This window comes from Mustela putorius, unplaced genomic scaffold (assembly GCF_011764305.1).
Source record: "Mustela putorius furo isolate JIRA1106 unplaced genomic scaffold, ASM1176430v1.1 tig00003962_pilon_pilon_pilon, whole genome shotgun sequence".
NCBI classification, from domain to species: Eukaryota; Metazoa; Chordata; class Mammalia; order Carnivora; family Mustelidae; genus Mustela; species Mustela putorius.
Window position 1 is genome coordinate 12786012 of NW_025422106.1, and position 576716 is coordinate 13362727.

At 36.3% G+C, this 576716-nt stretch overlaps 3 protein-coding genes, 1 non-coding gene and 1 pseudogene across 8 annotated transcripts; all 5 read left to right on the forward strand.

The window, feature by feature from the left end:
* Nucleotides 1-18544: 18544 nt before the first annotated feature.
* LOC123389201 lies at nucleotides 18545-18648 on the forward strand. The gene has a single exon (XR_006603800.1). It is a non-coding gene; the product is annotated as a small nucleolar RNA U13 (small nucleolar RNA).
* Nucleotides 18649-67275: 48627 nt separating this feature from the next.
* MED13 (mediator complex subunit 13) lies at nucleotides 67276-172515 on the forward strand. Of its 3 annotated transcripts, XM_045070145.1 has the most exons (30): nucleotides 67277-67515; nucleotides 69540-69774; nucleotides 78195-78363; nucleotides 101537-101682; nucleotides 102462-102659; nucleotides 104303-104497; nucleotides 105268-105430; nucleotides 105615-105725; nucleotides 115116-115799; nucleotides 127195-127408; nucleotides 128841-128922; nucleotides 130555-130676; nucleotides 132317-132407; nucleotides 132536-132750; nucleotides 134603-134799; nucleotides 135536-136449; nucleotides 148699-148860; nucleotides 151348-151571; nucleotides 153313-153502; nucleotides 154457-154919; nucleotides 156097-156316; nucleotides 157482-157673; nucleotides 158079-158302; nucleotides 160119-160261; nucleotides 160990-161148; nucleotides 161263-161448; nucleotides 163380-163528; nucleotides 165285-165458; nucleotides 168079-168179; nucleotides 168523-172515. In XM_045070145.1, exons 1-30 carry the CDS (start codon nucleotides 67450-67452, stop codon nucleotides 168653-168655), a joined length of 6522 nt encoding a protein of 2173 aa, XP_044926080.1. In that variant the 5' UTR covers nucleotides 67277-67449; the 3' UTR covers nucleotides 168656-172515. The 3 variants fall into 3 exon arrangements, with proteins under 3 accessions (XP_044926081.1, XP_044926082.1, XP_044926080.1); XM_045070146.1 differs by lacking the exons at nucleotides 163380-163528; nucleotides 165285-165458; nucleotides 168079-168179; nucleotides 168523-172515 and adding an exon at nucleotides 163026-163120 and having other exon boundaries at nucleotides 67276-67515; XM_045070147.1 differs by lacking the exons at nucleotides 163380-163528; nucleotides 165285-165458; nucleotides 168079-168179; nucleotides 168523-172515 and adding an exon at nucleotides 161698-163019 and having other exon boundaries at nucleotides 67276-67515.
* A 10228-nt stretch (nucleotides 172516-182743) lies between these two features.
* On the forward strand, nucleotides 182744-231654 carry INTS2 (integrator complex subunit 2). Of its 3 annotated transcripts, none has more exons than XM_004747251.3 (25): nucleotides 182744-182838; nucleotides 184135-184441; nucleotides 185084-185222; nucleotides 187516-187618; nucleotides 189127-189240; nucleotides 192559-192689; nucleotides 192956-193129; nucleotides 195653-195879; nucleotides 197626-197751; nucleotides 201977-202048; nucleotides 202132-202246; nucleotides 205832-205900; nucleotides 207590-207724; nucleotides 209265-209441; nucleotides 210193-210301; nucleotides 212037-212141; nucleotides 214610-214774; nucleotides 216417-216618; nucleotides 220025-220150; nucleotides 224725-224923; nucleotides 226918-227169; nucleotides 227530-227637; nucleotides 227767-227872; nucleotides 229294-229470; nucleotides 229575-231654. In XM_004747251.3, exons 1-25 carry the CDS (start codon nucleotides 182829-182831, stop codon nucleotides 229742-229744), a joined length of 3618 nt encoding a protein of 1205 aa, XP_004747308.1. In that variant the 5' UTR covers nucleotides 182744-182828; the 3' UTR covers nucleotides 229745-231654. The 3 variants fall into 3 exon arrangements, with proteins under 3 accessions (XP_004747308.1, XP_004747307.1, XP_044926083.1); XM_004747250.3 differs by having other exon boundaries at nucleotides 182751-182851; XM_045070148.1 differs by lacking the exon at nucleotides 182744-182838 and adding an exon at nucleotides 182858-183127.
* Nucleotides 231655-232836: 1182 nt separating this feature from the next.
* Nucleotides 232837-412973, forward strand: BRIP1 (BRCA1 interacting helicase 1). The gene is made up of 20 exons (XM_045070134.1): nucleotides 232837-233371; nucleotides 235770-235892; nucleotides 237026-237137; nucleotides 240449-240622; nucleotides 251551-251678; nucleotides 253905-254024; nucleotides 289252-289542; nucleotides 291896-292117; nucleotides 295826-296025; nucleotides 299895-300027; nucleotides 314276-314430; nucleotides 316879-317044; nucleotides 317142-317282; nucleotides 321452-321613; nucleotides 360288-360447; nucleotides 361427-361548; nucleotides 385963-386075; nucleotides 405442-405524; nucleotides 408027-408353; nucleotides 411903-412973. Exons 2-20 carry the CDS (start codon nucleotides 235797-235799, stop codon nucleotides 412592-412594), a joined length of 3597 nt encoding a protein of 1198 aa, XP_044926069.1. The 5' UTR covers nucleotides 232837-233371; nucleotides 235770-235796; the 3' UTR covers nucleotides 412595-412973.
* Nucleotides 412974-452664: 39691 nt separating this feature from the next.
* LOC101669979 lies at nucleotides 452665-456143 on the forward strand (annotated as a pseudogene).
* The last annotated feature ends 120573 nt before the right edge of the window (nucleotides 456144-576716 follow it).

A 576716-nucleotide genomic window follows, 5' to 3' on the forward strand; every position in this document is an offset into this window, starting at 1 on the left:
TATACTTAAATTTGTTCTTGTAACTTTGCATTATTTTTCTTAAAGAGGGTCCCCAACAACTTATAGATTTCAGATTACACAAAGCTTGAATCTTTCCCTGCTGTGGCATCAAGAGGGTGACATGCTTTAATTCAAAATGATTCCTAAGGTGTCTAATCTTTAATGTGTCCCCTCTGTGACTTCTGTCTTTGTGTCTTGAACATATTATCATCCCCATTCTATTCTCTGCCAGTGGGAAAGCTTTACAACAAGATCTGGAGGCAAGTTCACTGAATCATAAGTCACCTTTTCTCTGTTGATGAGAGTAAATGCTTAAGGTTGCTAGACTTAGCAAATAAAAACACAGGATTCCCAGTTAATTTTAATTTCAGATAAATGTTACATGGGACATACTCATACTTATCAATATTTATTTATTTATTTTTATTTTAAGATTTTATTTATTTATTTGACAGACAGAAATCACAAGATGGCAGAGAGGCAGATGGGAGTGGGGGGGAGCAGGCTCCCTGCTGAGCAGAGAGCCCGATGCGGGACTCGATCCCAGGACCCTGAGATCATGACCTGAGCTGAAGGCAGAGGTTTTAACCCACTGAGCCACCCCGGTGCCCAACAATTTTTATTTTTTTATCTGAAATTCAAATTTACGTGGCAACCTGTGTTTTATCTGGCAATTCCATGAATTTCTCAAAAATGGTTTCTCTAGCTCAAAGATTACATTTCTACAACAGCATTTTCATATGGAAGTTAAGGTGGAAGAGAGAAAAAGGCTTTCAGATGAGGAGTCCTGGATATGAGACTTAGTTCCTTCACTGAAAAGCTCTATGTCTGGACCTTAGTTTACCCATCTGTGTGATGACGGGGCTATACAATATCCTCTGAGAGGACTAATATTCTATGATTCTAAAGGGACCCTTTCCTTGTCCAGTTTTCCTTGTAGACTATTATAAAACCTACTTTCATGCCCTTCCAAGGTGCAGAGATCACAGATGTACTCATGTACATATTTGAAGTTGAAAGACAGGAGTTAGGAAGATACAAAGTTACTCTACTTGGGGGAGGGTCCAGGGCCTACGTATAAAGAGTTATATCTGCACCTAGCTGGGGCATGAGGGAAGTGTAAAGGCATAGAGGTATGGAATGAACCCCTCTGTGCACACTCAGGGTTTGCAGTGGAAGTAGAACATGGCTGTAGTCAAATTCTAGGTTTTGCATTTATTCTCAGCCTTTGGCTGGACATGGAGAAGACAGAGCCTGGTGCTCAGCAACCCCACTCAGACCATTAGACATTAGACCATTAGTCCTTGATTTCTTTCTATGGAGTAATGGGCTTATAGCAACTAGTACCTGGAGGCACTTTCTCCACTTTAGGATTTAAAGGGAAACTCTTACTTTGAAACTCAAGAAACGAGAATCCTGGATTCTACTTCTTGATACATAAAAGAACAACTAACTAGATTCCTATGCTAATGGCCGTATTTTCTTCTTCCCTTACATTGTTCTCCTGGATGCAGATATTCCAAAGCTACACAAGCCCAAGCCTAATAAACATCCAATACCACATAGGAATCCTAACTAATAACCCTTGGTCAAAATAATGTGCCAAGAAATACCTTGGCAGTTATTTCAGTGGGTTAGCCAATTTGGGAAAGGCTCTAAGAAATGCTAACAAATGGTTGTGCCTCACCAGCGTGATGGTGAAATGGACAGATGCAGGAGAAGCTATTCCAAAGAGAGAAAACGGTATGTGTAGGAAATCAGAGACCTTCATATGTGCAATCTGGGGGAAGAGAGAGCATTTCTTTTTTCTCTTCTTCCTCCCAAACAAATTTTATCCTCCAAAGTAGCAAAAGTCACTTCCTCTGTGATGCCTTTCCCATTCTATTCCTCTTCCAGGGAAAGTTTGAGACACAAAAATGTCCTAGGTAGACTAATCATTTGGAACTTCTTTAAAAAATTTTTTTAAAAATTATTTATTCAACATTTGCTAGGTAGGGCTAGGGAGAAATCAATATATTTTTAAAGATTTTATTTATTTATTTGACAGAGAGAGAGAGATCACAAGTAGGCAGAGAGGCAGGTGAGAGAGAATGGGGGAAGCAGGCTCCCTGCTGAGCAGAGAGCCAGATGCAGGGCTTGATCCCTGGACCCTGAGACCATGACCTGAGCCGAAGGCAGAGGCTTAACCCACTGAGCCACCCAGGCACTCCAACAATATTTTTATTATTCAGTTAAAAAAAAAGAGAAAAAAAAAAAGGCTGACTCCCACTGGCCAAAGTAGAGTCAATGTTCTGGAAAAAAGAAATCTCACTTTTCTGTAATTCTTGTTCTCGTTTCTATTTTCTTTTGCAATTTACTGAATCAGACTACTTGGGAGACATACCAAAGAATTTAAAATTTAGGCTTTGTTCAACAGTTTAAAATTCATTCCAGAAAAAACAGCTTGGTGTTATGCATGATTTGATTTCAGAATTTTAGTTGACTTCATCTGCAGCTGCTCATGGCAAAGCTAATCAACAGACATAGGTCAGTTCTAGAGAGAAAGTCTTTGTTTTTTTGTTTTTTGTTTTTAGTTTTCACATGAAAGCATTGTTTTCTTTGGTGGTAGCAAAACCAAATTATCTTTTACCAGGAAGGTAAGTAGTTTTGTACAGAAACCCGAGTTAACTAGCACATTTCTGTTTTTCATAGCATCCCATATGTTTTGTTGCCTGGTACAGGTACCTCAATTTCTCATTTCTTAATATAGCTATGTCTGTCAACTAAACAGAACTGTGTGCTTCCTCTGTCCTTCCACAGCCCTCTACCTTGCCTTGATTAGAGATAATATTTATCACATGATATTGGAATTGTTTTTGCATCTTTGTTCTCATGTAGTTTATGAACGTGCTCAGGTCAGAGACCATATCATCTTCATGATTCTAGTGGTCCCTTAATAAAGGAATGAAAAAAATGTCATGGTCAACAAGGAAAGAACAGTAGGCACTAGACCTTCCTGTGGGATATCAGTGAAGAATCTGTTGTCTTACTTGGCAAAGACTTCTTCTTTATTTTATTTTATTTTATTTTTTTTATTTATTTGAGAGAGAGAGAGAATGAGAGCATGAGCAGGTGAGATGGGGAAGGAGAGGGGAGAGGGAGAACCTAGCAGACTCCCTGTAGAGCAGAGAGCCCAACTCCTGACCACAGGTAGAGCCTAAGACCTGGAGATCATGACCTAAGCCAAAGGCAAACATTTAACTGGCTGAGCCACCCAGTTACGCCTGGGCAAAGCCTTCTATATGAAAAAACTTCAACAATCTAAAGTTGCCAAAAACTCAAAGAATTTAGATACACACTGGCCATTTTTGTTGCATAGTTCACATCAAGCACTCACCATCTCTAATTTGACAACAGAGCAAAATTAACTGGAATCCAGGTACTGATCTGGATCTTTACATATATTTCTTATTAAAGTATCATAACAACCCTATGAGATAAGGTAACATTAGCCTCTTTTTTATAGGTTAAATAACTAAATTCAGAAAGGCTAATTAATAATTGAGTTCATAATCACTGAGTAATCTTGTGAAACTTGTCTTTAAATCCACCTCTGCCTTCTTCCATCACACCTCTGTTATAGTTGTATATTACATATTTCACTATGGAGCTATAAGGAACAAGGGACACTAAGCATTACATTAATTAGAATTTTCATATTATATTCAAGAAATCAGTGACTAATTCTCTTCATCCTCTGCCTTGAAATTGAAATACAGTAATGCTAGACATAAAAATGTATCTTGATTTTCCCCCAAGGAATCTCCCTCTTCTATCCACATAGTGAGCATTAACAATTAATGGGAAGTGCTTTCCAATCCATATAACATCGTTCTTAATATTTATGATGCCCACGAAACACACAAACATCTGTTCTGTAGAGTGATAGCTATTAAAGCATACTTAAGTGCCAAGCACTCTCTCTCATGTAGACGAGTCAAAGCTTTAAGCAGTTGTTCCTCTGGAGATGTCTAAATAGCAAGGATTCCAAGAAGATCGGAGGGAGACAATTTTAGACTCAACTCATCTTCAGGAATATTAGTTCATTTTATTATGGCCAAAGCACACAGTAACTTTAAATGGCATAAAGCTATCTTTAAAAGGTTGACATGATCTTTCATATTGGGGATTATCGCAAGGCTAAAGCTAAAGTTAACATTTCCTTCTGAGAAACAAAATTAGAAGAAACTCAAAAATTCTTTTGATGGATGAGATCACCCATCAGCAGGAATGACAGATCTAAGAAATCTCTGTTAAGTTAGTTAGTTAGAAGATTTGGGCACACAGAGTGTGCCCAAATCTCCAGTTATGAATACCCACCTGGAGGAGGCCTGGCTTGAGGTTATTACTAAGAAAAAAAAAGTCTGTAGTCTGCTTGTAAATAGATTATGTTCATGGAAGAGTGGTTAGCCTGGATCTCTGATAGCAGAGTTAGTAGAGCCAGTGGCTTCACCAGAATTCCCTATTTATTTGACAATAAAATTTGTTGTGATACAATAACTATTACATCTCTATCTCTATAGCAATACCTACTTACCTGTATGACTAACCCTAACTAGTCTCTGTGTATGCTGAGGACCAGACCTTAAGCATGACAATCAGTATAAGCAAATACTGCCACCCTGCCTTTCCCAGATGAAACATCTTCAAACTGCAGCAAACATAAGATGAACATAATGGTCACAACAGCAACAAAACAATAATAATGGCAACTGACAATTGCCGTGTACTTATCAAATGTCAGGCATGCTTCTAAAGCCCTGAATATGAATTCCCACTGAGTCTTCACAGTCAATCCTGTGAGGTAAAAGAAAAAACTGATGCACAAAGAGGTTCTGTAATATGAGCTAGGTCATACTCTGATGAGTGGTGGGGCCTAAATTCTAACCTAGGTAGGTTAACCAATCCTTGTGGGTGGGGGTTAAGGGGGAACAATATAAATGTATTTAAGGGGCACTTGGATGGCTCAGTGGGTTAAGCCTCTGTCTTCGGCTCAGGTCATGGTTTCAGGATCCTGGGATCGAGTCCCACATCAGGCTTTCTGCTCAGTGGGGAGCTTGCTTCCCCCTCTCTCTGTCTGCCTCTCTGTCTACTTGTGATCTCTCTCTCAAATAAATAAATAAAACCTTAAAAAATGTATTTAAATAAGATGTTCAAGCAGGGGTTGTTTTTGTTCGTTTGGTTGCAAGATACAAAACTTGACTCAAGCTATTTCCAATAAAACGTTGATTGAGAGTAACACTAAGCCAAGTAAGGTATTCTTTTCTCATAATATCTTGCATTTATCTATGTCACTGCATTTACTAGTCTGTTATAATTATCTGTTTATATGTTCATTGTAATTGTCCCACTTGACCCCAATAATATGATTTTGTTCTTTTTTATTTGCTACTGTATCCTTGATGCAAAGAACAGTGTCTGACAAATGGTAAATGCTGAAGAAATATTTGTTCCCAAAAAGTAGGGTTGGGGACACTGGAGAGGGATGAGGTGTTAATTGATTAATGATTTTAAAAAGTATGAAACATTGTCAGCCAGATATCATAGGAAATTAAAATTCAGGAGCAGATCTCCTTCCTCTACCCTGCACCCTACTCATGGTGCCTTGCTTCTGTACTTTTTGTACTTATATTCCATTTTCCTTTTTTTCAAGCAGATTTCTTTTACTTATGTACAGTTTCTGCTCCCCCCAAATTTTGGCTTTTGTGAAACTTCAGATAGGCGTGGTGCCAACCTGAGCCCCAACTCTAGTTGACCCTCCAGTTCTGGAGCTCACCACTACCTGCAGACTAAGACTTACTAATTCAGGGGGCTCCTGAGAGGCTCAGTCAGTTAAGCATCTCCCTTCAGCTCAGATCAGGATCCCGGGATCCTGGGATAGAGTTCCAAATCAGGCTCCCTGCTCAGCCAGGAGTCTACTTCTCCCTCTCCTTCTGCCCCTGCCACCCTCACCCAGCTCATGCTCTGTCACTCTGTCACTCTCTCTCATGCTCTCACTTTGCATCACTTGCTCTCTCAACTAAATAATAAAATCTTAAAAAAGAAAAAAAAGAAAAAAAAGAAGGGCACCTGGGTGGCTCAGTTGATTAAGCAACTGCCTTCAGCTCAGGTCATGATCCTGGAGTCCCGGGATTGAGTCCCGCATCAGGCTCCCAGCTCCACGGGGAGTCTGCCTTTCCCTCTGACCTTGTCTCATCTCAGGTTCTCTCTCACTCTCTTTCTCTCAAATAAATAAATAAAATCTTAAAAAAAAAAAAAAAAAAGACCTGCATGAGAAAGATTCTGATAGGTTCAACTTAGGTGAAGAGTCCTCTAATTGTCCAATAAGTTGTGGCTGGAGTGTTATGGGACAGAATTGGTTGTGTAAGCTTGCCCTTTTGTGAAGGAAGCAGTTTTCACAGAAAAGATTGTGGGCTGGGAATGCACCCCCAAAATAGGTCTCCTATAGATGTCAACTGATATTTCTCTCCTTTTGAAATCTAGACAAAAAATTTTTTTTTAACCACCAAGGAGAATATTCTAAATTACATAGAAAATTTATAGTCCTACATTTACCGTATTTTAACAAGGAATTTCTATGGATTGCCATTTTCCAGTTGCTTGCATTTTCAATTTTGTTCTTTGATTGCTTAAAACACAGACATCTTTTCTCTCTTGCCATGCAATGAAAGTATTCTATTTTGATATGGTATGTGTTAGTCATAGTGTTTGCATTTTCATTATGATATCAAGAAGTTAATCTGTTCCAGTCTTTTTAACTAGTGTAGTTAAGGGCTTTTGATGGTTTCTTGTGATAATTGCATTATGATTTTCATCCTCTTATATTTTGGACTACATGATTTCTGAAGCGTTAAGAGAATTGCCGGAATTTTTACTTGTAGTTCTTGATTTAATACTGATGCTGAAGAGCCTTAGATTGCTTCTAATTTACGAATGAATTCTAAAAGATCACTTCTACATCAGTTTGAAACTGAAGTACATTCTTCTAGTGGCTGCAAGAGGTTATATAACCTATAACATATTCATTCAGTTATTCATTACTTTAGGAGCTGCTGTTTGCCTGGCACCGTGTTGAGCTGTGTGTACAATGTGAACAAAGCCAATATAGTCCCTGTCCCCATAAAGCTTATTAGTCTTTGGGAGGAATATAAATAAGCAAACAATTATATTATATAGTAATGGTTATAGCTGACCCTAATAGTAATGGTGCACAGTAAGTTCCCCCAAAATATTCATGGGATGCATGGACTCGACAGTTTAAACTGAATTATTTACATTCATTATTTCATTTAATCTTCACAATTCTCTGAGGACTTGACCTTTTAAAATCTTTAATCCTAACTATTATGATTAATAATTCCACACAAGAGACTGATTTACTATGTATATATATTTTTTAGCTTGTTACTGATATATAAAATGCTTACAAAGAGTGCACATTTAAAAATATCTCAATGCATTTTCACAAACTGAACACACCTGATGAAGATACAAACTTTATCAGCATCCCATAACCTTCCTCATGTATCTTATAATCACTCCACCCTCAAAGGTAAAGAATATTATTTAAATATTAAAATAGATTGGTTTTCAGTCACTTTATAATGATTTGAGAGGAAGAAAGATTTTTAAAAAATATTTTATTTATTTATTTGAGAGAGAGATCACCAGCAGGCAGAGAGGCAGGCAGAGAAAGGGGGGGGGGAGCAGACATCCCCCTGAGCAGAGAGCCCAATGAAGGGCTTGATCCCAGGACCCTGAGACCATGACCCAAGTCAAGGCAGAGGCTTAATCCACTGAGTCACCCAGGCATCCCAAAAGGAAGAAAGATTTAAGTACATCCTAGTTCACCTGTTTAGAACTCAACAAAATTTTTTTTAACTAGTGTTATTTTGTCAGGTATGATTAGATTCACACATACATAACTCAAAATTCACAATAATAATGACTTAAATATGGTATTTTATTTTTCTTTCATGCGGAAGAGGTTTAGAAGGAGGTATGTATTTAGGGCTGATTTGGCAGCACCATAGTTACCAGACATCAGGGTTCCTTTTAGCTTATAGATCAGCCATTCTTGTGCTTTGCTTGTGAAGTGATGGTTTAAGATGGCTATTAGAAACCCGGCTGTGACATGCATATTACAGCCAATAAAAAAGAGGAAGGGCTAAAGGACTGCACCCCAGCTGATTAAGTTCACCTCTAAGTAGTCTGTTCCCAAGTCCCTCATAACATTTTTGCTTTTACCTTACTGTCCAGAATGTAGTCATGAAGCTGTATGTTTTTTAAGGGAAGCTGTTCTTTTTGCTGGGTATATTGATGCCTCCAATAATATATGGGTCCTCTTAGTAGGGAAGAAGGAGAGAACATATTTGGGGTGGGCAACCAGTACTGTCGGCTCTAGTTGTGTTGATGTGCAGTGTATTTGCTTACACATCACCTTGTCTAGTAAAAATTTTCTTCCTAGGGGATGCCTGCGTGGCTCAGTCCATTAAACATCTGCCTTTAGCTCAGGTCATGATCTCGGGCTCCCTGCTCTGTGGGGAGTCTGCTTTTCCCTCTCCTTCTGTCCCCTGGCTCATGCTTTCTCTCTCTCTCTCTCTCTCACTCTCTATCTCAAATAAATAAATAAAATCGTTAAAAAAGAAAAGAAAAAACAATTTTCTTCCCAGGAAGGGAAAAAAAATGGAAATTTAGGTGTCACATATAAGAAACTGAGATGAGATTTCAAAGAAACGTGTCATGTGTAAGAAAGTGAGAGATGAGAGTTCAAAGAAAGTTCACTTACTATACAAAGTGATCTAGCCAGATTCAATTTCTTGCTGTAGGCCATCAAACCCATCAGCAGACCTCTTCAAGCCCAAGAATCTCACTAGTAGAATGTGGCAGATACTTCCCTCTAATTACAGTACAGAGTCATGATTAGAAAAATTTCTCTTAAAAGCTGTGTGGAGGGGAGTAAAAGCGGGGGGGGGGGGCTGGGTGGTTCAGTCGTTGTCTGCCTTGGGCTCAGGTCATGATCCCTGGGTCCTGGGATCAAGCCCCACATCGGGGTCCCTGTTCAGTGGGAAGCTTGCTTCTCCCTCTCCCACTTCCCCTGTTTATGTTCCTTCTCCTGCTGTATCTCTCTCTATCAAATAAATGAAGAGAATCTAAAAAAAAAAAAACACACACACACAAAAAACTGTGTGTGTGTGCATGCATGTGTGTGTATTAAGCATTTGCTAGATTGCTTCTTGGCCTTTTGGCTAAGATCAAGTGTAGGCATTTGCTAGAAAAACACAAATTGGTGTATTCAGTCCTCATAAGCATATTTTATAACTTCAAATTTCGTATTTTGAGATCATCAAATGGTTAACTGTTACAGTAGAATCTGGCTTATTATATGGATTTATATCTAGAACAAGTTAGGTCTTGCCTCTTACAAGAAAAACTACTTACATAAAAAGGCTAATGCACCATGATTATAAGGCAGGTACTACTCTTGTCTCTTTTTTCCACCAGGTTATTAATGCTGGGCTCAGTTCCAAGAACTGCTGCTCTCTCCAGGGCTGGGTGAAACTGGGAGCAAGTTATACTTTGAGGCCATCCTGCCTGTCATTTTTGAACAGGTGAAATCTGGTTACAGTGAGCCTCCAGGGCAGTCTAGCAATAGATCTAAGGATGTTTAAACATCAGAAAGAGCAGGAGGTAAAGGGAGAGATCAGCAGCTACTGCAAGTGTATATCTCTGAAGGGGCCATTGTGTGGGAGATGGGGCTGGGCAGCGAGAGTAAGCAATGAGAATTGTTGTAGAGGTAAAGAATAAAGAAAGGGAGGGAAAGGACAGAGAGAAGTTCCCAAGTAGGCAAAGGGGTTGCAATGGCATGTACAGACCCTCAAACTTCAGGTGAATTGCTATGGGAGTGGAGCAAGGACCAAGTGGTTGATTCGCTGAACATTACTGAGCATCTGCTATGCTAAAGGGTACTGTGCTAAATGCTGTGGGAGACACAGATATAACTCAGATGTAGACCCTGCCCAAACAGTGCTCATCGTCCCCCAATCTCTATCAAGGGAGATAGGGCATGGGCTTAAAGGGTATTGTAAGGTTTAAGGTGATCAATTCTGTACAAGAAAAGTAAATGGCATTTCAGAATTTCAGGGGGAGGGGGATAGTTTAGCTGAAAGAACGGTAACGGTGAGGTGAGGTAGGAAGAGTGGACGGAAGAAGGTTTGAGGAGGACATATTCTTTGAGTTGAGTTAGATCTCGAAGGCTGAGCAAGAGGGTTATGGTCCTCCCAGCTCCCTTCCCACCATGAATGGCCTTTAATATTTGCAACTGAAGTGAAAGAGGAGAGGACAGGACACCTCTGGCTCCAGGGGCAGCTCCAAAGACCTGTTCTGTTGCTGTCCCCCCAAAAAGAAGAACAGTTTTTGACAACAGGAGGGTGGGTGTTAAGAGAAACAACAGAGCTGTGAAGAAGGTGGAACAAAGAGGGATGGCAGGGTACCAAAATTTCATTGTCCTGTGGGGAAAAGGTGGGCACTCAGGACCTCATAATGTAGAATCTGCTCCGGGGAATATACTCTAAAGGAAGAGAAAAGAAAACACCCGCTCTTTCCCTCAGTCTAGAATTTCTACTTCTCTCCTAACTTGACTTTGCCGCCCCCATCTGCTGTCATCATCACAAGAAGATTTGGGGCACTCTGCTCTGTGACCCTTTAGTCTGGATGTGGTGGCTGCAGGTAGAGCTGGCAAAAGTGGGGTGAGTTAAAGAGATACATGGGTGAGAGAAAGAGAGAGAGAGAGAGTAAGATGATTGCAATAGTTGTCCCTTTATAATAAACCTAGTGGGTTCATTTACAAGATTTTCTTGATTAGTACCTTTGAAATCCTTCCCGAGAGAGTAATTTCTTTAACGGATAGCAAAATGCACATGAAACCTCCTCCAGAATAGATCATATATTAGACCACAAAACAAGTCTTAATATAAGCTGAAATCATACCAGGTATATTTACTCACCACAATGAAATGAATCTAGAAACCAACAAAAAGAGAAAAATTGGAAAATTCACAAATATGTGGAAATGAACATGCTCCTAATCAACCAATAGGTCAAGGAAGAAAAGGGAAATAAAAAAGCATCTTGAGACAAATGAAAATGGAAATACAACATACCAAAACTTATGAGATACAGCAGAGGCAGTTCTAAGAGAGAATTTCATAGCAATAAATGCCTGCTTTAGAAAAAAAGAAAAAAGAATGATCTCAGGTAAACAATTTACACTGAAGAAATTAGGAAAAGAACAAACTGAGCTCAAAGTTAGCAGAAGGAAAGAAACAAAGATTAGAGCAGACAAAAATGAAATAAAGACTATAAAGAAAATAGAAAAGACCAACAAAATGAAGAGTTTTTAAACAAATAAACAGAATTGACAAGTCTTTAGCTATACTAAGAAAAAATAAGAGGGAACTAAAATAAAATTATAAATGAAAGAGGAGACTTCTAGGTGATACCACAGAAATAAAAAGAATCATAAGAGACTACTAAAAATTATATGCCAACAAATTGGACAACCAGAAGAAGTGGATAAATTCCTAGAAACATGCAATCTGCCAAGACTGAATCATGAAGAAATAAAAAAAAATCTGAACAAATCTGTAAAAAGTAAAGAGGTTGAAGCAGTAAGTAAAAAACCTCCCAGCCAGAACCAGATGGCTTCACAGGTGAATTTGACCAAACATTTAAAGAATTAATGGCAATCCTCCTCAAACTCTTCCAGAAAAATGAAGAGGACAGGATGCTTCCAAGCTTATTTTGAGGACAGCATTACCTTGATACCAAAGCCAAACGAGGGAAAAAAAAAAAATTACAGGCCAATATCTCTGATGACCAAAGATGCAAAAATCCACAACAAAATACTAACAAACCAAATTTAACAGCACATTAAAAGGTTTCAGACATCATGATCAAATGGGATTTATCCCTGGGATGCAGGGATTATCCAACATACACAAATCAATGAATATAATTCACCACATTAACAGGATGAAGGATAAAAATTATATGGGGGCACCTGGCTGGTTCAGTCAGTATAGTATGAGACTCAGTCTTGGGGTTGTGGATTTGAGGCCCAGATTGGGTGTAGAGATTACTTAAAAATAAAATCTTCTTTAAAAAATCATAATCTTATGCATAAATGCAGAAAAAGCATTTAGCAAAACTCAGCATCCATTTATGATTTTAAAAATCAACAAATTAGGTATAGAAAGAACATATCTCAACATATCTCAGCGTAATAAAGGTTATATGACAAGTTCACAGATAACATCATACTCAACAGTTTGTTTCCCCAGCTCTTTCCAAAGAGTTAAGCATCTTATTTCCTGTATTAAATCCCCTTCTGCCTGAAACACCTACAGCAGTTTCTGTTTTCTTACTATCTTCTGATTGATACACCTGATGGAATGGAAACTTAAAATAGAAACTGTTATAGGAAAACAAACTTGTATTTCCTGCACACGTGAATTTGTGATGGAGATACATACATCCTCGCTTCATCTCAAGCAGCTCAATCATGAATCTTTAATTAATAGCAGTACCTCCTCCTTTATCTCCCCCATTGCCATTCTGATTCTCTAAGCCGATCAAACCCAGTCCTGAAAACCACATAGCCCCAAAAGAGTGGGTCTTAAGAAATTTCCAAGTTTCTGTATCCTGGATATGACTGTATTTCAGTATGAACAAAATTTTGCTTCATACTTGCCCTCATGTCCAGCCCATATTTTCCTTACCCTTGGCCTCTGCTCATTTGCTAAGCCTGGCCCCACATTCTTCCCATGTTGTTTCATCTATTCACTTCTGGCCAACTCTCCCATTACTGTTATTAATCCTACTCCATACACTACTAAACAACTCTCCAGTTCACCCCAGCTTGCAGCTGATAGAGGTAAAAAGATAGGAAAGACATTCCTTGTTCTGAGGAGTTTATAGAGTATTTTGAGACACTATATGTAATTTCAATCCTGATGTGGTTAAAATGTTAATTACCAAATGTACACCCTTTAAGGGACTCTTACAAAATATAGAGTTAGATATGGTGAGACTGTAATCCATAGATTTACAACTTGACTGGACTCTTGTATATCAGGTTAATTTAAAGCATGCCTACTTGGTTATTAGCGAGCTGTTCTTAATGGAAAGGAGTTACATCCGTTGATTTATTATACAGAGGGCAAGATCCAAGTTGTCACTGCTTTGTATCTAAATTTGATTCCTAAAGGGTATGCAGGTGAAAGAATCACTTTTCAGATGAAAGAGAAAAATTCCAAAGAAGAACACACACGAGAGTCATAAATACTTATGTTAGCCTGAGGCATGCAGAGTTTATATACCACTCTTTTTGAATATTTATTCATTCCAGGAATGGTTTAAATTAGTACTTTCATTCAAAGCCCCAAAGGCATTATGTTTTCAACAAAACTAATAATCACTTCCTGATAACACTAACTGACTTATGTATGTTTTTCTTCTTATCTTGCTGTTTGAGAGAAGGAAGTCATAAAACTAAGCATCTGGTTTCAGTATTAGGCTTCAAAGAAAGAGCTACTATCTCTATTACAGAGGACTGGTATATTGAAAATCTTTTTACTCTTTTCATTTATCACCTAAATCTAGTTGCACATTGTAACCTGTGGACCACCCAAATAAGAAGGGGCAGCCTTCTGTAAGAGATGCTCTTTACTTGATATGCTCCTTCAGCCCTGAAATCCTGTTTCAAAAGTCAGATTGAATCCAATTGGTTCAGGTACCTTTCTTTCGCAAAAGGATTCTTAGCTCCGTGATACCAGTAAGGTATCAGAAAGATTAACTGAGAATCACTGGGTCCATACAACAGAATGAATTATATATCTTACCAAATGTTCAGCATAATTATGTGTATTAGGACTCTTGATGAAGATAACAGAAACCAACTTGAAGTAACTTAAAGCTAAAGAGGGAATTTATTATGTGGGTAATCTTGGGAGGCAGCCAGGTTTCAGGAAGCGGTGACATTGGGTACAGGGGCACTGTCAAGATTCTGGCTCTCTTGTATTTTGCTTCTCTCCGTGCAACCTGATTTTTGTCTACGTAGATCAAGTTTTAAGCCATAGAGCTTTATTTTTGTTGTTGCTGCTGTTGTTTGTTTGTTTTAAATTTGAGGAACCATAAAGGCCTTTGGACAAATGCCTTGCAAATACCAAAGTCAACTCTACATTAAAAAACATATTTAAGCTAATGAACATCAGTTTTAAAAACTGAAAAAAATGAGGGGGCACCTGGCTGACTCAGTCAGTAGAGCATGTGACTCTTGATCTCAAAGTCATGAGTTCAAACATGGAACCTACTTAAAATGAATGAATAAATGAGTGAATGAATTTTTTAAAAACTGTAAAAGGAAGATTTGAAATTGACATATTAGTAAGTATGTATTCAATAGGGATGCATTTTGAAAGCTTATCTTAATTACCTATGGGGAAATCATTTTTACTTTTCTAGGAAATTATAGTATTAATATCAGATTGTATTACTATTCAAAGGAATGAAAAATTATACAGAAATCTTTTAAATCATGTCTTCCAGTTAATAATGCATTAAACTTAATAAACTACTAGGCTGGTTTACTCCTGTGAAAACAATCTTCATTTTTCATTCATGAGGGGAAAATTGCATGTATTATGTTTAGGAAACACTTTCCTGTACTGAGATAAAATGACATGTTGAGATTGGGGGGAAATTCTTGAGGGAAGGTCAAGTTTATGAACTTTAATTAGGAGAAGATTATATAGATCTCTATTATGGCATTAAACACACACAACCACCCAAAATATGTAAAACTCAATTTTTTTGCCAGATAATTTATCCAACTCAAAGATGTTTTAATGATAATCACAAACTACTAAGTATGCAGGAAATACAGAGAATAGGATAAAGCATTTTAAATTGGGGTGCCTTTAAGCATCTGACTCCTGGTTTCAGCTTATGTCATGATCTCAGGGTTTTGAGATTGAAGCTTGAGTCGGGCTCCATCCTTAAGACTCTTTCTCTCCCTCTGCTCCTTCCCTTCACCTGTGTGCTCTCTCTCTCAAATAAATAAGCCTTAAAAAAAACCTGAGAAAATTGGTTCACAAAATTTAAATTTAAATTAAATTAAATTGAAATTCATATTTTACAATCCCACTACCCAAAAAAAGGACATCAGATTTTTCATTTGTTACCAACTTAATTATGTGACCTAAAACACAAAGTGAAACGTTTTTTCTAATGTATTCTATAAACATATTTTTCTTATATTGAAATTATTCTTTATTTTTTTTTTAAAGATTTTATTTATTTATCAGAGAGAGAGAGCAAGCACAGGCAGACAGAGGCAGAGGGAGAAGCAGGCTCCCCACAGAGCAAGGAGCCCGATGCGGGACTCAATCCCACGACGAGGGGGAGCCGAAGGCAGCTGCTCAACCAACTGAGCCACCCGAGCGTCCCTTGAAATTATTCTTTACCATCTAAAATGCATGGTTAAAGATAGCCATACAAATGATGTAAATAGCACACCTATTAGAGCTGTGTGAATAGACTGTTCTATTTGGAGAGAAAATACAAGACCAAGAATTTAAAATCCCAAGCCAGGAATGACTTCCATCATTGTCTTCCATTAATTATGCAGGAAGCCTTTTTGTGATTCACTACAAAAATTTGGCAATTAAACTCTAGAGGCTGATTATATCCCTCAACCATCAGCCAGAAGGATTAACCAGTGGTTTTTAAATATATTGTAAAAATCCAGTTAAAAATCAGTCCTTTGGCAATTTTATTTTTTTATTTTTATTTTTTTTAAAGATTTTATTTATTTATTTGTCAGAGAGAGATCACAAGTAGACGGAGAGGCAGGCAGAGAGAGAGAGGGAAGCAGGCTCCCTGCTGAGCAGAGAGCCCGATGCGGGACTCGATCCCAGGACCCTGAGATCATGACCTGAGCCGAAGTCAGTGACTTAACCTACTGAGCCACCCAGGCACCCGGCAATTTTATTTTTATCGTGTAACATTTGATGCATGCAAAAGAATAGAAGTCACATGTGCTCATACAGCAATGAAATGAATACTTGTTACCTACCACGAGTCTAAGAATTAGAGTGTAGCCTTTGCTTTCTGCAACATGTGCTTCTTCTCATTCCACTCTTCTGCTACATCTCTGAAGTGGTAACTACTATCTGAAATTTTGTGTATTGTCCTGTTGTAGGCTGTTCAGGCTCCTATAACAAAATACCACAGATGAGGGCTTATAAACAATAAATATTTATTTCCCATATTAATGGAGGCTGGAAGTCCAAATTCAGCATGCTGGCATGGTGGGCTTCCACATCTGATGAGAGCCCGCTTCCCAGTTCATACGTGGCCATCTCTTCACAGTAACCTCACGTGGTGGAAGGAACTACTTGGGAGCCGTGTTGGCTTCTTTTATCAGGTTACTAATCCCATTCATGAGGGCTCTGGTTTCATGATCTAATCACTTCCCATAGGCTCCACCTCCTAATATTATCTCATTGGGTATTAGGTTTTGATACATGAGTTTTTGGGGGGGCACAAACATTCAGTCTATAGTAATTAGTCTCTTGCTTTTTAAGATAATTTAATCATGCATGTATGCATTTCTAAGCAATATATTATTTAGTTTTGTTTGTGAACTTTATAAAAATGGTATTCTGTATATAGTTTTCTGCCACCTGCTTTTTTCACTCAGTGTTATGTTTTTAAGATTCATCCTAAGATTATGTCCTAAGATTCATATGTTGTTGCATATGGCTGAAGCAGTGTTTTATGACCTACTTTTCTACTCATTCTTGCATTTCTAAGCTACATCCTTGTTGCTGTATATCTGTAGGACCATGGGCTTTCTTTCTCAGCCCGAATTTCCTTTCATTAAAATAGAAATAATAACAGTAACTACTACTGAGGGTATTGTGAGCACTAATAGATTATTGTTATATTCCTTTTTTTTTTTTTAAAGATCTTCTGGTAGCTTATTGTTTGTTCTTTGTAGGTGCCCTGGCTTTTTTCTCTGGGATTTTTAAGGTCTTCATTTTTGGTAATGTGCCATTTCATCGCAATATGTCTTGGTGTGGATTTTTCTTTATTTATCATGCTTGAAATATGCTGTGCTTTCTCTATCTGTGGATTTATCTTTAGTCAGTTTAGGAAAATTCTTGGCCATTATTTTTTTCAATATGGACTTTCTCCTGTTCTCTCTCTCCCTTACTTCTAGAACTCTGATTAGACATGTTAAGCCTTGTTTTACCCTCCATGTCTTCTAACCCTTCTTTCATATTTTCTGTCTGCTGTACTCTGTGTTAGCACTCTGGGTAATTTCTTTGAATATAACCCCCAGGTCACTAAACCTGTCTTTAACAGATTTAATTTACTGAGTTGTTAATTTCAAAATCTATAGCTATAAGGCCAAAAAGTAATATTCGGTTCTTTTACTAATCTTTCTGGTTTCTTGTTTCTAGATCGATTTTGATCCACGTTTGATTTCTTTAAATGGTTCATAAAAGGTTATTTAATAATCTGCAAATGACAACTCCAATTCCAGTCCTTCAGTTCTTATGAATTATTGCTTGTTGTTTCTGTTGATCTAAACTCATGGTGGTTTATGTGTTGGTGATTTTTTTAAATTGTGAGCTTATATTTTTTCGAACTTAATTTATGGAAATCCCAGGGACCCAAATTGGGAGTTGCTTTACTGTAGAGAATAGTTGCATTTGATTCTGAGAGGAGATCTGAGATGCAACTGAGGAGGTATCTCTGAAGCTCCTCTTGCAAAACCAGACTCAAAGCAGGAAGGAATTTCAGGTGTGATTTCCACACCTTGCACTGTGCCTCCAAGCTCAGTCTCCCTGACCTGGACCGTTCTTGGTACTTGCCCATGACAACTCAGACTTTTATGTTTGCTTATTGCTCCCTGCTCTTGTTTGAGCTCACTTTTTTTTTCTTTTTGATCCCTTTCATCAAAATCCAGCAAAACTTTTTTTTAAGATTTTATTTATTAATTTGGCAGAGAGAGATCACAAGTAGGCAGAGAGGCAGGCAGAGAGAGAGAGAGGAGGAAGCAGGCTCCCTGCCGAGCAGAGAGCCCGATGCGGGACTCGATTCCAGGACCCTGGGATCATGACCTGAGCCGAAGGCAGAGGCTTAACCCACTGAGCCACCCAGGCACTCAAAATCCAGCAAAACTTTTAAGCGCATATTAGTTTTGATTCAAATCAGGATTTGTATCATAGCTAGTGGGCTCTCAGGTCATATAGCTTTCTAGGCTGCCAGAATTAGAGGTTCATATATTTCTACCTGAGTAACAATTCTTAGATGAAAGTTGTGGAGGAGTCTTCCTTTAGTATAATATTAGCCTTCTCCTTTCACTAAAGTCCCTGTCACAGAACTCAACAGTTCTGTGCAGAAGGAATATTCAATTAGAAGTCACAGATGTGGGATCCTTTTGTAGTTCATAAGCTTGATGATTGGGTGTTCACGTATTTGTGTAACATGTGACTCCCTCCAACCTTGTTACGACCTCTGCACATGACCTGTCTGATGTGGGGGGAATAAAAAGAAGCCAGAGATGTGAATTACTGTCTATGTTATCTTGGAAAAAATTACTTTCCCTGAATTATTTAACCTGTTTCTGTTAATTGTACTATGAAATGGGGATATACTTAGCACCATACCTACCCATAGGTTGAAAGGGTAAAATGAGAAACTATTAAAAAATGCATTTTAATTTGCTAAGGTGAGAAACAAAATGTAATAATTATGGTAACTAACATTTGTTGAGCACTTACTATGGTTGACACTTTGTTAAGCTATTTATAAAGCTTTCATTGGCCCCATACAACAACCTTATAAGATGGGTACTGATACCGTGATTTAACAGTTGAGAAAACTGAGGCTCAGAAAGACTGAAAGTGTAAGACGATGGAACCATTATTTAGGAGCTCCTTATTTTCATCATGAAATAATATCCAGCTCAGCTATTATGATGAAAAGCAGAGTATCAGCAAGGAGTCTGCTTCTCCCTCTGTCTCTCCCCGGCTTGTGTCCTCTGTCTCTCAAATAAAATCTTTTTTTAAATATTCTATATACCTGCTTTTAGGAGACTAAGAATCTGACAGTTTTGTAAGAAGCAGGCTATGGAGAAACTAAGATGCTTGGGAGTGCTAGATGATTTGCCCTTAGTCTGAAGTTACTACCAACAGAGTTTAAAAGTATGTTAGTTCATGAACAGTAAGTTCTAAACTACATCATGTTACTCAAGATGCACATACCATCATGGATCCCTAATCTACAGTGGAAAAGCCTGCCAACTACTAATGAATAAATTCTTAAGGTATTCTATTTAATTTACTATAACAGTTTGTGGACAGTCACTGTATTTATTACCCAAACAATGGGAACACTTTTTTAAACAGTTCTGAATTCTACAAGATGAAAATTTAAATATTTTATATGCTTTTCTAACTCCGTGTGTTTAAAACTTGCAAGAGGGCCAGTCAGCAAACAGGCAGTATCTGACCATGAGCAAGATACTCATCAGTGAAAAAGGAATAAATACTCATTATTATTGCTTCATTTAAAGAAAAATGAAGTATGTAGGGGTTAACTTTCTTAGTATAAATGGGAATTGTTTGCCTATCCATCTGCCAGGGCTTTTTCTTTCCTGCATTAGCTCAGTGTTACACTGTAAACTGAAATGAAGTTGGCAACCACTTGGTTTTCAAGAGGAATTCTGGTATTGAATCAAGTCTTTGCCCTAGCTATTTGATTTTGGGATATTGATCCTAAGAAATTAAAACTAAAAGTTATTAGCTCAATAATCAGCCATTGTTTAGATATTAAAAGATCCAACAAAGATGGTTTGTATCCTAACGGTCATTAAATATGTAAATATATGAGCATGGACTTAAATAAAGCAAGATATGAAAAAAAAAAAAAAAAAAAAAAGAAAAGCAGAGTATTCCTCAAGGTAGGTTAAATACTACCATATCTCAATTTCCTAGATGAATTTCTCTCAAATAATAAGTCTTTTACAAGGATGCATGCCCCTCAAGATGCCTGCTATGTTAAAACTTCCATCCTGAAGAAGATGTGCTTTTGCTAAAAGCAACTCTAGCTATGAAGACTCCATTGCAATTTGTACAGCTGTGCAATCGAAACTGCTAAAAGGCAAGTTAATATATTATTCTGCTCACAGAACAGCAGTTTGATTCCTATGACTTCTTGGCACATCTGTTTGGGATATAAATCCTAAGCAGACTGAACAGTCACTTTCTAAATCTTCAAAATGCTTTACTAAGCAAAGTCTTTAGTGTGGTTAAGGGGAGAAAAAAATTAATAGACTCCCAAGTGAGTGGAGTAGTCTAGCTCAATGCAGAGTGTTTAGGGCAGGTGCAGGTGGGACTGGGAACTTGAAGAAGGTGCACTTTGAGGTAGAGGATAGCACACAAGCTTACGAACACCAGAAGGCAAACTCTCTTGCCAACTTGAGATAATTAGAGAGGGTCTTTAGGGAATGGGTCTTTGCATCGTGTTTAATTTTTTTTTTTACTGGCAAGAGTTCAAATTACATTTAAGTAGGCTTGATTAGAAATGCCAATTATTACTAGCCTGCACACACCCCTTTCTAGTAAAATCCCTACCCATTGACCGTACTGGATGGGCAGTAGGCCACATAACCATGACCACAGCTATTTGGACATCTGATCACAAACTATACCCCATGACTTATGCCTCCTGTACTTTGATCTAAAAAGAAAAGCAGAAGTGAAATCTTCTCTCTTAGAAACCTGCAATAAGAGACACAAAGGGGCGCTACAGTTGTGGTATGTGCTGGAACTGGAGGGCCAGAGAAGTGCAGGGGTTGGAGTGCTCCTTTTGCAGCCGGTTGTAAGATGAGTAATTTGAGAAGGCTGGTCCAGAGAGAGTGGTGCTGATTCACCGAGAAGCCAAGAAGCCCTGAGAGGCGAGGGGGTGGCTATTCCTCAGCGCTACTGATGCAGTTTCAACTCTTCCTGAGGCCTTCGTGGTTCAATTTACTCAGGTTTTAGTGCACGCATATTTTCTTCTAAGCCCTTCTTTTGATTTGTCTCTGAGTAATGAGTAACTTGGCTCTAGTAAATTGACTCAATCTTTGTTTCTTGCAATCAAAAGAACCTGGCATAGATGAGATCATTTATCGCTAATGCTGCTCCAAGTATTAATACCTAGACTGTCTTCTGTTTCCTGTTTTAGTAGGACTTCTGCTTTGTGAGTTGCAGAAAGCACATCAAATGGAACTAGAAGGCGGCGGGGGGTGGTTTATTGGAAGGACTTAAGCATCTGATGAAACAACCAGGTTTGGAAAATGACATGGGTGTTCCTGAGCCTCAGGAACAACTGGAAGCTAGGTCTCAAGCCTTCTTAGATCCGTACCTCTACCTCTATTCTCACCTTCTTTCTATTTTTTTTATTCTTTCTTCTTGCTACAGATTATCTTTGTCTGCATTATAGAAAACATGGGCTCTGAGCATCCCAGTTTTCTACGGAGACTTTAAGTCCTAGTGATTAGAAAGTATGAGCCCTAAGTCACATGGCTGGTTTTTGAATCCAAACTTAGCCATCAATTAGCAGGAAGATCTTGATCTTTAAGTCTACCCTTGACTTCTATGTAACCCATTTAAGCCTCTATTTCCTCCTCTATAAAATGGAGATTAAAGATAGGTGACTATGTCCCAACATTGTTGTGAAGATTCAATGTGATAATGGGTGAAAGGCATTAGCTCAGCATCTGGCACTTATTTAAGTTAGTACTTACTATTACCTCCCCGCCAAGTGCAAAACCAGAAAAGGCTTTTCCTTTGAGAATGTAGGTCTTAGCATGTCTTGATACAGATACATTTATAGGCAAAAGGAAGGAGGGGCCTTGGTGAATTTGTCCCTTGGCAAGTTGCAGAAGGTGATTTGCAAGGAGCCAGGCAGAAGTAATTGCTGCCCAGCTCCTTTTAACTGTCACTGGTGGGCACTAATAAGCCTGGGGATGCTTTGGAGGACCAAATCTGAAATTCAGTGCTGGCCCAGGCACACCTACCCATAGCCACAGGAGGGTGCCAGAAGTCAAGATGGGGAGTTGGCCCAGGCAACTTCACTGGCTAAGGAGTCTGTTCTTGGAGAGCAAGCTGAGAGAGGGAAAGGCAAGAAGGCCAATAAAGGAATGCATGTGCCTTATTGGCTTATTGGAAGTGCCATGCCAGGTAGGAGCCCTGGAAACGTGGGACAAGTGAGAATCCAAGAAAACCCAGAGCCTGAGGAAAGCTCTACATGGGCTTGGTCTGAGTTGAAGTTTCAAATGACCATATCTCAAAGAGAACAGACTGGAGAAGCAGGGAACTCCTAAAACATCCAGACGGGAGGGGAGATTGAGAGCCTGCTTTGAGTTGAAGAATCTATACAAAAGTCAGGCAAGACCAAGAGCAAGATAAAGATAGAACTGCGAGATATGACCCAAGACAAAGTTAGCAGGGGGCAGGAACCCTTGACAAAACATCTAGGCTGCCTGCCTTATGGGAGGGGTCTGCTGAAAGTATCAAACCAGTTCAGACTACACCGTAAAGCTATTATTTCTGTCTTAGAGTGAACTCTACTGATTAATTCAATCATGCTCCAAGATAATATATGTTAAAGCACTAACTTACTTAATATGTAATTATCTGATATGTAAAACTTATTTGCCAGTCCTAGCTGGCTCAGAAGGTTTAACGTATGCAACTCTTGATCTTGGGATCATGAGTTCAAGCCCCATGTTGGGTGTGGAGCCTGCTTTAAAAAAAAAAAAAAAAAAAAAAAAGAGTTGTCTAACCCATAGGAAAAAAGTACTTAAAAAAAAAAAAGAGGGGCTCTTGTGTAGCTTGGTTGGTTAAACACCCAACTCTTGATTTTGGCTCAAGTCATGATCTTGAGGTTGTGGGATCAAGCCACATGTTGGGTTCCATGCTGAGCATGGAGTCGGCTTAAGTTTCTCTCTTCCTCTCCGTTTGCCCCTCCCCCTCCTGAGCACTTGTGCACACACACACGCTCTCTCTCTTTCTCTCAGATAAATAAATAAACTCTCTTTTAAGAAGTGTTTTAAAAAAAGAAAAAGGAAAACTCGTTATGGTATAAAATTGTAGGGAAAAAAAAGCACTCTCAGTAGAAATCTAGAGGCAATTATGCAAAATATAGAGAAGTGTAAAGAGTAAAACAAAAATGATTTATACTTTCACAATTTTAATTGGTCTTTTAATGTTATTTTAATATATCATTTATTCCATCTTTTACACCTTCCATCATTTCACAAGTAGCTCTATATAGCAAAATTATTTCTAATGACTGCTTGTGGGAGCCCTGAATTTCATATGGATTTACCATAAATTAACATTTTCACTATAATTGGATATTATAAATTATACTATGATAAATATCTTTTGTGCATAAAACTATGTTCACATTTCTGATTATTTCCTTAGAAATAAAATTCCTAAAAATAAAATTATTGCTTCAAAGAGCCTGAGCATTTTAAGACTCTTAATACATTAAGATCAAATTGATTTACAGAAAATTTGATCAAATCTGCATTCCCCTCTGCAATTTCATCAGCATTGAATGTTATCTTACTTTATGTTAATGTCTTTGATTAAAACTAGATTTTTCTACATTTTTTAGCCATTTCATCTGTTGTGCATCATCTGTTCTTTTTTTTTTTTCTAAAATTTGGATCAGTTTTTCTTATGAGTTTATTTAGATGCAACATAAGGATAGTAAAGTATATTAACCTTTTGTCATATTAATTATTGGTATTATTTTTATTATGATAACTTCCTATAGAGAAATTATTTTTATGCAGTTGAATTTACTTTTAATTTATTTGGGTCTTTCATCTCTTGATTTAATGACTACAGGGATTTTCCTTGTCTAACAGACAAGTATTTTAAGATTTTAACTTATATTTAATGCTTTAAATTAGCAGGATTTCCTTTTGAGGTGTGATATGAGTTGAGAATCAGTGTATCTTAATAATAAGGCAAAGTGCTTGTGACAGGGTTCCCTACTTTAGTGAAATATAGCCACTGGTCCTGATGAAGGGGTTTTATAGTGCTCAGAGTCTCCCCAACTTACTCCTGGTGCCAGGTGCCTACATGAACATCAGACATAGGATTGCCTTTGTTAGTTGTAGCCACAGAAGAATTTTCAAGAGTAGAGTCTCTACTCCTTGATACTTTGTTTTTATTTTTTTTTAAGATTTTTTATTTATTTATTTGACAGAGAGAAATCACAAGTAGACAGAGAGGCAGGCGGAGAGAGAGAGAGGGAAGCAGGCTCCCTGCTGAGCAGAGAGCCTGATGCGGGATTCGATCCCAGGACCCTGAGATCATGACCTGAGCCGAAGGCAGTGGCTTGACCCACTGAGCCACCCAGGCACCCCTACTCCTTGATACTTTGAAATAGGCAACCCACCTGGCCATTTCACTACCTCATTTGTAATAGATTTTTTTTTAAGATTTTATTTATCTATTTATTTATTTAAGAGAGAGAGCGCGTGCTTGTGAGCACATGAACAGGGGGAGGGGCAGACTCCCCACAGAGCAGGGATCGGGACTAAGGACTCCATCCCAGGAGCCTGGGATCATGACCTGAGCCAAAGACAGAGGCTTAACCAAATGAACCACCCAGGTGCCCTTGTTTGTAATAGATACTAAAATCAGGGGCACCTGTCTAGCTCAGTCAGAAAAGCATGAGGCTCTTGATCTTGGGGGCATGAGTAGAGCCTCACTTCAAGTGTAGAGATTACAAAAAAAAAAAAAAAAACTTTAAAAAAGGGAGGGGGGATTAACCTGAGTCTGTCTCAGCTTTCCCAGGCTTTAGTGGCCTAAGAACATTATCACAGGACACTGGTTACCTGTATCTAGTTTGACGCCTTCAAACCTCTAAGGTAGCCATGATGATTAATGATTCTCCTTATTAAATAAGGTAGTTTATGTCAACCAAGTCAGCTTCCTCCACAGGGACTGTATGTTGCCAGGGCCATGGCTCTCTTATCTTGGGTCAGTTTGGCCCCCACGGCACTGTTAGAGGCATTGGTTTCAATGGTGTAGAGCTGTTTGGGTCCAGATAGGTCAAAGTTGGGAAAGAGATAAGCAAGTCTTCAACTGCTAGAATACTTTAATTCTGGATCTAAGGGGAGACTTTTTCTTCCTTTTGAGGAAGTTAATTTTGGCTCAGTAAAGGAAGAGACCTGTGAAAATCCCAGGAATAACTCAAATGCCTTTGGTGAAACTGGTTGGGTAGAACAACCATAGGAATCTCTATCATAATTCTTAGAGTTGGCCTGTAGTGGTACTACCACTAGTGGTCAAAGAACCTCATTTGTGGGCTCATCTTAGATTGGGGAAGCATCTCGAGATTGTGCGGATAGAGCATGACCTCCAGGAAGTCATACAATGTGCTGTTCATTAAATGTCTGAGACACTGCATAGACAACATGGCAACACCATGTATTTAGACTTACTCAATAATAAGGCAGTCTTTCTTTCATTTTCCTTCCAGATATGGAAGAAGTTGTAAGCGCTTTGATGTTTTTATTTTGTAAAAACCTGCACTTGAATTCAGGGATTAGTAGGAACAGAAGGAAGACCTGTAAAAGTTGTGGTCATTCTACAAATCAAGAATGAATTCCCTATTCTTCATTACAAAGGGCAATGACACTAAGATGAATAAGGTGGAAAGGCTAATAAAACTGTCACAAAAGGAGGAGATCAGTTATACCTGCCGAAGATTTCTCTCTCTAACTCTGAAGGGGATATACGTGAAGGATCATCACAAGGCACCAAATCTCTTGTATTGCCCCACTCACATAGCAGGGAGGCTCCTATATTTCTGTTTCTAAAAGTACGTCCCTGAAGGTCTTGTGCTCAACCAGAATTCTGGAAACAGAGATCATGGATAAGATAGGGTTTGGTTGGGGGTTGGGGTGGACGCAAGAGGAGGCATAGGCTATAATGATGGCAGAAATATGACAATGGAGAGAAGGAACAGGTTTTCCAGGTAATGGTTAGGTCATAGGCCTCTGGTTAGAGCCAGAAATCCAGGGAGAGCAGGTAACTTAAGTGTCCTCAGTTTCTATCTACGCTGCAAGTGGCCTTATATCAAGTGGAAGAGAAACCAGCTAGACCAGAGAAAGCTGCCTGAACCACCTGAGTCCATCACTGCTTCAATCTGAACCCACAAATCTGCACTCCACTGGAATGTGAAATATCCTTTCCTATGCCTAAGGAAACCAGACTACACCATGGGCTGAGGTCCACAGATCATCTGGTGGGGTGGATAGCCCAGGTCTCTTTTGAGACCACGTAGGAATGGATAAAGTCTGCTCTTTTTCAGACAAGCCCAGCCACACAGCCTGCTAATCACAGAGCAGATAGAATATGCCAACTGTTTGAGTTGAAACATACTTCACTTTATTTGGCCAACTGTTTGGTTTAATTAAGCAGACACACTTCCAGACCCATTTGTCTCAGTTGTTATTTTTAATCTAACATCGAACCTTTATTCAGTCCTTTAAAGTGATAAGGGAATGGTGGTGCAGTTTGCCTGTTTTCCTAAAAATCTTTCCATCAGTATCAGTGTGTTTATTTCTATAAAGAAGCGAGATACAACTATGGCTACTATTGAATACAGCCATCACATACATTATGCCATCATGTTAATAGAATAGTGCAGAGCTGAGAATTGGTGACCTGCCCCTGGGGTAATGCTTAAGTAAAAACATTATTTTCTTCCGTATACCCACCCACTTTTGCCTTCTCAGGTGAAAGTTGAGCCCATTACATCTCAATGATCTGAATCCTCATTTTTCTAGTGTGGGGATAACGTGCTATCACAATACCGTCAGTGGATTTATTACTTGCTTTACAAGTTGTAGTGGCAGATTTGCCCTGACCTATCAACATTCTGCTAATATCATCTGTATGAGTTAGAATTCCTCAACTGTTCACAACAGAAACAGACTCTGAAAAACTTAAGTAGAAAATAAATGGTTTAGGAGATTAACATGTAGCAGGGTGGAACTAAAGGGAAACCTGGAGACTCTGCTTAAAGAAGGACAGCAATAGGATATCTCTAAAGGGTTAGGTGACCAGAAGTCCTTGACAGTCTGAGGGCACAGCTGTTGCGTGTCCACTGGATTTTCAGTGTCTAGGTCAGTCATTCAAGGGTCACTCCCAGGAGAGTCTGTTTACCTAATTCCCCAGCTCTGGCAGAGCAAGGCAGTTTGATTTATAATCTCAGCAAGAGTATAGATAAGGTGGTTTCCCGGGCAGACTGCTATAACTTTCAAAATAAGCCTTGTGTGGTACTAGGGCCCTAAGCCCCACTGTCCAAAGCTGTTCTAGTCCTGATCCAGGGATTCACTTTCTTTTTCAGTGGCGTCTTCAGCTCTTTAGGGTCGAATTTGGAAAACTCACCCTTCTCCTGATCACCGGAACCACTAAATATTCATTGTCCTCTACCACTAGGGCTAGGATTCTGGATGTAGTGAGAAGACTTCCTAAAGTCATGACTTTTAGAGCCAACAGGCAAGACATTTTGCCTATAGAGAGAGGATAATTCTCTATTAAGTCCCCAGACACCATGTGGATCTTCCAATTTTCAGTTCTCCGAATGAGCCCTCCAAGTGAGAGTATTTGAGTGTACCCCTCTGTATCACACTCAGGAATATTTCCTCCTGCCAAAGCGACTAGTGTTCTAACCTGAAGAACATTCTTCATCTTATTTTAACCAAACTCAGGGTGAATTCTTGGTCATGCTATCCTCTGTATGAAGGATGTCCTGTGCTTATCTCCTTTCCTAGTATTTCAGGGATTGTACTAGTCCTGAAGTCTTCCATAGCTTTTCCCTCATGAGATGAGGACTGTTCATCTCCCCTAAAGTCCCAGAAATATGCAGATGAGGTCCCTAACGTGACAGAGTTGAAGTATCAGTTTGTGATAGGGTGTGAAAGGCATATAGGGATAAGAGGCTCCCTGTGGTGCTCAGGAGGCTAAACTTAGACCACATGGTTGGACTGAGATCGTCTCTGTGGAGCTGAGTTACTTGGAACTCCAGCTTGAATCCTGTAGCTACAGAAAGCAACTAATCTGCCCTCTACCACATATGGAACCGTTCTGATAAGAATCAGCACTGTGGGAATAGGTCAAGAGTCCAGAGAAATTACAGGGCTGAGGAATATGTGTTACCAGCATTAAAACTTTAAATGCACTTTCCCACAGAAACACTTTTATAAATAGTGGTCAGGGTCTTTAGTATTATTAGTACGATGTTTTTTGTACATTAGGGGTCCATAAGCTTTTGTGGGCTGACCCTGGGGCAGAGCTACCACTTGTAATATTATTTCTATAGAAAAACTTGTTCCCAGGTCCAGATAACAGACCAAAAAAATAAGCTATTAAGCTGGGAATTGCCTATTTTGAGGCTTTTCACCAATAAATACAATAGATTCATAGTCCGTCAAAGTCATAGTCAGTCAAACTGACTGACTTTCATAGTCATTCAAATTGAGCTTACAGCCTTGTAATCTAAGATATTATCTTTGAACCCAGAAGCCCCTCTGCCTTCTCTCTGCTGAACATTTTTATACATTGGTATGTAACATTATGTTGGTGTCAGGTATACAACATAATAATATGACATTTGTATATAGTACAAGGTATTTGCATATAGTACAGTAAGCCTAGTTACCATTTGTTACCCACTTCACCCATTTCACCCATCCCCTAAACCCTTCTCCTCTGATCACCACAGATCTATTCTCTGAATCTATGACTTTTATTTTGCTTGTTTATTTGTTTTTTTTTTTAATTCCACACATGAGTGAAATCATTATGGTGTTTGTCTTTCTCTGACTTATTTCACTTAGCGTGATGCCCATCAGATCCATCACGTTGTCACAAACAGCAAGATTTCCTTCTTTTTTTTATGGCTGAGTAGTATCCCATTGTATATATTTACATCTTCTTTATCCGTTTGTCTAATGATGAACACTGATTGTTTCCATCTTGGCTTCTGTGACTTATGCTGCAATGAACATAGAAGTGCAAATATTTTTTCAAAATAGTGTTTTTGTTTTCGTTAGATAAGTGGCCCAGAAGTGCAATACCTGGATCATATGGATCATATATAGTTCTATTTTTAATTTTTTGAGGGACCTCCAAATTGTTTTCCACAGTGGCTGTACCAAATTACATTCCCACTAACTGTGTATGAAGGTTCCCTTTCTCCACATCTTCAACAAACTTGTTATTTCTTGTCTTTTTCATAATAGCCATCCTAACAGGTATGAGGTGCTATCTTATCATGGTTTTGATTTGCATTGCCCTGATAATTAGCGATGTTGAGCATCTTTTTTTAAATTAAGATCTTACTTATTTATTCAACAGAGAGAGAGAGATCACAAGTAGGCAGAGAGGCAGGCAGAGAGAGAGGAGGAAGCAGACTCCCTGCAGTGCAGAGAGCCCAATGCGGAGCTTGATCCTAGGACCCTGAGATCATGACCTGAGCTGAAGACAGAGGCTTAACCCACGGAGCCACCCAGGTGCCCTTGAATATTTTTTCATGTGTCTATTGGCCAGCTATATAGTCTTCTTTGAAAAAATGTCTACTTGGATGCTCTGTCCATTAAAAAAATTGGTTTGTTTGTTCTTGTGTTACATGAGTTCTTTATATATTTTGATATTAACCCCTTATTGAATATTTGATTTGCAAATATTTTCTCTCATTCCATAGGTTGGAATTTTGTTTCAGTTTTCATTTTGGTGATGGTTTCCTCTGTTTGCAAAAGCTCTTTAGTTTGATGTAGTTCCATTTGTTTATATTTGCTTTTGTTGTTTTAGCTTTGGAGACATCCAGAAATGTAATGCCAAGATAGATGTCAAGGAGCTTACTGCCTATGTTTTCTTCTAGGAATTTTAATGATTTTGTTCTTACATTTAGGTCTTTAAGCCATTTTGAGTTAGTTTTTGTGTCAGGTGTAAAGTTAGTTTCATTCTTTTGCTTGTGGCTATCCCAGTTTCCCCAAAACTATCTATTAAAGAAATTATCCCTTCCCTGTTTATATTCTTGGCTCTTTTGTCATAAGTTAATTGACCATATATTTTTTTAAGACTTTTTTTTTAAAGATTTTATTTATTTATTTTTCAGAGGGAGAGCGAGCACAGGCAGACAGAGTGGAAGGCAGAGTCAGAGGGAGAAGCAGGCTCCCCGCGGAGCAAGGAGCCCGATGTGGGACTCGATCTCAGGACACTGGGATCATGACCTGAGCCGAAGGCAGCTGCTTAACCAACTGAGCCACCCAGGCGTCCCGACCATATATTTTTATGCTTATTTCTGGACTCTCTAGTCTGTTTCATTGATCTTTGTACCTGTTTTTATGCCAATAGCATACTGTTTTTATTACAATAGCTTTATAACAGTGTTTTGAAATCAGGGAACATGATACCTCCAGCTTTCATCTTCTTTCCCAAGTTTTCTTTGGTTATTTGTGGTCTTTCCTGGTTCCATAAAAATTTTAGAATTATTTACTCTAGTTCTGTGAAATGCCATTGGAATTTTGATAGAGATTGCATTGAATCTGTAGATTGCTTTGAGTATTAGGAACTTTTTAATAACACTAAGTATTTCAATCCATGAGCAAGGTATTTCTTACCATTTATTTGCATTGTCTTCAACTTCTTTCATCAATGTCTTGCAGTTTTCAGAGTACAGATTTTCTGGTTAAATTTATTCTTAAGTATTTTATTTTTGTGTGTAATTGTATATTGTATATGAGATTGTTTTCTTAATTTCTCTTTCTGAGAGTTTATTTGTATAGAAGCACAACAGATTTCTATATATTGATTTTGCATCCTGAAACTTTAATTCTATTCTTATTCTTATTCTAAGAGTTTTTTGGTGGAATCTTTAGGGTTTTCCATATATATTTTTATATCATCTGCAATAGTAACAGTTTTGCTTCTTCTTTTTCTTTTTTCTTTCTTTCTTTCTTTTTTTTTTTTTTTTTTTTGCTTCTTCTTTTTCAATTTAAATGTTTCTCTTTACCTCGCCTGATTGCTGTGGCTAGGACTTCTAATACTATGTTGAATGAAATTGGTGAGAGTGAGCATCCTTATCTTGTTCCTGCTCTTAGAGAAAAAGTTTTCAGCTTTTTACTGTTGAATGTGATTTCAACATTTGTTATATGCCTTTATTATGTGGAGGTATATTCCCTCTTTAACTACTTTGTTGAAAGTTTTTATCATAAGTGATTGTTGAACTTTGCCAAATGTTTTTTCTGCATCTGTTGAGATGATCATGTGATTCTATTCTTCATTTTGTTAATGTGGTGTATCACACCGATTTGCAGATGTTGAACCACTCTTGCATGCCTATAATAAATCCTACTTGGTCATGGTGTATGATTCTTTTAATGTATTATTGAATTTAGTTTGTTAATATTTTGATGAGGATTTTTTGCATCTATATTCGTTAGGGATATTGGCCTGTACATTCCTTTTTTGTGGTGTCTTTGTCTGGTTTTGGTATCAAGGTAATGTTAGCCTCATAAAATGAGTTTGGAAGCATTTTTTCCTCTTCAATTTTTTAGAAGAACTTGAGAAGGATAGGTAATAAACCTTTGCATGTTTGGTAGAATTCACCAGTGAAGCCATCTAGTCCTAAACTTTTGCTTATTGGGAGGTTTTGATTACTGATTAAAATTCCTTTCTAGTTGAGATATGTGGGTAGCTCAGATGATTAGGTGTCCACCTTTGGCTCAGGTCATGATCTCAGGATACTGGGATCAAGCCCCATGTCAGGCTCCCCACTCAGTGGGGAGTCTGTTTCTCCCTCTCCCATTACCCCTCCCTGCTCTTTGTCCTGTCTCTTGTTCTGTCTCACTCTCTCAAATAAAAAAAAAATTAAATCTGTGTCGCCTGGGTGGCTCATTTGGTTAAGTGTTTGGCTTCGGCTTAGGTCATGATCTTAGAGTCCAGGGATTGAACCCCACATTGGACTCTCCGCTCAGTGGGGAATCTGCTTCTCCTTGTCATTCTCCCTCTGTGCTTTCTCTCAAATAAATAAATAATCTTTTGAAAAATAAAAATAAAAAAATAAAAATTTTTAAGAAAATTCAAAAAAAATTTCCTTCCAAGTAATTGGTCTATTTCTATTCAGAGCTTTTTCTTCATGATTCTTTTTTATTAATTAATTGATGTATTTATTTAATTGTTAAAAAAGTAATCTCTACACCCAGTGTGGGGCTCAAACTCACGAGTCTCTTTTTTTCTTGGTGAGTTTAACCAAAGGTGTGTCAGTTTGGGTCATTTATCCAAAGAACCAACTCTTAATTTCATTAATCTTTCTTCCTTCCCTTCTTTCTTTTCTTTTCTTTTCTTTCTTTCCTTCTTTCTTTCTTTCTTTCCTGCCTGCTTGCTTGCTTCTTTTGTGTTTGTGTATCTATTTAATTTATTTCCACTTTGATCTTTGTTATTTCTTTTCTTAAAAGATTTTGTTGTTGTTGTTGTTTATTTGAGAGAGAGAGAGAGACAGAGATAGCAACAGTGAGCACACAGGGAGGAGACGGAGCTGAGCAGGGAGCCGGATGTGGGGCTCAATCCCAGGACCCTAAGATTATGACCTGAGCCAAAGGCAGATGCTTAACCAACTGAGCCACCCACATGCCCCAAGATTTTATTTTTAATTAATCTCTACACCAGGTGGGGCTTGAACCCACAACTCCAAGATCAAGAGTGATATGCTCTTCAGACTGAGCTGGCTAGGCACCCCTGATCTTTATTCTTTCTTTCTTTCTAACTTTGGGCTTCATTGTTCTTCTAGTCCCTTTAAGTATAAAGTTAGATTGTTTAATTGAGATTTGCTTGTTTTTGGCAGTAGGCCTATATTGCTATGAACTTCCCTTTTAGAACTGTTTTTGCTGCATCCCATAGATTTTGGGTTGTTATATTTCCATTTTCGTTTGTCTCAAGTTATTTTTTGATTTCCCCTTTGATTTCTTCATCAAACCATTGGTTGTTCAATAGCATGTTTTTAATCTCCAGATAATTGTGATTTTTCCTTTTCTTTTTGTAATTGACTTTTAGTCTCATACCATTGTGGTTAGAGAATATGCTTGATATGATTTCACTGTTAAATTTTGAGGCTTGTTTTATGGCCTAACATGTGATTTGTCCTGGAGAATGTTCCATGTACACTTGAGAAGCATGTATTCTCCTGTTTTTAGATGGAATTTTCTGTATATAACAATAAAGTCTGTCTAATCTAATATGTCATTTAAGACCAATGGTTTTTATTGATTTTTTTGGGGGGGGGTCTGGATGGCCTATCCATTGATATAATGGGGTATTAAAGTCTCCTACTATTATTATAAAATAATAGTAAAGTCCCTTACTGTTTTATTGTGTTTCTCTCTTTAGATCTATTACTATTTGCTTTATATATTTAGGTATCCTATGTTGGATGCATAAATAGTTACAAATGTTATATCCTCTTATTGGATTGACCCCTTTATTATTAATATGTCTTTTGTCTTTCATTATAGTCTTTGTTTTAAAGCCTATCTTGTCTGGGAAAAGAACAGCTACAGCAGCTTTCTTTGGTTTCCATTTACTTGGAAAGTGTTTTTCCATCCCTTTACTTAAAGTCTGTGTGTCCTTAGATCTGAAGTGAGTTTCTTTTAGGTAACATAGAAATGAGTCTTGTGTGTGTGTGTGTGTGTGTGTGTGTGTGTGTGTGTGTTTTAAGATTTATATATTTATTTGACAGAGAAAGAAACAGCAAGAGCAGGAACAGGAGCAGGGGAGTGGGAGAGGGAAAACAGGCTTTCCACCGAGCAGGGAGCCCAGTGTGGGGCTGGATCCCAGGACCCTGGGATCATGACCTGAGCCAAAGGCAGATGCTAAAAGACGGAGTCACCCAGGTGCAACCCCCCCACCAGCTTTTTAAAAATCCGTTCAGCCATTCTTTGTATTTTGATGGGAGATGTTAGTCCATTTATACTTAAAATAATTATTGATTGGTATGTATTTATTGCCATTTTGCTCATTATTTTCTGGCTGGTTTTGTAGTTCCTTTCTGTTACTGTCTTGTCTTTCTCTCTTCCCTTGTGGTTTGGTGCCTTTTTTTAGTGTTATGTTTAGATTCCTTTCACGTTTTTGCTATAGGTTTTTGCTTTGTGGTTACCATGAGGTTCACATACAACAACCTATTCATATAACAGTCTGTTTTAAGTTAATAACAATTTAAATTTGAATGCATTCTAACAGCCACATTTTTGCCCCCCCAACATTTTGTTTTTATGTCATATTTTACATCTTCTTATTTTATGTATCCCTTTTTATCCTATGTATGTTATGTATTTTATTTTATGTATTCATATGTATTTATTATATGTACATACATATGTATATATTTATTTATTTTATTTATGTATTTATTTTAGGTATTTCTATGTATTTTATTTACTTATGTATGTATTTTATTTTATGTATTTTATGTATTAAATATGTATGTGTTTTGTTTTATGTATTTCTTTTATTTTATGTATTCCTTAACTAATTATTATAATTATATTTCATTTTAATACTCTGGTCCTTTAACCTTCATACCAGCTTTATAACTGGTTAATCTACTATGTTAACTATATATTCATCTTTACCAGTAAGATTTTTATTTTCATATATTTCTTTGTTATTAATTAGTGCATTTTCTTTTCAGCTTAAAGAAGTCCCTTTAACATTTTTTTGTAAGGTTGACTTAATGGTGATGAATTCCTTTAGTTTTTGCTTATCTGGAAAATTCTTTATCTCTCCTTCAATTCTGAATGATAACCTTAACCAAGCAGAGTATTCTTGGTTGGAAGGCTTTTTTTTTTTTTCTCCCCCTTTCAGCTCTTTAAATATATCGTGCCACTTGTTTCTGGCCTGCAAAGTTTTTGCTGAAAAATCAGCTGATATGGGGTTTCCCTTGTACATCATAAGTCGTTTTTCTGGCTGTTTTTAAGATTCTTTAACTTTTAACATTTCAACTGTAATGTGTCTTATGGATCTCTTTGGATTCACTTAATATGAAACTCTCTGTCCTTCTGGACCTGGCTATCTGTTTTCTTCTTCAGGTTAGGGAAGTTTTCAGCCATTATTTCTTCAAATAACTTTTCTGCCCCTTTCTTTTTCCTTTTTTCTTCTGGGACCCCTATAATGTGTATGTTATTCTACTTGATGTTGTCTCATTGGTCCCTTAAGCATCTTCACTTCTCTAAGTTCCTTTGCCTACTGCTGCCCTATTTCTGTTGAACATTTTGATTGAACCCCTAGCTTCAAGAGCCCATCAGCCACTGCTGTCTCTATCCCCAGATTCACCTGTATACCTCCCATTAAGGTAAAAAGTTAAGTACTTCTAATCTTGAAATTTCTAATGGAAACATTTCAGAATTACAAACGGTGTAAAGAATAATGAATGTTTATGTACACGTCTTCAGAAATATTTTGTCACAGTTGAAGCCCCCATAGCCTATCCTTGGTCTCATGCCACCTCCCTCTAATTCCAGAAATAATCACTTTATTGAATCACTATACTGTGATTATCATGGCCGTGTAAATTCTCAGTCATTTTTTATACTTACCCTAGGCTTTCCCTCTGCTGCAATGGTAGAGTTGTAAAAGTGGGAAAAGAATCAGTCTGGGGAATATGGACCAGGTGACTTGGCCCTGATCCAAGTGTTTGGGGATGGGGACCTAAGCTGTGCTGTAGAGGGGACTTGTAGGAAATGGAGAAAATACTCAGTATGTGTCAGGCCCATATTCTGGAGGGATGTTGGGAAGTAGACTGGAAAGAATTGGGCCAGGGTGTCTCATGAGCTGGATTTTTCTAGGCCAGCATATGGCTTCTATCTGGCGAGCATGGAATCAAGGCTAGGAAATTGATAATTGTAGAAAAGGGTGGGCAAGAATGGAAAAGTCTTGTCAGAGAAGTCACCTCGTGGAGCCCAATATTTATAGGTTATGAGAACAGGGAAATAAGAGGTCAAGGTCCATCCACTCACTCAGTTATTCATGCTGTCATTCATCTAACAAATTAACCACTGTTTAAATCACGGGCAGTGTCGTGAAGACACTCACTAGAAGAGGGGAGGACATATAAAAACAATTACAATATAATGTGGTAATTTGGAAGATAGAGGGGGATTGAGAGGGCTCAGGGGGCAGGCTGGATCAACAAGAGACCCACACACTGGGCATTAGTTTAATAAATAAGCCAGGATGTAACTTCTTAGGGGAGTAGCAGAGGGTTTGGTGAAGGATCTAAGAGATGTTCAGGGACAAAGGAAAGGAATGAAATGGGGAAGACCAGAAACTCAAATTCAGTGGGTAAAGATGAATCAAGGAGAGAACGTATCTGGAGTGGAACAGGAGTTCAGACAGTGGACAAATGGGACAACTGTCGTCATGTGCTTATAGGTCCTCCAATAGCTATCATTTTATTTTTTATTTAATTTTTTAAAATAAAAAAAGATTTTGTTTGTTTATTTTAGAGAGTGGGGGAAGGGCAAAGGGAAAGGGAGAAAGTCTTAAGCAGACTGTGCACTGAGCACCAAGCCCAACACAGGGCTGGATCTCAGGACCCTGAGATCATGACCTGAGCTGAAACCAAGAATCAGATGCTTAACTCACTGCACCACCTAAACGTCCCTATAGCTATCATTTTAGATACCACCTTCCTGACACCACTATGTGGAACCCACAAGCCACTCTAATCCTCATACTTCTCTGTACTTCTGCTTCTCTTTACCCCAGCAGACATTTCTATTTGTGTTCTATGGAACCTCTGTCTGTTAGTGAACAAATTCCCCTACTTCCTCTACTTATTCACAGAACTGACTATAGCAAACACCTTTTGGAGTATCTTCCCAGCTCACAAAGACCTTCATAGCACCTCTCCCGACCCATAATGGTGGACTTTTGGTATCCAGGATACCCTTGTTTACCACCACCACCACCCCAATCATTCACTCCCTACTAACCACAGATAGCTAGAGATGATTTCTGTTACGTGCAACCAGAGACCTAGCTAATCTGTCTTCACCTTCTAGCCTGAACTGAAACCTGGCTTTCCCCTGAGGTTACCACTTCCCCTGCAGTCCTTTCAAGCAGAAGCTATTTATTCCCCCATACCCCCCACACAGAGAGGCAACAGCAACAGTCTTCTAGCTCCCCAAGACCCTTCTAAATAATTTCTCCTCTATTCTAGTATGAAAAACCTCTGCCCCACCGAAGTTCATGCTATTCAACTAGTCACTTTCTCTCTTATTATCTAACAACCTGGTTACATCTTCACATTTATTAAATGCCTGGTTTATTAGGTCATTCTGAGGGGAGGGGGATTTTGTTGACTCTGTGCACATCCATTTAATGGCCCAGTTAGTTCCTTGACCTTTCAAACTCAGCATCTTCACTTCCAGGTCACAGTAGTCTCCTCCTATGGCCATTCTCTGTACTTTCTCACCACCAGAACAGTTCTTCCCTGGAAAACTTAAACTCTCTATCACTGTAGCTACCCATGAGCCCATTTTGCTGGCACAATCTGATGGACTGAGGCTTTTACAAATTTTCAGCTGTGTGCTCAGCCTATTGGATAAACCTTTTTACTTGTTTCCTATCAGCTTTTCCTTTCATCCCTTACAGTCACTGCAAATCTTTACTACCCTTCCTAAGCTCCACATAATGAAGTGAAACTCCCTGGTCATTAATTAATTAATTAATTAATAATATTCAACAAATATTCATTATAGACCTACTTTGTGCCTGGCACTGTAGATACAAAGGCACAGCTTTGCCAGTGAGAAGCTCACAGTCAAAAGGGATTTTAATCCAATAATCACACTCATATATATAATTATAAACCATGATAAGACCTGGGGGTAGGTAGGGCTGGAGGTAGAAAGGGGCATTTCAGTAAGAAGAAACAGCATGAGCATAGCTCTAGGCTGAATGGAAATGAAACAAAAAGACCTGAATGGTTGGAGACCGAAAACTAGAAAAAGAGTGGAGCAAAATGAGACTGAATGAGGTGACAGGGTGAATGACAGTGTGAGATCCGCATTTTGAAAGGACCACTGGGATGAAGTAGACAAGGGATGAATAGGTGGAGCCCAGGGGCTTTCTTTTAGGTTAGTAAAACTGTTCTGCATGATATTGCAAAACCCGTAGAACTATAAAACACTAAGAGTGAACCCCAATATGAATGATGGGTATTGGTTAATAATAATGATGATGATGGGGGAAACTGGGAATGGAACAGAGAGGGGTTATAAGGGAACTCTCTGTACTATGTGCTCAATTTTTTAAAAAGATTTTATTTATTTATTTCACAGACAGAGATAGGTAGAGAGGCAGGCAGAGAGGGAAGCAGGCTCCCTGCTAAGCAGAGAGCCTGATCCAGGACCCTGGGATCATGACCCCAGTTGAAGGCAGAGGCTTTAACTCACTGAGCCACCCAGGTGCCCCTATGTGCTCAATTTTTATGTGGACCTAAAATTTCTCTAAAAAAATAAAGTCTACTAACTAACTTTATTACGTAAGAGGGATGGGGAAGACCACTGGCTGCTGCAAGGAAAGTATACTGGAGGCAGAAGAAATGTGGGCAAACCACTAAAAATTGACTCGGGGGTGCCTGGGTGGCTCATTGGGTTAAGCTTACTCTGCCTTCAGCTCAGGTCCTGATCTCAGGGTCCTGGGATCAAGCCCAGCATCAGGCTTTCTGCTCAGCAGGGAGCCTGCTTCCCCCCCTCCACACCCCCGCCCCCGCCTCTGCCTACTTGTGATCTCTCTCTCTCTGTGTCAAATAAATAAATAAAAATCTTAAAAAAAAAAAAAAAGCTATCTCAGAAGTCCAGGCAAGAAAATATGGTAGTTCAGACTAGCGTGGCTATAAGGAAAAAGGGGAAAAGTGAATACAAGATGGTATGACAAGTCGTAGTGAAGGACTGGATATGTGTAGGGGATTAAGGGCCACTGAGATTTCTGCCTTGCCCAACTTGATGATTAAATGATGTCACTCAACAGTTGGTACAGAAGATCTTGAGCAATTTTATCAACACCATCACCACATGCTAAGAAACTTCTGAACACATAGATTCTCAACATGCATGTAAATATGATATTCACACTAAAGACATGTCACTGCCTATTTTTCAGCTTTGACTGTGATCATTTCCTGCCAGACCTTGTTTGAAGGGAGTTCATCCCATGAGTTCTATTCCTGCTTCAACCATTAATTGAAGTAGACAAGGTTACTTGGCTTTTCTGGGCCTTAGCATTTTTGCCAGTAACATGAGAAAGCTGAACCAGGTGACCTCTAATGTATAGTATAAAGTGAGCGCAGGGGATGCCAGTGGTTTCTAGCTGCCAGAGAACTTTCAGATAGTGAAGTAGTCTCATGCTTCTCACTTCCCAACTGGGCTTTCACAATGAATGCTAATACATCCAATTTTTTGGTCAGTGAGTTCTTCTGCTCCTAACAGATCTAGGTTCTTGGATTTCTGCTTTTTTGTTCCAGGACCATGATTAAGGTCTGCATGAACCACCATAACCCTGAATAACTCTAGACCAACACCAAATACTTATGTTCAAGACAGGTTTGGGACACACTACCAGATGGTCCCAGAGAAAACTCAGTTCTCTGTGTGTTTTTATTTCAAAATCAAGCCTATCTTCAGACAACAGAACAAATGTGCTAACATCCTGTTCCAAAAACCAAAATACACAAACTCTCAGGAACCACCAGCCCTTTAATCAATCTCTGTCTAGAAAATGCTGTTACTATTCAACATCCCTGGGTCCTGACCTCCTTTTCAACCACATCAGTCACATAACACAGCACCTGTAGGTAACGGAGTCATGCCAAAGTTGTTGCTAACTCATAATCAACAGTATGGGGGGCTGCCGCTTAATCTGATTTTCTCCACGTAAATTCCTGTCTTTGGGTTCCAGCAGGGGAAGTCAAGGTCATTTGCTATAGTTGTGCCATGATGCCTGTGCATATCATGGCTTGTCTAAAATTGTTTGTTGAGAACTGCCTACGGTATGCAAATTGTTCTGAGTCTGGCATAAGAGCTAGTGTTATGCTGAAACCTATGGCAATTAGGCCTGACTAGGGACTCTCCCAGAGAGCCCAAAGGCCTCTTGCTCTTGCGACTTTGTCTTCATCAGCCCAGGAAGCAAATTTCTTGGAAACTATAACCTATCTACCCCTATCTAAGGCTGCTTTCCTGCAAGGAACTTGGCAGAATTTCCTGAAGCCTCACTCTGGTCATCATTTGAGTGATTAACATAGCCCTATGCTATGTTCAGAAACACCCCTGCTCTCTGCCCTGCACCCTACTCAGAGTGCCTGAACCAAACAAGTGCCCTCTAACTTTCTAGCTCATGAATGAGAATGTTCCTTGTGGGTTAAAGTCCTCCTGCATTTATATCACTGCTCTGGAGTGTGAGGTTTATCTGCACATGGTAAACCTGTCAATTCCATATAATGTCTGGTGCACTGTAATTTCTTTCTTCCAAGGGAAGCTTATTAATTTGAGTTAAACTGCAGGTTGCTGAGCAGCCAAGGTATTAATTGTCCTTAGTCAAATGCCAACCCTTAGTCCAGTCAGCTCTGTCTGGATGTTGTGGACAAGTAAACATGACAGACGACGGCTGCTGCTCCTAAAGATGGCCAGCTTACGGAGAGTTTAGCAACTGACCCTAAGGCCTGGTTTGAACAAAAAAAAAGCTGAGGCAATTAGAAGCACTTTTGTGATTATCTGATTAATGTCTTTCTCTCTGACTAGACAATAAACTGTATGGGAGCACATAGTAGTTGCTCAATAGGTATTTTCCAAATTAATAAATGCATGAATAAAGCAGAAAGGCTATGAGGTTAAGAGAAGTCAAGGAAGTCAGGAGGGGACTTGAATGAGTCAAAAGTTTGACTAAGTCAGGTTATGAGTAAGCCAAGTTATGAGTAAACAGAATCTATGATGCAGAGAAGACACATAGAGTAGATGGTAAGGAAGCCAGACAGTAGTGAGTGGAGAGTGTAGCAGACACGCAGGGAGCAGCTGAGTCACCTAAGAGTAACGAGTCACAAAAACTTCTGGCTGAGGTCTTGGAACTTCCTTGAATCCACAGCTACCCGCCTTTTCCTGTTCTTCCTGACCCTGACTGCTCATCCTTCCCTGGACTTTTATGAATATGCATCTTTACAATAAACCATTTATTTCTAAAGGTAACTTGAGTGAATTGCCACTCTTGGGAGTCTCAGCTTTGGGAACTTGAAGAAAGCACAGGAGCTCTAAGGAATCTAGTTATTTTTCCCATGAAGCACATCTCTTTCTCTGAACAGAGTGATGGCCAGTGACGGAGATGTCCTGACATGATTGAATTCAGAATGGAGACAAAGCTTATGCTCCACCTAGAACTCCTGGCATAACTGTCTTGTTTTTTTTACCCCACATTTTGTTTTAAAGATTTTATTTATTTATTTGACAGACAGAGACCACAAGTAGGCAGAGAGGCAGACAGAGAGAGAGGGGGAAGCAGGCTCCCTGCTGAGCAGAGAGCTTGATGCAGGGCTCGATCCCAGGACCCCGGGATCATGACCTGAGCCAAAGGCAGTGGCTTAACCCTCTGAGCCACCCAGGCGCCCCTTTACCCTACATTTTAAGAAAATCCTTGCATTACTCTTGAGCAATGATAACCAGATTTGCTTGGGCACATCTGCATTTTAAAATTGAAGATTAGACAAATGGCTTGGGGTACCTGGGTGGTTCAGTCAGTTAAGCACCCGACTCATGATTTTGGCTCAGGTCATGATCTTGGGGTTGTGAGACTGAGCCCTGTGTGGGGCTCCGTGCTCAGCAGGGAGTCTGCTTGAGATTCTCTCTCCCTCTCTCTCTGCCCCTCCTCCACCACATGCTTGCTCTCTCTCTCAAATAAATCTTTTTAAAAAATAAAATAAATTGAAGATTAGAAAAAATTTTAGAATATTAATATGAGGAGTTGTGTAGATAATTTTCATCATATCATCCTCAATAATTTTGCTTGGTTATTATGATTCATCGGTTGGTTAATTGGAGAGCCATACTGTCAATTACCCCCATGGTCCTGAGCTCTTTCCAGTGTCTATATATATGGGTTTTCTATTGCTACCATAACAAATTATCACACCACTAGGGCTTCAATAACACAAATTTATTATCTTATAGTTTTATACTAGAAGTTCGACAAGGCCTCACTAATCAAGATGTTAGAGGGGTTTCATTCTTTTTCATTCTTTTCCAGAGGCTTTTAGGGAAGAGTTGGTTTCCTTAGCCCTTTCTGGCTTCTATGGGATGCCTGTATTCTGTGTCCATTTTTTTATTTTTTAAAAGATTTTTATTTTTAAGTAATCTCCACACCCAGTGTGGGACTTTAACTCACAACCCTGAGATCAAAAGTCCCATGCTTCTCTGACTGAGGCAGCTAGGTGCCCCACACTTTTCCATTTTCAAAACCAGCAATGGTGTGTGGACCCCTTTATACATCAAATTTTTCTGACCCTTCTTCACCATCACATTTCCCTTTCACTGACTTCCACTGGGAAATGTTCACTGCTTTTAAGGACTCCTGTGATTAAGTTGGGCCCACCTGCATAATCCAGAATAATCTCCCGATTTCAAGGTGCTTAACCTTAATCACATCTGCAAAATCCTTTTTGCTGAGTCAGGTAACATACTCGCAGGTTATAGGGATTAGGAGATGGATGTTTTGGGGGAGCAATTATTCTGTAGTTATACAGTCAAGTTAGACATCCTTTTATGTTCCTATTAAGAATATCTAAGATCATGGAGCACCAGGGTGGCTCGGTAGGTTAGGTATCTGCCTACAGCTCAGGTCATGTTTTCGGTGTCCTGGGATCGAGCCCTGCATCGGGCTCCCCACATGCCTGCTTCTCCCTCTTTCTCTGCCTCTCCTCCCACCCCAGCTTGTGTTCTTTCTCTCTCTCTGTCATGTGTGCACACACTCTATCTTAAATAAATACATAAAATCTTATAAAAGAAAAAAGAACATCATCTAGGATTAAGATAGCAGTCAAGTATGTTTATAGAAAGTGCAAGTAGGTTGCTAGATGGAGGGAACCTTATTCTAAGAAATGAGATATGGCTTTATCCTTTAAAAATCAGCAGAAAGGGCGCCTGGGTGGCTCAGTGGGTTAAGCCACTGCCTTCGCCTCGGGTCGTGATCTCAGGGTCCTGGGATCGAGTCCCGCATCAGGTTCTCTGCTCAGCAGGGAGCCTGCATCCTCCCCCCTCTCTCTGCCTGCCTCTCTGCCTACTTGTGATCTCTCTCTGTCAAATAAATAAATAAAATCTTAAAAAAAAATCAGCAGAAAGAAAAGAGAATTACCATTTACTAAGTGTCATTAGCCTCAATGTGTCAGGAATAGTGAGATACATATTAAACAACTCTCCAATAGATATTATCTCCATTTCATACCTGGGGAAACTGAGACTCTGAGTGAGTCAAATTATATAAATTTGTGCAAAATCACACAGCTGATAAGTGGTAAAGCTGGAATTCAAAGTAGATTTGTCAGGCACTAAAACTCGTCCCCTTTCCAGTATGTTACATGGCCTCCTAAATTTTCTTTGGAACTTAACTTAGCTCATCTATATAAAAAGAGACAAAAGATTCCTTCAGGGGCTTTAAGACTGACTTTCTGGAACTCTTTAAAGATGTATTTGGCATTGCACATCTAAAGAGAAAAGATGTTCCAAGGACAGAATGCTGCTTCTATTTCCCCACTGTGGTGTATAACCAGGAAGACTGCTAGACACTGCTAGACACACTAAATATTTTTTCTTAGAAAGATAATCTTACTGTTTTATTAACTGGGAAGGCTTGTGGACCTGCGTACTGACCATGGGGATTTACTAATCACATCCATGATCCAATCAAATCCTCTCCATCAGTGACACTCAGATAAGCTTGCATCCAAGAAGCTAGCCAAAACAGCTCTGAAATACTTTTCCAGAGAACTTTGTCAAGTCTCTTTCCAACTTCTAACCATCTAGTTACAATATTCAGCAAGGTTACAGACCAGGTTTCCTAAAGATGCATTCTCACCCAAGTGAGAGAACTGTAATGGCTTTTTTGTTTTTAAATACTTTATTTATTTATTTGAGAGAGTGACAGTAAGAAAGAGCATGAGAAAGGTAGAAGGTCAGAGGGAGAAGCAGACCCCCACGGAGCCGGGAGACCTATGTGGGACTCAATCCCGGGACTCCAGGATCATGACCCGAGCCGAAGGCAGCTACCCAACCAACTGAGCCACCCAGGCGACCTATAATGGCTTTATTGAGGCTCAAAGAGTATGTTGATTCTATACTGAGAGTCCTTCTGTGTTGAGTCTGGGGACTCTCTGTTCTTCTAACTCTGCCTCTGCCACATTTCCTGTGACCCTTTCTGAGGCCAGCTGTTTGATCAGTAGCTCTCCTCCCTGCAGACTGTATGTACTTTGGTCATCTTATCTTGTTCTGCCCTCGGAAATTTATTTACTTACTCTTGATTTTTGTTGATTAATTGGCCTTTGTCTTATTGCTGCCCCAACTTTTGCATTTCTTGTTGTGGCCTAGTTCTCTCATACCCTTTGTCTGCTGCAACATTCAACATAAATACTACTTCTCTCTAGAATTCTCTATAGGTAGACCAAACATATACTACTTTGGAGCCAGCTTCTTTTAGGTCCTTCCACATTCAAAAACCATTTATTGAGATCAGTACTATCTTAGGACTGTGACTTTTTCTTAATTCTATCAATTTTTTAATATTTGTGTGGTTTTTTATTTTTATTTTTTAAAAGATTTTATTTATTTATTTATTTGACAGACAGAGATCTCAAGTAGGCAGAGAGGCCGGCAGAGAGAGAGAGAGAGAGGGAAGCAGGGCCCCCGCCAAACAGAGAGCCCGATGTGGGGCTCGATCCCAGGACCCTGGGATCATGACCTGAGCCGAAGGCAGAGACTTTAACCCACTGAGCCACCCAGGCACCCCTGTGTGTGTGTGTGTGTTTTTAAAGATTTTATTTATTTATTTGACAGAGAGAGATCACAAGTAGGCAGAGAGGTAGGCAGAGGGAGAGAGGAGGAAGCAGGCTCCCCACCAAGCAGAGATCCTGATGTGGGACTCGATCCCAGGACCCTGAGATCATGACCTTCATGACCTGAGCCGAAGGCAGTAGCTTAACCCACTGAGCCACCCAAGTGCCCCAATATTTGTGTTTTTAAATGCATAATGTAATTTTGGTGCTTAATTTGTATCCTTGAATTGCCTTTTTCTGCACCTCAGAATGTGCTTCTTTGCAGCGCTTGCTGTGTATGCTTTTCTTAGTAGACAGATTCATTTGTGTATTTCTTAGCAAATGCATTTTCTTTTTCAGATCAGCTGGACTCCGTAACACAATTCAGTGATTGGAAGGTAGTTAATGTCTGTTCTTAAAACAAATCTTCTAACAATAACAACCAGCATTTATTTAGTAGTTTGTATGAGCAGATATTATCCCCACACAGTATTACTTAACATTCCCAACAACTATTCAAGACTGAATCACTCTTTTATAGTTGAGAAAACTGAGGCTTAAAAAGGACAGGAAAATTGTCCATGGTCTCCTAGATAGCAGGCAATAGATAGATCTAGGAATTCAATCCCGTTTTGTCAGTTTCCAAAATACAGACTTCTACTACCCTGTATTGCTGCTGTTGTTTCAGATTTTAGTTTGTAACATTTTAAGAAAGAGAATGTCAAACAGACACAATAAACAGCAGGAAATACTATAGAAGCAAAGAGAATTTTGATTATTCTATCTAGGATGAAATAGGACATATTGATTATAGGACATATTCGATTATTCTATCTAGGATGAAATAGGACAAAGGTGGCCAAGTAGAGTAGCATCCTACAGGGACCAGAACAGAGTGCCTATTATCCTCACTTTGCTAGAGTGGTTGGTGCCAAGGTATGGAATCAATATAAGTGGGAAAACAAGGGGGCTAATGAATAAGTTGAAGCAAAGGGGATGGGAAGGAATTCTATAGTCTGGACAAATTCCTAACATAGCAGAGAGATACTGGTGGACCTCATTATAAATTTCCATGCCAATTTACATGGGTTTGCCTAGTACAGCAACACAGTCCAAAAGGAAACAGACTGCACCAGGGGCAGAGTATTAGAGAAGATGTGTAGTGACTCTAGCAGCAAAGACATGACCTTGAGTTTTGAGGAGATATCCTTGCTTGGCTCTAGCTGCCCTTTTTCTTTCTATCCAGAATCCCCACCCTAATAGGGCGATGGTGAGTGAAGGAGAGGACTACTGTTGACCTATGAGGGACTGGAGGGGTCAGGGTTTGGGGGCTGAAGTGTGGGATTTCTCACCCCAGATGATGGGAAATTATAGAAGCCAGCAGGGCTGAGAAATGTTCAAGGAACCAAAATCCTAGAAGCTGGGTGGTAGGATGTGAGTGAGGGATGTCACCAAAACAAAGTACCCAGAGAGGGAAGCCGGATAGTAGTGGGAAGAGTATAGGATTTTTGTCTACAACAGTTCTTGCCCAATTCACAGAGGCTGTAAAGGTCCTACTAAAAGCCTGTGGCTTTAGGGGTGCCTGGGTGGTTAAGTGCCTGACTCTTGGTTTCCGCTTAAGTTCTGATCTCAAGGTTGTGAGACTGAGCCCCATAGTGCAGAGCCTGCTTAAGACTCTCTCTCCCTCTGCCCCTCCCACCTCAAATAAATAAATAATTTTTTAAAAAGCCTGTGACTGCTCATTCCCATGTTGTTTGTTTGTTTGTTTGTTTGTTTTTTAAATCAAAGTACATGATCTATCCTGATGGTCTCCATTTCCGTCCTGTTATCCCAAACCTCACCTCTGATTCGCTACCTATTGTCAATAGCCATGTAATTTACTAAGATAATCTCTGTGGTCATCTGTTACAGTTTTAACCCTTGACAGCTTCGCAATTTGCTGTGGCCCCATGCTCTGCAGCCTGCAAGCTGTTTTATCCAGCCAACTGGTTAACTTGTCCCAGAATACCCCCTGACTCCTTCTTAGAGGTCCCACAATTATGTTTCATCCATTCCACCTGGGAACCAAGAGGTGGAGACCTGTATAGTGTTGGTTGTGTGACATACCACTGATCATATCTTGCCAAGTACCAAGATGTCCACTTGGAGGTGGAGGGGAGGGGCTTGAGGAGGGGTGTTTTCATCATAGCAGAGGAATCTACAAGCTTTATAGATTAATAGAAATTGCTAGGTTTTCCAAATGATGCGTGGGAACACAAGGAACCCCATTTACTCAGCCACTAAACTTGAGTGTCCTTTACATTTTCAGGAGAAATTAAGGAAATTTTTTCTTTCTGTCATTCGCTTTATTCACATGGACCATATACAGGAAAATACATGAATCACAAGTGTACAGCTGGATGAATTTTCACAAAGTGAACATACTAGTTTAATCAGGATGCAGATTAAGAAACAAACATTATCAGCATCCAATCCAGTGTCCCCACCTGGTTACCACTCACCATATGGTAATCACTCTTCTGACTTCTAACAACATTGATTCATTTTGTCTGTTTTAGAACTTTATATAAATTGAATATATATTATGTATTCTTTTGTGTGTGGTTTTTTTGGGGTCATGTTATATATGTAACATTTATCCATGTTGTCATGCATAGCAGGGGTCTGTTCTTTTTTGCTCTTGCATTAGCACATTGTGTGAATCTACTCCTCTTTATCTATTCTACCACTATTGGACATTTGGATTGTTTCCACTTTCTAGCTATCATGAATAGTCCTGCTATGAACATTCTTGTACATGTCTTTTGGTGAACATATGCATGCATTTCTGTTGTGAATATATCTAGGAGTAGAATTGTTTAGTACAAGTATATGCATATGTTCAGTTTTAGTAGATACTGCCAAACAGTTTCCAAAGTTGTTGTAACCAAGGATATATATATATATTTTAAAAATCCTTCCTAAATCTCTTAGAGCTGGAGAAAAAATGGTGCAGAGGTGGGCAGGTAGAAATTTGGCTGGCCTGACAGCAAGTGTGGGTTAAAAACAACTCTTCCCTCTCTTCTGCCATTGATTTTGTCAGATTTTTCTTTCCCCAGGCACAGGGCTTGGACGATATATGCCACCAGGTGTCACCCAGGTGCAGTTGACTGGTGGAATTCTGCAGTCCTGGGCCTTGATATGAAGATTTTCAGCTAAGTCAATATAGGTTACCAAGTCAGAGGGATTAGCATAACTGAAAGCTGGGCAAGAGGTCAAAGTCCAGGTGGCCTGAAGAAGAAAGTAAAACCCAGCAAGAATGAAGAGGGGTTGACACAAAGAAAGAGAGGAATGGAGATACCAAATTGATACATAGGGCCAAGAATCAAGGATTAGGAGAGAAAGAACAGGCAAGCAAAAAGTGAATGAGAACAGGTATGTGGTTCATGACTGGCTTTTACCCACCAGCCTAGGATGGACTGAGAATGGTCAGCCAAGTTCGAAGAAATGAAAACAAAACAAAACAATCTTATCCTACTGAAAACTGAAGCTGAGTAAGCCTTGTCTGGAAACATCTTTTGAGGATAATTGCAAACTTCTGGGAACTTGAATGGAGAATGTGGGGGTGGAACAAATATAGAGTTTTCCGTCGGAGATGTAATGTTTGTGTAGCAGACATTTCTCCAGGCTGCTCAAGTTTGACAATCCATTTGGATACTGGCTCCTACAAGGAGGTCATTAGAACCTCAGTTCCCTTCTGTATTTCTCAAAGATTTATGGGGGGAGGGGAGGTTTCACATGTATTTCTGAGTGGCTGTACACTGAGTCATATCACCAACCACTGCTGGCGTGCAGCTACTTCTCTGCTGTAGTAGAAGGAGATGACTTCTTCCCACAAGCCACAAAAAAGGGTGATTTTGGGCCCTATTTGCTTGGGTGCTTCTAACGTACAGAACTTTCCTTTGACTTTGTTCTTCACTTGAACAGAAAACAACTGAGATGACAATGTAAGTGACTTTATTACATGCCATACTCGAAAATCATCTCTCCTTTTCAACCTCCTCCAACCCACCACTGTCATTCCTAATACAAGTCATTCAGCCTCTATAGTAGTTAATTTTCTCATGGGTAATATGGCAAGAAAAATTTCTACCTTTCACAGTTACTGTGAGGATTAAAGGAGATATTATGTAAAGGGTCTAGGGAGGGGGATGCTTCCACAGTCTCTTCCTTATGACCCTTCATGTTTTCCTTACCCTCCATGACAGAAATGGCTAACTTGGTTGGTCAGATTCCAAGACATAGACCAGGTCATTTTTCCCTGTAGTCAAGATCACGGACAATGTACCTGGGTCACACATGGGTGTGGATCTCTCTGGGCTCTTCTGTCTTTGTCTCCATAGTACTGAGTGACACTCCAACCCAGGCCTGCTCTCAGGCTTAGAGAGAGGGAACAACCAGGTTGAAGTTATTACTCTGTGAACGTGCAGCCTGGTTCAGCTAGTGTCCATTTTGATTGGGCATGTTCTTGGCTTTCCTGGTAGCTAAATATTTTTAATTTTACCCAAAAACGGCCCTGTAAACCTCAAGCTCTAGGCTTGTGTCCTCAGACCACCTTATCAGAGAAAAAAAACCTAGCTAAAATCCAAGTGTTGTTTTCTTTCGCCACTGTCTCCTGTATATATTTCTCCCTCCAGTCACTGGTGGGGGTGGGGGTCTAGGGGTGGCTGTGGTCTAAGGTAGGATTCTGGTATTCTTTTTTTTTTTTTTTTTTTTTTTTTTTTTAATATTTTATTTATTTATTTGACAGAGAGAGATCACAAGTAGGCAGAGAGGCAGGCAGAGAGAGAGAGAGGGGAGGAAGCAGGCTCCCTGCTGAGCAGAGAGCCCGATGCGGGACTCGATCCCAGGACCCTGAGATCATGACCTGAGCCGAAGGCAGCGGCTTAACCCACTGAGCCACCCAGGCGCCCGGATTCTGGTATTCTTAAGCTTCTTGACTGAATGTTATCTAATGGGACTCCAAACTAACCATAATCTTTAATATTATTAATCTTAGTAGTGTTTTGGTTATTACTGCTTAATAAACCACCCTAAAATGTAGTGGCTTAAAACAGTAATCTTTTTTTTTTTTTTTTTTTTTTTTAATTTCTCATGAGTGCTGTAGTTGGTGCTCTGCCTGTTAGTTCTGTTGCTCTCCTTTGGGTCTCTCACATGGCCACAGTCATCTGGAAGCTGAGGCTGGAAATCTCCAGGGTAGCTTCACTCATGTATCTGATCCCTCACTGGGCATGTCTGGAAGGCCAGACTCAGCTGGGACACTGGCAAGGTAAGACCTCTCTTTCCTACCATGTAGTCCCAGGGCTTTTCCCCCTCCATGTGAACTTACCCAGTGGTCACTCAGGGCTCCTAAATGCATAAAAGTGGAAGCTGCTAGACATTCTTTTTTTTTTTTTTTTTTTTTAATTTATTTGAAACAGAGAGAGAGATCACAAGTATGCAGAGAGGCAGGCATAAAGAGAGGAGAAAGCAGGCTCCCTGCTGAGCAGAGAGCCCGATGCAGGCCTCAATCCCAGGACCCTGAGGTCATGACCTGAGCCGAAAGCAGAGGCTTAACCCACTGAGCCACCCAGGCACCCGATGCCAGACATTCTTAAGGCTGAAATGAAGAACCGCCAGTTTCCAGCTTGCAAGGAAGACAGAGCCAGGTACTAACTAGACTGAGAGACAAGTCCTGCATGCCCTTAGTAGTAGTGTCAGCTTTCCAACACAACTAATTATGGATGCCAGACAGCGAAGGATAAGGAGAACATCAGCCCTCAGAAGGTAACAAATCAACTCTATCAGAAGTGACGAACTTTAGCCAGTCAAAACAGCTTTGGTTTCATCATGATTACAGTGTTACTATTTTGGCAGTTCATAAGGCACTATCTATGAACTTCCTTTTCCCACATCTTACTCGAGTTTTCCCATTAGTTCTCCTAGAAAAATTTGTAATAAATAACATGCATGAGAATAAAGAGATTAAATAAGATATAAATAAGATCATGGGGGTAAAAAGTGTCTTGTAAACACTTAAGTGCTCTACAAATGCAAAATGCTATTATTTTTAAGGGGAGCAGGTTCAAGTATTAGTGTTTGGAGAGAGAAGTGTTGGAGCCCCACGGCTGAGATGAATAGTTCTAAAGCTGGTAAAAACCACAGACGTTGGGTAGAGACCACATTGCTAATTGCTGGCCTTGTGAACTCTCCTCCCTTGCTCTGACCCTCACTTCTGTCCCAACGCCCAACAGTTTTGAAAGTGGTGTTTGGTATCATTTAACTTCAGACAAGTTTGTAAACTGAGGCTGCAAAAAAAAAAAAAAAGGCGAGCAAGAGAGAGAGAGTTAATGGCTGTTTAACCACTGTACCAAATTAATAATAAAAAAATTAATAATCAAATATCTGGATACAAGTACCTCAGAAAGAAATGAGAGTAAAGCACAGATAATCATCTCTTCTAGCTTCAATTGTATCAAAGAAAGAAGAATTTCTGAAGAGAAGGGAAGCAAAATTTATGGGGAAATACTTGTAGGCTGGAAGAAGGGCAAGCACAGTAATAAGAATAATTTCTTAAATTAATCTTATCATAAACACTGCAGGAGGTCTGTAAGGGCCTTTTCTGCTAAATTAGCCTCAACTACAAAGCCATAGAAATATACCAGAAAAGATGTTTGACTCTGTCTATAAGATTTAAAATAATTTTCACTTACTCTTATTCAGCAAGTATTTATTGAGTAATTATATACATGGTATTCTCTGCCTTCGGTTCACTGAAGTACATTCACTGTACTACATTATACAGGCATATGTTTTTCATAGTTTAATCAGAGTATGCTATTTTGTGTCTCTTCTCTCCTGTTTATATTACTCTATACACATTTCCATGTACAGACCAAAGTGAGGCTCTTATCATTTTTGGTAGCTACATGGCATTCCATTATATCCATATAGGCTGTGGTCCTTTCAAAACATCACTGAGTTGTGCAAAGTTATGTAAGCCAACACTAATACTTTGTGTTAATGTTTTTTAATAAAAAATAATATCTGTAGCTGCTTTGTAAATTATGTTTAAAAAAATCACATTTTCTTAATCTAGTTTACTCATATTTTCTTTTTTAAAAGGAGACCAGCTCATTCTGTGTGTTTTCTAAGTGTTATTCTTATTTAAGTTTTTTAAAGAATATAAAATGAAGACAATTATCATATGATCTCACTGATATGAGGAATCAGAAACATGACAAAGGATCATAGGAGAAGGGAGGGAAAAATGAAACAAGATGAAACCAGAAAGGGAGACAAACCATAAGATACTCTTAATCTCAGGAAACAAACTGAAAGTTGCTGGGGGCCCAGGGTGGGGTGGGGTGTGAAGGATGGAGTGGCTGGGCATTGGGGAGGGTATGTGCTATGGTGAGAAAAAAAATAAATAAATAAAATTAGGGGCACCTGGGTGGCTCAGTGGGTTAAAGCCTCTGCCTTCAGCTTGGGTCATGATCCCAGGGTCCTGGGATCCATCAGGCTCTCCGGTCAGCGGGGAGCCTGCTTCCCACCCCCACCTGCCTGCCTCTCTGCCTACTTGTGATCTCTCTCTCTCTGTCTGTCAAATAAATAAATAAAATCTTTTTAAAAATTAAGAAGTATATAAAATTGTTAAGATACAAATATATGCAAAGTAAATAGTTTTCCATCGAAAATTGTCAAGCCCATTTAGTACTGATTCGAAATGTGTACATATTTAGATTCCTGATTATTTTTTGTAATTCGTCTTTCTGGTCATGGCTATTCTGCATTTGAATATATAAAAAGACCTTTAAAAATATGATTCTTCTCCATTTTTTTCCATCTCCCTTATTTCCTTCTCTCCTTTCCATCTGGAAAATAGAGGAAAAGAGTCTTACAAAGGTGAATACCTCCAAAGTTTTTCAATACTTTTCAAAATGTCTCAAAATTTATAACATTTATTTTCCAAAGTCCAATTTTGGGAAAATTAAGCCCATATTTATAATGTAATGATCATTTCGTGGTTTTGCAGTGTCTTATTTTTCTTAAAGATCATTATTATGAAAAAAAAAGCAGATTTTTTAAAATGTGTAGTTCATATTTGAATTGCGGATTGAATAAACTGGCTTGCATCCAGAGAAAACTGAAAGACAAGGAGTAACACAACCATAAATTAAGCTTTTTAATCATTGTTATTTTTGTAGTTCCTTCATTTCAACATTTTGAAATCACTAATCACAATATGTCTCCTAAGACAAGGGAAACAAAAGCAAAAATAAACTATTGGGACTGCATCAAAATAAAAGCTTCTGCACAGTGAAGGAAACAATCAATGAAACTAAAAGTCAATCTACAGAATGGGAGAAGATATTTGCAAATGACATATCTGATATATATGTGTGTGTGTGCGTGTGTGCATGTACATACACACACACACACACACACACACACATATATATCCCTTTAAAAACTCAACACCTCAAAAACAAATAATCCAATTAAAAATGGGAAGAAGGCATGAACAGACATTTTTCCAAAGAAGACATAGAGATGAGGGCACCTGGTGGTTCATTGGTTAAGTGTCTGCTGCATTCAGCTCAGGTCGTGATCTCAGGGTCCTGGGATTGAGCCCTGCCTCAGGCTTCCTGGTTAGCGGGGAGTCTGCTTCTCCTTCTCTCTCCTTTGGCTCCACCCCACCCTGCTCATGTGCTTGTTCTCTTTCTCTCTCTCTCTCAAATAAATAAGTAAATCTTAAAAAAAAAAAAAAAAGACATACAGACATACAGATGGCCAACAGACACATGAAAAGATGCTCATCATTACTTATCATCAGGGAAATGCAAATCAAAACTATAATGAGGTATCACCTCACACCTGCCAGAATGGCTAAAATAAAAAACACAGAAACTTTAAGTGTTGGCAAGGATGAGGAGATAAAGGAACCTTAGTGTCCTGTTAGAGGGAATGCAAACTGGTACAGACACTGTGGAAAACAGCATGGAGGTTATTCAAAAAGTTAAAAATTGAACTACCTTATCCAGCAATCATACTTCTGGGCACTGCACTCCTGTGTTTATAGCAGAATTATTTACAATAGCCAAGATAAAACAGCCCAAATGTCCCTCAACTGATTGGATAAAGATGTTATACACATCGTTATATCCATCTCTGGATACATGTTATACACACACACATACACACACACATGCGTGCATGCAGAGGAATATTTTTTTTAAAGATTTTATTTATTTATTTGACAGACAGAGATCACAAGTAGGCAGAGAGGCAGGAAGAGAGAGAGAGGAGGAAGCAGGCTCCCTGCCGAGCAGAGAGCCCAATGTGGGGCTCTATCCCAGGACCCTGAGATCATGACCTGAGCCGAAGGCAGAGACTTAACCCACTGAGCTACCTAGGTGCCCCCATGCAGAGGAATATTATCCAGCCATAAATAAGAATGGAATTTTGCCATTTGTAACCATGTGGAAGGAGCTAGAGAGTATAATGCTAAGTGAAATAAGTCAGTCAGAGAAAGAAAATACCATATGATTTCACTCATATGTGGAATTTCTGAAATGAAACAAACAAGCAAAGGGAGAAAAATAATAGAGAAGTCAAGAAACATACTCTTAATTATTGAGAACAAACTGATATCAGATGGGGGGATGGGTTAAATAGGTGATGGGGATTAGGGAGTACTCTTGTTAAGAATCGAGTACTGGGTGATGTGTGGAATTGTTGATCACTATATTGTACACCTGAAACTAATATAACACTGTGTGCTAATTACTGGAATGAAAATAAAAATTAAAAAAAAATAAACTTAAAAAAGTCACTAATCACACATGCTATGTAGCACTAGGAGTAGATAAGAACTGAAGACTGAAAGGTGAACTCATGGATAGTAGCATTGCTTGCCCAAATTGTTAAGAGTAACTATCATTTGAGACAATACTGCAGAGGACATGGGGAGCTGGAGAGGAGAAGGGAGTTGGGGGATATTGGAGGGGGAGATGAACCATGAGAGACTGTGGACTCTGACAGACAATTTGAGGGTTTTGGAGGGGAGGGGTATGGGAGGCTGAATGAGCCTGGTGGTGGATATTATGGAGGGCATGTATTGGCAAGGAACACTGGGTGTGGTGCATAAACAATGAATTCAGGAACACTGAAAAGAAATTTTAAAAAATAAATAAAGGCTATAAAGAGTAACTGTCATTTGTTGAGCCCTCACTCTGACAGGCATTTTGCTAAGTATTATATTATATAATTTAATCCTCAGTTTGGTTATAGTCCCCCCATTCTACAGATTAGTAAACAGAGGTTTGGAGAAGTATGGTAACTTGCACAAGATCACATGACTAGCAGAGTCAGGATAGAAATCTTGAATTCCAAAGTTTATGCTTTTCATATACCATACTGCCTTTATTTGGCACATCACTAAGGGAAAGTGCAATAGTTTACCTTTGGAATAGTCTCCTAGAGAAGAGATATATAAAGGTCAAGGTTGTTCTTGTAAGAAAAATATATGTCTTTTTATTAATTAAAATGTCAACATTTATTCTGGTCATATACTTTTAGTATCTTATCCCACATTAAAAGGTACAGATTTTGAATGAATGCAGTTTGGACTTTTAAAAGAAAAAAAGTTACTGATTATTTATATAATTTTCATGTACTTAAAAACGGGCCTTCTAAAATCAAGCCTGTCAGATATTATATATACCTGGCCCCTCCCTAAAGATGAATTTGTTTACAGTGAGTGGAGGAATAAAATAACTGGTACCACAAACTACTTTTCTTCATCAATGATGAAATTTCAGCCTTCAGATAAATCTTTGTTCTTGAGAGATTCCTGGCCTGCTTAACTTTTGCAGTAAGAAATCCCATACGTTTTTTGAAAACAGAAAACGTTTTTTGAAGACTGGCAAACCTTGCACTGAAATTCTTTATAATTTGACCAGAGAATATGGTGCTTTCAATATGGCTACATGATTTGGCTATCCAAGATGTCTTGAAAGTAGCTTTGTTTGAGGGAAAGAATATTAACAGAGGCATCTAGAAAGATAGAAAATATGCTCTGGTAGCTATCCTCCAAGATAACAGAGACTGATCCTCGTATCTTGGTATTTCCCCTCCTACATTGAATCAGGGCTGACTTTTGTGACAGATTATTATAGAAGTGACAACGTAGGCCTTCTGAGGCTAAACAATAAAAGACAATATAATTTTTGCCATGGCTCCTTCGGTCCCTTGCCCTGGGGAAAAGCAGTCACCATGAATGCAAGGACCCCTGAAAATTAACTTATATGAAGAGAAACTGAGGCTTCCTGTTAACAGCCAGCACTAACTTGCCATTCATGTAAGTCAGCCACCTTGGAAGCAGGTCTAGGAGCCTCAGTCAAGCCTTCAGATGATTGTAGGCACAATCACCATCTGACTTAACCTCATGAGAATCTCTAAGCTAGAACCAAACAGCCACAGAAGCTATGAGAGATAATAAATGTTATTGTTTGAGCCAAAAAGTTTGGGGATAATTTGTTTTGTAGAAATAGGTAAATAATGTACACATTAACATTTAAATAGTTCTTTTCTCAAAAGATGTCTATACTCTAATTACTAGCTCATTGTTTCCCTGAGATATACTTCCACCTTCTTTTCTTTCTTTCTTTTTTTTTTTGAAGATTTTTTATTTATTTATTTGACAGACAGAGATCACAGGTAGGCAGAGAGGCAGGCAAAGAGAGAGGAAGGGAAGCAGGCTCCCTGCTGAGCAGAGAGCCTGACTCAGGGCTCCATTCCAGGGGCTCCATCCAAGGACCCTGGGATCACGACCTGAGCCGAAGGCAGAGGCTTTAACCCAATGAGCCACCCACATCCATCTTCTTTTCTTATCACCAATTCTTTTCAAAAAAGAATTCCTCTATTTTTTAACTTCTCTGACAAAACTGGTTTTTAGGGGCATACATCGAAGCATTTTCTTTCCTCCTGAGGAAATATCATTCTCTTTTCTCTATTTCACTAATTATACTAGATAATTCTGCATATAAAAGGAAAATAAAGGGTATTGCTATAATTAAACAGTTTAGCTCAACAATTCTAACTTTGCACCTAACAGGAGGCAACTTTCAGTGACTCCCCAGTGCCTATAGGATCAAGTTCAAACACCTTGCCCTATGTGATTCAGCCTCCACCCTCTTCTCACCATGTTTTCTACTGCTTTCCTTCAAAGCTCATTGTTCCAGTCAAACTGAACTATGATGTTTCTAATTCATGGTTTTTGCATCCTAGCTATTAGGTGCATGTAAAACCAAAACAAACAAAAAAGCAGGGCTTGTGATAAAAGGAATTTGCGAAATGCTGTCTGTTGTAGATTTCTCAGGGAGGTTTACAATGTATTTAGCATATTAAGGGCTCTGGAAAGTCCCACAGTAAAGAAATCTGTTCACCTCAAACAAAACTTTGTTCAACTCAACAAGACTTAGTTGACTAACATATAAATCAGGATCCAGAACAGAAAACAGCACATATGCCAGGGAATCAATAAAAGGAATCTGACATGAGAAACTAGTTTTTAACATTTTAGAGGAATTCAAAGAGTAACAGTGGGACAGCCCACAGATGAGCAATATGAGGGAGATGCTACCCCCTAGACTCTAGGGACTAAGGGAAGAGGTAGTGCTGCCCAGATGTGGTAATACATTTTTTGGTAGATTCTCCAGCCCCAGTTAAGCCTTGTGGTAACAGAAGTTCTAGCTGACATTTTGTCTGATTGCATCTTCATGAGAAAGCCTGAGCCAGAACCTCGTAGCCAAGCCAGGTCTCAGAATTCCTGATCCTCAGAAAGTGTGTGAGATAATAAATAAATATTTGCTGTTTTTAACTGGTAAGTTTCAGAATAATATATTTCATGGAAGTAGATAATTAATGCAGGTATTGGTACCTAGAAGTACGATTCTCCTAAAACAGAATCCTAAAATGCAGAAGTGACTTTGGAACTGGGGGCTGGACTCTGGAGATAGTGAAAGTCCAAAGTACTTGAGGAAACCATTAATAGAGGTATCACAATTCAGGTGAAGGCTTGCAAGAAAATGAGGTAATGTTATTTGCTACTAGAGAAAGGGGATCCTTATTATACAGTGGCAAAAAGTTGAGCAAAACTGTTGCCTGCTCTAACTGAAAGGTAGAAAATGTGTCTAATGAACTAGGTGCCAGGCAAAGCTCTCTTCTTGCTGCCTATAGATACATGTGGAGGACAGAAGTAAAATAAAGGAAGAACTTTCCACAAAAAGGAGACTGAATTTGCTGATTTTGAAAATTTTCACCTCTCCAAATAGTAAACAGTTCTAACATTAAGATACAGCTTCTGGGGCGCCTGGGTGGCTCAGTGGGTTAAGCCGCTGCCTTCGGCTCAGGTCACGATCTCAGGGTCCTGGGATCGAGTCCCGCATCGGGCTCTCTGCTCAGCAGGGAGCCTGCTTCCCTCTCTCTCTCTCTCTCTCTGCCTGCCTCTCTCTCCATCTACTTGTGATCTCTCTCTCTGTCAAATAAATAAATAAATAAATCTTAAAAAAAAAAAAAGATACAGCTTCTGAGCAAAGATCAAGTCCAGGGCATTGCCAGTAGAACACAGTCTAAAGATGAAGCAATGGTGCGACAGTAAAATCTTTTGTCAGGTTTTCAAAAAGATTTAAGGTTGTGTGTCAGAGTACTATTCTGTTCAGCAAATTGTCCTCTTAAGGATATTAAAGGTATGTCTCACATAGTCTCTCAATAAAATGATAAAGCATCTAGGAAGCTTAGCCTTCAGCCATCTCATCAGAAAGATATTTGTTGGTGTATCTTTTGTCTAACTGGTGTGAATCCAGTAAGATTCACAGAAAATTCATAAAATGTTTAAAGGAAGTGTATATGCAGAAGCATTCTCATCGTGGACCAAAACAGATAGTACAAAATGAAAAAAGGCTTTAAGTCTCTCAAAGTTCTACTCCTCAGCTGTAAACATGGGCTATCTTTCATGAAAAAGGGAGAATGACTCAGAAGTCAGAACCAAGACCCCAGAACATGAAGTTCAGAGTCAGGGAGAATTATTCTGAGACCTTGAGACTTAATCAAGGAAGCTTCAACATTTGCTCAGCTGGATTTAGGAATTACAATGGACAAGTGACTCCTCTGTGTCTGCCATTTTCCCTCTTTTTAAGCAGGAATATGTATAGCAGTTACACTATTATGCCTGTCTCTCCATTGTCTGTTGGGTGAATGTAGGGCAGATAGTATTGCTTTAGCTTCTAAGGGGGAGAGGGACTGAATTCAAGGAGCTATATTCAAGGAACCATACTCAGGGAGCCTCAGCTGCCCTGGGACTTGGTTTAGATGATGACGTGCTGATGTCAAGCTATTGCTATAAGAGACTTTTGGTGACTTTGGGAGAAAGTAAATACACTTTACATGTGAGAGGGACATGAATCATTGGGGACCACAGGATTTACTGCGGTAACTAGCCTCCAAGAGAGCCCTCATATCCTTGCCTGTTGGTATTCATAGCCTTGTGTGTATTCCTTCCACACTCCATCACAGTTAGTCTGTGTTACCAGCAGCATGTGACAGAAGTAATGGTTTGTTAGTTCTGAGATTAGGGTATTAAAAAGACTGCAGCTTCTATTCTGGTATCTCTATCTCCTGGGTAGCTTCCTGTTGGAGAAACACGTTGCCATGTTGTATGCAGCTGAGAGGAGGCCACCTGGCAGAATACCGAAGTCTCTGGCCAATGGTCAGTTAGGAGCTGTGTCCTGCCAACAACCGTGTGAATGAACTTGGAAGTGAACTCTGCAGCCCTATTCTGGCCTTGAGACAACTGGAGCCCCAGCCAAATCTTGACTGCAACCTCATGTGAGACCTTGAGCCAGAATCACCTGGCTAAGTCACTCTCAGATTACTAAACCTCAGGAATTGTGCAACATAATAAAATTTTTGTTGTTTTAAGCTGTGAAGTTTCAAGGTAACTTAACATGCATCAGTAGATAAGAAACACACAGACCAGGAGCCAGGCTTACCCAGCAGAATCTGGGACCACCAAGAGAAGGACTGTCCATCTGCAGTTGGAACCACAAAGGGGATGCAGCCACTACTGAAGATACTATCTGAAGTACAGGGAGAAGGAAAGATCTACCCTGCCCATGGTTCCTCATCTGCTGCCCTTGCCTTCAGTGGCCAAACCAAACCACAAAGAAATTGATAAGAGAGTCTGAGAAATGTCATTTGTAAGGAGCAACTTCTTGAAATACAAAACATGGCAGCAGGAGAGAAGGAAATCAATTTGAGAACAAATAGGCCACTTACCAGCACAACCCAAAATGCTGTTTACCTGGAATTTCCAATATTCTTCAGAACCTTGTTTTCGAAGTCTACTTTGGGAAATAGTGGCCTAAATTGCTCTTTCCCAAATCTCTGCAAGTCCAAATCTTATACATAAATTATTGTCCACTTTAAATGCAAAGTTTTATTCCACTAAACTCTTGTTTCCCATTAATTGGGGTAACCCCATCTTCTTTAGATTCCATAATATTTTATCTACACCCATTTTAGGCATTTTTAAACCCAACTTACAGTTATTTAACATATTATTTAACATATCTTACTGTCTGAGAATTAATAAGCTTCTTCAGATTCAGATCTATTTTTTTTAACATTTTATTTATTTATTTGACACACAGAGATCACAAGTAGGCAGAGAGGCAGGAAGAGAGAGAGGGGGAAGCAGGCACCCTGCCGAGCAGAGAACCCGATGCGTGGCTTGATTCCAGGACCCTGAGATCATGACCTGAGCTGAAGGCAGAGACTTAACCCACTGAGCCACCCAGGCACCCCCAGATCTATTTCTGATGCACTGTTGCATATTGCCTTGTCATAGCACCTATCTCAGAACGCTGCTTATAGTAAATATCAATAGGTGTTAATTGAATGAATGAGCAGATGAATGGATGTCAAAGCTAGTGGTAGAAATGGTAGGAAGATATTACCTTCCTCAATGTTACTATTAAATCCCTTACATACATGTAAGTCCTGTATGGTAGAAATAAGAGATTCTAGAATAATATTCCTATTTTATTGGCTCATTACCTCTTTTGAATTCCTGTGAACCTTTTCTTGGGGGAAGGGAACAATAAAATTGCAAACCGGTTTATATCTGGGTAGGAATAATTATCCTGTGAGATCAAAGTCCTGTCTGGAACTTTTTAGCAGGAGGAGAAGGTTCAGAGAACTGTGCTTGTCTCCTCTCTCAACATTGGATGCTATTCTGAGAAAAATCATCTGCTTGGTAAGAAAGGAATGCTCAGCATTTTGCAAAAGCAATTTTCTCTACTTCCCTATCTTCCTTGCTGATGCTTTAATAGAGGGAATAAATGTGAAGCAGGAAGGATGTTTCTTTTCTTTCATTCTTTCTCTTTCTCTCTCTCTCTTTCTTTTTATCTCTCTCTCTCTCTTTCTTTCAGGGGTGAGGGAGGGGCAGAGGGAGAGAATCTTAAGCTGCCTCACACCCACCCTGGAGCCTCACGTGGGGCTTGACCTCTAGGAGCTCAATCTCACTTTTTTTTTTGTTTTTAAGATTCTATTTATTTATTTGAGAGCAAGAGAGATAGTGAGAGAGCAAGAGAGAGAGAGCATGAGCAGGGAAGAGAGAGAAGCAGGCTCCCTGGCAAGCAGGGAGCCTGATGTGGGGCTTGATCCCAGGATCCTGGGGTCATGACCTGAGCCAAAGGCAGACTCTTAACCGACTGAGCCACCCAGATGCCCCTCAATCTCTCTTTAGATAAGCCTCTCTAAATTAGCTCAGGCCTCTTCACTTCCTGCCTGGATTTCCATAATGCCCCCAACAAGTATCCTGGCATCTTACTTCTAAAAAAAAATCTTAGCTCGGTACTATCATGTTTAAATTTCTTCAATGATGGGGTGCCTATGTGACTCAGTGGGTTAAAGCCTCTGCCTTCAGCTCAGGTCATGATCCCAGGACCCTGGGATCAAGGCTCGCCCTGGGTTCTCGGCTCAGCGGGGAGTCTGCTTCCCTTCTCTCTCTGCCTGCCTGTGCATTCACTCAGCTTTTTAAAAAAAATTGAATTAAGTACAACATGAGACCATTAACATGACCTTAAGAAAATCAGTATTGTCCCCAGGCTCAAGACCATTCACTCACAGCTTAATTGGTCCTTAACTCGCAGCTTTTGTAGATGTGTGTTATCCAACACAGTAGTGACTAACCTTGTGTTGCTATTGGGCACTTGAAATGTGGCTTGTGTGAAATGAAATATACTGTAAGTAAAAATACAAACAGGGATTTTGAAAAGTTTGGTTAAAAGAAAAAAGACAAGGGGTGCCTGGGTGGCTCAGTGGGTTAAAGCCTCTGCCTTCAGCTCAGGTCATGATCCCAGGGTCCTGGTATCAAGCCCCTCATTGGGCTCTCTGCTCACTGGGGAGCCTGCTTCCTCCTCTCTCTCTTCCTGCCTCTCTGCCTACTCTCTCTCTCTGTCAAATAAATAAAATCTTAAAAAAAAAAAGAATAAAAAATAAAACTATCTCAATTTTTAAAAAAGATTTATTTATTTGAGAGAGAGAGACAGAACTCAAGAGTGTATGCAAGTAGGGGGAGGCACCCAGGGAGAGAGAGAATCCCAAGCAGACCTCGGGCTGAGCATAGAGCCCGATGGAGTGCTTGATCCCACAACCCCAAGATAATGACCTGAGTCAAAACCAAGAGTCGGGTGCTCAACCGACAGCCACCCAGGGACCCCATTTCAATAATTTTTTATATTGATTACATGTGAAATAATAATATTTCTGTTATATTGGGATAAATAAATAATTAAAATTAATTTCACCTATTTCTTTTTTATCTTTTTTAATGTGGCTACCAAAAATTTTTTAATTACTTCTTTAGCTAATGTTATATTTCCACTGGATAGCTCTGTTCTAGACCCTGTGATTTTTCAGAACAGGTGGGGAACATTAGTCCTAAGGTCAAACTTTGGTCTTTCCTGGACTATCTCTGCTTAGATAATGTAACTGTCACCCTTGCTGGAGGCCAGGCACATCCACTATCCATTCAGAACGGAGTCCTTAAAAGGGTAGAGGAGTTAAAAAACAATTTTAAATGTAGATCATTGAACAAACAAATGTAGTTTCAGAGAGTCAAAGACAACAGGTGATTATTGTCCAAGGCAATGTCTAACATTCACCTTAATGTTCCTGATTGGCTCTCCTATTTTACTTAGATGATCTCTTTTAATTGGTACAACTCTAACATTTAGGTGCTAATTTTGCACATGCATTTTACTAATGAGTAATTGGAAGTTAGGGAGTTAGCAGGCAGTGGTGTGGAGTTTTGATCTTAGTTGGTCCCACTATCCAATTGCCATATCTAGCAAGATTATGTGCTCCTTGTATATCCTATGCCTTGTCTATGCATGACTGGACACGTATACTAGATAGTACGTAAAATGTGTATATACTATAACTTCAGCTGTGTGGGGATATATTTATGGAAATATATATTATTTATACATATAAATATATTACATATATTATATATAGTTACAGTATATATTATATATAATTTATAAATTATATGAATATATATTATATGAATATATTCATGTAATATATATGGAAAAGTCTGGAAAGAAAAAAATCAGAATGTTAAGAGATGGTTGATTATGAATGATGACATGGGCATTTTTTTTTTTAAGATTTTATTTATTTATTTGACAGAGAGAGAGAAAAATCACAAGTAGGCAGAGAGGCAGGCAGAGAGAGAAGGGAAAGCAGGGTCCCCGCTGAGCAGAGAGCCCGATGCAGGGCTCATTCCCAGGACCCTGGGATCATGACCAGAGGGGAAGTCAGAGGCTTTAGCCCACTTAGCCACCCAGGCGCCCTGACATGGGCATTTTTAAAATAATGTGCATTTAAATGTTTTTCCTCTTTACACTTTATTGCATCTTCCAAATAGAAGATACTTTTTTTGTATCTTTTTTTTGACAATGTGTGGATACTGTTTTAATTTCCATTACTTTTAAAATTGCACAAAATAACATTTTAAGGGAAGGTAAGTGATTACTGACATGTTCTCTGCATGCTAACATTGATCTTTTCTCCCTGTGATGTTTCCATTCCTCTCACGTTTGGTGTCCTTTTCCTCCACTTCCTTCTCCATTCTCTCAGTTTCTCTCTTTTGCTTTTTCACCTCTCTCTTTCTGTCTTGCTCCTTTCATGATCTTCTCTGAGATGTTTTCCCCCTGGGTCTTCTTCTCTTGTCTCCTATCTCTCTCTTCTTTTTGAGAAGACTGATAGTCTAAAGAAAGGTCAAATGTTACTTTGCACCTGGTAGGTTTCAGGAGATTCTAGCTGCCTCTGGAAGTCCTGAGGAAGGTGCTCAAGTTGGGGGCTGAGTAGTGGAGGGCAAGACTTCTAAAGAGGAGGGATATGTTTTAGATATAAGGTGGGGGAGGATATTTCAGAGTGACAGAAGCAGTGGGAACAAAGGTCTGAGGATTCTATCAGGGAAAGAAAGATGAGGAGAGGGGTTCTTACCTTATGGGGTCTGAGGATTGCTGTCTCCTGGTGCTGGCTCTCAGAAAGGATATGGACTTCAACTGATTTGAGCTCCTGGATTAAATTAGTCTTGGTTGTATAACTGACTTTGATATGTGGCCTTTGGATCTGAATTGGGCTTAATAAGATTTAACTGCTTCAAAGGGCTTTGTAAGAATTCATTTTATCCTTCAAATCTGATTTCAAATGCTACCTACTTTAAGACACCTTTTCTGATTTTGGTGCTCCTCCTGCAGAGCTCTTATTGTGCCCTAGGTGATACATACCTTATTCAAGCAATTACCTCCATTGTATTTTATCTTATTCTGTTGGAAGTGTTTCCTTTATTGCCTCTCTTCAGGAATCATGAGGGACAGGCAGGTATCTTATTCATATTTGTATCCCAGGCCTACCAAAGACCAGGAACACACTCAGTTGAGCACGCAGGTGCTCAATAATGATTTTTGAAAGTATTTTAATAGCTAACATTAATAAGCACTATGGCAAGCCCTATGGATATTTGAAATGAATGAATGAAATGAATGTTTCATTCATCAGACACTTTAGGAGAAAAGTACTTTTATTATCCTCATTTTACAATAAGAAAACAGAGAGAATTAATTTCATTTTGGACTAAATTTTACTTTGAAACCAATGAAACAGTGGCAGAACTTTTTCTACAGGCTTTGGGCTTCAAGATTTGGGCTCTTAATCATCATGGATGAATGAATGGGTGGATGAGGAATGCTTTTCATTCCATGGCTGAAGAGCTGACCTGGAAGAGTCCATCATTTATATTACAAAGGCAATTATGATGCCAAGTTATCATAAATCCTAACTCACTAATGTTTCTAACTTTTAAAAGACCTTTACTTTTACCTCTCTCCTTTCTTCCCTTACCTCCTTACCTTCCTGCGGTCTCTCTCTCCTCTCCAAAACTCTCAGGGAAAATGTTTGAACTCATATACTGAAGTGCAATCTAGTGTTTTATAGGAAAGGGAAGTAACATTTGGTTCCCACTTCTTACCATTCGTTCATTTGCAAATTTACAAATACCCAACACCTACTGTGTGCTAGTAAGCTTTTATTTTAAGCACTAGAGATATAGCTGTAAGCAAAACAAGCTTCTGATTCTCAGGGAGATTACACTAGTGGCACTTTACATACACTGGTTCAATTCCTCACAATAATGTTATGAGGTAAGGAAGACAGCAATGATAGATAACTCTTAGCAATGCATATCTGTGTCAGGCACTGGGCTACGTGCTTTATTTGTATTAACTCAGTTATCACAACACTCCTATGAGATGGGATTATGTTTCCCCCATTTTACAAATGAGGAAATTGTGACACAGAACTGACGCAGTCAAGGTTTGAACCCGAGCAAGTGTGGCTCTAACTCCTAGGCTTGTAACCACAAGGCTATATTATTTCTCATCCATTTCTTTCTTAATCTCACAACTTTTAAATGTTCAAGTTCTGTCTCAGATCGTCTGACTCCCAAGCTCAGGGGTTTGCGAGTGAAAATGCCTCGGAATTTTTGCAACACTTTCTCTTCCGACGAAATCAAACTGATTTCCACGTAATTCTTCTCCGATTTCTGATGTGAACCCTCTTGCACTGTAAATTCACTGGCACGGAGAACGGGCCTGGGACGGGGTCATCTTACACTGGCTGGGGCACCCAGCAGATGGCGCTATCTTAGTAGCCGCCAGCTGGCTGTCCGGTCCCCAGGGCTCACCGCCTCCGCCGAAAGCTTCCCGGCCCTCTCTCACTCCCCTCTCTCTCCTCCTCCCCACGGAGCCCGGGTCCACGTGACCTCAAGGCGGCCAATGGGCGAGCAGAGAGGGCGAGCTGGTCCCTGTGGCCGCCATTAAAGCGAAGGGAAAACCCGTGAATTCGGATTAAAGGGGGAAAAACACCGCCCGCTGGGCCCACAAAATGGGGGAGACTACGGCGTCTAGGCGGTGAGGCCGCAGTAGAGCAGACGTTAGGCCAGCTTGGCCCAGGGACGACACGAAGACATAGCCAGAGAATGGTCTGAGCCCGCAGACGCCGCCACCACCTCCGCCACTGAGGAGATTCTGGGCTTAAGGACATCGCCGCTGCCGGGCCGGGGGCCTGGGCTTCTCTCCCGGTTCTTGCCCTTCCTGCCCCTCTGCGGGCGCTTCTCGCCCGGGAGAACCCTCCAGGGCTTGGGCTCTGCCCTCTCGGACTCGATTTTAATTATTTATTGTGTAATTTATTTTTTCTTTCTTGTGGAAGGGGCACATATCTCCTCTGTCGCCCGGAGAGGGACGAGCGTCCGCGGGCTCCGCGGCGGCCGCAGTCCGGCCCGCGGGGCAAGCGCGGCGCGGCCCTCCCGCCGGCCCTGGGCCCCGGGCGGCTAGGTGCCGGCCGGGCGGCGGGGGCTGCTCGCGGCGGCGGGGGGGTGGGTGGGGAGGGCGGGCGGCCCGGCGGCCTCCTCTTCCACCGCTCCCCCAACCACCACCCCCCCGCCCTCCCCGGTGTCTGTGTTTCTCTCTCTGGTCGGAGGCGGCGGTAATGGCGGATGGTGGGTTGTGGCGCCGGCGGCGGCTGCTGTGAGGGACGATGAGTTCCTCCTTCGTGCCGAACGGGGCCAGCCTGGAAGATTGTCACTGTAACCTCTTCTGCCTGGTGAGTGCAGGGGCCGCGGGCGGGGGCCGCGGCGAGCGGGGCGGTGGGGGAGGGGGCCGCGAGGTGCGCCCTTGGGCCGTGGGGGAGGGGGTCCGGGTCTGATCCAGATGCCGAAGTCCCTAGGCTAGGCCCAGCCGGAGCCGGCGCGGCGGCCGAGCTTCACACCAACCCGGTGAAACACGTTCGTTCACCCACCATCCTAGACTCTGGTTAAGGAGTGCAGGCTTTTTTTTTTTTTTTTTTTTCTTGTTTCCGACTCTTCCTCACCGTAGTGGTGTCTTCAACTTGTGCTCCAATCTGGCAGGACAGTCACATTTTCCTCTGTGTTTCTTGCTTAACTATTGCTTTTCTCCTTATTGACCATGTATCCCTTCTTAACACTTTCCATTATTGCCGGTTCTCCCAGTACCTTTATGCCTCACTCTGGTAATTTGGTTTCCTCCAATAAACAGGACACCGGGACTTATGTACTAAAAATCTCTTCGTTTTACATTTTCTAATGAGTCGAACTAACGGAAGATTAGTTTCTCCCTTAGATGAGTTAAGATCTCTCTCTGAAAATAAGTAGATACAATTTCATAGGTTTTCTCTTTAAACTTTGAGGACAGTTTGCCATTTTGACAATTTCTAGCCATCTTGATTTTATTAGAACATTATGTTTGTGTGAGTGAAACGGGCTAATGGAGGTTCTCAGGTTTTGCACTAACTTTTATTATTATCATTACTTTTTCGTATTTGTTTTGCTTGCATTTTTAGAGTGCTTTGAGCAGACTGTTCCTCGTTTTATTGAAAACTCTAGGGAAGCTGGATGCAGGAATGACAATTGTATAGGTTGGCCCAGTTCTGGGAACCGCTACAGTTAAGACTTTGAAAACTACCAACTGTTGCAAATATTTAGTCCTCTGTTGGACAGTAGCTTAGCTCCGTTCATGATTTAAAGTTTCAGTGACTTTCTTTTTTCATTTTTTGTGTGGTAGGAGAAATACTAAGAGAGTATGTGATAGGTAAGTGAACTGAGTGGGCGGAGCACAACTAGTTGGCAAGTGTAAACTGCCAGTCATGTATCAGCAGTTTCATTTTTGGCACCTTATGCTTTGCACCTCAAAGTTAAAGAATAATTGAATTTCTTCTCTTGAATTTCTTTCACCGTGCCAAATTGGGATTTTTTAATGCCATCTCTTAGAAAATGTTTTCTTGTATAGTGTCCATTAATCAGCATCTCTTCGGATGCAGTAAAACATAACAGTAGGTTTTACATTTGTCTTCTTAGACTCTGTCTATTTTAAGATCAAGTTCTTTGAAAGTAGATTAGTACAAATCTGACAGTTCTTTGTGAGCACCTATTTCACTTTTCTTAAAAGGGATATGTGAAGAACTAACAATTTTTTCGGTTATAGTTCACATTTCTTTTCATTAGAGCCATCACCTCTATACACATGAAATGATGAGTTTTTTTTTTTTTTTTTTTTTTTAAAGATTTTATTTATTTGACAGATCACAAGTAGTAAGAGAGGCAGGCGCAGAGAGGAGGGGAAAGCAGGCTCCCTGCAGAGCAGAGAGCCCTATATGGGGCTCCATCCCAGGACCCTGAGATCATGACCCTAGCCGAAGGCAGAGGCTTAATCCAGTGAGCCACCCAGGTGCCCCGGAATGATGAGTCTTTAAAAATTAGTTTTCTGTTACACGTTTGACACCAGGGAATAAATATGACCAGTTGGAACAGAACTTAGAGGAAATGTTTACGAAGTGCGCTGTATTAAAGTACATGTTTATATTTAATATTGTAAAGTTTCTTTTACTTATTTATTTAATTTTATTTTTTCTTTGGGACACATTTATTGCTATTCAGTGACATGTCAGTGTTAATGTTTTGGCTGTTGAATGATCAAAGAATCTTTGTCAGCTGCTTTAATATCTTAAATATATGTTGAAAAATTGTAATGTCTCAATGAAATAAGGAGCTTAAAGAGAAAGTATTATTGACTTTGAATATGCGGTTAATAATCATGCTTTCTTTTCTTTAGGCTGACTTGACGGGAATTAAATGGAAAAGATATGTATGGCAAGGCCCAACTTCTGCCCCTATTCTGTTTCCGGTGACAGAGGAAGACCCCATTTTGAGCAGTTTTAGTCGCTGCCTTAAGGCAGATGTACTTGGTGTTTGGCGGCGAGATCAAAGACCTGGAAGAAGAGAATTGTGGATATTTTGGTGGGGTGAAGACCCCAATTTTGCTGACCTTATTCACCATGACTTGTCAGGTGAAAGCAACTTATCCTTTTTTTTTTTTTTTAAGATTTTATTTATTTATTTGACAGAGAGAGCTCAAGTAGGGGGAGCAGCAGGCAGGGGGAGAAGTAGGTTCCCTGCCAAGCAAGGAGCCCAATGCAGAGCTTGATCCCAAGACTTTGGGATCATGACCTGAGCTGCAGGCAGGCAGAAGCTTAATGGACTGAGTCACCCAGGCGTCCCACAACTTATCATTTCTAACTAATGATCTATAGCAACATTATATACTCTTCCTAAAAATCATTTATATTACAAATTACGATTTTGTTTCTGTGAAACACTGTTAGGTGTTAAGCCATATAAAATTTTAGCTTACTGTTACATTTCACTGTGGTTGTTTTATTTTATGTAAATTTATCCATTTTATGGCAGGGTTTAGCCTTGAATAATTGTTTTTTTCACCACCCAGCTTCCTTGTGAATTTCTTGCAGACAGGGAAGGCATGTTATCTAAGAAAAATGGAATGGGGGAGCATAAAGTTCCTAACAAAGTCATTTGCAGACACCTGTAATTCACCATTTGAGTCCATTCTGCCACTGCTCGCTCTCCTATGAATATGCAGTTGTAGGAGTATCTAGAAATGTAACTTTTTCATGTGTTTTTTCAAGTTATATATTTTGTTGTTAATTGTGGTTGTATTAACATATGAAAGCATATGTTAATTTTGTTATTTTTTGAGAGTGATTCTTTTAGATATTGTTCCTTCAAAGACTGACTAAAATGAGACTAGTGCCAACTTGTTCAGCTTTTATAGGACATGGAATCATACTCTGTAAAGTTACACAGAAATAATTTTATTATGAACCTATCAGTAGGACTACTTAGGACCAAACACTACTTTAGAAAGGAGACTATCTCTTCATATAGTCAGTGAAGTTTGTGCTTGCTTTAGACTCTTAAGAGTCAATGTTAACTGAATCTCAGGATAGGAATGTAAATTATTAGTTATTTGCTACAAGGTACCATGGACTTCAGCAAGGTGTTTGGTAATGATTCTTGCTTGACAGGTAAATTTTGGATTTTTAGATAACTAAAAAAAAAGCATTCTTACTTGAAATTGAGTACTCTGAAGTTTTTGTTATTGTCCATTTGACTTATAAAACCTATTTTATTTTTGGATATAATGTAATCCAGATGACTGTTAAGACATTAAGAACACTAATGTTTCTGTAGAAATGTATGTGTTACATTTGTTTTGATAGTTCCTTTTAACTTCTAACGAACAAAGCCTTTGGTGCTAATCTTTATTTTTGAGAGTGATTATAATTCTTTTCTGATAAATGCTTTTAAGCTTTTCTGGCTTTCTGAAGATGATCTCTGCTGGAGATATTAGTCCTTCCTTCTGAATATGGTCTGAGTATGCAGTGTAGTTCTAAATATGTACCATGATGTCTTCACATATGTATGTGTATGTATATGTGTATGCACACACACACGTGTCAGGATATGAAATTTCTCTATTAAAACTTGCAGGCTTCCTTTTTCCTTCCATTGACTTTGGTATGGTGGAATTACTTTATTCTTTATTTTAAGTGGTCATAAAGACCTTAACTAAAATGTTTGGAGACTGTTTTAATGTTATTGATAAATTATGCACTATATAAACTAGTTGATAAACTGTATACTCTGAACTGTAATGCTGACTTGGGGATTTCAATATTGATAAAGTTGGCAGAGCATTTGAACAGACCATTTTCCCCCCAGATTTCATGTAATACATTTTGTAGAATCAAAGATAATTTTAGCAGATGTGTAGTATTTAGTTTTACTGTAGTAGGACTGTTCTTTTCAAAGCCTATTAAAATTAAAATGTGAACTCTCTTGATATATATTAAAACACTATGTGGATTTTCCCCCCTAAATAATGAATTAAATATGTTTTCTCCTAAAACTGGGCTACAGTTTAAAAAATTGCTTCTGTGGTTTAACTTTGCTTTTTTTTGCACAATTTTTAAAAATGGTAATACCTGTAGTTTAAAATACTGATCCTGAATGTGAATGAATATGATTTTGGAAGATTAGGTTTTAATTGTTAGATTTTGCTGAATGCCATTGAATGATAACTTTAAAAACTTAATCAGAGTGAAAGAATTGAAATAGCAAAACAAAATATATTAGGAGTAGTATATATAATCGTAATTACCATTCCAAAGCCTGTTCTATACTGTTTTAAACAATGTGTATAGTAAAACATAGTAATGTTTTAGCTTTTTTCCTCCCTAACTTGTGATTTACTTCAGAATGTTGTTACTTATATCAGACCTATTTTAAAGAATAATAAGGTCTTTTCAGATGGAGTATATTTGTCTCGCCCTTTTCTTTGCTCCAGGGATACCGTCTGCCTCCCTTTTGGGATAATTAGTCTGCCTCTGTCTCTCTAGCTAACCCCTTTTTCATTTCTTCCCATCTGTGGCACTCTGTTCCCTTCTTTTAAGCTCCCCTGAGAAGAGAGCAGCTGGACAGTAGGGGTGGCATCAGCTGCAGGAGGCAGTCCTGAGTTCCAAGTGGAGGTGTAGCACTGAGGAAAGGGGAACCGGAAGGACCCAGGTGGTAACTAAAAAGCTGGTTAATTTAGTTTAAGCTTGCTTTTTGCAGGCACAGGCAGTGCTCTTCTGTTTGGTTCAGCATCTACTGCATCTGGTTACTGAAATGTTTGTGATTATGGTATTATTTCCCTTCTTGATGAGGGAAAGAGGGAAGGCATTCTATTTTGCAAAGATTAGAATTCTGTTTTTCTTATTAACTGAAATATCCAGTAATAAAAGTACAGAATTGCTTTTGCTCAGCCCCTTTTTTTCTTTCATGTCCCCCATAGTGTATTTTAAAAAATAAACTTTTAATTTTAAAATAGTTTTAGATTTATATAGAATTTGTGAAGATAGTATAGTGAGTTCCTGTATAACCCTCACCCAGCTTCTTTTATTGTTACTACCATGTATTATGTACATTTTGCACAACTAATGAACCAATATTGATATGCTGTTATTAACTAAAGCCTGTACTTTATTTGGGTTTCCTTTATTTTTACCCAGAGTTCTTTTTCTATCCTATGTTCTCATCCAGCATACTACATTTAGTTGTGGTGTCTCCTTAGGCTATTCCAGATAGTTATATTTTCTCACACTTGCCTTGTTTTGATGATCCTTGATAGTTCTGAAGAGTCTAAACAGGTTCCGTAGTGCATTTTAAATTTTGCCTTTCTGAATATCATGTGGCACGCGTTTCGGTCATTTTCATTTCAAGTGTAGGTGAGGTATAGAAATAATGTAATCTTAACCTTATTGCTAATTGGTGAAAATCTGTTAAGAGCAAACCAAATCTAATTTGATACATACTTTAAACCCCCTGTAACTTGTTTTGTAGCAATAGTAGTCAGCACTGTTTAGTAATTTGCAAAGACCTAACGATTTTTGGGTTAGAAGTTTTGTTAACTAGTAATAGCTTAACTTAAAAATCTCTTTAGGGAGAGATTTGTTCAGAACATCCCTTGAATCCGAAAGCCAGAAATTTCTTTTCTTTCTTTTTTAAAACTTTTTGCTTTGCTTTCTCTAAGAGAATGGTTAGTTGAATCAATATTATGTTTTGTAGAAGAAGGATTAGGGAACAGAACTCTCTGATTATAGCTTTTAAAATTTTATTTATTTATGCATATTTTTTAATTTAAAATTTGTAGCAGACCTCATTTAGTGGTTATATGATAGAGGTATAAAATCAGTGTTGGGAAAATTTTAACTTAATTCCTCTGGTCATAACTCTTTGTATAATAGATAGGACTGATTGGTTCTTTTAAGTGTAGTACTAGTTTTCATCAAAGCAAGATTGTTTTATTACCATTAATGTGTCCTTGAACGAGAAGAGTTTTCGGGTATTTTTCTTTTGTGTCTTAACCTTTTTGGAATTTTATTGCTGTCATAATTGGCTTTTAGTCCTCCCCATAAGACAAAAATAAAAACAAAAACTACTCCCTCTCATGAGGTTGCATCTTAAAAAAAAAAAACAAAACAAATTATAGCAAGCTAGACTGTGATGAGACTCTTTGAGAAAACTGATACCTTGAGAACTAAAAAAAAAACAGACTCAGGCAGGGCTAAAAATATTTGTTATTTTTTCTGGCTCCTGTGGTGTATATATGGGATTTTAGTAACTTGTCCAAATACTTGCATTATACCAGAATTTCATCATAATACTTTTAAACTAAATGGGCCATTGGTTGCTCTTAGAATTTAATTTTAGATTCTTTTATTGAGGATGTTAATTATAGTGGAATTTTAACCTTAAGTGGCAGCTTTAAGAGGATTGAGAAACAGATAAATAGCAGCCAAGTATAGGAATCTAGTGTCAGCCAAATTAAAAAAAAATTGTTATGTGCCCCAGCTGGCCTAAAGGGAGTTAATTCATTTCTATCTTCTGTTCCCGTAGTTTACTTGTGACCCAACTTTTTTTATTATCTAGTCTTCTAGGGACAGTTTTGCTTGTCATATTTCTTCTATGTACTGCCCATTTTGAGCAAAAACATATATCTTTTAAATTTTCAAATCAAAGATAATTATTTTATCAACATATATTCAGGGGATTTTTAAAGCAGAGGTTTTCAGGTTTTGCCAGAGATCAGTGGTGCTGCCACCTTAACGCTCTGAGTAATATTTGTTGAATGAATGGCTTTGAAAGAGCAATTATTATTTAAGACAAACACTGATTTAGATATTTAAACATTTCTCTTTATTCTCTGAGGAAATTCATGGTATTTTCTATAATTTTTGAACCATTCATTATTCATTAGTATATGTTGTGTTTTAAAAGCTTGGCAGAATTATTTAGGAAAAGATACATTTTTTACTGGTTTATTACTGTGGAGATATTTAAAGATGTCAGTTCTGAGAAAAATGTTGAATATGAGTACTGGGTGTATCAGCTTTTTTGTTTTTTCACTCAGAATTATTTTGTTGACCTATCACATAGTTTGTGTCATCACTATAATCTGTATCCTTAGGAAGATTTTTACGGTAATCAAATTTAGCATTTGAACTTTTGTATTGTTTGCTTCAAATATTTTGTAAAAAATTTTCAAGTAATGACGACGAAGAGTTCTGATGCTAAGAGTTCTAATGGAAAAGTACTATGAACAAAATTGAATCTATTATCTTTGGGGATACAGAGACAAGAGGAGAAAAACATTTATTTAAATGCATTAAGTAGTTAAGTAGACTTTTTCCATTAGGCTGTGGTTGATTAATTTCAAAAGAGCTAGGTAAAGATTTGCCATGTGTTCCATCTATTCTGTTCTCTGTTATAATACTGGTGTTGAAATTTAGGGACTGGTTTTAATTAGTGTAAGAGGTGCATATCACTTTGGGGTGTGTTGATTGTACCATTTCACTTTTCATATCTGAATACACATGTAGAGAAGTACTTTTGCTATGCTTATTATAACATCAGGATATTAGAAGCTTGGCTGAGGTAGGCTCTTATTTCTAGGTGACCTCCCCAGGCCCCACACACACCAAGAACAAAACAAAAAAATCTTCAGGCTTTTCGTTGAACATTATTAGGACTTATTTCCTCAGCAGTGAAATATGGAATTGTTGCTTAGTGTAATAGTTGCTTAGTTACTTGCTATAGGTGAAGATAACAGATATTTGTTGGCTTAGAAAACCCTAACAGGTGGTCCCTTCTTCGTTTTATGCATAACTCCCATTTAGTGTTAATGAAAATTGTGTTTGAGGGTATAATGTAAAATGAGGATTAAGTTAACCTAAATTTCTCTAGATAAAAGCATTAAATTCACCTGATTCCTTAGATCAACTTTAGAGCGGTGAGGGAGAAATGCTTGAATATTAGTACTGACTGAATTTTTAAATTATATTTAGTATTCTTAAACTTTCAGGTTTAGCTGAGATAGACTTTTAAAATAAAGATCTTCAGAATTTAATGTAAAAAATGTATGTAAGTTACAGTATTACAGACTTCTGTTATTCCAAAGACTTTTTTATTTACTCTTTCTGGGAAGAAGATTCATTCTCAAGTTCTGAATGAATAATTTTTACTCAAAGTTTATAGCAACTGAACAAATTTGATATGTAATGGTAACACCTCTGTGTCTTGGATATTTGTGGCTTTAAAATTTAAAACTAGTTAAAAATATTTTGGCAAAGGTTTCTTGTGTAGGACAAATGTTATAACCATTATGCTTCTCAGAAGGTAAGGAGTTTCAAGGTAAAGAGCAATAAAAATAAAGTATACTTAATAAATTACAAAGAAGTGAAGAACTGGGAGATATTCCCAGCGTAACTGGAAATTAAAAGCATGTGTATTTTTTATCATAAATCACAATTTGAGGTGAAACTCTTAATGTGACTAATTTTGAAATGACAGAATGATTAGGCTGAAAGCAGATTAAGATTTTTTTTCTTAGTAACTCACAAATATACTTGTGATCTAGACCCTGAAATAATTAAAGTGAAGTCACTATGTGCCATGTCCCTTTTCTTCTAGCCTACTGTTCTCTTTAATAAAGTGAAACTTAAGTTTTGGCTTTATATGGACATATATAAGGTTGTCTACAATATAATAGAATATAAAACCCTTTTCTCTTTAATATTAATGATTTAAAATTATTCCAGCCCTCAAATATTGTCACTTTTTGAAGTTTACATCATTTTTTTAAAAGCTTACCTTTTTGGAAAAACAATTAGTTGACTTGAAAGACTTGCCTAATTTAGGAAACAATTTCAAGAACAACATAAAATCAACATTAACCTTTGTAGTTGCACCAATTTCTAGTGCAGTTAAAGTCCACTGTCACTATGCTTTTTAGTTAGTCTACCCATTTGTTGTGTAGATTATGACTATAAACCATGTGTCCCTCTTAATACATGCTTCTGCCTTTATTCAGAAGCATCATAGTTTATTATTATTCTTTGGGCATAGTGGAGACATTTTTAGTGTTGAATTAAGAAAGATTTTATCATTTATTTTTTACTTATATTGAAAGATGACCTGTATTTATAAAATTTTATATATTTTTATTTATAAAATTTATAAAAATTTTGTAAAATGTTTATGAAGGTGTATAGGAATGATATAAATTATATTTGAAATAATAAAAGCTCAAATATCACTTGTAGCAAGATTCATTGGATGGTTTGTTAAAGATATGAAATGGATAGAGAATAAATTTTTTTGAATTACATCTAGATTTAATTGAGCAATAACTATGTTAACGTTTTTTTGTTTAGTTGAAGTGGTTAATAGATGGGCTGGCAAAATTGAGGCTGTGTAGTTAGTAGGGTAGTTATAACTTTGTATTGAAAGTTCTATTTTTTTTTTTTTAAAGATTTTATTTATTTGAGAGAGAGAGAATGACCAGGGGGAAGGGCAGAGGGAGAGGCGGACTCTCCACTGGGCAGGGAGCCTGATGTGGGACTCCATTCCAGGACCCTGGGATTGTGACCCGAACTGAAGGTAGATGCTTAACGACTGAGCCACCCAGGTGCACCAAGACTTAAATTTTGAATACAACGTCTGGGGCGCCTGGTTGGCTCATTTGGTTAAGTGCCTGCCTTTGGCTCAGGTCATGATCCTGGTGTCCTGGGATGGAGTTCTGGGTCTGGCTTCCTGCTCAGCGGGAGACTGCTTCCCCCTTTCCCTCTGCTGCACCCCCTGTTTGTGCTCTCTCTTTATGTCAAATAAGTAAATAAAATCCTTTAAAAAATGTAAGTCTTTATATTTTAAAATTTCTTCAAGTGGGGATCCTATATTGAATAGTAATCATGGGACTCATCATTGGTTGAAATGAGACCTAAGGTGGCCAATAATGCATCCATTGTTGGGCTCTGTGCCACAAGCTTCTTTTTATTCATCACTTATTTTTATAGTTGAGTCATGGATTAGAATGCTGATGGACCTAAAATGTTTTGAGTTAATTACTAACTGGCTAGGTTTTTTTGGCAGGCTGAATGACTGGAGGAATTAGGACAAAGTAACTATCAAGTGAGCCAACTTAGAAATTGGCATCTTAGGTAGAGTACCTAATGTTTCCCAGCTTAATACAGATGTTCTTTGCATTGATACAGAAACCAAAGCAGTATGTTTGCAGTATATCATTGACTTTTTACGTGGTAGGAAAATAGTTTTCAGGTACTTTAATGGAATACATGACACTTACTCCTTATGGACACTTACTCCACTGTGTTTTGCTCCTTATGGAGTAACTTTGAAACCTGATATTTTAAAGTCTAGGGATACATTGAAGTAGTGGTAGCTCAGTATTCTGAGGTTTAGTAGGGCTTATGTAGTAGGATTTATGGATTTAAAGCATAACACTTATTTGGCTCTGAGTAGATATAGTGCCACTACTTTACTTTTTGTTTCTTTCATGTCTCTTCTCTTGTAGAAGAGGAAGATGGAGTGTGGGAGAATGGACTTTCCTATGAATGTCGTACTCTGCTGTTTAAAGCAGTTCACAATCTGTTGGAACGGTGTTTAATGAACCGGAACTTTGTACGCATTGGCAAATGGTTTGTAAAGCCTTATGAAAAAGATGAAAAACCTATAAATAAAAGGTAAGCTATCTTATGTAAACTCTTAACATTTTTTGGGTTTGTTAATTTTTATAGCTTTATAGAAAATGTAGACTAAAACAAGTTGTCGTATAGACATATGCAGGAGGTTAACTTCAGCAGAGTACTGTAAGTATTCAATTTTCCTTGACAGCTTCATCCTTTCTTTTAGGCATTTTAAGAATTCTCTTGAAGTGGGAATAGGCTGTGTGTCTAATGACCTAAATTTTGGTTTTGGATGATAGAAAAAATGTGGAATGAAAGCAGAGGCTTAAGCAATGAAGTGTACTTTTTTAGTAGTAGTGCAAATATATTTATAGTACTGTTAAAATTAACACTAATACTTATTAAAGATAGTGATCTGTAGTTGTGTTTTGGATTGAGTTAACCCTCTCATTCCCAAACCTCTAATTTTGCTTTAATTAAAGTAATTTTAAAAATTTGTGTTTTTCTATATAAGACATATTTACTCTTGGAGTGTAATTTTCTTGAACATTGAGTTAAGCAAATTTATGACACTAATTTGTAGAAGAGTTGCAGATAGAGACACAGAAGACTTTAAGATAATTTCTTTTCCTGTGTAGTTAAAAGCTTTAGGTTGCTGGAATGCCTGGGTGGCTCAGTCGGTTAAGCTACTGCCTTTGGCTCAGGTCATGATCCCAGGGTCCTGGGATCAAGTTCCTCATGGGCTCCTTGCTGGGCAGGGAGCCTGCTTCTCTCGCTGCCTCTGCCTGCCACTCTACCTGCTTGCGTGTGCGCCCTCGCTCTCTTGCTCTCTCTCTGACAAATAAATGAAATCTTAAAAAATAAACCAAAACTTTAGATTGGTACCATTCTGTTTTATTTATTTATTTATTTATTTAAGGTTTTATTTATTTACTAATTTGGGGCGGGGGAGAGAATGTGTGAGAGGGGGGAGGGGCAGAGGGAGAAGGAGACAGAGAATCCCAGGCCAACTCCCCACCAAAAGCACAGCCTGACTCAGGGCTCTGTCCCACGACCCTGCGATCATGATTCAAGCCAGAATCAAGGATTGGATGCTCAGCCAACTGAGACACCCAGGCTCCCCAGTTCTCTTTGATTTAAATATGATACAAGATATATAGTCTCTTAGAAGATTTGTTTTTAAGCACTAGTTAAATTAGTGAGGCTTCAAGAAAGATGAAACCATAAGATGGGATGTGAGAGAAAAGGCAGTTTTTTAGTTTTCCCTGCAAGATGTGAGGATTTGGAGGAAACATTTGGTTATGTTGTATCTTTTGTTTGTTTGTTTGTTTGTTTTTTAAATTTTATTTGTCAGAGATATCACAAGTAGTCAGAGAGGCAGGCAGAGAGAGGGGGGGAAGCAGGCTCCTTGCTGAGCAGAGAGGGGCTCCATCCCAGGACCCTGGATCATGACCTGAGCTGAAAGCAGAGGCTTAACCCACTGAGCCATCCAGGCATCCCTATGTTGTATCATTGTTGAGATGCCATCTTTTATGTCACTTTTTAAAGTAATTTTTTGAAAAGATTTTGTTTGAGATAGGGAGCACATGGCGGTTGGGTAGAGGCTGGGGAGGGAGGGGCAGATGGACAGGGAGAACCAGACTCCTGTCTGAGCGGGGAGCCCAGTGTTAGATTTGATTCCAGGATCCTGGGATCATGACCTGAGCTAAAGGCAGGTGCTTAACCTGCTGAGCCACCCAGGTGTCCCCATCTTTTATGTCTTATGTACACACTGTTTTCAGTGTGTATGAGTCTTTTTTCAAACTTCTCTTTTTAGTTTTAAACATTTTTTTTTTCAAATTTTATTTATTTGATAGAGAGAGACAGTGAGAGAGGGAACACAAGCAGGGGGAGTAGGAGAGGGAGAAGCAGGCTTCCCACTGAGCAGGGAGCCTGATGACCCTGGGATATGACCTGAGCTGAAGGCAGATGCTTAAAGACTGAGCCACCCAGGTGCCCCTCTTTTTAGTTTTAGTAGGATGGATGAGTAGATAAGCCTGGACAAATCAAGGCTCTTTCATTTTCTTTCTTTTTGAAAATGAACATAAATCTTTATTGTCAACAAAAATATTGTACAAGTTAGGAACGAATTCAGTTGCAAAAGAGAGAACACCTAACTACTTGGCTTATGTAAGAATTGATTTTTCTTGGTAGCAAGGAGTCTGGAGATAGGTAGCCCAATACTGGTGGGTCTGTTCAATAATGTCATCAAGGACTGGTATCTCGGAATTTTCTGTGATGTATCTTTAGCCTTTAGCTTTCATCCACTTGGTCCCCAAGGAGTGTTGCCTTTCTGGATTTCACTCACAATGCAATGAGATAGGAAAAGGAAGGGAGAAAGCAAGAAAGGGTGACCCTTGGATCAGAAAATAGGTTCTTTCCTGGAGACTTTAGCTGACCTATCTTTGGCTATACCAACCAAGAGAAACAAATATTTTTTATGTGGGAGGGAGCATTGCCTCTCTGAACAAAATAAGGCTTCTGGTTTGTAAGAAGAAATAGAGAAGAGACATTAAGTAGGCAATAAGAAGAAGGGGAAAAAAATGTCAGGTTGGTAATTAGCGGTATTCACCATATACATTAATACAGTTTTAAGAAGTCAAGCAGATAACTGAGATTTAAAATGATGAAAAGCTGCCATCTGAGCACCAAATACTAGATATGCTCTTCAGAGGCATTCCCTTTTAATTCTTTTAACTTAATTTACCTATTTAAAAATTTAAAAGTAGGGCTTCTGGGTGGCTCAGCTTGTTAAGTGACTGTCTTCAGCTCAGGTCATGATCCTGGAGTCCCAGGATCGAGTCCTGCATCAGGCTCCCAGCTCCATGGGGAGTCCATGTCTCCCTCTGATCTTCTCCCCTCTCATGCTCTCTCTCTCTCTCTCAAATAAATAAATAGTCTTAAAAAAAATAAAATTTAAAAGTAAATAACATGCTGATTCTTGAGTTTTTAATTATTTCAGTTATTTAATATTAAACTATTGACTTTTTTTTTTAAATATTTTATTTATTTATTTGACAGAGATCACAAGTAGGCAGAGAGGCAGGCAGAGAGAGAGAGGAGGAAGCAGGCTCCCTGCTGAGCAGGGAGCCCGATGCGGGACTCGATCCCAGGACCCTGAGATCATGACCTGAGCCGAAGGCAGCGGCTTAACCCACTGAGCCACCCAGGCGCCCTAAACTATTGACTTTATAAAAAAAGATTTTATTTATTAGAGAGAGAGAGAGAGAATGCAAGCAGGGGGAGAGGGATAGGGAGAGAGAGAATCTCAAGCAGCCGCTGTGCTGAGTGTGGAGCCCAAGCGCGTGGAGCCCAACGTGGGCTCTGTCCCATGACCTTGACATCGTGACTTGAGCTGAAATCAAGAGTCAGACACTTAACCAGCTGAGCTACCAAGGTGCCCCTAAATGTATTGACTTTGATGGTTTAACTAGTTTACATTTCCCCCTCCATGCCAACCACTTGTATATACTCCACTTCCTTTGTTTCTTATCTTGCCAATAAGTTTATAAGAGTTGGTAAAAACAATACCTGTTGTTTATACTATGATTATATAAATACTATTTGTAGCCGAGCCATATAGTGTATTAGAATTATGTTCCATTTCCTCTATATCTTTTTGTTTTCTTCAGTGTTAGGATTATCTTTTTTCTTTTCACTGAATTATCTGTCTCAGATGTTGGTGAACTACCACTCCACAGGGTAAATATAGCCTGCCATGTGTTTTTGTAAATAAAATCTTACTGTAACACAGCCATTTTCATTAATTTATAGATTATTTTATGCCTGCTTTCATACTACAGCAGAGTTGAATAGATGTATAGGACAGATGGACCCATAAAGCCTAAAATCGTTAGCCTATAATATTTACTCTCTGGGTCTGCAGATGAAGTTTGTTGACCTCTGATCTAAGTACCTATTGGTGATTCCTTCCTAGAGGATCTACCAGAAAGAAAATCTCGCCTCTCTACCTTTAAGGAGTTGTGTAATCTGTTGGTTTCTTTTTTCTTTTCTCTCTTCTTAATTAATATCTCTGAGCCCTTCATTCTTCTGTTCCAATTTGGACTGGTTGTTTTATGTATAGGCTTGTCTCACAGCAGTCATCTTGGGAATTCCCTTTGCCTCTCTTTGTTAGATTCCTTATTTCCTAGATCTTATAGATCTCATGTTTGCTCTTTTGGGAGGGGGGCGTCTTACTATTTTGGTAGTGCTCATCCACCAGTAGTTTCCTGAGAAGGGAATACATGACAAGTAATATTTTGGGATCCTGAATATACGAATTACCCCCTTTTCTACTCTTGAGGCTTCTGGGCACTAAAATGGCTGGAAATTCTATTTGTTGTGAGTAGCTATGAAGTGGCAGGCTTTAGTAGATTGATTGGTCAAGGACCAAGCCATTTTATTGGGTGCCTGTTGCCCAACTGTCTGTCTGTATGTGTTCTTCCTCTCTTAAAGTTCATCATTTTTCCCAGAGGAGTCCTTCAGGATCCTAACTAGGGAATATAAGCTTGGCTGTCAACATTTAGGGAGCCTACTAGGTAAAGCAGGCTTGTATATTTATATTAGGGAAACACTATACTTCTATGGTATTTAGATTTTCCCTTAATTCTTCTTGTAAATACATCATTTCAGCTGTATTTGATATCTCTTAAGTGTCGAGTTCCTGTTTCATCCAATTTAAAGTGAACGTCTAACTTTTCTACTGATAGGGAATAATGTAAAGAACCTGTCTGCAGGATAGAGAAGTGGATCTAGGAGTCTGACTTAAGAACTTACTCAGGAACTTTCATTCCTTTTGCTTTGGTTGCACCATGCATCCATTTTCAGAAATCTACCAGTATCTTCACTTTTCTGCCTTTCTGGGATTTTGTGGGTTTGATTCAGTTTGCATTTTGGTTTTTTCTCCCTTTGGCTTTATCTACTAAGATAGTTATTATTTTTGCCTTTCTTATTAGCTCCCCAAATTTTGTGGCCGGTATTTGTCTGCTACCTTCACTTGTACCATTCTCTTTTTGATCTTTTGCTGTCTATCTGGAAGGTGTTTCACAGAGAAGTAGAGGTAAATGAATGTGTTCAATGTGCCATGTAAGATACTGGAAGTATCTTTATTTCTCTCCATGAAGGAAGCTTTCTTTTTTCTTTTCTTTTTTTTTAAGATTTTATTTATTTATTTGACAGAGATCACAAGTAGGCAGAGAGGTAGGCATAGAGAGAGAGAGGAGGAAGCTGGCTCCCTGCTGAGCAGAGAGCAAGATGCAGGGCTCCATCTCAGGACCCTTGACCTGAGCCGAAAGCAGAGGCTTTAACCCACTGAGCCACCCAGGTGCCCTGAAAGAAGCTTTCTTAATGGGCTTTTACTAATAGAACATGGAACTTTTCATATTGGGGATTTCCACGAATCCAGTAGATTCTACTTGTTATTTACTTAGCGTAATTAAACACTAGTGTGTTCCTGTGGGCTGACCCATTTAGAAGGGGAACTAAATTCAAGCTGTGTTTTATTAGAGGCGTGGTACCAGAAATAGTGTATGCTCTTCTGAGTTACTCTTGGAGGATCGTTGTGCTACAAAACTGATTTTATCCAGGACAGATAAATGCTGTTCTCAAATCTTTTTTCATAAGAACTGCCCTCCTACCTCCCCTCCCTTTAGAGAAGCAAGTAGAAAAATCAAGCAGATAAGCCTCTCAACTGCCTTTTTTTTTTTTTTTAAGATTTTATTTATTTATTTGACAGAGAGAGATCACAAGTAGGCAGAGAGTCAAGCGGAGAGAGAGAAAGAGAGAGATGAGGAAGCAGGCTCCCTGCCGAGCAGAGAGCCTGATTCTCGACTCAATCGCAGGACCCTGGGATCATGACCTGAGCCAAAGGCGGAGGCTTCAAACCACTGAGCCACCCAGGTGCCCCTCTCTCAACTGCTTTTTTTTTTTTTGGTTAAGATTTTATTTATTTATTTGACAGAAATCACAAGTAGGCAGAGAGGCAGGCAGAGAGAGAGGAGGAAGCAGGCTCCCCGCTGAGCAGAGAGCCCGATGTGGGACTCAATCCCAGGACCTTGAGATCATGACCTGAGCCGAAGGCAGCGGCTTAACCCACTGAGCCACCCAGGCGCCCCTCAACTGCTTTTAATTATGGTTTGGGACTACATACTTTTCCACTGAATTCAGTGGAATGACAATAGGCATGTAGATAATGACTGGATTATAAATTACATTTCTGTCCCATTATGAGGTGAAACCATTAAGGGCCATATATACTATTTTTGTTTACTGATCCAGTCATTTTCTGTTGAACTTGCATAAGCTTTTTTTTTTTTTTTTTTAATTTTAAAGACAGCATATGGGAGTAAGGGAAGGGTGAGAGAGAATCTTAAGCAGGCCCTAGGAGCCTGATACAGGGCTCCATCTCACAACCCTGACTGAGATCGTGACCTGAATCCAAATGAAGAGTCAGATGCTTAATTGATTGAGCCACCCAGATGCCCCAAGAACTTGTTTAAACATTCTTTTTTTTTAAAGATTTTATTTATTTATTTGACAGAGATCACAAGTAGGCAGAGAGAGAGGCAGAGAGAGAGAGGAGGAAGCAGGCTCCCTGCTGAGCAGAGAGCCTGACGCAGGGCTCGATCCCAGGACCCTGAGATCATGACCTGAGCCGAAGGCAGCAGCTTAACCCACTGAGCCACCCAGGCGACCCTTGTTTAAACATTCTTAAAAAGAATTAATACAGTTGTCTGGGGCAGTGGGTGATTCAGTAGTTAAGCAACCAACTCTTGATTTCAACTCAGGTCATGATCTCAAGGTTAGGAGATTGGCCACTAAGATTCCACATTAGGCCTCCGTGCCCAGTGGGGAGTCTGAGATTCTCTCTCTCTTCCTTTGCTCCACCCCCCGCTCATGGGCTCTCTTGTGCACGCTCAGTAAATAAATAAGTAAATAAATCTTAAAAAAATAAAATTGTCAAGGAAGGAAGTTGGTATTGTGAACTGGTTTCATTTGAACAAAGGAGAAAATATTTCTGACCTTTTTTTTTCTTCTTCCTTCCTTTATCCCCCTTAAATATAGATCATCATCTAATAATATGGGTTTCAGTGTAGCTAGTTGTCTGATTAACAGTTTTCAGGGACTGAGAGGAAATGGAGTTAAATCTAGTGGTATACCTAGGTTAGATGTAAAGAACCCTTCAACTGTATAGGTAATTAACCACAGAAATTTAAGAAGTTATTACGGTAATTAACACTTAAGAAATTTAAAAGAATTGATTTTAAGTCTGCGATCTTCAGGTATTATTAGAAGAATGACCAGTGTTTTGTCTTAACAGTTTATAGATGTTTTCCTGCAATGTAGGAAACTAAATCAGCTGCAGTTGCTGTGTTTGCTAGTGAAGCCACAGGTAAATGGCTGTAATAAGTACCAATGACTTACTGTAGGTTTTAAGTATTATCTCAGTAAAAAGACATTAAAAACTTGTGATGTTTGAGTGTACATTGGGGTAAGATTATTTTGAAGAAGAACCCAAGTTTGTGCTTGGCCGGCTTTTTGTCATTTAAATTTATTATAGCAGTTTAGCTGAATGGTCAGTTAAGTTTGTTTATTTAGTAAGAGTTTTAAATGCTTATAGGAAGGTACACAGAGTAGAAAGATATTAATAAGGATTTTTTTAAGACTGCTGGTTTATGTCTTCCAGTATGAATTTACATAGGAGGTGTGTTAATTAAGTGGCAGTTGAGATTGTATAGGAAAGTTAGTAGAGGACATTTAATATATAATTTTACTCTGTTCCCTCAACTACAGATATAGCCATATAGTTAATTTCTGTGGAAAAAAATGTATTGTTCCTTTGGTAAATCTGCTTTGAGTTCTTACTCTACTGTTTAGCCTCAATTTTATTTATTTTTATTATTTTTATTTTTTTTTAAGATTTTATTTATTTAACAGACAGCGATCACAAGTAGGCAGAGAGGCAGGCAGAGAGAGAAAAAGGGAAGCAGGCTCCCCGCTGGGCAGAGAGCCTGATTGGGGGCTTGATCCCAGGACCCTGGGATCATGACCTGAGCTGAAGGCAGAGGCTTTAACCCACTGAGCCACCCAGGCACCCCTAGCCTCAATTTTAAAAGACAGTTTAGGATACCTGTATATCATGTATATATCTGTGTGTATAATCACATGTGTATGCAAATAGGAAAGAATAAATTTTGCTGAATATAACAAAGGAGATTGGATCAAATGTCTGGTTCTGTATTTTTTTTTTTTTTAAGATTTTATTTATTAGGGGTGCCTCGGTGGCTTAGTGGGTTAAAGCCTCTACCTTTGGCTCAGGTCATGATCCCAGGGTTCTGGGATCGAGCCCCGCATCGGGCTCTCTGCTGAGCAGGGAGCCTGCTTCCTCCTCTCTCTCTGCCTGCCTCTCTGCCTACTTGTGATCTCTGTCTGTCAAATAAATAAATAATCTTAAAAAAAAAAAAAGATTTTATTTATTAGAGAGTGTGTGTATGTGAGAGAGAGAGAGAGAGATAATGTGTGAGAGGAGAGGAGAGAGAATCTCAAGCAGACTTGCCCTGAACGTGGAGCCCCATATGTGGCTTGATCCCATGACCCTGAGATTATGACCTGAGCCAGAATTGGGCATTGGATGCTTAACTGACTAAGCCATCCAGGTGCCTCAGGTTCTGTATGTTCTGTGCCCTTATTTTGGGTTCTGGAGTTAAGGGTTAAGTGTTAGCAAAGAGTTTGGCCCACAGGAAGAGATTTTGGTCTTGAGGGATGTGGGTGGTAAAGTTCACAGGAAGGAGAGGAGTAATTCCTAAGTATTTATAGAGTTAATTGTAACTAGAATATTAGTGCAAAATAAGGACATTTAATCCTTGCCTATTTAGTAATTTTTATTTGTTTATTTATTTATTTAAAAGATTTTATTTATTTGACAGATCACAAGTAGGCAGAGAACTAGGCAGAGAAAGAGAGGGGAAGCAGGCTCCCTGCTGAGCAGAGAGCCTGATGACCTGAGCCGAAGGCAGAGGCTTAACCCACTGAGCCACCCAAGCACCCCTATTTATTTTGTTTTTAAGCTCTTGTTTGTTTGACAGAGAAACAACAAGAGAGGGAACACAGGCAGGGGGAGCGGTAGAGGGAGAAGCAGGCTTTCCTCCAAGCAAGGAGCCCAATGGGGGGCTCGAGTCCAGGTGCTGGGATCATGGCCTGAGCCGAAGGTGGACAACAACTGAGTCACCCAAGCACCCTTTTTTAAAAAATTTTATTTTAATTTTAAAGACGCTTTAGAACTGTGCTGTTCAGGATAGTAGCCACTATTTAAATTTCGATTACTTAAAGAAATAAAATTACATTTCAGTTTCTTAGTTTCACTGTTTACATTTCAAGTTCTCCTGGACTAGTGGCTGTTGTATGGGGTAATGTAGATGTAGAGTATTTCCTTCATAGCTGAAAGTTCTTTTGGATAGTGTTACAGCAGAACCTTTACCCTTATTTTTAAAATAATACTTTAGGAACTTTACTAAAGAAGTTGGTCAAGGTTTTTTTTTTTTTTTAAAGATTTTATTTATTTATCAGAGAGAGTGGGAGAGAGCGAGCACAGGCAGACAGAATGGCAGGCAGAGGGAGAGGGAGAAGTAGGCTCCCTGCTGAGCAAGGAGCCCAACGTGGGACTTGATCTCAGGACGCTGGGATCATGTCCCGAGCCGAAGGCAGCTGCCTAACCAACTGAGCCACCCAGGCGTCCCAAGGTTGTTTTTGTTTTTAAGGCACTAGATGAAAGACTATACTTAAATTTCACCCGTAGAACTGTGTTTATCTTTCACTACACCTTTGGCTTTTACATAGTTCTTTTATCTCTGATATTTTAATTAAATGTGAGCAATACAAGAGCAATTTAAGTTTCCTCTAGTTACATTATGAACCATTTTTATATAGCTTTAGGATTTCCTTTGGTTGGGTCACTTAATACCTCTGAAAACTTGAACTTCTAGGGAAGCTAAGAGCAATCATTATGTTTTCTAAGGACTCATTTTCTTTCTTCTTGCCTTCTAAGGTAGCAGTGTACTGTAGAAATACAATGTGAATCACATATGTAATTTAAATCTTCTAGTAGGCACATTAAAAAAGGTAAGACAAAACCCAGCTGAGATAAATATATTTAGCTCAGTATCTAAAATATTTTAGCATGTAATTAATTATGCAAAGATATTAGTGAGATATTTTACTTTTTTTAAATAAGTTTTTTAAGTTTAGTGTATATTGTATACTTAGAGTACATCTCCATTTGGATTGCCCGCATTTTATGTGCTCAGTAGTCATATATATATTGGCTGTTGCATTAACAGCATATTCTAGGGCTTCAAGCCCAACTGAGCTTGATATAATATTTATTGGTAAAATACGTTTTCTAACCAGGGCATCTGGGTAGCTTAGTTGATTAAGTGTCTGCCTTTGGCTCAGGTCATGATCTCAGGGTCCTGGGATTGAGCCCTGCTCTCCCTCTCCACCACCACTACTCTGCTTGTGCTCTCATGCGTGCGCTCTCTTTCTCTGTCAAATAAATAAATAAAATCTTAAAAAAAACAACAACGATTTTCTAACTGGTCTTCAAGTCCTCTTGGAATTGTATGCTAATATTCTAAAAGATTTTATTCATCCATTTATTTTAGCGAGTGAGAGCGTGAGTGTGCAGTCACTGGGAAGGTCAGAGGGGGAGGGGAGAGAGAGAGAATCTTAAGCAGACTCTATAACCATGAGGAGCCCAGTGTCAGGCTTTATCCTATGACCCTGAGACCACCACTGGAGCTGAAACTAAGAGTCAGATGCTCAACTGACTTGAGTCACACACGCACCCTGTATGCTAAATTTTGAGTGTGATCTAGGCTCTAAAAGATATGGGAAACCTTCACCTTGTCTCAGGGTTCCCACTATTTGCCCAGTTGGGCATAGTTGCTGTCTTTTTTTTGCCTCTCTGCAGCCTATGTTGGTTTGTTGTTAATGTCTTAACAAGATTATTATGCATCCTATTTTCTGAAACCTTAAGTGATGATATAATAATACTTATGAACCATGACATTTCTCTGATGCTTGAGTCATGAGGATTTGCATGATCAGTTGTCTACATTCTCATGCTTTCCAGAAACATTTATGAGAAAAATTAAGTGCTAAAGCTTCTTTCTTTTTTTCCTCTCTGTTAAGCTTTTCTTACTGTCATTTCTTACATCATTTTTGCCATAGACTCCTATAAAATTTGTCCTTTTGAACTATTGGTTTTAGATATGAATAATAATAGGGAAGTTTTGTTTCTGAAGGGGAGAAGGTAGTGAGAAACCTTCGCTTAAGCAGAACTGGGCAGGCTCTGTTTAGAATTAGGGCTTAACATTAACTCATTTCTTACAACTTTGTACATCCAGTTTTACAGTTGGTAAATCTAAAGCACAGAGAGGCTAAGTCATTTATCCAAGGTTATATAGCTTGCTAATAATGTTGGAGTAGGATTATAGGGCATGAAAAATGAAACAGATTTTGGACCCTGTAGACCAACTGTACCTTCTCTTCCTACATCTTTTTTTTTTTTAAAAGATTGTAATTTTTTGAGAGAGAGAAAGGGAGTATGCATGCCCACACATGACTGGGGGAAGGGGCACGGGAGGGGCAAAAAGTAGGCTTCCCCCAGAGCAGAAAGCCCAGTCTCTGACCAGGGCCTGGGATGATGACCTGAGCCAAAGGCCGATGCTTACCCAACTGAACCACTAGGTGTCCTCTGCCTACATCTTTTTAAAGTGATAGAAAGTAGTAAAACAGAATTCTTAAAAAGTTTCTTATATTGGGGAAATACAGAAATATAAAGAGTACTTGCAGAATACTTGAAGCCTATAAGCCAGAATATCATTGCTTTTTAAGGATTCTTTACTGTGTAGTTTATTTATTTTTTTTTTTTTTTAAAGATTTATTTATTTATTTATTTGACAGAGATCACAAGTAGGCAGAGAGGCAGGCAGAGAGAGAGAGAGGAGGAAGCAGGCTCCCTGCTGAGCAGAGAGCCCGATGCGGGACTCGATCCCAGGACCCCGAGATCATGACCTTAGCCGAAGGCAGCGGCTTAACCCACTGAGCCACCCAGGCGCCCCAAGTTTAATATGTTCACTCAGTGAGCAGAAGTATATCCAAAATTCACAGATGAGGTGTTCTTCTGGATTTTAATAAAGGTCTCTTATTCATGGAGATATGTTCAGAATACCTAATGGTGAAGTTAATAACTATAAATTTAAAAAATAAAAATGTTACGAGAGGTACAGAAATATAGATGAATGCAGTAGTAAAACTTGTTGGGATGTGGAATACTGTTGAGATTCAAAAATACTGTTACCTTTTTAAAAATTTTGGAGTAGAAGCCTAAGCTTTGGAATTTTAAAGAGATCTCCAGGTGATTGTGATAAAAAAGAGGTTCAGAAACTATTGAAATTAATGGGATCATATACCATTTTTCATTATGTTCAGTGGCATTAAGTATATTCACCTTGTTGTCCAGCTACCACCACTATATACAGAACCTTTTTTTATCATCCCACATTGAAAATCTGTCCATTTAAGAACTCCTTATTTTTCCTTTCTTTCAGCTGCTGGTAACCACTATTCTACCTTGTGTCTGAATTTTTTTTTTACTTTATATAACTGGAGTTAACATAGTATTTGTCCTTTTGTGTCTGGCTTGTTTCATTTAGCATAATGTTCTAAGGTTCTCATTCTTGTTATAGTACACACCGCAATTTCAATTCTTTTTTTCATTTTTGGGGGTGGGGAGGGGCAGAGGGAGAGGGAAAGAGAATGCCAAGCAGGTTCCACACCCAGCACAGAGCCCTGGCATGGAGCCTGACACAGGGCTCTCTATCTCACAACTCCAAGATCATGACCTGAGCTGAAATCAAGAGTTGGACACCTAAGCAACTGACCTATCTAGAGGACCCATAATTTCATTTCTTTTTAAGGGTGAATAATATTCCATTGTATTTTTATATCACATCTTGTTTATATATTCATTGGTCAGTAGATGATTGGGTTTTTCCATTCTTTATTATGAATAATGCTGTTTTATATATTGATGTGCGAATTTCTTTCAGATCCCTGCTTTTTGTTCTTTCGGGAATATATCTAGAAGTGGAATTGTTGGATCATATAGTAACTCTATGTTTGATTTTTTATTTTCTTTTTTAAGGAATTGCCATACTTCTTCATAGTAGCCGCACTATTTTACATTCCCACTAGGAGGGTTCCAGCTTTTCCACATCTTCACCAACACTTGTTTTCTAAAATGTTTTATTTAATATTAGTCAATCCTATGGGTTGAAATGGTATATCATAGTTACGATTTGCATTTCCTTACTGATCAGTGTTGAGCATCTTTTCATGTGCTTGGTGGTCATTTGTATATCTTCTTTGGAGAAATATGTGTTTAAGTCCTTTGTCCATTTTGGTTCGGATGACTACAGTTTTTGAGAGAGAAAATGCTCTAGCAGCGTTTGGTGATTGAGGGAGAGGGAGAGAGAATCTTAAGCAGGTTCAACACCTAACATAGAGCCTGAGACAGGGATCTCATGACACTGAGATCTTGACCTGTGCTGAAACAAAGAATCACACACTGAACCAACCAAGCCAGGCAGGGGCTCCAGGAAGACTAGGGTTTTAAGTCAGCATTGTCTTTAGTTTTATGATTTAAGACAAGACCTGTAACTTCTTTGTGCCTTGAGTTCCCTAACAGCAAAATGGGATATCATCTTTCTGTATCTACCTAACAGAAGTACTAAAAATAAATTAGATATGGCCCCTGCTCAAGCAATATATATATTAAACCTCTGTATGCATAATTGAGTTCTTACAAAACCCCTTAGAGATATACTTTTCGCTTTACGTCAGCCGAATTTTTCTGATTTAAAAGTTATGATGGCACTTATTTGTGGAACATAAGGAATAGCATGGAGGACATTAGGAGGCAGAAGGGGAAAATGAAGAGGGGAAATCAGAGTTGGAGATGTACCATGAGAGACTATGGACTTGGGGAATCAAACTAAGGGTTTTAGAGGGAGGGGCGTATGGAGAAATGGGGGGATGGGTAGGCTGGGTGAAAGGTGTTAAGGGAGGGCACGTATTGCATGGAACACTGGGTGTCATGCAAAGATTGAGTCATGGAACACTATGTAAAAAACTTATGATGTACTGTATGATGACTAACATAATAAAAAATATTAAAAAACATTTCAGTATACAGTAAAAAAAATAATGAAACAGATGTTACTATGGTCAAATACTCATCGGACATATGGAAAGGCTATATTGGACCTTCATCTTAATGGGCCACAGTGTTATATATACCAGATTATATTTATTTTCCTAAATAATATTTCCTAAATAATATTTACTAACTAATGTACTTTAAAATATATTTTCCAAATTATAATCTTTTTACGAAAATTTTTAGTCACATTATTTGCTTTTTATGTCATGGCAAAAATCTATTTTGAATATCCTTTTTAATTCTCGTTTAATATTTTACATATGAAATGAAACAGTTGGAAACTGTATTTTTAAGAACTATACTTCACTGATTAAAAGCAGTAAATATGAAGATACAAGATTCAGGTTTCCTAGCCTCTTTGTCTTAAAGATAAAGAACATGAGACTGTTTTAGGTGGTTGCTTATACTTGCAAATGTTCTTGGAAATATTTGCAATTCAGATTTTAAAATCTATTCAGTTACCGAATAAGCACACAGCACTCATAATCACTTTTATAGAATACTTGATCCCTAAAACCAAGTTAAAATTTCTCTGTGTAATAGATTATTCTTACGGAGTGACTTTTTAATAAATGTTTTCTTTTGACATAAGTATTTTTAGTTAGTAATTCCCCTTTAAACTCTGAATTTTCCCCTTTATTGAGAAATATTTGTCTTCTGAAGTTTCCTACCATTGTAATGGTAAGAAATACATAGTCATTCTGACCAGCTGAATATGAATTTTTCTTAACTTTTTTTCCAGAATTTACTACCTTCTTTTTGTTGTTCAGAGAAAGAAATGCTTTGAAAATTGATTTCTGCTTGTTTTATGTCAATACATAAAATGGGCTTATCCCTCCCAGAAATTAAACATTAGTGGTTTGCTAAGGCAAAAGTACTATTTAGGAATTATATATTTATATGCTCTATTACTCAACCTTAACAATTACAGAAGAACTGTGTCAGAAAAGAGGACATTCAAAAAAAGATAAGTACAAATATGACTATGCATTTCCACATATAGTAACAAAACTTTTGCATATATGCTTGTTTACTTTAGATGCCTTCTTTGAGAAAAATCTATGGAGGCTTAGGAGTAATATTTGAAAATCCTGATGTTTCAGCTGGTACATGTATTTTTAACAAAGGGTATTAGAATCACACTCTTTTTTTTTTTTTTTTAAGATTTTATTTATTTGACAGACAGAGATCACAAGTAGGCAGAGAGGCAGGCAGAGATAGAGAGGAGGAAGCAGGCTCCCTGCCGAGCAGAGAGCCCGATGCGGGACTCGATCCCAGGACCCTGAGATCATGACCCGAGCCGAAGGCAGCGGCTCAACCCACTGAGCCACCCAGGTTCCCTAGAATCACACTCTTGATTTTTTTTTTTCCCTTGAAGCTGTTATATATAGGCCATACCATCACTTTGTTGAGAAATAGTATTATTTTCTAGCCTACAGGCTGACTGTATTCTCTCTAAATTATGCTTATAAACCAGGTTTTTTTCTTAGTTCATCTCTTTTTCTTTTTAGTACCTATCAAATATAACTGGTAATAATCAAATTATATTTTGACTTGATCTTTGTTCTCCAACTCTGTAAATTCATTAGGCACATTTTCTGCTTTCTAGATTATTTCAGGAAACCTTTTTTTTTTTTTTTTTTTTCTTATAAAGATGTTATTTATTAGAGAGAGTATGAACTGGGGAAGGGGCAGAAGGAGAGGGAGAAGCAGACTCCTAGCCAAGCAGGGAACCCAGTGCAGGGTTTGATCCCAGGACTCTGGGATCACGACCTGAGCCGGAGGAAGACACTTAACCTACTGAGCCATCTAGGAGCCCCTTCAGGCAACTGTTCTATGATGTATTTCTCCATTATATAACAGGGGTCACAATATAATAATTTCCTCATCACTTTTTAGTGTCTTATGTTCCTTGCTATCAATCATCAGGTCCCCAAACCAGTGCCACATACTTAGATTTTTGTCATGGTAGATCTTTTTTTGCCATTTTCCATATTGGCCACTATTGTGTAACAAAGTCCTGCCAAAACATGGAGGCTTAACACAGCAGTTATATATTCTCATTAATGTATCTGCTGGTCAGCTGGGGGTTAGCTAATTTAGTCCACATTGTAAACTGTAGGTGAGTAAAGGTATATTTCATATGATTCTTGTGGCAATGAAAGAAGCATTGGAAGGCAATCCAGATTGTATAAGCTTTAAGCTTCTGCTTGGCCAAAGCAAGTCACAAAGCAAGCCTGAGTCAAGGTTGGGGAAATATATTTCACCTCTAATGGGAGAAACTGCAGAGTTACACCTAAGAGCCTTAATGAAGAGAGGGTGAGCAAAATGTAATTACAAAGCTACAGTAATCAAACAGTATGGTACAAACATACAGATCAGGTAGGCCAATGGAGTAGAAAGTCCAGAAATTAGTGTGGAAGAAAATGTTTGCAAATTATATATCTGATAAGGGGTAATATCTAGCATGTGCAAATAACTACAACTCAACAACAAAGTCAAGTAGCCCAATTTAAAATTGGGTGAAAGACTTGAAAAGATTTCTTCAGCGATTATAGGGGTGGTCAATAGCATATAAAAAGATGGTCAATATCACTAATCAGAGAAATGCAAGTCATATCTGTTAGGATGGCTACTATCAAAAAAAAAAAAAAGAAAGCTAACAAGTATTAGGATAGAGAAATTGGAACCCTTATTCATTGTTGATGGGATTGTTAAATGATACAACCACTGTGGAATACATTTATGGAGGTTCCTCAAAAAGTTAAAAATAGAACTACCATATAATCCAGCAGTCCTGCTTCTAAGAGAATTGAAAGGATCCTTTTTGTTTTCGTTTTTGAGTTTTTATTTAAATTCTAGTTAGTTAACATATAGTGTAATACTATTTTCAGAAGTGTACTTTAGTGTTTCATCACATTAACACTCAGTACTTATCACAAGTGCCCTCCTTAATACCCATCACCCACTTAGCCTATCCCCCTCCTCACCACCCCTCCAGCAATCTTCAGTTTGTTCTCTGTAGTTAAGAGTCTGTTTTATGGTTTGCCTCTCTACCACACACCCCTTTAATATGTTCTGCTTTTTAAACTCCCCATGTGACCGAAATTGTGGGTATTTGTCTTTCCCTGACTTATTAGCATAATATACTCTAGCTCCATCCACCTCGTTGCAAAGGGCAAGATTTCATTCAGTTTTATGGCTGAGTAATAGATTCCATTGTGTATGTATATTACAACTTTATCCATTCACAGTTGATGGATTTTGGGCTCTTTTCATAATTGGCTATTATTGATAATGCTGCTGTAAACATCAGGTTGTGTGTATCCCTTTGAATCAGTTTTTGTATTTTTTTTGTCCTTTGGCTAAATACCTAGGAGTGTTTGCTGGGTCATAGGATAGCTGAATTTCTAACTTTTTGAGGAACCTCCATGCTGTTTTCCAGAGTGGCTGTACCAGTTTCCATTCCTACCAATAGTGTAAGAAACTTCCCCTTTCTCGGCATCCTCACCAGCACCCGTTGTTTCTTGTGTTGTTACTTTTAGTCATTCTGACTGGTGTGAGGTGACATCCCACTGTAGTTTTGTTTCTATTTCCCTGATGTTTAGTGATGTTGAGCATCTTTTCCTGTGTCTGTTAGCCATCTAGATGTCTTCTTTGGAAAAGTTTGTTCTTGTTTGTTTTCTGCCCATTTCTTAACTGGATTGTTTGTTTTTTGGGTGTTCAGTTTGATTAGTTAAACACTGTGAAGGGGCACCTGGGTGGCTCAGTGGGTTCTGCCTTCAGCCCAGGTCATGATCTCAGGGTCCTGGGATTGAGCCGCTCGTTGGGCTCTCTGTTCGGCAGGAAGCTTGCTTCGCCCTCTCTCTCTGTCTGCCTCTCTGCCTACTTGTGATCTCTCTGTCAAATAAATAAATAAAACCTTAAAAAAAATCAATTTCATAAAAAAAATCAGTTTCAAAACAATGTGAATATACTTACATTACTGAACAATACACTTAAAAATGATTAAGATGGTAAATTTTATGTTGTGTTTTTTACCATGGTTAAAGAAATGAGAAAGAAGGGGGTGAAGAATTGGAACCAATAACTAAATTTTCTACCAATATTAAAGTTATAATTCTTTTTATTAAGGAATTTACAACTTGGCAGGGAAGTTCAATTAGTTAAATAAGTGTGATGATAAATATTAGGATAAACATAGAGTATTATGGGAGCACGGAGATAAAGTGTTAAAGTGGAGTGCCTGGCTGGTTTAAGCATCTAACTCTTGATTTTGGCTCTCATAAGTTCTGAGATCAAGCCTGGGAAGGACTTCTCACTCAGTGGGGAGTCAGCTTGAAAGATTCTTTCTCCCTCTGCCCCCTCCTCACAATCCCTTGGGCTCTCCCTCTCTCTAAAATAAATAAATCTTAAAAAAAAAAAAAAAAAGGAGTGTTGAAGAATGCTTAAGAAGTGGGGAGGAATTTGTAGTAAACAAAAGAAGGAGTTCTTGGACTAAGTACCTCTGCCTGGAAAGATTAGCAAGGATCAGATAACAAAGGGTCTAAAGTGCTATACTATGGGATTTTCGTTGTTTTTTGTGGGCGTTGGGCAACTGTTGATTTTGAGCCACCAGTTACATGATCAGAATTAATTTTTTAAAAGATGCCTGTCGGGGCACCTGGGTGGCTCAGTGGGTTAAAGCCTCTGCCTTCGACTCGGGTCATGATCTCGGGTCATGATCTCGGGGTCCTGGGATAGAGCCCCGCATTGGGCTCTCTGCTCAGCGGGGAGCCTGCTTCCTCCTCTCTCTGCCTGCCTCTCTGTCTACTGACAGGTAGATCTCTGTCTGTCAAATAAATAAATAGAATCTTTAAAAAAAAAAAAAAAAGGATGCCTGTCAGCAGTGAAAAGCGAGAAGATAAATTAGAGATTTTAGTAGTTATTCAGAGCTTAAAAAGACAACTGACGAATCATGGATATTTAAGAACTAGAATCAGGAGTTTAGGGAAAAAAGAGTTGAGGATAATTCACTTTTCTAGCTTTGGACAACTATATAGATAAAGACTTGATAAGAAAAGCAATGTTTGATTAGAAATAAGTTGCTCAGATACAGATTGTATCCTACAGTATTTAGTGTGTACCTACTATGTGTCAAGGATCTATTCTAAAATCTGTGGATACAAACTTGAATAAAGAAGACACATTCCTCCTCCAATAGAGCTTACATTCTGGGACAGCTATAAGAAAAAAGTGAATTAAAATTTTAGATTATGATTATTTAGCCCAAGGAAACCTATCCCAGAATAGGAGTTAAAGGACAGTTTAAAGTAGGGTGATTGGTAAAAACATCATCTACAAGGTATCTGAATAAAAAACCTAATGAAAGTGAACGTAGATATGTGGAGTGTTTCAGATTGAATAACAGTAGGTATAAAGGTCTGATGTGTTTAAGGAATTGCAGAGAGGCCAGTTGAAAAGGAAAAATAATAAAAGAAGACTTACTAGTAAGAGATGAGGTTGGAGAAGAAATAGGTATCTGGGGTAGACTGATGTAATGTACCATGAGACATAAGGATAACTTTTGTATTGTTTTCCACTTAAGAATCAAAGTTTGTTATCATTATCTAGGTCTTGTTGAGACAGTCTCATAGATCCTGTACCTGGTTTTTAAATAGCACTAAACGTAACAGTAATTGTGTATTTAGTATAGTGCCATGTGCTTAGTCATAAAATACTTGTTGAATAAAGGAATAATACTTGCTTTCATCTGGTGGCTTAGTATATAGTTCATTTAGATTTGAATATAATACTGAGTTTAATGCAGAGTTCGTTTGAATTGTGTACATGTTCTGCTTTAAGCATTTGGAGTTAGGTTAACCTATGTGTTTGGTACTTTTTTCCCCTTGTTTTACAGTATGGGTGCCTTACCATTGCTGGAAAGCAAAGATAAAATTGTCTTTATTTTAAATAGGTATTAGAAATGGTCTGCTTTTTGATGGACAGGTCTCAAAGTTACTAGTTAAGTCTCTATGATTATTTTAGATTTTACTTTATACCTAAGCAAATATCTGTAGGCTTTGTAATTATTCAACCAATAACTGTTCCATTAGGATTGGTCTTTGATAAATATCAAGTTTAATATATAATTGAATAAATTTAATAAATAATTAAAATAATTTTATTTCATATTTAAAAAGTATTTGGCTTTATCATTTATGGTTCAGTAAACCTGAAAGGAAAGAATCTATTGGCTAAATGCAGGGTGGTATCTTAGATTGGATCCTGAAACCGAAAAATGGTCAAGTGGAAAATCTAGTGAAATCCAAATACGGACTGGAATTAATGTACCAGTGTTAATTACGTGTTTGACGAATGTAGCATTGTTATGTATGATGTTTAACTTCAGAGGAAACTGGGTTGGGTAGAGGATATATGGGAACTGTCTATGATACCTTTGCAACTTTTCTGTAAATTTAGTTATTCCAAAAATAAGTTTTTTTATTTTTATTTATTTATTTTTAAGGATTTTATGTATTTATTTGAGAGAGAGAGAGAGAAAGAGATCACAAATAGTCAGAGGCAGGTGGGAGCAGGCTTCCCGCTGAGCAGAGAGCCTGATGTGGGGCTTGATCCCGGAACCCTAAGATCATGACCTGAGCCGAAGGCAAAGGCTTAACCCACTGAGCCACCCAGGCGCCCCAATAAGTTTATTTAAAAAAAAAAGGGCAACAAAATATGCTGGGGTGGGGAAAGATACAGGAAGCATTGATTAAGTAATTCATAATTTTTATAAAAAATTATATATGCATTTATTTGAGATGGAGAAACAGAGACTCCATGCTGAGTGGAGAGCCCCAAGCAGGGCTTGATCCCAGGATTCTGAGATCATGACCTGAACCGAAGGCAGATGTTTAACCAACACTGAGCCACCCAGGCACCCCAAGATTCATAATTTTTAAAAATTTAAAAATAATACACTTAAAGCAGTATAGAATAGTACAAATTTCGAAAACCAAAAGATCCCTGCTTGGGGCGCCTGAGTGGCTCAGTGGGTTAGGCCGCTGCCTTCAGCTTAGGTCATGATCTCAGGGTCCTGGGATCGAGTCCCGCATCGGGCTCTCTGCTCAGCAGAGAGCCTGCTTCCTCCTCTCTCTCTCTCTCTGCCTGCCTCTCTGCCTACTTGTGATCTCTCTCTGTCAAATAAATAAACAAAAAAAAATCTTAAAAAAAAAAAAAAGATCCCTGCTTAATTACTTTAGTCTCATTCCCTAGAAGTAACCAGGTTTAGTTTTCCGTCTTTGTGTTTTAACTTTTTTGCTTACTACTTCTAGTGGTTATTGCCATAATTACAGAGGTGCTTATACCTCTAGACCTTGATCTATCAACTTTAGACAATATCTACTGATTCTTTACCATGAAAGATAAGATTGGTTATTAGTGATAGTATTGTCAGTTTTTCTTTTGGTTATCTTTTTAACTTGGGAGATAGCTTAAATTTCAGTTTCTTAATATTTCTATCAACTTCAGACAATCTGTTGGCTCCCTGATATATATAGAGTGAAGAAATTCTCAGCTCTGCAGTACTCTTCACCTCTTTCTGACATTTTATTTTCCCACTTTTGTTAGCTATAGTATTACTTTTACTGTAACTTATTTTTTTGTGCCCTTGACTTGTCCAGAAATAATTCAAGAGGGCTTATAGATAGATAACAGCAGTATTTTGGCTTATTAATGGTTATGTCTTAAAGAACCAGTTCTTTAAGAACTGGTTCTTTAAGACAAATTATTTTTTTTCCCCTTAAGATTTTATTTATTTATTTATTTATTTATTAAAGATTTTTATTTATTTGTCAGAGACAGAGAGAGAGTGAGCGAGCACAGGCAGACAGAATGGCAGGCAGAGGCAGAGGGAGAAGCAGGCTCCCTGCCGAGCAAGGAGCCCGATGTGGGACTCAATCCCAGGACCCTGGGATCATGACCTGAGCCGAAGGCAGCTGCTTAACCAACTGAGCCACCCAGGTGTCCCAAGATTTTATTTATTTATTTGGCACAGAGAGAGACTGTGTGCACAAGCAGGGGGAGAGGCAGGCAGAGGGAAAAGGAAAAGCAGACTCCCCACTGAGCAAGGAGCCTGATAAGGGGCTTGATCCCAGGACCTTGGGATCTTGACCCAAGCCAAAGGCAGATGCTTAACCAACTGTACCACCCAAGTACCCCAGGACAAATTCTTAAAATAAATGTGTGGAGAAGAAATAAGAGAAGTGGATTCTTCTTAGTGTACAGTCTTCTCTTCTGGGCCATTCGACCTGTCTATATTTTATTCTGAGGATCTTTGTGCTTTCCTACTGGGAGCTTTTATATTCTCAGCCATATCTAAGTTTCCTAAGATGTTCTGCTTTGAATATAGCTTGGATTCTAGGATGCCTTCAATTGTAAGATCCTTCATTGCTTTAAAATAACTTAGTATTAGGGGTGAGAGGAGGGCAGTCCGTTAAATGCTTGACTGATTGAATGTAGCCCAATTTCAGAAATAATAAAATGAGAAAATATAGTTGCATTTAATTTTTTAATTATAAGGGAAAATAAACATAAACATTAGGTCATCCTTAATTCAGTTGCATACCTAGATTTTTTTTATATATTTTGGTGGATATATTATAAGAGTATATGTGGGTATACCTAACTTGTTTACTGGTTCCTCTATTTGCAGCTTTTTCTACTATAAACAGTGCTGTGAAGAACATTTCTTAAAACTAAATCTTTGCTTATATCTGTGACTTTTTTATTTCTTTCAGATGATGAAGTAGAATTTCTCGGTTAAAGAGATGTGTATTTTTGTAGTATAACTTTTTAATAAAGAAAAGCAAGTTAACTTACATTTGGCTATTAATCATCACTAAAATAAAACTTTTTCTTCTTTATTAGTGAACACTTGTCCTGCTCTTTCACCTTTTTCTTGCATGGAGATAGCAATGTTTGTACCAGTGTGGAAATTAACCAACATCAACCAGTATACCTTCTTAGTGAAGAGCATATCACCCTTGCTCAACAGTCTAATAGCCCATTTCAAGGTAGATTATTTTACTATCTTAGATATTTGATCTCTTATTGTTTCAAAAAACTGTTACTGCAATTGGTAATTTTAAATTTTGGTATTAATGAGATTTCCCTCTTCTTTAGCCTAGCAATTATTCTGATGTAGTTTATTTTCTTTTTCCTTGTTAGAGTTTTAAGTCAATGAAATAAGCTTTTTAATACAAATATTATTTTTAAAAATTCATGTACATGAATGATAACATATTTTAAAATGCTCTTTTTTATAGCACTTAGCAGATATATATTTTTATGCTTTCAAGATCATCTTTTGTGTTGAGTCATGTAAGCCATTTTTAACGTTGGTACATGGGGATTTTGATATTTACATGAAATTGCTGATTGGTTTTTAGACTGACAGTATGCTCTTGTTTTAATTCTAACCCTAGTATTTGCTTTTTAAAAATTTACATGGCAGTGCATAATGAAAGTACTTAGATTTATAGACACATGCACACATACAGCTTTTCCTTACTGGAAATCAAGAGAAGTTGAAGGATATACGTAACACCCCAACTCATTGAAATTCTAACCTTGTGAGATATTTTGGGTGAACAAAATTTTTAAGATTTTATAATAAATATTGTGCTTTATCTTCACAGTAGTGAAGTATAATAATTTTTTCTCTAAAATGACTGTTAATGTCAGTTTCCTTTTATTTTTTAGAATGCATAATTACTTGTCAAACTATTCATTGTGCTTTTACCTGTTGTACCAGTCTTTAGTTACCTACTTGATGTCTCTTTTGGGTTTCTAGTAATCTTAAGCCCATTTGGACTAAATGGCACTCTCACAGGACAAGCATTCAAGATGTCTGATTCAGCTACCAAAAAATTGATTGGTGAATGGAAACAGTTCTATCCTATCTCATCTTGCTTAAAGGAGATGTCTGAAGAAAAACAGGAAGATATGGATTGGGAAGATGATTCTTTAGCTGCAGTAGAAGTTCTTGTTGGTATGGATTCTGAGTATTAAATTTAAGGGGAAAGTATGTGACCGAACGTTGGTTAGATTTTGTTGAATGATAATTCCAATACCTTAGTGCCTTTCAGCATTAAACATTTATTTCTTTGTTTTCTCCTCACATTACATAAGGGCTGCAGTATGATTGTGGTTTGGCTCCTCATATCTTGTCATTCTATAACCTAGGTTCAGTGATTACCCACTCTCAGGGACTTGCTGTTCTTAAAGACCAGAGGAATAATAAGTACTGAGTATAACTATGTAAGTGTATTTAAAGCTTCTGTTAGGATATAATGTATGTTACATCTGCTTACATTGCATTAGACAGAACTAGTCACTTTGTCATTCGAAAGTCATTGGGGCAAGGAAGTAGATTTCACCTAGAGGTAAGCGTGCTAAAGATGGGAAGAAGATAACTGTGAATGAGTAACATTTGGAAGCCGGAAAGTTGACCACCAGTGTCGTGTAGTATTTTAACATTTGGTAAAACTTGCCTCTGATAACTTTTAGAAGGTAGAAGATACACTTAAGAACTCATGGATTTGATCTGCTCTGCCCAGGTCAGCTCTTTTCATATTGGCTCTTCTATATGGTTTTTTCATTCAGGGACCCAGATTAACAAGGTAAACTATATTTGGGACATGTGCATCTTGAGGGAAAGGACAGGAATAAGAGAGGCTGGACTAATCTTGCAAGCACATTTAAAGCTCCTGTTGGGATCTGGTGTATATCACATGCAGGTCACACAGGCAAGCCTAACAATGGAGTGAATAGGTGTTCTCCATATTAGAGAGATGGGGGAGGTGTGGGGAATGTATAATTGAGCAGATAATTAGCATTAGAATCTGCAGCAGTGTTTAATGGAATCATGACAAGGTCAGATATATGAAGATTGCCTTTTTCACATTTTTTTTTTTTAAATAAAAAGAATACCAGTATTGAATTTTAATAAATATATTACTACCAGGGTAGTTGTGACAAAACCAGAAAAAAACCCAAACATATATTAAGCTTTCATAAAAAGACATATAAAGAAGAAAGCAGAAAATGTTCCTTAATTCTGGTGTCCCGACTACCTTTTTTAAAACTTAAAAATAATTTAAAAATATACATTATAGTTTGTCAGCTTTACAAATAAAGATTTAAAAGTAATATACACTCATGGTTAGAAAATCCAAAAATGAAAAGAGAAAGCTGCTTGCTTCTCAGTCTCTCACTGAAGGTAACCATTAAAGGTATTAACAGCTTCTCGTAGTTTCTTCCAAAAAACCTTATGCCAAAAGGAGCATGTATTTATAAAAATTACATTAAGAGGGCGCCTGGGTGGCTCAGTGGGTTAAAACCTCTGCCTTAGGCTTAGGTCATGATGCCAGGGTCCTGGGATCATCTGCATCAGGCTCTTTGCTCAGCAGGGAGCCTGCTTCCCTTCCTTTCTCTCTGCCTGCCTCTCTGCCTACTTGTGATCTCTGTCTGTCAAGTAAATAAATAAAAATCTTTAAAAAAAATACATAAAGTTTATTTAATTAAACAAATAAAATCATATAAACTTTTCCATTACAGTACTTTTGAGTGAAACTAATCCTACTATAGTCTCAATGGTAATTTATTTTCCTGTCCATTATTTTTTCCTTTTAGCTGGTGTCCGAATGATCTACCCAGCATGCTTTGTTCTAGTCCCTCAGTCAGACATTCCTACTCCTAGCTCTGTGGGATCCTCTCACTGTTCAGCTTCTTGCTTGGGTGTCCACCAAGTGCCTGCTTCCACAAGAGATCCTGCTATATCTTCAGTTACTCTTACACCACCTACATCTCCTGAGGAAGTCCAAACAGGTATTGTATTAATCTGTGTCATTAACACTAGTTATAAATGTGTTGTTTTGAATATGTCAGCACTTAAAAAATAATTTTGAAATAATTTCAGACTACGGAAGGGTTTGCATGTAAAATACAAAGAACTCCCTCATCCAGATTTCCAAACTGTTAGCATTGGTTCCATCACCCTCTCTAGATGTATGCATTTATTATCATTGGTCTTTTTCTGAACCATTTGAGAACAAGCTGCAGATGCAATGCCCCATTATGCCCACTGACTCAGTGTTTTTCCCAAATTTAAGAACACTCTCCTGTATAACTACCATTTAATCCTCAAAGTCAGGAAGTCAGCATTGATAGAACACTACCACCAAGTTTACATCCCCTGTTTGGATTTTTTGCTTTCTGTATATATATTTTTTAAGATCTTATTCATTTATTTGACAGAGATCACAAGTAGGCATAGAGGCAGGCAGAGAGGATGGGGGAAGTAGGTTCCCTGCTGAGCAGAGAGCCCTATGCAGGGCTTGATCCCAGGACCCTGGGATCATGACCTGAGCTGAAGGCAGAGCCTTTAACCCACTGAGCCACCCAGGCACCCATGCTTTCTGTATTTTAAGTAAAGTAATATGCTTTTTGCTTCAAAATACATGGAGACAAATCAGATAGCTGTGGAATACACTGCATAACAAATTAACAAGAAAAAAAACCCAAGCCCAAACCCAAATAATGTTACTTTAAATGTACTTTTATTCTCCTATAGCCTGTTCTTTTTTGTTTATTTTCAGTTGATCCTCAGTCTGCCCAGAAGTGGGTCAAATTTTCTTCAGTGTCTGATGGCTTCAACTCTGATAGTACTAACCACCACGGTGGGAAAATACCCAGAAAATTAGCAAATCATGTGGTGGATAGAGTTTGGCAAGAATGCAATATGAACAGAGCACAGAACAAGTACGTGTTTTCATTTTCAAGTTTAAAATATTGCATGTTGGTAGTTATTTGCACATAGATATTTAAAGTATAGAGTCATTTGTATGACTTTAAAAGTCTGACTTTTGAACTTCAGTTTTAATGCTTAATTCGTGGTTATAGAAAACCTTATGATTTCTAAAGAATTTATAATTTCAAATCTTAGGAGGAAATATTCAGCTTCATCAGGTGGTCTGTCTGAAGAAGAGATACCTGATAAAGTAGCATCCTGGGATTTTGTTGAAGCCACACAAAGAACAAACTGCAGCTGTTTGAGGTAGTTTTGCTTTTTTTTTTTTTTTTTTTTAATTTTTTTCCCCTGTTGATGAATATCTATATACGTGGGTATGATAGTAGCTTATGCTGTTGAAAAGTTAGGTCTCACTTCGAGCTAGCTTACCTAAGCACAATTTGTGAGGATTTTTTTTTCAAAAGAAAATTTGAGGGAAAAAAAATTCAGTGACTTGGAGCTGATTATAGAAGTATATACAAATGTGTGCCATAGTCTTTACACAGTTACCAGAGCTGAACTGTGAAGGCTTGGTTTTACAGCTAAATAAAAGAGAATTTTATACCAGAGTATATAGTATATGTAGTATCTGTAAGGTAAAAGACACATAAGTCTCTTGAGAAAAGAGTTCATACATGGCATTGTGCCTGAGAAATTTCTTCCATAGGTTCTCATAAAAAAGGTGATAGATGATATACTAGAAGAAAATTTCTGCAGTCCCCCCCCCTCCCAAAGATTTTATTTAAGACAAACCATGAGAGACTGGACTCTGAGAAACGAACTGAGGGTTTTGGAGGGAAGGAGGGTAGGTGGTTGGGTGAGCCTCATGGTAGGTATAAAGGAGGGCATGTATTGCATGGAGCACTGGATGTGGTACATAAAGTAATAAAGAAAAAAGTGTCAGAAAATATGAAAAAAAAACAAACCCCATCAAGTAGTCAATAGTCAATAATTTTTTAAATAAAAAATAGCTATCTACCCTCAAAAAGAAAAAAAAAGATTTTATGTATGTATTAGAGAGTGAGAGAGGGAACACAAACAGAGGAAGTGGAAGAGGGAGAAGCAGGCTTTCTGCCAAGCGGGGAGCCTGATTTGAGGCTTGATCCCAGGACCCTATGATCATGACCTGAGCTGAAGGCAGACGCTTAACGACTGAGCCACCCAGGTGCCCCTTGCAATCCTTTTTATAGTAAATTTGGTATTAGGTTTTGCCCAGCAATTTCTTGTAACATCCTTTTGGGCAAAGTCTAGGGAAATGTTGAAATAAGATTCAGAAGGAACGATTCTACAAGGGATTGAAGCTGCACTGTAAAAATGCAAACTTTCTCATAGCCTATATTGGTTAAAGATTAGTAGAAGAATGGATGAATTTGGAATTTTTTGGGCAACTGTATTTCTGTATTGGAGACTTTGAGATTTGGTTATCAGAGGCATTTGGATTATATTGCCTAGATTTTATTATTTTATTCTAAAATGAAAGGTAGATCATATGCTTTTGCAGTCTTGTAAACAAATAATAGCACTGACATCCCTTATAGAACTTGTGAGCTAGTAGTTGGTTATTCTTTTGTCACAGATGTGAGCCAAAGGAGTGGAGTTGCATGTAGGTTAGGGCCAAGGCTTTTTTTATATTAGCTTTGTTTGATTGAATACAGTGATAGAGAGGCACCAGGGTGGCTCAGTTAGTCGGCTATCTTTGGCTCAGGTCATGATCCCAGGGTCTGGGATTGAGCCTCTCGTTGGGCTCCCTGTTCAGCTTGGGTGGAGTAAGGGAGGTCTGTTTCTTCCCCTTCCTCTGCCTCTACCCCTGCCTGTGTGCGCGCGCTTTCTCTCTCTCTCTCTCAAATAAATAAAATTCTAAAAAAAAAAAAAAAGAAAAGAAAAAGAAAAGAAAATTGTGACAGACTCTCAAGTGTTCTGGTTTGTTTTTGTGTAGGTTAAATGTACTTACATAGATTCTTTGCATTAGAGACTATAATTTTTTGAAGTCTGACAACTGTGTTAAAAACTCGTCTGTTGCTGATAGATTGGAATAAAAATTTGAATAGATTAGCCCTTGTTTAATAGTTTAACACCATAGCCATTTGGACAGAGGTGACCCAAACCTAATCTTCAAATGTAGAGCTCCATGACGTTATTTGAGACCAGAGATCAGCAGCTATGATTAATTGGCCAAATTTGGCTCACTGCTTGTTTTTATATGTCCTGTGAGCTGAGAATGACTTTTACATTTTTAAATAGTTGGAAAAAATGAAAAAAGAATATTTTGTGACATGTGAAGCTTGCATGAAATTCAAATTTTAATGTCCATAAAGATTTATTGGAACAGAGTCACATCTGTTCATTTACATGTGAACTGTGGCTGCTTTCACAGAGTTGAGTAGTAGTGGCACAGACTGCATGGTCTCAGGAGCCTAAAATATTTACCATCTGGTCCTTTGCAGAAAAAGTTTACCAGTTCCTAGTCTAAGATAAGTAGAATGCTTAAATGAAATTAGGCTTTTCTTTCCATATTGGCATTTTTATCAAGCAGCTCTTCTTTAGTTCCTAACCTAGATTTTGTTTTGTTCTTTTTGAAAGATGCAAGTTTTAAGTACATTGTTTTAAAATAGTTTTGTTTATTTTTAAGATTTTTTTTTTTTTTTTAGTTTTAAAAGTGTTATTTTTAAGATTTTTATTAGAGGATGAGCAAGGGGGAATGGCAGAGGGGGAGAGAAGATTCCCCACTGAGCAGGGAGCCTGATGTGGGCTCGATCCCAGGACCTTGTGATCATGACCTGAGCCAAAGGCAGACATTTAACTGACTGAGCCACTCAGGAACCCCTAAAATGGTTTTAGAGAAAGACCCTCAAAGTGCATCTTGGTAAACATAAGTTTAAGTTTAAATTCTTGGTTTCTAAGCTGAACTTTTATTTTTCAAAACTTACTGTGTCCCATATTTCCAGAAATTCCTCCCAGGTATAGAGAGATTTGATATAATGAAATTTTGTATAATCTATACATGTGACTGACTTTGGTATATTTGCTTCTCTAGGAAATAACAGTGTTTCTAATCATTTACTCCCCCCCTCCCCCGCTGTTACTACATTTTGTACCTCTAATTCCTCCTCCACTTCCCTCAAATCAGGTTCTCTTAATTCTTAAATAAGGCTTAAAATAGATGTTGAGCCAGCAGTGTATCATCTGCTGCCATAGAACATAGGAAGTAGGGCAAACATTTGATAACTTGACTGTGCTAGTCAGCCAGTTTGCTGTCAAATCTATCCTGCCTTTTCCCTGCTTTGTTCTGTGTTGCAAGGGATCACATTTCCTAGGCTCCTTTGCTTTCTACATGTGTTTGTTGTTGCTGCCACTCCCCAACTTTATTGAGATATCATTGATAAATAACATTGTGTGAGTTTAAAATGTACAACATGATTATTTGACTAGACCAGCCTGCTTTCTGGATTTGGCAATGGTAGGTGCTAATGGAAGATTGGTTGATGAGATGAGTTAAAGAAGCCAGCGTATTTCTCTACCCCTTTTTTTGAGCCAATTCCACCAGCAGTTCTCTGTCCTATTAGTGACCCCTTCTTTTGTGGTCCAGTTTACCACTAAAGACATCCCACTGTGGTTCTAACACCATCCCAAGCTTCTTTGATCTGGTGATACTGTTTCGTTTTACTACCCTTTTAGTTCAAGAAGTCACAGAAGCTCTCTGCTGTTGGTAATCTGTGAGTTGCCTCATTTTCCTCTTTTTTTGGTAACGGATTCCCTATAGTAGATTTCCTCTTGGTAAGACACAGGACTGGACCCTGAACAACATGTTGATTTCTCTTAGAAATCAATTTGAAGAAAAAAAATGCATAGTTATATAAGCATTTTGAATGAGTATGTAATGTATGATTTGAAGATTTAAATTATACAAATAGAGCTAAAGTTACCCTTGACCACTCTCCATCTTTTTCCAAATGCTACTACTTTTCCATAGAATTGACTACTGGCCAATTAGATATTATATTTGCATAGTTTTTCTGTAATTCTGTGTATGTCTTTTTCCTCTCAACACAAAAATATGATATGGGTGTATTTGACAGCTTATTCTTTTTCATTTAATGTGCCTCAGATCTTTCCATTCTAGTTACTTGTAGATCTGCCATATTATTGTTAAAAACTTCTTGGTATTCCACTGAATGAAGTACCATAGTGTATATAATCATTCTGGGTTTGATGGACAAATAGGTTGTTTCCAAAAGTTTTTGTTTGTGTTTCCTTTTATTTTATTTTATTTTTAAAGATTTTTTAAAATTTATTTGATAGAGATCACAAGTAGAGAGAGAGGCAGGCAGAGAGAGAGGGGGAAGCAGGCTCCCTCCCGAGCAGAGAGCCCAATGCGGGGCTCGATCCCAGGACCCTGAGATCATGACCTGAGCCGAAGGCAGAGGCTTTAACCACTGAGCCACCCAGGCGCCCCTGTTTGTGTTTACTTTAAAAAAAAATAATATTTCTAGGACTGTCAATTATTTATCAGACTTTTTATGAACACTTATTCTATGATAGATGTCCTAAGCTCAGTTACAGTCATGAATATGGCACCTGCTATTATGCATCCTATACAGTAATGGGGTAGATAATTATTTAAAATAAGAATTTTTAACCTTTAGATTTTTAAGAGTGATGAGTGCTAAGAGGAAAAAAATTAGGTGGGTGATGTGATACAGAGTTGTGTGAGGAGGGCTATTAAATACTTGCAAATTCAAAAAGATCCTACCAACTTTATTCCCACTTTTTATATAAGAAGTGCTGGTTTTTGTTATGCTTTCACTGGTCTGAGAACAGTACTTAAAATTAATTTTTTGCTAGTAGAGTAAATGAAAAGCATAAAATTGTTTTAATTTGCTTTTTTCAGTTATTAATGAGATTAAATATTGCATATTTATTGAAATTAAGCTTTAGTGTGATAGAGTGTTCTTAAGAAAATTAGCACTACGCAAGCTATATAAATAGAAAGTGGTACAATAAATTTCAGATAAAATATTAAAATATTAGGAACTTTATGAGTACGAAAACAAATCTAAAGGAATCTTTCTGTTGGATTTTGCTTTAAAAACACAATTTCTTTTTTGGGGCAGTTCCCCAAATTAGTTGAGTTCTTTTATGAAATTCACTTGTTTTTTATAAAGGAGACTAGCCCCCCCCCGCCGATCTATCTATTTATTTATTTAAAAAGATTTTTTTTTATTTATTTGAGAGAGAGAGACAGTGAGAGAGCGCATGAACGAGGAGAAGGTCAGAGGGAGAAGCAGACTCCCCGTGGAGCTGGAAGCCTGATGTGGGACTCGATCCCGGGATTCCGGGATCATGACCCGAGCCGAAGGCAGTTGTCCAACCAGCTGAGCCACCCAGGCATCCCTTCCCCTTAAGATTTATTTATTTTTAGACAGGGAAAGAGAGAAGAGCAGGGGGCCTGACATGAGGCTTGATCTTGGGAGCCTGAGATTATGACCTGAGCTGAAACCAAAAGTTGGAAACTCAACCGACTGAGCCACCCAGGTTCCTCTAGAGGAGACTAGCCTTAAGGAAAGTGTTCATACTGTGTATTGTGTAAGATTGATAAATCTACAGACCTGGACCCCTGAAACAAATAATACATGTTAATAATAATAAAAAAAGGAAAGTGTTCATATAGAAGAAAGGGGCTGTGATTTAATGTTACCAAAATTTTAGAGAGCCACTGCTCTTAGTATATATACCAAATTAATAGTTTCTTGTCCTTATGAAAGGGTAAATGGATCTATGGCTGTGTACTTTTCACATCCCTTATATACTTGGAAAATAACCTAACAGTTCCCCTGAGACTGTTAGAGATACTGTATTTCCTTAGTGCCTTGCATAACTAGACTAATCTTAACTTTTGGTCACATCACTCCTTTATACTCTTAAAAATTATTGAGGATCCCAAAGTGCTTTTATTTTTGTTGGTTACATCTGTTTACATCTATTTTAATGAAATTTTACTTATTTCTTTAATTTTTTTCTAAAGATTTTATTTTATTTGACAGAGAGAAAGAGAGAACAGGTAGGGGGAGCAGCAGGCAGAGGGAAAAGGAGAAGCAGGTTCCCTACTGAGCAAGGAGCTGGGTGTGGGACTTCATCCCAGGACCTGGGATCATGATCTGAGCCAGAGGCAGACGCTTAACCCGACTGAGCCACCCAGGCGCCCCATATTTTAGTTAAATTTTAAAGTTCTATTTAATTTATTAAAAATACCCCAATAAACCCAGTACATATTAACATGAATAAGAGACTTGAATAGAAATCAATTGTGGGGACGCCTGGGTTGCTCAGTGTATTAGAGCCTCTGCCTTCGGCTCAGGTCATGATCTCAGAGTCCTGGGATCGAGCCCCGCATTGGGCTCTCTGCTCGGGAGGGAGCCTGCTTCCTCCTCTTTCTCTGCCTACTTGTGATCTCTGTCTGTCAACTAAATAAATAAAATCTTAAAAAGAAAAAAAAAAAGAAATCAGTTGTGTTTTCCGAAGCAAACAAAACTAAAGAGTGACATTGTTGTACAGTTCTGCATACCTCTTCAGTATTGAGCTTAATATAAGATACCCAGATTCTGATCTCCTTTCTGCAGTCAGTCTTTTTTGTATGTTGTCTTAGTTGAAGTATGTGAAGAAAATCCAGCCTCACATAGCTATGCAATTGGAAGAGGGGAAGAGTTTATTTTATTTTATTTTATTATTATTTTTTTTAAATTTTTATTTATTTATTTGACAGAGAGAAATCACAAGTAGATGGAGAGGCAGGCAGAGAGAGAGAGAGGGAAGCGGGCTCCCTGCTGAGCAGAGAGCCCGATGCGGGACTCGATCCCAGGACCCTGAGATCATGACCCGAGCCGAAGGCAGCAGCCCAACCTACTGAGCCACCCAGGCGTCCTAAGTGTGTCATTTAATTTCTTCCTTTATCCCTTGCATTTCTCTAAATGGAAGTTAGTTGTAGAGCTGTGCTGTCCAGTTTTAGCTATGTTAATAACCACTAGTGGCTATTTAAAGTATTTGGATTTAAATACACTTAAAAATTCAGTTTCTCAGTTGAACTAGTCACATATCAGATCCTCACTAGCCAAATAGAACATTTTCATTATTAAAACAGGAAGTTTTGTTGGACAGTGCTGTTCTAGAGGCTTAATGAATTCATGTTCAATTTTTAGAAATTTTTAAATTTTATTTTTATTTTTATTTTTTTAAGATTTTTTATTTGTTTATTTGACAGAGATCACAGTAGACAGAGAGGCAGGCAGAGAGAGAGAGGGAAGCAGGCTCCCTGCTGAGCAGAAAGCCCGATACGGCACTCGATCCCAGGACCCTGAGATCATGACCTGAGCCGAAGGCAGCGGCTTAACCCACTGAGCCACCCAGGCGCCCTTAAATTTTATTTTTGAGAGAGCAAATGTGTGAGCTGTGGGTTGGGGGAGAGAGAAAGGATCTTAAGCGGGCTCCACGCCCAGCACACACACCCTGACACTGGGCTCAGTCTCAGGACCCTGAGATCTTGACCTGAGCTAAAATCAAGAGTCAGATGCTCAACCCACTGTGGCACCGAGGCACACCTCAGGCTCAAAATATTTGAGGAGAATACTTCGTAAGTAGTGCTGTGTTGTTTTGTATTGTGTCACATCAGAAGAAAAATGTCTGTTCACTTTTTTTTTTTTTTTAAGATTTTATTTATTTATTTGACAGAGAGAGATCACAAGTAGGCAGAGAGTCAGGCAGAGAGAGAGGAGGAAGCAGGCTCCCCGCTGAGCAGAGAACCCGACGTGGGGCTCGATCCTAGGACTCCAGGATCATGACCCAAGCCGAAGACAGAGGCTTTAACCCACTGAGCAACCCAGGCGCCCCTGTTTGTTCACTCTTAATAATTAGTTGAGATTGAGGAGGTGATGATCAGCTTTGACCCCTCATTGTAAAGTTCACCATTTTTACTATGAATAATCTCTTTTTTCTTACTACTTTGGCTAAAACTTTCAATAGTTACTGAATAGAAATATTGAATTAATATTTTTGCTTTGTTCCCACTTGTAGGGATAAATTTTTCACTCTTTTATCATTAAGTATGATATTAGTTGTTTTTCATAGATGTCTTTTATCAGATTAAGTTTTAGTCTGCATTTTGAACCTTCTTATAGTGAATTATGTGTTGAATTTTGCCATTTGTTTTTCTGTACTTACAGAGATAACTATATGGTTTTCTCTTTTATTCTGTTAATATGATGAATAATACTGATTTCTGTTGAATGTTCTACCTTCTATTCCTGGGACAGCTATCATTTGGTCATGATGTATTATACTTTTATAAATTACTGGATTACTAATATTTTGTTAATGATTTACATCTATATTGTTTACATCTATATGATTTCCTTTTCTTATAATGTCTTTGATTTTTTGTTAACAGGTTAATTTGGGTTTTTAATTGTGTCTTTTTGACATAATTCTTATTTTCTTTGATAACTTTCATGCTTTTTTCCCCTTATGCATATAATTATGTCCTAGACTCTGTACAGAGGAGTGTTCAGCATGTTCCCTGAATAGAGAGGGTTCTTCAAAAAAGCACCTACAATTGCTTTTTCATACTTTTTGGTTATCTCTGACACAACAAAACAAAATCTAATGAATGCTGAATGCTTTTACTTTATATTTCTCCACATATTTTGCTTAATTTCTTAGTTTAAAAAATACATTATATACATGATTGTCAGTTGAGTTTAGAAATCTCAAGGTGCACAGTATTTTTACTACACTTAAATCTTAAACTCTGAACAAAATTGCTAGGTTTTTAGGTATATAGTTTTAAGTTTTTCAGTTTCAGAATTCCTTCACATTATGAGGAAAATAAATCTTTCAGTCAGTTTCTTTTCTAGTTAGCTGATTCTTTACTTTGTAGTGGTAAGACTTGGGAGAAAGAAGGTAGATGCCATGTGCGGTCCATCAAACTGTTGCAGTGCTATCCAGAATGATTTAACTTCATTTTTGTAGAATAAGTTTTTTGGCTGTTTGCTATAGGATTGTAGATGATGTTTGAGCTCAGCCAGGCCATTGATTTATAACAGTTATTCTGAAATATCAGGTACATTCATGAATGAATGAATTTCAGATCTTTCTATACTTTTTTATCTTAAAATAACTAGAATTTTATCTCTGTGTATTCACATACTAAAATATTTAGGTTGTGTGAGGCTCCTGGGTGGTTCAGTTGGTTAAGCATCTGCCTTCAGCTCAAGTCATGATCCCAGGCTCCTGGGATCAAGCTCTGCTAAGCAGGGAGCCCGCTTCTCCCTCTCCCTCTGCCTGCATCTCCCCCTGCTTGTGCTCTCTTGCTTTCTCTGACAAATAAATAAATAAAATCTTTAAATAAAATAAAATCTTTAGGTTATGTAAGGTAAATCATCTTTGTTATCTGATCACATAGTTATTAAATGAGAAGATAATTGACTCTGACGAATATTTCTGAAGTTCGTAGCTTCAGGTTGCTGAACAAAGTATTTTTTCCATGTAAATTCAAATCATTTACTTTTAGATTTATATGTAAGAAAACAACTACATGAATTTCTTATAGTGTTAACTTGTCTACTTTGATGTAATAGCTATACTGTAACCATTCTTCTAACTTTTTAGGCACAAAAATCTCAAACCAAGAAATCCTGGACAACAAGGACAGGCACCGTCTTTAAGTCAGCAACAACAAGTACTTCCTAAGCACAAGACCAATGAAAAACAAGAAAAGAGTGAAAAACCACAGAAACGCCCCTTGACTCCTTTTCACCATCGTGTATCTGTTAGTGATGATGTTGGCATGGATACAGATTCAGCTAGCCAAAGACTTGTGATCTCCGCTCCAGACAGTCAAGTGAGATTTTCAAATATCCGAACTAATGATGTAGCAAAGACTCCTCAGATGCATGGCACCGAAATGGCAAATTCACCTCAGCCACCTCCACTTAGTCCTCACCCATGTGACGTGGTCGATGAAGGAGTGACTAAAACACCTTCAACTCCTCAAAGTCAGCATTTTTATCAAATGCCAACACCAGATCCCTTGGTTCCTTCTAAACCAATGGAAGATAGGATAGACAGTTTATCCCAGTCTTTCTCAGCTCAGTTCCAGGAAGCTGTAGAACCTACAGTGTATGTTGGTACAGCAGTAAACTTGGAAGAAGATGAAGCTAATATAGCCTGGAAATATTACAAGGTCCCAAAGAAAAAAGATGTAGAGTTTTTACCACCTCAGCTTCCAAGTGATAAATTCAAGGATGATCCAGTTGGACCTTTTGGACAGGAAAGTGTAACTTCAGTTACAGAGTATGTATTTTTTTAATAGTTGCTATTTATAATTTAAGGGTAGAAATGATGTAAGTTCTTGATACTAGGACTCCAGAATTGGTTTCAGGATTGGATTTATAATAATAATCCTTTAAGTATTAGTTTTGCATAACTTCTTTAGTGTGTTTTTTTCCTCAGGGAACCTCTTTATTGTGAAATATTAGTCACAAAAAAAGTGGAGAAAATAGTAGCTCTTATCTATCTACCAACTTTGCAGTTTTGCATATAATTAGAACTCCTGTGTACAATTTTTCTTCCTCCATTTTTCCTTCCAGTGTCTTAAATTTGGTATTTATATCATTTCTATAGATGTTTTTATACATGTAATTCTAGTTAGTTCATTTTAATTGCTTTATAGTATTTCTTTGTTATGAATAATACATAATTTATCTGCTTTCTTAAAGATGGACATGTTATTTTCAGTGTTTTTCCAGTTACATAGGATGTAGCAGTAAGCTTTTTTGTACATATTTCCTTAAGTATTTGTATAAGATTTCTCCAGGGAATACATTTAAATATGGAATTACTGGGCCTTGGGGTCGTTGCCAGGTTGGCTCTCCACCTATACCAGTTTACATCCTCATCAACCAGCAGAGTATGACAGTGGTATTTTCCTCAGTGTTTGGTATTATAAGACTTTTAATTTGGCTAATCTTCTATATACAGAATGGCATCTTATTGTCTTAATATGTGTTTTCCAGATTCCTAATAAGATGAAGCATCATTTAAAATGTTCACTGGACATTTAGATTTCGTCCCTTGTGAACTGTATAGTCTACTTTTCTTTCACTTTTCCCCCCAATTCTTTGCATGTTCTGGCTATTAATCTTATAGTAGTTAATATTTGTTACAGATATCTTCCTCCATTCTGTGGATTGTCTTTGTCCACTTTCTCTGTGACATACTTGGGGTGGGAAGCTTTTTTGGGTTTCCCTTTACTATGTTACCCTGATTACATTTATATTCTATTCCATAAATCTTTTGCACTTTTATCTATAAATTTTTCTAAAAGGTGCAAATCAACCAACAAAACATTATTTTCATTAAAAATGTCTGTCTTCTTACCAGAGCAAGACCAAATAGTATGCAAAGGTTATTGTCAGCAAAAGTATTTAAGGTCTTGATTTTAGCTTAGAATTTTAAAATTTCAGAAGAATATGTGCAAGTATAGTGAAACTTTATTGTCTTTATTGGGCATTTGCAATGAGCTCGATCAGTTTGAATTCTTTTTTTGTCCTTCTGGGAAGTTCTTATCTCCCACCCCCCCATTCTCTATGGAACCTCTGTAATTCATATGTTGGATTTCTGTATTTTCTCTCATTACCCATGTATTTTTTTTTCCTTTGTATTCTAAGAGGATTCCTCAAATTTCTTCTAATGCTTTCTTGAAGCCTTAATATTTGTTGCCTGTTTTATTTCTAAACTTTTTTAAAAATAGCATCCCCTTATTTAATGTTCTATAATTTTTTCTTTAGAATTACTTTATTTTTCTTTTTTTAATAATTACTTCTTCATACACTTATTTTTTTCTTTTTTGAGAGAGATGTACTGAGAGGGTGGAGGGGAAAGGAAAAGAGAGAATCTGAAGCAGGTTCCTTGCCCAGCATGGAACCCAAGCCCAGTGTTTGCTCGGGGTGGGGGGGAGCTCATTCCCTCAATCCTGACATTATGACCTGAGTTGAAATCAAGAGTCAGATGCTTAACTGACTCAGCCATCTGTGCCTCTCTTCATACATTTTAGAATGAAGGTATAGGGGAGCTGATTGGCAGTCCTTACTCACTTAGTAAATAATTTAGTATATTCTTTATATTAATTCTGTATACTGCTTTATGATAACTCTGTTGGGGTTGGTTCGGAGGGGAGGCCTGGTACCTAAATTCCAGAATAAGAAGATGTCAGATCTTGGGTCTTCATCAGGTAGCTTATTCATTTTTCTTAGACAAGGAACTCTTACTCTTCCATTTTTAGCTCTTATTTTTCAATTCTGTCTGGAGATACAGGTCCAAATTTTCTCTCTCTCTCTCACTCTATTTATTTATTTATTTACTTATTTTTTAAAGAGTTTGGCTCTCCTGTTGTTTATATAGGTTGCCTATAGTCCCCTCTTGCATATTCTAGGCCATGACCTTTCTCTTGCTGTGTTTCATTGATTTTGAGCTTCCCTGAGACTAAGTAAAATGTGTAGCGCATTTGTAGCCTCAGCCTATCTCATTTTCCTTACTGTTAAAGGTTTATTCTCTTTTTATATTCTTTATTTTAGTGAACAAACCTGTGCGCCTTATCTAGCTCTTTGAATCTTAAAGATACTCTGGTATTTTTTTTTTTAATTAAAATTAATCTGGATTTGAAACTTAGGGACTTCAGGATACCCTTATGATCATGGAAGAAACCTAGCTTATTAGTTAGGAGATCTCATGAAAGCAAATGATGTCTTGGACACAAATCTCAAAAGATCTGAGTACTGGAGGTATTCTAAAAGTCCTCAATTCTTGTCTGGAACTACTGATGATCTTTCTGTTCTGTACTTCTCTACATACATAGTAGAGTGATCATTTTAAGTTAAATGTTACGTTACTCATTTGCTTAAAACCTTTGAGTAGTTTTCCTTTACATTTAGAATAAAATCCAAACTCCTTCCTTATCTGAAAGATTCTGTCCAGTTCCTGCTAGTTCTTCACTCTTATTTACTAACTCTCCTTTTTGCTTCTTGATTTCATGACATCAACTTTCTTGCTATTCCTCAGAACTTCAACCTCATTCCTAATGACCTTTAAAATTGTATTACAGATGGGAAGACAGTTCACCTCTTCTTATTTAGCCCTGTTGAAAAGTTACCTTCTCAGGAGGTATTTTCTTGACTATTATCTAAACTCCCCAAATCACTGCCTATCTTGTACACTGCTTTTTTTTTTTTTTTTTAAAGATTTTATTTATTTATCAGAGAGAGAGAGGGGGAGAGAGTGAGCACAGGCAGACAGAATGGCAGGCAGAGGGAGAAGCAGGCTTCCTGCCGAGCAAGGAGCCCGATGTGGAACTCGATCCCAGGACGCTGGGATCATGACCTGAGCCGAAGGCAGCAGCTTAACCAACTGAGCCACCCAGGCGTCCCTCTTGTACATTGCTTTTTAAAAATTTTTTATATTTTCTTTTATTTATTTTATTTTTTATTTTTTCTTTATATAGGTCATCTGAAATTACATTATGTATTTGTTAATGATCTTTTCATTAAAATGTAACCTATATGAGGGCAAGGACTCTCTGTCTTGTTTACCGCTGTATTTCTCTAGCATACACACACACATATACATGCCTAGAACAATTCTAGGTCCATAGTAGACATTCAGCAAATGTTGGGATAAATGAAACAATGGTATGGCCCTAGGGTTACTGATTTTAGAACTTGTTTTCTTTCTAGATTTTATTTTCTTATTTAATGTATATAGAATGTAGCATTGTGAATATTTTTACCTTTACAAACTTACAGGGTGAGTTTTTATGGGCACATCATATTCATAAGATCCAAGAGTCCTAGCCATAACTTTAAGTAAGTGTATTAGCTGCTTGTGTGTGTGAGTGAACATCAAGTGAAATGAAATGAAGGTCTCTTCATTTAATCTTAGAATCTGTTTAATCTTGGAATCTGTTCTGATAATATTTGACATTTTTCTCACTGAATAAGAATGAGAAGGAAGAAGCATAATGTAGAAAGGTAGCATGCAGAGTAGAATGGTGCTGGGTCATGATTATGTAAATTAAGGAAATGACCTGCTTCTGTCTGTTCCTGGTCACCATTTTTTCTACTTCATAAAAAGAAAGGAAAAGAATGAATAAAAGGTGTGTGGTTTTTTTTTTTTTCTTTTTAATTCTGTGTCTCATTTAAGTATTGTTTTGGTTTTACTAGTTACTAAATGTGTGTTGTGTCACAATTTACTTTTAGATGAATCCTTTTTATTGTTATAGTAGATTAGAATATGAAAAATACTAGGGCGCCTGGGTGGCTCAGTGGGTTAAGCTGCTGCCTTCAGCTCAGGTCATGATCTGAGGGTCCTGGGATCGAGTCCCGCATCGGACTCTCTGCTCAGCAGGGAGCCTGCTACCCTCTCTCTCTCTCTCTGCCTGCCTCTCTGCCTACTTGTGATCTCTGTCTGTCAAATAAATAAAATCTTAAAAAAAAAAATAAGAAAAATACCACAGAAAAGTAAGCCCTCAGCTTAGCTGCTTGAAACATGAACTAAAACATTTATGGAATATAATTGTTCTGTATTTGATAGGTTAGAAGTTTTTTGATTTTATTCCTTACTTTTGTAGTTTATTGTTCTATGGCTGTAGTTCCCAGCTGGGGCAATTTCTTATTTCCCCACTCATACCTTCAGGTGACATGGGGTAGTGTTGTTACAACATGCGGTTTGCTAAATATCCTACCGTATATATAGCACAGTCCCCAACAAGAAAGCCCAGAATGTTAATAGTGTTGAAGTGCTTTAATATCATGAATCATTTTTAACAGGAATTTGAACTCTAGGATAGATTACTAAATTAGGCCAAACCTGTTTACTGATTAGTTTTACTAGGGAGATTCTCCCATACTATTTTATTATCCAGTAAAATATCTGGCATGGGCTTTAGTGTTAGCATTATGCTAAAGCAGAAGTTTCGGTTTTTTGATTTGTTTGCTTGTTTGTTTCCATATGTTAAAAGGATCTTGTTTGGGTAATTTAGTGATTCTGGTCCAGCTATTAATGCAACTTGAGATAGGAAGCCATGAGGATCATCTGTCAGATGATATTCCCTGTCATTAAAATAAGTTCTGTGAATTAATATTCTCTCAGTGGCATTTAAACAACCTTAAGTTTTTAAAAGAACCATTGTATAGCTTTAAATATAGGATCTTTTCAGGGCGCCTGGGTGCCTCAGTGGGTTAAAGCCTCTGCCTTCCGCTCAGGTTATGATCCCAGGGTTCTGGGATAGAGCTCTGCATCAGGCTCTCTGCTTAGCAGGGAGCCTGCTTCCTCCTCTCTCTCTCTGCCTGCCTCTCTGCCTACTTGTGATCTCTATCTGTCAAATAAATTTTAAAAATCTTAAAAAAAAAGATTTTTCTAGTCAGAGTAATCCATTCAGAAGTCTAGATTTTTATATAAATAAATTTTTGAATTCTTCCTAGACATTGTAAATTTCTAATCTTTTTCCATACTCTTGAGTTTTGAAAGCGTGTTTAAATATATGGCAGTTAGTTAGGGGGCTGTTGTAACTCTTATGTTCTTTCACCCTTTTTAAAAGATCATACTTCTCAAAGATATATTTTATCAGTTTGAATAAAACTGAAGTTTCTCTGATATGCAAAATGCTATGAGGCACTGTTGGAGTATAAAATAAATTTGGTTCTGGCCCTAAATGAAATTATAATCTAATGGAAAATAAGGTTAAATTCTCTGATAGAAGTATACATAAAATATATTAGGGATGGAGAACCAGAGTAAATAATTTCATTCCATTTATGAAGATCCAGAAGCTTTATGTAGTTTGGTATGGCTAGATTATCTGGTGTTGCTTACTAGTTTGGTATGTCATGATGAGTAAGGAGTTGTGAAAGGTGGGGTAGGGCTATATAATGGAATAGCAAAATATTGTTTATAAGCTTATATATTAATGTATTATCCTTGAGATGATAGGGGCACTGGTGGAAGCTTTTTTGAGGTAGATAAAATAACAGGTTTGGAAGATAGGATTTTAGAAATATTATCCAAGTAGCATTATTGAAAGACTGTTTAGATGAAGAAAGATGTATGAGAGGACATCAGTTTGGACATCTTGAATAGCTCAGATACAAGGTAATTGAGGGCCAAAGGAAAATTAGAAGGAGATCATTAGAGATGTATGGATTTTGTGGATGTAGAGTAGGCTGAAGAACTTTACAGCCCATTGAATAGTAAAGTAGGAGAGTAATAGAAGTGTTAAAGACCAGCCTATTTATTTTATGAGGGAAAAAGGAAAAGCAGATCTGAATGCTGCTTTCCTACTTTTTTACTTTGGACTAAATCTTAAGCTTAATTGTTACAATTTTTTTAAAGCGAAAGAAGCTGTTAATCTCTTGTTATCTTGAAGGAGAGGGATTGGGAAATTTTTATGTCTCCGTTATGCCTTTGTGTAGAATATGACGTTTAACTGTGTGCTTGTAATACATATACGTTGTAAATTTGTGAATTCAGTTTTAGGAGCCTGCTTAAAGATTCAGTCAGGCAGTTGTCAAGTGTTTCAAGCTTAGAAGAAAAACTTGTATTAACCCAGTTGGAGTAATACAGAGGCATAGAGGGGCAAGAATGTATCAGTGGAAATTTAAAAAGAAACTTTTTAAATGAAAATTGACTTTGACAGGTGTGTGTCTTTTTAGAAAGTGATTAAGGAGGAACTTGGATGTTTGTTTTATTTATGTTAAGTGAAAACTGGATTTCTGTTTGGTGTAAGTTAAGTTTTCCATTGATTGCTGTTAAAAGGTGGCATTGTGCTTTCATAATAGGTGAATAAACAAAAGAAAGCAATACTGTTGGTTTTTCTAATTAATTTTAGGTGGTGTCGGCTGAGAGTAATAGAATCCATCATTTTTAAATACCTTCCCGGTGTGCAGCAGTTGATGCCAGATTTTTCAGCAACTACTTTAAAGCAAAATTCCTTTTTATTTATTTTATTTTATTAAAAAAATATTTTATTTATTTGACAGAGAGATCACAAGCAGGCAGAGAGGCAGGCAGAGAGAAAGGGAAGCAGGCATGCTTCCCATGCGGGGCTCCAATCCTAGGACCTTGGGAACATGACCTGAGCCGAAGGCAGAGGCTTTAACCTGTTGAGCCACCCAGGTGCCCCCCAAATTCCTTTTTAAATGTCTTAGTAATTGTTCAAGGAGAAAGGTTGGGGTTGCACATAGCATATCCTACATACATGATATACACATCTCTGACTATCCTCTTTTTGCTTCTAGTTATTTTTAGTTTCTCTATTAGTTAATGATAGCATCTATTTTAGAATAGTGGCTTTTAAGACCTTGTAAGTTTTAAAGATAGAGTTTCTGCAAAGAAACATGACAGTTTTTAATATCATTTTTCAAGGACTTAGCACTTAATTCTAGTATTATTTGTAATTGCTTAAAATGGTCTTCCATTCTGAATCTCAGAGGGAAACATTTCTAAACCCTGAGCAAGGAAGAACTATGCTTGAGCGTGTTTGTATCATGTTTTGTTTGGTAGTAAGGACACATACATCAGGGTATTTTAACCATAGCATTCATCAATAGAACTAGCTCCTATGTTGTATTAGTGATATAGCCAGTTTTTATTGTATATATTAAATGGTTTATAGAGTGTGTTATTTGACTTTTTTTTTTTAAAGATTTTATTTATTTATTGAACAGAGATCACAAGTAGGCAGAGAGGCAGGCAGAGAGAGAGAGAGGGAGAGAGGAAGAAGCAGGCTCCCCGCCGAGCAGAGAGCCCGATGTGGGGCTCGATCCCAGGACCCTGGGACCATGACCTGAACCGAAGGCAGAGGCCTTAACCCACTGAGCCATTCAGGTGCCCCTGTTATTTGACTTTTAAAAGTTAGTTTTAGTTATTTTGTTTCATGGAAGTCTATGATGAAATAAACTTTTGATTTACTGTATTCTAAATCTTTTAAGTAAATCTTATTTGATAATACAATGAAGCTTTACTTATGACAGCAAGCTTGACTCAGTTTAAGGATTGATTCTGAAGATTGGAGATATTAGAAAAGGTACAATTAAAGAAAATAGGGGATTTTAAAATATTTATTGAATTCATTTATTCCTTAACATCTCCTTCTGTAGTTTATCTTCTTTTATAAATGTCAATCTTAAATATTGTCATATCTTGTCTGGAAAGAATTTTATTGAATAAAGGCTTAAAAGCATGTGCTACTCTAAGGTATGTTAAATTCTCTACAGTTGTATTTCAGGAGGGGCATGTGGGTGGTTCAGTTGAGTGTCCTGACTCTTGATTTTGGCTCAGGTCATGATCTCTCAGGTGGTGAGATCAAGCCCCTTGTCAGGCTCCATGGTCAGTGGGGAGTCTGCTGGAGATTCTGTTCATCTCCCTCTGCCCTTCCCTCTACTCATGTGCACAGGCATTCTCTCTGTCTCTCTCTCTCAAATAAATCTTACGTAATTATTTTTAGGATGGAATGTTACTGTTGTCATAGTAAAAGAAAAGACATAAAATTAATGAATAATATAAAAGTAATTTCAATTTGCTTTGGGCTTTGCAAAGCTTCCTGTTCATGGCTGTACCTAATCCTCTTCCAGCTGGTCTGTATTTAGCTTTATATTTGATTGAAACTATCTCTGTAGTTAACCATTTGGCTATATGTCACTTTCTTTTAGAAAAGGAGAGGTGTTATTCCTGTTTCACAAAAGTATGTATATACTATATAATTGGATAGTGATGAAGTGACTGACTTTAATTTGGCATCTTTTAAAAATCATAATTTTTTCTATTCTTAATTATTTTTAAATATAGAAGGATGTGTAATGTAAATAATTTATATTTTAATATTTGTTGTGACTTGGTACTCTTGATACTACTAACTACATTTAAATTCTTTGCATATCCCAATGTCTGTGATAACCGTTCAATAAAATAACAAGTTGTCTTTAGGCATTGCATTTGCTTTACTCATTTTTATTCTTCATAGAGCCCTCTGCGGTAGGATTGGTCCTTTTAATGTTACTGCACACTAATTTGACTACCTATGTAAACAGTGTGGCAGTTTTTCTGCTTCTGCTAGAGGACAACTTAATATGAAAAACAGAGTTGTGTTATTCAGCCCTTCACAGAGTAGTGGTGTCTTTCAGGTTGGTGGTGGAGAGGGGTAGGGGTATTGGGATTTTACACTTATACCCTATGAATAGTTAATTTGAATATACGTACTTAAAATCTATCTAGCCCAACTTTGCTATATATTATCTTAGCAAACCATTTTTTTCTGCATAGTTTGCACATCAAAGAGAACATACCTTTCATTTCCTATCTTATAATGTTAAATGTAAGTTTTAAATAAGAAAATCTATGTCAAAGTAGATGGAAAAACTATTTTCACAGTATTTATGTTAAAATCTAATAGTTCTAAAAATAGTTATTTAGGGTCTAACATGGTAAGGTATAAAGCTACTCTTAAGAAATTCTAAAAATTGTGTTTTTTTTTTTTTTTTTAAGATTTTATTTATTTATTTGAGATGGAGACAGCGTAGGAGCAGAGGTAGGGGCAAAGGGAGAGGGCAAAGCAGGCTCCCCAACAAGCAGGAAGACCAACACACAGGATCATGACCTGAGCTAAAGGCAGACACTTATCAGACCGAGCCACCCAGGCACCCTGTCCTAACAATTAATTGTAAAACATATCCCTGTTGACTAGATAGCACCATGTTCTCATGGAAGAAAGTCTTTGTAGACTTGGGATTTTAGTTTTGGGGATAAATCTAGAGCATATTAGGAATAAAAATGACATGTATGATATTTGATAGAAGGTTTAGAAAATACCCAGTTACCTTTTTTATGGCTTCTCTTTCAACCTTAGTTTACAGAGTATTGAGTGCTTCTAGTGCTGGGCATTGGTGAATAGATTTAAAAATATATCCCTCTCATTCCAGGATTTTCTGAACTAGCATATGCTTTCATCATTCCCAGATCTTAGATCTCTTAGGATTTTTTCGTGTTAAATTGTTGGACAGGTAAAGTGGTAGCCGTACCACTTTCTGATGAATAAAGATGGCTTGTTTCAAAGTATAGGATTTAGGATTATTAGTGCAACCCCCAAATCTCTATCCTATATGGCTTTTAGATTTGACATATTCATTTAGGAAATACTTACTGAGTTACTTTAACATGCCAGGTGCTGTTCTAGGCATTTGGGATATTTCAGTGAATAAAGACAAGATCCTCATCATTTAGGGACTTATATTCTACTGAGAGTGACGGTCAGCTATGAACATAAGCAAGTTCAGAAGTATGTTAAGAGATAACTGCTAAGGAAAAATAGAGCAGGGCAAGGGGGTTCAGTGTTGAGGTAGTTGGGCATTTTGCAATTTTAAATAAGGACTCATACATAGGGTGACATTTAAACAAAAACTTTTAGGAAGTAAGGGAGATGGCCATGCTGATATTTCGAGAAAGGATGCTCCAAACAAAGGGAACAGTCAGCAGTGTATCAGGCCTCTTTGAGGTATATCAAGAAAGTTCTTGGAAGCAGAGTGAGAGGAAGGATAACAGAAGGAGAAGTTGGGAGAGGAAAAGAGAAAGATCATGGGAAGCTGTGGTAGGATATTATAAGGACTTTAGTTTTTATTCAGAATAAAATAGTCCTACAGGATTTTGACCATGGTCTGACTAGAAGCTTAGCTGCTGCTTTCTGGCAGCATGGGAAACTCAGCTTTACAGACAACAGAGAACATGAATTTGGGAGTCAAAAAGTGTCTTACACAAACCAAAATCAAATCATTTAGTATTCACACTCACCAAGCACCCCAGTCTTCAGAGATGGAAAAGTTCTGATGCTTTCCAGGATTCTGGTGTGCAAATCAGCTTGTTGTGGCTTCTTGACTCTTACCCTTAGATTTCAGCTTTCTCTGATCTGTCAGTTTCTACTAGTTTGTCTTTCAAGCTTCACTGTTGTTTCCTCTCTTGTTCTGTTGTTCTTTGTCATTTTATTGGATATTTATTGGAGAATATAAAGAAACATACGTTTATTACTCACCGTGTGAAACCATAACGCTGGCAATATAAAAATAAATTTTTCAACGTGGTCAGAAAAAAAAAGAACTTGTGCTGAAACTTGCTATTATAAAACCTCTTGTCTGAATTAATAATAGTTATAACTTTATTTTTGGAAAACACAGACTAGGTCTTTAAAATATTTTGTAACTATCCACTCATGCAGTGGGAAGATGATAATCACTTTCATTGTATAAATGTATAAATTATATAAACTTGTCTCACCATATAGTCCACATTTTGAGAGTTCCTGTCTTGGAGCAGTTGCAATTTAAGAGTCCCTTTCAGTGAATGGATTTGGACACGTTAATGCATTTGAGGATTTGGGAAAAAAGTGGATTACCAAAAGAATATTTTGGTGAAAGAACATAGCAAGAAGAGGCTTAGATTTTAGCTTCATTTCTTTATTGCTAAATTTGAAGGTTTAATAAATCATACAACCTTTCTGTGCTCCGGTTTCTTCATTTATATAATGAAGGATTGCAGGTTAGATGGTCTCTAAATAATCCTAAAAACCTTATGATTCTTAAGTCATATTGAAATTTTTTAATGATTTTCTGAAAAATAAATACTAATTTTCTAATTTTGTTTTTTTATGCAGGTTAATGGTGCAATGTAAGAAACCTTTAAAAGTTTCTGATGAATTAGTACAGCAATATCAAATTAAAAATCAGTATCTTTCAGCAATAGCATCTGATGCAGAGCAAGAATCTAAAATCGATCCATACGCATTTGTTGAAGGAGATGAGGAATTCCTTTTTCCTGATAAGAAAGAAAGACAAAATAGTGAGAGAGAAGCTGTAAAAAAACACAAGGTGAGTAAAAGAAATCAGAGTACACCAAAGGGTCACTGATGATTTGTAACACTGCCTATAGAACCACACTTCTCATTATTGTCTTTTAAAATAGAACAGATTTATCATTGTAACTTAGGAAAACTTATTTACTTTTTTTTAAAGAGATAGAGCAAGAAAGACCAGGGTGAGGGGAGGGCAGAGAGGGAGAGAGAGAGAGAAAATCTTTTTTTTTTTTTTTTTTTAAGATTTTATTTATTTATTAGAGAGTAGGAACAGGGAGGGGGTGCAGAGGGAGAGGAAGATGCAAACTCCCTGCTGAGCAGGGAAGCCTGACACAGGGCTCAGTCCCAGGATCCTGAGATCATGACCTGAGCTGAAGTCAGACGTTTAACCAACTGAGCCACCCAGGCGCCCTGAAAGAGAATCTTAAGCAGGCTCCATGCCCAGTGAAGAGCCCAACATGGGGCTCAAGCTCATGACCCTGGGATCATGACCTGAGCCGAGTCAGATGAGATGTCAGAGTCAGATGCTTAACTGACTGAGCACCCATGTGCCCCAGGAAGATAATTTTTTTTTTAATAGGTGCATCAGGCATATTATACAAAATTTAAGAGCTTGTGTGGACTTTATAGCTGGTCTCTCATAATGAAAAGATTCTTACTGTTTAAGAGTTTTTGGATTAGAGAAAGCACATTAACTTCTCCGATATTGAAATCAGGGCATTTAAGTAGATAAACTATTTTGATACTGAATTAAAATATGCTATAGGTAAATTGCCAGTTTTCAAAAATACAATAAAATACACAATGCCTAGTTTATAAAATATGTGATATTTTTTAATGTGAGTTAAGAACTTATAGTAAAGTAATGTATGTTGTGTAGGATATAGAAGTATTTATTAAGTATTTATTAAAATTTAAAAAAACCAAATATTAGAGGATCTATTAAGCACAAGATCATGCTGTTAAGAATTTTGCCTTAAAAACAAAATGTAGACATTAAAAGCTATAAAATTGTGAAAAGGATCCAATAATAAGTGTAATACAAAGAATTCATTTCCCAAAGTTTTTAGCCTTACTGTGTGGCCAGTACTTGAAAATTTGTCCTTTTGTGAATATGAGAACAGTAGTAGCTGGGAAGGCTATAGGTGCTGTAGAAAGAATGTGGACTTTGGAAATTGAGAGATTTATGTTGGAATCCCAGCTCCACTATATATTTACTTATCGGATATATTTATTTATCAGATATATTTCCTGGGTTATCTTTAACACTACTTTTTGCCTGTAAGTTGAGCATGGTACTTACTTATCATATAGGTTAGTTGTGGGAATTAGTATGTCTGTAGAACACCTGGCAGGTTGCTTGACATGATACGTAGTTTACTCAATACTTGGAAGATTTTGTTATTTTAAATTACATATTTTAATCTAATATGTACTACTGTTTGCAGGGAGAAGATGGGCCATCTAGTGTAACAGTTTTATCACATGAGGAAGATGCTATGTCATTATTTAGTCCCTCTATCAAGCAAGGTAAAACTTCTATTTCCTAATAAAAATATTGCATTGCAGGATTATTACTACAAACTAATTTGATATTATTAGACTTCTGTTGTTCCTTTTTGTGTAATTCATAGGTTTCATAGAGAGCTACCTATCTTAAAATGATGGCTTTATTGTTTATTTTGTACTGGGAGAAGCAAGTTGAGGTGGTAAAAATCCTTTGTTTTCCATTGTTGGAACTTTGCTTTCTCACAAATAAAAATAGTTCTCATCTGTAAAGTGAGATTTCAGATCTGAAAACTTGGAAATTAGGCTTGACTATAATTTTATTGTCCTTTTCTCTCAAATTAGGAGAACTGTTGCTGAAATTACTAATTTAACAAATAATTTTCAAGCAGGTGTTACATGTAGGCACAGTTCTTGACTCTTTGAAAGTATCTGACTAGTTTTGTTTTGCTTGGAATAGGCATACAACAGCACGTTCTTTTATAAGTTCTATTTAACTTTTGATGAAGGCAAAAGAAGTTGTCCTTTGGTAGGTTTTTTTAGGGACAAAGTTTTGTTTTAATATTTGAAATAGCGTCAGGCTCTCAGAATAAGGAAAAAATGGTCTTTAATGAAGTAAATTCAGTTGATAATTTTGAGTAGCTTGATAGGTTAACAGTTTGGGTTCTTTGAGCTATTTACCTACCCTTGGATGTAGAGAATATATAATTGCTATCTTGTACTTTCTCACAATATGGACCATATACTGCATTCTGCATCATCTTTTGAGGTGGAGATTGCAAATCTTGGTTTTTAATAAGTATCCTAGATGATTTTTTTTACACCAAATTTCAGAATTACTGTTCTAGTGAATTTTTAGAACTGACATGCAGAGGCACTTGGAAAATGGCTTTTATATTTCTGAAAATGAGGGCTATTTCAAGTCATTTGATACTCCAAGGATGCTTCAGAAGGTTATATATCAAACTACAAATTTGTTTTTTGTATGTGGGAATGTAAGAGGAGTTTAATTCCATTGGTATTTGTACTTTTTTTTAAAGTAATCATATATTTTTCCCCCTGCAGATGGTGGGGGGAAAAGGGAAAAGAGAAATAAAATTCTAGAACTAAAAGGAAGCTTAACCAAAAGATAATATTTATTGAGTATTTAAAAATACTAAAGTATTTTAGCTACATCCTTTCATGTTTAGTTCTTGCCATTACTAAGGTACAGAGAGGTTAGGTAACTTGCTTAGGGTCATTCTATTAGTGTGAGTTGGGGATTCAAATTAATAATAGTCCATCTGACTCAAGAGCCAGAGCATTTAGTCATCATACTATGCTTGTTTTACATTTCAGGAAGATAGAAAAATAAGAATGTGTGTGTGTGTCTGCTATAGTTCTAAGACTGTATATCTTTTTATTTGATATATAAAATTAGAGTACTTAGCTGTGTTATGGATTACATAGCGTTTGGTGAGCTTCCTGGAGAAGTCAGTACTGTTATGTTTGCAACTTTATTTCTATAAAACATTTTTTTAGATTTCAGCAAATCACATTTTTTTACTGCATAATACTCTTACAAGTTTAAAGTTAGATGTCTAGTTTAAATTAATAATATATTTATTTGGTCAGTTGTAGAATTTTTTATTTTGTTTTTCTGATTGACATATATAGATGCTCCACGCCCTACTAGTCATGCCCGTCCTCCATCAACCAGTTTGATTTATGACTCAGACCTGGCTGTCTCTTACACTGACCTTGATAATCTCTTCAATTCTGATGAAGATGAACTAACAGTGAGTATTCTGTTAATGGTTAAGGTTATAATTTCTTTTCCTTGATCTTATATAGACATACTTTTCAGAAGTGATGTGTGACTTGAATAGTACGTTTTAGCCCTGAAAAATAGGAAATATTTTGTAATCAAATTTTATTAATTGGTTTCTTTTTTTAAACTTATATTTGAGCAAACTTGCATAGCGTCACATATAAACTGTAAAGGTTTTTTCTTAATTTTCTTATATTTGAGGGACGTGTGATTAAGCTTAATTTCTACCATATATTCTTTTTCTGCAGTCTTTAGGAAGCAGAATTATTTTCCTGTTCTTTGATCTCTCATTTGAGAAATGACCCTGGAATTGACTCATGCATAAAATAATAACATTATAATTATGTGCCTTGTCAATTTATTAAGGAATACTACTCCTTTGAATATGTTTGACATTCTAGCCATTATTATAAGACAGCTATATACTATAACAATGAAAGAGGTAGAAAAAGAAATATTTAACTTTGAACATCCATTTGCAGAGGAAGATGATTATAAAAGAAAGCTTAAAATGAGATTTGCTAGAATGTCAAGTCTCTAGCAAATTAATGAACTGAGTGCTGCATTATTATAAAAAGAATTCCATTTTCATCTGTAAAAGGTAGCTTAGAAACTTCTATATTACATTTGGTCATTCTTGTTCTATATATTATGTACTTTTAATCCTCTCTATGACACACACATACACACTACATATGTATATTTATGTATATATGTATATGCACATATATGCACATTTGGTATCTTCATTTAAGTGACCTAAGGTAGATATAGCTATACATAAACTTAAGTTCTATATCCCTGAATACTTGTGTAATTTGATGCTTTCTCTGTGTTACCATTCATGTATCAGCTGTGGCTCTTGTGAGGTAAAAAGGTTGTAATTAGAACTCAGTCTATATATCTATGATAAAGTGGCTAACAAAAGGCTTGGAACCAAGATGTCAGGTCTGAAAACATTGGTGACTGATTGGAAATGGTAAAACGACTTGTTCAATGTATTAAAACTAATTTTTAGTTAGGTATCCTGTTACTTATCATATGAGATCTTTCTGAAGTTTGTGCTTTGTTTTACATGTTGTAACATTTTTTAAGGGCAAGGAAATTATTAAACAAGATAAAAGTATAAATTAGATTGCAGAGGGGTGATTTATATAGGAAACTTCATTGTGTTTTATTTAAGGGGACAAATGCTTTATGGGTATCTTTTACTAAGAAGCAGTTTGGATATTACAGATCCTTATTGCAGATTACCTTTTCTTTCTTTCTTTTATTTTTTATTATTTTAATAGGCTTTAAGTGGTAGGTTATTTTTGTTTCTGTGTGTTCTGAAAGTATTGGTTCTGTGTTTTGGAGGAACTTTTCCCTCTGTTAATTTGTAGGATTATCAAATAAACAGAGAAATTAATCTCGATTCATTGATTGCCTAAAAAGTGTTCTACATCTTTAAGCATTGTTTCTAATAACTAATATTTGGCTCTGGCACAACCAGAATAATATATTTGATGAATAAGGTTGACTTTCAAGTTATATCTTAATGATTACCATCTTGGATCACATTGGCCTTAAAATTTTAGGTAAATAATGTGTTTTTGTTTTTGTTAATAGCCCGGATCTAAAAAGCCAGCAAATGGAACAGATGATAAATCAAGCAGTAAGGAATCAAAGACAGGAAATCTGGACCCATTATCTTGCATAAGTAAGCTTCCCAAATCTCCAGATAAGTTTGCAAATTTTTAATCTGAATAAAATTCCCACCCCTTTCTTTTAAACACAGATTTACTTCTTTTTAGTCTTATGTTAAAGTGTGTGTTTTATTAAATATAGGCACTGCAGATCTTCATAAAATGTATCCTACACCACCATCGTTGGAACAACATATTATGGGATTTTCCCCAATGAATATGAGTAATAAAGAATATGGTAGTATGGATATAACACCTGGAGGAACTGTTCTAGAAGGAAATAGTTCTAGTATAGGAACACAGTTCAAAATTGAGGTTGATGAAGGATTCTGTAGCCCAAAACCTTCTGAAATTAAAGTAAGTATTTTATTTTTCTAGAAAAATAATTGAATTCCTATATATTTTGTATATAGGGGAAGGGAGAGGGGGAGGCTGGGGAGGAGCAGAAGGAGAGGGAGAGAGGTTCTTAAACAGGCTCCACACTCAGCTGAAGTGGGGCTCTGTCTTGCAACCCTGAGAGAGTGACTTGGGCTGAAGTCAAAAGTCAGAGACACCCAAGCAACTGAGTCACCCAGGTGCCCTTCCAGTATTTTCTTATAGATTCAGTATATTGCTATATTAAAAAATCTGTTCATGGTGAATCCTGTTTTGTGGTTGATAGATTTAAAGACTAAATAGTGATTACACTATTAAGAATGCATTTAAGAACACTTAGGCTGCTTCCATAATTTGGCTATTGTAAATAATGGTGCTATAAACATAGGGGTGCATGAATCCCTTTGAATTAGTGTTTTGTAATTTTTAAAAAAGATTTTATTTATTTATTTGACAGAGCACAAGCAGGGGGAGTAGCAGGCAGAGCAAGGTGAAAAATCAGACTCCCTGCTGAGCAGGGGGCCCAACTTGGGGCTCCATTCTAGGACTGTGGGCTGAACTAAAGGCAGCTACCTAACAAACTGAGCCACTCAGGCGCTCCACGTACCTTTTGAGTAGATATCTGGTAGTGTGATTATTGAATTGTAGGATAGTTCTATTTTTAACTTATTTAGGAATCTTCACTGTTTTCCACAATGACTTCACCAGTTTGCATTGCTACCAGCAGTGCAAGAGGGTTCCTTTATCTTCATCAACACCTATTGTTTTTTTTGTGTATTTTTAAAAAAATATTTGATTTATTTGACAGCATAAGTAGAGGGGAGGAGCAGGCAGAGGGCGAGGGAGAAGTAGGCTCCCCACTAAGCAGGGAGTCCAACATGGGGGGCTTGATCCCAGGATTCTGGGAATATGACCTGAGCTGAAGACAGATGCCCAACTGACTGAGCCACCCAGGCTCTCCACTTGTGTTTTTTATTTTAACCATTCTTACAAGTGTGAGGTGATCTTACTATAGTTTGTTTGTTTAGTTTCTTTTTAAGGTAAACTCTGTGCCAAACACAGGGCTCAAACTTAAAATCCTGAGATCAAGAGTTGCATGTTCTACCACCTGAGCCAGGCAGGCACCCCTCTCATTGTAGTTTTGATTTGCATAACCCTGATGATGATGAGTGATGTTGAGCAGATGAATGGATAAAGGTGTATGTGTACACACACACACACACACACACACACACACACGAATATTATTCAGCCATAAAAAAGAATGAAATCTTGCCAGTTTTAATGACATGGATAGAGCTAGAGAATGTCAGACAGAAAAAGACAAATGCCATATGCTTTTACTTATATGTGGAATTTAAGAAACAAAGGGGAAATGAGAAAAGAAAAAAAAAAGACAAACTAAGAAACACTTGACGATAAAGAATATTCTGATGGTTACCAGAGGGGAAGTTGGTAGGGGGATGGATGAAATAGCTGATGGGGATTAAGGAGTGCCCTTGCGATGAGCACTGGGTGACGTACGGTATTGTTCAATCACTAGTGTACACTTGAAACTAATACAGCACTGTTAATTAACTGGAATTAGAATGAACGCATTTAAGAACAGAATTATATTGGGTACCTGGCTGGCTCTGTTAGTGGAACGTATGACTCTTGGTCTCAGGGTTCTGAGTTGAAGACCTACTTTGGTCATGGAGCCTACTTTAAAAAACAAAGAATTTTATTTGTATTTTATTATTTTGCTTAAAGAGGCGGGGTAAAAGGGCTGGAGTTAGTTTTCATTTTTCCCCTGGAAGATAAGTTGCTCAAAGTCATGGTCTTTGTATTATAGGATTTTTCTTATGTCTATAAGCCTGAAAATTGTCAAGTTCTGGTGGGATGTTCCATGTTTGCACCTCTAAAAAGTCTACCAAGCCAATGTTTGCCTCCTATCAAATTGCCTGAAGAATGTATTTACCGTCAGAGTTGGACTGTGGGAAAATTAGAATTGCTTCCTTCAGGGCCTGCGGTGCCATTCATCAAAGAAGGGTATGATTTTGATTTATGTTACTGGTATAGTGTTAGGTGTGCTTACCTAGCTTTAATTTTTTTCATAGAAGTACCTGCTTTGCTAGTACTTAGAAAAAAGATACTGGTTTTTGAAAATTCTAAGAATTGTTTTTTGATCAATAAATTATAATGGTGTTACTTGCATGTGGGTTAACTGTTGGAAAACTTAAGACCATTATGCTTTGATTATTTGTCGTCATTTGGAGGGGTTGTCTTCAGAAGTACCCTTTATTTTGTTCTAAAATACTAAATTCCATTTGTTTATTTGCCATATCACACACTTTTAATATTTCAGTATTCTGGAATTGCGATGTATTATACTCGGTAACCTCTTAAAATTGCCTTTGTTCTTATTGTATGTAAACATCTCTAAAATCAGGATTTTTTTTTAAATAGTAACATCTTAGGATCAATGAAATTTGATTATTTGTAGTATAAGAAATATAGATAGTAAATGTGGATGTCTAGGTGTGGATAAATGTAAATATATTTTACTTGCAATTTTGGAACTAGTTGGTTAGTCCACGGTCTAGTCACTAGAGTGGATATTATAACCAGAAATATGTTTTAGTTATACTTGTAGTTTTTGCACTAATTGTGTTTTCATACTTTTCAGTGTTACTGAAAAATGCTGGGACATTTTTAGTTCTGTTTCATATTGTTAATATGTTCCTTTATATATGTGTTTAATTTTCTTTTACCTCGGTGACACTAGTGATGGAAGTACTATTGATCAAGAATATGGTCCTGCTTATACACCTCAGACTCATACTTCTTTTGGGATGCCTCCTAGCAGTGCACCTCCTAGTAACAGTGGAGCAGGAATTCTTCCTTCTCCGTCTACGCCTAGGTTTCCGACTCCAAGGACTCCAAGGACTCCAAGGACTCCTCGAGCTGGTGGACCTGCTAGTGCTCAAGGTTCTGTCAAATATGAAAATTCAGACTTGTATTCACCAGCTTCTACCCCCTCCACATGCAGACCCCTTAATTCTGTTGAACCTGCAACTGTTCCCTCCATCCCTGAAGCACACAGTCTCTATGTAAACCTCATTCTTTCAGAATCAGTTATGAATTTGTTCAAAGACTGTAACTTTGATAGTTGCTGTATCTGTGTCTGCAACATGAATATCAAGGGTGCCGATGTTGGAGTTTACATTCCAGATCCAATGCAGGAAGCACAGTATAGGTGTACCTGCGGCTTCAGTGCTGTCATGAACAGAAAATTTGGAAACAATTCAGGATTATTTCTTGAAGATGAACTAGATATCATAGGACGCAACACAGAATGTGGCAAAGAAGCAGAAAAACGTTTTGAAGCTCTCAGGGCTACTTCTGCTGAACACGTTAATGGAGGACTAAAGGAATCTGAAAAATTCCCTGATGAGTTGATATTATTGCTACAAGATCAGTGCACTAATTTATTTTCACCCTTTGGAGCAGCAGACCAAGACCCTTTTCCCAGGATTGGTGTAATTAGTAATTGGGTACGTGTTGAAGAACGGGACTGTTGCAATGACTGCTACCTTGCATTGGAACATGGGCGTCAGTTCATGGATAACATGTCAGGAGGAAAAGTTGATGAAGCACTTGTGAAAAGTTCATGCTTACACCCCTGGTCCAAAAGAAATGGTAAGCATCCTAATGGAATAATTTTTCTGTTTATATTCTTTTAGTTGCAAGACTGCTTTTCTTTCTTAGGAAAAAGTGTTAAAGGCATTTTTCCATGTAGATAATAGAGACATTGAAATTTGGACTTAAAATTCCTCTAAGAATGACATTTTTTAGAGGGAGAGTTCCCTAGCAGTTTAGTTTGATTTCACCAATAAAAGTATGGTTATTGTAAATCTGTAATTAGCGTACTTACGTAGGAGTATAAAAGGCACTTTGCAGATGTTAATTAGCAGAAAATTGCTAGTTGTCTGCTTTATTCAACATTCTTTCACTCATTAAATATTTACTGAGCACCTGATATGTGTGCCACACAGTGTTCCTTTATAAAGTACAGCATTAAATGAAGCAAACATACTTCCTGCCCTTTTTGAGCCTGTAATTTATGAGAGAAGACATTAAAAAAAAAGTAATTATATAATGTTAGATAGTAACAATTGCTTTGAAGAAAAAGGTGAAAGAAGTAGAATAAAAGAGTGTACTATTTTAGATGTATGGTTAGAGAAGATATTACGGAGGCACTTGAGCAAAAACTGCAGAAAGTAGGAAAATGGAGCTAGGTGGCTAACCAAGGGAAGAGTGTTTCAGACAGTGCAAAAACCCTGAGGGGGGGGGGCGCCTGGGTGGCTCAGTGGGTTAAGCCGCTGCCTTCGGCTCAGGTCATGATCTCGGGGTGCTGGGATCGAGTCCCGCGTCGGGCTCTCTGCTCAGCAGGGAGCCTGCTTCCTCCTCTCTCTCTGCCTGCCTCTCTGCCTGCTTGTGATCTCTCTCTGTCAAATAAATAAATAAAATCTTTAAAAAAAAACAAAAAACAAAAAACCCTGAGGGGGTATTGTGGTTAATGTGTTAAGAAGACTCTGTTGCTGGAATGAACTGAGTGATGGGAGATTGGTCAGACATGATATCTGAGAGCTGGCCAAATACCAAATGTAGGGATGTTAAGGACCATGCAAGACTTTTATTGTTTATTCTAAGACTGATGGGAAGCTATCAGGTTTTTTTTTTTAAGATTTCATTCATTTAGGGCACCTGGGTGGCTCAGTGGGTTAAGCCGCTGCCTTCGGCTCAGGTCATGATCTCAGGGTTCTGGGATCGAGTCCCGCATTGGGCTCTCTGCTCGGCGGGGAGCCTGCTTCCCTCTGTCTCTCTCTGCCTGCCTCTCCATCTACTTGTGATTTCTTTCTGTCAAATAAATAAATAAATAAAATCTTAAAAAAAAAAAAGATTTCATTCATTTATTTGACAGATAGCGGCTTAATCCACTGAGCCACCCAGGCGCCCAGGAAGCTATCAGTTTTTTTGTTTTTGTTTTTTTTTAAGATTTTATTTATTTATCTGACAGAGAGATCACAAGTAGGCAGAGAGGCAGGCAGAGACAGAGGAAGAAGCAGGCTCCCCGCTGAGCAGAGAGCCCGATGTGGGGCTCGATCCCAGGACTGTGGGATCATGACCTGAGCCGAAGCCAGAGGCTTAACCCTGGTGCCCCAGAAGCTATCAGTTTTGAACAAAGTTCTGAAGCACCTGTTCTGAACAAAGAAATAATATGGTCTAGTTATGTTAATTTTTTTAAAAGATCACTGGCTGTTGTGTTGTGGATGGTGAAGGTAAGAATAGAAGCAGATAGAATAGTTAGGAGGCAATTGCAGTAGTCCAGGTGAAAGATGATGGTAATTTAGAGAAGATTGGAAGCAATAGAGATATGAGTAGTGGGTTCTAGGTATTTTGGGGAAATAGAACCTACAGGATTCATACAAGAAAAGCAGCTTGAGCTTGAATTGATGGTTCCATTTTTAAAAGAGGGAAACTTTGGGGAAGGAGGTCAAGTATGCAATTAGAGATAACAGTTTTAAATTCAGAGGAGTGGTTGGGGTTGTAGAATAAAATTTTCTTGTGTAAGTTATCAGTGTTAAAACCTATGGAGCTAGATCAAATAACCAAGAGAGTGACTAGAGAGAAGTCTAAGGATGGAACTGATGTTTAGAGGTGGAGAAGAAAGGGAGGATCCAGGATAGGAAAACAAGGAGGTGGGAGGAAAACCAAGAGAGTATGGTGTCCTGGAAGCCAAGTATAGGAATTGTTTGAAGGAGAGAATGGTCTCAATGCCAAATAATGTTACACAGATACAATGTCAGATACTTGTATAGAGTTCTGAAGATCTAATGTGTTAATCCATATTAAGTGCTTAGTGCAGTGCTTGGAACATAGTACTGAACTAATATAAGCTGCTGTTAATACTAAAATAATCAATTAGATATTTTTCTTTCAGGCACAACCAACCTAACACTTTCTAAAAGATGTCTCAATATACCACTAACTTTTCTAACTTCTGGTTATTATACAGAAAAATAGCCTCCTTCAAAATGTGGTTTTGGGTAGGGATCTTTTCTAAGGTGCTATGTTCCATATAATAACTTTTTGTTGGTCCATGTGTCATTCACTAATTCGGTAATTTTTTTGACACATATGCAGAACAATGTGCTTGGTAGTCTAGGCGATATGAAGATACCTAACCCTTAAATTGCTTATGCAGTACTCAGGGAACCGAAACGATAATGCAGGGTTGAAAGAAGTAAAAACACCCTAAATACCCACTGATGGGAGAATGGATAAATGATTTTGATAGTACAGATAGAATGTTGCATAGTTCTAGACATAAATAAAACTATATAGAACAAACAGGTGAATCTTAATATTGAGAGGAAGGAGAGTGGAAACAAGTCCTAGAAGATTATATATGGCAAGTTACCTTTTTGTAAAGTTTTAAAACAAGCAAAACTAAATATTTTTTAGATGCACATGAAATTCAGGGCAGTGGTTAATTTTTAAAAGCTGAAGAAGGATGGTTAGGATAGGGAGAAGCACTAGTAAGATTGTTGTGGTGGTTTTCTAGTTCTTGGGCTGTGAGATCATAGTTGTTCATAATACTATTATGAAAGAAAATTTGTGATGTGGGAGGGCAGTACATGGACCAATGGTTACTATTTTGTTCATGACATAGTTTGATGATTCATGGAACTCCTTATACTTAAAGACCCAGTTAAAAAAGAAAACAGTATAAATAAATGCCGTAGATGTTAAAAAAAAAAAAAAAGGGCAAGATTGTTTTCAGTGATAGGTGGTAGCTAAGAACATGTGCTGTGGAGGCAGACGGCTTGAGTTTGAAATACAGCTTTATCACTATATACTATGACATTGGCCAAGTTACTTAATCTCTCTGTGCCTCAATTTTCTTAAATTGTGTCAGTAATAATATTTACCCCAGAGAGTGTTGAAACAATCAGTGTTCAGTGCAACAGAGAGAGTGGTGCCTGGCACAAAGTAAGAACTCAAATATTAGCAAGTTGGTAATAGTAAGAGCAGAAGCAATTGCATTAGTGGTACTCTTTTTCTGTTATTTGTTTTTAAAAACCAACTCATCTTGAAAGTTCTCATCACAAGAAAAATAGTACGTAACTGTGTGCCATGATGGATGTTGACTGGACTTAGTGTGGTCATCATTTTGCAATATATACAAATACTGAGTCATTGTGCACCTGAAACTAATGTTATGCTGGTTTTATCTCGATAAAAAATGAACCAACTTATGCTAGTTGTACCTCAAAAAAAGGACCAACTTCTCTGCCAAATAGAAGACATTGAGCCTCAGCATTTTCTGTGTAACAGTAGACACTGATGTAAACAGGAAACTTTACAGCCATAAGGATAAATTTCATCGTAACAACTTGTATTAAAATAATTCAAAACAGGGTGCCTGGGTGGGCTCAGTTGGTTAAGCAACTGCCTTTGGCTCAGGTCACGGTCCCGGAGTCCTGGGGATCAAGTTCCACATCTGGCTCCCTGCTCAGTGGTAGCCTGCTTCACCATGCTCCTGTCCTCTCTCACTATCTCTGTCTTGCTCTCTCCAATAAATAAATAAAATCTTAAAAAAAAAAACAATTCAAGGGGTGCCTGGGTGGCTCAGTGGGTTAAAGCATCTGCCTTTGGCTGAGGTCATGATATCAGGGTCCTGGCATTGAGCCCCGCATCTGGCTCTCTGCTCAGCGGGGAGCCTGCTTCCTCCTCTCTCTCTCTGCCTACTCCTGATCTCTCTGTCAAATAAATAAATAAAATCTTTTTTAAAAAATTTATTTATTTATTTGAGAGAGAATGAGAAAGAGAGAGAGCATGAGAGGGGAAAGGGTCAGCAGGGAGAAGCAGACTCCCCGCTGAGCAGGCAGCCCAGTGTAGGACTCAGTCCTAGTACTCTAGGATCATGACCTGAGCCTAAGGCAGTTGCTTAACCAACTGAGCCACCCAGGTGCCCAATATGGCAGTTTCTTAAAAGGAGACAGCAGTGAAGTTTGCCACATTGATTCTTTCATAAACAATTTCTCCGTAGTATGAGGTGCTGTTTGGTAGCATTTTACCCACAGTGGAACTTCTTTCAAAATTGGAGTCAATTCTTTCACATTCTCCTTCTGCTTTATCAACTAAGTTTATAGATATTTTGAATCCTTTGTGGTCATTTCAGCAATTTACAGTGTCTTCACTGGAAGTAGATTTCATCTCAGGAATAAGAAGCAACTTATCATCCATTAAAGTTTTATCATGAGATTGAAGCAATTCGGTCACATCTATTTCCAGTTCTAGTTCTTTCACTATTTCTACCACATTTCCACTGAAATCTTGAATCCCTCAAAATTATCCTTAAGGGTTACAGTCAGCTCCTTCCAAATTTCTGTTACTATTGATATTTTGACCTCTTCCCATGAATCACAAATGTTCCTAAATGGCATCTAGACTAGTGAATCACTTCCAGAAGCTTTTCAATTTACTTTGCTCAAATCCATCAAAGAAATCACTATCTATGGCAGCTACAGCTTTATGAAATGTATTTCTTAAATAGTAAGACTTGAAAGTTGAAATTGCTCCTTGATCCATGGGATGCAGAATGGGTTAGCAGGCGTGAAAATAACATTAATGTCATTGTACATCACCATCAAAGCTCAGGGATGACCAATGAGCGGTCATATTTTAAGGAGATTGGTCACGTTTAGGATGGTATGGCCATTGACTAAGCAGTCATATTTTGAAAGGAATTTTTTTTTTTCTGAGCAGTAAATCTCAGTAGTGGACTTAACATATTCAGTAAATCATGTTGTAAACAGATGTGCTGTCATCTAGGCTTTGCTGTTTTATTTATAGAGTAGGGGCAGAGTAAATTTAGCATAATTCTTAAGGGCCTTAGGATTTTGAAAATGGTAAATGAGAATTGGCTTCAACATAATGTCACCAGGTGCATTAGTCCCTAACAAGAGAGATAACACGTCCTTTGAAGCTTTGGTGCTACGCATCAGCTTCTCTTTAGCTGTGAAAACCCCTGGATGATATCTTCTTCCAATAGAATGTTGTTTCAGGGGCACCTGGGTGGCTCAGTGGGTTAAAGCCTCTGCCTTCGGCTCGGGTCTTGATCCCAGGGTCCTGGGATAGAGCCCCACATCGGGCTCTCTGCTCAGCAGGGAGCCTGCTTCCACCTCTCTCTCTGCCTGCCTCTCTGCCTACTTGTGATCTCTGTCTGTCAAATAAATAAATAAAATCTTTTAAAAAAAAAAAAGAATGTTTCATTTCCATTGAAAAGTCTCTTATTTAGTGTAGCTATCTTCATTAATGATTTTAGCTTAATCTTCTGGATAACTTGCTGCAGCTTCTACATCAGCACTTACTGCTTCACTTTGCACTTTGATGTTACAGAGATGTTTTCTTTGCCTAAACATCATGAGCCAGCCTCTGCTAGCTTAAGATTTTTCTTCTGCAGTTTCCTTACTTGTCTCAGCCCTCACAGAATTGAAAAAAGGTCTTGCTTTGGATTAGGTTTTGCCTTAAGAAAATGTTCCGTTCTGTCCAGACCATTAAAACTTTCTCCATATGAGCAGACAGGCTGTTTCACTTATCATTCATGTGTTCACTAGAGTTGCACTTCTAATTTTCTTTGAAAACCTATCCTTTGCATTCACAACTTGACTATTTGGTATAAGGGGTCTAGCTTTCAGCCTTGTGGGCTTTTAACATACCCTCCTCACTAAGTTAATTATTTTTAGCTTTTGATTTAAAGTACAACTCTTCATTCACTTAAACACTTAGAGACCCCAGCAAGGTTTTTATTTGGTCTAATTTCAATATTGTTGTATCTTGGGGAATAAAGAGGCCCAAGGAGAGGGAGAGAGACATGGGGAATAGCCAGTTATGGAGCAGTCAGAACAGACACAGAACAACATTTATTAAGTATGCCATCTTACATGAACATGGTTCGTGGTGCCCCCCAAAATTTACAATAGTGCCATCAAAGATCACTAGTGGTTGCAGAGCATCATAACAAATATAATAATAATGAGGGACTTTGAAATACTGAATTACCAAAATGTGACACAGTGATATTAGAAAAATGTTACTAATGGACCTGCTTATTGCAGGGTTGCCACAAACTATCAGCCTGTAAAAAATAAAAAGCAGTATTTTGAAACAGAATAGAGCAAAGTATGCCTGTATTCGCAGAGTTGTGTAGCCATCACCACAGTCAATTTTAGAGCATTTTCATCACCATGAAAAGAAACACCATGCCTCTCAGAGGTCACTCCCTATCCCCCCCCACCCCATTCCGGTCAACTACATTCTCTCCAGATAGATTTTTTTTTAACATTTCACAGTAATAGAATCATACACCATATGGTCTTTTATGATTGGCTTCTTTTAGTTAGCATTCTCAAAGTTCATCCATGTAGCATGCATTAGTACTTAATTGCTTTTTATTGGCAAATAATAATCTATTGTATTGGGTATACCACACTTTATTCATTAATCTTTTGATGGACATTTCAGTTGTTTCTGCATTTTGGCTGTTATGAAAAATGCTGGTGTGCATTTGTTTACAAGTTTTCACATGAACATATATTTTCATTACTCATGGGTAGACTTGGTGGGCTATAGAACTCTGATTTACCTTTTGAGGAATTGGCATACTGTTTTCGAAAGCAGCTGTACCATTTTATATTCCCACCAGCCATGTGTGAGGGTTCTGCTTTCTCCACATCTTCATTAACACTTGTCCTATTGTCTTTTTGATTATAGTCATCATAGTATGAAGTGTCCTCTCATTGTGGTTGATTTGCATTTCCCTAATGGCTTTTCATGTGCTTATTGTCCATTTGTCTTTTCAGAACCTTTGTCCCATTTTTTAATTAGACTTTTTTGTTTTCATCATTGAGTTGTAGGTATGATTTGCAAATATTTTCTCCTATTCTCTGGGTTGTCTTTTCACTTTCTTGATGGTATCCTTTGAAGCAGAAAAGTTTTTAATTTTAATCAAGTTCAGCACTCTTGTTGCTTGTGCTTTTGGTGTCATATCTTAAAAGGCTTTTCCTGGGGCGCCTGGGTGGCTCAGTGGGTTAAAGTCTCTGCCTTTGACTTGGGTCATGGTCTTGGGGTCCTGGGATCGAGCCCCACTCACTGTTTGGCGGAGGGCCTGCTTCCTCCTCTCTCTCTGCCTCTCTGCCTAATAAAAAGGGTTTTCCTAACCTTAAGGAAATCATGACTATTTACTCCTGTGCTTTTTCTGGGAGTTTTATAGTTCTAGCACTCTTCAGGTGTATAATCCAGTCTGAATTAACTTTTGTATTAGGTGTGAGAAAGGGGTCCAGCTTTATTCTTCTGCATGTGGATATCCAGCTGTCTTAGAACCATTTGTTAAAAAAATTATTTTTCCTCATTAAATTGTCTTTACACCCTGTAAAATAATAATTGACTATAAATGTGAGATTTCTGGATGTTCAGTTCTGTTCTACTGATCTATATGTCTGTGCTTCATGATGATGATTTTAAAAATATTTACAACCTTTTAATCATTGCTTTCCACCCAGTTTTCAGCTTCATAGAGACATGGTACCTGTTGCTGTATACAGTTATAATTCTTTTCCATGTCAGTCTTCCCCACAAGATAATAAGATCCTTCAATATATGAATAAGAATTTATTTACGCAATATTCCCCACAGCTAGAACAATTCCTGGCCTGTGGGAGGTCTTCAATAAATATATTTCTAAAGAAATGAAAAAGTATTTAAGACTCTTTCTGAGTTAAAATCAAAATACAAATTCCTGAGCTAAACCCATGCCAGAATTTCTCATGGTAGCTCTGCATAAATGTCCTTAAAAAGTTCCCATGTGATTATGATAAATAACCCCAACAGCAACTTTTTCTGGACTTCGTTTTATGTGAATATTCAGATATGAATACACATAATTGTATTTTTTTTTTAAAGATTTTATTTATTTATTTGACAGAAATTACAAGTACACTGAGAGGCAGGCAGAGAGAGAGAAGGAAGCAGGCTCCCTGCTGAGCAGAGAGCCCGATGTGGGACTCGATCCCAGGACCCCGAGATCATGACCTGAGCCGAAGGCAGCGGCTTAACCCACTGAGCCACCCAGGCGCCCCCATAATTGTATTTTTTTAAAGATTTTCTTTATTTATTTGACAGACATCACAAGTAGATAGAGAGGCAGGCAGAGAGAGAGGAGGAAGCAGGCTACCCACTGAGCAGAGAACCCAATATGGGGCTTGATCCCAGGATTCGGATTATGACGTGAGCTGAAGGCAGAGGCTTTAACCCACTGAGCCACCCAGGCGCCCCCCACATAATTGTATTTTTTTTTTAATTTTTTATTTTTTATAAACATATGTTTTTATCCCCAGGGGTACAGGTCTATGAATTGCCAGATTCACACACTTCACAGCACTCACCAAAGCACATACCCTCCCCAATGTCCATAACCACACCCCACTTCTCCCAACCCCCTTTCCCCCAGCAGCCCTCAGTTTGTTTTGTGAGATTAAGAGTCACTTATGGTTTGTCTCCCTCCCAATCCCATCTTGTTTCATTTATTCTTCTCCTACCCCCTTAACCCTCCATATTGCATCACACTTCCTCATATCAGGGAGATCATATGATAGTTGTCTTTCTCCGCTTGACTTATTTCGTTAAGCATGATACCCTCTAGTTCCATCCACATTGTCGCAAAAGGCAAGATTTCATTTCTTTTGATGGCTGCATGGTATTCCATTGTGTATATATACGACATCTTCTCTATCCATTCATCTGTGGATGGACATCTAGGTTCTTTACATAGTTTGGCTATTGTAGACATTGCTGCTATAAACATTTGGGTGCACGTGCTCCTTTGGACCACTACATTTGTATCTTTAGGGTAAATACCCAATAGTGCAATTGCTGGGTCATAGGGCAGTTCTATTTTCAACATTTTGAGGAACCTCCATGCTGTTTTCCAGAGTGGTTACACCAGCTTGCATTCCCACCAACAGTGTAGGAGGGTACCCCTTTCTCTGCATCCTCGCCAGCATCTGTCATTACCTGACTTGTTAATTTTAGCCATTCTGACTGGTGTAAGGTGATATCTCATTGTGGTTTTGATTTGTATTGCCCTGATGCCAAGTGATATGGAGCACTTTCTCATGTCTCTGTTGGCCATCTGGATGTCTTCTTTGCAGAAATGTCTGTTCATGTCCTCTGCCCATTTTTTGATTGGATTATTTGTTCTTTGGGTGTTGAGTTTGCTAAGTTCTTTATAGATTTTGGACACTAGTCCTTATCTGATATGTCGTTTGCAAATATTGTCTCCCATTCTGTCAGTTGTCTTTTGATTTTGTTAACTGTTTCCTTTGCTGTGCAAAAGCTTTTGATCTTGATGAAATCCCAATAGTTCATTTTTGCCCTTGCTTCCCTTGCCTTTGGCGATGTTCCTAGGAAGATGTTGCTGCGGCTGAGGTCGAAGAGGTTGCTGCCTGTGTTCTCCTCAAGGATTTTGATGGATTCCTTTCTCACATTGAGGTCCTTCATCCATTTTGAGTCTATTTTCGTATTGGTGTAAGGAAATGGTCCAATTTCATTTTTCTGCATGTGGCTGTCCAATTTTCCCAACACCATTTATTGAAGAGGCTGTCTTTTTTCCATTGGACATTCTTTCCTGCTTTGTCGAAGATGAGTTGACCATAGAGTTGAGGGTCTATTTCTGGGCTCTCTATTGTGTTCCATTGATCTATGTGTCTGTTTTTGTGCCAGTACCATGCTGTCTTGATGATGACAGCTTTGTAATAGAGTTTGAAGCCTGGAATTGAGATGCCACCAACTTTGGCTTTCTTTTTCAATATTCCTTTGGCTATTTGAGGTCTTTTCTGGTTCCATATAAATTTTAGGATTATTTGTTCCATTTCTTTGAAAAAGATGGATGGTACTTTGATAGGAATTGCATTAAGTGTGTAGATTGCTTTAGGTAGCATAGACATTTTCACAATATATATTCTTCCAGTCTAGGAGCATGGAACATTTTTCCATTTCTTTGTGTCTTCCTCAGTTTCTTTTATGAGTACTTTAGAGTTTCACATAATTGTATTTTATACTATTTGTGTAAAATATCTTCTATAGATAGTTTTATAACTTGCTTTGATTTACCAGTCCATTTCAGATAGCTCTGTTGTTAACTTAGTGACTACATACTCTATTATGTATGAGGTAGGTTACATTTTTTTAAGAGGGAGAATGGGGGAGGGGCAAAGGAGAGGGGTAGAATTTTTTTTTTAAAGATTTTATTTACTTCTTGAGAGAGAGAGAGAGAAGGGGCAGAGGGAGAAGGAAAAACAGACTCTCCACTGAGCAGGGAGCCCACTGTGGGGCTATGTCCCAGGACTACAAGATCATGACCTAAGCTGAAGGCAGACACTTAACCAGCTGAACCACCCAGGTGCCTGGGAAAGATGGAATCTTAAGCGGGCTCCACCTCCCAGTGCAGAACCCAATTGTGGGGCTTGATCTCAGAGCCCTGAGATCATGACCTACATTGAAATCAAGAGTAGGATCTCAAACAACTGAGCCCTGCAGGTGACCAACCCTATAGTAGGTTATTTAAATGTAATAGTGATTAAGTAGTCTAGCTAAAATTAAATTACTTAAAATTCTGTACACTATTTAGATCTAGGGAATGAAAGGCAGAAATAATAAATTAGGCAGTATTAATTAATTAAAGTTGAGTGATTTAGGGCCATCTGGGTGGCACAGTCAGTTAGCTGTCCGCCTTTCGCTCAGGTCATGATCCCAAGGTCCTGGGATTGAGTGCCTTGGTCAGATTCCCTGCTCAGCAGGGGAGTCTGCTTCTCCCTCTCCGTCTCCTGGTGGTGTGTTCTCTCTCTCTCTTGCTCAGTCTCTCAAATTAATAAGTAAAATCTTTTTTAAAACAATTGAATGATTTGGGGCGCCTGGGTGGCTCAGTGGGTTAAGCCGCTGCCTTCGGCTCAGGTCATGATCTCAGGGTCCTGGGATCAAGTCCCGCATCGGGCTCTCTGCTTGGCGGGGAGCCTGCTTACCTCTCTCTCTCTCTCTCTGCCTGCCTCTCCATCTGCTTGTGATTTCTCTCTGTCAAATAAATAAATAAAATCTTTAAAAAAAAAAATTGAATGATTTAAGGTACAAGTGCTCAAACATGTTGAATGGTACAACTGAATGTACTGGGAGCCCGGAATAATTATATTAGTAACATATAGTGATTTTTTTCTTTTTTAAAGCCATTTGACATTTAGGAGTAGCATCTTTCATACCCATTCTGATAGTTGGTCAGAAATCCAGGTCATAGTAATAAAATCTATAAATCTAGGTTTATGAAGTATCTATGGATATTATAACACCTTTTCTAGTGTGAGCAAGTTTATGTTATGTACAAGTACTGTATTTCAGAATTGTTATAGTCTCTTTTACCCAAATTAAACCTTAATCAGTAATTAAAAACCAGTCTTATCTATCCGATCATTTTATCATAGTGGTGGTCAATAAGGTGCAGTTTATAACTCACTTCAGTGTGAGGTAGAGTTCTTTCTGGGAAAATACCTACAAGCACCAAAAACAACGATAACAAATGCAAAAAAAGGAACAAATTTATTTGATTAATTTAATTGGTTATTGAGGTAATGAGTGACATTATGTCCTAGGTAAGTATCTAAAGGAACCATTTCTACAGATCATTTGAAATTGAACCTAATAGAGTTCTCTGCACAGGCAGATGCTTAATCTTGATGATTGAAGTTGAACTTTCATGTATTTTATAAATTTTATTTCTTTATGTTGGCAATAGCAATTCTTACCTTTTTTTTTTTTTTTTTTAAATGGTTGTAGATGTGAGTATGCAGTGCTCACAGGATATACTTCGAATGCTCCTATCTCTTCAGCCAGTTCTTCAGGATGCTATTCAGAAAAAAAGAACAGTAAGGCCTTGGGGAGTTCAAGGTCCTCTCACTTGGCAACAGTTTCATAAAATGGCTGGCCGAGGCTCTTATGGTAAGTAATTTATTGTAATGTGAATTGACTGATTTTATATCAGCCCTTCATTTTGTGCCCAACTTGGAATAAGCACATTTGTCTTCCTTAAATATTTTTGTGGCATATGCTTGACTTAAGGCCAGTATGGTCAGTCTTAGCCTTCATTACTTGAACATTTCCAACATTCAACTTACTAGGTTCTCCAGCCTCTCTTTAGATAGAACAGCTTCACTTAGATCTATTTTTACAGATTAGATTGACCAGTAAGATTTTATTTGAAGAACGAATCATACCGCTAAAATTTTTTAAATGAATGAACACTACTTTCATTGTAAATAACCATTTTACAAAGTTGAATGAAGAATGGGGCAAAAAGAAGGGGATAATACTAGTGATGAAAGACCCCATTAAAAAAAAGTTTGCTGGTTTTAAGAGTAGCAAAGGAATACTCTAAATATGGTACACAGTAGAGGGGTGCCTGACTGGCTCAGCCACTGGAGCATGTGGCTCTTGATCTCAGGGTTGTGAGTTTAAGCTTCATATTGGGTATAGAGATTACTTAAATAAGAAATCTTTAAAATATATGTATATGGTACACAGATTTATGGTCATCAGTCCAGGCAAAGAACATTCAAAATACTTGAACTATCTGTTGAAGATTGTCTCTGAAAGGTGGGAGCTTTCAAAAATGTATTTGTGGAGGGGCGCCTGGATGGCTCAGTGGGTTAAAGCCTCTGTCTTCCGTTCAGGTCATGATCCCAGGGTCCTGGGATGGAGCCCCACATCCGGCTCTCTGTTCAGCAGGGAGCCTGCTTCCTCTTCTCTCTCTCTGCCTGCATCTCTGCCTGCTTGTGATCTCTGTTAAATAAATAAATAAAATCTTTAAAAATATATATATTTTATATATATATATATATTTGGGAGGTGCTTGGGTGGCTCAGTCAGTTAAGCATCTGCCTTCAGGTCATGTCGTGATTCCAGGGTTCTCAGATTGAGCCCTGCGATTGGGCTGCTTGCTCAGCAGGGAGCTGTTTCTCTCTCTCTCCCCTCTGCTTGTGCTCCCTCTCTCTCGTTCTCCCCCCCCCCCTGCAAAAAAAAAAAATATATATATGTAATAATAGTTTTTTTTTAAATAATAGTTTTTAACATTGAAATGTTTGACTTTCATGTATGGTTTTAGAATGCATTAAGTACAGAGGTAGTAGATTTGCTCATATTTCATTGTCCTTCTTTTATTAACGGCTAAATAATGATCATTAAAAGCTTGACATTTAGTGAAAAATGCAGGTTAATTATGTTTTTACATTCTTTTAAAAACCAAATAGTGTACACACACACGCATGCACATGCACAGTTCTGCACCTTACTGACCAGTACATACAGAGCTATCTTTCTTTATTTTTAACGGGATCCTGCTGTTTATGGACATACATATTGTTTCTGTCATTGCCATCACAACTGTTTTTCTGTAATGCACAAGTTTCTGGCTTAAAGATTGTGTTATAAAGATTGTGTGTTTTGTTGTTGTTGTTTAATGTTTCCAAATTACTCTCTGTATACCAATTTAAACTCCTCCAGCAAAATGCCTGTTCTGCAAACCCTTGCTGAGTAGATGGGTGAAAATGGTGGTTTTATTATAGCTGGAGAAATAACACAGTACAGACCCTAAAAGTAGGTTTCCTGGTCTCTAATCCCATGTCTATCATTTCTTAAGTGATTCTGGACAAGTTGCTTAACTTTTTCATTCCAGTTTTCTAAAATGAGGTTAATATTAGTATCTGCCTTCTGTGGTTTTGTGAGGGTTAAATGAGTTAATATGTGTAAAGTTAGCATGTGTAAAGATCTTTCAACAGTGTCTAGCACATAGTAAATGTTATAATTTTTCACCATTAATTATTTTAAATTGCTTTCTCTTAATGAGATTGAGCAGTCTTTTATATGTAAGGTATTTCTATTTCTATAAACTTAGTTCATATCCTTTACCCATTTTTCTGTTAGGTTGCTGATTATTTTCTTAGGGATTTATATGTTCCCTTTATATGGTAAGGAATTTAACTTTTTGTCATATGCATTACAGATCCTTTTTCCAATTTGTTGTTAATTATTTGGCTCTTTTATAATGTTCTTTTTTGCCAAATTTTAAAATTTATATAGTCAGATTGATCAGCTTTTAGATGGACAGGTTTTATGTTATGCATAGAAAGGCTTTCCCCAGTCCAAATTTATAAAAAATATAATTCCCCTCCCATGTTTTCTATTGTACTTCTAACTTTTCATCTGAATTAATTTTTCTTAAAATTAAATGATGGTATAGGTCCTATGTTTCCTAAAGACCATTTAGCAAATTCCTAACTGTGGAAAAGTCTCAGACATTGATTGGCTTTAGATATTTTTGTCTTTGATCAAATATTTTTGCTAATGATTTCAGTAACTTTGACTTTTAAATAAAAGGAAGACATATGACTGCTTTAAAATATTTTCTTAAAATATGCTTTTCTTATTTAGGAACTGATGAGTCCCCAGAACCACTGCCAATCCCTACGTTTTTGTTGGGTTATGATTATGATTTTCTGGTGCTTTCTCCATTTGCCCTCCCTTATTGGGAGAGACTTATGCTGGAACCCTATGGATCTCAAAGAGATATAGCCTATGTTGTATTATGTCCAGAAAATGAAGCCTTGTTAAATGGAGCCAAAAGCTTTTTTAGAGACCTCACTGCAATATATGAGGTAGGTGTTTAAAAAGAGGTAGCATTCTGGGGAGGAGTCTGCTTCTCCCTCTTCCTCTGCCCCTCCCGCTGTCTCTTGAGCACGTGAGTATGCTCTTGCTCTCTCTTAAATAAATTAAAAACTTAAAAAAAAAATAAAAAGAAGTAGCATTTTAAAACCATAATTTGTATACTTACATACAAATACTGGGCAGTTCAGTTGATTGGACAGAGACATAATGATGTGAAACTAGTCATGTAGTTCTCATGCTAGCCAATTATATTCTTTACAGCATTTGACACCTGGACTGTTTGTTAGATGGGTGTACTTTGGTTACAGTAGAAATTGCTGTATTGGGGAAAAACCATTGAGGACATATATATGTCATTTCAGATTATCTTTTTTTTTTAAATTTAAATAAAGGGTTGCATTATTAAGTAGCCAGGAAAGAAATTACATGTATAAAAATTCTGGACATGATTCTCTAGGAACTCAGGTGCTGACACTAGGCCTCACTTTCATAAAGTAAAGCTGTGCTTGAGTTCTCTATGAGCTATATCATTCTAAAATTATTGACTGATCTTTTAAATTTTTAGCTGATGTTATAATTCTGATGTTGTATCTATCACTGAGTGCAGTGATTACAGATTTTAAGTGCTTCAGGACATAAAGTCTTAACTTCATTATATTTTCCTTTCCCCGTAAATGCTTAAAAATCCAGTCTTTAAAATTTAATTTCTTCTACAGCCTGAGTTGTTAATTTGTGCTGGTTTAGCTCCTTATAAATATTCTACTTAATTACAAGGTATTTGCCCTGTAGATTTGGGAAATAAATATTTCCTAAAGAGTGTTACTTAGAACTACTAGTTCTGCAAAATCTCTCCAGAAAAAATTCCATAGTTAAACAGGCTTGGGGAAACATGTCTTACATTACTAAGAGATTCGCTATTCATACTGGATTATTAAAGCCTTTGAAAGGTTTTTTTTTCTTTTTTTTTTTTGTTCCTTTTTTTTCAAGCCTTTGAAAGTCTTAACAATGAAGAAATCCTCTGTCTAAGGGTGCCTAGCTGGCTCAGTTGGTGGAACTTTTGACTCTTGATCTCAGGGTTGTGAAGTCAAGCCCCACCTTGGGTGTGGAGCCTACTTTAAAAAAAAAAAAGAAAAAAGAAAAAAGAAATCCTCTGTCTGAATTTTCTTGATTTAGTATTACAAACTTATTTGATATCAGGCTTCTTGTAATAAACATCAGTGGCCCACAGAATTAGTGAGCTAACAAATACATACTATATTCATAGAACAATTTTTATTTTGTTTTGACTTGAATATATGTGCATATTTTTGCTCACTTAGATCTGAATTCTGTAAGTTTTCATTGTTCATACCACATGGTCCTTGTGCCATTATTATTTAGGTGTTGTATTTCATTGGAGATAGTTTAATTTTGAAAAAAAATTTTTAATGGATTTCTAATGTATAAAAGAAAAAGATGTACCATTTCATGTGATATTTTTATCTCAAATGTTAATTATAAATTGTAAGGCTTAGTTTAAGTAGCTTAAATGCCTGGGACACCTGTCTGACTCAGTTGGTATAGCATGAGACTCTTGATCTCGGGGTTGTGAGTTCAAGTCCCATATTGGGTATAGAGATTACTTAGAAATACAGCTTTTAAAAAATAAATAACTTAAGTGCTTATTTTATAATGCATACTCAGATACTATAATAAATTCACTAATTCTCCTTTCTGTATGTATATCTGTAGTCCTGTCGATTAGGTCAACACAGACCTATTTCTCGACTGTTGACAGATGGAATCATGAAAGTTGGATCTACTGCATCAAAGAAACTATCAGAAAAGTTGGTAGCAGAATGGTTTTCTCAGGCAGCTGATGGTAACAATGAGGCATTTTCTAAACTCAAGCTTTATGCACAAGTCTGCAGATATGACCTAGGTATTGAATTTGTATTTTTTTTATTAAAACCAGTGGTTGCAAAATATGGCCTAGTTTATCTGCTGTTTTTGTGAATAAAATTTTATTGGAACCCAGCCCTGCTCACTTATTTACATATTCTCTGTGGCTGCTTTTGAGCTATATGATTAGAGCTGAATAGTTGAGACAGACTGTGTGACCCACAAAACCTAAAATATTTACTGTCTGACGGTTGACAGGAGAAGTTTGCTGATCATAAAATAGGGATCCCATCAGGTAAGAAGAAATTGTGGGTATAAACAATTATACTTCTGTGGGATCTGATGAATCTGTGTTTTTAATTAAGCTTATTCACTTTAAAATTTTTGATTTCTTAATGGTTTAGAGATGAAATAACTTGTAGTTACTTCTGCAACATTAAGAAACAGTTCTTTGTTGGAACTAAGAAAATGACAACTATTTAAGACTTGCTTTTAATACCCTTGAATTAACATTGAATTAAATATTGATGGACTTTAGTAGACTTAATCCAAAGAAACACAGAACCAAAATATTGACCCTCCTTAGGCATCTCTATAATATGAACCCCATGATAACATTTTTCATTTTTTATCTAGTTAGCTCTCAGTTTAGGCAATATTTATTCAGGTTGTGATTTAGGAACCTTTGAATTGTTTAATAAAAATTTGCTAGATATTATTTTCAATCATTTAATGATGTCTAGTAAATATAATTTTGTTATACTTTAATGGGACCTGTTTATTTTGTATGAAAATGCTGTTTACTTTTTCAGTTCCATTTAAAATTTGTTTCTTCAGTTTCTGGGCAAAATAAGAAGCTTGTATCTGCTACATTGTTAGCATGCAACTAAGGGAGGGTAAAAGCATTACCTAGATTATTATTCATATAGTAGAATAAGAAAAGAGCCAATCTTAATAAAGAATTAAATATCCTGCCTGTTTTTGTTATCTTTAGGTCCTTATCTTGCTTCCCAGCCTTTGGACAGCTCTCTACTTTCCCAACCAAATTTAGTTGCCCCTACAAGTCAGTCTTTGATTACTCCACCTCAGATGACAAGTACTGGAAATGCTAATACTCCATCTGCCACCCTAGCATCTGCAGCAAGTAGTACTATGACAATGACATCAGGGGTTACCATGTCTTCTTCGGTTGCCACAGCTAATTCAACTTTGACCACAACTTCAACTTCATCTTCATCATCCTCCAACTTGAATAGTGGAGTATCATCAAATAAACTACCTTCATTTCCACCCTTTGGCAGTATAAACAGTAGTGCTACAGGATCTATGTCTACACAAGCAAGTACAGTTCAGAGTGGCCAGCTAGGAGGGCAACAGTCATCAGCTCTACAAACAGCTGGGATTTCTGGAGAATCATCTTCACTTCCCACTCAGCCTCATCCAGATGTGTCTGAAAGGTACCTTTGAATATACTATTCTTTGCAAAAATGTAAATATATTATGGTTCTTTCTGTCTGAGGTAATCCTCGTGAATGAACATGGAGAGTTTTTTGATCTTATCCTTGAAAATTTTTAGTTTTTGTTTTATAATTAATTATTTTAGTTTTTGTAAAATTGATTATTTTATCTTTATAATGTAGACTCTTCATAAAGTCTTAGCATAGAATCCTAAAATCTCATCGTGGTTATTAAGACCTTGAAAACCATTTAGTTCAACTACGTTGTGATGTTTGAATATGTTCTGTGACATGACTGTTAAGTAAATTTTCCTTTGCAAATCACTACCTTGATTTAGAAGTCACTACTGAACCAGTCTGTTCAGAGCTTATTAAGAACCATACAGAGATTTGAATCTTAGCTCTGCTGTTTACTGGCTATGTGACTTTAGGAATGTTGTCTGACTTTCTGAGCATGTTATCTGTAAAATGGAAGCAGTAGGACAATAATGTACACTAAATGCTCTATACAATGTTTTCAAACACGTATGATGATTGCAGCTCTTTATTCCTTTTATGATGAAGGTATTGAGTAAGCTTCCTTTTTGATTTATAGGTTAGATTAACATGAGCTTGGTAATATCTTTCAGCTACCCAGATGCATTTTGCTCAAAGTTAAATTTATTTATGTGAGTAAAAACAAACTATTTACCCAGATTGATGCATTCATCTTTAACATCTAAATAGATTTGGAGTTTAAGAAAATCATATCACCATCCAGGAATGAAGCTTGTGCATTATTAAAGTTATGAAGTGTGAAATGAATATGTATAGGCTATTAATGTAATAGATATTGACTAAGTCTGAAAACCTGGTTTCTTTCTGGACTAGCTCTGCCTTGTGATTTAGCAGCTGATAACCTATCTTTGTCTCAGTTTTATTACTTAAGCACTAAGCTTTCTAGTGTTTCTGGATATTCTGTGGTTTTAGAAATTCTATTCCCCTTTTTAATACAAGCCCTCTTAATGTAAGGGTATTTGTTACTTACAAATTACTTACTATTCTATTTGGAGAGAAAGAGATGACACCCCCCACCAGAAAAAGAGGGGAGGTTATTAAGAACCTGCTTTTTGATACTACCTCAGAAACTAATGGTACAACTTTTTTCCTAACTCTGTATTTCTACCTTAAATTTTAGCACAATGGATCGGGATAAAGTGGGTATCCCCACAGATGGTGATTCACATGCAATCACTTATCCACCTGCAATTGTTGTTTATATAATTGATCCTTTTACCTATGAAAATAAAGATGAGAGCACTAATTCTTCTAATGTATGGACTTTGGGGCTACTTCGATGCTTTCTGGAAATGGTCCAGACTCTTCCTCCTCATATTAAAAATACTGTTTCTGTACAGGTAAGAATGATCACTTTTGCAAATTAAATTTATATAAAACAGTTTGATGTAGACAGAAGTTTCAGAAATACTATTTAGTATCAAAATTGGTTTTTATTTTTTTTAAAGCCAGGTTCTGTTATATTTCACTTTAAGAGATATGATAATAGAATCTTAAGGGATTTTATAAAAGATAAACATAGGGGTGCCTAGGTGGCTCAGTCATTAAGTGTCTGTCTTTGGCTCAGGCCATGATCCCAGGGTCCTGGGATCAAGCCCCACATTGGGCTCCCTGCTTCTCCCTCTCCCACCGCCCTCTGCTTATGTTCCTCTCTCCTCTCTCAGTCTGTCTCTGTGTCAAATAAATAAATAAAATCTTAAAAAAAAAAAACAACTTAACAATCATACCACAATAATAACGAAGATAGAAAGATTGCATTTAAGTACATTAAATATTTCTCTTGTGTAATTTTTATAAACCAGTTTTTAAATTCATAAGCTTAAATAGAAGACCAGAGCATGGATCTATATAAACTAGAGTTCTAAATAAGATAGATTGCAAGTAAAAGTAGAAATTAATGATTTTAGGGTGCTAGGGTGGGTCAGTTGGTTAAGCTTGTGACTCTTGATCTTAGCTCATGTCTTGATCTCAGGGTCATGAGTTTAAGCCCTGCATTGGTCCGGGCTGGGAAGCTCAGTTGGTTAAGTGCCTTATTCTTGATTGCAAGAGTTCAGATTATGATCTCAGGATCCTGGGATTGAGCTCCTTGTCGGGCTCTGTGCTCAGTAGGGCATCTTCCTGAGGATTCTCTCTCCCTCCACCCTTCCTGCCACTCACACGTGCTCTTGCGCACTCTCAAAATCAACAACTCTTTTTTAAAAATAAAAAAAAGAAAAAAATTAATGATATTAACTTGCTTGCAGAGATTCTGAATTATTTCTTTACAGACGCTAGTAGGACTAATCAATGGCAATATTAATTAAGTGCCATGTAGAAATTTAAAAGGTTTTTACATAAACTGTTAGTAAAATTATTAAAAACCTATATAATAAGAAAATTCTTTAGAATATAGTTTTAATTACATTTAAATTTTATAGTAAACGTTTTTAGAGTTTTAGACCCATGATTCTTTTTATTTTTAGTTTTGGAAGTTTAACCTTTGTAATATTTGCCTATAATTCTTAGATTGTTCCTTGTCAGTACCTGTTGCAACCTGTGAAACACGAAGATAGACAAATCTATACCCAGCATTTAAAATCCCTGGCTTTTTCGGCCTTCACCCAGTGTCGGAGACCACTTCCAACATCAACCAACGTGAAAACATTGACTGGCTTTGGTCCAGGGTTAGCCATGGAAACTGCTCTTAAGAGTCCTGATGTAAGTGTGTTTTCTATGACTAGTTATTGACTGACTATACATTTTATGATTTTATACAGAACTAAGTGCAGTTCTCTGTTTAGTTCTCATTTTCCAATTATCTTACAATTGGGTAGAGATAATATATCACATTTTCAATAAAATATTTTTTTATGGGGGCGCCTGGGTGGCTCAGTGGGTTAAGCCGCTGGTTTCGGCTCGGGTCATGATCTCAGGGTCCTGGGATCGAGTCCCGCGTGGGGCTCTCTGCTCAGCGGGGAGCCTGCTTCCTCCTCTCTCTCTCTCTGCCTGCCTCTCTGACTACTTGTGATTTCTCTCTGTCAAATAAATAAATAAAATCTTTAAAAAATATATATTTTTTTATGATTGTGTAGTACCATAGTACCTTAATTTTTTATTTTACAGAGACCAGAGTGTATTCGACTTTATACACCTCCTTTTATTCTGGCTCCAGTGAAGGATAAACAGACAGAGCTAGGAGAAACATTTGGAGAAGCTGGACAGAAATACAATGTTCTTTTCGTGGGCTACTGTTTATCACATGATCAAAGATGGATTCTTGCATCTTGTACAGATCTATATGGAGAACTTTTAGAAACTTGTATCATTAACATCGATGTCCCAAATAGGTACCTCTGTTTCCTTAAGTGTATCACTGTATCATCCATTTAAAGAAATTCTCTAACACACACAATGTTTCATTTTTAATGAATAGAAAACTGTTTGGAGGGTCATGTACATTAAGTTTTGAGATTGTGGGTGTTTTTCACTTTTTGGGGTGGTGAATATATTGTATGATTAGAATTAGAAATAATTGGGAGTGATCTTTGTTACACAGACAAAAGAGATTAAAGTCTCAATTCTATGTAATGAAGTCTGAGGCAATAATTTCAGCCTAAGAAATTTTAAAGAATGGAATGAGAGAGCCCTCTTCATTTAAAAAAGAGCGTCCTATAGCATTTACTTCTCTCAAGTGCCATCTGAAGTACAGTCCCGAATTAATTGAGTTAACCTCCTTTACTAAAATTGTTGACTGAAAATGTTCCTTTTAAATGTTGGAATATTTTCTGAAAATGGTGGCCTTGTTTTTAGAATTCTTCTTAGTGGTAATTAGCTGTCATACTTATTTATGAGGGCTGTTATAGATTACAGCAGGTAAGCCTCATATTAACTTACAACCTATAACTTACATTAACTTATAACTTAAAATCTAATAGACATTTCTAGTAACATGTTCCAAGGGTAGTGAAACTGAAAGGCAAGTTCATGAAGTAATGTTCAATTTTGAGGTTTGGTTCCAGCCCTTATTTTTTTTTATTATATAAAGATCAGTTTCTTTAAGTTCAGAAGTTAATTATATGCAGAAATGTTTAATGAATATTAGGTTATAGTGGTGCTGAAGAATATATAAACATTAATTTTATTTTATTGGTTATAAAGATTTATTGACCATTTTTAATAAACCTTTAAGAAATACTTCATACCTTATTTCCTTGAAACAATTTTGATTTTTTAAAATGCTCATTAGGTGAATTTTGGAAATATTATGCTTATCTATGAAGGATGAGAAAGAGTAGAGAACGAATAAATCACCTTTCCAATACAAAGACAGTACTGACATTTTACTCAAAGTAGAAGTAAGGTAATAGTTAAAAGGTCCAACTCCACAGAGTTGTGGTGACCTGGATTCAAATCCCAATTCTACTTACTGGGTATGTGATCTTGAGAAAATCAGGTTAGCTAGCTAAGCTTCAGCTTGCTTCTCTGTAAAACTGGTTGAATAATTTTATCTGCCTCATAGGGTTTGTTAGGCTGAAATGAGGTATTACATGTAAATTGACTGGGCATAATGATTGCTATATATTAAGTACTCAGTAAATCATAGTCACCATTACTCAGCCACAGAGTGCTTAGGTCATGTACTTGCCTAATAAAGCACATGCATGCAGAAAACACAGCAGTGTTGTTTGGTCTGAGAAGTATAGTATTTTGTTTAATATTCTTCAATTTAAAGTATAGAGCAAGGGTTGGCACACCATAGCCTGTGGGCCAAATCTGGCTAAACAAATTTAAGTATTATGTGTAGCTGCCTTCATGATATAGAGTAGAATTTTTGTCACAACAGAATCTTGATGGCCTGGAAAGTTTACTGTATTGGCCCTTTAGGGAAAAAGTTTGCCAGTCTCTGGTGTAGAACAGTGTTTATGATGAATTTTGATGGTTCATGGACAGTTTCTTTTTAAGTTTAGAATCTGTTTTAGTGTGTTTTATGAAAAACACAAGTAGCATGCAAAACCTATGGTTTTATGTATATTCTTGCTTAGGACTTAAATAAAAAGTGTCAAGCATTAAAATTAAGGGGCTAGTTTTGCACCAAATTTGAGCTCTTTTAAAATGTTCTCATATGAATTTTAAAATACACAATTATCTATTTACTTACATCAGGGCTCGTCGGAAAAAAGGATCTGCTAGGAGGTTTGGTCTACAGAAGCTTTGGGAATGGTGCTTAGGACTTGTACAAATGAGTTCATTACCGTGGCGAGTTGTAATTGGCCGCTTAGGAAGGATTGGTCATGGAGAACTGAAAGGTAAAGTTGTGCTTTGTCAAATACTTCAACTTCTGTTTTATGTTAATTAATACACTATCATACTACATCTAGATATATATGTACTGAATAAAATGCAGAGGTTATAAAAACTAGTTTTTTGTCTTTCTTTTTTTTAAATTTATTTATTTATTTATTAAGATTTTATTTATTTATTTGACAGAGAGAAATTACAAGTACACTGAGAGGCAGGCAGAGAGAGAGAGAGAAGGAAGCAGGCTCCCTGCTGAGCAGAGAGCCCGATGCGGGACTCGATCCCAGGACCCTGAGATCATGACCTGAGCCGAAGGCAGCGGCTTAACCCACTGAGCCACCCAGGCGCCCCTAGTTTTTTGTCTTAAAAGAGTAATCACATATGTCTAGGTCACAAATGGCCTAATTCCAAGTTTAAAAGGACATTTTACTATATTTTGACTTTAATACCAGTATTATTACTACTGTTCTTATTTGTCTTCCATTTTTCCTCTTTCTGCTTATTATTCAGCTCATCCCCTGTTTAACAGATACTAATTGATGTTGATACACATTAAAGTTAGGGGGATAAAGGATATTGAGTAACAGCAGCAAGAAGAGATTTTTGGCTTGATTACTCCTATTATGAGGAATTCATTAACTTTAAAAGGACTGTGTTTTAACTTTGGTTTTAGAGGGCTTAACAGTGCTGTTAATTTTGATTTTTTTTTTTTTTTTTTAACTGTTGATACCCACAGATTGGAGCAGCTTGCTGAGTCGTCGAAACTTGCAATCTCTAAGTAAAAGGCTCAAAGACATGTGTAGAATGTGTGGTATATCTGCTGCAGACTCTCCCAGCATTCTCAGTGCTTGTTTGGTAGCAATGGAACCCCAAGGCTCTTTTGTTATTATGCCAGGTAGCTATCCTTAGTTTATGTCAGATTTATTTCTTCATGTGCTTGTGTTTCTAGTATTATGTAAAGTTGATTCTTTTTTTATTGGAAGAAAAAATAAATTATCTTTATTTTCAGATTCTGTGTCAACTGGTTCCGTATTTGGAAGAAGCACCACTCTAAACATGCAGACATCTCAGCTAAGTACCCCACAGGATACATCATGTACTCATATACTTGTGTTCCCTACTTCTGCTTCTGTGCAAGTAGCTTCAGCTACTTATACCACTGAAAATTTGGACTTAGCTTTTAATCCCAACAATGGTAGGTGAATTGTTCTTTAAAGGTTTGCAAATATAAAATAAGTCTTGATGCTTGTGGCTGATTTTAGGCTGAAGAGTGCCTCCCCAATCCTATCCTTGTCCGGTAAATGTTTCTGAAACCTATGAATGTTAACCTTAGATGACCAAAAAAGACTTTGCATATGTGATTAAGTTAAAGATTTTGAGATGGAGAGGTTATCCTGGGTTATGCAGGTGGGCACTAAATGCATTCACATGTATCCTTATAAAGGGAAGTAAAGGGAAATTTGAAGATGCACAAAAGAGGAGAAAGTCACATGATGGAAATGGAGGGAAGAAAAGTCAGAGAAATGATGCTGTGCTGCTGACTTTGAAGATGGAGGAAGGGACCATGAGCCAAGGAATGCAAGGAATGTAGTGCTAAATGCTGGAAAAGAGAAGAAAACAGATTTCCCCTGGAGCCTCCAGAAAGAACATAGGCCTCCTGGTTCCCGATTTTGACCTAATGACCAGTACTTTGATTTCAGCCCAGTAAAACTGATTTTGGACTTTTGGACCCCAGAACTGTAAGAGAATGAAGGTGTGTTGTTTTGAGTCAGTAAGTTTGTGATAACTGGTTAAAAAGACAATAGGAAACTAATACAACCATTCTTTTACCTTACTGATATTGGAACTAGTGCTGTGAATTATCTCATAAATATTTACTTATTTTAAAAGGCAACAATTGATCATAAAATGCACAGGCTTTTGTCTGTGCTGCTTGCTACCTGTGCATAGACCATAGACTTGGCAGCACATTTTATATTCCTTTCTAAATTGATTTGCCAGATTTATATAAACTGCCATAGTAGGAAATAATTGTTACAGATAAATTTACAGATTACATTTTATTAGAAGAGAAAATAAATGGTATTCCATTGTTGCTCTGAGGTACCTTAGAAAATGGCACATCTCTAAAGTCACAAGTAGGGGGCACCTGGGTGGCTCAGTCATTTGAGCGTCCCTCTCAATTTCAGCTCACATCGTGATCTCAGGGTCCTGGGATCCAGCCCCATGTCAGGCTCTCTGCTCAGCACGGAGTCTGTTTGAGTTACTGTCCCTCTGCACTCCCCCGACTCTCTCTGTCAAATAAATAAATCTCAAAAAAAAAAAAAAACCTATAAGGAATATTTATTTTCTTCTTTCAGTGTGTTACACAATAACTTGAATATATTTTACATAATAATTAGACTATTGTGCATAGTTCCACTTTAAGTACATTTTCATTTCTAGCATATTACGTTTGTTTTGTATTCATTTGCTGTTGCTGCTGTAGCAAATTGATGCATGCTTAGTAGCTTTAAACATCACATGTTTATTATGTTACAGTTCTGGAGATCAGAAGTTTAAAATCAGTCTTAACTGGGCTAAAGTCAGTGTGTCTGCAAGGTTGGTTCTTTCTGGAAGCTCTAAGGGAGAATCTGTTTCTCTGCCTTTGCTAACTTCTAGAGACCACCTGCACCTCTTGCTCATGGACCATTCTTCCATCCTCAGCAGCAGCAGTGTAGCATCATCACATCTCCATCACTGACTCTAACCCTACTGCCTCCCTCTTATTAGGACCCCTGTGATTACATTGGACCCACCTGGATAATCCAGAATAATCTCCCCATCTCAAGATCCTTAGCTTGATCACATCTGCAGAGTTCTTTATGGTAACATATTCACACATTCCTGGGATTAGGATGTGGACATCTTGGGGGGGAGGGCATTATTCACACTACCACATGCTTGTTTACAATGTATAATTGTTTATATGGCTCCTAAAACAGTACCTGGCACATGGTAGACATTCAGTAGATGTTAATTAAATTAACCCATTTTGGTTAAAATTCATTAATTTATTTTAACCCTCCTACGTGACCGCGGGATGTGAAAAATGGAGGATTTATTTATTTTTCTTTCTCTATGTAGATGGAGCAGATGGAATGGGTATCTTTGATTTGTTAGACACAGGAGATGATCTTGATCCTGATATCATTAATATTCTTCCTGCATCTCCAACGGGGTCTCCTGTACATTCTCCAGGATCTCATTACCCCCATGGAGGTGATGCTGGCAAGGTAACCCTGTTACAAAAGTTTAGTCTGTCATTCATTAACTTATTAATGGGTTGATACATGAGCTAAAACACTATTTTTCCCTTGGAAATTAGCAAGAAGTGAGATTAATAGTACATTCTTACACTTCTGTCATACAGATGTATTATTTTGAATTATGCATTATAAAGAGAGTCTCTCAAGGTTCTTCTGTCCCTGACTTTGTTTTCTAGACTACTTGGCTTTAGTACTACTTTTGTAATTTTCCTGCCACTTTATCGTACCTTCTAATCAGGTAGAGCATCAGGTTATCTGCAAATTAGTATATGCTGTAAGAGCTGCCCTTCATATCAGGACTTTTTTGGAGGAACGTAATAGAGATACTGATTATCGGGGCACCTGGGTGGCTCTGTGGGTTAAGCCTCTGCCTTCGGCTCAGGTCATGATCTCGGAGTCCTGGGATCCAGCCCCACATCAGGCTCTCTGCTCAGGAGGGAACCTGCTTCTCCCTCTCTCTCTGCCTGCTTCTCTGCCTACTTGTGATCTCTAAAGAAAAAAATACTGATTTTCTCCTAAGAACAGAGGAAACACTGACTATCTTCCTTCTTTTCTCTATGTTAATTTTCAACATTTGGGAAGCAGGTTGTCTTGTCCTTCTATTTGAACTCAAAACTAATGGGGCTTCATTTGAATAACATTTTTATTTGAGTGAAATTATATATAGTGGTTATTTGATTGTTATAGAATGCACATGTTTAGAATCTGCCCTTTTATAATAAGGATCTTTCTCCAGTTTTACCTTAGATCCTTTCCTTCCCCTCTTTTTTTAAACCTGGACAGAAGTGAGATTATTATAGTGCCTGTTGTGTCAGCTGGTAAAGTATGCAACTCTTGATTTGGGGGTTTTAAATTTGAGCCCCACGTTGGGTGTAGAGATTACATAAAAATTTAAAAACCCACAAAAACTTGGGGAAAAAAATGAGATTATTGAAAAAAATATGTATATAGAATAGCACCAGTAATCTCACTACTTTAATAAAATTGTTTTTTACTTTTAGCAGATTACTTTTCTTTCACATGTATTTATATTCTAACTTTTCAGTACATATAAATTGAAGTATAATGAGCTTTTTAACGTTCTCCCGTAATTGTTTTATCATTCCCAAAATGTTGGATATTTAAGTATCTTATTTTTTTGTTACTATGTTGCAGTGAACATTTCCTTGCATATCATTTTCTTCTTATTTATTTCCTTAACGCAAATGCCAAGAAATACATGAACTAATCTAAAGGATATGAGCATCACTTGATAGTCATCCATCCCTTCCTGTTGCCATAGTGCTTTCCAAAACATTAGTAACTGCATTTTATAGTGTTAGATGAACAAAGCTAAATTTAATTTACCTATTGGATTGAGGTGTGGTGATCAGGAATTAGATGAGGGAATAATTAGGAAGTAAGTTAGGAATTTCATTGAACATTTTGTATTTTCAGTTGGCTGGAAAGGTTTAAACACACATACTAAACATGGGCTCAGCATCATAATACAAACTTACTTAATAGTTCGTATATTTATTTCCTCATATAACTCTTAAAACTCATTCTTTTAATATTGTTACTAATTATGATCTTCTCAGTACATAGCAATTGATTTTTTTCAATATCCTTTAGTATTTTTTTTAAGTTGATGTCATAAGATAGACTGCCATAAATCATTCTGTATATCTAGTGCCAACGTGTATCAAATGAATTAATATACTTTTAATTTTCTCTCTTTAAGGGTCAGGGTACTGATCGGCTACTTTCAACAGAATCTCATGATGAAGTAACTAATATTCTTCAGCAACCGTTGGCCCTTGGTTACTTTGTATCAACTGCCAAAGCAGGTCCATTACCTGACTGGTTCTGGTCAGCATGTCCTCAAGCACAATATCAGTGTCCCCTTTTTCTTAAGGTATTTCCATTTCTATGCCACTTCCTAAATAATGCTGATTGATGCCTTAGTTCCAAAGAAATATAGAGGTGTCTAAGGTCTTATTAAATGAATTGTGAAATATGACAAGATCACAAAGAAGTTATCTAATTATGAAACAGCTCTACTAAGTTCGAACTTTTAATTTATCTTTTCGTATTTCTGGGACCCTTGCTGTTAATATTTGCAGCTGCACATATGAAGTATAGAGCTGGGTGAACCTTATATTACTTTTAATCTAACCTTTTCATTTTCTAGGTGAGCATATTAAAGTTCAGAAAAACTTATTTGTCCAAAGTCATAAATTGGTAGTAGACCCAGAATTACAGTCTGTGTCCTTTCATGATTATACTATTATTCTTTGAATTACATCATACTGCTATTATGCCACAGTATTTTGGGGATTAAAGGATTCATAATTTTCTAAGAATATATTTGATATTTAGGTCCATTTACTATCTCTTTAAAATTTCTTTCTAGCTTTGTGTAAATTGCTATGTTAAAACTGTTAAGTGGTTTCCAAGTGCTAAGATTCTGAGACCCATACTGACTTATTTATCAAAACAAGGTCATTGGCAAGTGACGTAATGAGGTTGAGATACATTGTAAAGGGGTAAAATGAGATGTGAAAGCCCTATCCAGGATGTTACTTCTGTAGCTTACTACTATTCCAAAATAGGAAATTCAGATCTGATTCACTTTTTCTTACATACATGCACCAGAAGTTGACTTTTATTCCAGAAGTCATGCTAATCTCACTTCTTGTCAATTGATTTTTTACTCTTAGGGTAAAAGCTGGATACTATGCTTTATTTGGGGGATTATATTCTAGTGGGTACCTGAACTAATAGGCTTGCCCTCTCTTAAGCCTATTGCTATCTTGATACCCCTGGCCCACATACCATTGAGTCCGTGACATTTGAGTCTAAGCACTGAACTTCTGTAGCACATTCATAAAGAATACAACAGCTCTTGATCTGAATTGACTATTGATGCAGTAATATATTTAGGGAGTGTCAGCCAGGGTAATAAAAGTTTGGACATATATGACTTTTCTTTCCCTTCCAATATATATATACAGTAGTCTATACAGATCTCATTACAAGAACATATTCCCAAGAGTGTTTCTGCAAAATAGTCTTTGGTGTTTCTAAAAAACAAAGGGTTCTTTGGTCCTTTGGGAAATGTTGCACATGCTTTCTTCCCCCCTTTTGTTGTTATAATACATGTATGCACATTAAAGTCTTTGAAAAAAACAGCAGTAAATAACATTGTATACCTACTATTTCCCAAACTTACTTTAATACACAAAAAAGCAATTGTGTAACACCAGTTCATAATTCATGACCTTAGTGTTTCACAGAACAATTTTTTAGGAAACACCACTTTACAAAAAGTCCAAGGGACTATCCAGATTCTTTTCTACTCAATATTTATTTGCAGAGAGGATAGTGTAAAGTGGGCATTCACCCTCAGATACAGTGTAACAAGATTAGGACTTCTGGTCTGAATTACGAGGTAAGGCATAATTTACCGTAATTTTGTTCACCTTTTGTTTTCATACATTCCATTTTATTTCCTATACCATAGGCAATAAAATCACCTGATGTGTTTTTCTTTACTTGGAAAAATAATGGTTTGTAACCTAGATGATTAAAAAAATCTTTTTTTCATAGAAATTAAATAGTAATTTCTAGTACTGACTATTCATCTAATTTGTAGTGATCTGCCATATGAGACTTCTTCTTATGACTTATAAATCAAGAGTTTATGGGCATTTAAAAAATATCTATCTTTGGTTATATTCTTGAATATATAACACAAGAATATAAATATATATATAAATATATATAATTGCTATTGTAGAGGAGAAATCACCTAAATATGAAATAGTACCTTTTACAGTATACAGATCTCTAAAAGAGTTTCTCCATCTCTCATAGTTTTTTTTTAAACACTTTATATATATTGACTCAAAAAATGATTCACTTTAATTGAAATTCCTTTTTTCTACTCTTCATTGTCATACTGAAATGGGTGTGACAGTTGTCACCAAGCCTCCAGTATGAAATTGCATGGGCAAAAGAAGGCATTCTATGCACTGTACTAGAGTGCTCACAATTCCACCATAGGTAGGTTTGTTTAAAATTATAGATTTGTAAGCAGTATATTTGCATATGCTTACTCCTCGTATATTTTTCAGTGCTAGATCTTCATGTCTGTGTATAGTCTAAAGTTCTAAGTAACGTGTAAACAGACTGTTCAGGTTTATCAGCTTAGGGCTTCTTTAAACATTTACACATCTAGGCATGTTACACTCAGAAAATAGATGACTTTTAAAATACCTTTTAAATAAGTTTTTTAAGGATTATTATGTGGTCTCAAAAGCAGTAGAGCTTATGAAAATAAAGTAAGATTGAATATAAGTTATGCACTTAAAAATTAATTCTATAATAAGTTGGTTAAGCAAGAAGAACAGCTTTATAGTGGTGCCCATTCATTACATAGGTCTAAAATGTATTTCATCAAGGACGAGACCTTGGAAAAATAAGGTAAAACCAACAACTTTTCCATTTGGCTGACTGATTTCCTGTTTTTTTAGGCCTCTTTGCACCTCCACGTGCCTTCAGTGCAATCTGATGAGCTGCTTCACAGTAAACACTCCCACCCACTTGACTCAAATCAGACTTCAGATGTCCTCAGGTATAACTCTTTTTTACCATTAAAGGTTCTCCATTGCATCTTTGAAAGAATATAATGTTGATTCTCATGTAGTTTTCTCATATTTGGCAATAATTTACAGTTTTGTACCCTTGGATCTCTAGATGAAGTACATCATTCAGAATGAGTGCTTTTCTTCCTAGCATGTGTAATCTACTTTTGAGAGTACTTTTTTATGAAAATTAGTTAATCTTTAATCTCCCCTAGAACTCTTTATTCTATACCTTCCACCATTTTTTAAAGTGGCTTTGAATCTTAGATGCCATAACTGGGAACTGCTTCCAAAATCTACAGTGAAAATAAATACATGACTTATACTTTTCAGGTTTGTTTTGGAACAGTACAATGCACTCTCCTGGCTAACCTGTGACCCTGCAATCCAGGACAGACGCTCATGTCTCCCAATTCATTTTGTGGTGCTGAATCAGTTATATAACTTTATCATGAATATGCTGTGATCTTCATTCAGTGGAACTGTACAAGAAAAAAACAAGGAAAATATTTCGCTGCAAGATTAAGTTACAGTTATCTTCTCAGTGAAAGTCATCTGTGATGGGGTCTAATTCTTATTACTTCAACAAATATTGTTTTGACTTGGGGGGAGGGGCTATAACCCTGCTATTTTTCACTGACTATACTGAACTCTTTAGGATGATGACTGATCATACAAAACGTATTATAACATTTTCGTAGCAAAATTAACCTTTTTTTTCCAGTCACAGTATTTGTGAAAAGTAATGAGCCATAGTACCCAGTCATGTTAAATGAATATTAAAAGCATGGAGAGGAAACATGAGGAACAATGAATTTCAACATATGGCTTCAGAACATCAAGATGTTCTTGTATTGGATTATAGTATCTAGTATTCAAAAATGCCTGCATCTCTTATTTATTGTAAGTTTTTAAATGTATAAATTGTCTTATATTTCTTAACCTCTTTTATAAAAATTTTCCTAGAAGGTTTATACTGCCTTCTTGCTTTAAAGCAATTGGTCTAAAATATATGTAATCGTCTTAATTAAAAAGTTGCAGTAGGGTTGCTTTTAGAGTATTATTTTTTTGTAAGGGGGTGGGTGGGACGGACAGTAAATTTGTATTGTCTCGATGTACAGTTTAATGGGGATAGAGGGGGAATAATGTCCATACCATTGTGTGTGGAGGATTTACAGCTAAGCTGTAGTTGCAGAGTACATGTACAGTAATGAAGTTCACTGTGTTTATAAATTAAAAAGGTACCAGGTCTTACAGCATTTTATATATCACACCTTTACAGAATAACATGATGGCAATATACAAGTGATATTGTTGGGTGGTTTAACTTAGAATAAAATGAGAATTCTTCAGTTATATTTTGTACTATGGTTTAGGGCTATGACTAATATTTCAGGCCATTTCCAGTGAAAGAAACTTAGTTTTACAAGAAAAACATTTGCTACTGAATGCTTAAACTAATTTTGGTGTTTTAATGTTACATGCTTAAATGTTTTTTTTTTTTTTCCAGTTTTGACAGTGGCACATCTAGGCATGGGAATATTATTAATTATGAAAATTATCTTCAGGATCTGCTATAAGGTTGAAATTTAGCCCAGCTCTAGGCATTTTACAAATTATTTTAAGAACAGTCACTCTGATTGTTTGACTTTTTTTGTTTTTTTTAAATTAAAGATTGGGAATGTGTGTGAGAGTTGCATATGTATGGGTGTGTGTGTGTGTGTGTGCAATCAAACTGTGGTGTAAATAGATTCTCAGTGAATCCTGGTATTCAGACTCTATTCCACTAGTTAAAGAACCATTTTCTAAACTTAACCTGTTTCTTTTGCCTTTTTTATTTATTTAATTTTCTTGGTTTGGAGATGGCAGTCCCAAACACCAGAGTCTGTACTTTTCTGTAACACAGCTCAGATTAAGGCAGGGCATATGCCAAGGAGGTTCTCACCTCCCTAAAGAAGGGACTTGAATTTTAGGGACTTTAATTCACCCCTTCCTTCAGTACAGCTTTCCCCCTTCTTGTTTGCACATGCCAAGAAAAATGCTTTTATGCAGGCTTTACCCCGTTAAAACGTTATTTCTACAGTGCTGCTCACAAGAGAGTCCAAGTTAGCCTCCTACCTGTGTTGCTGACTTGAATTCACAGTCACCAAGTCTACCTATCTTTCTTGGAAGCAGTCTAGCAAAATTCCGAATTTATACATTCACTAATTCTTCACAAAGACAAAATCAGTTGTATTTACAAAACTGTAATTCGGTATGTTTTATTTTGTTTTTACTGAAACTTGTTTTGTAAATACTATATGCTTAGCTTAAATATCACTTTCTTATGAACAGTATAACTTCTTCAAATTGTGTATATTAAAACATTAGCAAGTCTTGTTTTTTCTATAAAGAACACAACTGGTGACAAAGGTTTTCAATCACTTCTTCAAAATTACAATGCAATTCCAGTGGTCAGCATTTTTGAAATTAAAATTTGAAGATCACATCTCTGCATTCATTTTTAAATTATGCTAGCACACTACAGATTATGTTGGCATGTTTTGTTCTGTACTTAAACTTGTCTGAGATTTGAGGGAAAAGATGTTTATTTGGAATTTCTATAAAAAGTATCCTTTTTTATATACTTAGCTCAGTAGTGACTTTTAAAAATAAGAGCTATATTCTCAGTTGTTTAATATCACTAGCTTATAGTAACCACACCTCAGTTTGAAAATAGATTTTTAAAAATTATTCCCTGACAGTTTCTTTTATATGGAGCCATAAGGAAGAAACCCAGTATACAATTACTTCTTAACTGGGAATCAGGGAGTAGTTCCCAAATATACAGGATTTACTGATAAGAATTTTTTTTCTTCCCTTCACATACAAGTTCACATTTAAATAGAACATTATTAAATAGCCATTAGAAAAGGTCAGGAGACTTGTTTCAGAAAAAAATTAAGCCTTTTATGGAGGATGATGGATCTGACTTGTACATGATGATGTACTGTCACAGACAAGTATGGGTAGTTTTTTTGTTTGTTTAAATGGTAAAGCAAAATAATACATACTTTATACCAGTTGATCACCAACACCTTGACTTCTTTGTTACAGTGCTAATGTGTTTTTTGTGCAGTTATCCATTACCAAGCAGGGTGGAAGTTCAGTATTTTGGCATTTAAAAAGATTAGTTATATAATGTCTGCTTCCAGCCAGTGAGAAACATCTAGCCATACTTTCTTATGCAAGCCATTCAGTTATCAGGACTGTGAATTAACACTGTATGAATAAATTTCTGTACACCTTATTGTTTGGCCAGAAGGCCACCAAGTGTACTTATATGTAATCCTTAAATTTTAAAGTAGCTGTAATTTTTAAATCTTTCTAAACTTTTCTTAAACCACTAAAATTAAGCTCTTACTACTTAGTCAACTATCCTCAGCTGTATTCGTACTCAATTGTCAGTATGGCACAGATTACTGTATTAAAATATTCTTTTCGTCTTCATATTTACCTTCTGAGGTAATTTTTTAACTTAATGTGTTACTACAAAGATTTGCAGATCTTTAATCAAGCACTATGTTAATACTGTAATATCAAAATACTATGTTGCGTTATTTAAAATGTTCAAATTGAATACATTAAAAGGAAGTTTTTAAATGCTGTTGCATCATATAATTTGCTACTCATCCACTATGGCATCACATATCGGTCTATTAATACATTTAATGTTGCATGAGTAATGTTTTGGTCTGGGTTTCCTCTTAAGATTTTAGTTTGTCTAAATTAAGGAAAACTGTTTTTGACATACTTCTCCCCGCCCCCCCCCAATCAGCTAGAAATCTTAACCTTCTGGTTTTTCTTGGTGTTTTAATGGGCCCAAGAACTGTGGTTTAAATTTTCATATGTTTTCTCTTTTGTGGAGTATGAATTAAAAACTGGATTTGGGACCTAAAATACTCCTCAGGTTGATGTATTCATGAAGTTTTAAAATAGCTTTAGTTTTTCAAAGTAAACTGGATTTGTGGACCTTAAAGTTACTGAGTTTAAACTACAAATTGTAACGTCATTACTGGACATGTCAGCATCAACTCTCTCAAAATAGCTTGGTCACTTTATGAAGGGGCGTTTTAAAGTTGTTGTTTAGCAGTGACATTTAATATGGTCCAATTTTTTTTTTTTTAATGTGACAAAAAAAAAGAATAAGGAACAAACACTATTGCTGCCGAATGCCATAACACTGAGTTGTACAAATTGTGATTGAGGAAATGAAAAGGTTTATACTTTTAAAAAAAAAAAAAAAAAAAAAACTTCAAATGGAATAAATTATTCATGAAGCCTTCATTGTGGTGTCTCATTCTGTTAAAAATATTTCCATCTTAAACTTAGTAAAAATTAATAGTACTTTTTTCATTGTAAGTGGAAAGGGGTAACCTAGAAATTAATGGACTTTTAATTTCTCTATCTGAAGTATTTTATTTAAAAGGAGATTTTAACTATATCAATGATTAATATACAAGAAAATTATATGTACATACATTTTTCTTTTAGACTGATCAGTTTGGTATCAGTTTTCTAGTCTAAACAAGTTACTTTCAAATATTTAAAGCTTAGTTCAGTCCTATTTGTTCATATAAATGTTTTGAAACATAATATAGGGGTTCAGATATGAACAATCCATTAAAAATACTTTGTATAGGCACCCATTTTAAATATTTTTGTACAAACTTAAGCTGAGTAAGGACAAACCCCCAAATTATCGTGTTCATTTTGAAATAGTTTCTGCCAGCAAAAGTTTTAAAATAGGGCTTTAAAAGGAGGTGTATGTTGTTGGAACTTGTACCTTACTAAATTATTCTACATCTCACAGTTCATATTACCTGTAATTTTTTTTCATGGTAGATTAAAATCCTTTATGGCTGCTTCTTGATCTAAATACTAAAAAAAGTCTTGGGGACGCCTGGGTGGCTCAGTTGGTTAAACAACTGCCTTTGGCTCAGGTCATGATCCCAGGGTCCTAGGATCGAGCCCCACATCGGGCTCCTTGCTCAGTGTGGAGGCTGCTACTCCCTCTCCCTGCTACTCTGCCTACTTGTGCGCTCTCTCTCTCTCTCTCTCTCTGTGTGTCAAATAAATAAATAAAACAATACCAAAAGTCTTACCTATACCCTGCTTTCTTTTCACAAACCTCAAAATGGGCTTCTTTCATATGTTTGCCTCCCAGTCTCTTAGGCATATGAGTTCTTTGAAACCCCTATGGTTATTTTTGCCTTAAGGCTTTCCAACTTTCCAAATACACCCTTTATGTTCTGTAGAAGGCTCAAATGCAGAATAATTAAGGCATGCCAGAGGAAAAAAATGCGTAAAGTCTATAACAGGACTTTTAAAACATGCTTCTAGAGGCGCCTGGATGGCTCATTTGGTTGAGTCTGCCTTCAGGTCAGGTCATGATCTTGGGGTCCTGGGATCGAATCCCACAGAGATGCTTGGTGGGGATCCTGCTTCTCATTCTCTCCCTCAAATGAATAAAATCCTAAGGGAAAAAAAAATGCTTTTAGCAAGATCAAGGATGGAAAAAAATGCAAAGAATCATGTATTTAATACTTTTTATCTTCCTTCTAAAGGGAGAAACTAAAAACCAGCTTGAAGGGTCCTTAAGCACTAAAATGTAAAATAACTTGACTATGATGAAATTAAAATCTGAGATAGTTAACTGACCAAAAAGGACTTAAAGGTGCCAGGTCCAAGAAAGTTACATCCTTGGTACTAAAAGAATTTGTAGATAATGATTTCAGAAATGCTGTAGAAAACTGGAAGATGCCAGAGGAGTGGAAACCTACAGCTTGCCCGTGTTTTAGTTTTATTTAAAGTTAGAAACTACAGACAAATTTAGTTGAAAAAAAAGATTAGAAAACAGCATAGTTTCAGCACTCTTTAACAGACTATCTGCTGTACACTAGTCATGAGATATAAATCTTTGAACTTTAGCTCTAGTCTACTGACAAACATACTTGTGTGTGTGTGTGTATATATATATATATATATATATATATAATTATTACCATAGGCCTTCTACTGTAATATAATAATGCAGTGCATATACAAGAAAGAGTAGAATAGTTGAAATCAATCTCTACATTTTATTTTGACAGCATTAGCAAACAATACAGAGATGCATATTTAGGTTATTTAATAAGGTTTCATGGTATCATTACACTGAAATCATTAATCTAAACCAGTATTCAGTACCATACTGTGCCAAAGGCGAAGAAATAAAATACAGTTCCTGCCCTCCAGGTACTTCTATTCTGGTAGGAGGGAAGAGGGATTTTTGTTCTTGTTTTTTGTTTGGTTGTGTGTTTCGTGTTTTTAGGAGAGACAAGTTCAAACAAGACAGTGCAATATGTGATGTACTATGATGGAAGGGAGCAAAGGGTGTCTTGGGAACATTGATAAAGGGATACTTTAATGAAGAGATAGGTGGTTTGTCAAGAAAAGATTTGGAAACAAAGTGACAGTTAAAGGATACATAGGTATTATATAAAGAGAATAAAGGAATTTCAGACAGAAGGAACCAGTTGAGGGGGCGGGGAGAGGGCCAGCCCATGAATACCATGAAGGATTTGGGAAACAAGCAGTTCCAACAGACTAAAACAGGTGCTTATGAGAGATAGATGAGATAGATAATGCAGGAGTCCAAGCCAGAATTAAGTCAGACCATGAAAAGCTCTTAATTTGAGTGCAACCTTAGGGAAAGTGAACTTTATCCCAAAGCAGGGAAGTGTTTTAGTAGTTGAGATGATTGATAATTAATTGAACAATCATCCAAAAAGGCTTGATTAATGGAGCTGTATCAACCTGGAGGGTTGTCTCCAGTCTTGTGCTATAGAATCTTGGCTGGACCTAATTCTATTCAATATTCATGAAATTAATGAAGATATGATCTGCATAGCCAAAGCAGACAGCCAGTGTAAAAGAAGAGTCCAAAAGATCTCAAAGGAGAAAACAATAGAAGGAATCTTAACAATATAAAACAGGACACTATTGAGGATAATTTTATACCATATTGGGACGCTTGCCTGGCTCAGTTAAGCATCTGCCTTCAGCTCAGGTTATGATCCTTGGGATCAAATTCCACATCTGGCTCCTTGCTCAGCGGGAAGCCTGCTTCCCCCTCAGCCTCCTGCTCCTCCTGCATGTGCACTCTCTCTCTCCCTGCCCCCCCACACCATGACAAATAAATAAATAAAACCTTAGGAAAGTCCTATGTTGAGAAATCTGTAACTATATGACTCCTGAGGTCATTTTATTTTGATATTCTATGATTATATTTCCAAAGAATATTGGTCTTTAAATACAGAGGTCTTCTAATTTCTTGAAGCTCATTTCCTTGGCAGTAATCTACACCTAGTATATCTGAAACATCACTGTTTTTCTTTCTGTTTCTCCTTTTCTTTCTCTCCTTAGTCTTACTGAAAAATAGTTTAAAAAAGTGGAAAAGAGTAAAGTAAGCCATTCAGAGGACAGTATTTACCTCACTTAGGAAGGAGTCGCTATTTTGACCTGAAGCATGTTTCACCATATCTAAACACCAGTAATTGTTAAGACATAATTTTATGTACCACTAAAACATAAAAAATGCTAAGTAAATTACACTACTGATTTTGAGACATCCCAATGTCAGAGGCTTATTGGTAGCTCAGTTGGTTAAGCATCTGACTCTTGATTTTGGCTCAGGCCATGATCTCAAAAGTTGTGAGATCGAGCTCCACCATGGACTTTGCATGGACATGAAGCCTGCTTAAGATTCTCCCTCTCTCCCTCTGCCACTTTGTCCCACTTGTGTGTATGCTTTCTCAAATATTTTTTAAAAAGACATTCCAATTTCATAAATGTTAAAAAGTAAAAAAATGGGGCAGCTGAGTAGCTCTGTCAGTTAAGTGTCTGAGTGTCTTAATTTTGGCTCAGGTCACGATCTCACACTCTTGAGATCTTGAGATCAAGCCTGACAAGGAGCTCTGAGCTCAATGCAGAGTATGCTTGAGGATTCTCTTTATACCTCTCCCCCACTCTTCCTCCCATTTTCTCTCTCTCAAAAAAATAAAAAATTAAAAAAGATAAAATCTGAAAAATTGTAACAGTTGATGAAATATATCTTTTTGTGAGTAGAAATGGTAATAAGCTCAGTACCACATTAATCTTAAAAGGGGATTATTTCCTCAAGCATTTTATATCACAAAGAGTACACCATAAGATAAGCTACTCCTTCACTAATCAAAAAGTTTGTGGTTTATAAGCACATATACGTTCTTAATCTGTCTAAATACCACAGCTGCAAAATCTTTAAAAATTTATTTTAGTATAGTTTGGGAATAAGTGTCAGAGGAAGCAGATCTAAAACTCAGAAGTTCATGAGTAGTGGTATATAGGTATCTACAACGGAATACTATGCGGCCATCAAAATATGAAATCTTGCCATTTGCAATGATGTGGATGGAACTAGAGGGTATTATGCTAAGCAAAATAAGTCAATCAGAGAAAGGCAATTATATGATCTTAATCTCAGGAAACAAACTGAAGGTTGCTGGAGGGGAGGTGGGTGGGAGGGATGAGGTGACTGGGTGATGGACATTGGAGAGGGTATGTACTATGGTGAGTGCTGTGAATTATGTAAGACTGATGATTCACAGAGCTGTACCCCTGAAGCCAATAATACATTATATGTTAATAAGAAAAAGTTCATGAGTAAATCTTTTTTCCCTAAATTCTATATGATGGTCAAAATTACTTCACTGGCAAACACTGCAATGTAGATTTGAAAGACTGACTATGTGGATGTAAATGGGGAGAGGCCTGGAGCCTGGGATGACTTCCAGGTTTCTGGCTGGAGCAATTCTGGGTAGTGGGTGATACTCACTGAGGTAAGAATTGGAAGAGAAGAATGGGATGCCTGGGTGGCTTAGTGAGTTAAGCAGTTAAGCATCTGCCTTTGGCTCAGGTCATGATTCCAAGGGTCCTGGGATTGAGTCCTGCATCATGTTCCTTGCTCAGGGAGGAGCCTGCTTCTTCCTCTGCCTCTGCCACTCCCCCTGCTTGTATGCTCTCTCTTTAAAAAAAAAAAAAAAAAAAAAAAAAAAAAAGATTTATTTTAGAGATCACAAGTAGGCAGAGAGAGAGGGGAAGCAGGCTCCCTGCTGAGCAGAGAGCCTGATATGGGGCTCGATCCCAGGACCCTGAGATCATGACCTGAGCTGAAGGCAGAGGCTTAACCCACTGAGCCATCCAGGCACCCCCCGGACAAATCTTTAAAAAAAACTGGAAGGGAAAGAAAGGGGACTTAGTGTCAGCACTCATCACCTTTATACTCCAGCTATCTTATTTGGGCTGGGTGTGTTCTGCTCTTTTCTTCTTTTCTTTTTCTTTCTTTTTCTTTTTTAAAGATTTTATGTATTTATTTGAGAGAGAGAGTATGAGAAGGGGAAAGGTCAGGGGGAGAACCAGATTTCTGAGCGGGGAGCCCTATACAGGACATGTTCCCGTGATTCTGGAATCATTACCTGAGTTGAAGGAAGACGCTTAACTGACTGAGCCACCCAGGCACCCTCTTCTCCTTTTTTAAAATTCAGATTCAATTAATTAACATATAATGTATTACTAGCTTTAGAGGTAGAGGTCAGTGATTTATCAGTCTTTTTAAAAAATATGATTAGCCTTCCCTTTATATATATTATTATACTTTTTCTCATTTTTTAAAATTTAAATTCATTTAATTAACAAATAATGTATTTTTTATTTCAGAGGTAGAGGTCAGTGATTCATCAGTCTTATATATAATACCCAGTGCCCTTCTTAATGTCCATCACCCAGTTACCCAATCCCCACCACCCCCACCTCGCTGGCCAACAACGCTGTTTTCTTCCTATGATTAAGAGTCTCTTATGGTTTGTCTCCCTCTCTGATTTCTTCTTGCTTTATTTTGTCCTCTCTTCCCCTGTGATCCCCTTTTATGTCTTAAATTCTGAGTGATGATAATTGTCTTTTTCTGTTTGGCTTATTTTGCTTAGCATAATACCCTTTAGTTCCATCTACATCATTGCAAATGGTAAGATTTCACTTCTTTTTGATGGCTGAGTAGTGTTCCTGTGTGTGTGTGTGTTTCTATATACAGACACACTACATCTTTATCTATTCATCTGATGAATAGATGATGGACATCTGGGCTCTTTCCAGAGTTTGGCTGTTATACACATCAGGTGCAGTGCCCCTTTGGATCACTACATTTATATCTTTGGGGTAAATACTCAGTAGTGCAATTGCTAGGTCATGGGATAGTTCCATTTTCAACTCTTTGGGGAATCTCCATACTGTTTTCTAGAGTGGCTGCACCAGCTTGCATTCCCACCAAAACAGTGTAAGAGTGTTCCTTTTCTCTGCATCCTTGCCAATATCTGTCGTTCCTGACCTGCTAATTTTAGCCATTCTGACTGATATGAGGTGGTATCTCATTGTGGTTTTGATTTGCATTTCCCTGATGCCAAGTGATGTGGAGCTTTTATTCATGTGTCTGTTAGCCATTTGGATGTCTTCTTTGCAGAAATGTCTGTTCATGTCTTCTGCCCATTTCTTGATTGGATTGTTTGTTCTTTGGATGTTGAGTTTGATAAGTTCCCACAGATCTTGGATACTAGCTATTTCTCTATGTCATTTGTAAATATCTTCTCCCATTCTGTCAGTCATCTTTTGGTTTTGTCAACTGTTTCCTTTGCTGTGCAAAAGCTTTTGATCTTGATGAAATCCCAATAGTTCACTGGGATGAAATCCCAGTCATTCATTTTTGCTTTTGTTTCCCTTGCCTTTAGAAATGTGTCTAGCAAAAAGTTGCAGCTGAGGTCACAGAATTTGCTGCCTGTGCTCTCCTTCAGAATTTGATGGATTCCTCTTATATTTAGATCTTTCAACCATTTTGAGTCAATTGTGTATGTTGTAAGGAAATGGTCCAGTTTCATTCTTCTGTTTGTGGCTAAAAGGGTTCTATTCCTGACTGTAAGGGTGGTTCAACATCTGCAAACCAATCAATGTCATACACTACATAAATAAAGGAAGGACACGAATGATATGATCCTCTCAACAGATGCACAAAAAGCATTTGACAAAGTACAGCATCTTTCTTGATTAAAACTCTTCACAGTGTAGGGATAGAGGGAATATACCTCAATATCATAAAAGCCATCTATGAAAAGCCCACAGTGAGTATCATTCTCAATGGGGAAAAATTGAGAGCTTCCCCCTTAAGGTCAGAAACATGGCAAGGACGTCCACTATCACCACTGCTGTTCAACATAGTACTCGAAGTCATAGACTCAGAAATCAGACAACAAAAAGAAAAGGTATCCGAATCGGCAAAGAAGTCAAACTCTCACTCTTTGCAGATGATATACTTCATGTGGAAAACCCCCAAATTACTAAAACTCATACAGGAATTCAGCAACGTGGCAGGATACAAAATCAATGCACAGAAATCAGCTGCATTTCTATGCACTAACAATGAAACAGAAATTAAGGAGTCAATCCCATTTACAATTGCACCAAAACCCACAAGATATCTAGGAATAAACCTAACCAAAGAGGAAAAGGATCTATACTCAGAAAACTATAGAACACTCATGAAAGAAATTGAGAAGACACAAAGAAATGGAAAAATGTTCCATGTTCATGGACTAGAAGAACAAATATTGTTAAAATGTTTATGCAACCTAGAGCAATCTATACATTCAAAGCAATCTCTCCCAAAATACCATCAACTTTTTTCCAGAGCTGGAACAAATAATCCTAAAATTTGTATGGAACTAGAAAAGACCAAAGGAGTGTTTGAAAAAGAAAACCAATACTGGTGATATCACAGTCCTAGACTTCAAGCTCTATTACAAAGCTGTAATCATCAGGACAGTATGGTATTGGCACAAAAATAGACACATAGATCAATGGAACAGAACAGAGAGCCCAGAAATGGATCCTCAACTCTATGGTCAACTAATCTTCGACAAAGCAGATAAGAATATCCAATGAAAAAAAGACAGTCTCTTCAACAAATGGTGTTGGGAAAATCAATCTGCGTTGTCTTAGACTGAAATGGATCTGCACGTTGTTTCTCCATTACTGATCACAAGATAATAAACAACCAGAGTTGGAAGAAATCTTAAAAATCACGTAGTTCACATCCCCTTTTTCCTCCTATTCACCTGTCAAACAGTCTTTGATTTCTCTTCATACTCCTCCTGTGAAATGACCATCCAGGGAGATTAAATTGTTTAGCCTCTCTTGGTCTCAATTTCCCCACAATTATAAAATAGACTATTACCTACCTCAGAGAATTGAATCGGATAATAGATATAAAATACTAGTGCCTAGCAAGTGTTCAATAAATGTTCTCATTAAATGTCAGCTTAAAAATGACAATTTATAATTTGTAAGCTAAGACACTGTAAAATCAATTTTAGTGTGTAGTGACTAGCAATTAAAAAAATTTTTTTTGAAGGTTTTATTTTTAAGTAACCTCTACATCCAATGTAGGGCTTGAACTTAAACCCTGACTGGGATCAGGGGTTGCATGGTCCACTGACTGAGCCAGCCCACTTCCCCGTGACCAGCAATTTAAAGAAATGAAATAGGGAGGACCTGGATGGCTTAGCTGATTAAACCTCTGCCTTGGACTCAAGTCACGATCCCAGGGTCCTGGGATCTACCCCTATATTGGGCTCCCTGCTCAGCCCCATGTTGGGGAGTCTACTTCTTCCTCTCTCTCTGCCTCTCCCCCTGCTCATGCTCTCTTGGTCACGCTCTCTCAAATAAATCTTAAGAAAAAAAAGAAAAAAAGAGGGCGCCTGGGTGGCTCAGTAGGTTAAGCCACTGCCTTCAGCTCAGGTCATGGTCTCAGAGTCCTGGGATTGAGCCCCACATTGGGCTCTCTGCTTGGCGGGGAGCCTGCTTCCCCCTCTGTCTCTGCCTGCCTCTCTGCTTACTTGTGATCTCTGTCTGTCAAATAAATACATAAAATCTTAAAAAAAAAAAAGGAATAGAACATATAACATGTAGTATGTACATTATTTCATAAAAATTTTGTTCCATTTAAATGTTGTTACGGGGATGCCTGGCTGGCTCAGTTGGTGAAGCATGTGACTCTTGATCTCGCGGTTGTGAATTCAGACCCTGTGTTCGGTATAGTAATTTAAGAAAACAAAATCTTAAAAAAAATGTGGGTATATATGCGTGTGTGTGTCCTGGGTCACAATATGAAATGTATTACTGTAGGTCAGGTGGAAAAAAGTTCGAGAAACATTGTAATACACATTAGTTCTTTTCTTCCTTTGCTGATTTTTAATGCTGCAAGCAGTCTTTATTAGATTATCATTCTATGCATGCCTTAGTAACTATAGAGTATGAAGTTCCAGCTCTGTAAAATATTTTTGTTTCTAGCTTGTAGCACAGTATCTGGTAAACAGAAGGTGCTAATGCACACTGATTGTACCAGGAATTAGAAATAGTATGAAAATATATAGAGATTAGTACTTCTTAATCTTTTCTAGGTGCTTAGACTCTGTTTGAAAGGTTGTTGCAAGTTTTGGGCCTTCTTTTTTTGTAGGTTTTAGGGAATTCCTGAAACTCCATCCATCACTTTCTAAGGATCTATGGACACTAAGTTTTTGTTTTTATTTTTTATTAAAGATTTTATTTATTGGACACAGAGAGAGATCACAAGTAGGCGGAGGCAGGCAGAGGGGGAGGCAGGGCGTGGTGGAGGGGAGAGAACAGACTCCCTGCTGAGAGAGCCCAGTGGGGAGCTCGATCGCAGGACCCTGGGATCATGACCTGAGCGGAAGGCAGAGGCTTAACTACTGAGCGACCCAGGCGCCCTGGTTTTTGTTTTTAAATTGAAGTATAGTTGATATACAATGTTATGTTAATTTCAGGTGTACAATAATATAGTGATTGGACATTTTATGAAATATAGTCACGACAAGTGTAGCTACATCTATTACAATACCAACTTCTATGTTCCAAGGAGCTACTCATTCCATAACTAGAAGCCTGTACCTCCCACTCCCCCTTACCCATTTTTCCCATTCCCCAACCCCTGACCCTAAAGTACAGAACACTGAAATTAAGATGTTTAACTTCTGACCAGGAGGGTGTGAGGTCAATAGCGGAAGCAAGCTCAGGAAAAGATTAATTTTAAATTCACCTGTAAATCCTAGGATTCTAGAACTTTGGCGCTAGGAGGGCAGAGGCAGAGATGGAGAGAAGAGTACAGTCTGATTCCATTGGTGTTCCGGTCAAAGAATAGTGGAAACAACTTTAACATTTCTTTTACATACGTTACTTCATTCAGGTGTCGCAAAAATCCTATGACGATGAAGCTGCAGCTCGGGAGGACTTAAGGACGTAATCGAAAAGGACGCTTTAGAGAAGACACTGGAAGCACTGGACTAAATTAAATCTCCGTGTGTAGAGTGGTGTGGTTAGGCTGGGCAACAGCGGGGAGGAAGGGGTGGGGCCGCGCACGCGCACCGTCGCATCAACGCCGACGTCTCTGGGTTTCCTTTCGCAGCCAGCGGTCCTCTCAGTTCAGTACGGTGGCCGAGGGGAGCCAGACGCTGGGGATGAATGAAGGTGCTGGATGAAGGTTGAAACAGCTCCCTCCGCTTTCCCTTCCCTTCAGTCCGGGTTCTTTCTTTGTGCTTGTGCGGTGTCCCCATACAGCCTATCGCACTGCCGACCCCACTGATCCCGGCGTCTGGGTTTTTGGTTCCTGGGACGACTCAGGGCACAGCTAGGGTTGGCGAATCGGGATTATCGCCTAGGCCCAACTTCGGATCGCGCTCTTGATTTCTACAGCGTCCCGCCTCTAGGGCGCGGAATCCGTGTTGGGTCCCGGGAGGTTGGAGGGCAAATCTGAAAGATATGACAGAGCTTCCGCCTCTCAGGCCTTAGCGCGTTCCCCGGTTCTTGTCGGTCACTGGCCTCACATTTCTCTGCCAGAGCGACTGGTTGGTTCTCGTTACGCTGAGGGCGAGACCTGTGAGCATACACAGGTCTTGGTGCCTCTGCTCCCTCAGCCCGCCCTTCTATGAAAAGGGCAGCTCCTCTTGCTTAAAAACTAAGTAACTTTTCTGCTCAGGGCTCCGTTAACCCACGATTTGGTTAGTCTGTGGGTTTTAGAGGGGATAGCTTTGGCCACCTACTCCCTGCCTTTTGGGGGTGGGGGGACGAGGGGGAGGAAGTCTTCTGATGACTAGTGAAGACAGAGAAGTGTCCAAGTGGAACTCTTTCTCCCATAGCGAATTGCATCTCCATAGCTGTTTTTCTGCCCATGCAACACAAGGGACATTAGGATAGTGTTATGATCTCCAGAACGTTGCATCTGGCATTGCTTTTGGCTAATGAGATTTAGCTTCCATTGAGTTGTGGAGGGTGGGAAAGAGAAGCCTAACAGTTCTTTCCATTTGTTGAGTAGGCGTAAGAAACTAAAGAGGTGCGGAAGAGGAACGTTCTTTAGTACTCATTTTTATTTGCATTGTGGTGCTCAGACGGTGGATGCAGTGGAGAAAGTCTTGGACTGAGATTTAACAGATGAGCGTTCAGCCTTGGATTTTGCCACTAGCTAGTCATCACTATATGCCTGTTACTTAATCTCTCTGGGCTTCATATTTCTTCTTTGCAAAATAAGTATTAGAACAGAAGATCCCTAGGGCTGGAGGAACTATTAATGTACTCCGTTTTCTTTCTCACTTTTTAGGTGGGAGTAAAAACATAGGGAGCCTTTAATTGTGCCAGAAACATAGCCAGCATGGGAACCTATTAAAGAAAGACCACATTTCTCAGGGTTTTTAAAGAGGGCCATTCATACATGCAGGAGTTATACCTACTTTCCTGTTTTTGTTATTATTATTTTTTTTTAATCATTAGGATCGACAGTGATAATGGCTGAATGTACAAGTCTTCAGTTTGTCAGCCCTTTTGCTTTCGAGGCAATGCAGAAGGTGGATGTTGTTCGGTTGGCATCTTTAAGTGATCCGGAATTAAGACTTCTCCTGCCCTGCTTGGTGCGGATGGCACTCTGTGCTCCTGCTGACCAGAGCCAAAGCTGGGCTCAGGATAAAAAACTGATCCTTCGTCTTCTCTCTGGAGTGGAAGCTGTCAATTCCATTGTTGCCTTGTTGTCTGTGGATTTTCATGCTTTAGAACAGGATGCCAGCAAGGAACAGCAGCTTAGGTAATGTTGTGCTATATGATATGTGGGTTGGGATTTACTTAGATTTGTCAAAGAAGAGGGAATCAAATATTTCTTTGGAGCTTTTAGGACTTTTTATTGGATGTATTCTCCCAGAAAAGATTGAGAATCTAAACTTTGGAGAGCATTTTACCTAGTTCTTTTCTATTTATAGCTAAAATTCTAGAATCTTTTGAATTCTGTATTCTAAAATGTGTAGAGAAGTTTGGCTACATATACTGTTGCTTTCATGCTAAACTGATTAGATCATTTACTCAACGGAAGTGGGAGGGTAAGTTCCCCTAGAATAAAAGTATTTATTGGAGTCACCCAGGAGGCTTTTTGAGCTTAACATTGATTTCCCCAAATTCTGGGCATTTGTTTGGTTCTTCCCCACCCATTGTGAATCCAATATCGAGCCACTGTTGTTCATCGAAGTAGCTGTCAACTATTAGTTGGAGTCTTTATATAAGTTGTGAATCCCTGAAATAGGCAAACTAAATAGTATTTCAGAAATATTACATTCATGAAATGTATGAAAAGAATTAATACATTCTCTTGTAGATTATTTCAACTAAAGATAATTTTATATTATTTCTGTCAGTGTTCTCATGATTGTTGTTTTACACATGTGTACCTTATTAGGCATAAACTTGGAGGAGGCAGTGGTGAGAGCATCCTGGTATCACAGCTTCAGCATGGATTGACTTTGGAGTTTGAACACAGTGATTCACCTCGTCGATTGCGTCTTGTGCTTAGTGAACTGTTGGCAATTATGAACAAGGTGCATTTATTTTAATCACACATCAGAATATGCATGATTTGATGTCTACACACAGAAAGTAGAAACGGGGGATGCCTGGATGGCTCATTCGGTTAAGTGTCTGCCTTCAGCTCAGGTCATGATCCCAGAGTTCTGGGGTTGAGTTCATCATGGGGCTCCTTGCTCAGCAGGGAGCCTGTTTTTTCTCTGCCTGCCCCTCCCCCTGCTTGTCCTCTCTCTCTCTCTGACAAATAAATAAGTGAAATCTTAAAAAGAAAAAAAAGAAAGTAGAAACAGCCTAGAAAACAGCCAACTTGCATCCTCTTTCACACATATTTCTATTTGTTTTGAAAGTGTTTTCCTTTTAAAGGTTTAAAAGGATATTAAATGCCTACCTTTCTTTCTCTACTATTTTCTTTTCTTTTTTTTCTTTGTAAATATTTTATTTATTTATTTGAGAATGAGAGGGAGAGAACATGAGAGGGAGAAGGTCAGGAGGAAAAGCAGACTCCCTGCTGGGCAGGGAGCCCGATGAGGGCCTGGATCCTGGACTCCACGATCATCACCTGAGCCTAAGGCTGTCACTTAACCAACTGAGCCACCCAGGTGCCCTCTTTCTCTACCACTTTCTCTCACTTATACCAACTCTGTATTTTCTACTGTAGAGATTTTTTTCTCTATGGACGCCATACAATGACTTCTTGATACCTAGAAGGGTACATAGCTCAAGACTTCTACAAATTACTAAATTTGATAATATCCTTATAGGATATGATTTTCTTCATAAAATATTATAAAATGTACCTGAAAAATTTAAGTGATTCCTTTAGACACTGAATGAGCACTCATTATCTCACACAATAGTGAATAGGAAATATCAAAGCTGAATTGGATGTAGGATTGTTGGCTAGCCTTACTCACTAGATGGCTGAATTGCTTCTATACTACAGAAAGCTATTCAACTTTTCATGTCAGCAAAATGATAGATTACTTAGTTCATGGACCTTTGGGTAATTATGATTAATCAAAACTCTGAATTTAAATTTGTGCATGTCAGGGGACTACTATAAAAAGAGTTAAGATGGATCTTCATATTAAGATGGCTTATATATTAAGCCCAGAGTTTCAGAGGCAAAAGTTAATTTTTTTACTTATTTACTGTTATTTACTGTTAGAATTTCAAGGTCAGTTCCTTTTAATAATAACGTTTAGTTTTATAAACTGTGGACCAAACAACTCTAAATTCTGTTTCCAAAGAAAATACTGGTGATGGTGGCAGGGGTACAGTTAGTTAGTTTTAGATAGTCTTTCAGATACATTAGAAATCTTTATTTTTAAAATTTTTTTCTTAAAATTTGTTTCTTTAATTCCAGTATATCTGTTACAAATCTTTTAAAAAATGTTTTTCTATTACAAACAGTTATTTCTTTCTATTCTTTTCTACTGTACTATGGGCTTAATTTCAATCAGTATTTTTCCAGCATCATTTTCTTAATATCTAATTTATAGATCTAGTAAAGTAAGAAAGGAAAAAGACGTTTCTCCTCTGGGAGGTTTCCATTATTTCAGTTCAGAACTCTTCAGGAAATGGGAAGTGTGATGAAACTACTGTAGGAGATTTTTAAACATTTAGTAGGTACTTATATTGATCTACATTTTTATTTTTTGTTTTTCCTACAGTTAATTTGCTATTGAACATACTTTATATTTGTTATACTGCTTTAAGGTTACCATTTCTTGTCTTATTTTTTTTTTTTTTGAGCTATAACTTTTGTAGGTAGCATTTCTAGTTCATTTGTTTGGCTTGTCATACCTTTAATTCCAGATGTCTCCAAATATTTATATAGAAATACATCACTGAGCCCCATATTGCCGTATCTGAATATTAATTAATGTCACAGTGATTAAAATGGCTCAAATTCATCAAATATTGCATATTCTGCTGCAGTATATTAATGACATATTTAGAAACGTGGTCTGGGGACGCCTGGGTGGCTCAGTTGGTTAAGCAGCTGCCTTCGGCTCAGGTCATGATCCCAGCGTCCTGGGATCGAGTCCCACATCGGGCTCCTTGCTCCGCAGGGAGCCTGCTTCTCCCTCTGACTCTGCCTTACACTCTGTCTGCCTGTGCTCGCTCTCACTCTCTCTCTCTCACAAATAAATAAATAAAATCTTTAAAAAAAAAAAAAAAAAAAAAAAAAAAGAAACGTGGTCTGTAAACTCAATAAATAATTATAAAAGTACTAAAGGATTTAATACATTATCTGAAATTAATAGAATTCATTATTTCTTTTTTTTCTTTTTCTTTTTTAAGGTGTCTGAGTCCAGTGGAGAATTTTTTTTTAAGTCATCTGAGCTATTTGAGAGTCCAGTCTATTTGGAGGAAGCCGCAGATGTACTTTGTATTTTACAAGCAGGTACAATAATGACTGCTAAGATACATTATGTTCGTAGTTTCTTATTAAATGGTACCGTGTAACTTCTTAACTTGGAAATTGTGTTATTTTATATAAACATTTTTTTTTAAAGATTTTATTTATTTATTTGACAGAAATCACAAGTAGACAGAGAGGCAGGCAGAGAGAGAGGGGGAAGCAGGTTCCCTGCTGAGCAGAGAGCCCGATGCAGAACTCGATCCCAGGACCCTGAGATCATGACCTGAGCCGAAGGCAGCGACTTAACCCACTGAGCCACCCAGGCGCCCCATAAACATTTTATATATTTAATAACAATGCACCTTAAAATGTTAAGACAAAAGTGGCTAGCAGTAGAATAGTGATTAAGTAAATTATATTATTTCCACAGTATAGCATGTTATACAGTCATTAAGTAGTGTATTTGAAGGAATTTAATAATCTGTTAGAAAATGGTCATAATCGGGACGCCTGGGTGGCTCAGTTGGTTAAGCAGCTGCCTTCGGCTCAGGTCATGATCCCAGCGTTCTAGGATCGAGTCCCACATTGGGCTCCTTGCTCAGCAGGAAGCCTGCCTCTCCCTCTGCCTCTGCCTGTCATTCTATCTGCCTGTGCTCGTTCTCTCCCCCTCTCTCTCTCTGATAAATAAATAAAATCTTAAAAAAAAAATGTCATAATCTATAAGTGAAAAAAGCAAGGGGTAAATGATAAGTAGACTATAATCCCAATTATCTTTTTTTTTTTTTAAAGATTTTATTTATTTATTTGACACACAGAGATCACAAGTAGTCAGAGCAGCAGACAGAGAGAGGGGGGAAGCAGGCTCCACATGATGTGGGGCTTGATCCCAGGACCCCTGAGATCATGACCTGAGCCGAAGGCAGAGACTTTAACCCACTGAGCAACCCAGGTGCCCCTATAATCCCAATTATCTTAAACTCAAGATAATACTTGTGGGGGGATTGAAATATTTCAAATTACTAACTTTGAATGATTGGATTAGAAAGATAGAGGACATAAAAAAGCCAAGATTTTCATGAAAATCCCTCTTGCCCAGCACCGTCCAGTTTAGCAGTGGCAGTGATACATGTTGGGCTTTCCAGTATAGTAGCTACTAGCCACATGTGGTTACGAATTACTTGAAATGTGGCTACCGGGACTGAACTATTTTTAATTTTATTTAATTTGGATTAATTAATTAATTAATTTTTGGGAAGGATTTTATTTTTAAGTTATCTCTACACCCAGGGTAGGGCTTGAATTTGAATTTATAACCCTGAGATCAGGAGTTTCCTGCTATATCCACTGTGCCAGCCAGGCACCCCATTAACTTAAATTTCAATAGCCACATGTGGCTGGTGGCTATCCTCCTGGACCGTTCAGCTCTAGACTATGAAAAGAAAGTACCTTAATTGCTTTCAAATCACATTTGTGAAATGCCAAAAAATGCTTATGTGTAATATGATGAAATATCACTCCTTGATAGTAACATTGACTTTGTTCTCTTGTAGAGCTCCCTTCCCTGCTTCCTATAGTGGATGTAGCTGAAGCCTTGCTACATGTTAGAAATGGTGCTTGGTTCTTATGTCTGTTGGTGGCCAATGTTCCTGATAGTTTTAATGAAGGTAAATGTAATTTTAAAATAGGCTATTGAAGAGATTTGCTTGTGTAGGAACTGAAATTTTGAGCTAAGAAGAAATATGTATGTGATTTTTTTTTTTTTTTGAGATTTTATTTATTTATTTGACAGAGAGAGAGATCACAAGTAGAGAGAGAGGCAGGCAGCGGGGAGGGAAAGCAGGCTCCCTGCTGAGTAGGGAGCCCGATGTGGGGCTCGATCCCAGGACCCTGGGATCATGACCTGAGCCAAAGGCAGAGGCTTAACCCACTGAGCCACCCAGGAGCCCCTATATTTATGTGCTTTTATTTGAGATTTTCTCTTTGGAAAGTTTATTAGTGAAATATTATTGTAGAAATACTGAGTTGAGAAGATTTCAAGGTTGTTTTTAGATGACAAATTTAAGTACATTAAGTGAACAACAAAATAATTTTTTGTCACTAGTCACCAGTGCTATAACAGTAAAAAATACTAAAGAACTAGAAGCTGTAATTCTATGCTCATGGACCAAAGGGAAGAAGACATATTATCTGTGAAACATCCAGTGTGCAGTGCAAGTAACATGTAATTCGAAATAGCAGCCATTAAACCCTTTGTGTTTTAGCCTTATTTCTGTCAGTTTGCAGAAAAGTAGAAATTGAGAAAAATCAACTGAAATTTTCACCTCTATTTCAAATGACTACTGATTGATTGAAGATTGTTGTTTGGGTCTGTGTGGTATAAAAATAAAAACATTTATTGAGCAAGGTTGTGAATTAGGAGCCAAAGAGGAAAAAGCAGTGGATTTCTAGCTTTGTCACTCACTTTTTGTGTCATCTTGATCAAGATATGAATCATGTATAAGATGAGGTATCACTAATAACATTTCCCTTACATTTCTGAGAGATTTATTAAATATCACAAGATAAGTAAAAGTCCTTTGTAAAAACTGTGCTATTGCTGGTTTTCTGTCAACATATTTTACTAGTTACTGAGAGAGGAGTGCTGATGTCTCCAAACATAACTGTGGCTTTGTCTGTTCCTCTTTTCATTTTGTCAGTTATGCTTCATTAATTTTGAAGCTGTGATTGGGTCCATGTACATTTAGGATTATTATATCTTCATGATGAGTTGAGCCTTTTTCTTTTTCAATATGATATATGCTTCATTATCCCTGGTAATGTATCTTCTTTTGATACCCACTTAATTGAGAGAGCCATAGCAGCTTACAATTAGTATTTGCATGATATATATCCATCTTTTTGAAAAATCTCTATCTTTAAGTGGGTTTCTTGTAGACAAGTATAGGTAAATCTTGTTTTTTTGTAAAAAATTTAGTTATAGTTTCTCCTTTTTAATTGGAGAGTTTAGACTGTTTACATAGATCATTTAATGTGATTATTTTGGTAGTTAGACTTAAGTGTATCATCTTGCGGTTGTTTTCTGTTTGTTTCCTTTTTCCTTTTTCCCTTTTACTTTCTTCCTTTGGATTGAAATTTTTAGGATTCCATTTTATCTCTACTACTGTCATATTAGCTATATGTTTTTGCTTAATCTTTTTCTTCACATTTTTATTTCTCAATTTATTGTTGTCAGGTTTAAAGTATGCATCTTTGGGGGACCTGCGTGGCTTAGTCAGTTAAGCGTCTGACTTTTTTTTTAAAGACTGTTTATTTATTTGAGAGAGAGAGAGTATAAGTGGGGGGGAAGAGCAGAGGGAGAGGGACAAGCAGGCTTTGTGCTGAGTGTACACCCCAGGGCAGGTCTTGATCTCACAACCCTGAGATCATGACCTGAGATGAAATCAAGAGCTGGTCGCTCAACTGACTGAGCCACCCAGGCGCCCCAAGCTACCAACTCTTGATCTCAGAATCATGAGTTTAAGCCTTGTGTCGGGCTCCACAGAGTCTATTTAAGAAAAAACAATTAAACTACAACGATAAAAATAAAGTATACATCTTTAACTTATGGCAGTCTACTTTCAATGATTCTATACCTCTTCACATATAATGTAATATACTTCTCTATTTTCCTCTCCTGTCCTTTGTGCTACTTTAAAATTTTAGAGTGAGAGTGTGACTTGGGGGAGAAGGGGAGAGGGAGAGGGAAAGAGAGAACCCTAAGCAGGTGTCATGCTTAATAAGAAGCCTGATCTGGGGTTCAGTGTCATGACCCTGAGATCATGACCTGAGCTGAAATCAGGTCTGACGCTTTATAGACTGAGCCACCCAAGTGTCCCACTTCATTCTTTTGGGGTTCCACATTTCCATCTGATATAATTTTCCTTTAGCTTCAAATACTTTCTTTAACATGTCTTGTAGCCAGCTACAAATTTTTCCAGCTTTTTAAATTTATTTGTTTTTATTTTTAATATTTTATTTTCTTAAGTAATCTCTACACCCAGTGTGGGCCTCAACCTTAACCTGGAAATCAAGAGTCACACACTCTTACCTACTGAGCCAGCCAGGCGCCACTTTCTGTTTGTTTTTGTTTGTTTGTTTGTTTGTTTTAAATCTGAAAAAACAAACAAACACACAAACCTGGTTTTGTCTTCATTCTTAAAAGATATTTTTCGGGGCACCTGGGTGGCTCAGTGGTTTAAAGCCTCTGCCTTCAGCTCAGGTCATGATCTCAGGGTCCTGGGATCAAGCCCCGCATGGGGCTCTCTGCTCAGCAGGGAGCTTGCTCCCCCTTCCCCATCTCTGCCTGCCTCTCTGTCTACTTGTGATCTCTGTCTGTCAAATAAATAAATAAATAAATCTTTAAAAAAAAAAAGATATTTTTCACTGGGTATAAAATATTAGGGTGACATTTTCTTTTAGCTCTTTAAAGATGTCATTCTGCTGTCTGTGGTAGTTTTGATTTCTGTTCCTCTGTACATAATGTTTGGGTTTTTTTTGCAGGCTGCTTTTATTTATTTTTCCTTTCTGGCTACTTTAAAGATTTTCTCTTTTCTACTGGTTTTCAGAAATTTGATTATGATGGGTTTTGATATGATCTTCTTTGTGTTTATCCTGCTTGAGCTTCTGTGATTATAGTTTTCATCAAATTTGAAAAAATGTCTTCAAATATATTTTTGTCTTCCATTTTCTTTTTCTTTGAGACTATAGTCAAGTAGTCAATTATATTTGACTACTTGATGTTGCCCCACAGCTCACTGTTCCTTTTTTGTCTCTTTTCATTCTGTGCTTTATTTTGACTAGTTTCTATAGCTCTGCTTTCAAATTCCCTGATCATTTTCTTCTGTAGTGTCTGTGACACATAAATGATTAATTAAAAGTCTGAAGAAATTGTTTCTAACATCTTACTCGAAAGCTTAAAGTAATAGCGGATATTAAATGTTCAGTTTGCAGGGGTCTGATTAAAAATGGAGAACGGCAAGATGAAGAAAGTCTTGGAGGAAGGCGCAGGACAGATGCCCTACGCTTCTTATGTAAAATGAATCCTTCTCAGGCCCTCAAAGTTCGAGGGATGGTGGTAGGAGATTTTATTATTTTTATGAGACAAAAGCCTTTGTATTATGATCAGGAACTTTCTCAAGGTAGTTTTAGAATCTTGTAGAAATTTGAAATTATAATTGTATATTGGTTATATTATTATAATTATTATTACCATTCTCTCTGGGTTTTTATGTTTTGGATATGTCTTCTAAACTTTAGAAGCTTTAAAACATCTAAACACTTAAGTGTCCTGGCCCTTTTCCTTATGATACTCAGTTCAGTTTGTTTTCTTCACTATGTTAGGTGGAAGAATGTCACTTGCCAGGGCTTGGAGTGGCTTTGACATTGGATCACACTAAAAATGAAGCTAGTGAAGATGGAGTGAGTGACTTGGTTTGTTTTGTTAGTGGTTTGCTTCTTGGAACAAATGCGAAAGTCCGGACTTGGTTTGGAACTTTTATCCGAAATGGACAGCAGGTGAGGGTTTAAAGATCTTCTAGGCTAAGAATCAGGTTATTTTGGCAACTAATAAAAGAGGAAGAAACACTTGTAGAATGAGGTCATTAGACTAGTGATTCTCAATACTTTTAGTCTCAGGAACTCCTGACATTTTAAATCCTAGAGGGCACTAAAGAGCTTTTGTTTATGTGCTTTTATCTGTTGATATTTACCATATTACAAATGAAAACTTTGAAATATTTACTTAATTCATTTATTTTAAATTTTTTATTTTTATTTTTATTTTTTTAAAGATTTTATTTATTTATTTGACAGACAGAGATCACAAGTAGGCAGAGAGGCAGGCAGAGAGAGAGAGAGAGAGGAGGAAGCAGGCTCCCTGTGGAGCAGAGAGCCAGATGCGGGACTCGATCCTAGGACCCTGAGATCATGACCTGAGCCGAAGGCAGAGGCTTAACCCACTGAGCCACCCAGGCGCCCCTTAATTTTTTTTATTTTTAAAGATTTTATTTATTTGAGAGAGAGTGAGTGAGAAGGAGCAGGGGGAGAGGAGAGGGGTGAGAGGCAGAGGGAGAGGAGAAGTAGCCTCTCTGCTGAGCAGAGAGCCTGACATGGGGCTCAACCCCAGGACTCTGGGTTCATGACCGGAGCCAGGGGCAGATGCTTAACTAACTGAACCACCCAGGTGCCCCTACTGAATTCATTTGAAAATAACAATAATAACCGTATTAAATATGAACATATTTTTAATGAAAAATGAACATATTTTCCAAAAATTTAGCGAGAAGAGTACATTTTTGCATTTCTCTTTAATGTCTGGTTCAATAGAACCTTTGAAAAACTACATTGTATGCTTGTGAGAAAATGAGAGTTGACCTCTGGACCCTCTGGGAATGAATTTTGGGAATCACTAGTGTTCTGGGTTAGATTCATCATCAAAATAAGTTATTATAGTCTGTAATTTTAATATGTATTTTTTATTGTAGTAAAATATACATAACATGAAATTTACCGTTTTAATCCTTTGTAAGTTTTGCCACCATCATCACTGTTCATTTTCAGAACTTTTTCATCATCTTAAAAAGAAGTCCTACCCATTAAACAATTCTCTTTCCTCCTTTCTTCCAGCCTCTGGTAACTTTTTTCTACTTTCTATCACTATGAATTTGACTGTTCTAGTTAGCTCAGATAAGTGGAATCACACAGCAGTTCTGTTACTGAGTTTGGCTTGTTTTAGTTATCATAATGTTTTCAAAGTCCATGCATGTTGTAGTATATGTTTTCAAGGTTGAATAATATTCATCGTATGTATATACCACATGTTAATTTGTTTATTCATCTATTGATGAATATATATTATATTTTGTAACAGCTTTTAAGTTACAAAATTTTTACTTTTTCAAAGAACATTTCTGGTGGAGCGGTGGTTTCTGCGTGGCTCAGTCGGCTTCGGCTTAGGTCATGATCTCAGGGTCCTGGGGTTGAGCCGACTGAGCCACCTATGTGCCCCTCAAGCTTTGCTTTTTAAGGGAAGTGAACACTGTTGTGTACTTAATATATGTCAGGTGCTGTGTTAAGCACTTTGGGATGTTCATCTTGTTTGTAAGTGTCCTTTGTGTGCAGTAAATTTCTTATTTGAACCTAATGCTATTAAAGCAGGTTTATCATATTTTAGTTAGAGACACTCTAAAAATAATTAACATTTGCCTAGTTCTTTACAGTTTAGAACTGCTTTCATATGTGTGATCTTTGTTCATTTGTCTATTTAAAAGATATTGAGTGCTTGCTGTATATCAGGCACAGTGGTAGGCCCTGCCAAGTAACGGATGACTAAAACATTATCCTTGCCTGAAGAACTGTGAGGGTGATAGTCTTCTAAACTCCTAATTACAACAGCCTTGGGAGTTAAATATTATTAATAAAATATTTACTTCCTTGTCACTAAAAAAATAGGGTTTGGGGCACGTGGCTGGATTAAAGCCTCTGCCTTTGACTCGGATCATGATTCCAGGGTCTTGGGATCGAGCCCTGCATTGGGCTCTCTGTTCGGCAGGGAGCCTGCTTTTCTTCCTCTCTCTCTGCCTGCCTCTCTGCCTACTTGTGATCTCTGTCAAATAAATAAATAAAAATCTTAAAAAAAAAAAATTTAAAAATGGGGTTCAGAGAGGTAAGCATACATAATCAATGGCAGAGCTATTGTTTAAACCCAAGGTGTTGTGTCTCTGTATCACAGATGACTATATCACAGATGACTCCTTTAGTCATTATGTATTTGCAATAACCATTTAAGTGAAATTTTACAGTTCAGATTGTCATTAATTTAGTGTTTTCTGTAAAGCCAATCCATAGTAAGGTGAGTAGAGTATTCTTCAAAGTGAATTTTGAGTTTGCTCATTTGGTTAAAACAAGATTCTGCAGTTCTGACAGCCTTTTCAAATAGGTCAGTTTTAAATGTTTAATGGGGGGAGCTTTGTTTGAGCATCCTTTTGACTTAGTAAGTGCTCCATGGTTCCTTCCTTTTGTGGTCCATATTTTTTACAGAGAAAAAGAGAGACCAGTAGTTCTGTCCTTTGGCAAATGAGAAGGCAGCTTCTTCTGGAGTTGATGGGCATTCTCCCCACAGTAAGAAGTACCCGCATTGTGGAAGAAGCTGATGTGGAGATGGAGCCCAATGTGTCTGTGTATTCGGGGCTGAAAGAAGAGCATGTTGTGAAAGCCAGTGCGCTCTTACGTCTGTACTGTGCTTTGATGGGGATCGCTGGACTCAAGTATTCAATAATTTGATATTTTATCTTTTTATCATTTTACTTTCTTGTTTCTATTCCCAAGAAAGTGAGCCAAAGGCCTTTTAACTGAGGATTTGGGTTTTCTGCTGGGCTTAGGTAGTGGGCTGGCCTATATCAAGAACAAAGTCCCAAGGCAAAAACATTCCCAGGTGGGATGTATCCATCTATTTTTGTCTGATTGTAAATAGAATTATGTGAATATGGGAGGGCCAGAGCAGTTTAAGAAAACGCGTGACTTTACCACAGCTCGACAGGACTAGAGTGAATGATCTGTGAGTGATACTTGACCAAGTCCATGCACCTAGTTGAAGTAAATCTCTCCTGTCCTTTCACAGCTGAGATCACGGATTATTTAAAATTGACATGTTGTGATTATTAAGCACAAGGTTCACTGTAGTCACTGCATTACATTCTTTTGAATAATTTCCTCAACCACTATGCATACAGTCCTCACTTTGCATGTCTCTGATAAGTTTGAATTTCACTAACCTGGACTTGGTATTGGCTTAGTTATTAACACTACTCCCTTGGTATTGGCTTAGTTATTAACACTACTCCCTCAACAACTAATGTATCAGTTATCATGATACATTGACCAAATAATCGCATGAAGTACAAACTTTGCAAGAGCTTTTCAAGCCACAGGTCATTCTATAAATAATAGATGCACCTCATTTCTTTTAAAGTTGTTGGTGACTGGTCACTGCCAATCTATTAGTCAGTTGGTGAAGAGGCAGGAAAGTGCAGAGTTGTACTGTTGCCTTATCTCAGGGATAAACCCTTGTGTCATTAACAGAAATAATTGAAAGAAGGAATTGACCAAGAAGGATGAATGTGTAGCAAAGAAACAAGGGTGGTAACACTGGAAGTGCTGTTTGAACCAAACATAAATGTAGTAGCCGATCTTAACGATGTCAGCACTGTTGCCATTTGAGAAACCCAAGATAATGTAGTTGAAGAACTTAGTGAAGGTGCCCTTGTCAACCTGATTGAGGAAAGTCATTGTGGAGAAAAGGATGAAGTCCCAGAGGAGGTGAAGCTGCCAAAAATCTTCGGATATCTGCCAAATATCTCTCAGATATTTCATGACAGAACCTAACAAAGGATAAAATATTGGAATCAGAGCCGAGCTTAGAAAGGGGGATGACAGTTCTTCAAGGCTTAAGAAAGAGGTTCACTCCACATTATAAGATATATAATGAGAAGAAGGCAAGGGCTTTTCAAACTATTCGTGACAAGTTTTTTACAAAGAAAACACTTTAATTTCCAATGTTTGTAATATTTTCAATTATAGAGCACTATATAAATATTTGCTATTTTTTTCACCTCCCTATGCATTATGACTGACAGAAAGTTTTTAATGTTTTGGCAAACTTTAAAGGTTAACTTTTAACTTTTTTTTTTAACTTTTAACTTTTAACAGCTAACTTTCCCCATTGATTATTTCAATCACGATGCGTAGTTTCAGCTTGCGTGCTTATTTTTGTAGTCTCCTGCTACTGTGCCAAGTGAGGATTGCGTGTGTTTGTGTCTGAGGAAAAGCACTGGTGGTAAGCGCAGCAGTGTTGCTTTTACCGACTGAAGATTGTAAAGGTTTTATAAATAGGAAGGTATCATTATAAAGCTCAGAATTTCTATCTGAAAAGTCCAACTCTTGGGGAATCCCCTTTTCTTCCTTCTTCTCTCAACTACGAAAAGTAAAACTTAATAATCTATCCCTTTTTTTAGACCAACTGAGGAAGAAGCTGAGCAGTTGCTGCAGTTGATGACCAGCCGTCCTCCTGCTACACCAGCTGGGGTTCGCTTTGTTTCGCTTTCCTTTTGTATGCTGCTGGCCTTTTCTACACTTGTCAGGTACCTTCCTATAAAGCTCGCTCTGTTTTCTGAAGGTCTGCTTTTGCTTATTTATGAAAATGCACATGTAGCATTAATCGGGAGCTTACTAGAAAAATGGACGGTGCTATCACCTTTTAGGAAATGGCGTGGTAGCATCTACTGGATGCCAGTTAAAGGAGTCATACTAGTTCTTCAAGATTTGGGAAAGCAAATAGCAGCCCCTGTACCCTTGCATCCTGTTTCCCCTTCCCTTGAGGCAACTTCTTTCAACTTCCTTCAGATCTTTTAGCCGATGCTTTTGGTTTTTTCACTTCCGCATTTTTAAATAACGTGTTTGATTTGCTGTATTTTTGACTTTTCAGTTTTAGGAGTAATTGTGGATTTCCTACAATGAAAGATGAGGAATTAGTTGTGTCTTTCTCGTCTCCCCGCCCCCCCACGACCCTGCGCATCTCCATATCCTTCCCATCTCCCCACTGTCCCAGTACAGTTATATTGCAAATTTGCTTTGAAAAATATATAGTTGTTCATATTGCCTCTATTGGGAGTTTAGCCATGTAACAGATGATAATTTTTCTTCTGTAAAACTTGCTTTTGTCTTAATAATTATCCCATGTTTTGTTTGTCTGTTTTTCATTTGCTCTTTGTTCTGAGTACTTAACGTTAATGCAACTTCAATATCTGCCAATCTGACCCCCCCTTCAAGATCTTCAGACTCCTTATTCTGTCAACTTTATTTTCTTAAGGAAGCTCTCCTGACTCTCTGAACTGGTTACTTCTACATCTGGTACACAGCTCTCATCCTGGAATTGCTCTTCGCTATTTTCAGGACTTGCTCTACATCTCCTTTCTTGGATCTCCTGCTTCCTGCATTTTCCATCTCTCTCTCTCTCTTTTTTAAGATTTCATTTTAATTTATTAATTTTTTAAAAAAAATATTTTATTTATTTATTTGACAGACAGAGATCACAAGTAGGCAGAGAGGCAGGCAGAGAGAGAGAGAGAGGAGGAAGCAGGCTCCCTGCTGAGCAGAGAGCCCGATGCGGGACTCAATCCCAGGACCCTGAGATCATGACCTGAGCCGAAGACAGTGGCTTAACCCACTGAGCCACCCAGGTGCCCTAATTTATTAGTTTTTTAAAAAGATTTTACTTACATATTTATTTGAGAGAGAGAATGAGAGTGAGACCACAAGCAGGAGGACTGTCAGAGGGAGAGGGAGAAGCAGGCTTCCTGCTGAGCAGAGAGCCTGATGTGGATTTGATTCAGGACCCTGAGACCATGACCTGAGTTGAAGGTAGAAGCTTAATCGAACAAGCCACCCAGGCACCCCAGGATTTTATTTTATTCTTTTTTGGATTTTATTTTTTAAAGTAATCTGTACACCTGATGTGGGCTTGAATTTATAATCCCAAGATCAAGAGTTGCATGCTCTACTGACTGAGCCAGCCAGGCACTGCAACATATGTCTGTTTTTTAAATTGCTTTCTCATTTTGCTTCTTTAGCATGGGTATGTGGGAGGTCAGTTATTTTGAGACTGGGTGTTTCTGAAAATGTCTTTATTCTACTTTAGCACTTGATTGACAGTTACATAGGGTTTAGAATTTGGGGTTGGAATAAATTTCCTTTGAGAATTTTCAAAATCTTGCCGCATTGTCTTCTGACTTCTAGTGTTGCTGTTGAGAAATCTGATGACATTCTGATTCTTGGTTGTTTGTTTTGTGGTTTTTTTTTTTGTGCAGCCTGTTTTTTGTTTTTGTTTTTGCTTTTTTTTTTTTTTAATATGGAGACATGAAGGATTAACTTTTTGTTAATTTTTGTAAATTTTTGGATGGTATACCTGCTTTTATCTATTGTGGTAGATATTCAGTAAACCCTTTCAACCCGAGAACTCGTGTGCTTCAGTTCTAGGAAATTTTCTTAAACTTATTTGTTGTCAGTGTTCCACATGACTTTTTTTCCTATCCCAAACCTTCTCTTATTTAGATATTGGACTTCCTGAAATGACTATCTTATTTTCCTTATCTTTGTCTTGTTCTACTTTTTAAAAAACAGCTCAGTTGAGAGACCATTTACATACCATAAAATTTGCCCATTTTAAAGTATACAATTCAACAGTTTTAAGTATATTTATAAAGTTGTACAAACATTACCACAATCTAATTTGGGAACATTTTTATCACTTTAAAACGATACTGCTTATTCTACCTTCGAAGGATTTGTTTTCAACTTCCAATCCTTTGTCATTTTTGATATCTAAGAGCTTTTTTTTTTTTGTTTTCTGGTTATTTCTTCTAAATGGTAGCTCTTGCTTCATGGTGCCAATTTCTCTGATATTAATCATAATGATTGAAGAGGTTTTATTAGTACTGTTGTTTTCTCTAAGGGTTTTTTTCCCTGCTTTTTTGTGTCTCTATTTTTTCAAGTTAGAAACTTTTTTTCAGGGCTTTGATCATTCTAGATTGTTATATTTAAGAGTAGGAGGGGTGCCTGGATGGCTCAGTGTTTTGAGTGTCTGGGTTTTGATTTCTGCTCAGGTCATGATCTCAGGGTTGTGAGATGGAGCTCCTTGGGGAGCTCCCTCTCTCTTTCTCTCTCTCAAATAAATATTTTTTAAAGAGTAAGAAACTAAAAAGCAAATTGAGTCTTTTTATGCATTGGTGGCTCTTTGAGAAACTATTGGGCTTATCAGATTCTTAGAGAAGACTTTTGCCTTACCTGGAGAATAAAGAAACCCATAAGCAAAGTTAAGGGCTGGGAGATCTGAGTCTGCAGTATGATCACTCACTTAATTCTACTTTTAGAATGGTGTCGCAAATATTCCTGGTTGATCCTCAGTTCAGAGACACCCTCTTTCACCATCTCCAGAGCACAAATCTCCCATCTTCTTTCTGCTGGGGGGTGGGAATTCATCTAATGTGTGGAATGGAGGAGGTGATCTGGAGGTCTGCTACCTATATAGACTGTTGATCTTTCTAGTTAAGTCAGTATTTACTCTCCCTCCCAGAACTCCCTGGAACTGTCAGTTCCTGACAGAATCTTTGGGGATTCTGTGGTGTAAAGTGGATTGGCTTTTCCCTCCTGCTAGTCTAGTATTCTGCTTTCTTGGGTCTGCTGAATTAGTTACCACTCTTCTCTATGTGCTCTTGCTTCCAGTATTTTGTGCTGTTCCTCAGCATCATCTTATGCATTTATGCATTTTTAGGAAAATCCCTTTAATGTAGTTTAGAGTTTTAGTAGGGTGTGAAAATAGGTAATAAAATGAAGTGCTCTCTTTTCTCTTTACCTGAAGTAATTGCTAAAATTGTAATCTTCATTGCATCTAGAAGGGTGGGTATTTCTATCTGTATTTTTGGATAGCAGAGTTGAAGTTCAGAAGGATCATTTAAATTTCTTGTTTGAGATCACATTACCAGTCATTAATAGAGGTAGGATTCCTTCTGAGCTCTCCCATGGCCTAAAGGCTGTTACCTTTCTACTATATAATGCTGTCTTTTATTAGTGGAATGGTTTTGGTATCGTTGAGAATGATCTTTTAAATTTTCTTAGCTTGGGATAGCAGGCTTTTTAGTTGCTTTTTGTTTTACTCATTTACACTGCAGTGAAGTAGAAGAAAATCAAAAATTATTTTCACAAGTCAAAGTTGACTTGTATCTTTCAAGATAAGTCTAGGAATTCCCTATTAAAACATTGTTGGTACATTTTTATAATCATTTTTTATGTTTCATAAACCCGTGGCTCTTTTTCCTTTTTCTTCGAATAGTAATCACTTATTTCTCTTTAATTTTGAGTTCTGCTCAAAAATGTTTCTATAAATTAAATTTTATTTTCCTTGTTACTTCTTTAGTACTCAGTTTGAGACTTATTGATGAGTGTCTTAACTCTTATATGAAATATTAGCTGTTAATATAGTTCTTCTACCATTTTAATCCCAGAAGGTCTTTGCTTTTCTAAAAAAATAAGAGGAAGTTCACTCTCTCCAAGTTGCAGATGCAGTAATTAAGCCTTTGAAAGAGTTTGTTCACATTTATAAAAGCAAAGGGTCTTATTCTTCATCTCTGAAACCACTTCATACTTCAATGACAGTTAATGGCCATTTCAACAAGCAATTAACTTGAATTGATTATTTCAAAATAGGGAAGGAAAAAGTAATTTCTGCTAAAAATAATTCCAGAATGTTTTCTCATTCTTATGCTAGTATATCTGGTTTAAGCCAGTGACTTTCTTGTATGTTTTATATAGTACACCTGAACAGGAGCAGCTAATGGTAGTGTGGCTAAGTTGGATGATAAAAGAAGAAGCTTATTTTGAAAGGTAAGATGACTTCATTTGTTGCAGTTAGTAAGTGTTTCTTATCTTCTCTTTGGAAATTCATATTTTCTTTTTTGTTTCAACAGTACTTCTGGCGTCTCTGCTTCTTTTGGGGAGATGTTGTTATTGGTTGCTATGTACTTTCACAGCAACCAACTTAGTGCTATCATTGACTTGGTCTGTTCCACTTTGGGGATGAAGGTAATTTTCTTTTATCTTCTTTCTAAGGAAGAGAGTTCTAAGATGGGTGTTTTTTTTTTTTGGTAGTGTATAGTACTTTTTTTTGTTTGTTTTATAAATATACATTTTAAATTTTGTTTTATTTTATTTTCATTTTATTTCTTTCAGTGTTCCAAAATTCATTGTTTATGTACCACACTTAGTGCTCCATTCAGTACATGCCCTCCATAATGCCCACCACCAGGCTTACCCATCCCTCCACCTCCTTCCCCTCCGAAACCCTCAGTTTGTTTCTTGGAGTCCACAGTACATTTTGTTTCCATTTTGAAGTAATTTTAGTTTAATAGTTTGAAATTTTGCCAGGAGCTCTTAGAAAAAAATGTATATTATGAAAACATTTATTTACAAGAATAGAAAGTTGAGAAACCCCAAAATATAGAAAGCTTGGAGAACACAAAAGAAAGGAAGAAAATTATTTCATTGTTCAAGATATCAACTATACTACTGTTAACATTTTTCTGTCTGTTCTTTCTTTACATTGATATATATATATATATATTTTTAAAGATTTATTTATTTATTTGACAGACAGAGATCACAAGTAGGCAGAGAGGCAGACAGAGAGAGAGGAGGAAGCAGGCTCCCTGCTGAGCAGAGAGCCTGATGTGGGGCTGGATCCCAGGACCCTGGGATCCTGACCTGAGCCGAAAGCAGAGGCTTTAACCCACTGAGCCACCCAGGTGCCCCGATATGTATATTTTGTAATTTAAAGAACTTAACTAATATGTGATGACATTTCCTCATATCAATAAATGTCCTTTTTTTTTTTTTTAAAGATTTTTGTTTATTTGAGAAAGCCCGAGAGAGAGAGAGTATAAGCAGGGTGAGGGGCAGAGGGAGAAACAGACTCCCCACTGAGAAGGGAGCTCAATTAAATGTTCTAATTCAATACAATGTCTCATTGACTGTATCTTGGTTCATCTTATGTACCAATCATGACTTTCTTTTTTTTTTTTTTTTTTTTTTTAAAGATTTTATTTATTTATTTGACAGAGAGAAATCACATGTAGATGGAGAGGCAGGCAGAGAGAGAGAGAGGGAAGCAGGCTCTCCGCTGAGCAGAGAGCCCGATGCGGGACTCGATCCCAGGACCCTGAGATCATGACCTGAGCCGAAGGCAGCGGCTTAACCCACTGAGCCACCCAGGCGCCCCCCAATCATGACTTTCTTAATGGATCCTTTCTTTTTGCCATGTAGATTTTCCAGTTTCTGAATGGTGCTTAGATGGTTATCCTTATTTACATAAATACATACAGGAGCACTTACATGTTTATCTTTAAACAGTTTTTTTTTTTTTAAGAAATTTCTACACCCAACGTGGGCCTTGAACTCAGGACCCCAAGATCAAGAGTTGCGTTCTCTACCAACTGAGCTAGGCAGGCATCCCCTTTAAACAGTTTTTGGATTAGCTCCTTAGGAATAATTCTAGCAGTCAAAATATGATGATGTTAAGGTGTTTAATGAGGATTGCCAGATTACCTTTAAGGAAGATTATACCAGTTTAACTGTTCCCATTAGTGTATGAGAGTGCTAGCTAACTGGACACTCACTACTACTGGGCATTACCATTCTTTTTTTTTTAACCATTCTTTTTAATCTTTACAATTTTGATTGATCAAAGATGGTCTCACTTATTTTGCTCTTCATCCATTACTAGTGGAACTATAGTTTTAATTATTCTGTCTTAGTTATAGTTTATAGTGGTTGCTTTTGGGGGGGTAGTTTTAAAAATCTCTGTTTTGGGGCACCTGGGTGGCACAGTGGGTTGAGCTGCTGCCTTTGGCTCAGGTCATGATCTCAGGGTCCTGGGATCGAGTCCCGCATTGGGCTCTCTGCTCGGCAGGGAGCCTGCTTCCTCCTCTCTCTCTCTGTCTGCCTCTCCGTCTACTTATGATCTCTATCAAATAAATAAATAAAATCTTTAAAAATAAATAAATAAAAATCTCTGGGCTGATTTTTTTTTTTTTTAAGATTTTTAATTTATTTATTTGAGAGAGAGAGAGAGAGCATGAGCAGGGAAAGAATAGAGGGAGAGGGAGACGTAGACTTCCTGCTGCACAAGGAACCCAGTGTGGGGCTTGATCCCAGAAAACCGGATCATGTCTTGAGCCAAAGGCAGATACTTAACTGACTGAGCTATCTAGGTGCCCCTTGGCTGGTTCATTTCTTTTGTGCAGAAGCTTATCAATGTCCTAATTTTCCTATAGGGATTTTTATTGATTTATTTTTCCTCTTACTGATCAAATGGCATATACATGATATGCCATTATGCCTTGTATACCATGTTTCATTGATTTCAAGGCATGTATTTTATCTAGTATTGAAATGGGGCTTTATTTTATAGTTGACTTGTAATATAATATGGTAGTATTCCCTCCCCTCACTTTTTTTCTTGAAAAGTTACTTTTTTTTTCTTAAAGATTTTATTTATTTGAGAGAGAGAGTATAAGCAGGGGAAGCAGCAGACTTCCCACTGAGCAGGGACTTGTGGGGCCTGATCTCAGGAGCCTGAGATCATGACCTGAGCTGAAGGCAGCCACTTAACCAACTGAGCCACCCAGGTGCCTCTTGAAATGTTACTATTAAATCAGCATATCTGATAGTCCATAGTGTCTTTAAAGTGAGAAGTACAATATGTTGCAATTATTCTTCTCAGTCTTTTTGGCCATATGGAAATTATTTTTGTGAGTGTGTATAGAATATATAGTATTTCCTTTTTGGTTCCTACTTTGCTATTACACTTAGAAATGTTTATCTTAAAAAAAAAGTTGGGGGGGAACCTTGGCTGGCTCAGTTGGTAGAGTATATGACTGGATCTTGGGGTGGTAAATTTGAGCCCCACTTTGGGCATAGAGATTACTTAAAAAAAATTTTTTTTTTTAAAGATTTTATTTATTTATTTGATAGAGACACAGTGAGAGAGGGAACACAAGCAAGGGGAGTGTGAGAGGGAGAAGCAGGCTTCCCACTGAGCAGGGAGCCCGGTATGCGGCTCGATCTCAGGACCCCAGGATCATGACCTGAACTGAAGGCAGATGCTTAATGGCTGAGCCACCCAGGCGCCCCCACAAAAATTTTTTTAATGCAAAAAAATGTTTCTCTTTCTTCAGGTTTAAAGAAATACTTACCTATATTTTCTTCTAACGTTTTTGTGGCTTCATGTTTCACATTTAAGTCTTTAGTACACTCAAGTTCATTTTGGGTATGGTATCATGTGTACGGATATATAGAGATATATATAAACATGCGTATACATGTTTATTTATTTACTCCCCAGAAAGGTAGATATTTCACAGTCATTTAATGAATAATCCACTTCTTGCCATTGACTTGAAAGGCTGATGGTAATATTTACTAAGTAATTTTGTATGTTGATTCAGTGTCTGAGGAAAAACACTCTGATGTTGGGTTTGAGAAGCCACTTTTGAAATAGAGTATTTGAACATTAATTTTACATATCACAGCCATGTTAGAGAATACATTTATCAGAGAAAAGCGTGCTTCATGTATTTTTACTTGCTGTTAGAATTTTTTTGGTTGTTTTAGATTGTGATTAAGCCAAGCTCCTTGAGTAGGATGAAGACTATCTTCACACAGGAAATTTTTACTGAGCAGGTACTTCTTTTCACTTTATTCTTAGGTATTTCTTTAACTTTCTTTTACAACATTCTTTGGGGGGAAAACTTGTTTATCTCAGCTTAAGAGAATGCTATGGTCTTGTTCTATTCCATTTTAGTTTCCAATGATAGTTAATTTAATCTTCATTTTTTATTAAATTTTTTTTTCAAAGATTTTCTTTACTTATCTGAGGGAGAGAGAGAGAGAGGGCCTAAGTGTGGGGAGTGGGCAGAAGGAGAGGGACAAAGAGACTCTCTGCAGAGCAGGAAGCCAGATATGGAGGCGGGGGGGTCGGGGGTGATCCCAGGACCCTGAGATCGTGAACTGACCCCAAGACAGATCCTTAACTGATGGAGCCACTCAGGCACCTCAGTTTATCTTTTAAAATTTCTATAAAGAATCATCCCATTTACTTATTACATACAAAAGCATGCTTTAAATTTATATGTTTTGGAGATGTTGAATAAATGCTTAAGAATATGGTCTTTGGTATTGGTAGGATCTCACATGGGGTAATCATTTGGGTTTGTGAGGAGAAAAATAAAACTTGTTTAAAATTTTAGACTGTAACATTCATTTTTATATAAATTATAAGCTGGGGTCTAAATTCTTTATTTAAAAAAAATTTTTTTTTTATTAGGCTGGGCATGGAACCTATTTGGGGGCTGGAACTCATGACCTGGAGATCAAGACTTGAGCTGAGGTCAAGAGTGCTTAACTGATGCTTAACTGACAGCCACTCAGGCACCCCTGAATTCTTTATTGTTATATTTACATGTTCTTATTTTGCCTTAGCACTTTTGTCCATATGTAAACCTGAGGATATTTTATTTTTTCAGCAAAAGAGACAATTCTGAAATTGAAAACTAATTCCCAGATTAGTCAGTTTAAACTTGGGGTTACAAAAAGCATATATATTTCTGAAAAAATGAGATATTTGAGAATGCTCATAGATGCATAAGTATTGCTTCTTTTAGGATGATATTCTCATCCCTATACCAGACTTTCCTTTCTTCCCTCAATACACATACACTCCCACAAAACAGACATAAATAGTGCATAGGAGACTCAAGTTATTTTTTATGTTTTTATTTGAACTCACTGGACTTTAGGGAGGGTCTTTGAAAACAATGAGAATAACAATAAAAATCCCTGTTTATATTTATGTGATCATTTATATCATATATAGAGAATTTATGTCACATATAAAGAACTGATACTTCATAATTCACATATGTTTTTCAAACATTTTTCAAGTTTTTCCCCTCACAAAAACTTTTTGAGGCAGGTGAGACTGTACTGTACCATTTTATAGGTGGGTATAAGGACTGTATTGTCCCGTTTTATAGATGTGAAAATAGGCTGGAAGATAAAGTGACTTATCTGAAGTCACTGAGCCCAGATTTTAGAATTCCAAATTTTGTGTGTTTTTACCTTACTACATTACTGTCAACATACCTATGTTTAAAAACAAATTTAAAAAATTAGAGTGTTTTACAAATCCCTAAATGTATGCTGCCTTATCATCTAGAAATAATTAAATCTTGTAACAATTAGTTTTTCTCATTCATTTCTAGGGACCACATTTGTATTAAGTATTGACACTCTCCCTGCTAATCCTCTCTCTTACAGAATAGTTTTACATTTGCTTCTGTCATATGTATTAATACTATTTTTCCCTTTTAGGTTGTCACAGCTCATGCTGTTCGGGTCCCTGTCACCAGCAACCTGAGTGCCAACATTACTGGATTTTTGCCTATTCATTGTATTTACCAGCTTCTCAGGAGTCGTTCCTTTACCAAGCACAAAGTGTCAATAAAAGTATGATCTTAAATTTATATAACAAGCAACAACCCAAGTTTATTTATTTATTTTTTTCTAGCTCTTTTCCAGTTTATAGACTTCTACTGTGGGTTTTGTGTTTATGAAGTATGTCTAATTACTAATCATTTATATGTAGTACTAGTATAATTTCAGATTTTTTTAAAACAATATAACTCTTAAGTTATTGACAAAATGTACAGTATTACTAATCCATTTAAAATTTCGATAATATCATGTGGCTATTTCTTTAAAACTTGGTAAAAAATTGCCATTTTCTTTCTTTTTTTTATGATTTTCTTTATTTATTTGACACAGAGAGAGAAATAGCGAGAGAGGGAATATAAGCAGTGGGAGTAGGAGAGGGAGAAGCAGACTTCCTGCTATACAGGAGCCCGATATGGGGCTTGATCCCAGGACTTCTGGATCATGATCTGAGCCAAAGGCAGACGCTTAATGACTGAGCCACCCAGGCACCCAAAATGGTCATTTTCTATACTTTGGTTTTGTTCACCAAACTGAGAAAGTTCATTATCAGCCATGACCAGCATTTGTACTTTTGTCACAAGGACAGCTAACACCTAATATACATATTTGGACATATTTTCCATTAATTATAGTTGGCTATGTCAAACAGTTAAAAGGCCTTCTAAAGAGACAGATAAGTCCCAAGAAGGTAAAGAGATCTGAGCCTTTTCTAGAGGCTCTTCTATTTATAAAGAATAATCAACAATATATGTATTGATATATCACCTTTAACTATCCTTGTTTTCATGATTTAGTGGAGTTATTTTCTAGGTAGATTGTATCTTCTACTTCTTTATGTTTTTAGCACATGAAATAGATTAAGAGTCTGAACACACCCAATGTATTCACATGTCCTCTGTCCATGTGTAGTTAAATGATGGTCTCCTGTAAGTGGTTGCCAAGGCCACTTTTTTTTTTTTTTTAAAGATTTTATTTATTTATTTGATAGACAGAGATCACAAGTAGGCAGTGAGGCAGGCAGAGAGAGAGGAGGAAGCAGGCTCCCTGCTGAGCAGAGAGCCCGATGTGGGGCTCGATTCCAGGACCCTGGGATCATGACCTGAGCTGAAGGCAGAGCCTTTAAGCCACTGAGCCACCCAGGTGGCTCCAAGGCCACTTTCTTAATCTACCTCAGGATTTCCCTCTCCCTCAATTCCTCTGTGCTGTGGGGTCTTCTACAACACAGATAGTGCTCAAAAATACAGATATAGTAGGGACTTAAAATATTTTTCTTGCTACTTAAAAACTAATACATTAAAAACCTCAAATCCAAATTCAAAACCCAAATTCCTCATTATAGATTTATCTTCCACTGGACAATAGTCTTGATTAGGATATAAAAGTAATTCATATTTCTAGATCAAAGACAGTTGTGAAACTGGGTAATTTATTTGTAGCTGCTAGAAGTTAATAGTTTCACTGATTCATAAATCATGTAAATTGTGTGTTCTTAATAAAGTTTGCTTTTTCTTATTGCCGTAAGTGATTTACTGCCTATAACCTTCTTTTTTAGGACTGGATCTATAGGCAGCTGTGTGAAACCTCTACTCCGCTTCATCCTCAATTACTTCCTCTGATTGATGTGTACATAAATTCCATACTTACTCCTGCATCTAAATCTAATCCAGAAGCCACAAATCAGCCAGTTACAGAACAGGAGATCCTCAGTATTTTCCAAGGAGTCATTGGGGTAACATAGTAGTTCTCGTACATTGATTAGCTGATTTTTCTTTTATTCTTCTGACTTGTTCCATATTTTTCCTTGGATTATTAGAGGACTTCTAGGTGGTTCCGACTTTGAAATGGAATTACATTTCTTTAGATCACTTATGAAATTACAAGTATGCTATTAGTTCCAAATAGTTTGTTGAAGAGATACTTTCTGAGGAAATCTTCGAAAGAGCTCCATTTTAAAGTCTAAAGAGTGCCCTGGAGAGTTGTGCCTAACAAAGGAGTATGTGACACCTCAACATGGTCAATAGAGGTTTATTTAGCTTCCCAGGAATCTAAGATCTAGTTAGATTCAAATGGGAAATTTGAAGAAAATCTTTTTTCTCCATCTTTTAAGAGAGAAAAAGTAGTTGTATTTTTCACAAATGTATTCAAATGCACACTGTTTTTTTAGGAGTTATTTTCTTCCTGGTAATTCCAGGTAATATTTGAGACTTCTGTAAACCTTTTTCAGAAGCAGCTTGATGGATTCGCTGAAGTCTGTTTTATAATCGTAAAGACTGTTCGGCATGTTGCCTTTGCTCTCCCATGCCACCTCAAATTGAAACTTCAAGTTGTCTCTTTGAGTTTAATGCAAATATAGCAATGTTTCTCCTGTTTTAGCTGAGCTTGGGAACAGTAACTGAATAGTCTATTTAAAATGCTTTTACCATCAAGAAAGCACTCATGAAATTTAACAGTATCTTACGTGTTTATAATCTCACTTCCAGGCTGATAGCATCCGCCTTAACCAACGTTTTAGCATCACAGCACAGCTCTTGGTGCTTTACTATGTATTGTCTTATGAGGAAGCTCTGCTAGCAAACACAAAGACTTTAGGTAAGTTGTACTTATACATAGGGGAGTGTTTCTAGTGCTAGTTCATTTTATTTGTTTACATTTTGTTACTTTCCAAGCTGTCATGTGAGAAAATAAGGTTAAATATTCTAACAGGCTCCAGTACCATTCTGTAGTCTTTGTAGCATGGGTACTGTGTACTCTGATGCGTAAATACATGTGTAGATGGGTACATAACCACCCTTTAAGTCTCAGCCCTCTTTTTAGCAGCCTAAATTAATAACTGAATTGTCTGTATTTTATTAATTTTAAGGACCTTAACTAAGTGCTGATAAATTAAGAGATGAACCTAAAGGAAATATAACGGAAAATTTATTTTTTTTGCTTGATTTCAGTCTTAGCCCTGCCTTCCTTCCATTAGGTGAAGAATAGCAATCTAATCAAAAACAGAAAAAAATAACAGAAGAGTTTCATTTTGCCATTAAAATTATCATTGAACTGGGCTTTCAAATTTAACTACTTTCTATAGTATCAGAAGATCAGATTTAACCTAGACGATTTTCAGTATAAAGCAGTGTGTTTTTCTATATTTGAAAAAAAAAATTCACTTGATTTTAGGGTAGTTAGTTAAAAAACAAGGTAGGAGCCACTGGGTGGCTCAGTCAGTTAAGCTTCTGCCTTCAGCTCAAGTCATGTTCTCAGGGTCCTGGGATAATGCCCCGCCTTGGGCTTCCTACTCAGCTTTGTGCTGGGGAGTCTGCTTCTCCCTCTCCCTGTGCCCACTGCTGCTCCTCCTTGTGTGTGTGCTTTCTCCCTCTCTGACAAATAAATAAAATTAAAAAAATATATATGATGGAGATGAGACAGAGAAAGATAGTGTTGATCGGCAGCTACCTTTACTCTGTGGGATATAAGAATCCACTGAAGGTTTTTGACCATGAGGTTTTTTTTTTTTTAAGTAATCGCTACACCCAATGTGGGGCTCAAACTCACAACCCTGAGAGCAAGAGTTGCATGCTCCACAAACTGAGCCAGCCAGGCACCCCTAAGATGGACTTGATTTTTTTAAAAAGGAATTGTTGGGCCACCTGGGTGGTACAGTGGGTTGAAACCTCTGCCTTTGCCTCAGGTCATGATCCCAGGGTCCTGGGATCGAGCCCTGCATCGGGCTCTCTGCTCAGCGGGGAGCCTGCTTCCTCCTCTCTCTCTGCCTGCCTCACTGCCTACTTGTGATCTCTGTCAAATAAATAAATAAAATCTTAAAAAAAAAGAATTGTTTTCTAGTTGAAGATAGAAGTTGTGAGAGAAAGGAGTTAAATTCATATTGCCCAGCTTCCTTTAAAAAGAGTCAGTGCGATGATATATAATTAAATTAAGACTGTTGGAGTCACGAAGCTTTAAGCCATATGGTCATGACTGAATTTAGTTTTCCTAATTAGATTTGGGAGAGTCTTGAGTTACTTATCAGGGTTTTTGTTTAATTTTGTTTTGTTTGATTTTGTGTTTTAGTGTAGGGCACTCCTGCAGATGGCTTCACTCACTTAGGACTTTTCTCCTCAATGGTTTCAATTTGGAGGCATTTTCCAGATCTTGCCCTTAGATATGTTCTTGCTCTTACTGTGTATCCATTATTTCTTTATTTTTTGTGAAGCATATTCACAGATTAAGTGAGTTAGAAGTAACCTAATGTTGTTTTTGTTCCATTTAGGTCGAAGGTTAAGATTTCTATTGTTTATTACACTGTTCTTAATTTACACTTTGTATCTTTGACTGACAGCTGCCATGCAAAGAAAGCCCAAATCATACTCGTCATCTTTAATGGATCAGATTCCTATCAAATTCCTTATTCGACAGGCTCAAGGGCTGCAGCAGGAGTTGGGAGGTATTTTGTTTTTCTTGCTTTTTACTGCTAATGATTATTGTTAAAAAAATACCTTTCTGTTGGGGTGCCTGGGTGGCTCAGTGGGTTAAAGCCTCTGCCTTCGGCTCAGGTCATGATCCCAGGGTCCTGGGATAGAGCCCCATGTTGGGCTCTCTGCTCAGCAGGGAGCCTGCTTCCCTTCCTCTCTCTCTGCCTGCCTCTCTACTTACCTGTGATCTCTGTCTGTCAAATAAATAAATAAAATCTTAAAAAAAAAACAACAAAAAACCCCCTTACTGTTTACAGTGTTATGAAGTATAATATGTGCTCGGTGGTAAAAACAAAAAACAAAAAAAAGACAATTCAGGAGTGAAATTCCTCTTTACCTTCCTCACTATCTTACTACTTGCATTCCTCCTTCCCCAAAACCAAGTTTTATTTTGGTATGTAATTTTAGATATTTTTTCTATAAGTTTTACGATATGAAATTGCAGGTATCCAACCTTTTTGACCTGCAAAAATAGTTTCATATAGTTGAAGCTAATAGATAAACACATGAATAAAAAATTATTTTTTTAAACTATGAATGACATTATACCCTATCTCTTTTGAGAGTTTTTTTTTCCTCTTGGACTCTTGGAAATCTTTTATGCCAATACATGTAGATCTACCTTATTGCTTTTATTTCCTCCAAAATATTCCACATCTTGGAATTACTGTTTTTTTCTATAAAATTGTCAGATATATAGTAATATTTTTTGAAAAAAAATTGTTTTTTGATTTAACACCTCTTTTTTATAATGTTTGAATATGGGTTTCTTGTTTGTTTCTTTTTTTTTTTTTTTTTTAAGATTTATTTATTTGTCAGAGAGAGAGCGAGCGAGAGCGAGCACAGGCAGACACAGTGGAAGGCAGAGTCAGAGGGAGAAGCAGGCTCCCTGCGGAGCAAGGAGCCCGATGTGGGACTCGATCCCAGGACGCTGGGGTCATGACCTGAGCCGAAGGCAGCTGCCCAACCAACTGAGCCACCCAGGCGTCCCTCTTGTTTGTTTCTATGAAGTTGGAGTTTTCTTTTTCTTTGTTTGTTATGGTTGATTTCAAGCAGGAACAAAGATAACCTTATTTGGTCACCTTTAACCAGATATGTGCATTTATTTACTTATATCTTTGCATAAACTAATGTTATATTTGGCAACGTTTGGTGACTAAAATTTTATTGAAGAGATTATGAAGTGTAGATTAATTTTCACTTGGTAAGCAGTCATTTTGTGACTGTTTTGAGATACTCTTAACTATATGTGTAGTTGTGCATTTAGATATTTAAATGTTTAATACTACTTTTGATTGTTGCAGCATTTTTTCAGATAGAAATATTAATTTTAATCAGTTTCTATGACAAAGGAAGTGGATACTTTCCCTACTGGGACTAAGTGGTATGATTTTATCTAAGTTGCATAATAAGGAGATAATTGGATGAAAAGTACTTTTATTACAACTAATACTTTTACTACTGCTCTTAACTCTGGTGAGGATGATAATAATAATATAGTAAAAACAATATTTATTAGGTATGTATGTACCAAACACTTGACCCAGTGTATACTTCATGTATCTATTCATATATACTTCGTGTATATATTCATATACTTCATATATCTAAATAGACATTTTTTATAGAATCATTTATCACTAAAAGTAATAGTCATGAATAGCCAAACTGCACTATAAGCAAAAGGTTAGAAAGAATGCTTTGATTTAGTAAAAGGAAGTTTCCCATTTCTTTTGATCTTCCTTCACTTTCTTGAAGGAAGACAAACGCACTGTCTTGTAGGTATCATCCATACTGCTTTGGTGGGCTGACATACTTAGCTGTGTCTTTCAGTCTGTTTCCTTACAGTAGAGTGGAGACAATATTGCTTACCTTGAAGGGACATTAGGGAGAAATGAAAAAATGTACATAAACTGCCCGAGATCTTTTAGGCATTCCAGGTGGGCAACTTTGATTTTACCTATCTGCAACAGTGATTCTGAAGTGGGTTGGAAAAGAGCATGTGTCATGTGTTTTTCTGTAGAAGCCTACCAGAAGTTTTGAATAAGGCCTTTCTCGGACCATATACGATCTCCCCCAAATGGACATTCTTTTCTCCCTTTTTTCTTTCCTCCCCAGTCAACTTGAACTACTGCAATGTCAAATGTTTCCTGATGGGAGACTTTTATGTTGGGATAGGGTGGAAGGAAGAAAGGCTGAGAACTTTTGATAAAACTCGTAGCTTTCAACTTTTTGTGTATCAGATCACTTGGGGATCTTTATTTAAGCAGATTCTCTGACTGAATTATGCAACAGAAATTCTCAAACGGTAGTACATGCACAAGATGTGCACATTTCTTTGGTTTGCCAAAAATGAAAGGGACAAAAGAGAGGGGAGTGAGGAGAGAAGTTTGAGTATTTGAGAGTGAAGAATCCAGTTGACTTCTTATAAATTTTCAAGGGCTACATTCTGCTTTACTACGTCTCCTTGCAACTAATTACCCACATTTATGCATTGTGGATGATTGGATCTGTGAAGAAGAAATCACGGGGACTGATGCCCTGTTAAGGCGAATGTTACTGACTAATAATGCCAAAAACCACTCTCCGAAACAACTTCAAGAAGGTACAGTAAATTGGATACTCCTTTTACCCCTCTACTAGGACAAAGAGATGTTAGGCTCCTTGAAATCTTAAAATCATGCAGAATTTTCCTGGCTGTGAAACAATGTTTGGCCCATATATTTTAAGTAATTTTTGAGTTGGGGAGGAGCAGAGGGAGAGGGACAAGCAGACTATGCACTGAGCATGGAGCCCTACTTGGTACTTGATCTCAAGAACCTGAGATCATGACCTGAGTGGAAATCAACAGTTGGACATTTTAACTGACTTATGCACCCAGGCACCTCAGGCATTTTAACCTTTTATTTCTGACGTGCTTGTGTCTTTTTTCTCATAGTTTCTATGTTAACATCAACTAAACAGGTCATGTGGTTTTAGGAAGGTCCTAAACTGCTCAGGAATAAATGCTATGGAATAGAGCAGTGTACTTGTCGTTAATGGATAATATTCAAGCACTGTCGAATAGAAATATGATACGAGCCACACTCGTATCATATTTTAAACTTTCTACAGTCACACTAAAAAAGTAAAACACAGGAAAAGGTAGTTTTTTTTTAATAATTATTTTATTTAACCCAATATATCAATATATTATCATTTTATCATATAATCAATATAAAAATAGTAATGAGATATTTTACTGTTTTTCCATAGAAAGTCTTTGCAATCTGGTCTACATTTTATACTCACAGTACATGTCAGTTTGCACTAGCTACATTTTTTAAGTGTTCAGTAGCCAGATGTGGTTAGTGACTATTCTATTGAAAAGTACAGTTCTTGGGGCACCTGGGTGGCTCAGTGGGTTAAAGCCTCTGCCTTCGGCTCAGGTCATGATCTCAGGTTCCTGGGATTGAGCCCTACATCGGGCTCTCTGCTCAGCAGGGAGTCTGCTTCCTCCTCACTCTCTGCTTGCCTCTCTGCCTACTTGTGATCTCTGTCTGTCAAATAAATAAATAAAATCTTTAAAAATAAAAAAAAGAAAAGTACAGTTCTAGAAATTTTTGACTATCAGCAGTGTGCTGTATACTAACATCCTGTAAAAGGGGCCATCCAGTTGGAAAATATAAAAAAAATTTGAATGTTACTACTAAAAGCTATACTTGGGTATATTTTCATGTTTTAGCCAGTTTGTAAAATTAGTCTGAATCACCAAGGAAATGACATTTGTCTTTGGGTCATTAATGTGTTTTTTAAAATGGGATTTTTAGGGGCGCCTGGGTGGCTCAGTGGGTTAAGCCGCTGCCTTCGGCTCAGGTCATGATCTCAGAGTCCTGGGATCGAGTCCCGCATCGGGCTCTCTGCTCAGCAGGGAGCCTGCTTCCCTCTCTCTCTCTCTGCCAGCCTCTCTACCTACCTGTGATCTCTCTCTGTCAAATAAAATAAAATAAAATAAATCTTTAAAATGGGATTTTTATAACTTTTATCTTTATGATTATTTCTATCTTTATAATATATGTATACTTAACATGAATTTTTCTTAGCTCCTTATTTTAAGTGTAGCCAAAACTTGTGGCCAGGATTCAAAGTTTTACCCTTTTTCAGCAACAGTGTTTCCTTGATTTATGTGGTGTGTAGGAAAGTATTACCAAATACTATTTGGTAAGCTGTATAGAATTTAGATCATGACTGCTAAGTTTTCCTTTTAGCATTTTCAGCTGTCCCAGTAAGTCACACACAAGTGATGCCGATTCTAGAACACTTGACTCTACTCTCTGCCAGTGAACTTATACCTTATGCAGAAGTATTAACATCCAATATGAACCAGCTGTTGAATTCAGGGGTTCCACGACGAATTCTTCAAACCGTCAATAAACTGTGGATGGTTCTTAATACTGTGATGCCTAGAAGGTAAGTTCAGTGTATTGTTTCCTATAATAAATAAGCATATAGCAGTGATTGTATACAATAACCTAAACTTAAATGTTGAAAAAATTGTTGATTATCTGACAATATAAGTCCATTCTGAAGACCATTAATTTAAGAGCTGTTATAATTTTAAGGAAAAGAATAAACTTTATTTTAAGAAACAGAGAAAACTTAAAGTATTTCCAATTTGAGAAAGTTCTTTAAAAATGAGTTCTCACATATAGTCATTTGTGGCTAATTGTGATTTAGATCACCATGTGTCTTGCAATCCTTAGCATGGCTTCAAATTTTACTGCACATTAAAATCACCTGGAGAGCTTTTGAAACGCCTCATCTGAGAGCTGTAACCCATGCTAATTAAATCAGAATGTTTGTTGGTAGGAGTTAGCCATTAGTTTTTTTTTTTTTTTTCTTTTTAAGGATTTCCCTAGTGATTCTAGCACACATGAAGTTTAGAGAACACTGGGTTAATTGTTTTGCCTTTAGGAAGATGTGTCTCTCCTGTTCCATATGTTGCATCAAAAACACCTGTTCTTAATAGGTGATGAGGATTAAGGAGTACACCTGTGATGGGCACAGGGTGTTGTTTATAGGTGGTGATTCACTAAATTGTACACCTGAAGCCAATATTACATAGTATATTAACTGGAATTTAAATAAAACAACAACAAAACCCCCCTTAAACAGAAAAACAAAACAAACAAAAAACTCCTAGTCTGTGCTTTAAAAAAAAAAAACCAGAATACTGGGCCGGACTTACCTGAGATTTTGATTCAATAGTTCTGGAAATATTTATGCTTTTTATTTTATTTTTCAATTTTTTAAAAAGATTTTGTTTATTTGAGACACAGAGAGCTGCACAAGCAGGGGAGGGGGAAGGGACAGAGGGAGAGGGAGAAGCAGACTTCCCACTGAGTAGGGAGCCCAACGTGGGGCTTGATCCCAGGACCCTGGGATCATGACCTGAGCTGAGGGCAGATGCTTAACAGACTGAGCCACCCAGGTGTCCCACATTTATGCTTTTTAAATTTAATTTTATTTATATCAGATAAATAAATGCATATAACTTAAGAACTTAAATAGTATATTCCTTTCCATTTTAAGATTGTTGCTCCCCATAGATAGCCATTTTCATTTCGTTAGCCTTTTTATTCTGGCATGTATATCCCCCATCTATCTCAATAACATACTTAAAATTAGTATGATTTCTTGGCTTTACCATTTAGAAATTATCTGTGACTTTCCACTATACAAGATGAAGAGTTAGTCCTCTTGCTTCTTTCCTCCCCTATGAGTCCCTCTTCCTTCAACACTCACTTTCTCCCTTCCTTCATTTTCCCTGACAGGGTAATACCAAAAGTTTTGGTTAAATCAGTATTCATTGTGCCTCTTATGACTACATCAGTGTGATTTTTATAGTTGACATATGCAGTATTCTTTGATTACAGTTTCTTATACAGTTGCCTTTCTTCATACCTCATCCACAAACCCTGACTTAACACTTCCCTTTTTCAATTACTTGGGTTTTTTGTCTTGTTTTTGTATTCTTTTTTTTTTTTTAAATCAATAACTGATTTAACCCTAAACTCCATTACTGAGAGAACGTTTACTTTATAATTGTTATAACATATCAGATAATGTAACAGTAACATTTTTTTCTTGCAAACATTCCTTTTATAGCTTTCCATTGTCATGTTTTAATTTGCGACATGCACAGTAGCCATCCTGGGATTGGTTTTGTCTCTCTTTGTTGAATTCCATGTTTTTCTCTGTGTTGGTGTAGTTCCTCATTTCAGTGAGTGGAACTCACATTCAAGTTGCTTCCTGAGAAAGGGTGTTCAGGAAACTCATTTATCATTCTGCTGAATGAATTGAGCTCCCTTGTTGCTATTAATTAATCTAGTGATATATCAATTCCCACTCCTTTGTATGTGACCATTGTTTTTTCTCTTTTAAAATGGAGGTTTTTCCCCTTTCACTACTTTCTGGAATTTTATGATGATGTATTTTGGTGTTTTTTTTTTTGTTTGTTTGTTTTTTTAATTCATAATGTTGGGTTCTTGGGTCTTTTTTTAGTCTAGGGAACAATGCCTTCATTTCTAAGGACATTTATATTTTTTTCCTTCAGTGGTTTCTTTCCCTTGTTTTTTATAATTTTTTGTAATTTTGGTTTTCAGCCTCTTTTTTTTTTTTTAAGATTTTATTTATTTATTTGACAGACAGATCACAAGTAGGCAGAGAGTCAGGCAGAGAGAGAGAGAGAGAGAGGAGGAAGCAGGCTCCCCATTGAGCAGAAAGCCCAATGCGGGGCTCAATCCCAGGACCCTGGGATCATGACCTGAGCCGAAGGCAGAGGCTTTAACCCACTGAGCCACCCCGGTGCCCCTTAAGCCTCTTATTTTAAAACCACTGATTTTGCAGTTTTTTCCTATTCTTTTTAAAATTTGTCTTTTGAATATACTTTGAGTATTTTCTCAATGTTATCTTCTGATCTTTCTTTTGAATTTTAAAAATGTGTTATATTCTTAATCTCTAAGAACTCTTTCTTACCTGAATATTCTTAGTTTTCTATTTTATTTTATTTTCAGTGGGCTCCATGCCCATATGGAACCCAACATGGAACTTGAATTCATGACCTTGAGATCAAGAGCCAGACACTTAACTGACTGAGCTACCCAAGTGTCCCTTGCCTTAATATTTTCGAAGGTCTCCTATTCTTGTTTCATATGTGCAATATCCTATCCTTTAAGAATATTAATTATAAGCTTTAAAATTTTCATCCCTACATTCTCTGTTTCTTTGAAGTTTCTTTCTGTTTGCATATTTTAATCTTTTTCAAACGAGAGGCTTTCCTTAAATGTCTGATGACTCTTGGCTTTCTACTCATATTTAAGAGTGGGCAAGCTCTTTGTGCAAGATGGGGCTGATGGACTCCTGGGCTTCATTGTAAGAGATCAGGTGCCCTTCTTATTGCCATATCCCTTAGTAATTCTGATGTGCAGTCAGGTTAGTAATCACTTTTAGAGTTTATGATGTCTAATCTCAAAGTGGCATCTCACATTGAGATTTTATGATGATACAGAACCGTGGCTTATTTATGGGGCCAGATACAGTTTCAAAGTGCTAAGGTGTTAATTCATACTTTTATTTTTTATGCCATGATTATTCCATTACAACTGAGAATTTTTGAAACTACTTTGTGTTTACTGTTTATCTTCATTTGTTTTAGAGACATCCAAATAAGTTAGATTACTATAGTTCTTAATTTTTTCAAGTTAATTCCCACCTGTTTAATTTTTACTGAATATATCCTTCTAAGTTGGACTGGATGGCTGCAGGTTTCAATATAATATAGTTGTTTTTGAATATGTGTTTATTTTCTCATCAGGCTGTGGGTAATGACAGTTAATGCACTTCAGCCTTCAATAAAGTTTGTACGACAACAAAAGTATACTCAGAATGACCTGATGATAGATCCTCTCATTGTCCTAAGATGTGATCAGAGGGTACACAGGTATGTGTCATTTGAGTTTCATTTTTATTCTGGAGTTATACTTCAGAGCGTCTAAAAGAAATTGAAGAAATTCAGTTTAAACGTCTATCTTAGTGTTCTTGTGGGTGACTAGCGGTGTACTCTATGAGGTTCTTTTTTTTTTTTTTTTAAAGATTTTATTTATTCACTTGACAGACAGAGATCACAAGTAGGCAGAGAAGCAGGCAGAGAGAGGAGGAGGCAGGCTCCCTGCTGAGCAGAGAGTCTGATGCAGGGCTCGATCCCAGGACCCTGGAATCATGACCCAAGCTAAAGGCAGAGGCTTCAACCCACTGAGCCACCCAGGTGCCCCTATGAGATTCTTTTTATTTTTGTTTTGTCTATATTCAAGAACTATTCAGTTTAATATTTAACATGTGATTAGTAAAATCTAGCCTTGTTGCTAGCATTTTTGAAAAAGGCTTCTAAAATTTACTTATTATGAACTATTATATGGTTTAATGCATTATATGCATTAAAACTGAAATAAGACAAATACATGAAAAGTTAAATTATATGGTCATATGCAGATAAATCATTCAGTAAGTGGATGCTATTAAAAATTCAGGAAAGTGGGACCTGAGTAGTACTTTAAAGGATAGAAATGGGTTTTAGATGAACAGAGACTATAATGATGGGGGTAAGGGGTTAAGGAGGGCATTGTCGGGGGTGGGGGGAAAGGAACAGTGTGAGCAAAAGTATAGAAGCACAAATGAAAAAGGGGTAATTTGGAGGGGTAATTTGTTGAGAGGAGCACACTTTAGAATTGGAATGTCAAGTTAGGGGTCAGACTATGGAGGGCCTTGAATGTTAGGCTAAAGAGGTCATTTAGGTGGTAACTTAAGAAGAGAAGCTTTGCATTAGATGGCTTAGAGGAGAAAGAAATTGGAGTTAAAGAAGACTTAACTAGGATACACACTCTGTATGTTGTCATCTGTCTTCAACCAAAGGGATGACATTCATGAAGTGACAAAATTTGAAAAATCAGCTATGTGTGGTTTGGTGAGATCAAGGTCTCATGGGAAATATGAGTCAGGAGAATGAACAGTTTAAATGACATTAAGTATCTAATAAAATAAAAATAGCAGTAAATAACACTTCCAGAAAAGAGAAACTTTTAAAACAATTTATCAGTGTTAAAAATCCATTTATGTAAGTAACCTTTCACCTGAATTGCCTCTAGTTATTCAGGAAGTTGTTAAATTTTACTGTCATAGCCTGGATTTTCTTTTACCTTGCGACCTTTTCCCCACGTTAATAGATATTCTGATATTAACTGGTTACATAGTATTCCATACAGATATGCAATGCTTAACCCAGTCCCTGTTGTTGGGCATTTGTTTATTTCTATTTTTTGTTATTATCAATAGTACTGTGGTGACTATTCTATGTACTGAGTATTTCCTTAGAGCAGATTCTTTTTTTAAATTTATTTATTGAAGTAATCTCTATGCTCAACACGGGGATTGAACTCAGGACCCCAAGATCAAGAGTGGCAACTGAGCCAACCAGGTGCCCCAGAGCAGATTCTTAAAAATGGAATTATGGGTCATGCTCATTAAGACTTATGATTCATATTTTGATTCATATTCATATTTTTATTCTGCCATGCAGAAAGGCTGAAGTGTTTGATATTGTACTTCACTACTTTGTATAATACTTTACAATTATTAAATTGGCTAGGTGAAAACTTGTCTCTAATTTTATTTATTTATTTATTTAAAAAATATTTTATTTATTTATTTGACAGAGAGAGAGATCACAAGTAGGTAGAGAGGCAGACAGAGAGAGACGGGGAAGAAGGTTCCCCGCTGAGCAGAGAGCCCGATGCGGGCCTTGATCCCAGGACCCTGAGACCATGACCTAAGCCAAAGGTAGAGGCTTAACCCATTGAGCCACCCAGGAGCCCCTTGTTTCTGATTTTAATTTGTATTATAGATTGAATATTTTAATATGCTTTTTGGCTATTGATCTCTCTTCTTTATATTTTAGTCTAGTTTTTTTTTTTTTTTTTAAGATTTTATTTATTTATTTGACAGACAGAGGTCACAAATAGGCAGAGAGGCAGGCAGAGAGAGAGGAAGGGAAACAGGCTCCCCACTGAGCAGAGAGCCCAATGCGGGGCTCGATCCCAGGACCCTGAGACCATGACCTGAGCCGAAGACAGGCTTAACCCACTGAGCCACCCAGACAACCCTTAGTCTAGTTTTCTATTGAAATGCTTATCTTTTTTGATTTGCAAACAGTTCTTTATGAAGGAAATTGGTTCTTTATATGTATATTGCAGGTTTTTCCTTTGTTCTGTTTTGCCTTTTAATTTTGTTAATTTTTTAAAATTTAGTTTTTTTACCAAGTGATCATCCACATCATTTTTAAAAATAACAATATAAAAATATGTACACATACAGAAATATATAATGTTTAGGATTTGCTTTGAACTAACCCTTTGGTGGTGATGGGAAAGTGGATGGGGGTGCAGAAGAAATGATTGACCATGTGTCAATAACTGTTGAAGGTAGATGATAATTTCTTGGAGATTCATTATCATATTTCCTTTGTCATGTATGTATGAAAGTTTTCATTGTATACATTAGTAAGTGAACAAACAAGAAGATCAACAGTAAGAAAAAGGTGTACAGTGAAAAGTCTTGTTCGCTCTCATGTCTACCATGTTGCTATGGCTAAACCAAAATTGTTCTTTGACTTCTTGATCAATCCCTGTTTCATCTCCAGAGGAAATACTAGTGTGTATGTAGCTTTACTTTCTATGTATTTACAAATTTATAAGTAAGAATACTACTTCTTTCAGTGGTTTAAAAAAAATAAGTATTATTACATTGTAGGCATTATTTTGTTCTTTAAAAAAAAAAAAGCTGGTATTGTTCACATGTTCTCCATATTAATATGCATTGGTCTAACTTATTTGTTTTCACTGCCGCATTGTAATCCATATGTAAATTATGAGGCTTGTCTTCCAGAATCTCTGATTCAGAATTTTGGAGTGGAGCTTGAGATTTTTGGAGACATTGCCATAGTTTTTTAATAGTGACGCATATTTTTTTCACTATAAATACATAGATGTTTACTGTACTAAATTTGGGCATTTCAGAAAAACTATTGATATACTGATGAACATTTAAGCTGTTTCCATTGTTACAATGTTATAAACATACCTATACTGCCTGTTAATGCACTCAAGCTAGTTCCTTCTGTGATAAACTGAGATGTGGCATTATCAGGTTATTCTAAGGGCTTGCTTTTTTTTTTTTTAAGATTTTATTTATTAGAGAGTGTGTGCGCACACGCAGGCACAAGTTGGGGGAGGGGCAGAGCACAATAGACTCCCTGCTGAGCGCAGAGTGCAATGGGGGCTGGAACCCAGGACCCTGAGTGACCTGAATCAAAGGCAGGTGCTTAAATGACTGAACCACCCAGTTGCTCCAGGGCTTGGCTTTTTACATTTTAGTGGTTACTAATTTATCATTTTTTTTCCTCTTTTATATTTCTTATATTTCTTCTTCTTTTTTTTTTTTAAATTTTTAAAATTTATTTGACAGACAGAGATCACAAGTAGGTAGAGAGACAGGCGTAGAGAGAGGAAGGGAAGCAGGCTCCTGGCCAAGCAGTGAGCCCGATGTGGGGCTTGATCTCTGGATCCTGGGATCATGACCTGAGCCAAAGGCAGAGGCTTTAACCCAATGAGCCACCCAGGCGCCCCTTATATTTGTTCTTATCTCACTTAATCTGTAACAACTTTTGAGGTATGAATAACTGCTCCTTTTATAGAAGAAGAAACCAAGGTTTCGTAAATAACTTATCCCGGGTCAAGTGGATGAAGTACTTTTGGAATAGCAAGTTGTCTTGCTCCAAAGAAGAAACAGGAGTAGAAAGAATAAATAAATATTCTGTTCTAGTCTCCTTATTCTTTTTTTTTTTTTAAAGATTTTATTTATTTATTTGACAGAGAGAGATCACAAGTAGGCAGGGAGGCAGGCAAGAGAGAGAGGAGGAAGCAGGCTCCCCGCTGCGCAGAGAGCCCGATGCGGGGCTCGATCCCAGGACTCTGAGATCATGACCTGAGCTGAAGGCAGAGGATTTAACCCATTGAGCCACCCAGGCGCCCCTAGTCTCCTTATTCTTATCAATAATAGAATATTTCTTTTTTGGACAGCTGCTTTGTAGGTTCCTATTTAAGAGATTTACTCTTAATGCCATTTTTTGCAAAAAAGGAATCTTTTCTCTAGGGCATACATTATATTTGGTCTTAGCTGATAAGATGAAATAGATAATATTTAATATATATTCAATATCCGGTATAATCTTGAGAATAAGACAAACATATTAAACTTTTCTAGAGGATAGGACAAACATATTAAACTTTTCTAGAGGATAAGACAAACCTATTAAACTTTTATTTTTAGAAAAAATATTTCAGTGGAAGAGTGTTACTGTTCTTTTTAGGTTTCTCAGGTACTGCTTTTCAGGACTGATTGATCATATTCTGACTAATATAAATTTATATTCTTTCTTATGTATTTTTCTTCTTTCTGTGGTAGGTGCCCCCCACTGATGGATATTACTCTACACATGTTGAATGGATATCTTCTTGCATCCAAAGCCTACCTTAGTGCTCATCTGAAGGAAACTGCAGAACAAGATAGGCCTTCCCAGAATAATACAATAGGTTTAGTTGGGCAAACTGATGGCCCAGAAGTTACCAGAGAGGAATTGAAAAATGCTTTACTGGCTGCTCAGGTAATGAAATTTAGTCAAGGAAAGCATGAGTTTCCCTGTTAATATAATTAGTTAAATAAACAGCAGATGATTGCTGTTTATGTACAATAGTGACATATTGCACATTTCTTTCATTACAGAATGTATTATAATGCTGGTTCCTTTGCTTCTGAAGATCAGATGGACTTTATTACTAAAATTAGGAATAATCTTCATGATATTAGTTTAATAGCCATTTAAATGAGATTTATACTTTAACAAAATAAGGTTTTCAAAACCAAATGGTGGAGACAAACAGAACAAGAAATATATATGTAATGAAATGTCAGGTACTGGTAAAAAAGAGGGGAAAAAGAGGGGAATACAGAATAGGATCTTGGGAGATGTAGGAATTTAAGAGGAAAGAACAGAGGTCCTTTAGTAACTTTTGAAAAAGGCAGGAGATGTGAGAATGATTAAATGTTAAGCAATTGATGTCTTCAAAGTAGAAATGTTTTCTTAATTTGAAATGTAGCTTCTAAAATATTTTCATTGGCTATAAGGGGAATTAGAGTGATAATATATGTCCACAATCTCTTATCTATGATACAGAGATCAAAAATCTTATGAAAACTGAAGCATTTTTTTTGTAATTCAGTTGGCAGAAAGACCTGACCTGATGTGATCTCATTGTGACAAAACTTGACCTGAATTGATATGAAGCTATTTATAACCTTATCCCACTTATTGTGAATGTTGTTTTGCTGCAAAAATGTGAATATGTTTGGCTGCACTGTGTGCTCTCCTAGTCTCTGCTGGAGATGTTATATAATATCACATGAAAAAAAGAGTTCTAAAATAAATCTGGCCCTCAGAATTTCATATAAGGGATTGAAGATCATAATAGCTACCATTTATTTAATGGTTGCTATATGCTGAGTACTATTCTAAGTTCTTTATATATATTAACTTACTTAACCTTTATAGCCAACCTATGAGGTAGGGAGTATTATCCATTTTTACAAATTAGGACACTGAGACTTAGGGAGGTTAAGTCACTTGCTCAAGGCTGCACATTGATAAGTGGCAGAGCTAGTATTCAAGCCTGGGTAGTCTGGCATCAGAGTCTACAAATAAAAACAACCCCAAACCAAACACCCTTTAACTGAAGATTGAGAATTACAAAATAAAGCTAACCTTACTTTATAATCAAGTTCGTCAAACAGTTCGACAAAGTAATTGTTTTCTTTGATTCCATGCAGTGGCTGTCTTCCAGAGATACATGTCATATATTCATTTTTTTGGTTACATTTTCCTACTAGATAAGAGTCATTATAGTTCTCCTTTAAATGTAGGTGCATCAAGTGGGTCAACCCTCAGGAAATTACTGTTCTTTGAAATGACACTCAAGCTTGTAGACTGAGCAACAACGAGTTGTACAGGGAGAATAGATGGTAAGGCAGAATTTTTCTTTGCAAAACCAGGGCTATAAAGAGCCCATCTTCAAATTAAAAGGGGGGAAAAAAGCTTTAGGAAGTGACATTTAGGCATTAATTATTAACCATCATCTTCAGAAGAATTAATTAATTAGTGAGAAAAATGTGCCAGGTGAGAAAAAGAGGGGAATACAGAATAGGATCTTGGGAGATGTAGGAATTTAAGAGGAAAGAACAGAGGTTCTGGTAGAAGTCATCTTTTGTTTAGGTCCTCTTTTTGATATCACTGAATCAGAATACTCTTCTAGTAGATGATTTTAAACTGCAGTCCATTGATCTTAGTGATATGTGATGACCCTGAAATTATGCATATATTTGTTTACTTGTTAATTTTTATACGGAGAGGGTGTGTAGTTTTCTTCAGAGCCTTAAAAGCATTCACGACCTTAACATGGTGAGAATGACTGCCCTATAGATTGCTCATATATGCTCTTAAAAGTACGTTTGTTTTTTTTTAAAGAAACAATTGTTTTACCACTTTGGTTCACGTGAAAACAAAATTCTCAAAAACTTATTAAATTCTGTTTTATTTGCTTGCAGGATAGTGCAGCTGTCCAGATTCTCTTGGAGATTTGCTTACCTACTGAAGAAGAGAAAGCAAAGGGTGTCAATTCAGACAGCTTACTAAGAAATGTTCAAAGTGTTATTACTACCAGTGCTTCAAATAAGGGAATCGAGGAAGGAGAAGACAATTTGCTCTGTAACCTTCGAGAAGTTCAGTGCCTTATCTGTTGTCTTTTACACCAGATGTACATTGCTGATCCTAACATTGCTAAACTTGTTCACTTTCAGGTATGTTTCAAAGAATGTTGCTCATATGGTCGACATTGATTTTTGGGGGGAGGTAGTGCTTTGATTACTAAATTAATGGGGATCAGTTAGAAATTGGAGATCACACAGATGATCATGGTGCTTTGCAATATGGCCCCAAATTCAGAGTTTTTATATTTCATTTCACTCTAATAAGTTCAAATAATTTATCTCTATTCTGGTGCACCAGAAAGGTGAAATGCCAGGATACATGTAGAGTACTGTAGCTTTCTGAGCAACTTTTACAGAAAGGAAGAAAAAAAATCTCTCTTTGTATTTTTATCTGCATTTGACTTATAGTTTTTTTTTCCTAACTCTTCCCCCCCTTTCTTGTTGAGATAGGGTTATCCATGTGAACTTTTACCTCTGACCGTCGCAGGTATTCCATCTATGCACATCTGTCTGGATTTCATACCTGAGCTTATTGCACAGCCAGAACTTGAAAAACAGGTAACAAGCATTTGGAGGCTTAGGGAAAATTTTAATCTCCCTCCAGTCTTGCTGGCTATTAAACATTTAAAAAGTTTTAATACTTAAGAATTCTTCAGAAACATGTAACATTTTGATTTTGCATTGCAGATATTTGCTATCCAGTTGCTTTCTCATTTGTGTATCCAGTATGCATTGCCAAAGTCACTCAGTGTGGCTCGCTTAGCTGTGAATGTCATGGGAACTTTGCTAACAGGTGTGTAGCCAACCAACATCAATAACAAAAACTTCTAACATAAAGTAGTACGTATTTTTACTGAATTTAGTAGTACAATGTTTCTGTGCTACTAGTAGTTTAATTTATGCCATCTTTTCAATTCTTTGACATTTTTTTAAGTAGAAATGTGATTTATAGCATAGAGGAGATGAATAGTTAGGCAAATTTTATCTTTCACTTTGTGAATAATTACATATAGATTTAGGTAAATATAATAAGCTTTCCAGGGTGGACTGGGTGGCTCAGTTGATTGAGCATCCAACTCTTGATGTTGGCTCAGGTTAGGATCTTATGGATTGAGCCTTGCACTGGGCTCTGTGCTCAGTGTAGAGTCTCCTCTGGATTCTCTCCCCCTCTACCCCTTTCCCTGTTCGCAAATGTGCATGTTCTCTCTAAATAAATAAATAAATAAATAAAATCTTAAGGGAAAAAAAGTTTTCCATATTTTACAAATGAAAATCAGATCTGCTTTCTGAACGTCATTAGGTTAGTAGAAGGCAAATTACAATTTATTACAAAGACTTAGAGTTCCAGAAAAATATAATCATGATGTCTAAATAAAAGATAAATATATTAGTTGTTTCCTTAAGTTCTAAAACATGCCCTAATGTTTTAATCACCATCTGTTTTGTAGAGCAAAATGGTATGAAAATAAACTACTTTAAAAGAAATGAACTATAATTCAGTCTTTTTAAATTACGACTTAATTTCATATTTTTTCTTATTGCTCCCATAATACTCTATTCATTTTTCTTTTCATTATATTCACCCCATGTTATTATTTTTAGCAGTCAAGAGCTTTAACTGCCTGAGTTCAATTGCAGCTCCACTACTAACTGGCTGTGTAGCTTTGAACAAGATTCTTCTTTTTTTTTTTTTTTAAAGATTTTATTTCTTCATTTTTATTTGAGTGACACACAGAGAGAGAGACAGAGAATGAGTGGGAGGGAGAGGGAAGGGGAGAGGGAGAAGCAGACTCCCCACTGAGCGTGGATGCCCCCCCCCGCCCACAATGTGGGGTTCAATTCCAGGACCCAGGGATCATGACCTGAGCTGAAGGCATATGCTTAACCAACTGAGCTACCCCAAGCACCCCTTTGAACAAGTTTCTTAATCTAAGGTTTAAGAGTTTTTCTCCTCTATAAATATTTTCCTCATTTATAAAACTGTGAGAATTAAATAATGCATGTAATGCACTTATCACAGTGCTTGAAAATAAGAATTTGTATGTTGAATGATAGCTGACTATTAGATTGTAAGCTTCCTAAAGGCAGGGATCAGATATATCTTAGAAAATTTAATAATCTCAGCAGAGAGTATGATGCTTAGTATATTCAATAGACCATGTATGTTGAATTTATATCTGTAAAGTAAAAAATTGTTTAACTTCTTTCCAACAGTTTTAACACAGGCTAAGCGGTATGCTTTTTTTATGCCAACTCTGCCAAGTTTGGTTTCCTTTTGTCGAGCATTTCCTCCACTGTATGAGGATATTATGTCTTTGCTGATCCAAATAGGGCAAGTCTGTGCCTCTGATGTTGCCACTCAGACAAGAGACATTGATCCAATTATTACACGTAAGTAGTAACTTATTGTCAAAGTTGTTTTAATATCGCAAACATAAAGGCCAAATTCCTTTCCAGATTCCTTGCCTTAATTTTTTTTTTCCTTATGTTTTTAGGTCTTCAACAAATAAAGGAGAAACCAAGTGGATGGTCTGGTATCTGTAAAGATTTATCTTATAAAAATGCATCTGGGGACACTGGAAGTATGGATCCTGATGTACAGCTTTGTCATTGTATTGAAAGCACAATAATTGAAATAATAAACATGAGTGTTAGTGGAATTTAACAAAAAAAACTAAAACAAAAAAATGAAGCTTTTGCTGCATACACTCAATATGAGTCTGCATCTTACAACTCTAAACTGAATTGGGAACAGTAACATCTTGGAATCATTAAAAGATTCAGTTCAACATGGGTATAGTTTAGAACTCTCTTTAAGAATTATGCTTGCTTATATTTGATTGGCAGTTCTTTGAATCTACTTTGCTGGTATGTTTATACTGTAGCAGCGGAACTTTTTTTTTTCTTTTGTTGGGAGCACATTTAAGAACCTCATTTCTAGAAAGTGAATTTGGCCTTATATTTACTTTTGCAATGGAGAAAGAGTGCCATGCCTTTAATTTCTTATAAAGATGAGTCTGTGGGCAGCCCTAGTGTTTAATGTTAGCTAATAACAATGTGACAATGATGCAATGATGAGAGGGAGAAAAAGGGAAGGGAGAATATAGGAAAAATTAGGAGTTTAAATACCCAGTAGAAACTGTTAAAACTTGCAAGACAAGTAGTAGTAATGCGAGATGGAATTTTGCTTCTCAAGAAATAGTATTGAGAAGGCTTTAAAAAAGGCAAATAGCTTTTTGTAAATGATTTCCATGGAATTATAGATGAGAATTTTAAGATTTTACACGTTTGCTTCAATTTTTACTAAAATGGAGATATGTTTAAAGAGATACTTGAATAATTTGGAATTTTAAGTTACTAATTTAGAATTGTTTACAGAAACATCTTTGTGCAAAGAAGAACCTGAAAGGAGATCTCATTTAGTTTTTTTTTTAAGATTTATTTTTATAATGTTTTACTGACTTACCTAATGGTCAGGGGGGGAAATGACATTGGGATCTAATTAAAGTTTAAAGCAGTGAAACACACCAGATTAAAGAGCTCTTGGTGTGCCATCAGGATTATAATTCACATCATAGTTTTAGAAGATCTCTGAGTAAGAAAAAACATACAGTGTTTGGACCTCAGGAAAAGTTAAAAATAGTGTAAAGTACCATGTTGCTGAAGGATTTGGCAGTCCTCCATTAGTAACTTCCATTGATTAGGTAGATGCATTCAGGTAAACCATAGTCCCATTTATTTTTCTTTAATTAAGAATCCAACATAGAAGTTACTTCTCTTTGTTTTCTGAGATATACCTGAATAATACACTCCTCCCAACCCCTTCTTTTCTCTGCTTTGAAACAGACCTGTTCACCTGTAAAAGAAATTAGGTAGGCTAATAAGGAAGTGTGATTTTTAAGAAATGAAATTTGACTTTGGTCTTCTCACTAGCATATAGGCATATGTCATTTTCCTCCTTTGTAAAATGGGATTACTACTGGCCCTACCTCATAAGGGTATTATACAAGAACTAATTTGTAGCTATTTCAAATCATGAAGTACACAGTATCCTAGATGATAGGATATTTATAACTTTTATCTGATGCTTAATATTCAATGAAGTAATTTTGATGCAAAAATAAAGGCATCCATTTAAAAAGTACCATAAGAATTTTCATATTTTTAAACAAGGCAGTTTTATAAGTCTTTTAAGATTAAAAACAACTGCTCCTGTTTTGTTTTATTTAGTTTTTAAACAGAGGCTTTGGAATATTTTGTGTGAGTAGGTAACCTCTAGGAAATCAGAAAAGGGTTGAAATATGTTTTCTAACTAAATGCCGTGCACATTCCTGGATCACTTTTCAAAGACTGGTCAAAACCTGCTGTGTTAAAATAACATATGCTCTTTTTCATCAGATTTGTTGATGATGTAAATAAAATGTGTAAATATATTAGTAAATGTTAATATTCATGTATTTTAAGTTAAGGTTATAAGATTTGTCACAATGTGATTTCTTTTTATTCAAGTGAAAACAGATGTGTGCAGCTATTTTGAATATTGGTTTATAAACATTCATATTCTTTATCAAATGTGCTTGTAGTTTTTTGTGTTTCATTTCACTGCTGCTAACTTGAAAGGGACATTTCAAGGGACTGGTATCCAGAACTGTTTGGCTCCAGTCTCAGCGTGTCCCTTTCCGTTATGCCACATACATCAAATGGCGATACAAGGTAAAGTCACTGGAGAGTCTTAGGAATTAAGGAGAGGAAGATCAGAATAGTTACCCTGGAGCGGTTACTTATAAGATTAGATATTTTAAAAATTTGTAAATGCAGAATAACAATTTGCCTTTTTGAGGACTTATTTTTATAAATTATCCTTCCACTGTCTTATTAAGTTACATTTTTAGTACTTTCCCTTCATCTTTGCTTATGTACACATATCGTCACATAATGAAATTCATAGTACCCAGCTGGAATCTGCTTATTTTTTTCAATTAATTTTATATGAAATTATTTTTGCAAGTTATTTAATTTTCATAATTATGGTTTATAGCAATTTATTTTTATAATTATTTTATTGGCTTCATGATGATTGAATTCTTTTAACTATCTCCCTATTATTATACTGGGAATTTTTTTTTTCAGTATTATAATAGGCACTGATGTAAATTGAGTTCTTATAAGTAAAGGGCAGAATTTATTTTCATGACTAAGTTTTGTCATTTGGCGACAGTGTAGTAAAAGTGAAAGTGAGGCACATCAGTTCCCCTCTTGCCGCTTCCTCCTGCTGCAAACCTCTCTCCTAAACCAGTTCTCTCGAATTTGAGAAAATGTCTCAGGTTTTGCTTTTTTGGACACTAGTATTTTAGCCAAGTTTAGACTATACAGAACTCTTTAAAAAGAGCAGTTCAGAGAGCTCATGATTAACCTAGTTTTGAGGAAATTTAAGTATACTTCTTGAGGAAATTTAAGTATACTTCTTGGCAGAGAAGAATAAACTGGTCTCCGGAGGGACAAAGGTGGGTGAGCCTTTAAATAGAGGAAGAAGTTATCTGGTAGTAGAAGACATCGGAAGCGTTTGTCTGGTTTAATTTGGTATCTGGAAAAGCCTCGAATATTATGAGATCCTGTAAGCTGGTTGTCATCGAACCTTTTCGCCTCGTTTGGCTCATTCTGGCAATTGCCGCCTCAAGCTTTTCGTTCGCCTGACTACTTACAAAGTTCTAATTTGAATTGAGTGGCGCTGATGAATGCGCGGAGAAATCCGCGAGGCTTAAAGGTGTGTCTTGTCTGTTGGTCTACAGACTTTAAGAATAGACACTTCGAGTTTCTAAGAAATCCATTAACGGGTTAAATCACCGGAGTCAAAAAGTCAGTTAAGAGCCTTAGGAATTCAGGAAAGAACTCTTTTCCTTTAAAAACACTAAGATTTGGGCGAGTCTTTCCCTCTACTGCGGTTCGCCTTCCGGTGCCGCCAGGTATCTTGGGCCCGTTCTTAATTGCGTAGGCTTCCATTGGGTGCCAGAGTTCTCGCCCCCTGACCTTGCACCAAGATTGGTTGCTGGATTTCTGGTCTTGGCAGATGATTGGTTGTCTGAGCTCGCCCGGCGATTGGATGCCAGGAGTCGAGGGGTGGGAGGCGGGAATTCTTCTAGGGGAAAACGTAGCTGAGGGGACTGATGTGGACTGGAGAGAAAAGCTGAAGCAGCCCGGACCCTGCGACCAGGCCCGGGTAGTAGCAGCCGCCTTAGCAAGAGAGAGAGGCTTGTGACCTTCTTTGCCCGCGCTCCACTGTATTTGCTTGCAGGTATCTGTTTCCCTTTCTCCCGTGAATCGGAGACCAGTCAGCGGTGCGTCAGTTTTCCTCAGGACCGGCAAGTCTGTATCCTGTGTGGGGGCGAGAGCGAAGCCGGCTGGAGCAGTGCGTGCTGCTTTCGCCCAAACTCCTTGCTGGCCGGTTGGTGTTGACTGGATCACCAGGGGCTCTGGGATCTCCACGGGCTGAGGGAGGAGGAAGGGTTGAGGACGAAAAGTTGGGGAGAAGCCAGCCTGCCCACCCCTGTTAGTATAGTCCGGGGCCTCGTGCTAACTCTTGGCGGCAGGGGGCGACGGCGGGAGGCAGGTAATTGTTTTTTGTTTGTTTGTTTTAAAGGACTTTATTTATTTGACAGAGAGAGACAGCGAGAGAGGGATCACAAGCAGGGGGAGTGGGAGAGGGAGAAGGAAACTTTCCGCGGAGCCGGGAGATCCCAGGACCCTGGGATCTTGACCAGAGCCGAAGAAAAACGCTTATCAACTGAACCACCCAGGCACCCCCAGGCAGATAATTGTGTTGTGTTTTTGTTTGCTTTATTCCATTGTTATGGGGGAAGCTACCCCATTTTGAGATCCTTGTTGTTACACCTGGGGCGGGGTATGGGTTATTTCGAGGTTATTTCCGAGTAACTAGCCAGCCTTGAGTTGTTGGTTCAGATTAGAGTTGGATTCCACCAAATCTCATTCTCAGAGCTTCACAGTTGGATTCTTCACAGAATCCCAAAAATTAGACCTGGAAAATAATTTTCCATTTAAAATATTCCACTTAGAATAACCATAGGCTATGGTTAAGGTTATTACTGGCTTTCTAATCAGTTGCATTGCTATTTCAACAATCACTCCATCCCCACATTGAGTTTACTATTTTTTTTTTTTTTCACATTTGCCAAGTAATACCAGTGTGTATCATTTCCCCTCCTCTCTTCAGTTATTTCTTTAGGATGTGTTTCTGGGAATGAGAAATCTACGGACTCTTTTTTCAGAAAAATGCAGTCATGCACAGAAACTTATGCATGCAACATCAGATCACAGTTTCTGAATTACATCTATGTATCTTGGGTTAAGAAAAGTTGGTTTAGGGGCACTTGGGTGGCTCAGTGGGTTGAAGCTTCTGCCTTCGGCTCAGGTCATGATCTCAGGGTCCTGGGATCGAGCCCTCCATGGGGCTCTCTGCTCAGCAGGGAGCCTGCTTCCCTTCCTCTCTCTCCCTGCCTGCCTCTCTGCCTACTTGTGATCTCTGTCAAATAAATAAAATCTTAAAAAAAAAAGAAAGAAAGAAAGAAAGAAAGAAAAGTTGGTTTAGGAGGAGGATTAAAGTAGATCGCTTCTGTTTTAGATATTGGAGTTTGCGCACATTATCTTATTTTTTATTCTATTATTATTTTTAGAGATTTTATTTATTTATTTATTTGAGAGAGAGAGAGAGAGAGAGAGAGAGAAGAGCACAAGCAGGGGGAGCTACAGGCAGAAGGAAAGGCAGGCTCCCTGCTGAGGAAGGAGCCAGACATGGGGCTCCATCCCAGGGCCCTGGGATCATGACCTGAGCTGAAGGTAGACACTTAACGGATTGAACCCCCCAAGCACCCTCTACTTTATTGATTTTTAAAGATTTTATTTATTAGACAGCGAGCACTATCGTGGGAGGGCAGGGGAGGCAGAGGAACAGGTAGACTCCCTGCTGAACAGGGAACCCATTTGGGGCTTGATCCCAGGGGTCTGAGATGTTGACCTGAGGCTAAGAGAAGCTTAAGGACTGAACCACCCAGGTGCCATAGGGTGCCTTATATACACATAATGTATAGACATTATCTTATTTAATTCTTAACTCAATGCCTGGCTTAGTTTTGTGAAAACCCTATCAGGTGGGTAGTATTATATCCATTTCACAGATGCACAAATTAGTTCTGAGAGGTTAAGTGACTCACACAGAGGAATTCAAATTTAGGTTTGCTTTAGTCCAAAACTCATCTTTCCATTATACCCCACCTGACTTTTAAATAAGAATTATTGGGCACCTACTAAATGCCAAGGCATTGCTTCCCTCCTAACAGTTCTTAAGTTAGGGGTTACTACAGATATAGATCTTAATCTAGAGAAGTGAAGAGACATGATCAAGGTAACACATATGAGTTGTTTTCAGAACCTGGTCTAGAGCTTGTTCTTTCTAACTCCTACTCCACAGCTTTGGCACCCCAGGAATACAAATCCACATTTGTCAGATTTTAAGACATGCTGTCAACCATTGTGATTTATAAGGCTAGGAAATTCTTTTACTTTCCCATTTGTTTTGTTTAAACATTTATTCCAGATTTTATTTTCAGACATCTGTCCTAGTTGGGTATCTGGTTTTCTTTGGTATTGTTTCAGTTTTGATTTCATTTCTGTTGCAGTTAGGAATCTGAAGTAAATAGTAAAGCATGATGTCTTCAGTTTGGTCTGAATATACAATTGGTGGGGTGAAGATTACCTTTCCTTATAAAGCATACCCATCACAGCTTGCTATGATGAATTCTGTAAGTATTTTTCAATAGTTATTTTGTCTTTATTAAGATACAGGTGCTTATAATACATAAAACTACATTTGTGTTTTCAGATAGTACATGGATTGAAAATATTTGCCAGTTCATTGAAGAAGATTTAAATTTTGGAAAAATAATACTGATCACGACTAAACTGTATATATACATTGTTACAATGGAGACAAAGGAGAACATTCTGAAAAATATTCTCACCTCAGTTGGAACTTTTGTTTACTTTGCAGAATTAGTACTTTCTACAAAATACTTGCTATATATATTACACAGAACAGTATATTTCTCACTATAATTTTTTGAGATAGTTTTCATATAGAAAATGAATACACAAACAAGTAAACCAACTTTCCAACTTTGTTAAATCTGAATATTTAAAATTTTTACCGTATTTTTTGAGTTTATACCTTGTTTGTAAGCAATATTTACTTCACATATTTTAAATGTTGCATAATGATGTACTATAACTACCTGCAGAAGTTGACTTTTTTTTGCTTAAATTGTTACGATGTAGGCCTGTTAACTGTTAATCTATTTTACTTGCTGTATAGTATTCTGTTTTATGGATATATGAGAATTTTTTTGCCCATTTTCTTTTGATATACTTTAAAGTTGTTTATATCCTATAGCAATTTAAACAATGCTGCTATGAACTTTCTTATACAGGTTTCCTTGTGTTCTTGTATGAAAAATTTGGACGATATACATAGGACTGGACTTGTTAGAGTTGGGTATCTTCCGTTTTACTAGGAATTGTTAATTTCTGTACAGAGTGGTTGTAACAATTTACACTCTCAAAAGCAGCATCCATTAAGTTTTCATCAAAGATATTCATGTGCTGTTTTCTAATTTTACAGAAATGATTAAAGCACAGATTGCTTTTTTTTTTTTTCATTTCTTTTTTGCTTGATATCCTTTGAAGGCCATAATAATTTTAGGGAGTGATATAAAGGAATAAAATCTAGGTTTAACTAAATACTGGTTCTTCCTTCTATTGCTGTACTCCTGGAAGTGCAACCTTACTTCTCATTGTTGTTGTATTTATACTGTTGATGGAGAGAGATTCTAATGAAGTAAACTGTTTATTGACTTTTTTATCATTTTTGTGTCCATAGATTGTCAGAGGATTAAATAGTAAGCAACATTGTTTGTTGGAGAGCCCCACAGGAAGTGGGAAAAGCTTAGCCTTACTTTGTTCTGCTTTGGCATGGCAACAGTCTCTTAGTGGTAAGTTGTTGGTTGGTACTTCAGGTTTCTTAGACCAGAAAAAAATATTTTAATATTTTTTTAATATTTTAAGTATTTTTTATAACCATGTTCTAGCTAGCTAATTTATTTATTTATTTATTCATTTGTTTATTTATATTTTTATTTTTGTAAAGATTTTATTTATTGACAGAGACAGACACAGTGAGAGAGGGAACACAAGCAGGGGGAGTGGAATAGGGAGAAGCAGGCTTCTGGCTGAGCAGGGAGCCTGATGCGGCACCCAGTCCCAGGACTCTGGGATCATTACTCTAGCTGAAGGCAGATGCCTAAGGACTGAGCCAGCCAGATGCTCCTAGTTAGCTAATTTAAGTACAGATTCTTTTTTTTTTTTTTTTAATTTTATTTATTTATTTGAGAGGGAGAGAGAGAGATCACAAGTAGGCAGAGAGGCAGGCAGAGAGGGAGAAGCAGGCTCCCCGCCAAGCAGAGTGCCTGATGCGGGCCTGATCCTAGGACACTGAGACATGACCTGGGCCAAAGGCAGAGGCTTAACCCACTTAGCCACCCAGGCGCCCCTCCTTTTTTTTTTTTTTTTTTAATTAACATATAATGTATTACTTGCTTCAGTACAAATAATGTATTGTTTGTATACAAATTGTGTATTCAATACAAATAATGTGTTATTTGATACAGTCTGTGAATCATCACACACTTCACAGTACTCACCATAACACATAACCCTCCCCAATGTCCATAACCCAGCCACCCTATTCTTCCCCCTTCACCCCCCCAGCAACCGTTAGTTTGTTTCCTGAGATTAAGAGTCTCTTATGGTTTGTCTCCCTCCTCGGTCCCATCTTATTTCATTTTTTTCCCTCCCCTCCTTTCCATGACCCACCCCCCCACCCCCGTCATCTCAAATTCCTCATATCAGAGAAATCATATGATAATTGTCTTTCTCTGATTGACTTATTTTGTTTAGCATAATACCCTCTAGTTCCATCCACGTTGTTGCAAATGGCAAGATTTCACCTTTTTGATGGCCACATAATATTCCGTTGTGTGTGTGTGTGTGTGTGTGTGTGTGTGTGTGTGTATACACATCATATCTTTATCCATTCATCTCTTTGTGGACATCTAGGTCATCTAGGTTCTTTCCATAGTTTGGCTACAGATTCTCTTTTAAGATTTTTTTTTTTAAGATTTTATTTGAGAGAGATTGAGTGAGCAAGAGAGAGCACAATTAGGGGGAGTGGCAGAGAGGGAGAAGCAGAAGATCAAGATGCAGGGCTCGATCTCAGTACCTTGAGATTATAACCTGAGCTGAAGGCAGATACATAACCAACTGAGCCATCCAGTTGCCCCAAGTTACATATCTTCCAAAAGAGTTTCAACTGAGCAAAATATGTTGTTAATTCTAAAACAGTTTTGAACATAATATAGTCCTTTGATGATTCAGAGTCTACATAAGAATCTTGGAATGCTTAGTTATCATTATGAAAATGATTATGATAATTTATATGTAAAAGATGAAAGAGATGGGCCTGTCATGATGCTGTAACATACACAAATAATCCCTTTGAGTAAATCCTTTAATATATTTGCTTATTTGTCCCTTCTGTATAACATTAGACCATAAAATCTCTAAAGAAAACATTCTAGTTGATACTTTTCTACTTGTTTGGATGCCAGATAAGCAAAAGTTTATTGTAATATTGTTTTCATAAATACATTATTTTCTATTACTTTTACTTAATTTGCTAACAAAAGCCTAGTAACATTTATTTTATGAAAGTCTTGCTAATATACATAATGAATCTGAAATACAGTATTGGATATATTTTGGTTATGTATTAGATGGATTTGACTTAAAATAGTAGGAGAATTTAAAATTAAGCACAAGTATATGTAGGTATGTATTTATGTATTTTTATATATGTGTGTGTGTGTGTTTAAAAGGAAACATGCTACTGATAAGACTTAAAAAATAAAAAGTAAAAATTTTATAACTTTTGTTCATTTTGATTGTTAATGATGTTACTCTGTGGGGAAAAATGAGATAATCTGTTAATCTAAAATTTTAATGGGAGACTGAAAATAGAATTAGTAGTATATATGTAGTACAGATGGGAAAATAATGTCAATACTGTTCATAGAAAATAACTTCGCTTTTTTTAGTATCTATGAATTATGTTTTTGTATATGTGGGCAATTGTTTCTTGGCCTTTTGGCTAAGATCTGGTGTAGTATACATGTAGGCACACAATGTAGACTGCTATTACAATTATGTAATAGCAAAAATGTATTCTGTTTAAGTATTAAAAATTACCTGTTTTATTTGAATGTTGATCTTAAAATAGATTTTGGTACATGTAGTAGAATCGATACATCAGGGGCACCTGGGTGGCTCAGTGGGTTAAGCCTCTGCCTTTGGCTCAGGTCATGATCTCAGGGTCCTGGGATGGAGTTCCACATCAGGCTCTCTGCTTAGTGGGGAGTCTGCTTCCCCCCTCTCTCTGCCTGCCTCTCTGCCTACTTGTGATCTCTCTCTGTGTGTCAAATAGATAAAATCTTAAAAAAAAAAAAGAATTGATATATCATGAAACATGTTTCTATTTGAAATAGATATATAAAATCGAAATTATGTAGGCCTTATGTATTTACATTATTTAATGTATTGAGCTTTATTTCTTCAGGGAAATAGTAGTAATTAAGAATATACTTTAGGTCTTTATTTTAATCTTCCCTGCTTAATATTTTAATAAATCTCAATATAAATACCCAGCTAGTTAATATTATTAATCTTTGACTATTATCAGATTTTTACAAATGATTAAATTGATGTTAACTTCTCTATAAGCGTTTCTAGTGTAGGTATTTCTCTCTTGTTGTAATTTGATGCTGGAGACAGGGTGACCAGTTTGCCCAGATCTGCCAGGTACTTTTCCAGTTTTAGCAATGACAATCTTGTATCTTAGGAAACTTCCCAATCTTGGGCAAATTGGGTGGTTTCTCATCCTAGTTGCAGTTTTTTAAATGTTTTTTATTTATTTTTATTTATTTATTTATTTATTTAAAGATTTTATTTATTTATCAGAGGGCGGGGGAGAGCGAGCACAGGCAGACAGAATGGCAGGCAGAGGCAGAGGGAGAAGCAGGCTCCCTGCTGAGCAAGGAGCCCGATGTGGGACTCGATCCCAGGACGCTGGGATCATGACCTGAGCCGAAGGCAGCTGCTTAACCAACTGAGCCACCCAGGCGTCCCTTTTAAATGTTTTTTTAAATGAGAACTATTACAACTTGGGTTCTTTCATTTTTTTTTTTTTTAGGGAAGCCAGTGGATGAAAGCTTAAGTAAAAAACCTGAAGTACCATCATCATGTTGTTGTGCATGCCATTCAAAGAATTTTACAAACATTGACTTGAACAAAGGAACTTCACATCATTTCAACAGTCCAAGTACACCACCTTCTGAAAGAAATGACACTTCATCAACTTATCAAGGTAGTTTATATTTTTGCCTGGCTCTGTTGGTATATGTAGTCGTCTTAATTATTGCTGTTGTGAGACTTAACTAAGATACATTTGCTTAGCATAATTGACTATGTATCTCCACCTAATTTCTCTGGAATTATTTTTAGGTAACACATATGATAGATAGCCTTGTACTATTTTATTCTTGGATTGACTTTTAATTTATGCAGACATTTTGCTAGCTTAAATTTTTGTTTTGCTAGCTTTTTTTTTTCTTTTTATATACATAGTTTTTATAATTGGAGTATAATTGACATACTGTATTAATACATTAGTTTCAGGTGTACAACATAGTGATTCAACAAGTCTAGGTGTTATTCTGTGCCCATCACAAGTGTGTCTACCATCCATTGCCTTATGTCATTACAGTGTCATTGACTATATTCCTGTGCTGTACCTTTTATCCCTGTGACTTATTCATTCTGTAACTGGAAGCCTGTATCTTCCATTTCTCTCTGGCAACCATAGTTTGTTCTCTGTGATTATGGATCTGTTTCTGCTTTTTTTGTTGTTTATTCATTTGTTTTTTAGATTCCCCACATAAGTGAAATCATGTGGTATTTTTCTTTCATCTGTCTGGCTTATTTCTTTAGCATAATACTCTCTAGGTCCGTCCATGTTGTCACAAATGCCAAATTTCATCCTTTTTTATGGCTGAGTAGAGAATCAGGTATGTTTTAAATATGATCCTTAAACAGTTCATACTAGATTTAAGATAAGTGTACTAAGAATATCACAAGATTATTAATTTTTAAAAATATTTCTTTGGCGTTGAGTATATGGAAAGGATTAACCATTCTTTATCTAAGCCAAAAACCTAGGAGACATCCTATACATCTTGTTCTTCCTTATTTCTCCATGAAAACCTCTTATCTCCATTGATAGCTCCCTAATCCAAAGTGCCATCTCGTGGTTAGAGCACGTAAAAACTTCTTTTCCTGCTTTTATGTCATCCTTTATTCACTGGCAGGAAGAAAGGAGATTGCCATAACTGACTTAAGTCTAAAGGGCATCCACTTCTCTTTTTTGTGTTTTTTAAGATTTTATTTAAGGGCGCCTGGGTGGCTCAGTGGGTTAAAGCCTCTGCCTTCAGCTCAGGTCATGATCCCAGGGTCCTGGGATCGAGCCCTGCATTGGGCTCTCTGCTTAGCGGGGAGCCTACTTCCCCCTCTCTCTTTGCTTGCCTCTCTGCCTACTTGTGATTTCTGTCTGTCAAATAAATAAATAAAATCTTTAAAAAAAAAAAGATTTTATTTATTTATTTATCTCAAGCAAACTCCTGAGGAGAACGGAGCCCCACATAGGACACTGTCTCATAACCCTGAGATCACAACCTGAGCCGAAATCAAGAATCAGGCACTTAACCCACCACCATCCAGGTGCCGTAAATAGTATCCACTTCTAAAACAAAGGATGGAGTTATCTTCCTCTAAAACATATGACCATATATGGAGGAGGGTAGATACTTGAACTAAAATATGATTCTGTTACGAATGAGGAAGAAGTGGTTGAATACATGATGGAGAATTGACCAATAGTGTTGTCTATACTGTTTCGACCCTTAGCAGTTTTGGCTTTTCTTTCCATTCCTTAAGAGGATCATGCTTTCGCCTACCTCAGAGACTTTGCTTATGTTAGTATTTATTCTGAGGAAAGTCCCATCTTCCCTTTGTTATCCTGAATTTCCTTTAGGTCTCAGCTTAAATATCATTTCCTTGAAGGAGCCATACTGACCTTTCTGTCAGGACTAGATTTGGTTTCCCTATTCTGTCTTCTCATCGTGCACCTCTCCTTCATAGCACTTGTCACAGTTTGTATTATCTGTATTTCTGTGTACATCATTTGTCAAGCTCTGCTTCCCATAGCAGACTATATTCTGAGGTCAGGGACCATGTCAGTTTGCTTATCATTGTTTTTTTTTTTTAATTAATTTTATTAACATATAATGTATTATTTGCCCCAGGGGTAAAGGTCTGTGAATTGTGTTTACGCATTTCACAGCACTCATCATAGCACATACCCTCCCAATGTTCATAACCCAACCACCCCCTTTCTATTATCGTTGTATTTTTAGTACCTAACAGAGTGCCTGACATGTGGTAGGGGCTAGATAAATATTTGTTGTATGAATGAATGGAATTGATTTTGAGATAATTATAGAAATTCTGGTTTAGGTTTATATACAGCCTGTTTTTTAAGATTTTATTTATTTATTTGAGAAAGAGTGAGCACAAGCAGGGGGAGCAGCAGAGGGAGAGGGAGAAGGAGAAGCAGGCTCCCAGCTGAGCAGGGACCCCAATGGGGTCCCGATCCCAGGGCCCTGGGATCATGACCTGAGCCAAAGTCAGATGCTTAACCTACTGAGCCACCCAGGTGCCCCTACAACCTGTATTTTTTTTTAAACAAACATTGAAATATACTTGACATAACTATATATTTCAATGGTACACTTTGGTAATTTTTGATATAGGCGTTCCTCCTTTAAAGCGTCAAGGTAGTGAACATGTCCATAACTTTCAAAAGTTTTCTTATGCCCGTTTGTTATTCCTCTTTCCCAAGCTTCCATGACTCACTTTTTCCCAACAACCACTGATTTGCTCTCCGTCATTGTAGATTGGTTTGCATTTTTAAAGTTTATTTAAATGGAATCTTAGTTTGTATGCTTACTTGTCTAGCTTTTCACTTAGCATAATTCTTTTGAAATTTGTCCATGTTGCATGTATCAACAATTTGTTCCTTTTTATTACTGAGTAATATTCTATTGTATGAACTTACTATAAATTGTTTATCCAGTCACCTGTTGATGGATATTTGAGTTGTTTCTAGTTTTAAGCTATTACGTATAAAGCTATTGTGAATATTTCTGTATAAGTCTTTGTTATAGACATGTGCTTTCATTTTTTTGAAGGTAAATACTAGAAGTGACTAGATCACTTATGTTTAACTTCGTAAGAAACTTCCAAGCTGTTTCCCAAAGTGTTTTTACCATTTTAAATTCCCACTAGCAGTGGCTGGGAGTTCTCATTTCTTTACATCCTTGTTAATATGGTCAGTCTTTTTTTACTATTCTAAGAGGTATGTGGTGGTATCTTATTGTGGTTTTTAATATGCATTTCCCTAATCACTTAGCACAGTTGGGGATCTTTTCATGTGCTTATTAGCCATCTGTATCTTTGATGAAATGACTGTTCAGATCTTCTTTTTTTTTTTTTATTAAGTTTTGAGAGTTCTTTATATATTTCAAGTACAAAATTTTTTTTTAAATCAAATCTGGTTTTAGCTTTTACTTTTAGTTTGAGATATTTCAAATTAATTTTGTAGATCATGTGAGGTATAGATCCAAGTTCATTTATTTTGCATTTGGATATATAATTGTTTGGCATCATTTATTGAAAAAACTGTTTTATCCACTACCTTGTGCCTTTGTAAAAAATCAGTTGTCAATATATGCTCAATGTGACTGTGAGTTAAAGTTGCTTAGAATATTTTCTCGAAGACTCAGATGTGGTCAGGGTTGTATTCTGATACTCTGTATTTTTAAGTAAGTTCTTTAATATGAAATAACCTAAATACAGAAAAGTGTGTGGATTTTAAGTGTATAAGCTTGATGAATTTTCACAAAGTAAACAGTCCTGTAACTACCACCTAGATAAAAAACATGGGACATAACCTACACTGTGGAGGCCCTCCCTAATTGCTGTCCTCCTTTCTGTCACCATTGATGATTTTTACCTCTTTATAGGAATGTAATTATATGTGTACTCTTGCACATTGTACTGCCTGTCTGTTTTCGCTTAACATTGTGTTTCTATGATTCATTGGTGGTGTTGTATATAGTACTAGTTTTTATATATTACTAATACAGCATTATTAATTTGTTGTACAACTGTTAGATATTTGAGTGGTTTTTGTTTTTGGTTATTAATGCTGTTAGGAACATTCTTGTTCACTCTAGTGCAAATGGATATTTTTTTATTAGACTTATACCTAGAAATGGAATTGCTGGTCATAGTGTGTGCTTATGTTCTGCTATAATAGATATTGCTAATAATTCCAAAGTGGTTGAACCAGTTTATTTACCCTGCTGCCCTACATCTAGCAGTATTTGGAAATTACATTTTTCAACATACCTGTTAACACTTAATATTTCCAGTTTAAAATTTTAGCTGTTGTGGTGCATCTGTGGTGTTCGCCTGAGTTTTAATTGGCATTTCTCTGGTGACTGATGAGGTTGAGCATCTCTTTATATGTTTACTGATAGTTTGAATATCTCCTTTAGTGAATTGCCTGTTACTTGTTTGCCCATTTTTCTATTGGGTTGTTTCTTACTGATTTCTATGAGGTGTTTTTTTTTTTTAATATATTCTAGATAAAAAAAAAATATATATATATATATTCTAGATAGATGTTATTTCTTTATAACTTTATATTTTAAAGACTTTGGTAAACTTCCTGCAGACTTCCCTGCTATAAAGAACAAGAAGATAAGCCTTTTTGTATGCATATAATGTGATTAAAAAAAAAATGAATTGGGGTTAATCTTATTTGGCACATGGCAATTCAGTTTTTCTAGAACTAAATTATTGTTTTGGGTGGGCCCATACAAATTTAATGGGCCCATACAAATTCCCCCCTTGATATATTTGGGGCAGAGTTTCTCAACAATGACACTATCATATTTGAAAGGGATAGTTCTTTGTTATGGGGGCTGTCCCGTCCCCCATAACAAGCATAAGCATTGTGGGATGTTTAGCAGTGTCTCCTAGGCCTCAACCCACTAGATATCAGTAGTATTCCCACCTTTTGTGACAACCGGGAATGTCTATTCCCAATGTCCCTTGGAGTGGGACTTGGGATGTTACAAGTGCCTAACAGTGCCCCAGTTGAGAACCAAGATCTAGATTCATTCTGTGGGTATTTTACAAGTTTGACCAAAAATTACAAAAATCTTTTCTAAAATATATATGGAAATACAAAGGACTAAGACATTCTTCAAGAATCAGGTCATAATTGAAACAGTTTAGTATTAGCACAATGTTAGACCAGTGGAAAACAATAGAGAACCCAAATTCAGTTCCACATGTATCTAGAAACTTGATTTTTAAAGATTTTATTTATTTATTTGACAGAGAGATCACAAGTAAACAGAGAGACAGGCAGGGCAGGGCCGTGGGGAGCAGGCAGGGCCGTGGGGAGCAGGCTTCCCGCCCAGCAGGGAGCCTGCCTGATTTGGGGCTTGATCTCAGGGCCCTGAGACCATGACCTGAGACAAAGGCAGAGGCTCAACCCACTGAGCCACCCAGGTGTCCCAAAACTTGATTATTTATAGAACTACATCTAGGGGTGCCTGGGTGACTCAGTTGGTTAAGTGTCTGGCTCTTGATCCCAGCTCAGGTCTTAATCTCAGGGTTGTGTGTTTAAGCCCGACATTGGGCTCCAAGCTGGGTGTGGAGATTACTTAAAAAAAAAAAAAAAAAAAAAAAAGTATGTTTACAGAGCAGAGGACTAAGAGGGACTTTTTAAAATAGGCGGTACTTAGATATCCATATGAAAAAATTTACATTTGAGTCCTACTTTATGCCATAAAGAAAAATACATTCCAGGCAGATGAAAGATTTAGGTATGAAAGGCCTTTGTTTTTCCAAACAAATTTCAGAATTGTTTGTTCTAGTTCTGTGAGAAATGCTGTTGGTATTTTGATAGGGATTGCATTAAATCTATAGATTGCTCTCAAGAGTTCTGGCATTTTAACAATATTCGTTCTTCCAGCCCATGGGCATGGAATTGGAATGTCTTTCCATTTCTTTGAGTCATCTTGAATTTCTTTCATCAGCGTTTTATAGTTTTCAGGGTATAAGTCTTTCAACCTCTTTGGTTAAGTTTATTCCTAGGTATTTTATTTTATTTTATTTTATTTATTTTTTTTTTTATAGTTCCAGTGCTTTTTTTTTTTTTTTTTTTTTAATTTTATTTATTTATTTGTCATAGAGAGAGAAGCGAGAGCAAGCACAGGCAGATAGAATGGCAGGCAGAGGCAGAGGGAGAAGCAGGCTCCCCGCCAAGCAAGGAGCCCGATGTGGGACTCGATCCCAGGACGCTGGGATCATGACCTGAGCCGAAGGCAGCCGCTTAACCAACTGAGCCACCCAGGTGTCCCTTTTATTTTATTTTTTTTGGTGCTGTTGTAAATGGGATCATTAATTTCCCTTTCTGCTGCTTCATTATAAATCTGTAAGAATTTCTGTACTTTCTGTGCTTAGATTTATGTACATTGATTTTGTATGCAGCAAATTTATTGAATTCATTTATCAGCTTTAGTAATTTTTTGGTGGTCTTAAGGGTTTATATATAGTTTCTTATATAGGGTTTCTTATAGTGTTATGTCATCTGCAATTAGGGAAAGTTTTACTTCTTCCTTACCAATTTGGATGCCTTTTATTTCTTTAGTTTGTCTAATTGCTGTGGCTAGGACTTCCAGTATTATGTTGATTAAAGTGATGAGAGTGGACATCCTTGCCTTATTCCTGAACTTAAGGGAATCCTCAGGTTTTCACCACTGAATGTAATGTTGGTTGTGGGTTTTTCATATAAAGTCTTTATTATGTTGAGATGTGTTCCCTTAGACCTGCATTGCAGAGGGTTTTCATGAATGGATGTTGTACTTTGTCAAATGCTTTTTTTGCATCTGTTGAAATGATACGTGGCTTTTATTCTTTCTCTTATTGATGTGACATAGAACTTTCATTGTTTTGCTTCAATAGCCAAAACAATCTTGAAAAAGAAAAACAAAACTAGGGTTCTTGGATAGCTCAGTCATTAAGCATCTGCCTTTGGCTCAGGTCATGATCTCCGGGTCCTGGGATCGAGCCCCAAATTGGTCTCCCTGCTCAGGGGGAAGCCTGCTTCTCCCTCTCCCACTATCCCCTGCTTGTGTTCCCTGTTTAGCTGTGTCTCTCTGTCAAATAAATAAATAAATCTTAAAAAAAAAACCACCAAAAAAAACTAGAGGTACCACAATTCCACAATTCAAGTTACAGTACAAAGCAGTAGTAATTAAAGTAGTATGATACTAGCAAAAAATAGACACACAGATCAATGGAATAGAAAAGAAAATCTAGAAATAAACCCACAGTTACATGGTCAGTCAATCTTCGTCAAAGGAGGAATGAGTATACAATGGGAAATGGAGTCTGTTCAACAAATGGTGTTAGGAAAACTGGACAGGCACATGGAAAAGAATGAAGCTGGATCACTTTCTTTCACCATATACAAAAATAAACTCAAAATGGATCAAAGACTTAAATGTAAGTCCTGAAACCATAAAAATCTTTGAAGAGCGCACAGGCAGTAATTTCTGACATTGGCTATAGCAACGTTTTTCTAGATACGTCTTCTAAAGCAAGGGAAGTAAAAGCAAAAACAAATTACTGGTACTACATCAAAATAAAAAGCTTCTGTGCATCAAAGAAAGCAACCAACAAAACTAGAAGGCAACCTACTGAATGGGAAAAGATATTTGCAAATGAAATATCTGAAAAGGGTTAGTATCCAAAATGTGTGAAGAATTGATACAGCTCAACACCCCAAAAAGGAATAATCCAATTAAAAAATGGATAGACAAAATGCTCAAATATGAGCAGACATTTCTCCAAAGAAGATATACAGATGTCCAATACACGAGAACAGATGGTCAACATCACTTATCATCAAGGAAATGCAAATTAAAACCACAATTAGATATCACTCATACCTGTTAGAATGGCTAAAATAAAAAACACAAGAAAACTAGTGTTGGTAAGGATGTGGAGATAAAGGAACTTTCTTGCATTGTTGGTTGCAAGGCAAACTAGTGCAAACACATAGAAAATATTATGGAAGTTCCTCCAAAAATTAAACATCAAACTACCCCAGGGCACGTGGGTGGCTCAGTCAGTTAGGTGTCTGACTTCAGCTCTGGTTATGATCTTGTCCTGGGAATGAGCCTCGTATTTGGCTCCCCCGCTCAGTGGGGTCTGCTTGTCCTTCTCCCTCTGCTCCCTTTTCCCCTGCTTTTGCTCTCTTTCTCTCTGTCAAATAAATAAAATCTTTAAAAACAAAGGAATAAAAAATAGAACTACCCTACAATCTAGGAATTGCACTACTGGGTATTTATCCCCCAAAATACAAAAACACTAATTCAAAGGGATACGTGCACCCTTATGTTTACTGCAGCATTAATTGAATAGCCAAACTATAACAGCAACCCAAGTATCCATTGATAGATGAATAGATAAGGAAGATGTGGTATATGTGTGTGTGTATATATATACATATATATATGTGTGTGTGTGTGTAGTATCCCATCATATACATATGATGGAATATTATTCAATCATTTAAAGAATGAAATGTTGTCATTTCCAACAATATAGAACTAGAGAGTATAATATTAGACCAGTCAGAGAAAGACAAATAATGTATGATTTCACTCATTTGTGGAATTTGAGAAACAAAACAAATGACCAAGGGGAAGAAAATAGAGACAAACCAAGAAAAAGACTCTTAACTATAGAGAACAAACTAATGGTTACCAGAGGGAAGAGGGGTGGGGGTGGGGGGGTAGGAAAATAGGATAGGGATAAAAGAGTACACTTATTATGATGAAAAAAAAAAGATAAAAAGAAAAAAGTCATCCGGAAGGATTCAAGCTGAAAGATAAAGTTATTACTTCAGAGAGGAAGAATAAGAAATGAGCAAGTGGGAAGGGAGGAAGGGAAGTGGATGGCATTTTACTGTTTCTTATTTATACTTTTAATTTGCTTACATCTTTCACAGTGGGCTTACATTAGTTGATAACTTTTTAAAACTTCAAGATATTGGGTACCTGTCTGGCTCAGTAAGCAGAGCATGGAACTCTTGGTCTCAGGGTCATGAGTTTAAGCCCTGTGTTGGACATAGAGCTTACTTTAAAAAAAAAAAAAAAAAAAAGTTAAAAAGGGACACCTGGCTGGGTTAGTGAGTAGAGCATGAGATTCTTAATCTCTGGGTTTGAATTCCAACCCTGTGTTTGGTGTAGGAATTATTTAAAATAAAATCTTAAAAAAAAAAAAAAAGACAAATCAAAACTTAAAGGTATTGGATTATGTTGGAAACCAATTTGGAATCAATTCCATTGTTTATCTTGGGGGCACTTACTCTATTTTTCTATGTATCAGTTTCCCCAACTGTAAAATAATACTTGTTACTTCATGGGATGGTAGAAGGAGCTGATCTATGTAAAACTTTAAGCCCAGTGTCTGATACTAATAAAATGGAATTGTATAGCACCCCCCCCAAAAGACCTAGGTGTGAAAGACAAGACCATTAAGATTTTAGAATATAGTGGTGTTAATTTATTTAGAGGATTCAAGAATGTGAGTGGTGGGTGGGGGGCAGAGAGAATTCTTTTTTTAAAGTTTTTATTTATGAGAGAGATCTCTCGCCTGCCCATGAGTGGGGGGAGGGGCAGATAGAGAGGAAGAAGCAGACTCCCGCTGAACATGGAGCTGGTTGTGGGACTCTATCCCAGGACCCTGGGACCATGACCTGAGCCGAAGATAGTCGCTTAACCCACTGAATCACCCAGGCACCCCTGAGAGAGAGAATCTTGAGTGGGCACCATGCCCAGCACAGAGCCTACACAGGGCTTATCCCATGACCTTAGCCAAAATCAGGAGTCCATCACCCAGCTGACTGAGTCACCCAGGTGCCCCTAGAATAAGTGGTATTTAAACTGTGTTCCTAAGAGTCATAGGAAAAAATATGGCCTGCTGGGGGGATAGGACAATGAGTCAGGGAAGTTCTAGGTCTTTTATTCTATTTTGAAAATTTTAAGCAACATTTCTTTAAAAAATATAGTCCTCTCAGAAAAAGCTTGAAAATCAGTGCTGTGTAGCGTAGATTTACTTGTGGTTTTACAGACTCAGACTTGGTTTTTGAAAATAATATTGGACTTGCTTTTAGGGCTTTCTCCCCTAATAGTCTGTAAATCTTTTAAGGCCTGAGGCTGTTTCTTTTTCATTGTTTTCCATGGTGTCTGAAATTGTATGGACTCCGTAAAATAAATGCTCGTTAAATGAATTCAAGCCCTGGGAGTGGAGGGAATGTATAGAGAAGAGCTGAGAGGAAGGAAGGTACTTATAATAACACTCACATTTAGGGAAAAGGAGAAACCAATGTATAGGAACAGTTAAGAAAAGTGTTACAGAAATTAAGGAAAAAGGAATTGTGTTTGCGGTATTTTAAGAAGATAGTGTTAAGTTTGGCTGTATCCCTAGAAGTTAGACTGATGGATTTTGGAGTCAGACAGGAGGAATCAGTTATATCCAGGCTCTGCCTCTTACTAGCTGTATCATATTGGGCATATTAACTTGACTTCTTAAAAACCTAGTGTTTACATCTATTAAGTGGGTTAATATTTGGTGATTAAGAGGTCATTGATGATCTTCAGAGTAGTGGCATTAAAGGACAGATTATAAGAGCTTGATTCTACTGTATTTTCAAGCCTAAAGAACATGTAAAAGCTTAATGGGGAAGAAACATTGAGAAACTGTAAAGAAAGATTTTTATATAAATGAAATACATATTCCTGTGAGACACTTATAGTTGTATTTTTTAAACCACATTATTGGGAGTCATTTACAAAAACATAAACCTGTTAAAGCAGAATTGGACTTTGCTATTGAAAGCCTATTTCTCAAATGTTGTATCTTTTTTAAGTAAACTCATTTGTAAAGAAATGCTTTTAAGCATGTTGAACTTTTCATGTTTTAAATATGTTAATGAAATTTTGAGAAGTCATAACATCTTGACTCAAATTTTTCCTAGAAAACTGCCTAATTGTAAGTTTTTTTGTTAATTTTTATGACTTCTTCTATAAGATTCTCCTGAAAAAACTACGCTGGCTGCAAAACTATCTGCCAAGAAACAGGCATCCATAAAAAGAGATGAAAATGATGATTTTCAAGTAGAGAAGAAAAGAATTCGACCCTTAGAAACTACACAGCAGGTAAACCGTTTATTGGCAGTGAAATGATACTGTTATCGCTGCACATGGGAGTCAAATATCAGTCAAGTTTTCAGTGGCACTTGCAGAATTTACTTGAATTGTATCATGGACATAAATTAAATGGTAAATTATTGTAACTTTATTTTATGTAGTTATTTATTACAAAGGAGTTTGTTATTATAGTAGGTTATTCATTATAACATGTCTTTAAAGTGAAACGGCATGGTACTTTTCTATATATGAGGAATTTGATGGTAAAATATGAACTTAATGCATGCACTGGTAATGTAGATACTTTGTACTTTTTAACTCTGTTGTTTTTACCTAATGATTGCATTTTCTTTTGCCCCAAATATCTTTTATATGAATATTTATGTTATGAATATTTTTGTTATTGATAGTTTTAATATAATGACAAGGTTTACTCTTACTTGTTGAGTTTTAATATCAATACATTATAAAATGTTTATTTCTAAAAATTACTGAAAGACCTGAATTACTAAATATTTTATAAGAAATGTGTTTTTCGGGGTGCCTGGGTGGCACAGTGGGTTAAGCCTCTGCCTTCAGCTCAGGTCATGAGCTCAGGGTCCTGGGATCGAGCCCCGCATTGGACTCTCTGCTTAGCAGGGAGCCTGCTTACCCCCCTCTCTCTGCCTGCCTCTGTGCCTACTTGTGATCTCTCTCTCAAATAAATAAATAAATAAATAAATAAAATCTTAAAAAAAAAAAAAAGATGTGTTTTTCATACAGGACTACAGTATTTTGTGGCATAGAGTTCATGGCAGTGAGGTATGGAGGTAGGCTGGGACCTCGATAGACTTAGTTATAAATAAAGAGATTATTATAATTATCATATCCTTTATAGATAATTAATATTTCTAATTGAATATACTCAAAAACTGCACTCTTCTGTAGTGTATCTATTCTACATATAATCTTTATTAATTTCCATAGTTAAGCCTTGATTTTAATTTAGTTTAATTTTTTTTGTTAAAGATTTTATTTATTTATTTGACACAGAGAGAGAGATCACAAGTAGGCAGAGAGGCAGGCAGAGAGAGAGGGGGAAGCAGACTCTGTTGGAGCCTCAACAGGAAGCAGGCTTGTTGAGCAGAGAGCCCTATGTGGGGCTCCATCCCAGGACCCTGAGATCATGACCTGAGCCAAAAGCAGAGGCTTAACCCACTGAGCCACCCAGGTGCCCCAAACCTTGATTTTAGAAATAGAATGAATTAGTTTATTTTTGGAAAAGTACTGGCTACAAATGAAGTATGAATCCGTGTATATTTTCTTCTCCAAGATGTAAACACAGAATTGGATATTGTGAGAAAGGGGTCAACATATAACATTTATTCTCTGACTTAATTGACTCTCGTTTCTTTTTTTTGGTAGGAATGGGATTATCAATAGAAATTCTCCCCCCCTTCATAATTTAAGTAAATAAGTTTTTGACAAGTAGTAAAAGGCATAAACAGTTTGGAAAAAAAAAAACAGTGGGATTTATAGAAGAAATTTAGTTAAATACAATTTGAATTATGAAATATCTAGTAAGTAATGGTAACATTAATCAAATAATTTATTTTGTCATGTAGGAAATCTTGACTATTTACATTTAAAATTTTTATTCTGAAATTTTTCAATTTATATATATTTTTAAAGAATTACTTACTTGAGAGAGAGTGAGGGGGAAGGGAAAGAGAATCCCAAGCAGGCTCACATGGAGCCCCACATAGGGCTCTATCCTGCAACCCTGAGATCATGACCTAAACCAAAACCAAGAGTTGGACGGACACTCAATCAACTGAGCCCCTCCGCTGCCCTGAGTTTTTACAATTTAGAATGAAGCTTTATTTTTATTTGCTTTTACCTTCCACTTAGATATGTAATTGAACTTTGCTATAATACTACATTTGATATCCATATGGTAGGACTATCATTTTATCATATGAAAGATCATTTTATAATACTGTAGTTTTGACACATGACTAATTAAAGCCATTTTAGTTAGGATTTGAGAGTTATAAGGTGCTTATTTGTATTTTTAAAAAATTATTTGTAAATAAATAAAATCTTAAAAAAAAATTATTTGATTATTGCCAGTTAGAAATAGTCATCTTTTTTTTTAATGCTAAAAACATACCAAAAACTGTTTTGACCTTTAAAAATAACTGGCCTGCTCACATTTTTGTTACATTTAACTTCATTTTGGTTCTGTGTTTACAGATTAGAAAGCGTCATTGTTTTGAAAAGGAGGTACATCATTTGGATGCAAAAGTTGCTTCAGGCAAGACCACAAAACTCAATTCTCCATTAGGAAAGATAAATTCCTTTTCTCCACAAAATGTATGTATTTATGCCACTGTTCAGTTTAAAGAAGGAAAATGTGGAATTTGCTAAACTCATTTAAAAAAAAGTAATCGAATAATGCAAAGTATAGTAGAAAATAATTCAGAAGTCCTCTAAGTACTATCATATCTCTACTACTAATATGTGAGGTGAGAAAAGCTATTTTCTTGGAGCCCCCATTTCCTCATTTATAAAATGAAAGAATTGGACTAGAAAATCCGAAAGGTTTTTTTTCCTCTTGTATATTCTAAAGTTGTGGACTTTACTTTCCGATAATTTTTCTCATTCTCCTTAGAGCAGATCATTTTCAAGGAGTAGTCCAGGGAACTCTAAAGATTACTGTTGTTTTTTTCTCAGGCATATAATATTAGTAATAATAGGATGTTATTTGCCTTTTTGAAAACTGTCTTGACATTTGCATTGATGGTGCAAAAGCAACAATGGATAAAATTGTCAGTACCTTACCGTAATCAAGATAGTGGTACCATGCTGTTTCAATAGTAGTTTTCTTCACCGTCATTAGTATACAGTTAAAAAAAAGACAGTTACACTTAAGAATGTCCTTGATGAAGTAGTAAAAGTTACTAAGACCTTAGGCTTTTTTAACATTCTGTGTGAACAGAACAGCTAAAAAGACCTTAAGCCTTTTTATTTTTTTATTTTTATTTTTATTTTATTTTATTTTTTTTTCGAAAGATTTTATTTATTTATCAGAGAGAGAGAAGGGGAGAGAGCGAGCACAGGCAGATAGAATGGCAGGCAGAAGCAGAGGGAGAAGCAGGCTCCCCGCTGAGCAAGGAGCCCATCCCAGGACGCTGGGACCATGACCTGAGCCGAAGGCAGCTGCTTAACCAACTTAGCCACCCAGGCGTCCCGACCTTAACCCTTTTTAACATTCTGTGTGAAGAAGTGAGTAGTACTCTAAATGTTTTGCATATAGGAGTAGGATGATTATCTTGAGGAAAAACACTTGTAGCATAGTTTGGATTGTTAGCTGAACCTAGCTATTTTTTTTCATGGAACATCATTTTTACTTGGAAGAGTGAAAGACAGATGAATGATGGTAATTTCTTTTTCTTTCTTTCTTTTTTTTTTCTTTGAATGATGGTAATTCTTGAAATAAACAAAGTCTGATAAAATTTAAGTGAAAATCAGTATTTTGAAGAACTGTATATTCCACTCTGAGCTTGGCAGTTTTATGATACTTATAGACTTTCCTCATGATAGTGGTGGTGACAGTATAGAATGTGACTTTTTTGATATTATATAATGAAATATGTTAACTTTTATAAGATCTGTAAAATTGGGGTATCAAATATCTTCTGAATGGCCTGTACAAGATACGATACTATAAAATAAGGCCTGGGAAAGATCCATCCCAAAGATAGACCAATGGATCTTTTTTTTGCCCAAATCCCCCTATCCCCAGGCATCCTTAAGCTTTTTTTTTCAGTCACTATAGATAGTTTTCATTTCCATAGTTTTATATAGATGGAATCATGCTTGTTTATTTTTTCTAATTATTAAACATCTCTTCCTTTTTTTTTTTTTAGATTTTATTTTTTTATTTATTTGATAGAGAGAAAGATCACAGGTAGGCAGAGAGGCAGGCAGAGAGAGAGAGGGGGAAGCAGGCTCCCCGCTGAGCAGAGAGCCCGATGCGGGGCTTGATCCCAGGACCCTGAGATCATGACCTGAGCCGAAAGCAGAGGCTTAACCCACTGAGCCACCCAGATGCCCCCATGCTTGGTTTTTTTTAAATTAAATTTAAGATGTTGTGAATTTTACCTGCTGGGTGTTGAATGTTATTACGTATATATATTTTTAAAGATTTTCTTTATGTGAGAGGGAGAGTGAGTGAGAGAGAGAGCGAGCGAGCAAGCAGGAGCTGGGGGAGTGGCAGAGGGAGAGGGAGAAGCAGATTCCCTGCTGAGCAGGAAGCCCGATTCAGAGTTTGATCCCAGGACCCCAGGATCATGATCTTTTTTTTTTTTTTAAGATTTATCTATTTATTTATTTGACAGAGATCACAAGTAGGCAGAAAGGCAGGCAGAGAGAGAGGGGGAAGCATGTTCCCTCCTGAGCAGAGAGCCAGACGTGGGGCTCGATCCCAGGACCCTGGGATCATGACCTGAGCCAAAGGCAGAGGCTTTAACCTGCTGAGCCACCCAGGCGCCCCCAGGATCATGATTTGAGCTCAAGGCAGACACTTAACTGACTGAATCACCCAAGTGTCCCGGATGTTATTATATTTCTATAAATGCTCTAATTTTGTTATTTTTTAAAAAAATTATGTTCTGTTATGCTAGTCACCATATAGTACATATTAGTTTTTGTTGTTGCATTCCATGATTCATTGCTTGCATATAACACCCAGTGTTCCATGTAATATATGCCCTCCTTAATACCCATGAGTTTTGTTCTGAGATGCAGAACAAAATTAAATTACTTGGAATCAACTTGATCTTTTTGGGTATGCTTTTAGGATTTGTCAGGTGGGACCTGAGCAGAATTTAGTCATAGTTTACCTCAACAGAGGCTAGCTCCTTCAGGGTCCTCTACCTAATGTTCTATGAATTGTTAGGTTTTTCCGGTCTGGCTGGTGGGAATAGGCACTATTCCATGCCCTGTGTGAATGCCTTATCATTTTGGGTGGTTCTTTCCACTGTCTTGGTTTGTTTACTCTCTCACATATGTTGATCAATACTATGCTAGATACCTGAGAGGTCCCTTTACAGATCTCTGGAAATCATTCTTTGTGCAGCTCTCTCTACTTCAGTATTATGAACTTGAGTCTTCTCTGACTTCCTGGACTAAAGAGCAATGTCTCTTCAGCTCAGGTTTGCTGGGCTAAATCTGGGTTCCCCTTCCCTAGGGCAGACTAGAAATTCTCTCAAGACAGTAAGCCTAGGCAATCATAGGGCCTATCTCATTTATTTCCTACCTCTCTGAGATCACTCTTTCTTACCTGATATCCTGTATCTTAAAACTATTGCTTCATATATTCTGTCTATACTTTTGATTTTTCTGGTAGGAATGAACAAACTCATTGATTATGGGACAAATTCCAGAAGTCTTTAGATGGCATGTAAGTCTTCCTGTTTATCTGTATAGTGATAAGACCTTTATAAACGTATTGTTTTCTTTTGCCCTTTCTGCTCCTCCCTTTTTCTTTTTTTTTTTTTTAATTAACTTCTGCTAATTCTTCAGAAAGCCTTCCTCGATATCCCCAATTTGGGGTTAGATTCCCATCTGAAATGTTCCTTGTACTTCTAGAATTTTAACACTTATCCCTATTATCTTCTCTGCAAGGTTCTAAGTTCTATTAAGGAAATACCAGGTTCTGTAGTATATTGAGACCTCCTTGAAGGCTGTGACTGGTTTCTTTTTTTTTTTTAAAGATTTTATTTATTTGACAGACAGAGATCATAAGTAGGCAGAGAGGCAGGCAGAGGGAGAGGGGGAAGCAGGCTCCTTGCTGAGCAGAGAGCCCGACATGGGACTCAATCCCAGGACCTTGGGATCATGACCTGAGCTGAAAGCAGAGGCTTTAACCCACTGAGCCACCCAGGTGCCCCGTGTTTTATTCATCTTTATGTTTTAAGCACCTAGCTTTGTGCTAGGAACCTAGTAAAGGCTGGGTGAATGAAAACTATATTCCCTGCCCTTGAATAGTCTTCATTTAAATTCTTAAAAATGCAGAGTGGGGGGAAAGTTGTTGGTTATCTTTACAGAAGGCTTATAGTTGAAGTCATCTCAGGAGCTTTTACTATTAAACTGTCAATAATAATATATGCTATGTATTTGCCTCTGCCTATGTTTTCTCCCTCATTTTCTTTAACATTGCCTTATGTTCATAGCTCTTATCCTTATCTACCTGTTTATTATCGATCTGCTCTGTTAGAATATAATGTCAGTCTTTTTCATGTGTATCTTTAGTACTTAAAATAGCATATAGTGTGTATTAGTTGTCCAATAAATATTTATTAGTAGAATATTCTTGAATTCTTACAATGGCATAGGCAGGTAATATTATTCTTATTTTACAGATAAGAATACTCTGAGAAGTAAGTAATTTGGTTAAGGTCACAAATCAGGCAAATATTAGAGCTAAATCTTATGTAAGCAGTATGATGCTCTGGCAAATGCTTTAATCACTTTATTATACATTCTCTCTAAAATGCCTCTTAGAAATCCTGGAGTCATCAAAGCAGGATTCTCATACCAACATAAAGGGAAGAAATATCATGTAGAAGCTTTAAGAATAAAGAAATCAAGCATAGGATAAGATGTGATTAATAATAGCTAAAATAAGGGGCGCCTGGGTGGCTCAGTGGGTTAAAGCCTCTGCTTTCGGCTCAGGTCATGGTCTCAGGGTCCTTGGATTGAGCCCCGCATCGGGCTTTCTGCTCATCAGGAAGCCTGCTTCCTCCTCTCTCTCTCTCTGCCTGCCTCTCTGCCTACTTGTGATCTGTCTGTCAAATAAATAAATAAAATCTTTAAAAAAAATAGCTAAAATAAGAGAAGTGGATTTTTTTAAAAAAATGAGACCAAATAAAATTAATTAATTATACACACACATACATACATACATACATACATACATACATGGAGAGAGAGAGAGAGAGCATGCATGCAAGCCAGTGTGTAGCGGGAGAGATGGGGGAAGAGGGAGAGACAATCTTAAGCAGGCTTCATGCCCAGTGTGGGGCCCAACCTGGGACTTGACCTCATGACTGTGGTATTATGACCGAGCCAAAATAAAGAGACGCTTAACTGACTGAGCCACCCAGGTGCACCTAGAGAAGTGGATTTTTAAATTTTGTTTTGTTTTTATTGGTTAAGAGAATGAACTTAAATCATACTGCCTGGGTTTTAATCACAGCTCTGCTTTTTACTACCTGTGTAACCTTGATGAAGTTTTTAAACTATTGCTACTTCAGTTTCCCTGTTTGTTAAATGGGGATAGTAATAGTACCTAAAAATATTTATAAATATTTATAATATTTATAAAGTGATTAAATACACTTGGCATATTTTAGGGCTTATTAAGTGGTAAGTGGTAGTAGAAGTAGTAACAGTAGTGATCGTAGTAGCAGCAAATGGTTACATAGTTGTATGTTGGTAATAAATATATAATATTAATAATTTAATTAGTATATGTAGTTATCTTTGAATGCTGCTAAAATGTATTATATAGAATTGATTGATACTAATTTTGAGGAATTAGGTTTATAATTAAGTAACAAGTTCTTTTAATATCTGTTAAGGATGTCTATGGCTGCACCTGCTTTAGAGTCTAGACCAATTATAGGCAGAGTTCCTGGCTAGGTACCTTAATTTTAAGCCAAGTGCTTTGATTGATTTCTCCTTCTGGTTATATTCTACGTTAATGATTTATTATGGTCCTCCTTTTGGTAAGGTGTAATTGTATTTATACTTGTATATCCATATCTTTTTTATCAGTTATATTTTTAAGCCAGAATTTATGTTTTGTTTCCTTGGCTATTGGTGGTATAATTATATTGCTGTAGAAATGCAATATTTGTTATAGGTGGGTGATTTATTATTTATAATATTAAAAGTATGGGTTTCTGATAATTTAAGTTTGAAGACTGTTAAACTAAATTTCTCAATTCAACCTAGTAACTCAAATGATAACATTTCAGTAGTGTGAGATAGAACTTTTGTTTGTAAAAAGATGTAAGTGGTATATGCCATACTAATTCAACATATATAAAGTACTGCAATGATAGAGAAACCATGTGGTTGAGCGCTAATAATTGTTCCTTTTTTTGTAGTCTATAGTCAAAAACATGAATATAAAATTTTAAGTACTTTCTGAATAGTTAGGGAAAAACTCACAAATACTTCGGTAACATGATCTATATTTTCAGTGTTATTTTTTTCTTCCATACAAAATTATTCTAATTTTTTTGTAACCAGTTAAAATAGAAACTTTATTAGTACAAAATGTAAGATTGTAGTTAATATTTTCATTTTTTTGGTAAATTGGTAAATTGTTAACCTACAGATTTGTGTATGTGTTTTATTTTATTTTATTTATTTATTTTAGAGAGAGAGCATGCTTCTGAGAGCAGGGGGATGGGTAGGGGGCATAGGGAGAGAATCCCAAGCAGACTCTAAGCTGAGCATGGAGCCTGATGTGGAACTGGATCTCATGAACTCTGAGATCATGACCTGACTCAAAACTGAGAGTTGGACACTTAAATGAGTGAGCACCCAGGTGCCCCAGTGTAGAGTTGTGTGTTTTGACTGTCATCTTTTTTTTTTTTTTTTAAGATTTTATTTATTTATTTGACAGAGAGAGATCACAAGTAAGCAGAGAGGCAGGCAAAGAGAGAGAGGAGGAAGCAGGCTCCCTGCTGAGCAGACAGCCCGATGCGGGACTCGATCCCAGTACCCTGAGACCATGACCTGAGCCGAAGGCAGCAGCTTAACCCACCGAGCCACCCAGGCACCCTTGACTGTCATCTTAATTTTAAAAGTAGATGGTAGCATTTTTAGTGTAAATCTCGTGGACGTTTAGCATTAGATAATATCTCTAGTTTTTCAAAGAATGTGGACTGATCATTTCCATCGATGTAAGAAAGAATAATGGGGATATGAGTAGAGGTAATTTACTTAAAGAAAGGAATCTTTGTAGAGGTATTGTTTAGAAACTTACTTTGCTACTGGTATAACGTACCAGTTTTCCCCTTTCTCTCTTTTTTTCCTTTTGAATAGAGGTGTAACTGACATTTTCAAGTGTATCCTAATGATTGAAATGATCACCTTTTATAGTTACAAACTTTTTTTTTATGATGAGAGCTTTCAAGATTTACTCTCTTAGCAACTTTCAAATATAAAATATAGTGTTAACTGGTCACCATGCGTACATTACATCTTTATGACTTACTTTATAACTGAAAGTTTGTGCCTTTCACTCCCTTCACCCACTTCTCCCACCTCACCCCCCTGCCTCTGGCAACCACCAGTCTGTTCTCTATGAACTTTTTTGTGTACATTTTTTTTTTTTTTTTTTTTTTAGGTTTTACGTATAAGCAAGATCATGCCATATTTATCTTTCTCTGTCAGACTTACTCACTTACCGTAACATCTTTGAAGTCTTTTTTTCACATTGTTGCAAATGTCAAGATCTCATTCTTATTTATGACTGAATAATTATTCCATTGTGTATATATACTTTTTTTTTATCCATTTGTCGCTGAGGTTGTTTCCGTATCTCAGCTATTATTTTATTTTATTACTTGAGAGGGAAAGAGTGTATGAGCAGGGGGAGGGAGAAAGAGACAAGCCGTCTCTCCGCTAAGCAGAGAGCCTGATGCAAGCAAGCCTCCATCCCAGGACCCTGACATCATGACCTAAGCCAGAGTCAGATGCTTAACTCACCAAACCACCCAGGCACCCCTCTGTAACTCAGCTATTGTAAATAATGCTGCAGTGAACACAGGGGTACATAATCTTTTTTTTTTTTTTTTCCCAGAGGGAGAGGGAGAAAGAGAATCCTAAGCAGGCTCCATGCCCAGCACAGAGCCCAATGTGGGACTCAATCTCATGATCCTGAGATCATGACTTGAGGTGAAATCAAGAGTCAGATGCTTAACTGACTGAGTTACCTAGACTCCCCCATATATCTTTTTGAGTGTTTTTATTTTCTTTGGATCAGTGCCCATACATGGAATTGCTGGGTCATATATGGTGGTTATATTTTTAACTTTTTAGTAACACCCATACCATTTTCTATAGTGGCTGCATTGATTTACATTCCCACCAACAGTGCACAAGGGTTCCCTTTGCTGTACATCCTCACCAAAGTGTGTTATTTCTTATCTTTTTGATAATAGTCATTCTAACAGCTTGTGAGATGAGAGCTCATTGTGGTTTTGATTTGCATTTACCTGATGATTAATGATGTTGAGTATCTTTATATACCTTTTGCCCATCTGTATGTCTTCTTTAGAAAAATGTCTATTTAGATCTTCTGCCCAGTGTGGGGTTTGAACTCATGACCACGGGATCAAGAGTTGGGTTGTCTGTTGACTGGGCCAGCCAGGTGTCCCTCTTCTGCCCGTTCTTAAATTGGATTGGTTGGTTTTTCTGCTATTGAGTTATATGAGTTCTTGATATATTTCGGATACTAGCCCCTTATCAGACATGGGATTTGCAAATGATTCTTCCTATTCAGTAGGTTGCTTTTTTATTTTGCTGATGGTTTCCTTTACTGGCAGAAGTCTTTTAGTTTGATATAGTTACACTTGTTTATTTTTGGCTTGTTGTTTTTGATTTTGGTCAGACTTAAAAAATCATTGCCAAGACCTGACATAGGAACTTACCACCTATGTTTTCTTCTAAGAGTTTTGTGATTTTGGGTCTTATGTTCAAGTCTTTAATCTATTTTTTTTTAAAGATTTTATCTATTTATTTGTCAGAGAGAGAGACAGGAAGCACAGGCAGACAGAGTGGCAGGCAGAGTCAGAGGGAGAAGCAGGCTCCCTGCGGAGCAAGGAGCCCGATGTAGGACTCAATCCCAGGACGCTGGGACCATGACCTGAGCCGAAGGCAGCCGCTCAACCAACTGAGCCACCCAGGCGTCCCAAGTCTTTAATCTATTTTAAGTTAATATTTGAGTGGAGTATATGATGATGGTTAAGTTTTTTCTTTTGCATATTGCTGTTCTTTCCCCATTGTATAACACTTCTTAATATTTGCTGAGTGGCTTATTATAAATCACAAAAGTGTTTTCTGTCAATTTTGGAATATGTGATTTCATAAGGAAGTGGAAGGAAAATATATAGTTTCGTAAGATTTAATACTGTATAGCAGCTTCTGAAATTAATTTATCACCAAAACCTTAGATTAAGTAATGTTTAAAGTGCAGCCATATTTTAGATCTTTTCTTAGTTGATATATCGCATGCATCACATTTGGTAGATCGGTAGATCACATTTTAATCAAGATAAACCAAACATCTTGAATAAGATAAATTGAGAGACTTGGGCAAGTAACATTTTTTTCAGGATCTGTTCCTTCAAATCGGAGGGAAAAGAAGGTGGGACTAGATTTAATATACCTTATATCGCTTTTAGCTCTAACACTTCTAAATTCTAAGGCTGCTTTCTCTATTTTGGTTCTTTTTCTTTTTAAGATCCTGTCTGTTTAGTTGACACAGGTAGAGAGAGAGAGAGTGAGCATAGCAGTGAGGGCTAGGGGGTGGGTAGCGCAAGCAGAAAGACAGAAAAACAGGTCCCTGCTGAGCAAGGAGCCTGATGCAGGGCTTGATCCCAGGTCCCTGGGATCATGACTTGAGCTGAAAGCAGCCTCTTAATACACTGAGACATCCCGTTTTGGTTTTGGTTTTGGTTCTTATAAGATGATATAGAGAAGACAAATTATTTTTGGGAGAATATTTATTTGGATTCATAAATTAATGGTTTAGTTCTCTTACCCTTACAAAAATGTAAATGTTGCAGTCTTTATACATTTAAAATCTGTTTTGGTTCTTATAAGATGATATAGGGAAGACAGAATTTATTTTTGAGAGAATATTTATTTGAATTCATAAATTAATGGTTTAGTTCTCTTACTCCTACAAAAATGTAAATGTTGCAGTCTTTATACATTTAGAATCCATAGTTTTTTCTCTTGAAAAACTTTCCTTCATAAAGGCATGATAAAAAATAATTAATGATTTCTCTTTTCCTCTGAATTCAACATTAAACTTTTTAAGTTTAAAGTTTAAGTTTTTCTTTATAATTTTCATAGTTTCCATTGAAATAATTTAGTTTCCAGCCTATCGATTGGAGATTCGATAGTTGTCTTTTTACCATCCTATCATCTCAAGTGTCCTTGCTGTCTCTTCAAGTCAGGAAATCGTGTCAATACCTCCTCTTTACATAATTATCTTCCAATGTCCACTGCTATTCTCTTTCCTTACATTTTAGATTCTCTCTCTCTTTTTTTTTAAGATTTTATTTATTTATTTGACAGAGAAATTACAAGTACACTGAGAGGCAGGCAGAGAGAGAGAGAGAGAGAGAAGGAAGCAGGCTCCCTGCTGAGCAGAGAGCCCGATGCGGGACTCGATCCCAGGACCCTGAGATCATGACCTGAGCCGAAGGCAGCGGCTTAACCCACTGAGCCACCCAGGCGCCCCTAGATTCTCTGTTTTACTGATAATTCAAACATTAAAGGTCTAGTAAGGCATTAGTCTCCAGGTCAAATATAGTTAAGAGAAACATTATTTTTTTAATAGTATTACCACTCTGATTTTACTTCGTTCCACCATGCATAATCATTTTCTCCATAATTTATTTCCATTCTCTTTACTCTTTTATTAAATCTTCACAACAGCTGAGGTATTGCTATAGACTCATTCTTGTGCTTATACCTGATTTTTATTTATTCATTAAATCAATGCTAACATCAACTGTATACTTTTCTAAAAGCAGTTATATTTTTTGATTTAGTACAGCAGTAGCATTCGTTATTTTTGCCTAGTGTGTAGAGGAGATGTGGGTCCAGTAGAGTGCGCTGTTGACCTTCGATAAAGTGTTGATGTTGGGCAAACCTTGGGGGTTTTTTCTCCTTTTTCTTCTTACATGCCCCTGTCTTTTCTTTCTTTTCTGTCTTTTCCGCTCTCTCTTCCCCTTTCTTCGTCTCCCTCACATCAATATTTAAGATGTTCTCTAGGATCTCCAGAGAAAATGACTAGTTTTCTCTGAAATTATTTTACAAGTCATTTTCTAACAGTTTAATTTACTTTTATTTAATATTACTCTTTACATAGTGATATGATGCTTACTGTGTGTCAGAAACTCTTCTAAACATTCTAGAAATATTAGTTCATCTGGTAGAAACAGGTTCTTATGAGTTAACACCTATTGCAAGTTCTTTTAACTTTTCTGTGGATTTGACAGTTTTCCAAATAAAACAAAGGAATTTAACTCACTCCTTATAATAGCCCTTTAGAAAGGTATAAATATTTCCCCCAATGACATATGTGGAAATTGAGGCACAAGAATTTAAGTGGCTTGTTCATGTCACAGCTGTTGAGTAGAGGCTAGTTTAAAACCCAGGCAGTCTGGCCCTAGAATTGATTCTCTCAACCACCTCACTATTCTGCCCGTGAATAAACTCTTCCAGATGACCTTGGGTGAAAGTTCTTTTTTGCACTTTTACAGGCCATATTATATTCAGTACCATATAGATAATTAATTTAAGATTCATTCCTCTTTTAGTCTTTCTCTCAGCACCCTGTTCTTTTCTTTACAATGCTTACCAAATTTTATAATTATATACTTATTTGTAGATTTAACTGTTTTGTTTGCCTCTGTCAGGCTGTCCATAAGGACAAGTGTTACGTGTCTCTCTTGCTACCTTTTTAATAACCAGCATCTGGCATAGGACCTGAACCTAGTAGGTACGGACATAATTAAAAATTGAATGAAAAAATGGCCAAAGTTGAGAAAAATGCAGGATTTCCTATTGTAGCTTACAACTTTTACTCAGATCCATATACTAAAGGAGGTGTAATAGTACTGTGAAATAGAGAAGACTTAAAGCAGGTTTAAAATTTTTCTTTTGCAGTACATTTTGGAAGTCGTTTTTTATGTAGTGACACACAAATAAAATATCAAACAATGATTTCAGGGGTTAAGCGGTAAATTGGTGCTTAATATAAACAAAATTAGAAACACTTTTTGATTTCTGTAGCTGCTATAGGAACAAGTTATTAGATAATATTACCAGCCAATTGAAATATAGTTTATTAAAGGCAGAAATTTTTTTTTTTTTTAAAGATTTTATTTATTTATTTGTAAGAGAGAGAGAGTGAGAGTGAGCACAGGCAGACAGAGTGGAAGGCAGAGTCAGAGGGAGAAGCAGGCTCCCTGCGGAGCAAGGAGCCCCATGTGGGACTCGATCCCAGGACGCTGGGATCATGACCTGAGCCGAAGGCAGCTGCTTAACCAACTGAGCCACCCAGGCGCGTCCCAAAGGAAGGAAAATTTTTTAAAAAATTTTTATTTATTTATTTGACAGACCGAGATCACAGGTAGGCAGAGAGGCAGGCAGAGAGAGAGGAGGAAGCAGGCTCCCGATGTGGCTCGATCCCAGGACCCTGGGATCATGACCCGAGCTGAAGGCAGAGGCTTTCATGGACTGAGCCACCCAGGAACCCCAAATCAGGAAAATTTTTGAAGCCTGTTACATGCCAGACACTTAAACAGTAACCTATATTTCTTAAAGGGTTAATAATGATATGATGATAGCTTTTTAGATTATATACTTGTGCCAGACAATTTATATGTTTTCTTATTTAATCCTTGTATCAACACTGTGAAGAAAATTGAGTAGACTTTAGACTCATTTTACAGGTAAGAAAATTGAAGCCCAAAGATATTAGATTATTTGACTATGATCTTACTACAAGTAAATGATGGAACCACGATTTGAGCCTAGCTCTATAATTGAGTGCATATAGATTCATGGATTATAAATGGGGAGAAAGGAGAGAAAAGGAATGGCTGGGAAATTTTTTTTTCTTGTTGGCCAGTGAGGAAAAAACCACATCACTATGCAAGAGAAAGTAGATTTTATTATTCAGTATGTCTGACATTAAATAACTACTTTTATTTTATTTTATTTATGTTTTTAATATTACTTTTAAGTAGTTAATCTGTAGTTGAGGAAAGATTAAATTATCTTAAACATTTTGTGTATTTTATCTACTAAAGAGTTATAAACTAAAATTTAAAAATTATGAGTAATATACATTATTCAAAAAACATTTAATAGTGTTTTAAACCATTACAGAGTAAAAATTAAAATATTCTCCTTTAAACATTATTCCCATCTCCCTTTCTTCTTCCCAGAAGTAAACAAGATGAGCACTTTCATGAGAATCTTTCTGGATCCTTTTGTAGAAATTTGCAACAGTTATTTTTCATAGTTCAGTATAGTTTAAAAAAGTTTTTTGGTTTTTTTTTTTTAACACTTAACCCTTTTATTTATATTTTTTACCTTAGTATATGTATGAGTTCAGGGTCTAATTGTACACCTTCCCAAGTAGATGATCAGTCATCCCAGTGTCAATTAAAGAATAATTTTTCCTGATTTGAAGTTTTGCTATTTTCATACAGTGAGTGCTTATATAGATTTGGATTGGTTCCTAGACTGTTTATCTCTTTAAATTTTTAATATTTTCAAAGTATGTATAGTCAGAATCAAAGAGTTCTACGTGACTTTGAACAAAAATCAGTAGACCTTTACCTTAGTTCCATTCTCTAGTTTCTATTATCTGAAGTTAATTTTTAATCACTTTACTTATTTATTTTGGTATTTATTCAAGAATAACATATACATACTGCTTTGCTCTTGAATTTTTGGTTTTAGATACCTTCTCTTGCTTTCCTAGTATCCTATTTTTTCTTTATTTCTTTTTTTTTTTTAAGATTTTATTTATTTACTTGACAGAGAGAGACACAGTGAGAGAGGAAACACAAGCAGGGATAGTGGGAGAAGGAGAAGCAGGCTTTCTGTTGAGCAGAGAGCTCGATCCGGGGTTCAATCCCAGGATCCTGGGATCATGACCTGAGCCAAAGGCAGACGCTTAATGACTGAGCCACCCAGGCGCACCCCCCTTCCCAGTATCCTTTCTAATTGTCCCATTACTTCTCTGCCTTAAACCTCATAACATTTGGTGTTTACGTTATTGTAATTACATAAATATCATTAAAAACAGAGCCAAACATTCTACTATGATTATGTTCTTTCCCCAAACCAGGTTTTATTCATTTCTTTAGTTTTCTTTCTTTCTTTTAGATTTTCTTTTTTTGTTTTATTTTTATTTTCTAAAAAGATCTTATTTATTTATTTGACAGAGAGAGAGAGAGAGAGCATAAGTAGGGGGGAGGGGCAGAGGGAAAGGGAAAAGCAGGCTTCCCGTTGAACAAGGAACCCAATGTGGGCCTTGATCTCAGGATGCTGGGATCATGACCTAAGCCAAAGGCAGATGCTTAACCAACTGAGCCACCCAGGTGCCCCTCTTTATTTTTTTTTAGAGAGAGAGAGAGAGCACACGTGTGTTGGGGAAGGGGCAGAAGGAGAGAGAATAACTTAAGCGAACTCCATGCTGAGTGAAGAGCCTGCCACCTCGGGGCTCAGTCTCAGGACCCTGAGATCATGACCTGAGCCGAAGTCAGGAGTCCTAAGCTCAACCAAATGAGCCATCCAGGCACTGCTGTTTAGTTTCCTATGTCACTGTAACTATGCTCAAACTTAGCTAGAATGCAAAATCTTTCAGGCAGGCTCCACACCCAGCAAAGAGCCTGATGCAGAGCTTGATCCCACAACACCAAGATGATCATGACCTGAGCTGAAGTCAGGAGCTGGATGTTCAACCGACTGAGCCACCTAGGCGACGCTGACATTGAATTTTTTTGGATGCAAAGGCATTATCTATTTCTTAGTGAAAATTTGGAAAACACCAAAATGTATACTTATGTTATTAATATTAATCTTTAATTCAACTATTTTCCTTACTATCAACCCTGATATTTTGCTTGCTATCCACTGTTCTTTTTTTTTTTTTTAAAGATTTTATTTACTTATTTGACAGACAGAGATCACAAGTAGGCAGAGAGGCAGGCAGAGAGAGGGGAAAGCAGGCTCCCTGCTGAGCAGAGAACCTGATGTGGGGCTCAATCTCAGGACCCTGAGACCATGACCTGAGCCAAATACAGACACTTTAACCCACTGAGCCACCCAGGCACTGTTCTTAACACACACACACACACACACACACACACACAATTAGTTACCCATTTCTATCTAAGAAACCAACGATTTATTTAGCTTACTATTCTGGGGATCAGCAATTTAGGCTGTGCTCAGCTGGGCATTTCTTCTGCTGATCTCAGCTGTGCCACGCATGTGTCTATGGTTGGCTGCAGGTCAGCTGCAGGACAACATAGTGGCAGTGTTTCATGGGCTTGGTTGGTAATGGGCTGGGACTGGTGGGTATTTCTCATTATCTGATCCTGACATATATATATATATATATATATATATATCTTATCTGTCATGACTGAGGGTTCAGGTAGCAGCAGGAGAGCAAACCCCAATGTGCAAATACCATGTGAGCCTCTGATTGTGTCACATTTGCTAATGTCTTAGTCACCAAAGCAAGTCACATGGCCAAACCCAGATTCACGTGGTAGAGTTCACTTCTTGGTGGGAAGACCTACAAAGTGACATTGCAAAGGGTCTTACATATAGAGATGGGAAGAATTTGTGGCTATTTTTGTTGTATAACATATATGTATAAAACATATATATAGGAGCGCCTGGGTGGCACAGTTGTTAAGTGTCTGCCTTTGGCTCAATTCATGATCCCAAAGTCCTGGGATCGAGCCCTATATTAGGCTCCCTACTCAGCAGGAAGCCTGCTTCTCCCTCTTCCACCCCCCCCCCCCGCTTGTGTTCCCTCTCTCGCTGTGTCTCTCACTGTCAAATAAGTAAAATCTTAAAAAAAAAATAATATATATATGTAATATGTATTATGCATATACTGCATTTTTATTTTTATTTTTTAAAGATTTTATCCATTTATTTGACAGAGAGGGAGATCACAAGTAGGCAGAGAGGCACACTGAGAGGGGGGAGGGGGAAGCAGGCTCCCCGCTGAGCAGAGAGCCCAATGTGAGGCTCAATCCCAGGAATCTGAGATCATGACCTGAGCCGAAGGCAGAGGCTTTAACCCACTGAGCCACCCAGGCGCCCCTATACTGCATTTTTAATTTTTGTTAAAAATTTGGGTTATAGTATATATATATATATATAGCTTTTACTTTTTACCTAATATATCATGGTCATAGAAAAGGCTTTTAAAAATCCAAATCATAACTGGTCTGTTTTGATGCATACTTTTTTGATGCAACATTTTGCATCAAATTTGCATCAAATTTTTGCAGGAATTGGCAAACTGTAAATAATAAGCTGAATATTGCCTGCTGCTTGTTTTTTATTAATTTTGGGGAACATAGTTTACATTCATTTACATATTGTCTGTGACTGCTTTTTTTGGTGCAGTGTTAGAGCTGAGAAGTTCGACAGTGGGTGCCTGGGTGGCTCAGTGGGTTAAGCCGCTGCCTTTGGTTGGCTCAGGTCATGATCTCAGGGTCCTGGGATCGAGCCCCACATCGGGCTCTCTGCTCAGCGGGGAGCCTGCTTCCCTCTCTCTCTCTCTCTGCTTGCCTCTCTGTCTACTTGTGATCTCTGTCTGTCAAATAAACAAATAAAATCTTTAAAAAAAAAAAAAGTTCGACAGTGATCATATGGCTCACAAAACCTAAAATATTTAATCTCTGACCCTTCAGAGATTATTTACTAACCCTTGTCCTATGCTACTTTAATCTTGGTAAGTGAGGTCAGAAGTTAGTGGGGTTAGTTTGAATTTCTTGCTTTAACTGCAGATTTACCTAAGGACAGGATTGTAGAATCGATTAGTAATTACTTGAGTGAATTTCCTTCAGCTCCAGTAATTGTGATTTTTTTTGAATGTTTATAGAAAACCTAATAGTGACCTCTGCAGTAGAAATACAAAGGAAAAATCTCAAAAATTTCAAATCTTTTTTATCATGTTGTTTGAACTTCATGAATGTTGTAGAAGGATGGACAATTATTTTTCTTGATATGTATAAATACCTAATGAAATATGTACACCAATCCAGCCTACATGTGTACATATTTAGTGACAATAGGGTCGACAATTGCCATACAGAAATTTTTCACTCATGGATAGTGGGTATAGAAAGATTACTTTAGAACATTGCTTTGTTAATTGACATATTTTCTGGCCAGTTGATTTATTTGTTTGTTTATTTTAGCTTTTTTAAGATTCAACATAGCCACAATATTATCCAAAAATTGGAAGTACAATACAAATATATATTTTATCCCCTGGAACTATTTGAGAGTAAAGTGATGACCTGATACTCCATCACTCTGGAATACTTATTTCTCTTTTTCTTATAAATGAAGACATTCTACTGTATAACTACAGTAAAACCATAAAAATAAGGAAATTAAAACTAAGTCATTTCAGTTATCTAATACTCAGAACCGGCTCAGATTTTGTCAGTTATCTCAATAAAGCTTTTATAAGCAGTTCAGAATCATGTGTTGCATTAATGGTCATTTTGCTCTCTTCAGTCTGGAATAGTTCCTGAGTCTTTCCTTGACTTTCATGACCTTGATACGTAAGAAGATCATAGCCTTTGTAGAATGTGTTTCAATTTTGGGTTTTATCATAATTAGGTGAAGGTTATATATCTTTGGGAGGAATGCCACCGAAGCAATGCTTCCCATTCTACCATTCTACCCACTGCATTCTGTGAGGTGGCAAATAGTTTCATTTTGTTTTATTAATGATGATTACCTTGATAATTTGATTAATACGATGACTGGTAGGCATCACTGTAAAGTTTTTCTTTTTATAATTAAAGAGGAGAGGAATTAATAATTGTGGAGAGAAACTCTGAAACTTTATAAATAACATTTCCTCACTAAACATTCACTTTATTCATTTTATACTTTTATGGACTCATGATTTCCCATTTTATTCAGTGGATGATAATCCATTACATGATTTATTTAGATATTCATGTGGGAGTTTACTTAAGTTGCTTGTGTATTTCTGACACATGTCTTCATTCTTGGAGCATTTCCTTACTTTCTGGCACAAGATGTTCCAGGCTTATATTATCTTTTCTCTGCTCCAGTACTGGATTCAGCCATTTTTCCAGGGAGCCCTGGTTCCTTTTGGCAAATAATATTTAGAAGCCAAGTTTTGAGTGTTAGTTTTGTTCATTGCCATTGGGATTGCTGTTCAAGGCCCTTTCAGCAGACAGAGCTAGGAATTATATGTGTGTGTGTGCGCGCACAAATATACACACATATGTATTTATATTTATACTTTTTCTATCTGTATGTTGAAAATTATGTGTTCCTATCCATACATCCAATTCCATTTCAACACCGGAGGGTTCATTCTAAGTTTTTTACTTTTTATTTTTTTAACTGAAAAACCTTGTTCCCAGTTCTTCAAAAACTTAAATGAAATTACCATATGTTCCAACAATTTCATTTCTTGGTATATATCCAAAAGAATTGAGAGCAGATACTGAAACATATACTTGTACACCAATATTCATAGCAGCATTATTCATAATAGCCAAATAGTAGAAACAACCTAAGTGTCCTTTGAGAGATGAATGGATAAACAAATGTGGTATATACATACTATGGAATATTTAACCTTAAAAAGGAGGGAAATTCTGACATGTACTGCCATGCAGATGAACCCTGAAGAGATTATGCTAAGAGAAATAAGACAGACATGAAAGAACAAATACTGTATGATTTGACTTTGAATTTTCTTTCCCAGTTATGTGTTTTTATTATAGAAATAGAATTCTTTTTTGTGTATTGACCATGTAAACTGCAACTTTGCTAAATGACTTTTTGGTTCTAGTTGATGTTGGGAATTTTGTGGGACTTTGTAAGTACACAGAATTGTACATTTACATTCTCTAGTAAACATTTTACTTTTTTTTTTTTTTTAAAGATTTTATTTATTTATTTGACAGAGAAATCACAAGTAGATGGAGAGGCAGGCAGAGAGAGAGGAGGAAGCCTTCATATCTTGGGGGGAAAGCATTCATTCACTCTTTCACCATTAAATATGACATTTGTTATCAGTCTTTTTTTTTTTATTAAAGTATTTTATTTGAGAGAGAGTAATCACAGCTAGGCAGTGAGGCAGACAGAGAGGCAGAGAGCCTGATGCGGAGCTCGATCCCAGGACCCCGGGATCATGACCTGAGCTGAAGGTAGAGGCTTTAACCCACTGAGCCACCCAGGCACCCCTGTTATCAGTCTTTTGTATATGTCTTTTATCAGATTAAGAATTTTTTTAAAAAATATTTTATTTATTCATTTAACAGAGAGAGAGAGATCACAAGCAGGCAGAGAGAAAGGCAGAGAGAGAGAGAAGGAAGCAGGCTTCCCGCTGAGTGGAGTGCCCGATGCGGGGCTCGATCCCAGGACCCTGAGATCATGACCTGAGCTGAAGGCAGAGGCTTAACCCACTGAGCCACCCAGGTGCCCCAAGAAATTTTTTTTTTTTTAATTCCTAGGTTGCTGAAAGTTTTTATAAGGAGTGGATATTGAATTTTCTCTTTTAAATTTTATTGCATCTCTTGGTAGGATCGTAAGATTTTCTTCCTATATCCTGTTTATATGGTGAATTACAGTGATTGGGTTTTGGTTGTGGACTCAAACTCACATTCTTGGGGGTAAAACTGACTTGGTCATTGTATAAGACCCTTTTTATACAAATCCTTTTGCTGGATTTGATTTGCTAGATTTGCCAAGGCTTTTTGTGCATGCAAGTTGGATATTAGTCTGTAATTTTATTTTTTATAATGGCTTTGGTTTTGATATCAAGGTAATGTTAGCCTTATAAAATGAGCTGGGAATTACTGGTATTACTTCTTCCTTAAATTTTTGATAGACTCTACCAGTGAGGTCTTCTGGACCTTGCATCTTATTTTTGGAAAGGGTTTCACTTACATGTTTAAATCTTTCTTTTAATTTTTTAAAAAATTTATTTTAGAGAGCAGAGAGGGAAGAGGAGTTGGGGGTGGGAGAAGGGGCAGAGGAAGAAGGGGAGAGAATCCTAAGCAGGCTCCACACTAAGTGTGGCCTTAGGACCACATTCTCCGACAGCAATTGAAAGTTATACATTTCCCTGTAAGCACTACTTTATCTGTATCACACAGATTTTGATGTTAGGTTACTTTTTTTTCCTAATTTTTTTGTGATTTCTTCTCTCACCCAAGATTTATTTACAATTCTAAATAAACCTACTAAGTAGGTGTTTTTTCCATAGATATTTTTCTCTTACTGACTTCTAGTTTAGTTTTGTGGGGTTAGAGAACATATTCTATGTGATTGCAGTTCTTACAGTTTCAATCATCTGTTGGTAAATGCTCTGAGTTCTTGGTGAGAATATGTATTCATTTATAGACTACTGCTCATTTATTCCATATAGTCATCTATAAATGGCAGGTCAGTTTGGTGATTATGTTGTTTATGTCTTTTGCATTACTGATTTTTTTTTTTTTTTAGTCTATTTATAAATTAGAGAAAAGTGCTGAAGGCCTTATAATCATGGATTTGGGCTGCTTTCAATTCTATCAATTTTTACTTCTTAGATTTTAAGTTTTGTTATTAGGAGTATACACATTTAAGATTATGTCTTCCTGATGATTTAACCCATCTGTCATTAGGAAAATCTGTTCTAAAATCTACTTTGTTTATTATTAATATAAGCACTCTAGCTTTTGATGCTTAGTGTTTGCATAGTATTTTTTCATCCTTTTACTTTTAACCCATATGTCTTTACATTTAAAGGATATGTAAATACATAAATGGACTTCTTTTGCATAGTTGAATCTTCCTTTTTTTTTTTTCCAATTTGACAACCTTTGTCTTTTAATTGGAATGTTTACATGATTTACATTTAATGTAATTATCACTATGGTTGCTGTATGTTTTCTATTTGCCCCATCTGTTTTTTATTCTTCTCTTTCTTTCTGCTCTCTTTTTGATTAATTGGACATGTTTTAGGGTTCTGTCTTTGCTTTCTTGACTATATCTCTTTTGGGGTTACTCTCAGGTTTATAATTTATAGCTCAAATTTGTCACTGTACTTTAAAATTTTTACTTCACATATAATGTGTAAAAACCTTCTACCACTATACTTTCATTTCCACCCTCATCTTTTGTGCAACTTTTGTTCTATATTTTACTGGATACACACAGTATTTTTTAATTAATTATTTTTATTAACATACAATGTATTATTTGCCCCAGGTGTACAGGTCTGTGAATCATCAGGCTTACACACTTCATAGCACTCACCATATCACATAGCATCCCCAATGTCCATAATCCAACCACCCTCTCCATAACCCCTTCCACACAGTATTTTATTACTTTTTTCAAATCATCTGTTATATTTTTAAAATATTTATTTATTAATTTGAGAGAGAGAGAACACAAGCAGGAGAGGCAAAGGGAGAGGGAGAATCTCAGGCAGACTCCAAGTTGAACACAGAGCCTTACAGAGGACTCGATCTCACAACTCTGAGATCATAACCTGAGCTAAAACCAGGAGGTGAATGTTTAACAGACTGTGTCACCCAGGCATCTCAGTTATATTTTTAGAATTTTAGTATTTTTATTGAGATTTTATTTTTGTAGGGCAATTTAAAGATCACAGCAAAATTGAAGAGAAAGTACAGAGATTTCCCATATATTCCCTACCCCTACCTACATGCATAGCCACCCCATTATCAACATCCCTCAATGGAATGGTACATTTATCACAATTAATGAAACTACATCAGCACATCCTAATCACCGAAAGTCCATAGTCTATATTACAATTCACTCTTAGTGTTGTATATACAATGGGTTTGGAGAAATGTATAACATTTATGCATCATTAAGAGGTCATACTGAGCATTTTTACTACCTTAACAATCTTTTGTGCTCCACCTATTCATCATTTCCTATCTTCTCTGAAAACTCCTGCAACCCCGATCTTTTTCCTATCTCCATAGTTTTACCTTTCCCAGAATGTTATGTATAGTTGGGAGTCAAATGAATGTAGCCCTTGGTTTGGCATCTTCTTAGTAATATGCTTTTAAGGTTTCTCTGTTTTTTCCTGGCTTGATAGCTCATTTCTTGGAATGCTGAATAAATACTCCATTGTCTGGATGTCCCACAGTCTGCTTATTTGTTCACCTGCTGAAGGGTTGGTTGCTCCCAAGTTTTGTATGAATAAAGTGGCTATAAAGATCTTTCTGCAGGTTTTTGTGTGGACATGTGTTCAGCTCCTTCAGGTAATTACCAGGGAGTATGATGGCTGAATCTTACAGTAAGAGTATGTTTAGTTTTGTAAGAAATTTCCAAATTGTCTTCCATTATGGCTATACCATTTTGTATTTCACTGACAATAAATGAGAGGACATGTTGCTCCATGTTCTTATCAGCATTTGGTGTTGTCAGTGTTCTGGATTTGGCCATTCTAATTATGTGTGTAGTGGTATCTCATTTTAATTTGCATTTCCCTGATATATGATATCAAGCATCTCTTCATATGCTTATTTTCCATTGTATATTTTCTTTGGTGAAGTGTCTAATGAGGTCTAGGTTAGGGATGCCTGGGTGTCTCAGCTGGTTAAGCATCTGTCTTCCATCTCAGGTTATGATCTCAGGGTCCTGGCATTTGGATTTAGCCCCTCATCAAGCTCCCTGCTCAATGGGGAGTCTGCTTCTCCTCCCCCATTGCCTTGTTCCACTGCTCATGCTGTGTCTCTCACAAATAAAGAAATAAAATCTTAAAAAAAAAAATAAAAGACTGGGACACCTGGGTGGCTCAGTGGGTTAAAGCCTCTGCCTTCAGCTTGGGTCATGATCCCAGGGTCCTGGGATCGAGTCCTGCATCTGGATCTCTGCTTGGCGGGGGGGCCTGCTTCCCTCTCTCTCTCTCTGCCTGCCTCTCTGCCTACTTGTGATCTCTGTCTGTCAAATAAATAAATAAAATCTTTAACAACAACAACAAAAAAAAGGCTAAAAAACCTCATTTTTAATTGGGTTGTTTGCTTTTTTCTTCTTAAGTTTTAAGAGTTCTTTGTGTATTTTGGATAATAGTTTGATTTTTTTTTTAAGATTTTATTTATTTATTTGACAGAAATCACAAGTAAACAGAGGGGCAGGCAGAGAGAGTGGGGGAAGCAGGCTCCCTGCTGAGCAGAGAGCCGGATGCGGGGCTCGATCCCAGGACCCTGAGACCATGACCTGAGCCGAAGGCAGAGGCTTAACCCACTGAGCCACCCAGGTGCCCTGGATAATAGTTTTTTATCAGATGTATTTTTTGCAAATATTTCTTCTAGTCCAGTTTATCAGTTATTTCTTTCATGGATACATATATATATATATATGTATATGTACATATATATAATATTTTAGCATTCTAAAAGTTTATGTATATATATATATTATAAAGGTAAGTTGCACTTAATATACATAACACACAAGAATACATGTTACCACTCTTGCAAATAAGTTATGAGTAAGGTTGAATATCTTTTCAAATATCTGGTTATTCCTTTTGTCACTTAGGTTTTTCGTCTTTTTCTTACTACTTTACAGGGTTCTTCAGTATTAAATTAGACCTTTATGTTGTGAATTGCAAAAATTTCTTTTTTTTCTTTCCTAGTTTGTTATTGTCTTTTGATCTTTTTAAAAAGACTTTACTTATTTGACAGAGAGAGACACAGTGAGAGAGGGAATGTAAGCGGGGGAGTGGGAGAGGAAGAAGCAGACTTTCCACAGAGCAGGGAGCCCGATGCGGGGTCCTGGGATCATGACCTATTCTGAAGGCAGATGCTTAACGACTGCGCCACCCAGGCACCCCATCTTTTGACTTTTTATTTATTTATTTATTTTTAAAAGTTATTTATTTATTTATTTGACAGAGATTACAAGTAGGCAGAGAGGCAGGCAGAGAGAGCGGAGGAGGTAGGCTCCCTGCTGAGCAGGGAGTCAATGCGGGGCTCGATCCCAGGACCCTGGGATCATGATCCGAGCCGAAGGCAGAGGCTTTAACCCACTGAGCCACCCAGGCGCCCCTCTTTTGACTTTTTATAATGATTTTTATCATGCGGGAAATTTTTATTTTATGTATTCGAATTTGTCAGTCTTTTATGGCCTCTGGGTTTTGGTCATACTTTCTTACTCAGGTGATTTAAGCATTTTTAAGTTGTTATATTTAAATCTGAAATTTATTCTGGTGAGTAGTAATGAGATATGAATATGTAACCTTTTTTTCCCTCCTTGGATTACTACCCCATTATTCCAACATCAATTACTGATAGTTCTTGTCCCTACTAATTTGAGATGCAACTTTTATGACTTTATGATATTCTAGATTCCTTAATGTATCTGGTTCTACTTCTGGACTTTCTATTTTCTTTTCCATCAATATACAGTTTCAATTATTGTACTCATTAATATTTTATGTGTCTAGTTCCTCCTTATTACCTATTTATTTGTTTATTGTTTATTTTTACATATATATTTTAGAATTAGACTAGCTAAAAAAATAAATTCTTGACGTATTTTATAGATTATTTGGAAGAGAGTTGAATTCTTTATGATGTCTTACTATTTAAGACAACGTTCTGCTTCCATTTTCTTTGTTTTTTTTTTTTGTTTTTTTTTTCCTAATTTTCTTCAATACTGTTTAAAGTTCTCTTAACTTTTTTTTTCAGGTTTAATGAAGTATAATTGATAAGTAAAATTCTAAGATACTTAAAGTATAAATCATGATGATTTGATATATGTATAGGTTGTAAAGGGATTCACTCCATCTAATTAGTAAATCCTGGTAACACTTCAGTATATTTTTAAGTTGATTCCTGGGGAATTTGTCTTTTATTTATATATAATGGGGATTTTGTTCTTCAGTTACATTTTCTAATTTGATATGGTTTTATAAGATTACTGATTTCTCTCTTTCTTTTTACTAAACTACATTTACATTTACATTTTTTTTTACCAAGCCACATTAATGAATTATTTTAATACTTCCAATTAATTTTCTCCAGTTTTCCAAGTATATAATCATATTTTCTGTAAATAGTGACTATTTTATCTTCTTTGCAATTTTATATAATATTTCCAATTTAAATGTAATAATAGTAAGATAGAAGAATCATATTTATTGTCCAGAATAGGACACTTTTGAGAATGAAGGTAATGGGGGGCATTATTAAGAATTAAGTTGAAGCAGATATAAACTGAGATTGTCCTAGGCACATTGGGAAATAATGGTAATCATTGTCTTCTTTGAAATATTAATGGGAATGCTTCTAGGTTTTCTTCATAAAGCATGACAGTGGCCTTTGAAAATTATATATGTCATATCTGTAAATCTATAAATATATTAAATTATACGAGTTATATATTTATATGTAGATTATATAGTTGACTAATATATTAATTATACATATAATTTTTTTGTCACGGTTGAGAAGAATCATTTTGTTCCTATTTTACTCAGATTTTTCATCAAGAATGAATATTAAACTATGGATATGAATATGATTTTTCACATTTTATTTTTTAATATGGTAACTACATTAAAAGATCCTAATACTGAATTATCCTTTTGTTCTTGGCTTTTTGGTTGTGTGTGTGTGCACACATGTAGAAGAATCCTATTTCCTATTAACATTTAGAATTCATTGTTACAATATTCATATGTGAATGGTCTTGATCTCTTCATATTTTTGGTTAGAAAAAGTATATCCAGATTTGCTTTAGGATCAATGTACTTGTTTTATAAAAGGAATTTGTAGGGACACCTGGGTGGCTCAGTCAGTTATGTGTCAGCCTTTGGCTCAGGTCGTCATCCCAGGGTCCTGGGATTGAGTCCCGCATCGGGCTCTCTGCTCTGCAGGGAGCCTGCTTCCCTCTCACTCTCTCTGCCTGTCTCTCTGCCTACTTGTGATCTCTCTCCCAAATAAATAAATAAAATCTTTAAAAAAAATTAAAAAGAAAAAAGAGATACATTGATCCCAGTTTGTCTGACCACTGACCATTTGACCATTTGGTTAGACTGGTGATTACCAGGTCTCCATGATAAAGGCACGTTTTTCTTTTGCAGTTAATAAGTAATCTGTGGGGTGATATTTGGAGGCAGTGTGACTATCTTGTTCCCCAACAACTTTTTGCTCAGTGATTTTACCATCCATTTGGGTAGCTTTCAGGAATCAATTATTACATAGGAGTTACAAGATGGTGATTTTAGAAACTCTTTCATTCTGTTTACATACAATTTTTAGCTGGTATTCTTTAAGAAAGAGCTTTTCCTTTTCCCCTCATCATCTTTGATTCTTTGTTTTCTTTTCTTTATTTGTTATAAACACCAGGTATGTCTCCTGAAGCTGGCCCACGTGACTTACTATACTTTGAGACTTGTTGCTATAGGCACTCCTGTGTAAAGGGCTGTTAAACCAAGAGAATTTTTGCTTTATGGCAGTTTGGTCATTTTTTTTATCATGAGATTATTCTTAAAATAAGAACTTTAATAGACTATAATTGTTATAAATTTAGGTAAAAAATTATACCACTTTGGATCTTTTTTTGATTAATTCTACTGAAACATAAGCTTTTCAGAAACTGGGGCAACTGTGTTAAGGAATTCCCATTTACACCAGGCAAGAAAGTAAACAGTAAGTGGAGAGTAGGGTAACAAACACTTACGGTATCAAAAAACAACCATGAAAAGGATCTGTCTTAATGTGCTAGCCCATTGCAGTTTAACATATTGCTTACAACCTTCACAATAGAATTTGAGTGACTTCAGTTACACATTCCAGGAGACTGGCAGGCTGTTACAATCAGAGTCTGAACTTTAGAGCAGGCTAATTTACAGCGATGGGATGAAGAAAGTTGTGGATTTATATTACACACTCTCACCTGACACTGTATCTGATCCCTTACCTGCTGATTGACATCTTGAATGAGCTCTTTGAAGCAAGTTCCAGCTTAATTAAAACGTTTGCTTGGTTAGCAGTGATCTGTGAAAGCCTGTGATAAATATTGAATCAGGTTCACCTGCTGGTTGCTGTGAGTGGATAAACAGCTGCTTTGTGCAGTTTAATCATGAAACTGGCAGTAGAGTACTACTGTTTGAATTTTTTAAAAAGAATAGTTGAGAAGGTATAGCTATGTCACTTTTGCTATCTAACTAGAGTGTGTGCTTATGTGAGATTTTGCACAACAGGCATTCAGTACCTGTTTAGATGGCTTGGACAACAGCAATTGGTTGATAAAGATTAACAATAAACCCTCTTTTTTATGTCTCAAAGATCATAGTATAATTCTACCTTCATTGGCTTTTTACCACTAGCTTTTTGTGTGCATGGCATTCTGAAATTAAAAAGGGTAATATTTTGGTTTTTTGCCAAGTTAAATGGTAGATGAAAATGAACTTACTAAGGCTTTGTTTTGATGTGTAAGTTCATGAGTTCCAACTTTTCCATAAATTTATTATGTATTTTATAACAACTCGAGGAACTCTTTTAGTTTTTTTTTTTTAAATCTGTGAAATAGAGTTAGAAATAAGCAGTGGCAATAAACTGGGTGTTTTAGAATTATGTTAAAATTAGGTAATTAACAAACATAAAAGATAAATGAATTTACAAGCATTGGAGGAACCTTTGTAAAATTGCCTTCTTTGGACTATCAGCTTGTTTATTCCTTTACCAAATAAATGTGTCTGGCCAAGTTGGTTGTAATGAAAATGCTGTTTCCATTTGATTTTCATTATGAAATCAGATGTACATTCTGGAAGAAAGCCCTCACCCAGTAAGTCACAGTCTTCTTGAATACCTGAGGAAAGTTTGGACTGACTTTCTAGAAATGCACACAAAATTGTGTTTGTAGTTTCTGGGTGATCTCAAACCCTCTCTTCTGTAACAGTTCATGGATCCTAAATTAAAAACTTATTTCTTAATAAATGAGGTTGAAATATTTTGGTCAAGAGGTATTAAGATGAAAACTATTCTGTGTTAATAAGCAGCTGAGGAAGAACCAGAAGGGACTGTATTTGCTGTGCTCGATTTCTTTTGAATATTTAGCATTTTTCAGGTATATTGTCCATTACAATTCTTAGCTCTTAGTAGATTATTTACTACAGTGGGGGTTCCTAATTCTGTACGTAAAGTTTTATAGTTTCATTCCTATCATCAGTTTGTTTGGAATTTTAGGGGCAGAAAAAAATTTAAGTTATACTCGGTCTGCTCAACCTTGTTTTTTTTGATGTTTATCTACTTTGATACATGTTTTTTAAAATAAAAACTTTTTTTCATTACATCTTCATTACAGATAATATTCTATTGTTTAAAAAACCCCACAATTTATTTATCCATTCTTTTTTTGATACACTTAGCTTGTTTTCCTCACTATTTAAACAATGCTGCAAAGAATATCGCTATTGTATCTGTTTAATGTGCAAGAGTTTCTCTACTATTTATACTTAACAATGTCATGCTGGGTCAGAGTGTCTATGTATCTTTGATTCACTAGATCACCAGTTTGCTCTACAAAGTGGATGTGCTACTTTATATTTGGGTCAGCAGTGTGTGAGAGTTGCTTCAAATCTTCTCGAACACCCTATCTGATGGATGGGAAATGGAATCGAATTACGGTTTTAATTTGCATTTTCCTAATTAGTAATGAGGTTAACATTAAACTATATATCTTTTCTGATGTTTATTGACCTTTCACCTTTTGTCTTCTGTGATTCTTTTGTTCTTGATCATCTTTTGGATTTGTCTTTTAAAATGAATTTTTGGAATTTTTCATATGTTACAGATACTGGACCTTGGTTATATGCAGAGCAGATACTCTTTCTTAGTCTGTGCTGCCTTTTTCTTTTCTTTTCTTTTCTTTTTTTAATAAAGGGAAGTGCAGTTTTAAATAGAAATTTTACACCCTAATGAGATTGTGTCTTCAGTCATTGTGTTTTTGGCGTATTGTTTAAGAAATCCTTTCCCACATTGGGATCATAAAGATATTTTCCTGTACAGAGTCAGAGACCTTCTTTACTACAAAACACAAAATATTTACTCTTTGGCCCTTTACAGAAAAAGTTTGTTGATGTATGCTTTAAGGAGTCTCTTAATTGAGAGGTGTTTCCCGCCCCCCCTCCTTGAGGAACATAATGTAAATCCTGTTAGAAAATATTTGACTTAAAGTCAACTAATAAATTAAAATGGTTTTTTTTTAATCTGAATTTTATGCCTTACCCTTAGGTATATTTTATAATTGCATTTGGTAAATAATGCAATTGAGTACTAACTTTAAACAATTCTGTAATTCATGATTGAAACTGGTAGTGATAAGCTCAAAAACCTGTGCTTTGTAGAACAATTAAAGAATGAAGCATTGTCAGTGAGATGAGGTAACCCCTGTCATTATCATCTAGTTGGCTTGATATATCAGGAATTCTAATATTTCTTGAATGAATGAGATAGAACATATAACGTGTTTAGCACAGGGACAGCCTTAATAAATGTTTATTATTATCAATAATGAATATATCAGGATATGTATTTGTTGCGTACAACTATAAAGTGGCCCAAATATTAGCATAACAAGATGATTTTTCTTTTTGGCCTTGAAAATAACAGGTTGCCCTGTACTTTTTCCTTTACAAGCTAACGTTTTTATTTTGAAGTAACTTTTTGATATGTGAAGAACTTCAAATTAGGACATCAATTATGCATTTATTGGATAACAACAGTGTTGTATATGTACAGTACTTGGCTTGGTGACAGAAGTCACGGTCCATCAATTAAAAAATTTTAAGTTATAGTCATATGCAAAATACCATGTTTAATGAATGAGTTATATAAAGAAATATAAGACATAGTTTATGTCCTCAAGGAATTTACAGTGTGGTTGAAAGACAATACAGATATGGAAAGTTTCAGAAAAGTATGTAATTATTTTATGGACCTAGTTTTCCCTTTATTTCCTACAAAACGTTTTAGTCTTTTTTCCTCTCTTTTATATACTTATTTTTTGCATCAATATACCCTTTTATGTCTGTGCTTAGAATCTAATTCATAGCCTTCTTTTAGAAGGTTACCTTATTTTTGAATTAGCAAAATAACTTCTCTGAAAATACAATAGTTCATAGCTTTCTTTTATTATTTTCCATTTTTAAAATGTATTTAGTCACTGTGCTCATTTTTATTTTTCAACTATTTAACTATAGTTTTTTTTTTTTTAAGTTTGTTTATTTATTTAACAGAGATTACAAGTAGGCAGAGAGGTGGGCAGAGAGCCCGATGCAGGACTTGATCCCAGGACTCTGGGCTCATGACCTAAGCCGAAGGCAGAGGCTTTAACTGACTTAGCTACCCACGTGCCCAACCATAGTTATTTCTCTCTCTATATATATATTTTAAAGATTTTATTTATTTATTTGACAGACAGAGATTACAAGTAGGCAGAGGCACGCAGGGAGAGAGGGGGAGGCAGGCTCCCTGCTGAGCAAAGAGCCTGATTCGGGACTCGCTCCCAGGACCCTGAGGTTGTGACCTGAGCCGAAGGCAGAGGCTTTAACCCACTGAGCCACCCAGGTGACCCTCTTAATATATTTTTTAACGGTTTTATTTATTTAAGAGAGAGTACAAGCGGGGTGAGGGACAGAGGGAGAAGCAGACTCCCTGCTGAGCAGGGAGCCCAATGCAGGGCTCAATTCCCAGACTTCAGGATCATGATCTGAACTGAAGGCAGATGCTTAACTAACTGAGCCATCTAGGTGCCCCTAGGCATAGAAGTGTTTTTTTTTTTTTTAAGATTTTATTTATTTGTCAGAGAGAGTGAGCGAGAGCGAGCACAGGCAGACAGAGTGGAAGGCAGAGTCAGAGGGAGAAGCAGGCTCCCTGCGGAGCAAGGAGCCCAATGTGGGACTCGATCCCAGGACGCTGGGATCATGACCTGAGCCGAAGGCAGCTGCCCAACCAACTGAGCCACCCAGGCGTCCCGGCATAGAAGTTTTTATGTTGTTTTTGTGGGGAAAGGTTGGGGAAATTTATGAAACTTAAGACCTTGAAATTATATCTTCTTACTTGAACTTACAGCTTTGTGAAAGTGACAAGGACTCAGAATTTGGTCTTTCAAGATCAAATCTTATCATCTTTCTTCATTCTTTAAAAAAAAATTAGATATAGGGGCGCCTGGGTGGCTCAGTGGGTTAAGCTGCTGCCTTCGGCTCAGGTCATGATCTCAGAGTCCTGGGATCGAGTCCTGCATCGGGCTCTCTGCTGAGCAGAGAGCCTGCTTCCCTCTCTCTCTCTCTGCCTGCCTCTCCATCTACTTGTGATTTCTCTCTGTCAAATAAATAAATAAAATCTTAAAAAAAAATTAGATATATATTTCTATATTGTAGGACAAGAGAGAGAATAGAAATTGTTAGACATGAAGGAAATTTTCTAAAATCCATGATTACTGACCCTCTAAGAACAGTTTTGACTATCATAGATTTGAAATGTATTTTTTTTTAAGATTTTATTTATTTATTTGACAGACAGAGATCACAAGTAGGCAGAGAGGCAGAGAGAGAGAGAGGAGGAAGCAGGCTCCCCGCTGAGCAGAGAGCCCGATGTGGGACTCGATCCCGGGACCCCGAGATCATGACCCGAGCCGAAGGCAACGGCTCAATCCACTGAGCCACCCAGGCGCCCTGAAATGTATTTTTTTAAAAGATTTTATTTATTTATTTGACAGACGGAGATCACAAGTAGGAAGAGAAGCAGGCAGAGAGAGAGGAGGAAGTAGGGTCCCTGCTGAGCAGAGAGCCTGATGCAGGGCTCGATCCCAGGACCCTGGGATCATGACCTGAGCCGAAGGCAGAGGCTTTAACCTGCTGAGCCACCCAGGTGCCCCTGAAATGTATTTTTAAACAATTGACTCCTACATGTGGAAAAAATATAGCTGTCACACCCACATGCATCTCTTGCATTTCTTCATAGGTGTATGTAGGCTCCATGCCCAACGTGGGGCTTGAACTCATGACCCTGAGATCAAGAGTCACTTGCTCCACTGATTGAGCCAGCCATGTGCCCCTGTAGTTTTGTTTGTTTATTTTTTTTTTTTTTTTTTTTTTACTCCTTAAGTAATAATGGAATTTTGGTGTTATTTGGGTTGGGTTTTCTTGTCTTTTGTTGAAGTAAAAGGACTCTACACAGTTTCTAACTATAGGAGAAGAAGCCATCTCTTAAAGGACTGCTCTGCCACTTTCAGGTCTTACAGGTTTTAGATTATAGGTTATAGATTTTAGATTATAGATTATAGGTTTTAGGGAGCCTATATGTTTTATCTTTCTTGACGTTCAGATATGTCGGATGAAAATGAATACTTTTTAATTTATTCTCCTCTTCCTCATGCAATCTCTATAAAATCAAAGGTCAAAAGCAAAAGGAAAATATATCTTTGAAAGATAAACCTAATAGCTTGTTAGCAGGAGAAATACTTAATTAAAGGTACAAAATTATTTAATTTTGTTCATTTATTGTTTAAAGATGGCTAGGTCAAAGTGTTTTAGAGAGTCCATTAAGTGTTAGCCTATTAATTGGATTGGAGGATATTAGGACTTCTGTCTTGGCTGTTTTCAGTATTCTTTCTCTAGTTTTCTTTCAGAATTGAAAATAAGTGATTTTTTTTTGTTTTGTTTTTTAAAGATTTCATTTATTAACTTGACAGACAGAGATCACAAGTAGGCAGAGAGGCAGGCAGAGAGAGAGATCCTGATGCAGGGCTCGACTCCAGGACCCTGGGATCATGACCAGAGCCGAAGGCAGAGACTTTAACCCACTGAGCTGTCCAGGCGCCCCTGAAAATAAGTGATTTTGGTGCAAATAATTCCAAATGTCTTTTTGAAGCCTCTCTTCTCTTGCCACATTCAGTTTTTTTCTATATTAAGTGATTGTACCAAATCCTTTAAATAGAACTTCAGTAGACAATCGCACCTGAAGAAATAATTTTTTAATATTGCAAAGGAAAAAGAATCAACGTTCTTTCTTAATTTCCATCTTCTACAATACTTGCCTAAACAACCACTAGAAAACCATGTTCTTAGAAGATATAATTGCTTCAGACCACTGTAAGACATAATGAACAAAAACATGTTTGATATAGAATTAACCATAGCTTATAGTTTTATCAGTTATGGAGTGAAAACCAGATTTAAAGTACCTAAATAAAGCTGCTATAATGGGAAAAGTTTTCTGAAATTAGTTCTCGATCTTTTATTTTTGTTAGTTATAGCTACTATCATAACATTTTAAGATAGGGAGATCCTTTTTTAAAATTACTAATGCCAAATTCATCCCTTTTAAAAAGTAAAAAAAAAAAGTTTTAATATAAAACAGCATTATAAAACTGTATAATAGCATCCCTTTTTATTTGAAAAAAGTTATATAGGAGATATATATGTATGAGGGTCTGTAGGTTATATATTACATTATTTGTCATAGGTGGTTGACTCATTTTGTTTATTTCAATATTGTTTGGACTTTTGGTTAGAAAAAAGTGGAATTAAAGTGAAAGGTTTAGATGGTAAAGCTTTAAGTGGAATTGATGTTCAAAGTGTTTCATCAAAAGGGAGGTTTTTGAAGCCTTGAGAGAAGACCACTTTATTAGATTACTTTTATGCTTGGATATGATATATCCATATAGTATATAGCATTCCAATATTCAACTTAATATTCAGTATTTAATTTATCATATCATAGGGAAGAGAAATAGTATAATTGAGTGAAAAGATTAAAGGTATTGAAAAGTAAACTAATTCTGCTACCTAGAGTTATTTTACCTCATTTACTAGGTTAATTAATTAATGTGATCATTGCAAAGGCCAAAAAAATTGAGTCAGAAATATCATGATATAATTTGCATTCCATTTTCTGTATGACCATAAATTGTTAAATATTGCAACATATGTAACATAAACCACATGTCAGCTGTTTCCTGCCTCGCTGTTGACAAGAGCTCCATTCATAACTCTTCTTTTTATCCTTTCAGTGAATAAGTAATTATTCAATATAGAAGGCAGGATATTTGGAACTGGCTATTTAATGTGGCAGCACTCTGTAATGAAATCTGCTGCTACTGGCAACTTGAGAGGGGAATGTAACAATTCCAGCATGACTGTAACTTTATCTGCTTTGACTGACTGTTTATTTGGCACATCAGTGAACCTTTTATCCCAGTGAGTGACAGCTCCAGAAGGGTCACATTTACATCCATTCTATCATGTATTGTAATATTTAATGGCGGACAAGGTTGAGCGAGACTGGGAGTAATTTGAACTTGGCTTTTCCACCGAGTTGAGGCTAAAAGACAGCTTGATCCCCAGTGTTGTGGTGTAACATGCTATGACTTAGCATTTGTTTATGAAGGCTACTCTTACTGATTATAATTAAAAAAAAAGTCTTCAGTTAAATGGTGTATTTGTTCAGTTGAACAAATTCTCTTAAGCTACTGTGCTATTTAGCTTTTTTTCCCCATCAGTGACCCCTTCAGTAACTATTTCACAGTATTTCTCTTAAATGAGACTGCATTTTGTCTCATTTGTATAGTAATTGAGATTGAGGAGAGAGTAGTTATTAAGAACTCATGGTTCTAATGGATAGCATTAAATAGAATAGTCTTAAGAACTCATGGTTCTAATGTATAGCATTAGATTTTTTATTTTATTTTTGAGTTGGGAAACAGAAGAGGAAAATCAGGTAAATTACAGACTATGTTCCTGCTGTTCCATATGTTGTGTTTAAGGAGACATTTATCTAATTATTTTAATTATGGAACTGAATTATGAGTAAAATTGTTCAGAAAAAGCTGTCATGAAAAATTATACTGATGGATTTGAATTCCATGACAGGTAATCAAATTTCAGATGTACTTGTTCCAGACAAACAACCTGCCTTTATTAATACATATTAATAATTTGCATCCATTTGCATCCCTATGGTAGATAATATTTTTCTTATATTTAATGATATTTTAGATTTGACTTGATATTTCTATTTTTTGCAAGCTATATTTAAAATGCTCTTTAAAATGTTGGTACAGAATATTTGAATGGGCTATGCTGTGAACAAAAATAACATTATCAACTCTAAACTGTAGTATTACGAGTTTACTTGAAGCCTAAGCAAAAATGAAAATTGTCCTCCATTGTATCTTATTTTTATAATTAGAATTAAAACCTCTTAGAACATTTAGAATTTGAGTGTCGGAATGATATGTTAGAAAGCCATGCAAATGTGGAAACATTGTTTATAACTTTGAAGAGTGCAAGAAAACCAATTTGAAATGGAATTTGTATTTTTTTTTCTTTAATGGCAAGTTTTAGATGATGTAATATCTTGACATTTCTCTTTGGTAGTTGTGTTTTATTACTTATAGGTTCTGATTTTGTGAGAGGTTTAATAACATTTTTTGTGGCATGCCAGACATAAATTGTTTTTTCTTTCCTTTGTTACAGACCCCTGGTCACTGTTCCAGGTGTTGTTGTTCTACTAAACAAGGAAGCAGTCAAGATTCCTCAAATGCCACTAAGAAGGATCATGGGGGGAAATCCAAGATACCCAAAATATATTTTGGGACACGCACACACAAACAGATAGCTCAGATTACTAGAGAACTCCGGAGGACCGCGTACTCAGGGGTCCCAATGACTATTCTCTCCAGCAGGGATCATACTTGTGTCCATCCTGAAGTAATAGGTAACTTCAACAGAAATGAAAAGTGCATGGAATTGCTGGATGGAAAAAATGTGAGTAAAGTTATTTTGTTTTAGAGAAAAAAATAAGGCTGAAAAGATTCAATTTGCTCAATTTTCTACACATTCATTTTCTGTTTTAAATGTGTATTTCCTGTGATAGTCAAATAACTTACAGAAATCAAATTAATTGCTAGTATTGCTATTTTTTGAAAAGTAACTTTACCATAAAATCTTTCTACATCAAAAACTGATGACGTACTGTATAGTGACTAATATAACATAATAAAAAAAAGAAAATCGTAAGTTTAAAATGACAGGTTTTGGTTTGAAAGCTTTGGGATATTTAATTCCTTGAAATTAATTCCCATTTTAGTCAGATACCTTCTTACCTCATTGAAATCCCACTACCAAAAATAGTCAGATATGGATGATGTCATAGGAGGAGATAAAGTATTTAAATAAGTTAGTCAAATTTGATCTAATTAATATATTTTATATATTTTAAAACTTAATTAAAAGATAGTTTATTTAGGGTCTCTTTCTGAGTAAATTTTTAAAAGCTTTTTAGTTAAATTAGAAATATAATTATTATCCTATCTTGTAATTTTGATTAGTATAAACTTCTCTTTCAAAAAAAGTTATATGAAATTATTAACTTTAAAGATATGTCATTGGTGGTTTTAAAGTATTCCAGGGAAATCTTGAATATGAATTTGGTCAAGGTAGAAATTGAGAAGTCTTTCTTAGTAAATACACAATTTTTTTGATGGTATTAGTTTGGTAGTCTGTACAGTTTAATAACTTGTTTAGTCTGAAACTGGCTACAAGTCTGGAATACACTCAGAATTTATTCATGAATAATAAATTGATAGTCTGTGAAATGATCAGTGACAAATTAATATATTTTGAAAGTTCTTTCACTAGTATTTTGTCGAACAGAGTTGGTTCTAGAGTTGGTTCTCATGGTCTCAAAAGACCATGAGCCATAGCCCCTAGAGTTTCATTTAATTGGTATATCACTTTCTACCCATGTAATGTGAATAAGTTATTTTGTATTATGCATTTCTTTCTCCTTGGTTCTAAATACTTGAAGATACCTGCTTTTAGTTATTTGTCTGGACCTAATTCTGCCTCAGAATGCTTAGCTCATAGCCAAACACGAACACTCTTTTTCTTGTTCTCAAGTCCTTCGGGTAATTTGGTATTGTAATGATGGCCAATTACAAAGTCACTGTAGGTGTCTGTGTTTACTATGGCTGAATTACCAAAGTGAAATGATAAATAGATAACTGGCAGTTTGGGTAAAAAGGAGTTTGAAGTGTGATAACACTTCAATTGACAGTCTCCCCTCAGGATTGTGTTACACTGCTAAAATGGATGAACCATTCTGGTTTTGCTATCATTCTTCACAGGAGTGTCGTTCTAAGTGCCCTTAAAGTGTAAACTTTCTGATTTTTTGGCTTGATCCAAAGGCACATGTGTTTTTGTTCACTGTTTCTTTTACGAAAGTGCTCCTGTACGGGAAAAGCAATGCATTTATTTGCTGAAAGTTAATTTTTGTTTCAATTAAGAAAAAATAATTAACTAGCACCAGAAATAATTCTACAAAATTATTTTAGGTATGGAAAAATATGTTTTTTGTGAAGATGAGATTTAATGGTTAATAATCAGGCTCTCATTATTTTAATGTTGGGTCACATTTTATAGATGTGTCCATATGTACATATGTATAGAAGAAGAATAAATGAAATACATCAAAATGTTACTAGTACATTCTTTCTGTTATAGAATTATAGATAATTTAGTAGAATTTTTGTACTCCTTTGTATCTTCTAGATATTTTATAGTGAACACTCTTTATAGTTTCCCCTAAGACATTCCTCTCTCCCTTTCTCCTTTCTTCCTTTTTTTTTACTTACTTATATTTGATTAAGTAATACAGTCTCATGGCTCAAACTGAAAATATACAGAATTGTTTATAGAGAAAAATCTCTCTCACTGCTGTCCTCAAGTCACTTAAGTATCATCTTTGAAAGCAACCAGTGATACCATTGTTCTTTTGTATCTTTCAAGAAATATTTAAAAAAAAAAAAAAAAAAAAAAAAAAAAAAAAAAGAAATATTTTTGCCTAATATCACTTTATAATCAAAGCAAAGGCAAAACAAGCATAATTAAAAACTTTTTTCAGGTTAATTTGGGGTATCTAGAGCTATACTGATCTGGAGCTCTGTCTGAGTCAACTAATAGAGTTTCTTTAAAATGGTTGTGATTATGGATACAGTATAATTTCTCTCCTGTAAAATCTTTGTGGTTTTAATGATGTTCTGAAAAAACTGAGATAAACTTGTTTTATTCTTTTGTTCCAGCATTGATTCACATTTCAGTAATGCCTGTTTATTTTTAGGGCAAATCCTGCTATTTTTATCATGGTGTACATAAAATTAGTGATCAAAACACATTACAAACTCTTCAAGGGATGTGCAAAGCCTGGGATATAGAAGAACTTGTCAGCTTGGGGAAAAAACTAAAGGCATGTCCGTATTACACAGCACGAGAACTAATAGAAGATGCTCACATAATATTTTGTCCTTACAACTATCTTCTAGATGCACAAATAAGGGAAAGTGTGAGTAACTGTGTGAAAATTAGAACTTTTCTCCTATGTATTGGAATATGAATGATCAATGTGAAAGCTTTTAGATGTTTTACTTTTTACTTTATTTTTTTTTGCTTTATATTTAATTTATGTAAATGTATAAGCAGATTAGAGTACTGAAAACATATACTGAAATGTATTAAAAGCTGAATTTTAGATCTTAACATTTTAATGTCTAAAGTAATTAATACTTTTGAAGATCTAGTAATTTATACTTTTAAAGAGCTAGTACTGAGTGGGATTCTTTTTTTTTTTTTTTAATATTTTGTTTATTTATTTGACAGAGAGAGAGAGAGAACAAGTAGGCAGAGTGGCAAATGGAGGGAGAGGGAGAAGCAGGCTCTCTGTTGAGCAGGGAGCCTGAAGCGGGGCAGGCTCTCTGTTGAGCAGGGAACCTGAAGCGGGGCTCAAGCCCAGGACCCTAGGATCATGACCTGAGCCAAAGGCAGCTACTTTAACCAACTGAGCCACCCAGGTGCCCCACAGAGTGGGATTCTGATGGGGTTTTTTAACCTATAATAATGACATTTTGGGCTTGACAGTGTTTTGTTGTGGTCATTTATCTTGTGCACTGTAGGATGCTAAGCAGCATCTGGTTTTATCCACTAGACACTGGTAGCACCCTTAACAGCTGTCACAATAAAAAATGTCTCCAGACGTTGCCAAATATAACCTGGGGACAAAATTACTTCTAGTTGAGACCCAGTAATAAGTATCATTCCTTCTATTTATGAATGGTCAGAATTATTTTAAAACATTCATCTGAAAAATCTATAGTTTGAAGAACTTTGTGGGGAGAATATGTATACTATGCAAATTACGCTTTGTGAGATTTTAAGAAATGAAGTTTGGATATCGTATCTGTGTTTATTTGCACGGTTCTTAGAACCATCCAGTTGTTGTAGCATAAGAGAAAAAGTGAATTACTTTGGGGAAGCCTGGGTGGCTCATTCTGTTAGGCATCTGACTCTTTTTTTTTTTTCTTTTAAAGATTTTATTTATTTATCTGACAGACAGAGATCACAAGTAGCAGAGAGAGAGGAAGGGAAGCAGGCTCCCTGCTGAGCAGAGATCCCAATGCGGGGCTCTATCCCAGGACCCTGGGATCATGACCTGAGCTGAAGGTTTAACCCACTGAACCACCCAGGTACCCTAGGCATCTGACTCTTGATCTCCGCTCAGGTCTTGAGTTTGGGCCCCACTTTGGGTTCCCCACTGGGCATGGAGCTTTCTTTAAAAAAAAAAAAAAAGAATAATTTCATATATTCACCTGTTATTCTTCTCTCTAGATCTGACTGCACAGCTCTCATTAGCTTTCTATTTAAACTTAATTGGCATTATTATGTTTAATATTCCTGCTGTCCTCTTATTTGGTTTCCTCTTGGCTAGTCCCCTTTCATTTGAGCCACTATACATATCAATGCCAGGTCAGTCTTCCTAATATTACATTCATTACATCGTTCTTCTGCTTGAAAATATATTGCACTCTTGGCTCATGAGTTAAAGTCCATATCTCTTATTTTACTTAATTTTTAAAAATTTTTAAAAAATTGATTTCAATTAATAAACCTATAGTGTATTATTAGTTTCAGAGGTAGGTTTCATTGATTCATCAGTCTTATGTAATACCCAGTGCTTGTTACATCATGTGCTGTCCTTAAGGTCCATCAACCAGTTATCCCATCCCCCCAATTCCCCTGCCCTCCAGCAACCCTCAGTTTGTTTCCCATGACTAAAGAGTCTCTTACGGTTTGTCTCCCTTCATCTTGTTTTATTTTTCCCTCCCTTCCCACATGATCCTCTGTTTGGTCTCTTAAATTCCATGTATGAATGAGATCATATGATAATTGTCTTTCTCTGATTGACTTATTTTGCTTAGCATAATACCCTCTAGTTCCATCATGTCATTGCAGATGGCAAGATTTCATTCTTTTTGATGGCTGAGTAGTATTCCATTTTACACACACACACACACACACACCCCACATCTTTATCCATTCATCTATTGATTCAAGTCCTTTTCTCTTAAGCTTACTCTCATGATCCTCAATAGTCTGGCTTGAATCTGCCATCCACTACAAACTCCCAACTTGGACCCTTCAAAAATTACCTCATAGTCCCCTGAGGATACCTTGTTCCTAACTCTATCTCTGCTTTTGATGATGCCTGTATTGAAATGCCTGACTTCCTTTGCTATCCAAATCCAAATTCTACTCACTATTTATTTATTTACTTATTTATGGGAGAGAGGGGTGGAGGACAGTAGGAGAGGAAGAGAGAATCTTAAGCAGGCTCCATGCCCAGTCGGGAGCCTGATGTGGGGCTTGATCTCACAAGCCTGGGTTCATGACCTTAGCTGAAATGAAGAGTTGGACACTTAACCAGCTAAGCCACCCAGGCACCCCTTAACTCATCTTTTGAACCCCAATATATTTCTTATTCTTCCATGGTTCTTTTTCAGTCATTGTCAACTCTATGTATTTTTTCCTCAGAATAACTCACTGGCAATTACTTTGTAACATTTCTTCATATAAGCCAGGACTCTTTCAATTGCAAATGACAGAAACCCAGCTTCAATAGAGCTTAAAGAAAAAAATACTTGACGAATTTCATTGTGAAGTCTTTATTTTCAGGCTGTTTCTTTCCAATGGGAACAAAGATAACCTCAAGCAGCTACCTAACCTGGAAAAAAAGACCATGATCTTAAATTTACTACCCAGATTTCTCTGATTGGCCTACATTGAAACTCATTTCCATTCTTGAACCTGTGACTGTAGAGGGATGGAATACTTTATTTAATTGACAAACCTGGGTTCTGAGTCTGTGTTGTGAGAGTGGTGATGTCCCTTGATTAACAGTTCTATCCACGTCACATGTAGCTGGGGAAGAATAATTCTCAAAATGAAGGGATGTAGGAACAACATAAATGAAATAGATACATGCTGTATTTTATTTTGAGAGTCTTTTGAATCCTGTATAATTATTTTAGTTTTAAAGTTTTTTTGTTTGCACCCCCATTTTTTTGTTGTTGATTTCTGAACATTTATTTTGAATACATTTATCTTTTTTTTTTTTTTTTAAAGATTTTATTTATTTGACAGACAGCGATCACAAGTAGACAGAGAGGCGGGCAGAGAAAGAGGAGGAAGCAGGCTCCCTGAGGAGCAGAGAGCCCGATGCGGGGCTCGATCCCAGAACCCTGGAATCATGACCTGAGCCGAAGGCAGAGGCCTTAACCCACTGAGCCACCCAGGCGCCCCTGAATACATTTATCTTATTAATTTTTAATAATTTTTCAGTTTGTCATCTTGGGTTTTTAGGTAGATGATCATGTCACCTTGTTTGCCCCCATTTAACATTATGCTGGAGATTGTATAGTGTGATTTTTATACACTTTGATGTGGCCAGCTGTACCTTAATCCAGCCAGACTCACTTAAAAGGTATTTTGGTTGATAGGTTTGCAAAATATTTTGAGAGTGAAAAATGAGAAACTGTAATGTTGAGCTGATGTTTGTTAGCTTTAGTGTTTTAAAAGTTTTAAGACCTAGAATCAGTTACTTATATAATTATCCTTGCCATTTTGCCTGTAGTATGAAATTTTAAATGAAAATATCTTGCCTACTGCTGTTAAGTCCATTTTCCTGAATGTTTTACAGGAAATTTTTTTTGTCTTACAGATGGATATCAATCTCAAAGAACAGATTGTCATTTTAGATGAAGCTCATAACATTGAAGAGTGTGCTCGGGAATCAGCAAGTTACAGTGTAACAGAAGTTCAGCTTCGGTTTGCTAGAGATGAACTAGATAGTATGGTCAACAATAATATAAGGAAGAAAGACCATGAACCCCTACGAGCTGTGTGCTATAGCCTAATTAAGTAAGAACATTTTCTTAACAGTGTCATTTTTGCTGCCTTTGTATTAAAAACATGCTTTATTATGCCACAATATTTTAATTAGTAAACTTTGATCAGGCAACTTGGGAAATGGATTATTCCTTGTCTGTTAAACTTTTAGAAATAGGCCAGTCCAGACTTCTCTCTTGTTCAAAGAATATAATAAACATTCAATTTTTAAATTGATAATTGTGAATCTTATTTCTAATTTAAGAGAATAATTTAACAGCCCCATGTATGATGTATATAGGACATTGGACTAAACATAAACTGAAGGGGATTTTAAGTAACATATTTAAAAGTTTTGGATTATAGCTTTAATTTATTGCTTTATCTTTCAGTTTGAGTAGGACTCTGGTTTGATGAGTTTTAGTTAACCAAGATCTCAATACTTTACTAGATTTAGTAATAGTTTTAATAAAGTTTACATTGAATTCCATTTTATTAGACATTAGGTTGTTGATCTAGAATCTCTTTATCTTAGATCTTGATCCTACGACCTATTCCACTTACTACAGTATTTTTCTGTTCTTTCCATTTTCTTAAAAATTTTTTGAATGTTATATAGTCACATGTTTGAACATAAAAGGTATACAAATTTATGTTGTAAAAACTCCTTTCCACCCCATCTGCTTAGTTCCTCTCTTCCTGAACAAGTGTATCATTCGGTGTGTATTTACAAGCAAATTTCATGCATATATGAGCCAATATAGATACTTTTCCCTATTCCTCCTTTTTACCCAATGATGGCATATTGTACTTTCATTTTTTTGTCTTCTCCATTTTTTTCTGTAATATTTATTTTAGAGAGAGTGTGTTTACAGGTGAGGGGAAGAGCAGAAGGATGGGGAGAGAGAGAAAATCTCTAGCAGACTCCCTGCTGAGCATATAAGGCTTGATTTCACAACCCTGAGATTATGACCTAAGCCAAAATCAAGAGTCCGATGCAACTGACTTAGCCACCCAGACACCCCATTGTCATCTTTATTTTAAGCATAAAAATGTTATTTTTAAAGCCATTTTATTGAAGTATGTTATTTTTAAAGCCATTTTATTGACATACACAAAGCTGTAAATATTTAATGTATATACAGCTTGATGAGTTTGCAGGGAGCCTGATGTGGGGCTCAATCCCAGGACCCTGGATTATGATCTGAGCTGAAGGCAGACACTTAATGACTGAGCCACTTTGGTGCCCCATCCAGTGTAGTTTTTACTTACATTTCTCTTAATATGATTGGTATTAAGCATTTTTTAAAAAAATGATTTATTTGTTTTGGAGAGAGAGAGACCAGGTTGGAGGGTGAGGAGAGGCAGAAAGAAAGGGAGACAGGTCCCAGGCAGATTCAGCACTGAGCATAGAGCCAAGCGTGGGGGTCAATCTCACAACCCTGAGATCACTACCTGAGCCAAAACCAAGAGAAGGACACTTGACCTACTGGGCCACCCAAGCACCCCAATATTAAGTATTTTTAAAGGCCATTTATATTTCCTTTTCTGTCGATTGTTGACATCTCTGTCCTTTTTTGGTTTTGTTATGGTTCTTATTGATTTGTAGAAGCTCTTTGCATATTAACCCTTTGCCTATCTATTATAGAAGTTGCAAATACATTCCCCTTATTTTGCCATGGGATACATCTTTCCTTGTGGTATTTTTGTCATGTAGCAGTTTGTCATTTTTATTTCACAGTAGAATTTGTGGAAAGAGTTGCCTATAGTTGTTAATTCTATTTTCTCACTTCCTAATCTTTCCTCAGTTGGGTTGTCTGCAGAATTCTACTAAAACTGTTCTTATCAAGGTCACCAGTTATCCCTATGTTCCAATCCAAAGGTTAATTTTCTGTTATCTTACTCAGCCTTTCAGCAGTGTCATTTGGGTATTGTGGACTACCATCTCTATGAATAGTGGTTTTGGCTTAACTTCTGTGAAACAATGGAAAATATATGCACATTGCTCCCTCTCCCCAGTTTCTGATACAGAAGTTCTAAAACCTTTGTAATTTCCTAAGTGATATGAGTACTAAGAGCATGTTTGACTCCAGTTCCTGACAGAACTCCTATATCCTTTGGGATTTCCTGGGTGCTAGGACTGTCTTTTTTTCTAATGAGGTGGTGTTTGGTGGGCTTCTGGTTGGGGGGTGTTCACTAGAAACACTAAACCATGATTAGTAGCTTAGAACTTTCAGCCCCATTTCCCTCTGGAAAGGGGAGAGGGGGTGCAGATTGAGTTGATAATAGATCATGCCTATGTGATAAAGCCAGGTTTTAGAGAGCTTCCAGATTGGTGAACACATTTATGTTCTTGGAGCATCCTACCTTTTGAGGTATAGAGGCTTCTGTGCTCAGACCCTTCCAGACCTTTCTCCATTTATCTCTTCATCTGGCTCTTTATCTGTATCCTTTATTATATTAAAAACTGGTAAACAGGTATTTCCTGGAGTTCTGAGGATTGTTCTAGTAAATGATCAAATCTGAGGAGGTGTCCTGGGAACCTCTGATTTATAATTGCTTGGTCAGAAGCACAGAGGACAACTGGGACTTGAACGCTGACATCAGAGGTGAAGAGGTGGGGAGGGCAGTCTTGTGATACTGAATGCTTTGCCTGTAGAGTCTGTGCTAACTCCAGTAAGTGTCAGCATTGAATTGAATCCTAGGACACCCAGCTAGTGTTTTGGAGAATTGCTTAGTGTAAGGGAAAAAAAAAAAAAACCCACTTAAATTTAGTGACCAAATATGTCAGAAGTGAAGTAGTGAGACAAGAGGAGACATAGAGGAGTACTTTTTCCTAGACAGCCGCTATGAGACCTTCTGGTTTTACTCTTCCTCAAAGTTCATTTTTTCTCAATTTCTTTTGATAGTTCTTATTCTGTTTGATGTCTAAATGTTGAAGTGCCTCAGGACTTGGTCCTGAGATCTCATTTCTTCTCTATCTCTGTACTTTGCCTTAATTATATAACTGAGTACCATAGTAGTACTAGTAAGGCCTCAATCTGTGCCTCACCCAATCAGTAATAAATCTAGATTCTAGTCTGCCTCTGGAATGCTATTTTCATATATCCAACTGTACTTTATAATCTGTTTGGATTTTAATTTCAACTTTACAAAACAAACTCCTTCCCTTCCCTTACCTATTCCCCCCAAATGCCCAGTCTTCTTATCTAAGCAAACAGTACCAGCCAGTTCCTCAAATAAAAAATGTTACCCTTAATTACCCTCACCTAAAAAATGTTACCCTCACCTCATCCAACTCATCATTAAATTTAATAAATGCCACCTGTACAATATATCCCAAATCCTTCAATCTCATAGTTATTATCCTAGAATCATCTCTTAACCAGAATTCTGAAAGATTGCATGGGGCTCTCTGCTCAGCAAGGGATTCTGCTTCACACCCCCTCCCCCAACCCCCCGCCTGCCTCTCTGCCTACTTGTGATCTCTGTCTGTCAAATAATAAATAAAATCTTAAAAATATATATGTAACAGCTTAATTTTTTTATTAGATTGTTTTATATTTCCTTTATGCACATTTGGGATCAGCTTCTATACCTGGTTTTCAGTTGAAGAGATAAAGTAAAGAGGTGTGAATCTAAAAAAACACAGCTGGGAAATCACATGCATGTTTCTCTTTTCTGAATAAAACATTTTAACTGTGCACGTGTTTATTATGCAATATGAAATATGCATGCATTTTAAAAAATGTCTTAATTCACATTTGTATCCCAAGAGTTTCAAGGAATATGATCAATGTATCACAGTTCTTTGTTTTGTTGAAATAGTGCATGTAAGGATGATATTAGTTGGTGGAATTGTTTTATTTTACTTAATTAATTTGGGAATTATTTTATTTCAGTTGGTTAGAAGCAAACACTGAACATCTTGTGGAAAGGGATTATGAATCATCATGTAAAATATGGAGTGGAAGTGAAATGCTCTTAAATTTACACAAAATGGGCATTACCACTGCTACTTTTCCAATATTGCAGGTAAGATTTTTTTTCTACCTGTGACATTTATTTAGTGCATTAGAGATGGTTTAACAGTGAATAAGTTAATCTAGACTTAAAAAACTGTAATTTAACTATTTTGAAATTATATTTTATTATGTTTGTTAATCTTTAACAGTGTAAATTTTGGATTAAAAAATAGCATTACTTAGTTTGAAAGAAATAAGACTTAAAAGAATGAATTGCTTTGTTCAAATCCAAAGAAGTCAATATTTTTAAGTTCTAAAATTATTTTGTCAGGTGTTTTTTTTTTTTAAATTAACATATAATGTATTATTAGCCCCAGGGGTACAGGTCTGTGAATCACCAGTTTTACACACTTCACAGCACTCACCATAACACATACCTTCCCCAATGTCCATAACCCAACCACCCTCTCCCTCTCCCGCTCCCTCTGGCAACCCTGAGTTTGTATTGGGAGATTTAAGAGTCTCTTATGGTTTGTCTCCCTCCCCATCCCACCTTGTTTCATTTTTTTCCTTCCCTACTCCCCGAAACCCCCACTTTGCCTGGCAACTTTCTTGTATCAGGGAGATCATATGATAATTGTCTTTCTCCGATCGACTTATTTCACTCAGCATAATACCCTCTAGTTCCATCCATGTCATTGCAAATGTCAAGATTTCATTACTTTTGATGGTGGCATAGTGTTCCATTGTATATATATATTACATCTTCTTTATCTACTCATCTGTTGGTGGACATCTAGGTTCTTTCCATAGTTTGGCTATTGTGGACATTGCTGCTATAAACGTTCGGGTGCACATGCCCCTTTGGATCACTACATTTGTATCTTTAGGATATATACCCAATAGAGCAATTGCTGGGTTGTAGGGTAACTATGTTCAACTTTTTGAGGAACCTCCACGCTGTTTTCCAGAGTGGCTGCACCAGCTTGCACTCCCACCAACAGTGTAGGAGGGTTCCCCTTTCCCCGCATCCTCACCAGTATCTGTTGTTTCCTGACTAGTTAATTTAGCCATTTTGACTGGCGTGAGGTGGTATCTCATTGTGGTTTTGATTTGTATTTCCCTGATGCGAGTGATGTGGAACACTTTTTCATATGTCTGTTGGCCATTTGGATGTCTTCTCTGCAGAAATTCATGTTCATGTCCTCTGCCCATTTCTTGATTGGATTACTTGTTCTTTGGGTGTGGAGTTTGATAAGTTATAGATTTTGAATACTAGCCCTTTATCTGATATGTCGTTTGCAAATATCTTCTCCCACTCTGTCAGTTGTCTTTAGTTTTGTTGACTGTTTCCTTTGCTGTGCAAAAGCTTTTGATCTTGATGAAGTCCCAATAGTTCATTTTTGCCCTTGCTTCCCTAGCCTTTGGTGATGTTTCTAGGAAGAAGTTGCTGTGGCTGAGGTCGAAGAAGTTGCTGCCTATGTTATCCTCAAGGATCTTGATGGATTCCTTTCTCACATTGAGGTCTTTCATCCATTTTGAATCTATTTTTGTGTGTGGTGTAAGGAAATGGTCCAGTTTCATTTTTCTGCATGTGGCTGTCCAATTTTCCCAACACCATTTTTTTTTTTTTAAAGAAACCAGTCACCTCTCAACTGGATTTCTCTTTTTTTTTTTTTTAAAGATTTTATTTATTTATTGGACAGAGAGAGATCACAAGTAGGCAGAGAGGCAGGCAGAGAGAGAGGAAGGGAAACAGGCTCCCCGCTAAGCAGAGAGCCAGATGTGGGGCTTGATCCCAGGACCCTGGAATCATGACCTGAGCAGAAGGCAGAGGCTTTAACCCACTGAGCCACCCAGGCGCCCCCCCAACACCATTTTTTGAAGAGACTGTCTTTTCTCCATTGGACATTCTTTCCTGCTTTGTCAAAGATGAGTTGACCACAGAGTTCAGGATGTATTTCTGGGCTCTCTATTCTGTTCCAGTTATCTAGGTGTCAGTTTTTGTACCAGTACCACACTGTCTTGATGATGACAGCTTTGTAATAGAGCTTGAAGTCTGAAATTGTGATGCCACCACCTTTGGCTTTCTTTTTCAACATTCCTCTGGATATTCGGGGTCTTTTCTGGTTCCATATAAATTTTAGGATTATTTGTTCCATTTCTTTGAAAAAAATGGATGGTATTTTGATAGGGATTGCATTAAACGTGTAGATTGCTTTAGACAGCATAGACATTTTCACAATATTTGTTCTTCCAATCCATGAGCATGGAACATTTTTCCATTTCTTTGTGTCTTTGTCAGTTTCTTTCATGAGCACTTTATAGCTTTCAGAGTACAGATTCTTTGCCTCTTTGGTTAGGTTTATTCCTAGGTATCTTATGGTATGGAGTGCAATTGTAAATGGGATTGACTCCTTAATTTCTCTTTCTTCTGTCTTGCTGTTGGTGTAGAGAAATGCAACCGATTTCTGTGCATTGATTTTATATCCTGACACTTTACTGAATTCCTGTACAAGTTCTAGCAGATTTGGAGTGGAGCCTTTTGGGTTTTCCACATAAAGTATCCTATCATCTGCAAAGAGTGATAGTTTGACTTCTTTGACAATTTGGATGCCTTTAATTTCTTTTTGTTGTCTGATTGCTGAGGCTGGGACTTCTAGTACTATGTTGAATAGCAGTGGTGATAATGGACATCCCTGCCGTGTTCCTGACCTTAGCGGAGAAGCTCTCAGTTCTTCTCCATTGAGAATGATATTCGTTGTGGGTTATTCATAGATGATGTTGATGATATTGAGGTAGGTACCCTCTATCCCTACACTTTGAAGAGTTTTGACAAGAAAGGGTGCTGTACTTGGTCAAATGCTTTTTCAGCATCTTTTGAGAGTATCATATGGTTCTTGTTCTTTCTTTTATTAATGCATTGTATCACATTGATTGATTTGCGGATGTTGAACCAACCTTGCAGCCCTGGAACAAATCCCACTTCGTCGTGGTGAATAATCCTTTTAATGTACTGTTGGATCCTATTGGCTAGTGTTTTGGTGAGAATTTTTGCATCTGTGTTCATCAAGGATATTGGTCTGTAATTCTCTTTTTTGAATGGGCCTTTGACTGGTTTTGGGATCAAGGGAATGCTGGTCTAATAAAGTGAGTTTGGAAGTTTTTTTCTATTTCTATTTTTTGGAAGTTTCAGGAGAATAGGAATTAATTCTTCTTTAAATGCTTGATAAAATTCCCTAGGAAACTGTCTGGCCCTGGGCTCTTGTTTCTTGGGAGATTTTTGATGACTGCTTCAATCTCCTTACTGGTTATGGGTCTGTTCAGGTTTTCTATTTCTTCCTAGTTCAATTTTGGTAGTTACAGATCTCTAGGAATGCATCCATTTCTTCCAGATTGTCAAATTTGCTGGTGTATAGTTGATCATAATATGTTCTTTTAATTGTTTGTATATCTTTGGTGTTGATTGTGATCGCTCCTCTTTCATTCATTATTTTATTTATTTGGATCATTTCTCTTTTCTGTTTGATAAGTCTAACCAGGGGTTTATCCATCTTAATTCTTTCAAAGAACTAGCTCCTAGTTATGTTGATTTGTTCTACTGTCTTTTTGGTTTCTATTTCATTGATTTCACTCTGATCTTTATTATTTCTCTTCTCCTGCTGGGTTTAGGCTTCCTTTGCTGTTCTTTCTCCAGCTCCTGTAGATGTTTGGTTTGGTTTTGTACTTGAGACCTTTCTTGTTTATTTTATTTTATTTTATTTATTTGACAGAGAGAGATCACAAGTAAGCAGAGAGGCAGGCAGAGAGAGGAGGAAGCAGGCTCCTGGCTGAGCAGAGAGCCTGATGCTGGGCTTGATCCCAGGACCCTGGGATCATGACCTGAGCCGAAGGCAGAGGCCTTAACCCACTGAGCCACCCAGGCACCCCTACCTTTCTTGTTTCTTGAGAAAGGTTTGTATTGTTGTATATTTTCTCTCAGAACTGCCTTTGCTGTGTCCCACAGATTTTGAACAGTTGTGTTTTCATTTTCATTTGTTTCCATGCATTTTTTTCAATTCTTCTTTAATTTTCTGGTCGACCCATTCATTCTTTAGTAGGATACTCTCTAGCCTCCATGTATTTGTGTTCTTTCCAACTTTTCTCTTGTGATTGAGTCCTAGCTTCAGAATATTGTGGTCTGAATATATGCAGGGAATGATCCCAATCTTTTGGTACCAGTTGAGACCTGATTTGTGACCCAGGATGTGATCTACTTTGGAGAATGTTTTATGTGCACTAGAGAAGAATGTGTATTCTGTTGCTTTGGGATGAAATGTTCTGAATATATCTGTGATGTCCATCTTGTCCAGTGTGTTACTTAAGGCCTTTATTTTCTTGTTGATTTTTGCCTGGACGACCTGTCCATTTCAGTGAGGGGAGTGTTAAAGTCCCCTACTATTATTGTATTCTTGTCGATGTGTTTCTTTGATTTTTGTTATTAATTGGTTTATGTAGTTGGCTGCTCCCATGTTAGGGACATAGATAATTAAAATTGTTAGGTCTTCTTGTTGGACAGACCCTTTGAGTATGATATAGTACCTTTCCTCATCTCTTATTACAGTCTTTGGATTATAATCTAATATATCTGATGTAAGGATTGCCACCCCAGCTTTTTTTTGATGTCCATTAGCATGGTAAATTGTTTTCCACCCCTCACTTTAAATCTGGTCTGTCTTCGGGTCTAACATGAGTTTCTTGTAGACAGCATATTGAAGGGCTTTGGTTTTTTATCCATTCTGATACCCTATGTCTTTTGATTAGGGCATTTAACCCATTTACATTCAGGGTAATTATTGAGATATGAATTTATTGCCATTGTATTGCCTGTAAGGTGACTGTTACTGTATGTTGTCTCTGTTCCTTTCTGGTCTACTGCTTTTAGGCTCTCTCTTTGCTTAGAGGACCCCTTTCAATATTTCCTGTAGGGCTGGTTTGGTGTTCGCAAATTCTTTTAGTTTTTATTTGGCCTGGAAACTTTTTATATCTCCTTCCATTTTCAATGATAGCCTAGCTGGATATAGTATTCTTTGCTGCATGTTTTTTTCATTTAATGCTTTGAATATATCATGCCAGTTCTTTCTGGCCTGCCAGGTCTCAGTGGATAAGTCTGCTGCCAATCTAACATTTTTACCATTGTATATTACAGACGACTTGTCCTGGGGTGCTTTAAGGATTTTCTCTTTGTCGCTAAGACTTGTAAGTTTTACTATAAGATGATGGGATGTGGGCCTATTTTTATTGATTTTGAGGGGGACTCTCTGCGCCTCCTGGATTTTGATGCTTGTTCCCTTTGCCACATTAGGGAAATTCTCTACAATAATTTGCTCCAATATACCTTCTGCCCCCTCTCTCTTTATCTTCTTCTGGAATCCCAATTACTCTAATATTGTTTCATCTTATAGTATCACTTATCTCTTGAATTCTCCCCTTGTGGTCCAGTAGTTTTTTGTCTCTCTTTTGCTCAACTTCTTTATTCTTCATCATTTGGTATTCTGTATCACTAATTCTCTCTTCTGCCTCATTTATCCTAGCAGTAAGAGCCTCCATTTTTTATTGCACCTCATTAATAGCTTTTTTTGATTTCAGCTTGGTTAGATACTAGTTCTTTTATTTCTCCAGAAAGGGCTTTTATTTCTCCAGACAGGGTTTCTCTAGTATCTTCCATGCCTTTTTTGAGCCCAGCTAGCACCCTGAGAATCATCATTCTGAACTCTTTTTTTTTTTTTTTACATTTTTATTTATTTGATAGAGAGAGAGAAATCACAAGTAGGCAGAGAGGTAGGCAGAGAGAGAGAGGGGGGAGGAAGCAGAGAGCCCGATGTGGGACTCGATCCCAGCACCCTGGGATCATGACCTGAGCAGAAGGCAGAGGCTTTAACCCACTGAGCCACCCAGGCACCCCTGAACTCTTTTGATATGACATATTACCAACATATTACCAATGTCCATATTGATTAGGTCCCTAGTTTATACTGATTAGGTACTGCCTCTTGTTTTTTTCTTTGTGGTGAGTTTATCCGCCTTGTCATTTTATTCAGATAAGAATATATGAACGAGAAAATAAAATACTAAAAGGGTGCCAAAGACCCCAGAAAATATGCTAATCAAATCAGAAGAGACCCCAAATCAGGGAGAGAAGCAAAGGGTTTAAAAGAAGTTAAAAAATATATATATAGACTAGGGACTAGAATAGAGCCATCCATTTGATTTTGGGTGTATTTTGGTCTCAGAAGAATCTACCTACCACAATTTTAAAGAAAAACATATATATACATATATATACACACACACACACATACACAAACAAAAATAAGGATAAACACGATGAAGGGAGGGAATATGACTATAAAGATGAAAATTTAAAAAATTCTAAAAAAAGGAGTTGATAAGATAAGGTAGTTGGGAAAAGAAAGAAAAAGAACATGGGGAGAATTTGCTTAGGCAGGAGACTAGAACAAAGCCCTGTGCTAGATTTAGGGTATATTTTGATCTATTAGAAAAAGTTGTATCCCGGGCATCTGCTTACATCTCTGCCTACTTGTGATCTCTGTCTGTCAAGTAAATAAATAAAATTAAAAAAAAAAATGTTGAAAAAGTTGAAAAACACATATTGAGCTTTTTTTTTTTTTTTTTTTAAGATTTTATCTATTTGACAGAGAGAAATCACAAGCAGGCAGAGAGGCAGGCAGAGAGAGAGTGGGGAGGAAGTAGGCTCCCTGTGGAGCAGAGAGCCTGACGCAGGGTCGATCCCAGGACCCTGCGCCCACAACCCAAGTCGAAGGCAGAGGTTTTAACCCGCTGAGTCACCCAGGCACCCCACATATTGAGCATTTTTTAAAAAGTTTTTTTTAGAAAGGTTTCGTTAAGATAAACTAGTTTTAAAAAGTTAAAAGATGAAAGAGGAAAAAAATTAGAATAAGAAATAAAATTTAAAAATTTAATTAACTTTGCAAGACTAAACAATCATGGGGAGAAAGCCATGCATTCCATGCTTTGCTTTCCCCTCCTCTAGAATTCCGCTGTTCTTCTTGATCACTGAGCTTGGTCTTGGCTGGATGTTCTTGCTGATCTTCTGGGGTAGGGGCCTGTTGTAGTGATTCTCAAGTGTGTTTGCCCAAGAAGAAATTACGCCACCCTTGCCAGGGGCCAGGCTAAGTAATCTGCTCTGGTTCACTCTCAGGAGCTATTGTTCCCTGATTGCTTTCCGTAGAGCTCTGGAGGACAGGAATGAAATTGGTGGCCTCCCAATCTCCACCTGGAGGAGCGGAGAGCTCAGGGCCCCACTCCTCAGTGCGCCCTCCAAGAAAAGCGCTCAATCACTCCTGTCTTCCTGGTTTCTGGCCACGCTCCGAGCTCACACGGCCTGTGACCAAGCGTTTCTGCCTCTGACAGACAGCCCCATTTGGAGTCTCCAAACCCAGCAGATTCCTCTTGCTCTGCTCTTCCAGGGGTCTCCCCAGATCTGCTACTTGTGGGGTCTCTGCTCAAAGAGCAGTGGTCTGACTGTGCCACAGTTTACAGTTTAAGGTAACCCAGAGCTGAGATCTCATTCCTCGCTTCCGTCTCTGTAGCCGGCTTCCCTGCTCTAATACCTGTGAGCTCTGCTACACTCTGACACCCCCGATCCTTCTGTGACCCCGCAGGACCTGAGACCACACTGTACCCGCAAGGGCTTCACTCCTGCTTAGCCACTGGAGCAATGCCCTCAGTGGAGCAGACTTTAAAAGTTTGGATTTTGTGCTTTGTTGCTCTACTGCTTGCCAGGAGCGAGCTCCTCCCCTTGCGGTCTATCTTCCTATTACTTTGGATTCACTTCTTTGCACTTCCTACTTTTCAAAAAGTGGCTGATTTTCTGTTTCTAGAATTGCTGCTCTTCTCTTTGATCTCGTGTTGGATTTGTAGGTGTTCAGAGTGGTTTGATAATTATCTAGCTGAACTGCTACCTGATGTTATCTCAGTCTGCTGCTCCTCCACCATCTTGACTCCTCCCTAATAATCCTTTTAATGTGCTGTTGGACCTATTAGCTAGTATGTTGGTGAACATTTGGCATCCATGTTCATCAGGAATATTGGTCTGTAATTCTCCTTTCTGTTCGGGTCTTTGGTTTTGGGTTCAAGGTAATGCTAGCCTCATAAAATGAGTTTGGAGGTTTTCTATCCAATTCTATTTTTTTTTTTTATTTGTCAGATAGATCTGATTAATTTTAAAGATTTTATTTATTTATCAGATAGAGATCACAAGTAGGCAGAGAGTCAGGCAGAGAGAGAGGGGGAAGCAGGCTCACTGCTGAGCAGAGAGCCCAATGCGGGGCTCGATCCCAGGACCCTGAGATCATGACCTGAGCCAAAGGCAGAGGCTTTAACCCACTGAGCCACCCAGGTTCCCCGAGGGTTCCTTTTTTTATACATCCTTGCCAATATTTGGAATTGTCTGGGTTTTGAATACCAGCCATTCTAATAGATGTGTGGTAGCATCTTACATTTTTTCATTTACAATTCCCTACTGACGTTTAATATAGAACATGTTTTTCACTTGCTCTTTTGCCATCTATACATCTGTTTGGTGAGATGCCTCTTCAAATCTTTTGCCTAGTTTTCATTTGGGTTCTTTATCTTCCTGTTGTTGAGTTTTAACTGTTTTGTGTATATTTGGTATACAAGTCCTTCATCAGATACATGTTTGCAGATATATTCTTCCAGTCTGTGGTTTGTCTTTTCATTCTGTTAACAGTGTCTTTTATGGAACATAAGTTTTTCGTCTTAATAAATTTCAGCTTACCAATTTTTTCTTAGATGGATCATGCTTTAGATGTGTCTAAAAAATCACCATCAGGGACGCCTGGGTGGCTCAGTTGGTTAAGTGACTGCCTTCCCCTCAGGTTATGATCCCAGTGTCCTGGGACTTAGTCCCATATCAGCCTCCTTACTCGGCAGGGAGCCTGCTTCTCCCTCTGCCTCTGCCTGCCATTCTGCCTGCCTGTGCTCACTCACTCTCTCTTTCTCTAAAGAAAAAAATAAAATCTTTAAAAAAAAACAAAACTCACCACCAAACCTGAAGTCATTCAGATTTTCTTCTAAAGGTTTTAGAGCTCTCATTTTACATTTAGGTCTGTGATTCGTTTTTAGTTAATTTTTGTGAAGGATAGAAGGTCTGTATCTAGATTCATTTCTTTGCATGTAGATGTCCAATTCTATCAGCATTTGTTGAAAAGATCATCATTCTCCATTGGATTGTCTTTGCTTCTTTGTTAAAGACCAGTTGACTGTACTCTTGTGGGTCCATTTTTAAACTCTTTATTCTTTTCCATTGTTTGATTTGTCTATTCCTTTACTAATACCACACTATCTTGATTACTATGGATTTATAGTTAGTCTTGAATTTGGGTAGTATCAGTTCTCTGCCTTTCTTTAGTATTGTGTTATGCTGATTTATTTCTTTCCAAATAAACTTTAGATTCAGTTTGTTAATATCCACAAAGTAACTTTCTGGAATTTTGATTGAGATTGCATTAAATCTATAGATCAAACTAGGAAGAACTAACAACTGAACAATATTGGGTCTTCCTATCTATGAACAGAGAGTATCTTTCCATTTGTTTTGGATCTTTGATTTCTTTTATCAGTTTTGTAATTTTTCTCATCTGGACTTAAAGAGGTTTTTGAACCAAAACAGGTAGGAACTATGGCTGCCATGATCATTTTGGGCATATGAGTATTGAAAATGTATTTTAATCAGATTATATTTAGAGTTTTTGCCCTACATTTTTAAAATGCAATGTGGTATTATAAGTATTGTCCATATTATGACATCTTTCCATGATTTTTTGCATAACCTTTGCATTTTAAATGTTCATATCATTAGTAAAATGGATAAATTACGAGGTGGTCACATTGTGGAATACTAGACAGCAATGTAAAAAATGAACCACCATTCATATAAATGAGTCTTACAGATATAATGTTGAGTAAAAGAAACCAGACACAGAAGAATATAAATGGTATGATTTCATTTTTCTAAAATTTAATTAGAGACAAACATAATTACGCTAGTAGAAGTCAGAACACTGATTACTACTGTGCAGGGGTAAGGGACAGTTTGGGTTGAGAAAGGGCAAAAGGGAACCATCTAGGATTCAAGGAATGTTTTGTGTCCTGAGTGAGTGTTAGTTACATGGGTGTGTGTGTGTGTGTGTTTAGTGAGCTGTATACTTAAGACTAGTGCTATATATATATATATATATAATAATTTAATAAAAATGTACAAATAAATACACATCAAAGGAAAAAACTTGGAAAATACAAAAGGCGCGAAGGAAAGAAAACTCATAAACTTAAGGATGATCATTAGTAACGTTTGGATTTATATCCAGCTGTCTTATTTTATGCATATATTTACCTGACACAAATTGATTTCTATGATGCTTATTTCTTTGTAGACTTTTTTCATTTAATGGTATATTATGAGTACTGTTTTTTTTATTTTTTAAGGTTTATTTATTTCAAAGAGAAAGCACATGTGTGAATTGTAAGGAGGGGCAGAGGGAGAGGGAGAGAATTTCAAGCTGACTCCCCACTGATCATGGAGCCTCTCGGGAGCTTGATCTCAGGGCCCTGAGATCATGACCCAAGCTGAAATCAAGAGTGGAATTTTTGACTAAGTTACCCAGGTGCCCTTATGAGTACTGTTTTAACAGAGATCTTTCACATGATTTTTATTTTTTTTTAATATTTATTAGAAATGAAAAAATTATTAGAATGTGGGCTGGGGGTGGGTGGGGGGAAAGCAGAGGGAGAAAGAATCTTAAGCAGATTCTGCGCTGAGCGACTGCCATCTCACAGCCCTGAGATCCCCACCTGAGCCAAAACCAAGAGTTGGAGGCTTAAACGACTGAGTCACCCAGGTGCCCCTTTCACGTGATTTTTAATTGCAGTGTAGGATTTTTGTGAATGTACATATATTTTTTTTAAGATCTTATTTTTTTTTAAAGATTTTATTTATTTATTTGACAGAGATCACAAGTAAGCAGAGACTCAGGCAGAGGGAGAGGAGGGAAGCAGGCTCCCTGCTGAGCAGAGAGCCCGATGTGGGACTCGATCCCAGGACCCTGAGATCATGACCTGAGCTGAAGGCAGCGGCTCAAAGCACTGAGCCACCCAGGCGCCCTTAAGATCTTATTTATTTATTTGAGAGAGAGACAGAGCAGGGGATAGAGGGAGAAGCAGGCTCCCCGGCTGAGCAGGGAGCCCAACTTGATCCCAGGGCCTGAGCTGAAGGTAGTCACTTAACCAATTAAGCCACCCAGGCACTTCGTGAGTGCATATATTCTAAATTACTTGATTAATCTGGCATTTGAAATGTAAGTTGTTACCAGCTTTCCCAGAATAAGAAAAAATTTTGTTATAAACATCCTTGAAAATATATCTTTTTTTTTTTAAAGATTTTATTTATTTATTTGACAGATAGAGATTACAAGTAGGCAGAGGCAGACCACCCAAGTGCCCCGAAGTTATATCTTTTATATCTTTTTATATGTCGCTGTTTCCTTTATATATTGTAAATACTAATTCTTTGTTGCTTATTGCATGTATATTCTTGTGTCTGTGTTTTCTTTATTTATGGAGTATTTTTCTAAAAGTTGTTTTTATTTTAGTGCATTTAATATCAGTATTTTTTCTTTTATGAATTATATTTGAATTTAGTTTAAGCAGTCTTTTCTTATCATGTGCTACATTTTCTTAAAGCATTATTTTTTCTTAATATAATCAATGAAGGATTCCTTTTTGTTTATATTGTGAATTGAAAAGCCATTTTATTTCCATATGGATAATTTTCTCAGCCTCATTTACTAAATAGTTCATCCATTTCTTTCTGATTTGTAGTGACACTTCTGCTACATATCTGATTTTCATTTATTTGTATTTCTGGACTTTGTTCTATGATCTAAACTCATATTTGTTAATTACTCTGGCATTAGAAAAATGTTGGTATCGGGATGCCCGGGTGACTCGGTTGGACATCTGCCTTCGGTTTGGGTCATGATCCCAGAGTCCTTGGGTCAAGTACTGAATCAGGCTCCCTGCTAAGCTTCTGCCTCTGCCTGCTGTTCTCCCTGCTGTGTTCACTCTCTTGTTCTCTCTCTCTCTCTGACAAATAAGTAAATAAAATCATAAAAAAAAAAACGATGATATCTGGTAGTATCTCCTCACTTTGTTCTTTTCCTTTGGGATAAATAAATTTTAGAATTAACTTGCAAATTTCCATGAAAATTTCTATTGGAATTTTGGTTAGAATTTCACTGAATTTAGAAAGAATTATTTATTTATAGTACAAGAGTTTTCCCATTCACAAACATGATGTATAAAGTTCTTCATTTATTATGTCCTGTATCTCAGTAAAATTTTGTTATTTCATTTTTAAAAGTCTTAGGTGTTTTGGATAGGTTTATTCCTAACTATATTTAATACATCTTTTTCAAATGATGTATTAAAAAACTGCATTTTCTAATTATTGCTGTATAAAAATGGTTGTGGATATTTATTTATTTATATTGCAGCCAACCACTTCATTCAACTATCTTTCAGATTTGTCTATGGATTCTTAAATCTTCTATGTAATGATACTGTCTATAAGTAATGATTATTTTCTTTCTTCCCAACTCCATCACATTCTATTTATTTCTTTGTTGGCTTAAACTTCCAGTGCATTGTTTATCACAAGCAATGAAACAGGCATCCTGGTCTTATTGCTATTTAAAAGAGACTAGGTTATTAGCATTACATCATTTAGTAATATATCTACTGTATTTTTTTTAAGATTATATATTCATTTGAGAGAGAGATCACAAGTAGGCAGGGAGACAGGCAGAGAGAGGAGGGGAAGCAGGCTCCCTGCTGAGCAGAGAGCCCGATGCAGGACTCAATCCCAGGACCCCGAGAGCATGACCTGAGCCAAAGGCAGAAGCTTAACCCACTGAGCCACCCAGATGCCCCTACTGTATTGTTTTAAAATTCCTTTATTTTAATTTTTTTACAGTTTGATTGAAATATAATTCACATGCCATAAAATATACCCTTTAAAATAGACAATTCAGTAGTTTTTAGTCACAAAACTATGCAACAGTCACTGCTATCTGACTTCAGAACATTAAAGCTTAAGAGCTACATGAAAACAAATGAGCCAGTTAGTATACATTTTGTATGTAGCATGTATTGTTTACTTGAGTCATTTAAAATTTTTTTCTTGTCATGTAGTCATATTATTCTCATCATTGGTATACTACCTGGAGGTAATTCAGGCATTTACGTGTATATCAAATCTTTTAAGCTCTTCTTGAAGAAACTATTTGATACATTTTTATTTAGTCCTTTTTTACTGTTTTTTTTTTCTGTGTTTGATTTGTTTTTATGTTTTTATTTATTTATTTATTTTTTTAAAAGATTTTATTTATTTATTCGACAGAGAGAGATCACAAGCAGGCAGAGAGGCAGGCAGAGAGAGAGAGGAGGAAGCAGGCTCCCTGCTGAGCAGAGAGTCCGATGCGGGGCTCGATCCCAGGACCCTGAGATCATGACCCGAGCCGAAGGCAGCGGCTTAACCCACTGAGCCACCCAGGCACCCCTGTTTTTATGTTTTTAAAAGTAAATTCTATGCTCAGCATAGGACTCAAACTCACAACCTTGAGATCAAAAGTTGCATGATAAACTAAGTGAGCCAGCCAGGCATGCCTAGTTCATTACTTTTGAAGGGCACTAAATAATATACTGATTGCCTAAAGAAGTAATGAAGCTCCTAAATGTATTACTTACTGTTAAAGTGTCTTTGACTTTGAAGAGAATTTGGGAATAGATGGCAATCTATTTATCTATCTATTATTTTTAACAAGTGATAATTTATTAAAAAGGTTGATTTAAGCATAAACACTAAAAAAAGTAAGTTAAAAGTAAATGTTATATAAGAAAGCACATATAATTATGGGTTAGCCATAATATATATAATCACAATTTTGTTAAAAATAAATATGACTTAATAAAAAGTTATGATATAACTATATTGATGAGAATGTACAAGTAAAATGTATGTTTGGTGGTATAGAGACTTAAAGAGGTACTTTTGTATAGGGTGCCAATTGAGGGAATACGTGGGAACTTAAAACATACTGTTTTGTATGTTTGCCTAAAATTTCAATGTATACTTCATTTGAGTTTTATGGTTTTCAGAAGTTTGTTTTCCTCTTCCCATTTCCTGCAATGTACTTAATAATGGTAATTTTTTATAGGGACATTTTTCTGCTGTCCTTCAAAAAGAAGAAAAAGTCTTACCAATTCATGGTAAAGAGGAGGCAAGAGTAGTACCGATTATTAGTGCATCAACTCAAATAATGCTCAAAGGACTTTTTATGGTGTTTGACTATCTTTTTAGGCAAAATAGCAGGTTAGTAAATATATATGACTTGTATTTTCCCTTCTAAAAATATTAGTTTTATTGGGTGCCAACATGTGTTTAGGTTGTGTGAGTACCTAGGTTCATTGTAAAGAAGTGGTATAAATATTGTTCTTATTTGTTGGTACAGACTTTGATCAATTGAAATTAGTTTTTATAGATAAAAATGAGTATTGAAATAAAAAAGTAGGTAATATTTTAAATACATTTTTTAGTTAATGCAGTATTAAATTTATAATTGTGCATGACTGAACTTAAATATTTAAGTTTTAAGGATAGTTTTAGATAAATTTCTTCAGTGTCAGAAAGTCTCTTATTGTGTAAAGCCTCTATTTCTCCTCACTCAATCCTTCACTGAATTATAGTACTATCTGGTTCCAATTTTTTATGGTAAAATATACATAACATAAAATTTACTATTGTGACAATTTTAAGTGTACATTTTAGCAGCATTAGGTGTATTCACATGGTTGTGCAACCATCACCACGATCCATTCCCAGAACTTTATCAGGAACTCTATACCCATGAAATAATGTTTCCCATTTCCCTCTTCCCACAATCTCTGGTAACCTCTCTTCTTTTCTCTCCATGGATATGCCCCTTTTAGGTATCTCCTACAAAGTGGAATCATATAATTGTTCTTTTGCATCTGGCTTATTTAACTTAGTATAATGTTTTTAAGGTTCATCCACGTTGTAATATATATCAGAATGCCGTTCCTTCTTATGGCTGAATATTGTCAGATTCCATTGTATGTATATACCATAGTTTGTTTATCCCTTGTTATGTTGATGGGCATTTGGATTATTTTCACCTTTTGTCTATTGTGAATAATGGTATAGTGAATATTGATATACAAGTATGTTTGAGTCCCTGCTTTCAATTTTTCCAGGTAAATACCTAGCAGTGGAATTTCAGGATCATATGATAATTCTGTTTAACTTTTTGAGGAATCAGCATACTATTTTCTATAGCAACTGGACATTTAGATTCCTATACTATGCACAGCATTTCTAGTTGCTTGACATACTTGTCAAATAAACTTCTTATTTCTGGCTTTTGGAATAATAGCCATCCTAATAGGTATAAAGTAGTAGCTTTTAGTTTTGATTTACTCTACCCTCTACTAATGGCTAATGTTGTTGAGCATCTTTTCATGTTCTTATTGTCCATTTACCTGTCTTCACTAGAATAATGTCTATTCATGTACTATGCCCATTTTTGAATTGGGTTGTTTTTTGTTGTTGATGAGTAGTAAAAGTTACCTGTATATTCTACATATTAATCCATATCAGATATGTTTTACACATATATTCCATTCTGTGTGTCCTTAGATGCACAAAAGTTTTTTAATTTTGATGAAGTCCAGTTTATTTTTTCTTTTGTTGCTTGTGCTTTTGGTATATATGGCCAAATCTGGTATCATTAAGATTCTCCCCTATGTTCTCTTCTTCTTCTTCTTCTTCTTTTTTTTTTTTTTAAGATTTTATTTATTTATTTGACAGAGAGAGTGAGAGAGCACAAGCAGGGGAGCAGCAGAGGGAGAGAGAGAAGCAGGCTCCCTGCTGATAAGGGGCTCAATCCCAGGACACTGGGATCATGAACTGAGAAGAAGGCAGATGCTTAATTGACTGAGCCACCCACACACACCACCCCCCATGTTTTCTTCTAAATGTTTTATAGTTTTTAGCTCCCAGTACTTTTATAAAATTCTCTCCAAGGATTGTAGGGTCCCTGACTTGAACTTTGAGATCTGATGTCTCTTAACAGTCACTATTATTGTGAAGGCATGGTAGAGAAAACTGTATTTTAATCTGTTTAAGCTGCAGTGTGCATAGCCTTTTCTTGAAAGAAATTTTAAGTTGGATGGGATCACAGAGATCAATACCTTCATTAAAGGTTAATGAAGACTGAAACCCATATTATAAAGGAACTTAAAATTTATAACTTGTTTCCTAAACTTTTAAAACTTTGAGTAAAAATTCTTTCAATGTTCTCATGTAATGAAAAAGTAATAAAGTATAATCCACTGTTTAGTTTCTTTAAGGATAACTGTTATCTATTTCGTGACTGATAATGTAACACAGAGTGCAAAGAGCTCTAGACTAGGATTTCGGAGACCTGGATTTTAATTCTGGTTTTCCCTTGATTTATGTATTGTTTGAACATGGGGGTGGTAAATGCTAAGGGATGGATGTTTAGATAATATCTAAGCTCTAAGAGGAAGTGGACTGTAAGTTTTAATGGCTCATTTTCTATCAGAATTACTGAATTTAATTAGCGGTAGAGTTGTTGGTGGGGAAGGTGTTATCTTTGAGTGGGAAAATACCAGGACTCTCAATTTGGTTTTAATTCAGTCAGTTTTTATATTTATGTAGCTGGGACATTATGTGTTTCATAAAGTTTTGCCATCTAATTACCATTTTATTTTCATCCAGATTTGCAGATGATTATAAAGTTGCTATTCAACAGACTTATTCTTGGATAAATCAGATTGATACTTCAGATAAAAATGGATTCTTTGCTCTGGCAAAAAATAAGAAACGTTCAAGACAGAAAACTGCAATTCATGTGCTAAACTTTTGGTGCTTAAATCCAGCTGTGGTAAGCCTATCATGTTGTAAATGAAAATTCTCTCATTTTGCTCAATGTTTTACACTTGTAAAGATGATTTTATGTATCTAATATTGTTTCTTTTTAGGCCTTTTCAGATATTAATGGCAAAGTTTGGACAATTGTTTTGACATCTGGGACATTATCACCAATGAAATCCTTTTCTTCGGAACTTGGTGTTACATTTACTATCCAGCTAGAGGCCAATCATGTCATTAATAACTCACAGGTTAGTATGTTTTTTGAAGCCTCTTGGTCTTTTTGCTGCCATATAATTTTATATAAAGAAAATTAGAAGGTACCTGAAATACTAACATAACCTGATAGAACAAAAGAAAAATCTATCAGCTATTTGATAATGCCAACAGAAGGAAATATTGATAAATAGCTTTCCTTCAGTTCAGTGAATAAAAATAGACACTTTTGATGGAAAGATTATATTGCAGTTTCTTCATTTAAGTATGCTTTAGGTTTTTAAAAATGAGAATTAAAACAAAAAAAATTAATGTGTTTGCCATAGTTCCTATTGCATAATTATTTGTTCATGTGTTTCTTTTTTCCAACAGACAGTGGTATATCCTTATTCTTTTTATGTCCCCAGTCCTCCAGTGCACCTAGATTAATACCGAACAATAGCGTTTGGCATATATATATATATATATGGCAAGTACTCAGCATATGTTTGAATATCTGAAATGAATTAAAAGTACTCTCATGAGTCCTATAACTTAAGATTTTAATGTTTTATAACAATACCACGTAAATGTGATTTAATTTCCTAGGAACATATGAATTGTTATTTGTCAATCTACCTTCTGCTTCTTCTTATGAAGTAATTTTATGATGCTACATACTTAGCATCTGCGCACCTAACACATTTCTAGTTCTTTATAAAGTTGTTGTTTTTTTTTTCTTTTTAAAAATTTTACTTATTTATTGGAGAGGGAAAGAGCATGAGTGGGGGAAGGGGGAGAGCACAGAGCCTGATGCTGGGCTTGATTCCAGGACCCTGAGGTCATGACTTGAGTTGAAGTCAGATGCTCAACTGACTGAGCCACCCAGATGTCCCATAAAGCTGTTGTTTTCAACCAAGGTGTATGTGTAGGGACATTTTTAGTTTTCACAATTACTTGTGAGGAACTAATAATATTTAGTAGGTTGGAACCTTGAATGTTAAGCTCCTATATAACCAAGAATTGTGCTTTCTGTAGTGACAGACTGCTCCTGTTTAGAGACATTGCTACAAACAATAGTGAAGAAAAAATATATGTTCCACATTTTTTTTCCCACATCCTGAACAACATTTATTTCTCATCTTTTTATTTGCCATTCGGAGTGGTGCAAGATATATCTCATTGCACATTGTTGTTGTTTTCCTTTTGAAGGCGTGTGTGTGTGTGTGTGTGTGTACACACTTTTAAGTTCCACATTTTTTTTTAAAGATTTTATTAATTTATTTGGCAGACAGAGATCACAAGTAGGCAGAGAGGCAGGCAGAGAGAGAGGAAGGGAAGCAGACTCCCTGCTGAGCAGAGAGCCCGATGCGGGGGCTTGATCCCAGGACCCTGAGATCATGACCTGAGCCAAAGGCAGAGGCTTTAACCCACTGAGCCACCCAGGTGCCCCACGTACCACAGTTTTAAAATATATTTTTTTTAATTCCAGTTAATATGCAGTGTTATATTAGTTTCAGGTGTACAATTTAGTGATTCAGCTCTTACATAGAATACCCAGTGCTCATAACAAGTGCTCTCTATGTTCTGTAAGTTTTAAGTTGCCTTTTTTAGAGGTCCAAATAAATATGGGAAGTCATTAATAAAATGAACATATATTTTCTCATAAGACTATTGTTATAGGCTTTATGTTCCCAATCTAGTACACAAAAGCACATTTAACCTATTATGTCAAGGGGTCATAATAAGAAAAATGCTAATTATTCAGTTGAATTCTATTATAATATTTCCCCCAACTTTAAAAATTTGTATTTTATTGTGAAGTGTGTTGTTATCTTTTTAATATCTGTGAGTTCTGCCGTCATGTTCTCCTTATTCCCTACCTGATATTGTCAATTTGTATTTTCTGGTTTTACTTTTCTTAAAAAATCAGTGTCAGTTTGAGTTTATCACTTTTATTTTATTTTTTTTTTTTAAGATTTTATTTATTTATTTGACAGAGAGAGATCACAAGTAGGCAGAGAGGCAGGCAGAGAGGAGGAAGCAGGCTCCCTGCTGAGCAGAGAGCCTGATGTGGGACTCCATCCCAGGACTCCGAGATCATGACCTGAGCCGAAGGCAGCGGCTTAACCCACTGAGCCACCCAGGCGCCCCGAGTTTATCACTTTTATTAATCTTTTTAAAGAATAAACTCTTAGCTTTTTTGATTTTTTCTATTTTATTTTATTTTATTTTATTTTTAAAGATTTTATTTATTCACTTGACAGACAGAGATCACAAGTAGGCAGAGAGGCAGGCAGAGAGAGAGGAGGAAGTAGGCTCCCCACTTGAGCAGAGAGCCCGACATGGGGCTCAATCCCAGGACCCTGAGATCATGACCTGAGCTGAAGGCAGAAGCTTTAACCCACTGAGCCACGCAGGCGCCTCGAGTTCTTCTATTTTAAAATATATCTTTATTTTATTTTTTTTTTAGAGAGGGCAGGGAGGAGCAGAGGGAGAGGAAGAGAGAGAATCCCAGGCAGGCCTCATACCCAATGCGCCCTATGTGGGGCTTGCCTTGGGGATTCTTTCCCTTTTACTCTCTCTGCCTCTCTGCCTCTCTCTCTCTCTCTCTCTCTCCCCCTCTCCCTGCCTCACAAATAAATAAATAAATAAATAAATCGTTAATTAGAGAACAAGTATATAATCCTACAAAGCCACAATACCATGATCATACCCAAGAAATGTAATATTGGTGCAATAGTGTCCATATTTGTATTTCTTGAGTTATTTCCAAAATGTATTTATACTTTATTTTTATTCTTGATCCAGGATCCAATTGAGTATTACATTTTACACTTGACTTTAATATCTCTAGTCTTTAAAACTGTTTTTGGACTTTTTTTGTCTTTGTTTATCTTTCATGACATTTTTATAGAATTCAAGTTAGCAGTTATCTTGAGGAATGTCTTATAATCTGGATTTGAAGATTTTATTTTTTATTTGAAGTTTTTTTTTTTCATGTGCTAAACTTTTGGTGCTTAAATCCAGCATAAGTAGGCAGAGTGGCAGGCAGAGGGAGAGGGAGAAGCAGGATCCCCCCTGAGCAGGGAGGCCCGATGTGGGGCTCTATCCCAGGACTCTGGGATCATGACCTGAGCCAAAGGCAGAAGCTTAACTTACTGAGCCACCCAGGCACCCCTTTTATAATCTGGATGTTATGATCGTTTCTCTTTGATAAGATTCAGGTTAGGGGCTCCTGAGTGGTTCAATCATTAAGCATCTGCCCTCTGCTCAGGTCACAGTTAGGCTCTCTGCTCTGGAGCCTGCTTCTCCCTTTCCCTCTGCCTGCTGCTCCCCCTGCTGTGCTTTCACTCTGTGGTCAAATAAATAAAATAAAATCTTAAAAAAAAAAAAAAGATTCAAGTTAAGCAGTTTGGTAACATTAGTATATAGGTGATATTGTTACTTCCCCTTGCCTCATGTCAAAAAACAGTATCAGTTTGTCTTATTACTAGTTAATCATTTAGTTAAAAGTTGGTTAAACTGGTGTCCCTCAGATGTCACCCTGCAAAATATACCTCAGTCTTATACATCATTTGAAAATATAGGACTATTACATTTTTCAACAATCTGAAGCCTTTATTGTCTTTAGATTACTAATAAGTTTTTTCTTTTTCTTAGTCAAATTAAGTATACAAAAGCTAGGTCTATATGAACGTAGAACAATTGCAAATAACTAAAATTTGGTGGGTCTGATATTTTAAGACTATAGATCTTTGAGCATCAATGAGTTTATAAATTTGTTAAGTATATTAATACTGAATGTACGTAGCTCTTGTCATAGTTGAGTCTTAGAGGTTTACCTACAGCAGATTGTACATCTTGTAAGAGTTTAGAATCATTTCTGATTTACTCATTTCATTTGTTCACATCCCACAAAATTTTCTTACATGCTTAGTTTTGTAAAGCTATTGAGGAAGTGGATAAGTGAAAGTTTTTGCTTTTATTGTAAGTGGTAAGTGGTCTGCTTAAAGTAAAATTTCTATAAAATTATATATATATATATATATATACATATATATATATAATTAATGGTAATTGAAAAACAGCAACAATTTAAAAATAAATTTCCTCTAAACTTGTTGCTTGATTTTCTTTTGACATACATAAAATTAAAGCTCTCAACTAAATGCTAATTTACGTAGTTTAGGCATGACCCTAATATGACATATTTATATTCTAGGTTTGGGTGGGCACCATTGGGTCGGGCCCCAAGGGTCGGAATCTCTGTGCTACCTTCCAGCACACAGAAACATTTGAGTTCCAGGATGAAGTGGGAGAACTTTTGTTATCTGTGTGTCATACTGTGCACCAAGGAATTTTGTGTTTCTTGCCATCTTACAAGGTAAGGCAACATTTATTTTTTCTTTTGCCTTTAAAAAATCACACGGAATTACCATGATAAGCTTTCAGAGTTCAGAAGCAACAGAAGAATTAGTTTTCTAAGCATCATATATAATTTTACTTATTTATTAAGATATTGCTTGCTCAATCACTGTTTTACTTGAAATTCTAAGATTAAAAGTCTTCAAGCAAGGTTAGTTGTATAAGGACAGTTCATGGGTACATTATTTTTATTTTAGGGACAGCTTGATTTTTTCATAGCTTAAGGAAAGCATTCTTCACTTTCATAAATTATACTTTTTTTTTTAAAAGATTTTATTTATTTATTTGACAGAGAGAGATCACAGGTAGGTAGAGAGGCAGGCAGAGAGAGAGGAAGGGAAGCAGACTCCCCAGTGAGCAGAGAACCCGATGCAGGGCTTGATCTCAGGACCCTAGGACCACGACCCGAGCTGAAGGCTTTAACCCACTGTGCCATCCAGGCACCCCATAAATGATACTTTTGAATGTTTCATTAATCTGAATCTAAAGTCAGACTTCCTTTGTTACTCATGTTTTTTACTTCATGTATTTGGCTAGATATTTTTCTAGCTTTTAAAGTCATTCTGATTTTTAATAATATTTTCTTGTGTAAAATTTAGTTCTATAGTGTATTTTAGTCCTATATAATTCCTGAGAGTAAAAGACATATAATTCCTGAGAGTAAAAGACTTTATCAAGTGACCCTTAAAGATGGTGATATTAGGAGTATGGCCTGAGGGAGGTACTTAAGCCATGAGGTCAGAATTCTTATGAATAGGATTAATATTTATAAAAGAGGATCTGAGAGAAACCTTGTTCCTTCCACCATGTGAGGACATAGAGAACAGGTGCCAGCTATTAACCAGGAAGTGGGCCCTCACCAAATTTGACGCTGGTGCCTTGATCTTGGATTTTCCAGCCTCCAGGACTGTACATGATAAATTTCTTATGTTTAAAAGCTATCCACCTTGAGGTATTTTGTTATAGCAGCCTGAAGGAGACTAAGACACATACTTTGTTAAACAGAGACAGTAAATTAGTCTTCCTGTAGATAAATTGAAGGAATTGCTTTCAGAAGAAATTGAATCAAATAGGTTTTTTTTTTTTTTTACAAGAACATCCAAAAATAAAGTGGACATAAACATCTTCAAAATTCTTAATAGAAAGCAATGTTTATCCCAGAGTCTGAACATTTATTACACCAAACGGCTATGTTAAGGAAAGCTAAAAAGCTTTGGAACTAGAGAAGAGTAAAATCTCGGTAACAATCCCAGAAAGTGAGCCAGAAATGCCCAGTTGAATAAATGAAAGATTTCATATTCTAGGCTTCAAAGGCATTGTAAGAATGATTCTTTATATGCTAGGAGGTAGTTTGGTATCTTTTGTTTGTTTGTTTCTATTTTTTGTGTATATAGAGGAAAACCAAATCTGATATAAAGTTATTAAAATTGACAATAATATAATTGCCATTGAAAAAGGTACAGTGAAAAAACAGACTGTTGAATAATGAACTATATCTTTTAGTATCTTTTATTATTTTCTCAAATAATAAAATTTTTATTAGCCAATTTCAATAGTTTAAAAATATATTCTAATTCTTAATATATTTAGGTGAAATATATCACTTGGTAGGAGAAAAGTAACTACGCTAAATATAAAAGTAATGTTACCTCCTAAATTTAATTTTTGGAATAGATTTAGCACAGTATTAATTTTATAGTTTTTGACATTGAGGATTATTGGATGACTACAGAGCCTAACATTTAAGTATACTTTTTAGCAGATTTATCAATTGGCTTAACAAATGGATTATTTTTCTGCTTCTACCTTTTCAACAAAAATCGATGGGAAGATACAGAAAATAAGCTTTCAAAAAGTATTTTGTTTTGGTTTTAGTTTGTTTCTTTTATTAATAGTGGGATTGATAGTTCTCTGGGGGTTTTGCTTATTTGTTTTCTAATTTATTATCCTTGTACCATATATATCTTTTTTATTGATTTGTATCGACTTTTAATAGATCACATGGATATTAATTCTCTATAAAACATATAAAAAATTCTCCAGTTTTTCATTTTTGAATTATTATAATTTCTTTATTTAAGCTTTAAAAGTTTAATTTGTTGCCCAAGTAATTCTTATACATAATTAAGTAATAAAAAAATGATTATAATGAAAAACAGCAGTCCCCTTCCTCACTTCTCACTTTTCAGTCCTACACCTCAGAGGTCAAATCTTTGACCTATTCCTCTAATATATTGTTATTTCTTTTTTAAAAATTGTGGTGAAACATGCATAACATACAATATATCATTTTAACCGTTCTGTGAGTATACAGTTTAGTGCCGTTAAATATATTTGCAATTTATGCAACCATAAACACTGTTCGTTTCTACTACTTTTGCATCATCCTTAAAAGGAATTCTCTAACTATGAAATAGTAGCTCCTTAGATCCCCTCCCTGCAGTTCCTTGTAATCTCTATTCTACTTTCTGTCTGTAAGAATTTTTCTGTCATAGGTACCTCATGTAAATGGAATTATACAATATTTGCCCTTTTGTAACTGGCTTATTTCTCTTTAATATAATATTTTCAAGGTTTGTCCATGTTATAATATATATCAAGGTTTTATTTTTTATAGATGAATAATATTCCACTGTATGTACCACATTTTGTTTATCCATTCATTTCTCAATGGTGACTTGGGTTGTTTCCACCTTTTGGCTAATGTGAATAATGCTGCTATGAGCATTAGCATACAGATACCTGTTTGTGCCCTTGGCTTTCAATTCTTTGGGATATATACTTAGAAATGGTATTGCTGTATCATATGGTAATTCTGTATAACTTTTTGAGGAACCAACCTGCTGTTTTCCACAGCAACTGTACAATTTTAGATTTAGAAAACAACACTGCATAAAGATTTCCATTTTTCCACATCCTTGCCAACATTTGTCGTCTTCTGTTTTTTTTGGTTCATAGCCATCTAATGGGTATGAAGTGGTATTTCCTTGTGGTTTTGATTTGCATCTCCCTAATGATTAGTGATGTTTGTTGTGTTTATTATCCATTTGTGTATCTTCTTTGGAGAAATGTCCATTCAAGTACTTTCCTCATATTTGAATCAGGTTTTTGTTGTTTCTGTTGTTGAGTTTTAGGGGTTCTTTATATGTTCTATATATTAATCTCTTATCAGAGATATGCTTTATAAATATTATTGTCATTCTTTGTCTTTTCACTCTGTTGGTAGTGTTCTTTGATGAATAAAAGTTTTAAATTATGAAATTTTGATCAAGTTTAATTGTCTGTTTTTCTTTTGTTATCTCAGCTTTTGGTGTCATAACCAAAAAATTATTGCTAAATCCAATATCATGAAGATTTCCCCCTATGTTTTCTCTAAGTGCTCAATAGTTTAGCTGTTACATTTAGATATTTTAACCATTTTGAGGTAATTTTTAAAAAGATTTTATTTATTTATGTATTTATTTTAGAGAGTGAGAGAACACAGGGAGGAGCAGATGCAGAGGGACAAGCAGACTCTGTGCTGAGTGTAGAGCCAGACATAGGGCTTGATCCCGCCATCCTGAGATCACCAACTGAGCTGAAACCAAGAGCTGGATGCTCAATTAACTGAGCCACCCAGGCACCACAAGATAATTTATATATATAATGTGAGCTACGGGTCCACTTCTTCTTCTTCTTCTTTTTTTTTGCATGTGGATACCGGGTTTTTCCAGTGACATTTGTTGAAAAGATTCTCTTTTCTCCATTGAAGTATCTTGGTATCCTTTTTGAGAACCCATTAACCACATATGCAAGGACTTAAGTGTGGACTTCCTATTCTTTTTCCTTGATCTATAAATCTATCCTCATGCCATTATTGTTTCAAATACTTCAACTTTGCAGTAAGTTTTAAAATCAGGAAGTGTAGATCCTCTAATATTCTTTTTCAAGATTGTTTTGGCTATTTGGAGTTCCTCAGGATTCCTAGTGCATTTTAGGATTGATATTTTTTCTTTTTCTGCAAAAGAATGCTGTTGGGATTTTGATAGGGGTTGCATTGAATCTATATTTTGTTTTGGTGGTATTACTAATAATATTATTAATTCTTCCAATCCATGGACATGGGGTGTCTTTCCATTTATTTATGTCTTCTTTAATTGTTTTCATCAATGTTTAGTAGTTTCAGGGTGCAACTCTTTAACCTTGGTTAAATTTATTTCTGAGTATTTTTTTTATGCTGTTGCAAATGGATTGTTTCCTTAACTTCCTTTTCCAGTTGTTCATTGCTGCTGTATGGAAAGAGAACTGATTTTTCTGCATTGATTTTTGTATCCTGAAACTTGCCTGAATTCATTTGCTTTATATGCTTTATATTTGGTGGGTTTGGGGATGGGAAATCTTTCGCTTTCTATTTATAAGATCATATCTTCTGCAAACAGAGATCATTTTAGTTCTTCCTTTACAATTTGGATATCTTTTACAATTTGGATATCTTTTATTTCCTTTTTCTTTCCTGATTATTCTGCCTAGATCTTAAACTACTATGTTGAATAGAAGGGGTACAAACCGTCATCCCTGACTTGTTCTATTGAGTGTGATGTTAGCTGTGGGTTTTTCATATATTACTTTATAATGTTGAAATAGAGGCTGCCTTGATGTCTTAGGCATGTGGTTCTCTCAACCACATGGCAACTTCTTCAAAGCCAACAAGGGTGTCTCTTTTCAGAATAGCAATCATCTTTTAAGGATTTTACCTGATCAAGTCAGGTCCGCCCAGGTTAATCTTCCTTTTGATTAACTCAAAACTAGTTGAGGTGGATTTTAGTCACATCTGCAAAGTCCTTCTACCTTTGCTACATAATATAACCTAATCATGAAGTGAAATCTTCTTATTCACATTTATCTCACTCAGAGTGAAGGGGAGAAGTTTATACAGAGTGTGTACAGAGGGCAGAAGTCTTGGAAGCTATCTTAGACTTCTTCCTACACAGGGGTAAATCATCAGGGTAAGAAAAGAGTTAAGAAGAGCCATTAGGATCAGGATTTGCTTCTTTGGCATATGCAGAGAAGATTGAGTAAAGTAAAATGAGATTTGTGAAATGCAGTCAGGTAGCAAAGGCATCATGACTGGCACATAATAAGTTCTCCATAGATGCTTGTTCAGTGAACACATAAATGGATGGATATTGATTCTCCTTGGTCCAAGTCTTCCTTATTGTGTCTAAAATCTGAGATATTTTAGAACTACAGGCTAACATCTCTGATTTGTACCATAGATCAATACATTCTAATCCCTGCATATTTATTTCTGTATTGAGAAGGAACTTTTAATATTCTTTTTTTTTAATTTTTTATTTTTTATAAACATATATTTTTATCCCCAGGGGTACAGGTCTGTGAATCACCAGGTTTACACACTTCACAGCACTCACCAAAGCACATACCCTCCCCAATGTCCATACCCTACCCCCCTTCTTCCAACCCCCTTCCCCCCAGCAACCCTCAGTTTGTTTTGTGAGATTAAGAGTCACTTATGGTTTGTCTCCCTCCCAATCCCATCTTGTTTCATTGATTCTTCCCCTACCCACTTAAGCCCCCATGTTGCATCACCACTTCCTCCTATCAGGGAGATCATATGATAGTTGCCTTTCTCTGCTTGACTTATTTCGCTAAGCATGATACGCTCTAGTTCCATCCATGTTGTCGCAAATGGCAAGATTGCATTTCTTTTGATGGCTGCATAGTATTCCATTGTGTATATATACCACATCTTCTTGATCCACTCATCTGTTGATGGACATCTAGGTTCTTTCCATAGTCTGGCTATTGTGAACATTGCTGCTATAAACATTCGGGTGCACGTGCCCCTTTGGATCACTACGTTTGTATCTTTAGGGTAAATACCCAGTAGTGCAATTGCTGGGTCATAGGGCAGTTCTATTTTCAACATTTTGAGGAACCTCTATGCTGTTTTCCAGAGTGGTTGCACCAGCTTGCATTCCCACCAACAGTGTAGGAGGGTTCCCCTTTCTCTGCATCCTCGCCAGCACCTGTCATTTCCTGACTTGTTTATTTTAGCCATTCTGACTGGTGTGAGGTGATATCGCATTGTGGTTTTGATTTGTATTTCCCTGATGCCGAGTGATTTGGAGCACTTTTTCATGTGTCTGTTGGCCATCTGGATGTCTTCTTTGCAGAAATGTCTGTTCATGTCCTCTGCCCATTTCTTGATTGGATTATTTGTTAACTTTTAATATTCTTAATTAAATTTTTAAAAATACCAAAATTATTTACATTGAGAAACTTGTTTATATTACAGTTAAGATCTTTCTGGGAAATTTAGTAATGTTATTCACATTTATTTTTATCTACTGGATCCACTGAGGAAATAATTACTGAATGTGTACTTCATGCCAAGGACTGCAAAGCCCTGTTGAAGATTCAGAGATGAACAAGAGCTATCATTCTTTTATCCCTTCCAGATGATTTCAGTTTTGGTACCAGTATCAAATATGTTATGTACAAATCTCTATGGTATTTGACAAAATCTTTAATCATTAGGAAGATAAAAGTGATAAGGAATTAAGAGCAGGAAAACACCACATTTGATTGAATGAATCAGTGATGCTTTTCTAGAGGAGATGCTACTTCAGTGGGTGTTAAAAAAAGGTGGGTAGATTTGCAATGGTGGATATGGTAGTGGAGATCGTATTTTAGACTGAGGGGATCATATTAGCAAAGTCATAGAAAAAGGTTTTTTTAGTTTTATGTTTTTAATTTCTTTCTATAGAAAATATTTTTATAATCATGAGTTCATGATTTTAGCTGTGTGAAAGAACTTTAGCTTAATGACTAAAGAACTAAAGAACTCAGTTTAGTGACTGAGCTACCAGGCACCCCGGTCTTTCTCATTTTTAAGCTATATTGCATTTAGTCTGAAGGAGAAACCAAATTATTCCATTTAAACTTTTTTTTTTTCCTTATTTAGATGCTTGAAGTTTCTATAGATTATGGATTTGCCTTATTTTAAGTAATCAACTGAGCTTTTTTAAAGAACATTTCTTCCACAATGTTAAGTAGAAAGAATCATCATGGTGTTGAGGCCTTTGGGGTTCTTTGAGGTTAGGTGTAATTCTTAAGAATTTTTTGTTTTGGAGTGCCTGGGTGGCTAAGTTAGTTAAGTGTCTGCCTTCGGCTCAGGTCATAATCTTAGTGTCCTGGGACTGAGTCCTACTTCCAGCTCCCTGCTCAGCCGGGAGTCTGGTTCTCCCTGTCTTCTGCTCATTTTCTCTCTCTCTCTCTCTCTCTCAAAAATAAATAAAATCTTTACTAAAAAATAAAAATTTCTCTTTTTAATTAAACAATATTCATTCTTTTGTTCATTCTTTCGTCGTTTTTTTTTTTTTTTTTACTTAACAAACATTTATTGGGCACATACTATATTCTGAGTAGACAACTCAAATTACTTGGCCAAGGTCATATGTTTAATTAATGAAAGCACGTGCCTTAGGACTCTTGATTTTCTGGCCCAGTTCTATCTTCATAATAGCTAGCATTCTAGAGTTTGATATATGATATATAGTTGATCTGATAATTATTAATTTTGTCTGTTTTTATTTAGAATAATATACAGGTTTATATGAATACCTATATATTTGTATATCAGTATTTATATTTGCTTTTCACATTTAGCTTTGTTTGTGAGGTAAACTATTATCCTTGGAAGGTAGACATAAGAGCTACTAGGAAGAGGTATGCTGAAAAGTGGCTTCTAATGAGTTAGTGATCAAATGTTCTGAAAAATAGGAGATCATTTGGAAAGTAGCTACTTAAATAACCAGCTTTTTGCTTTATTTGTGTGTGTGTGTGTGTGTGTGTGTGTGTGTGTGTGTATGCATGCAAATAGTCATTCATGCCATTTCTCTATAAGTAATATGTGTGTGTTTGTGTCATATCTGGCTTCAAAGGACCTTTATAAAAATATATCGATTATAATTTTTTAAGTGAAAAATCTAGGGAGAATAAGTGCAGGGAAGTTAAGTTTAATTAGAGTCAGGATAGCTGGATAGATTTCTAGCTCAAAGAGGCAAGGGTCAAGCAGTAAATCTAGAAGTTGCATTCAAACTGCTCGTGTATCCCCCACTCTCTAACTTTGATTCTAAACTATATTTTCCATGGCTGAGAGCATAGATATAGAAAGCATTTTGGTGAAATGACAGGCAAATTGGTTAAGTTTAACTCATGATTAATTTACTTTACAATATCCATATTAAAGCAATTTATTTGAATTTAATATGAGATAGAAAAACTTGGAGGCCCCAGGCATTTGTCTTGGTTACAATCTTTACTATCCATCTATAGTCAATCTTCGTAATAATAACCAATGGATTTTTCTTTTTGGCTGACAGTTTCAGATTGGCAGCTTTTGAATTTAGATGATTTGGGTGTTGACAGGTAGGAATCGCCTTGATGCAATGGTAGCCTCCAAATATTGCCTATTAGGCAGGCTCTCCCAATGGTAATAGGACAGAGAAGCTTACAGCCCACATTAAAATACTTAAATCACATAGTTTATTAAATAAATTTAAAACCACAACAAGAAGCAAGGGGATAGAGTTGAGGGTTAGTTAATACATTTAGGACAGAGTACAAATGGGGCACCTGGGTGGCTCGGATTGTTAAGCATCTGCCTTTGGCTTAGGTCATAATACCAGGGTCTTGGGACCAAGTCCTGCATCAGGCTCTCTGCTCAGTGCAGAGTCTGCTTCTCCCTTTGCCTCTCATGAATAAATAAATAAAATCTTAAAAAAAAAAAAAGTGAGAATACAAGTGTTTGGAAGGACTACATTACCTAAATCCTGGGTTATATAGTGTTTGTATGTCTCTGCTGTTTCAGTTTTCCTTACAGATGGCATGGTTACAAAGACTAAAAATGAGGTTTGAGTAAGGTGCCATAATAATGGAAAGTGCTCAAAGCTAATGCTCACGCTTATTTTATTAGGGAAAGTAGGGGTGGAGTACACTTTACCATAGTTGTAGTCACCAATCAGCCTGCTGGGCAACCATGTATACATTTACTTTTCTTGGGCAGAAGATATGTGGGGCCAGGATGGGTGTCAAGAATGGATGGCTGAATTAAGCGTTCTTGATACTGAGTGTTTCATATGCCTCAGATATATTTAATATATTTTGAATATTTAGTGTCTACTTGATCCATCCTTCCCTTTCCATCTGTTTTCATATGCATATGCTATGCTTATTTGTTTAATGTGTTTTATGGGTTTCCAGCTTCTATCTAGGGCTTGAACATCTTGTGAATTTCGCCCATCCATTTGGTTTCTTGCTTTTTGTATTAGAATTGAATATTCTCAAGTAATACAACAAATGCAAACTATAGATGTGACTTTTTTCAGTCTCTTGATTTCAATTTTAAGGTGCCAGATACCCAAGGGATACTATATTTTAAAACTCTTTTGAAAGACATGGCAGTTTCTACAGGACATGGTGAATGAATGATTAGAATTCATATCAGTGCATTGGTATTTGCTTTGGAACAAAGGGCTATTTCTGAATTTTTTGAGGTAAAATTTGCCTCACTTGCCCGGGTTAGATTAACATTAGCTTAAAGATGGTATAACTAGAAAGTCATGGTATCATGACAGATTTTGATGTGAAAAATATCAAGGAAAAGATTGAACAGATAGAGCAGCTCAATGTAGCAAAGTTTGTACGTCATATAATCTTTTTTTTCTTTTTAATAGATTTTATTTTTTTAAAGTAGTTCACAGCAAAACTGAGTGGAGAGTGCAGAGAACTCCTATTTCCACACTTGCATAGCCTCCAATGTTATTAACATCCCTCAGCAGTGTGGTACATTTATCATACTTGATGAATTTATATTGACATTCATGCAAAGTTCATAGTGTATATTAGTGTGTTCTTGGTATTATACATTTTATGAGTTTTTATAAATATATAATATGTATCTACTATTATAATATGCGTAGTAGTTTCATTGCCTTAAAAATCCTTTGTTCCACCTGTTCATTCCTCCCTCCCTCAATCCTTAGCAACCACTGATCTCTTTGTCTTTATACTTTTGCCTTTTCAAGACTGTTCTATAGTTGGATTCATTCATACATAATATGTAGCCTATTTCACTTACTAATATGCATTTAAGTTTCCTCCATGTCTTAGCATGCCTTGCTACCTCATTTCATTTTGGCATTTAATACTATTTATTGCCTGGATGTACCAGTTTATTTATCTATTTACCTATTGAAGGACATCTTGGTTGCTTTCATGTTTTTGGCAATTATGAAGAAAGCTGCTGTAAACATCAGTATGCAGGTATTTGTATGCATAAATACCAAGGAGTACAATTGCTAAATTATATTTACTTTTGTAAGAAATGATCAGATTATCTTTCAAAGTGGCTGTACCATTTCTTGTTCACACCATACCCTTGTCTGCATTTGGTGTTGTCAGTGTTTTGGATTTTGGCCATTCTTACAGGAGTGTAGTGGTATCTTGTTTTGATGTGTCCTAAGATGTGAGTGTCTTTTCATAAGTTTATTGGCCATCTGTATTTTTTCTTTGGTGAAATGATTGTTCCAGTCTTTGACCCATTTTTTTTTTTAAAGATTTCATTTATTTATTTGACAGACAGAGATCACAAGTAGGCAGAGAGGCAGGCAGAGAGAGAGAGAGAGGGAAGCAGGCTTCCCGTGGAGCAGGGAGCCCGATGCGGGGCTCGATCCCAGGACCCTGAGATCATGACCCGAGCCGAAGGCAGCAGCCCAAACCACTGAGCCACCCAGGCGCCCCTGACCCATTTTTTAAATTGGGTTATTTTCATATTATTGAATTTTACTAGTTCTTTATGTGTTTTGGATGATAGTCATTTATCAGTTGTGTCTTTTGCAAATATTTTCTTCCACTTTGTGGCTGTCTTCACATTCATTTATTAAATGTTATAATATTTCCACTATCAGTCTTAGTTTGATCCTCTCTCTAAACTCAGTTATCATTAAGTGGTCTTTCTCCCTCTAGTCTTTCATTCATCAGTTTTTCTCCAAACTGATCATGTTACTCTCTTGTTTAACCCTCAGTATACCAACAAAAGTAGTTACATCTTTTTTATTTATTATTATTATTATTACATTTAGTTTAAAATATTATTACTACTTTTGGTTTTGGTGGGAGCTTTAGTACAGCTATATTTAAGACAATTCACAGTATGTATTTGTGTCTGTTATAGTTTTATATAGTGAGAACGAGGTCAACTTCATATATTTATCTGTTTTTTTTTCTTCTGCAGATTATACACAAGGGAAGGAGGCTTCTTAGTTTTATACCCACTTTTCTGGATGTGCTCTCCTTTGATGTTTTTGATGTTTCATATATACATATAAGTCATTGTAGGAATAATTTATAGAAGAATAAAGGAATAGTTAAAAATTATTAGGGACTTTAACAAGAGTATAGACATAAAAAAATCTCTTTGTTACAAATAAATTTTGGTGTACAAATACAATGAGATGGGAAGGGACGGTCAGTGTTGTCACAAAATATTGTATGATGAAGTCCTTCCTGCTGAGTAATTAACTTGTTGAGAATACCATGATTCCTTCTTGTCCTCAGATATATGTTGACCACTCATTAATTCTTGAATTTGAGAACTTTTATCTAGGATATTGTTATCTGAAGAGTCATAGAGATTTAACTTACACCATCCAACTTCATCATTGTCAATAGAGTTGTAGTGCTGCTCTCTGTCTCTTCATTTATCTTTTACTCATCTAGTAATTATGAAACATCTTCCTTTGTTAATTTCTTTCTTTTTGCCATTTTGGGCAGAAAATGAAAATTTTTTGGTTCTCAGCAGTGTTCAATAAAAACTAAAACCAGACTATGAATATGGTCCTCAATTTTCCTTTATACCTTCGGAAAAGATGATATAATACTTTGAGCAACACAGTAAGAAAAAAGAATGACAGTTTATTTATTATTACATCATCCTACATAATGCCATCATTAATCTATTTTCTTATTCTAGTTTTTTTAACATTACTAGGAATAATTGGCGAGTAATAATGGGTAGTGATGGGTAATTTGCAGGATAATGAAATAGCTGAATGTTTCAAGATGTAGGAAAAATAATATCAGTAAGATCCCGTAATATATCCTAGTATTATAAAATAGTTCAGTTAACCTGTACAGTAATTACAAGATACAATGTTGTTGTTTTAAGTAAATTTTCTTTTGGTAGTCCTTTGAGAGAAAATAGTGATGAAATTATTTGAAATTTATTATCTTACAAATACTTAGAAATGTTGAGAAATGAAAAATGAGCCCATTGGACCATAATAGTATACCAGGGGTCAAAAACCTTTAGTAATTCCCTGTTTTCTGAAAGATAGAGCCCCAAATCCTTTGCATTATCTATAAGCCTTGGCTGTTTTTCAGCCTTACTCCTCCACTCCCTCATACTGTATATACCTTTTTTTGGGTTACATTGTATTATTAGAAGTGTCTTCAGCTGCCATGCATTTTCATACCTACATATATGTAGTAGGCAGAATTCTAAAATAGTCCCCTAAGTTTCCTGGCTCCAAATTGGCACACTTCTTCTCCCATTTATTCAATGAAATACTCACCTAGGTACTGCTACCTAGGCTGTGAAATCAGTAGGCCTTAAGATAGGGAGAGTTATATAGATGGCCCTTATCTAATCACACAAACTTCAGAAAACAGTTTTCTGGAGCTGGTTGCAGACGGGGAAGTCAGACACGATCTAGCCTGAAAGCAAATATTCATGTTGTAAACTGATTGGTGGAAGGAGTGGAGCATGTGGCAAGGTATTACAGGTGGCCTCTAGTTGCTGAGAGACATCCTTTCCCAGAAGTAGCAGGAAAACGGGAGCAGTAGTCTTACAGCCAGAAGGAAATGAATTCTGCCAACAACCAGTGACCTTGGAAGAAAACCCAAGTTTCAGATGAGAACTTCAGCCCTGGCAGACACCTTAATTTTAACCTCATGAGACCCTAGCAAGAATCTGATTGTACTGTACTTGGACAACTTCTCCTCCTCTTCCTTCTCCTTCTTTTTCTTCCTCTTCCTCTTCTTCTTTTAAGATTGTCTTTATTTATTTGATAGAGAAAGAGCATACAAACAGAGGGAGAGGGAGAAGCAGACTCCCCACTGAGCAGGGAACCCGATGCAGGGATCGATCCCTGGACCCTGGGGTTGACCTGAGCCGAAGGCAGGTGCTCAACCAACTTAGCCACCCAGATGCCCCACTAGACTTCTAATCTACAGAATCTGAGATTTAAAAAATGATGGTGTTTTTATGCTACAACATGAATGAAGCTGGAAGATATTTTGCCAAGTAAAATAAGGCAGTCCCAAAAAGACAAATACTGTATGATTTCCTTTACATAAGGTATCTAGAGTAGTCAAATTTATAGAGACAGAAAGTAGAAAAGTAGTTGCCAGGGACTGGGGGAGGAAGGGGAAGAGGGGAATGAGGAGTTGTTTAAGGGGTATATTTTCAGTTTTGCAAGGTAAGTAGAATTTTGGAGATTGGTTATACAATAATGTGAATGTACTTAACACTACTGAACTATATTCTTAAAAATGGTTTAGTTGGTAAATTTTATGTTATATATGTTTTACTGCAATTTAAAGAATTATTTTAAAAAGTGGGTATTATTTTAGATCACTAAGTTTGTGAGTAATTTGTTATGCAGCAGTCATGTTCATAGTTTGTGCCTGCTTGAAATCCACTCTCTGACTTTTTTATTATCCAGAGACCTTATGCTCTATAGCCACCTCAGAGTTTTACTCTATTAAGCCATCCTTAACCCTCAGGCAAAGTTAGTCACTTTCCTCTGCTTAGCCACATATACCTATAATAGCACTTACACACTATATTTTAAGAATGGCATGGGGGGATGGTTCTACACTAGATTTTGAGGTAGAGTTTTTTTCCTAGAGCATTTCATCTTCAGGTTTTACAGCAACAGGTTTACAGCAGATTCAGGTTGGTAGTATCTGAAAGCACTTAGTAGTGGTTGCTTCTTCTTTTTCTTTCTTTCTTCTTTTAAAGATTCTATTTATTTATTTGTCAGAGAGAGACAGAGAGAGAACACAAGCACAGGGAGAGGCAAGCAGAGGGGGAAGCAGGCTTCCCGCTGAGTAAGGAGCCTGACGCAGGACTTGATCCCAGAACTCTGGGATCGAACGCAACCCCAGTGGAAGACAGACGCTTAGCCCACTGAGCCACCCAGGTGTCCTGTGGTGGTTGCTTCTTATCAATAAATGACCCTGTAAATAAACATATCAGTATCAGTAGTGCAGCTCTAACATTTTCAGAATCCTCACTCTTAACAAATTTATGAAAGGGAATACTCCTTGTCACAGAGGACTGTAGGACCTTTCATTTCCATTTAGATAACCAACAACTACATGTAATCTTACTTACTTTCACTTAGGACAGTATTTCTCCATATTCTTCCCAGTGCATTACTCATTGCATCTATATTGATTGAAAGTTTGATTCTGAAATCCAAGCCAGTCTCTTGAGGTGAAGATGCTGAGTCAGATATCACCAAGTATCTAGCGTTTCAAAAGATATTTATATTTTTGGTTTTCTCATATTTTACATTTGAATATAGCAAGAATTAAGGATATGCCTGTTTTTACTGTAATTTTCAAAAGTTGTAAAAATCACTACTACTTTTATTTTTCTTTTTTATTACTGTTTAAAAGGAACTGTACTTTATTCCTAACATGTGCCACCTATAGGTAGGTATATATCGAGTGACTAAAAGAAAATAAATACTTCTTTAATATCAGTACCTCATGAAGTGAATAGTGAAGAATCATCTTCAGATGGAAAATATATGACAGGTTTTACCTATGAAATAAATTATGTGAAAAAGATTACAAAAGATGGTAGTCTGTTTAGGCAAGCCTATTAAAAGCATTAAGACTTGAGTACTGGCTATTAAAGTGAGTAAATGGCAATATTATAAAGTTAAACACATGCCAAAAAACATTTTCCAGAGGACCGGGATTGTAACAATACCATTAATGAGGGCAAGGAGGTCTTAATGCAATTTGCACTTTCTAAAGTTTCAAAAAGAGGCTTTGAGTTCGAGCATTATTAATGTACTGAACATCTGGAACTGTGTAAAAGCTATAGACATTGAGCAAATGCAGAATTTCCCCACTAGGTTGCATTCTAACTTATTGCCTCCCTAGTGAGATATGGTTGTAAGAAGTTTGAAAAAATAAAATAACGATATCCAGATAAAGCATAAACATTCCAAAATGTCTTTTAATTTTTGAGATCTGACTAAAAAAAAAGTATCTGATCTTACAAATCCAAATGATTTAAACTTCAATTAATAGATTAAATCATCTATATATTACTGTATATGAGCTAGTTTCTCTGTATGTGGATAGTGTATGCTCCCTATGAGCTAAGTAAACTATTTTATCACAGTTTTACCTCACATTTTTCATGTACATAAATCTTAAAACTTGAAAGATTTCTCTGTGTTAATGTACTTTCCTCTAAGTTTTTTTGCTTTTTAGGTGCCTAGTTGGGATACTTAAGAGAATTTAAAAAACAACTGAGTTATGTGTGTCTTTAGTTATCTGCATGATTTCTCCGACAGGGGGGAGCAGTAATTAAGATGTATAAATGTGTAATTTGAGTGTCATCTGCGATGAGAATGGACAAGCTATATATCTGAGTATTCTGTTATCTAAAACTGAAAATTTGCTATAGACCATTTTCACCAAAATAATCCATATGTTTCTGTTATAGAGCTACAGCCCAAATTTGCATATATAATCTTCAACAGAAGGCTTTTAGGATACTTTTTTAAAAACCTCCACTGAAGAGATTAAAATAAGCACATTGTGTTCTGTGAAAATGTTGTCTCACAATTACCAGATTCTCCCAGTGTTCCTTGTACTTCTTTACCTGAATTAAAGTCTGTGTATAATTGGAAGATATGTTATTTCTTCATTAACTCTGTCAGGTTATGGCTGTGTTTTCTCTGTAGTAACTCAGGTTTGCTATCCTATTTACTCTCCATGCTCTTTCTAAATCTTTACCTTCATTTTTTTTCCTGAAGGAAGGGGAGGAGGTAAGAGAGAGAGAAAAGAAAACCTCACCAACAGAAGTTCTAGTGTCTGAACTATGTCTTTTAATTGATATATATCATCCTTTCCCCTTCATCTTTATTGACATCTTATAAATCACTTGAATATTCTCTTTTTTTAGGATTTTTGGTACTAGTTGTACAAGATTTCCCCCCCTTCTTACTCTGCTCTCTGACCTTCCATTATTTTGGCCCTTCCTTTTTCATTCATTTATTAAATTCATTCAGCGAATATTTATTGAGTACTTTTTATGTGTCAGGTACCATTTTATGTACCGGACAATCAGCAGTGCGAAATAGAAATCATTGCCCTGGGGTTCCTGGGTAACTTAGTTGGTTAAGTGTCTGCCTTTGGCTCAGGTCACAATCTCAGTGTCCTGGGATCTAGCCCTGCATCCTTGGGCATCCTGCTCAGCAGGGAGTCTGTTTTTCACTCTCTCTTTCTCCCTTTGCCCCTCCCCCATGCTCGTTCACTTTCTCTCAAAAATAAAATCTTAAAAAAAAAAATTATTGTTCTTACAGAAGTTATATTCCAGAGGTATAAGACAGAAAATAAACCAGACCAGTAAAAAGATATATTAGATGGTGTCATGGACTGGATGTTTGGGTCAATCCCCTAACCCCCACCCCCAAATTCATATATTGAATCCCTAACCCCTTGTATTTGGAGATGGGGTCTCTAAGGAAGTTATTAGGTTAAATGAGTTAAGAGTCTGGGGCCCTGACCCAATAATATTAGTGTCCTTATAAGAAGAGATACAAGAAATCTTGCTGTCTTCTCTGCAATGTGTTCACAGAGGAAAAGTGGTGTTGTGACTCAGTGAGATGTCTGTCTACAAGCCTAGACTAGAGCCTCACCAGGAACTTTGTAGCTAGCACCTTAATGATGAACCTCCCAGCATCCAGAACTGTGAGAAAGAAGTTTCTTTTTTTCTTTCTTTTTTTAGATTTTATTTATTTACTTGACAGAGAGAGAAAGTACAGCCAGGAGAAGTACAGCAGAGGAAGGGAAAAGCAGGTTCTCCACTGAGCAGGGAGCTGATGTGGGCTCAGTCCCAGGACCCCAGAATCATGACCCGAGCTGAAAGCAAACACTTAATCAGCTGAGCCACCCAGGTGCCCAAGAAGTAAATGTCTAAGCCACCCTGTCTGTGGTGTATTTTTCTCCAAGATTTATTGAGATATTATTGACATAACATGTAAATGTGGTGATTTGTTTCCACCTATCTATTGCAGAGTGATTATGTGGTCTTTTCTTATAGTAGCCTGAATGGACTAGTATGGATAATGGTAAGTGCTATGTAGAAAAATAGTGTGAAGAAGGGGGAGATGAGACTCCTAGAGGAGTGGGAAAAAGTGGTTTAGAATTTTAACTGGATGGTTCTGGTTGGCCTGTCAGAGGTGATACCGAGTTAAGGCCTAGAAGGAGAGGAAGCAAACCATTGTGATCTGGAGGAAGAATGTTTAGACAGAGGGAACCTTAAAGTAGAGAGTGGTTTGATGAACAAGAAGGCTGCTGTGGCTAAAGCAGAGTTGGGGTGAGGTGAGAAGAGTAGTAGGATGAGGTCAGAGAAATAGCTACAATAAAGTCATGCCACAGTAAGGATTTAGGTTTTATTCTAAATGCAATAGGAAGCCATTGGAATAGGCTTTAGACTTAATTTTTAAAGGATTATACTGGCTGCTGTATAGAAAAATGGACTGTAGAGAGCATAGGAAGAAGCAAGGGGACTGTGTAGTAGTCTACTGTAACTTACATGATGGATTGTGGCTTGGACCACTGCGGTAGCAGTATTTGAAGTCTAGATATGATTGAAAGTGGGTTGGCAGGATTTGCTGATGAATTGAATGTGCAGTGTGATAGGGAGTAAGGTTTCCTTTCTGGGCTTCTTTATCTGTACTGTACTGCTTGTTAATCACTTCTGTGTTCATTCTTCAAGTTACATCTGTTGTCTTGGTTTCCCAATTTCGCATTCAGTTCAATTCTCCTCTAAGTGCCACACTCTAAAGAAAAAACTTGTGTGCCTCCTCTCAGTAATTTGCCACACTACACCTTCACTTCTGACACCAGATGTGTGGTTGTCTTATAATTTAACTCAATTCTGACATTGTCTGCCTAGAGATAGAGCCTCAGGTCCCACAGGTTAAAGTTCAATCCTACAAGATTGCCCCCACTCTGACACCAATCTCAGGTCCAGTTTTGTTTACCTGTGTTTCCTATTGGCTGTAAATTGGAGGTACCACCACCCCCTCCTCAGGTTTGATTAATTTGCTTGAGTGGTTCACAGAACTCAGAGAAACATTTACTAGGTTTACCAGTTTATTATAAAGAATACAGATGAATAGCCAGATGAAAAAGTATTAGGTGAGATCAAGAAAGGTCTGAAGCACAGGAGCCTTGGTTCCCATGAAACTGGAATATACCACTCTGCATCATGTGGATGCATTCACCAGCCTAGAAGCTCTCTGAACCCTATCTTTTGGGGTTTATGCAGGCTTTATTAATATAAGAATGGTTGATTAAATGATTCATCACTGGCAAGTGATTTAACTTCTAGTCCCTTCCTGGAGGTTAAGGTCACAGGCTGAAAGTACCAACCCTCTAATCACATGGTTGGTTCCCCCTGGCAACCAGCCACCATCCTTAGGTTACCTGGGGGCTGTCCAAAAGTCACCTAATTAATATATACTTAGGTGTGGTTGAAGAGGCTTATTATGAATAAATAATTTTCACCTTTACAGCTCTGGAGCTATTTCAGGAACTGGAACAAAAGATGCCCCTATAGCTCTGACTGCTCAGAAAATTCCAAGGATTTTAAGAGCTGTGTACCAGGAAAAGGGATAAAGACCAAATATATGTTTCTTATAAATCTCAAAATCACACATACCCATATACTGAACTGCCAGATAAACATATCAATATCTGTATCTCAAAGGCAACAAACTTATGATCTTTCCTTTCAGTCTTTCCTCCCAAGCTTTTCCAGTGTTACCATTATGAGTGAATGGTAGGTACCACAATCTATATTTGGACTAATCATGGAATTGGGGTCATCTATAAACCTTTTCCCCCATTCCCTGCCATATCTAATCTTACATTTCATTTTAAATTTTAAATGTTCATTTTAAATCTTAAATACTTTTATTTTTATTCATTTTAAATTTGATTTAAAATTTTAAGTATTTTTATAATTTGCTCACTTTTCTTTACAATATAATTTTCAAAAAGGTAAATATAAAGTAAAAAACCTATCAAAGAATTTATTCAGTTTATTTTGATTAATGAGGAAATGAGTATGATGTTAGACTGATTCAGAGAGCATTTAGGGAACTTATAAGCCATTTAATAAAGGACTACTACTCGAGTACAGCAAACTGCATTTCCCTATATAATCCTTGACTGGGCCTTTGCCTGCATACAAAGTATATAAAACTAATGTACATATCTTAAATAATAAAGTTGACATTGACATATCCACCACCAACTTAAGAAATAGAACTTTACTCTTACATTAGAAGAACCCACATACCCCTTCACAATTATATCCTTCCATCTTAAAAGATAATAGTTTTGCATTTTTTTTTAAAGATTTTATTTATTTATTTGACAGAGATCACAAGTAGGCAGAGAGGCAGGTAGAGAGAGAGGGGAGAAAGCAGTCCCCCCGCTGAGCCGAGAGCCCGATGCGGGGCTCGATCCCAGGACCCTGAAATCATGATCTGAGCCGAAGGCAGCGGCTTAACCCACTGAGCCACCCAGGCACCCTAGTTTTGCATTTTTAAAATAGTATATATACGTGTGCATGTACACATGCTTAAATAATACAGTTTTTGAACTTCATATGAATGAAATCATTATGTTATTTAGTGTGTGTGTGTGTGTGTGAGAGAGAGAGAGAGAGAGAGAGAAATAAGAGAGAGCAGAGGAAAAGGAAGAGAGAAAATCTCAAGCAGACTCCCTGTTGAGCATAGAGCTAGATGTGGGGCCCGAGATCATGACCTGAGCCAAAATTAAGAGCCACCCAAGTGCCCCAGTAATTTGCTTTTTTTTTTTTTATAAACATATATTTTTATCCCCAGGGGTACAGGTCTGTGAATCACCAGGTTTACACACTTCACAGCACTCACCAAAGCACATACCCTCCCCAATGTCCATAATCCCACCCCCTTCTCCCAAACCCCCTCCCCCCAGCAACCCTCAGTTTGTTTTGTGAGATTAAGAGTCACTTATGGTTTGTCTCCCTCCCAATCCCATCTTGTTTCATTGATTCTTCCCCTACCCACTTAAGCCCCCATGTTGCATCACCACTTCCTCCTATCAGGGAGATCATATGATAGTTGTCTTTCTCTGCTTGACTTATTTCGCTAAGCATGATACGCTCTAGTTCCATCCATGTTGTCGCAAATGGCAAGATTTCATTTCTTTTGATGGCTGCATAGTATTCCATTGTGTATATATACCACATCTTCTTGATCCATTCATCTGTTTTTGGACATCTAGGTTCTTTCCATAGTTTGGCTATTGTGGACATTGCTGCTATAAACATTCGGGTGCATGTGCCCCTTTGGATCACTACGTTTGTATCTTTAGGGTAAATACCCAATAGTGCAATTGCTGGATCACAGACACATAGATCAATGGAACAGAATAGAGAGCCCAGAAATAGACCCTCAACTCTACAGTCAACTAATCTTCGACAAAGCAGGAAAGAATGTCCAATGGAAAAAAGACAGCCTCTTCAATAAATGGTGCTGGGAAAATTGGACAGCCACATGCAGAAAAATGAAATTGGACCATTTCCTTACACCACACACGAAAATAGACTCAAAATGGATGAAGGACCTCAATGTGAGAAAGGAATCCATCAAAATCCTTGAGGAGAACACAGGCAGCAACCTCTTCGACCTCTGCCGCAGCAACATCTTCCTAGGAACAACGCCAAAGGCAAGGGAAGCAAGGGCAAAAATGAACTATTGGGATTTCATCAAGATCAAAAGCTTTTGCACAGCAAAGGAAACAGTTAACAAAATCAAAAGACAACTGACAGAATGGGGGAAGATATTTGCAAACAACATATCAGATAAAGGACTAGTGTCCAGAATCTATAAAGAACTTAGCAAACTCAACACCCAAAGAACAAATAATCCAATCAAGAAATGGGCAGAGGACATGAACAGACATTTCTGCAAAGAAGACCTCCAGATGGCCAACAGACACATGAAAAAGTGCTCCAAATCACTCGGCATCAGGGAAATACAAATCAAAACCACAATGAGATATCACCTCACACCAGTCAGAATGGCTAAAATCAACAAGTCAGGAAATGACAGATGCTGGCGAGGATGCGGAAAAAGGGGAACCCTCCTACACTGTTGGTGGGAATGCAAGCTGGTGCAGCCACTCTGGAAAACAGCATGGAGGTTCCTCAAAATGTTGAAAAAAGTAATTTGCTTTTTAAACTCCGCATCTATAGATTTATGTTCATCCTTGTTGATGCAAGTGTTACTAATTTATTCATTTACACTATAGTATTTGTTTTTGTGTGTGGGGGGGGGTTTCAGTTTTTAAAATAGTAGTAAAAAACAACATAAAGTTTGCTGCTTAACCATTTTTGATGTATACAATTCCATGTCATTAAGTACATTTACAATATTATACAACTGCCACTATATCCAAAATGTTTTCATCCCACATCTAGAAACTCTATCTGTTAAACTGTAACTCTTCATTTTCTTCTCTCCCAGGCCCAGGCAAATCCTACTTAATTACTTCCTTTACAAATTTGTCTGTTCTGGGTATCTCATAAAAAATGGAATCATAGGCGCACCTGGGTGGCTCAGTTGGTTAAGTGTCCACCTTTGGCTCAGGATCCTGGAGTCCTGGGATCGAGCCCCACATCACGCTTTTGCTCAGGTTGGGGGCTGGTCTGCTTCTCCTTCTGCCTCTGCCTCTGCCTCTGCTCGAGCTCTCTGAGTCTCTCTTTCAAATAAATAAAATTTTTTAAAAAATCGTATTTGTCCTTTTGCATCTTCCTTATTTAATTTACCATGTTTTCAAGGTTTACCTACGTTATAATATGTATCACAATTTCATTCCTTTTTATGGCTGAATATTCCATTGTATGTATATACTACTTTGTTCATCCATTCATCCATTGATGGATGTTTGGGTTGTTTCCACCTTATAGCTATTGTGAATAATGCTGCTATGAACATAGATGTGCAACTCTCTATTTGAGTTTTTGCCTTCACTTCTTTTGGTGATATACTCAGGAGTGGAATTGCTGCATTATATGGTAATTTTATGTTTATAAACTTTTTGAGGAACTACCAAGTTTTCTACAGTGACTGTACCACTTTACATCCCTGCCAGCAATGTACAAAGATAACAATTTCTCTACAGGCTTGCCAACACCTATTTTCTGAGGTTTAGTGTTTGTTGGTTTGTTTTATAGTACCCATCCTAATGGATGTGAGGTGGTATCTCATTGTAGTTCTGATTTGCATTTTCCTAATGATTAGTGAAGTTATGCATCTTTTCATGTGATTATTCTTCCTTTGTGTATCTTTGGAGAAATGTCTATTCCAGTTCTTTGCCCATTTTTGAATTGGTTTATTTTTGAGTTGTAGGAGTTCTTTATATTGTCTGGATATTAATCTCTTATAAATGAATTATAAACATTTTCTCTTATTTGTGAATTATCTTTTCACTTTCTTGATGGTATCCTTCGATGCACAGAAGTTTTTAAATGTAGATGAAATTCAGTTCCTCTATATTTTTCTTTTGTTACCTACGCTTTTGAAGTCATATCTAAGAAATCATTGTTAGATCCAATATTGGAAGATTTTGCCCTCTGTTTTCATCTAATAGTTTTATAGTTTTAGGTGTTACGTTTAGGTCTTTGGTAATTTTGAGTTAACTTGTAAATTGTGTAAACAAGTCCTAACTTCATCTTTTTTTTTTTTTTTTTAAAGATTTTCTTTATTTGACAGACAGAGGTCACAAGTAGGCAGAGAGGCAGGCAGAGAGAGAGGAAGGGAAGCAGGCTCCCCGCTGAGCAGAGAGCGGATGTGGGGCTCCATCCCAGGACCCTGGGATCATGACCTGGGCCGAAGGCAGAGGCTTTAACCCACTGAGCCACCCAGGTGCCCCCTAACTTCATCTTTTTGTATGTGAATATCCAGTTTTCCCAACATCGTTTGTTGAGAAGACTGTCCATTCCCCCTTTGAATGGTCTTAGTATTCTGATTGAAAATTAATTGACAGTAGTCTTAGTATCCTGACTGAAAATTAAAAAAATAAAATAAAATCAATGCAAGGGTTTATTTTTGAACTCTCTTTTCTATTTCATTAGTTTATATATCTGTCCTTAGGCCAGTATCACACCATCTGATTGCTGTTCCTTTGTATTAAGTTTTGAAATTAGGAAATGTGAGTCCTCAAATGTTCTTTTTTTGGTTTGGCTATCCATCTCCTTCTGATTCCATTTGGATTTTAAGATGGGTTTTTCTATTTCTGGAAAAAAGGATTTTGGTAGGTATTGCACTGAATATAAATTATTTGGGGGGTAGTATTGTTATGTTAACAATATTAAGTCCTAAAAGGTTGATATCCAGGATCTGTAATGAACTCCTCAAACTCAACACACACGAAACAGGCAAACATATCAAAAAATGGGCAGAAGATAGGAACAGACACTTCTCCAATGAAGACATACAAATGGCTATCAGACACATGAAAAACGTTCATCATCACTAGCCCTTAGGGAGATTCAAATTAAAACCACATTGAGATATCATCTTACACCAGTTAGAATGGCCAAAATTAACAAAACAGGAAACAACATGTGTTGGAGAGGATGTGGAGAAAGGGGAACCCTCTTCCACTGTTGGTGGGAATGCAAGTTGGTGTAGCCTCTTTGGAGAACAGTGTGGAGATTCCTCAAGAAATTAAAAATAGAACTTCCCTTTGACCCTGCAATTGCACAGCTGGGTATTTACCCCAAAGATACAGATGTAGTGAAAAGAAGGGCCATCTGTACCCCAATGTTTATAGCAGCAATGGCCACGGTTGCCAAACTATGGAAAGAACCAAGATGCCCTTCAATGGACGAATGGATAAGGAAGATGTGGTCCATATACACGATGGAGTATTATGCCTCCATCAGAAAGGATGAATACCCAACTTTTGTAGCAACATGGATGGGACTGGAAGAGATAATGCTGAGTGAAATAAGTCAAGCAGAGAGAGTCAATTATCATATGGTTTCACTTGTGGAGCATAACAAATATCATGGAGGACAAGGGGTGTTAGAGAGGAGAAGGGAGTTGGGGTAAATTGGAAGGGGTGGTGAATCATGAGAGACTATGGACTCTGAAAAACAACTGAGGGGTTTGAAGTGGCGGGGGAGTGGGTGATTGGGGTACCAGGTGGTGGGTATTATAGAGGGCACGGATTGCATGGAGCACTGGGTGTGGTGAAAAAATAATGAATACTGTTTTTCTGAAAATAAATAAATTTAAAAAAAAACAATATTAAGTTCTCCAATCCATGAACATGGCATATTTTTTCATTTATTTATGTTTCTTTAGTTTCTTTCAGCAGTGTTCTGTAGTTTTCGGTATACAAGTTTTTCACCCTTTGGTTAAATTTATCCCTAAGTGTTTTTATTATTTTTGATGCTGTTATGTATGTGCTGCAGAAGTGAGCACTCTTTTTGATACTATTATGAATGGAATTATTTTCTTCATTTCCTTTTATGGTTGTTTACTGTTAGCGTGTAGAAATGAAACCAACTTTTCATGTTGGTTTTATATCATGCAATTTTGCTCATTTCATTTATTAGCTGTAACAGGGCTTTTTTGAAGGGGGGAGTTGATGTGTATTCTTTGGAGTTTTCTAGGTATAAGACCATGTAATCTGTGAACAAAGATAGTTTTATCTTTTTTTCCATTTTGAATACCTTTTCTTTTTCTCGACTAATTGTTCTGTTTAATTGAAGTAGCAAAGATGGGCATCCTTATTTTGTTTCTGATTTAGGGGGAAAGGTTCGAGTTGTTCACCATTGAGTGTGATGTTTGGTGTGAGCTCTTCATAAAAGACCTTTAATATGTTTAGGAAATTTTCTTCCTTTCCTAGTTTGAGTGTTTTTATCATGAAAGGGTGTTAAATTTTGTCAAATGCTTTTCTACCTCAGTTGAGAAGATCATGGGCCTTTTTTTTCCCCCTCCATTCTATTATTGTAGTGAATTATATTGATTGATTTTTTAAAAAATTTTTTTTATTTTTTATAAACATATATTTTTATCCCCAGGGGTACAGGTCTGTGAATTGCCAGGTTTACACACTTCACAGCACTCCCCAAAGCACATACCCTCCCCAATGTCCATAACCCCACCCCCCTTCTCCCAAACCCTCTCCCCCCAGCAACCCTCAGTTTGTTTTGTGAGATTAAGAGTCACTATTGATTGGTTTTTATGTGTTAAACAACCCTTGTGTTCCAGGGGTAAATCCCAATTAGTCATGATATATAATACTTGTATTTTATTTTATTTTTATTATTTTTTTTTTAAAGATTTTTTCTTTATTTATCTGACAGAGATCACAAGTAGGCAGAGAGGCAGGCCGAGAGAGAGGAGGAAGCAGGCTCCCTGCAGCGCAGAGAGCCCGATGTGGGGCTCGATCCCAGGACCCTGGGATCATGACCTGAGCCGAAGGCAGAGGCTTAACCCACTGAGCCACCCAGGTGCCCCAATTTTATTTTATTTTTTAAAGAATTTTTTAAATTAACATATAATGTATTATTTGTTTCAGAGGTACAGGTCTGTGCTTCATCAGTCTTACACAATACACAGTGTTCACCATAACACATGCACTCCCCACTGTCCATCACCCAGCCACCCCATCTCTCCCACCCCTCTGTACTCCAGCAGCTCTCACCTTGTTTCCTGATATTAAGAATCTCTTACGGTTTGTGTCCCTCTCTGCTTTCATCTTGTTTTATTTTTTCCTCTCTTCCCTTTTCCCTCTGCCTTGTTTCTCAAATTCCACATATCAGTGACATCATTTGATAATTCTTTCTCTGATTGACTTATTTTGCTTAGAATAATACCCTCTAGTTCCATCCACATCATTGCAAATGGCAAGATTTCATTTTTGATGGCTGCATAATATTTGATTGTGTATATATGGTTTTTTTAAAGAATTTCAAAATTTCTGTTTATTTGAGAGAGAGAGAAAATAAGAGCAAAAGCAAGAGCAGGGAGAGGGAGAAACAGATTTCCTACTGAGTAGGGAGCCTGACATGGCGCTCAGTCCCAGGACCCAGGATCATGACCTGAGCTAAGGCAGACACTTAACTGATTGAGCAACCCAGACACCTATATAATACTTTTACTATGTTGCTGAATTTTATTTGCTAGTATTTCTTGAGGATTTTTGCATCAGTATTTATAAGGGATATTTGTAGCTTCGTTTGTCTGCCTTTGGTATCAAAGTAATGCTAGCTTCTAGAATGAGTTTGGAAGTGTTCTATTCAGTTTTTTTGGAGAGTGAGTAGGATTGATATTAATTCTTTATATATATATATATATATATATATATATATATATATATATATATGAATTCTTCTTTAAATGTTTGGTGGAATTCACCAGTGAAGATAACGGAGTTACAGCTTTTTTTTGTTGGAGGTTTTTGATTATTAGTTCAGTCTCCTTACTTGTTACAGTTTTGTTTAGATTTTCTTTTTCTTCATGATTCAGTATTTATAGATTATGTGTTTCTAAACATTTATTCATTACATCCAGATTATCCAATTTGGTGGTATACAGTTGTTCATAGTATTGTCTAATAATCCTTTTATCTCTGTAAAGTTGGTAATTATATCTCTACTTTCTTTTGTGGCTTTCCTCATTCATTAAGTCTTCTTTTTTTTTTTTCCCTTAGTCAATCTATCTGTTAATTTTGTTGATCTTCAAAAAACCAACTTTCATTTCTCTATTTTTTTCTATTCTATTTTATTTATTTTTGCTCTTTATTTTTTCTTTCCTTCTGCTAGTTTTTGGTTTAATTTGCTGTTTTTTAGTTTCTTAAGATGTACAGTTAAGATTAACTTAAGCTCTTTTTAACGTATGCATTTATAGTTACAAATATCTTTTGTAACACTGATTTGCTGTTTCATAGTTTTGGTATGTGTGTATTTTTGTTTTCATGTATCTGAAGATATTTTCTAATTTTCTTTGTGATTTCTAGTTTGATCTAGTGGTTGTTTAAGGGTATATTATTCAGTCTCCACATATGTGTGTATTTTTCTAATTTCCCTTCTGTTATTGATTTCTAGTTTCATTTCATGGTTGTCAGAAAAACCACTCAATCCATTTAAAATATATTAAGAATTGTATTGTGGCCTAATTTGTGGTATATTCTAGAGGATATTCCATGTGTACTTAAGAACATGTATTCTACTTTGTTGGGTTGAGTGTTCTCTATGTGTATCTATTAGGTCAATTTGTTTGTATATATTTTTAAAGATTGATTTATTTATTTTAGAGAGAGTGTGTGCAGTGAGGAGGGGCAGAGGGAGAGGGAGAACAAGAATCCCAAGCAGACTCCCCGCTGAGCACAGAGCCCAATGTGGGACTCATGTCTTGAGCCTGAGGTCATGACCTGAGCTGAATTCAGCTTGACTAATTGAACCACTTAGGCACCCTGATAGTGTTTTTCAAATCCTCTTTTTTATTGAACTTCTGTGAGGTTGTTTTGTTCATTATTGCAATTGGGATATTGAAGTCTCTTACTGTTACTGTAGAACTATTTATTTCTCTATTCTATTCTGTTAGTTTTTGTTTCATACATTTTGGGGCTTTGTTCTTGGGCATTTATCTGTTTATTATAATCACATCTTCATGAGTTGACAATTTTTTCAGTATATAATATCTTTGTCTTTTTTAATAGTTTTTCATTGAAAATTCATTTTTTATGGTTTTGTGTTATTATCTGCACCTTTATTTCAACTTGAAGGACTCTCTTTAACATTTCTTTTAAGGCAGGTCTAGTGGCAATGAACTCCCTCAGTTTTGCTTATTCTAGGGAAGTCTTTATCTCACCTTCATTTTTTACTGAATATCATGTTCTCAGTTGCTGGGTTTTGTTTGTTTGTTTGTTTGTTTCAGCACTTCATATATAGCATTCTACTGGCCTGCAAGATTTCTGCTGAGAAATTCACTCATTGTTTTATGGAGGTTCTTGCTTTGCTTTCAAAATTCTCTTTGTCTCTGACTTTTGATACATTTATTTATAATGTGGTTCAGTGTGACCCTCTTAGATTTCATGCTATTTGGTGTCTTTTGGCTTCTTGAAGCTAAATGTCTGTTCTCCACCTCCACCCCTGATTTGGTAAGGTTTTTGGCTAGTCTTCATTTATTTTTTTAAAATATTTTTAAAGCTCTTATTTATTTGACAGAGAGAAAGAGAAAGTACAAGTAGGGAGAGCAGCATGTAGCCTGACATGGGGCTCCATCCCAGGACACTGGGATCATGACCTGAGCCGAAAACAGATTCTTGGCTATTCTTTAAATAAACTTTGTGCCCCCTTCTCACTTTTTTCTCCCACTGGGAGCCCCATATGTATATACTTGTCTGCTTGATGATGTCCTATAAATACCCTAGGCTTTATTCATTCTTTTTCTTTTTTACTTCTCTGGATAATTTTTAATGGCCTGTCTTCAAGTTTGTGAATTCTTTATTTGAGTTAAATCTGCCATTGAATCTCTTCAGTAAATTTTTCAGTTCAGTTGTTATTTTCTTTAGCTCCAAAATTTCTCTTTGATTCTCTCTTATATTTTCTGTCTCTTTTATAAATTCTCATTTTGCTTATGTATCATTTTCCTGAGCTTGTTGAATTCTTTATGATGGTTATTCTAAATTATTTGTCAGGTAATTTATATACCCCCATTTCTTTATAGTTGATTCCTGGAGTTTATTTCATTCCTTTTTATGTACTCATATTGAAAAAAACCAAAACAAAACAGTCTTTAATAGACTGGCTTTGGAGCTACGGATTCTGGGGACCACCAAAACCTTTCCTGTGGATGTGTCTTCTAGACTCCTGTGTATAAATTCTGAATTAGAGGCATTTTCCTTTTTTTTTTTTTTTTTAAGAGCTTATAAATCACTTGCTCCCTCTGGTTTTTGTCTGTGGTACTACAGGTTCTCTGGAGTGCTATAAGGCATCTAGCTGTCTTTTGTTTTCCTGCAGCTCCCAGGCTTTTAGAGTTTGTCAGGTCACATCAACTCTTTGAGTCAGGCGGGACAGGAACCAGTGCCAAGCTGGAATGTTATACAACCTAGTCCACTCTTCTCTTCTACCCAGCCAGGGTAGAGACCACCAAGCTACAATACTACTCCTCCTCTGGAGTGGCACCAAGCTACCTACCTCTCTCTTTTGTTCTCAGTGGCCCCCTGGCATTTGGGGATGCTGGGTCTTGTCAGTGCTCTGAGACCAGTGACACAGAAACCACCAGTCCTTCAGGCAGCTTCCTGAAAAAGCACAACATTGGATACATAGTCCAACAGTTTCCTTTCCCTGGAGAAATTGGGAATTGGGATTTTTCTACCCTTAATTAAAACCTGAGCCAGGGGGCGAGACTATGGGGAGGGAATGCATTCTAGTCTAAACTTTAGCCTTTGTGTTCAGTAGCCCCCATCTCAGCACCCTTTCCTGTCAGTACTTAGATTTAGGAAGGACAGAAAACAGTCCTCTGGTTAGTCTGTACATAGTCCCTCGATAGTCTGTACATTGGATGTATATTTCAGTCTTCTCTCCTTAAGGGAAAAGCCAGGAGTTGGAAGTTTTCCCTGAGTCACACCATGCTGAGCTGGGGAGAGGGACTAAGGCAAATGGTGCCACGAATTTTCCTACCTTCTATGTAGCTGGTTTCATACTCATCGAGGGGCGGGAGCCTCTTAACTGTTTTCCAGATTTCTCACAAAAGTAATTGTTCCATGTATCGTTGAATCACTATTTCCATGAGGGCAAGGAGGGTTTGTTGATGCATACTTACTGATTTTTAAAGTGGAGATGTGAGTGGATCATGTGGTAAAATTGGTATTTTGAAAATACTCTCTGGCTAAAATATAAAGATGTAAGAGTGATAAGAAACAGGAAATCAGTTAGGAGATTATTGGAGTAGTTTTTCAGGAGATTTTAATAGCTTGGACTGCGGTGTTGGCTTTGGATATGGAGAGATAGTTAGAAGACAAAAATTAAGAGGACTGGTAATAGATTGTACCTGGGCATTGAGGTGGGGAGAGGGAATTGTTAAGGATGACTTAGTGTTCTAGCAAAGGCAACTCAAGGGAATGGCGATATCCTTTATTGAAATAACAAACACTAAAATGTTATAAATTTGGTCTCTTATGAGACATTTCAGATGCCTTTGAGATATCTAACTGGTGAATTTGACTGTGCTTAAAAATATAACACATAAAGGAGCAAACTGGGTTGTAGATACAAATTTCGGAGTTTCAGGCCATATTTATTCTGCATCTTTAGGAATGTAATGTTCTCTCATTAGAATGTAAGTGCCATGAAGGCAGGTATCTTTTCTATGATGTTCTCTGCTTTATCCTTAGATTTTTTTCTTTCATGTTTCTGGCACATTGTATGGGCTAAATCTGTTTATTGTTATTTGTTTTATTATCTCCACCCTTCATCCCCACGCCTTGGTATTACTAAAAACATTCAAAAGAAATATATTCTGCTCCATTTTCACAATCATTATGTAATATTTCATACTTACATAAGAGTGCATATAATATAGATGTGAGTTATAAAGTATATTTATAAATTAATAAAATGCAAACATCAAAACTGCCACCTAAGAACTAAATATTACTGAGTTTAAAGCTATGTGGATGCCCCTTCTCAATCCCATCTCTTTGCCTACCCCCATAGTGTTAGTCAATGTCCTCAAGTTTGTAATTGCCATTCATTTTTTAAAAAAATGGCCTTACCACATACATACATATTCCCTAATACATATATATTCCTAAACACTGTTATTTAATTTTGCTTTTTTTTTTTAATGGCATGGTATTAGATATAATTTTCTGCCATTTGGTTTTTTCACTAATCCATTTATTTTTATTGCTTATCATAATCCATTGTATGACTATGAAATAGTTTATATATTACCTTTAGTAAATATTTTTGTTGTTTCTAGTCTTTTTATGTTCTGCTTTTTAAATAATGCTGTTGTTGACATTTCTGTAGAAATTGATATCTGATTTAAAATTTATACAGAAAAGACCTACCAAATTGTTTTTAAATAATTTTTTTCCATTTTGTTTCCCTCTTGAACCTGGAAATTGTTCCCCCAAAATTGGAAAATATTTTTCCTCTTTCTGTGTAAATCTTTTTTTGTTCTGAAGGCCTTCTGTTACTATTCATTTCCAGTGAATATATATGATTCCAAGTTTAAAAAATTCATTGATATGTTCTTTACATATATTATTACATATTTGAAAAGAATCACTATTTTCCATTCAGCACCAAATTCCCCACATATTTGAGCAAGGTTGATGATTCTTTGTTTTTGAGAGAGAGCAAGCAGTGAAGGGGCAAATGGAGTGGGAAAGAGAAAATGTTGAACTTCATTCCACGGCCATAAGATCATGAACCGAGCTGAAATCAAGAGTCACACACTTAACTGACCAAGCCACCCAGGCGCCCGTAGAGCAAGGTTGATGATTCTTATAAACTTCAGTCTTCTTTATCCTTACCAATTTTGTCCAGCTCATCTATAAATAGCTAAGAGGGGTACATCGAAATCCTCAGTACTATTTAGCGAATTCGTCAGTTTATCTTTATATTTCTTGTTAACTTTTCTTTTGTATATTTTGAAGCTATGTTTTAAGTGCATGAAGATTCATGACTGTTACCTCTTTTTAGTGGATGTACTTTTTAAGTATATAGAATATATATCTGTTCTAAAACTTTTTGCTTTGAAGTCTATTTTTTATGACTGTGATACACCTGATTGCTTTTGGTATATGCCTTGCATTTCTTTTCCTATAAATTCATTTTTAAGATTTCTATGTGGTTTAATTTTAAGTGTCTATTGAACAACATCATATAGATGATTATTTCTTTTTCTCTCTCTACCTCTTCCCTCCCTACCTACCTCTTTTCCTTTTTTTCCCCAAACAATCTGAGTGTCCAGTTTTAATAAACAAGTTAAATTCATTTGTGTTTGCTTTAAGTCTGGGCATACTTGGACTTATTATTTTGTGCTTTCTTTACCTCTTTTCTCCTTTTGTTTGTCTTATTCAATTAATATGGGTTTTTGTCCTTTCTTCCCATAGTGCTTTAGAAGTTCTGCGTGCCATTTATGTTGTTTTTTCCCAATATAACATCTTTATTGCAATATAATTTACATATAGCTCACTCATTTAAAGTGTAAATTCATGGTTTTTATTTGATTCACAAAGTTCTGCAACTATATTTGAACATTTTCATCACTCCATACCTCTTAGTAATCACTCCCCGTATTCCCCCTAACTTTCCCCCTTCATAGCCCTAGGCAACTTCTAATTTACTTTATGTCCCTATGCATTAGCCTTATCTGGAACTTACATATAAATGGAATTATACAATGTGTGGTCTTTTGTGTCTGACATCTTTTACTTAGTTTAGTTATCCCTTGAAAAGTGCTCTAATCCCCTATGCAGTCAAAAATCTGTGTGTGTAAATTTTGGCTCCCCCAAAACTTAACTACTAATCACCTACTATTGATGAGAAACCTTACTGATAACATAAACAGTTGATTAACACATATTTTGTATGTTGCATATATTATATATTGCATTCTTAACAATAAGTTAGAGAAAATCATAAAGAGGAGAAAATACATACATGGTGCTGTACTATATTGAAAAAAAATCTGTTTATAAGTGGACCCATACAGTTAAAACCTTTGTTGCTCAAGGGTCAACTGTATATTGTTTTTGAGGTTCATCCATGTTATAGCATGTATCAGTACTTGATTTTTATGATCAGATACTCCACTGCATAAATATACCATGTTTTATTTATCCATCAATCAATTGAAAGATATTTGGGTTGTTTCTACTTAGGGATATTATGAATAATGCTACTATGAACATTTATGTACAAGTTTTTGTGTAGCTTTGTTTTCATTTCTCTTGGGTATTATGAATGTAATTGCTGGATCATATGGTAGCTCTATATTTAACATTTTGAAGAACTATCTGACTTCTTCCCAAAGAACCTGCACCATTTTATATTTTCACTGCACTGTATGAGAGTTCCAGTTCTCTGTATTCTTACCATAAAAATAGATAAAACTGAAAAGCAAATTTTTTTTTCCTTTTTCTCTTTTTCTAAATTCTGACCAGGAGCTCTCTTAGTTATGATCAAATTATTTGTCTCTTACCTGCCTCAGCTTTACTTGAATTGCCTAAAATATATCTCTGAACTTGGCTTGAAATGGTATGGCAGGGGCACCTGGGTGGCTCAGTTGGTTAAGCAAGCAACTCTTGATTTCAGCTCAGGCCTTGCTCTCAGTCATGACTTCAAGCCCTGTGTTGGGCTCCACATTGGCATGGAGCCAATAAATACATACATATATACTGGGCGTGGAGCCTACTTATAAATGAATGAATGGTATGGTATGGAAATTTGGAAAGGCTGATAGGTGTCAAAGTGCATAAAATTTTTCTGGAAAAATAGTCTTAGCTATGATTGGATAATTAATTCTTCCTTTTCAATTAAAGCAAATTTAAATGGTTTCTATTTAGGGAAAAATTTTTGTCCTCGTTTTAAAATTTGCATTAACAATGAAGTTTTTCAGCTCTAATGCAAACCTAAAAAAAAATATAGCCTGTCTATTAGTGTCCCACCTTTTTCCTTTTTGTCCTCCTTATTCTCTGAATTACAATCTTATGTATAAATCTTATATACTAGCAATTCAGTTTTATTTTTTTAAAGATTTTACTTATTTATTTGTCAGAGAGAGAGTGCACAAGCAGGGAAGCAGCAGGCAGAGGGAGAAGCAGGCTCCCTGCTGAGCAAGGAGGCCTTTGCAGGACTCTCCCAAGACCCTAGGATCATGACCTGAATGAAGACAGATGCTTAACCAACTGAGCCACACAAGCATCCCAACAATTCAGTTTTAAAAATTTAATAGAATTAAAGAGTTTTAGAGCTAGAAGTTCCTTCAGCTATATCACCGAACTTTAAAGCTTTATTTTGCAGATAATTTTTAAAGACCTATTAATATATGACCGTTTGTTTTATATGTGCCATAAAATTGCCTGAACTGATTGATATAATGCATATTCTACTTTTTAATTGTAATATTCATGATTTATTTATAAATCCTTGGCTGCTTTCATTGTCTATAAGTTTTTGAAGTTCTTAGAATCTAAAAAGTCAGTAGATTGTTTTTTTCTTTGTTCATTATAACAAATTTTGAAATTTTGGATGTATCATCCCTGCTTTGAAATTTTTTTAAACTTGTGTTAGACGTTTTCTAAATCATATGCAACTCTTTGATATTCTGAATTCTTTTTTATGTAATGGGAATGTCTTTGGGGGTAAGTTTATATTGAACCAATTTCTTTGTTCTTTCTGAAACTTGCCTTCTTAAATAGATTTTATGGAATATATTTTGGAATGACCAACTTAGTGATCTTCAAGTAAAGTGAGAGGTATCCATCCAGATTTTATTTTTTATTTTTTTATTATTTTTTTAAAATATTTTATTTATTTATTTGACAGTGAGAGATCACAAATAGGCAGAGAGGCGGGCAGAGAGAGAGAGGAAGGGAAGCAGGCTACCTGCTGAGCAGAAAGCCCGATGTGGGGCTTGATCCCAGGACCCTGAGATCATGACCTGAACCGAAGGCAGCGGCTTAACCCACCAAGCCACCCAGGCGCCCCTCCATCCAGATTTTAAATGTTAAAAATATATTGTACTGGCAGTTATTATTTCAAGATCAAGGAATCAAAGATGAAAGGCTGTTTTCAGATGACAGAAAACAGTATATCATTGGATTAAGTTGCATTAAGTATCAACAATTATGCAAATTCATGTCACATGTTACTGGTTTTATATCCTTAGGATGTTTATATCTTCTTCTAAACTGCCTATTCAGTAGAGAAATTTAAAGAGATTAATATATTATTCTGAACATTATCAAATTTATAATAAGTCTTATCTTTGCATTGAAGTCTCAGTTTGACTCTCCCGCATACACTGTAGCCCTGAATACTGTTACAAGGTTTTCATACTTCCTAGCACTGATGAGAGACTAATTCAAAAACAGTGCATATTCAAAAAGCAAATTTTAATGGTCAACCCTTGAGTCACTCAAAGTAAGATAGACTTTTAGATTTAATGACTGCCCTACTTTTTTCTTTTTTAACCTAATGACATGGTGTTACAGAGAATTTTTCTTCTTATTAATCAGGGTACCTTGACCACCGTATAATACACAATGAGGTTTTTTACCAGTTAGTGATTTTCTTAGTCTGTTCCAGTTGCTATAATAAATTACCACAGACTTTGTAGTTTATAAACAACAAAAATTTATTTCTCACAGTGCTAGAGCCTGGGAGACCCAAGATCAGGTTGGATGACAGCCCTCTTCCTGTTTGGTAGGCAGGGTCTTCTGGCTGTGTCTCATATGGTGGGGATCCCTTTTATAAGAGCACTCATTTCATTCATGAGAGCTCCATGCTCATGACCTAATCACCTTCCAAAGGGCCTATTCATAATACTATCATCTTTGGGGATTGGGGAGTTCAACGTATGTGTTTTGAGGGAACATAAACATTTATACCATAGTAGTGATAAAAATTTTTATCTTATGATCTTGCTAAATTTAATTCTGAAAATAGATAAGGGTGATGGGGTGCCTGGGTTGTTCCGTCGTTTAAATGTGGGACTCTTGATTTCTCCTCAGGTCACCATCTTAGGGTCCTGGGATCAGCCCCTGTCAGGCTCTGAGCTCAGCAGGGAGTTTGCTTCTCTCCTTCTCCTTCTCTCTCTGCCTTTTGCCTGCCCATGTGCATGTTTTCTCTCTCTCTCTCTCAAATAAATAAAATCTTTATAAAAAAACAAAATCGATAAGGGTGAAATTCTGAGGAAGTAAACCATCTTATAAAATTTAGTTTCTGTTTTCTAGAAAATTTGTGGTAATTCCCTGTTGCTTTCCTACTTTATAATAATTGGTCTATACTGCATGGAACTCTGCATAGAACAAGTGGGTAAAACAGATCAGTTTAAATCATAATAATTTTTAGTACTGGCTTTTGTCTTTTTATTTCAGCTCTTATGTTTATTGTTAACTTCTACTTCCTTTGCATTTACCATTTGATTTTCTTGCTTCTTAAAAAGAATGCTTCAATGTAGTGTGTGTGTGTGTGTGTGTGTGTGTGTGTGTGTGTGTGTATACACACACACACACAATGGAATACTATGCAGCCATCAAAAGAAATGAAATCTTGCCATTTGCAATGATGTGGATGGAACTAGAGGGTATTATCCTTAGTGAAATAAATCAATTGGAGAAAGACAACTGTCATATGATCTCCCTGATATGAGGAAGTGGAGATGCAATGTGGGGGGTTTGGGGGGTAGGAAAAGAATAAATGAAACAAGATGATATCGGGAGGGAGACAAACCATAAGATACTCTTAATCTTGCAGAATAAACTGAGGGTTGCTATCGGGAGGGGGCTCGGGAGAGGGTGGTGGGGTATGAACACTGGGGGGCGGGTGTGCTGTGGTGAGTGCTGTCAAGTGTGTAAATCTGGCGATTCACAGACCTGTACCCCTGGGGCTAAAAATACATTATATGTTTATAAAAAAAATAAATAAAAATAAAAAAAGAATGTTTCATTTAATTTCATGTTTTTAAAACAAATACATCTTAAACTATAAGTATATATCTAACTATTGCCTTTACTGAATCCCATATTTTGAATTGTGGGTGCTTTACTTATCATTAATATCTGAAGGTTTCCGGAATTCTCTGTTTTTTCTCTTTTAACTATATGGTGTTTGTCTTTTCTAGCTTTTTTTTTTTAAATATTTTATTTATTTATTTGACAGAGATCACAAGTAGGCAGAGGCAGGCGAGAGAGAGAGAGAGAGAGGAGGAAACAGGCTCCCCACAGAGCAGAGAGACGGATGCGGGGCTCCATCCCAGGACCTCAGGATCATGACCTGAGCTGAAGGCAGAGGCTTTAACCCACTGAGCCACCCAGGCGCCCCTGTTTTTTCTAGCTTTATTGAGATTAGTGGACATATAATCCATGTGTTCTTTAAGAACACATGTTCAGTTTGTTTACTGGGTTTTTTTTTTTTTTTACCCCGCTAACTCTATATTGTTTTTTAATCTAAAGTTACATTGTTACTAGACTCTGTGGTTAATCTGATATTCTTTGAAATTTATTGGAAATTGTTTTATATTATAGCACATGGTTATCTTTATAAATGTGCTCTTGTGCTTGTATATTTTCTACTTGTTAGCAACCTGAGTCTGTTTATATATTTATTGGATTCTGTTTAATCGGTGATGATCAAATTTTTAAATGGCTTAACTACCTATGGACTAGGTAAAATAATCTTAAAGAATCTTCACTAAAGAATCTTTAGTTGAAGTTCCTAGGTGGTCAGTCTGTTAGGTGTCTGACTTTTGATCTCAGCTCAGGTCTTGATCTCAGGGTTGTGAGTTCAAGCCCTGCATTGGGTTCCTCTCTGGGCATGGAGCCTCCTTCAAAAAAAAAAAAAAAAGTAAGGAAGCTTTAGGTGGGGATATTAAGGAATTTCACTTTGGGTTTAAAGAGATAACTTAAGGGACGCCTGGGTGGCTCAGTTGGTTAAGCAGCTGCCTTCGGCTCGGGTCATGATCCCAGCCTCCTGGGATCGAGTCCCACATGGGGCTCCTTGCTCAGCAGGGAGCCTGCTTCTCCCTCTGCCTCTGCCTGCCATTCTGTCTGCCTGTGCTCACTCTCTCTGTAAAATAAATAAATAAAATCTTTAAAAAAAAATAGAGATAACTTAAAATTTATCAACTTTGACAGAAGTCATTTTTTTCTGCTTTTGAAATCCCAAGATAGCAATCATAGAAGTAGTAGTAGCAAAAGCAGCAACAGCAGCAGTAATTTAGTAGTAATAGAAATGGTGGCAGTTAACTTTTACGGAGCTCTTACTATCTGCCAGGCATCATCATTCAGAGCTATCTAAATTAGTTAATGAATTTAGCCCAATAACGACTCTATGACATATTCTTGTTTTTCTCATTTTATAGATGAGAAAAGTAAAATGAAGAAAGGTTAATTTGCTTACCATAGTCACATTGTTGTCACATTCTCTTTCAACAAACCAAGGTAAGTTTGTTCATTTGGACACAAAACAAGTTCATTTTTTTCTTTCTCCTTTTCAGTTATTAGAAAAGTTAAAAGAACGTTGGCTCTACACTGGTTTATGGCATAATCTAGAGTTGGTGAAGACAGTCATTGTAGAACCTCAGGGAGGAGAAAAAACTGATTTTGATGAATTACTGCAGGTGTACTATGATGCAATCAAGTGCAAAGGCGAGAAAGGTAAATGGAAATTATTTGATGGTCAATGAAACAGTATTTTTATCATAAAGTAAGAAGTTGATGCTGTCAGAATTTTGTTATCTTTTTTTTATGAATTGCACTTAATAGAAAAATTATACTTTATAATCTGGTTGAGAAGAAAATAAGGTGAAAAGATTCTGTTATTTGGAGCTGTTCTCCTATGAATATTTTCATTTGGAGATGCCAGTTCAACTTTAAGAAACAGCGTATATTTAGGTAAAGAAGACATTTAGTATAGTCTTCCTTACACTACCTAAAATGTTTTGTGAAAGAGGGTGGACAGAGAATGCATAAATATCTTCCTTACTAGCCAGATGAACCCTACACTTTGATGCAAGTAAATGTACTTTATGCTTACATTCTATTACATAAAATGAATTTGAGATTTCAAAACACAGCTGAAGGCTCCATTTCAAATTTAGCAAATGTCCATAAAAAAGTTTGACAGGAAGAGCTAATAGTAATAACTTATGAACAGTGTACCATCTTAAAGATGCTACAACATAATTGTTAATATTGTCAGCATGATGATATTACACACAATGTTCTTTAGGTTTTAAATGTTTTCCAATATAATATTAGATTCAATGTGATATATAGTACAAACTAGAGTTCTTTAAATCATTCTGAAAACTTTACATTCTCGTGGTAAAAGTAGTGATTGCAATTTCACTATTTTAAAGATAAAACAATGCCTGATTGCTTAGTTCATCTGCAAGTTAATAATACTCTGATGTGGCTTTTCTGTGTATGTTATCTGGGAATACACAGTTTGTAGATTTATTTGGTATCAGAAATGTAATTTTGTGTCCATTTTAAAACTTTATTTCATCATGGTTTTTTATTTGATTCTTTTAAAGTTGCTATTATTACTTAATTAGATCTTTTCAAAATGACAACAAGCAGCTTTGGAGAATTTTGGGTGTGCTTTTTAAAACTTTATTTTTTGTTGCTTAAGATGGAGCCCTCTTGGTAGCAGTTTGTCGTGGTAAAGTGAGCGAGGGTCTGGATTTCTCAGATGACAATGCCCGTGCTGTCATAACAATAGGGATTCCTTTTCCAAACGTGAAAGATCTACAGGTAGGCCAGCAAACCTTAAGTTTTGTGTATCACAGAAATTGTTGATTTTAAGTTTTTATTTAAGTTCCATTTAGTTAATGTACAGTGTAATATTAGTTTTAGGTGCTGAAGTTCTTGAATATTATGTAAAGTTAATTGTATTTGTGTGTGTGTGTATCCTCAGATATTTTAATGCTCTGGTGACTCAGAATGAGTGAGAAAAGTTTAGTAGACATGGATTTATTTTATTTTTTTTAAACCTTTAGTAATTTATCATTTGATTTATTTTTAATCTTTTTTAAAAGATTTTATTTATTTGACAGAGAGAGAGACACAGTGTGAGAGGTAACACAAGTAGGGGGAGTGGGAGAGGGAGTAGCAGGCTTCCTGCTGAGCAGGGAACCTGACGTGGGGGTCAATCACAGGACCTGGGATCACGACCTGAGCTGAAGGCAGATGCTTAAGACTGAGCCACCCAGGTGCCCAGATTTATTTTATTTTTAACTTACATTATCTTTTGCTCAATAAGAGTGATTTTCAAAGTGATCCAACCCAGGAGTATCAATCAGTATCACCCGGGAACTTGATAGAAATACACATTTTCTAGGCTCCATCCAGACCAACTGAATCAGAAGCTGTGGAGGTGGAGCCCAGCAATTTGTGTTTTATAAAGCTCTTAGTCATAGACTTACAAGGGTCCTCCAGAGAATTCTAGAATTCTAGGACTCTTTCTTTATTTCCCTTCTCTCAGTACCATACACTGCCCTGCTAATTTCAGTGATTTAGCTGCTCCAAAATCTGACATCTTGCATCGCAGCTTGGCAGGACAACCATACTCTGCTTGTACTTCAGTGTTCTAGATAGAATTGTCAGGAAATTATATGTAGGAAAACAGCTGAGAATCATGGAGTTCACCTAACGGATTTCCCTAATCTCTGAGATTATGGTCTTATGCAATGGGAGGGACATTCCCAAACCAGTTCTTCTGTCTTGGCCAAAACAGGAGTTTTGCTTCATTATCACTAATTGTTTACTAAACATATTTGAAAAATTATCTGTAGCAATAATTTGAAGCCTAAGGTGATGTTATTTTCCATCAGCAAGGATTTTCTTTTATTTCCTACTGGAATTTGAAGGTGCCAGCAATCTGAGACCAAGACTTAAGGTTTTCTGGCCATTTAGCTGACTAGAATGAGTATAATTTATATCCTTCCTCCTAGGATACAACCCATTAGGGTCTCATACCAAAGCAAGAATTCTTTCCCTGGACAGTTATCTTATTTATTGTTAATACTTTAGTAGACACTGTGAATTATATAATATTTACAGTAATAAATAGTATTTCTCTGGTTAGCTCCTACACTTCCCTAAGCTCTAGATCTCTTCAAAATTTCTGAAAGTCCTCAGGAGGTATCTAATCCTTTCAGGGTGTACTGACTTTGGTGGCTTCCACTACCTTTCTTCAGCCACTAGGGCTTCCATTGCGAGTGCTGATGACCATGCCCAGGGCTTCTGTTCTGAAATGATTAATACTGCTTCTCACTATAGCTACTGATGAAATAGTTGACATCTACTCAAGAAAACTGTATTGTTTTCTTTCTTTCTTTGCGGCTTTTGTTGCCACATTCCATTGAAGCTGAGGGCTGCTGATGGCACTGCTACTGTCGGTGTTACTGTCTCTCTTTGATGTCTTATCATTTTCCCTGGGTCCTGTATCATTGCATTAATGCTCTTTTGTTAGAGTGGAGAAAATCCCTTTCCCTTCTTTGTACCACACATTCTCCCAATGTCTTAAATATATTTATAGTTTCCCTAAAACTAGCTCCTTCAATTTATGCTTATATCTTCTCTTTTTCTTGGACCTATATAGGAGTCCTTGAGGACCCCAGAAGGAGATAACTTTTTGGCTAATAATATGTTGTACTAAATTTTATACTCACAAAATAGCAAGGCCTGAAAAGAATCATTCACATAAAACTCATAATAGTGATTACACCTGACAAGAGAAAGAAATGGTATTGGAGTGGTTATCAAATGGGACTTTAACTTTTTCTATAATATTTGTTTTAGTAGAAAAGAAATTTTAAGAGAATGTGGTGAGAATAAAGATATTTACTATGTCATTCTTTGAAAAAAATTAAATTTAAATAAAATGTTACTTGTGAAGAAAAAAATTACATTTACCTTCTACTTTCTCTGCCCTCACTCCCAGCAACTGTGATTATGGGCATTGTTATTGCACTAGTGTTGTGATCGTAATTCTCTCTTTCCTCAGAATTAGTTCTTCTCAGGCACCTTCTCATACCATCATAGAAAAAATTCAGAGATGACCTGCTCTGACATTCCTCAGTAATGGTCTTGCTTGTCACAGTTCTGCTTATCTGAATTGTATGTAAAACAGCAGAACAACAGAAGCTCCAATGAGATCTGGGTGCAGAGGAGGAGGGTAGTTCTAAAGAAGTTTCCCTTGTGGTTTGTGAGACGGGTGAGTAGAGTAGACCCAAAAGTAGCCCAAACTGCAGGGACAAGGGACAGATAAAGAGGAAAATTCTTCATTGGCAATATCAGATGTAAGAGAAGTATATTTCCTGTTGCCTTATGTCTAGATCAACTCTTCCTGTGAAACAAACAATTGTAAAACATAGTGGATTAAAACAGTAATCATTTATTATGAATCACATATCTGTTGGTGGGGAGTAGTAGCTGGGTGGTAGATGATCTAAGCTGGGCCTGAGTAAGCCCCTCTGCCGATTTCTACTGGGCTTAGTCACCGTGCTATAGTTTCACCAATGTAGGTTTGGCCCAGTTGGGTCAGCTCTTCTCTGCATGTATCCCATCCTTTGTGTACCCGCAGACTAGCCAGAACATGTTACCATGTTTTATACTTCCGCAGAGATATAAGAGGGCAGGCTTGATTGAGCAAGCACTTTCTGAACACCTACTTATATCATATCTACTAACCTATTGCCCAAAGCATGTCATATGCCTAAGTCCAAAGTCAGGAGCAATAGGAGAGGTGTGGGTATTTTCTATGAAATGTGGAAAAGGACTTAGAGGCAAGACTCTAAAAAGGAGTTTTGCCTTTTTTTCGTAACTAAAGGATATTTGCAAGGCATCCATTCGAAAGACTGTGTGTAGAAGCTTTTAAGAGTATAGGTATATAATTTTATAATAATCAGGAAGGCCTTTTATCATTTGGAAATTACTAGAATATAGCCATCAATATCCGAAATACCTGAATATCTGAAATAAATCAGAGTACTATAATGGCTGTTTTCTTAAGATTCATAAATGATACAATAAATTATTGAAAGTATTTATTTGGAATAAAAAAAGAAAAATAGAAATCAAATTTATAAATATGCTATATTTATTTATATATTAATTTATGAATGTAAATTAACATAGAAATAGAAAAGTTTGATAATTAAGTCCACTTTACTTTTTTGTTTTTGCCTGTGCTTTTGCTGTCATATTTAGGAAACTATTGCCAAATCCAGGCCATGCAGATTTGAACATTTTCTTCGAAAACTTTCATAGTTGGAGCTCTGAAATTTAGATATTTGGTTCAATTTTGAGTAAATTTTAGTATATGATATAAAATAAGGGTCTAATTTCCTTGTATCTGAAATGAGTCTCTTGTTCACACCGTATAGTTCGATCATGTTTTTTTAATTCATTTAGCCAAATTCTGCCTTTCAGCTGTAGAGTTTAAACTATTTACAAAGTAGTTACTGATAAGGAGGGACTTGGTTCTACTGTTCAGCAGTTTTCTGTGCTTTGTGTTCTTCAGTTGCTTCATTATTACCCTGTTTTGTATCTAGTTGTTTTTTCTTTCTTTCTCTTTCTTTCTTTCTTTTTTTTAAAGATTTTATTTATTTATTTGACAGACAGAGATCACAAGTAGGCAGAGAGGCAGGCAGAGAGAGAGGGGGAAGCAGGCTCTCTGCTGAGCGTAGAGCCTGGTGCCGGGCTTGATCCCAGCACCCTGAAATCATGACCTGAGCCAAAGGCAGAGGCTTTAACCCATTGAGCCACCCAGGCATCTCTCTAGTTGTTTTTTCATTGAGTACTATTTTGATCCCCTTTGACCCCCATTTTTTAGTTATTTTCTTAATGTTTACTGGAGATTACAAGTAATATCCTTAATCTCTGTCCTTCTCTTCTTTTATTTTACTGTCTGGATTGCAATTTTTATACATGTATGCCTGTTAACATAATTTATAATTATTGTTTTATACATTTACCTTTTAAATCATGTAGGAAAAAAACGAATTACAAACTAAAAGTATAATAATACTGGCTTTATATTTACCTACATAGTGCTCTTTACCAGTGTCCTTTATTACTTCCTAAAACATATACTATACTCCCCTCCTCATATTTCAGTGCTTATAAATATGGTTTATAATGTGTTATATGATGTACGTCAAGGATTAGGATAATTTCTTTGTGTTTCTATAATTAAAATAATGCCTTGCAATGTAGTAGGTATTCAATAAATGTTGATTTTTTAAAATAAAAATGTTGATTTAATTAATGATTAAATGTAAACCTATTAACGTAATATTGCCATACTCTTGTTTTCTGTAAAATGAGATGAAGGACTAAGTGATTTCTGTAAATGACTCTTCCAAAACTGGAACAGTTCTTCAGATTACTGGACTACAAATTAGGATTTGATAGTTTGTTTGTTTTTTTAATGTTAATACTTAGTCTGTCATATGAAAATAAGTAGAAGTTATTTATATTGAAAACCTTAAATATTCTAGCTTTTGGAAATAAAGTAACCTATTTCTACATTGTTTTCTCTTTTGTTTCATTTGAATTCATATTTGAAGGTTAAGATCAGTGTCAGAGTTAGAAAAGTGATCTGAATGGGGGAAAGAGCAATGACATTAATTTTATGATACTAAAAGTTTTTTTTTTCTTAAATTTGAGACACAGATTATGGAAGTAAAAAATTAATACAGTTTAAAATACTGACTTAAGACTCTTATAGTCTCAATTGCAGAGTTTGGCTTTTAGAGAAGCAGGAAAATGTATGTTAGAGCCAAAAATATGACTTCTTTGGCTGTGACCAGGATTTCCTCTTCCCACCTTGGGGACTAGAAAGTAGAGGTAGGAAAATTTCATTTTGGAGCCAAGTGTGACTTGTTTAGTTCAAGTCATAATTTATTGCACACACCTCAGGGACCTGAAAATAAAGAAACCCACTATGAAATGTTGATAATGGGCCACTCTGAAGGGCAAGCATTAAGCTAACTTTCCCAGTGAGGATTTTTTTTCATTTCCACCTTTCCCAGATGCTTCTGATCATTCTATAAGGACATACTTAATCGTGTAATAGTTAAAAAGAAAACTTTCTGTGCACTAAACCATAGTATTTGAAAGAGAAGAAAATGAAGCAAGACCTTTATGTGATTAGATGTTGGTGAAAAAATATAACTAAAAGTTGTTTTCTTTTAATGCAATTAAGTCACAGTATAACAAGGCTCCCATTTAATGGATATCTAAAGCAAATCCTTTGACCAATTAGTATGATCTAATAACTACAAAAGCCTTCAACTTTATAATTCAGGCATATACATCTCAAATTGGCATGGTTATAATTTATGAAACATTATAAGGTACAATATTTAGATTTTAAAATTGCATCTTATTTATATTCCCTACCATAGTTTGGTAGTATATAGAAGTATTTTCTTTTCATGAGTGTTGTACCTTTACTCCCCTGTGGAAAATTCATAAAAATGACAAATAGCTAAAAATTTTTGTACTTTAAAGATGCTCAGGTGGTATGTTAGATTTTTATAACTGGTTTCATAAAATTTGATGATAATATTCAATAACAAGTGCTCTTAAAATGATTAAAATAACTTAAGATAATAAATTTTATTTTTTGTGTTAATTTTCTTTATTAATATAGTATAGAGGGTGATCTGGTTATCTTAGTATTGACGTACAATAACTACTATTTTTTTGTTGTTTAGGAAATTTCTCTTAGCTTTGAAGGTACTGAGCTATTTGAGTTTATTTAATCAATTTTGGAAAATTACATTCATGATTGAAAAATGCAAGCATGTTAAATTATGTTATTGACTTAAAACAGATACATATAAATTTATAGTCTTCTCATGCATTCTTGATGTTTTATAAATTTCAGGGAAGGGCTGTTATCTTTGCTTACCCCAGAAGATAACAACATTAATAAAATAGAATGCACATCAAACCACATTCAGCCAGTGTTTTTAAGTGTCAAAATATTATTAGATGATAGCCATATATGAATTCTTAAATCTGACATTTCTTTTTAAGGAGAATGATGTTGATTTTTCATTATTCTTATTTTTACAGCAGTGTGTATATTCATCAGTAGATAAATGAAGGCAGAATGTAGGGGCTATAGTATATCAAGACAAACTTGATTTCAGAAACCATTCTTAGTAATTTTAAGTAGACTTATATATTCCTTTTGTATCACTTTCATTATTGTGTTGATGATCTTGAGTATTGTAGCATTTATTCATTCATTCATTCATTCATTCATATAATAAGCTTTTACTAAGAGCCTAACTTGTACTAAATATAGTAGGTACAAAATTGAACATGATGCTATCTCTACACTACTGAAGTCTGTAATTTAGTAAAGGACCTTAATGTGTAACAGAATGTTTTGGTGAGATTGAATCTGGGTATTCAGATGCTTAGAGAAAGTGAAATTAAGCAACACTTTTCACCTGTCATCCAGATATCCATTTACTTTGATTTGCCTAAAATAGATGAAGGAGACATCTCTTACCTACAAAGAGATGGAAACATAAAAACATTTTATAAGGTGGATTGGCCTCATCAAAGGCCAGATTACAAGACTATTCAGATTTTTAAGACTATTCAGGATAATGAAACAACCATCTTTTGAATAAATGCCTCAAGGACCAAATACTTTAATAGACTGATGACACAGTGATCCACTACACAGGTTATAGTCCCTTGTGTCATGGAATTTACAGTTTAGCAAGGAAGAGTGACATAGAAGTAATAAACAGTTGTTTACAGTTGTGATAAAGGCTGTAAGAAAAAGTCACAAAACTATGAGAATGTATAACAGGATCCTGACCTGGTCTTTGGGGGTAAAGAAAGACTTTCTGAGGAAGTGCTATTTAAGCTGACATGGGAAAGAAGGCTAGGAGTTATATAGGTGAGCAGAATGGTTAAGAATATTCTCAACAGAGACCCCCTGGGGATAAAAATATATTATGTTTATAACAAACTAAAAAAAAAAAAGAATATTCTCAACAGAGAGAGTAGACTATGCTAAGACCCTAATGGTATGAAAGAAGATAAGCAGTTTCTAGGAATTGAAAGAAACTAAGTTAGAAAGTGAGTTGGAGAGAATGGCATGTGAATAGAGGCTGGGAGAGGTATTAAGGAGCCAAATCATTTAGGACCCTGTATGCCATTTTAAAGATTTGAGACTATTCTAAGCCAAAGGAAATTCTAAGCTATCCTGTGGGAAACCAGATCCGGGAATAGAGCCTGAGGTCAGAGTGTGGTTGAGTTCTAGTTATAGTGTAGCATCTGATACAGAAACCCACCTGGATCTAGCTCCGATAATAACATGTGGTTACCCAGGGGAAATGGCTGTATATATAAACTTAAGGGGCTGTAATACTAAACTCCCAACATTTAGGAGTCCAGCAACTTGCTATTGGAAGCACTTAGGCCAAAGCACAGATATGGAAGAAAAACCATGTCACCTCTGAAGGTCTAGAATGAGTTGTTACTTAAAACATTTTTTTTTCCTCCTCAGTACACTATTTTCCCCCAGCTTTTTAAACAAAGGATAGTTTGGCCAAAGTATTATTAAAGTAGGTTGTAAGTTTATCTTGAAATAATAAAATTAAAATCTAGTTTTAAATCTAATTATGCCATCTAGGTTGACAATTTGTAATTTGCCTTGAATAGTGAAAGCGGAGATAACCAAATCTTTGTTCTCATCCCTTCTGAGAAACAGACATAAAAACACTAAAATAAATGGCTGAGGTATTTTTAATTCTTAAATTTTAAAAAATTCCCATATTTTTTAAAGGAATGTTTTGGGATCAGGAGAGGAAACATTTAAAAATCACAAGATTTTAAGCAAGTTTCATGAACCTTTTTCCTTCTTTTTCTCCCAGTAGTCATGTCATTCTCTTTCCATGGTGGTGGGGGGGAGCCATGCCTAACTATGACTACAAATAAAACCTTTGGATATTTAATTACAAAAAAAAAAAAACTTTTGGTTTATGAAAATTTTTAAAATTATTTTCTTGCGTTCATCTTGTTTTAGGCAAAAATAAGAACTTTATTGACCTTTGTATTTTACTTTTGTTCCCATAGTAGATTCAAGGCTTTAAAAGTGAAATGATCACCCTGGGGATTCATAAGGTTGATTGACATATAACTTCTGTTGTCCCAGAGCATAATCAGGAGCACTACCTCAAGGGAGGTGGTGGAATTGATTTTTAACTTCTCTGAAAATAACTTTGTTTTTTTCTCCAGATAGAATTTTTTTAAAAAGATTTTATTTATTTGACAGAGAGAGATAACAAGTAGGCAGAGAGGCAGGCGGGTGGGGGCGGGGGTGTAGCGGGGGGAGCAGACTCCCTGCTGAGCAGAGAGCTGGATGTGGGGCTCGATCCCAGGACCCTGAGATCATGACCTGAGCTGAAGGCAGAGGCTTAACCCACTGAGCCACCCACGTGCCCCCAGAGTAGAATTTTTTTATAGTGAATTTTACCCTTTTTATTTATATTTACTTAGTCAAATCCCCTTAAAGTCTACAGGGTACAGATATGTAGGTGGGCCTCAGGTGAGTATGTAACTTGATATTTCTCCAGCTATAAAGCCTTAGGGTCTCAGATAACATAAACTGTAGTAGACAGCAATGTTTATTTAGTGTGTTTACATGTCAATCTTACCTATAATTCTTTTTTTTTTTTTTAAGATTTTATTTATTTACTTGACAGAGAGAGAGATCACAAGTAGGCAGACAGGCAGGCAGAGAGGGGGAAGCAGGCTCCCTGCTGAGCAGAGAGCCTGATGCAGGACTAGAGCCTGATGTGGGGCTCAATCCCAGGCCCCTCTGCATTTTTTAAAATTATTTTTTACCAAGTTGAAAAAATTGAAGAAAGCTTTTACAAAGGCATAATTTATACAAAATAGAGTACGTAGTTTATTATATTAACAGGTTCTTGGATTCTTCCCCACTCCCAGCCCCTGCTTCTTAGAGGCTGTGACTTTCACTTTTTTTTAAGCTATTTTATCTGGTATTTACTGCCATATTTATCTTTATTTAATCAATTTTAAATCTGTTTACTTCCTGTATGAGATAAAAATTTTAGCTCACTATACCTTTCCTTCTTTTTCTTCCTAATGTAGTTATATCACATTTCAAAAATTAAACCCATAATCAGTATTCAAATCATGATCAGGGTGCCTAGGTAGCTCAGTCAGTTAAGTGTTTGCCTTCAGCTCAGGTCATGATTCCAGAATCCTGGGATTGAGCCCCGAGTCTGGTTCCTGCTCAACGGGAAGACTCCTTCTCCCTCTCCCCCCAGGTCGTGCTCTCTGTCGCTATCTCTGTCTCTCTCTCTCTCTTTCTCTCTCTCTCAAAAGAATAAATAAAATCTTCAAAAAAAAAATTAAATCATGACTGTGAAAATATTGTTCACTGTGGTCAAATGATTTCCTTCCTTGCTTGAACTTTTAATCTTCCCATTAATAATGCCCTCTGCTCTATTTTCCTTTTTAAAAGATCCCCCCCTTTTTTAAAAAAAATCTATTTATTTATTTATTTCTTAGGAGAACATGGGGTGGGGACAGAGGGACAGAAGGAAAGGGAGAAGCAGACTTCCTGCTGAGCTGGGAAACCTTTGTGGGGCTCTATTCCAGGACCCTGGGATCAAGACCTGAGCCCAAGGCAGACACTTAACCAACCGAGCCACCAGGTACCCCTCCTTTTTAAAAGACCTATAATCTTCTGTCACCCTTCAGTGAATCTTTATAGCACCTCTCAATACAATTATCCTATCCACCTGTCAGATAATAGGTCAGTTCTTTTTTTTTTTTTTTAACCCCTGAAGACATTGCTTCTTGAGCCTCTTGACCTTCCACTTCAATCAGGACCAAGTTTTTCTTTAGCCCACTTAACTGTCAAAATTCTGAGATTTCCCTTTACTGTCATCCTAGGAATTTGATTTGCCTGTCTTCTGTGTTGGATCCCCAGTTTTCTGGGTCTCAAATCTTCTTCCTGTTTCTTGTTTACTGTTTCATCTTCATAGTACACATCCTCCAGCAGTTTACCTATACATTCATTTCCTGAACTTTTTTGGACTCCTCTTGGCCAAACTGGCTTAGCTCTGTGGGTACTTTGGTTTGAACTTTCACCTCTCTGCTTAGTCATAAACCATTTGTCCATCTGCTTTTCACATTCATGTATTGGGTTTTGAGGTTGCAAATTTCTCTTAGTTTAAATGAAGATGAAGATTGTGTTTTTCTTATTTGTCTTTTAAGTTTGGGGCAGGTTTTGAGAGGCAAGGAAAGAGGAAATGTCTTTTTTCCTTTCTGAAACTAGAAGTCTTCATAACTTTCTAAGATGAAGTATGAGATTTTAAAATGTTATGTTTCTATATGTCTTATTGCCACACTCACACATTCACATTTAAGAAGCTCTAAATCAAATATTCCTAACAAAAATATTGTAAAGATAGGAAGTAATAACTTTTAAATCAAGCATATACTTACTATTTAAAAGATAAATTTGGACATAATAAAAATATAGATGGAAAAAGTATCAGAATTCATTTATTGGGCTGTGGAGATAATAAATAGTTTTAAATATATTTCAGTATTTTTCAGTACTTATGTAATCTTTTTGTTATGTGCACACTTTCTCTTGACCATGTTTGTTTTTAAATGTCACAGTGTTTAATCATGTGAAATTTGAGACATGTGAAAATTGAGTCTGAGCCTTCTCTGACTGTGATTACTATCTATTTTCTATGCCTGCCATTGCCACCAAACTTTTATGCAACACTCCCAACCCCACCCCAAAGTGCTTAGTGTTGCATTTTCTAACATCCACAAGCCTCCTGCGTGAGAGATCTTGCCTTCTTCCAGAGTTATACGAGAGTATGTACAGGTCTCTGCCACTTGCTAAATGCAGTACTATTCATTCCCCTTAAAAAAGTCTCTTGAGGGGCGCCTGTGTCGCTCAGTTGGTTCAACGACTGCCCTCAGCTCAAGTTATGATCCTGGAGTCCCAGGAGCGAGTTCTACATCAGACTCCCTGTTCTTCAGTGAGTCTGCTTCTCCTTCTGACCTTCCCCCGCCTCTCATGCTGACTCTCTCCCTACCCTCCTCTCTCATTCTCACTCACAAATAAATAAATAAATAAATCTTTGAAAAAAGTCTCTTGATATTAGCTCATTCCTTTAAGAGCCTGGGATTCCAGTTATAGCCCCACATTGCTTTCTTGGTATGCAATATTTCATTGTGTTTACTGTTACTGCTAGAAGGGTTTATTTATAGTTATTCTGCTCTCCTATGTGACTTTAACAAGGGAAGCTCTGGATTATCAGATATGTGAATGAGATACTATTCAGACTAATAAAGAACCTGTCATGTACTCATTCTATAGATTACACCACTAACGTGTTTTATATAGTTCACATACAGCTAATGGGTTGCACAGTGATAAAAAAAATTATGAAGGATATTAAAAAGTGCTAATTTGTCAGAAAATTTAAGATCATTTGCAGAAATTATTTATCAAAAATTATGTGTCAAAACTGAATACTGTTCTTTGTCCTGCCAATGTATGTATTTTTATTGATATTAATGAAAAAAAGTAGCCATTCACAAACTGAAGAAGCTTACTTTATGTTACCTAAAACAATGTGCCTTTATATTGAATAGAATCAGTTAAGCGCCTTCATAGGAAGTTGATCCAGTTGTTAAAACCCTGATTTGAGGTGAACAGCCTAAGAGATTGCCTATATTGGCTAGATGGCCCGCATTGTCTCTGTCAGTCCTGTGGTTTTCATATGCATGAAACAATATAGTATGACAAAATGTAAAGCCCATCCAAACCTACTTTGGGTTTTAGAAACATGGGATAGGTAGTGACTCCAGCCCACTTACCTCTGCTATATGATACTTTACTGTTTTGTGCTAATTGTCACTTATTTCTTCAACATCTGTGTGAGGTAAGGTTGGCAGAAATTATTTTCTTCCACTTACAAAAGAAGAAACTGAGAAAGGAAACTAAATTGAGGGAGTCTTGGTGACTTGCCCAAGGTCAAACAACTAGTTAGTGTCAAAGCCTTGAATCCAAGCTGTGTACTTTTACCTCCCTCCGTCAAAACGTACTATAGCATGTGTGTATAGACACACACACATATATATAATTTATATTTATAAATATAAATCTTTATCTGGAGATGATAATTGAAGCATTTTCAGGTTTACCCAGATAATATTTTGTTATGGGTAGCCTAATTCAATTGCCATAAGGCTTACTATTCTTTTTAAAAAAATGTTTAACTTTGCCCTTTATAGAATAAGCATATTCGATTTAAGGTATCTAGCATGTCTTAAAGTAGTGTCTTTTTTTTCTTTTAATAGAAAAATATTAATTTCTGATTTTTTTCTGAACTCATTTTCTTATCTTGATAAATTATTTTCTTAAAAACTCCAAAGATCTAATATTCCATACTGACAGAATGTTTTTGCATTATTACCTAAAGCATTTATTTAGGATTTTATTTTTAAGATTTTATTTACTTAAGAGAGAGAGTGTGTATGAGCAGGGGGAGGGGCTGAAGAAAAGGGAGAAGCAGAATGCCTACTGAGCAGAGAGCCAATGTGGGGCTCCATCCCAGGATCCTGGGATAATGACCTGAGCCAAAGGCAGATGCTTAACAGACTGAGTCACCCAGGCACCCTCAGTATTATTTAAATGTTACTGAGTTATCAATAAACTATTCTGGATAGTAGCTAAATTATTATAACCAATTAAGGTTAAAATATGTTGAATATACTGAGAATAAGAAATGCCACGTTTGATGAAAATTTTTTTTTCTTATATTTGGAATTTCTAGGCTATTTTTTTTTTCAGCAATGACAATTTATAACAGAGTTCATTACAGATTTTCTCTGTAGGAAATATGTTACCCAAAGCAGCCTTAAAACATATATGAAATAAATTATGTTACTGTTACTATGTCTGTTACTATGTCCTGATTATTATTTCTGGTAGATTATTGTGGTCAGTTCCTAATGTAACAAGAAAAGTAAGTAATAATTGAAAACCATCTCCTGTGTGTGTGTGTGTGTGTTTTGTTTTAAACTTTAAAAGGGAGCCTGGCTTCTTAAGTCTTGGCAGAAACCCATTTTTCCCCATTTAAGAAAATATATATACTATATTTGGTTAACTTGGTGTTTAGAAATCTTGAAAATATGCCAGATGAAATAAAACCAGCTATATTCCTTTTATCTGGCTAAATTATTTTACATACAAGATCTTATGCTGAGTTTAGAACTTTAACCATTGGAATTTATATTGTGATACTCTGATAAAAGTGTTTATACTGTGATGATAAAGAACAGTAAATGTCTCTAATGTAGTCTCTGTCTTCCAGATTTGGCTTGCTGTAAATGTTTATGTTTTAGATTCTATACCTTGGTGAAAGATAAAACTATTCTTCTTGAGTGTTTGCTAGACAAATGTGCTTATTTTTCTGAAGCAAAGTTTTAAAATATTTTTAATAAATAAGTTTAGCTGAGTATATGTTCTTAGTCTTGTTTCAAAGCTTGAACTTCTGTTCTAAAGCTTACATATAAGGGGAAAATGTACATTTTGTCTACATTGATTGCTTTTAGAAAGGCATTTATTACTAAAATCATAACACAGATTTGTATGATTTGGGATAAATTCCCGTCTTTCGTATGAGGCAGTAAAATGAGGAGATACGTTTATAGTTCTAGCTCATATTTATCATACCACTTATTTCTTCAGAAGCTGCTTATAAAAGGCTACTTTTGTACAGGCTACTAATGGTCAACACTGTTGGGTTTGACTAAATTGAAGAAATAATCTAATATTCAAAACTGTGAGTTAAATTTCTTGTTGACATATAAGTATAATCCTTGTGGTTATTTTAATATATACTGTGCCCATTACTAGTGTACTACCTATACTGTCTCCAGTAAAACTGAGTTATTGAAGGACTTAAGGAACTTACTGTTTGATCTCAAGTATATTATAAAGTAATAGTAAAATCAGAATCCAAAACCATGTAACTTCTGCTTGAAAGCGATATGGGTATTTTTACATAATTCTGTTAAGTACCACCTCAGTCTTGATTTATCTATCTTTGGTGTTTAGGATCTCATCTTTCCTTATGTCAGGTTAGCTTTTGATGCAGAAGCATCAAATTTAGTTGTCTAGAAACTATGATATTAAGAGTGTTTTTTCATTTTGTGTGAACTTGAACTCATTATGAAAAAAAATGTTTTGTGGGGCACCTGGGTGGCTCAGTGGGTTAAAGCCTCTGCCTTAGGCTCCGGTCATGATCCCAGGGTCCTGGGTTGAGCCCCGCATTGTCGGGCTCTCTGCTTAGCAGGGAGCCTGTTTCTCTCTGCCTGCCTCTCTGCCTACTTGTGATCTCTGTCAAATAAATAAATAAAATCCTTAAAAAAAATGTTTTGTGAATCAGTGTAGCAACTGAACCAATGGGTTGCAAACACAAGCCGCTAAGAGTTAAACAGATTATTTAAATGAGTGAACTAGTTGAGGGTTGGCAAATAGCTCAAATTATTTTAAGCTACAGTAAGGAGGCCACAGAAAATACAACTTTGGGCCCTCAGTTTGCAACCTTTGATAAAATAGTTTGATTTCTCTCTGCTGTTCACACATCCCTCCAAAATTACACATACTCTAATTTATGGGGGTGGGGACCAAGTGGTTTGAACTCCTTCTAGAGTATACAATTAAATATGGCTTTCTATTTTGGGAAAGCCTTGTAAAATGTATTTGAAAAGTAATGTTAACTGGTCTACAAGATCATTTTTCCAAACCACACTTGAGCTTAGTTTATGGTGTTTACTTTCTGTCAAAACTCAGAAAAAACATTCACAGTTAACTTCCATAATATAAAACGTCTGTCTCATGAGGTACTAAAGAAAGATTGGTCAACAGGTATAATGTTGTTAGACTGTATTGCTAATGTGAATGTGGACATGACCTCCCAAATAGATCAAAGACTAATCTCTTTGACAGTTACAAGATGGCAGAGCTTGCCTTGGGCCTTTTGCTGCTGCACATTGAAACTGTTTGTTTGGAAAACATGCCTGAGGGATGAGAATGTGTTTATAAGGATGAGCAGGTAAAAGTAAAAGGTTGTCTTTTGACATTTCAACTAATCCCTTCCAGCCTTTGGTTTGCTTAACATTTAGGCTATTTGCTGGCAGGAGAAACTGGCTTTTTCACATATGCTTTATGTCATTTTAAATTGGGCATTGATTTTTGTGCCTGATAATCCCTCAGTGTATGATGAAATAGATTCTGATGTCATTAAAATGATGTATACTTTTATTCCTTCTTTTTCTAAACCCTTAGTTTTGCTTTACCTAACTAAATATGTTCCCCCAAGACAACTTTTACTTTTTATTAATTTTTAAAAGTTGGTTTCTTTATATAATAAAAAATATTTTAATGTTAACCGGTATGTATATTTACTTTTTAATTTTTTTTTCTTTTCATCTAAAAAAATTTTCCTGGGTAAAATACTGGCTCTATTTACAATTTACATTATAAAAAGTATTTGAGAATTTATAAGAAATTGAATTCATGTTGTCGTACATAAAAATTAGTTCGTTTTAATGAAAACTAAAAGACCCAGAAGAGATAATTTTGTTTATTTCATCTAATAGTTACTACATTATCTCTACTTCATTTATAACTAATAAATCCTAGAACAACTGTTACCGTAGGTGGAGTGATTATTTCAAAGTATTTGTCTGAAACAGGGTGTAGGGAAACTTGAAAACTCTTAAGCTGTTGTGACTGACAAAAGATAGATGCTACAGTTTGGTGGGGATTGGAGGGTATAGAATATAGGATATATTCTATAGAATACAGAGGGGAATATGGAGGATATAAAATATAGAAAAACAACTTACATTTTGAGAGATAGGTAGGAAATGTTTATTTTTCCCAGTGGATAGAATTTTTAAAGCATATTCTCTTTTAATCTCTACATATTATAATATTTATCTCCAAATTATGAGAAATTTTTACATGCTATTATCTAATATTTCCTATGATGCCATATTATTTATTGTATATATTTTTAAAGTATAGCCTTAAAGGAAAGTTTATTTTATTTGTATTCTAGTTATAAATTTAATACAAAAATTTGACAGATTATTTTGAGGGGATATAAAATGTAGTTTATTTCCTATCAACTTGAAAGTTACTTGTCAGGAGTGTACTCTTCTGATTTCTCATCTAATACTTGTTCTTTTATTTAAAAAGGTTCATAGTATTAAAAAGGTTCGTAGTATTATAGACTGTATTGAAGAGATTTTGAGTAGTTTTAAAACTTCTTAAAACTAATTTTTTAAACAAAAGCAAAAATAAACGTTTGGGACTTCATCAAAAGCTTCTGCACAGCAAAGGAAACAGTCAAACAAAGAGGCAACCCACGGAATGGGAGAAGATACTTGCAAATGACAGTACAGACCAAAAGGTTGATATCCAGGATCTATAATGAACTCCTCAAACTCAACACACATGAAACAGGCAAACATATCAAAAAATGGGCAGAAGATAGGAACAGACACTTCTCCAATGAAGACATACAAATGGCTATCAGACACATGAAAAACGTTCATCATCACTAGCCCTCAGGAGATTCAAATTAAAACCACATTGAGATATCAACTTACACCAGTTAGAATGGCCAAAATTAACAAAACAGGAAACAACATGTGTTGGAGAGGATGTGGAGAAAGGGGAACCCTCTTCCACTGTTGGTGGGAATGCAAGTTGGTGCAGCCTCTTTGGAGAACAGTGTGGAGATTCCTCAAGAAATTAAAAATAGAACTTCCCTTTGACCCTGCAATTGCACAGCTGGGTATTTACCCCAAAGATACAGATGTCGTGAAAAGAAGGGCCATCTGTACCCCAGTGTTTATAGCAGCAATGGCCACGGTCGCCAGACTGTGGAAAGAACCAAGATGCCCTTCAATGGACGAATGGATAAGGAAGATGTGGTCCATATACACGATGGAGTATTCTGCCTCCATCAGAAGGGATGAATACCCAACTTTTGTAGCAACATGGACGGGACTGGAAGAGATTATGCTGAGTGAAATAAGTCAAGCAGAGAGAGTCAACTATCATATGGTTTCACTTATTTGTGGAGCATAACAAATATCATGGAGGACAAGGGGTGTTAGAGAGGAGAAGGGAGTTGGGGTAAATTGGAAGGGGTGGTGAATCATGAGAGACTATGGACTCTGAAAAACAACTGAGGGGTTTGAAGTGGCGGGGGGGTGGGAGGTTGGGGTAACAGGTGGTGGGTATTATAGAGGGCACAGATTGCATGGAGCACTGGGTGTGGTGAAAAAATAATGAATACTGTTTTTCTGAAAATAAATAATTTTAAAAAACTAATTTTTAATTTATCTTGAATTCCAGGATTTTTCCAAGAAAGTAACACTTTATATCTTTGATCAGGCATATACTACAAAAAATATACTATTATATATAATATAAAATATACTTCCTCAGGAATAGTGCATAGGAGATCTTTAAAAGTTGACTAAATGAAAAGAGCAATGCCTACTCTTTTACATTAGATAACTGGTTCCTAGGTATTATAGTCAATTTCTGTGGGCTTCCAATACTAGCAGATTGTTATAGGTGGTTAAATTGTTGTTGTTGTATTTGAGCACCATTTTAAATTTTATTTTAATTAGATTTTCTTACCCATTCCATTTCTAATTAGGAAAAGTAAACCACAACAGAATTGACTTACCTAAGATCACTCATAGGAGATATGTAGTGTTTTGACTCTTGAGTTTTCACTCATGACCCCCAGATCAAGAGTCAGATGGATGCTCTACCAACCAAGCCAGCCAGGTGCCCCAGAAATGATCTAGAATTAAGCCAAGTTTATCTTCTTCCTTAAACATAATCCTTTTCTTGTTTTCTCTCGGTGGATTATTAGATTGCTTCTCTCTGGTGGCTGGAAATTTTGTCGAATCTTTTTTGACTTTTCTATCTTTGGTAAGCCCTATATCTACTTTGTTACTGGTGTTCTGTAGCTCCACAATGTGTTACAAACCTGGACCTCTTTTCCATTCCCTTTGCCTTTCCAGGTAAGGTTCTCATTACTTTTGCACCAAATTCATATCATGTCTTCATGTCTCAATTCTTCTTACTTCTATACACTGTAATCAAAGTAAATACTTTAAAACTTAAATTTACTTGATGGCCATTTGTACTCCTATTCTTTTGTTCCTTACAGAATCTTGCTAGGCAGAACATATTTTTAAGTCACCTTTTTTTTTTTAAGATTTTTTTTTTTTTAGAGAGAGCATGTGAACATGAGCAGGGGGAGGGACAGAGGGAAAGGGAGAGAGAGAATCTCAAACAGACTGCCCACTCTTGGAGCCCAACACAGGGCTCAGTCTCACTATCCTGAGATCATGACTTGAGTCAAAATCAGGAGTCAGGCACTTAAATGACTGAACCACCCAGGAGCCCCTAACTTATCTTTGTACTGCCTATCACAGATGCTTTGTACTAAGTGAAACTGTAAATATTAGTCTAAATTCAGTGTTTCTTTAAACTACCAGAAGCTTCTTTCTCCCATTATATCAATTTTTCCATTTTGTGTTTTATATATATATATATATATATATATATTTTTTTTTTTAAGATTTAATTATTTATTTGACAGAGATTACAAGTAGGCAGGGGGGGGGGGAAGCAGGCTCCCCGCTGAGCAGAGAGCCCGACGTGGGACTCAATCCCAGGACCCTGAGATCATGACCTGAGCTGAAGGCAGAGGCTTAACCCACTCAGCCATGCAGGCACCCCTAAGTGTTCTATTTTTGATGTTTCTCCAGCATTCTTTTTTATTTAGGTTCTGTTTTTGTTTTGTTTTTTAAGCTTTGTTGAGCCATAATTGACTCTATAACATTCTTGAAAACTGCCTAAAAATAACCCCTTTTGGGGTGCCTGGGTGGCTCATTTGGATGGCTGTCAAACTCTTGGATGCCCAGCACAGACCTGCTTAAGATTTTTTCTCTCTCTCCCTTTGTTCCTCCCATGCTCTTTCTCTCTCTTTCTCTCTCGCTCAAAAAACAAGCCAAAACAACATAAAAAAACAAAAAACAAAAAAAACAAAACCCAGCTCTGTTAATTGACTTAGTGTATAAAAATATAAAGTCATAATGTGTAATTTCCTTTTACTCAGAACTTGCATCTTTTTAGAGGAGAGCTTTTACAGGAAAAAGCTCATTATCTTACATATTTAAATAGGTCATTATGAATTGTGTATACCATACACTCTGACTTTGTATAAAAGTAGTCCACTTTCAGGATGATGTAAATTTAACAATTTTTATGAAGACCAGATGAAGGCTGGGTGTGGTATCTTTTGGTGTGATACTGCTTTTAATAGGAATGTAGTTTTATGTCCTCTAATTAACTGTGAGTCTCTTTGACAAGAGAGATAATTATACTATCAAGTTCAGTTGACTAGATAGCAGAATTTATTGTGATTTCTTTCGAGCAAAGAAGTTTAACACAGTTTCTGTGTGTTAGTACTTTGTGTTAGTACCTAAATAGAAAAATGAATGTAGATTCAGTCACTTGGAAAAGTAAAAGATTCTTGACGTTCTGTAATAATGGAGCCTTTGAGGCAGTAAATATTGTCTCAAATGCATTAGTACTGTTTAGCTCTGAACTTTAAGTTTGTTTAGATCATCACTGAGTGCTTTCATATGCTTTGATTCTTTCACACCTATGTTTTTGGTGTGCATGAAGTTATTTTGCTCTAGTTGATGTTTTTCATGGGTTCTGTGGATCTGTTTTAAGACTTAACAGTTCTTCCATCTTCTCCCTAATGCTGTTAAACCCATCCAATGGATTTTTATTTCAGTTACTGTATTTTTCAGGTGTAGAATTTACATTTGGGTCTTTTTTTTATAGTTTTTGCTTCCCTACTGAGATTCCCTAAAGTTTATGCATTAAACTATGTTTCCAAGTTATTTAAATATATCTGTAACAGCTACAAGAAAGTCTTGGCTAATTCTAACAGCAGAGCCCTTGCTAGATTGGTTTCTGTTGACTGTCTTTTCTTTTTTTTTTTCTTTAATTATGGATCACACTTTTTAGTAATTTTTATTGTGCACTAGATATTGTAGATGGTACATTACAGAGATTCTGGACTCCATTATTCTCTGAAAAAAATACTGATTTTTGTTTTTTGTAGGTAGTTCAGTTAGTAGCTGATCATCTTGAATTTGTATGAGCATGACTTGACAGTTTTTTAGGGGAGATATGGGAAAAGCTCAAAGAATATAGTCTTTGAAATTTCTCCCCTGTGGTTTGTGTCAGTATTTTGGTTTTAAGTCTTTTGGGGGGTTCTTTTAGAATTGGCATTGGTCTAAATTGTAGTCCTTTTTAAAAATTTGATACCTGGTTCTGTGTGGGTGTGATTTTCATTTACAAAATATATTTTGGTTTAATTTCCATGTCAAAACGTTTAAATATGTCTTTTAGTAATCCAATATTTATATCAGAATAAATTAATATAACATTTAATTAATCCACTTGATAGGTTGTTATTTGTCTTTAATGCAGAGATGCACTGAATATGCTTTTTTTTTTTTAAGATTTTATTTATTTATTTGGCAGACAGAGATCACAAGTAGGCAGAGAGGCAGGCAGAGAGAGACAGAGAAGCAGGCTCCCTGCCGAGCAGAGAGCCCTATGTGGAGCTCGATCCCAAGACCCTGGGATCACGACCTGAGCCGAAGGCAGAGGCTTTAACCCACTGAGCCACCCAGGTGCCCCCTTATACGTATTATTCTATTAGTATTTGTAGGAAAATATAAATACTTTCAGTAAATATTTGTCAGTATTCTGCAGATAAAAGCAATGGAATTATTAAATTTGCATTTCTTCATTTACTAGTAAAGTTAAGCATCTTTTCATGTGGGTTACTAGCCAGTTATCATTCATCTAGTTCTATAAAAGATACCTCTTGGATTTTGATGGGGGATTGCATTGAATCTGTAGATCACTTTGGGTAGTAAGGACATCTTAACAATGCTAATTATTCTAGTGCATAAGCACAGGATCTTTCCATTTATTTGTGTTTCTTCAATTTCTTTCACCAGGGCCTTACAGTTTTAAGTGTAAAGATCTTTTGTGTCTTTTGCTTAATTTATCCCAAAGTATTTTATTCGTTTTGATGCTATTGTAAATAAGACTGTTTTCCTAATTTCTTTTTTTCTTTTTATTTTTTGGGTAGTTTATTGTTAGTGTATGGAAATACAACTGATTTTTTATGTTGGTTTTATATCCTCCAACTCTGCTAAATTTGATTAGTGCTGACAGTGTTTTGGTAGAGTCTATAGGGTTTTCTACATATGCAAACAAAGATAGTTTTACTTCTTCCTTTCTGATTTGGATACCTTTTATTTCTTACATAATTGTTCTGGCTAGGACTTTTCAGTACTTTGTTGAATAGAAATGGTTAGAGTGGACACCTCTGTCCTGTTCCTGATACTAGAAGAAAAGTTTTCTGGGCGCCTGGGTGGCTCAGTGGGTTGGGCCGCTGCCTTCAGCTTAGGTCGTGATCTCGGGGTCCTGGGATCGAGTCCCGCATCGGGCTCTCTGCTCAGCGGGGAGCCTGCTTCCTCCTCTCTCTCTCTCTGCCTGCCTCTCTGCCTACTTGTAATCTCTCTCTGTCAAATAAATAAATAAAATCTTTAAAAAAAAAAAAAAAGCAAAAGAAAAGTTTTCAACTCTCCACCACTGAGTATGATATTAACTGTGGCCTTTATATATGGCCTTTATTATGTTGAGCTACATTCCTTTTATATTTGATTCCTTTTATATTTGATCATGAAAGGATGTTGAATCTTCTCAGATGCTTTTTTTGCATCTATTGAGATGATTATAAGGTTTTTATTCTCCCTTCTATTAGTGTGGTGTATATTTGTTGACTGTATAGTTAAACCAGTCTTGCATCCCACTTGTTCATGTGTTTCTCTTATTGTGCTGTTGAATTGTTTGCTGATATTTTGTTGAGGATTTTTGTAACAATGTTTATCATATAGGGGTATAGGCCTATAATTTTCTCTTATTGTAGCATCCTATTCTGGCTTTGGTATGTGAGTAGTGCTGACCTCTTAAAATGATTTTGGAAGTTTTCCCTTCTCTTCAGTATTTTGGAAGCATTTAAGAAGGAACATTGTTAATTCTATCTTGCATGCTCAATAGAATTAATCGGTGAAGGCAACCGGCCCTGGGATTGTTTTTGTTCAGATTTTTGATTGCTGCTTCATTTTTCTTGTTACAGATCTGTTCAGATTTTTTATCTCTTAATGATTTAAACTTCATAGGTTGTATATTTGTAGGAATTTACCCCGGCATATAATTGTTCACAGTGGTCTCTTATGATCCTCTGTATTTCTGTAGTATCAGATGTAATGTACTCTCATTTATCATTTTTTGACCCTTTCTTTTGCTTAGTTAGCAAAAAAAAATTATCAGTTTTATGTTTAAAAGAAAACATCTTAGTTTCAATGATTTTTTTCCATTGTTTTCTAGCCTTAATTATATTTTTGCTCTCATCTTAGTTTCCTTCCTTAAGCTTAGTTTAAGTTTAGTTTGTTCTTTTTCTAGTTTCTTAAAATGGAAAGCTATGTTGTTTATCTGAGATCTTTTGTTTTTTTCTTGTTATAGATGTTTATCACTATAAACTTTTCTTTTAGAACTGCTTTTGATGCATCTTATATTTTTGGTTTGTTGTGTTTCCCTTTTCATTTGTATCAAGATACTTTTTGGGGTGCCTGGGAGGCTCAGTGGGTTAAGCCTCTGCCTTCTGCTCAGGTCATGATCTCAGGGTCCTGGGATTGAGCCCCGCCTTGTTGGGCTGTCTGCTTCTCCCCTCCCCGCCCCCACCCGCCTGCCTCTCTGCCGGCTTGTGATCTCTGTCAAATAAATAAATAATATCTTAAAAAAAAAAGATACTTTTTGAGTTCTCTTCTGGTTTCTTCTGATCCATTGATTATTCAGTTGTGTTATTTATTTCCACATATTTGTGAATATTCCAGTTTTCCTTATGTTATTGATTTCTAATTTCATACCATTGTTGGAAAAGATGCATTATATGATTTCAATCTTCTTAAATTTCTTAAAACATATTTTGTGGCCAACATATAATCCATCCTGGAGAATATTGCATGTGCACTTGAGAAGAATGTGTATTCTGCTGGCGTAGATCTAAATCCAAATCATAACAATATTTACATTAAGTGTGAATGGTCTAAACACCCCAATTAAAAAACAGAGATTATCAGTCTGAATAAACATTAAAAAATAACCTCTGATGTATGTTTCAACATGAATGAATTCCAAAATCATTATGCTAAATGAAAAAGACAAATGATAACATACTGCGTAATAGCATTTACAAGGAATTCTAGAAAAGGCTAAACAGAGAGCAGATTATTGGTTGACAACATTAGCAGGAAAGGAGAGTCTGAAAAGGAAGAGAAAGGAGATTTAGTGGGTGCTGAAAATATATCATGGTTATGGTGGTGGTTACATGACAAAACATTTGTCAAGATTTATCTATATATACATTGAAAATGTGTGAATTTTATTCTATGTAAATTACTTCTCAATAAAACTTTTGACTTAATCAAACAGCTAATTAGTTGCATGGAGGAATTCAGGAAAAATAAGTATGAATAGACATGTTTTCTTTTTTCAAATTTTCACTTATTTTTTAAAGATTTAATTATTCGTCAGAGAAAGAGAGAGAGCAGAATCAGGGGGAGTGGCAGCAGAGGGAGAAACAGGCTCCCCACTGAGCAGGAAGACTATTGTGGGACTTGATCCCAGAATTCTGGGATCATGACCTGATCTGAAGGCAGACTCTTAATCAACTGAGCCACCCAGGCATCCCTGAATAGACATATTTTAAAGGAATAAAATTTAGTACTGAAAGAAATTTAGTACTAGAAAGAAATCTTTCTAACTTAATAAAGTGATGTTCAGAATATTAGGAGTTAATATGATTTTTTAAATGAGCCTTGATTTATTTACTATATTTTTAATATTTTTTAAATTATTAGGTTGAACTAAAGCGACAATACAATGATCAGCACTCAAAATTGAGAGGTCTTTTACCTGGTCGTCAGTGGTATGAAATTCAAGCATATAGGGCCTTAAACCAGGCCCTAGGTAGGTAAGTGAAATTTAACATAATATTACTGTAACATTATCTGTGGTCTGGGCTACAGAAAAGATAGTTTTGTTGCTCCTTAGAATAAATTTGATAGCATTTTCTTTTACTAGAACCTTAGGAACTGATATATTTTTAATGATAGCTGTCACAAGTGAAAGCTGAAAAAAATCAGTGGAATAAATGAAACCCTAAAACATCAAAATTTGCTAAAGTTCAAAGAAGATTTATGATTGATCAAGGAATGTCACACAGAAGAGGTACTTAGTAAATGTTTATAGAAGTTCACAACCAAACAGTAAAAATTTTATCCTGTGAACATCAAAAATTAGATAATGATTTTATTCATATAAAGCAAAGCATTCAAGAGAAGTTAAAAGAAACCATGCTTTTGGGGGCACCTGGGTGGCTCAGTTCGTTGAAGATCTGACTCTTGGTTTCAGCTCAGGTCATGAACTCAGGGTTGTGAGGTCAAGCCCTACTTAAGGCTCTGTGCTCAGTGAGAAGTCAGTTTGAGATTCTCCCCCACCATAGTCTCTCCCCCTATGCACACACTCTCTCTCTTACTCTCAAATAAATAAATAAATATTTTAAAAAATAAATTTTTTTGAAAAGTTTGAAAAGCTGAAGTATTAATGCCACTAATAATAACATTTAGTTATAATATTTATTTTCCTAAGGATTCTGGCCCATTAAGATTTGTCTTTTGTGGAATTAGTTATTGAATCACCATTTTTAAACATAATTTTCATGTTGTAGATCATAGCATTTAATTTATAAAACTTGAATCCTTAGACTTTTAATAATCTAATATTTTATATTCTCTATTCATGAAATTGTAATTAGTTAAGACCATGTAATAATTTTTTCCTGTGAGGCTGTAAGGTACTCATATAATCAAAATAAAAGAACACAGGTTAAGAATAAATTCATGAAAACATGACCATTTGACATATTTTCAATTCAGCCAGAAGACCCATACCTAACTGTAATCTGACCTAACCAAATCCAGAATTTAAATTTTTCTCATGTCTTTTTTACTCACATTAGCCTATTTACACATAAACATATTAGATCACATTTGAGTTCAGATTTACAGATAGCTAATGACATAGGACTACAACAGCTGGATTTAAGTCCCAGAACGCATCACCCACTCCCTTCCCCATCATTTAAAAATGATATTCTGCAGGTGTTTCCCTTCAAATTGAATGATTCTGTTCTATGGTTAATCTACTGATATGTTAAGCTGCTGCCCTTATCTGCCTAGAAATTTCATTGGTACTTGGCATCAAGTAGCACTATAAATTGTTCTTTTTTTAAAAAAAAGATTTTATTTATTTATTTATTTGACACAGAGAGAGAGATCACAAGTAGGCAGAGAGGCAGGCATAGAGAGAGAGGGAAGCAGGCTCCCTGCTGAGCGGAGAGCCAGACTCGGGACTCTATCCCAGGACCCTGAGATCATGACCCGAGCTGAAGGCAGAGGCTTAACCCACGGAGCCACCCAGGCACTTTATAAATTTTTCTTGAAGCATTTCACTGCTTACTTGGTGCCTCCCTATTGATGACCTATTTTGTGTTCTTGTTTTTTTATTTTAATATTCAGCAGATAGTTTCTAGGGGAGCCTGAATATTATTTAAAATTCTTAACTTTTAGTCACTGTACTTAATTTCAGGACAGAAAATATTCTTAAGATTTTATTTATTTATTTGACATAGAAAGAGAGAGAGAGCACAAGCAGGGGTAATGGCAGACAGAGGGAGAGCAAAAAGCAGGCTCCCCGCTGGACAGGGAGACCTGAGCAGGGAGCCCAATGTGGGAGTCAGTCCCGGGACCCTGGGATCATGACTTGAGCCAAAGGCAGACACTTACCCAACGAAGCCACCCAGGCATCCCAAAGCAAAAATATATTTATATCCTACTTTGTCATTTATAAACATTTTCTACATATATTAAACAGATTGTAAAAGATGGAATTACTTATCTAACAGCATGTAACTACTAAATGGGCCTTTTTATCTTGACCCCACGTACTTTCAAAACTTCAAGACCTGCTTTTTCATCATTAGACCCTACCATTATCCCCTAAAGCTCTCACTGTTAAACATGAAACATCTTACTGTTAAACATACCATATCCTTTTACTACTTTCTTGCTTTGGCATACAAGCTATCAGACAATTAATTTGGCAAGTTTACCAATCAAAACCTAGTTGAAGGTCATGTCCTTTATGAAGATTTCTTTTTCCTATTCCAACTACTTATTTACTCCTTAGGAGACCTATAGTAATTTATACATTCTCTCTCTTACACATATATCTCATTGTATTGTAATAACGTGTTTATATGTCTGTCTCCTTCCCTAAACATGTATTTTACATTCTCAGCAACCAATTATACCTCAGCTTGGGGCTTGGATGCTCAGTAAATACTTGTTGAATTCATGAAAAATGGTGGTGAGTTTGATGCCTTCACCACTATACCATGTTAGTCAGAGAGCATCTAGAGCTTCAAAACATAGTTTTCTAGAATTTCATAAAAAACGTGTTTGTAACATTTGATATATAATACTGTAGTTTTCATATTTTATTATTAATTTGAAAACTGATAGCCCAACTGTCATTGTATTGATTTTCAGGGAAACAGTATCAACAAGTAGCAACTTTTTATTTCAAAGAAATACTCATTTAAAAATTAGAAATCAAGTTTTACATCACTTGATAAAACTCATAGTATGTATTGATTGACCTAAAAGGTACTTATAATCAGGCACTCTTCTTACAAGGGATAAGTCTAGAAGGTCTAAACTAAGCAGAAACAAATTGAGGTTTTGGGGTTTTTTTTTTTTAATTTTTTTTTTTAAGCCCACATGGGACTGTTAGAGTATTTGAAGTAATATAAGTCCATGAAATGTAATAACAGCCTTTGGGAATGTACCAGATGGTTTTGTGACCAGGTTACAACTGCACTATGAGTTTCCTAACAGGTCTGCTTTACTGAAAGTATAATCTTTGTCTCAAGTGGACATAATTCATTTGAACAAGGCAGAATGAAAACAATGGAAAAAAGAAAAAGTGAAATTCTTTTCTCTGAACTGTTTTGATAACTTAAATGCCTTTCTACATAGAACATTTAAACATAAACCAAAATGGAATAAAAAATAGAGTGGCACCCCAACTTTCCATTAATTTTCAATACTGGTTTATAATATTTGCACTATCCATCTTCCTATCCTGACTAATTTTGTGGTCTGATGCCTTAGAACCTATGAGTTACTTTAAAATAATATCAACAAAATGTCATATAAAATTTAGATTGTTTTAAATCTCTAGAAAAATCATACATTTGTATTCATCTTCACCCCACTCAAAATTCCATGAAGCTAAAGGAATAAAAATGATAAAATTGCCAAAACTACAAAGTTAAAAAGAATGGGAGAGGGGACACTAACAGCTGAGATGTCAGCAAATTTTGAATACCAGAGAACAGGTGAATGATTGAGTGACTTAGCAGGCAAAAGAAAACTTGTGAAAGCCAACAAAATTCTTCAGATTCAGGCATGGAAAAACAGGACGTTGGGGCATTCTAAAGTATCATTTAAAGTAGGATTATCACAAAAGAATTGACTGCAAGTAACTATAAGTAGACAAGTCCCTCCCCCACTCAAATTTACTCTGGAGAGATTTTATTAGAGAGTTTACATATTCTTCAACTCCAGGCATAGCTAAGGATGTATTAAAGATGGGGGTTAAGGAAAGTCCGTTTATGGAATGTGAGAACTCTACCTCCCTTTTCTTCTCAGCTCTGAATAGGCTTATAATCAATTTTATGTCTCTGAGCCAGGAAAGTACAGTATTCCTATCTAGGGATGTTAATGACCTCGTGAGTAAAGACCTAAAGATACTAAAGATAGTAGCAAAGTGGTCCTGTTCCTACCAAAGTACCTTACTCTGGCAAAGCTTCCCTGTATGTAAGCCACATCTGTGTAGGCTGAGCTATCAACATTTTAAAACTTTACTTTTACATAAGTGTAAAGAGTGATCACCAGATAATCAAAAGAAGTCTGTAACATAAAAAATACAGATCAAAACAACAAAATTATACCAACAAAACAAAAATAGGGTGGAAGAACTTGTAGAAAACAGAAACAGTGCAATAGAACAGAGGTTGATCAAACTTTTTCTGTACAGGGGTGTACAATACTTATTTTAGGGGTTTGGGGCCATGTACAGTCTGCACCCATATTCTTCTTTATTTTTTCTTTAACCCTCTGAAAATGTGATTACCATTCCTACTTTGTAGGCTGTATAAAAACAAGATATGGACCAAATTTCCTGTGTGGGCTTAGTTAGCCAACCCATTATCCATAGAGGGTAAGATACTTCCTCCATGAAATAAGAACAGATTTATTTTAAGAAGTTTTCAGGCATTAACATGATAGCAAATTTTTAAATGTAGAATTGGGCTCAGAAGATAAAATTGAAATTTCCTCAGTCAAAACAAAACAACAAAGAGGGAAAATTTAAAGATCAGTATGCAAGAAGCAACCTCTGATAAAAAGGAGATCTACAGGAAAAGACCAGAGAAAATATAGAAGATGAAAATATAGAAGAAAAAATATGGAAGAACTTAAATAAAATAAAGAAATAATTCAAGAAAAATGCTCAGAATTGAAGGGCATAATTTCCTGGTTAAGGGGGCCCACCCAAGCACCAGTAAAGGGAGAGAAGCTACAAAGCACCTCACTGTGCAGTTTCAAAGTACCTGAGATAAAGAAAAAGCCCTGGAACGTTCCAGAGAGAAGAAAACCAGGTCTCATTACAAAAAATATGGAATCACAATTGAGAGACTCCTTAAAAAGCAACATTATGCTGAGTGAAATAAGTCAAGCAGAGAGAGTCAACTATCACATGGTTTCACTTACTTGTGGAGCATAGCAAATTACATGGAGGACAAGGGAAGATGGAGAGGAGAAGGGAGTTGAGGGAAATTGGAAGGGGAGGTGAACCATGAGAGACTATGGACTCTGAAAAACAATCTGAGGGTTTTGAAGGGGCGGGGAGTGGGAGGTTGGGGGAACCAGGTAATGGGTATTAGGGAGGGCACGTATTGCATGGAGCACTGGGTGTGGTGCAAAACCAATGAATACTGTTAACGCTGAAAAGAAATAAAAAATTTTTTTTTTAAAGAAGAAGAAAAGCAACATTAGGAGCTAGAAGACAGTTTTAAATTATCTTCAAATCTTTGACTTACAACTTAAATTCTGTATAATTCAAATGATCGATAAGCTGTAAGATAGAATAAAGCTTTCACTATGCAAAGTATCTAAAATATTAGGGACATCTGGGTGGCTCAGTCAGTTAAGCATCTGCCTTCAGCTCAGGTCATGATCCCAGAGTCCTGGGATCCAGTCCCACATCAGGCTCCTTGCTCAGTGCGGAACTGGCTTCTCCCTCCACTTACCACTCCTTTGTTCATGCTCTCTCTTTCTCTCTTCCCCCCACTTCTCTGACAAATAAATAAATCTTAAAAGGCGGGGGACCTAAAACATTAGCTTCAAATGCACACTTTCTCAGAATGCTACGGGAAGATGTGCTTCATCAAATAAGAGAAAATTCAGACAGAGGAATATCAAGGTTGCAGGAAACGAGTTCTAACCCAGAATAGAGGGAAAAAGAATTCTCAAATTAGAAAGGGAAGCTCTGGGGTGACAACTGTGGTGCAGTCCCATAGTAGTCAACCTAGATTGTTTCTTGGTTGACTGTACTGAGAATTTTTAAAGCTATGGAAAAGTTTGGGAATTAATTAGTCATAGAATACACAGAAAAGCAAAAAAGCAAAGAGTTGTTAACTCTAGGACAGACCAAAAAGTCTTGTACAAGAAAGAAAATGTAAACATCCTGTACAACGTAACACCTATAAATGGTAATCCACTGAATATTGATTACACAAGAATTGTGTTATAACTATCAGGAAAATGAAAAGATGATGAGGTATTAGTGATGTCAGAGAATAAACATCTTCTATAGGAAGAATCAATACATAGTATGTAAAGGTTAAAAATCAAGCAGTAGTAGTACTAAAAGCTATTTAGAAACATGGAGGTAAATGAGTAGAACTATAAATTATTCAAGGGAATTATTTCTGAGGATTGGGAATTGGAGATAGGGTGTACATAGGTACAAGAGAAATCTGAGTTTTTTATAAAAATTGTAACTACTGTGCTATTTGATTTTTAAACTATGCTTGTGTTTTAATTAAAAATTAAAATTTGTGAAGTTAAAATTATCTTTTTAAGAATAGTCATGTGGTTGGGTGCCTGGGGGCCTCAGTGTGTTAAAGACTCTGCCTTCGGCTTGGGTCATGATCGCGGGGTCCTGAGATCTAGCCCTGAGTTGGGCTCTCTGCTCAGTGGGGAACCTGCTTCCCTTCCTCTCTCTCTGCCTACCTCTCTGCCTAATTGTGATCTCTGTCTGTCATATAAGTAAATAAAAATCTTAAAAAAAAAAAAAAAAGGAGGTTTCAACTCTTGATAAGAGGGAGTAAGCATACTACATACCGTCTTAAAAACCTAGACAGAATGCATGAAACAACTATTTGAGTACTGTGAAAAGTAAATAGTGGCAGACAGATTTGGGAAGACTAGAATTCAAAGTACAAGTGAACTTTCTGGAGTAACTATATTAATTAACTAATTAATATTGGACAAAGTAGAGTTCAGAGCAAGGAGTATTAGTGGAGTATTAAGAATGAAAATTACAGGGATTCCTGGGTGGCTCAGTCAATTAAACTGCTGCCTTTGGCTCAGGTCATGATCCCAGAGTCCTGGGATCCAGTCCCGTATTGGGCTCCTTGCTCAGAGGGGAGCCTGCTTCTCTCTCTGCATGCTACTCTGCCTGCTTGTGCTCTCTTTCTCTGACAAATAAATAAAATCTTTAAAAATGAAAATTATAAAGTGACAAAAGGGTCAATTTACCAATAAGATACAACAATCCTTTATGTGTATGCACAGAGCTTTAAAATATATGATGCAATAACATATCTGAACAGAGAAATAGATGAATTCACAAGTATAGTTGAAGATTTTATTTCCTCTCTCATTAGTAGAAGGAATAGACAGAAAACAAATAAAGACACAGAAGACTTGAACAATGTTATTAACCAGCTGGATTGAATTGATACTATAGTGCACTCCATGCAACAATGTTAGAATAATCATTTTTCCAGGTTCACAAGGAACATTTATCAATATAGACCATATCCTGGATGATAAATTGTATGTTTTTTTAAAAGAATTGAAATCCTAGTGTGTTCTCTAACCAAAATATAATTAAATTAGAAGTCAGTAACACTTGACAGAAGAAAAATGTCCAAATACTTGGAAATTTAAAACGTATATTTTTTACAGTAAATGTCTAGTAATTTAAGTTTTTTAATTTTTTTTAATTTTTAAATTTAAATTGTAATTAGTTGACATACAATGTCAACTATGTTCAATGTCAATGTCAATATGTTCAATATTGGCTTCAGGAGTAGAGTTCAGAGCGTCATCATTTACAAATAAATTTGCTCATCGTAACAAGTGCCCTCCTTAATACCCATCATCCATCTATCCCATCACCCTCATCCCTCCATCAATACTCACTTTGTTCTCTATACTTAAGAGTCTATTGATTTATTGCCTCATCTCTCTTTTCCTGCCTCCTATATATTCATCCATTTTCTTAAATTCCACATATGAGTGAAATCATATTAAAAACCTACTTCTAGTGGCACCTGGGCAGCACAGTCCAGTTGGGCATTAGACTCTTACAGTGATCTCAGCATCCTCCTGGGTTTGAGCCCTGTGTCCGACTCCACACTCAGCACAGAGTCTGCTTAAGACTCTTTCTCCATCTCCCTATGCCCCTTCCCCCTCTCTAAAACTAAGAGATAAATCTTTTTTTTAAAACTGTACTTATAAATAATCCATAGGTAAAGCAGAAAGTCTTGGGAAAATTCGAAAATATTTTGATCTAATCAAAAATTAAAATATATCTAAATAATTGGGCTGCATCTATAGCAGTGCTCAGTGGGGAATTTCTATAGTTGTTTATTTTCAAAAAGAAGAAAGGTCTCAAATCAATAAACTTCTACCTTAAGTTAGGAAAAGCAAAATAAATATAGAGCAAACAAAAAAAGGAAATAATAAAGATAAGAGTATAAATCAATGAGTTTGAAAACAAAGGAAATCAATGAAACTAAGAATTAAAAAATTGATTTATTTTTTGTAGAAGATTTGTTTATTTGAGAGAGAGAGCAAGCACAAGTTGGAGGGGCAGAGGGAGAAGGAAAGAGAATCTCAAGTAGACTCCCTGCTGAGTGCACAGCCCAACACAGGGCTTGATCTCACGTCCCTGAAATCATGACCTGAGGTGAAACCAAGAACCTAGATGCTCAACTAACTGCACCATCCAGGTGCCCCTACCCTAAAAAAAAATTGATTTTAAAAAGTTAAATAGAGTTGATAAATCTCTAGGTTACTGACAAAAAAAGGGAAGCCACAAACTACTGATCTCTGGAATAAAAGAAATCATATTACTGTATACCCTGCAGATGTTAAAAGACAATATGGACAAAACTATACTATATGCATACATTCAACAACTTAAATGAAATAGACTAATTCCCTCAAACCCACAAAGTACCACTCACTGAAGATGAAAAAGATAAATTGAATAGTCAATTCAATTGACTTTTGGGCTCCCTGCTAAGTGGAGAGTCTGTTTCCTCCTCTTCCTCTGCCCCTCCTCATTCTCTCTCTCCCTCTCTCTCAAATAAATGAATAAAATCTTTGAAAAAAAAAAATAGATGTTAGAACCCTTCCCATTTTATGAAGCCAGCACTATCTTACCAAAACTCAATGAGACAATATAAAAAACAAAAAAAGACTACAGACTAATATCTGTCAAAAACATAGGTGAAAGTATTCTTAACAAAATATTAACAAATTGAGTGAGATGTGCAAAAATTATAGATTAAAGACTTCTGAAAATTCTCTAACAAAGGAATGAGAAAACAGGCTAAATAATTAGAATGAATTTTTTCAAAACTGTAAATTAACCAGTTTACAACTTTCCAGGAAACATTTATTGATGAAAATTGCTGGCTCTTCATTAAGAACACAGTGTTGTGGGATTTTCACTTGCCCAATTCCCATTCCCTCTCTTCAAGTTCACAATGGTTTTAAATCATGGTGAAAGCCAATAATCTGCCAGCCACAGGAAGGGCTGGAACTTACTTCTTGAGAATTGTCATTTATGGAAACTGTCTGGTGATTTCCTGGAAGACCCCATTCACAAGGCTATCTTTGCATGACCTGACTAGGAGCTTACTCAGGAAATTAATTGTTTAATTTCACAGCATCCTGAGATGATGACTAAATTTGGGCCAAATAATAAGCTAACTAAACAGCCTAGTGGGAAAAACTGGGAAATGAGATATACATAGGGGGTTTTAAAAGTTCTGACATATTCCTAGACTTTAGTGGGCTATGCCTGTATGTACAATGGTGCCTATGACCACGGTGTACACATGCTCAGGAAAGACCTTAGAAGACCCTAAGTTCTCACCTCTGGTTGACCCTGAGGCTCTGTGGAAGCAGGAAGTGAAGACTATGGCAGAGTTGTTACCTGCCTGGCTGAGGATCGAAAACATGTTGGAAAACATGTGCAATGCCTCTTGGCAAATGAGAGATATATTGGTTAAAAATGTTTAAGGAATCTTTGCCTAGTCATTAACTGGATACTAAGCTGATCTAGCAATAGTAATACATGATAGGACACAGACTTCAAAGAATTACTTTTAGAAAGTCACAACAGCAGCAACAAAAGTCCTTGAGCAGAGGGAAGAATCTGAATTCTACAGTTGCCACATTGTATTATTTAAAATGCACTTTTCTCAACAAAAATTATGACATCTGCAAAGATGGATATTCCATACACATAAGAAAAAACAACGAATAAGAAGTGTTCCTAAGGTAGTGTAGACATTGTAGTTAGTGTATAAAGTCATTTTAAATATAGCCAAAAAACTATGAAAATGATGTCTCGCCAAATAGAATTTTTTCAAAGAAGATAGAATCAATAATTTTTTAAAAGAATGTAATGGAAATTCTGGATTTGAAAATTTCAGTAACAAATGAAAAATTCATTAGAGTGACTCAGCAGCAGTTTTGAGCAGGAAGAAGAATCATTTCACTTAAAGGTAAGTCAACTAAGATTATCCAGTGTGAGGAATAGAGAGGGAAAGAATGAAGAATAATGAACATAGCCTCAGGGACTTGTAGGACCCCATCAAGCTACTAATTTACGCATAATGGGAGTCTTGGGCGATGAGAGAGAAATGAACAGAAAGATTAGTTGATTGAAGAAATAAAGGCTGGAAGCTTCTCAAAATTTTTTAAAAATTTTATTTATTTATTTGACAGAGAGAGATCACAAGTAGGCAGAGGCAGGCAGAGAGAGAGGAGGAAGCAATCTCCCCACTGAGCTGAAAGCCCGATGTGGGGCGTGATCCCGGGACCCTGGGATCATGACCTGAGCTGAAGGCAGAGGCTTTAACCCACTGAGCCACCCAGGCGCCCCTGGAAGCTTCCCAAATTTGATGAAAAACATTAATCTGCACATCTAAGAAAAACCAGCAGATTATGACATGTCATAATCAAACTTCTAAAAGACAAAGAGAATCTAGAAAACAGCAAGAGAAAAACAACTCTTTGTAAGACATCCTCAATAATTTTAGCATATTTCTGAAAACTATGGAGAGCAGAAGGCAATATTTAAGAAGGACTGACATATTTAAAGAAATATGTCAGAAATATTTAAAGAAAAAGACTGTCAACAAAGTGTATTATATTTAACAAAACTGTCCTTCAAAAAAGAAGGACAAAGTAAGATATTCCCAAATAAACAAAAACTGAAAGGATTAATGTCCAGAAAACGTGTCCTACCAGAAATACTACAAGGGATCCTTTTCAGGTTGAAATGAAAAAACATTACGCAGTCACATATCCATATGAAGGAATAAAGAGTATCCATAAAGGTAATTTCATAGATAAATATAAAAAAACAATATAAATGTATAGTATACTCTTTTTATCTTATTGGATATTTAAAACAGCTTGCATAAAGCTATCATTTTAAATATGCAGTGATAGGCATTGTCTTGCGGGTTCCCTAAACTATCACAGGTTCAGTAATTCACTAGGAGGAGGAATACATTCATCATACAGTTGTATGCACATAGAGGATTTATTACACTGAAAGAATATGAAGCAAAATCAGCAAAGAGAATAGGCACATGGGCAATGTCTAGGGGAAATCAGGCAAAATCTTCCAAGGCTTCTCTCTAAGTGAAGTCATATGGAGCACACTTAATTTCCCAGCAATGATTGTGGTAAAACGTGTGAGATATTGCCAATTAGGGAAGCTCATTAAAGACTCAGGACCTGGTAGGTTTTTTTGTTTGTTTTTTTAAATGTTTTATTTATTTGACAGAGATCACAAGTAGGCAGAGAGGCAGGCAGAGAGAGAGAGAGAAAGAGAGGAGGATCAGGCTCCCTGCCTAGCAGAGAGCCTGATGCAGGACTTGATCCCAGGACCCTGAGATTATGACCCGAGCTGAAAGCAGAGGCTTAACCCACTGGGCCACCCAGGTGCCCTCGGTGTTTTTATTTGTGGCTGTTCAGATAGCTTCTGCCTAGTACTTCCTCAATGTGCAACCTCTTGGAAACAAAGCAAGTGCTCAACATAAACCAGTGTTGGCACAAACATTTTAAACACAGGGAGCATCTTTTATCAGTCAATGTTTGGAACCCTCCTGAAATCTAAGTTCCTAAACACCAAAATCTACCTTGTATGCAGGCCTCTGTGGGGATAAGCAGTTTGGCATGGTGTTGCCTCTTTTCTGTACAGGCATACATAAAAAGAGGTAATTTATATTACATTAGTAACACAAAGATGAGGGGGGAGGAACAGAATTAGACAGGAACAACATTTTTGTATACTGTTGAAATTAAATGGGTATTAATCCATATAAGATTGTTGTAAGTTAAAGTGTTAAAGCAGCCACAAAGAAAATAACTCAAAATAATAAGAAATGAGAAGAAATTAACATGATACATAAAAATATCTATTGTGCACATGGGGTGCCATAGTGGCTCAGCCGGCTAAGCATCTGACTCGATTTCAGCCCACGTCATGATCCCAAGATCCTGGGATTGAGCCCCATGTCAGGCTCTGTGCTCAGTGTGGAGTCTGCTTGAGGACTCTTCCTGCCCCCCAATAAATAAATAAAACTTTATTTTTTTAAAATATTTATTTATTTATTTTAGAGAGAGAGAACACAAACAGGAAGGGTTGGGAGAAGGGGAAAGTATCCCAAGCAGACTGCTGAGGGCGGAACCTGACATGGGGCTCCATCTCACAACCCCGATTTTGAAAAAACATATGACCCATCTATATTCTGCTTATAAGAGAAACACTGTAGTTAAGCACACAGACACACACACACATAGATTAAGGTACACAGATGGGAAAAGACTTAATATGCTAACAGTAAACAAGCAAACTAGTCAATTATACAGACACCAGACAAAATAGACTTTAAGACAAAAATTGTTATAGAGACAATAAATATTCCTTTTATTTATTTATTTATTTATTTATTTATTTATTTATTTGACACAGAGAGAGAGAGATATCACAAGTAGGCAGAGAGGCAGGCAGGGAGAGCGGGAAACAAGGCTACCCGCTGAGCAGAGAGCCCGATATGGGGCTCGATCCCAGGACCCTGAGATCATGACCTGAGCCGAAGGCAGAGGTTTTAACCCAAATATTCCTTTTTTAAAAAGATTTTATTTATTTGTCAGAGAGAGAGAGAAGGAAAGAGAGAGTGAGTGGCAGGCAGAGGGGAAACATGTACCCCACTGAGCAAGGAGCCAGATGCAGGACCTTGGGATCACGACCTGAGCCAAAGGTAGATGCTTAACCAACTGATCCACCTAGGCATCCTGAGACAATAAATATTCTATAATAAACTTTCACTTCATCAAGAATATGTAACATTGGGGCGCCTGGGTGGCTCAGTGGGTCAGGCTCTCTGCTCAGCAGTGAGTCTGCCCCCACCACCCCACTGCCTTCCTCTCTGCCTACTTGTAATCTTTGTCAAATAAACAAATAAAATCTTTAAAAAAAAAAGGTAACATTTAGCTGTGTAACATATACACATATATGCAACTAACAAAAGGACCCTAAATTATATGTAGCAAAAACTGTCAGAAATAGACAATTCAGCAGTTAACTAGTTAGATACTTTGTTACCCTAGTTTCATAATAGAACAATGATAAAATCAATAAAATGTGAGTCTTCAACACTATAACCCAACAGTTATAAACCTAACATATCTATTACACTCCACCCTCCTAAGGTACATGTGGCATATTCTTCAGGATAGACTATATGTTAGTTTACAAAATCAGTCTTCAATAAATTTTAAATGGCTAAAATGGTAGAAAATATCTTTTCTGATCTCAGTGGAATAAAACTGGAAATCTATAACAGACGAAAAAATGGGAAATTCCTAAGTTTGTGGAAATTAAAGAGCATATTCTTAACCAGTGGATCCAAGAAGAAGTCATAAGAGAAACTAGAAAAAACCTTGTGATGAGTGAAAATGAAAACACAGTGTACCAAAATTTTGAAGATACAATGAAAACATTGCTCATAAAGAAGTTTATAGTTGTAAATGCCCATATATGTATGTGTGTGAGCGTGTGTGTGTGTGTGTGTGTGTATATATATATATATATATGTAAAATTTTTTTAAGGAAAAATATGAAATCAGTAATCTAACCTCTTACCCTCAGGAATTGGAAAAAGAAGCGCAAGCCAAGCCCTAGGCAAGTAGATCAAAGGGATAATAGATACTAGAGTGGAAATAAAAGAGAGAGAATAGAATATTCAGCAGAAAAAAATAAGGATAGCAGAAGTTAGTTCTTTAAGAAGATAAGGAAAATTGACAACCTTTAAATAGACTGACCAAGAGAAAATACCAAAGGGAACTTAAATTACTAAATTTAGGAATGAAGAGGGGATGTTGCTACCAACCTGATAGAAATATAAAGCATTATAAGAGAATGCCTTGGGGCGCCTGGGTGGCTCAGTGGGTTAAGCCGCTGCCTTCGGCTCAGGTCATGATCTCAGGGTCCTGGGATCGAGTCCCGCATCGGGCTCTCTGCTCAGCAGGGAGCCTGCTTCCCTCTCTCTCTCTGCCTGCCTCTCTGCCTACTTGTGATTTCTCTCTGTCAAATAAATAAATAAAATCTTAAAAAAAAAAAAAGAGAATGCCTTGAACAATTGCATGACAGCAAATTACATAAATTAGGATGGACAAATTCATAGAAAAATACAAGCTACTGAAACTAACACAACAAGAAAAAGATCTGAATATATCTATAAAAAGTAAAGAGATAGAAGAATTAGTAATCAGAAAATTTCCCACAAAGAAAAGCTCAGGACTAAATGTCTTCACTGGTGAGTTCTAGCAAATGTTAAAAGAAGAGTTAATACCAGTCCTTTACAAACTTAAGAAAAATAGAAGGGCAAGCATGTATCATCATATTCTATGAGGCCAGTATTGCCTGTTACCAAAACCAATCAAAGACATCACAAGAAAGGAAAACTACGTGGCACATCTCTTATGGGTGTAGATGCAAAAATCCTCAACAGAAAAGCAGAAAATTGAATCCAGCAACTTACTAAAAGATTATACACAAAGACAATCCCACCCAAGTGGGGTTATCCTGGGATTGCAAGGTTGGTTCAACATCCAACCAATTTTGTTGGTCCAACTCAAATCAATCAATGTAATATGCCGTATTAGTAGAATAAAATACAAAAACCACACAATCTCAAGAGGAGAAAAAAGCATTTGACAATATCTAATATGTTTTCATGATAAAACACTCAAGATAGTAGAAATAGAAGGGTATCTCTTACAAACTTACAGTGAACATCTTAATGGTTTAAGACTGAAACTTTGCCCTGATGTGTTTGATAACAAGATAAGGATGTCCACTCTCACCACTTGTATTCAGTATTGTATTAGAGGTTCTACATGGAGCAATTAGTCAAGGGGGGAAAAAAAAGTATTTGGATTGGAAAAGAAATAATCTTAAAATTTGCAAATGACATGGTATTCTACATGGAAATACTGTATCCATAAAATATAACTGTTAGAGCTAGTAAACAAGTACAGTAAGTTACAAGAAATATTCAGTATACAAAAATCAATCACTTTGTATACAGAGGGAATAAACATTCCAAAAATGAAATTAAGAGGTTCCATTTACATAATGTAATAGTATTATATGGTGACAAAAAGTAGCTACATTTGGCATAAGCATAGTATAACATATAGACTTGTTAAATCACTATGTTGTAAACCTGAAACTAATGTAAAGCTGTGTATCAACTATATTTCAATAAAAATAAATTTAAAATTTTTCATTTGCAATAGCATCAAGAAGAATAAGTTACTTAGGAGTAATTTTAACAAAAGAAATGCAATATTTATACACTAAAAGCTATAAAACATTGTTGAAAGAAAATTTTAAATAAATGGAAGAATTCCAGGGACTGGAAGATTTATTAAGATAATGTTTCCGCAAACTGATCTGCAGAGATTTAGTGCAATCCCAAAATACCAGCCCGATTTCTTGCAGGAATTGAGAAACTGATCCTATAATTCACATGGAAATTGAAAGAAACTAAGAATAGGTACCTGGGTGGCTCAGCAGGTTAAAGCCTCTGCCTTTGGCTCGGGTCATGATCCCAGGAGAGGATCCCAGGATCCCATGATCCCAGAGAGCCCCGCATCGGGCTCTCTGCTCAGCAGTGAGCCTGCTTCCCCCTCTCTCTCTGTCAAATAAATAAAATCTTTTTTTAAAAATTTTATTTATTTATTTGTTAGAGAGAGAGAGAGAGGAGTGAGAGCGAGCACAGGCAGACAGAGTGGCAGGCAGAGGCAGAGGGAGAAGCAGGCTCCCTGCTGAGCAAGGAGCCCAATGTGGGACTTGATCCAAGGAGGCTGGGATTATGACCTAAGCCTAAGGCAGTCACTTAACCAACTGAGCTACCCAGGTGTCCCAATAAATAAAATCTTTTAATAAATAGATAGATAGATAAAAATTTTTAAAAAGAAAGAAACTAAGAATGGTCATAAGAATCTTGAAAAAGAACAAAATTGGAGAACTGGCAGTTCTCAACTTCAAACTTATTGCAATGCTACAATAATCGAGACTGTGTTGTACTGGTATTATATAGACATACAGAAAACAGGAGTAGAATCGAAGGTCCAGAAACAAACCCCCATATCTCAGTGAGTTGGTTTTTTACAAAAGTGTCAAGACAGAAGGAGGAGAAGCTGGCAGAGGAGTAGGAGAACTCTAGGTTTGTCTTGTCTCATAAACACAACTAGATAACTACCAAGTCATCTTAAATACCCCATAAATCAACCTGAACACTGACAAAACAAACTCCACAACTAAAGGGAGAGAAGAGGCCACACTGAAAAAGGTATATTGTGATCCTTGCTGTTCCCTGTGTAAGGTAAGCTCTTGCTCCAGGGCCTTTGCACTTGAATTTCTCTCAGCTAGAACACTTCCCCTTCCACATATATACACAGTTCATTCCCTTCCTGTGATTCAATTGATGTTTTCTCACTGCTCAATATCACTGTGTTTAAAATTTAGCACTCCCTACCAACATTCCCTGTTCTCTTTCCCTTTTTATTTTTTTCCTTAATACTTAGTAGGGTCTCATATACTATACAATTTTCTTACTTCCTGCCATGGACTGAATTGTGCCCCCCTCAACTTCATATGTCAAAACCCTAATCTACAATATAATGCTATTTGGAGATGAGCCCTTTGGAAGATAATTAGGTTTAGATGAGGTCATACAGGTGGGGCCCTCATGATGGGATTGGTGCCCTTATAAGAAGAGATACCAGATAACTTGGTCATCTCTTTCTTCCTCTCCTTCTTCTGACCCCCACCCATGTGAGGACACAGTGAGATGGCTGGCATCTGCAAGCCAGGAGGAGAGCCTTACTGGGGAACTAAATCAGTTCACACCTCTTTCTTGTACTTTCCAGCCTCAAAAAATGTGAGGACAAAATTCCTATTGTTTAAGCAACCTCCCACCCCCAAAAATGTGCCAAGACAATTTAATAGGGAAAAAAATCTTTTTAATGGTGTTGGGATAACTGGATATCCACATGCAAAAGAATGAAGGTAATCAATCCCCTTCTTCACACCATATACAAAAGTTAATTCAAAATGGGTCAAAGACTAACAAGGCGTATATCTTCTTGTCTTGGACTAGGCAGTGGTTTCTTAAATCTGACATCAATAGCACAACTAAAAAAATTAGATAAATTGGGCTTTGTCAAAGTTAAAACTTTTGTTCTTCGAAGAACACTACTAAAAAATGGAAAAGAATTCATGCACGGGAGGAAATATTTGCAAAAAGTGTGTCTGATAAGGGTTTAGTATCCAGAATATATAAAGAACTCTTATAAGTCAACCATAAGAAGACAAACAATGCAGTTTAAAAGTGGACCAATAATTTGAATAAGCATTGCTCCAAGAGAGATACACAAGTGGCCAGAGTGTGCACATGAAAAGATGCCCAGTATCACCATTTATTAGAGAAATGCAAATTAAAGCCACAGTAAAATGATACTTCAGACTTCTTAGAGTACATATAATGAAAAAGATGGATAATAACAAGGGTTGGTTGGGGGTATGGAGAAATAGGAAATCTCACACAAAGCTTATAGAAATGTTTAATTGTGCAAGTGCTCCAGGAAAAAAGTGCATGGCAGCTCCTCAAAAAGTTAAACATTGAATTCTTTACAACCCATCAATTCCACTTCTAATTGGTTGGATTCATATGAGAATTTGTACCCAAATGTTCATAGTGACATTATTCATAATACTCAAAAGGTGGAAACAGCCCAAATGCCCATTAACTTATGAATGGATAAATATGATGAATATTATTCAGCTGTAAAAAGGAATGAAGTACTGATACACAGTAGAAGTAGCCTTGAAAGCATCGTGCTAAATGAAAGAAGCCAGACACAATATGCCATATGTTGCATAATTCCAGTTATATGAAATTTCCAAAATAGGAAAATTAAAGAGACAGCAAATGTATTCATGATTGCCAGAGAATAAGGGGAATAGTTGGATAATTGGGAGTGACTAGTGGACACTGGGATTCTTTTGGTAACATAAAAATATGGATAGTGTACAATTTGGTGATTTTTAGTACATTTACAAAGTTGTGCAACCTACACAACTTTGTAAATGTACTAAAAATCACCAAATTGTACACTTTTTTTAAATTTATTTTTTATTTATTTTCAGCATAACAGTATTCGTTATTTCTGTACCACACCCAGTGCTCCATGCAATCCGTGCCCTCTCTAATACCCACCACCTGGTTCCCCCAACCTCCCACCTCCCCACCAGTTAAAACCCCTCAGATTGTTTTTCAGAGTCCATAGTCTCTCATGGTTCACCTCCCCTTCCAATTTCTCCCAACTCCCTTCTCCTAACTCCCCATGTCCACCACGCTATTTGTTATGCTCCACAAATAAGTGAAACCATATGATAATTGACTCTCTCTGCTTGACTTATTTCACTCAGCATAATCTCCTCCAGTCCTGTCCATGTTGCTACAAAAGTTGGGTATTCATCCTTTCTGATGGAGGCACAATACCCCATATGTACACTTTTTTTTTAGTAATTTTTTAAGATTTATTTATTATTTTAGAGAAAGAGCATGGGGAGGAGGGGCAGAAGGAGAGGGAGGTCTCAAGAGAGAAGATCCCAGGCAGATTTCCCACTGAGTACAGAGCCTGTTGCAGGGCTCAATCTCACGACCCTGAGATTATGACCTGAGCTGAAATCAAGAGTCGGACACTTAATCAACTGAGCTACCCAGGCACCCCTTGAATAATTTTTAAAATTAAAAAATATTTTAGCAAACCAAATCCAATAATCCACAAAAAGAATAATGCACCATAACAACATAGGTGATCTTAGGAGTGAAGGAGGGAGAAAGACTCTCAAGCAGACTTCACACTGAGGGTAGGGCCTGGTGTGGTGTTCGATCTCACAACCCTGAGATCACGAGCTAAGATGAAACCAAGAGCCAGACGCTTAAATCAACTGTTACACCCAGCCACTCTGTTGGCTTTTATTTTCAAAGTCATTTTTATTTGATTATTCTCCCCCCCCTTTTTTTTTAATAGGTGTATTCGACACAAAAATGATTGGGGAGCTCTTATTCTAGTGGATGATCGCTTCAGGAGTAATCCCAGTCGATATATATCTGGTAAGAGTTGCAGCTGGGCTTAGAGTAAGAATTAATAACAATCTTTGGTATTTAATAACTGCGAGTTTTAAAGAAAAATTTTGGACAGGATTTGAATTATTAGATCAAGTATGGAAAAATTCATATTGATGGGAAATCTAGCATTTAATACTTATCTATTTAAAAAAATCTTTATAGAGGAGTTGGTTAACATATACTAACATATCAGTTAGTATCCTTTAATTTCATAGAATGTGGGATTTAATTAAGTAACAGAATAATAATTTATTTAGCATTATCAGGGAAAAGGCTATTTGCAGGAATTTTCCAAAAAATAAATTTTTACATTTAAGCACGTAAGCACATTTCCTTTGGCTGCTTAGGATTCTTTATCCTTTCATTCTAGATTATACTGAAGTTTGTTGATTGTTTAGAAATGCTTCAGCTGTTCTACAGTTCATGTTAGTTAGAGCGAGTATTTTCTAAAAGGAAAAAAAGTACCACTGTAGGCCTCAAGATGAAGTAGATGGTCATTTTTTCCCCACTCAGATGAACACATATTATATGCCTATAGTTTTTATCCAGCAGTCACACCATCTCTTTAGAGTCAATACCAGGAATCGATCTGTTATTAAAGAACTGTTGGAAATACTTGCATCTTTATTATCTTTAGAGCTAAGAAGTTCATACCATGCTATGATAAAGAGATACAAAATTTTAAGTTTCTTTCAGATTAGCTACCTGTGGGTATGGACTCTTTCTATTTCAGAGCCTAATATTTGGCTTGGTATTAAAATATATCCACCTGGATTAAAGCACTCTTTTCTCCCCTTTCCATGTAAAGCAAGCCATTGAGCTTAGGTCCAGACATGTAACTAAAAGCAAAATGTTAAGTGCTATGTTTAGTCAGCAGGTGGAGCTCAGATTCTTTGAGTTTTCAAAAGCAACCTGACATTTTACACAAAAAAGCTTTCTTTGATTACAGAAAGTTCCAAACATGAAAGAAATGACTATAATACTAAAATTCTTCAATTTTAGAAAGTTTCATGTTTAATCAGTATAATTATTTTCCCCAAGCAAACAAAAATAACTTTAAGGGAAATGCTTATTCAAAATGTTCTTCTAGGCACACCTGGCTGTTCAGTAGACAGAACATACGATTCTTGATCTTGGGGTTGTAACTTCAAGCCCCATGTTGGGTGTAGAGATCACTTAAAAATAAAATCTTCACAAAATTAAGATGTTCTTCTTGTCAACTGTACTTCAACTAAAAAAATGCAAAATTTGAAAACAAGTTTTTTTTTATTTTAAAATCTTGAAGTTAAATTTTTCCCTGATGGTTCAGATTTGCTGAGAGATTTTTTTTTTTTTTAGGATTTTATTTTTAAGTAGTCTCCACACCCAACGTGGAGCTAGAACTTACAACCCCAAGATCAAGTCATATGCCCCTACTGAGCCAGTCAGGCGCCCCTGAGAGATTTTTTAAATTAAGAATTTTTCATTATTTCTATATGATTTTTATTCATTTTTTCTGAGATTCATAAAAATGTGAACTCTTCTTATCTAGACAATAATAGCACAATGACATACAAATTCCTTTTGAAGGCAGTCTTTGTTTAAATTCAATTTGTATTAACTAAAGAACTCAATTCAACTTACATTAAATATATAAAAGCTCCATTAAAATAAAAGCAAAGGAATGTATTTGAAATGAATGTATCGTGACTTAAAGCCCTATCTTATTTTTCTTTTAACTTAAAATACAGTAGTGACTTTTTAAACTACTTCAGAAGATGATGATCATTTTAGTAACACCAGAAGAGAATATTTATTTTCATCTAAAAGTCCAGATACCTGATTTTGAATTTCATTCTGAAATGAAACAAAACACCTTATACTTTCAACATGGTTCAGGGTTGTACAGTTTTCACATGTTACAGGTCAGATCACATCCGTTACAACTTGATTATTTATATAATAAAAAATAATTATATAATAAATTTTCAAACAGGACACAGTTTGTCCCTAATAACATTGTTATTCCTTTCATTCCTAGGATAGTTTAAGACATATTTGGAATTGAGGGAAAAGGGCAACAAAAAAAACCTATGGGACTGGCATCTTGAATTTATTTTCATGGAAGAAATCAATGTTGGAATGAAAGACTATGTTATTTACAACTTCTAATTTTCCTAAAATTAAAATGTAAGCAATATTTGTGGGGAATTATGATGAAATTAAAATTTGCCTTATTTCCCCAGTTATTCTAAACTGATGATAATATATTTCTCTCTTTCCAGTCTACTCCCACTGCCTCTTCCCTCCCTCCAGTTGATAATCAGTGTATATAAAGAAAAATGTTACTCATACATGAGCATAGTGTACATGTGAAGTTGTTTAGGCAGGAAAAATATTGAGAATCATTCTATATACCCTAGATTCATGTGGATTACTTCATTAGAAAAATTATCTAAGTGTATTCTTAATATGTAATATCTTCCTTGGGTTTACTTTTTTCCTTAGGACTTTCTAAATGGGTACGGCAGCAGATTCAGCACCATTCAACTTTTGAGAGTGCACTGGAGTCCTTGGCTGAATTTTCCAAAAAACACCAAAAGGTCATTGATGTATCCAGAGAGGACAGAAAGTTTATACAGGACAATGAGTCTACACTTGAAGTGACCTGTTTGAAGGACAGTAGTTTAACTTACTTATCAGAAGTGACAAGTCCTCTAGCACCAGAAAATCCTAGGAAAGATGAAGCAAAAGCACGTGTCCATGAACACCAGCGTCATAAAATAACTAAAAGTCCATCTCTACCAAGAGGCATCATCTCTAGAAAGGAAGGAGGTTTGAAAAGTTTTGCCTATTTACATTTGATAGAGAAGTCTTTTGTTATACCTAGTGAAAAGATAGAAATGATATTTAATTTGCTATAGATTAATTTCCTTAAACATATTGGTCTGAAATAGGTATTATCATAAAATAATGAAATAGTGTGGTATATTGGGATGGGAACACACTTTTAACAAGAGACCTAAGCATAGGGGTGCCTGGGTGGCTCAGTGGGTTAAAGCTCTGCTTTCAGCTCAGCTCATGATCTCAGGGTCCTGGGATCGAGCCCCACATTAGGCTCTCTGCTCAGCAGGGAGCCTGCTTTCCCCTCTCTCTCTGCCTGCTTCTCTGCCTATTTGTGATCTCTGTCAAATAAATAAATAAAATCTTTAAAAAAAAAAAAAAAGAGAGAGAGAGAGACCTAAGCATGTTTTCCATTTACCAGGTTTGCCACTACCTAGCTTTGTGACAGTGAGCAAGTCACTTAACTTTCTTGAATCTTAATAGAAAAAAGGAATCTCTGTATACCTGTCCCTCAAGCTGGACTGTAACGATCTAATACGATGATAAATATCATAGCATGGTAAAATACTGTATAAATGGTACATGTTTTCCTAAAGGCTATATCAAAAGTTGGTCTAATCTATAGATACTTCTCTTACGTGAATTTCTTAGTTTAGGGGAGTGAGAGTCATATATTCTAAATTATAATTTTTTTTTTTTTTTAATATGTAAGAGGGGTGCCTGGGTAGCTCAGTTGGTTGAACATCCAACTCTTGATTTTGGCTCAGGTCATGATCTCAGGATCATGAGATCCAGCCCCACTTAGGGCTCTATGCTCAGCAAGGAGTCTCCTTGAGATTCTCTCTCCCTCCCTCTGCCCTTCCCCCCTCTTGTGTGTGCACTCTCTCTCAAGTAAGTAAATAAATAAATCTTCAAATATATATATATATATATATAAGAATTTAATAGTCTATGTCAGAGATTAGCAAACTGTGGCTTATGTACCAAATTTGGCCATCTGTTTTTTGTGAATCAAGTTTAATGGCACATAGTCACATCCATTCAGTTATATATAGTACACAAGAGCAGAGTTTAGTCATAGTATGTTTTTGCACTCAAACAGCATAATTGAGTACATACATACATACCTCAGAGATATTGTGAGTTTGGTTCTAGACCACCACAATAAAGCAAATATCACAATAAAGCAATTCAAATGAATTTTTTGGTTTCATAGTACATATAAAAGTTGTGTTTACATTATATTGTAGTCTCTTAAGTGTGTAATAACATCATGTCTTAAAAAATAATGTAAAATATAAAATACCCCAATTTAAAAATATTTTGTTGCAAAAAAAATACACTAACCACCTGAGGTTTCAACATATCATAATCTTTTTGCTGGTGGAAGGTCATGCCTCATAGTTAATGGCTGCTAACTGATCAGGGTGGTGTTTGCTGAAGGCTAGGGTAGATGTCAAAATCTCTTAAGACCCCAGTGAAGTTTGCCACATCAATTGACTCTTCCTTTAAAGAATGATCTCTCTATAGCTTGAAACTATTTTATTCAAAAGTAGAACTTCTTTCCAAATGGAGCCAGTCCTCTCGAATGCTGCTGCTACTTTATGAACTGTTTATGTAATATTCTAAATTCTTTGTTGTCATTTCAACAATTTTCAGAGCATCTTCACTGGGAGTAGATTTTATCTCAAGAAACCACTTTCTTTGCTCATATATAAGAAGCAGTTCCTCTTCCATTGAAGTTGTTTTATGAGATGGCAGAAATTCAATCACATTTTCAAGCTTCCCTACTAATTCTCTTGCTGTTTCTACTGCATCTCTACTGAAGTCTTGAATCACTCAAAGTCACTCTCCGGGTGGCTTCCAAACTCCTCTTAATGTTAATATTTTGACCTCTTCCCATGAATCATGAGTGTTCTTACTGGCATTGGGAATGGTGAATCCTCTCCAGAAGGTTTTCAAAAAATTTTTTTGCCTAGATTCATCAAAGGAATCCTATCTGTGGCATTTGTTGCCTTACAAAAATGTATTCTCTCTCTTTCTTTTTAAAGATTTATTTATTTATTTTAAAGAGAGAACATGAGCAGGAGGAGCAGAGGGAGAAAGGGAGACTCCCAAGCAGATTCTGTGTTGAGCACAGAGCCCAGTGTAGCGCTTGATCTCTTGACCCTGAGATTATGAGCTGAGCTGAAACCAAGAGTCAGACACTTAAACTGACTGTGCCACCCAGGTGCCCCCCCAAAATATATTTCTTAAATAATAAAACTTGAAAGTCAAAATTACTCTTTGGTCTGTTTTAGTTTCAACATGTCTTCCTCGCTAACCATATCATTTCTAACTTTTGATTTTAAGTGAGATACAAAAATAAATAAAGTGAGAGAAGTGTGACTCTTCCTTTCACTTTGACACTTAGAGGCCATTGTAGGATTATTAATTGGCCTGATTGTAATATTGTTGTGTCTCAGGAAATAGGGAGGCCTGAGGAAAGGGCAGGAGTTGGGGGAACAGCTGGTCAGTGGACCAGTCAGCATATACACATTTGTCTGTTAAGTTCACTACTTTAAATGGATGTGATTTATAATGCCCCCAAATAATTACAATAGTAACATCAAAGATCACTGATCACAGATGACCATAACAAATAAAATAATAATGAAAACTCTGAAATACTGCAAGAATTACCAAAATGTGATACAGAGATATGAAGTAAGCAAATGCTTTTAGAAAAATGTTGCTTGTAGGCTTGCTTGATTCAGGGTTGCCACAAACTCAATCTGTAAAAGTTGCAGTATTTGCAATCTGCAGTAAAGCAAAGTGCAATAAAAGGAGGTATACCAGTAGTGGCAACAGGTAACAATATGAGCCACAAAGCCTAAAATTTTACTGTCAGCCCAGTTGTAGACAAAGTTTGCCATACTGTCATCTATATCATTGGGTATCATTTTAATTATTTTAACTAATAAGTGATAGTTTAATATATCAAGTATTAAATAATTACTTTGTAGTATCTGGTAGTTTAAAAAAAAATGCCATAGTGAATTCAAGGCCAGAAGACTGATAATCAGGAAACATAAGTTTTAGTTTGGGCCTGAGTACTAACCAGTTTTATAACTTTAAACAAATAATTTAGTGTTTGTGGTTGCCAGTGGCCTTTAGGGAATTAATCTAGGTTAGTTTTTCCCAGTCCTTGGTTAGTGGATTTTCAAGGCAGATTTTTATAGCGTGTTTCCTTCGTTACTCAGCCTTCTTCCTATTCCTTTTACGCCTCCTTTCTTCATTCACTTCTGAGGTCCCTGGTGTGGAATTTGATAGTTTACCAGACAGCATTATAACTTGGGCTCAGAATCACTGGAGGCTTAGGATTCCTTTCAGAGTTCACATTTTGTGCTTTCTGTTCTAAGATGGAAGTCTTGCTACTATTGGTTGTGGGCTTTAAGTTTTGATCCAATACAGTTATGTCAGTATTTTTAATAAAAATTATGTTAATGTAATAATTATATTTGTTAGGAGCAGAAAATTAACACTCTTAAATTTTTGTAGATGATCCTGTATTATTTGAAGAGACTCCCCAGGCAGTGAAAGCAGAAAATACTGTGATTTCCAGATCTACAAGCCCAACCTTCAACAAACAGACAAAGAGAGCTAGCTGGTTTAGCTTTAATTCTTTGGGATATTACCTTACTGATGAAATTATAGCTGCAGCTCCTAAGTTCAGGTTACCAGAAGACTCTGCCTCTAGTGTTTCTGCTTTTGAAACCGAAAAGGGATGTGAAACAGTTTTTCCACTCACTGATAAATGTGAGTCCTCAGCTCTGATGGTAAATGCATCATTTGGACCATGCCCTCAGTCAGAAATCACTATTTCATCAATAAAGATTGATTCTAATCTTCTTAAAAGAAATGATTCCAAACAGCTGTTCTGCCGTGAAGAAGCCCTGGATCTGGACCCTGAATTGTCTCCAGTTGGTGAAGAAGCTAAACTTTCCACCTCACATAGAGCTTCTGAAACAGAAGCAGAGGATGAATCTATCTATTTTTCACCTGAGCTTTATGATCCTATGGATACAAATGAAGAAAAGAATGAACTAGTTGAAAGTGATAGAGACAATAGATTGGCTAATCATTCAAATTGCATTTTAGTTGAGGATCTTTTTGAAATTAAAACTATGAAAGGAGTGGATTCAGTCCAAGAAATGAAAGCTGAGGATTGCACAGACACAAAGTTGAATTGACTCATGCATATCACAGAAAGTAAAATCCGTAACATTGGTAATAATGTAAAAACAACTCATAAACAAATTGGAACGGAGAAAACTTGTGAAACAGATATAAAGAAATTTAAACAGTCTCCTTCCAAAAATAAAGGTGTGTTCCATGGTGTTAGGTAGTAATACTTAACTGTAACGCTATAAAAATATGTTGTCATGCTTATATTAAATGCTAACATAAATGACAATTTCTACTTTGGATAAATGGTATAGGGTTTTTTTTTTTATTTTAAAAATATCTTTCACTTTCTTTGGTATTAGAGGTTTTTTAGAAGTCTTTCTTTATGTTCAGAATGTAAATTTTATTGTTTCTGAGTTTTGATAAAGTGATTCATACAAAATATTTTCCTTTAACAAGTTTTCTTTACCTATATACAATTTAAGGTTAATCTGAAAGATACGTAGTTTCCTTTAAATTTCACATAAATATTTGTATTTTGTAGTTCTTTTCATTTATTTTCATACTGATACATAAAAATGAATAGCAGTCTAACCAGTCACACTTTAGGCATGTTTCACTATATATTTACCTCAAATAAATATATAATTTTTAGAAATCAAAGTTTTCTTCAAGAGTTTATTCTTGTATTAAACTGCCTACTTGTAAGTAATTAAGAATTAAGAAGAAAACTGATTTTTTTACATTGTTTTACATTTTTCTGTTTTTGATGAACCAAAGTCAAGCACATGTTAAGCAAATTATGTAAAGTTACAAAATGCCAAATGAATGACTCCAAATTTTCAATTATAATTAGTTTCATCATCATTGTGGAAAAAAGTGACATGTCCTTGCATGAAAGCTATAATTATAAAACTATCAGGATAGAAAACTTCATATATAAATTTTATAAGTAGGGGCGCCTGATTGGCTCAGTGGGTGAAGCCTCTGGTCATGATCTCAAGGTCCTGAGATCAAGCCCCGCATGGGGCTCTCTGCTCGGCAGGGAGCCTGCTTTCCCCTCTCTCTCTGCCTGTCTCTCTGACTACTTGTGATCTCTCTCTCTCTCTGTTAAATAAATAAATAAAATATTTTTGTAAATAAATAAATAAATAAATTTTATAAGTTAAACCCGAACATGTAACTGCAGCCAAAAAACGTTCTTATTGCTCACTAATTTTTTGTTAATTTTGACTCTTTTTATGTATTTTTGAATGAAGCTATATTTCTGATCAAGTAATTATAGAAGATGCACTTCACTATCATCTTTCCAAAAATATATTTACTCGTCTTTTTCTAAGAAACATTATTATTCATTGGATATTTATTTAGCTTTTGTGGGTGATTTGAATTGAAATTTTATGAGTTGTCAAGTTGTGGATATGGTTTATTATTTTCGATTTGAAATTTCCAGAAATCAAGTATTTTATATATTCATTTTGATAAATGAATTATTATATATAATATTTACTTTTATTTTGAAGGTGTTTAGATTGAACACAACATTGGATAGTACAACTGTAAGAATAGTTCAAAGAAATTTAAATTGATAATTTACCAGTTCAAGAATTCATCTATAGATTAGGATATATTAGATCTCTAGTATTACATATTTTCTTTGAGTAATAAGTTACAAACACTAGAATGGAAGATAATTTCTAAATTGTTTTGAAAGGGTGAAACCATTTATCCTTTCTGGTTTAGTTCCTAATCCACAGATAAGGGTAGTGGGGTAGTAGAAAGAATACCAGGTGGAAAACAAGAGACTTGTGCTTTATTCCTATGCTAAGTTACATTGGCAATCATCCTGCCTTTGAGAAATTAGTTTCATTTGTGAAATGTGGCATTTAGTACTATAAAAATCACTTAAATCCCTTTCAGCTTTAAAAACCCATAGTTTAAAGAAATACATATTGATATTATATTTTGAGTCAATTTTCATTTGCTTTTGTTCCAGAATGCTTTAAATAAGGTAAACCATTTGATAGAAAAGGTGAAATTGACACTCACCTCCCTTTAAGGAATAACTGTTATGAATATGCTGCTTAGTAATTTGAGAAGCAAGATATTTATTTTTAACAGTGCTGCAATGAAAACATTTTTTGACCCTTAAAATTGCCTTTAGAATTGGTAAATGACATGAGAAAAATTAAGCACAATATATTTTAGTCATAACCTTGGTGTATTATCCAAATAAACCTCAAATCTATTCTCTACAAAATCTCATTTTCTCAGGCTAAAAATTTCCATTAACTGAGAATGTACATAGAGATGTGACACTAGTATTTAGTGATTCCAAAAGGTATTTCAAAAATTTAGTGCAATGATCTCACTATTGAAACAGGTATAGAGTTTCCAAAATAGCAACATGACCAGGATAGTATTGCAAGAATTAAAGTACCAGCCTTTATGGGACACCTGTGTGGCTCAGTCAGTTAAGTGTCCAACTTTGATTTCCCTCCAGGTCATGATTTTCAGGGTTGTGGGATCAAGCCCCAAGTCGGGCTCAGCTTGGAGTCTGCTTGTCTCTCTCAGTTCCTCCATTTGTGTATACTCTCATAAATAAATAATAAATAATAAACTTAATTAAGTACCAGCCTTGGGGCACATGAATGGTTCAGTTGGTTAAGTGTCTGACTCTCGATTTCAGCTCAGGTCGTGAGATTTAGCCCCACATCGGGCCCTGCATTCAGCAAGGAGTCTGCTTGGGATTCTCTCCCTGTCCCTCTGCCCCTGCCCCCCTCCTTCAGTCTCTCTTAAATAAATAAATAAATCTTTGAATAATGAAGCACCAGTCTTTATAATAGAGTAGAAGGTAGAACATTTTTATTAGTAGTAATGTACTTTTAAAAGAGATGTTTTGGAGCCCAAGTTAAAACAGGTGAAAACATTTAAAGACTTTTTTATTTATTTGAGAGAGCGAGAGCACATGGGTTGGGGTCAGGGCAAAGTGAGAAGGGGAGAGATCCTCAAGCAGACTCTTCACTGAGGGTGGAGCCCAATTTGGGACTCCTTCCCATGACCCAGGGTGAAATCAAGAGTCCACCACCCAATCCACTAAGCCACACAGGCACCCCTAAAACATGAAATTAAAAGAGTATTTTGTACATGGTAGACCCTCAAATATTGGGTAGCAGGTCAATTATATATCTGAAGTACACATACCCTGCTTTATGTGAAGATTTCCCTGATGGTGATAGATGCTAGATAGAATGAGAGAGGGGGAGATAAACTGACAGTAAAGAATTGTTATATAATAGGAAAGAAAAATTACTTGACTAGTTTATTTCTTAAGGCTTTGGAGATATGTAAGTTTAGAAATTGTTTATCAGGTAATTTGCCTTACCCATTCAACGGATATGAAATAATTATAGCAAATTTATTTAAGGCCTGAAAGTATATAAAGCATACCAGCCAGGAACCAGGAAAACTTCCAGTTGGAGAAAGAGCTTTACTGATGGAATAAAGGTACAACATAAAGAGTAGATGTTTCATTTAAAACTTTTTATAATTGTATCAGAAATTAATGACAGTTACTATGCTGCTACTCTGCACTTAGTACATGATTTTTACTTTGCTACCGTAAGTTCACATGAGGCTTTGTTTTTATTCTTACTTATGATCTTTGTATCTTTAAAGACTTTTCCATAATTTTTCTGCAGTGGCTTTGTCATATTTTTCTGCAGTAAAATACATTGCAAATATTTAATTCTTTAGGATTGCTTGTAAGACTGGAATCAAAGTGCCTCTTGTAAAATCACTTGAAGGACTGGTTATTGTAGTTATTTAATCTCTAATTGATGGCATTTTTTTTGTGTGTTTGATTACAAACACACAATTGTTCAACAAACAATTGTTCTTGTTGGTACCTCAGATTTGTCAATGAGCTGCATAAGATTTTACTTTAATTTTTATGAATTCTTGATAGTTTCTTACCATGTAGAAAAATGCAGTCAATCCTTTGTAAATAGAAAGGCAGTATTAATACTGGACTTTTTCATAATAAAAAATAAATTTAAGACCTCATCAGACAATGAATGTCTTAACCTAAAACAGTAACATGAAGTATATGCATAGCTATTAAATGTACAATAAAGACCATCACTTCAGGAAATGGAAATTTAGACAGATGACCTAGGCTTATGATTCTCTAGGCTTAAGTGATTTTCATGTCTACCCCCCCAAAAAAGAATTTTGTTTCTTAAAGCTTTCATTTGATAGAACATTAGCTGCCCAGCTTCCTGTACTCTACAATGGAGCCTTGTTATAATGTCCATGGGATCTGAGCCAGTGGATCACCTTATTGGTGAAACCACCTTATAATGAAGTGCTTTCAGTAACTAAACTCTTGGACAAGGTCCAAAACAACCCATCTTATACCAAATTCCAGTCTGTAATAAACAAGCTTCAATGTATTGAAAGAAAAATAAAAGCTACATGAAACTTAGAATTCCCAGAAATCAACCTTTGAAAATCTAATGGTAAATACTGATTAAAAAGAGTATTTTTTAACAAGGCATAATCAGGTATTTATTTTAGTGCTTTTTTATAATAAATTTGTATTTTTTTTCTTCATCTTCCTTTTTGAAGCAATGTATATGATTTTGATGCTCTTACAGTTTTCCCCCAAATTCTGTCATTTTACATTAGTATTTATAAAACTCATTTGGCTCTTTGCTATTATAAAGTACTAAATTGTACAAGTGACATATCATTTATTTAAACTGCTAGATGCCATCATCTCTTATTTATGATTCATATATAGTTGAAAGACTTAAAGATGTAAAATATTGATTGTTATTTTGAATCAAGTATGGTCTTGGTATATTTTACCTTTTTTTCAAACTAGTGTTATGGTATTTATATTTAAATATTAACATTCTTTCAAAAATTGATCTCTTTCATCTTGTAAAAGGACCCATGTAACCTGCCTTGTCAGTCAGAACTTTACTATATTGCATGTGAAGCTGAATTATTACCTAAAGTAGGAGGTAGGAAATATAAAAAATTTTTTGTGCCATCCTTAATATAGGCCTACTTAAAATTATAATAAAGTAAATTGATATATTCATATTTCCATATTTTAGCCTTTAAAGTTGCTTGCAATATACATGAAGTTTGTTACCCTTAGACTTGGAAACATGTTCCAGTTCCACTTGTTGACTTTGGGCAAGTTACTTAAGTTCTCTGAACTTCCATGTTTTTAATCTTAAAATAGAGATAAATAATAATTTCATAAGAAATGGATCAAACAGGGGCGCCTGGGTGGCTCAGTGGGTTAAAGCCTCTGCCTTCGGCTCAGTCATGATCCCAGAGTCCTGGGATCCAGCCCCACATCAGGCTTTCTGCTCAGCAGGGAGCCTGCTTCCTCCTCTTTCTCTGCCTGCCTCTCTGCCTACTTGTGATCTCTGTAAAATAAATAAATAAAATCTTAAAAAAATCAAACATTATGAGTATCAAATGCAGTAGAATGCATAAAAGCTTTTAAAATTAAAAAAAAAAATTTTTTTTTTAGTGTTCCAAAATTCATTGTTTATGCACCACACCCAGTGCTCCATGCAATATGTGCCCTCCATAATACCCACCACCAGGCTCACCCAAACTCCCCCACCCCCTCCCTTCCAAATCCTCAGTTTGTGTCCCAGAGGCCACAGTCTCTCGTGGTTTGTCTCCCACTCCGATTTCCCCCATCTCACTTCTCTCCATCCCACAATGTCCTCCATGTTATTCCTTATGCTCCACAAGTAAGTGAAACCATGTGATAATTGACTCTCTCTGCTTGACTTATTTCACTCAGCATAATCTCTTCCAGTTTCTTCCATGTTGATACAAAAGTTGGCTATTCATCCTTTATGATGGAGACATAATACTGCATTGTATATATGAACCATATCTTCTTTATCCATTTGTCCGTTGAAGGACATCTTGGTTCTTTCCACAGTTTGGCGACTGTCCATTGCAACTATGACCATTGGGGTACAGGTGGCCCTTCTTTTCACTACATCTGTATCTTTGGTAAATACCCAGTAGTGCAATTGCAGGGTCATAGGATAACTCTATTTTTAATTTCTTAAGGAATTGATTTCCACTGATTTCCAAAGTGGCTGCACCAACTTGCATTCCCATCCAACAGTGTAAGAGGGTTCACCTTTCTCCACATCCTCTCCAACACTTGTTTCCTGTCTTGTTAATTTTGGCCATTCTAACTGGTATAATGTGGTATCTTGATGTGGTTTTGATTTGAATCTCCCTATTGCTTATCATGATGAACATTTTTTCATGTCTGCTAGCCATTTGTATGTATTCTTTGGAGAAGTGTCTGTTCATGTCTTCCGCCCATTTTTTGACATGATTATCTGTTTTGTATGTGTTGAGTTTGAGGAGTTCTTTGTGATCTTGAATATCAGCTCTTTGTCTGTGTCATATGTGAATATTTTCTCCATTTTGTGGGTTGCCTCTTTGTTTTGTTGACTGTTTTCTTTGCTGTGCAGAATCTTTTGATCTTGATGAAGTCCCAAAAGTTCATTTTTGCTTTTATTTCCTTTGCCTTTGGAGAGATGTCTTGAAAGAAGTTGCTGTGGCTGATATCGAAGAGGTTACTGCCTATGTTCTCCTCTCCTCTAGGATTTTGATAAATTCCTGCCTCACATTGAGGTCTTTTATCCATTTCAAGTTTATCTTTGTGTATGGTGTAAGAGAATGGTCAAGTTTTATTCTTCCACACATAGCTGTCCAATTTTCCCAGCACCATTTATTGAACAGAATGTCTTCTTTCCAATGTATATTTTTTCCTGCTTTGTAGAAGATTATTTGACCATGGAGTTGAGAGTCCATATCTGGGCTTTCTACTCTGTTCCACTGGTCTATGTCTTTGTTTTTGTGCCAGTACTATGCTGTCTTGGTGATCACAGCTTTGTAGTAAAGTTTGAAATCAGACAATGTGATGCCCCCAGTTTTCTTTTTCTTTTTCAGCATTTCCTTAGCAATTTAGGGTCTCTTTTGGTTCCATACAAATTTTAGGGTTGTTTGTTCCAGCTCTTTGAAAAATGCCAGTGGAATTTTGTTCGGAATGGCATTAAAAGTATAGATTGCTCTACACAGTATAGACATTTTAACAATGTTTATTCTTCTGATCCATGAGCTTGGAATCCTCTTCTTTCTTTTTGTGTCTTCTTCAATTTCTTTCATGAGTGTTTTGTAGTTTCTGGACCACAGATATCTTACCTCTTTGGTTAGGTTTATTCCCAGGTATCTTATGGTTCTTGGTGCTATAGGAAATGGAATCAATTCTCTAATTCCCCTTTCTATATTTTCATTGTTAGTGTATAAGAAAGCAACTGGTTTCTGTACATTGATTTTGTATCCTGCCACATTACTGAATTGCTATATGAGTTCTTGTAGTTTGGGGGTGGAGTCTTTTGGGTTTTGCATATAAAGTATCATGTCATCTGTGAAGAGAGAAAGTTTGACTTCTTCATTGCCAATTTGTATGCCTTTTATTTCTTTTTGTTGTCTGATTGCTGTTTCTAGGACTTCTAGTACTATGTTGAACAAGAGTGGCATGAGTGGGCATCCTTGCTGTGTTCCTCTCAAAGGGAAGGCTGTCAGCTTTTCCCCATTGAGGATGATATTTGCTGTGGGTTTTTCATAGATAGATTTTATGAAGTTGAGGAATGTTCCCTCTATCCCTTTACTTTGAATCATTTTAATAAGGAACGGATGCTGTATCTTGTCATATGAAAAGCTTTTTTTTTTTTTCCTTTTTTAATCAGGCAAGGAGAAAGATAACAGAATTTGGGGTCACAAGAATAAGTTCGAATTTTGGCCCTGTTATTTACTGAGTGGAATTTGTTGATCTTCAGCTTTATCTTCTGGGGGGAAAAGTGAGCAATATCTATGCAAGAAAATTGTGAGAATTATGCAGAATGTGAAAATGCTTTATAAATTCTGAAGCACTGTTCAAATGTTCGTTGTTAGGGAACCAAAATAATACAGTATAATGGTCATCTCAAATGATACCTTCAAAAGGACTAATAACCCTTAGAATTTGGACCATATACTCAAAACCACTTTGAGCTTCTTTCAAAGGAAACTCAGTGCAGTTATTCTTTTACTGGCAAGACATATATCATGATAGTTTACTTTCCATTTTTACATTTCATTTTTATGTCTTAAAATGTGTGTACATTGCAAACAGAAAAAGTTATCAGAGGAACACCAAAATCCATAAATCCCATTGAGAACATTCTATGAAAGATTCATAGGGAAGGGAATTTTCTTTTTGTATATGTTATTTACTGCTGTACTCCCAACATCAAATTCTTGATTAAATGTATGTACCATTTTGCTAATAATGTATTTATTTCTCTCAGGACTTTATCATATGATACTTGACTCTCATAAATGCCTATTTCATTTGACTAATTTCTAGAGTCTAGTGACCTTTCTCTTTCTAAATGTTTATTCTTATTCCTTTAACAGCAATAAATCTTTCACATCTTCTCTTTTTCTTCAATTGTGGGCCAGGGATTGTCTTTACTCTTTCTTTTTTTATTTTGAAGGGTGTACTTTTAACAACTTTATCTACAAGGGATGCTGGACTTTTGCACATTCTATTGCGCTGTCCATAAACAGTATTATTCTGACACAGTTGGATTCTAAAACATTAATTAAATTTCATATTAACTAATTGATTAGCCAAAATATCAGCTACTTTGTAAACATTTTATTACCACCCCATGATAAAAATTAATTATTCCCTATATGATATTTATTGCATGATGTTGCAAGTAATTATGTAGAAGTGTGTCTCTCTGGCACACTGTGACTGCCCAAGATTAAGGACGATTTCCCATATTACCTAGCACTTGTTCATTCACTCACTTATCTAGTATATTTTGAGAGCCTGCTTTGCATTAAGAGCTATTCTGTGCTGTAGGGATACCAAAGATGAGTAAGACAAGGATCATATCTTCAAGGAATTCATAGCCTAATTAGCATACAGGAAATACTTACTATAGAGTGTGGTAAGAGCTGTAATAGAGGCAAAGCACACAGCAGTTTTGAGTATATACATAGTGGTAAGTATAATAATGATTCTAGTTAGAGGATCTGTAAGTTAACAGCAGAATTTTTTTAACACAGGAAATACCATCTGACAGATTTTCTTTCATTTCTTAATGGAAAAGTGCTTACAATTTTGAAATACATTCTTGAGGAAATTCAGAATATGCTATTTTTCTTGATAATCCCATCTTCAGATCTCTTGGCCTCTCTACTCAGGATTATTGAGTGTTGACTTACTTAAAGGAAACAGCAAGAACATAGCAACTAAATCTTATGTAGTATTTTTATTGTATAGCATGTAGTCTGTCATAGAGCTTTCACAACCATTAGTTCATCTGGTTCTCAAAATAGTCTGCCAAAGTAAGCAACACATTTAAAAATGAGGAAAATGAAACTGACATCACAGTCAAGGTCATGATGCTCTTTCTACTGCTTTGTTGGAGTTTTGTACTCTCATATTTATTTTAGTATACTTTTATTTCCAAAAATCTCTTTATGAAAAGTATATTCTTAGAATTCTGAGCATAGACTTCATTATCTAACTTTTTTTCTAAGGGAGTGCTTTCCAGAATCATCTTAACATTTCTATAATATTAAACAAAAATACATAACATCCACTAAAAAGTATAAGCTCCTTGAGGGCAGAAATAGTCCTAGAGCATAGTATACTGCTTGACACATTGGAGGGGCTTAGTAAACATTTTTTCATAAGAAGAAAGAATCTTTTTAAAACGACCCAAAAACTTTAACATTGCCTTAGGTAACTTAGCCAACTCGTGATGCTAGAATCAAAACTTGTACACAGGTGTCATAAGTTCTAATTCTAGATTCTTAACACCTTACCAACTTACCTTATATTAAAGCCTCAGTTTCCTGACGACTGTTCTTGTGATTTCACTTCCATTTCATCCACTCACTTCCATTGACTATACCATAAAACTTTCTTACTCATGATACCTTGAACTCTGTCCTTCTCTCTACTTCTCTGATCTTCTGTGCTCCAGCTTTTACTCCATTCCTCCTTGTATACTTACTCCCTTGGTTTTCTCCCAGTTTATCAATCTCCTGCACTCTTAGCTTTCCTTTTTTTTTTTAAATCTTATAATTCTTTTTATTTCTGAAAGTCAATATTAATATCCCTGTTTCCTATCATTATTATTAACATACAATGTATCATTTGCTTTAGGTGTACAGGTTTGTGAATCATCAGTCTTACATAATTCACAGCACTCACCGTGGCACATAAACTCCCCAAAGTCCATTACCCAGGCACCCAATCCCTCCCCTCCACCCCCCAGCAACCCTCAGTTTGTTTCCTGAGATTAAGAGTCTCTTATGCTTTGTCTCCCTCCCTGGTCCCAACTTGTTTCATTTTTTTCCCTCCCTGCCCCCACAATCCCCTGCCCTGCCTCTCAAATTCCTCATATCAGGGAGATCATATGATAATTGTCTTTCTCTGATTGACTTATTTCGCTCAGCATAATATCCTCTAGTTCCATTCACATCATTGCAAATGGTCAAGATTTCACTTTTTTTGATGGCTGCATAGTATTCAATTTGTGTGTGTGTGTGTGTGTGTGTGTGTGTGTGTGTGTGTGTATACACAAATATATCACATCTTCTTTATCCATTCATCTGTAGATGGACATCTAGGCTCTTTCTACAGATTGGCTATTGACACTGCTGCTATAAACATAAAGGTGCACGTGTCCCTTTGGATCACTACATTTGTATCTTTAGGGTAAATACCCAGTAGTGCAATTGCTGGGTCATATGGTAGCTCTATTTTCAAATTTTTGAGGAACTTCCATACTGTTTTCCAGAGTGGCTGCACCAGCTTGCATTCCCACCAACAGTATGAGAGCGTTTCCCTTCCTTTACATCCTCACCAACACCTGTCCTTTCTGATTGCTTAATTTTAACCATTCTGACTGATATGAGGTGATATCTCACTTTGGTTTTGATTTCTATCTCCCTGATGCTGAGTGAAGTGGAGCACTTTTTCATGTCTGTTAGCCATCTGCTTGTCTTCTTTGCAGAAATGTCTGTTCATGTCTAATGCCCATTTCTTGATTGGATTATTTGTTCTTTGCATGTTGAGTTTGACAAGTTCTTTATAGATTTTGGATAGTAGCCCTTTATCTGATATGTCATTTGCAAATATCTTCTCCCATTCTGTCAGTTATCTTTTGGTTTTGTTGACTGTTTCCTTTGCTGTGCAAAATCTTTTTATCTTGATGAAGTCCCAATGGTTCATTTTTGTCCTTGTTTCCCTTGCCTTTGGCGATGTTTCTAGGAAAAAGTTGTTGCGGCTGAGGTCGAAGAGGTAGCTGCCTGTGTTCTTCTCAAGGATTTTGATGGATTCCTGTCTCACACTGAGGTTTCTCATCCATTTTGAGTCTACTTTTGTGTATGGTGAAAGGAAATGGTCCAGTTTCACTCTTCCACGTGTGGCTGTCCAATTTTCCCAACACCATTTGTTGAAGAGACTGTTTTTTTTTTTTCTTCCCGTGGGACATTCTTTCCTGCTTTGTCAAAGATGAATTGACCATAGAGTTGAGGGTCTACTTCTGGCCTCTATTCTGTTCCATTCATCTAGGTGTCTGTTTTCGTGCCAGTACCATACTGTCTTGATGATGACAGCTTTGTAATAGAGCTTGAAGTCTGAAATTGTAATGTCACCGCCTTTGGCTTTCTTTTTCAACATTCGTCTGGCTATTCAGGGTCTTTTCATATTCCATATAAATTATAGGATTATTTGTTCCACTTCTTTGAAAAAAGTTGATGGTATTTTGATAAGGATTGCATTAAATGTGTAGATTGCTCTAGGAAGCATGGACATTTTCACAATATTTGTTCTTCTAATCCATGGGCATGGAATGTTTTTGCATTTCTTTTTGTCTTCCTTAATTTCTTTCATGAACACTTTATAGTTTTCTGAGTACAATTCTTTGCCTCTTTGGTTGGGTTTATTCCTAGGTATCTTATGGTTTGGGTGCGATTGTAAATGGGATTGACTCCTTAATTTCTCTATCTTCTGTCTTGTTGTTGGTGTATAGAAATGCAACTGATTTCTGTGCATTGATTTAATATCCTCACAGTTTACAGAATTCCTGAATGTGTTCTAGCAGTTTTGGAGTGGAGTCTTTTGGGTTTTCCACATGAAGTATCATATCATCTGCAAAGAGTGAGAATTTGACTTCTTCTTTGCTGATTTGAATGCCTTTTTATTTCTTTTTGTTGTGTTATTGCTGAGACTAAGACTTCTGGTACTATGTTGAATAGCAGTGGTGAGAGTGGATAGCCCTGCTGTGTTCCTGACCTAAAGGGAAAAGCTCTCAGTCTTTCCCCATTCAGAATGATATTCACTGTGGGGTTTTCAAAGACGGCTTTGATGATATTGAGGTAGATACCCTCTATCCCTACACTGTGAAGAGTTTTGATTAAGAAAGGATGCTGTACTTGGTCAAATGCTTTTTTAGCATCTATTGAGAATATTATATGGTTCTTGTTCTTTCTTTTATTAATGTATTGTAACACATTGATTAATTTGCAGATGTTAAACCAATCTGCAGCCCAGTCATAAATCCTACTTGGTCGTGGTGAATGAACCTTTTAATGTACTGTCGGAACCTATTGGCCAGTATTTTGGTGAGCATTTTTGCATCCATGTTCATCAGGAATATTGGTCTGTAATTCTCCTTTTTGATGGGGTCTTTGTCTGGTTTTGGGATCAAGGGAATACTGCCCTCATAAAATGAGTTTGGTAGTTTTCCTTCCATTTCTATTTTTTTGGAACAGTTTCAGGAGAATAGGTATTAATTCTTCTTTAAATGTTTGGTAGACTTCCCCTGGGAAGCCATCTGGTCCTTGGCTCCTGTTTGTTGGGAGATTTTTGATGACTGCTTCAGCTCCTTATGGATCTGTTCAGGTTTTCTATTTCTTCCTGGTTCAGTTTGGGTAGTTTATATGGAGCTAGGAATGCATCTATTTCTTCCAGATTGTCAGATTTGCTGGTGTATAGTTGCTTGTAATATATTTTTATAATTGTTTATATTTCTTTGGTATTGGTTTTGATGTGTCCTCTTTAATTCATGATTTTATTTATTTGGGTCCTTTCTCTTTTCTTTTTGATAAGTCTGGCCAGGGGTTTATCAATCTTATTAATTCTTTCAATGAACCAGCTCCTAGTTTTGTTGACCTTTTCTACTGTTTTTTTTTTTTTCTATTTCATTGATTTCTGCTCTGATCTTTATTATTTCTCTTCTGCTGGGTTTAGGCTTTCTTTGCTATTCTTTCTGCAGCTCCTATAGGTGTAGGGCTCGGTTTTGTACTTGAGACCTTTCTTGTTTCTTGAGAAAGTCTTGTATTGCTATATACTTTCCTCTCAGAACTGCCTTTGATGTATTGCAAAGATTTTGAACAAGTGTGGTTTTTTTTTTTCATTTGTTTCCATGAATTTTTTAAAAAATTCCTTTTTAATTTCCTGGTTGACCCATTCATTCTTTAGTAGGATGCTCTTCTGCCTCCATGTATTTGAGTTCTTTCCAACCTTCCTCTTGTGGTTGAATCCTAGCTTCAGAGCATTGTGGTCTGAAAATATGCAGGGAATGATCCCAATCTTTTGGCACTGGTTGAGACATGATTTGTGACCCAGGATGTGGTCTCTTCTGGAGAATGTTCCATGTGCAGTAGAGAAGAGTGTGTATTCTGTTGCTATGAGATGGAATGTTCTGAATGTATCCATGAAATCCGTCTGGTCCAGTATATTATTTAAAGCCCTCATTTCCTTTTTTTTTTATTTTTTAAGATTTTATTTATTTATTTGACAGACAGAGATCACAAGTAGGCAGAGAGGCAGGCAGAGAGAGAGAGAGAGAGGAAAGCAGGCTCCCTGCTGAGCAGAGAGCCCAATGTGGGGCTCGATCCCAGGACCCTGAGACCATGACCTGAGCCAAAGTCAGAGGCCTTAACCCACTGAGCCACCCAGGTGCCCCCCTCATTTCCTTCTTGATCTTTTGCTTAGATGATCTGTCCATTTCAGTGAGGGGGTGTTAAAGTCCCCTAATATTATTGTATTATTGTCAATGTGTTTCTTTGATTTAGTTATTAATTGGTTTATATAATTGGCTGCTCCTATGTTAGGGCATAAATATTTAAAGTTGTTAGATCTTCTTGTTGGGCAGACCCTTTAGTGTTCTTCCTCATCTCTTATTATAGTCTTTGGCTCAAAAGGTAATTTATCCTATAGAAGGATTGCCATCCCCGCTTTCTTTTGATGTCCATTAGCATGGTAAATTGTTTTCTACCCCCTCACTTTAAATCGAGGTGTCTTTGGATCTAAAATGAGTTTCTTGCAGACTGCATATAGACGGTTCTTGGTTTTTGTTTGTTTGTTTTTATCCATTCTGATACCCTGTGCCTTTTGATTGGGGGCATTTAGCCCATTTATATTCAGGGTAACTATTGAACAATATGAATTTAGTGTCAGTATATTGCCTATAAGGTGACTGTTACTGTAAATTATCTCTGTTCCTTTCTGGTCTGTTACTTTTAAGCTCTCTCTTTGTTTAGAGGACCCCTTTCAATATTTCCTGTAGGACTGGTTTGATGTTTGCAAATTCTTTCAGTTTTTGTTTGTCCTGGAAGTTTTTTATATCTCCTATTTTCAATGACAGCCTATCTGGATATAGTATTCTTGGCTGCATATTTTTCTCATTTAGTACTCTGAATATTTCATGCTAGTCCTTTCTGGCCTGCCAGGTCTCTGTGAATAAGTCTGCTGCCAATCTAATATTTCTACTGTTGTATATTATAGACCTCTTGTCCCAAGCTGCTTTCAGGATTTTCTCTTTGTCACTGAAACTTGTAAGTTTTACTATTAGATGATGGATATGGACCTATTTTATTGATTTTGAGGAAGATTCTCTGTGCATCCTGGATTTTGATGCTTGGTCCTTTCACCAAATTAGGGAAATTCTTTGCTATAAGTTGCTCCAATATACTTTCTGTCCCTTCTCTCTCTTTCTTCTTCTTCTGGGATCTTAATTACTCTAATATTGCTTCATCTTATGGTATCACTTATCTCTCAAATTCTTCCCTCATTGTCCAGTAGTTGTTTATCTCTCTTTTTCTCAGCTTCTTTATTTTCCATCATTTGGTATTTTGTATCACTAATTCTCTCTTCTGCCTCATTTTTTCCTAGCTGTAAGAGCCTCCATTTTTTATTGTACCTCATTAATAGCTTTTTTGATTTCAACTTGGTTATATTTTAGTTATTTTTCCAGAAATTGATTTTATTTCTCCAGAAAGGAATTCTCTAGTATCTTCCATGCTTTTTTCAAGCCCAGCTAGCACATTGATATTGTTAGTCTGATCTCCAGTTCTGACATCTTACTCATGTCCATATTGATTAGGTCCCTAGATGTTGGTACTGCCTCTTGTTCTTTCTTTTGAGGTGAGTTTTTATGCCTTGTCATTTTATCCAGATAAGAATAGATAAATGAGAGAACAAAATACTAAAGGTATAGCAACGACCCCGGAAAAATATACACTATTACATTGGAAGAGACCTGAAACTGGGAGAGAAGAAAGAAAAAGGAGAAAAAGGAAAAAATATATATTATATGTGTGTGTGTGTGTGTGTGTGTGTGTGTGTGTGTGTATGTCAGAATGGTGAATAGAACAGAGCCACACACTTGATTTTGGGTGTATTTTGGTCTGTTACAAGAAACTGCCTCCCAAAATTTTAAAGAAAGAAAAAAGAAATATATATCTATATAGATAGATAAATAAATATATAGATATACACACACATACACACACACACAAGGATAAACACGGTAAAGGGATGGAATATGACCATAAAGATGAAAATTTTAAAAGATTCTAAAAAAAAAGAATTGATAAGAAGATGGTTGAAAGAGAAAAAAAGAAAGAGGAAAGAATGTGATCAGGCTGGAGATAGAACAAAGACACGTACTAGATTTGGGTATAGTTTGATATGTTAGAAGAAACTGTATCCCAAAATATTAAAGAAAGAAAAACCTGTATGTATACAAAAAAATAAGGCTAAATATAATGAAGAAATAGAGTATGACAATAAAAATGAAAATTAAAAATTTCTTATAAGGTATTGATAAGATAAAATTGTTTAAAAAAACGTTAAAATAGGAAAGAGGAAACATTTTTTAAAATAGAATAAGAAAAAAAATAAAATTAAAAATTTTTAACTTTTAAAGTCTAAAGAATCATGGGGGAAAAGCCATGAATTCTATGTGCCGTATTCTCATAGCTCTGAAGTTTTGCAGTTCTCATTGATTGGTGAATTTGGTCTTGGCTAGATGTTCTTGTTCTTCTGGGGGAGAGGCCTGTTGCAGTTATTCTCAAATGTCTTTGCCCAAGGCAAAATTGAACCACCCTTGCCATGGGCCAGGCTAAGTAATCTGCTCCGGTTTGCTCTTGGGAGCTTTTGTTCCCTAAATCCTTTCTGTAAAGCTTTGGGGGATGGGAATGAAGATGGCAACCTCCAAATCTCCAGCCCGTAAGAGCTGAGAGCTTGGGGCCCCACTCCTCAGTGAGCCCTCAGAGAAAAGTAGTCTGTCAGTCCCATCTCCATGGTCTCCAGCTGCGCTCCAAGCTCACCCAGCCTGTGACCGTTCATTTCTATCTGGTGCACAGCCCTGTTTAGGAGTCTCCAAACCCAGGATATTCCCGCAGCACCCTCCTGTGCCATTCCTCCCAGAAGAGGAAGGAGGGAGTCTCCCCAGATCTGTCACTTGTGGGTTCTCTGCTCGAAGAGCAGTGGCCTGACTGTGCCTTGGATCATGGCTTAAATTAACCCCAAGCTGAAAGCCCCTTCCTCAGCTCTGTCTCTGTAGCCGGCTTGCCTGCTCTGTCTGCCACACTCAGACAGCCCTGGTGTTTTTGTGACCCTGAAGTTCCTGAGATCACACTGTCCCAGCAAAAGCTCCACCCACCTCCCACCTCTCCCCTGCTTAGCCTCTGGAATGAAATCCCTCAGTGGGGCAGACTTCTAAAAGTTCTGATTTTGTGCTCGACTGTTCTACCACTTGCTGGGAGCCACCCCCTCTCTCCTGCAGTCTGTCTTCCCATGTATCACCTCAGATTCACTTACCACACATCCTATCTATCCTACCTTCCAGAAAGTGGTCACTTTTCTGTTCCTAAAATTGCTGCTCTTCTTCTCTTCAATCTCCTGTTGAGTTTGTAGGTGTTCAGAATGATTTGATAAGTATCTAGCTAAACTCCTGGGACCCAATGATATTTAGGTCTCCTACTTCTCTGCCATCTTGCTTCTCCCCCTCCAGCTTCCTTCCTTCTAAGTTTGGACTTCATAGTCACTGTAACTATTCTCTTGCTCAGGTCCTGAACTCCTGTCAACCTTTGTCATTCTGCTATCTTAGTCCTGCAAAATCATAAATCTAATTTAATTTCACAGTCTATCTTCCCTATTTGTACATCTGGGAAGTTGAGTACTACTTAAAAATTTTGTATAGTAGTGTGGATTGGTGCCACTGCAGTATAATGGCTTCCAGTCTTAATTGGATTCCCAATACTGCTTTTCAGGTTGTATGTTTTCCCTGATTAGTTTTCCATCTCTTCCCTCACCTGGCAGCAACTGGACTAAACTTACATGTTACTTCTTAGCCCAATTCCCTTCCCAGTTGGTATGCTTCCTCTGAATAATCTTATCCTCTCTTCAACTGTGTGCTGATGATGCTTGACCCATCATCTAGCTACATACTCAACATGTTGGGTGTTCCATAGTATCTCAAATTCAATTTGTACAAAATAATTCTTTCCTGAACTTGCTCTTCTCTGTTTTAGCTGGTGGCACCATCATTCATGTACTTCTCTAAATCTTAAACTATCAAGTCATCCAAGTTTTAGAGTTGAGCAATATTGCTCAACTTTCCATCTTTACTGTGATTGCATTAAGACCTTCATAATCTTTTCTAACCTAGTGTAATTGTTCTTAACGAGTCACTTTGCCACCTGTCTTACTCCTAAAGTCCACTTTACACTTTGTTGCCACTTAACCGATCAAAAATACCAATCTGACCTTTTCATTCACTTCTTTAAAACCCCTCTGAGGGGGCACCTGTGTGGCTCAGTGGGTTAAGACTTCTGCCTCTGGCTTGGGTCCTGGTCTCAGGGTCCTGGAATTGAACCCCGCATCTGGCTCTCTGCTCAGTGGGGAGTCTGTCTCCTTCCTCTCTCTGCCTGCCTCTCTGCCTGCTTGTAATCCTTTCTCTGTCTAGTAACTAAATAAAAATATTAAAAAATAAAAATAAAAAAGAAAACCTTTCTATGTACAGGACCAAGTCAAAACTCTATATGAAAATATACCAGACTTTTTATGATCTGGTCTTTGCTAGTGTTTCCAGCCTTATCTCCTGCCACCCTTTGTTGACATTATACTTAAGAATAGTTTTAAAAACAGACCATGCTGCTTCAGATCCATTGCTTTTGCTAATGCTCTTTCACTTGTGCAGTGTTCCCTTCCTCTTCTTTACCTGGCAAACTCCTACTCATCCTGAGAGATTTAGCTAAGGCATTATTTCTCTGAAAACACTGTGTCTTCCCAGCTGCATTAAATGTACTTCTAATTTTCTTGCCCCCCCACCCAGGGCCTACCTTCAACATAGTATTTTTAACACTATGTTGTTTATTTTCACTCCTGTCTCTGTACCAGACTGTATAAGCTTATACAGCATAAGACCTTATTTGTCCTTGTAACTCTTGCATCTGGTACATGCTTTAAAACCACCCAATTTATGACACTGTTCCGTTCCATAAGCCAAACTGAATCATGCTATTTTAAGATAGGCTACTTTTATTTAGGTGCTGCATTGATTTGTTTATTATATTGTTGATTACTGTTTTAGTATTTTAGAGTAGGCCAGAACTTTAGAAATCATATACTTCCCTTACATTAAACATGAGGTAACTGAGGTCCAGAGAGATTTAGTACCTAGACCAATGTTGATAGCAACACAACACAGTGTGTTTTTAATGTAATTTAGAACAAATTAACTTGATTTAGACTTGCTTTTCAAGGCATTCTTAGAGAAAGTACAAGGTTAGATAACCGAAAACTAACTTTAAAATACTAATTAAGAAGCCACTTGATCACATTCTTTATGATTACATATAACTATAGAGTTTATTATGAAAATAAATATATGTTGGTGGTAATATATTTTAATGATAATATACTTTTGTTTATTGCTACCACTATGTGCGATAATTCTCCATTGAGTTGTCTTCTGATTGACTAAACTTATACACCACACCTTAATAAATTATCACAACCAGCAGTATATTTTTAGGAAATTAATATAATTGTTAGTGTGATATGACTTTCCTAAATCTTTTTTACCTTATTTTATTCTTAGGAATAAACTGTTTCTAAAAATACTATGCTGATAAAAATCCAAGTTGCATAAAAATCTAAAATCCAAACATTTCCTGAATGCTAAGTTAAATTGCACACACAGTGCCTGGGTGGCTCAGTCTCTTGAATATCTGACTCTTGGTTTTTAACTCAGGTCATGATCTCAGGGTCATGGGATCAAGCCCGTGTCAGGCTCTGCACTCAGTGGGGAGTCTGCTTAGAGTTTCTCTCCCTCTCCCCTCTCCCCACCCCACCTCCACCTCTCTCTCCAAAATAAAATAAGTCTTTTTAAAAAATTGCACAAAATCCCTTTGCCATTGCTTAACTGAGAATGCAGATCAGAAGAAAATTTATGTCACTGGTGACAGTGCTGCCCTTAATAATTTAAAAGCTACATCAATGGTTTATCAGACTTCAGGGACGAATTTAGGTGAACTCACTTAATTGCTACATAGCATCCTTGTCACTTTCTAAAGCCTTCAAATGTAAATAAGACACCTTTTTCATGCTCATGTAAAATCTGAAATGAAAAGCAATTTTTAAACTTTTTAAATATGATCCAGTCTCTTAAGAATTGCAAAGGAAGAAAAAAATAAAATAATCTCAGATTCTGCTCAAAACATAGAAAGTAAGAAATGTCACATTGTGGCAGATAGGCATTGCTCTATTTGTGTCTGATAATGAATTTTTAAAAAATATTCCCAAGACAAGGGGAGACGGAGAAGAGAAGGGAGTTGAGAGAAATTGGAAGGGGAGGTGAACCATGAGAGACTATGGACTCTGAAAAACAATCTGAGGGTTTTGAAGGGGCAGGGGGTGGGAGGTTGGGGGGACCAGGTGGTGGGTATTAGGGAGGGTACAGATTGCGTGGAGCACTGGGCGCAGTGCAAAAACAATGAATACTGTTATGCTCAAAAGAAAGAAAAAATTAAAAAAATATATTCCCAAGATACACATAATCCAGATTTCATACTTTGGCAGGCTCGACCTGGGGAAAGGATGGTTGCTTCCATGGGTTACAGGAAGCAGCCTATAGAATGTAGTGACTCATAGAAGCAACCTACAGGATAAAGGGGGATGGGTTCTACCAGCTGTTCCTAAAAAACAATGGGATGGGTGCTCATATACAAACAAGTGACCCATAAGCCTTTTTCCTTTGCAGAAGTATGTCTTAGGTTGCCTGCTAGCCTTTTTCAATTGCCCAGCCACTTTCAATGCTGCTCATCATATTCATTTTTATTCTAATATCCACTTCTAATGTTACATAGAAGGGACTAGGTCACACATTATGATTTACCTCAGGCCCTGCCCTCACCCAGAAATAATATTAAACTCCTCTTTTCCTAGAAACATTATGGCTGAGGAGAAACAGATTAGTTGTATTCTAAAATGCTTATTTTAACATCTACTACTTACCCACTTTCAACATCAGTGGATTCATCTAAATTCTTTCTACCCATTTAAAATCTGAGAGTAACAAGCTCTATGATAATATACATTCCTTCAATACTTAAATATAAAAGACACAACTATAACTTGGGATTTTCCCTGCTTCTACCCTCTCAGAGGTGGACCATTTATGACAAGTCTGAATGTTTACTTTGGTTACAAATGTCTGCAGAAACATATGGTCAGATCATATGGTTCTAATAATGTTCCCTTTAGTACTTTGCAGCTTTGACCAATTTCAATATTTTTTCTGGAATTGGAAATTCTTTCTTGTGGGAATGTACTCATTTATCAAAAAACGAATATGTGGTTGTTAAGAACTTTTTGGCTTAGTGCAATATGAAGGACTGTAAGAATTTTTTTGAGAACTACAACTTTGTATAGATTCATAGTCTTATTATACAAATTCTTCAGATTTCAACTGTGTACACTTGAGCTTGAAGTAAAATGCTATGTTGTTAATTTTTTTTTTTGAGTTGCATCATTCAATATCTTCTCATTCTGAGTTTCCACTCCTCTCTATAGTGATTTCCAGCACAAATGTAATTCAGTCCCAAAAAGAGTTTGGGGGAGTGGTGTATGGGAGGTTCTCTCTGGGTCTATTTTCTTCTCTTTGGCATAACTGAGAACCTTTGTTGTATAGTACCATTAATTCCTACAGAAGGTAGTGAGAGTTCACTCAACACCAAGAGGAGCTCTTCCTTCCTCTTTGAAAACTTGGAGGTTTACTCACTTTGTGCAAAAGGCAGTCTGACATAAAGAAGATTGCCCTTGCTTATTTGAGATTTGCTTAGTGATTTCTTGGATTGTTTGGCTAAAGAATATGGAGAAATTTTTGTCCTGAAACCAGATGTGTAGCAGTGACTTATTACTATTATTATAAATATACTATTTAAAAGGAACACTACTCACACAGAGTTATTACAATGTGGAGGAAGCGTGAGAAAAATTACTTTGCTATTTTTTAATTTTAATTTTATTTATTTATTTATTTGACACAGAGGGATCACAAGTAGGCAGGACAGGCAGAGAGAGAGGGGAAAACAGGCTCCCCACTGAATGGAGAGCCCAATATGGGGCTCAATCCCAGGACACTGAGATCATGACCTGAGCTGAAGACAGAGGTTAACCCACTGAGCCACCCAGGTGTTTCTACTTTGCTATTTCTAATTGCTAAAGAAATATTTGCATTAAAAGTTTTTTCTTTTAAAATAGCCTTCTCTTAGACTATGAATCATCATGTAATTTCTGTTACAGGCTCTATTATGGGAAAAATTACATTCTTACATATTTATATAATAATCAAATTTCTGTTTTAAAGCTCACTGGTTTGAAAATTTTGACAGGTACTATTTCAAATTTAATTAACGTGGACAGATTTTCTTATTGTAGAATATGGAGATTTGGTAATATTTTCAATTATACATAATGAAAAAACAAAGAAATATACTTTTCTCTTGAACAATTTTGATTTTTAGGAAGGCACTAAGCCTAATGGACTGGAGCATGAATTTGAGGTTATGATATTTTATTTATTTACTTATAAATAATTTTTTTTTAGAGAGAGAGAGAAAGATAAGGGGATTGGGGGAAGAGCACAGAGAGAATCTCAAGCAGGATCCATGCCTAGTAAGGAGCCTAGCACAGGGCTTGATCTCATAACCCTGAGATCATGACCTGGGTAAAATTAAGAGTCAGCCCAACCAACTAAGCCACCCAGGCACCCCAGGGTTAGCATATTTTAAATCCTCACCTACTGCCTTCTAACTTTTGCTTATATTCTCTGAAACTTAATTTTCTCATCTGTAAAATGAGGACAATTATACTTACCTCATAGGGATGTTATGAGAATAAACTTAATTAATGAATTTACCTAAAGGCAATAGAAAATGTAGGCTAGTACTCTTTTTTAAAACTTATTTTTGTGACTCTTCTATGTTAAACTAAAGATGGTAAAAGTTAAGATTTTATATTTTCCTTTACATTAAACTAATGGTTTTCAAATCTTTATCCATTCTTAACATCCACTCTACCTTCTATTAGATCTTTATAAGTGAAATTGAGATGTTCAATCTGGTGGTTTAGGGTTTTTGAAAGGCCTTTTTTTATTTTTTGTAGGCATGGAGACAGGTTTATCTTTAAATGTCATCTGGAATATGAAAGAATGTTCTTTAACCAACTACTTATGGCGTAGGAATTGTATAACCAGTCTCTAGTCCCAGGTCTTTTAATTGGTGCTGAAAAAAGTGATCCTGGAAACATTGCTGAATCAAGGGTAAGTTTTTATACATTCGTTCTTGAAATGTAATATTGAGCTGCTTATGTATAATGGTATTTCATATATCTTCATCATAAGTATTGCTATGTTGCAGAGAAATATGATTAATAAGGCCTATTCTCTTTTAATAAAAAAATATAAAATATGATATACTATTAAAGATGAACTATTTCTAGATATAATACTTCAGTAAATTTGGCATTAAACCATAAGTATTGAAGCCCAAACTAAAAAGCCATTTAAATATGGCCACATAGAAAAATTAGACACATTATACTTCCATATTGCAATGAAATTACACTTTAAAAACTTGCATTGTTAAAGCAATTCTGTCTTATCGCTTTGTGTGTTTTTTAATCTGCTCATTGAAGCCTAATCAGGATTAAATATACTGGAGACAAAGACATGACCCAAAGATTAGCCTTGTAAAATAAGGATCGGATTTCCAACTCAATGTAAACTCCTGGTGTATATCCCTAAACCAAGGAGAATCAAAGTTATAATAGTAAAGCAAACAATTTGGTTATAAATACAATTTTATCAAAGGATAGAATGACTTTCAACACATATGCTCTATGAATAAGACTAGGTATGTTCTTAAAGAACTATGAATTACATTACTTTAAAAAACATCAAATCTTAGGTAACTAAATGTAGTAAGATTTTTAAAATGTCTTCTTAGTGTAATACAGTGTGGCGGGTAAGAATGTGAACTCTGCAATGCGATCAGTTGGATATCAAATTCTACTATTCTGCCTCTTTATTGGCTCCGTGACCTAGAGCAAGTTACTTAACTTTTCTTTTACTTTTCTACAAAACTAGGGAAATAATACCTAAGCAATAGGGTTGTTATAAGGATTAAATGAGTTAATTCCTATAAACTACTTAGAATACTAACTAGCATGATGTAAGAACTCATGCAACAAACATGATGATGCTATATTATTAATATTTATATCACTTTAAAAAATCTTTAGTCATTAAAAAATACAAAATCATGCATTATTCCAACATTAAATAATATAGTTAGAGGTTAGAATATTTATCCATTTTAGTGTTTAAATTGTGTGATGATGGTTAGGCATAGGAACAATTTAAACTGTAATATTCCTGTTTTAACATTATGAAATAGTATCATAGTCCCTCAGCAACAAGACATGCTCTACTGCTGTGGGTTTTATAAGGTGAGTTTCAATACACATTCAGACGAAATGCCATTTATAAGCATACAGTTAATTGAATGCTCACAGGAAGAGCATAGTTAAGTACTATTCCTTTGTGGACTGGTGAATTATGCCTTACAATTAATACTTCTCTGTGGGAAAAAAATAGAGCTTGTCTTTCTTCCAAGGAAGGTGAAATTGGCAGTATGGGAACATTGAAAAGTTCTGGCAGCGTTATATATTTTGTTTTTGAAAATTTACTCTTCCCAACTGGAAATGTAATAAGGATTTTGCAACAAGATTTTGTTCCATTGTCTTACCTGATAAGAAATTTAGACAGGACAGTAAGCATAACCTTATTTTGGTTAGGGCCACTGGGAATTAACTTTCAAATATGACTTGCTCTTTTTTGGTTATCCCCATATCATAGCTATCCACATTACACTCTTGTGTTAGTGAGTTATACCACTTATTATCAATTATGTTGAAATTATATCACTTATTATCATGTATGTTAACTTAACATCACTATTACCTGTGTTACTGAGAGATAATTTGCTTTCTATTCTCTCGTTCAGTCTTACCTAATAGTAGCACATTAGATATTTTTAAACTTGTTTTAATATAGTAACTCTTTTTAAATAAATATTGGAGATATTTGGGGATCTAAAATCTGAAATGATTGTATATACAAATGTACTGTGTGCAAATGAAGGATTAGTGCTACTGATTCTGACTTTACTGAAGTTGGTTGTTTTAAGTATTGTTGACAGTCTTGTTAATGGAAATGAGATTTGCTCAAGAGATGTTAACATTTTAACCTAGTTTTATCATATGTAACTTAAAAGCTATGGAAGATATGTTTTTTAATATTTCATTACCGCCCAGAGTAAACAAACTCCATTTTCTCTAATTTGTTGTGTTCTTAACATCTCCCTCTTCCCTTTTATCTTCAAAACATCCATTGAATAATGTTAGTTTTTAAAATTTTCTGTAGGCTTATTTTTTCTTATTGTTTTATTTCTCTCATTTATGCCTATTTGTAACCCTTCTCTCTTTTCTTGTTTTTTTTTTGCTACTATTAATACTAAATTAGAATTTTCATACTAGAGTGCCCTAAATGACTGCATCAGTAAAAATCACATTACTCCATAAAAATACTTTATTTGTTTTAGATGATATAACACTTTTAATTCAATAGAAAAAATAGTAGGAATGTTTTCACATTTTACACATGTTGCTTGATGAAGGACCTACATGTATATGGCTTGGAGCCTTTCTTTCAGTGGAAGCAGTACTAGAAAAGCATGAGTAAATCAATGACAAGGAAGAGAATCTAGGAAAAAGGAGGAGTGGGGAAAGGAAATAAAAATATTATAGCAAGCACTTGATCCTATTTGGCAACTATTGTAAGAGAACATTGTGTCAATCCAAAACATTCAATTTCTCCTTAGTTAAGACAACACTTCTTTCTAAGAACTAGACATACTGTGAGATTATTATGTCACTGTCATAGCAATAACATTAAAGCAGGATGAAGGATGAAGAAGAACCTAAAAATCTCAGGTTGCATCCAAAGATCAGCAAGAGTAATGGTTCAATAGGGAATTGATTAAAAAAAACAAACAGACAAACAAACAAACAAAAACCCAACAACAAAAAGCTGCTCTCTTTCAGATCTCCTGGTTTGTTAGTATGTGTATGTAAATGAAAGAAAAGAGTTCTAAATAAATGATGTTTAAGTGTTCTTTTTAATAATCCATTCTTTATTCATAGTTCATTAAAGCTTTTGAAATTTTGTTCTTATTATTCTTTGAATTTATCTTTGTAAACTTATAGATTCTTTAGAAGATATCTTAATACAAGTAAGAAACTTTGCACACTCACAGTGATCATTAGTGAAAGGACTAAGCAACTATACTTTATTATAGTTGATCATCTAAGTTTTCAGTAATTTTTTCAAATAATTGCCTAATTCAGTTCTATTAGGCATTTTCTTCAATGAGTTAATTTTCTACCTCTTTGTTATTATAGAAATCTTTTTATGCTAATCTTAAACTTGTGTAGTAACCCTGTAATTTCAAAATACTCATTTTAAATATATTTTTTTCTTTATTGAGAGAGGGAAGAAAGCACATATGGAGTGTGGAAGAGGACAGGGGGAGAGTGCAGAGCCCATTGTGGGGCTTGACCTCAAGACCTTGAGATCATGATCTGAGCTGAAATCAAGAGTTGGACACTTAACCAACTGAGCCACCTAGATGCCTCAGTCATTTTAAATCTTAACGAGTATATAACTCTATGTTTAAGAATATAACTCCTAATATTTTGTAAAACAGTATATACTTTTGATAAGGCCATAATTAAAATAACTTCTAAGGAGGAAAAATTGAAATAACTAATATTCAAGATAATTTTCACTTCTATCTTTATTTTTAAAGAATGTTTTAAAGTATTTAGAGGATACTTGGAATATCAATTTCTCTTACAAGATGAAAAAAGTCCATTGAAATCTAGGAAATGTTTACAACCTATAGGAAGAAAATCATAAAACTCATCTGGAAGGTGTTAAGCAGTGATTTTCAAATGGAGGGAAGTGTATCAACTTCTACTCCAAAGATTTCCTACATAATTAGAGTTACTATTGATGGAAGTGTGGATGCATGTAAATGACATTGAGGCTGAAAAGAAGTTTGAGAGTGAAAGCTTTAAATAGATACTGTATCATAGGATTAGGAAAATAAATATTGTACAGATATTAGTTCTTTATTACTTAAGACATAGAATTAACTGATTTGAATATGGCTAATGAAGGGATCTCACCTTAAGGGATGTTAAAAACATACATCACACTTATAAATAATTAAAATAATTTAGGAGATCAATGTCTGGAATGGTAGTATGAGGATCTTTGTAACTCACTTTTCCACCAAAACTATAAAACAACTAACAACTATTTCACTAACCAAAGACACAGAATGAACTGAAAACAAAACAAAACATCTATCCAAGGGAAACTATTATACCTCAGTAAGACAACAATGTTAATGACTTCTTCCTAACTCTGTGATACCATACCCATTCAAAGCTATAAGTTTCACAGCCAGTAGAGAGGCACTCAGTTAAAAGGTAACACCACTACTCAAAAAAAATTAAAAGTAGAATTGTTATATAATACAGCAATTCCAATTCTGGGTATTGTATTGAAAGCAAGGTCTCAAAGAGATAGTTGTACACTCGTTAATCATAGGAGCATTATTGACAATAGCCAAGAGGTTGTATCAACCTAAATGTCCATCAATGGATGAAAAGATAAAGAAAATGTGGCAGACACATACAGAGGGATCTTTTTTAAAAAAAGTTTTTTAAACCAACATATAATGTATTATTAGCCCCTGGGGTACAGGTCTGTGAATCATCAGACGTACACACTTCACAGCACTTACCATAGCACATACCCTCCCCAATGTCCATAACCCAACCACCCTCTCCCTACCCCCTTCCCCTGGAAACCCTCAGTTTGTTTTGTGAGTTTAAGAGTCTCCTATGGTTTGTCTCCCTCCCGATCCCATTTTTTTTTTTTTTTCATTTTTCCTTCCTTAACCCCCACACCCCCCCACTTTGCCTCTCAACTTCCTCATATCAGGGAGATCATATGATAATTGTCTTTCTCTGGTTGACTAATTTCACTCAGCATAATACCCTCTAGTTCCATCCACGTTGTTGCAAATGGCAAGATTTCATTTCTTTTGATGGCTTCATAGTATTGCATTGAATATATCTACCACATCTTCTTTAACCATTCATCTGTGGATGGACATCTAATTTCTTTCCATAGTTTGGCTATTGTGGACATTGCTGCTATAAACATTGGGGTGCACGTGCCCCTTTGGATCACTATATTTGTTATCTTTAGGGTAAATACTCAGTAGTGCAATTGCTGGGTTGTAGGGTAGCTCTATTTTCAACTTTTTGAGGAACCTCCCTGCTGTTTTCCAGAGTGGTTGCACCAGCTTGCATTCCCACCAACAGTGTAGGAGGGTTCCCCTTTCTCTACATCCTCGCCAGCATCTTCGTTTCCTGACTTGTTAATTTTAGCCATTCTGACTGGTGTGAGGTGGTATTTCATTGTGGTTTTGATTTGTATTTCCCTGATGCCGAGTGATGTGGAGCACTTTTTCATGCAGCTGTTAGCCATCTGGATGTCTTCTTTGCAGAAATGTCTGTTTGTGTCTAATGCCCATTTCTTGATTGGATTATTTGTTCTTTGCATGTTGAGTTTGACAAGTTCTTTATAGATTTTGGATAGTAGCCCTTTATCTGATATGTCATTTGCAAATATCTTCTCCCATTCTGTCAGTTTTCTTTTGGTTTTGTTGACTGTTTCCTTTGCTGTGCAAAAGCTTTTGATCTTGATGAAGTCCCAATGGTTCATTTTTGTCCTTGCTTCCCTTGCCTTTGGCGATGTGATGTTTCTAGGAAAAAGTTGTTGCGGCTGAGGTCGAAGAGGTAGCTGCCTGTGTTCTTCTCAAGGATTTTGATGGATTCCTGTCTCACACTGAGGTTTTTCATCCATTTTGAGTCTACTTTTGTGTGTGGTGAAAGGAAATGGTCCAGTTTCACTCTTCCGCGTGTGGCTGTCCAATTTTCCCAACACCATTTGTTGAAGAGACTGTTTTTTTTTTTTCTTCCCGTGGGACATTCTTTCCTGCTTTGTCAAAGATGAATTGACCATAGAGTTGAGGGTCTACTTCTGGCCTCTATTCTGTTCCATTCATCTAGGTGTCTGTTTTCGTGCCAGTACCATACTGTCTTGATGATGACAGCTTTGTAATAGAGCTTGAAGTCTGAAATTGTAATGTCACCACCTTTGGCTTTCTTTTTCAACATTCATCTGGCTATTTGGGGTCTTTTCTGGTTCCGTATAAATTTTAGGAATATTTGTTCAATTTTTGGGGAAAAAAATGGATGGTATTTTGTTAGGGATTGCATTAAATGTGTAAATTGCCTTAGGTAGCATAGACATTTTCACAATATTTGTTCTTCCAATTCATGAGCATGGAAACTTTTGCATTTCTTTGTGTCGTCCTAAATTTCTTTCATGAACATTTTATAGTTTTCTGAGTACAGATTCTTTGCCTCTTTGCTTAGATTTATTCCTAGGCACCTTATGGTTTTAGGTGAAATTGTAAATGAGATTGACTCCTTAATTTCTCTTTCTTCTGTCTTGCTATTGGTGTATAGAAATGCTACCAATTTCTGTGCATTGATTTTATATCCTGACACTTTACTGAATTCCTGTTTAAGTTCTAGCAGATTAGGAGTGGTGTCTTTTGGGTTTTCTACATGAAGTATCTTATCATCTTCAAAGAGTGATAGTTTGACTTCTTCTTAGCTGATTTGGATGCTTTTAATTTCTTTTTGTTTTCTGATTGCTGAAGCTAGGACTTCTAGTACTATGTTGAATGCCATTAATGAGAATGGACAGCCCTGCCATATTCCTGACCTAAGGGGAAAAGCTCTCAGTCTTTCCCCATTGAGAATGATATTCATTGTGGGTTTTTCATGGATGGCTTTGATGATATTGAGGTAGGTACCCTCTACCCCTACACTGTGAAGAGTTTTGATCAAGAAAGGATGCTCTACTTTGTCAAATGCTTTTTAAGCATCCATTGAGAGTATCATATGGTTCTTGTTCTTTCTTTTATTAGTGTATTGTATCACATTGATTGATGTGCGGATGTTGAACCAACCTTACAGCCCTGGAATAAATTCCACTTGGTCATGGTGAATAATCCTTTTAATGTACTGTTGGATCCTGTTGACTAGTATTTTGGTGAGAATTTTCACATCTGTGCTTATCAAGGATATTGGTCTGTAATTCTCTTTTTTAATGGGATCTTTGTCTTGTTTGGGATCAAGGTAATGCTGGCCTCCTAAAATGAATTTGGAAGTTTTCCTTCCATTTCTATGTTTTGGAACAGTTTCAGGAGAATAGGTACTAATTCTTCTTTAAATGTGTGGTAGAATTCCCCTGGGAAGCCATCTGGCTCCGGGCTCTTGTTTGTTGGGAGATTTTTGATGACTGCTTCAATCTCCTTACTGGCTATGGGTCTGTTCAGGTTTTCTATTTCTTCCTGTTTCAGTTTGGGTATTTTATAGGTCTCTAGTAATGCAAATATTTTTTCCAGATTGTCAAATTTGCTGGTGTGTAGTTGCTCATAATATGTTCTTATAATTATATGTTCTTATATATTCTTATAATTGTTTGTATTTCTTTGGTGTTGGTTGTGATCTCTCATCTTTCATTCATGACTTTATTTATTTGGGTCCTGTCACTTTTCTTTTTGATAAGTCTGGCCAGGGGCTTATCAGTCTTACTAATTCTTCAAAGAAATATCTCTTAGTTTCATTGATTTGTTCTATTGTTTTTTTGGTTTCTATTTCATTGATTTCTACTCTGATTATTATTTCTCTTCTCCTGCTGGATTTAGGCTTTCTTTGCTGTTCTTTCTGCAGGTCCTGTAGGTGTAAGGTTCAGTTGTGTACTTGAGAAATTTCTTGTTTCTTGTGAAAGACTTGTATTGCTATATACTCAAAAAGTTAAAAAAAAATTTTTTTAAATATGCTTATTTCTAAATGCTACCAATAAGAATGTGGACATCAAAGTTAAAAAATACAGTGTGATTTATAATAGCTCAAAAAATGAAATACTTAAGTGTAACTCTAACAAAATATGTATTAGATTTGTATGCTGAAAATTATGCAGCACTGAAGAAAGCAAAGATCCAAAATAAGCAGGGTGTGCCTGGTTGGCTCAATCAGTTAAGCATCCACCTCTTGGTTTTGGCTTAGGTCATGATCTCAGTGTCTTAGGATTGAGCCCTACATAAGGCTCCATGTTGGGCACAGAGTCTGCTGAAGGTTCCCTCCCTTTTCCACTGCCCCTCCCCCTGCTCATTCTCTCTATATTTCTAATATGTGTGTGTGTGTGTGTGTGTGTATGACATAAAATAGGGCACCTGGGTGGCTCAGTGGATTAAAGCCTCTGCCTTCAGCTCAAGTCATGATCTCTCAGGATCCTGGGATTGAGCCCCACATTGGGCTCTCTGCTCTGCTGGGAGCCTACTTCTTCCTCTCTCTCTCTCTGCCTGCCTCTCTGCCTACTTATGATCTCTGTGAAATAAATAAATAAAATCTTTAAAAAAAAACATAAAATAAACAGAGAGGGAGGGGCATCTGGGTGGCTCAGTCATTTGAGCAACTCGCACTTGAGGGTCTGCACTCAGTGGGGAATCTGCTTAAGATTCTCTCCCTCTCGGGGCGCCTGGGTGGCTCAGTGGTTTAAGCCGCTGCCTTCGGCTCGGGTCATGATCTCAGGGTCCTGGGATCAAGTCCCATATCGGGCTCTCTGCTCAGCAGGGAGCCTGCTTCCCTCTCTCTCTCTGCCTGCCTCTCTCTCCATCTACTTGTGATCTCTCTCTGTCAAATAAATAAATAAAATCTTAAAAAAAAAAAAGATTCTCTCCCTCTCTCCTTCTTTCCCTCTCTCCCTCTTCCCCCTTGCTTTCTCTAAATTAAATGAATAAATTTTTTTAAAAATATGAAAGAAAATAAACAGAGATATGTTATTTGTTCATTCTAAGAGTTTAGATGTCATTTCTCCTCCCCAAATTGATATACCATTTATGTAATAACTGTCAAAATCCCAGTGAAGGCTTTGTAGATATAGACAATATTATTCTAAAATTTATATGGGAAGGCCAAAGTACTAAGATAGCTAAAAAACATTTTGAAAAAAATAATAATAAAGTGGAAGGGATCAGCCTACCTGATTGCAAGACTTTTTATATACTTGCTGTAATCAAGACTATGTGTTTTTTTTAGGAGGGATAGAAACATTGATTAATGGGATAGAATAGTGAACTCATAAATAGATCCTCACAATATCCCCAGCTAAATTTTGACAAAGATACAAAAGAAATTCGATGGAGGACAGATTGACTTTTCAATAAGCAGTGCTAGATCAATTGGACATCCACAGGCAAAATAAAATGAACCTCAACAAGAACCTCATATCTTACACAAAATTTAACTCAGAACTGGTCAAGAATTTAAATGTAAAATGTGAAACTATTGAACTTTTAGGAAAAAATAATAGGAGGAAATCTTTGGAACCAGGTTAAGAAAAAGAGTTTTTAAACTTGATCCCAAAAGCATGACTCATAAAAAGGAAACATTAATAAATTAAACTTATTCAGAATTAAAAACTTCTGTTCCAAAAAGACCCTCATAGGATGAAAATTCAAACTACAGAGTGGGAGAAAATATCTGAAACCACATTTCTGACAAAGGACTTCTTTGAAGAATTCTCAAAACTAAACAGTAAAAAGCAAACAACCTAATTAGGGTATGGGCAGAAGATATGAAGAGACCTTTTGCCAAGGAAGTTATGCGAATAACAAAGAATTACATAGAAAAATGTTTGACATTATTAACCAATAGGGAAATGCAGTTAACCATACTGAGACCACTACATACATATCAGAATGACTAAAATTTAAAAATTGTGACAACACCAAGTGATGGTGAGAATGTAAAGAACCTGTATCATTCATACACTATTGTGGGAATGTAAAATAGTACAGCCATGCTCACAATTTGGAAGTTTCTTTAAAAACTAAGAATGCACATTCACCAAGAGAACCACTTTCTGAATCTGAAAATACAGCTTAACAAATGTATTCATTCATTTATTTATTTATAGGTTTTAGTTATTTAACAGAGAGAGATCATGAGCAGGGCGAGGGATAGAGGGAGAAGACTCTCCACTCTGCAGGGAACTTCATGCAGGACTTGATCCCAGGATCCTGGGATCATGACCTGAGCCAAAGGCAGACACTTAACCACCTGAGCCACCCAGGTATCCAACAAATTTAAAAGAATAGGAATCATACATTGTCAGCTCTGAGAACACAATTGAGTCAAACTAGAAATCAATAACAGAAAGATAACTGGAAAATCCCAAGGTACATGAAGATTAAACAACACACTTCTTAATAACAAATGGGTTAAAGAAAAAAATCTCAAGAGAAATATGAAAATATTTTGAACTAAATGAAAATGAAAGCACAACTTATCAAGATTTATGGATGCAGCAACATCAACGCCTAGAAGAAATTTATAGCAATGAATGCATATGTAAGAAGAAAGATTTAAAATTGAAAATCTAAGTCTCCACCTTAGGAAACTAGAAAAAGAAGAGCAAATTAAATCCAAAGTAAGCAGAAGGAAAATAATAATAATTCAGAGCAAAAATCAATGAAATTGTAAACAAGATATAATAGAAAAAATTCAATGAAACACAAAGGTGCTTCTTTGGAAAGATAAAAAATCAACTAGCCTCTAGCCAGTTTAAGCAAAAAAAGGAGAAAAATTACTGATGTCAGAAATGAAAGAGGGAATATTACTGCAGATCCTGTGTACTTTAAAGGATAACAAAGAAATATCATAAACAACAAATATTAGTGGTCTAGATGAAATAGACCAATTTCTTGAAGGACATAATTTGACAAAACTCCACTCAAAGAAAATCTGTATAGGCTTATATCTATTAAAGAAATTGAATCCATAATTAATAATCTTCTGAAACAGAAAGAACCCAGCCCAAGTGGGTTCACTGATTATTTCTACTGAACATTTAAGGAAGAAATTATACTAATTCTCTACAATCTCTTCAGAGGATAAAGTAGAGGGAATACTGCCTAACTCATTGTATGAGGCCAGAATTACCCTAATCCCAAAACCACACAAAGACATTAGAAGAAAACTACAGAACAATATCTCTCTTGAACATGGATGTAAAAATTCTTAGTAAATATTATCAAATCAAATCCAAAGATGTATAAAAGAATTATACATCACCACCAAGTGGGATTTATCCCAACCAGCCAAAGATAACTGAATATTCAAAAATCATTTAATGTAATCCATCACATCAATAGGCTAAAAAAGAAAAATCACATGATCATATCAATAGATGCAGAAAAAGAAGTTCACAAATTCAACACTCAACATGATAAAAACTCTCAGTAAACTACAAATAGAGGAGGACGTCCTCAACTTGATAAAGAATATCTACAAAAAACCAAAGCTAACATTATACTTAATGGTGAGAAACTCAGAGGTTTCCCACTAAGATCAGGTACAAAGCAAGATGTCCCCTCTCATCACTCCTTCTCAACACTGTACAGGAAACCCTAATAAGACAAGAAAAGGAAATAAAAGGTAGTCAGTATGGGAAGGAAAAAATAAATCTGTCTTTGTTCAACGATGACATAACGATGTATGTAGAAAATCCAAAAAAACCCCACATCAACCAAAACACACCCCCACCCCAGAACTAGTAAGTGATTATAGCAATACTGCAGGATATGAGATTAATGCACAAAAGTCAGTTGCTGTCCTATATACCAGCGACGAACAAGTAGAATTTGAAATTAAAAACACAAAACCAGGGCACCTGGGTGGCTCAGTGGGTTAAGCCTCTGCCTTTGGCTCAGATCATGATCTCAGGATCCTGGGATCGAGCCCCACATTGGGCTCTCTGCTCAGCAGGGAGCCTGCTTCCTTCTCTCTCTCTACCTGCCTCTCTACCTACTTGTGATCTCTGTCTGTCAAATAAATAAATAAAATTAAAAACAAAAACAAAAACATAAAACCACTTACACTAGTCAAAAGAACTAATGAAATACTTAGGTATAAAGCTAGCAAAGTAGGTACAAGATGTAGACAAGGAAACTGAAAAACTCTGAAGAATGAAATAAGAGAAGAACTAAATAAATGTAAAGCTACACCATATTTATGGTTATATTATCAAGATGTCAGTTCTTTCCAACTTGATCTATAGACTCGATGTAGTCCCAATCAAAATCCAAGCAAGTTATTTTGTGGATGTCAACAAACTGGTTTGAAAGTTTATATGAAGAGGCAAAGGTCCAGAAAAGCCAACACAATATTGAAAGAGAAGAACAATATTGGAGGACTGACTCTACATAACATCAAGACATAAAAAAAAAAAGCTACAGTAATTAAGACAGTGTGGTATTGACAAATCATAGCTAAATAGATTGACAGAACAGAACAGAGTACAGAAAGAGATCCGCATTAATACAGTCAACTGATATTTGGCAAAGGAACAAAAGCAGTATGACAGAGCAAAGATAGTAGCCTTTCTTGAAGACACTGTACAGGAAACCCTAATAAGACAAGAAAAGGAAATAAAAGGTATGACAACTGCATGCAAAAAAAGTGAATCTAGACTTAAACCTTTCATAAAACTTTACTCAGAAAGACTGCAGACCTAATGTAAAACACAAAAGTATAAAACTCATTGTAAGATAACATATGCTCATGTAAGATAACATATGAGAAAACCTTGGTGACATTGGCTAAGGTGATAACTTTTTAGATACAGTAAATAAAGTCTTACTTTTAAAGTTGATGTATAAACTAAGGATCCTCCCTATTGCCATATAACAGCAATTCACTCCTAGGTATTTATCCCAGGGAAATGAAAGCTGTGTTGCCTCAGAAATCCATACACAAATGTTTATAGCAGCACTATCATAACAGCTAAAAGATGAAAACAACCCAGATGTTCTTCAACAGGTTAGTAAAGAAACTGTACTTTATACACAATGAAATTCTAAACAGCAATAAAAGATATGAGTTATTGATACACAGAACAACCTGGATGTATCTCCATAGAATTATGCTAAGTTTAAAAAACCAATCTCAACAGATTACATGCTGTATGATTCCATTTATATAAAATTCTTGAAATGCAAAATTATTCAAATGGTGAGCAGATTAGTGGTTACCAAAGATTAAGGAGGAAATGCAAGTGAGAGTGAAGTGGGTGTGGCTATTATAAAGCAGGAGAGATCCTTGTCATGATGCAAATGTTGCATATTGACTCTTTCAATATCAACATTTTTGTTGCAATATTGTGCTTTTATTTTGCAAGATATTATACGTTTGGAAACTGGGCAACAGGTCATGGGATCACTGTATTATATCTTACAATTGCATATCATTCTACAACTATCTCAAAATGAGTTTAATTTTTAAAATGAAGGAGAGGGATGCCTAGGAGGTTCAGTCAGTTAAGCATCGAACTCTTGATTTTATCTCAGGTCGTGATCTCAGAGTTGCGGGATCAAGCCCCTTGTCTGGCTCCATATTCAGCAAGGAATAGTTGGAGATTCTCTCTCTCTCTCTCTTTCCCTCTGCCCCTCCCCCCACTCATACACTCATTTTCTCTCTCAAATAAAAAATAAATCTTTTTTTTTAAAGAATTTATTTATTTATTTGACAGACAGAGATCACAAGTAGGCAGAGAGGCAGGCAGAGAGAGGAGGAAGCAGGCTCCCTGCCAAGCAGAGAGCCTGGTGGGGCACTTGATCCCAGGACCCTGAGATCATGACCCGAGCTGAAGGCAGAGGCCAACCCACTGAGCCACCCAGGTGCCCAAAAAAATAAATCTTTTTTAAAATGAAGGAGAAATTCTGATACTCTCAGATAAACAAAAACAGAGTATATATTACTAGCAAACTTGTTATATAAGAAATGCTAACTGAAGTCCTTCAGGCTAAATGAAAAAACAAAAACAAAAAAACAACAACAGATGGAAACTTGAATACTCATGAAGAAATATAGAGCACTGGTAAAAGTAATTTCAGAAATAAATAGAAGACAGCACAGGGACGCCTGGGTGGCTCAGTTGGTTAATCCCAGTGTCCTGGGATTGAGTCCCACATTGGGCTCCTTGCTCAGCAGGAAGAAGCCTGCTTTTCCCTCTGCCTCTACCTGCCACTCTTTCTGCCTGTGCTCACTCTCTCTGACAAATAAATAAATAAAATCTTAAAAAAAAAAGAAGACAGCATAAATGTATGTTTGTTTATAACCCTTTCCTTTTACCTCTTTTCAATGACAACTAAGTATAACAATAATTATAAAAACCGATGAATTCATATTAAAGACATAAATTGTGTGGCAACAATTGTACAAGTGACAGGATGGAGATGTTGGAAGAAACTTGGTATATAACATTGAAATTAAGATAATATTAATCTGAATAGATTGTTTCAAGTTAAGCTGCTAATTATAATCCCCAGAGCATCCATTAAGGAAATAATTTTTAAAATGTAGGAAGAGACACAAGAGTTAAAAGAGTACACTACAAAATATTTAACACAAAAGAAGTCAATCTCCTCTTCTTATAAGGACACCAGTTATATTAGAGTATGTCTTACACCAGTGATCTTATTTTAACTTGTTTTTGCTTTTGTTTTTGTGACCCTATATTCAAATGTAGTTATATTCTGAGTTAGCAGAGGTTTGGGCTCCAATATATGAATTTTGGGGGGAGACAATTCAGCCCATAATACTGATCTATATAATTTTCTTTTTTTCTGAGGAATTTCTTCTAACATTTCTTGCAAAACATGGAAGTTGCCTATGGGTAAAAAAAGTCCCTCAAATTCCATTTTTGCTTGTCTGAGAATGTATGTCTCCTTCATTTTTGAAGTTTAACTTAGCTGGAAATAGAATTTTAGGTTGTTTTTTTTCTTTCAATGCTTTAAGTATTTTTTTTACAATATTTTATTTATTTATTTGATACAGAGAGAGAGATCACAAATAAGCAAAGGGTCAGGCAGAGAGAGGGGGGAAGCAGTCTCCCTTCTGAGCAGAGAGAGCCTGATGTGGGGCTCCATCCCAGCACCCTGGAATTAGGACCTGATCTGAAGGCAGAGGCTTAACCCACTGAGCCACCCAGGTGCCCCAACACTTTAAGTATTTTACTCCACTATTTTTTTTTCTTGCTTGCATGTTTTCTGAAGAGAAGTTTAATGTAATTATTATCCTTGCTCCTCTGTGGTAAAATGTTTTTTCCTCTGGCTTCTTTCAAAATTTTCTTTGTCTTTGATTTTCTGAAGTTTGAATGTGATACACGTTGGTGTAGATTTTGTGGTATTTATTATCAGTGGTTTATGAACTTCATGGTTCTGTGTTTTGATGTTTCTCATTAGTTTTGGGAAATTGTCAGTCATTATTGTTTCAGGTATTCCTTTTGTTCCTTTCTCTTTTATACTTCTGGTATTATTATTATACATGTTACACTTCTTGTAATTTTAATTTTACATTTCTTAGACATTCTGTTCTCTATCATTATATTTTCTCTTTGCATTTCAATTTGGAAGTTTCTAAGATTTTTATTTATTTATTTGTCAGAGAAAGAGAGAAAGCAAACACAAGCAGAGGGAGTGCCAGGCAGAGGGAGAAGCAGGCTCTCCCCTGAGCAGGGAACCCCATGGGGGACTTGAACCCAGGATGCTGGGATCATGACCTGAGCCAAAGGTATTTACTTAATGGACTGAACCACCCAGGTGTCCCTCAATTTGGAAGTTCTAAATTGACACTTCTTCAAGCCCACTGATTTTTCTTGAGAGCGTATCAATCTATTGATGAGCCCATCAAGGCATTCTTTATTTCTGTTACAGTGTTCTTAATTTCTAGCATTTCCTTTTGATTCTTCCTTACAATTTTCATTTCTCTGCTTACATTGTCTATCATTGTCTAGACATTCTTGTATGCTGTCCACTTTTCCATTAGAACCTTTAACATATTTATTATATGTTTTAAGTTTTCAGTATGGTAATTTCAACATCTCTGCCATGTCTGAGTGCTTCTGATGCTCTGTCTCTTCAAACTGTTTGTTTGTTTTGGTCTTTTAATATAACTAGTAATTTTTTTTTTGAAAACTACTTCATAAGTAGCATTCTATTCTTCCATCAAGAAGCATATGTGTAACTCTTTTGATGATGTTAACAGTCACTGATGTTCAACATCTAGAGCTATTAATTCATTAAGGATTGCAAAATAGTGATGTTCCATTTCTCCCATTCTATATTATTATATAGAGTACTTTTTAGGATGAGGAACTTCTTATCTGCTATATGGTTACTCAGAGGTAGAGTTTTGTTGTTGTTGTTTTATTTACTTGACAGAGAGAGACACAGCGACAGAGGGAGCACAAGCAGGGGGAGTAGGAGAGGGAGAAGCAGGCTTCCCATTGAGCAGGTAGCCCAATGTGGGGCTCAATCCCAGCAGTCTGGGATCATGACCTGAGCTAAAGGCAGATACCTAAGGACTGAGCCACCTAGGTGCCCCCAGAGGTAGAGTGTATTTTTTTTTTTATTTAAAAAAATTTTTTTTAAAGAGAGAGATAACAAGTAGGCAGAGAGGCAGGCAGAGAGAGAGTAAGGGAAGCAGGCTCTCCACTGAGGAGAGAGCCCGATGTGGGGCTCAATTCCAGGACCCTGGGGTCAGGACCTGAGCCAAAGGCAGAGGCTTTAACCCACTGAACCACCCAGGTGCCCCCAGAGGTAGAGTTTAAATAGGAAAGTCAGGCTAAGTACTTGCTAGCTTTTTTTTTTTTTTTAACCATAATTAATATGATGAGTTAGCTCATTAGAATCCAATGGCAATGTTTTTTGGTTGATTTTTAAATTATATCATAAGCTCAGAAACCTGAAAATGCTGACATATTTCAATTCCTTTCTTATTTTAAAAATAGAATAATAACTCAAATTTCATTTATATGCTGGTTAATAGAACCAATTTTAAGAGATATTACAGTTTGGCTTGGAAGACAAAATGCAGACCAAAGACTTAGATAGGCACTTCACAAAAAAGGTATTCAAATGACCAATAAATACATGAACATATGTTCAACCTTATTAGTTATCAGGGAAATGCAAATTTAAACAATAACACTACCTAATATGCCTAAAAGAATGGCTAAAATGAAGACAGAAAATGCTAAGATTGGAGAAATTATAGAACATTGCTAATGAGAATGTGAATTGGTATAACCATTTGGAAAACTGATTCACGGTATCTAATAAAATTGAATATATTTACATTCTAAGTCCCAGCAATATTCCTGGATATATGCTCAACAGAAATGCATACATATGTTCACCAAAAGACATGTGTAAGTTTGTTCGTAGCAGCATAATTCATTATACCTATAAAATGATGACCATAGGATAAATAAATAATCCAAAATCTACCATATATATATATGTATAATAGTATATTTGCACAAAAAGGATGAATGAGCTATAACTGCTCAAAAACATGTTTGCAAGAATCTTGCAAACATTATGTTGAGAGAAAAAGCTAGATTAAGTTCAAAAAAAAAAAAACAAGCCAAACTAATACATGATATTTAAAATTGGGTTAGTGGTCTGGCAGGGAGGGATCTAATGACTAGAAGGGCTTCTAGGATGCCATTTCTTGATGTTTAGTTTTAAAAATCTTTTTCTGGTTAACGTATGTGCTCACTTCGTGAAAATTCAGTAGCCTCTTTATTTATGTACTTTTCTGTGTATATGTTATTCTTCAATAAATCATTTTAAAAATACAACTTGTGATATTCTCATCTAACCTCTATTATACATTATTTTTAAAAGATTTTTATTTATTAATTTGACAGAGAGAGATCACAAGTAGGCAGAGAGGCAGGCAGAGAGAGAGAGGAAGAAGTAGGCTCCCTGCCAAGCAGAGAGCCCAATGTGGGACTCAATCCCAGGACCCTGAGATCATGACCTGAGCCGAAGATAGACGCCTAACCCACTAAGCCACCCAGGTGCCCCATCTATTGTACATTATTAATTAGGATGTATTTAGATATGAAACAGTTATTAAACCCCACTGGATCAAAGACATTTTCAGAATATAAGTATTATTAAAAGAGAATCCCTTCACATTACTCATAAAATGTCATTGGTAGGGGCACCTGGGTGGCTCAGTGGGTTAAGCCTCTGCCTTTGGCTCGGGTCATGATCCCAGGGTGTGGGATCGAGCCCCGCATTGGGCTCTCTGCTCGGCGGGGAGCCTGCTTCCTCCTCTTTCTCTGCCTGCCTCCCTGCCTACTTGTGATCTCTGTCTGTCAAATAAATAAATAAAATCTTTTAAAAAAATGTCATTGGTAGAAAAACTTAAGCAGTGTAACTGCTAAATCTCCTACAGCATGATTTTTATAATGTTTTCAGTGTTTGGGGATCAAACCAAATTGATTTAAAACATCTCTTGGGGTGCATGGGTGGCTCTGTGGGTTAAAGCCTCTGGCTTCAGCTCTAGTCATGATCCTAGGGTCCTGAGATCAAGCCCCACATCAGGCTCTCTGCTCAGTGGGGAACCTGCTTCCCCCACCTTTCTCTGCCTGCCTCTCTGCCTACTTGTGATCTCTGTCAAATAAATAAATAAAATCTTCTTTTAAAAATCCCTAAACAATTAAATACATATAACTCATATAGATGTTTGGTCTATTTTCCAGATTTTATGTAGATTTTTTAGGGGAGTCCATGTTAACACATTTGATAAACTTTTATCTTAATGCGCCTTTCTGGAATACCAGTCTGATCTCAATTCGAGCAAAGCCTTAGTTGATGTTTACTGGTGGTTGAGGTGGCTTGGTCATTTTCCCAGCCCGTATATTTATTATTGAATGTTAATCAGATTCATTATTAAAGATTTCATCTGCCACACAAATAAGTAATTGGCTATGTCTGAGTGGCCACCTTTTGTCTTTAGCAGATTGCTTAAAACTGCATTAAACATCATTAGATCAAAATGATGACCATTTGTCCTTTACTTGTTTTCTAACAGATTGGATCTTATTATTATGCAAACACACTACAAAGAACAGTCTTAGAAAAAGCTCATATGAATTATTCTAAGTTCATAAAAGCTTTTATATTGAAGGATGCATGAAATTATTACTAATTATGTTAAACTATTTCCTTTTGTATGTATTATAGGGCACTGTTTAGAATCCATGGGTTAAAAATTATACAAAAGTGAGAAATTTGTAAGCATTGCTTTCTACCTTAATGTATTTTATCATCCTCTTTTATTAATGAAATGATACAGAAGAAAAAAGATTAAATATATTATTTAAATTTACATGTTAGTTTTCTCTTAAATGAGTCCATGAGATAGAATAAGCAGAAAATAATCATGAAGGTATAATTATTAAACAATATAATTATAAATCCACATTTCCCCTACAACATATTTTTCTTAAAATCATATTTGCCAGGGCACCTGGGTGGTTCAGCGGGTTAAAGCCTCTGCCTTCAGCTCAGGTCATGGTCCCAGGGTCCTGGGATGGAGCCCCACATCAGGCTGTCTGCTCTGCCAGGAGCCTGCTTCCTCCTCTTTCTCTGCTTGCCTCTCTGCCAACTTGTGATCTCTGTCTGTCAAATAAATAAATAAAATCTTTTAAAAAATCATATATGCCAACCCACAGAACTTTATTTGTAAGTCATCATCTATTTTGATCCCCCCAAAGAATTATATGTAATGCTATCTTTCTTGTTCAATTTCTATTATTGTTGTGACTAAATAAATTCAGTGGCTCTGAAATGCATGAAATTGGCTGTCATCTGAGATCTGACAATTTCATAATTGGTTTAAGCAGAGTGTACTTCTTACTGACCTTAAAATATCTTTGGCAATATTTCTGCTCCTGGAGCTGACTTGACCACAAATGAAATTATTTCAGCCTTAGGAATGAAATCCTCACCCACTAAGGGTTCAGGTGGACTTAGCTTTATAATCTGGTTTAAAAGTTTTGAGTAGATGGAGCCCTCGCGTGCCACCTTCCTTTCTCTTCCTCCAGGCTACCTGTGGAGGTGGCAGCTGTGTGTTACAGGGCAGTGTTGCTGCCCTCAGACATCTGGTGAAGCCCAAGATCATTAAAGAAAGGACCAAAAAGTTCATCAGGCACCAGTCAGACCAATATGTCAAAATTAAGCGCAACTGCCAGAAACCCAGAGGCATTGACAATAGGATGTGCAGATGATTAGAGGGCCAGATCTTGATGCCCAGTATTGGTTAGGGTAGCAACAAGAAATCAAATCATATTCCCCAGGGGCTTCCAGAAGTTCCTAGTCCACAATGTCAAGGAGCTTGAAGTGCTGCTGATGTGCAACAAATCTTACCGTGGAGAGATTGCTCACATTGTCTCCTCAAAGAACCACAAAGCCCTTGTGGAAAGAGCAGCCCAGCTGGACATCAGAGTCACCAAACCCAATACCAGGCTGCACAGCAAAGAAAATGAATGATCAGCTTGTGCACATTATAGTTATATCAAAACCATAAAAGCACAAAAAATTTTTTTGAGTAAATTGAATTGTATGGTTTTCCTTCATATTTCCTGACCAGTTTTAGGGAAGAGTATTTATTATTTTCTGTTTCATCAAGGAACTGAATCCTCTCAAATTCATACATTGCAAATTATATTAGGAATGGATTATGGTCAAGAATTTTATAAATAAAGCAATTAATACTAATTAATAAAAATGTTTCTGTATATCTACTTAAGAGTGAAAATAATTCACTTTTTAAAAAAGATTTTACTTATTTATTTGACAGAGAGATCACAAGTAGGCAGAGAGGCAGGCAGAGAGAGGGGTGTACATGATGTACATGATGTTTGATATTTGATACATTGTAAAGTGATTACCACATTAACCAAATTAATATATCCATCAGCTCACATAGTGACCTTTTTTGGTATGTGGTGAGAGAAAACATCTATATTAGCAAGGTTTAAGTATACAGTACATTATTATTAGCTATAGTCACTATGTTGAACACTAAGTCTCTAGAACTTATTCATCTTATAATTGAAAGCTTGTACCCTTTGACCAATATCTCTCCATTTCTCCTGCCCCTTGTGAGAACCATTTTACCCTCTGGTTCAATGAGTTAGGCTTTTTTAGATTCCACAAATAAGTGAGGTCATGTAGTATTTGTCCTTTGTGTCTGACTTACTTTACTTAGCTTAATATCTTCAGGGTTCATTCATGGCAAGATTTCTTTTTTTTAAAAGGCTGAATATTATTCCATTATATATTTTTCTTTTTCTATTCATCCATTGACAACCCTTAAGTAGTTTTAATATCTTGGCTATTATGAATAATGCTGCAGTGAACATAGGGATACATATATCTTTTCAAGTTAGAGTTCATTTTCTTCAGATAAATACCCAGAAGTGGAATTGCTAGGTCATATGATAGTTCTATTTTGTATTTTTTGGAGAAAACTCCATATTGTTTTCCATAATGGCTATACCAATACACATTACCACTATAGTGTACAAGGATTCTTTTCTCCACACTCTCACCAACACTTGTTATCTCTTGTTGTTTTGTTTGTTTGTTTTGATAATAGCCATGCTAACAGATGTGAAGTGATACTTCAATGTTCTTTTGCATTTTCTTGATGATTAGTTATGCTGAACATTTTTTATATACCCATTGGGCATTTGTATGGCTTTGGAAAATGGCTATGCAGGTTCTCTGCTCATTTTGAATCAGGTTGTTTGGGTTTCTGGTTGTATGAGTTGCTTATATACTTTGGATATTACCCCCTTATCAGATAAATGCTTTCCAAATATTGTCTCCCATTCCATTGGTTATCTCTTCACTCTGATGACTGTTTCCTTTGTTATACAGAAACTTCCTGTTTTTGGTGTCATATCCAAAAAATTATTGCCAAGATTAATGTCAAGGGAGCTTTCCCACATGTATTTTTTAAAATAAATCTGCCCTCTTCAAGATTTATGTATTTCTTTGAGGGGGGGGGGAGAGAGAGAGAGAGAGAGAGCGCACAAGCAAGGGGAGGAACATATGGAAAAGGAGAGGGAGAGACTCTCAGGCAGACTCCTTGCTGAGCTTGTAGCTGGAGGTGGGGTTTAATCCAATGACAACTGAGATCATGACCTGAGCCGAAATCAAGAGTCTGACACCCAACCACCTGAGCCATCCAGGTTCCCCCTGGACCCCTTGTATTCTTCTAGGAGTCTTATAGTTTCAGGTCATCCATTTAAGTCTTTAATCCATTTTTGAGTTGATTTTTGTATATGGTGTAAAATAAGGATTTAATTTCATTCTTTTGCATGTAGGTATCCAGTTTACCACCACCTTTTTCTGAAGAGATTATCCTTTCCCCATCGTGTATTCTTGGTTCTTTTGTTGAGGAATTAATTGAACATATATGCATGGGTTTATTTCTGTGATCTTTATTGTTTCATTTGCCAGTATTATACTGGCAAAATTTCAAATTTTGATTGCCATAATTTAAAATAGGGAAGAGTGATGCAACCAGAAGAACATCTACTTTATCATTTCTCATTATTACTTGGGCTATTTGGGGTCTTCGGTGGTTCTATACAAATTTTAGGATTGCTTTTTCTGTTTCTGTAAGAAATGCCATTGGATTTTATAAGGATTGCATTAAATTTGTAGATCACTTGTGTAATATGGATACTTTAACAATAATAATTTTTCCAATTCAAATACACAGATATTATCTTTCCATTTACTTGTATCTCCTTCATTTTCTTTAAGTTTCAGTGTGAAGATCTTTACTTCCTTGGTTAAATTTTTTCTTAGTATTTTACCTTTTTTATGATATTATAAATGGGATTCTAAATTTCTTTTTTGGGGGAGCAGATAGTTTATTGTTCATGTGTAGAAATACAACTGATCTTAGTATGTTGATTCTGTGTCCTGTAACTTTACTTAATTTATCAGTTCTAACAGTTTTTAGGTGGAGTCCTTAGGGTTTTTTTTTTTTTCTAATATATAGAAATCATACATCTAGATATATACATCTAATATATAGATCATACATCCATGAACAGAGACAATCTCATTATTCCTTTCTGATTTGGATGCCTTCTATTTCTTTTTCTTGCCTAACCGTTCTGGCTAGGATTTCTAGTCTTATGTTGAATAGTGGAGGTGAGAGTCATCATCATTGTCTTTTTCCTGATCTAGAGGAAAACTTTCAGCTTTTCACCATTGAGAATAATATTAGCTGTGAACAAATCATATACAGCCTTTATTATGTTGAGCTACATTCCTTCTATATCTTAAAATGTATTGAGAGTTTTTATCATAAACAGTTGTTGAATTTTGTCAAACACTTTTTCTGCGTCTATTGAGATGATCATATAAGTTTTTTCCTTTCTTCCATTAATGTGGTATGTCACCTTGATTGATTTGTGTATGTTTCTTGCATCTTAGGGATAACTATCACTTGATCATGTTGTATGATCTTTGTAATGTGCTGGCGAATTCAGTTTGCTAGTATCTTTTGAGGATTTCTTTATTCTTCAGATATGTTGGTCTATAATTTTTTTGTAGTGTCCTTGTCTGGCTTTGTTACCAGGGTAATACTGGCTTCATAAAATGAGTTTGAAGTGTTCTCTCCTCTTCAACTTTTTGGAAGTGTTTGAGAAGAATTGATATTAGTTCTTTAAATTTAATTAGATTCCACTCATGAAGTTATTTAGACCTCGGCTTTTCTTTGTTTGGAGGTTTTTGATCATTACTTTAGTCTTCTAACTTATTATTGGCCTATTCTTTCATATTTTCTTTTTCTTTATGATTCTTGGTTGATTCTTTCTCTTTATGATTCTAGGTTGTATGTTTCCAGGAATTTATCCATTTCTTCTAGGTTACCCAATTTTTTAGTATATAATTGTTTATATTGGTTTTTTATGATCCTTCATATTTCTTTGGTATCAGTAGTAATGTCCCTACTTTCATTTCTGATTTTATTTTATTTTTTATTTTTATTTTATTATGTTATGTAAGTCACATACACTGTATCATTAGTTTTTGATGTAGTGTTCCATGATTCGTTGTTTGTGTATAACATTCAGTGCTCCATGCAATACATGCCTTCCTTAATACCCATTACCAGGCTAATGCATCCTCCCATGCCCCCTCCCCTCAGCAGCCCTCAGTTTGTTTCCTGTAGTCCATAGTCCCTCATGGTTCATTGCCCCTCTGATTCCCACCCCTTCACCTTTTACTCTTCCTTCTTCTAATGTCCTCTATGTTATTCCTTACGTTCCCTATATCAGTGAAACCAAGTGAAAATGGTCTTTCTCTGCTTTACTTATTTCACCTAGCATAATCTCTGACTTTATTTATTTGAATCCTTTCTCTTTTTTCTTAGGCTAGCTTAAGATTTGTCAATTTCATTTGTCTTTTAAAAAAATCAACTATTAGGGGTGCCTGGGTGGCTCAGTGGGTTAAATCCTCTGCCTTCGGCTCAGGTCATGATCCCAGGGTCCTGGGATTGAGCCCCGCATCAGACTCTCTGCTCAGTGGGGAGTCTGCTTCCTCCTCTCTCTCTGCCTGCCTCTCTGCCTACTTGTAATCTCTGTTTGTCAAATAAATAAATAAAATCTTTTTAAAAATCAACTATTTAAAAAAATCAGCTATTAGTTTCATTGGTCTTTTGTTTTTCTAGTCCTTATCTCATTTTTCTCTGCTCTGATCCCTGTTATTTCCTTCCTTCTGCTAACTTTGAGTTGAGTTTGTTCTTCTTTTTCTAGTTCCTTGAGGTGTGAAATTAGGTTGTTTAGAGATCATTTTTCTTTTTTAAAGTAGGGTGCTTATTACTATAAATTTCCTTCTAATAAATGCTTTTACTGTGTCCCCAGTGTTCTGTTGTATTATGTTCATAAGTCTCAAGATTTTTTTTTTTTATTTCCCTTTTGATCTCTTCTTTGACTTGCTGATTGTTCAGCAGTGTGGTCAATTTTCACATATTTGTGAATTTTCCAGTTTTTTACCTGTTATTTATTTCTAATTTCCTATTGTTTGTGTCAGTAAAAATACTGACTTCAATTTTCCTAAATGTTAAGATTTGTTTTGTGACCTTATATATGATTTATCCTGGAGATTATCCTGTGCACCTGAGAAGAATGTGTATGCTATTGCTGTTGAATGGATTGTTCTGTTAGGTCCATTTGAAGTATAGTTTAAGTCCTGTGTTTCCTTATCAACTTTTATCTGGATGACCTATATTTTATTGAAAGTAGGGTACTAAAGTCTCCTACTATTATTGTATTGTCTATTTCTGCATATCTGTTAATATTTATATATTTAGGTAGTCTGATGTTGGGTGCACATATATTTATAACTGTTGTATCCTCTTGATGAATTCACCTTTTTATCTTCATCTCTTATGACAGTTTTTGGCTTAAGGTTTATTCTGTCTCATTTAAATATGGCTACATCTGGGGCGCCTGGGTGGCTCAGTGAGTTAAGCCGCTGCCTTCGGCTCAGGTCATGATCTCAGGGTCCTGGGATCGAGGCCCACATTGGGCTCTCTGCTCAGCGGGGAGTCTGCTTCCCTCTCTCTCTCTCTCTGCCTGCCTCTCCATCTACTTGTGATTTCTCTCTGTCAAATAAATAAATAAAATCTTTAAAAAAAAATATGGCTACATCTGATCTATTTTTGCTTTCCATTTGTATGGAATATCTCTTTACATTTTTAAACTTTCAACATACATGTATCTTTAAAGCTGAAGTGAATTTCATGTAGACAGCATGGAGCTGGGTCTTGCTTTTTAATCCATTCAGTCACTCTGTGTATTTTGTTTGGAGGATTTAACCCATTTACATTTAAAGTACTTTTTGATGGGTAAAGCTTACTGTGGCCATTTCATCATTAATTGTTTCCTGGCAGCTTTTGTAGTTCCTTTTTTCTTCAATTGCTATTTTTCTTTTTGATTGATGGTTATCTTTAGTGTGGTACTCTTTTGATTCCTTTATATTTTGTGTGTTTACTATAGACTTTTGCCTTGTGATTTCCATGAGGCTTACCTAAAACACATTTTAGTTATCACAGTGTATTTTAAGGTGGTAGCAACTCAAAATCAATTGCAAAGAAAAGCACTATACTTTTTCTACTCCCTTATGTTTCATTTTTAATGCCACAGTTTACTAATTTTTATATTGTGTATCCATTAACAAATTATTTTGGCTAGAGTTATTTTTAATACTTTTGTCTTTTAACTTTTATACCAGAGTTGAAAGTGATTAACTCACCACTATTCTGGTTTAGAGTATTCTAAATTTGACAATATTAAGACATATATTTTCTTATTGCACTTTGCAGATTTTGCATTTTTTATGAATTGAAGGTTTGTGGGAAACTGGTATTAAGCAAGTCTATGGGGACTATCCTTTCCAACAGCATTTTCTCACTTTGTATCCTTGTGTCACATTTTGGTAATTCTCATAATATTTCAAACTTTTCACTATTATTAGTTTGTTATTTTGATCTGTGGTCAGTGATTGTAGTTCACTGAAAGCTCAGATGATGGTTAGCATTTTTATTCAATAAAGTTTTTAAAAATTAAGGTATGTACATTGCCTTTTTATATAATGCTATTACACACTCAATATACTACAGTATAGTGTAAGCATAACTTTTATATGAACTGGGAAACCAAAAAACTTATTTGGATTATTTTATTGCAATATTCACTTTATGGTGGTGGTCTGGAACTGAACCCTCGATATCTCCAAGGTATATCTGTATCTCCCTTTATTTTTTTTTTCTAAATATTTTATTTGTTTATTTGAGAGAGAGGGAAAGGGCATGTAAGAGAGAGCATGAAAGGTGAGGAGGGGCAGAGGGAGAGGGAGAAGGAGACTTCCCACTGAGCAGGGAGCCCAGCACAGGGCTTGATTCCAGGACCCATGAGATCATGACCTGAGCCAAAGACAGATTCAACCTACTGAGCCACCTAAATGCCCCTTACCTTCCTTTACCAGTGAGTTCTATACTTTTATATGTGTTCATATTAGTAATTAGCATCCTTTTGTTTCAACTTGGAGAATTCCCTGTAGCATTTCTTGTGAGGTAGGTCTAATGGTGATGAACTTCCTCAGCTTTTTTGGGAGAGTTTTAGCTCCTTCATTTCTAAGAGACAGATTTGCCAAGTGAGTTATTCTTGGTTGGCAACTGTTTTTTTCTTTTAGCACTTTGAATATCCCACTCTCTCCTGGTCTTCAAGGTTTCTGCTGAGAAGTCTTATGGGGGTTCCCTGGTATATTATGAGTCACTTTCGTTTTGCTGCTTTAATAATTCTTTGTCTTTAATTTCTGGCAGTTTGATTATTATGTGCCTTGGTGATTTCTTCTTTGGTTTAAACCTGTTTGGGGATCTTTTACTCTCATGTACCTGGATGTCATAAAGCTCCCCAAATTTGGGAAGTTTTCATCCATTATTTCTTTAAATAAGCATTCTGCACCCTTCTCTTCCTTCTGAGACTCTCATAACACATACATTAGTGTTTTGGGTTTTTTTGATGGTGTCCTCTAAATCCCATAGACTTTCTTTATCCATTTTCATTGTTTTTTCTCTCTGACTAGAATCTTTCAAATGATTCATCTTTCTATTCATGATTCTTTCGTCTACTGCTGACAATCTCTATTGCATTTTTTATTTCATTTAAAAACTTTTTCATCTACAAAATTTCTCTTTCATTGGTTTTTGTGATTTCTTTCTTTTTATTAAACTTCTCATTTTGTTATTAGACTTCTCATTTTTTTCTGATTATGTTGTATTGTTTTTGTTATCTTGTTTGCTGATCTTCCTTAAACCAGTTATTTTTATTTCTTTATAATGTAATTCATAGATCTCCCTATCTTTGAGTAGGTTACTGAAAAATTGTGTCATGTTCAAATGGATAACCACTTTGGTGGTGTCATGTTTCTTTGTTTTGTATGTGTGTGTGTTCTATGAAGTCTTGTGTTGCTGTATTCACATTTGAAGAAGTAGTGACCTCCTTTAGTCTTTATTAACTAACTGGCTTTGGGTGAGAAATGCTTTCACTACTCAGCCTGGTTAGTAATTCTGAGGCTCTCTTCAACAGTTTCTATGGCTGTGTCTATTTGACACCTTTTGGGGTGAATTGGAATTCTTAAGATTATATGCCTTCTCTTGATTTCTGCAAAGCCAGAGAAATGCTGAGATTCTTCCATTTGTTTTTCCTAGGATGGTACCCTGAAATGTTGAAATTTGCATACCTTCTCCCAAACTCATAAAGTCAAGTTGGATGTTTGTGTGTGCTTTCAAGTTGTCTGCAGTGGCTTCCATATATCCACAGGAGCATGCATTATGATATGTCCATGATGGGGGAGATGCATAGCTTGTAAAGGGAGTCTATGGGATAGTTGTGGGGGTTCTTTAGGCAACGAGGCATCCCAAGTGGCTTTCTTTTTATTTCTTTTTATTTTTTTATTTCTTTTCAGCGTAACAGAATTCATTGTTCATGCACCACACCCAGCACTCCATGCAATACGTGCCTTCCATAATACCCACCAACTAGCCCCCCCAACCTCCCACCCCACGTCCCTTCAAAACCTTCAGATTGTTTTTCAGAGTCCATAGTCTCTCATGGTTCATCTCCCCTTCCAATTTCCCCCAACTCCCTTCTCCTCTCTACCTCCCTATGTCCTCCATGTTATTTGTTATGCTCCACAAATAAGTGAAACCATATGATAATTGACTCTCTCTGCTTGACTTATTTCACTCAGCATAATCTCTTCCAGTTCCGTCCATGTTGCTACAAAAGTTGGGTATTCATCCTTTCTGATGGAGGAATAATACTCCATAGTGTATATGGACAACATCTTTCTTATCCATTCGTCCGTTGAAGGGCATCTTGGTTCTTTCCACAGTTGGCAACTGTGGCCATTGCAGCTATAAACATTGGGGTACAGATGGCCCTTCTTTTCACTAGATCTGTATCTATGGGGTAAATACCCAGCTGTGCAATTGCAGGGTCAAAGGGAATCTCTATTTTTAATTTCTTAAGGAATCTCGACACTGTTCTCCAAAGTGGCTGTACCAACTTGCATTACAGTTTTAGAGGGTTCCCCTTTCTCCACATCCTCTCCAACACACGTTGTTTCCTGTCTTGCTAATTTTGGCCATTCTAACTGGTGTAAGGTGGTATCTCAATGTGCTTTTAATTTGAATCTCCCTGATGGCTGGTGATGATGAACATTTTTTCATGTGTCTGATAGCCATTTGTATGCCTTCATTGGAGAAGAGTCTGTTCATGTCTTCTGCCCATTTTTTGGACATGATTATCTGTTTTGTGTGTGTTGAGTTTGAGAAGTTCTTTATAGATCCTGGCTATCAGCCTTTTGTCTGTACTGTCATTTGCGAATATCTTCTCCCATTCCCTGGGTTGCCTCTTTGTTTTGTTGACTGTTTCTTATGCTGTGCAGAAGCTTTTGATCTTGATGAAGTCCCCAAAATTCATTTTTGCTTTTGTTTCCTTTGCCTTTGGAGACATATCTTGAAAGAAGTTGCTGTGGCTGATATCGAAGAGGTTACTGCCTATGTTCTCCTCTATGATTCTGCTGGATTCCTGTCTCACATTGAGGTCTTTTATCTATTTCGAGTTTATCTTTGGGTACAGTGTAAGAGGATGGTCAAGTTTCATTCTTCTACATATAGCTATATGTATATATATCTTCTACATATAGTCCAATTTTCCCAGCACCATTTATTGAAGAGACTTTTTTCCAACGTATATTTTTTTCCTGCTTTGTCAAAGATTATTTGACCACAGAGTTGAGGGTCCATATCTGGGCTTTCTACTCTGTTCCACTGGTCTATGTGTCTGTTTTTATGCCAGTGCCATGCTGTCTTGGTGATCACAGTTTTGTAAGTAAAGCTTGAAATCAGGCATCGTGATGCTCCCAGTTTTGTTTTTCTTTTTCAACATTTCCTTAGAAATTTGGGATCTCTTCTGATTCCATTCAAATTTTAGGATTATTTGCTCCAGCTCTTTGAAAAATACTGGTGGAATTTCAACCAGAATGGCATTAAAAGTATAGATTGCTCTAGGCAGTATAGACATTTTAACAATGTTTATTCTTCCAATCCAAGAGCATGGAATGGTATTCCATCTTTTTGTGTCTTCTTCAATTTCTTTCATGAGTGTTCTGTAGTTCCTTGAGTACAGATCCTTTACCTCTTTGGTTAGGTTTATTCCCAGGTATCTTGTGGTTCTTGGTGCTATAGTAAATGGAATTGATTCTCTAATTTCCCTTTCTGTATTTTCATTGTCAGTGTATAAGAAAGCAACTGATTTCTGTACGTTGACTTTGTATCCTGCCACATTACTGAATTGCTGTATGGGTTCTAGTAGTTTGGGGATGGAGTCTTTGGGGTTTTCCATATAAAGTATCATGTCATCTTCGAAAAGAGAGAGCTTTACTTCTTTGCCAAATTTGAATACATTTTATTTCTCTTTGTTGTTTGATTGCTATTGCTAAGACTTCTGATACTATGTTGAACAAGAGTGGCGAGAGTGGGCAGCCTTGTCAGGTTCCTGATCTCAAAGGGAATGCTGTCAGCTTTTTCCCATTGAGGATGATATTCACTGTGGGTTTTTCATAGATAGATTTTATGAAGTTCAGGATGTTCCCTCTATCCCTATACTTTGAAGTGTTTTAATCAGGAACGGATGCTGGATTTTGTCAAATGCTTTTTCTGCATCTCTTCTCTTATTGATGTGTTCTATGACACTGATTGATTTGTGAATGCTGAACCATCCTTGTAAGCCAGGGATGAATCCCACCTGGTCGTGGTGGATAATCTTTTTAATGTGCTGTTGGATCCTGTTTGCTAGGCTCTTGGTGAGAATCTTAGCATCCATATTCATCATAATCATCAGGGATATCGGTCTGAAACTCTCCTTCTTGGTGGGGTCTTTGCCTGGTTTGGGGATCAGAGTAATGCTGGCTTCATAAAAAGAGTCTGGAAGTTTTCCTTCTGCTTCAATTTTTTGAAGCAGCTTCAGGAAAATAGGTGTCATATCTTCTTTGAAAGTTGGGTAGAATTCCCCAGGGAATCCATCAGGTCCTGGGCTCAAGACCAACAAGCCTTGCCCGTCTTGGAAACTCTTTATCTCTCCATCCATTTCGAATGTCAGTCTTGCTGGATAAAGTATTCTTGGCTGCATGTTCTTCTCATTTAGTACCCTGACTACAGCTTGCCAGTCCTTTCTGGCTTGCCAGGTTTCTGTGGACAGGTCTGACATCATTCTGATGGACTTTCCTCTGTACGTAAGGAGCTTCTTTGTCCTAGCTGCTTTCAAGATATACTATCTACCATTATGATTCCTCATTCTTACTATCAGGTGTCTTGAGGTCTTTCTAGATTCTATAATCTTGGGGGGAGACCGTTCTGCCTCTAGTACATGAACGCTGGTTCCATTCGCAAGATTGGGAAAATTTTCATGGAGAATTTGTTCAACTATATCTTCTAGTCTTTTTTCTTTCTCCTCCCCCTCAAGGATTCCAAAAACTCTGACATTGGGATGTTTCATGGCATCATTTTATTTCCCTAATTCTGTTTCATGTCTTCTAAGCTGTTTGTTCCAGGCTTCCTCTTGATCCTTTCTCTCTGTTTATCCCCCAGATCACTAATTCTATCTTCTGTCTCAGTTACCCAAACTTTTAGAGAATTTAGATTAGATTGGAACTTATTGAGAACATTGTGAACATCATCCCTGGTGGCTTTCAGTTATTCCCTAATCAATTCCATTTGGTCATCCATGGCTTTCTCCAGCCTAGCTATTGCCTGGATAATTGTTAGCCTGAATTCCCTTTCCAACATATTGTCTATGTTGACAGCGATTAGCTCTGTTGCAGAAGGCCCCGCCTCTGGATTTTTCTTCTGTTGGGCAGTCCTCCTCCTAGTCATTTTGGTGAGAGATGGCTGAATGGATGTAGCTGAATGTTGACCATGGTGCAGGCAAGGTGCACCCTGGAAAGCTTCTGAGAAATCAAGAGTCCCCACCCAACCGAAAGAAAAAAGAAAGAGAGAAAAAAGAAAAATAGAAAGAGAAAGAGAGAGAGAGAGAGAGAGAGACAAGAAAAAAAAGAAAGATAAAATAAAAAAGAAGGCCCAGCCCAAAGAGGCCCCAAGGTAAGATTTATGAAGTATACAAATAAGAACAGACAAACAAAAAGACTGATAAAAGTGGATGACAAGAAAAAAAAAATATATATATATGAAAGCAAAACAAACAAACAAAAAACCTTGTCAAAAAGAACCCCAAGTATAAGATTTATACACTACCAGGACAAACACAAATACACAGAAACACTGGTGGAAGAAAAAGATGGGAGAGTGGCTATAAATTCTCAGTGTGGGCAAGGAAGGTTATTTTGATTCTTCCTGGTTGTATCTTGACATCTTTGTTAAAGGACTCAACTTTCCCAAGATAAAGGGGGATTAAAAATTGGTTTACCTATAAGGGTAGCATTGATGGGGAAAGGGGATTACCCTGAAGCTTAACTCTATATGAATATTAAAAAATAAAAATTAAAAAAAGAATAAACTAAACTAAAATTAAATTAAATTTAAAAAATTAAAAAATAGAAAAGCAAAAGAAAAACCGGTACATGCATCAAAAAGTTTGGGTTAAAAGTTTATGATGGAATTTGATGTACTGGACATCTCACTGTGATGGTAAATAGGTTAAAAAATTATCTATAAAAAAAAAAAGAACCAGAATAGTGGGAACAAATAAAAAATGAGTTGTATCTATGAAGTAGTGGTGGTTCTCTTGTCTTTTTTTTTTTTTTTTTCCTGGTTGGATTTCTGGGGGAGGGGTCTGCCACGTGGATTTTCAGGCAGTGTTCCCTGAGTTACATCCTCCCACCCCCATCAAGGGCGTGGGCTCTGAGGAAACTGGTTTTTCAGGCTTTCATTCCCTGGAGGGTTTTTTGTTTGTTTTCTCTTGCCTTGACAGCTTTTGATGGTTTTTGGAGGTTTAGAGGAAAGCAAACTGCACCCAGACCTCCCTCTCAGAGAAAAGCTCCAGAGCACATAAATTCCCCCTTGGTCGCTGGCAGAGCACGTTCCCAGTCGCAGTGCCTGGGGACACGGGAACTCCTGCTTGTACCCAAAACCAGCCACAGCGGGGCTGTCTGGGCAGCTCCAGACTGCCAAAGAGGTCCCAAGCAGCCATAGCGCACTGAGATATTTCCACTGGCCCCGGCTGGGAGTGCTCAGACTTTCTGGGTCGAGAGTGCCAGGCTGGCCCCTCCAGACTCTGGTTGCGTGGCCTGCATGCATGGAGAGCGCAAAAGGTTGTGGTTCTGCCAGCTGGAGCCTAAAGGCACCTCTCTAAGTGGGAGGTGTGGTAAGTGACTCAGACTCTGATAGCACAATGCAGCGCGCATGTGGAGAGTGCAAAAGGCTGTGGTTTTGCTGGCTGATGAAGCTCCCAGTGGTGAGCCACCACCCAGGCGCTCTCAGGTGTGCTCGGGGCTCAGGGACCAAGACTTTATTTCTTTGCCACACCTTCTCTGGCTCAGCACCAGGGATGGCTGTCCTGGGGACTTAAGTCTCTGTCCCCAACTTAAGTCCGGGGACTTAAGTCTCTGTCCCCAACCGCCCCGATTCCCACAATTTCCCCCCACGATCCATTGCTCTTTTTGAGTGCTTTCAACCAGACTCCAAGTTAATGCTGGTCCCCAGTCACAGGGCACTCTTGTATTAGGGTATTACTTTCCAATTGGTCGCTTCTGGTGGCTCCCTCCCCCTTTTGTTTATCTTCCAATATCAGTCTGATGTTCCCACTCTGCTTTACCTTCCCACTGGCGTCTTTTGCCCCTGTAGAGATCCAGACGTGTATAATTCTAATCTCACCTGATTTCATGGGTGATCAGAGTTCTTTGGTAGGTAATCAGCTCACTTTAGGGTACAGGTTGAAACGGCACCTCCTCCTACTTCCCCGCCATCTTGTCCTCCTCCCCAAGTGGCTTTCTGATGGAGGGCACAAACATTTTGATAGGATCCACTGCCCTTTGTTGAATTCCAAGTACTGGTTACTCTGAGTCCTCCCTCTGTTCCCTGCCCTTAGCCTATTCTAGTCATTCAGCTGTGCCTATTACGTCAGTATTCTGAGTAGGGTAAGAAGTGACCTCTGAGTAGCAATCTGTATGACTAGGAAAACAAAGTAGTCACTCACCTTGTTCTCACTTTCCCCCATGGAAGAAATTGCAGGCTAAGTGGGTCTTTCTTGGCCCTGAGCTATACCACCTTGAGGGAGGTATGATATGATTAAAGTGAAGCTATTCTTCTTACCCTCTTCAATGCATCTGTTCTTAGATTTTTTTTTTCCTGCAGTGATGTGCTTAAACATCTTCATTGGACTTCTAGCCTCCTATGAAGTTACTCTCATCCATGAGCACTTGTCAAAATTCATGCTTTTGTGGGGAGATGATGATACTTTACTGAAGCCTTTCCTCCAAAATTCACTTTGTAGTGAAATATTTAGATAGTACCTGAACTCAAACTTTTTTACAACACTGTGGAGCAGAGCTGGCTTGTAGAATAGTGTTAGTGTAAATGGATTTCTTTACTGAAGTGACAAAAGAACTCATTATGAAATGATAAATTGTATAATATTAAATTCAATGACATACCATCAATTTATAAAAGATAAATATTAGTTGATATAGTCTAAATAAGACTGCTCCAACAAAGATGATCAATTGACCAGTTGATTTTCAAGGCTAAAATTTTTATGTAAGTTATTCCTTAACTCTAAAATACTCCTTTCCATCTATTCTGACTATCTTGCTTTTCCAAGTTAGGACTCATCTGCTCTGTAGAGCCTTCCCTTACCCCTGTAGCAACATTCATCCCTCACTTTTCTGACAATGCTTCCTATTTTATGCATTTAACCACTTAATTATTTATAAACTTTTTCTGTTCAATTTGTATAGCTTTTCTATTCCTCTTGAGATATGTTCTTCAGAGATAGTCTAGCATATATGGATGGATGGTTAGACAGATAGATACTTGATAAATTTTATTTGAAATGAATTATATGTTTATCCCTTCAACATCTCTTTTCCCCCTTCACCTAAATTAGCCATACCTCTGTTCACTCCTATTGTTCCTAGTGCTACTATTTTTTTCTCCCTTTTAAGATAATTTTTAAGTATAAATATCCTATTAAGTATAGATGGAAATGTATATATATATATATATATATATATATATATAGTGTAGACAATGTATTCATATACCTTGAATTGATCTTAATACTCAATATTATAATTTTGTCAAAAGGTAAAGACTCATATAACACTTAGCAGATAGTCAGTTATCATTAACAGACACTGATATCCTACTGTTATTTTTTTTTGAATATTTTTACTTATTTATTTGAGAGAGAGTGTACAGGAGCAGGGGGGAGGAGCAGAGGAAGAGGGACAAGCAAACTTCATGCTGAGCATGGAGCCCAACACGGGGCTCAATCTCATAACCCTGACATCATGACCTGAGCTGAAATCAAGAGTCAGATGCTTAACTGACTGAGCCACCCAGGTGTCCACAGAGACTGATTTTTTAAATTTAATTTTCAGTGGGCTGGGCTCTTTATTCCCCTTATTTCAAAATTGAATTAATAAATTCTGCTCTAACTTACCTCATAGAGATGTTGTATTTATATATGTGTTTGTTTTATATATATGTATGATCTGTGTATTTCACACATATGTATGTGTGTATTTCATAATCAAGTAAAATCAGTGTGCTTTGAGGCCAGAGCTGTACATTTTCAAGCAAATATAGTATATGTGTTCAAGTTATAGATAATTCAGAAGTAGCTTATTTGGCACTTATTTATCTGCAGGAGAGAATTTCTTTTTTTAATCTTTTCTAAGTTGATGAATAATAAATATACAGTGTTATATTAGTTTCAGGTGTGCAATGTAATGATTAAACAATTCTCTACATTACTCAGTGGTCATCATAATAATCCCCTTTATCAGGGTGCCTGGGTGGCTCAGCAGGTTAAGCCTCTGCCTTCAGCTTGGGTCATGATCTCAGGGTCCTGGGATTGAGCCCCACATCAGGCTTTCTGCTCAGCAGGAAGCTTGCTTCCCCCCTCTCTCTCTGCCTGCTGCTCTGCCTGCTTGTGATCTCTCTCTCTCTCTCTCTGTCAAATAAATAAATAAAATCTAAAAAAAAAAAAAAAAAGATAATCTCCTTTATCTATTTCACCCATCTCTCGACCCGTCTCCCATCTGGCAACATTTGTTCTCTATATTCAAGAGTCTGCTATTTTGTTTGTCTTTTTTTTTCTTTGTTCATTTGTTTTATTTCTTAAAATACACATAAGAGTGAAATCATATGGTATTTGCCTTTTTCTGTCTGACTTATTTCACTTAGCATTATACCTTCTAGTTCCATTCTTTTTTTTTTTGCAAATGGCAAGATCTTATTCTTTTATCGCTCAATATTATTCCATTTTATATATACTGCATCTTATTTATGCATTTGTCTATGGATGAGTACCTGGTTGCTTTTATATCTTGGCTATTGTAAATAATACTGCAAGGCAACCTATTAAGTGGAGGAATATATTAAAAATGATGTATTCAATATTCAAAATATATACAGAACTTATAGAACTCAACACCAAAAAGACCAAACAAAACAAATAAATAATTTGACTTAAAAAAGGGTAGAGGAGGGAGACCTGGATGTCTCAGTTGGTTAAGCATCCAACTTTTGCTCAGGTTATGATACCAGGGTTCTTGGATTGAGTTCTTTATCCAGCTCCTTGCTCAGGGGGAACCTGCTTCTCCCTCTGCCTGCTGCTACCCTTGCTTGTGTGGGCTCACTCATTCTTTCCCTCTGTCTCTCACCAATAAATAAATAAAATCTTTTTAAAAAATAGGCAGAGGATCTGAATAGACATTTTTCTAAAGAAGACCTAAAAATGGCCTACAAACACATGAAAAGGTGATCAGCAAATTAAAATCAGATATCACCTTACATCTGTCAGAATGGCAAAATAAGATAAGAAATAATACGTGTTGGCAAGGATGTGGGAAAAAAAGGATTCTTTGTGCACTGTTCATAGGAATGCAAATTTGTGTGGCCACTGTGGAAAACAGGATAGGCATTCCTTTAAAACAGAGGGGTGCCTGGGGGGTGCCCGGGGGGCTCAGTGGGTTAAAGCCTCTGCCTTCCGCTCAGGTCATGACCCCAGGGTCTTGGAATTCTGCCCTGCATCGGGCTCTCTGCTCAGCAGGGAACCTGCTTCCCTTCCTTTCTCTCTTCCTGCCTCTCTGCCTACTTGTAGCCTCTATTAAATAAATAAGTGAAATTAAAAAAAAAAAAAACAGAGGGGTTTCTGGATAGCTCAGTTGGTTAAGCATCTGCTTTTGTCTCTGGTCATGATCTCAGGGTCCTGGGATTGAGCCCCATGTTGGGTTCACTGCTTGGTGGAGAGCCTGCTTCTTTCTTTCCCTCTGCTGCCTCCCCTGCTTGTGTGCATGCTCTCTCTCTCTATTAAATAAGGAAATCTTAAAAAATTTTAAAAATAGAGTTGCCGCATGATTCAGTAATTTCAGTACTTGGTATGTATCCAAAGAAAGCAAAAACACAACTCAAAAACACTAACACTAACCCCTATGTTCATTGTAGCATTATTTATAATAACCAAGATATGGAAGAAGTAGAGAGTTTCTTTGCAAAGCACTGTTTCTCAAATTTGCTAAAGGTACTCTGATGAGAGTCAAATTAATATCTCTTCCAGGGCACTAAAATTCATGAGAAGCAAAGATCTAGTTAGAGTATAAGAGAAAGGAAAACTTAATTATAGACAGCATCTAACAACCTAAGCAACCATCATGCATTTGAATATGAATTACACTAGGCATAAACAAATTAATCAGGAATTCAGCAGAATGTAGAAAATAAGGCAGTTAAGCTAAAATATGTGCCTTTTGCTCAATATTAGATTTAACTAAATGTGATTGCCAACACTTGGCATTTTTTACCTACAAAAACATCAATTTCTTACAGTTCAGCCTAATAGTATTAAGGTATTGAATTATATGGCAAGATTCCTATCAAAACCTGTTTTCTTAATAACAGTGAAGCAGAGGAGCAGGTTAAATGACTTGCCCAATGAGACAGTCAAGACTATATGCTCAAATTTTATTTGTTTTTTTTTCTAGCTAAATACTACATACCAACCCATTACATTTTTTTTCCATCATTGGCATATTGTTTTATTCTTTATATTAAATCATCTCAGAATTCAGTAGGCCTTAATTTTGCTCTATATTTGCACCACTTAGTTAATACTTTTGGGGAATAGGCATTAGAAAAAATCCTGGATGAAGAATTAAAATAAAAATCCAAATACTAGTCACAGATTTTCCACTGTAATTCCCTTAAAGTCCCTTAAAACCTTGATAAGAACAGTATGTGAAAGACTAATTCCTTTACCTAAGATTTCTGTGAATCTGGAGGGGTATTGGTATGTTTTCTTCTTTATTATAAGTCTAAGCTTATGCTTCTGTTGAATTTATTCATTTATAGATTATTTGCTCTTCCTCCACATGCTGTCCTTATCTTACAACATACTGACTTAGATATAGAATTGACCCTCTTCATAAATATTTTTTTAAAGAAAGGAGGATGAGAAAGAGGGAGAAAAAAGAGAAGGAAGGAGAATAAAAAGAACAAAGAAAAAGAACCACCTTATTTAAGGCATTTATTTATATAAGAGGTTTAATGGCGTTTTGGCGAGAGGGGGAGATTTAAGTTGAAAGAATGTGGGGCCCCTGGGTGGCTCAGTGGTTAAGCTTCCGCTTTTGGCTCAGGTCATGATCCTAGGGTCCTGGGATCAAACCCCACATCCTGCTTTCTGCTCAGCGGGAAGCCTGCTTCTCCCTCTCCCACTCTCCCTGCTTGTGTTCCCTCTCTCACTGTGTCTCTCTGTCATATAAATAAATAAAATCTTTTAAAAAATAAAATAAAATAAATGGAAAGAATGTATACATCAAATTGTATACTCTTGGAAGTGCACAGGTGGCTCAGTGGGTTAAGTGTTTGACTCTTCATCTCAGGGTTGTGAGTTCAAGCCCCATGTTGGAATTCATGCTTGGTATGGAGCCTACTTTAAAAAAAAAATTTCACACTCTTTAAAGATGCTTCAGAGGCCCTAGAGTTTGCTGACAATCCATCTCCTTATCTCTTCTATTTATTTTTCTGTGCTATCCTTATCCATGAATTCCTGGTCATTTCTAATGTAGAACAACTTAGCTTTCTCTTGTTTTCTTGTCTTCAGCTACTTATGTTCTCAGAATCTCCTATTTTATTTCCCAGTGTCATATCAAAGTTTCTTTCTAATATAAAAGTGTTGATTCCTCAATAGAAAAGAAATTTTTCTGTTTACTATAAAGATTTTTGTCACCCTGCTATAACAGGGTGAATTTGGTTAAAAATTATATTTACATTCTCTAAAATCTAATTTTTTGCTCAGAAAGTTGGAGGTGTTTTACTTGATTTGCCTGTATCTCAAAGTAATAAGCATCAAATGGGTTATACATATATGAAAGTGTCATATAAACTTTTATACACATTTAAGAACTTTCATGTGGGAGAGGGCATGGTGAAAATAACACTAGACATCAGTTGGAATGAATATGTGCTTACATTGTGCATGATTTAATTTATTCCTTTAATAATGTTGAATAGTCATTACTGCCAATTTTACATATGAAGAAACTGATACACAGAAATGCCAAGTAATTTGAAATGCCAGATAACTAGTTTTAAGGTAGGAGAATCAGGATTTAAGCCCAAGTTTAATTGCCTACAAAACTTGTGGATATATTTGTTTTTCTTTATATCTCACATCCAAATCTGAGTTACTATAGTGTGTGTACATTTAATTTATTAGAATTTCAGTGTTTTTATTTGTAAGTCAGAAATAATACCTGTGTTGCCTACCTCACAAGGATTTTCAAGAATCAAATGAAACATTTTGAAAATCTGAAGAATTGACTAAATTTAGCTAGTATTTCCTTATTGAGAAGTGGATGCAAACAAAGTAAAAGTACAAACACATACTTAAGTAAAGAATATTTAAATTCAAATGAAGATAATTGAAATTTTGTTGAGGGCAAAAAATTCAGGAGCTAAGGACTTCAGTCTTTGATTCAATAGAACGACTTGGCAGAATGGCAGTCAGAGTTCTCTGACCATAGGATTATGCCCCTACACATACATTCCACATGTTTCTTTTATTAGAAACAAAAGAAATCATAATTTAAAATCATAATATAAGATTTAGTCAAGAATTTCAGTTCTAGCCAATGTTCTAGAGTTAGCACAGATTCAACTCAGTGTCTTAAATTATCTATATTAATGATCCTTAGTCTTTTATAAATATAAGAAATGTTAAGTATAGTCTACTTACTAAATCAGTATAGTCTGCTTACTAAATATACTATAAATATATAAAAAATATTTAAATCACAAATTTTAGAAGGTCTTAAGTACCAGCATTTATCTACTCAAGAGTCCTATTTTTTGAAACCCTACAACAATTAAATAAGATTTTGCTACACTTGTTTCTTCTTGAAATCATTTAAATTTTTGGCCTTTTAAGAAACTCAGAACATTTCCAGTTTTTGAGATGTATCTCTCTCATTGTGTAGGTACTGACAACTGAAACTAAAAGATTAAAATCATTGATATAACAAATATTTGCAAGTGTTAATGTTTAAAAATACACACTGTATACTCCAAACAAAAATAGTATAATTTCAGCCAAAATTCAAAATTCTAGCAAGGCCCTTTAAATTTTAAAATATTTATGATTATATATAATTTGTTTGAGATATCCAAATAGATGAGTATTAAACAAATTTTGTAAACACAACGTATATGTGATTTGTCTTTGTTCATTATACTATGACTAAAAGGCTTCATAATAGTGTGTATATATTTTTCATCAGCTAAGGTACACATTGTTGTATTTTGGGTTACAATTTAACTTTGACCATTATAAATTAATCTATAAATAAATTTCACATGAAGTTGATGAATTTTGCCATATAACATTACCTTTTAAGTTATGGTATAATACAATCATTAAGTTGGAAATCTCATTTAGTTTTAGAAATTTGTCATGTGGTACTTAAAAGGCCACATGCAGCTTGCAAGGCTGTTTTAAACAGGGGCTCCTGGGTGGCTCAGTCAGTTGAGTGTCAGACTCTTGATTTCGGCTTAGGTCATGATCTCCTAGTCATGGGATCTCCATGCTGTGCACAGAGTCTGCCTGTCTCACTCTTCCTCCTCTCCCTGGTTGCCCAATCTTTCTCTCTCTCTCTAAAATAAATAAATAAAATCTTAAAAAAGAAAAGACAACTTTAAACAAATATTTTTTGCATACCATTATTTTGCAAATTAATGTGTCTCTGCCTTCCTTCAAGACTGTGTACTCCTAAGCAAGGAATCAGGATATATTTAAAACCTGTAAGAGTAGCTCTAAAATTAGGAATTAAAGATTAGATTGTTAAATAATCTAATAAAGATTCATTGAAGTGGAATTATATTTTATGTAGATTTTTCTGCCATTGACTCTTCTCAGGAGTATCAAAATATAAATCACTTCTTTGTTATTGGCATATTATTTGGCTTTGCAGAACATGAATGCAAAACATCAACCAACAGAAAAAAAAATCAAAGAATTGTTTTCAACATTGTATGATTTATATAAATTATATAATTGAGTTATTTGATTTCTCTGTAGTCATTTGTTTTAATTAATTCATTAATTATTTTAGAGAAGGAGAGGGGGTGTTTTGTGAGGGCAGAGGGAGAGGGGTAGGGAGAATCTTAAGCAGGCTGCATGCCCAGCATGGAGCCCAACACAAAGCTCAATCTCAAGACCCTAATATGATCTGAGCTGAAATCAAGAGTCTGATGTGTAACTGATTGAGCCACCCAGGGGCCCCTGTAGTGAGTTTTTTTAAATATCAAGAGCATTAAATAAGGTTTTAGAATTTTTAAAGTTACAAATAGATTTATCCCAAGGATGTTGGTTACATAGTTTATTACAAAAATGAATAGCTTTCAGCAATAGTTTTAATGCTTTACTAGGTAAAATTTAATTTGTTAACATATACTAATATATTTTTAAAAACTTACAGCATAGGAAAGGAAATCATCAGAGAAATAAAAAGGCAACTTGGGGCACCTGGGTGGCTCAGTGGGTTAAGCCTCTGCCTTCAGCTCAGGTCATGATCCCAGGGTCCTGGGATCAAGCCCCACATTGGGCTCTCTGCTCAGCAGGGAGCCTGCTTCCCCTCTCTCTCTGCCTGCCTCTCTGCCTACTTGTGATCTCTCTCTCTGTCAAACAAATAAATAAAATCTTAAAAAAAAACCCAACAACCTGAACTTATGGACATAGGGAACAGATTGTTCCCAGAGGTAGGTAATGGGGTGGGTGTGTGTAAAATGGGTGAAGGTGGTCAAAGGTACAAATCTCCATTTATAAAACAAGTACGTAAACGCCCTTTTAAAAATTTATTTATTTTGACAGAGATCACAAGTGGCAGAGAGGCAGGCAGAGAGAGAAGGGGAAGCAGGCTCCCCACTGAGCAGGGAGCCCGATGTGGGGCCCTATTTATTTAATTTAACTAAAATTTTAAAGAAGAATTAACATCAAGTTTACATAGTCCCTTCAAGAAAATAGGAGGAAACACTTTTCATTTCATTTTATGGAATTAATATTACCTCAATACCCAGACCAGACAAAGTCAGTACAAAAAACAAAACAACAACAACAACTACACACCAGTATCTCTCATGCACGTAAATGCAAAAATCTTTAACAAAATATTATCAAGTCAAACCTAACATTTTATGAAAGAACTGTGCTCTATGCCGAGGTATGCAAAGTTGTGTCAATATCTGAAAATCAGTGTAATCCACCATGTTAATGGTCTAAAAGAAAAAAAAAAACACCATATGGTCATATCAATTGTTGCATTGAAAGCATTTGACAAAATACAATACCCATTCATGATTAAAAGTTCTCAGTAAACTTCCTCAACTTCACAAAGAACATCTACAAAAACCCTACGGTTACTATCATATGTAATACTGAGAAACTGGAGATGCTTTTCCTACTAAGATCAGGAGATAGATAAGGATGTCCTCTCTTCCTTCCCCCATTCAAATTCATACTGGACATCCTGGCTATACAACAAGATTTAAAAAAAAAAAAAAGGAAATATGTGCAGATTGGAAAGGAAGAAATGAAACTGTCTTTATTATCTAATTATATGGTTATTTATGTAGAAAATCCCAAGAATTGAAAAAATGCCCAAGAACTAATTGAGTATAGCAAAGTTGAAGGATTCAGTTAATATATAATGGTCAGTTGCTTTCCTATACCAGCAATGTACAATTAGAATTTAAAATTTTAAAAATACTATTTTTAGTAATACCAAAAAAATGAATTTCTTAGGTACAAATCTAACAAAATATGTACAGAATCTATATGCTGAAAACTATAAAACTCTGATAAAAGAAATAAAAAGGATCTAAATTAAGGGGAAGATATTTCATGTTCATGGTCAGAAAGACTCAATATTGTTAAGGTGTCAATTCTTCTCAAACCTAATCAACAGATTCAATGCAATTCCAATCAATATCCCAACAAGCTACTTTGTAGATATCAACAAATTGATTCTAAAGTTTTTATGGAAAATACAATGTTTAAAGTCACTTTATAAATAGGCTTACTGTATAATTACAATATCCAGACAGGGGAGAATAGGCATTATAGATCAATGCAACAAAATAGAGAATCCAGAAATGGATCCACATAAATATGCTCAACTGATTTCTAACAAAGATGGAAAAGCAGTTCAGTGAAGGAAAGATAGCCTCTTCAACAAATGGTACTGGAAGCAAAAACAAAACAAAACAAAATAAGAAATAACCCAAACCTTGACCCAATTACAAAAATTAACTCAAAATTGATCATGAACATAAACATAAAGTATATAATGTAAAAGATAAATATAAAGTGTAAAGATATAAAATTTTTTAGGAAACAGCATAGAAAAGAATTTTGGATACAAAGCTAAATAAATAGAAGCACTATTCATAGAGAAAAAGTTGATAAATTGTTCCTCTAAACTTGATTTCAATAAAAATTTGAAACTTTTGGCCTTTGAAAGCCCATATGAAGAGGATGAAAAGATGAGCTACAGACTGGGAAAAAATATTTGAAAATCAAATATTACAAAAGATTGATATAAAAATAAATAAAGTAGCCTCAAAACTCAATAGTAAGGGGGTGCCTCCATGGCTCAGTCGATTAGCGATGGACTCTTGATTTCAGTTCAGGCCATGATCTCAGGGTTCTAAGATTGAGACTTGTGTTGGGTTCTGTGCTGGGCATGGAGCCTGCTTAAGATTCCCTCTCTTCCCCTCCATAGGCCCTACCCCCCAAAACAAACACCTCAACAGTAAACAAACAAACAAACAAACAAACAAAAAACTAATCAGAAAATAAGAAGAAAACATTGAAGAGACATATATCCAAAGATGATATACAGTTAAGAAATAAGCACGTGAAGAAGTGCTTAACACTAACCATTAGGGAAATGAAATTAACACCATGATGATATATCACATGTCTATCAAAATGACTAAAAAATTAGTGACAATACCAAATACTGGAAAGAATGCAGAGAAATGGATGCTACTACACATTGCTGGGGAGAATATAAAATGTTACAGTCACTCTGGCAAATATTTTGGCAATGTCTTAATAAACTAAATATACAGATGCACTCCTGGGCCCTCATCTCAGAGAAATAATAATGTAGGTCCCACAAAAACCAATATATGATAGGGTTGTGACAGCTTTATTTGTAAATACAAAAAGCTAGAAAACAAAATCTTCTGCAATAGGTAATGATTAAACCATAGTACAGCTCAGCAATAAAAATGAAGGTGCTATTGATACATACACAATTTGAGTACGCAATTCAGTGGCATATGCTGAGTCAAATCAAATTTCAAAAATTGCATACCATGTGATTCCATTTATATAACATTTTTGAAATGACAAAATTGTATAAATGGAAAGCAATAAGAAATTTCCAGAAGTTAGAGAAGGTGGCAGAGAGGGAATTGGATGTGTCTTTAAAGAAGTATCTTTGGGGTGCCTGAGTGGCTAAGGCAGTTAAGTGTCTGCCTTCAGCTCAGGTCATGATCCCAGAGCTCAGGGATCAAGCCCCACATTGGGCTTTCTGCTCAGTGGGGAGCCTGCTTCTCCCTTTCCCACTCCCCCTGCTTGTGCTCCGTCTCTCACTCACTCTCTCTGTCAAATAAATAAGTAAAATCTTTTTAAAAAATAAATAAAGAGGTATCTTTTTTTTGAATGCTACTGTTTTATTTTATTTTATTTTGTTTTTTTTTTCAGTGTGTCAAGATTCATTGTTTATGCACCACACCCAGTGCTCCATGCAGTACATTCCCTCCTTAATACCCACCACCAGTCTAACCCATCCCCCCAATACCCTCCCTTTCCAAAACCCTTAGTCTGTTTCTCAGAGCCCATAATATCTCATGTTTTGTCTCCCCTCCAATTTATCCCAATTCACTTTTCCTTTTCTTCTCCTAATGTCCTCCATGTTATTCCTTATGCTCCACAAGTAAGTGAAATCATATGATAGTTGACTTTCTCTGCTTGGCTAATTTCACTCAGCATAATCTCCTCCAGTCCTGTCCATGTTGATACAAAAGTTGGCTATTCATCCTTTCTGATGGAGGCATAATACTGCATTGTATATATGGACCATATCTTCTTTATCCATTTATCTGTTGAAGGGCATCTTGGTTCTTTCCACAGTTTGGTGACTGTGGCAATTGATGCTATAAACAATGGGCTACAGGTGGCCCTTCTTTTCACTACATCTGAATCTCTGGGGTAAATACCCAGCTGTGCAATTGCAGGGTCATAGGGTAGCTCTATTTTTAATTTCTTAAGCAATCTCCATGCTGTTTTCCAAAGTGGCTGCACCAACTTGCATTTTCACCAAGAATGTAACAAGGTTTCCCTTTCTCCACATCCTCTCCAACACACATTATTTACCGTCTTCTTAATTTTGGCCATTCTAACTGGTGTAAGGTGGTATCTCAATGAGGTTTTGAGTTGAATCTCCCTGATGGCTAGTGATGATGAACATTTTTTCATGTGTCTGTTAGCCATTTGTATGTCTTCATTGGAAAAGTGTCTGTTCATGTTCTGTTCATATCTGTTCATGGTTCTGCCTATTTTTTGGACATGTTTATCTGTTTTGTGTGTGTTGAGTTTGAGAAGTTCTTTATAGATCCTGGCTATCAGCCTTTTGTCTGTACTGTCATTTGCGAATATCTTCTCCCATTCCCTGGGTTGCCTCTTTGTTTTGTTGACTGTTTCCTTTGCTGTGCAGAAGCTTTTGATCTTAATGAAGTCCCCAAAATTCATTTTTGCTTTTGTTTCCTTTGTCTTTGGAGACATATCTTGAAAGAAGTTGCTGTGGCTGATATCGAAGAGGTTACTGCCTATGTTCTCCTCTATGATTCTGCTGGATTCCTGTCTCACATTGAGGTCTTTTATCCATTTCGAGTTTATCTTTGGGTACAGTGTAAGAGGATGGTCAAGTTTCATTCTTCTACATATAGCTATATGTATATATATCTTCTACATATAGCTATGTATATATATATACATAGCTATATGTATATATATCTTCTACATATAGTCCAATTTTCCCATCACCATTTATTGAAGAGACTTTTTTCCAACGTATATTTTTTTCCTGCTTTGTCAAAGATTATTTGACCACAGAGTTGAGGGTCCATATCTGGGCTTTCTACTCTGTTCCACTGGTCTATGTGTCTGTTTTTATGCCAGTGCCATGCTGTCTTGGTGATCACAGTTTTGTAGTTAAGCTTGAAATCAGGCATTGTGATGCCCCCAGTTTTGTTTTTCTTTTTCAACATTTCCTTAGAAATTTGGGATCTCTTCTGATTCCATTCAAATTTTAGGATTATTTGCTCCAGCTCTTTGAAAAATACTGGTGGAATTTCAACCAGAATGGCATTAAAAGTATAGATTGCTCTAGGCAGTATAGACATTTTAACAATGTTTATTCTTCCAATCCAAGAGCATGGAATGGTATTCCATCTTTTTGTGTCTTCTTCAATTTCTTTCATGAGTGTTCTGTAGTTCCTTGAGTACAGATCCTTTACCTCTTTGGTTAGGTTTATTCCCAGGTATCTTGTGGTTCTTGGTGCTATAGTAAATGGAATTGATTCTCTAATTTCCCTTTCTGTATTTTCATTGTCAGTGTATAAGAAAGCAACTGATTTCTGTACGTTGACTTTGTATCCTGCCACATTACTGAATTGCTGTATGGGTTCTAGTAGTTTGGGGATGGAGTCTTTGGGGTTTTCCATATAAAGTATCATGTCATCTTCGAAAAGAGAGAGCTTTACTTCTTTGCCAAATTTGAATACATTTTATTTCTCTTTGTTGTTTGATTGCTATTGCTAAGACTTCTGATACTATGTTGAACAAGAGTGGCGAGAGTGGGCAGCCTTGTCAGGTTCCTGATCTCAAAGGGAATGCTGTCAGCTTTTTCCCATTGAGGATGATATTCACTGTGGGTTTTTCATAGATAGATTTTATGAAGTTCCTCTATCCCTATACTTTGAAGTGTTTTAATCAGGAACGGATGCTGGATTTTGTCAAATGCTTTTTCTGCATCAATTGAGAGGACCATGTGGTTCTTCTCTCTTCTCTTATTGATGTGTTCTAACACATTGATTGATTTGTGAATGCTGAACCATCCTTGTTGGCCAGGGATGAATCCCACCTGGTCATGGTGGATAATCTTTTTAATGTGCTGTTGGATCCTGTTTGCTAGGCTCTTGGTGAGAATCTTAGCATCCATATTCATCATATTCATCAGGGATATCGGTCTGAAACTCTCCTTCTTGGTGGGGTCTTTGCCTGGTTTGGGGATCAGAGTAATGCTGGCTTCATAAAAAGAGTCTGGAAGTTTTCCTTCTGCTTCAATTTTTTGAAACAGCTTCAGGAGAATAGGTATCATTTCTTCTTTGAAAGTTGGGTGGAATTCCCCAGGGAATCCATCAGATCCTGGGCTCTTGTTTTTTGGGAGGTTTTTGATCACTGCTTCAATCTCATTACTAGCTATTGGTCTATTCAGGTTGTCAATTTCTTCCTGGTTCAATTTTGGAAGTTTATAGTTTTCCAGGAATGCATCCATATCATCTAGGTTGCTTAACTTATTGGCATGTAACTGTTGATAATAACTTCTGATGATTGTTTCTATTTCCTTGGTGTTAGTTGTGATCTCTCCCTTTTCATTCATAATTTTATTAATTTGGGTCTTCTCTCTTTTCTTTTGGATTATTTTGGTCAGTGGTTTATTGATCTTATTGATTCTTTCCAAAAACCAGCTTCTAGTTTCATTGAGGCATTCTACTCTATCTCTAGTTTCTAGCTCCTTGATCTCTGGTCTAATCTTGATTATTTCCTTTCTTGTGTGTGGAGTTGGCTTAATTTGTTATTGATCCTCCAGTTCCTTAAGGTGTAGAGACAGCTGGTATATTCTGGATTTTTCAGTTTTTTTGAGAGAGGCTTAGATGGCTCTGTATTTCCTCCATAGGACTGCCTTTGTTGTATCCCATAAGTTTTGGGCTGAAGTGTCTTCATTTATTGGTTTCCATGAATTGTTTAAGTTCTTCTTTGATTTCCTGGTTAATCCAAGCATTCTTAAGCAAGGGGGTCTTTAGCTTCCAGGTGTTTGAGTTCCTTCCAAACTTTTCCTTGTGGCTGAGCTCCAGTTTCAAAGTATTGTGATCTGAGAATATGCAGAGAATAATCTCAGTCTTTTGGTATCAGTTGAGCCCTGATTTGTGACCCAGTATGTGGTCTATTCTGGAGAAAGTTTCATGTGCACTTGAGAAGAATGTGTATTCTGTTGTTTTAGGGTGGAATGTTCTATATATATCTATGAGGTCCATCTGGTCCAATGTGTCATTCAATGCTCTTGTTTCTTTATTGATTTTCTGCTTGGATGATCTATTACTGAGAGTGGCATGTTAAGATCTCCTACTATTAGTATTAATATTAATATTCATATCAATATGAATATTTATCTTGATTGACAGTTATCTTATGTAATTGGCTGGTCCCATATTGGGGGCATAAATATTTACAACTGTTAGATCTTCTTTGTGGATAGTCCCTTTAAGAATTATGTAGTGTCCTTCTGTATCTCTGACTACAATCTTCAGTTTAAAATCTAATTTATCTGATATGAGAATTGCTGCACCAGCCTTCCTTTGAGGCCCATTGGCGTGAAAGATGCTTCTCCATCCCTTCAGTTTCAGTCTGGATGTATCCTTGGGTTCAAAATGGTCAACATTTTGTAGACAACATATGGATGGGTCCTGTTATTTTATCCAATCTGCAACCCTGTGCCATTTTATGGGCACATTTAGGCCATTCACGTTTAGAGTGATTATTGAGAGATACATTTCTATTGATATCGTGTTACCTGTGAAGTCTTTGTTTCTATAGATTGTCTCCATATATTTCTGTTCAATGATATTTTGGGGTTTTTTCCCTCTTTTATAGAACCCCCCTTAATATTTCTTGCAGTGCTAGCTTGGTGGTCACATACTCTTTTAAACCTTGCTGGTCTTGGAAGCTCTTTCTCTCTCCATCCATTTTGAATGTCAGTTTTGCTGGATAAAGTATTCTTGGCTGTATGTTTTTCTCATTTAGTGCCTTGAGTACATCTTGCCAGCCCTTTCTAGCTCGCCAGGTTTCTGTGGACAGGTCTGACATTATTCTGATGGGATTTCCTCTGTATGTAAGGAATCTCTTGCCCCTAGCTGCTTTCAAGAGCTCCTGTCTAAAATTATGGTTCATCATTTTCACAATCAGGTGTCTCAAGGTCTTTCTAGATTCTATGATCTTGGGGGGAGACCTTTCTGCTCTAGGACATGAACACTGGTTTCATTTGCCAGATTGGGAAAATTTTTACGGAGAATTTCTTCAACTATATCTTCTAGTCTTCTTTCTTTCTCCTCCCCCTCAGGGATTCCAATAATTCTGACATTGGAACGTTTCATGGTGTCATTTATTTCCCTAATTCTGTTTTCATGGCTTCTAGGCTGTTTGTTCCAGGCTTCCTCCTGATCCGTTCTCTCTATCTGTTTGTCCTCCAGATCACTAATTCTATCTTCTGCCTCAGTTAACCCTAGCTTTTAGAGAATTTAGATTAAATTGGAACTCACTGAGACCATTGTTAACATCAGCCCTGGTGGCTTTCACTTCTTCCCTAATCAATTCCATTTTGTCATCAAAGGCTTTCTCCAGCCTAGCTATTGCCTGGATAATTGTTAGCCTGAATTCCATTTCAAACATACTGTTTATGTCCATATCCAATAGCTCTGAAGGAGAGGGCACAGTCTCTGAATATTTCCTCTGTTGGGCATTCCTCCTCCTAGCCATTTTGGTAAGAGATGGCTGAACGGATGTGTAGCTGAATGTATCAACTGTGGTGCAGGCAAGGTGTAGTCTGGAACAGGTTAAGGTGCACTCTGCAACACTTCTGAGCGATTGAGAGTCCTCACCAAAAAAGAGAGAGAGAGAGAGAGAGAGAGAGACAGAAAAAAAAAAAAAAAAAGAGGAAAAAATAAAAGAGAAGGCCCAGCCTGAATGGGTCCCAAAGGTAAGATTTATAAGGTATACAAACAAAAACAAACAAACAAAAAGACTGACAAAAGTAGATGACAAGAGAAAAAAATAAGAAATAAAAAAAAAGAACACAGTCAAAATGAACCCCAAGTATAAGATTTATATACTACCAGAACAAATACATAACAAATACAAATACAAAACCAAAAACACAGAAATGCTGACAGAAGAAAAAGATGGGAGGGTGGTTATAAATTCTCAGTGTGGATGAGGAAGGTGATTTTGATTCTTCCTGGATGTATCTTGATATCTTTGTTAAAGGATTCAACTTACCTGAGATAAAGGGGGATTAAAACTAGTTTACATATAGGAGTAGCATTGATTGGGGAAAGGGGATTACCTTGAAGCTTATCTCTATATGAATATTAAAAAAATAAAATAAAAATAAAAAATAGAAAAGCAAAAGAAAAACACAGGTATATGTATCAAAAAAGTTCAGGTTAAAAGGTTATTATGGAATTTGATGTACTGAACATCTCATTGTGATGGTAAATAGATTTAAAAGTTATATTAAAAAAATGAAAAGAACCAGAATAGTGGGAATGAATTTTTTTAAAAACTTGTATCTATAAAGTAGTGGTGGTTGTCCTCTTGTTTTTTTGTTTTTTGGGTTTTTGTTTTTTTGTTTTGTTTTGTTTCATTTTGTTTTTTTGGCTGGCTGGATTTCTGGTGGAGGGGCCTGCTGCATGGTTTTTCAGGGAGTCTTGCTAGAGTTGAGCCCTCCTACCCCCATCAAGGTGCTTCCCTCTGAGGAAACCAGTTTTTCAGGCTTTTATTCTCTGGAGGTTTTTTGGTTTGTTTGTTGGTTTGTTTTTTCTCCCCTTGGTGGCTTTTGGCAGTTCTTTGGAGGCTTAGAGGAAAGCAAACTGCACCCAGACCCCATCTCAGAGAGAAGTCTCAGTCTGTTCCCCTCTGGGGGCTCCAGAGCACATAAATTTCCCCTCTGCCACTGGCAGAGCACATCCCCAGTCATGGTTTCTGGGGTCACAGGAACTCCTGCTTGTACCCCAAACCACGAGGGATACTAGCCATAGCTGTCTGGGCAGGTCTGGACCTCCACAGAGCTCGCAACCAGAGATAGCACACTGAGATTTTCATGCTGGCCTGGGCTGAGACTGTTCAGAATCTCTGGGTCCTAGAGAGCACCGGCTAGCACCTGCATGGGCCTCTCTCAGGGGAGGGTGTGGAGTGCCACTCAGACCCTGGACACACAGCACGTGCAGAACACAAAAGGCTGTGGTTCTAGAGAGCGCCAGCTGGCGTCCACACCAGACTCCCTCATGGGCGCCACCACCCAGACACTCTCAGGCATGCCTGCAGCTCAGGGACCAAGACCTGCTTCTTCGCTGCACTCTCTGGTTCCCCACCAATGGTGGCTGTCCTGGGTCCATGGGCTTAAGTCCCTGTCCCTAACCACCCAATTCCACCAATTTCCCCTTAAGATCTTTTGCTCTTTTTGAGTGTTTTCAGATTCCAAGTTAATGCTGGTCCCCAATCACAGGGTACTCTTGTATTGGGGTATTACTTTCCAATGGGCCACTTCTGGTGGCTCCCTCCTCCTTTTGTTTATCTTCCAATATCAGTCCGATGTTCCCACTCTGCTTTACCTGTCCACTGGTGTCTTCTGCCCCCGTAGAGATCCAGAAGTGTATAATCCTAATCTCAGACTGACTTCATGGGTGATCAGAATTCTTTGTTAGGTGATCAGCTCACTTCAGGGGACAGGTTGAAACAGTGCCTCCTACTTCTCTGCCATCTTGTCTCCTCCCCCAATAATGTGTTTGTTTGTTTGTTTGTTTAACAAATTGAAGGTTTGTGGGAACCCTGCATCAAGTAAGTCTATCAGCACCATTTTTCCAATAGCATTTGCTCAATTCATGTCTCTGTGCCACATTTTGGCAATTCTTGCAATATTTCCAAATTTTTCATTAATATTATATTTGTTATGGTGACCTATGATCAATGATTATGACTTGCTGAAAACTCAGATGACGCTTAATATTTTTTAGCAATGAAATATTTTAAAGTTAAGGTATATATATTATCTTTTTAGACATAATGCTACTGCACACTTAATAGACTACAGTATAGTGTAAACATAATTTTAAATGCATTGAGAAGTCGAAAAATTGTGCTATTTGCTTTACTGAAATGGTCTGACATACATCTGACACATTTACAGTACAATATCAAAACCAGAAAATTGAAACTAGTATGTGTGTATAGTTCTATGTCTTTTTATTGCACATAATCATAAAACTACCACAAAATTAAAAGAACTCTTCCACCACTGCAAAGATCTCCCTCAAGATATCTCTTTAAAAGAAGTTGGTGTGTCCAATGTCAAAGAAGTTACTGCCTATGTTCTCCTATAGGATTTTGATAGATCCTTCCTCACATTGAGGTCTTTCATCCATTTCGAGTTTATCTTTGTGATGTAAGAGAATGGTTGAGTTTCATTCTTTTATACATAGCTGTCCTATTTTCCCAGCACCATTTAGTGAAGAAACTGTCCTTTTTCTACTGGATATTTTTTTCCTGCTTTGTCAAGATTATTTGACCATAGAGTTGAGGGTCCATATCTGAAATCTGTACTGTATTCCATTGGTTTATGTGTCTGTTTTTGTGCCAGTACCATGCTGTCTTGGTGATCACAGCTTTGTAGTAAAGCTTGAAATCAGGCATCGAGGGGTCCCTGGGTGGCTCAGTGGGTTAAAGCCTCTGCTTTCGGCTCAGGTCATGATCCCAGGGTCCTGGGATCGAGTCCCGCATTGGGCTCTCTGCTCAGCGGGGAGCCTGCTTCCTCCTCTCTCTCTCTGCCTGCCTCTCCACCTACTTGTGATCTCTGCCTGTCAAATAAATAAATAAAATCTTAAAAAAAAAAAAAAGAAATCAGGCATCGAGATGTCCCCAGTTTTGTTTTTCCTTTTCAACATTTCCTTAGCGATTCAGGGGTCTTTTCTGGTTCAATGTGAATCTTATTATTGTTTGTTCCAGCACTTTGAAAAATGCCAGTGGAATTTTGATCGGGATGGCACTGAAAGTATAGATTGCTCTGGGCAGTATAGATATTTTAACAATGTTTATTTTTCCAATCTATGAGCCTTGAATGTTTTTCCATCTTTTTGTGTCTTCCTCAATTTCTTTCATGAGTGTTCTGTAGTTCCTCAAGTACAGATCCTTTACCTCTTTGACATAAGACACAGCAAGTTCTTTCAAGACATGTCTCCAAAGGCAAAGAAAAGAAAAGTGAAAATGAACTTTTGGGACTTCATCAAGATCAAAAGCTTCTGCACAGCAAAGGAAACAGTCAACAAAACAAAGAGGCAACCCAGGGAATGGGAGAAGATATTCGCAAATGACAGTACAGACAAAAGGCTGATAGCCAGGATCTATAAAGAACTTCTCAAACTCAACACACACATAACAGATAATCATGTCAAAAAATGGGCAGAAGACATGAACCCTGGTGGTGGGTATTATGGAGGGCACATATTGCATGGAACACTGGATGTGATACATAAAAAATGAATTCTGGTACACTGAAAAGAAATTTTTAAAAAACACATTATTTCTGAAGAGCAGTAAAGCAAAGCACAATAAAATGAGGCGGCATGTAATGCAATCCCTTCTATTGATAGACTAAAAAGAAAAATCACATGATCATATCAATAGATGCAGGAAAAGCATTTCACAAAACCCAATACCCATTTATAATAAAAACTCCTTAGACTAGGAATAAGAGGAAACTTCTTCAACCGATTAAGAATATTTTTGAAAACCTTCAGTTAATATCCTTACTTTATGGTGACTTTATTCTCACCATACTTTATGGTGAGAAACTCAGAGGTTTCCCACTAAGATCAGGTACAAAGCAAGGTTGTACCCTCTCATCACTCCTTTTTAACACTGTACAGAAAATTCTAGCTAATGCAATAAGACAAGAAAAAGAAATAAAAGGGAGTCAGAATGGGAAAGAAAAAATAAATCTGTCTTTGTTCAGCAATGACATGACAATGTATGTAGAAAATACAAAAAAACCCACATCAACCAAAACACACCCCCACCCCAGAACTAGTAAGTGATTATAACAAGGTTGCAGGATAGGAGATTAATGCACAAAAGTCAGTTGCTGTCCTATATACCAGCAATGAACAAGTAGAATTTTAAATTAAAAACACAAAACCACTTACACTAGTCAAAAGAACTAATTAAATACTTGGGTATAAAGCTAGCAAAGTAGGTACAAGATGTAGACAAGGAAACTACAAAACTCTGAAGAATGAAATAAAAGAAGAACTAAATAAATGGAAAGCTACTCCATATTTATGGTTATATTATCAAGAAGTCAGTTCTTTCCAACTTGATCTATAGACTCGATGTAGTTCCAATCAAAATCCAAGCAAGTTATTTTGTGGATGTCAACAAACTGGTTTGAAAGTTTATATGAAGAGGCAAAAGGTCCAGAATAGCCAACACAATATTGAAAGAGAAGAACAATATTGGAGGACAGACACTACCCAACATCAAGACTTACTGGAAAGCAACAGTAATCAAGACAGTGTGGTATTGACAAATCATAGCTAAATAGATTGATGGAGCAGAATAAAGAGTCCAGAAAGAGACCCCCATTAATACAGTCAACTGATATTTGGCAAAGGAGCAAAAACAGTATGACAGAGCAAAGATAGTGTCTTCAAAAAACTTTGCTGGAACATCTAGACATCCACATGCAAAAAAATGAATCTAGACTTAAACCTTTCATAAGACTTTACTCAGAAAGACTGCAGACCTAATGTAAAACACAAAAGTATAAAACTCATGAAAGATAACATGTGAGAAAACCTAGGTGACCTTGGCTAAGTTGATAACTTTTTAGATATAACACCAAAGGCATGATTCATGAAGTAAATAATTGATAAGCTAGACTTCATAAAAATTAAAAAATGTTCTGTGTGGGGCATCTGAGTGGAGTAGTTAGTTAAGTGTCTCTTGATTTCAGCTCAGATCATGATATCAGGGTTGTGAGATCAAGCCTCATGTCAGGCTCCATGCTCAGTGGGGTCTGCTTGAGATTCTTTCTCTCCCTCTCCCTGTACCCACCCCTACTCTTTGTCTCTCTCACTCTTACTCTCAAATAATAAATAAATCTTTTTTTTTTAAAACTGTTCTGTGAAAGACAATGTCAAAAGAATGAGAAAACAGACCATAGTCTGGGAGAAAATGTTTGCAAAATACATATTTGATAAAGAATTTTTACCCAAAATATACAAAGAATTATTTAAACTGAAAAACTTAATTAAAAAATGGACCACAGACCTTGATAGACACATCACCACAGATGATATACAGGTGGAAAATAAGCATATGAAAAGAATTTCCACCTCCTATGTCCTCAGGGAAATGAGTATTAAAACAACAACAAGATATCACCACACACCTATTATAATGAACAAAATCTGTAACACTGACAACAGCAAATGCTGGCAAAGATGTGGAGCAACAGGAACTGATGCATTGCTGGTGGAATGCACAATGGTATTGCCACTTTTGAAGATGGTTTGGTAGTTTTTTACAAAACTAATCATACTCTTAGTAATGTACTAAGTCATACTTAGTAACATACTCACACAATCCAGGAATTTCAGTGCTTGGTGTTTACTCAAAAGTTGAACACTTTTATTCTCATAAAAACTTACACATAGTTGTTTATAACAGCTTCATTCATAATTGCCAAAACCTGGTAGCAATATAGATGTGCTTCAGTAGATAAACTGATACACAAATAAACTTTGGTATATCCAGCTATGGAATATTATTGAACACTGAAAAGAAATGAGCTAACAAGCCATGAAAAATTATTGAGAAGTCTTAAATACATATTACTTAACATAATATTTAATAATACATAATACTTAATACTTACACACATAATTCGTACATAATACATATATAATACATACATATATAATACATTATACATTATACATATAATACATTATAAATACATACATAAAACTTAATACATAATACTTAAATACATATTACTAAGTGAAAGAAGTCAATATGATTACATACTATATGGTTCCAACAATATGACATTCTATTAAAACTATGTAGATGGTAAAAAGATCAATAGTTGCCCAGGTCTGGGGATAGGAGGGAGAGGATGAATGGGCAGAAGACAGAATTTTTAGGGTAATAAATACTATATGATATTATAATGATGTATACATGTCATTATGCATTTTTACAACACCAAGAGTGGACCATAATGTCAACTACAGACTTTAGGTGATCTTGATGTGACATTGTAGATTCATCAAATATAACAAATGTACCACTCTGTTGGGGTATGTTTTTAATGAAGGAGGCTATGCATGTGTGGGGCAGGGGATATATAGGAAATCTCTGCATCTTCCTTGAAATTTTGCCATGAATCTGAAACTATTATTAAAAACACTCTTTAACAAGTTTAACAAAACACTCTTTAACTACAGCCAGAAGTATACTTAAATTTGGTGAAAGATTAAATACTTTTTCCTAAGATCAGGAACAAAAGGATATCTGCCCTCACCGCTTCCATTCAACATTGCACTAAAGGCTCTCTAGTCAATGCAATGGGGGATGGGGGAAGTAGAGCATATAGATTGTAAGGAAAAAGTTAAACTGTTTTTATTCATAAACAACATGCAACCTATGCAGAAAAATCATAAAATATCTATAAAAAACCACCAGAACTAAGAAGTGTGTTTAAGATCTCATGAATCAAAATCAATGTACAAAAATAAATTAGATTTTTATGCAGCAATGTTTCTTTTAGTGTTTATCTGTTGGTCATGAAGTCTTTTAATATTTAGTTATCTGTAAATACTCTTTCACATACATTTTTGAAGGGTATTTTCAATGGGTATAGAATTCTAGGTTGGAGTTATTTTCCTTAACCACTTTGAAAATAATCTATTGTCTTCTGACTTCCATTATTTTCATTGAAATATCAGGTGTCTTTTTTTCTCTATGTCTAAGATTTTCTTTTTGTCTTTTGTTTTCAGCACTTTTATTATGATGCTCCTAGTTTTCCTTTTATTTATTGCTCCTGGGGTATTAGTATTTCTTGAATATGTGGCCTGCTATCTTTTGTGAGTTTTAGAAAATTCTCAGGCATTATCTCTTCAAATATTTCTTCTGTCTTACTCTCCTCCACTACTCTTTGGCTCCAGGAAAGTTTCAGAACTTTTGTACCCAACTTATTACATGTTCTCTGAAAGAAATTAAAGTACCCTCATCTTTCTGTGTTAATATTTTTAGGCTATCATGCTGTAATTTTGTTGCATATCAATAAAAATAATTTTTTTTACTTAAGATGAGTACTAAAGCTTCTGAATACCTTTCAAAAGAATAATCATAATCTTTCTTTCTTTGATTTATGCCTTCTTGTGAATTAAATGGATGTGGCTTTTAAAAAGGAGCATCAGTCTCAAATACTGTTTTGATACTTACACTGTATTTTATAAGCATTAACTTCTATTCACCCACAGTTATGGAAAAAGTCTGTATCCTTCATTTATTACTACCAGCTAGGGATATATGATTGTGGATGCATATTTCTGTTTCAGCTTTTGTTTGAGCAGCTTCCAAAACATCATCCTATAGGTTTTTAGAATCTGTGCCAAGTTCAGCTCAGATTAAGTTTCTTTGTTAGAATTGCTTTTTAAAGCATCTGGATCAGAAATCATATACTTCTGCTGCATAGCAAAAGAACATTTGGAAATCATCAGGGCATCATAATAGAAGATGATAGTATTGTATGTTCTTTCTCAGAGTAGGTAAAGACTACAACAAAAAATAATTTTATTAAGAATTTAGAAAATGCTGTTTTGATATTGCTAAAACATGTAGATCAGGGGATGGCTGGCTTCAAAAATAATGTCATTCTACACATTATTATTCCTAAAACCATCATAGAATATTTCTAGGTAAAACAGAGATTTCTGCTTTTTACCTATTTTCAATGGTGTACACACAGGCACACACACAAATATGTTAAAAAAGCATGCAGTGTTAAAAATTTTTTGTTTAATGTGATAATTTTATTTTTGTTTCTTCCCTAAATTTGAAACAGAGACCTAAATTATTCCTCATATCCTTTTAAAAAACAGCACCCATTTTGTTAGGTTTGGTTTAGATTTCATTAGATGACAATAATCACTTTGCTCTCCTAAAGAGAAAGATCCATTTTTTTATTAAAAAAAAAAAAAAAAAGAAACACAAAACTCCAAGAAAAGCCTTCAATTTTTAATATAGTACATTGTGTTATTTTCGTAAATGGGAAGGAGTTTCAAAAATAGTCTCAGAACTTTTGTACCTATGAAGTAAACTTAAATCTATGGTTTTTAGGCTCTCTAATGTTTCCAAAATGATTGATGGATTTTGGAGAGATCATTTGATTATTCCATATATAGCCATGAGAGGGTACATTTAGGTTGTGGTTTGGAAATCCAAATGATTTAGTGGATAAGCTCCAGACTGTGGAACCAGAAGAAAAGAGTTCTTTTTCTGGTTGGAGTGTGACCTTTGTCATGTTTACCTCTGCTATTCTCAAATTTAGAAATAACGTTCTCTTCTATGTTCACTTCCAAAGATAGTGAGAAATCATCAAGGTACATCACAACCTAATTTTACTTTCTCATAGTTATATATGGGGTTATCAAATGATCTCTCCAGATCTCATTAATCATAAAATTATGATTAGTATGACCATTTTTGTACCAATTTAAATATTATAGTTCTTACTTTTATGAATCATATAACCTTCGTATTGATAGCACTATTTTTCAAAATCTAGCCTAATATATGTTTTTATTTTCTTCCTCTCATTAGCCAAGGAAGATAGTAGAGAGTAAGGAAATACAATTTTGCTTCTTTATAGTCTACCTTATCTGCACCTTAAAGACATAGCTAAAATGTGATGTCTGAAATATATGTAGCAATGAAGTTTTTATTGATTGATATAAATAGGGATGGCTTTGTTCAGCTGAATACTGCTGGTAGGAGTTACTGGCGTATGTAATACATTATCTTATTACACTCATTTTATGGAAGCTGATCCTGATGGGACAGTGGAAGGAGAGCTTTCTCCAGCTTTCTGGAAAAGCAATTAATCCTACTGCTTATGTAGCAACCATGTCTTGGATCACATTGGTGTACTGGCACCCTTTCTCCTTTTATTAAAACAAAAATGCAGCTGCTGACCAGAAGTGCAGCTCTACAAGTGGGGCTTTCATCGTACTGGTAAGAGATTCATATCCAGGGTTGACATCATTTCAGTTATGGCTTTTTCATTATTAAATTTTGGAATTTCAAGTTTGTTTATTAAAGATTTAAAGCTATAGGTTAAATCACCAAATTGAAATCCACTTATTTTTCTATCCTATGATAAGTGGATAAGGTGTGCTAGAAAATGTATTTTTCAGATTTCACCACCAGATGAATTATTTTAATTGTGAAATACATGGTATCATAAGGAAATTGATAATTTTCCCCAAATCTTTCTGTTCTGAAACATTTCTATTTTATATGTAACTGTCCACATTCCTCAGTTTGTAAGTAAATTTAGTAAGTAAGTTTAACAAATAATTTAAAGTTATTGACTATTAACTGTTGGTAAAAATAGTGGCCAGGACTTTTACTTAGCCCTTGTGGCAACTTTACTGTATACTTCATCTGTTTCTCATCAGTATTGAAAATTGATAATTCTTTAAAACATGTTGCATTCACTAATGCTAGCAAAGATTTTCAACTCTTAGTATAGTCTTGCATATAAGGGCTCTCTTAATTTGTAATCCAGTCTTTTTCGAGGCAGTTCATCTTTTACTGCAAAACCAAAAATTAGCAGAATACTTTTATCTAGGGTTTAATGTAAATTATATTTTAAATATTAGAAGCAGTATTATATAGTTAACAGACACTTTTACGAAGACATTTATGAAACTGAAAGTTCCAACTGCAGTATATTTTATGTTTGTAAATTTCTAATGCTTTGGATTTAGAAATAATAGACCCAATCAGTCTATTGGGTTTCAATTTTGACCTCTGTGAAATCCATTTTACCAAAGACCATTGAATATATGTAAAATGGCTTCTATTCTCATGCCCTGTGCATTGTGCATATATATATTAGTAGGTAATAGTTGTTTTTTGAAATTGTTGTTATTGGGGACCTGAATGGCTCAGAGTTAAGCATCTGCCTTTGGCTCAGGTCATGATCCCAGGGTCCTGGGATTGAGTCCTGCATCAGGCTTCCTGCTCAGCAGAGAACTTGCTCTCCTCACTATACCTGACACTCCTCCTGCTTGTGCTCTTCCTCTCTTTCTCTGTCAAATAAATAAATAAAATCATTTAAAAAATAAAATTGTTATTTATTTGTTTTTCTATTTAAGATGAAAATAACAGAACAAATAATTGGAATAATGGCTGACACATCACTCTGACATGTATTCTTTAAAGACTTTTTTAAATTGGTTACATACTGCAGGAGACAGGGCAGGAAAATCCAAAAGTTCACAGTTCTTAAGATAAAAATATGTGTTGCTGTGTTCCAACATCAATTCTCTGATACCAAGTCGGTGTTCTACTATTCAATTCAATTATGATACCAACTACCCAAGTTAGAGTCAAATTCCACACATTTAAGACAAAGTTCCACAGCCCTCACATCAGATCCCAAATGCAAGTTTTGGGTGTCACCAAACACCCACATTTCTGTCTGGTCTACTACAAATTCATCCAGGGCCTCACACAACCTCTTCAGGTTTGATAATTCTAGAATGACTCACAGAATTCAGATAAGTGTTACATTTATAATTGCCACTTTATTATAAAGGATACAAGGGAATAGTCAGATGAAGATATATACAGAACAAGGTTTGGAATGGTCCAGAGTACAGAGTTCTGTCTCTGTGGAATCATGCTATGTGCCACCAGCATGTCAATATGTTCACAAACCAGGAAGCTCCCCTGAGCCTGTGTGTCCAGATGGTTGCATTACATAGACATAATAAATCAAATCACAGAACACTGTGATTGATTTCTCTAGACTACCTCCTTTCCCTGAAGGTTGGACTGGCCCAAAGTTCCGACGCTCTAATCATGTGTTCATTTTTTGGTTATAACCCTCATTCTGAAGCTGTTTGGGGCCCTGTCTTGAGTCACCTCATTAGCATGATGAAGACACTCCCATCACTCAGGAAATCTGAAAGGTTTTTTGAAGCTCTGTGCCATGAATAAGGCCAGATAAAGATTTAATTATACCATGGTTGTCTATTATAATGGTTATAATTATAAATACTTGTTATGAGATAAAACATAAAGAGATATTTAGAAAGAGAATTCTGATGTAGAGCTCATTAATAAATTAACGATAGGCACATTGGATATGTCTCTTGTGGGAGTTGAAGGTTTTTAAATGTCTACATCTACAATTAAGCTAGGTTTAAAGACTGGACCGTTTTATTACATCATATACAAAAATAAACTTAAAATGTATTAAATACCTAAATATGAGATATGAAACCATAAAACTCCTAGAAGGCAACATAGGCAATAATTAATTTTACATTAGCTATAGCAACATTTTTCTAGATGTGTCTCCTCGGGCAAGAGAAACAAACATATGCTCAGCAAAGGTAAACATCAACAAAATGAAAAGGCAACCTACTGAATGGGAGAAGATATTCACAAATGATGTATCTGATAAGGGGATAATATCCAAAACATATGAAGAATTTATATAACTCAAGAGTGAAAAAACAAATAAATAACCTGATTAAAATAGGTAGAGAATCTGAACAGACATTTCTCCAAAGAAAACACACAGATGGCCAACAGACACATTAAAAAGATTCTCAATATCACTCATCATGAGGGAAATGCAAATCAAAACCACAATGAAATACCATCTTCTACCTGTCAGAATGGCAAGAATCAAAAAGACAAGAATAACAAATATTGGTGAGGATGTGGAGAAAAAGGAACCTTCATGCACGGTTGATGGAAATGTAAATTGGTACAGCCCACTGTGGAAAACAGTATGGAGTTTCCTCAAAAAATTAGAAATAGAAATACCATGTGATCGAGTAATTCAACATCTGGGTATTTATCCAAAGAACACAAAATCATTAATTCAAAAAGATACATGCACCTGTATGTTTATGTCAGCATTATTTACAATAGCCAAGATATGGAAGCAATCCAAGTCCATCCATAGATGAATCGATATAGATGTGGTATATACATACAATGGAATATTACTCATACATAAAAAAGAATGAAATCTTACCATTTCCGACAATATAGATGAAACTAGAGGGTAATATGCTAAGTGAAATAAGTCAAACAGAGAAAGACAAATAACCATATGATTTCACTTGTATGTGGAATCTAAAACACACACACACACACATACACACACACACGAATAAACAAAAAGCAGAAACAGAGAATAAATACAGAGAATAAACCAATGGTTGCCAGAGGGGTGAGGAGATAGTAGATGAGCTAAACAGAAGAAGAGGAGTGGGAGATTCAGGCTTCCATTTGTGGAATGAATAAGTCATAGCAATAAAAGACATAGCCTAGGAGATATGGTATATCAATGATACTGTAACAGCATTGTCTGGTGACATAAGGTAGCTCCACCTACAGTGAGCATAGCATGACATATAGATTTGTCCAATCACTATGTTGTTTACCTTAAATTAATGTAACACTGTGTGTCAGCTATACTTCAATTAAAAAAAGAAAAGAAATGAAAACATGATTTAAAAAATATTTTTTAAATATCCGTAATAACTGGTTACTTATTTGATACGGAATCATGAAAATAATGTTCTGATTCCTGCTTTACATTTTAAAAAGGCTTAAACTTCACAAAGTGAATGCCAAACACCAGGGTACTTGAAATATGCACTTTCTACTCATTGAAAACTGGTTTTATTTATCATGAGCAAGTTGTATTTATGATACCCATGTCACGGCAAATTGCAAAAACAAAGATTAAGTTATTTTTTCAGCCATACATAATTAGTGCCAGAAACTGAAATCTGAATACTGATTTTCCATAGCCTGTGCTTAGTATGCTTATCCGTAATATAATTCAATTACTAAAACACAATTTTGTATGAAGTATTTGATAATATAATAATGATTTCATTGGATATATCACATACCACATCTTATTTTTACTTTTGTTAATATCACTTCCAATTGACACAATAGATTTCCTTATGAAAAATGAATGAATGACATTATTCAAATCTCATAGAAACTGGGAAAACATGCTTTTTTTTATTTTTTAAAAGGGTAGGAATTGAATTTAGGTTTTCTACTAAGTTCTAGGTCTCTATTGATTACTATATTAAATGTACACTTTTCTTGTAAAAAATCATAAGTCACAAAAAAAGATATGAGGATTTATAATCTATGCATAGCTAGATTATAGAGTATTGAAGCTAAGATTGCTAACACCACCATAAGAAGAAATCAAGAATGATTTTTTAATTTATTTATTTTTAATTTTATTTTTTTTTAAATTTTTAATTTATTTTCAGTGTAACGGTATTCATTGTTTTTGCACCACACCTAGTACTCCATGCAATCCGTGCCCTCCCTAATACCCACCACCTGGTTCTCCCAACCTCCCACCCCAAGATTTTTTAAATATATTCTTTTATCAGTATCAACCATCACTTTCTTCCAATGGAACTGGCAAATGCAGCAAAACACACAATTTTCAAGAAATTAATAAAATTAAATATTTTGAGTAGCAAATATAACATTTGAGTGAAATTATTGTTGTATTATGGGATACTGTAGACCAGCCATTAGAAGAGAGAACCATTGATTTTAGTAGGAAAAAACAATTTAAGATAACCTAAAAAACAAATCTTTATTAGTTTTCTAGATTTCTTTTGAAGCAATAAGATGGGAACAAAGTATACTCTTTATTTATGTATCAAACCCTAATCATCAATTACCTGAAATAACAATGTATTTTTAGTATATAATTTTTGTAAGAATGTTACATAGTTGGTATTGTGTGTATGTGTGTGTGTGTGTGTGTGTGTGTGTGTGTGTGTGTGTCTGGAAAGTATATGTATATATTCTGGCAGTGGGAAATAAAAGTACTTAGGAGTAATAAATAGAATGAAGGAAAAATGAGACTCAGAATAAGAAATAAGTGGAAAAGGTAGCCAGCCTTACCTAATAGTATTTATTGGACTTTGGGGGTAAAAAAATACATCTAGATTTTTAAAACAGACAAACATTGCTAGAATTTTACAATCAAGTATTTATTGAGTACATATTATATGCTTAAACTATGCTGATAAAGGGAATGAAAGGGAAGTTTAAGACAAGGTCCCGGCTTTCAAAGAATGTAAAATCCAGCAGGAGTGACTAATCTAACATGCAAGACAACTAGAGAAGTAGATTACAGATATTGGTGTGGCTTCTCAAAGGAGGTAGAATTTGCAAGTTTTAGACAAAAAGCATGTGTATTCCTTTCTAAAGTTTTATACAATTATTCCTGAAATCAGGGCTTCTTTTCTTTTCTTTTTAAGATTTTATTTATTTGACAGAGAGATAAAGAGCACAAGTAGGCACAGTGGCTGGCAGAGGGAGAGGGAGAAGTAGGATCTCTGCTGAGCAGGTGGCCTGATGCTGGGCTTGATCGCAGGCCCCTGAGATCATGACTTCAGTCGAAGGCAGACACTTAACTGACCTGCGCCACCCAGGCACCCCAGGTCTTCTTTGTTTTCATTAAGAAATTGTAGCTTCTTTGCTAAAAAGTATGGTTACCACAATTCCCCTACATAAAAGCAGGTTTATTTTAATGTTATAACCATTTTATGTTTTTCTAGAATGTACCTGCTAAAGATTTAAAGCCATGTTTTTGCAACACTTCCTATTTCTGCTCTAAGAGCCAGTCATATAAAGGTAAGCTGATATTTTGATCCAAACCCTGATATGAGGCTGGAAGTTCTCTTTCCTCTTTTGCCACTCCCCTTTGTACATTAGATAAAGAAAAAATATTAACAGAAAGTACCATAGAAACACAAATAATCAATGAAGATAAAATTGTGAGAAACAAGTTTTTCACTTTACTCCAGTATTATTAAAATTATTTCAGAAAACATTACTATTTGATATTAAGACTTCAAAATTAATATATATGTGGTGAATATCATTATCATAATTGTATAGATCTAGATTGTTTTACAGTAAGAGAAGTCATTTGTGGTCAGTGGGGTATAAAATGTGGCTTTAGATGCCCAAGTGTTATGAAATTAAATTTATGTCAGTCTCTTTTTGCTTTCTTTTCTGTGGGCTAATCATGAATCTACTATGTCACTTGAGTTTGCTTAACAGCTTGTGTTGATGAAAAGATACTGGTCTTAATATATAGTAAGGGTGGTTATAATAAACCTAGTACAATATGCTGAAAATTTTTATGAGTCAGTTCATAATGTACATGTGAACCTGTCAAAAAAAAAATCAATACCTTAGTGAAGGATAAAGTTGAGGTGAAGTGGCTGAGATCAGACTTTTTAGATTATTCTACCGTTTGCTTTAAAGCTTTTTGAAAGTAGTTATTTTAGAATTATATGTAGATTGCATTTGCATATTTCTAGCTAGCTATTTTGCCTCATTAGATTAGTAAACAAATGAATGATACTTTACTGGGAAATTTCCCAATCTGGATGTTAAGAAAAATTGGATATGATGATATTAATTTGCTGTTAACTAATGTTATACAACATTGTTAAATGACAGTCCATCTGTCAAATTAACATCATGACATCCTACTTGTTATTTTAATATGTTATAATGATGAAATGTGTTTTTTAGATATGTTTTACATTTGCACTAAGTAATGGAAAGTACAATATATTATGTGCCTGTGCCCTGAGGAGAGATTTTAACAAAAATAATTGAAGGTAATAAATCTTAGCCGCTTTTCCTCTGTGTTGCCCCTACCCCAGTATACCTTTTATATTATTATATCTCCTATACATAGCAAGCTTTCTAGATAGTAACAAAGTTTGAGCACTATTGTGTGTTTTATAGAATAAAACCCACAATTCCTGCCAAAAAATTTACTTTGCCCTGAAATGTTGCTTTAATAAACACTCTCTATGATCGCTTTTATGATGATTTGATCCCCTTGACCAAGATTAAAATGCATTCTTGAATGATGTTGCTATTGAACAAAAGACAAGTTTTTCAAATAATTAGGAACATCTACAGGCTAATAAATCTCCCCTACAGTTTTAATTTGATTGTATACCTGGTAGGTGTTTTTGCTTAAGAAAGTGTGTATGGGGGGATATGCATGATTTATAATGTGTTTGGATTTTTGTTTAAATTGTCATGGGCAGCAATGATAAAATTTGGTGCAAAGAAGTAATGCAATTCATATTTGATAATATTGTCTTTAATCATGTCTTGATCTCGCCAATATTCCCTAATGCAATTTTAAAAAAAAATTTGAGATGGCCAGTTTTAAGACACATGATTTTAATAACTGGTGTTCCTCATAGTGCTTTGTTTTCATCTGTAAATATATAGCACAGATGATTATACACTATCTTTTCAAAAATGGTTACAGGGTTTTGTAGCTTTTATATAACATTATCCAGAGTGTTTTCAGTGTATTTAAATGTGACAATATATTGTGAAAAGCAAATTTTAAAATTATATAAATGGAATACTTTTCAACAAGAAATAATGATGTGAATGAAAACTAATCCAATATATATGAACGTAGCCCAGGCTTGCCATATTGGTTTATCCATTAATTTTCTTAGCCCAGGTGTTTGTTTAGTGGGAAGTCATCTCATGAAGTGATGATAGATGTATTTTACTCAGAGCTAGTTACACAAGTCCAACATTTTATACTTTTCATGCTCAAAACTGCTAAGGAACCTTTGCTTATAAAAGTTTAAAAATCACAATTGGAGAAAATTGTTCATGATCTTTCAATAGAAGAAACGCTTTCTCAAAGCTTTCAATGAACAAAATAGGACATTTTAAAACCTAGGTAGGAATGAATTTTATTCACAATGTTATAAAATTCTTTTTTAAACAACATTAGAACAGATTTTTTCTAAAATGGAAAAAACTTTACTAATTTTTCATACTTAAAAAAAAGACAATATATTTTTGTTGTAAAAATCAACAATACAAAAGTCTCCAAACTAGAAATTCTACCCAATCTTACCTCTCAGAGAAAATCATTGTTAGTACTTTGCTGTATGTCTTTTCAGGATTTAAAAAAAAATAGTTTTAAAATTGTCTTATACTTACACATAGTACTTTGCAAACTGCCTTTTTTCACTTACTATATTATGGATAACTTTTCATGTCAATACATATAGATCTTGATAATTTTTAATGACACATAGTATTCTGCTTGTAGTTAACTCCCTATAGGTAAATAACAGTTTATTTAATGAATCTCTCTAGTGATGGTCATTTAGGTTGTTTCCAGTTCAGAGCTTTTATAAACATTACATTTGTTTAATGATTTCCTTGGAATAAATTCTAAAAATTCAAATTATTGGATTAAGTATTTAGATGTTTTAAAGTTTTATATGTCTTGTCTAGTTGTTTTCTGAGAGAGTTATGCTGATCACTATACAAATTTACAGTGCCACCAACAGTATATGACAGTATCCACACCTTCGCCTACTCTGCGTATAATCCATGTTTCTAATATTGTTAATTGGATATGACGGAGTAGCACATCTTATTTACCAACAAGTCTAGGTTTTTTTCATTTGCAAAGTACTAGAAAATACTTGTGTATTGTGTTTTTTCCCCCATTTTTCTATCTCTTCTTATTTATTGGTAAGAGAGTTTTAGTGAAGATATTAATCCTTTGTGATGGAGTGTCTGGGTGGCTCAGTTAAGTGTCTGCTTTGGGCTCAGGTCATGATCTCAGGGTCCTGGGACAGAGCCCCACGTGGGGCTATTTGCTCAGCGGGGAGCCTGCTTCTCCCTCTCTCCCTGCCCCTCCCCCTTGCTTATGTTCTCTTTTTCTCTCTCTCTCAAATAAATAAGCAAAATCTTCTATAAAATACTAATCCTTTCTGTATTATATGTTAAAATGTATTTTTAAATTTTGTGTTTTGTGTCAATATGTGGTCAATTATGTGGTTAATTTTATTAGTTTTTTTACTGATAGTTTCTAGCTTTAGTGCGTGCTAAAGAAGGTCTTCCTTACCCAGATTATGATATCTTTTATTTTCTTCCAGTGCTTCAATAATTCTGTTCCACTTATTTCTTTTTTATTCATTTTGAATAGATATGCAGTTAACATACAATAAATTGTACATATTTAAAATACAAAACTTGACAAGTTTTTGTATATTTATAACCCATGAAACCACCAACCCAAGATGATGTGCATACTCAGCACCTCAAAAGGTGTTCCATGCTTCTTTGTATTTCCTTCCTCCCATTTCTTTTTCCCTACCCCTCAACAACCACTGATTAGCTTTAGCTTTCTGTCACTGTAGATGCATTTTCTAGAATTTTCTATGAATGGCATAGTAAAGCATAGTAAATAATAAAACAGTAAAGTAAAAAATGGTAATAAATAGTAAAAAATAGTAAAGCATGCTTTTTTCCTATGGCTTCTTTAACTTGGCATAATTATTTTGAGATTCATCTGTCATTGCATATAATAATAGTTAATTCCTGGGAGGGGAAAAAAAAAACCCAATGATTAATTCCCTTTTATTGCTGAGTATTATTTCATTATATAACTATGCTAAAATTTGTTTATTTGTTCACATGTTGATGGACATTTGGGTTATTTCATGTTTGGAGCTATTACAAATAAATCTACTGTGGACATTCATGTACAAGTCTTTGTATGGACATTTACTTTCATTTCTCTTGGGTAAATACCTAGGAGTGGAATGTTTAGAGAATATAATCAGTGCATATTTGATTTTTGAAAAACTGCCAAACTGTTTTCCAAAGTGATCGTACCATTTTACCTTCCTACCAACAGTTTTTCCAATTTTTGCCAACACTTCGTGTGGTCAGTCTTTTTAATTTTAGCCATTCTAGTAGGTGTGTAGTGGTATTTTATTAAAACATTAATTTGCGGGGTGCCTGGGTGGCTCAGTGGTTTAAAGCCTCTGCCTTTGGCTCAGGTCATGATTCCAGGGTCCTGGGATCGAACCCCACATCGGGCTCTCTGCTCGGCAGGGAGCCTGCTTCCTCCTCTCTCTCTGCCTGCCTTTTTATTTTCTTAACAGTGATTTTCAAAAAACAGAAGCCTTAAATTTTGATAAAGTCAAATTTGTCCATTTTTCTTTTTCAGATCATGCTTTTGGTATCATATCTAAAAAATCTTTGCCTAACCCCAGGTTACAGAGGGTTTTTTTCTTCCATTTTCTAGATATTTGTATGCTATGATGCATTTTAGGGTAATGCCTATATATGGTACAAGATATGGATCCAAGATATGGATACATTTGTTTGCATCCAATTGTTTCAGCAACATTTGTTGAGATGAGTATCTTCTCTCCACTGGATTGCCTTTGCATCTTTGTAAAAACTAAGTCATCCATATATGTGTGGATCTATTTCTGAACTCTCTATTCTGTTCCATCTATTTATTTGTCTACTTTTTACAATACAGCACTGTCTTGCAATCAGATAGTGTTAATCCTCTAACTTTTTTTTTCAAAGTTGACGACTATTCAAATTCCTTTGTATTTCCATATAAATGTTAGAATCTCCTTGTCAATTTAAACAAAAAATGTTGGGCGCCTGAGTGGCTTAGTTGGTTAATGCTCTGCCTTCAGCTTGGGTCATGAGCTCAGGGTCCTGGGATTGAGCCCTGCATTGGGCTCTCTACTCAGCAGGGAGCCTGCTTCCCCCTCTCTCTCTGCTTGCCTCTCTGCCTACTTGTGATCTCCCTTTCTCTGTCAAATAAATAAAAAAAACAAAATCTTAAAAAAAAATGTTCACATGAATTTCGATTAAGATTGTAGTTAGAGGGCACCTGGCTGGCTCAGTTGGTGGAATATATGACTCTTGATCTCAGGGTTGTGAGTTCAAGCTCCATGCTTGGTGTAGAGATTACTTAAAAATAAAACCTAAAAAAAAAAAAAAAAAAAGAACAAGAAGATTGTAATTGGAAGAATTAACATCTTAAAAATATTGAATCATCCACATACAAATAAAGTATAACTTGCCATTATTTGGGTCTTGTTTAATTTCTCTCAACAGTGTTTTGTAGTCTGCATGCATAGGCCTTGCCCATCTTTGGTCACACTTATTCCTAAACATTTTATATTTTTATGCTACTGTTGATTTGAATTTCAATTTCTGAATGTTGTTAGTATGTAAAAATATTATTGATTTTTGTATATTTATTTTGTGTCCTACAACCTAGATGAGCCCATTTATAAGTTCTAGTAGAATCTTGTATAATGCATGAGATATTCTACACAAATGAACATGTTGTCTATGAACACAGACTTCCTTTTCAACTGGAAGCTTTTAAATTCTTCTTGTTTATTGTACTAAATAATGCCTTCCAGTACAAGGAGTACTTGGGTGGCTCAACTGGTTAAGCATCTGACTTTTGATTTTGGCTCAGGTCATGATCTCAAGGTAGTGAGAACAAGCCCCATGTTGGGCTCCATGCTCAGTGAGGCGTCTGCTTGAGATTTTCTCTCTCTCTGTTTTCCTCTGCTCTTCCCTGTTGCACTCTCTCTGTCTCCAAAATAAATAGATATATCTTTAAAAAATAACAACAACAACAAACACCTCCAGCACAATAATGAATAGACATAGTGAGAAGAAACAAACTTGTCTTGTTATTGATCCTAGGGAGAAAGCATTCAGTCATTCACCATTAAGTATGATGCTCTATATGGATTTTTCTGTAAATGCCTTTTAAGAAGTTGAAGATATTTTCTTGTATTCCCATTTGCTGAGTTTTTATCAGGAATGTTTGCTGGGATTTTATCAAATGCATTTTCTGTATCTTTGAGATGAATCATATGGTTCTTCTTTTATATATATATAAATATATATATTATATATAATGTATAAATACATGTATATTCTATATGTGTGTGTATATATGTGTGTGTATGTGTGTGTGTGTATATATATATGATGATTCACACTGATTCACTTTTTAATGTTAACCTACCTTGCAATCCTGGAATAAACCCTTCAATTATTTCAATCCTGAAATAAACCCATGAATTGTCCTTTTCATATATTGATAGATTTGGTGTGCAAAAATTTTATTTATAATTTTTACATCTATGTGTGTGAGGGGTATTAGTTCTGTAGTTTTCCTTTCTTGTAATATCTTTGATGGCTTTGGTATCAAGGTAATGCCAAACTCTGAATGGCTGAGAAATATTCTGCACTCTTCACTTTTCTGAAAGTTTTTATAGAATTTGATATTATTTATTCCTTAAGTGTTAGATAAGATTTCCAGTGGAATTTTCTTTGTAGGTTTTTTTTTTTAAACAGTTTCAATTTCTTCAATAGATACAGGGCTACACAGATTATCTATTTCTTTTTGAGTGAACTTTAGCAGGTTGAGTCAAGGGATTTTTTTTTCCACCTAATTTAAGCTTTCAAATTTATGGACATAAAATTGCTTGTGATAAAAAAAAATTGCTTGTGATATTCCCTATCATTATTTCAATATATGTAGGATCTATAGCATGTATTCTCTTTTATTGCTAATATTAGCAATTTGTGTCTTCTTTCTGTTTTTTTCCTGATTAGTATGGTTAGAGGTTATCAATTATATTAATATTCATAAAATATCAGCTCTTGGTACAATCTATTTGCTCTCTTTTATTTTATTGATTTCTATTTTGTTATTTATTCTTTCTTTCTTTCTTTCTTTCTTTTTGCTTACATTGGGCTTAATCTGCCCTTTTTTTCTAGTTTCTTAAGGTGTAAGTTGAGGTCAATTTTTTGAGATCTTTCTTCTTTTCTAATACATAGGCTTTTGGTACTAAAAATTTCTCTCCAGTCAAAATGCTTTTCAATTTGCTTCTGATTTCTTCTTTGGCAAATGTATTATTTAGAAGTATATTTCATAGTTTCCAAATATCTGGGGATTTAAATATTTCTGTTATTGATTTCTAATTAAATTGCTTTGTGATTATGAACATACTTTACATGACTTAAATGATTTTAAATTTGTTAAGATTTGTTATATGGTCCAGAATATGGTTTATTTTGGTAAATGTTCCATAGTACTTGATAAAAGGGTTCATCCTACTCTTGTTGGTTGTAGTGTCCAAGTTCATTGAAGATTTATTCAAGTTGTGTACCTGTACTGGTTTTCTCTCTACTTGTTCTATAAATGATTGAGAGATTGAAATCTCCTTTTTAAAATGTATTTGTTTATTTATTTATCTATCTTAAATTGGTTCCAGGCGGGGCCCAATGCAGGGCCTTGAACTCATGACCCCAAGATCAAACCTGAGCCGAAATCAAGAGTCAGACACTTAACTGAATGAGTCATCCAGCTGTCCCAGAAGTCTCTCACTCTTTTTTTCTTTATAGATTTATTCATCTATTTTAGAGAGAGAAAGAAAGAATGCAGATGTGTGAGTGAGGGAAGGGGCAGAGGGAAAGAATCTTCAAGGAGACTCCCCACTGAGAGCAGAGCCCAGTATGGGACTCAATCCCACAACCCATGAAATCACAACCTGAACCAAAACCAAGAGTCAGATGCCCAATGGACTGAACTACCCAGGTGCCCCCCTGAAATCTTTTTTTTTTTTCCACATTTTATTACATTTTATTTTCGGAAAGCCATCAGATCAGTCATTCTAGTTAGTCACATAGATTACATGATCAAGAGATTTAAAACAATGTTAATCATGAAATCCCACTTTCATCTGCAAAAGTCAAGCTATGCTGTTAAACACAACCAAGATAATAAGAACACAAATGTCCCTAAGTCTACTGGATCTTGAGAATTATTCAGCAACACCCACAAGAAAAAGGCAAAACTTTGTCCTCCTGAAAAAGTGTAGCACTTTTTTTTTAGATTTATTTATTTATTTGTTGGACAGACAGAGATCACAAGTAGGCAGAGAGGCAGGCAGAGAGAGAGAGAGGAGGAAGCAGGCTCCTGCCAAGCAGAGAGCCCGACACAAGCTTGATCCCAGGACCTGGGATCATGACCTGAGCTGAAGGCAGAGGCTTCAACCCACTGAGCCACCCAGGCACCCCTAAAGTGTAGCACTTTTTAGGAAACCAGGAGAACTTCCAAAAGCCTCAACATTTGTGATTATGTTAATAACCCTTACAAATGTCTTCATAAACTGTGCTGAGTCAGGTAGTGGTCAACAAGTCAAACACACCCCTGTTGCTTTTCATGAGGACATTTGGAGGTCCCAAACTACAACCCCAGAGGCTCTTCCCTTTGTGTTCATACAGTATACATATACATATGAAGAGACTTGCTTTGAGCACTACTTAAAATAGGCACACTTAATACTGAAGGTCATTTTTAACAAAGAATGTCCCGATGTTCAGTCTTTAACTGTGTGCGACAAAGCCAAGATATACCACCAATCCCATAAAAAAAAAGTTGGGGGGATAGTTTTAACACAACATATATATATGCTAATATATATATATATATATAATAACATAATATATGCTAATAAATTTTTCTAGTGAAGACAACAAAGCCCATTCACAACTGAGGGACAGAGGAAAACTCATATTTTAGCCACTGTTACCTCTCAGAAGACAGACCTGGGGGTTCCATGCCCTGCCATGTGGAAAGCTCCCCTTCTTTCCTGCCAGACACCCAGTGGTTGAGACTGCAAAGGTCATTGTGATCACCCTGCATTGAGAATTTCACTGCCTCTGACAGCCCACACGTGGGAGCTTTGTTGTGCCTGCATGGCAGCATGGGAGCCATAAAGGGAGAGGATGAAAGCATTCCCTGTGAGAGGCTGTTAAAAAGAATCCCCTGCCCCAGTCCACCAAAAAAGCACCGATCATAGTATTTAATAACTACATCCAAGGAATCAGAGGGGAAATTACTGGGGCACGCAGAGAATCTAATGTACTCAAGCTGTCACTGCAAAGCTGGTCTTGCGAAAAGCAGAGGAAGCATGTGATCTAGCTCAAATCACACATGCTGTGACCTAGCTCAAATCACACGTGCTGTACCCTTAAATTTTGTCTTTTCAATGGGTCTTCACTGCCAACACAACTGGTCTTCAAAGTCTCTCAGAGCCTCTCTCTTAACCAGGTTACTTGTGCTAGTTTTTTAGTCTTTCCCAACAGGATCCAGGTGAAAAATAGCCTTTGGAATGCAGCAGCAAAGGAAATAAGGAATATTCAGATATGGAAAAGTTAGGACAAGGCCTCCTGATGTTGATTTAGAGACTAAGAGTCTTGGGGGTGCCTGGGTGGCTCAGTGGGTTAAAGCCTCTGCCTTCGGCTCAGGTCATGATCCCAGGGTCCTGGGACCGAGCCCCACATTGGGCTCTCTGTTCAGCAGGGAGCCTGCTTTCTCCTCTCTCTCTCTGCCTGCCTCTCTGCCTACTTGTGATCTCTGTCAAATAAATAAATAAAATCTTTAAAAAAAAAAAAAAAGAGTCTAGGCTACTGCTAACAGTGGGGTGGCCAGCAGAGCCATCTTCCCGGAGACACTCACCCCAGCATTTCTGTTACACAGGTCCTGCTGGCAGCAGCAGTACTCAAGCTTCTTAAGCCCTGGGGCTTTTGAAATATACTTGTAATTTTAATTATCAAACTTCCAACCCTGGTGGTAAACAAGTTTTGGCTCAGCTTTGACAAAAAGACACATATCAAGATTAACTGAACAAGTGGTGGTCTTATTGCAGTCATGGTCTGGTTCAGTACAGATGGAGCATGTTAGGCTATGATCAGAGTGGCAGAGGACAGCCAGGACAAGCAGAAACAGGATGAATTCTCCTTTGCTTCCCATTGTGATTGTCCACAGAATCTGTCTGTACTAGCACCCCACTGCTAACATTGCACCCTGAAATCTCCTTTTTAAACATGGATTTCTTTATTTCTTTTTTCTATTTTATCAGTTTTTGTTTCGTGTATTTTGGAGCTCTGTTAGTAGATGTGTAAACATTTAAGATTATTATGTCTTCTTCATGAAGTAAAATTATTCGGCCTTAAAGAGTAAGAACTCAGATAAGCAAGAGAAATCATGAGCTTATTGCAAAAAGGTTTATTCAAATACATTTGTTTTACCTTCTACCACATTTCAAAAAGGATTTGAGGCAGATACATTTATTTAGAATCTACTGTGTTCAAGATATTCAAGTAGTGTTTTTCAAAAACTAAATTCATATCACAATTTTATAGAAAGAGATACATTGTACACAGGGATCCAATATACACATTTATTTATACATATTTTATATGTGTGCATGTAAAAAACTCACAAAAAATTAACTCTTAATACATGTGATATAATCTGATATTATCTAATCTATGTCATTTAAAAAATTAATACTAATTATTAAAAAAACTAAATTGATGAATTTGAATTTTAAAAGATCACTGTGGTGGGGCACCTGGGTGGCTCAGTGAGTTAAATCCTCTGCCTTCAACTCAGGTCATGATCCCAGGTCCTAGGATCGAGCCCCACATCGGGCTTTCTGCTCAGCAGGGAGCCTGCTTCCTCCTCTCTCTCTCTCTCTCTGCCTGCCTCTCTGCCTACGTGTGATCTCTGTCTGTCAAATAAATAAATAAAATCTTAAAAAAAAAAAAAGATCACTGTGGTTGCAATATGGAGAATGGATTAGATTTGAGGATGACAAAAGAAGAACCATGAAAACGCTTGTAATGGTATGGGTAAGAAATATGGTAGCCTAGAGTAGGGGTGATATCAAAGTAGCTATACAAAAGTGAATCAATTCAAGATCTATTTTAGAAGTAGAATTAACAGAACTGAATAAAATATGTGAGAAAGTGACATTGAAGATATGAGAACCAACTTTGGTTGACTTAAGCAAAAAGGGAAATTTAAAAAAAAAATAGGGATATTGAAAAACTCACCAAATTGATTAAAAAGTGAGACAGTTATAATTAGAAATGACTCATAAGACTACCATCATAGGAATGAAAGAAGTCCAACTGATTTGGTCATCTCTTCTTCATATGCCCACTATAGAGAGCAGAGGTGTCAAGGGTGACTCCCTCTCAGACAACAGAACTCTCAGAGTTTAAAAACCTCTGGTTAACCACCCTCAAGGGATAAAATGGTCTAAAAGATAGAAACACAAAAGTTCTCCTTACCCAAGGATCTGAGCTCTTTGCAGGTTTTAAACTTAAAAAAAAAAAAAATTAAATTGTCTACAAATGGGAAAAAAGACAAATTTGAAAATAATCTGCAGTTCCCAGTGCATATTAATAGGCAAAAAGCCAAGTACTTCCAAACATCTATACTTACAGTCCTCTTTAACCCTCTTAAAGACAGAAAAATTTTCTTTAGTTCTGTTATCAAAACTGTTAAGGGGGGCTGGATAGTTCAGTTGGTTAAGGGCCCAACTTTTGATCTCATCTCAAGCTTGACCTCAGGGTTATGAGTTCAAGCCCCATGTTGGACTCCACACAGAGCATGGAGCTTCTTAAAAAATAAAACAAAACAAACCTATTGACTTCAGTTTCCTAGTGAATTTTAAGTCTAGGCTGTGTTTTCTTCATCTCTTCTATGTCCCATCAAATTTAACATCAAACTTCTTTCCTTCCTATACAAGGTCCTCCCTGCTCCCTTCCTATCCTTCCTTCACTGGGTCAAGTAAGTGATGCTGTGGAAGTTGCAGTTTGAATCACTTAGTATTTCTTAGGGGCACTCCATTGACAGGAGTGACTTTTAGACTTGGAACCTCCCATCTGCAACCAAACAATGTCTACAGATTTATTTACCTTATATTTCACTGAGTGAGCATGAGGGGGAAACAGTAACGGTACTCTAGTCAAAAGCCCAGCTATATTAGGAGTTCTAGAGAACAAATTCCATATGGAAATTCCTAGAGTCTTTAGAAAATTGGAATTGGTCTTTGTGGTGATTTTATCTCTGATCCTCTTTGAAGAAATAGCAGTACACATGAAGATGATCCTAGTTAAATGGAAACCACTCTACTAAGTAGGAATCCTTTGACAAACATCTTATGGATGGAACTAATGCAAAAAGATGTATCCTTTGTATTTTAAAGACTATAGTTCTTTTTAATCCCCTATCACACAGTCACCTGTTAATAAAACACTTGGAAACCATTGCAGATGCTTTCTTAAGATTGCAGCTTCTCTTTCCTACCTATAAGTGGGGTCTGAACCATGCGTTATTTGCCCTGTTCCCTTAACTAAATCTATTCTTGTCCCTAATCTTGTCTTAATCTGTCTGTTACTTTAATGAGTTCCAGTCTAATTTAATTCCATTGTGAATCCCATTCTTTGTGCATTTTGTTGTTGTTTTGCAATTACCTTTTTCTGATCCCCGCCATTTGACCATGCCACTTGCTTAATCTTACTGCAACTCCAATTTGTCTGCATAAAGAAACAAATGTGGTGTCTATTAGTATTTGTAGGCAGGTCTAAAACAGAATCCTATACTGGTAACTGATAACTTCCAAATGGTTTTGAAGGTCATCATTACAATTAAATCAATTAACAGTTTTTTTTTTTTAAAGATTTTATTTATTTATTTGACAGGGAGAGATCACAAGTAGGCAGAGAGGCAGGCAGAGAGAGAGGAGGAAGCAGGCTCCCTGCTGAGCAGAGAGCCCGATGCGGGGCTCAATCCCAGGACCCTGAGATCATGACCTGAGCCGAAGGCAGTGGCTTAACCCACTGAGCCACCCAGGCGCCCAATTAACAGTTTTTAAAGAATGTAATGATTGAAAAGTCATATGCTAGGCAATGGGGAGAAGGAGAATACCAATAAATTTCATGGTTCTTGCCCTCAAATAGCTTACTGTCTGGTGAAGGAGAGGGAAATATACACAATTAAGTTTAACATGAGCTTAAATAGGAAAATAAGTGCAAGAAACATACGGTTGTACAGGAGTGCCCAGATGAGAATAGGGAAGATTTCACAAAGGAGTTGGAATAAAAATATATTAATAAGATCAAACATTTATAGAGTATCGTGAACTAGGTACTATTCTAAGAGCTTTACATACACAGTTGGCCCTTGAACAACATGGGTTTGAACAGTGTGAGTCTGCTGATACATGGATATTTTTCTATACACATATTATAGTACTGTAAATGATTTTTTCTTTCTTGTGATTTTCTTAATAATATTTTCTTTTCTCTAGCTTACTTTATTATAAGGATACAGTATATAATACATGTAGCATATAAAATATGTGTTAATTGACTGTTATTGGTAAGTCTCCCAGTCAACAATAAGCTATTAGTAGTTAAGTTTTTGGGGAGTCAAAAGTTATATGCAGATTTTCAACTTTGCAGAGGGTCAGCACCCCTAACCTTCATGTTCAAGAGTGAACTGTGTTAATTCCTTTTTAAGGATATAGGTAAGATTTTAATATATAACTATAGGCAGAAGAGCATAAGGCAAAGCACAAAAATCTAACTCATAAGTTTTCTTATCTGTAAGAAAGAAAGTTGAGATTAATATCTCTAATGCCTTTTTTGGGTTACCTTTGTAAGCTACAAACAGAAAGCAGCCTCAAATCCTTAGGTCATGGCAACAAAAGCAGAAGTTCAGTATCTCATCACAAAATGCAAGAGCAAGCATTCTCTCCATTTATACATGTATGGAAGCCAAAACATTTAGATAACTTGTCTAATGTTACATGAGGAATTAGTATTGAACAATGGATTAAATTTAATTCAGCTAATATATTTGATCATAGGCAATTAGAATAACCTTTCACGTAGCTAAATAAGCAGGAAGTAGAATATATAGCTCTTTTAATTTTAGTTCATTCCAAACTACTGTATCCTGCCTATAACCAAGCATGCTGTCATTGTAAGACCAGAGCCTTCCATTTATAGTGCTGTGGATCACTGAGGTATAGAAATTAAAGCTGGTTACTATAGACATCTCTTTGGGACCACTTATGTGAAATAAATAATAGGGTTAAATTAAAAAAAATTAAATCCAAAAAGCCTTCCCAGAAGTTATGTATTAGGTACATTTTCCATTTTGAATTCTGGTGGATGGGAGCCAATCAGTGGGTGAAGCCAGCACCACATACTGCAATATACTCAACACTTAAATGCTTCGTATTTGAACCTTTCATATTTTTGGTTGGGTAGAAAGCAGTAGCTTGCAAGCCAAGTGAGAATAATGAGAAGACAGAAAATTTTTGCATGTAAAAACAGCAATTTTAATAAGATACTATAATCACATGACACTTTGATACCTATCCCCAGGTTTTTTTTTTTTTTCCCCCAAAGATCCCATTTATTTATTTGTGAGAAAGCATATTTGTACAATTTGGGTAGGGGCAGAAGGAGAGAGAGAAGCAGACTACCTGTTGAGCAGGGAGCCCAACACAGAGCTTGACCCCAGGACCCAGATATCATGACCTGAGCCAAAGGCAGATGCTTAACTGACTGAGCCACCTAGGCAGCCCCTACCCAGTTTTTGAGTGCATGGGAAGAAAATAATATACTTCTCTTTGATGGCTTTGGAGATGTGTATATATATTTCCCTTTTATGTTTGTTTTTAAATATTCAGATTTAAGCAGTTTAGTAAGGAGAGACAATATTAATGCATACTTACAGTAGCTAAAGAGCCAATTCAGAAAACCCATAATATATTATTCTAATTTATAAATTAGAATGGCTAGAAGCCCAATGTGGCATCTTTCTATGTTGCTTTGCAGTTTGTTCACTCTGGGAAAGTGATGTATTCATAATGTCCTTGGATGCATGATAAATTGAGAAAAATTGTCTTCTGGTGAGATTCTGATTTCAGTGTAATCATTCTTGTGAAAGGGAAAAGCTTCATATCTGCAGTCATTTTACAGACCAAGCAAGTTACTAAGACAGAAACTGTCATTTTCTTAGAGACCCAGAAGGTCTCAAAAGAAAAGAAAGCAAGGGAAATAGAAAAAAGTGTCTCTTATTTCTTTGGATGCCAGAGGGCCCCTTTCCAGTCCTTGTTTATATTCTTCCTCACTTGTTACATTGAAAGGAAAAATTTGATACTATTGGAAAACAAAATCCTCAAGACCTTCATAAGTTTGAACTTTATAAACTGAGGAGGAGATTTCGGAGCAAAGACAGGAATTTTAATAAAGGAAAACAGAATACCAAACCAGGAATCTGAAAATCGAGGAAATTCTCAGTGTTGACGAAAGGTATGGATATGGAGATTTAAGGAACTAAAGGAACTGCTTTCCCATGGAGAGTCTTAGAGATTTTTAGAAGCATTCTTTCCCTGGCATTCATGCTGAATCCAATTCTATTTTTTTCCTGTTCTTGAAATTCTTGGCAGACCATCTCATTTGGCAATTGGGACTAATTACATTCTCTTGTTCACTGCAATTAGAAAACTTTGTTTCATTTTGAAACACAAAATTTATGTTTATCCAGAATTACTATATTCCACTATGAACCCATTTGCTGTCATTAAGTTTAAATCAAAATATATCTATGAGTTATATAATTTTAGTTCAAATAGAAATTCCATGACTAAAATTTACTTCTCAAAAGATGATGATGTCAGTTAGTTTTCAGCAACTAGAATTTAAGAAATAGAAAAATCACTAGATCTGGCTGGCTGTAGCTTACAAAATGCTTGGGGGTTTACATTCGATCATTTCTAGTTTCTATATTCTTTTAAACTCCTACCCCCACTGCTTCCTGATCATCCCCTGGAACTCAAGTAGAAACTCTTGTAACTAAGCTCTGTGTAACCAACATAATATTAATGGGTACTCATCCATTAACTCTATAAACAAAACATACTGACTGATGACCACAGCACACTGATAGCATTTAGGTAATTTGCCACTGCCCAGTTTACGCATAGATTTTTGTTCTCATTAGAGTGATAGACTTACCAAGAACCACTTGTGTTTATTTAACCTATTTATGCTAGATATACTTGTTATTATAATTACATAATTTAAGTGATTATTTTATAAACCATTACATAACTTTTATTTGAAATATAAATAAAGAAAATGGTTGTTTCTACTAAAATGAAGTTGAGTGAGTTGGAAACATTAAAAAAAGGAAAATGTCTTTAAATTTTTTCTATTGGGGGGCATCTGGGTGGTTCAGTCAGTTAAATATTCGACTCTTGTTTCTGGCTCAGGTCGTGATCTCAGGATCATGGGATCAGGCCCTCCATTGGGCTCAGTACTGGGCGAGGAGCCTGCTTAAGATTCTCTTTCTCCCTGGGGCACCTGGGTGGCTCAGTGGGTTAAGCATCTGCCTTCAGCTCAGGTCGTGATCTCAGGGTCCTGGGATCAAGCCCTGCATCAGGTTCCTTGCTCAGTGGCAGGGCGGCTGCTTCTCTCTGCCTGCTGCTAGTGCTTTCTCTCTCTCTCTCTCTCTCTCTCCCTCCCTCTTTCTCTCTCAAGTAAATAAATAAAATCTTAAGAAAAAAGATTGTCTCTCTCATTCTCCCTCTTCCCCTTTCCTGTCCCTTGCATGCTCTCTCTCTCAAAAAAAAAAAAAAAAAAAAAAAGAAAAGAAAAAAAGAATTTCCATTGGACTAGGGTAAAAAGGTAGAGATTGGGGGGAAATCATAAGTATCTAGCATTCTGCACTTAGATTGCTTCATGAGCACTTTTTCCACTTTTTAAAATTGTGGTAGAATATATATAACATAATATTTACCATCTCTTTTTTCATTCTTTCAAGATTTTATTTCATTTCCAGTTAGTTAATATATAGTGTAGAATTAGTTTCAGGGGTAAAATTTAGTGATTCATCACTTGAATACAATACCCAATCATTATGTCAACTGCCCTTCTTCATGCTCATCACCCATTTACACCATGCCCCACCGACCACCCCTCCAGCAAACCTCAGTTTGTTCTCTATAGTTAAGAGTCCTAATGGTTTGCCTCCCTCTCAGTTTCTTTTTTAAATTTTTAATTTTTTATAAACATATAATATATTTTTATCCCCAGGAGTACAGGTCTGTGAATCGCCAGGTTTACACACTTCACAGCACTCACCAAAGCACATATCCTCCCCAATGTCCATAATCCCACCCCCCTTCTCCCAACCTCCCTCCCCCCAGCAACCCTCAGTTTGTTTTGTGAGATTAAGAGTCACTTATGGTTTGTCTCCCTCCCAATCCCATCTTGTTTCATTGATTCTTCTCCTACCCCCTTAAGCCCCATTGCATCACCACTTCCTCATATCAGGGAGATCATATGATAGTTGTCTTTCTCCGCTTGACTTACTTTGCTAAGCATGATACACTCTAGTTCCATCCACGTTGTTGCAAATGGCAAGATTGCATTTCTTTTGATGGCTGCATAGTATTCCATTGTGTATATATACCACATCTTCTTGATCCACTCGTCTGTTGATGGACATCTAGGTTCTTTCCATAGTTTGGCTATTGTGGACATTGCTGCTATAAACATTTGGGTGCATGTGCCCCTTCGGATCACTATGTTTGTATCTTTAGGGTAAATACACAGTAGTGCAATTGCTGAGTCATAGGGCAGTTCTATTTTCAACATTTTGAGGAACCTCCATGCTGTTTTCCAGAGTGGTTGCACCAGCTTGCATTCCCAACAATAGTGTAGGAGGGTTCCCCTTTCTCTGCATCCTCGCCAGCATCTGTCATTTCCTGACTTGTTAATTTTAGCCATTCTGACTGGTGTGAGGTGATATCTCATTGTGGTTCTGATTTGTATTTCCCTGATGCCGAGTGATATGGAGCACTTTTTCATGTGTCTGTTGGCCATCTGGATGTCTTCTTTGCAGAAATATCTGTTCATGTCCTCTGCCCATTTTTTGATTGAATTATTTGTTCTTTGGGTGTTGAGTTTGCTAAGTTCTTTATAGATTCTGGACACTAGTCCTTTATCCGATATATCGTTTGCTAATATCTTCTCCCAACTGTCAGTTGTCTTTTGGTTTTGTTAACTGTTTCCTTTGCTGTGCAAAAGCTTTTGATCTTGATAAAATCTCAATAGTTCATTTTTGCCCTTGCTTCCCTTGCCTTTGGCAATGTTCCTAGGAAGATGTTGCTGCGGCTGAGGTCGAAGACGCTGCTGCCTGTGTTCTCCTCAAGGATTTTGATGGATTCCTTTCTCACATTGAGGTCCTTCATCCATTTTGAGTCTATTTTCGTGTGTGGTATAAGGATATGGTCCAATTTCATTTTTCTGCATGTGGCTGTCCAATTTTCCCAACACCATTTATTGAAGAAGCTGTCTTTTTTCCATTGGACATTCTTTCCTGCTTTGTCGAAGATGAGTTGACCATAGAGTTGAGGGTCTATTTCTGGCTTTCTATTCTGTTACATTGATCTGTGTGTCTGTTTTTGTGCCAATACCATGCTGTCTTGATGATGACAGATTTGTAATAGAGCTTGAAGTCCGGAATTGTGATGCCACCAACTTTGGCTTTCTTTTTCAATATTCCGTTGGCTATTCAAGGTCTTTTCTGGTTCCATATAAATTTTAGGATTATTTGTTCCATTTCTTTGAAAAAGATGGATGGTACTTTGATAGGAATTGCATTAAATGTGTAGATTGCTTTAGGTAGCATAGACATTTTCACAATATTTATTCTTCCAATCCAGGAGCATGGAACATTTTTCCATTTCTTTGTGTCTTCCTCAATTTCTTTCACGAGTACTTTATAGTTTTCTGAGTATAGATTCTGTGCCTCTTTGGTTAGGTTTATTCCTAGGTATCTTATTGTTTTGGGTATAATTGTAAATGGGATTGACTCCTTAATTTCTCTTTCTTCTGTCTTGTTGTTGGTGTAGAGAAATGCAACTGATTTCTGTGCATTGATTTTATATCCTGACACTTTACTGAATTCCTGTACAAGTTCTAGCAGTTTTGAAGTGGAGTCTTTTGGGTTTTCCACATATAGTATCATATCATCTGCGAAGAGTGATAGTTTGACTTCTTTGCCAATTTGGATGCCTTTAATTTCCTTTTGTTGTCTGATTGCTGAGGCTAGGACTTCTAGTACTATGTTGAATAGCAGTGGTGATAATGGACATCCCTGCCATGTTCCTGACCTTAGCGGAAAAGCTTTGAGTTTTTCTCCATTGAGAATGATATTTGCGGTGGGTTTTTCATAAATGGCTTTGATAATACTGAGGTATGTGCCCTCTATCCCTACACTTTGAAGAGTTTTGATCAGGAAGGGATGCTGTACTTTGTCAAATGCTTTTTCAGCATCTATTGAGAGTATCATATGGTTCTTGTTCTTTCTTTTATTGATGTGCTGTATCACATTGATTGATTTGCGGATATTGAACCAACCTTGCAGCCCTGGAATAAATCCCACTTGGTCGTGGTGAATAATCCTTTTAATGTACTGTTGAATACTATTGGCTAGTATTTTGGTGAAAATTTTCGCATCTGTGTTCATCAAGTATATTGGTCTATAGCTCTCTTTTTTGATAGGACACATGTCTGGTTTTGGGATCAAGGTGATGCTGGCCTCATAAAATGAGTTTGGAAGTTTTCCTTCCATTTCTATTTTTTGGAACAGTTTCAGGAGAATAAGAATTAGTTCTTCTTTAAATGTTTGGTAGAATTTCCCCAGGAAGCCATCTGGCCCTGGGCTTTTGTTTGTTTGGAGATTTTTAATGACTGTTTCAATCTCCTTACTGGTTATGGGTCTGTTCAGGCTTTCTACTTCTTCCTGGTTCAGTTGTGGTAGTTTATATGTTTCTAGGAATGCATCTATTTCTTCCAGATTGTCAAATTTGTTGGCGTAGAGTTGCTCATAGTATGTTCTTATAATTGTTTGTATTTCTTTGGTGTTAGTTGTGATCTCTCCTCTTTCATTCATGATTTTATTTATTTGGGTCCTTTCTCTTTTCTTTTTGATAAGTCTGGCCAGGGGTTTATCAATTTTATTAATTCTTTCTAAGAACCAGCTCCTAATTTCGTTGATTTGTTCTTTTTTTTTTTTGGTTCCTATTTCATTGATTTCTGCCCTGATCTTTATGATTTCTCTTCTCCTGCTGGGTTTAGGGTTTCTTTCTTGTTCTTTCTCCAGCTCCATTAGATGTAGGGTTAGGTTGTGTACCTGAGACCGCTATATATTTTCCTCTTAGGACTGCCTTTGTTGTGTCCCACAGATTTTGAACCGTTGTGTTTTCATAATCATTTGTTTCCATGATTTTTTTTTTCAATTCTTCTTTCATTTCCTGGTTGACCCATTCATTCTTTAGAAGGATGCTGTTTAGTCTCCATGTATTTGGGTTCTTTCCAAACTTCCTCTTGTGGTTGAGTTCTAGCTTCAGAGCATTGTGGTCTGAAAATATGCAGGGAATGATCCCAATCTTTTGATACCAGTTGAGTCCTGATTTAGGACCAAGGAGGTGATCTATTCTGGAGAATGTTCCATGTGCACTAGAGAAGAATGTGTATTCTGTTGCTTTGGGATGAATGTTCTGAATATATCTGTGATGTCCGTCTGGTCCAGTGTGTCATTTAAGGCCTTTATTTCCTTGTTTATCTTTTGCTTGGATGATCTCTCCATTTCAGTGAGGGGAGTGTTAAAGTCCCCTACTGTTATTGTATTATTGTTGATGTGTTTCTTTGATTTTGATATTAATTGGTTTATATAGTTGGCTGCTCCCACATTGGAGCATAGACATTTAAAATTGTTAGATATTCTTATTGGACAGACCCTTTGAGTATGATATAGTGTCCTTCCTCATCTCTTATTATAGTCTTTGGCTTAAAATCTAATTGATCTGATATAAGGATTGCCACTCCTGCTTTCTTGTGATGTCCATTAGCATGGTAAATTCTTTTCCACCCCCTCACTTTAAATCTGGAGGTGTCTTCGGGCTTAAAATGAGTTTCTTGTAGGCAACATATAGATTTGTTTTTTATCCATTCTGATACCCTGTGTCTTTTGATTGGGGCATTTAGCCCATTATCATTCAGGGTAACTATTGAGAGATATGAATTTAGTGCCATTGTATTGCCTGTAAGGTGACTGTTACTGTATATTGTCTCTGTTCCTTTCTGATCTACCACTTATAGGCTCTCTCTTTGCTTAGAGGACCACTTTCAATATTTCCTGTAGAGCTGGTTTGGTGTTTGCAAAGTCTTTCAATTTTTGTTTGTCCTAGAAGCTTTTAATCTCCCCTTCTATTTTCAATGATAGCCTAGCTGGATATAGTATTCTTGGCTGCATGTTTTTCTCGTTTAGTGCTCTGAATATATCATGCCAGCTCTTTCTGGCCTGCCAGATCTCTGTGGATAAGTCTGCTGCCAATCTAATATTTTTACCATTGTATGTTACAGACTTCTTTTCCTGGGCTGCTTTCAGGATTTTCTCTTTGTCACTAAGACTTGTAAATTTTACTATTAGGTGACGGGGTGTGGGCCTATTCTTATTGATTTTGAGGGGCGTTCTCTGCACCTCCTGAATTTTGATGCTTGTTCCCTTTGCCATATTGGGGAAATTCTCCCCAATAATTCTCTCCAGTATACCTTCTGCTCCCCTCTCTCTTTCTTCTTCTTCTGGAATCCGAATTATTCTAATGTTCTTTCGTCTTATGGTGTCACTTATCTTTCGAATTCTCCCCTCGTGGTCCAGTAGCTGTTTGTCCCTCTTTTGCTCAGCTTCTTTATTCTCTGTCATTTGGTCTTCTATATCGCTAATTCTTTCTTCTGCCTCATTTATCCTAGCAGTGAGAGCCTCCATTTTTTATTGCACCTCATTAATAGCTTTTTTGATTTCAACTTGGTTAGATTTCAGTTCTTTTATTTCTCCAGAAAGGGCTTTTATATTTCCCGAGAGGGTTTCTCTAATATCTTCCATGCCTTTTTCGAGCCCGGCTAGAACCTTGAGAATTGTCATTCTGAACTCTAGATCTCACATATTACCAATGTCTGTATTGATTAAGTCCCTAGCCTTCTGTACTGCCTCTTGTTCTCTTTTTATTGTGGTTAATTTTTCCGCCTTGTCATTTTGTCCAGATAAGAGTATATGAAGGAGCAAGTAAAATACTAAAAGGGTGGCAACAACCCCAGGAAAATATGCTTTAACCAAATCAGAAGAGATCCCAAATCGTGAGGGGGGAGAAAGGGGATAAAAAGAGGTTCATAAAGAAAGAAAGAAGAAAAAAAAAGAAAGAAAGAAAGAAAAGAATTTAAAAAAGAAAATGAATAAAGAAAAGTATAAAAAGAAAAAATATATATATATTAGATAAACTAGTTAAAAAATGTTTAAAAAGAAAAGGGTAAAAGTTTAAAAAAATTTAGCAGAAGAAGAGAAAAAAAAAAAGAAAAAGAAAAAAAAATTAAATTAACTGCAAGACTGAAGAATCATAGGGAGAAAGCCATGAGTTCCGTGCTTTGCTTTCTCCTCCTCTGGAATTCTGCTGCTCTCCTTGGTATTGAAACTGCACTTGTTGGTAGGTGAACTTTGTCTTGGCTGGATTTCTTGTTGATCTTCTGAGGGAGGAGCCTGTTGTAGTGATTCTCAAGTGTCTTTGCCCCATGAGGAATTGCACCGCCCTTACCAGGGGCCGGGCTGAGTAATCCGCTCGGGTTTGTGTTCAGGAGCTTTTGTTCCCTGAGTGCTTTCCGTAGAGTTCTGGAGGACGGAATACAAATGGCGGCCTCCTGGTCTCTGACCTGGAGGAGCCGAGAGCCCAGGGCCCCGCTCCTCAGTGCACCCTCAGAGAACAGTGTCCAGTAACTCCTGTCTGCCTGACCTCTGGCCATGCTCTGAGCTCACAGAGCCTGCAACCAGTTCAAGGTAACCCCAAGCTGTGAGCTCACTGATGGCTCTGTCTCGTGGCCAGCTTCCTTGTTCTAATACCTGTAAGCTCTGTGACACTCAGACACCCCCAATCCTTCTGTGACCCTGCGGGACCTGAGGCCACGCTGACCCCGCGTGGGCTTTACCCTGGTTTAGCCTCTGGAGCAATGTCCCTCAGCGGAACAGACTTTTAAAAGTCCTGATTTTGTGTTCTGTTGCTCTGCCACTTGCTGGGAACTGGCCCCTCCCCCCCGGGGTCTATCTTCCCGTCACTTTGGATTCACTTCTCCACCAGTCCTACCTTTCAGAAAGTGGTTGTTTTTCTGTTTCTAGAATTGCTGTTGTTCTTCTCTTCGATCTGCCAATGGATTTGCAGGTGTTTGCAATCTTTAGATAAGCTATCTAGCTGATCTCCTGCTAGCTGAAGTAGTCTCAGCCTGCTACTTCTCTGCCATCTTGACTCCTCCCGCCTTCTCAGTTTTTTATCTTGTTTTTATTTTTCCTTCCTTTCCCCTATATTCATCTGTTTTGTTTCTTAAATTCCATATATGAGTGAAATCATGTTATTTGTCTTTCTCTGAGTTATCTTGCCTAGTATAGTACTCTCTAGTTCCATCCATGTTGTTGCAAATGGCAAGATTTCATTCTTTTCGATGGCCGAGAAATATTCTATTGGGTGTGTGTGTGTGTGTGTGTGTGTGTCTGTGTGTGTGTGTGTATGTATATATCACATCTTTTTTATCCACTCATCAGTTGATGGACATTGGGCTTTTTCCACACTTTGGCTATTGCAGACAGTGCTGCTATGAACACTGGGGTTCATGTGTCCCTTCAAATCACTATTTTTGTATCCTTTAGGTAAATACCTAGTATTGCAATTGCTGGGTCATATGGTAGTTCTATTTTTAACTTTTGGGGGAACCTCTATACTGTTTTCCAGAGTGGCTACACCTTGTGCATTTACACCAATGGTGTAGAGGGTTCCCTTTCTTGGCATCCTTGTCAACACCTATTGTTTCCTTATTGTTAATTTTAGTCATTCTGACAGGAGTGAAGTGGCTCTCACTTCTCTTAGTGGTTTTGATTTGTATTTCCCTGATGCCAAGTGATGTGGAGGGTTTTTTCATGTATCTGTTAGCCATTTGTATGTCTTCTTTGGAGAAATGTCTGTTCATGTCTTCTGCCCATTTCTTGATTGGATTGTTTATTCTTTGAGTGTTGAGTTTGATAAGTTCTTTATAGATTTTGGATACTAGCCCTTTATCTGATGTGTCATTTGCAAATATCTTCTCCCATTCTATAGGTTGCCTTTTATTTTTTTGGTTGTTTCCTTTGCTGTGCATAAGCTTTCTATCTTGATGAAGTCCCCATAGTTCGTTTTTGCTTTTGTTTCCCTTGCTTCTGGAGATGTGTCTAGTAAGAAGGTGCCATGGCCATGGTCAAGGAGGTTGCTGCCTGTGTTCTTCTCTAGGATTTTGATGGTTTCCTATCTCACATTGAGGTCTTTCATCTATTTTGAATCTATTTGTGTATGGTGTGAGAAAGTTGTCCAGTTTCAGTCTTCTGCATAACATTTACCATATTAAACATTTTAAGCATATAGTTAAGTGGTATTAAATATACTCTTGTGCTGTCATCACTACCATCTACATTGAGAACAGAAATTCTATACCCATTAAATAATAAATCCCTATTTTCTCTGCCCCAGCCCCTGGCAACCACCATTCTGCTTTCTGTCTTTATGATTTTGACTAAGCATGAATCTAAGTGAAATAACACAGTATTTTGGCTTTTTTAAAATTTTTAATTTTTTTTTTTTTGTGAGTGGCTCGTTTTACTTAGTATAATGTCTTCAAAATTCATCTGTGTTGGGGACACCTGGGTGACTCTGTTGGTTAAGCAAATGCCTCCAGCTCAGGTCATGGGGTTGAGTCCTACATAGGGCTCTTCACTTAGCAGGGGGCCTGCTTCTCCTTCTGCCTATAGCTCCCCCTGCTTGTGTGCTCTCTTTCTCTCTGGCAAATAAATAAATAAAATCTTTAAGAAAAATTCATCCATGTTGTAATGTATATTACTTTTGAAGTGTGAATAATATTCCATTGTATGTATATACAACTTTTATTTATCTATTCATCTGCCAATAGACAGATGCCAATAGACAGGGTTGCTTCTGCATTTTAGCTATTGGGAATAATGCTGCTATAAATTTGGGTATACATATATCTCTTTGAGACACTGCTTTCAATTCTCTATACCCAGGAGTGGAATTGTTAGAACACATGATAATTCTTTTTTAAAAAAATTTATTTATTTATTTAACAGACAGAGATCACAAGTAGGCAGAGAGGCAGGCAGAGAGAGGGAGAAGCAGGCACCCTACTGAGCAGAGAGCCTGATGCAGAGCTCGATTCCAGGACCCTGGGATCATGACCTGAGTTGAAGGCAGAGGCTTTATCCTACTGAACCACCCAGGTGCCTCAACATATAATAATTCTATTTTTACTTTTTGAAGAACTGTTTTCCATGGTAGCTGTACCGTATTACATTCCCAACAGTGCACAAGGGTTCCAATTTCTCAACATCCTCAATAGCACTTGCAATTTTCTGGTTTTTTAATTAGCCATCCTAATGGATGTAGGTGGTATCTCATTGTAGTTTTGATTTTTGATTTGCATTTCCTTAATGACTAGAGATGTTGAGCACCTTTTCATGTGCTATATGGCCATTTATATCTTCTTTGGAGAAATGTCTATTCAAGACCCTTACCAAGTTTTGAATTGGACTGTTTGTTGTTGTAGTTGTTATCATTAGTTCTTATATATTCTTGATGTTATCAGATATTTGTAAATATCTTCTCCCATTCTGTGAGTTGCCTTTTTACTCTGTCGATACTCTGTCTCCTTTTTTTAAAAACAGTTTTATTTTAAAAAATTTAAAGTTTTTTTAATCCAGTTAATTAATGTAGTGTTATTTTCTGTTACTTTCTGCTGAATTCAATTGTTCTAACTTTTTTTTGTGAAATCTTTAGGGTTTTCTACTTATAAGATCATATCATTTGAAAATAGAGATCATTTTACTTTTTTCAAAGTAAATTACAATTTGAATGTCTTTTTATTTCTTTTTTTCTTTCCTTCTTTCTTCTTTTGGGGAGGTCTAATTGCTCTGGCTATAACTGCTAGTACTGTCTTGAATAGAAGTGGTAAAGTGGGCATCTTTGCCTTATTTCTGATCTTAGAGAAAAAGATTTCAGTCTTTTACCATTAAGTATGATATTCACTGTGGATTTTTAATGTATGGCTTTTACTATATATTGAGGTAGTTCTTCCACTCCTAGTTTGTTGAGTGTTTTTTTAATCATGAAAGTGTGTTGGTTTTTGTCAAATGCTCTCTCTGCATCAATTGAGATGTTCTTGTATATCTTTTTCTGTTATCATGATATATTACATTGATCAGTTTTCACATATTGAAACATTCTTGCACTTTGGAAATAAATCCCACTGAATAAAAGATTCAGTATTTAATCCTTTGAATACACTGTTGAATCCAGTTTTCTACCATTTTGTTGAGGATTTTTGCAAAAATATTCATAAAGGATTTGGGTCTATAATTCTCTCTTGTTTTGTAGTGTCTTTGCCCGGCTTTGGTATGAGGGGAAAGCTGGCCTCAAAGCATAAGTTAGGGAATGTTTCTTCTTTTATTTCTGTCATTTTGGAAAGTTTGAGAAGTATTGGTGTTAATTCTTTTTTTTTTTTTTAAGATTTTATTTATGTATTTGAGAGAGAGAGTGAGTGAGAGAGGGGTGGGGAGGAGCAAAAGAAGAGAAGAGAAGAAAAGCAGACTCCCCTCCTGGGCAGGGAGACTGACACGGGCTTTAATCCTGGATCCTGGAATGATGACCTGCCCCAGAGGCAGATGCTTAACTGACTAAGCCACCCAGGTGCTTCAGATGTTAGTTCTTATTTAAATATTTTGTAGAATTCACCAGTGAGGCCATCAGGTCCATTGCTTTTCTGTTGGGAGATTTTTGATTACTGATTCAGTCTTCTAACTAGATACAGGTCTATTCAGATTTTCTATTTTTCATTATTTAGTCTTAGTAGGTTTTGTGTTTCTGGGAATTTGTCCATTTTATATAGATTAGATTATCCAGTTAGTTCGTATGCATAGTACTCCCTTATAATCCTTTTTATTTCTGTAGAATCGGTAGTAATGTCCCTACTTTCATTTCTGATTTTCAGAATTTGAATCTTCTCTCTGTTTTTCTTAATCCATTTAGCTAATTGTTTATCAAATTTGTTGATCTTTTGTAAAAACCAACCTTTTATTTCATTGATTTTCTCTATTTTTAAAAAATTCTTGTTTTTTTTTTTTTTTTTTTTTACCTCTGCTGTTATCTTTATTATTTCCTTCCTTTGGCTAGTTTCAATTGTTTGGGTTTCATTTGTTCTTCCTTTTTCTAGATCCTTAAGTTGTAGAGTTTGGTGTTGATTTGGGTTTTTTTTTTTTATTTTTATTTTTATTTTTTCTTTTAGCACTGTGAATGATCATCCCAAGGCCTTCTGGCCTCCAAAGTTTCTGGTGAGAGATCTGCTGATAATCCAATGAAAATTTCTTGTATGTGATGAGTCACTTTACTTTTTCTGCTTTCAAGATTCTCTCTTATTAGTCCTTGTATTTCCAAATTTTAGTTATAAGATGTCTTTTTGTGGGTCTCTTACTTTGAATTCTTGTTTATTTTTATGTCTTTCATCAAATTTGGGAAGTTTTTAACCATTATCCAAATACTTTACCATTTTCTTTCTCTCTTCTCTTTCTGGGACTCTCACAATGCATATGTTGGTCCACTTGATTGTATCCCACAGGTCATTTAGAGTCTGTTCATTTTTCTTCAGTTTTTTAGTTTCTGTTCCTCAGATTCAATTAATTTCCATCGTCCTATCTTTAAGTTTACTGCTTCTTTCTTTTGGTGGCTCAAATCTTCCTTTAAATCCCCCTAGTGAATTTTTCATTTCAGTTATTGTACTTTTCAGCTCCAGAATTTCTTTTTAGTTTCTTTCTAAGTTTTCTATCTCTCTATTTGATATTTCCATTTCACAGAGTGCTTTCTTTTTCCACATCTTGTTTTAGTTTTTTGAGCATTTTTAAGACATTTGTTTTAAAATCTGTCTGGTAGATCCTCCATCAGGTCTTTTTTTCAGAGACCCTTTCACTTAACTTATTTTTTAACCATAAGTTGAATGGATCATTCTTTCATATTTCTTTGTATACTTGTGTTTGTTCTTGTTGTTGTTGTTGAAAACTGGACATTTGACACTAATAATGTGGTAATTCTGGAGATCAGATTCTTCTCCTTCCATAGGATTTTCTGAGTTTCGTTGTTGATTATTATTGTTGTTATTTTATTTTTGTAGGTGTCTCCATGCTAAGGATCAGCCTGAGGTATAAACTTAAGGTCTTTTCAGGTCTTTTCTTAGCCTGCATCTTTCCCTAGGCATACATGGTGACTTTCTAATTACCCTTATATATGCAGTTGCTTTTGAATATCCTAGTCTTTAATGTCTGGCTTCCAAAAGGGGAAAGATAAAAATGAAGGGGGAATAATACTGTGCTAGCCTTTTAAATCCCCTGGAAATGATTTCAGCTGAAGGGGTGGAGCTTGTTGGGGAAGTACAACAACAACAATGGCCACCTGCCTCTTTGTACCTCTGAGTTTAAAACCTAGTAATTAACAATCAGAACACAGATCCTTGATATTTTGTGGACAAAGTCCTTTTTTGCTACCTTGTATCCTGCAAGCTGGATTGCAGGCTGCCCATGTAATGCATGAAGAAGTAGGGCAGAAGCTTTTGATTTTGATGAAGAATTCATCAAAATCAAAAGCTTCTGCACAGCAAAGGAAACAGTCAAAAAAAAAAAACAAAGAGGCAACCCACGGAATGGGAGAAGATATTTGCAAATGACAGTACAGACAAAAGGTTGATATCCAGGATCTATAATGAACTCCTCAAACTCAACACACACGAAACAGGCAAACATATCAAAAAATGGGAAGAAGATATGAACAGACACTTCTCCAATCAAAACATACAAATGGCGATCAGACACATGAAAAAATGTTCATCATCACTAGCCCTCATGGAGATTCAAATTAAAACCACATTGAGATATCATCTTACACCAGTTAGAATGGCCAAAATTAACAAAACAGGAAACAACATGTGTTGGAGAGGATGTGGAGAAAGGGGAACCCTCTTCCACTGTTGGTGGGAATGCAAGTTGGTGCAGCTTCTTTGGAGAACAGTGTGGAGATTCCTCAAGAAATTAAAAACAGAACTTCCTTATGACCCTGCAATTGCCCTGCTGGGTATTTACCCCAAAGATACAGATGTAGTGAAAAGAAGGGCCATCTGTACCCCAATGTTTATAGCAGCAATGGCCACGGTCGCCAAACTATGGAAAGAACCAAGATGCCCTTCAACGGACGAATGGATGAGGAAGATGTGGTCCATATACACTATGGAGTATTATGCCTCCATCAGAAAGGATGAATGCCCAACTTTTGTAGCAACATGGACAGGAGATCATGCTGAGTGAAATCAATCAAGCAGAGAGAGTCAATTATCATATGGTTTCACTTACTTGTGGAGCATAACAAATATCATGGAGGACAAGGGGTGTTAGAGAAGAGAAGGGAGTGGGGTAAATTGGAAGGGGAGCTGAATCATGAGAGACTATGGACTCTGAAAAACAATCTGAGGGGTTTGAAGTGGCGGGGGGGGGTGGGAGGTTGGGTTACCAGGTGGTGGGTATTATAGAGGGCACGGATTGCATGGTGCACTGGGTGTGGTGAAAAAATAATGAATACTGTTTTCTGAAAATAAATAAATTAATAATAATACATACATACATACATACATACAAAAAAAAAAGAAGTAGGGCAGATGGATACTAATTTATTAAAAGCTGAAATTGATCAAAATTAAACAAAATTTACCATTCATGCCTTCCCCTGGAGGTTGCAAGCCTCAGTAGACTCCAGAGTTCCAAATTAGTTCTATCAGATTCTGCCAGGGCAATTGTTATCTAGATAGGAATATAGATTCCTTGTGCTTCCTACTCTACCATCTTCTTAGAAATTCTCTCCTTGAGGACCTTTAAGTCCTTGATTTACTTTAAATAAACCAAAACAAGGAACCATAGACAATGCACTTATGTATATGGTCTATGCAAGAAAACTGATGCTGATTCCAATAAACATATTCTAATAATAGAACATATTCAAAGAAATTCAATAAAATAAAAAAAGTTTTAGACCTTATATCAAAAGATTGGAAAATAAATGCATGCAAACAGATACATGTTTTAGGTTAAAATAAATGTTAAAGAATGTAATTTTTGCTCATGATTCCCCAATTTAATCTTTTTCAGGGAACTACCTATTGGCCAAATCCCAGGTCCCTCTTACAATTTATTAAATAAGTGGTTTTCCACTGTGCTGTGGATCATCTGTAACTTATCCTCTAAATCCAGCCTTACTTCAATTCCAAACTTCCTTGACTTCTTGGCAACATTTGACACTGTTGACATCTCTTTTTTAAATGCTCACTTTTTTGGTCTCCATGGAACCACACTCTCCTGATCTTTTCCTTTCCTTTCTATTGTGTTCCTCAGTTTCTTTTGTGGGCATCTCCTCTTCTGCACAGTTCAGAAATATTGGTATATCTCAGGGGTCTTTCCCAGCCTTGTGCTCTTTTCACTCCATATACTCACTTTAAATGATCTGATTAATTTCTATGCCGATGATTTACAAATCTGTAATTCCAAGCTCGGTCTTTGTTCTGACACACACACTTATGTGTCCAAATACCTACTTAACAATCTTATTTGGATACCCCTCCGGCACCTCAAACATAGCATATCTAAAAGTGAACTAATTACCTCTTCTCTACTGATTAATTAGAGAATCTTCTCCAGTGTCCCCTGCTCAATGAGTAGCACCATCACATACATAATTTCTAGACCAATGTGATAGTCACGTTCTTAACTTTTCCCTTTCCTTATCTGTGATATCTAATAAACCTTCAGTTCCTGTTGTTGTTTTTACCTCTTGAGCATTTCTCAAATCCATGTACTTCTCTCCATCTCTACTATGATCATTCCCTCCTAATTTTTGCAATAACCAACCAAATGGTCTCCTTACCTCCAGTATCTCTTCTCACCAATCCATTCTGCCACCAGATTTGCATATTCATTCTTCAGTATACGTACAACTCTGAACTCCGCCATATGGTTTATTAGACCTTGCATGTTCTGATGTCTGCCAGTCTTCTCTTACTATTCTCCCAAACGTAATTAACCATACTGAATTTCAGTTCCTGTAACATCATGCATCCTTACCCCCAGACTTTTCCATGTTATTGTCTCTACTTGAAACACTCCTACATATCTTTCAAATCTCAGCATTAAAGTCATTTTCTCAGGAGAGTTAATCCTGGTCCCTAGATTAACTTAGATCTCCCTAAAATATGTTCCCATTACACCATTCTTTATGCAATTGCTTATTCAATCTTTGTCTTCCTGACTAGATGAAGAATACTTGCTCTGTCTGTCCTATTCACTGCTGGATCCACAGCCCAGTGGCTATCACATAGTAGGTACTCAATAAATACTTTTTGGATGAATGAATGAAAAAACACATTGGCAATAGTTAGAACTCAGTAACTATTGAATGAAATGGTCTTAAAAAGAAAAAAAAAACTACATTTTTTTATGCGGAGGAGAGTTGTTCTCAACAAGCTCATTGCCATGGCAGATGTTATTCAGGCATCTGGAATTCTGGAATTCTTTTCGGGATTGCCTTCAGAACATGCAATATATTTCCCCATAATACCCTAGATAGTGGCAGATATTCATCCTTCAGGTTGGATTTTATTTTGGAAGCAGCAAGATCACTTAAAGCCAAGATGGGTAATCAAGCAGGGTAATACTATCAGAGGTAAAAAAAAAAAAATTATGTGTGACTGTAAATTAATGAGTCTGACTTTTTCATATGGCTCATAAACAGGGTCATAAGGTACTTCTAGAAGAGAAGTTTCAAAAATATTTTGAGCAAAGGCAGGATTGTTAGAATGTTTGTATAGCTTCCCAAGGGAACTTCTTTGTGGGGAACACGGCTCATTTAGATATATACAGTCAGGAATGTTTTGTTTTGTTTCCTTTAGGCACAATTTCTACATACATGTAAGCTTGACTCAAAGCTTCAGGGAGAGAATGATATAGTAGATAGCAGATATGTGAAGTAAATTTTACTCATCATCATCATTATTGTGAACATTTAATAATGTGCACGGCACTTACAAAGTAATCATCATCATAATTTGACCACATATCAAGATAAAGTAAAGTTGTGTTAGCCCACCAACCTAAATACCACCCCCAACAAAAAGTGTTATGAAATACAGAATAATCCTTTGCCAACTAATATGGCTCTCAAGAGTACCAACTACAGTGATATTAGGTTGGCTCAGCTTATTGAAGTTAATGAGTGATTTCATCTGCTACAGATGATGCCTTCAGACTTTGTTCAGACTACTCAAAAATAGGTATTATTGGTCATGAGGGAAATCATGGGCAAGAACAGATCTACAGAAATAAATATATCTTCCCTATTAACAGCAACAATAATAGCTCTTATTTAGATTCCCCATTATGTGCCATGAATTATGCTCAGCACTTAATATGCAAGTATTATTTTTTCATTTCAGAACCCAAAGCTAAGAGAGGTTAATTAACTTGCCCATCATTAAACATATAGCAACTGGAAGATTTAGATGAGAACTAATGGTCTACATAATTTCAAAGCACAAGTTCTTTCCACTTTACTCAAAGTACATAATGGACTAAAACCAGGCCTTCACCATATGCAAAGATTGCACATTTGAAATACCAGCTCTATTGATTTGATTTTTTTTTTTTTTTTTTTTTTTTTGGTGGATCATCTTCTCATAAGTGTCTTAACTCTTCTGGCAGTTCCACTTTCTTCAAAATTAGCATGAAGAATTTTCTATTGATCTTTCTCTCCACTTTTTACTATAATATTGAGTGTATTCTGGCTGTCTTCTCAGCTGTCCTTATGCCTCACTCCTAACTTCATTGCCCAAAAAGTTGTTACTGAAGCTCAGATCCTGACTGTGGAGACCTGCCCCATGGAAACCAACTTTAAATTGCATGACCTTTGCCTCCTATAAAATGGTAATGGACAAATCCTTCTCTGTGGGGAGTTTTTCTTGCCACTTGATATTGAATCTTTAGGGGGAAGGTAATGGGAGATGGTTGATGGAACGTTTAGAGTTACCAAATCTGATATCCATACCTTGTCCAAGTACAGCATCCAATTTGGATTTGGACCTTGCTACTAGATTCTGTCAGTATCCCAGGGAATGCATTGACTGTCATAACATTTTTGTCACATCTCCATGCTGATTGTGCCATTATGTAGATGGAATCAAATTCAGTTACCACTTTTAACTTGATGCTCTTGATGAGGGTCTTAAAGGAAAGCATGATTTGTCTTGAGTAGGTAGGTTGACAGATTATTTTTGTCTTCTAGCTTAATATTAGCAAGAAGACTATGATGCAAGAGCCTTTAGTCCCCAGTGACAGGGAAACATCCAACTAAAGAAAATTGGAAAGGAATTAGTAAAACTGTGTCATAAAAATCACCATTACTTTCATATATGTTTATATCAAACTATAAATCAATATCTTTCTACCTATTTACAACCTAGCATACTTTAACCCCACCTCACTGTGTTTCTTCTCTTGTCTATATTCCTGATTGATTTCATGGTGTTTATTTTAAGGTCAGTAGAGTCATTTCCATCTCCTCGTAATATTTTAACTCTTCATCTGTCTTTCATCCTCTACCTTGATTTAATTATTTATTATAAGTATTTCTTAAGTCACATTTGTTCAGAGAACTCTTTTCTGGGCCTAAAAATGATACCAAACTCTCTAAGTCGTGCTCTGTATTCTAAAAAAGCCTTTAGATTGTAATAGGAAGATTAAAAAAATGAAGGAAAATCTTTTACCTAAGAGAAATATTTTAAAGGATATAAGAAACAATCAGAAAATATACAATGGAAAGGATTAAAAGGGGTCTTAAAAATGCTATTCTAGCAGGTCTCTCCATCCATGTGTTTGTCTTACATCTTGCTCAGAGCAGCCTACACTATTATTAGTCTGCTAATACTAATTTTCCAGGGGTTCTGGAAAATAGTTTAGTAGCAGGAATTACTCCCCCAAAATATACTAAGAAACTAAATCACTGTAAGACTTGTAGAAAGCCTGACAATTATAGGAATAATATTTAGATGTCCTGACTCCTAGTTAATTCTTTGCTAAAAATAAGTTGATTGCTAGGGAGATTTGGCTACACGTTCCTTTGTTATCTTTTAGCATTCATTATTGGTAGATGTTAGAATACTAAACATATGTTCATATATGTCATCTGTGAGTATACATAATTCTTCCTTCTGCAAAACGTTTGTGTAGAACGTAAACTCCAAGATACGATAATTAGTGGTAACAGAGTCAAAGGTTTCCAAGGAGGAAATCAAAGAAGAAAAATAGGCACAAAATGTTGAAGAAAACTAGCAATAATTTTCATAATTGTTCCATTCTAAATCAGTGCCTTTCAAACTTCTAAAACCATGATTCACATGATTTTAAAATAAATGCATTTTTATCATAAGACTCAAAAGTTGTTATCCTCACTATGTGTAATGCACCTTTGATGCAATTTTTATTTCATTTCTTAAAAATCTGGTTAGGATCTAATAAGTGGATCAACGTCCATAGTTTGAAAATCACTGCTTTAAATTGTCCACTGCTATAAAGAAGAAGAAGGAGGAAGAAGAGTTCGTGATGACATAGACTAGTCCAAGTGAAGTTTAGTAAGAGATATTTAGCATGATCCTTTTTTTCCCCCTCACTGACAAATATGTACATTTTAAAGACTTCAAAAGAAGGAAGTCATATGTGCCCAACATTGCATACTTTTAAGATGCCAAAGAATTTTTAACTTAGAGTGCTTGTTCTTATTTCGGAGTAATAGTCCAAGCAAAGATGTGAATGTGTTTTTTTAAATCAACTAATGTGAATTTTAAATAGCAGCTTTCTGCTTTCATAAATCATTTGTATCAAATTCATCGGTTGTTCTTCATATGGTATATCACAAGTGGGTTGCAGCTGGCTTCTTTACAAACTGGAATTTGGATTCTATTAACAGGTCCAGTGAAAGATTCTTCTCCAGTATCTGGGCTTTTTCATTGCTACACACACTGAACATGGCTTTTGCACTACTACTTCAAACTCCTTCAATTAGAAATTGCAAGATAGCTGTCATCAAACTCATGTAATGTGGATCAGCCAGACATCTGGCAGAATTTGTATGTGCAACAGACTAAATACCTACAATGTTTTCTCATCTTAAAGCAAAAACATTGCTTTTATAGCTAATGGAACATCAGAAGTGTTTCCATTATCCTGGTTTAAAAATACACGTACAACAAAGCAAGTGTCGCAATAAAATGCATGTTCTTTAAAAAAAAAATTGCTATTAGGAAGTATATAAAATAGCTTTATTTGCACCAAAGTGAAACTTTACAATTATTTGATTTGAAATGAAATATAAAAATGAAATATAAAAATCACAAGAAATTGGGAGCATTTGAATAAGTAAAATAGTTGCTAAGCATAATGAATTTTGCTTTTTGGAAAGCCCATTTAAATTTCACTCTACTTCTAAGCAGTAGTGTGTCATATAGTCGAAAATGCACTAAAGAGTATAAAAGGCCTGGGATTTGGTCTTAGTGCAGTCATTAGCTAATAGTGTAACTTTGGGTGATCCACTTAACCTTTCTGAGACTCATTTTCCTAATTTTAAAAATGAAGATATTAAATCACATGGTTTCTAAATTCCATAATATCATAGAGATAGAGAAGCTTGAGATAGTTATCTATTATATAAATGTCAACAAACAGGAATTATCCACTCCTTCCTTTCCACATTAATTCGTGAGCATCTCTCATCATGTAGGTAGGAAGTAAAAACCTTTGCTTAAATGCAAGAGAGTTTAATAAACCTTTAAAAATAATCTCTGACCCCACTTAGAAACTAACGGACTAGAGGTTGCTAGAAGTCTGTTCTGGTTATACAGGCAAACTTGTAATCACTATAATAAAAGAATAAATCATATAAGAAAATGCATTAGCAAAAACTGAAGAGAGTAATCAGATAAAACATTGTGTGCATCCAACCATATCATTGAGAATAGACAATGAGTTTTTCTATGATTGAATTGAACAAAAATTATTCTAACTTATGAATACTAGAGCTACCAGAGAGAGAAAGTGGTGACCATCTGGAGTAAGAAGTTTCTTCTTCATGTAATCACAGTGATGACATCATTCACAAGTGGCAGAACATAATAAAGCATTTATCTTTCATTCCACAAGGTGGTGGTTTCATGTATAAACTATTTGGGATAAGGTTTTTTATTCTGAATCTAATGATGTGCTTTTTAAACAGTTTTCTTATTTTTGTCTTGTTAGTACATCATTTAGAATCCTGCCTCTGGGTCTAACAAATTGCCTCATGCCAATGTAGATACATGTACTTTTCCCCCAAATTGATAACATATGCCAAGCTTTTCTGTACTGCCCTCAATAAACACACTTCTAGGGGCATTCTTGACCCTGATCCCAAAGAGAACTCCAAATGCGTTCCCTCTCAGCCAGAAGATCAGCTTCCTTGTGCTTTTTACCCTATAGTTATGGCCTTAAAAATTAAATATACTTTAGAAACATAATATGGTCCTTTATCTATAAATATTTGTATGTATTATATGGCTGAATGAGGTTTGTGAAATAACATTAGAAGGTATTTTAAAACAAAAGTTGAAGAGTTGTTGGCAATAAATTTTTCCAACTTTAACTTAAGAACCTACTTAGAGCCTTCCAGATACCTCAGATTCTGCCATTTCCTCCCTCCATAATGACATCTTCAACCAAACCCTTCTCAGATGAGTCCGAGATTAGTTTCAAGGAGTCCAGGCTAAAGGTGTTTGAAGGCTGATTCTTTATGTTTGCCTCCTGCAGCTCTGTTTCAGATACATCTGTAAAATGAGCATCAGTGGTAAGGTACAGGCTTGTGCATAAACTGCAGTGTATATTTAGAGTACATTGACCATTTATCCGTGCATTCATTCATTCATCCTCTCACTCATTTTTCAAATATTTATTAAGTGCTTTCTTTGTTCCAGGCATGTGTTAAGCATTGAGGGTACAAAATAAAATAAACTCTCTTAAAAGTAATAATATAGGAATGATAGCATTAAACCTAATATTCAGCAAGGCAAATGAGATTTAATAACTTTTTATGCTAAATATCTTCATTTCTAATAATTTCCTCTATTTTTTCTATTATCAATTTAAAATTATTGTTTCACTTATCTTCTGCTTTTCTGTCTTTGATATAGTTTAAGCTAAGAGTTCTTTATAGTTTAAACACTACATCTTATCAGAAAAAAATTTAAACATTTTAGGAGAGTGTAGGGGCATCTGGGTGGCTCAGTCAATTAAGCATCTGCCTTCAGCTCAGGTCATGATTCCAGGGCCCTGGGATCAAGCCCCAGGTTGGAGTCCCTGCTCAGCAGGGAATCAGCTTCTCCCACAGCCCCTCATCCCCATTCATGTTCTCTCTCTGAAATAAGTAAATAAAACCTTTAAAATAATAAACATTTTAGGAGAGTTTAGTGGCACCTAACTGTTATGCCACTTTAATTTTTGCCTTAAAATAATTTTAGATTCTTTAGATTTCTAGGACTTAGAGTCCCAGAAAAATGGAGGCAAGTGGTCTCCACCAGCAGGTTTATGGGGATTGGAACTTGAATGTTATTTATTTAGAGAAGATTATAATAAGTATGAGCTAAGGGATCAGGAGCTCATATAAGTATGAGCTAAAGTAAATATGATTATTAATAGGACACATAATAGAAGGTTTAACTGTGTATACATCAGAACTGAGTTGTTGCTTTCCACCCTGGGAAGGACTGGTTGTGTTCTTGAAGGGTGTTCTGACTCAAATGTATGGCAAAGCCAGTGATCAAATGCTTTCCTAACTAGAGATTAGTTCAGGTGTTTACTTTTAACAGTCTTTCTACTTAGCGCATAAAAAATGGCATGTGAAGATGAAAAACTTTCTATATACTGAGAGAAAATGTTGCCACTAAATGGTAAAGTAATTCTTATTCAAACTAAAAAATGTCTTTTTTCTTTCACTCAAATTGAGTCATCAGAACATTCAGTGGTACACTTAAGCCAATAAAAGAAAGAATAAAATATTCAGAAGTAAAACATGTCCATACTTACACAGTTTCAAGTTAGAAATGGTTGGTTAATTATCTTATTAAGCTGCCATCCACTACAGTATTTAATGCTTTCTATTTCTGAGCACTGCACAAATATTAACAAATTGATTCCATCACACTCTAAAGTTTGCTAGTGTTGTTACTGCGATTTCTAAGGCAAAGGCAGAAGAGACCATTTTAGAGTGTACTTTGAGCTAGAGGAATGACAGCATATTCAAACACCTATAAGTAAGTTAGTCTTGTTTGGGAAGCAAGGTATGCACTTCTGGAACAACTAGAAAATACTGAGCATTGGACATGATTATGTGCCAAAATAGACAGTAAGTGCTATAGATCTGAATAGAGAGGTAAAAAACCAGATCTATGATGAGTCTTAGAGCAAAAGCTATTTTACTTCTCAGGAACAGAAAGTATTCATATTACCATGATTTTGTCTTTACACCCTGACTTCTTCAGTAGCTACTTTGAGATTAGAGAAGGTAATTGCCCCTTCTCAGCTAATTCTGAAAACATATGGAGTGTACTATCATTACACATATCAGCATTTAACATGGGGGCCACCCTGCTTGTCAAATTTTCCCCAAACAAGAGGCAATAAAAACTAGCCATTCCTCAGGAGCAGATCTTCAAAATTAGAAAAGTGACTGGAAATTTGAAGGGGGAAAAAAAAAAGGTGGGGCTGTTTTTTACGTGAGCTCTCCCCACGACCCCCTACTGCCTTTTAAAAAATAAATTAACTCATCATGAGATTTCCAAATGCATTCTTTTAACATATGGTCAGAGTGTAAACATACTGGATTTATTTCAGGGGAAGAAGTAACCTGATTGATTCAAACAGTACCTCAGAATTTATTCAGTAATGTCAAGAGTCACAACTTCTTTTTATCACTTTGGATTCACAAAATTGCATCAGAGGAAGATATATGCTTGAGTGTGATTGCTCCCAGACATGCATTTTTCCTCCATGAGGGACCTGAAATAATACCAAAAGCCAGCTTGTATTCATGTGGGTTTTAGTGGCACTCATCCGGAATGATTTCCCACTGAACGTTATGTCAAACTTGTGAAACAATAAGGTTATATCCTGACACCAGTAATTTTCTCTCTGGCATCTAAAATTCAGATCCTTCTGTTGGTAAAACTCCTCTCCAAATTTAATGAGCTATCTTGTATTACTTTTTGCAAGGTGAGGGTAAGAGTGCTGAGCGGGCCAGTATAGGAATGAACATGTGAAAAAATCAGAAGAAAGTGAGAAATTGCTTAATGATAGAGGAGTTCTAATACCAGATGTAATGGTATGCTTACCCTTTGAAATGAACAATCCAAAAGTCAAAACACAGTTAAATTGAACGTAGAGAAAGTATACACTGGAATGAAATCAGTACTGCCAGGATTAAGTCTATATTCCTTTTCATTAGGAAGTGTCCCTCCCATGCACACATGTCACCATACTAATAGGCAGCAGGAGACACTGTTGTACGTTTTCTTCCCACCATCAGAGGCCTGAGGATGAAATCAGAGATCATCTGCTTGTGAATATGGGGGGAAGAACCCATTTTCACTGCAAGGCTTTAATGTGATGTTGATGGTAAGCGACATGATCACTGAAAACAGATGCCATATGGAGTCTCATTGATTGATGTGCAAATCTTTGACAGCAGAAACCCAGGTTGTCAGTTTGCCTTCATGGCTGTCTTACTGAGATCGAGTCAGGAAAGGATCCTCTTCATTTAAAATGTTGGGACATGAATCACTCTGACAGAGAAAAGTTCCTTCTGTCTGGCCTTGTGATTCTCAAGTGTAGGCAACATGGGGACTTCTTCTAAAGGTGAAACTCAGGAATTTCAAAATCCCCTTTAACAAATCCTCTTCTTTAAATGAAGAATATTTTTGCTGAAATAGTTCACTAGACACTGTTTTCTTGTTTAAAGCGAGGGTGATTGTCACCCTTAAGGTGCTGGCTACCCTTCGACAAGCACGTGTGACAACTTTGGTTAACTTTGGTTAACGGGATTTTGTGAAATGAGGAATCATGGCCCCTCATGCTTTTGTGTGAGTTTGTATGCTGCCGTACTACAAAGAAAACACACATTTTACCATGTGCAGTAAAAGAAGGACTGCCTTGAATTAGGAAACCTCTCCGGAAGCAGCCAGAGGAGCCTCTCCACCTGAACTCAGTTTGGGAGGCTTATGCACTTTGTTTTTAATTGGTGCAGTCTGATCAAGCAAACCAAAACAAGGAAGTATTTATAAGCTCAAGAGGGAATGGTATTCCTTAGAATCTCAAAGAGCTATATATTTTTTAGATATTAATCATATGTGATGCTGTAAAGAAAAGCAGTTGGCACCGACATGAGAAATGTTGGCATTAGATAATATGTGTAGTGGAAAGGCATCTGAACCCAAAGCCTGTAAATACTTTCTTCCAATGGTAGATCCTAATTATATTTTCTGTATTGCTTTTTGATTGGTTGGCTCAATTTATGTTTGTTTTAATAACATCTATTAACAATTTTTCTACTACAAAAGCAGTACATATTTTTTTATTAAAACACTGGACAATATAAGAAAAAGCACTCATATTTTTATTACTTTAAGACAACCAATATATTTTTCTATGTACAGGTTTTTATTTTTAAAAAATGTTTAAAGACTTCATTTATTTGAGAGGGCATAAGTGGGGGGAGAGGGGCAAAGGGAGGGGGGAAGCAGACTGCCCGATGAGCAGGGAGCCCAATGTGGGGATGAATCCTAGGACCCAGAGATCATGACCTGAGCCAAAGGCAGATACTTAACCAACTGAGCCACCCAGGTGCCCTCTACAGGCGTTTATTTTTTAAAACATGTACTGCATATAAAATTTTGTATTCTGATTTTTATATATTTATTTATTTATTTAAAGATTTTATTTATTTATTTGACAGACAGAGATCACAAGTAGGCAGAGAGGCAGGCAGAGAGAGAGAGAGAGGAGGAAGCAGGCTGGCTCCCCGCTGAGCAGAGATCCCGATTCAGGGCCCGATCCCAGGACCCTGAGATCATGACCTGAGCCAAAGGCAGAGGCTTAACCCACTGAGCCAGCCAGGTGCCCCTGTATTCTGATTTTTAAACTTAACATTCTATCACATAATTTTTGTATATAAATTTCATCTAAATTTTCTTTTATTAGCTGCAATGATGATCATCAGATAAATTTGCTATGTTGTTCTTGACCATTCCTTCATTGATACTTACCATTTCTTATCTTTATAAGTAAGTTTGCAATTAACATTACTCTTCAAAGTTGTATCTTTGGATCTTAGTTTAAATTTATATAATTGGTTCCCAGGTATAGAATTATTAGGTTAAAACTAAAAAACGTTTTAAAGGCTTTGGTTGTTTCAATTTACATGCTCTTAAGCCGAATGTGATAGTATTCATTTCTTGGCTCATTTAGATGGCTGATTATTGAAACTCTCTTGGGCTTTCATGAGGCCCAATGGAGTTTGGAAATAGATGTGATTGCTGTTTGACTCTCCTTAGCCACCCTTAAGCTCTGGAGGTTCAATTTTCTTCATTAATGAGATGAATTATAAAATATTTCACAAAACCATTGTGTGAAAAAGACAGTAAAATAAATGGAAAATATCTCATAATTTTAGAATATTTATTAAGTACCTGCTGTGTGTGGGATTATTCTACATATGAATATGTTTTTTCAACTGAGAACCTAGCATATTTTAATTTTCCCTAGACAACAGTAGTCTAGCAAAGGGAAGGATGAAAACCTTTGGTTAAAGAATCCATTCTCATTTTTACTCTTTTACTAAGTTGCTATGTGACCTTGTATAAATTACTTAACTCTTCGGGTCTCTATTTCTTCATCAAGGAGTGCAGCGGATTTAACCAGATTATCTCTAAACTGCTTATGGGTCTAAGATTCTTTGATGTTATCAAAAGTCATTTTTCCAGAAAAGAATGACCCTTCTAACCACTTGTCCTTTCAAAATCCAAGTGGAGAGTGCCTGCAATATTTATATCCAGAAACTCTCAGAGAGTTCAAATATATATGGCTGTACTGGGTAACTTTCATGTTTCTGTTCAGATTTACTTTAAAGAAATATCATGATGAGAGCATAACCTTTGCTTGATCCTTTTGTGAGTTAAACAAAAACAGATGAAAGTTATAACAAAGAATCCTTTAAAAATATAAGTATACTACAGAATGTGCCAAATTATGCTCTAAGCTTTGTAGTGTAATGGTCACTTTTTCAGTTGGAATTTCATACAAGTCTTTGAGATTACAATTTGGTGCTCATTACTATAACACAGAAGACATCCTACACTAAACAGAGAGCATCATCTTATCTGGGCTACAGTGAACATTTATCTTTTTATTAGTGAACACTAATCTTTATCTTTTTATACAGTGAACACTGACCTTGTTTATTTCATTTTGTATACTCTTAAATATAGTGCTAACAAGGAAAAAATCACATTTTGTTTGCTAGCAGGATTTTGTCATGGAAATTTGCATTTTTTAAAATAACAGCTTTATTATGATATAATTGACAATTTTAAAGTATATAATTCAGTGGTGTTTAGTATGTTCACAGAGTTGTACCAACACCACAGGTGTGTTTTAAAAACTAAATTGTATAGACAATACACTAATTGCTTGCTTCTATTTATTAGATTTGGTATCATATATATATATATTTTTTTTTTCACTCAAGACCTTGTTTAGTTGCAAGAATTTAAACTATTCAGAGTTAATAAATAATTTGGCTGTGTTATAGCACATTTTCAGTTTAATGTGAAATCTACACATCTACCCAATCCTACGTGGAAATCTTTGTTTACAGAATATAGAAAAATTTAAAGTGCATATGTTTGATGGTTTTGCAATACAATTAAAATCCATGAGAGGCTGAGAACAGTTCATGTGTTTCTGAATTTATTTTAGATATTTAAAGTCATTTAAAAAAATTTTGCCTCCCTTTGTTGACTTAGAATTCTTATGGAAGATTAAATATCACACCTCAAGAAAAAACATCTAAAAAAACATCTGAAGGTGATAGAGGGGTAATAGTTGTCTTTTCTCCTCAAGCCATGAAAAAAAAAATGCTTGTATTTTGAGAAATCATAGGTATGATTTAAAGTGTAAATAATAATAATATTTTATCTCTAGCATTTCATAAGATTGATCTTGAAAGAGTTAACTAGATGTTTCTACTTAAGCCTTTGCAATAAACTTGCTAGTAATCTCTTCTTAACTGTTTTATAAACAAGCTGAGTAACTTACTATTACGATGAGTTTTTAGTAACTTGACTACTGAAGCTATAAAAACCATTGTAAATTTAGATAAAACCTTTTTTGTTTAACATTCCAATCTAAATCCTTCAGTATAGATCTCATTTTTTTTCCCTGTCCATCTCTTGGGAATTGCAAGGGTTGTCATAAATTATTTTCTCACTGTTCAGTTTGAGAAATCGGTGCCCATTTTCAAATAGAAGTTTATTTTATTTTATTCTTTATCCAGTATAATTAACATACAAAGTTGTATTTGTTTCAGGTGTACAGTATAACAATCAGATGGAAATTTTGAAGTAAACTTCTTAGTAGTGAGGTAAAAAAAAGAGAGGCCTAACATTCTTGCTAGAACCTCAATACAGACCTTTATAAGAACATCTTCTCAGGGCGCCTGGGTGGCTCAGTTGTTAAGCATCTGCCTTTGGCTCAGGTCTTGATCCCAGGGACCTGGGACTGAGACCTGCATCGGGCTCCCTGCTCTGTGGGGAGCCTGTTTCTCCCTCTTCCATTCCCCCTGTTTGTGTTCCCTCTCTTGTTTTGTCTCTCTCTCTGTCAAATAAATAAATAAAATCTTAAAAAAAAAAATCTTCTCTAAGTGTTCATACCTTGAAATGACCTTGAATAAGTCGTTTACCCTTATATGGCTTATTTTCTCATCTGCCAAATGGCAGTAAAGAGTGGTCTAATTGTGTGTTTGAACATGATAACCTAAAGTAATTGTATTACATCAAATAGTGGTATATACGTTGTGTCCCTCAGAAAGACATCAACAAACTAATATTTTTAATATAACCTATAAATTTTCTGTGATATCCTTATCTACATTCGAGAAACCAGTTGAACTCTTTTTTTTTTAATTTTTTTATTTTTTATAAACATATATTTTTATCCCCAGGGGTACAGGTCTGTGAATCACCAGGTTTACACACTTCACAGCACTCCCCAAAGCACATACCCTCCCCAATGTCCATAACCCCACCCCCCTTCTCCCAACCCCCCTCCCCCCAGCACCCCTCAGTTTGTTTTGTGAGATCAAGAGTCACTTATGGCTTGTCTCCCTCCCAATCCCATCTTGTTTCATTGATTCTTCTCCTACCCATTTAAGCCCCCATGTTGCACTCTTAATCTAAAATATATAGATGGGACACCTGGGTGGCTCAGTCAGTAGAACATCTGAATCTTGATTTGGGCTCAGGTCACGAGGTCAGTGTCATGAGATTGAGCCCCACAGTGGGCGCCATGCTCAGTAGGCAGTCTGCTTGAGATTCTCTCTCTTCCTATCCCTCTGCCCCTCACCCTGTGCTCATGCACGCGCTTTCTCTCTTTCATAAATAAATTTTTAAAACATTAAAATATACAGAAATATTTATCAAGGTAGTAACTCATATCATATCATAATAACTCATTATGACATTTCAGAGAGATTATAAGCATTGATTTTTGTTATTTTGCCTTTAAGTGAGCATTGAGATATATGAGAAACAAGCCTAGCTTGAGGAAAATAAGTTGACTCATAATTAGACTTAAAAATTCAGAAAAAAATGTGGGACAGTTAGCAGAAATCAAATAATTAGCTGAGAAAAAAAACTAACTTGGAAACAAGTTTGAGACTGGAAATAGTGGGCACAATTTTCTCTTTTGTAAAATTGGTTATTTTGGGGAACATTCTGTGTTTTATAAATGTGATTTATATATTACAGGCAACATTGCTTTTTAGGGAAAAAATACTGATGCCCTCTGCTGTCATCTTAAGTTCCTTCTGTTTGCTGTCAAAACAGGAAGGAAAGGGGGAAAACGAAGCAAAGTAGTCAGGGAGCAAAACTGGGAAATTCTGGTATCTGCACTGCCATGGACTGAATCACATGCCTCTATCTGACTGCTTTATAACTTCACCCCAAAGTGGATTCCATCATTATTAGAGACAAACATAATTCTTTTTAAAAGATTTTGTAGTGACAGAAATGTGTGCCTTTGAAATTCAGAAAAACTAATATGAAATGAAAGTATCATCTGTTTGAGATTTCTCCTGGAATGAAACTAAAATGGGTTCATTTGGTAATTAGAGGAAACCTCAGCCAAAAATTCTTTTGGAACAAATGAGTACCTCCTTCCTCAATGAAGCCGCCTAAAATGTTATTTAAAGTATATGCCGACTGGACAGACCTGGAATTGTTATTTTTCACAATTAATTGAAGCATTTGGAAAATTCTGGCTGTAGATGGCAGCATCGCACTAATGCATCCGTTCTAAAGCCTCTCACAGAATTTGTAAGATGCTAAAAGCTCTCTGGTGCTTAGAGGACTACAGCTCACTCACTAAAAACTAGCCACCTTTTTTTTTTCCCCCCCTCTGAGGGTGAAAACTTGCCTTGCCTTTGCATGCATCCACCTCTAAATTTACTACATTCAGACTTATTCCCAAAGTCTTTGAGCATATTCCTTTAGTTGTGGAATTTGGAAAACAAAATGAATGGTATTTTTTTTAGAGTGTCTGAAAATACCAATTGTAGGGCCTTTGAAAACACAGATTTGTCAGCATTTCACATTAATGGGTCTTTTATTTGTTTGTTTTTCTTCCTGATTTATAGACAGCACCCCATTATAGAGGCAATATATCTTAATTTAAATAACTTTCAAGTTATTTATGACTAGCAATGACTTTGAGGCTGGGGTGTTTTACTTTGTTTTATTTTTGTTAACAGTTTCATTCCGGTGCTAGTGATAACAGTAGAGCCTAAAATAAAAGTTTTACAGAGTTCTCTGTATGATTGGAATAATCTACTGAATTACATGAAAGACCTAAATCTTTCTTGAAAATTTTTCATTTATAGCTATATTCTAACTTAAACGTTTAACAAAAGGTAATGATGACAATTCGTTATGTCACAGATATTATCTAAGGTTCTCTTATTTCACTTAACTCTTGTTATAAACACACATTATTTTTATTTTGCACATGAAGCAAGGGCAAAGAGATTCAGTGACTTGCCCAAGATTTCACCACTAATAATGGTGGAACCAGGCTATAATGCAGGGTTTTTTAAATTCTAAGATCCATTCATTCAAAGTGATGATAGCTGCTTCTCCAAGGAGAAAAATAGTCTAGTAAGCAGGACATGAAAGATTTAAGACAGAAAAATAGGAATAATTTGTAAGCATTTGGAATAGGTAGTAGGTGATTTTTAAAATTTGGGGTTTTATCTTCATTCAATAAATATCCTTTAAATGTCTAGCATGTACCGGGCACCTGGGTGGCTCAGTGGGTTAAGCCCCTGCCTTCAGCTCAGGTTATGATCTCAGGGGTCCTGGGATTGAGTCCCGAATCGGGCTCTCTGCTCGGCAGGGAGCCTGCTTCTCTCTCTCTCTCTCTCTCTCTCTCTCTCTCTCTGCCTGCCTCTCTGCCTACTTGTGACAAATAAATAAATAAACAAATAAAATCTTTAAAAATAAATAAATAAATGTCTGGCAGACCAAGACCTGGAAAGGAACCAAGGAAACCTTAACATAATCTATAATATATAGTTCTTGCCCTTCTATAGTATGTGTGTGTGGGGGGGGAACCAAGACACAAATAGATAATTATAACACAGTGATTTTGATCTTTGCATTTAGTCTGTTGTAATATATGTTAATATGAGAACATAGAGAAGGCAAATCTTACCTGGGGTGGAGGGCAAAAGAGCCTTCCTGAAATAACTGACATTTCAGTTGAGTCTTATAGGCTAGAATAACCAATTGGAAGGAATAGAAGAAGACATTACAAACAGAATGGCAGCATAAGCCAAAGACAGCATAGTGTGCACCTTAAATAATATCTAATACTGAAGTGAAGATTTTGCATTTTTTATAGGGGGGAGAGGGAGAGAAACTTAATCTTAGGCTTGATCTCACAACCCTGAGATCATGACCTGAGCTGAAACCAAGAGCCACCGGATACTTAACCAACTGAACCATCCAGGTGCCCATGAAGTGAAAATTTTAGAAAATAGTTTTGTTGAGTTCAAAGAGAAGAGTTAAGGTCACTATTTTCTCATCAGCCCTTAACTGTATTATAAAACTATGTTAACTATATTATAAAACCCTTAAAAATATTGTAATTATACCAAATCTTAGGGACACTTAGATGACAACCTCAACCGTCAAAAATATAACTCAGAACCTGGAAGGGGAAGGAAAATAAGAAAACTGATATTTATTGAGGCACCTGGTTGGCTCAGTCAGTTGCCTTTAGTTCAGGTCATGATCCCAGGGTCCTGGGATCAAGCCCCGCATGAGGCCCCTTGCTTAGCAGGGAGCCTGCTTCTTCGTCTCCCTCTGCCTGCTTCTCCCCCTGCTTTTGCTCTCTCTCTCATTCTCTTTCTCTGTCAGATAAATAAACAAAATCTTAAAAAAAAAAAAAAAAGGAGGGGTGCCTGGGTGGCTCAGTTAATAAGCATCTGCCATCAGCTTGGGTCATGATCCCAGGGTGTCTGGGATCGAGCCCACATTGGGCTCCCTGCTTGGTGGGAAGCCTGCTTCTCCTTCTCCCACTCCCCCTACTTGTGTTCCCTCTCTCACTGTGTCTTTCTGTCAAATAAATAAATAAAATCTTAAAAAAATAAAAATAAAAAAATTTTAAAAAGGAATACTGACATTTACTGAATAGCACTCATGTCATCCCAATACTGGACATTAATTCTGTGATATTAATAGTAATGTGTCTGTTTTATGACAAGGCTTAAAAATATTAAGGAAGTTTCCCACAGCAAGCTAGGGAATGGTAGAGCCAGAATTGGGGTTCTGATGACTCTAAAGACTTTGCTCTTTTTTTATGCTTTTGTAGAAGAGGGAAAATATTTTTTTCTTCCTACCCTTCCAAGATCTGGACTGAAACCCCATAGCAAAAGACAGATTAACATAAGAAAAGCATACAAATTTACTCTACTTAATATAAGTTTTATGTGACACAGAAGCCTTCGTAAGGAAATGAAGACCCAAAGAAGTGATTAAACCTGAATGATTTATGCCAGGTGTGACGAAGAGTGGAAAATTATGAGAAAATGTGATAAGACAAAGAGTGTGAGTTCAGAGTAGTAAAGGGGGAGAAACAAGGTCTGATGGTCAACCTCTTGGTGTACCTGCCTTTGGAGATAAGGATGTTCCTTTCCTTCAGGTATAGAGAGGGCACCTCTCACATGAGGGTTATGATCTGCTTTAGGGGAAAGTCAGAAAGTTTTTTCTGCACATGCTTTGCCTCAAATTCCTTAAGTTTAAAATATGCAATATGTCAAGTTTATTTTGGGGTTATATGCATATTTTGGGGTAGCATGTTTTGAACACCATCTTTCTTTCCTCAGAGTAGCTAAAAGTTAAGTATCACAAAATCTATACCCTATGATTTCCTTATGAACTTTACTCATAAGAAAGCTCCTCAAACTCTGACTCAGGTGGTTTACTTTCATAAATCACAAATCCATTCCAATTGTCCACTCCCTATCATCTCATACACAGATTAAAAAGTAGCTTCCTGAAGTGCCTAGATGCCTCGGTGGTTTAAGCATTCAGCTCGTGATTTTGGCTCAGGTCATGATCTCATGGGTCTTGAGATTGAGCCCTGACTCCAGCTCTGTGCTCAGTGGGGAGCCTGCTTGAGAGCGTCTCCCTTTGCCCCTCACCAAACTCGTGTACATGCATGCACTCTAGCTCTCTCTCTAAAATAAATAAATCGGGGTGCCTGGGTGGCTCAGTGGGTTAAGCCGCTGCCTTCAGCTCAGGTCATGATCTCAGGGTCCTGGGATCGAGTCCCGCATCAGGCTCCCTGCTGAGCAGGGAGCCTGCTTCCCTTCCTCTCTCTCTGCCTGCTTCTCTGCCTACTTGTGATCTCTCTGTGTCAAATAAATAAATAAAATCTTAATAAATAAATAAAATAAATCAATCTTTTTTGAAAAAATGGACTTCCAGGGTGCCTGGGTGGCTCAGTGGGTTAAGCCTCTGCCTTTGGCTCAGGTCATGATTTCAGGGTCCTGGGATCGAGTCCCACATCGGGCTCTCTGCTCTCTGCTCTGCTTCTCCCTCTCTCTCTCTGCCTGCCTCTCTGCCTACTTGTGATCTCTGTCTGTCAGATAAATAAATAAAATCTTAAAAAAAAAAAAAAAGAACTTCCTAACTCTCTCTGCCTCAGTCTTACTACCATCACCACACTCCATACTACTTAAGTTGTTTTTCTAAAACAGAACTAGTCCTATCACTTATGCAAACAAAAACCTTTACTGCCTTCCAATTGCCTTCACAGAGTTTAAAGTCCTTAGCATAGTATTCAAGGCCTTTTACTTGGCCCTGTGTTTTCCCATCTGTAGGCCTGTTTCTTTCCTTCTTTCTGCCCTTTCTCCCCTCCCTCTCCTTCTCTCTTTTTTCCCTTCCCCTTTTCTCTCTCCCTCTCTGTCTTCCCCCACCTCTCTCTCATCTTCCCCTCTATCCCCTGCTCTCTCCCTCGTCCTCTCCTTTTTACCATGACTCTAGTCACAGTGAAATATGTATTGTTCCCTGAACATAGTATGTTCTCTTCCCCTAAAATTTACTTCCCGTCCTTTTCTAGATGATAAGATGTGACAAAAATCCAATTTGTCTTTCAAGATACAGTTTAAATGTCATGAACCATGTGAAATCTTACCCTATCTCCTGGGGTTAAATTATTACTTCCTACTTCAGACTCCCACAACTCTATTCTTACCTTTAAGTGCCTTTTGCAAGTGCCCGTTGTAAGTTAATTTTACAATGAACTCTATACATATATGCTTGTTAAATTGTGAGCATGCTCGTACTCATCTTAGAACATGATAGTCAGGGGTGCCTGGGTGGCTCAGTTGTTAGGCACCTGCCTTTGGCTCAGGTCATGACCCCAGAGTCCTGGGATCGAGCCCCGCATCGGGCTCCCTGCTCAGAGGGCTCCCCATTCGCTGGGAAGCCTGCTTCTCCCTCTCTTATTTCCCCTGCTTGTGTTCCCTCTCTTGCTGTGTCTCTGTCCAATAAATATATATATATTTTTAAATCAACATGAGAGCCATAACTCTTCCTCAAAAAACTGAAATAATGGATATTCAGAATGTTTATTGGATACATTAAGCTCAGTTCTCTGAATTCACAGAGGCATTAAAAATAACGAATTAGGAAGAGAAAGATGAGATTATAAGTTCTGATAGGTATTCTGATTATAGCAAAAAAAAAAAAAAAAGAAAAATGACAGCTCTGAGCAAGGGGAAGAGAGAAAACCACATAAAACATAGATAACTAAAAATACCAATCTGAACTTATTTGCTGTGGAGTTGAACATTCAATTTATTTCAGTGTGTCCTGAGGTGGCACACAGGTGGCACTGTGTGTACCACACAGTACATTTTAATTTATACTAAGAATAGTGATCCTGTATCATTTTGAAAGCACTTACGATTTGTTCTGTATGGTGTGCTTAAGAAAGCACAATGGCATAAGGATAGACGTATAGATCAGTGAAACAGAATTGAGAGTTCAGAAATAAACGTGTGTGTCTCTGGCCAACTGATTTTTTGACAAGAGTGCTAAGATTATTCAATGAGGGAAAAATAATCTCTTCAACAGATAGTGCTGGGACAACTGGATAGCCAACATGCAACCCCAGGAGACAACATACAAAAGAATGAAGTTGGGTTCTGATTTCATATAGAGAAATTAACTCAAAACGGATCAAAGACCTACATGTAAGCACTAAAACTATAAAACTTTTAGAAGAAAACATAGGTGTCAATCTTTATGACCTTAGGTTTGGCAATGGATTCTTAGATATGACACCCAAAATACAGGCAACTAAATAAAGAATAGATAAATTGGGTTCCTTCGAAGTTTAAAACTTTGTACATTAAAGGACATTATCAAGAAAATGAAAAGACATCTTGGCAAATGGGAGAAAATATTTGAAAATCATTTATCTGATAAGAGTCTAGTATCCAGAGTATATAAAGAACTCCTACAACTCCAAAAAAGAACAAACAACCCAATTAAAAAATGGGCAAAAGTCTGGAAAAGAAAATGGCTAAAACCTCATGAAAAGATGCTCAAAGTCATTTGCCACTAGGGAAATATAAAGCTAGACCACAAAGAGCTAACATTTCACACACACTAGGATGGCTATATTTTAAAAAAAGAAGAAAAAGAAAAAGAAAAACTGTTGGATATGGAGAAGAGGCTGATCAGCCCAACGCAGGACTCGATCCCTGGACCCTGAGATCATGACCTGAGCCGAAGGCAGAGACTTAACCCACTGAGCCACCCAGGTGCCCCAGCAGTGCATTTTGCCTTTTTATTCAACATTTTAAATATTGTAAAATTTGTTATGTAATTTAAGACATTAAAAGGGCTGTCACAGATTGTCCCTCCCTTTAGCGTCCTACTATCTCCAGTGAAGCCTCTTTAACTATTTCATTAGTCAAAAATTCTAATGAATCAAAAAAAAAAATTCTAATGAATCAAAGACAACTAACATAAAAGATATGATATAAAAGACAATTCTGTTGTCCAAAAAGATAGTCTTACTATGTTCTATGTGTTTTTCTGTCACTTCTGAGATTTCAGAATTTAAGCTCTAAGACATAAAGCATTCAAAGAAAATCATAATTAGAAGGTACGGGAAGAACCCAAGAATGTTGGGTACTTACGTTTCAATTTCTGGAGAACACTGGCCATACATATAATCCAACAATTCGATAAAAATTAATACTATTGAGAAACACAAGTGCATTGAAAATATTCAAATAATTTGGAAATAAAACTATGTGCCTAACCATATAAAGTCATAGTATGGGCTGGATTGTAACTGCATTTAATAATACACATAGCACTGTATGTCTGTTTGTTTGTTTATTTATTTATTTATTTATTTTCAGCGTGACAGTATTCATTGTTTTTGCACCACACCCAGTGCTCCATGCAATCCGTGCCCTCTCTAATACCCACCACCTGGTTCCCCCAACCTCCCACCCCCCGCCCCTTCAAAACCCTCAGATTGTCTGTATCTTTAGATCAGAACATGAAACATAGTCTCAGACCAATACTTAACCTTCAACATATTTGCTTTGAGAATCTAATTTTATTAGGGGGTTAACTTGGTGTTTAATGGTTTTATATGTTCTTCAGGTATCTCTACACCTCACCTCAGTCTCATAACTTACATACATGACAAATGCAAACTTTCCATTGACCCAGAAAAGACATGTGTTCTGGTACAGAGTATAATTATAAGTCCCTGATCTTCTCCTCCCCTCTCTCACTCTGCCCCCTCTTTTTGTGTTCTCATTGTCAAATACAAGAACTCAAGGATGGACCAGAGATTTGGCTCCAATTAGTATCCTCTGGCACCTGAGCCATTAGGTTGACAATTCATTTATATGTCTTTGTGGTTAACTCATGATCTCATTCAATAACAGTATTTTTCTGGGTGGTATTTTTTGTTGTTGATCTTTATGCTTAAATATGGGTTCTTATTTTTCACTGTGAATCATTGTGTCAACATAGGTGTAGTTTGGTTAGGTAAATACAGAGGAGATAAATAAACTAAATCTGAACCTATAGAAACGTTCTCTTCTCAGTGCTTATAGTAATGACTTGCACATTTGTAATATTTCTTTCTGGCTTCTTTTCATGGGAGGTATTGAGTCTGGTAGTTAAGAAAAAAAAAAAAAAGTGGAGATAAACAGGGAACGCTTCCCACTAAGAGTTCAAGACATGTAAAACAGAAGTTGGCCTTTGAGTAACAAAAATGTATATAAAACACTTAAAAGAAAACAAGTACCTTATAGTTCTCAGGTAGAATTAGTCAGTATAATTTTGTAATACCTTCCAAAGTGTAATACCTTCCAAAGTGTAATACCTTCCAAATGAGACCAGTGTTAATCAGCATGCAGCTTCTTGTCTTAGAGATCAACACATTTAAAAACCAGGTGGGTAAGTCAAGTTCAGTATTAATCTAGGGTGCCTGAAACTTCTCTTAGCTTTAAACTATCCCACCCTCTAGCTCTATAGAAAGATAAGTGTTTGTTAAGGAGCTTTTCTTTCTTTCTTTTTTTGCTTCATTTTTATTGTTAGTTTTTATAGAGATAATAGTTCCTAGTAATAATTGTTTCCAGTGAAAAGAAGTTCAAGGAAGATTGAAAATATATTTGAATGAGCTCAAACAATTTGCAATTTAAATAGAGTGCAGGATTCTCTTACTCATAGGTAATATTGTTTAATCTTTGTTAACATACTAGGTATAAGATCAATGATTTCTGCCTGATAATACCTTGCACTTTAAAGTGTATTTAGTGTTTACTTACTATCTGGTTTTAATGTGGTGGAGTCATAATACATAAAAGAGAATATTCACCAGGCCCATCTTTTGGGTTACACCCATTAACACAAAAGTTGTAATGTTTTCCAAAATGCCTTCATTTAATTACCAGTTATGCTGAACTTTTCACAAGTTGAATCAATGGTGAGTCACGTAAACTAAAATCCACCAATAGGTAAAGTAAAATCCACCAATGTTACAATAGAACAAAAGAGATGGGCAAAAGAAGTTTCAGCCTCTAGACAAAAGTAGAATTTTCAAAAGATACAAAGAAATAACCTTTTGTCAACTTCCATCCTATAGAAGAGCTGTAAGAAAAATACTAAAGAGTCTAGTACCATGTAAACATTAATAGAAACTAATATTTCAGCAGGTGTGCCTGTTGTTTTTTAAATGGAACTCAGTAATCCTTTGATCATGTCTCTGAAAAGGTTTTCTTCCCCAGATATGTTGCAACTTTTCTTAAAGGTATAGTTTTCCTTTCTGGAAATGTCTTGATATCATTATTACTTTTTGTTTAAAAACATTCCCTAAAGTAATAATTTGGAAAATAATTATTGACCATTCGAAAAATACTTGTTTTGCTTTTAGAATTTCTATTTAGACAAATTTACTAAATTCTGTTATTAACCATGTCATTAACTGATACTAGGTTTTATTATAATCAGAATTTACTTTTCCTTACAGTCTAGTTAAAGGAGTGACTTTAGCATATTTATATAGTATGTGTAAGATTAAAGATATACATGACACCAAAATAATAGGCAGGTAAACCGTCAACAATTAGATAAGTCATATTAAAAACTATAAACTTAGTGATACAGTAATGTGTTTTGGAGGTATCACCATTGCAAGATGTTTTTAGCAGTTTCACTTTTTTCCAAGTTCTGCCAATACCCTATAGATACAGGACAAACTTCTCTATCTCTGCTGCTAATACTCCAATTCAAATCTGCATCATATCCTTCCTCCAAGAGAGGCTTCCTGCCTCTCTCTAATCTTATCTTCTCCTAAATCTGTCATCTATATTGCCCCCAGAACAATCTACTTGTTCTACTTGTCCTGCTTGAAAGTTGAGTATTTCTTTATTATGCATGTAAGACCTCTGGCCTCTCACTGTCCAATCTTATCTTCTGCATCTCTCCATTTAAAAATTTATGCTCTAGTAATACTGGATTTTTTTTATTGTTACATATACACATCTGTTATTTCATATTTTTTGGTGCCTTTTTTTTTTTTTTTCACTATGTTCCCTCCTACCCAGATTGTACTTCCCATGAATCTTTGCTTGGCTAATTCTTACTCATCTTGTAAGAACCCAATTCAGGCGTCATTTTCTCCTGAAGTCCTAGGTTGAACTAAAAAGTCTTTTTCTTGTGATCCCATAATGATCTCTGCAAATTTCTACTTAGTATATTATATTGAAATCATTTATGTCTATATGGAAGATCTGCCTTACTTTTTTTTTATGCCATTAGTGCCTAATACTAACTTAATGCATACATTGTGTGTTTTCTGAAATAAACATATGATAGTTTATAACAGTAGGTGGAGTTTTTTCCTTGTTTATATCTTTACTAATTTTTAGTTAATTGCCTTTGAGCAAGTCACTTGCCTCTTTAAAACAGTTTTTTCATCTTTAAAATGGAGATGACAATTGCTAATATTTATTAAACACCTGCTGTTATTTTTCTAAGTACCTTGCATGCACTTTTCTAAGTACTTGACGAAAGTGCTTAAGGTAGATATTATTACCATCTCTACTTTACAGATAAGAAAACTCAAGCATTAGAAAAATTTTAACCATTTTGCATAGTTAATAAATGGGTAAGCTGGGTTTCCATCCTAAGCAGTCTGATTCCAGAATCCATTCTTTTAAAAATTATATAATGCGGCAATGTTAAGAGCAAGGTTATTGGGAAGACGAAATGAGATGCTAGTGAGAACATTCTGTAAAGCACATAGTATTAGGCAAATAATAATTACTACTACCACTTTTGGAGCCCTAGTATGTGTCCCACCGAGTGTAAAGGAATTTGCATATTTTATTAACATTATAATTAATTGTATTGAAATATAATTATAATTAATACTACTAAAAATTGATTGGATCCTAGGTACTATTGTAATCTCCCCTAAAGATGATTAAGGCAAAGAAAGATTGTATGACAGTAGGTAGTAGAGCCTGAATTCAAGGGTACTGGTCTGAATTTGTAGCCACCATGCTTAACCACCATGCTGTGCTGCCTCTCACATAGTAATGTAAAATGTGTGTTCCCTACCCATGAATTTTGTTACATAAATCTTCCCACTTACATTGTATGTATCTGAAACTATATGTTTTACCCAAAGTGAATTTATTCCATTTGGAACCAAAAGGAGGTGTCACAAAGCAAAGTGTGTGCTCATGCAAGTGAGGGCTTTCAGGTTTGGCACCTATAAATAACCTGCTTGCTTCCTTAATATAGGCATGTGTTTAAAGATAGAATCCCACATATACTAACACGTAGGTTGTAATTGGTAGAGGAAATCAATGAAAAATTCAATTGTGATTTAGGAATGGAAGTATCCAGTTCATTATTATCTAATTTATTACTTCTTAAATAAAAAAATTCCAACACTATATCCTCTTCTGAAGAATTACAGCTTATGAAATAGTCAGAGACATTTTTAAAACCCCTAAATCGGAATCCACTGCTCAGTGGAAATAGAGAGATATGAGCTCCAAACACCCTGATTTTGGTGGGGTTAGGTGAGAAAACAGAGTGATTTCATTTTAGTGCTGGTTTTTAACATTTAATTTCCTTTTATAAAAGTAGTTTGACCTTTGTGGAACATGGGAAATATAAAAAGACTGGGGGGTGGGAAAAGCCCAGGTTTCTTTCCCATCTCTCCAGAACCATCTTCTCCAAAGGATCCCCAGACCAGACCACCTGCTTTAGCATTACTCAGCTATATTCAGATGGAGACATACCAGAGGTAGAGGCTTCTGTCTTCTAACAGCAAAAATGCAAAGTGAATCTCCTGCTTGAGAGACCTGAAGGATAATGTTGTCCCTAGGAACCATATACTTGGCATAATATGGCATGTTTACCTAACAGCCTGCTATGTGCCTAATATGTGAAGTTCCCTTTCATGGCTGTTTGTTTCTGTTGGACTGTATGTGTTAAAAATAATATAAGGTCAAATTCCATAGAAAAGCATGGTTTTGATTGAATTTCCAGTCTCAAACTCTGGACCTAAGCCAGTAGAATCTGGGAATGTGGCAAGGATATAGTATGTCTTACATTGCAACACTCAAAAGTGACTACTTAGGTTGATTAACTAGTACTAAGGATAGGTTTGGAAAGATACTTCAACCAGACTAATTAGCAAGCAGTTAGATGTGACAGAAAAGTGAGTTAAATATATGCCACCTTTCTGGTAGGGGGTTCAAAGAATGCACTGGTAGAAGATGGAAATAAGTAAGAAGTATGCTGGAGCCATATAGAAAGAAAAGTTAGCTCCATTGCATGACTCATGCTGTTTAAAAATAGAACTGATAGCTCTTAAACACGATTTGAGTTAGACTAAGAGCTTGACCCCGAAATATATGTATTTAGCTATATAATTTTTGATGCAATTTATTATAGGTAATGTTGCCTTTAAGCTCATTTTAAGGTTCAAATTAAGATATGAAATCTTAAAAAAAACAAAACAAAACCCCTATGATGTCCCCAAAACTATATTAGTCTAAATTTAAACCTGAATGGATCGGTTTCTTATCTTTTTCATTTCCTTTGCAAAATACCCAGTAAAACACGTGTATTTATGTTGACACTTTTTGGAATTAACAGTGGAATGAAACAGAATGAATGACCTGCCCAAGAATACCACCTTTAAAAAAGTGGATTGTGATTTTAGATGGTGGCTTCTCTTATATGGTTCAAACAATTAAAACTTTAACCATTACTTGGTCACCCTCATACTCCATTTTCTTCTCTTGGATTTTGGTTCTCACATTTCTATTCTGAAACACTTTCTTCAGTCATCTGCCTGGAATGCCTTTCTTGCCTTTTTAGCTTAATGAAATCCTATTCATCTTTCAAGAAATATTATCTCCTGTAGAAATTCTCCATTTCTTACCCTTCATTCTTCCCGAACAAAATTATTCCCCCTGCTCTATGGTTCTGGTACTACTTCTATTCCCATACTTGAAATATCCTATTACAGTTAGTATGTATATGTCATTCTCCCAAACTTATTTGTAAGGCCCTTGAGGGTAGAAACTATTTTATTTATCCTAGAACTTCTACTCTTCTTGAGCAAGAAATTAACATGAAGTCTTACACACTGTCAGCATTTAATGTTTTCTAAACCAAGGGATATTCAAAGCAGGAATTCTACTTTAAGTGCTGGGAAGGTAGATGGGGTACTCGGAAGCATTCTTCCAAACATTCTTTGTTATTGAACTAGGCTTCTTATTTGCCCATATTCTCCACAATGTAAATACGCATTTCCCTCTTAAATCTGCAAATCTGTTTACCAATTGTTCTCCTTATGAGATTGAAAATGTTACTTTGGATCTATTTATTTATGCATAAAGTATGTGTTGACCACCCACTGTGGCATTGCTGATATTTTTATCCACATTAACTCCTCATTTTTCTCAAATGCTGATAAGCAATAATGTCCACTACAACCATTGTTTGTGTAGCATTTCATAGCTTACAAAATACTTTCATGGCCATCATTTCATTAAGTTTTCCAAAATGTATGAACTGGATAGTATGATCTCAGCGTTTAAGACTTTTCTTAGATTTGCAGCTACCTTCATGAAAGAATGTTTTTGTTTAACCACATCTAATTATAACATTTAAGAACTGAAGGGACCTTAATGATCAAATCCTGATATTTCCTCTTACAGATAAGTAAAATGATTATTGGACCGGTGAAGTGACTTCTCTGTCACAGATTCTTAATAAGTGGCATAACCTAAATTGTAATTAGCATCTGTCTTCTGAGTCCTAGTTCAATGTTCTAGCCACAAACTACATTACCTCTAGGTAAAAAATTTAAGTACATCACCCTCATTTTTGAGAAATTCTACCTGTTCACTTTTGAGAAGTGTCATTTCTGACAGTCTTTGTAAATCTCTCTCTCATCATAGTCTTCTTCCTGGATTTCTACTCTCTTCCTCCTGCTACTATTGGAAGTGGAACTTATGCATACCTACACCACCACATACAAAAAATATTTCTACGCAATTTTATCTCTCTAGTAGATTTTATCTGCAGATTTAAAAATCTCCTAGCTTTTTGGCCTTTAGTTGTTTTCAATGTTCAGATAGTTGGGTAGTTTTAGAGCATTTACTCAAAGTTCTGCTGAGAGGCTTGAGGAATGTGAGATCCCTGGGCACCATTGCCTCGTATTCCTCCATTGCTGAGAACTTAGAGTTTTAAACTGGAATAATTCTTAGAGATACTTGGTCCAATTCCATTGTTTTCCGGATGAGGAAAATGACTGTGGTGAAAAGAAATGTCCTTAAAGTTATATAGCCTGAATTCGAGTCCAGGGTTCTAACCATGGCCTTTCTACTACTTGTAGTGCTTGTTGAATGTAAATAAGGTCACTGAACAAGGACAAGGGCATCGACTGAGTACTGAGAAGGGAAAGCAAGGAGTTTGTGCCGACAAGGGCCCCAAATTTGATCATCCTAAACTGACTAAGAATGTAAACATTTTGAAGATTCTGTTACAGTTCTGTAAAAATTGACCTTAATTTGCAGCTAAACCTGGAGAAGTCTTCTGAGGGGCCTAGTAAACCTTATCTTCCTATTCCAATTAATCAAATTTTTAGAAGTGTAACCATTTAAAAAAAATATTTTGTATATTTATTTGAGAGAGAGAGAGAGAAAAAAAGCAAGAGACAGAGCTCAGAGTTCAGAGGGAGAGACAGAGGCAGAGGGAGAAGCAGACTCCTGGTTGAGCAGGGAGCCCGACCTGGGGCTCGATTCCAGAACCCCAGGATCTCATGACCTGAGCTGAAGGCAGACACTTAACCAACTGACCCCCCACCCCCGGTGCCCCTCATTTTTTTTTTTTTCTTAAGAAAATGATCTTCATGGGTGGCTCAGTTGGTTAAGTATCTGCCTTCGGCTCAGGTCATGATCCCGAGGTCCTGGGATCAAACCCCGAGTCAGGCTTCCTGCTCAGCTGGGAGTCTGCTTCTCCTTCACTGTCTTCCCCTACTCATGAGCACTGTTTTTCTCTCTCTCAAATAAATAAATAAAATCTTAAAAGAAAGAAAATTATTTTCATGTGACAATTTCCTAAAATTTTATGCCATTTTATCTTTAAATATAAGCTCCATTATCCTTTTCATGGCCCATTTTAGGGGAATACTGATAGTGGCATGACTGAAACTGGCTGAGCTTAAACATAGCATGAGAACCCTTTATAATTTATTAACAAGATTTGAGCATAGAGGCTGATTTTTTGTAAGATTGGGTTCTGTGAGACAGAGTCTTTTGCATTGATTTAGGATACCCAAATTCAGACTGAAACTTTCCAGACTTGAGAGTGTTCACATTTTTGTAGCTTAATTATAAATCATCTTTCATTTAGAAGATTTAAAGACAGGCTAAAGACCTAAATCTTTTCAGTCACCTTCCTAACTAGGAAAAAGCCTCTAGATGAGCCTTATTATGTTTTTTTTTTCCCCCTAATGGATTAGAACAAACAGTTTGATACTGTTCAAATAGAACAAATACCATCACACGAAAAACAACTTTTTCCTCCAAGAGTTAAAAGTAAAATTAGGTGTCATTATAGAGCATTTGGAAGATGTTTGAAAGGAGTCTAGCCCAAGCAGGCCAAACCGCTCCAGTGGAATGGGCAGCAAATCAAAACCAGAGTGGTAGGCTTGTTGTTCCCCTATTTGTTTGGCTTCATTCTGCTTGATTATTTTGGCAAAGCTAAGCTGAAACGGCAATGCTCTGAAGTTCTGTAAATTTAAGCTTTTAATTAGGTAAAAGACTCTTTTGCAGCTCTTGTTGAGTGCTCATTTTGTGCTTGGAATGCTTTATTCCATACTTTGGTATGTTTTGAAAAGAGTTGTGGTACTCTGCTGACTCCCTTCAGTAGCCATGAAAACCCTCCATGGATTCTTTCCGAGTTTTATCTGCTAAGGTGTTGTTCTGTAGGTGCCTAGTGCATCTGAATATCTCTGGAATTTTCTGTCCATTTGCGATGTTAAAAGAAAGCTGAATTCTGCTTGCAGATTTCCTGCTTAAAATTATTTTTAAATTTAAGAAAAATGTGCCTGTAAATGATAGGTTTTTCTCAGAAGAGAGTATTTTCTACCTTTACTTTTTCACAATATTTTCTCAAATGTTTAACTGATTTGCACATGTTTTTATATCTGTGGTTTTAAGTAAAAAAATGAAACGCAGGAGAAAAAGCATTGTCAAATGATGGTACAACACCATGGCTATGTGGTTTTCTTTTAAGAAAAAATTTTGTAGTCTTTAAATTAATATTTTTCATTTAGATAAAAAAGTCTTTAAATAATAACTCATATGCTAGGGTATTAGAGTCTGTCTTATAAAGAATAATTTAAACAATCTAAAGCTCATAAGGGAAATCTTGATCAAAATCAAATAGGTTAAGTATGTGTGTAGAAACATCAGTCACTGTTAATGTTTTTTGTACATGGAAAATCTCTAAATTGGCTTCCTTCTGAAATAGGAAATATATTGCCTACGAATTAATAGCTACAATTGGAGGAGAGTCTATTTATTCTCAATTAAAATCCAGTCTTCTTCTTACCTAAAATATAATACATATCTCCATTATAGAAAAAACAGCCCTTATGAAAACGAATCCCAAAAGTATGTGTGTCAATATTCAAATGTCAACAATGCCTACAGAAAAAAATTGCTACCCACCGACAATCTTGCCACACTTACTCTTCTTGTGAAACAGGTGTCTGAACTGATTTGGGAGCTTTGGTTTTATTTTTGTCAGTGTTTAATTTCCTACCATGCAGACGCACTTTGTGTTAAGGGATTTATGTGATTAAGTGGCAAAATAACAAACAAGGTTGTCTGGTGCTCATCTTCCCTCTTTAGTCGACTAATCACCTTTGGATTCTGGGCTCTGTCAGTGAGTGTGTCCCTTACACAAGTAAGCCGCACTTATCAGGCTAAACAGTTGATCTGCACATGACCACCTTAGCTGGAGGTGAAGTCCAGGATAAAACTTAGTTTCAATTTAGGAAGACATTTTATCGTCCTGGGTTTGGAGATGGTTTCCTTGATTAGAGTTAAGGATCTTCCCCCCTGGCTATGTTGACAGCGCAGTCCTGCCCATGCACTTCAGCTTAAGTATGTAAGTCAATATTCACTGTGGCCAAGATTTTAAAGCATCGAGGGAGGTAAACTAGTCAAGACCATATCTTCTCATAGCAGTGAGGTGACTTAGAATTCAGAATCATTTTCTTAGAAGCAAAAAGTTCACAGAGAAGGCTTGAGGCTTAGACAAAACCATTCTGACACCAGTACTATAGTTTGCATATGTCTCACTTGCCCTTGACTTGACACACAACTTGAGGGATTTGAGGTGATTAATAGCTTGCTCTTTCTCTCTCTCTCTCCAAGGTGATGATTACTGCCCTGCAGGTACTATCATCCTAGTGTATTAGTGGTAATAATGACTGGGATTTATGTAATACCGTCTTAAGGAAGATTGCAAAGTATTTGATGCTTATTATCTCCTGCCATTGTGTTACCAGCCAGAATTGTTATTTAGAGCATTCTGGTGCAGAAACTGAAGCCCCGTATTTAGAGGATTTGTCCCTGGGACCCACTCACAGGGCAGTGGCATAAACAAGGTTTAGTTCCTTGATTTCCTGATTGTTAATCCACTATTCCTTCATCCAGATTACTACTCCCTCTTCATTTTTCAAATAGTGTGGGAGCCATTAGCTTTCCCATTCTACCCCAAGCATAGAAAACAACAAAAATGTCCTGGCAATGTGAAAATACATTTATGCACTAGCTTGAATTTGCATTACAGCATATGGTCCTCTGCATATGGTTTGAGATGTCTTTTAACAAAAAAGTTCGTGAGAGGATGACCTAACTCTGAGTCATCAAACGTGAGGCATGGGAACTGTTGCATTTTGTTTGCACAGACTGCCCAAATGTACATGGGGCATGTGGTGAGTGTGATTCGGTGGTGGTGGAGGTGGTGTGAGACTCCTTTGTATTAGGGTCTTTGCACTTACACAGGATTCTTTCCCTTATCAGGCCTATACCAAACCACATATTCACATGCGACTATAGGAGTTAACTAAACTCTTTTGTAATTCTATTGAATTCCCTGTACAAAATGGATTATGCCTTTGGTGTTTTACATGTACAACCAAACCCTCTAAAACCCAATTCCTTTGGTCAGTACCAACCCAAACTTGCCTGCCTTTCTTATGGTAAAATCACAACGTGAGGAAGAGAAAAATTTGGCTTGAAAAATATATTGTTGATAAAGGACCCCACTTGGTCATATTTTAAAACACAGATAACTCTTACTTTGAAGTAATTATTTGAAGTGTTCTTTTTAAAAAGAAGGGGAAGGAAGAGAAGAAAAAGAGATATATTGAGCCTTAATTTTGTGTCAGTCTCTGTCATATATGTTTTCACAAATTCTATCTCAAACCTCATAAAACCTGCAAGATAATTATTTTCTCCCATTTTAAGAGAAGAGAAAATTGAGAGGTTAAATGATTTGAACGAGTTACTTAGTAATACACTAATAAATGACAGAGCCCAAATTTAAGCTCTGGTGTATCTGATGGTTATCCAAAATATATCTGGAGAGGCCCTTGGGTTAGTTTAAATGTTATCAATGAATATCATGGAAATAATGGAACTAAGTCTCTCTGAAAGGGAAAACTTACTATATAGAGAGAGCCATATGCATGCAGATATTAAATATAAACAGAAAATAAATATTTTCCAACCTGATAGCTTGTGGCGTTGAGAAAATCTTCTCACAAAACCCCATCTTAAAAAATAATTGCACCATTTTAAAATCTTCTGAGATAATTGTGAGGAAATCTAAGGGAAAATGTGTGTTGTAGGCTCAATGGCTTGGCAGAATCAAGTATCTTTTGGATTCAGACTTTGTAGGGGAGTAAACTGCAGGAGAATCTTTAGAGCTTTTAGTCAACATTTCAGCAACTGGGTAGATTAAAAGAAAAACTACCTGAAAAGAACAATATTTTTATTGACTATTTTGCATTTCTAGGCACTAATCATTTTATATGGACCTCTTCTCTTTAGAGGTAGGGGATGGATGTCAGAAACACTCTCTCCCTTTTCTAAATTAGATAATAAATTACTATTAGATTATAGATTACTTTCAACTCTTAGCATCAATGGATTTAAACTGTGTAAACATTACATTTGTTTGTAATCGTGCCTCATCGTGCCTCAGAAAAGCCTCAGAAAAACTCCAGTAATCAAACCCAATACTGACTCATAGGCCAGAAGACAGCACTAGGATAGGGGACACCTGAAGGTGAAGTAGCTCCAGGAGGTGAGACCTAGATTTAAGCTTATAAGCATTCCTGCATAAACTTTAGTGACTATCTGCGTGCTTCTGAAGATTTCTGAACTTTGGGCAGGCTGTAGATTGCACATGCCTGGTTGATGTTTTTCTGAATGTTCCATCCTAACATTGAAGCCATTCATATTCTCAACAGTAGAGGTCCTCAGTACCATAGTTCTTCAACTAAGATGCTGAAAATTTTTCCCACTCTTGAATTATTTGATTTTATGATTGCTTGTGGAACTTGAATCATTTTATATGTACAATTGTCTACTTTTGTGTCATTAATACACAAAAACATTTTATTCCTAATCGTCTTAGATTGGCTTAAATTTTCACTGTCTTTTGTAACAGCTGAAATAATTTGTCAAACATTATTCAGATGGGTGGAGGGATGGGTAAAATAGGTGATGGGCATTAAAGAGTATACTTATTGGGATTCCTGGGTGGCTTAGTTAGTTAAGCATCTGCCTTTGGCTCAGGTCATGATCTCAGGGTCCTAGGATTGAACTCCACATCAGGCTCCCTGTTCAAAAGGGAGTCTGCTTCTCCCTCTCTTTCCTGGTCCTGCTCTCTCTCTCTCTCATTCTTTCTCTCAAATAACATAAAATAAAATCTTTTTAAAAAATAAAGAGTACATGAATCATGATGAGCACTGATTGATGTATAGAATTGTTGAATCACTATATTGTACACCAGGAACTAATATAACCCTGTTCATTAACTATACTGGAATTAAAATTTAAAACTTTAAAAAAATGAGTCATTCAACAGTGGGATATTTGAAAAAATATGTAAACGATTTTCTTGAAATTCTGAAATAAAAAGACTGAGAAGCTGTTTAGAGGATTTTAAAAGTTTTTGAGATGAAGGACAACAACGATTTGTTAGGAAGACTACAGGGTCAGTTCTGGTTTTCTAAAAACTGCCAATTTATTTACTTGTCTATTGTATTTAGAACTATGGGTCTATAAGCTTTGGGAGGGGTTATTTTTTGGCCCTGTCTCAGGAATTTGTATTTTTATTTATCTTTATTAGGATCTTCTGCTATAAATACAATCACTAAGAACATTCCTATTTACCCCTCTTTTTAACCAAAATCTGACATTATGCTTAACCCCTCCCCATTCATTACTTTTCATAGCTAAGCAATCACTAAATGTCCTCAATTCCACCTTCTATATATTGCTTGTGCCATTTCCCAACTCTTTAGCCCCCACAGTCCTCTGTCAGGCCCTAACTTGGCTATTACAACCATCTTCTAATTAATCTAGTTCCAGTCTCTCCTCTTTCTAAACCATTCCTTGCATATTTATGAAACCACCTTTCTGAAATGCCATTTTCCTCCTGAATACTTTCAGTGGTTTGTCATCAGTCCTCAATAAAGCCCAAATTTTCTTAGCGTCACCTGCAAATTCTTTTATTATTTCGTCCCTAACTACCTTCTCAGCTTTATTCCTTCTCTCTTCACCACAGCCCCAAACGCATGCGCCAGTCATCCCCGGAACTATTTAGAGCTCTTCAAACGCATCACAGTGTTTCAAATTTTCTGCTTTTACATGCTGTCGTTTGCTCAAGTATTACCATTTTTTTCTTTTATTCCTTTTTTTTTTTTTAAAGATTTAATTTACTTATTCTTTTACTCCTTGTTTGCGTGACAAATACCTAACTCTACCTTTAAGATCCAGGCCAAGTGTATTCCACTTTGTAAAACCTTTCCTGAACCTCAGGCAGGGTTAGCCACTACCTTCTTGTGCCAGTACTCCACTGTATATATTCTTCCATTAACACTCTCCACATAGTGTGTTAGTTACTTCTGCTAGACCAGTAGTTCTGGTGGGGAGGGTAAGGAGGGTGCCATGTAGCAATGTTTGGAGACATTTTTTATGGTCACGCAGGGGAGGGGGAACGCTACTGGCATCTAGTAATTAGAAGCCGGAGATGCTGCTACACATTATATAATGCCCAGGACAGCCTCCCACAACAAAGAGTTACCCAGTCAAAAAGTCAGTAATACCAAGGTTGAGAAACTCTCCCAGACTGCTGTAAACTTGTATCTTTTTTCTTTTTTTTTTCAACTCTGGATCCTTATAACGTAGAACAATGTCGGGCAAAAAATAAGCACTAAATAAATACCGGTTCAATGAGTGCAAAATTTCATAGGATTCTCTGAAAAGAATCCATCCAAAGATAGAAAAACAAGATTCTTTGAGAAAATAGCCAAATATAGCCAAATCCAATCCCATTCAAAGATATAATTTGAAATTCACTTTAAAATTCCTTTAGTAGTGCATAGTGAGGTTGGATTTAAAATCATGATCTGGTTATGTGCCTACTTCTCCTCCCAAAAAGTCACAAAATGTAAGAAAATATACATTAAAAATAAGAAACAGTTCATTATCAGTTCATTTTGAAGAATCTCTGAGAGAACACAGAGGGTAAAAGGAAGGAAATAATCAAAGAAATAAGAGGAAAATGTTTCCTAGTTTCTGAAAGTCTTCATATTGAAAGGGCCTAATCAAAATTCCAAGGATAGAGAGATTAAAAAAAAAATCTACAAAGGAATAGATATCAATTTGGCATTAAATGCTTTATTACTAAGGCTGAATGCCAAAAGATAATAAAACAATATCTTGATATATTAAGGGAAAATTATTTTAAAGCTAAAAGTCTTATTCCCAGTTAACATTTAAATGAGGGGTGGTGTGGGTGGCAAAATGAAGACATTTTCAGGTACGTTAAGACTTGGAAGCTTATCGGGGCGCCTGGGTGGCTCGTGGGTTAAGCCTCTGCCTTCGACTCAGGTCATGATCCCAGGGTCCTGGGATCAAGCCCACATCGGGCTCTCTGCTCTGCAGGGAGCCTGCTTCCTCCTCTCTCTCTGCCTGCCTCTCTGCCTACTTGTGATCTCCGTCAGATAAATAAAGAAAAAATCTTAAAAAAAAAAAAAAAAGACTTGGAAGCTTATCATCCACAAACCTCTTAAGAGAATTACTAAGTGATGTAACTCAAATCCTCCTTCCTGAAAGGAATTTATAGAAATATGAATGATCAACAAAGCAACAAAACCTACAGTATTTCTAATAGTGTTCATAAATAATGAAAAATTATTAACAACAACCTAGAACTAAAATACCAGATCATTTCAGCATGAGCAACAGGAGGAACAAGAGGAAAGGACAGGGGAGTGAATGAATGCTTACTAAGACTCTGGCATTGTTGGGGTAAGAGCTGTGTTGATAAGTAGACTAACTGATAGGAAAAAAAAATGATGGAAAATTTAAAAAATCAATCTAAAAAATGTAAGAGTAACCATAAGAAAAATATATAGATTCCAAGACAGAAAAGGGAAAAAGAGAACGAAATCAATCCAACAAAAGGCAATACAGAAGAAAAAAAAAACAAAAAGAAATCACAGTAAATAAACAGTATAACATAAGGCAACAGGGTGGTCTAAATAAACCAGTAATCACAATTAATGTCAATAGATTAAATTCTCCCATTAAAAGATAGAAAATCCAATTGAACTTTGCAAAAATCCTGCCATATGCTATTTACAAGTAACATATATATTATAAAATGATAAGTTAAAAATTTAAAAATGGAGAAATATATCCCATATAAATGCTAACAGAAAGTGGATGTAGTAATTTGAATTTCAGACAAAATATTACTTTCAGTTTAAAAAGTGAAAAACAGGGGCACCTGGGTGGCTTAGTTACAAAAGCATCTGACTCCTGGTTTTGGCTTAAGTCATGATCTTAGGGTCATGATATTGAACCCTGTGTTGGGCTCTAGGCATGGCCCAGTCTGCTTGGGATTCTTTGCCTCTCCCTCTCCCTCCCCGTCTTCCCCTCTTCCCTTCCCCCCGCCCCACCAGGTACACACCCTCTCTCTCTCAAATAAATAAATAAATAAAATCATTTTAAAAAGTGAAAAACAACAAAAGGGACAGAGAAGGATTTTTTAAATATTTATAAAAAATACAGGAGCACCTGGGTGGCTCAGTGGGTTAAGCTGCTGCCTTCGGCTCAGGTCATGATCCCAGGATCCTGGGATCGAGCCCCGCATCGGGCTCTCTGCTCAGCAGGGAGCCTGCTTCCTCCCCTCTCTCTGCCTGCTTCTCTGCCTACTTGTGATCTCTATCTGTCAAATAAATAAATAAAATCTTAAAAAAAAAAGAAAAAGAACAATCCACCAAGAAGACATAAGAATTTTAAACTTTTATCTACTAAACACATAGTTTTGAAATATATAATATTAAATAAAAATTGATAGAAATACAAGGAGAAATTGAAATCCAGAATTAGAGTGGAAAATTCTAATAGCCCACTCTCAGAAATCAGATAATCAAGTACCCCCCGCTCCCACCATACAGAGTTAAGAAATAGAGGATTTAAATTACAGAATTAAGCAAGCCTGTTCTAAATGACACATATAGAACATTATATCCAGCAAAGACATAGTGCACCTATTTTCAAACAGCCATGGGTGATTCTTAGAATTTAGCCATTTTTTAAACTACAAAGGAAATTTTAACAAATACCAGAATAGCAAAAATCTTATATTCTATAACTTTCTGGTGACAATGCAATAAAAATAATGATAAAGAATTAATACTTAAAGGATTCCTCCCACCCAAATTTCTCTGCATGGAAAAAATTAAACATCCTTAGTACTATTGTATCAATCACAGACTATTTAGAAATGGAAACCAGTAAACACATAACATTATCAAAATCTAAAGGATTCTGACAAAGTGACATTTGAAGGAAGTTTCAAAGCTTTTACTGCATTTATTAGAAAATATAAACATTGGGACACATGGATGACTTAGTCAGTTAAGCGTCCAGATTCTTGATTTTGTTTCAGGTCATGGTCTCAGGGTCTTGAGATCAAGCCTTGCATTTGGCTCCAAACTGAGCTTGGAGTCTGCTTAAGATTCTCTCCCTCCTAGAGTCCTGGGTTTAAACCCCGCGTCTCCCTCTTCTGCTCCCCCTGCTTGTGTGTTCTCTCTCTCTCTGTCAAATAAATAAATAAAATCTTAGAAGAAAAAAAGATTCTCTCTCCCTCATCCTTTGCCTCCCCCCAACCACTTGTGTCCTTTTTCTCTCTCTTAAAAAATAAAAAAAAAAAAGATAAAAGATGAATTAATTAAGCATTCAGCTATGAGAACTAGGGAAAAAAACACAATAAGATAAACCCTAAATGGAGGAAATAAGTAATCGAGATGAAAGCAGAAATTAAAAGCAAGATAAAACTAGTAGACCCAATTAATAAAACCAAAAATTAGAGGTTTTTTTTTTTTAAGACTAATAAAATACATACAAAACTTCAGCAAATCTAATCACCAATAAAAGAAAGCACCGATGAGGATATTGGAAAAGTTGTACTTACATACCAAAAATTTGAAAATCTAAATTCAATGGGGGGGATCCTGGGTGGCTCAGTCAGCTAGGCATCTGCCTTCGGCTCAAGTCATGATGTTAGGGTCTTAGGATGGAGCCCCGCATTGGGCTCCCTACTCAGCAGAGCACCTGCTTCTCCCTTTCCCTCTGACCCTGCCCCCCACACTTCCTCTTTCTCTCTCTCTCTCTCAAATAAAACCTTTTAAAAAATCAAAATTCAATGGAAAATTTCTAGAAAAGTGTAACTTAGTAAAATCTATTCCACAAGGTAAACAGTTTAATGTACTAAAAATAAGAGAAATTTTAAAAGTGGGAAGAAGTTGGGGTACCTGGATGGTCCAGTCGCTTAAGTCCCTGACTTTGGCTCAGGTCATGATCTCAGGGTCCTAGATCGAGCCCCACACTGGGCTGTGTGCTTACAGCCAGGAGTAAGCTTATCTCTCTGCCCCTCGCCCCTGCTCACGCTCTCTCCCTCTCAAATAAATAGATAAAATCTAAAAAAAAAAAAAGTGGAAGAGGTCTTCCTCTGAGAAAACATCAAGCCTAGTTTTTGTTTTTAACAGATGAATTCTATCAAGCTTAAGGTATAACTGTTTCTTTTGTTAGCTAAAATACTCCAGAACATAAAGAATGAACTAAAGCTTTCTAATTCAGCCTCCAAGCTTGAAACCAAATCTAGACAAGGGCAGCATGCATTTAGATATAGAAATAGACCAATGTCATTTGTAAAAGATTCAAAAATTTAAATAATATAATGCACAAATAAAGTCCAGTGATGTATTAAAAGATAAATGCATTATGTCTAATTAGGATTTATCTCAGGAATGCAGAGATGCCTTAATAGTCTATAAGTTATCAGATTAACAGAGGAAAAATCAGTAATGTCAACAGTCTCCAGTTCAAAAAAGAACATTTAATGTAACTCACCTCTATTCTTCATTAAACACACAAAAAAAGCAACACACAAGTTAAGCAAATTTTAAGGAAATTTAAAATTTCCTTAACTTGACAAAGTTTATCTGTCCAAAATCTATAGCAAACATGTAAACATTCCCTTCAAAATCTGGAACAAGATAGGATGCCTACTTAGTGATGCCTTCTTAGTGATACTGAAAGCCAATGCAATATGAAAAGGGAAAGAAATGAGAATTATAAATATTGGAAACAAAGACAACAGTGTCATTGTTTTCGGACCACATGACCGTCTGCTTAGAAAAATCAACAGCTCTAAAAACTATTAAGAAAATTTAGCAAAGTAGCTAACTAAAGATCAATATAGAAAAATCAATGGACTTTTTAAAAAAGATTTTTATTTATTTATTTGACAGAGATCACAGGTAGACAGAGAGGCAGGCAGACAGAGAGAAGGAAGCAGGCTCCCTGCTGAACAGAGAGCCCGATGTGGGACTCGATCCCAGGACCCTGGAATCACGACCTGAGCTGAAGGCAGAGGCTTTAACCCACTGAGCCACCCAGGTGCTCCTCAATGGATTTTTTAATATCCCAGCAATTATGTGAAATAGATAAATTCCTAGGAATAAACCTAACAAGAAATCTGAAGGACCTATATTAACTACTAAACTTCAATAAACGCCATAAAAGGAGATTCAGTGGAGATAAATACCATGTTCTTGCATTGGCAGACCCAACATTGTAAAGATGTCAGTTCTTCTCAAGTTGCCCATAAGTTTAATGCAATCCTAATCAAAATCCTAGTAAGTTTTTTTCATGGAACTTGACAAGCTGATTCTCAATTAGGTACTGAAGAGAAGCTGAATGAGACTGTAGAGAACAACTTGATACTGCATAATGGAAGGGGAATGGCTCTTCCAGATACACTAGAAACTTATGATAATTAACACATTGTGGCACTGGTACAAGAATAAGCAATTGGGTTAATGGAACAAATGTAGTGCCCAGAAGCAGATACATTCACATGAATAAACTTAATTTATGCAAACAACAGTATTTTAAATGAGTGAGAAAATACTGTTGGGGTAATTAATTGTCAATTTAGAAAAATAAAACAAAATCATATCATGATCTCACATCAAAATCATAATTCTAAATAGATTAGAAAGCCAAATATAAAAAATAAGTATCGGGAAAAATATAAAAGAATATTTTAAATTTGGTCTATGGAAGTCTTTCCGAAGCATTATGAAAAATCTAGAATCCATAAAATAGATTGGCAGTCAGTAAATAATTTATACAACTGAAAACACATAAAGTTTTTTTTTAAATGACATGTGTATAAACTTTTATAAAAACCTAGGTACTGTAGGGGCGCCTGGGTGGCTCAGCTGGTTAAGCATCTGCCTTTAGCTCAGGTCATGATCTCAGGGTCCTGGGATCAAAACCTATGTTGGGTTCTGCCCGTGGGCTCTGCACTCAGTAGGGAGTCTGCTTGAGAGTCTCTTTCACGCCCTCTCCCTCTGCCCCTCCTCCCTTGCTTGTGCACCTTATCTCTGTTTCGCAAATGAATAGATAAAATCTTTAAAAAAAATAAATATATTAAAAAACCCTTTTGAACTGTATACTCACCATATGTAAATTATACCTCGATTTTTAAATTTTTTATTTAAAAAATTTAAATTTATGTTTTTAAAGATTTTATTTATTTGACAGATAGCCCAAGCAGGGAGAGCAGCAGAGGGAGAGGAAGAAGTAGGTTCCCTGGTAAGCAGGGAGCTAGATGCAGGACTCGACCCCAGGACCCTGAGATCATGACCTGAGCTAAAGTCAGACATTTAACCCACTGAGCCACCCAGGTGCCTCTTCCTCAAATTTGTTTTTTTAATCTTCCTCAGTTTTCTTTAAAAAGGAAAGGAAAAACTGTCAGGGAGGAAAATAATCATGACATCAGTAGTAAATAAATATTACAAATTATTATAAATAAATAAACATTCAAAATATAAAGAATACTACAAAGCAATGAAAGGAATTATAAACCAAGAGTGAAAAGAGCAATTGACAGAAGTAAAAAGGACCTAGTAACATCTGGCAAGATGTTCAGATGCACTAGTAATCAGGAAAAGGCCAACATAAGAAACAGTGGATGCCACTTTTGCTCATCTGACTGCCCCAAACAAAAAGATAGGTGATATCCACAGTTAATGAATGAAACCAATAGCCACTCACGTGAATCACTGAGAACTCCAGAGCTTGAGAGGTGCAATTATTCTCACAATGTATCACTTGCTTTTGATCCTAGATAAATATTTGCACTCTCTCTCTCTCTCTCTCTCTCTATATATATATATATATGCTGAAATAGGTATGAGCATGTTTACTGAAGCATTGTTTACAATAGAAAAAAGAGAAATAGCATAAATATTAACGGAGCTGACTGAGTATACTATGGTTCTATAGATGCGTGGAATGCAATGCTATTTATAAGCAAAATAAAAATATGCACATATGTAAGATTATAAATATGTAGAAAAATGGTCACGAGGGATATAGGAAACCAGCAATAGTAGTTACAACCTAGAAAGGAAATAGAATTGGGGATAGGGATGGGAAGGAAGAATAATTTTCAGTATTATGCTAATACTTACATTTTTTTTAATTTCATGAGAATATATTTCTTGTATAGACAATTTAAAATTTACGTCAGTGAGATGACATTCTTATAACAAAAGCAATACATGTTTATGGTAGAAAACTTAAAAATTCAGAGAAGGAAAATAGGAGAATAAAATAGCCTGTAACCCAGGAATAACCACTATTAACATTTTGATGCATAACCTGTAAATTTTTTTTATTCACATATATGCATATTTCTTCAGACTACATTCCTAAATTGCTGGAGGTTTAGATGCTGGATCAGATATAATACACATTTTGTAGGCCTTTGAAATGTATTTCCCCAAGTCTTTCAGAAACTACTATTTAATGCCCCCCAGCAGTGCACAAGAGTAACAGGGTCCAGGGCCCTAACCAACACTGGATATTGTAATTTTTTAAAATATAAATTTGATAAGTAAAGTCTGACGTTTTGTGTTTACTCCTTGATTACTAATAAAGTTTAGTATTAGTGATATTAACCCTTTGATAGTATGTTGCAAATATACATAAACTTTTCAGCCCCCAAGCCATAAACAGAGATTACATTTGATTGCCTTTAGAGCTCTCAGTAATATTTGTTGTTTAAACATGGTATTAAGCATGTATTATGTAGTGTGTGTGTGTGTGTGTGTGTGTGATTGTGTGTGAGAGAGAGAGAGAGATACATGACTCTACATAGAAAAATAACATCACGTCTTGGCTTGTGATTGACCACACGGTCCCTCATCGAAAAATTAATTTATTTCAATGTTTCTAAAAATCAAAATGTTTTCTGAAAAACTACATTCTTTGGGAAAGCTTTCTTCATGAGAGATTAAAATCTGTCTTAGACTTTTACATGGATTAAGTTTTAAATTAGCATAGAAGAATAACAAAATGAATCAATTTGATCAAAGAAAAAGTGTCACTAATTATTTAAACAAGACACTTACAACAGGGATTTAAAGGCAAAGAAGCGGATTTCCCTTGCATGTGGATCAAATCAGAAGTATCCCATAATTGACTCTTTACAAGACCCTGCTTCAGTATAATGGACTAGATATTAAAGCTCTAAGTATTTAAAGCTAGTTTCCGTCTTTCTCTAAATGGAGGCCCGCCACTAAGAGCTATTTTACAAGTCTGACACATTAGCTGCATCACGGGGAAATACACTGGCTCTGCTTCTAGGGTCCGGAATTTCAAGTGCTTTCAATAGTTAAATGGTGTGAAATGGGTAACATTGAAACTGTGAGAAGCAATGAGTGCCTAAAAAATAAAATCCAGATGGGAAGTTGATGAAAAGGGATATAGATACTGTAATGGTTCTTTCAATGAATTAATTCTAAAAAGAACACATGCATATTTTGTGTGTATTTGTTTTAGCTAACTTATTTGTGCACATTTTGGGGGGGAAAACCCTGTAATTTTTCCCATTCTATTATTGAACGTTTTTTGGAAACAAAGGAGCTTTTGTAAACTATGGCTGTCAGATCAAACACAGGAGTAGAGTAAGAAGAGTCATATAAGGAGTATTTTATAACTTTCTTAGAGCAGTAAAGTCA

What these genes read in the sequence shown, in the direction of transcription:
- BRIP1 (XM_045070134.1), top strand. Translation starts at nt 235,797, where the DNA reads ATGATGTCTTCAGTTTGGTCTGAATATACAATTGGTGGGGTGAAGATT. An exon ending in ATTCCTTTTCTCCACAAAAT is followed by an intron (nt 254,025 to 289,251) that starts GTATGTATTTAT and finishes CCTTTGTTACAG; the next exon opens with ACCCCTGGTCACTGTTCCAG. An exon ending in AATTGCTGGATGGAAAAAAT is followed by an intron (nt 289,543 to 291,895) that starts GTGAGTAAAGTT and finishes GTTTATTTTTAG; the next exon opens with GGCAAATCCTGCTATTTTTA.
- MED13 (XM_045070145.1), top strand. Translation starts at nt 67,450, where the DNA reads ATGAGTTCCTCCTTCGTGCCGAACGGGGCCAGCCTGGAAGATTGTCAC. An exon ending in AAGCTGTAAAAAAACACAAG is followed by an intron (nt 127,409 to 128,840) that starts GTGAGTAAAAGA and finishes TACTGTTTGCAG; the next exon opens with GGAGAAGATGGGCCATCTAG. An exon ending in CAAAACCTTCTGAAATTAAA is followed by an intron (nt 132,751 to 134,602) that starts GTAAGTATTTTA and finishes TTTGTATTATAG; the next exon opens with GATTTTTCTTATGTCTATAA.
- INTS2 (XM_004747250.3), top strand. An exon ending in TTATCCGAAATGGACAGCAG is followed by an intron (nt 193,130 to 195,652) that starts GTGAGGGTTTAA and finishes TATTTTTTACAG; the next exon opens with AGAAAAAGAGAGACCAGTAG. An exon ending in TGTGATCAGAGGGTACACAG is followed by an intron (nt 220,151 to 224,724) that starts GTATGTGTCATT and finishes TTTCTGTGGTAG; the next exon opens with GTGCCCCCCACTGATGGATA.